At 40.0% G+C, this 552333-nt stretch overlaps 5 protein-coding genes and 2 long non-coding RNA genes across 16 annotated transcripts; 4 read left to right on the top strand and 3 right to left on the bottom strand.

Moving 5' to 3' along the window:
- Nucleotides 1-11325: 11325 nt before the first annotated feature.
- Nucleotides 11326-15874, bottom strand: LOC137481766 (probable G-protein coupled receptor 141). 2 transcript variants are annotated; one of them, XM_068203661.1, is made up of 2 exons: nucleotides 15022-15874; nucleotides 11326-12306 (listed from the first exon to the last, which is right to left on the bottom strand). In XM_068203661.1, exon 2 carries the CDS (start codon nucleotides 12283-12285, stop codon nucleotides 11416-11418), a length of 870 nt encoding a protein of 289 aa, XP_068059762.1. In that variant the 5' UTR covers nucleotides 12286-12306; nucleotides 15022-15874; the 3' UTR covers nucleotides 11326-11415. The 2 variants fall into 2 exon arrangements, with proteins under 2 accessions (XP_068059762.1, XP_068059757.1); XM_068203656.1 differs by lacking the exon at nucleotides 15022-15874 and adding an exon at nucleotides 13649-13842.
- A 10927-nt stretch (nucleotides 15875-26801) lies between these two features.
- Nucleotides 26802-48175, bottom strand: LOC137481771 (probable G-protein coupled receptor 141). Of its 3 annotated transcripts, XM_068203685.1 has the most exons (5): nucleotides 48038-48175; nucleotides 45155-45431; nucleotides 36479-36539; nucleotides 31366-31677; nucleotides 26802-31278 (listed from the first exon to the last, which is right to left on the bottom strand). In XM_068203685.1, the coding sequence occupies exons 4-5, from the start codon at nucleotides 31672-31674 to the stop codon at nucleotides 30730-30732; spliced, it is 858 nt and encodes a 285-aa protein (XP_068059786.1). In that variant the 5' UTR covers nucleotides 31675-31677; nucleotides 36479-36539; nucleotides 45155-45431; nucleotides 48038-48175; the 3' UTR covers nucleotides 26802-30729. The 3 variants fall into 3 exon arrangements, with proteins under 3 accessions (XP_068059786.1, XP_068059768.1, XP_068059776.1); XM_068203667.1 differs by having other exon boundaries at nucleotides 26802-31677; XM_068203675.1 differs by lacking the exon at nucleotides 48038-48175 and adding an exon at nucleotides 46637-47278 and having other exon boundaries at nucleotides 26802-31677.
- A 65392-nt stretch (nucleotides 48176-113567) lies between these two features.
- Nucleotides 113568-115033, top strand: LOC137481889 (uncharacterized). The gene is made up of 3 exons (XR_011003744.1): nucleotides 113568-113717; nucleotides 113786-113892; nucleotides 114348-115033. It is a non-coding gene; the product is annotated as an uncharacterized lncRNA (long non-coding RNA).
- A 14-nt stretch (nucleotides 115034-115047) lies between these two features.
- On the top strand, nucleotides 115048-415731 carry ELMO1 (engulfment and cell motility 1). Of its 6 annotated transcripts, none has more exons than XM_068203774.1 (23): nucleotides 115048-115080; nucleotides 116188-116258; nucleotides 164666-164815; nucleotides 177724-177764; nucleotides 178682-178754; nucleotides 191921-191971; nucleotides 201134-201303; nucleotides 212100-212135; nucleotides 220349-220448; nucleotides 227115-227266; nucleotides 228131-228209; nucleotides 231944-231994; nucleotides 233414-233536; nucleotides 234875-235006; nucleotides 256758-256862; nucleotides 269752-269860; nucleotides 312919-313055; nucleotides 387187-387350; nucleotides 392917-393029; nucleotides 401388-401495; nucleotides 404995-405077; nucleotides 410789-410866; nucleotides 415454-415731. In XM_068203774.1, exons 3-23 carry the CDS (start codon nucleotides 164738-164740, stop codon nucleotides 415652-415654), a joined length of 2184 nt encoding a protein of 727 aa, XP_068059875.1. In that variant the 5' UTR covers nucleotides 115048-115080; nucleotides 116188-116258; nucleotides 164666-164737; the 3' UTR covers nucleotides 415655-415731. The 6 variants fall into 6 exon arrangements, with proteins under 6 accessions (XP_068059875.1, XP_068059894.1, XP_068059882.1 ...); XM_068203781.1 differs by lacking the exon at nucleotides 115048-115080 and adding an exon at nucleotides 116076-116099; XM_068203793.1 differs by lacking the exon at nucleotides 178682-178754.
- On the top strand, nucleotides 272190-286557 carry LOC137481892 (uncharacterized). The gene is made up of 3 exons (XR_011003745.1): nucleotides 272190-273506; nucleotides 283806-283879; nucleotides 285014-286557. It is a non-coding gene; the product is annotated as an uncharacterized lncRNA (long non-coding RNA).
- Nucleotides 415732-437487: 21756 nt separating the features above from the next.
- Nucleotides 437488-510411, top strand: AOAH (acyloxyacyl hydrolase). Its single transcript, XM_068203812.1, has 22 exons — nucleotides 437488-437581; nucleotides 437951-438105; nucleotides 451494-451589; nucleotides 456005-456065; nucleotides 457167-457266; nucleotides 465256-465315; nucleotides 470635-470705; nucleotides 472013-472073; nucleotides 472575-472645; nucleotides 473146-473194; nucleotides 473531-473579; nucleotides 474700-474794; nucleotides 481852-481943; nucleotides 483884-483966; nucleotides 489300-489336; nucleotides 490412-490486; nucleotides 495463-495635; nucleotides 497973-498031; nucleotides 498112-498171; nucleotides 499709-499805; nucleotides 503614-503690; nucleotides 509799-510411. The coding sequence occupies exons 2-22, from the start codon at nucleotides 437952-437954 to the stop codon at nucleotides 509925-509927; spliced, it is 1749 nt and encodes a 582-aa protein (XP_068059913.1). The 5' UTR covers nucleotides 437488-437581; nucleotide 437951; the 3' UTR covers nucleotides 509928-510411.
- A 4246-nt stretch (nucleotides 510412-514657) lies between these two features.
- Nucleotides 514658-536146, bottom strand: ANLN (anillin, actin binding protein). 2 transcript variants are annotated; one of them, XM_068203753.1, is made up of 24 exons: nucleotides 535855-536146; nucleotides 535195-535479; nucleotides 534429-534775; nucleotides 533505-533727; nucleotides 532422-532615; nucleotides 532179-532286; nucleotides 531599-531719; nucleotides 530641-530757; nucleotides 529885-530111; nucleotides 529201-529352; nucleotides 528735-528882; nucleotides 527941-528076; nucleotides 527447-527629; nucleotides 526780-526906; nucleotides 525923-525971; nucleotides 525787-525843; nucleotides 524338-524376; nucleotides 523960-523981; nucleotides 522836-522948; nucleotides 521181-521234; nucleotides 518304-518390; nucleotides 516695-516802; nucleotides 515167-515339; nucleotides 514658-514834 (listed from the first exon to the last, which is right to left on the bottom strand). In XM_068203753.1, the coding sequence occupies exons 1-24, from the start codon at nucleotides 536129-536131 to the stop codon at nucleotides 514711-514713; spliced, it is 3471 nt and encodes a 1156-aa protein (XP_068059854.1). In that variant the 5' UTR covers nucleotides 536132-536146; the 3' UTR covers nucleotides 514658-514710. The 2 variants fall into 2 exon arrangements, with proteins under 2 accessions (XP_068059854.1, XP_068059863.1); XM_068203762.1 differs by lacking the exon at nucleotides 521181-521234.
- Nucleotides 536147-552333: the final 16187 nt, after the last annotated feature.

Genomic DNA, 552333 nt, shown 5'->3' on the forward strand with positions numbered 1-552333 from the left:
GGCCTCTCAGTTTGGTTGTTTAAAGCCAAGAATGGATGAAGATTAGGTGGGGTCCAGAAGTAAAACAGAATAAGGCAAATATCTGGACTCTCTCCGTGGTGGTAATGACAAATTGGTGAGTTCAGAGGTTAAGTTTCCTATTTATGTGAAACACCTAATTTTGAGAGGGCTAGACTGCCTGCTGAAAGTACCCATCCCTTCAAGATAACTGGCTTAAACTACACAGATATCTTTTGGGTGGCCACAGCAGCAGTGGGTGACTTTGTGACGAATGGGAAGTTTAAACAGTGAAAAAACAGGGAGAGATAACACCAACCACAGAGTGATTCATTACAGCTGAACGGAAAAAAGACTTTAAAAAAAATCTCTAATCTTTTTTAAAAACACTCTGTTAAATGTTATGCTCTGGTGATCTTTTCACATTGTGCTTTCTGACCAGTAGATTAGTTGACATAATTGGTTTGCGGTAGCTCCACTGGTATGAGGGATCTTCTCTACTGTGGGTGGGGTTTTTTGTGGTGTCTGTGAGGGGTAATGAAATGTAATCTGCTCAGAGGCCAGCTCCACTCATGGTGAAGAACCTGACAGCCCCTCTTTAAAACCAAAATGTTGGAAGCATAGAAACAATGCAGACAAGTTTGAGAATGTCACTTGGTGGTTAGGCTACATCTGAGGAAGAAACACATTTGAAAGCTTATAAGAGGGTTTCTGAGAAGCTGACAAGTGGGCAGATACAACAGAGCATGGTTGTCTCTTTCCCTTGAAATGGAAGACAATGCTGATGAGCAATCTCACTTGAGTCTTTCATGGCACTAAACCAAAAAAAGAAAAAAAAAGATGCTGCCAGGTACCACAGTTCTGTTAAACAAGCTTAAAAATAATTACGTCAACAAGGGTTCTAATGGTGTCACATTTTGAGTCATCTAACATAAATGATATGGTATCAAACATACAAAGCAGTAGTTGGAAAACATGTCTGAGTGACTTGAGTTAATATTTGCATTGTTTCAAAGTTTGATAGTGTGGTGCTCTCCATGTTGTCATAGCTGTTGCCTATGCACGTACAACATTCTGCATAATAAAACTTGTGTACCACTTAGCATGACAAAGCTGAATACTTTTTTTTCTTTGTGACATTGCTTGAAAAACTACTTGATAAAACAGAAGTCAAGTCAAAAGAAAGGAATAGTTATGTGGGTAGGTTCCCAGTTGCTACACTGCTTGTTACCTTTTTAATTAAAAAACAGGTGTCATTAGGTACTTAAAAAAAAGGCAGCTGCATGATGGACTACAGATTAATCCAGAAATGTTACACACACCCTGTTTGCTGCAGGGCAACAGATATTTCTTCACCTGTGAAATTAATGTGCTGTGGGATCTTGTGCTAGCTTTCATCATCATCAGTGGATCAGACTGTTAGCACCACTTCTGCATTACTTCCAGCAGAGTTTATATAGACAGAAATGAAATGTTTTATAATACATCTGTGAACTTCTAATTTCCATCAATATTACCAAACTGCTCATGTTTTTCTTAGACAAACTGTGAGGACCTCTTGCCTTTTCCAGTCTCAGAGTATCAATATTATAACAAATAGCCTCGAAAATTCTGACATATCTTGTGGTCACCACTGCCTGTTGGTTCAATGCACAGTCACCTGGGTCTGATGCAAATTGTCTCTTGCTTGGCACATGGAGATTATATCAGTCCAAAGCAAGAGGTTCGCCTACAGAATGTGCTTTTGGAGGTGGTTGCTGATTTGGTCTGATGACATAATCTACACTATATTAGGATGTCCAAGAATGCTGCCAGGGATGCAGCAGTGCCATTCATCCTGACCACTGTCACTTCTTTCCCTGTAACAAGAAAATAGTCAACCATCACTGCCACAAGTAGCTCCATAGCTGCAGGCTGCTCCACATGAAAACATGAAGCTAAAGTCAAAGACTGACAGGGCTACTGTGTGAAACTCTGGCATTTCAGTTCCTACCAAGAATTTAATGGTAGATATTTCTCTGTAGCTCTCAGAAAGTTATGAAATAATTTTTTTTTTGGTGATGAAAATTGTGATTTTGTTCTTGCTGGTAAATGTTTCAGTGATATAAGTGCTGTTAATACTTTGTGATATTTAGTCTCTGCTGGCACCAGCACTCTTACCATGCAGACCTGCTGATCACTTCCTTCCTGATGCAAAGGACATGAGGTCCAATACACCCAGCTTGCACCTGTGCTTTAGACATAGTGAAAAACAGTCTTGCAAAATGTCTACCTTCCCTGAACATTCAGTGGGGAGGGGTTGGTGTATTAGCACACCATGGGTAAAACTTCTCCAAACTCAGTACAGGCACCAGGCAAGTAATTTACTGACATCTCCTGCCTTACTTCTTCCCAGATGTATGTATCATTTCTGAGACACACCACCTTCATATGTAGAGAATCTCTGGTGGGTCCTGGCATTTTGATGGACAGGAAGAAGAGGTCTAAACATTAGACAGGAAAAGCTAAGCACATCAGAATAGGGGATGGATCATTCCTTGTCCCTTTTTCCCATTGCTGGAACAGAACAACCATGCAGCTAGAGCTCCTTGGGCTTTGGCTCATACTGAGCTAGCCTGGAGCTGTGCAAGGCAGAGCACTGTGATAGCAGTACTGCACATATCCATACCTAATAGAGTTAGTCTTCCTCAATATCACTTGGAAACAAACTACACTCGTAGTGCTGTTACACAACACGAGAGTTTGGCAAGAGAAGAGGAGGAGTTCTTTACAGCTCTAATGGATGGGGATGAGTGAAACTAATCCAGTAAAGAAGTCTGCACTGTTAATTCCTTTAAGAGTCCTGAAAATTATTTTTATCTGCATTTTCATGGTGCCCATTGGTTTATCTGAGGACATGTAGTAGCATAGCCCCTTTAAGAGCAATACATCAGAGTGTCAGGATGTTCTCATGGAATTGTGGTGTGGCACACTTACACTTCAGTTTGGAGGTTAATGAGTTATTTTCTCTGAAAGCTAATACAGATTTCAGAAGGCATTCCCCAGAGCAGCTAACATGGTGGTTTAATGATTTCCAAACTGGGTGCTTGCATCATTATCAGGTCTATTTGAGATATTTTGCCAGTGCCTCTTCTAAATCTTTGTAGAAAGGGTTTCTTAGGCTCCCACATGGATTAAGAGTATATTTCAACTTCTTGAAGTCTTACCGTATTTTTTTATATGCATTCACATATTTTTCTGACTGGCTAGAATCCGTCTCATTTATCACTCTGAAAATGTGTTTTGTTGGTTCTGCTAGCTGCTTATACACCCATATTCCCACAGCTGGCAGCACCTTGTGAAATGCTCCTACTGCAAGGATATAGCTCACCAAAAAACAAAGGCAGGGGCTTACCCTTAGTAGGAAGGAATGGGGGATATTTTATTCTGGTTTTACAGGAAGAGCCAGTGATCCAAAACTTGCCAGATTGCAGCTGTGCGTAGATTTTATAGGTGGGAAGCCCTGTGGACTCTCTTCTAACTTACAAACTCAGCAAAACAAGCCAAGGTCTAGCTTACCTAGCTATCTGCCAGAAGAGTGTTTCTAAAGTCCAAGGATTGTGGCTTTACAGCCTGATGACTGGCACAACCAGAACCTATTAGATGCTTGAATCAGACCACCTCCTTACTCCTCCCTGGCTCCTCAAGTTGTTCCTGCACCACAATCCACTCGAGGCAGAGGTATCCAGTCACAGGACTGTGCTCCATATCTGGATTACAGTGACACTGCTGGGGTGGAAGTGTCTCCATGCCACCTCAGCTGTAGCCTTATCTGATGGCAACTGCTCAGGGAAACGTCAGCACATGGAGACGGTTCAGCATCTGTTACCTGCCGGCAGAAAACCTGGGATGCTTTGATCAGATCCCTGCTGGCTCATGCAGTGTGGGTGTGCAGGAACAAAGGTGAGCTGACAGCTTTTTCCCAGGAGCAATTTCATGAGGAGCTCACCACTGCAGAAGTAGGTGTAGAGGATGTATTGCTTTCTTATCAGATTATTATTCTGTCTGATCAGACAAGATCTGATTAAAAAGATTTTATTCCATCTGATAATGAGAGGACAGCATTCCTTTTTAATTGAATTCCTTTTCAAGCTCTGTGAGTGCTAGTAGGAGAAAAATTCTAGAAGAAAACTAACGGAATTTATTATCCTTATGCTTAAAAATAGAGATATTCTGATTTCAGAGGTGATTTCAGAGGGCAATTCCACTCCTACAAGGGCAATCCATGGTTCTGGTCTACCAAGACTCTCCTAAAAATGTCTTTAATATGTCCTACACGTTTCATCTTTCAGCCACCTTTATTTATCAGATAGCATTTGTTGGCTATTTTCGGTCCCTTGAATTTTGTTAGCATACTTCAGAGACACATTTTAAGCTGCTTCTTTTCTTTTGTAATCTTTTTATCTATTTCTCTCTTGCTCGGTCTTAAATTCTTCATCATTTTAAATAATAAACAAGTATCTAGTTGTTTATCAGTTACACTATTCCTTCTTTTTCCTTTCTCCCTTGCATTGTTTTATTTTAATGGCCAAACTTTACAATTGAGCCATTTCTCTTTTGTAAAACCTAAGATTTTGTTGGTTTTGTTGTCTCAGTTTTGCAGACCTCTAATAGTTCCTTCCTCTATGTGATTCTAATCTTGCTCTGATGCTTCATATGCAGATACTGCTGTTATTTTTTAAATTATTCTCATATTTATGCAGAGTGTGCTGTCAGAGGAATTCACCATCAAGGCTGTTCAGGTATTTCAACCAAAAGCCTCTGCTTTGGCACAGAGATTGTCTTGTGAGTCAGAGGGCTATGTCCATTCCATGTATACAATATGGATCTTAGAACAAAGCTTTTGAGTTGAGATGGTTGCATCGTAGGAACCTTCTTAAACTGCAGATGACACATCTGTGGGCAGACACCAGGTTTAGTAAAAGTTTTTGTTAACCAAATAAGCTTTAAAGCTGTATAAATCTGAAAAGTGATTGTAATCACACTGTAACTTTGGTTTAAGGCAATGGTTCTCAAACTTTATACTCTCCAGCTTCCTCCTGCCAGAACTTGGCTGGCAACAAATCAAATAAATCAAGCATTAGCGTAATCAGTAACAGACCTGCTCAAGTTAGTCTAGAAACCAGGAAAAATTACACTGAACTTTCTGGTGCTCAGTAAGTTAATTTTCTCACCCACAAACAAAAAAGAGTATTTCACCAAACAGATGAGAAGGAAAGGAAAACAGACAATGAGAAGATAAACAATGTGCCATATGATGCCAAACCACTCATCTTTAAAGGGGGTAAGAACTACTTACAAAGGGCTCTTCGTTCAGGTATTCTGTAGAACCACATGCTAAATTCATATTTTCAGCTGGGAGAGATTTAATTTCCTTCTTAGTAGCTAAGGCAGTGCTGTGTTTTGAATTTGGGATGAAAATAATGTTGATAACACACTGTTTTGGGTGTTGCTGAGTAGTGCTTACCCTTACCCTAAGTCAAGGACTTCTCAGTTTCTCATTCTCTGCCAGGTGCACAAGAAGCTGTGAGGGAGCATGGCCAGGACAGCTGGCCTGAACTGGCCAAAGGGACATGCCACAGCATAGACTGCCATACTCAGTATGTGCATAAACTGGAGAGAGCTGGCTGGGAGCCCTCTGATTGCTGCTGGGGGACAGGCTGGGCACTGATCAGCAGGTGGTGAGCAATTGTGTTGTGCATTACTTGTTTTTCTTGGGTTTTATGTCTCTCTCTCCCTTGGTCTCTCTCTCCTTTTCATCACAATTATAATTTTTATAATCATAATTAGCATTATTAGTAACATTATTATATTTTAATTATTAAACTGTGTTTATCCTAACCCACAAATGTTGCCTTTTTTCTAATTCACCTCCCCATCCCACGGGGAGAGAAGGGGAGAAGGTGGTAAAGCAGCTGTGTGGTACTTGGTTGCCAGCTGGGGCTAAACCACACACACACATGGTAAGTCATTAGATATAATCATTGGTTATAAAGCAAAACGTGGAACATAAGTTGCACAGATATATTTTGTTCATCAGCCTAAAATTTTAAAAGGTTTTAACTAATCCAGCAGTAAGTTCCCCTGATGTTAATCTTCTCAGGGAGTTAGCGGTTAAAATGTCAGGGGAAGAGGGAAATTTGAGATGAAAAAGACTGGCAGTTTTCACGTGCCATTTGTCTGAAAATTTATTTCTCTTTTGAAAGGTTCTATGGGTTAGGGGAAAGAAAAGTGCCTTCTTACAGATAGGAATGTTTTTAGTGTGACTGTAGAGAGTAGCAGTAGAGCTAAAGCAGGGAAGTTCCTGGTGACTTATATTGCACAGCCTCTTTTATAGGACAGGCACCACCAGCCTGTGCCCTGACATTTTGTGCTTTCACAGCAGAGTCAAAGGACAATGAGAGAGACACCAGGAGCAGGAGATGAGTCCATGAGTCATCTTGGTGTTCCTCATTGTGGACAATCCTCTTTCCGAATTTGTTTCTTCATTTGCTCCGTCCAAGATACACAAGCAGTCACCTGCTTAGGTTGAATTTTGGAAAGGGGCTTGGAATGATAATGCAAATGGAAAAATAAAATGTGGAGCTTGTGGAAATTCCCCTTACAGTTTTTTTCCAGTAGGAAGACTTTTCACCTGCTGGTTTCCATATTGCAACATTTCAGAGGGGGTTTCCACAGATAGAGGATATGAAAATGAGAGAGGAAGAATTGCTACAGGAAGCGGATTTATTAAAAAATATGTCTGAAGCATTTTTTATCACATCTTTGAGTAAATTGTTGTGGTGTATAAGATATGTCACTGGGTTTGACACTTCTGCCAAGCACAGTATGAAAATAAGGTAGCATGTATTTTATGCTATTTTTTAATATCATAGAAAGGTTCTACCTTTTCATAGTGGGGTTTTTGGTGGGTATTTTGGTGTTTTTTTTTTTTTTTGTTTTTTGTTTTTTTTTTTTTTTGTTGCTCAATAGATTAATGCAATTTATTTCCTTGGAGTTTTAGAACTTACAAGGTGTTCTATGCAGCAGTATGCAGTGTCTTAGAAAGCACAGATCAGTCTTTCCAAATATTTGTGAGAATTCATGAATGAAAGAATCATTATCCAAGTCAATGTCTTCTAGTCTATCTCCTGCAGCCATCCTTCCTCTGTTACATTCATCATCTCTGTCCTTGCCTGCCAGGACATAAAAGCAGACAGCTGTTGCCAGCACTATTCTTTTGCTAGCACTGAGACATTGAGAACCCCCATCAGAAAGAAAATTACTTCCTCTGGAGCCCAGATTTCCCCTCTTCTGCTGTGTGCAAATCCTCTGGTGTGTTTCTACATGTACCTCCGTGCTCCTGTGTGGTTTTCCATAAATGATTGTATACAAATCCTTGAAGCAGGAGAGCTCCTGCAGGCAGAGATGCCATCTCAGTCCCAAGAGAATCAGAAGCTACAATTCTTTCATCAGATACAAGATCAGCATCCTCTTCCTGAGCAATGGCTCTTGTTCTCTGATTGTCAGTCTAATCAGAAAATCGTTGGCTGATGAACAAGATGTTTCTGTACAATTTCTGTGACCCACTTTGTGTGAAAACACATGGTCTTGACTTATCATGGATTTAGTATGTGGCTCCTTATTGACAGCTGAAAACAGTGTAGTAAAGAAGGCATGAAGAAATTGTAGGGTTTTTTTTATGGTCTTTTGTAGCTTTGATATTTTTAAAGTTATTTTTTCATGATTTCTCTGGGTTTAGTTTTGTCTGGTATTAATTCTTTGTGCAACAATCATTGCAACAAGTGCTGCCCTCCTGTAACTTTTCTGCAATGTTTTCACCCATGTGCTTATGGATAAAGCAATTTTTAATTTCTTTCATAATTTTAAACCACATGTAGTTCTGCTCCGTATGCCAGATAGCTGCTCTGTGGCTCATGGTGGCACTCAAAGCTCAAATTGGAATATATGTGATAAAAGGCAAGGACTGTAGTGTGTTTTTATGTTTAGGGTTGACATAGAAAAAAAAAAAAAGAGACAGATATGACAATATCTATTGGTGTTAAGAGTGTCATTGCTTGAGTGAAGAAGAAGAAAAAAAAGGGAGTGGGAGTGCGCCTTTGTTTCCTCCTAATGCATCTGTTCCTTCTGCTTGTTTGCAGAGAGGGGCATGTCAATCTGACAACGCCATCAATATGACCTTTCTCTGTGAGCAGGCTCAAGGAACAGATGTATCAAAAGGAAGATATTCATTAAAACCAGAGACCTCTCTTGTGTATCACCCTCTGCACTGTTGAGAAGGATATGCTCTAGTTAGGTGGGAACAGGCCACCTGTAGCAGCAGTGTAGCTGTGACAGCAATGAGCACACTCATTTGTGTGGTAAGAACCACCTATAGCTTTCCATCAAACTAACTTAGGAAGTCAGGGATACAAATGGGATTTTGCTTTTGGTCTGCTTGCCTGCTCTGTTTATGCAGAACTTCATGCAGTGAACAACAGTGGAAGATATTCTTAGCAGTTTGATATTTTTTGCTCCAGAATGTCTGAGGATTTTCCCAGTCTTCATTGGATAACACTGAAAATTAATAGGGTGACTAAATGGCTTACAATTTTACATGATCCTTTGATGTGAAAGCAATTATTAATGTCTATAATTATCTCCAGAATTACTTGGGTCCTGCAAACGGCATTCAAATCAGCATTTTTAACTGTCTTCCAAGGGATGTCATTATATAATTCATAGTAAGGAATAGTACCCTACAATCTGAGCTCAATATTATTGTCACTTCAGAATTTATTTCTCAGACTATCCTTCTGAAGAATTATCATTTTTTATTTTAACTCATTTTTAAAGTACATTTAAAGATCTCAGCAGGGGACTGGATATTGAATAGAGTATCCCTCTATCACTTTAATGTGAGTCTTAGATGTAACAACACTGAGATCAATGCTTAATCCATTATCCTCTGAATTAGGAGGACCATAGTGAGATCTACACATCTGCTCTCCCAATCTTTTCTGCCCACAGCCTACCCACTGTGGGGCCGAGTGGGAAAGAGAGAAAGCCTTGGTGCTGTGCAAGTTCACTCCATCCCACCCAGAGCTGGTGCTGGTGCATGCAGCCCCATGGCACCCAGGCAGGGCAAGCAGAGCAGGCCCAGTGCCAGCCAGCAGCCAGTGTCTACCAGACAGCTGTGATGGGCAGCACAGCTTCAGCATCACACCAGGAGGTCAAGTCAATGGGTCAGGGTTATTTCAGCAGGTAAAAAATGTCAGGCTGTACACAGGCAAGGCCATTAAGGCATGATTGATTGAATGGCTGAGGTCATGATGTAATTTTCCTTTTTCTCCCCCATACTTGCACACCATTATGGTGGACAGATAGATCACCAGCAGACTCACAGGCAAGGTCAGATGACTCTGGTCTTTACCAGGCAGGTCACCTTGGAAATGTTGGTCAGTGAGAATAGGCAGCGACATAGGACATTTCTTCAAGGAACACATTTTTTATTTAGCCCCAGGAGTACAGTAAGGGAAAAACAGTGTACTTGTTGCATCACCTGCAACTTTGCCAGTTTTTCTAAAAACTTTGGTAGACCCAACTTTAAAATCTCTCCCTTTATACTTCATCTCTGTGATACTAAACTCTAGCTCTATCTGCTGCCTTTGAAAATCATGGGCTGATCAAACTGTTTTTTGAATAGGAGTGGACATGGTAACTCCAGAGGAAGCCATCAGACCAGGATTTTCAGATTTCAGGACTTGCTGCTGGACTCTGGACACCTTACACTTTTTAAAAGAGGCAGAAAGGAACCTGAAACCATAGGAGTTTTCAACAATTTTTTTCTATGGAAATGTCAAGGCAAAAACGTTTATTCAGGATTGACAGAGTAGGTGTAAGTTTTTTCATTCAAAGAAATGTCATCATGAGGTGTTAGTAGCATTACTTTGTAAGTGTACTTTATTATCCTCCCAAATCAAGCTTTAATCTGTTTGAATCCAGGGATCTACTTTTTTGCTACTTTCTGTAGCAAAGATTGCCAGACTAAAAATGATGGGAACTTACAGGGCTGCGAAGGAAGAAGTGTAGCCTTGTGTGACTTAGGTGTCTGTGGTGTGAAAAATCTGGCTTCAAGCTGCTGGGATGCAGCAAATGACTGTGAGGCCTTCAACAGAGGGGTTAGAGACCTTCTGCACTGAGCAGAGCAGGAAGAATGAATCATTAAAAAGAACTTTTAAATCATGAAGATAAAACAGAGATTTCCAAAACAGATGTGATTCCCACAGAATATAATCTATCTAATGGAGAAAAAGATATACTTCAGAACAAATTTGTATACACATACACAAGCTTTTGCAGAACTGATTAAGCACTGTTCAGTAAGTTTATTCTGGTTCTCTTTTGTTATATGTGTAAATGGAAAAAATATGGCATCTGATAATAAATCAACAGACAACTGAAAGTGTCCAGACATCAAAGGTTTTTGAAGGCTAATAAAGCATTTCCTTGTCCTGGAGAGGGTCTCATCTTTCCCCTCAACTGAATTCCAGATCCAGTTATGGAAGAACAGCAACTTTTTTTGGCTACAGTGGACCTAAGAGATAACAAATCCAGTCCTGATGGGAGAGTGACATAAGGCAGAAGTTTTGAATCCTGTTCTGCTCTCATTCACTCTAAATATATAATCAACATAATTCAGAGCTCCTTGTGGATTTGGAATGACACAGGAAAAGATGAAGTTGTGATAGTGATAAGCTTTCACATAATTTAATTTAATATATACTTTGTATAAATTATACAGAGGGAGGTTGGACCAGATGACCCACTGTGGTCTTTTCCAATCTGACCCATTCTGTGATTCTATGAATACTTCTCATTTGAGTAGAGATTATGTCCTTGCTATCTAAAATCACTGGTACAAATATCCTGAAAAGGAATTTCTTTTTTCCAGCTCTTCCCTTCAGTATCACAGTTGCCAAAAGAAGTTAGACCTTCAGAGAAGAGAACTTACTGGCCACAATGGATTGTGGTTACTGAGACACTTTGAGGAAAAAATTACAGAGGAATGGATACTTGTGCTGTAATTGCTAGAGAAGAACAGCTAAGGAAAATCTTAATGAAGTTTCAGGGCATGACTCTTAGGTCAAGACTAGAGTAAGACTCAAGTGTGCCTGCCTTCTAGGGAGAAGATAAAAAAGAGTAGCTTGTCAAAGAGGAATCTTATTGGCCTGCAAAAGCCAAACAATGCTGGTGACCTATAGAGGCATGCCATAAACTCTTCCTAGTCTTCCATAAACTCTTCCAGTCTTCCTAGCTCAGTAAAATCCCAACACAGTTTTATTTCTCTCAAAAGCCAGTATTGACACACCGCAGCTGGACTTCCTGGTAGCTCACCGTTCAGTGGGCTATTCCTGTTATGAAGCACAACATATCCAGACAGCACATTGTTGCTAAAGCTAAAAAAACCTCATTGTACAGGAGTAGTTTATGGCCTTTATCAAGGTCGTAGTTTTGAATGTAATATACTCTGAATACATGATGAGGCATAAAGCAGACTAAAGTTACCAAGATGAAGAAGAAACTCTTTGCCTGAGCCCTGAATTCCACGTGAGAGTTAATGTCAGGCCAGTATTTCATGGCTACTCTGTAGATCACAGTCAGCTGGATTCCAGTGAGCACAGCACACACTGCCACCAAAATCACAACCAGGCAGTAGTTGGCGATCACCATGTGAACCTCCTTCAGCTCCCTGTGGAACTGGAAGCACTCGGAGGAGCGGTATGTTTTCGAGGTGCCGTAGTAGGAGAGGAGAACAGGCGTGACCACCAGCGCTCCCAGCAGCCAGACAGCCCCCACCCAGGCCGCGGTGTAGCACTTCCGAAACTCCAGGCGGAGGAGGCGGGCTATGATGATGGCCACGTAAAAGGCGAAGGTGGCGTACATGTGCAGGTAGATGATGGCACTCGCCAGCCTGCAGGCGAACCTCCCAAATTTCCACTCCCCCAAAATGTAGTAGCTGAGGCGGAAGGGGATGCTGAGGAGCATGAAGCTGTGCAGCACCAGGAGGCTGATGATTATAATGGTCATCACAGATTGTGATCTCCTTTGAAACAACTGCTGGGACATCATGATGACCCCGAGGGTGCCGCCAGCCAGGTTGATGATGTACAGGACGATCAGAACAGTGTGGAGTTTCTCTGAGGAGTCCAGCACTGTGTCATTGGAGGAATGGTTCTGTTGGGTTATGCAGCTGTTAAGCATCCTCATAAGCTCCTCTTTTGAAGATTACTGAAAAAGAAAAATGGGAGAGAAACATTTCTCTTTGTTATTTTCTTTATTGTTAACTGGAATATCACAGTTTCCTAAAGAGACACTACTGAATTGCAACTGAAATTACGTTATCTCCGTGTAGCTTACAGCCTTATAACTGTTGTGATCCTACATATGACAGCAATAACCCATGCCTCTTGGGGTTAAAGCTACATTTTACATAATTATGAATGAGATTTTGATTAACTAAACTGCATTCTAGGATTTTTTTTTCAATTATTCGCCTCTAGATTCAGACATTTGTGAAAACGAAGACACTGTTTGTTTGTAAATTGTGCAACTTTTATCTGCATTCATATAATAAAGCTTAAATTGGAGGTGGGAAAACACCGAAATATGAAAATGTCGTATCTATCATGTATGGATACTTTGTGATGACAACTGATCCATCTTTTTAGCATCTTGCTGGATGGGTACAAAATACACATAGTTAGCAACGGCTTGTTTCTAGATACATGGAACAAATTGAAAATAACATCTGCAGATGAAAATTCAATTTCTTTTTGCTTCATCTGCAAGTATTTTTTGCTACAGAATTTCACCTGAGTTACTCTACTATGAAAAGTGACGAAAAGGTGAAAATTAATTTAGGAATGATCTTCTGAAAGATATAATTCTTTTGGCACTTGTTGAACATAGCCACATACAGCTGCATTCTTATTTAGACTTAACTCAAAATTCGGACTTGTATACAGATTTCTGTACAAATATACAGGGATAGTTCACGGAGTAGATAGATACTTTGCTAATGAAATTTATCCTTACGTTAGAATTTTGAAAGAATAAAGTAAGAGCTAAAAATTTATCTCTTAAAAGAGCAGCAACTTTTCTGTCTGATTCCTTTGAAGTTTGAAATCAGTAAACTTGTTTTCCTTGGCAATTCTTGATTCTTTGCACTCATCTGTAAAGTGATAGACTGCAACTGCAAAACATTTTTGGAGAAACTTTTTATTTATGAAGCATCAGGAAAAATATCTTTAGAAAACCAAGACTGATATAAACCTTTCTGTTCACCCACTTTTAAAATTCATGACCTTAAAGCGTTTAAATGTTTAAAATTGTTTACCTGCTTAATAATCCCAAGACAAGTACAAGACATTTCCCAGAAACTTTGCTACACCAGAAGTTTTACAAACCAATTAATTTTCCAACATATATTGTTAATTTCAAACTGGCTTTGAAAATATACAAGTCTTAGTTGTTCTGGATGGCATAATTAAAATTTAATGACAGCATTTTCTATTACTTTGAAATAGATTATGTTTTTTCTATTTATAGTAATAAAATATTTGAATTTTACCTTATAATCTCTTCTTTTTGTGACTCCACCCTGAAATGTGTCATTTCATGCAGCTGTAGCATTTGGCATACATAAGCAGAGTGAAAAAGACAGCCTTTGACCTTTTTGACCAAGAAGGACTGAGAGTTTTCTCAGCCCACACACAGGAAGAAACAAGCCTTCCTTTTGCTCCTCTGTGGTAGCAATCTCATATGTGCGACATCTAATGCTTTTTTTCATCATGCAGGGAGAACCACAGAAAAGTTGCTGAGCTGGCAGAGACTATCATTGTGCTGGGACATGTAGAACAGATCAGGTCAGCACTTCCTCTGACCACAATTTGGTTAGTCTTAAAACTCAGGCAGGCAGTGATTCCCTGAGCCATACAACTACCGCAAGATACCGGGTTTTGCTGCTAAACAAGTGAGAAGTGCCACTGATCAAGGAAGGAAATGTGCACCTGAGCAAAGGATTTTTTCCTTATACATCTACTTTCCCCATGAACTTGCTTTATGTTTAATAATTAAGCTAAATATTCCAGAATAACAAAATGTTTACCTGAGTTAACAGGGGATTTCACTCTAATATGCTATTAGACTGTTATTAGAGGTGATTTCTCACAGTTTAAATATTATACATAAAACAAGATGTAGGCATAAATGAAAAGCAACTTAAGAGTTCCTGCTGTTAAAAAAAGACATAGCCAACAGGCCTTGAAAATTATTCCTGAACCAAAGTCATGAATGCAGACCCCTAAACATATCATTGGTACATGTCAGCCCACTAAAAAGAGGAAGACCTTGAGTCACATCTCTTGTAGAGAAATTAAAAAGCGGATTCTTGGCCAAAAAATTAATCAGAAAAATGTTAGTCCTGTTTATTTTTCAACTAAAGTTCTAGACTCATCCCTACTCAAACGTGATAGGCAACACATAAGGTTTTGTGAGCAAACAATAACATACAAACAATATTGCAGCAGGGTTGAACTAGCATTGCTCCTGCCATCAGTCAGCCACCTTCTGCTGTGGATGAGAGGATGGTTCCCTTTGAGAGGCATGTCTCCTACGAAGAACAGAGTTAGGAAGAACAAGATGTGAAAGAGAGCTACCAGAACTAAATAAATACAATACTTCAAAAATTAAAAAGTTGGAAAGAGAAACAGGAAAGTCTGTGAGGGTGAGCAAGGATGCGGAAACAGCAGTCTGTGAGACATTCTCAGGATAAACTCTGAAAGCTTTGAGAGAGCAGTTACGATTTCATTCAGACCAGGATTCAGAGCAGCAGGGATGCCCATTTTGTATGCTACATATATTTGTAGGCTTGGACTAAAAGAAACGTGTGATTGTTCCATTAGAGCACTGATAGAGGGCAGCTACCTGGGTAATGGTACTCACCAGCTGTGGTTCCAGCATCACCTAATCCCACATAAGGATAGGCTGCTGTCTGTAGTTTTGGTGGTTGGATGGCAAAATGATCAGCTGGGTCTGCAGAAATGCACAGGAAGGTAGTGAACAGTCTGAATGTCAGACACTGATGGTTTCCGTGTGTTAGAATGATCATGAAACTACAGCCACAGCCTCTGGGTGAAGCAGGGAAAGTTGCTGCCTTGTCCACAGAGCTTGAAGGAATCCATAAACCTTGAACCACCACATAATAAAATCAGAAGAGACATGAAAAAATTGCATTCCTCAAGTAGCTGTTTTGTGACAGCCAGAACTCCAGACAGAGCCAAATCAGACTCTGAGATCAGGAGCTTGGTGCACTCTGCTTCCTTCTTGAGTCCAGTCTGAGCTCTTTGGATGTAAAGTCAGGCCAAAACCCAGCAAAAATGTTGCACAATATAATTCTCTTGTCACCTTGGGGACAGTGCTGTTAGCTGGCACCAAAACTGCTGAAGGTCAGAAACTGAACTTCTCCACTGATGTTTTCATACCTCTTAGTCTATTTTTCCTTGAAACATTCCTTGAAATTTGTATGTTAATGCTGTTCGGTGTGCTAACCTTGTGTCTTCACGTTCTTCTGTTAAATAAATAAAAAATAATTAAAAAATCAGGCAACTCAGCCCTGTAATCTAGCTTGAGTTTTAGGTTAGCTTGTTATTTGAGCACAAGAGAAAATTTAGTCAGCACATAGCTTGCTTTGACCAGTGGTGAGAATAATGATTGAAAGTGAAATGCATCTATACACAGCAGAGATCCAGGTCAAGACTAGAATTACAAATAGATTTTGAGGAAGGAAGGGACTGGGCATATCTGGTTCAACGCTGGGGTAAACAGAAGACAAAGAAGAAGAGTGGAAGTTTCAGTTACTGAGATGGAAAAATTAAACAGAAGAAGAAGTAGCAGCTGAGAGAAGATAAATGAGGCCTGTTGTGTGTTTGGAGATGGGATGAATCTCTGTGGAAGTGTCACTGCTGCTGCCCATGCATGCGTGTAGCAGACTTCCTCTAAGCAGGGACTAGATCCTCTGTAGAACTCTAACTTCTCCATTTCATGTCTGCATGATGTCCTCTGTTCCCTGCATCAGTCTACAAAAATATTGTATTTTCTGGTTAGTATAATAGCAGCCAAGGCTTCACATTTGGTTTCAAGAGCTGCTTTCTGTCTTTGAACAGCCATAAAACTCTCCTGTCTTTTGTGACTGGATAGATTTTCAGTTTTAGCTACTTCTAAATTAGGGTGATAACTTATGATAATTCAAATGATTTATTAATATTAATCATTTATTGCTAGCTGCTTACAAGAACTGAGCTACACATTGGTCATAAACAATGGTAAAATAGGGAACACCTCTGTGTGTTAAGCTTTAACATACTGCTTTTTCTGGGATTGCAGGTGAAATCACAGTTCTTGGTGTCTCACTCCAAACTTGTCAGACATGAGTCACAGGTACTGGATAGTAAGAAAATCATACTCCATAGTTAAGGAACATACAGGATTATCCCTTTAATTTGCCAATCCCACCCACCCATGCATCATGAATAATTTACTAACGTCAGCTAGTAAATGGTCAACAAGTTTAGCAGAACTTTTCAGATTCTTGGACTACTCCTCTAATTACTTGATTGCAGGTTTACTGAGAGATTTGTCAGGCATTGCCAGGATGGAAGAGGCTGTCTGGCTTCTGTTTATTAGAAATCATAATATATAGTTGCCTTAGTCATATCTATTTAGTATGCCTCAAAAGTAGACATTATGCTTTATATAAATAGAAGTAATATGTGGAGGAATTTGGCAGAGTATATCACCGGCAGGCTATGATTTACTTTTTAAAACAAAGCTGTTATTTATTTGGTTTGGTGCAAAGAGAAGAGTTTTGTTATTATAAGTTCAGGAACTTGTCATTATTCTTCTGTCATGGTACGTGCCAGTTTAGAAATTAAAAGAGTTATTAAATAGTTTTGTCCCACTATTTGGTCAAATTGCCCTCCAACACCTGTAGTGGCAATTAAAGTTGTTGCTTTAGTTTACTCCAGAAAATTGATATTACTGACTATAAAGCCATTTTACTAGGGAACAGCTGCAGAAAACCACAGGTAAGTCAAGTATCTGGCACCAATAGCACAAATTTTTCCTTACCCCAAATGCTTTTCTTTTTGCTTGACCATGCTGCTACTGACTATCCTTTGCAAACTTCCCATTGCTTCAGTCTCACAGCCTTTCTCAGAAGTCTGTATTTCAAGGAATAGCCCCACAAAATGCTGCTGTACCTGGTTTCTCATGTTCTGCCTGATAAATAACACCACAGCCACAGAGTCTGAATTCTTTCCTGATACTTATACACAGATTCAACAAGCCTCCTCTGGAATTAGATCCTGGAAACTAATTTTTGCTCAACACAGAGCTGGGCAAGGCATAATCTTTATAAAACTGAAAAGCAATTAGAAAGGAAGCACATAAGCCAATTAACTCATGCAGTTAATAAGAAGGATGTGAAGATGCTAGAGCAAGTCCAGAGGAGGCCATAAAATGATCAGAGGGATGGAGCACCTCTCCTATGAAAACAGGCTGAGAGAGTTGGGGTTGTTCATCCCAGAGAACAGAATGCTCTGTGGAGACCTTAGAGAACTTTCCAGTATATAAAGGGGACCTACAGGAAAGATGGAAAGAGACTTTTCACAAGGGCATGTAGGGGTAGAATAAGGGTAATGGTAATGGCTTTGAAGTGAAAGAAGAGAGATTTAGATTAGATAGGAGGAAGAAATTGTTTACTGTGAGGGTGGTGAGGCACTGAACAGGTTACACAGAGAAACTGTGGATGCCCCATTCCTGGAGACATTCGAGACTTCGACGGAAGAGCCTTTGAGTAATGTAGTCTAGTGGAAGGTGCTCCTGCTCATGTCAGGGATGCTGGAACTTGGTGATATTTGAGGTCACTTCCACACCAAGGCATTCTATAATTCTATGATCAGGTTTTATGTTTGGGTTGTTTTCACAAATTTGCATTGATCCTAAACTCTCCAAGATCTTAAAACTGTGTTTGTGGCCACATTTCACAAAAATGATCCTTAGTTTTACTGAGGCAAGTTTCCCATTTTTCTGAAAGAAAAAAAAAGTGCTTTTGTTCTGAATAGAGTTGCAGAGAGAGCACTAGAGGACAAGGATGAGGACTCTAAATACTAAAAATGATTGAATTTGTCAGTAAATCAGTTTATAATTTAGATGAGTCTGGTATCTAGAGGCCTGTCATCCCAATTTCATCAAAATACACATCCATAATAGTCAGTTAATCAAAAAGTAAGAAAAAAAAAGGATGTTGAACTGTTGAGGATTTGAAGTATCCAATATCAGCTCCATAGGAATGAAACCTATGAGCAAATCAGAAAAAAAGAATTAGCATTTATTCTTGTGAGTGTTGGGTGGTAGGGAGTGGGCATGAATATCAATAGCGTGAATTCTAAGATACAAAGGAAATTAAATATATTAAATATGAGTAAAAAACAGAACACCTAGAGCACCTCCAAAAAATAGTGATGTGTCATTCTGTTCTCAGGGGTACAAAATGGACTGGTTGTGAAAGGAGAAGGTTTTTTAGTTCCTATCACTAAAAAGAGAACCGAATACAAAAACCATGCTGCAAGCTATCAGACTTTACTGATTTAATTTCCTGTGAGATATCCAAAGATGCCTAAAGAAGCAAAAGTGAGTTTGACATTTGAACATTTTGGCTAGTGGATGCCACCACAGAAGTTTTTCCTTCAAGCCCCTTGAAGAAAAGACAGGGTTTGTCCCACAAACGGAGGAAACTCCAAAGCTGAGGCCAATTGGCACTGGACAGAGCCCTGTATTTACAAAAACTAATACTCTCACCTTCACAGAGCCTTGTCCATAGGATGACTGTCATTTGCAGAAGAAAATGCAGCAGACAAAAAAGCAGGTCTGCAGCACTCAGCAACATAAGTGGCTTAAAGCACTGTGCAGACAGGAATAATCTTAAGGGATTTAAAAAGAGATGCCCACCATATATTTCAAGTGTACTTCCTTCCAATCCCCTTAGGAAAGGTTCTGTTGACTCCTCCAATGACGCCAGTAGCAGTCAGGAATGAACCTCTGTGCTGGCAAGTCCATCATCCATGGTTCCAGCGGAACAATGTAATTTCTGCTGCCTTTTTTGCTAGTTGGGAAATCTCTATGCTTCCATTATGCACACTGTTTACAGGAATGAAATGCAATGAATGCTGTGTGTATGTCTGTATGTCTGTAGCCCATATTCTCACCATGTTGGCAAAGAGAATATGTACAACAAACAAAAATGCTCTCATGATAAATTGATCATGATCCTAAGTGCCATCAAACTGTCTACATAGATCCACTCAATAGCTTTCACTATTTCTTTGTTTCCTCTGTTTAAGGATTTGAGCAATTACTGTAATTGTAAGAACATTTCTACCCCAGAGCATAGATGGGCCATGCAGCTAATTAACATATTTTAACCTAACTCTGTGAAAATGGAATATGTGATAGGTTCCAACTGAACTCTGTATCAGAGTCCTGTTGAACTTATCTTTCCATTATAACAAAAATAGATTGTAGAACAAAATAATAGGATGGAGGGAAATGTTAAAAATGGAGTGATTAACTTAATTGCTTTTTATTCAACCACCAGTAGTTCCTAGAAATGAAGGATGGGAGAAGCCATTTATTTATTTAGTTAGTTATTTAACTCAAGACTGAGAGAGAGAAAAAATTGCCTTAAGTATGATTAATAATGATTTCATCTAAAGTGTAGATGAAAATCAGGGAGGAAGTTTACCTACACATTTCAAACTTCATAGACCTATGTGCTTCAATTGTATATTTTCAATGTACAAAATAGCAGAAATAATTGTATTAGAAATGAGAATCTTTAAACACATTATATTTAGCTATAAACCTAAAGCTTAAATAATTGAAAAATTCAAAATTTGGTTCCTTTATATGAGAAGATGTAAACAGTCAAAAATAAATCCAGGGATTATGTTCTCAGTTCAAAGGAGGACACTGAAAGGGCCAATTAATTTTCTTCTTACTTTTTTTTTTCACTAAGCATGCTTTTAGGCAAGACTGTCAAAACATTGTTAGCCAGCATAAACCAATTGCTACCTATGAGAGGATAAAGATTAATTAATTCAAATGATGTTTTTTAGATCCTCCTGATAGTCCAAATCCTCCTGATTAAAAAATGAATAAATAACAGGCTTTTTGTATTTGAGCCTTAGGAATTTTTTTGCTTTACATGTTCAAATTTAACAATTTGAATAAAAATAAGATTGTATTAAAATCCAATTTTATTTTCAAAACTAAAGCTCTTAAACTACAAGTTTAAGGAATTTTACAGTCATTTAACTCCTTCTTTAAAAATGTATCTTAAATTCTGGCTGGTAGCTAAGCTAATCCCTCACTCATTTCTCCAGAGGGGTGGGGATGAGAACTGGAAGGGCAAAAGAGAGAAGAAAAGTTTTGGGTCAAGATAAAGGCAGTTTAATAAGTGGAGAGGGATAAAGGGAAACATAAATTAAGCAATGCAAAAGCAGTCATCCCTCACCACCAGAAAATGATGCACAATCAGTCTCTGAGCAAAAAGTACTTTGGCAAAACTCCCCCTTCCCAGTTTTACTGCTGAGTGTGTTGTTATGTGGTATGGAAGATTTTTTTAGACAGTTCAGATCAGCTGTCCCAGCTGTGTCCCCTCCCCACCTCCTGCCCATCCTCAGCCCATGGGCAAGAGGAGCAGACTCATAAAAGAGAAAAGGTGTTGGTGCCATGAAAGCCTGGCTCAGCAAGGGCTGCACCGCTGGTGTGTTGTCAACACTGTTTTGCCACTAATCTAAAACACAGCACCATATGGGCAGCTATGGCAAAAAATTGCTCCATCCCAGCCAGAGCCAGTACAGGAAAAGAAAAATACAGTTGTGAAGAAAACGGTTTAAATATTCTGGATATGTAATAAAATACTAATAATTTCAAAATGAAAGCTTTTGTTTGGAAAAATTAAAAAAAGTAAATTGCAAAGCTTGTCTCAAATATGGATTAATCCAGGAAAAAAAATCTTTCTAGGTTAAATCTTCCTCTGAAAGAACCAGTAAGAAGGACAATACTTACTTAATATTTTCCTAAAAGGATCTGTCTCTGGTAGCAAAACTCTCACTTGGTAGAAGAAGACAGGGACAGAGTGGGGTATGTTAAAAAATGTTTGGTCACTGGAAGATGGGGCAAATCAGGTGAGCAAGGGTGTGAGGGTCAAACATGGCACTGAAAGACTTCCAAAGAAGAGCTTCCAGGAGAAACTGGCAGTCAGTTGATAGCAAAGCTCTTCAGTGTTGGATCTGGAAACCTCCAGTGTCCCCACCATGAGCTGTGTAACAGGACAGAGCTTTGTGGATAGCATTGAGTGGGAGGAAGCAGCAACATGCTGGCAGCTGTGGCTGCTGTTCATAGGGACCTCAGCAGGCTGGGGGAATGGTGGTCAGCCTCCCCCTGCTGTAATTCAGTTCATTGTGCCTTGGGGTAACAAGCTGTGTGGTTGCTGGTAAAATATGCTTGTAAAGAAGAGGAAAGATAAGATTAGGGAACCCCATGCATGTTGTTTGTTGGATCACTTTATTCTTTCTTGATAAGGGCTTTGGGTACAGCGAATAAAGTTTGGATTAGGAGCACTGAGGGGAAGCAGAAGGGCAGCAACAGTCTCTTCTCTCCAGTGACCAGCGATAGGGCCCAAGGGAATTGCTTCAAGCTGTCAGAGGAAGTTCAAGCTGGACATTAGGAAAAGGTTCTTCACCCACAGAGTGGTTGAACGCTGGAACAGACTTCCCAGGAAATAGTCATTCCTGAGCTTGCCAGAGTTCAGGAAACATTTGGACAATGCTCTCAGGCACATGGTGTGATCCGTGGGGCTGTCCTGTGCAGGACCAGGAGTTGGACTTTGTACCCTGTGGGTCCTTTCCAGTTCAGGGTGTTCTGTGACTTGTCCTGGAGTTGTGGTAGAGGAGGTTTAAGTTGCATATTAGAAAAGGTCCTTCATCCAGAGAGTGGTAGCTGGGCACCGGAACATGATCCCCAGGAAAGTGCTCTGTCACAGCACCAGCCTGACAGAGTTCAAGGAGCATTTGTACAACACTCTCAGGCACATGGAGTGATTCTTTGGGTGTTCACTGTAGGGAGAGGAGTTGGACTCGATGATCCTTGAGGGTCACTTCCAAGTCAACATATTCTATTGAATCTGGGATTCTGTAGTATTCATAACAATTTGAGAGTGGTGTAGCTGTGAGTCAGGAGGCCCACAGCTCCAACACCAGATAGGGTGTTTGGATCCTCCATCCTTAGATTTTTGAAACACAGCTGGACTCAGTTCTGGGCAGCCTCATCTAACTTTTGAGTGTAGCCATGCTTTGAGCAGAGGGTAGGACTGGGTGATCTTGAGACATCGCTTACTATCCATTTTTGGCTGTGATCTAAACTCATCACAACACTACAGAGGTGAATCTTCCTTCCACACCTTTACTTTTTGTTCACAAGTTTGTGAAGGTTAAAGCTACTAAATTTAGTTACTAAATGTAGTCACTAACTGGCAGCAATTACTAACATGGAACATTTTGTTACACAAATTTAAGTTATCATTTGCTCCTACGCACATCCTGACCTCCAGAACAAGATTTTGTCCTTGCTATTATTGTATCATCTCAGAATTTTTCTGTTCTAGCAAAAATACCCCTTGACATTAAACTACGTGAAACCACCTTGGTCCAACATAATTATTACTTTTGTCATTTTTACTTCACAAGTACTGCAGTGGTTTTACACTCCTACATATTTTTTGTGAAAGATGTTGTTATGGTGATACATTTCACACGCTGTATTTCTTTGTATGGCTCTGCTACCACTCTTTTGTGTCCCCTGTGTACTTAAATATGCTCACGAGTGACCAGTTTGGTTATTTAATCAGGAAACAGCTGAGACCTTTTTGCAGATTCTATTTTGTCACAGCCTGGGTTTTCTTATTTCTCTGTGAATTAACTGCCTTGTCATGTGTTTTATTTGTTCTTCTAATTTTGCAGCTTCCTGTACTTCACATACATTGGGGTGTTAATTTGGTGGTGTTTGCCATCTTTGTTTATTGTCCACATCCCACTGCTGCATTACAAAGCACTCTAACTCTTCAAAAGAAACAGAGAAGGCTCAGCCTTTCAAACTGCTTAGTTGACTGAACATTAACACTGCTCAGTGAAACAGGTATCAGCTCAGATTTACAGTCTCCCCTCAGTGGCAGACAGAATGAGAACCCCACTTTCAAGAGTGGATATTTTTCATTTTGTTATTTGTGACTGAGTTTCCAGGCTGATTATTGCTGAGACATAGTAAAGTACACAAAAGTGTGCAACACCCATTCAGCAGCCCTGAAAGGAGCATATTCTTGAATATCAGAGCAGTGCTACAGTAAATTGCCTCTTTATTTATATAACAGAGCATACAGAGAAGATAACCGCAGAGCTAATGAGACTCTGCATATATATGGGTTACATTAGTAATGAGAAACAGCTCCACTAATTAACTCTGCTCCCTAATGAAATTAAATTCATGCTGTAAAAGACTTTTACAATAAAGTCAATACAAACCCGAAGTATATCAGTTTCTAACTCCTTCATTATGGCAGAGTGACATAAACAATATCATGTTTTTATATTGGCATGGGACAGTAAGCATTGTTGGTAGGCTGAGCTTGTTCCAGTTTCCACAAAAAACCCAATAGCTTCCTTTCCTCATCCTTTCCTTTCCTGCACACATGCAGTCTAGTATATCAGTGAACTATTATTTCTCAGTTTTTAAGTTAATTTTTGAAAAAAACTTCATACATAAGTTTGCCCATGTAAATTCATTAAAAGCAATATAAGCTCAAATTGTAAGCTTGAATTTTCTTCCCAAGTGATGAGCTGAATTCTTAGCAAATTTCACAAAGCATATTCCCACTGACTGGTCTTATGAATTATCATCGGCCTGACAGTTGTTGAGCATCTCCTTACTATGCTGTTTGGATGCTCTGCTAGTTCTTTCCTTCTACAGTATCCTGGTTTTCCCCGCTCAAAGCTGAGCTGAGACCACTAATACTTTAGTTCTTGCATTACCTGAATAACCAGTTATGTTCCATCATGATCCTGCAATATAAAAGTGAGAGGGATGCCAAGAAGCTGTAGAACACCTCAGCTCCTTTTTTTTTGTTGTTGTAAGTAGATGGAAAACACAAAATTTGGTGATGAACTCCTGGTGCATCATTATCCACTTCAAGCTTCCCAGAAACATGGACTGCATGTTGACAGTCAATTTACCCTATGCTAAGTTCTCCTTGTTCAGAACAGACCAGTCAGAAAACCACTCCAAGTAGTGCCTTCTCTTTTCTTGGCACACTACACAGAAGGATTTGAAGTGCTCAACAGCATCTCTGGTGATGTTTGCACACGTAGACAACAAGTGTACTATGGCACAGTTGTGGCCGCCACGGCTGTATGTGCTTTTATGATTATATTGTACATATCCTTCATGCTTACATAAAGAAGACAACTCTTCTGTTTGCCTGCTCTCAATCAACTTCTCAGTGTGTCTACATGGAGAATTTCATACCTGAAATGAGGCACATTATAAGCAGTTTATTAGAAATAATTCTGTGTATGTAAATGGGGAAAGCACTGATACGTACATTTAGACTTAAAAAAAACAGAGTGACTGTGCTCTCCATACTTACTTTCTAAGCAGATAGTATTTGTGGCTCAACTTTGTCTTGGGATTGTCTTCCTTGTCTTTATTCTAGCAATAGTTGCACAATATTCTGTCTTTGGGATTACGTATATGGAGCATTTCTTATTCTTTTTGTACAGTTGTTCTCTAAATTTAAGTTGAAAATCCTGGGGCAACTTCAGGAATGATTACTCAGCAATTAGAGAAAAATCTGATTCAACTCCCTCTATTTATGTACAACTGCTCTTGCACCAATTTCTGACATACATTACAGCCATATTAGAAAACCACACATTTTGCAAAAAGAATAAAATTTTCAATCATTTCTCAGAATGACTTCCATTTATTTTGCAAAATGACAAAAAATAGTAGGCATGCATTATGCAGAATGTCCAACCTCTAGCTTTTTGAACTTGTTGGTTTAAAAGATAACAGAAAGAGCTCTTTTCATTTTATTTCCCAGACTATTTAAAACCCCACAGTATATTACTGAGCACACTATATATTACATTTTCTAAAATAAAGACTGTTCTGAGGACAACTCTGTAAAATGTACAGGGGTTTAAAATTTTTTGTTCCTTGGACTGATATTTGACCTGACCTTACTCTATCAATACCAGAACTGAAATGCTGGAAACCATTAGGTATTTCAGGTGATCAGGATCACCAAGCAAAAGATGTGGTCCAGGGGTGTAATAAAATGACCATTATTTTCTGAAATACCTAAACCTAGTCATATTATGTAGCTGTAACTGTCATTTCATGAAAGAACTGAAAACTGCCAAGCTTTTTTTTTTTTTTTAATGGCCACTTTCACAGATTCATGATATTATATACACGTTGTCTGCTGTTCAGGTTTAAACTTCTGAAGGCCAGTTCACTGTAAAGACAGTTTTATTCTTGCAAGCTGAATTTAACTTATATACTGCTTTTCCCTATGTGAAACTTTGTTTTGTGATGCTACCTCTAGTGTACAGACACATTTCATGTCTTGAGAGGATTCTCCTTCAGCTGCTTATTCTGTAGTAGTGGACAGGGACTGTGGTCTGTCTCCATGTATGTGGAATTTGTGTTTCTCTCCATGCAGCCTCCAGACACATGAGACTCTCCTCTCCAAGGGTATGATTGAAGGTTGTTCATCATGTTTTCCCATTAATGCAGACACAACCTGCCCTTTCTAATTTTCTCTCACATTTTTGTAGTTATTTTATTAGTGAAGTCTCTGTGAGCTCTCGCTCCACTGAGGAAAAGCACTGGGAAGACAAAGTCCTATGTGCAATTCTTACATGCTGTCATTAGAGATTGTGGTGCCACCACTCCATTAGGGTATGCCTCCTCCCTCAACCATGGGCTGGTTATTGTGTTGCTTCATGCTGCAGAACTCTAAAGCAGATCAGGGGCTATGAGCTCTTTTCCATGAGTCCTTCCCTTAGCCCGTGTTCTCTGTCGAGCACAAATCAGGGTCTTGCTTCCTACAGGTTCAGATGAAGCATTTGAGGATGCTATCGAATTTCTCTGCTAATGTCTGTCTTGCCTGTATTGTCAGCATTGGGCATGTGTCCCTTCCTGACTATGACCCTGCTATGGGAGGGGTTGCCACTAGATTTAGTAACTGAGCCCCCAGCTGGTTGTGCATTACCCTTCCCAGCTATGGCACTGGCACCATTTCCATTAGAAAGACCTGAGTCATGTGAGCCTACTTTTCCAAAGTTCAACAAAGGAAAACCACAGTCCTGCACTGGGGGAAAAATAACTCCCTGCACCAGCAGAGGATGGGGGTCAACCTGATGGAAAGCAGCTCTGAAGAAAAGGACCCGGAGGTCCTGCGTGTCCATGAAGCTGCAGTGCCCTTGTTTCCAAGATGGACAGTGGTATCCTGGGATGCATTAGGAAGAGCTTTGCCAGCAGGTCAGGGGAGGTGATCCTGCCCCTCTACTCAGCCCTGGTTAGGCCACAAGGTGGTAGTACAAAGGAGACATGGAGTTCCAGAGCAGGTCCACTGAAGGGCTAGGAAGATGAGCACCTCTACTGTTCTGCTGAAGCCTCTCCCTTATGAGGCCAGGCTGATACAGCTGGGCCTGTTCAGCCTGAGAAGTGATGTCTGAAAGGGGAACTCATCAATGTCTATCAGTATCTGAAGGGAAGGTGCCAACAGGATGCAGCCAGTGGTGCCAAGAACTAGGACACAAGGCAATGGGCAGAAATTGATGCACTGGAAATTCTATCTGAATATGAAGAGGAACTTCTTCACTGTGCTGTGACCATGCCCTGGAACAGATTACCCAGAGAGGTTGTGGAGTCTGCCTTACTTGAGATATCAAGAGCCATCTGGATGCAATTCTGTGTTATGTCCTCTAGGATGACTCTACTTAAGCTGGGAGGTTGGATCAGATGACCCACTGTGGGCCTTTCCTACCTTACCCAGTCTTTGATTTTGTGATTTTGAGCCCCAGCCACATGTGAGTGACACACAATTCCTTGAGGGCACAGCTGGAAGAGCTGATGAGCAAAACCAGCCTGGCACTCCTGAACTGGAGGCATTGCTAGGAAAGAGGGAATTTACTGGTTGAGGGTGAAAGCAGCCAGATGGCATGTCTGCTGCCTCACCAGAGAAAAGAGGACTATATATTACTTATAGTTAGCCTCCGGGGAATGGACACTGTATATTACCTTTATTGGTATTTCTCTATTCAGCAAAAAAAAATGGTTTATTAAGCAGCTGTTCGCAAGTGAGGAAAATTACTTCACTGAGTGTCAGAAGGTTTAGTTTGATTTTCTGAAATTTTTGTCTGGGAGGTCAAGCTGGTGTTTTATTAATGACCCCTTGGCTTTTGAAGTCAGCCCTTATTTCCAATCAAGTCCTAGCCATAGGGTTTACTTACAGGGAAAATGCACGCCAAATTCTATTTCTCTGAAAACAGCAGAAATGAGTGACTTTATGGGTCAGAAATGTCCAATTCTGCAGTTCTGTTGAGGCTTTTGTTCAGAAACTGCTGCCTCTGCTGCCTTCAGGGTTTCTCATGCCCATCGCCCTCTATCCCTGGAGAAAGCATAAAGTGCCTGAAACCCCCAAACCCCTTTCTTGGCCTGCAGCTATGGAGGTACCTTCTTCCCCAACCAGTACTTTTAGTCTAAGTCACCCTGGTTATTAGGAATACATGGAAATGGAAATGTCAGGTGACATAGACTGTGGGAAACTGCCTGGAAAGAAAAGATCAGTATCCTAAGGGGAATTAGACAAATAGGCTTACAGTCTGATAAAAGCCTCAAGTCAGGATTTCTGCAAAATGCAGTCTTTGCTGTATTTGTCCTTGCCTTGACTTGATTTTCCATGATTCCCTGGTGAGCTAGAGAGGGAATTGATGCAGCTGAAAGACATTCAGCAGGCAAATTCCAGCCATATGGAAAGAGCGATGCAGGAGTGGGAGCAAGGAGTGGCTGAGGGCAAGTTTGCTCCCATCAGTGAGAGTGCCACTTTTTAGCATCTTTAAGGATTAAATAAATAACCTGAGATGAAGGCCAGAGACAAAGTCACCTTGCCTTGCTGCCGTGTGGCAGAAGTATGCTGAGAGTTTGCTCTCTTCTCCTCATTCCCAGTCCTGTTCTTCAGATCCTACCCCCTCTATGCCCTTCTGTAATAGTGTGTTTGTGATCATGATTATTTCCTAGTCTAGTACAATCCTCTGTCATCCAGTTAGGGAAAAAAAAAAGGTCACCTTCATGATTGTGGTGCATCTGACCAAGCAGATGAAGGTAATTGGAAATTCCCCTTCTATAGTGGTCAACTCCTGGCACAGTTAAGGGAGTTCATTTTCTCAGGGCAGGGGAAGGCTTTCTCTGCCAGACACTGATGCTCACAAAGCAAGACAAGTGGTAGACATAAAGTTTGCATAGACAGTCCCATAAAAAGCATTACTTGGTGCTGGATAACATCACCAACTTAAATAATGGAATTATTAGACCCCTTAATTTCCTTGTTATCATGCTGAGTTAGTATTAACATCATTAGCAACAAATTTTATTAGGGGGAAAAAGCCACTACTATTTTTTGTGATGCTTTAGTGCAGGCTACTGTGAAAGTTTGCATTTTTACAGGAATTAAATTACTTGTGATTTTAACACATGGATGAGCAAGATTTGTTGGTCTGTATAGTTGATAGGTACTGTTTTTAAAATCATGTTTTATGTTTCATTCCAAATGCAGATATAAAATACTTCTAATTGCTTCTATAATTTACATGCATTTCTGTAGGAGGGACTTTACTTTTTCAGCACATAGTAATTTTGTTTGTTAATAACTTTATTATAGTATAAGTGTTATAATATAATGTTACAAAGCTACACAGTGCCTACAGAATCCATGCAAGGCATTTTCTTTAACCAACCACATTGTTACAGGAGGAAAAAAAAAGTTATGCCAATTTCCATCTTCTCCCACCACACAGAGAATATGATTTGTTTGTGTACCTTTAAAACAAACCTGGATAATAGCAGTTTATTGCTTTCTTAATGACACACAGTTAACTAGTAGTGAGCTACACATCCAAGTTGATTCCCTCCATGTTTTGAAAGTAGTTCCCCAACTACTGTTGAATCTGACTGGTAGCTGTCATCCTTTTTACTGTGATTCTTTGGGCACCAAAGCCTTCTTGGACAGATTTTTCTCAGATACACACACACTGCAAGCTCTCACATTTCTTCCTTTACAGATGTGGTCGAGGCTGTTTGCAAAGGGTGAGCCATGAGAGCTGCCCAACACCTCACTTGTGTTATGAACTTCAATGATTTCCACCATTTGGTGTTGTATAGTATGACTCATACTCTGACCTGAAAATAACTTGTTATGATCAAACATCCTGATAAAGGACCTTGAAGCAAGAAGGAAGACAAGGTAGAAAGACTACAGGAGACATGGGATCCCATAAAGTAACAATCTTGGTGGGACCAAAAGCAATGAACACAGCAATGAGATTGCATAGGTATAACAAGATCAACCAATTGTTATTTTATTGCTGTCTGATGTGCAAGAGATGTTGAAGGTGAAGTAGAAAGGAATGGAAAGATTCACAAGGGTGAAAAGGTGGATTTCAACAGCATCATGAGGAGAGGCTCTCATGGAAATTGATCAGCTGATAACCTCTAATTAGTTAAATGAGTAAATTATTATCCCACTAATTCCAGATGAAAAAATGTGACATTATGCAGATGGCAAGAAAAATAAAGATGTATTAGCCATTGATGTCTTGCATTAGAGGAGTTGAGATTTATATTCTTTTTTAGGGATAGGTATAAAGCAGCTGAGCTATGAAAGCCTCAATGTCTTTCATAGAAATATTTTACCAAATTTTTAATCTTTTTTAGTGGAATTTATTTCTGTCTTCAGACACAGCAACTGGCAATGCCTCACTGAGATATAGTATGCTTTTTAGCTACACTAGATCTATTAGCTTTTTCCATCCCTCCAATCCAAGCAGCAATATTTTCATTCCTTCCATAAGTACAGGGTACAAAATTTATTTATTTATTATTTATTTATTTCCTTATTTGTGTTTCTACATTGCAATTCTCAAGTTCTCCTCCTAGTGCCTTTGACTTCAGAAATTTTGATGTAAAAACAGTAAGACAGAAGAGCCCATGACCTTTCTTCCCTCTTCTCCAGGTCCATCCACAACTCACTGGGTAGCACCATGAGGAAATTGCTGAGGTCACCTTCCTGTTTACTAGCTGAGACCCTGGAGGCAGTTTGTTCTATTACTCCAGGAAGCTGATGTGCAGAGCCCTGTGCGGGCGTGTTGCACCGTTTCCAGAGCACACCCTCAACTTGCTGAGGAGTGAGTTTGCCGTATCTGTCCATCACTGTCCTATCCCAAGTCCTGCACACACTGCAGGAGGCTGATGCTAGCAGCAAGACAACCTTCTGTGGATCATCCACACATTTTGCTTGAAGAAGCGGCTTCCACTCAGCACGAATGACAGCAGGTCCAGACAGCTCAGAGCAGTCAGGCTCAAAAAAACCTCATTGTAGCTTTCTAACTGGTCAAAATCACTCACATACTGTATGTAGTAGGCCCTGAACAGGTGATAGGGAAGGAACCAAATTATGATGATCCAGATGAAAATCAAGTTTTTCACCTGGGCCCAGAATTCTTGGTGTGAACAGAGAGAGGTGGAAAATTTTCTTGCCACTTTTACCAGGATAAAAATCTGCAAGCTCAAGAGGACACAAGAAATGAGGGCAACGGCTACAATTACGGTGTAGTTCAGGGCTTTCACGCTCTCGTGCTGTAGTTCTTTGTGGAACTTGAAGCATGTTGTGTTATTGTATAAGCCTGAGCGTCCATACTCAAAGTAGAAGAGCGGCACCCCAAAGACCATGACAAAGACCCACACAGCAGCGCTTGCCCCAATGGCATGCAGCTTCCTGTAAAACTCCACCTTGTCCCTCCACTGAAAGAAGATGAGCCACCGGATCACCAGCGTGATCACATAAAATATGAAGGTCAGGTACATGTGGATGTGCACCATGGCACTCACCATTTTGCAAAATGGCATATCAAATACCCACTTCTTTTTGACATAATAGTGGAGACGGAAGGGCACTGTGAAGAGGAGGAGGCTGTGCACAACAACCAGGTTAATGATGGCAGTCGTGGTCACAGACAGAGTGTTCATCTTGAGGAGCACAAAGGACATTGTGATGGACCCAATTCCACCTCCAGCAAAGGCAACTGAGTAGACAGTGACCAGAATGGCACTCATGGTGCTGGTGTGAGCGAAGGCAGAAGAGGAGTCACTGCTGTTCCTGGTCCCTTCAGTCATGTTCCCAAAATCTTCCTGGTACATATTCTGGAAATAAAAGAATACAGAAAGACTAAGATAAAGTAGGAATGAGATGGCCTACCTAAAAAGCCAGGAAGACTTCCCATCTGGCTCTTGCTCAAGGAATAATCCTGAAATCTCACAGATGACATCAGTAGCTGTAACCTGTACTTTTATCCAAACATCCTCCAGCCTAGGGGAAAATGGATGAGAAGGTTGGGCAGAGAACTTCTCTAGTCCTTATGACATTTCCAGCCATAGTCCTAAAAACAAGCATGAATCAATAATATATGGGGAGAAACGGTCCTTAGAGAAACTACATCATTGTGGTGATTTTGTGCTGTGTTTTTTTTTTCTCTCCTCTCATCTAAGCATCTTCATGCTTTTACAGTGACGATCAGAGATATTGTATTAATTCTGCTACTCATTCATCCATTTGTTTATTTGCAACACAAATTGGCATTCCCTGGCATCCCCTGGCATTCCCAGGGCCAGATAACAACCATATGTTGTTCTATCTAAGATACAAATTCTGTTTGTTACTGAGAGCTGAGTTTTGAACACATTACAGTCAACTTCTCCATGGACAGTTTCTCTCAGCAAGGGATTAAACACCATGGATACCCAGACTTCATGGAAATCCTGCTTAGATCCTGCCAGGCCAAGAAGCATGGGCAGTACTGTTCTGATTCTCAGGGCCATTTCAAATCTTACATGTAGTAACTGGGTGTTATGAAATGGGCTGCTAGAAAACATTAGGAAAGGACATCCTGGGTGAGTGTAAATCATGCTGTCTGACCCAAGCAGAACCCAGATGCAAGTTAATAGCAAGCTTGAAAAGTACGCTATAAATTTTTAATATATTACAGTTTAAAAGAGAGATTAGAAATAATTCTTATAAATCTAAATGCAACTCCTGTTGGATTTTAAGTACTAGAAGATCATATGGGGGGGAAGAGTTCAGGAAGGGTGTTACCCTGAGGCTTATTTGCATCTGTAAAAATGTGCAGGGGGTCTTCAAATTGCAGTTACAGCAAAGAAGCAGGGAAAACTGAATGGTGTTGGGCTTTGTACTATCACAGTTATACTGCTACTGCTGCTGCCTGAACTGTGATTTAAAACTGACTCTGGTAAGTCAGAGTGAATCCCACAACACAAGAAGGAGTTCTCTCACAAGTTTTTGTGATTTTTTCATTTAATACTCAAATGCTTTTCACTTTAGAAAGTCGTTCTTCAATCTGTTTGTATGATTGATGTTTCAGCTTTATTTTCATTTTTTAGGTAGCATGAACTGCCAAAAGTTGGGAGGTGAAAAAGTTTTTTACCAGTCCACTCATTTTATGGAAAAGAGGAAATGCCTATAACAGTTTTAAAAACTGTTTTTGTTCATAGTGGGGAATGAATATCTATTATGCACCTCAGGTGTTTTGTGTTCTTTCTTAGCAATATTTCTAGGCACTTACCCTCACAGTAATTAAGATCTCTTCAAACATTGAAAAGTTATTCTCTAGCTATCTCAATGCATCTAAGACTCCAGATATCTTATTATAATCAGTATAAATATAAGTGCCATATCTCAAACTGATGTATTGATTGCTGGCATTACTGACCTTTTGTGTTTGAGCTTGCATTTCAGAGTGGACAACTAATTCCGGTACATTAAGAAAATTACAATAGGTTGCAGTGAAGGAGCTTTTTATTAAAGTCACTGAAGATTGGCACACTGCAGCTCTTGCATCAGAAGTGGTGCAAGTTCCTTCCACTTCTGTTCTCATTTCAGAGTCACTTCATCCTCACAACCATGCAAGTCAGAAGGGATTAGCAAGAGCTCTTCATCAGTTTCTCCAAGTTGTTTAAACTTCAGTTTGAAAAGATGTCTCTAAAAAGAGGCATTATCACACTGTTTTGATTTTAAATGCATATTTCAAGTTTAAAACTTTTAAAAGTGTCACAGAGGGAAATGTAGCTTGTTGTGAGCAGACCCAGCAGCAAGGCTGCACTTGGAGAGGAAGAACCTCTTGTTGTCACCCTTCAGAGGCCAGCAATGAAATTTGAACTGAAGGCAGTAAGAACAGATAGTCAGAAGTCAGATAACTGATATTTTACACAGATATTCCAGTGCAGGGGACAGCAAGAGACCTATTTCTGTCTGCAAATAGGCAACTGAATCCATGAAATGCAGGTTTCTGCAGAATTCTGAAGTCTTTGTTAAATCTCTGCATAGTAAGAATCTGCAGGAAATGTAATTTTCATTAATCTTAAAAAAAAAAAAAAAAAGCTACTAGAGCTGTGATAGGAGTTTATCAGCTCCCCAGTAGCACAGCCACCCCACTGAAATATCATTGCGTGATGAATACAGAGTGTAACATAATACAGGGCATGTTTCACAGAGGAAATGTTACTTTCTGGTGAAGTGAGGTTTCCTATCATACTGACATTCATAAAGCTATAACCTACTGACCTGAAATGCAACTTACAAGTCCTTTTGCCAGAGTTTAGCATGAGGCACACGGAAAAAGAATTAATGTGGACCTCACATGACACAGCTGTTCTTGTTTCTGTGCTTTCCCACTCTCTTTAGTAACTGCCAGTTCAGTGATTTTTGCTCAAGTCTTGGAGCCAGGTTTGGTCTTCCTCTGTGTTAAGCCTCTCACGACTTGGCTGAACGTCTGCCGGACATGAGCCTTGAGCCACAAGGCAACAGTGGGCACTTCATTTGGATGCCACAGCAGCTGCTGGTGCCAAGGGCTGGGGGACAATTGCAAAAATAGCTGGTTTAGTCTGACATAGGAGGTAGGTTGCCAACAGGCCAGAGGCTAGTTTCTTTCAGAAATATGATCAGCAAAAAGATTCTTGTGCATTCAAGATTTGTCAGTTGTCAGTGTGGATAATGCCATCACACCCATTTCATGTGACTGTCTGTGCAGCACAGTCTGTGAGATTTCCCTGGACTGCTCTCTTCAGGACAGAAAAAGTCACAGTGCTCAGTCCCTGTCTGTGTTCAAAGCCAGGTTGGATGGGGATTTAAGCAACCTGCTCTAGGGGAACGTGTCCCTTCCCATAGCAGGGTTGTTGGAACTAGATGATCTTGAAGGCCTCTTTCATCCCAAATCATTGTGTGATTTATGAAAACAATTTGATCTCTGTCAAAATTTTCCAGGTAAGAAATATTCATTCCAATCTTCAGGAACTTGTTTCTCTTTTATCTTACTGTTATCTATCTTACTATTTAAAAAAGAAAAAAAAAATAAGAAAGAAAAAAAGATTAACCATACTTCTGGAAAGAATTTGTACAACCTCAGTTTGCAGGCATTTTATGTACTTCTGCCTCTGTCTTCAGATTTAAAAATCTTTTGTCAAATTTTGCCTTCCCCTGTAGATACCGGATATGAGACAGAAGAGGTTTATTCTCCCTTGATCCCAGCCATACCTGTGGCTCCTCAGTGAACTGCCATTACACTTGTACTTGGTTCTTAGATGAACAACTTCACATTTGGCAGGGGTAAAATGCTTATTCTAGCTTGTGTCTGATTTAGCAATCCAGATCAGCCTGTCACTGGCTTGCTCCCTTCATTCCATGCTATTTTCCCAACCAAGTCCATGAGTCACCATTATGTTACATCAACATTATATCAACTTATTAAAAAAAACACTCATTTGTCAGAAATGATGACACTCTTACAATCCCTGTCAAATAGTGAGCTCTACTCTGTATAACAAGTGTTTGCAAAATTTATACCCCCATACACATCTGCTGAGAGACTGGCAGGCTTCACACAGATTTTCATGTGTTCTGACAGTTGGGTTCTGCAGAAGAAGCATTTTCTGTCTGCATGCACCCAACTGAGAAGTTTCATTTGAATTTGGAGGAGAAAAAAGTTCAACTCATATGAAAGATTTCTATTTTTGACAGGCTTAATAAATTGAAAAATGACATTCCTGAACTGAACTAGACTAGGTTGGAGGAAGTGAAAAACACAAATAATTTTCAACAAAAGTCTGTTTAAAATCTGCATGTGTTTCACAGAATCCTCATTTAGTCTCAAAGATGTTTTCTGTTGAGGGCATTTTAATTGCATTTCAATTTGTTTTAATTCCATGCTGTGTTATTGTAACATAGGCTATGCCACTAGAATAATTGCAAAATTTCCTTAATTTCAAAATAACCACACACACCTGAAGTTTGAAGTATAAAAACCTGCTTAATGGAAAGCACTAAAAATAAAATAACATTAAATATCAAGCACATTTTTACATTTAGACATCAACTTTTTTCAAACAACCTTTCATGAGTCCCCTAACTCATTTGGTAGCTCAACAGTTCATGTCTTGTAGGCTGTGTCAACATTATACCAATATTTTATGGTTTAAATTCAGTCCATTGAAGAACAAATGAGATGGAGAAATATGTTAAGTTAGTTCTCTTTTGAGATTGTCACTATTTTTATACAAAAAAATGGAAACCATGAAGTGTTCCTAAAAAAGATTATTTACCTCCTTAGCTGTATCTTAACAGAGAGAACACACCCTTCTTGTCCTTACAGAGACTGGGTGATATCAAACACACACACACAAAAGATGGATGAAAACAAAATGCACTGTCTCCCAGTTTTAGAAGACAGTGTAAAACTGCAGGGTAGCGATATGGAAAAGAATGAAGCAATTCTGTCCCTTACTAGGAAGTTACCAAACACAATGAGAAAACATTTGTGCAGAAAATGGGTTCAAATAAAACAGACCACTGAATGCTTCCCCCTCCTAAACTTGCAAGCATTCATTTTAAAACTTTGCAAACTAAGGTTTTTTTTTTCATTCTATGTATACTTACAGATTAGAGTTTCTTTCCACTCTTCAAGCGTTGTTTACTTGGATCTTCATTCTATGTAAACCTTAAGAACAAAAAGCAAAAGACCTGATACTTTAAAGAGTCATTGCCTTGCTTCCTTCTTTGAGCTTATGACAAAACAATAACCTTGAAGCTGTGCTGTGTGAGGGTAGGGCTGCCCATGGCACACAACCTTGGGAAGATTTTTAGTTGCATCACAGCATCCCTTACCTTGCGGCTACTTCTTAGGCACTAGAGATCTTCAAAGCCTCCCATTTCTGAACAGGGCTTTATGCTACTGCCGAAAATGATAAATTATACACACAGAAGTGAGCCTCACTGTTCATAAAGACACATATTTGGAAGGGCTGTTCCCCAGAGTGAAGGGGATGATTTGAAGGTGTTTTTGGAAAACAGGGCAGGACAAGAGCAAAATATGATCTAGATTGTAACTGACTAAGTGTGGGTTTGGATGTGGTCAGAGACACCTATGTGTAAGGCATGAAACAAAGCTCACTCTACAGCCCAGCACCATTTCTCAGCTCTTTCTGCCTGATTTTAGCTCAGTGTCTGGATCTCAGGACACGGTGCCATCACTCCAGCTGCATAGTGCCAGCAGAGGGAAACTAGGAAATTTGATTTTATTTAAAAAGTGATTAGCCATGCCAGTGTCAAAGGCTCATCATGCAATGATGGTTGCTGTGAGGTGTATGTGTGGTAAAAGATGTCCTACTGCAGGACTGAGTCTCTGTAAGGAGTCTGTGCAAGGTCAATTTCGACCTCCTGCTGGCTTAACACCTTTCTGTCAGAACACATGGTCATATTTGAGTGTAGTAGTTCTGAAAGCAACAGTACAGACATACAACTTTTAAATGTAACCTCACATGTGAATGTTTTAACTGACTGCATCCTGTTGCTTCACATTTGGTTAAAAAATCACAAGGGAAGTCCTGCTCTGCACAACAGACTGGTATGTGATGGAAATTGTCTTTTTGTATTTTGCAATTTTAACAGTGGTTGACAGCTAAAAAACTGTTTCAATTATATTAAAATAAGCTGGTCTCAAAGGTCTGTTGAAAGGCATACAGATAAAAAGCTAAAAACTCCATGGCAAAGGCAGAACTAAAGCTAAGATATCCTTGGATCAAGACTTGTGCCTTCTCAAATTAATAATTTTGTCTTGGCTTCTCCTAGGTCTTGTTTTAGAGTGAATACATCCCAGTGGAAAGAAAGCTAAGGTATCTTTAAAACCTTCAGGTAGCTTCTGTATGTGTTTTTAAATTATACAATATTTTTATACATAAGTTACACATAGTTAAGCATAAGTTAGAACATAAGTAATGTTTTAATGCTGTATATTGATATATATTTTTGATACAATATAATAATTACATAACATACAAGTTATATAATTTTGTTGATAAGTAACAATGTTGTTTCCTCAAGCAGTCAAAACAAAAAAAAGAGATTTTCAGGTTGAATTCTTTCCACATGTTTGTGGTTGGCAAATCTTCAATCCTTTAATCCAGGATTAAACCAAGTAGTGAAATACCAGAATATGATGTGGGACAGACACCCTTATTGCCTTTGCTGGTCTCTAATTTGTAGTAACCATCAAGATCTAGATAAGTATAGAATGGTTAATATACATAATTGCAATTAATTTTCCCAGCTAAATTTATGCAATTTTGCCCAGGATTTACCAACAGCATGTATAATGGATTCCAGACTGGTATGTTTAGATTTTCAGCTGTAATGTACTGAGCTGGTGGCAGAATGTGATTATTTTAGAGCATCGCCAGTTTTGAACACTGATACTAGAAATGCATGTATTTTACAAGTTTTGAGTAATTGCTGGTAGTTTTAGCAATACTCTGAAAATCTAGAAGTGTGATAGTGTGTTTTCATAGTTGTATCATGTGGATTCAACCATCACCTAGTCTGAGTTTGCATTGCAGCAACAGTTTCAAGGGCCAAAGCTGTTTAATAATAGATGAGAGCCCGGGCCAGATTTCAAGGACTGCTTGTCTTGAGACTGATTAGCATCAACATATCTCTACTCTGGATTGTGAAAAGTCCTTGAGGAAAGAGAACCATGCCCTTTATACTCAGGCAGAATACAGGCTGTTAGTGATTTTTCAGCTGTTCCAAACTTAAAGTTGTACACAGAATAACCATAGCAATACAGGTGTTTTGTTTGTCTACATTTATTTTGCCAGGACTCAAGGTTTTTGAGTGCTAATTCAGAAGTGGACTACACAGGGTGGCAGGAGCTATGCAAGCATGGTGGTTGGCTCTTCTAGAAAAATCTTCTCCTTCACTTATTTAAGTTGCAGAAAACAAAAAATAAGATCCACCTGGACACCTTAAATTGACTGTGGGTAACCTGGCTCTTAGTTAGTTGTGGATAAAGCTTGAATGATGGTCCTGACAAGACTGAACTGATGTGGCTTACGCAGAATCAGGGAGGACATAATTCATGATAATTTGTACCCCTTACAGAAAGCCTGCTTTTTGATCTGCTCGGAGACCCTCCTAGTGCCAGCTGTGGGCCTGGGGTGAGTAGGTAAGACTGGCTGATCAGTTATTAAGTTGCAATTGTGATAGGTTGTTTGAAGTTTATTATAAAGTAAAATATCAGTTGCTAATATGAAGAACAGAAAGGTAGTATGTAATTAGAGTGAGTAACTTAAAGCTGTTACCAACAAAATCTTATTTTTGACTCCTATTTCTACTGTGCTTTACTATTTCAAGCACCTGAATAGAAAGATATTAATTACCTACAAAGGGAAAACCATTCAGTATCAGTATCAACCAAAAACATTTTATAGATAATAAGTTTCTTAAAATCTCTCTCTCTGGGTTCTGGATCAGCTGGGTTCTGGATCAGTTGGATCAGTGTGGCTGTCCCCCAGGCAGTGCAAGGTGTCCTGTGAGTGAGAAATACTGCCTATGACACATCTGAAAGAATATTTTAGAAACGTACAGGGAGTAAATGTGACTTGAAATTCCTTGTTTCAAAAACCTTTGCATAGCAGAGCCATAAATTTAAGCTCCTATGAAAAGTGCAAATGCATCTGGTGGCCTCCTCCTAGCTTTTTAACTGATTTAGGGGAAAAATACCTACTTTGCAAGTTATTATACCTGGGCATTATTACTCAAATTTGCTTAAATGTACCTGAGGAAAAATGGCATGGAGAAAATCTGTTTCCCTTTCAGTCTATCTCACTACCTTTTCCTCCTACAGAAATGCCAACATTGTACCATGTTGAAGTATAGCGTATCAATAAAACCTCCTCAAGTTTCTGTTCAGGTCTTACCGGAATCCAGATCTTTCAGAAAAGTACTGAAAACACACCAAGACTTAAATTCACATGAAAATCTGCAGTATTTCTTCTTTGATACTGTGGGAGGGGTCCCAGATCTAGAAACCAACTGTTCTAATACTAATAACACTAGCAATTTGCCCAACTTTTGCCATACCTTTTCTATTGGACTCTACTTTGGCCTCAGTTTTTGTCACCAAGGGCAGGAGGAGGAATCAGAACTGCATACAAAATGTATCTGTTCAGTCTTCAGCCTCAATGGACTTTTTGAGAAGGTCTTCTCAAAAAGAGAAAAACAATGGCACTCTTCTAACAGTCCATCACCAACTTTAATATTACGGTTTTTTTTGGATTTTACTAGTTCATATCTGTTGCAAGCCATTAAGTTTTTCAGGGGATGTGCCTTTAATCAGGAATCCAGCACAGCAATTCACTCATTATGGGAGCTTGTTCTCACCAGGGTGAAAAAAAATGGAAGGAGGAGCTGATTGACAAGGAGATGTATTACTCCTACCATAAAGATGACATTAGACTGCAGAGAAAGAAATCATATATGCAGCACCATGCCAATTCTATAAGCAAATATGCCTCTTCCCTTCATCTTGAAAAGACAGTGCTCATCCTAAAATATTTTTGAACTTAGTACTAACCTCACTAATTGCCTGCTGGGTTAAGCAGCATACTGTTATGAAGAATATATTTTTTAAAAGGATTTCAGCAGAAGTTTAATGCTACTCAGCCTCAAAATGTTTACTGCAACTACTAATACTGTTTTATTCCCAGATCGCTTATTTCATCTGATTTCTGACTGCAGAGGTAATGTGAACTCTATCATCAGGTGCATGAAAAAATAATTTTACCACTTTCATGCTGAATGTACATATAGAGATATTTATGAAACTTAGTATACTAAAATGTGTTGTCTGAAGAACAAACCTCCCTGCATTAGTCGAAGCTCCTACTGCCTAGGAGCCATACAGAAAGCAAAACTTGCTGCCAATACTGATTGATAATGATTTCTTACCTTAGCATAAACACAATTAAATACATTATGTTTCTGTTACAGTTGGGTTAGAGAGCAATTCAGGTTCCTCCTGTCATTTCAGAAAGGAGGAATTTACTGCAAGGGAATTTTTCCATGCTGCATTCTCAAAGTACACTGGTTTGCAAGAGCCTTTCCTTGATCAGCACAGCTACACTCTGCATATTAGAGTGAGGTGCTGTTTGCACACAAGTGCTCTGTTACATCAAATTGTTTGGGCTGAAATGGTTTGGTTCATTTTGCTGTTAAATCTGGGGGTTTCCATTCTGAGTGAATTATAAGCAATGATAACTTTATTATATAAATGATAACTTTAACTGCATTAAAGTAAGCTCTTCAGTGCATATGCCAAAGTCTGAAGACAATTGTGCTGTCAATAAGCTCATTACTGATGCATTTTTTAAAACTTTTGCCTATTTGAAGTTTAGTTGAAATATTTAGGAAGGCAGCTACTCAGCCCAGCCATAGGTGTAGAAACACTTATGGTAAGTGGTGCTGTTTTGGGCTGTGGAAGAACACCAACACCTGCCCTTTGTCCCAAAGTCCTCCTAATATATTTTTTCCCCATTTCATTGACACAGGAGTCCACAGAAAATCTTGGGCCATGCTGCTTGTGGTCTTAATGATGTTTTTCCAGTCCAAATATTCTTATTCAGTTCTGGAGTGCCCTGTGCTGTGGTGTTACACTGGGTCCCTGTACTTGGTTGATCTTTAGACCTCTCTGAAGAAAAACAGATCTGAAAACAATAAGTTATGAAATAGCTTCCCTTTCTGTCTTCCTTCTTTTCATTTTATTCAGGCTATTTAATGTTCTGTTCTTTATCACTGGAAATCATAAGAGCACATTTGACATAAATGACATTATTCACTGTAGCTCTAATGAAGCAGTAGCTGAAGACAGACTGACAGGACATTGCTTTATGATACTATGAGCCCTACATGATAGATGAAAAGGTAAAATAAAACTAGTGCACAAGTAGCCAGTGAAGCATGGTGGAGAGAAGACCCAAATAGCACCAACAAAAGGGGGTACAAAATAAATTGTGTAGGATGTGTACAAACCCTGATTTACTGGGTTTGCATGGCCAGATCTTGGCAGCTGGGGAGGCTGCAGGGTTGACTTGTGTGAGAAGGTGCCAGAAGCTTCCTCTAAGTCTTTCAGAGCCAATGTCAGTCAGCTCCAGGATGGATGTGCCACTGGCCAAGACTGGGCCAGTTGGAAATGAAGATAATGCCTCTATGATAACATGAAGAAGAAGATGAAAATGAAGAAGATGAAGAAGATGAAAAAGAAGAAGAAAAGATGAAGAAGAAGAAAAAGAAGGAGGAGGAGAAGGAGAAGGAGAAGGAGAAGGAGAAGGAGAAGGAGAAGGAGAAGGAGAAGGAGAAGGAGAAGGAGAAGGAGCCAGAAAAGAGTGGTGTGGGAACATGCAAGAAGGGCAGCTCTGCAGACACCAAGGTCAGTGGAGAAGTAGGGGGAGAAGGTGGTCCAGGCACTGGAGCTAAGATTCTTCTGCAGCCCATGGTGAAGTCCATGGTGAAGCATCTGTGCCCCTGCAGCCCATGGAGGATCTCAGGGATGCAGAGATCCACCTGCAGCACATGGAGGAGACCGACACTGGAGCAGTTCAATGCCAAAAAGAGGCTGAGAACCTGAGGGAGGCCTGTGCTGGACCAGGCTCCTGGCAGGGACCTGCAGACCCGTGGAGAGAGGAGCCCACACCAGAGCAGGATTCCTGCTAGGACTTGTGACTACGTGGGGAAGCCACGCTGGAGCAGGCTGTCTGTGAAGGACTGCACCCCAGGGATGAATGACCTATGTTGCAGTAGTTTGTGAAGAACTATTGCCTATGGGATGGATTCACACTGGAGAAATTCACGGAGTACCATCTCCCAGGGGAGAGACCCCACATCAGAGCAGGGAAAGAAACAATGTGTGATGAACTGATCACACCACCATGCCCCATCTCCCCCTGCCACTGGACTGGAGGAGGAAGTAGAGCTGAGAAGGAGGGTGTTTTCAAGGTCTGCTTTTACTTCTCATTATCGTGATGGTTTTGTTAGTAATAAATTCAGTTAATATCCCCAAGTTGAGTCTGTTCTGCTCATGACTACATTGGGTGAGTCATCTCTCCTGGTCCTTATCTCAATCCATGAACCCTTTTTTATATTTTCTCTCCCCTGTTCAGTTGCAGAGGGGAGTGATAGAGAGGCTTTGGTGGGTTCCTGGCACGGTGGGCAACTATGCAGATATGAGCTCTGGCCCCAAAACAAAACAGCCACAGGTGGACAGTGACCTGATCTTTATCTTCTCAACAGGATAGATTAGACTGGACACAGCAACATGCCTCTTCAGCCCCATTGCTTCTGGTTCTCAAGTTAGCACATTAAGCACTAATTCAAGTACATCTTCACAGAAAAGCTTTCCCCAAAATAGCTTTCCTGTTGATATTGGCAATGGTAAGAATTTGGAGAGTTTAAGAAAATAAAGCATGCAGTTAATGTGTTTAATTGTGCAACTGAGATGAAAATGAGAAGCATCAGCTCACTGGTGGCAATTTCCATTGCTGCCTTTTTCTTTCTGCGTCATCAATGGAAGTGATTCAATGATTTCTACAGCCTTCATGGTGAGAGAGCTCACCATTTACTACTAAGTACTTCTATCACAGTAAGTGCAGATAAAGCAATGCCTGTTTTGTATCCACTCCAGATTTTCCTTATGTCTCTTATTTTGGCTAAAACTCTTTTCTCCTTATTTTACCTTAAGAGGAAAGATTTCACTCTGTTCAGTGAGATTACAATAAGTTAATGAATTCTCTATCAAAAGCTATCTCCACTTAACTTTCAGATTTTTTCCCCTATCCATGTTAGTGGGTGTCTGACCTCATTCCATGCCCACACCTAAAATTATCCTCACATGAACCTTATTTCAGCTGTGCAACAGAGATCAATTCTAAGCTAGGAAGAAGTTCATTAAATTGGTGAGAGGTTCTAGCACTATATTATACTTTTTCTGAAGTATTTTTTCCCTGGACTTTTTTTGTTTCAGATTCAGAAGCAGCCTTCACATGTTTTTTTTAGGGGGAAAATGGTAGAATTCATGGAGTCTTTCTGTACAGCATTGCATATAGAAGATATGCATGTTGCCATGTGAGCCTGAGGTATGTGCAATTCAGAACACAATGCCGTGTAGCAATATCTAAGCTAGCTTTAAATAGGTAGTTGGTGATAAATCTGTGTTGGAGTGACACTCCCTCATCAATTTTATACCTGTTTTCCAGGCTTAAATGCTTCAGCACTTCAATTAGCTCCTCCAGAAGCAGTTTTAGTACCTCTGCATGACTTTGCAGAAAGTAACAGGCATATCCCAGTCTGTGTGGATTGCGACTGTTGAATCTTAAAAACATCCAGGCTGGCAGGCACCTTGAGAGATTTTACTGTCAAACCTCCCTTTGAAAGCAGGGCTATAGACTGAGGTATCCAGAGTCCCATCAAACTGAGCTTTGAATATTTTCAGCAGGGGAAATTATGCTACTCTGAATTTTTCAGTGTCTGTCTTGGACAAGGAAGATGGAATCTGGACACCACATCCCAGGTGTGGCCTAACAGGCAGTAAATGGAGCAGAATAATCACATTTTTCACTTGCCAGCTGTAGTCCTTGACCTGCTGGCTGGGCTCTTGCTGCTGCAGCCCATGATGAGGTTTCATTTCACTGCTGAGCTGTGTGAGTGCCTGAGAGCATCAGGGGTGGTGTCTAAAAGTGCCAAAGTGAAGGCAGATCTGGCAACCTTTTATGAGGGTGACTTGAGATGATCAGCACCTGAGCTGATTCTGAAACATTTACTCATAATGAAGAGTATCGGAGCCAATGAGGAACCAGGGTAATCATTATGGAAATTTCCTTCTTACTTTTTGCTCAAAGAATAATTGGCAAAACCAATAACACTTTCTTCTTTTCTTTTAATAAATTTCAGAAAGGATTATGAAAGTGTGGAAGTTATTGTAAAAGGAGACCAGCAGCCCCTTCTGCAATAATATTCCCAAAATACACTTTTAACTACCATTTTACTTCCAGTGATTTCATAAAATATGACATTCACAGCTGCTGCAGTGGACTAAGAACACAAAGTACTTTTAACTTCTCCCCTGTCATGTTTCCCTCCAGCTCTGCTGTAATCTTACCTCCCACCAGGAACCGTTAAGCTCTATCCAGATCTGCAGCCTTCTCATTTGAGTTTAATACTATTTCCCTCCTCCAGGTCTGTCTCCAGTACCTCACTACCTCTGCTGAGGACCTTTGCAGCACTTACCCAGCCACTCTCCAGCAGCATAGCAGGACACTCTCCTCACTCCATGTGACTCCTGGACTTTGCAAAGAAGCGCTGTTGGGGAACTACTACTGCAACCCAGCTCTGTCAGCTTCCTGAAGTGCCACCCAATGCTCATCAACCACAAACAGCTGACAGACAGGATTGGACCAGTTGTTATCATCTTACTCATCAAGTTCATTGATGAAGATATGTTTTGTTCTGTTCAACATATGGTAAAGATTTTCAGTTATTGCAAAATGCATTTTCCTGTAAGTGGCTACATGTGAAAGAAAGAGAACTAATTGTAGTGAAAATGAATATAACACATGTGAGTATGTGTTTGTGGATATATATATATATAGACAAAAATATCTCTCTCCTGTGGTATGAAGGCTACTCAGCCTCTCAACAGGATTTTCTCAGTTGCTCAGATAATACCTCAGAGGAGATCTGACAGCCCTTGAAGGAACTTTCCTCAGGATACAATGATAAAACATCTGTAGTAGCCCTGAAGCTGGGCATCCTGAAAAGCTGAAAATTTTCTGGTACTCCTGAAATGCTTCTATTGCTTTATCAAACAGTAGTCTTCCAGAGAGATGTAAGCATCCACTCTGCATATGCCTTTTGTATACTGCAGTTGTTTTATAATTGAAAAGTACTGACTCAAGCTTTTTATAAACAAAGAGAATGAAGCACATGAAAAGGAGAAGGATGTGGGGTGAATTTGCTATGAGATATCATGATCATATTTATAATACACTGTTGGCTCTGTTCTTAATTGTAGCCATTTCATACATCTGCTGCCAGAAATCTGTCAGAGAGACACAGGTACCTCAAAGCTGCAATTATTCCTTGACCCCATTTAATTTCAAAAAGTCATTCTCTATCAGTGATATAGCAGAATAGCTACAAAACCTGGCCATGCAACAAGTAGCAGGGTAGGACAAACTCATATTTCAAAATCTTGATATTGCATTCCCAGGAGCTCAGTATGAATAATAAAAGTGTTCAGAATAGGGATGTTCTCTTTCTTCCAAATTAAGGGCATATGCTTGGGGATTTTAAATCCAAAAGCTCATTAAATGTTCTGTCCTATCCCCCTGTTAAGATTCCACAAGATAAAAAGCAATAGTTGTAGAAAATATAATACTTTCTCTAACAATTTCTTACTGCTCTTTTCAAGGTTGAATAAAGAAACTGTTTTTCAATAACCAGTTAAGCTTAGAAATACTTTTAGCGATATGTCAATTAAAAATTACGGCAAATTTAATGTTAAAAATATCTAGTAATACCTTTTCTTAAACATAAATTCAGCAATATTTTCCATGACACCCAAATGCAAAAATTAAAAACAGTGTTGAATTTGTCTCATCTGTGTGATATCCTGCTAGTCCTATATTACATGCTATGAAAGACTTCAGACATTTTCTTCAAAGTTACTTAACAAGTCTGCTCCTGAGTCAGAATTAGACTACTTCTCACCTAATGTGTCTCATGCTTTAACCTGTAGGCTATATTTTGCATTTCAATAAGCAGAAGGAAGGTTTTCAGAAAAAAAATCTCACATTGACTTGTGAAACCCAGTAACTCTTGTCTCACGCAAAAAGCAGCTATGGGTTTTTAAGAAGCTGCTCATCCTCAGCAGTTATATGTAGCATTAAATATTCCTGAGAATTTGATTTTTTGAGAAGCAAAGTTTGCACTTTCAATGGGAATGTAGCTTTATCCTTTTTTTTTTTTTTAAGACTGATCTATTTGCATAGTCCTAGGATATAGGATATGGACTTCTGGAGGTCATCTGTGTTAACTAGGGACTCAAAGCAGGGCTGGCTTATGTCAGGTTGCTCAGTGCCTGGACCAGCAGAGTTTGAATAGCTTAAAAAATGGGGGTCACATCATCTGCAGGCTCTAGTCCCCAAGTTTGACTGCTCTCATACTGTAGTTTTTTTTTCCCTAACATCCAACTGGAATGTCCCATGCTGCATCTTATATCCATTGCATCTTGTCCCACATCTAGTCACCTCTAGGAACCATACATGTCCTTATTTTTCTGCTGCCTCTTGTGAAGTACGTGTGGAGAGATAAGATCTGCCTGTGCTTTTCGTGCTTTTGATATTGCAGACCAGGATGTGGTTGGCCTCTACCTCCTTTTTTCTTTTCTTTTTTTTTTTTTTTAATGTCCATTTTTGACACAGACAGAGGGATCCAGCATATGCTCAAAAAATTCACAGGTGACACCAAGTTGAATGGTGTGGATGACACACCTGAAGGATGGGATGCCATCCTGAACTACCTGGACAGGCTGGAGAAGTGGGCCCATGAGAATCTCATGAGGTTTAACAGGACCAAGTACAAAGTGCTACACCTGGGTTGGGGCAACCTTCAATATCAGCACAGGCTGGGGGATGAACTGATAGAGAACAGCCCTGGGGAGAAGGACTTTGGGGTGCTGGTGGATGAGAGGCTGGACATGAGACTGCAGTGTGGGCTTGCAGTCCAGGAAGCCAAACGTGTCCTGGGCTGCATCCAAAGCAGCATGGCCAGCAGGGCAAGGGAAGGGATTCTGTCCCTCTGTCTTTCTCTGCTGAGTCCCCACCTGCAGTGCTGCATCCAGCTCTGGAATCTCCAGCAGAGGAAGGACATGGACCTGTTGGAGTGGTTCCAAAAAGATGTAGCACCTCTCCTATGGGGAAAAGCTGGGAGAATTGGAATTGTTAAGCCTGGAAAATAGTGACCTAATTGCAGACTTTCAGCACCTGAAGGAAGCCTACAAGAAAGATGAGGAGAGACTTTAACAAGAGCAAGTAGTGACAGGAGAAGGGTCAATGACTTTTAATGGAAAGAGGGAAGGTGTAGATTAGATATTAGGAAGAAATTGATTACTGTGAGAGTGGTGAGGCACTGGAACAGGTTTCTCAGGGAAGTTATGAATGTCCCATCCCTGGAAGTGTTTAAGGCCATTTTGGATGGAGCACTGAGTAAATTGGTCTAGTGGAAGATGTCCCTGTCCATGGTAGGGGGGTTGGAACTAGATGATCCTTAAGGCTGGTCTCCAATCCAGGCCATTCTATGATCATCTTTCTGTGATTCTATGGTTCTATGATTCCTGGCTGCCAGATGGGCCCTGGTGAATGTGTAGAGAAGGCTGTTGTCGGGCATGGAACCTCACTGCTAAGTCCACTCTTTGCATCACAAAAGCTGGCAGCCCTGCTGCAGCATCTCCCAAGGCTTCATACCTGTAGGCACAGACATGTCCATACTTCCTCCAAAGTAAAACCTCCTTCAGGTAGGCAGTAAAAGATACAGCAGTTAATTCAACAGCTGTTGCTCATCTGTGTGATTTTGGGAGTAATTTTTTACCATGCCACAGTCACATGCCAATAACTCACACTAGAAACCAGCCTTCAACTGCCTCCTCAATCTTTACAAGAAAAACTGCCTGATTCATACTGTCGCATCCAGAGAAAAGCAGGAGAACTGTAGAAAGTTTCCCACTAACTACAGATCCATGAAGAGAGAAAAAAAGCTTGAGCAAATATGCAACAACTATAACATTTAAGTTTTGTAGCATATCTATTTGGTGTCCAGTTCTTTTATTTTGTGTTCAAATAGAGTCTTACAACACAGCAGGGTAAGGATTAAGGATAAAGTATAGCAATGGAGCAAAATGGGACAGAAAAGGGGTATGGGGTTCGGGTGTGAAGAAAAAGTCATTGTCACCAGAAGAACAGACCTGTAATTCCTGATCTATCAGTCTTTCCTTCTCTTTCTTGCTCCTTCCCAGTCTTATTCTTTCAGATGAGAAACATTTGATTATTTTTCAGCTCAACAGCAGCAACACTTGAAGGGTTAAAAGCATGCGAACATAATAAGGCAGTCTCCTACCTCCTAGTTGGTTGTAGAAACTTTTAATAATCAGAACAACATCAGAGCTTGGAATTTCCCAATTGAATTACCATGGCCTTTCTCTAGCACCCAGAAGCCCCACATTAACAGACCAGACCAGAGGCTCAACCCAATATCTGTTTGACGAGCTATCCCACAGGCTGCAAACTCCTTACCATCTCCTGTAATTAGTCTGTCTCACTGTGAAGAGGAAAGTACAAGCAGCACCAAAGTGCTTGAGCCAGTCAGTCTTCAGCAACACTTGTCTGTGAGGACTATGCCTGCATCTGGTGAAAATGGGAGTTGTAAACATGCATCCATGGTGTTTTGCTGAGAGCAGATCAGAAGATCTGAGAATCTATTTGAGCAAGGATGAGGAGGAGAGTCAATAAGACTTTAAAGGACAGAAACAGCCATGACCCTTTGTGGCTTTTATCAATCCAGGGATGTTTTGTGAATGAGAAATACAGAACAATCTAGACTAAGGAAGGCTGCAAGGAGACAGAAGAGTTGCAGTATCAAGATGTCAACCCAATTTACAAGAGAGATGTCTTCAGTAATTTGTACAAATTTTCTCCTTGTTCATAGACCTTACCAGATATGTTCAGTACAGTCATGCTTGTCTGCATTGTCTTTTTACCATTTTCTTCAAAGTTTCTCCTTCACAATCAAAGTTAAGTGGATTGTGTGCAGATTATTTGAACACTGGAAAGATTATTGAACTTCTACAGAAAACCCAATGAATTGCCTTCTTAGAGGAAAAAAAGGTTATTGATTCCTGTTAGAATAGGGCACAGTTGATTTTACCTGACCTTTACTAGCCAGAGGAGGTATGGATTTGTTTTAAAAATATTTATTGTATCTTCTACAACACAGAAGAGTAACATGCAGTGGTCAAAAGAGCTGCTCAAGCCTTGAGTTATCCACCGAGGCAATGAGTTCTCTGGAGGGTTTATCATAGAAATCATAGAAAGACTTGTGTTGAAAGAGACCTAAAATATCAGGAAGGGACCTTTCCTGTAGCACAGGATGGCACATCTTTTGCTTCAATGTCTGAAGGACAAAATTTGTTTGCTGTGCTGGGAGTGAAATAGAAACCAACCTTTACTTCTGCTATTACTGTAGCCAGGTTTGGGAGCAAGTTTGTCTATGGGCAGAGAGCCAGTTTTGAGAAAACAACAATCTAATTCTGCCATTTGGGTTTTCCAGTGCTCCTAATCAGTGAAACCTGGTCAGTCTTTGGTCAGTGAGAAAAGGGAAGCAGCTTAGGCACAAGAAATGTATATTAGATACTAGAAGCAGTGAAATCACTGAGAGAAAGAGATATATTCTGAAATTTTATAGCATGTCAGCTCCTTTCCTGCAGAAGTGTGTGACTTAATTTTGCAAAGAAAACTGTAAATGTGAGGAACTCCAAAGCTCCAAAGCTTTATCTGTAAGACTTTTATCTGTCTCCTTGCCTGGAACAAGCACAGAAGTCTTGTTCTGCTGGGAGGGTTACCAGTCTTAAGCACTGGAACATGCACCTGGGAACTCATTGACTTGAAAAGATCATCCAAGAAATACATAAAAGTATCCCTCTTTTTTATTCCAGTTCAGATGTTAGCATGTGGTTTTCATGGCTGCCAAATCTAGCCTAAAAAAACCACCAAAACACACACACACAAAAAAGACCAAAGGAAAATCAAGCCTTTCCAACAACATGGAAGAGAAACGGAAGTACTTTAAGCACTGTGTCTACTAAAAACAAAATGCAGGCATCCAGTGTCTGAGCATTGATGGCAGACATACTTTTCTGAGCAGACTTGGACATAGCACAGAATTTTTTTAAAATACCATTGAATAAACAATGACATTGAATTTTGAGAGGTCATGATGGATGCAGAGCAGTGATGAACTCAGATTTGAAGGTTTTTTTACCCATACACAAATGAGAAATCTCCATATAAATGAAATTTAAATGACCATTCAGTTGCACAAATGGGACAGACGTACACCACAGAACAGTTGAAACCCTTTCTTTTTTCAAGTGAGGCCCTCTGCATGTGGTAACCACAAGATTTCACCTTCCTCCAGAGGATGGGAGGGCTGTCCTGTGTGGGATTACAAGTGGCAACTCAGTACTTTCACAGAGTGAAGTATGTGGTCTGTGTAGAGACAGAGTTGTCTCAAAGAAGGAAGACAGCCATAACATGCAAAGGAGCACAAGCAGAAAAAGGAATTAGAAGTAAAGAAGTCAGGAATACGACACCACTGAGACTGTAAAATCAGGCAGACAAATTCAGGGAATGAGGAAATTTGAGCTGTGCAAAGCCAACTCTCTCTTGTCTAGATTTTTCTTATAGCCGTGTTCCTCCATTTGGGAGACAGCATTTCCAATTCTCTAAATGCTGAGAGAATGGACAGAGAGGGGGAGTGTTGGCACTACAGCTGCCAGCAAGCTGTTAGGGTTAGCCATATTTGTCTGGGATGCTCAGCCTGAAGACTCTGCCTCCCTGATTTGCATCAGTCACGCTGTTTTGGTGATTTCTTTAGGAGAGCCAATGAACGGGATGACCAGGCTGATACATCCTATCGAGTCAGCTGAGCACTAAACCTAAACATATTTCACCTGAGCTACAGCTGCCAAAACTGCTCTCCTTGTGGAAGTGCTTGAGGACTGGGGTTCAGCAGGAGAGCCCCATAGCACTGGTGGTGTTTCATGCACTGCTGAGTTGATCACTGCCTGACAGAGCTGGCACTCTAAGGTGGCAGTTTAGACAATGCCTCTACAAGGAAATATCTGTTGCTGTTTTAAATTGAGTCATGCCAATGTCCTCCTAATTACCTAGGCCTCTTGTCTCACCTCCTACACCATTACTGCTTCAGTCACTGTCCCTCTGTACCACCCTGCTTATGGGAAAAAATCTTAAGGCTTCACTTCCACTACCTCTCCAGTTAAAACGTGGCTTCTTCCTGAAAGGTTGGATGCCATTCCCATCTCTAGGGCTTCTTAGAAGTAGATACAAAGCAAAAAGTATTTTATCTTAGGCAGCTATATTTTGTTGTCTCCCTAGTCTTTTACATGCATGTATTCATGTACATACAGAAACACAGCAATATCCTCATTTTGACAGACTTGTTTCATTGTCCATAGCTGAACATCATTGAATACAGGTTTTAGATGTCTGAACTAAAAATAACTGCTCCCTGCTAACATCACACAGCTACACAACACAAACTGAGTGCAAATTGCCATGAGAGCCAGCTCTCTGGTTCCCATTTTGCAGTCACAGCAGTGGACATCAAAAGAAGTCTTCAGTGCACTACACTAGTCCATCCCTAGGAGCTGATGCACAGAGTCAAAATGTCTCTAAAATGCAAACAGGCACCAAAACTAACTCAGAATGAATCTAAAACAGCATCAGTAGCAACAGCAAAATCGTTCTTCCATTTAAAATTAAACTGAGAAATTAATTTGGGGACTGGTGGAAATAACGCCAGCTCCAGCTGGTCAGACATGGATTGCAGCAATAATTTGATCCAGGTTATTGAATGTCATACATTAGCATGTAGCACCGCATCTAACTTTAGCATCTGTAGCTCCTCAGAGACTGTGTCTGAAAAGTGACAGCCTAGCTTGGCTGCTCAAAACAGAACTCAGCAACAGCATGGCAAATGAAGCTGTCATGAGCCAGCAGCTTGCTGCATCAACCACTTCAAACACAGATGGATCACAGGTTTTGCCCATCACACAGGTTTTGTTGAAAAAGTTGAAAGTTTTGACATTGTCTTTGTCTCCTATAGAAGTACATGGTTAATTAATAAATTTTTCTGTTTATTTAGTTTAGGATGTTTCTGTGCTCAATTTAATAGAGTTGTTCAGCATAAGATGTCATCTGCTTGTCAGCAAGAGCTCTGACATGGCCAATTGCATGATCTTGCTTGTAGACTATGCCCATGCAAAAATATATGTGGCTTCACAAGGATGCATCACTTCTAATCACTCTCTTCAGCTTTATGTGCATTATGTTGCAGATATCATCCTGTCTTTCCTGCTGTTCCATGCACAGTTAATCCTTCTGTAACTCAGATTACTTTTTGGTGGACCTACTGTGATGCATACTAGAAATCTGAGGACTTGTGATGTCAAAAAATACTTAGTTTTCAGTTTCCACTGAGACTGTCTCAAGGGAGGAGAAAAATGCCCTCTTTAGTTTTTAATACATAGTCCATTTGCTCATTAAAGCACTTGAATGACTGTCACTGAAGTACTGGCACACTGAATATTCTGCTTGATAAAAGTCAGCAAGGAGTAAGCCAACATTATTTTAAGTCTCTGCTGTGTTACTATTGAATGTTGATAGCTTTTTCAAGGCCCTAGCTGCATGTTTCCCCTTTTGAGTAAAGGAAGTCCACGGTATGTATTTGGTAGCAGGAGCTTGTAATTGACTAGATTAATTATTTGATTGGCATGATATAAGGCCCAATTTTAAAAGCACACAATTAACTTTAAGCACTATTATTCCCATTCAAGCTGGTCATTATTCCTTTGCCTGAGTGCTTTCTTGAACTGGGTCCTGAATATGAAGCAGTCCTGTGTTACAAAATTGATTGCTACAGCTCCAGCAATCTCTGCTCCAGCAGCCTAGCTGCTTTGCTGACAAAACCAAAGAGGGAAAGTATATACACCCTTTGCAACAAGAATCAGTAGTGCCAATGATGGGACAGGAATCTGAGAGAATGCCCCTCAGGAGAAAGAAATTTCAAAGCAAAGCTGGAAAATAACAAGATAAAATCAACAAGTTTTACACCTTGCTGGGGTGCATGGAGGTTCAGGATCTGTGAGGTGCCAAAGGATGAGATCCCTAAGAGCAAAACCCTGCAGGTGAGGCAGTTTGGCTGGGAGCTGTGGTGGGATTGAGGTGGCAGTGTGAGGACCAGCCCTGCCTGCCCTGCTCAACCCACACTGCACACTCATCCTTCTGCCGCCTCCATGGGGGAAATACCCCTCCATCAAGGACACTGGGAATTTAACCTACCTGGAGCTCTGTCATTGCAGGGGTAATGGCAGGGATTTTTCAGTTGGGAGCAAAATTGATTATTCTTGGAGGAATACAGAGGCAAGTAGTGTCTGTTAATTGAGGAACTATTATTTTGCACCACCTCACTGTACCCAAGGGCTTGGGGAGGAGGGTGGATATCACACCCAACATAACTGGAACCATGTTCGGAAAGGAATTAATCATCACTAAGGCTGACTGGCCTCTAGTTCTAGTGGTTACTTTTTACTCCATGTTTTTATTAATGCTTAATTTGCTATGTTTTTTTTTCCTGGTTTGGGTGCAGGCTCCAGCTTTTTGGGAGATGTGTAAATAGAATGGTTGGCAGAATGGTGTGAAAGTGCAGAAAAGGATTCTGGAATTTTTTTGTATGTGTTTCGTTATATTTGTCACTCTCCTTGCTTGCCTCATGGGGTGAATTTTGGTGAAAGGTGGTGTAGGGTACAAGCATGTCTCAAGGTTCTCTGGACCTTCACTTCCTCCCCTCCACAGTGCAAATATTTACTGGGTAGTACAGAAGACAAACTTGTAAAAAATCTAAGGTTGTTTCTCTGCCTGGATGGCCAAATTGGGAAGATTCAAGGTTCATAAAGCAGCTTAAATCAAACAATTTTTAGAGAGGGGAGAAAGTGTGGAATGTCATCCTTCCTATGATTAAATTGCAAGTCTCTAGATTAGCTGGGATTATCCTGCATTTTAGAGGTGCTGTGTGACACCTCCTTTATCTTTGTTCTGATCTTGTTCTCATGTTCAGTAAAAATTTCATTTATATCAGAGGTCTCACACTGCTGGACTGAGGCACTCACATTTCCTCTGCCATCCTGTGTACACCCCCATCTTTTGCCTCTCACCCCGTAACATTTGTTCATTTAGAGCAAGCCAGGGGGATTTTGGTTCTATTCCCAGCTGCGCAGCCCCCAGTCCTGCCCATAGACCCTTACAGGGCTGCAGGCTGCATCCACAGCAGCAGCCATGCAGCTGCAGCACTCAGAAGGGCAGCTGTCCCAAATCTCTCCTGCAGTTTATATCTGTCATCCTTGCTGTGAATGCCAGAGGAAGAGTTCAATCTCTTTGCTGTATAAATAGGGTGGGTGAGCTATTCGTGGGAAATACTTCCAAAAGCTCCTTTCCTTCAGATTGTTTTGTCCTTAAAAGACTGTGCAGAATTTCAGGAAAGCTTTTTGTGCTTGGGATCAAGAGGAAAAAAAATTGTTTCACAGCCTCACACAGTACTTCCTTCTGCTGAACAGGGGCTGAGTGAACTGTTTCAGCCTCCTCCCTTGCAGCATCCCTTGTGGCATGGGATGTAGTCCTGGGCCTGTGGCAACCCCCTAGCCAAAGGCTCAGTGGGGACTGTTCTTTCTGGCAGAGTTCCCTGTATTCTGTATGATGGCCTCAAGCCTACTTATGCCCAAATATCCTGTCAAAAAATGGAAATAGGGATAAATTCAACAGTTACAGTACCAAAATGAAAACTAGACTTACTGTGGCTTAAAAGCAAGAAAAAGAGCCAAGAGGTTTTGTGTTTGCATTTTTCAGTTTTATGGCAGTCAGTGCTATGAAATAAATTGTATTGCTCTATTAGAGCTTGGTATGAGATTGGTTTTGTACCAGCCTGTCTTAACATCTGAAAAAATCTGGTATTACAAATATATGAGACAACCCACTGGGAAGTCTGTCAGACATGAAAAATTTGGGAGAGCAAATTATATAGTCCACCTGAGCATCTCATTCTAGCTCTGCAGGAGGTGGGACATGACATACTGTTTTGTGTGAAACAACAGATTTTTCTGTGCAATTTTTTTTTGTAGGAAGATACTGCTTTCAGATGTGACCTCCTCCACAGAGTGCAGAGACAGATCTCAGCAAGATGGGTTCCAAACTTCTCGATGAAAACAAGCAGACTCTCAGTGAAAACCAACATTTCAAAAGGTGAGTGCAACCTGAGCAAATTCCCTCATTATTCTGTCTTCTAGAACAAGCAGAAAGCAAATAACGCTAAACTGGGAAGATCTGTTGACTCCCTTGAGGGCAGACAGGTCCTGCAGAGAGACCTCAATAAATAAGAGAGATGGGCAATCACCAACCATATGAAGTTTAACAAGGGTGTGTGCTGGATTCTGCACCTGGGATGGGATAACCCTGGTTGTGTGCACAGACTGGGGAATGAGAGGCTGGAAAGCAGTGCCATGGAAAGGGACCTGGGGGTCCTGGTCGATGGCAAGCTGAACATGAGTCAGCAGTGCCCTGGCAGCCAGGAGGGCCAACCTTGTCCTGGGGGGCATTAGGGACAGCATTGCCAGCCAGGCAAGGGAGGGCATTTGTCCTGCTCTGCTCTGCACTGGGGCAGCCTCACCTCAACTGCTGGGGGAGTTTGGGGTGCCACAATATAAAAAATATTAAGCTGTCCAAAGGAGGTCCACAAGGGTGGTGAAGGGTCTGGAGGGGAAACCATATGAGGAGGAGAGGAGAGGAGAGGAGAGGAGAGGAGAGGAGAGGAGAGGAGAGGAGAGGAGAGGAGAGGAGAGGAGAGGAGAGGAGAGGAGAGGAGAGGAGAGGAGAGGAGAGGAGAGGAGAGGAGAGGAGAGGAGAGGAGAGGAGAGGAGAGGAGAGGAGAGGAGAGGAGAGGAGAGGAGAGGAGAGGAGAGGAGAGGAGAGGAGAGGAGAGGAGAGGAGAGGAGAGGAGAGGAGAGGAGAGGAGAGGAGAGGAGAGGAGAGGAGAGGAGAGGAGAGGAGAGGAGAGGAGAGGAGAGGAGAGGAGAGGAGAGGAGAGGAGAGGAGAGGAGTCAAAAATAGGATTAATGTGGTGTTATATTAGAAGGCTTGATTCAGTTATTTTATCATCATCTCATGTAACTATAAAAAGCATGGTGGAGCAGGAATGAAATGCAAAGGGTATGGTGAAATTTGGATTTCTATTTTATTGCTCTTGCTCCTACCTTGCCTGTTTTCATCCAACCAGAACAGTGGCCCAAGCTGTAACCCTTCACCTGGCACTCTAATTCTGTAGTTTTCAGACATCACCTGTCCCCAAAAAGACTGAGATGGGACAGGAAGATGTTGCAGGCTTCACTTCTCCAACGGGCAAGAAAGAATTGGATAGGCAGACGGAGGAGGTAGGATGGAGACTTCTAACGGGTCATTGGCCAAGGACCCCAAACTTGTAATACCTGCAACTGATTCATGGTCAAAATGTGAGCAAGTAATTTATACTGCCTTGGTCTCACTGAAGTTGGCAGAATTTTTCCAGGGGATTTGAAATTCCTTTCACCCTCTGTTTCATGTGCTTTTGGGCAGAGAAGGGGGCAGAGCATGTATACAATCACACATAAACTTATTTACAGACAGCAACATGTCAAAAGAAAACTTGTGAGACCAGGCAATATTCCACTTTAGCTAATTGCAAAAAAAAAAGGAATGTATGTATATTATGGACTTTCCAAAAGCTGTGAATTTCCTGACAATTATTTAAGGACTTACCTTGAGAACAGCCTTCATCTTTCCAGTGTTCTTAAGTGACACCTATTGTTATCTTAATGTTTCAGGCATGTTTTGAAAATCATGTCCTTGATGGGAAGCATAAGTAAAATGGTTGTTCCTGCAAAGACAATTAGAAATTTTTACATTTTTGTGCAAGTTGATTTCATGACTAGACTTCACAAGGGAACTTTCTGTCACTTCTGAACAAAATGCACAGGTCTAAAGAATCAGGAATCCTTGTATAAAGACAATGGAGGGAAAACCCTACTCTTCACTGCATGTGTTTGCTCTTAATAAAGCATATTTAAAAAAAAAAATCATTACATATATTTGATTTCAATTTTTAGATTTCTATATTCCCTGTATACAAATTTCTCAAGCATCAACATGTTCTGTGTTCAGAGGACATAAAAAAATTGCAGGCGAGTGATCAAATTATAACTTATCCTACTAGTAATGATTTGACAAATTCTGTAGCACACACATTTTGCACTTGGTGCCCAGAAATGTCCCGACGCCCCTTTTTCTCAAGGGTTGGTTAACTTGAGCAAGAGCATTTTTCTGGGGAAGAATGTGGGTGGAAGACACTGGCTGGTAATAAAACCAGAACTAACCTGTGGTATGCAGGATCCTCAACCAGGGATAGCATTTAGTACACCAGGTGTTTTACACGCATAGGGAAAAATCCAGTTCCTCCTTTATAAGCTTTTCAGTTTAGACACAAGCACAAGAACACCAGAGACTAGAGTTACTGCTATTGGTAAAAACAAGCAGGAGGATGTTTTTTCTTGTTCAGCTGGCTCTTTCACTGGTTTCTATGTATAACTGCAGTAAGGAATGGGTTGTAGGCTGAGTTCATGAGCACACACAAACATACACACATTTACTCCATCTTCTTTGTAAAACAAACCCAAATAACTGGCATAGGAAGGGCTTGATTTGTTGTTTGGGGTTTTTTTTCAGGGTTTTTTTTGGTAGTTTTCTGAAAGGAATAAAACAAAATAGCATAATTAAAGTTAAGAATAGCTATAATTAGGTATTGAGACATTCAAAACTTACATCGAGGCTTGTGTCTGCTCTCCCATCTCACTAACCCAGTGACTGCCTTGTGTCTTGTTCTGTCCACCCTCACCCACCGCTAACCCATTTTATTCACAGGTGTGTTTGCAGGAGCCATTGAAAATATTGGAAGAAAGGAATGAGAAACTTATAAAGGTATGAAAAAGGTCTTGTGAAAAAAGAAATAGGTATGATATGTGATGAAAGAGTGTGATAGTCAACCATAAAATTATTAAAAATAGATTATAAGTTTGGACTTGCCCTGGAGCAATGATGATCATGTCAGAGCAGCTCTGTGATGTGCAACTCTGTCCAGACAATTGACATCTTGAGAACAGACTTTTGGATGAGTCACAGCAGATTTGAGTTTGTGACTTACTGAATCTTTGGGGATTCTTCTAATGCTGATCAAGGTGGATCCCAAATTATTTGGTCCCAAGGCACGCAGTTATCCACAAAGAGATTGACACAGTTCACCTTTCTTTCACAAATATCATCTGGTAACTGAATAGTTTTCAAACATACATTTTCCTAATCTCCTATTTTGTGGACACAGCCATGACTTCCTGACAAGAGGCTTTCTTCTTGTGTTTTACCATAGGAACAAATACAAGGATGAGGGTAGCTGGCACCTTGGTTTCTCCCTCCAGTGGAAGGTGCCTTGGGTTTCTAAACACATAGCTGGGATTTAAATTAGCCTTCTAGAACAAAAATCTTTCATATTCCTTCAACCATCATAAGATTTGGAAAAAGTGCAGTGCTAAACAAAACAGAGTGTTTTGACATACAAATTCATTTTCCTGCCTCCCCCTTCCCCTTGACTGGCTGATTGTTTCTTTTTGTGCAGTAGGAACAGCTGATCTTTTCCCCAACAAAACAATTAAATACAAGCACTTGTCATAACAAAATCTACAGCAAAGTTTTGAAATGGTGCATACGTCTGTGATTTCAGGCAAAGCTACAGAAAAGCAACACTTTTATATAGGAAAGGCCTCCATAAGCCAAGCCATCTTGATTTATGAGTCAGAAGAGTCATTAGATCACAGAATATTTCAGGTGGGAACAGATTGGGGGTGGGTGGTGTGTTTAGTCTGACCTCCCACACAAGCTCAGAGAATGGCGTTCAAGGCTGCATCCAGCTGGGCTGTAAAAGCTCCAGGGACAGAGCCTTTCCATCTCCCTGGCCACTCTGTGCCCTTACCAGAGTTCACTGACATCCATCAGGTACCATGGGGATTGTGGCATCCACACATCGTCTAAAAAGTGCCCAGGGGAAGAAGAGAGCCCCTTCTCTTGGGCCATGCTTCTGCACACAGGGGTGGGAGGTGCTGCTCTTCTTTGCTGCCAGGGCACCCTGGGGGCTCACACTCAGCTCCTGTCCCACCAACCTCCAGGATTTTCCCACACTCCCCAACTCCTGAGGATGTTTTTCTGCTCAGCGTGTTCTGCATCCCACAAGTTACTGATCCCTGAGCAGTGTTTGTGGTGACAGAAGAGCCAGGAGCTTGGTTGATTTGTGGCATCTTGCCCAAGTCCATGACTGCACAGGCAGTTGTCCCCCCTGCCACCATCTCCTCAGCATTAGCTGGCACAGGCATGGCTAAGCAGGGCTGCAGGTGAGTGTGCAGCACTGCTGATCCCCAGTGAGCTGCTGGTCACACCAGTCTGACACGTAGCACAGGCACTGCAGAGCATTAGTTCCTGCTGATAATGAAAAAATGCCTTCCTAGTGGTCACAAGGAGCTTGCCTCTGTAGAGTCTCTGTGTCTGATAAAAGTTACAGCCACCCTCAAAGCATTTATCTCAGCATGGACATCAGCTTCAGCTTCTGCCTCCTATCCTGCTGCCTATTTTTTTACCAAGCAGATAGGAATTTTATTTTTGCAAGATTTTCTTTCACTGCTGAGACCAATTACAATTTCTGGGGCTAGAAAGACTGTCAAACACACAGTGTGATCACATAATTCTCATTTCTGATAAATATTTGAGGGGTATAAAGTGCTGGTTTGTAGCTTTTTAGTAGTGTCTTTACATTGAAAATGCAGCCAAGAGCATTTTAATATTAAAACTTTTCCCCTAACAAGTTATATTTCTTACTGGTTTTTAGGAAAAAAAACAGAATATTGGAAGGAAGAGAATTAATCCAAAACCAGAAAAAAAATCTTAAAGGTATGACATCTTATTGGATATGACAGTATATGCTCTTTCTTCCTTTAGACTATCACCATTCTAGAATATTTTTTACAAAGGTAACTACAAGAATATCAAATAGAGACTTAATAGAGTCAAGTCTAGCACAGGTTAAGAGTGTGGAGAGTAGGCCGGCCATTAGTCTCCAGGATACCAAAATAATGAAACACTGAAAAGTTTTGGGTTAGAAGCTTTTCAGACCATAGTCTGCAAACCAGCAGGAGTGTTTTTAAAACAACTAACCTTGTATTATTGGTAACATAAGTAATCCAGAAAGTTACTGCAATATAAAACTAATATCAGGAGGGTAGATTCCTGTGGATTTCTATCAGACTCAATTTGCGAGAGCAGGATATAGTATCTGCAAGGGCAGCACTGGTGCTGATCTCATGCTAATAAGCTCTGAGTTGACTTTTATTGCACAGCAGAACGATGGACTAATACAAAGATTGTTTTCTTTTCCTTTGAACTTTTAAGGACATGCAGATAAAAATAAATCACTTGCACAAGCAGCTCAAGCACCCTGAACTAATTGAGTTGTAAGTATTAGCAATGTCCTCTATTCTGTATTCTTGTAGTATCCAGAATGTTTCCACATCTGCCATACGTGAAGCACATGCTATTATTGATGGTTAGTTAATACGGTTTATGCAGCATCAAACATGCACCTCATATTTGAGAAGAATAGCTTCTTTATCCTGTCACATAATCACCCAACCACAGAAAAGTAAATGACATTTAGAATTGGAAAGTTCCATCTCATTTTTCAGCAGATTCAAGGAGTAGCTTATCTTTTACTCAGTAGACCAAAGTTACAGGGCATAGCCCGGATATTAATTTCAATTATCTTTCGTAATAACCTGTAAGAGGTTCATAGCATTACTTTGCAGAGTAAGAAGCAAAAGCAGCAGCCTGAACAGCAGCAGTAAAGCCTACAGCTACATGCTTATTTTCAGATCAAGTGCTCTCTATTCATGGCCAGAGCTCAAGTGACACTTAAACCATGCTCTCCCTTCACCTCACTACTAGACTGTAGTTTCCTTTAAGTAACAAGGTTATGCAGGATTTCTGAATTTCAAAATGCTACATCTAAGTACAGAGCCCAGCACTAGGCTTCTCACTCTGACTCTCCCAATTCCCAATTGCACTGCAATGCAGAAAACCTCCAACTCCACAGAACACAAGGGCTTAAATATTCCTTCTACCAATCACTCCCAAATTAAGCTCCAAGTACAATGTGCCAGCAGGAACTATGAGACGAGTTTAAAAGCTCCTCTTTCAGTTCTCTAAAGTGGTTTTAGATTCAATTTTGTGCTCTGTGTTCTGCAGAGCAGAGCTGTACAATATTATGTATGCACTGCATTAACTATGAGAACAGGGGCTGAATTATAATACAAAGATTAAAACACCAAGCATTTTGAAGTAAATCTACTGCTTGCAATAGTACAGCTGACTCCACACCTGACAGGCACTACAGATCTATTCGAATTACTGTGGTGCTTCCACCATGCAAAGTCATCAGAGAAGACAATACCAGACCTTACCTTGCCACCATGGTAGCATATATGATGGGGGAAACCCAGAAATACCAACTCTTTCCTGCAGTGAAGCAATAGTGTTAGCTCTGTGCTGTTGATATTCTCTTACCACTGTGTGACAACTTCAGGATTGCTTAGTTTTACCTGATATCCAAGACTGGATGAACCCATGAATTCTGTTGTTCCACGCAGTGATTTCTATGAAAGTGGACCAAGTAAAAAGGGTTCCCAAATTAGGTGCTTACAAACACATGAGAAGGTACAATATCCCACCACAGGAAGTTTGAGGCTCTCTCTAGATGGTTGGATAACATGCAGCAGAGGGATGTATAGCATAGCAGCCCTGAAATGATCATGATGGAAATCCTTCTCTTTCTTTCTGCTAACAGAAAAAACTCAAAGGAATTGCAGATTCCAATAGAAGCCTTGGGAGCAGGAAGCAGGTAAAGGGAGGAAAAGATGAAAAAGAATTCACAAGATAAAAGGCATATGCTTTGGTGGAAGAGGGAGTTTGAGCAGCCTGGCAGTAAAAGCTGGCAAGAAACAAAATCCTGATCTTGTTAAGACAGCCAAGTGATAATCAGTGCTTGGTTGCAAAATTCAGTGTGTGCCTCTCCTTGTGCTTGCTGTTGCTCTTGAAGGCTGACTGCATTTTGGGAATCCTTATTTGTTCTCCAGTGCCTAAGGAGCTGCTGGAGACAGATGCTTTTTGAAAGCTGTCCTCAGACACCATGCTTTTGAGGGCCTTGCTCCTGCCCAGTCAAAGCAAAGTCAAGAGAGGTTCAAAATAAAACATAGCAACATGTACTTTTAGAGAGAAGAAACCAAAACATGTTCAGTCTAGTAAGATCAGATTTAAGATTAAGGGAATTGGGAGGGAGGGAGAAATTAAATATTTCTTACAAAGTTCTCAAAGGAACTGCTTGGCTTTGCCATCAATCTAGTCTTTACCTTTTATACTGCTGCAGTGAGATACTTTTTAATGCAGTTGCCTTTGTAATGGGAAGCAGTAAGAAACTCTTCTCCACAACTAAGGCGTTGGTTAGGTTGCAGCTCCTTCTCATGATGTAGTTTTTCATTAACGAGCATTTGCAATGAACCAAGTTAGATGCAATCTCTGTTGGTGTTTTCTTTTTCCAAAGCCAAGAAAGAGAGAAGGTCTACAACTGCCCCAGCTCTCCCACCCAGAAGATAGCTATGGTGAAACTGGCAAAAGAGAACTTCATTGCTCTCCTTAGACCTGCACTTGCAGGGCACACTCCTCCTCTCTTTGTTTCAAGCTGGAAACCTCGTTGTTTCATCAGATTAATTTTTGAGTTTTTCAGCCCCAGTGGCTCCTTGTATCACTCAGGTCCTGTGTCTCAGGGTCTCCACTTCTTGCTCAGTTTTGTTAGTAAACTGTATAAATTATAAATTATTCAATGTCTGTTGTCCTAGAAGTCAGAAAACTAACTTTCAAAATGATTAATGTCTTTTCTTTCCCTCTCTAGACCCAGAAATCTGGCTACCTAAAAAAATTCTGCTTCTCACTTGGGTAGGTAGAATATTCTCTTTGTATGCACACATAGTTACACCTGGAGCACCATGGAGATAAGATCCTTCTGACTAGTGCTGGAACATCAGGGCAGAAACAGTGTAAGAGAAAAAGAGAAATGTGCTGCAAGTGTAGAGTGGTGTGTATGCAATCTTAGTGGATCAGCAGATTGAAGTAATCTGGCTGCAAACTCTGTTCTGGCCTTGGGTACATTTCCTTATGAATCTGCTCACCCATCACCTCTGAGAAAGCAGCAATTATGTGCATGCTGGCAAACGTCTCCTTCTTGCCTCCTCCTGAAGAAGAAAGGGAGGAAGGCTGAAAGTTTAACCTCCTGTTTTGCTCCACCTGCGTGCTCCATTATCAGCCCTTTGTCAAACCACTTTGCTATACTCCCCTCACCAGATGGATTCTAAGGGGTTGCTGGTGGCCTTTCACTTGCCTGGACCAAAGTAATGTGGACTCCCTGAGCCTCAGGGCAAGTGATGGCATTTCTGTATTTCCCTAGTTTTGACTGAAGGTTTGAGGAAAAGAAGATATTTATGAGTTCTTCAGTTAGTCACTTTGTGGTGAGGGAACAGCTGTCTCTGAAGTTATTTATAGATTAGCTGGTGAAGGCTGATGGTGTGAGGGTCACCAGCTGTTGCTCATCTTCTTCATCCCTTTCCACTAGCACTGGCTGGAGTGTCTCCCAACACACTTTGTCCTTTTTACAATAGTTTTGTAGCACCTTTGTAAAAGCAAACCAACCTTCTGTTTCCTTCTATATGGAAGGAAGCTGTAAGATGGATCTTGCAGACAGTTTTCCAGAAAATGCATCAATTGGCTTTTTCTTCCTGAGGAGATAGAAGCATTTTTTCACTGTTGCACAGCAAGCACAATTAGCGAGTGCTTTTGGGTTGTTTGGTTTTTTTTTTTTTTTTTAGTTTGTGAAGCTTCATTTCCATTCGAGCATTTTCACACCAGGAAGATGTTCCTGCCAACATGGAGCATTCACCTGTGGGAATAGTATTCCAAAAGGAGCACATAAAAGCACTGCAGAATTTGTCAGAACAGGACAATGGAGAAGTGGTATGGACCAAGAGCACTGACAGGAGTAACAATGACCTCAGGGAAATTCCTTCCCTTCAGGCTTCAGCTGCCCACCTGTAAAGTGATGATAGTATTCATTTTCTCTGCTCTGTGTCCTTATGTGTTTACACCACAAAACCTTTGGTGGCAAGAACCATTGTTAAGTGCTAAACTCTTGCCAAGGATGGACTCAATATTGTCAGCAAGAGGAAGGAAGGATTCTGCTTTGACCAGGGCAAAACATTACAAGATTATATGCTTTGCTATTTTTTAATATTAATAGAGCTTTTCTACAGTGTCTTTAGTTTTAGGTTTTTGTTTTTGTTTTCAAAAAAACCCCTCTTTCTCTCTTGTTGCAGGAACTCTGTGTTGCTGTTTGTCAGGTACTTACTGTCCTATGCCTGCTTGTACTTAACACTACTCTTGGTTTATAAACACCTACCTGATCCTACTTGGGCATACCAGCTGGACATAGCAGACATTATCTGCCATCAGCCATGGACACACTAAGCCTAGAACATTTTAAAGACTACAGGCTGGATTTCTGTAGCATTGCTGTATTGCTTCTGGGAAGACCAGCATTTTAAAATAAAGCATTCATAAATGCTAAAAGCACATGATAATACCTGTCTTTTCTGTGAGAAATTAATTAGCTCCTTAGAGGAAGGAACTAAAGCCCATGTATCTCAAGCAAGAGTGAGCATGCTCAAGAGCATTTAGTTGTTTGCTGTAAGAGGTGAGTCTGAGATGCAAAATTTGCTTCAACATCCACATTCTGATCTACTCCCCAAATCCCTGAATGTCCTGTCCCCATGACCACAGGCATGAGTGTAGCAAATCTGTAATTAAATCTAAATAGGACCTTCTGTTAATGCAACTGGAAATGACCCCATTATCAGTAGGGCAGTGATAACTGACAGGAGCTGAAACTTTGTTTTAAAAAATGCCTGGTGGCCAACTCAGGCCCAGTCAGTTCTGTGGATCTGGATGTCAGTCAGCCACCTTGCTGCCTAATGACAGGAGTCCTGCAAATGGCCTCTTGTGCACACAGAGCAATACTGTTGCACACCCATAGCAAGCCCCTCATGAAGAATTTGGGGTTTACTGTTTTGATCACATCACAGGGATTACCTGCAGGCTGTGTCAAGCCCAGGTTTACCTTGGAGGAGCCTGTAATGCACAGAGCACTAGTCTGACAGGGTATAGATTTCAGACATCCTGCATAGGCAGAGATCATCAATATGTCTTCTGTACCCTTTACTAAGCAGTCAAGTCTTCCCCACTCACCTCAGCATACAGGAAACCTTGACTGAGCTCTCACTGGCCCCACAGAACAGCTCTTTGTGGATGCCTGAGAAGACTTAAATGCAACCTTCCTTCTGGGCTTCGCTGTCCTGAGAGCCCTCCATGGCCTCATTTTCTACCTTCCAGAAAGGCACTATGCTCCCTCTGTAATGAATAATTTTTGGAAGTAGACTGTCTGTGATCATGATGGAACACATGCTGCCTTACAATGTCACACCCAAGTGTTAAAGGACACCCAGATTCCTTGTCCCAGTTGAAAGTATCTGTGCCCTCATCTCTGAAAGGGAACCAGGATAGTTTCCATACAGAGTCCACATCTACTTCTGAGCTTAAAAAATGTATCTCAGTGCTTCGCCAAGTATAATCTGTTATCTGCATTTCTAAGTCTTGCAAACATCATGTTTTTTCCTGGGTTTTCCAAATTCACTGCCCATTGGCTCTGCCTGGTTTTTGCTGATCATGCAGCAATGAATTAGAGCTGTAAAAAAGCAAAATAACCCAGACAATTGTTCTAACTTCCTTCTAATGTTATCTCCTTCTCTGGATATTTTTGCTCTTTTTCAAAGGCTATGAAGAGCATGAAAACCACTTTCTTATGACACAGTATCTTACAAGGGTGTCTTGTCATATGCCCAATTGCTTTTCATGGTAAAGGAAAGGCTATGCATGAATGCATCACCTGATGGAGAAATGAGCCTAAGCAATCAAAGCTGGGAAAGCAAACCCACATGAAACATCTATGACTGAACAAAAGTGTGCTGAGATCAAAGCACTGTAACAAAATGTCTTGTTTCTATGTAGAAAATGGTGTTTTCAGATTAGAAAATTCACTAAAGCTATGAAGAGGGGTTGATACAGTTGAAGGATGTCCTCCTAATGAGACAGAACATTTGTAGGTATTCATAGAAAAAAGCCTTGGCATATTACAAACGTGTGAAAACCTGAAAAAGTATCATCTAACTGATGTGAGATGTTGCATGGTACAGCTCCAGCTGCTGCCTGCTTTCCTGTATCCAGCTTGGGGCATGCTTCTAACAATGGCACTCCATGTCCAACTCCCCACACTGCTTTTGAGGCTGGGCTCGTGTAGCACAAGGGAAAATTTGGAACTGTGCTCCAAGACGAACAATTCTGCTTATTGCTCTGTCTCCATAAAAAAAAAAAAATCCCAAGCCATCTCCATTATTCCTTGTATTTGCCGTAACACACTTTGTGATCCTTGTGACAGGAGACTTAGCAGAAAAAAGTGTGGTGAGGAGTGATTTTAGTACTGTTGTTCAGGTCTGTGAGTGTAAATTTTTGTGAACATCTTGACCAGAGAGTTTAAAACACAGGATAAAGAAGTGTCCCACTTGATGGTGGTGCAAAAGAAAAAACCCTGATTGGACAGCCCAGTTTACAGCCATGCCTGGTGGAGTGGGTGGGGAGCTGCTGTAGGGAGGACCTATGAGGGTAACAGGAGGTGTTTTGGAGAGACTAGCAACTGTTTGCTGCATTTAGCCAAAGCAATATTCCTGTCTTGTCAGCTGACAGCTCCTCCTCCTTCCCCCTCATTCTAGGCAGAAGGAAGGGCACTTTCAGCCCCCTGGTGATCTGCAAGAGGGAGTCTTGCAGGGAGCTGCAGTGGAAGTGACAGCAAAGGTGCTGCTGGGAGCAGCCTGCAGTCTGTCAAACCCCAACATCCAGCCACGGATGCATTACCAAACACATACTGTGCGACACTTAAAAAGGGAGACAATATCACTGCTTATCTGTTTGCTTCCTTTGCACATCCTAAAGTTTTTGCTTTTTTAGTTGCTACTCAGTTTATATGCCCTAGGCATACTGTGTTCAGTGAAGTTTGATTGTGGAATTGTGATGTCAGATTTGCTACAGATTTCTGTATATGGTTTTTCCCAGTTGGGTTTATCTGACCAGTACCCTCTCCTCTAGTGGGACTGGGTTAAATCATTACGTATGAAAAGGAAGTTAATTAACTTCTATGTCAGCTCTTCACTCCTCTCCCCCATAATTTCAGGAGGAAAAGTGTCCAAGTTTTGATTGTATGCAATAGTTTTCTCATGCAGCTTTTTGTATTTTGAGCTGATGAAAGATGCTGTTTTGGGCATAGTGAGCCACATGTCCTTCCTCATCCTCCACAGAGAAGAGGGAATCCTTAGGACAGGACAGTTGGTCCCTCCATCAGACCCATCAAGTTGGTGGCTTAGAGTGGTCTTGCTGCAGCTAATCCAAATTTTCGTGCATCTGTCTTGATTTACTGGATCTTCTAGGAATGCTTAGTTGACTGCAACATGGAGAGCTGCCATTTTATATATTATCAGTTTAGTGTTGGACGGGATTTTCAGGTGAGCTCCTTCTGATGTAAGCCTGCTCCCATTGGTGTCAGAAGCAGCTTTGTTTCAAGGGCTCTGTGGTATCACCTGTGTGTCCAGCATGCTCTGGGGGTTTGGCATCACTGACGTTTTTATTTCCATTCTAAGGTTTTGTCTCCTCTCCGCTTCTTCCCTGCTTAAGTGGAGAAAAGATGGTTGCTGAAATCTGACCCCATTATCTTGAGGAACTGTGTGGTCATTTTGGTTCTGACTGACTTGACTGAGAAATCCTTCAAAATTTCTGTAGCTGTTTCTCTCTGAACCAATAGAAGTTATTTAAGGAGTGTGGGGGTTTATAACTTTGAAACACAATATTGCTGAATACTCACAGTCTGTCCTGCTAGTGCCTGGAGGAGGTGAAGAGAAGATACAGGTATAATAGGGCACACTGGCGCAGGGTGCATCTGACCATTTACATTCTCTGGGAGACCTTTTCAGAGTCAGTGCAGACTCTGACTCTAAGGCAGCTTGCTGTTGCTCTAGAGGGTTTTAAAATCTTCCAATGCATTGAAATTCATCACTCTAGACAAGTAAACTCGTAGCTCACATGCTTGCATAACCTGTTCCCCAGCACAACACTGCCTCACCAAATAATAGCTTTGATATTCTGCATCCCACAAAGGACTGAGTGATGTGGATGCAAAAAGGTTTAGGTGGATGCACATCTGAAAGCCTGAATAAGTAGTTGCAACAGAAATCTCTTGAAGGTGACTAAATAGTCAAGCTGCATTAGGCTCTGGAAATCCTCTGAGTGGAAAATAAGCGAAGGTGGGGATAGCACTCAGGAGATGTGCCATATATATCTTTGTTCTTTTCTTAATTTTCCCTGGAGGTCTGACTGTGGACACTATTCTTGTACATTCTTCATATTAGACATATTCATCAACCTGGTTCTCACAAAATTAAATACATTTCCCTTTGACCCCAAAATATTCAGGTCTTAGAGAAAAAATCAATAGAAGTGTATGTGTGGGATCGGGGGCAATAGGACAAATCAAGAAAAGTGAAAGCCTAGTACTCAAAACCTAAGTGGTTTGGGTCTGTCTAGGCCCACTGGTCTGAAAGGGAAGAATAGGGTCTGGCTGTGCCTTTATGTAATGAGAACAGTCACAAGGAATGGATCACCAAACAGGAGTGTACAAGCTACCCTCTGGAAGAGAAAATAAATCCTCAGAATCAACAAAGTTCTAGAGCAGGGCCTGCAACCACTGCAATGATGCAGTAGTAGGACACTGTGCCCGACCTTACTGGGAGTGGCTGTTTGTCAGCCCTAGGAGGGTTTTGGGAAGCCCTTTCCTGACCTCTGAGGGTGGCTCACACACTGCCAGGGGTACCTGTGTAAGCAATGGTAGTCTCGCCACAGCTCCCTTTGCTCGATCTTAAGAGCATTAGTGATGGCAGACAAACCAACGTGTCCCTCGGGACAGCAAGTTAGTCAGCAAATGAGCCTGCTGACAGGTCATCTGCTGGTAATGTGGCATTTCCATTTATTACAGTGTGTCTAAGCCCCTGGTTCAGACATTCACATCTGTTCTCTGTAGTGGTACCTGCACACCGTTCCTGGGAGAACGGGCAGCAGTGATTCATCGGGTCTTGTACAGTCTTGTGCTGGTGGGCACACTCAGCTATCCAGAGAGAAGAGGGAGAGGATGGGTCTGAAGAGGAACACGATCGATCGTTTGTCCTTGATCGCAGTGGGTGACAGGTCTAGGCATTTGCAGGAATTATCTGAGTTGCCAGCTAGAGGCTACAAGAGTTAGCGCCAGTGATTTCCATATCAAAGGGCTTTCTGAATAAGTACCAGAACAGACAATTCCCTCTTGAGTGTTTTTTGGTGTTTTTTTTTTTTTTTTTTTTTTTTTTTTCCCCAAAGATCAGAAGGAGTAATAGTTTAATCTTTTAAAAGAAGCCTTGATAAGGCAAAAATCTGGCTCTGGAGTGAGGTTCATAACATATCCATAGATAGACAACCTTAAGCAAGCAAGAAACATGTAGATTCAGAAAAAGAATAAGATTAAATAATTTCTGCCCTTTTAATGGAAAACACTGCCCAATGTCTTCTAAAATATCTTATATACCCAGTGTGGATTAATGTATCGGTTATAAGTCGGAGAACTATACTTTAAAGTCTGAGCCACACCATCTGGTTGTCTCCCTGCTCAGTGCCCTAAGCATATGGCCAGAGAGAGCATATTTCCTCTTCCCTTCTCTCCTGTCTCCTTTTTTATGCTGCTTAGCCTCATTACCTTAGATTTCCTTACACTGAATTTATATGCATAAACCTTTCATTTGCCTTCTCTCTTAATATAGCTGCATGATTCTGAACATCATTTAGGCTGGACTGGCAACTCCACATTTTGCCTTGTCAGAAAAATTATTCACATTAATGAATATTCATTTCCCTAAATCATTATATACAGGGAAGCAAATTGGTCCTAAGGATGTTCTTTGTGTCACATTACTGCCTCTTTCTTGTCACCAAAGACTGTTTTCATGTCAATTCACTCTTCTGTTTTCAAACTCTCAGGTTCAGAGAAATTGTGGTGATAAGGTAAAGCTGTTATCTGCTGATAAAAATGGCTTTGAGTGCTTATGTGCTACAGATTTTTTTAACTAGGTGACTCTTCACTTGAGTGAAACTGCTTGAATAAGACCCTTTTCATGCTAAATAACTTGAAAAGCACTCTGAAGAGCATATTTTTTGCTAAAACTCTATTAGTTGTGTTGGCCTTCAGGTGTGGATCCCTAGTGGGTGTATTCCTCTGTCTTATGTATATAAATTAACTTTAGCAAGAAGAAGATACGGCTTCATCCACCCTTGCCTCTAGGCAGTCTGACTGCAGTGGTGTTTTTCTGTCTGTGGAAAACACCTCAAGCTGCAAAGAAATGAAGGTCCAGCTCCCTGATTTTTGTGATGGTTGTAGTGAAGAAAATATTGCTAGCACTGTGCAGCATGTACTTCTATTGAACTTCTTCTCTGAACTTCTTATATTCTGCAAATACCTCACCAAACATTAATATTTCTGCCTCCCTTGAGCCAATCCATCTAGATTTGTGTCCAAATCTTGAAGCATCACAGCCTCAAGGTATTTTTAGAATGCACGTCTGCTGGGCATTGCTCATGGCTGTTTCCATACACACTGCAGAATTAATGCCCGCAGAGACATATCCGTGCAGGGCTACTACCAAATTATTGTGTTTCTGTAGAAAGCAGTTCATTTGCAAGGAGGCAGCCAGGTCCTACATAACTATCCCTCCAGCAGAAATTGAACATTCTCAGTTCTCTTTCTATATATGACTTTTGAGGGAAACAAAAAGGGCTTTCTTTGTATAGCTCATTATAGCCTTTAGTACCGTGATTTGTCCAAAATCAGGGATAGAATCAAGATCATTGTTTTTGTGTCAAGGAAGTTGCTGTGGTATCTCAGTTTCAGTGCTAACCAATACAGCCCACAAAAATCAACAGTGTAGAGAAAGAGATGTGCCAATGTCCTTAACAGAACTTCTTAATAAAAGGATGTTTAACCTTGATTGATGTATCCAGATGCAGCAAGGTTTCATAAAATAACAAATGCATCAACATATGGTAGGGACTCGATGCTTTCATTTGAGTTCCACTGGCAACGCAATCTGACAGTAGCAATTTGGAAGAGAAATAAACCAGCCCAACTTGGAAAAAACTACAATACAACTACTCAGTAGGAACTCTATGGAGACAGCCTACTACTTTCAGAGATGAGAGCAATTTTGCTGCCTTTCACCAGCAGAGTAGGGAAAGCTGAATGCTACTGGGAAACTATGGACACTAGTACATAATACATGTGGAGTGTTTTGCATACAGTACAGAACAGAATTACTAACATATCAGCCAGGAATATTTTATCTCCCTGGTATGGGAAATGCTGCATTAAATACAACTATTACAATTGATTATTTGAAGGAAAGATGGTGTTTTGGTCTGGGCTTTGGCTTGACAATAAGGGTATGTTGAGAGTTTTTCCTAGCTCTGCCCAGGGCCATGGGGGAAGCATTTAGTATCTGCCAGATTCAGTTTCATATCTGTAAAATTCAGACCCTAATTATTTGTACTGGTCTCTCTTTTGAAGTGGGCAGGATTTTCAAAACCCAATATGCCATGGTCCACAAAAGAATCACTGTGTATTCGAGGAGTGCCCAACATGACTTCACCCCAGCAGAGCGATGTGTGTCTGTAGAGAAGAGAAGAGGAGTGACCTCTATAGGTCACTTCACTCCATCGGCTGCCCAGGGATGGCAAAATGCTTGCTGGAGGCTATCCTCCCTCCCTGAGCATCCCAGTGAGCAAGTGATGTTCCAACAAAAGACCAGAGCCATGAAAAACACAGCAGATGTGAAATGCCTTCACTTCAGTCAATTTTGTAAATTGCTTCTCCTTCAGTGGCCCGGATAAATATCTTTCTTTTTATGTTGAAAAATTATTAACTGTTTTGTGAGTTGCCATGGATGCGGCACTTGGTTTATTGCAGACTGTGCCTCTTACTGTGCTGGACCTCATTCTCAGCGCTCTCCTGGGTTTATAAATATTGGGTAAATTGGCTCACTTTTTCTTGGAAGTCACAGGCAAAATTGCCACTAATTTAAAGGTGTAGGTTCAGGTACATTATATTATGTTACTTTTTTTTATAGCATTGATCACCTCTGTTCTGACAGCCCCCTATTCTGCCTAGCAAGTCAGGCTTCCACTCAGGTGCAAATAAATCTAAAAAAACAATACAAGAAAAAAACAAACCTTTCATTCTATAAGCCAGCACAGGAGGCTGTTTGTCCCTGGGAATGGTTTTGCTTGGGACTCTATGGCGAGTGTTCTCATGAGTACACAAAAAACTGTAGAAACTGTAGAGAAACTGCCTCTGCATTGCAGCAAGGTATTTGAAGAAATCAAAGTGATCTGCATATAGTATGTTGTTTAGCTGCAGTAGTTTTCCAGCCGGCCACAGTGTCAGGGACTAAGTGGATGGTGCTGACAGATAAACATTTGAGAATTGCTTGGACTGACTATAGCTGCAATTACTGTAATGAGATGAAATTTGTCTTTGGCCTTCTCAGAAGTTATTTCCAAGAAAATGGATAGTGACAGGGTCTAAATTTTCAAAGCCAGTTGGCATTGTTGCTAAAAAAGTACTATGGAAATTTCCTTATACTCAGTTGTTTGTTCTTCCTTCGCTCTAAAGCATTATCTTTCTTTTCAGAAGAAGGAATACTGCAGAGGCACAGACGTCAATATAAATAATTTTTTCTCTGCAGTTTAATCTTTAGCATTTCTTCAGTGATTATAAAAAAAAAATCCAAACCCAACAATAAGCAAACAAGATTCTCAACATTTCAGGGCCACTCTTGAATTTGAATTTTCTGACTTCTGATGCAAACTATCAGATTTTAATCTTCCTCTTTATCCACCTGTTTAATTCAAGCCATGCAAGGGCATCTTGGATTGCCATGGAGCAGAGTCTCACCAGACCAGGACCTACACTGCAAGATGCTCTACATTCGTAGAGCCTTGGGCAGTTTTCATGCAGGCTTCCTCCTTTGTATTTTGTAAGGTAGTTTGTGATACTTGCAGTGGTTAAAACTTCCCAATAAATTTCTTTGTTTTCTCAAAATCTTTGAAGATGTCTACAGTTGTTGCTCCCCATCCTGTTTAAGTGACTTGCATGTAAAATGAGATGTCTAAAGCAGAGAATAGGGATAATGTAGTGACTTGTCCAAAGTTGCTTTAGATAGTGTTCTTTTAGTAGCTATCCATTATTATTATTATTATGTTATTCTGTGCTGAAAGCTTTCACTTGTTTTAAACAAAGAGAAGAGAACATGGAATTTCAATTCTTCTCTTTTAGGACTTGTTACATCCCCCTCACTCACCCCAGTGTTGGTAACCCTGATTCAGGACAACATAAGAGAGAATTAGATCCACAGCTACCTTCCCTGGATGGACAAACAACCCAGTTCCTAACTGGGCTGGTCAGAAGGAGAAACTGTTTGGTTTGCCAGGCTGACTAAACTGCTTTCCTTTTCCTCCCTACTTCCTGTACCCATTTTACACCCTCAGCCCAGAGAGTACCTGTGTGTCCCAAGGCTCAGCCCCAGTCTCAGCTGGAACAAAGAAATAACCAGGGATGAGACAAAAGTTGGCTGAGAGGACTTGAGATAAGAATATGTTGTATGCAGGGCCAGCATATGATTCTCAAAGCACCTATAGAGGTCAGGGTATAGGTTTGTCTTTTGTCTGCAGCCACCCAGGTTGTGGCCTTGCTTCATAATACTGCCCTGCTAAAATGGTCGCCGTCCTGATCCTGGGATATTTATGTTTCATCTAAGTGCCAACAAGTACCTATGCCCTGTCCCATCCTATGCCCTGCAGAGTGTCTCAGGTCCAGCAGGATGCCCTTCACACGAGTCAGGACAGGAATACTGGACTCATGGCTTCATGCAATTAGAGACTTAACCCTCCAGATCCCCCTAACTTTTTTTTTCCACCAGACACAATGCCCTTGCACAGGCATGTTTCCAACTGGAAGCCAGTTCACTGGGACAGAGATAAACAGAGAGACTAGTACTCAGGTCTGCTCCTTGCTTCTTGGCCTGCTCAAGCAAAAATAAATCCTCTTGCAAACTGAGAGGTTTTTATCCTGTACTGGCTGAAGTTTTTCAATAGTTTTAGAAAATCAGGGCAGAGGGGAAGCAAATTCTGGAAGAAAATAGCAACAGCACACAAAGGACATTCTCAGCATTAGTAGACTGTTACTGGATGCAAGGTGATTGGAAATAATGTAGGGCAAATGCCACTTGATGAAAAATTGTATGGGTTTGACTTTAAATAAGATTTCATAAATCCTGGCTTTGAGAAGCTAGAGAAGAGTAGAAGAATGAATCATTCCAAGCAATTTCAGAGTAGTTTACATAGTCTGACACTTTATGTCAAGTCACCCAGCTCTCCTATTTTTAGTACAACTAGAGATGGGTCCAAAATGTGAGGATTAGAGGTAATACTTCCCAGCATTTGCAGATCTTTTAACAGAGATTTTTGGCTCAACTGTCAGCAAAGATTTGTAGAGATTGGAAGAAAATTTTTTTCCAGGTTTCAGGTTGTATTGTGTTTCAAAACTTTGGTTCAGGAATGTTTTGGCAAATCAAAACCAGAAGTATTTGAATGGTGAGAACAACAAAGGAAACAAAGGTTTCAACCTGGTCATAGGTTTGCTGTTATTTAGTAAAATGCTTTGTCATGATTGAAGCAAGCATATGAAGTTCAGGGTAAAGAAGCTACCAGCAGTATGGCTATTTTTACTTCATAATTAAGCTATACAACAGCTACAGTTAGTAAGACTGAAGTTTTGGAAGAATGGAAGAATTGCAACAAGTAATATCAGTTTGTTAGACACAATTTGATTTTAGCTCTTTAAGGGTTCAGGTACTCAAAGTCTTATCACTTTTTCTTGCATTTACTTATATTTGGAGGGGGGTTTCAAATATATCAGGCAATATTGATTCTTCCATCAGTAACCAAATATCATGTATAATAACTATGACTGTTATATCTATGAAGGGAAAATATTTTACCTGTAAAATGAGAAATCTGTATGCAAAGACTGATTTTGGGAGAAAAAAGTTTTGCTTCTTTCCCACAGACTGTACATGGGCTTGTTTTTCCATTATTTGTTTGGTGTTTTGTGTTGCTCTGATGGATGATTTTTGACAGCATGAAATAAAGGCTGGTGTTCCCGACGTTAAGGCAATTTGTGTCAGCCAAAGATTCTGCCTAGTGGTGTTTTCTGTTCCACTTGCTGTGCCAAGGTGGCACAGCACAAGCACCATCCCCTGCAAGGTGCTCAACCTTTCAGGCTTTTCCCAAGCACCCATATTTATGTCAGCCATGGAAAGGCAGGCTGTTCTTGCACCCATTGCAGGGAACAGTACAAGCACAGGGCAGCAGCTGCTTCTGCAGTCCATGAGCCCAAATGACTGGCTTTCCTCTCCATGTTACAGTTAGATGACATTAAGGGGCAAGATAATCTTGTGGCATTTCTTGAGAAAACAATAAAAAAGGTGATTGTTTTCTATAAGGCTTTAATTCAAATAATTTTGTAGCAATTTCAAGTAAAACCAATGCTACTCTAATACTGACTTGATTAGATGATTTCACTTCAATGAAACTATAGCCTTACCAAGCACATGTGTCAGAGCTGCTTAGGTTCATGCCCACAAAGTGAAGAAAAAGTTCAAATTAATTGAAGCTAATACATTACAAGTTAAACAAATGCATATGTGAAATAAGAGAGAAAAACAAAAGCTGGGGAACGCTACTTTAAGTTCTAGTTTCTGTTTTTTTCTGGGAGTCACAGGATCTTGTACATTCATATGTCTGAATGAGCAGAGACCTCTTTTCCACCATATTTTGGCTTTGGATGGTTAATACAGGGGAGGGATTATTTTGTTTTGGGAGGAGGAATCTATTTTTTGGCATTCTGTGAGGCACGGGAGATTTTAGCAAGAATTTGCCCATTAAAAACCAATAGACATGAGAACCTTTCTAGCACACAGAGGAAAGGTAGATGAAAGAAACTTTTTCTTCACTCATTATTCATCCATTGTTGGACAGTTGAACAGGCAGTTTCCCATTGAACAGGCAGTACTGGGTTCATACGGAGTGCTGTAAAGTATATTAAAAATAGAATATTTTAAGAATATATATATATATATATATATATATATATATATATATTATTTTCAAAAAATTAACTCCTTCCAGGGCAGTGTTTCAGCAGTACTCTCTAACTCTCAAATGCTTTTTCTGCCAAGCTGCTTTCCATCTGGGTGGCCCCTGGGATTCATGAGGAGAAGGCATAAGTAGAAGGAGCTGCTTCCTTATCTGACACCAAGCACAGGCCCTTTTTTGTAGGCTACAGGCACCAGTAACACCATCATCCACCTCTAGCACCTTCTCACCTCCTCCCTTAACATGCCACACTGTCCAACAGCTTGCTCACCTCAATGTCTCACTTTGATTAGTCCCATTCAAAATTGAATGAGCTGTGCTGAGGATACATTTCCCTGAGGACATCTCCTACAAGACAGCATAGAAAAATTTGTGCTAAAATTGACTCCCTGCTTTTTTACACTGCCCCAAGGCTACCCCAGCAAACTTCTCGCAGAGAAGCAATAGTTAACTTTAGTTTCAGACTGTAAAATTCTCCCCTTTGGTAAGTGACAGCACAGTGCTCATATTCTTACAGATACTTCAGCTGGTAGAGAACACTAGAACCAAAACAATAATTGTGCCTTAGGGATACAAAGGCATCGTGTAGGGCCCAGAGGAGTTTCATGGTCTTTATGAAGTGGTAAATGATGCACATGTGGACAGTGCTGCCTGCTCTGAAGGTCACATCAGTTCCACCTGACACGGAGGACAGAACCTGTTTGCTGAAGCAATTGCAGTTAGCAAGGCAGCTTAAACAATAGGAGACTATATAGTTGGATAATAACAGTTATTACTGTAATTATTACTATTTTTTCTTCAGCTGAGCAATGAGAATTGAACTGATTTCTGTCCTTCAGCATCTACTCTGAGATGTTTGGTACATTTGACAGCAAGAATCTATTCTTTAGCTGTATTTACCAGTCAAAACATATTGAGAATGTCGATATTTAAAACCAATCTAGTAAAACAACAATGATATGTCCAAATCTAAAGTATAAGTATTTTATGGAGTGCTTGCAATCTGACTTTCTGAAACTGAATCTGCTGGCTTGTTTTGCTGCCCCACAATATGACCGTACTGTAAGCATAAGGCTTGACCAATAAAAAGCAGCAGGGTGTATTCTTTGTCACTATATATAGGAAAGCCCATGCACTAGCAATCCTGTGGCTGGGGCTTGGCATGCTGAAATAAGTCAGGATAATACAAGGTTATGGTTCCCTCAGTAACTATATTTCAGTCATGGTACATGTATACAATAAGACATAAAAGTTACCATGGCATACTGTGATACAAAATGTTATGCATGCCCAAGGGCCTTTGAGTTATGATTTTTGCAGGAGTTAATTTGGTGCTGTTAGTGGAGTGATTCTTTTAAAGATGCAGTCAAGGTAAAATTTTACATTTAATTTCCCCACTGCTGTTCTCTTTGGCCTTGTCAGCTGTAAGAAAAAATCAATGGTGCATAAATCTCTGCTCGTGTAACTAGGTAGTAACACCAGAAGATGCACCGTAGGAAGGGCACAGACATGACTGTATCTACTTCAAACTTCTTGAGGCTTGACAATATGCTGTCTTAAGGATTTCTGTTTCCTTTCCAGATGCTTAACCACAACCAGTAGAAAGGAACCAATAGAGACTTATGTCTCAATATAGAGACAAGTTACTTATTCATCAGATCTAATCATGGTCTTTTCTTTTGTTGTTTGACCGTATCACTGGTTCACCTTCAAACAGTTTCCCTCCAGAGCTCTTCACTCTCTAGCTAGATATTTTCCATACGCTAATACAGATATACTTTTCACATACTGTCATTCATGATCTGGCTTAACAAAGTGTTCCCTCTAGGGGTTTCTGTTGGAAAAAAAACCAAAACCCTAACAATAAAGCAAGAGGAAAGTAATATAACAAGCATTATAGTCCTACATTTGGGATGCCACAGACTGGTTTCTCACTAAGTGGCAGGACTCTTATTATTCCCTCCCTCCTTCCCTCTTGACTGTAACTCCAATAGTGAGCAGAATCAGGAAAATCAAGCATTGTTTGTGAGAATGTGTATCAATAGCCTTAGAAGTCTTTCTTAATTTAGCCCTTCTGATTAGTTATTTTATACACGACAGATGTACCCGCAATAGTGACCCAGACATGAGCACATTTCTCAAAAAAGCAAGTTTCATTAGCAGAGACACAACAGATGTGCTGTGAAATTTAGATGTTGAAAAGCAACTGGGATTTGTTGGTAAAGATCGTGTTTCCAAGTGATAGAAGAGGATAGCAAACCTTCTATCTCTACCATACAATCCTTCATCTGTTGCTGACCCTGGCGGCTGGTGTTTTACATATTGCATTTCATGCGCTGAGCCAAACAGCAGTGGGTATGAGTTATTCACAGTACTCCCATGCAGTAGCTGAAACCCAGAGATTTCATCAAACTGAAGATGGAAGCCTGGCTTTTTGTGGACTTCACCTGGGAGAAAATATTGTAGCCTAGTTAAACAGCTGCAGCTATTTTTCCCATGTGATTGTAAAGAAGCATGAGGTTTTGTTTCCAAAAAGGAGCAAGTTCACACAGATCTATTGGGAGCTGCAAGCACTTGATGTCTTTGGAAAGTAGGTCATTACTATGTTTGTGCCTAATTTGAGGCAGACAAATCTCTAGCACTGCCCTGATTGCCACAGAAAATAGTGTGCAGCAGAGAGGTGAGATTTTTGAGAATACAGACTAGGTATTCAGCCTTATTGTGCTTTCCACTGAATACTGATAGAAAGACTTAACTGCCTGACTTTTATTTTTCTGTGGATCTATTTATGTATTCCTCTTACAGAAGTGCCTAAGCATCGCTGCATCCATATTTGAGGGGATAATCTTTACTGTGTTTCTGCTCTGGACACTATCACAGCCACAGAGAAGGAAAACATTTGTTTTTGTAATGAGAATTTTATGACTTCTTTGCTCTCCTCTGTGCCTCTCCTAGCAAATCATACCCTTGTTATATGAGGTGGCAGGCCACAGGTGATGTAGCACTTTCTCCACGGGTTTACCCTCAGCTCTCCTTCTCAGAAGAACCATTCATCTGCAACCACATCCCTCCTATGTCAGCTCTGTCAGCTTCAGGGATTCCTATTACGCAGCAAAATTAAGGCAGCAATTTACATGAAGGACAGAAAGTCCAGAAAGTTCTATCCATGTGGTGGTGCAGCATTTCGGAACCAGAGCCTCCAAGTGAACAGGGGAGAAGGGCAAGGAAGATTGTGAATTTTAGTCATCTGTCCATACCCACCTGTGTGTGAGATGAAGAAATGCACCCTCCTTAACTCCCCTCCTGCAGAATGTCTGCACTGGAGCCAGAGAACAAGGTGGACTTCTGGCAGCTCTGATGGCCTTTCATCCACCCCAGGTCAGCAGAAATTCCTGCAATATGCTGGGTGGGTCATTTCAAACAGCTCCATCCCTTGTTACAGAAGTACATTGAACATATAAAAAAGGCTTTTCTCAAGATAATGGAGGTACTTTCCCTGTCATGGGGGAAGCATGATCACAGTGTGAAGAAGCTGCTTCCCTGCCCACTATGCTCAGTGGAAGCCCAGGTGAGGCATTCAATAGTCGTGGGGTTAAGAGGCTGTGAATTATCTGCATCAAGACAGATGAGCTCTGCAATCCAGCCTAATACCCTCAACAGCAGGTGTGTGAACCCAATCAGAGAGTTTGTGCATCTCATTTGCTCATGAGCAATGATGGAAGAGAGGCTGGGAGGCAGCAGACCAAAGAGTTCACCTTTGCCATCAGTGTCTAAAGCTGCACTGGCTGCTTGTGTTTGCTTTAAGCTCATGTAGCTGCTATACTGACTGGTAGAACTCTGTGTATTTGCACTATTTTGGATTGGGAAATTGTTTAGGAACAAATAAATCCAGTGCCCTGTGGGACTTCATACAGTGGTGTTTTTCCATAGTAAATTATATTTTGCTCAGTGGAATCTAAGCCAAGAAAAAAATGGTTAGCACCAACTTCATTTATCACTGAATATGCCGCCAAAAGCTAAAAGTGGCCAACCAACACAAGTTAAAAAATACTGTAAGATGCAAAATTGCCTATTCATGCAGGTTAGTTGGTGGGAAATGTTCCCTCTGGGTCCCTGGAGACGTGGAAAACTAGTGGCTGAGCATGAGACAGTGCCAAATGAAGGATGGGGACCCACAGGAGAAACCCACAACCTGAGCAAAAAGACAATTGACAGGTAGTTCTCCAAATGTTCTCCAAATGTTCTCTGCTGTGTGACACTTTTCCTACTTGCCTATCCATCCATGTTCCATGTAAAATTTCTATTTTGCCTGCAATTCACCCCTTCAACCCTCAGTGACCAGCCACCAGTGACACTGACCTAAATGGGACAGACAGGTGTATTATAGAAGAAGTTGATTTCAGAGGACCAAAGCAAATATTCATCCTGGAATTCAGAAGCATTTTGGAAAGGTATGTTGAAATGGGACTGGAAACGCTGTGGGTATCTCCATTCAGTAGATGGAAACTTCTCCAGTAGCCTGCAGCAGGCAGAGTGCTGGCAGTCCTGAAGTTAGGTGAAAGACAGTTGTGTGATCTCTGCTTCACAGTGTGGCTGATAGAGCTGTGGGTATAAACCTTCAAGTCAGAGACACGGTTTGTGTCAGCCTTTCAACACATAAGAGTAAAAGAGTTCAAGGACGTAGGAGACAAAATCAGTGAAAATAACATATTATTCAAGAACTCACCGCAACTAGAAGAAAACAGAGAGAGCTGTTTGCTATCATCCCTCATTAAAATGCAAAGCAATGTCTTGGTGCACTCTGTAAACTATTCTGACTATTCATGACTATTTCTTCTTTTCTGCTTGTGATCTTCAAACAGATATAAAGCACAGGTATATCAGCTCCCAGAAGGAATATCATCAATACAAAGATTTTTTTTCTAAGAAACTGCAAAAAATATATCTTCAGCATGTGTTTTTATGTAGTGGAAGTTGGGATGCAAAAAGGTGGGGAATTCAGCTCAAGCACTTATCCTGCCCATTTTGGAGAATACCATGGCTTAAAAATTGCCTGAGCACTCTGCAAAAGAGCCCTAACAAGATTTCACATGATATTTATTCACCAGTAAACACGCAGCAGAAGAGTCTTTAGTGAACTTTCCTGCCGTTTTAATCTTTCCTGAAAAGCTTGTTTTTCTTCACTTAAGAAATATTCCAGCAGAAAATGTTCCTCCAGGTACACTGCTCACTCTTACCACTCTGCCTTACACAAGTCTAACCCGTAGTTTGGAATGGGTGATGTTCACCTCTGCCACTGCAGGTTTAGTACAACACCCCTCCTGATCTGCTTATCTAATGAAGCCCCATGCAGGGGCAAGGGGGTCTTAATTTCCTTTAGTCCCACACCTTTTCTCACCTTCTGCTCTAGGTGCTGCTCTGCTGTGCTTTGATTACCTTACTCATATTTTCCTCCTGGTTTGCAGCAGTTTTAATGACAATGTCCTTTGTAAACTCTGAGAGCCATGGACACTCCCACTGCTCTTAGAAAGACAGCTGAAAGATTGAGCCAGCTTTGGAAAATGTAGTGTCAGCTTCTACTTTCAGCATCAGTGACACCATTTAGGAACAGAGCATGACATGCATCCAACCAAGTGGAAGTGGGATGGAGCAAAAATGAGAAATTAATGTAACACATATGGCTTTATTTTCCCTGTAAATCATGTTCAATTTAGGTCATAATGATTTATTCTAAAAGCACATTTAACTCCAATTTGGTTCTATATAACAGAACAGATGGGGGAAATCCACAAAACTGTGCTTTCCTGCATAAATAAGAATGATTGCATTCATATCCTGACGTTTTTTCCTTTTTCTCCTCTCTGTCCATCCTTGGGTATTTCATTTTATACTCAAAATAAAATAAATCCACAAATAATTTATGGTCTGAATTTATGTGGTGTTATTTGGGAAAGAGGGATGAGTTTTCAAATTAGCAGGTAGTCATTGCAATGCAAGAGCAACATTTCTGCTGTCCCATCATCTTCCTCTTGTCCTGTATCTGTGGACAAATACCATTGTTGGTATAGGGCCTACATTGTTCTGAGTTCTGCTTGCGAAGAACGCACCGATCGGTGGAGACACAGGGATTACGTGTATTCCCACAGCTGTGCTGGCACAAGTGGAGATGCTGGTGCATCAACATGGGAGCTACCAAAACAAGGGCAAACAAGGCTGTATTGTTTCAGTTCTGTTGAGGAAAACAAGAAAGAATGTTTTCTTTTCCAGTTGTGAAGCAGGAGAAAAACAGTATGACCATAGTTTCGTTATAGCCAGCAGGAGAAATCAGCATCTTAAGGAATTTCTAGGAAAAGAAAAATCTCCTCTTGAAAAATTAGGACTCCTCCAAATACTCTAAGGCTTCCTGTTGCTTTTATTCCTGTTTGCCAGGCTTGCTTCCCAGGCCCACAGCCTCCAGCCAAAGCAGGGGCTGCCAGCAATTGCCTTTGCCACACTGGTCAGAGCTGGGGATGAATTGCCAGCCCAGCGCAGGAGCTGCTCTGAGCCAGCAGTCCACTCTGACTCTTTTCAGCAAATAATTTTACAGCCCTGGAAAAGACTCTGGGCTGGCAAATGACATTATTTTTGCCTCATTGCAGTACCCTGCTCCATTCACTTTAGCATAATATGTCCCTTTATGCACTATTTTACCACTCTGTTATCTCAGCTCCTTACAGAAGCATCCTGCCATAACGCTGTCTCCTACCATGTGGGCACTATGACTTGAGAGCACTGTGCATTAGCCTCTGCACTGCTCACCAGGGCTCAGCAGGCCAAAGACCACCATTGCCCAAGGTAGGGACTGTTCATTGCCCTCTGCAAGGGCTTTCCTCCATGTACATTTACACTCCTGCCTAGTAAATATCAGTACTACATTTTTGGTTAAAGCCTTGCACCACCTCTGGTGGTCCCCTCAGATTTTCCTTCCACCCAAGGCAAAATGAAGCCTTGTTCTGAGAGGCTTCAGTTGGACTGGAAATGCTCACAATAGAAATGAGAGAGGGAGGATAGCTGGATTTGGTTCAGCTGGCAGTGCTGTTGTCACCTGTAGGGCTCAGGGAGATGAATTGGAGTTTACCCTTCAGGAGGAGAAATCTGAATCCAAAAGAAGCTTTCTTAATTTGCCTCTCTTCTTTATAGATACCTAAGTTCTTGAGCGCATGGACAATATGATATAGCTGAAAACTGCCTAGCTCAGCAGGGACCCCCCCCTTCTGGAACAACAGAAACCTTCTGGACTAAGAAATCTCCCATATATTTTATACATAACGGGCCCAGTCACACACTTTAAAAATTAAATTCAGATGTCTTTAGACCTATTTGAAAGTCTGTCACTGAGAACAACAGGAACTCAGAGAAGAGGACAATTTATTTCTAAAATAGAGGGTTTACCTTTGCAAATTTCAGAAGGTGTAAAAATTAAACATCTCTCTGACGCTCTCACTCCTGCTCTGGCCATAGATCTAAGACTGTAGGACTGGAACCCCAACTGGTGGCTGTTCATTAGCCATGCTTCCAGAGCTATTCCAGTCCTTATTGTCCTGAAAAATGCATAGATATATCTGGTAACTCTTTCTGAAAGTCCATAAGCAAATTAGAAATCCATAAGTCCCATTTTAGGAGACCAGGAGTTTTTTCCAGAAGTTCGTCTGTTAATCCCAAAGAATCAACATTTCAGAAGTGTAAAGGTGAAAGACAACGTTGGATTTTTTTTTAAACTAGAAAGATTAATGCCTTTGAAACCAATAAAAATTCCACTGGATTTATTGATAGTCTAGCCATGGACCAGAGTTCAGGAGGTGAGAGTTCACTTCTGTACATTAATAGATCACCTGTTATAAGGAGCCTTCTAATTATTCAGAGGCCTTTCTGCATTTTTTACTTTACTTTTACAGACCTGGCCCTGCTGGCTTTTACCTCCATCTGCTTCCTCAGCATGACTTGATCTCAATTTCAATCTACTGCTCTTTGTTATCTCTCTTGCCCTCTTTGTCTTTCCCTTTCACCATTCTTCTCATAATTATCCATTTTCATCTGCTCTCCCCACACTAATTTCCCAAACAGCAGGACCTGACCTGTTCTTGGGCTGCCTCTCTTGCTGCCTGGCCAGCTCAAGGCATGTCTTGCTGCCAGCTTCACAAGGGACCATTTTTTGCAGACAAAAAATGTCACTTTAGTTCATAAGCTGAAGGTTTCAGACAATTGCAGATAAATGTATTCTGGGTACAAACAGGGTTTTAAAAATTATCTGACAGGAAAAAAAAAACATGGTAGGCATTCTAGCTAGTGGCTTTTTTGAGAAAAGCAAAGTTAGATTCTAGCGTGGCAGATTCTGCTATGCACCATGGTGGCACTGACGTCACCAGGACAAGCCACTGAGAAACAGATACCATAGAGAATTTCCTTGTGCCAGAAAACTTCTCACAGATTAGTTTTTTTATACACATAAAAACAAAGTTTTTTTTGTACAGCTGTGCAATGCACATATTTTTCATAAAAGAAAGGTCAGTAAAGTAGAAGTAATAATGAGTTTTTGTTGTTGCTGATTTCCACTAGTGTTTTTCTATTTGGCTTTCTCATCCATAAGATATCTGTTACAAATGTTGGTCTTTCTGGTTCAACTTCCAGCCCTAGCAACTTGTCCCTTTTTCAACATGATGTAGAAGTGGATTGCCCTGGAGCTGCTCACCTTGATCCATGACCAGAGAATATTCTAGGATTCTTCACAAATTAGGGAGCCCTGATGTATTTCTCTACCGGTCCCACTCTGTCTTACACAGGAAATCAGCACCATGGTTTCCTCAAATTCACTCCCGGTTTGAGTAGAAGAAGGGGAAGATGCACAGGAAATACTCAAGGCTAAGACAACAAAACAAATCTGGCTGTAAAAGTCTTATTTTCAAACTATCAGAAACAAAAGACTGGTCACCAAATGCTTTGCCTTGTGTAGCCTGCATGCACTGATGTGCAGCTGTCCTCAGGCTGTGTCTTTGCACGTGTTTATGGCCAGGAACTGCCAGATAAGAATGGCGACTGTGCCCTGATCACATAAACCAAACTAGCTTTGCTATCTCCAGAGTTCCATTTTGATACTGTAACCTGGAAAATTATGTGTCTACTTCCACTCAGTAGCCCGGTGGAGGAGGGAGGACTTTACAACCTTATTCCTGTCAGCTGTGACTGGTAGGAGGTTTATTTCAGAGCTATGTAAGGAATTTTTGAAGGGAACACCATACCTTCCTAAGAGGCTGATACTCAGAACATGTACATCTAAAAGCTAGAAAGGCTGAAGTTCATTACCAGTTAGAAAAGGATTTGGGGTTTGGGAGTTTTTTGGGGGGTTTTAGCTTTTTTTGTTTGCTCTTGGAAAAAGTAATGTGTGCAAAAAAAAAAGGAAAGTACAGAGATTAATTCAGTATTCAAAGTCTTCTATTTGTTAAGGGTTGTTTTTTAATATGGAATTTGAAATATTAAATTCATTTATTAGTGGAAAAACTTAAAAAATAAGTGTATACCTATCAGTCTTGAGTACCAAGGGAATCGTCCTGTGTTTTTCTGTCCCTTGTATATTCCATTTGCCCCATTCATATTTGTTTACAAACTTCCTTAGCCATCAGAAATTAAAATTGTTAGGAATCCAAAACTCTCTTTCCTGTCAAACATCTGCAAAGAGCTGTGTTCATCTTCAAAGCTAAAGCAAACTGTGTTTAATATCTGAATTTGCCTCTGAAGCAGCAGCAAGAGAAACTGACAGTAATAAAACCCTACAGGAAATAAACTCGGAGTAGAGCATATGTGAGCCAGGTCTTGGGTAGATCTATCTTAAAAGCCAGGATAAAAGGCAAAGCCAAGAGGACTTTGCATCAGCAGGTTAAAGCATGGTTGCCAATTGCTTGTTGGAATTAAAGGATCTTAGAGAGCTGCTCTATTCATCCCCCTCACACAGTCACACAGAGACTGCTAGGCTTTAAGTCAGCCAAGGGTCTTATATATCTAGCTATTTTGGTGCATTCTGAAATTGTTTCTATTCTTAATACTCTGTAGTCATTAAATTACAACCAGCTGTGTCCTGTCACTGACTTTTTTTACAAAATGTTTTTAAAATATAGTGCTTGCAGTTCATAGATGTTTGGTTATCTGAGACCTGAATAATAAAACAGCATATAATAGAGGAGAGGGCAACCCATGATCTTGTCCTGCAGTATTTTGCAGTTAATATGAAATGCAGTCAAAATGTAGAAGGGTCTGAATACTGAGGAAAACTGATCATGAAAGAGGTTTAAGGCATAAAGGAAATTAAAGCACAAACTGGCTTTGGTTAAGTGAACAGGAGAGATATTTTGACATGTCATTTAACATTTCCCATATGGCTTCAACTAGAGTTTATTTGAAACCTTTCAAAACTCTTTCCTTGTGTGCAAAAATGACCCCTTACAACAAAGGAGAAATTAAAAAACCACCATAAACCATTTGGCCATTAAAGCCATTTTAATTAAACAATTGAACTGGCCTGTGTGTCTCCCAGGTGGGAAAGTCTGGGATGCTGCTTTTAAACAGCAGCTGCTGGCAGAGGCATTTTTGCTGCAGGGAAGAGGTGAGATTAACCCCCCTGCTCAGACCTATCCCTGGACTTCAGGGGAGCTCACGCACTTCTGACCACATGAATCTGCTTTCTGGTATGTGGTACATGACCACATGAAGATAAAGATTTTTAAAAATAACATCTGGTGCTAAGGCTGTCAAAGTGTTTGTGTACAGAGCTCGGGCTGCTATGCAGGAGCATGATTTTCTAGCAGTCGGGAGCTCTGTGCTTTTTGAAGGTATGGGTCAGAAAGGTAAGGCATGCTCAACAATCAAAACCAAACAGCTGCCTTTGAAAGTCAGGAGCCCAAATATGTGAAGATCCTAAAGTCTGACTGTTTTCTCTCTTCTAGACCAAGTTTCCACCCAAAGTTTGGGCTGCAGAGCAGTGTTATTTGCTGTGTGTCACCATATGGCTCCCTGGACATTGGAAACTGTGGTGGGATCTGTGTACAGCCCAGAAATTGGCTGGCACTTATCAGAAATAAGTAAGAGTAGAAGGGAAAAAAAGTTTAAAAAAGGCAGGGGGCAATAAAATAAAACAAATTTCAAAACACAAGAAATTGGGATGCTTCTGCAAATAAGTAACCAAAGAAAGAATTTCATACAAAGAGATATTTGCAATGAGTAAACAAGTAGGTTGCCCTTTTTCCCAAGTGACGTTCATCTGCCTTGCAGGGGAACCGCAGCCTTAATTAGCCCTTGAAAAGCACCCAGCTTTGCTGAGGAGAGGTGTTCCCAAAGGGCAGGGGAATGTGAAGAGAGGTCTTTTGCTGTAGGCTTGACATGATCCATCAGTGGTGTTCAAGGTTACTGTGGGCTGGCGTTTCAAAGGTCTTTCTTTTCCACTGCTGTGTGCTTGAAGTCAGGGGTTTCTATTCAAGGAACAAAGAGCTAAATCCACCACAGACAAAAACCCAAGGGGAGGGGGAGTGGTTTCTACCACTTTGCAGAGAAAAATGATTTTTTTTTAAGTATAGCATGCAAAAGGAGGGCTCAGAGGACTGCTACTACTTTGCTGTAAATTACTGGTCCTATGTGGCTTTTGACAGACATTAATGTTTGCCTCCATACGTGCATCAGAGACATGCTCATGCTCTTTCACAGTGGTCATTTCTGCAGCACTTTTTGGGATCCAAGTAGATTCGATTGCCCAGCACTGCTGAATAATACCTGGCAGACAATTATTTAGTTTCCTCCTCTTTTTTTTCTTTTTTTTTTTTTTTAATTCTTGAGTTATTCCCTGCAAAAATATATAGCCCACTGAAGAGCAGGGAATGTTCTGAATCCCAATAGGATAGCAAGGTGAACAGATAATTTCTTCTTTTACAAATTGTCTAATTTTTGAGCAACTGTTGCTGATAAGTAGTTCAGCAAATAGACTGAGGCAGTTTGGGTTAGAAAAAAAAGAAAGACAGTGACTAAGATCCCCTGCATTCCTTGTTTTCAGAAGAAAAAAAAAGGAGTATGCCTCTTCAGAAAACAGAAGCTGAGGGAGGAGAAGCAGTGGTTTTGTGGTTTTTTGTTTGGTTTTATTTAAAGATTTTTAAATGTGGATGGGACTGCAGTCAAGGTGATGATAGTTTCTTCAAGGGGCGATATAGCCTGTGTTATAAACACGCACTTAGCAGGAACAAAACAACTGAAAAATCACAAGACTCTCAAACAAGCTGAATTGTAAAGGAAAAAGAAAATACAGGCATGCCGTTCTAACCATGAAGCATCAGTTCACACAGGTTCTATTGAGTGGGTAAAACAGGAGCTATAAAACAACTGTATTGTGTGATAAATCAACTTGGCCATGACTGAGTCCTTTTCAGTGTCAGAGGCTTCCCTAATGCTGATATTCACTGAGTTTTTTCTTTTGTGAGTCATGACTTGGCATGCTTTCTTCCTCACTTCTCCACAGGCGCAGCGGCAGGAGAAGCATGTCCCTGGCTGGCCAAGCTCAGGGTGGGCTCAGTGCCAGCGGCAAGCGTGGCTCCCTGGCCAGGCTGTGGTCAGAGGACCTCTGCCAGAGGGAATTTTATCAGAAGCTGGGGCTCAGTTGCCTGGCCCCAAAGGGCTGATGTCTCTCTCCCTTCTTTGCAGGCTTAGCCCAAGCTCCCTTGCTTAGTGTGGGGTACTGAGACCACTACAGCGGTGTCAGACTGGTTAGAGGGTATCCCTAATGGGATTTCAGTGAGCCTTGCTCTGAATTACTTCATTGGTGGAGCTGCTGCCACTTCCCTTGAAATATTATTAGCCTGTTGCAGGACATCATTCTGAAAAGCATCCTTTCCAACAGAGGTGGAAGTGCTTTCTTCTGCACTAGTACATTCAGAGTTGAGGAGGTTGTGGACTGCTTTTTTTTTTTTATGAATGCATTTCAGGACTTGTTCTCTACATTGTATTGATTCATGTTTGGGTGCTAAAGCATGGGTTTCTGCTTGGGAACAGGGGAATAAGAAAACAAGTGTGTGAAACCCTATCAGCCTCTGAGAACATGTTATTGGCAGTCACCAGGCATAGCATGTCTAGGTTGAGTACTGCCTGTTTAGGTGGGAACAGTGGTTTGGGAATTAGGAGAAGAGAATTTTGGGGGGGTGCAAAACAGGGGAGGTACAGCCCCAGTCTAGTCATTACGTGGATGTCAGGCTGATTTTCTGGCATGAATCCATGACATCTTGACAATGTTCCAGGGTTATGGTACCCTGTGAGGATTAAAGCTTTGCACTTCATGCTTGACTCCTGGTATTCATGCTTTCCTTATCCCTCTTAGCTCAGTAAAGTTGCAGTGGCACGGAGTAATATCTGAAAGAGTAGCAGGAGGCAAGGTGCTAGTGCCAGAGCTTTACCGTCAAGAGTTTTGACATAGAGGGGGTGGCAAGTTACAGTACACCCACCCCCAACTCATATAAGGCTGTTCTTGCTTGAATATAATAATATAACGACTAGTGATGGGCAGAAATACTTAGTATTCCTCCCCCACACCCAGCAATGCCCCACACCCACCAGTGCCCTGAGTCTGCTCCTGGCCTTCCTGATCCCACAGCAGGAGGAGATGGGCTGCAGGGTTTTGGTGGTGGGAGGATGGTGCAGCTGGGAATTTGGTGCACCATGCAGAGCTGTGTAGAACGGAGGAAAGGGGCACAAGATTAGTACCTAAGATACCTTTGCATCACTGGGTGATTTTGTGCTTTGTATTTGGATCCAGCTGACTGAGATTTGCTGACTTTGGGAAAGCTGTGTATATCAGCCATGGCTGCTTCTGTTGATAGCGGTCAACTGTTGGTACTGTCCTTCTGAGCAGCTGGGCTCCTTTAGATCCTGGGGCAGACAACAAGAAGCAGAAGGTACTGAAAGCAAAGATGGGCCTCCACTTGAAGAGTTTTCAGCTGCAATGGCTTTCTTGGGATTTTTAAAAGAATGACACCTAAAGATGAGATTTTATGCAATGTCTAAGTCCATAAGAATAGCATCTAAAGAAGTAAAAATATTTCTTCTGGGGATGCTTCCTATGAATACAGAATAATCAAGTGTTGGAGGCAAGATACAGCCCATGGGTGAATGGGTCTGAGCCCATTCCTGTGTCCCTGCAAGACAGAATTATGTAACTGAGAGCCAGAGGAACCTAAGCAGTGGAGACAGACAGTAAAGGCCTCTGGAATTTATTACTGCTTAGTTTACTTCAAAAAAAATTGCATGTTGCACAAATGCAAATAGGAGGCAGGCAACCCAGCATAAGCTGTGGAAAGAATAGAAAGCAGGAAGGGTATTAAATATGAGATGAGACATTTTGATAATTTATTATTATGGTTTTAGGAGAAATATGCAACATTTATGATGTGATTTTAATTAAAAGTCAGGAGAGAAAAGTAATTCTAAAAATATTGCTCAGAAATTTGTACTAGGAATCACTGAAATTCACCCACAAAAACAGCATGGAGCTGCTAAGGATGTTTGTGTGGGTATTGATAAAATATTTGGAGAGAACAAGCTAACCTGAAAGTGCTGGCCCCCTTCCATTACCTGTGGGTCTGCTGTTGTGTTGTCGGGCCTCACCCCCTGGTTGGGGTGGCCCGGAAAGGTCGAAAAGTCCCTCCTCCAACCGTGTCTCCAAAGAATGACTTAGTAGTCTTCAGTCGTCCGGTCTCAAGGTAGTTTATTGTATGTTATCTAAAAGATTTTCTCCCTGAACTGCTGCAGTCAGTTCAGCAGTCAGGCAAGGGCACACTCCGACACCCAGGGGGCTGGTGCCCTCTTTTATATCATACATTACGTATTAGATGTTTACAGTTTTTCCCCAATGCCCATCACCTATATTGAACAGTGACTTTCTACTCTAAACCAATCTGTGAGTGCCAACATCACCAAGAACATGGAGGTTAGGAAGAAGAAGGAAAAAGGACAGGGCACACCCAAGTCCCTCCATCTTAGAATTTCTGACCCCCATGTACAAAACTCAGACCCCTCTGTACAGGGCATAAAACCCCCCTGTACAGCACTCAAAAACTCTTCCTCTCACTTTGTGACTACTTCTACTATAATATCTTAACTTTTGTGATTTCTTATTCTTCCTGCAAGGTTGCTAAATTTTTCAATGGATCAGGTTCAAAGCCACAGGGGTCTGTGGCTGCATTCCAGGGTCTCAGATGCTTTTGACCTGGGCCCGGAATATCCAAGAGTGTCTAAGGGACATTCTGGGTTCCGACATTACCCTTTGGGATCAGACACTTGGTCACCTGAGGATGATCTCCAGTGCACTGGTTATGTACACCAGGTGAAATGAGATGTGAGATCCACTATGGTGTGGAAAGTGCAGGTCATAACACTGAACACTTGGCAGGATTTGCTCACAGCTGGCCCACATTTCCTGGTGCAGAGAAAGAGCTGAAGCCCCATATCCTCTGCCTGTATCCCAACAACTGAGAACCTAAAATTCCTAAAGAAATTTCTGAGACATCACTTTCTAGCCAGCTTCTTCCTTTGGTGTGCATTGCTCAGCTTACTCCACTGGGTCCTTCATGTCAGGAGCAGTCCAAAGGAGCATTACATCTCCTTTACAGTTCAGGTATTAAGGCTCTAGGTTCCTCAAGGAGAAATGCTGTGTTCTGCTAAGGTCCCACATCCCCCAGCACAGCTTTGATGCACTCACTGAGTCTCTGAAATCTGTCTGTCTCATTATGTGGCGTGGATATCCATCACTAGAGAGTTTTTCAGAGGGTGGAGAAGTAAATGACTTTTCTGATGGTTTCATATGGCCTCTACAGCCTGTGAAAAGCCAGAAACATCTACAGAATAGTGTTTTGCTAGACCTTTCTTTTCAGCCTTCCCATCTGTGGCACCTTTACTGGGCAGAGGATCTGAGCATCTTGGAGAAGAGCCTACTTGATCATTCCTTTGCACGTCCTCCTCATACACTTGGCCAGAAGGACTGCTCACTTTTCTCCAAGGAACACTTCAGGACATCATACAGATTCTATTTGTTTCTCCTCAGGGTATTCTGACCTTTTAAAGAAAAGGAACTCAGAATGCAGCTGGATTGTAGGAATTACTTTGCTTCTCTTCACCACTTCTGTTTGCTAACAATGGGTTGCCTGTTTTTAGATAAACAATAATTTAAAATAATGGTGAACATAGCATGAATGTACAAGTGGCATGCTGTTAACACTGGGACCACAGGCGGGTAGTAGATGAATAGTAGTTAGGGCAACTAACAGCTGAAATGTGATCCTAGACCCAGTCTCCTGCTAACAGGAAAATTATAAGGTCTGTCATGATTCAAAATCAAAAGAGAAGGATTTGTTGTTGTGTTTTAGCCATGAGCAAGGGCAGATATGTCTCATGGCGATTCCAACATGCAGAGTGTTCCTGGAGGAGTATGTTCTGTTCTTCAAGGGCTGTTTTGCTCTGGAGAAGATTACAAGCTCAGCAGAAGGTGGTCTTCTATTGTAAATGCAGGCGAACCTGGTGGGAAGAAATGATGATGTCTGACTCCAGTTCAGAAGGCTGAATGATTTCTTTATTATAACTATACTATAACATATTAATATACTATTTAAAGGAGATACTAAAACTACATACCTACCTTTTCTAACTACCATATCTAACTTACAACTCGTGACCCTCTCACGACAGTCCCAACACAGGTGGATTGGATTGGCCATCAGACTCAACCAATCCTCATGAGAATCCAATCAAGCAATCTCCCCAGGTAAACAATTCTCCAAACACATTCCACATGGAAAAAACAAGGAGCAGAAATAGAAATTGTTTTCTCTTTCTTTCCTCTGTGCTCCTCTATGAAAAATCCTGAGAGAAAGAAGAATGTGCCTGCAGCAGTCTTCTATTCGCTTCCAGTGTTTCATTGAAGAAAATAGTAACTTTTCAGGAGAAGACCAAATCCTACTGATTACTTTCCCCTCACTAAAAAGCCATGATAACTAATGGGTTGTTTTTGGACAGGCTTTGCCAGCTGCGTATGGGTCTTGTTTGAGACCTGGAGTTCCAGTCTCCCTTTCAGCTGCAGTACAATGTCGAGCAAGCAGAGGAGTTCTCTTCAGGGACTGCTGCCTGCCAGGCTGAGCCCATGGGGAGTGAAGGATATCCTTTCAGTCCAGCTTCTGAGGAACACGGTCCAACAGAGCAGCCTGTCTCAACCATTTGTAGTAAGATAAAAACATGGGCTGAGCTCTCCTTTCCTGAGGGCTGTGTGCTCTGTAGGTATCAGTGGGGTGAGTGCTCGTGCCGACAGCCTGCCACTCAAACTGCAAACACGCACTCCAAGGTCACCAAGTCACTTATAGGAAGTGAACCAGAATAAACAGCCTCTTTAACAGGCTTTATTTTCTAGCAGAACACTCCAGCTTTGCTCTCCAAGGGAAGTTGCCTGTGGTGGGTTGCCTGGGGATTTATCTGGCTGTGGTTCAGCTGACTTACACGCTTGGTCTCCTCTCCCACATCTGCTTCCTCTTCCACCTCATGCTTGGCACCCTCTCCTTCTGGCAGGCGAGCACAGGGGTTCTGAGAGAGCCAGTTCCCTTCTCTCTGGGTTCAGGTAAAGACTGTACTGGTCATGTTATCCTAGATTGAATTTTCCCAGCATTTTCCTCCTGGGAAATTAACTTGTTAAGGTTGCTTGCGCTTCCATGAGGTACTGGGAATTCCTTGCCAGGATCATTGTATACAGTACATCCCTGATTTTAACTGGGATTTTTTTCTTTGCAAAAGCTAGGTGTGCTGTAGTCCTGGGCTTTGCAGAAGGGAGTGGGCTGTTACATTTGCCCCTGCCCCATGGGTGACAACACCGTAGTGCTGCTCAGGCCAGCACTGAGAGCACAATGACTGGTCTCGTGCAGGGCCATCTGACAGGAAAGGAAACAGGCCTTTTTCTTACTTCCCACTCACTAAAACAAAGGATTGTTCACAAGGTCTCACGCTTTTCCCCAAACTCTATTTCTCCATGGACAACTGGCACAGTCCAGCATGTACCGATAGCATCAAAGTTTTCCTTGGAAAGCCTCCAAAGGATTGAGCTCAGTGGACCACACAATTATTCATACACTGTTTGGGAATTATCTGCCTGAATCAACTAGACTGTTTTTGTTTTTTTCCGTTCTGTGACATTGACCTCACACTTCTCTCAACTACCAGAAGGCAGTTAACATTTTTCGTCTCTTTAGCAGTCAAATTTTATTTTTTGGGCTTCATCTGTGCATTGAATGGCTGAGACAGTTGATGTTCAGCCTGGAGAAGAGAAGGCTCTGGGGGGAGCTTAGTGCAGCTTTCCAATACATGAATGGGGCTTACAATAGAGCTGGAGAGGGACTTTTTCTAAAGGCATGTATTGAGAGAACAAGGGGGGTGGATGACTTTGAACTGATAGCAGTTTTAGATTGGATATTAGGAAGAAATTCATTATTGTAAGGGTGTTGACACACTGGAACAGATTGCCCAGACAAGTTGTGGTTGACCCATCCCTGACAATGTTCCAGACCAAGCTGAACGAGGCTTTGAGCAACCTGGTCTAATGGAAAAGCCCCTTTCCATGGTGGGGCTGTTGGAAAAAGATGATCTCTGAGGTCCCTTCCAATCCAAACCAGTCTGTGATCCTATGATTACTCAGCATACTTGCACCCACCCACGCACACCACCCCCTGGAATAACACAAGCCCCATTCTCCAAGATTAACTTCATTTATTCTCATTTTTAAAATATACTTAACAGTTAGATGTGCTTGAGCAAGAAGGGAATGTTTAGAGAGGTAAAAGTCCAAGCACTTCTTCAAGACTTGCTGCAGGTCTGATCATCCAAACACAGAAAGATGGGACAGAAATACTTGGTGGTTAAACTCAGTACCTGAAAAATAGACTTTGAGACATCCTTGTTTCAAGTTGCAACAAACCTCTCCATGGATTTTCCTAACCCTGAACTTTACATCCAAGAAGATCTGGGAGAAAAATTCCATGAATGTGGGATGGCTTGCTGGGTAAGCATCTTATTGTGCTTTTCTGCAGAGATTATTATTTGAAACCTCCCTGAAGAAATAATCTTGATGTGGTGGGGCCCATAATGGGGATTTAAACTTTACAGTATCCTATTTTGGAGCATGTTTTTGGCCCTATCCCTAACATATTGGTCTGTTATTTCACCCCATTCTGCATGTAATCCACAGGGCAGCACCAGCTGAAAAACAAGAGGGAATTCTGCTTTTCTGGCTGGACTCAAGCTTCATTGTCCAGTATACTGACAACCTGTACTGTCACATGCTCCTGCTGCAACACAAATGTCTGCATGATTTCTACTGCTGCGTGATTTTATCTTGATGGGTGTGCTATTGGGAGAATGCATTTGTCTTGCAATATCTTTATTTGACACTTTGGATATTTACTTTTGCTGGTAATCACAAGGTCTGAAAAACAGTTTGGATGCCTCATATTTGGCTAAGAGGTTCCAAAACTTCTGACTGGTATCTTTGCTTGCTCACAGTCTGCCCACCAAGTGCTAAGCAGCAGAGGCTGCTGGAGGGGACAGTCAATGGGGACAGTGTAGCACTGTGTAGTCATGCTGGGGCATGCTACTCTGATAGGTATGGAAGGCAGTTCCACAGGGCTTTTCCTTAGGAAACTGCTGAAATACTATTTCTGTACACGGGAAGGGAAAAGAGCCTGGAAATGGTCCTCCTTCCGAAGTTTTGAGATTGATCTTACCAAGCTTCACTCCATCTTGCTTTACACTGCATTAAAAATAACTCCATTTCCATTATATTTAAGACCTCATGACTAAATATGCTAAAACAAGTCTGATTGCAGTTAAAATCACAGCATGAATGACTCAGAAAAGCTGCTTGTTGGGAAAGGGTTACTCTGTTATCAACAACTTGTATAATAAAGATATCTCTTCAAGGAATACCTGTAGCAGAAGGAATCAAAAGCAGCACCTTGTGGGCAATATGTGTCCTTTGGTACTGTCCTGGATTGGAGTTTATGGAAGAACATATTTGCATTCATACAGTCTGAATACATTGCAATTTAAGTGTGCCCTGGGATGTGATTATCATTGTTTGTGTTTCTAAAAGTATTTGTTAGCAAAATGAAGCACGAGTGTAAGACTCGAGCTGTGGGAGCTGCCATGTACTCTCTGCCACTGCCTTATTTTGTGGCCTTGGGCAAGTTCTGTAATTACACTGGGACTTTGTTTCCCAGCCCTGAAACTCGTACAATAAACATCCCCCCACTCACACTAGTTTTCTGTTACACTTAAAGCCAACCACTAACTCTGCCTGTCTCCTTTGTGCCTTCAGCATTAATTTTGGTGAAGTTGTTCATTGTGATAGAGGTTCTTGTGCATAAGGGCAGCAGTGAGGTCTGCAGTGACCTGCCAGCACTTGGAGATGTGTGAGGGAAAGACAGTGTGCCATTGCAAACTACTAATTACATTATTATTAAGTTATTGCTGTTTCCCACTGAAAGGATCAGTATTCAGAGCCTGATGCATTCTCATAAGAAATCAATGGGATACAGCATTTGCATCAGCTCAGTAGATCCTCAGCCAAGACAGTGAATGACTTAAAATGGTATTTATGAAACACAGTTACTCTGATTATACAGGAACATACATGAAGTACAGCTTGAAATTTTTGGAAAATTTATCTTTGTTTTTTAACCTACGGTATTATTTTTCTTAACTTAAGCAATAAAAGCTTATAGCTGTGCTTAAATATTGTGCACTTTACCTCTCTGTGAACTGAGCTGTGTCCACTTTAGGATGCAATGAGCATTTTTCCCAGTTATATTCTCACTCTTACTCTCCTTTCCCTCCTTCCTTTGACTCCTGTGGAAATAAGCTGCTCTAGACAACACCACAGTCTGCACATATTTTTTCATTTCTGTATTAACACGCAAGGATAGATACAGATTACCAGTTTGGTTATTCATCAATGATTATTTCAGTATTGAATAGTCATTACTATTTCAGCTGCCCTGCAAAAGGAACACCAAGTTCTCAAATAAACAGAAGAACTTCTGAATTTCACGGTAGCACTGGCACATGCCACTCCGTATTTCTTGCCTTTTCGACTTCAGTTGATTAATATCCTCTAAGAATGGTCCATACCCCAGCGACTGCCACGGTATGCTGCTGAACTAAGTCAGTAGTGCTCCATGGATGACAAACTCCAGGATTGTAGAAAGTTATTACTAAACTAAGGTGACCAAGAGCTGGATTTTTTGGAGGTACAGGATCAGTAGCAGGCATAATAAAGGAGTTACTTGCTGTGGTAAAGCACTGCTCTTTCCTCCAAAGCATTATGTAGTTTTCCCATTTTCTACTAAAGCATCTGTACTAGAGGGTGCTAAGGGGAAGATGCTGGATAAGGGAGTGGTATCATCTGTTGTAGCATCTCATTTTATGAAATATCCAAAACTGAAAGTATCTCTCTGGTGCTCCAGCTATGCTAAATATTGTAATGTGACCACAAATTGGCAAACAGTACACATTTGGTAAATTAGCACGGCTGGAGGACACTGCACTGATGTGTTGCTGCTTTGCAGTTGATTCTCCCTGGGAAGAAAGTAAACAGAGACAAAATAGACTGCTGTATTACTTTTCATATTCCAAGCAGCTGCATTTTTCCAGGGCTAGAGTTTCTCCGATCCTCATGAGCCATCCTAGAGATCATAACTGGCATAATGTGAAACTTGGATAAGCAGTTGATATAGAAATTTGTAACAGCACTTCTTGAGTTGAGACACAGGCAATTAATCATTGTTTTTTGTGGACTATTAGTGCTTGCATATAAGGGAAACTAAAAACACTGTAGACCAAAAGATATAGATGATCTTTAAGGCAGAACCGTGGATTAGTCTCCCCTAACTTCTCAACTCAATGTGATATGAAACCTGCTATTTCTCCATGCATTTTTGTTTAGAGAAGAGATATCATATTAATCCTTCAGGATCAAATAAGCAATAGAGAATTTCAGACAATTTCCCCAAGACAAACCTGAAAATAGATGTTAGGAAAGTGCATTTCTTTCTGTTCCACTACCTAAGATGATGGATGAGTAATGCCAGTTTGTGTTTTGTTAGTGCATATGTCTTGGTTTCTTCATTTAAAGAAAACAAGACATAAAATTTTAACATAAAACAAGTTAAAAGGGGAAGAATGGAAAAGTAGATAGCCCTCTGGTTTGGTGCCCAAAGCAAACCTCTAACTCATGTTGAGGAAAAACCTCCTGGTCAGCAGCCAGGAACTTATTATTCCAACAGGTTTATTATCATGTTTGTTCTACAGTGAAAGATGCTATGAAAACAGGAGTCGCCCAGGGACATTGTGTTTTGCTGAAACAAAGCAAGAACATTCTCAAGAGAGCTTCTTGTTGAGCAATCCAGCACTTATCCAAGCATTAACAAAGGAAAAAATTCCAGTACTCATAAATTTGTCACAGCTCATATGAAATGTTTAGTGACACCAGACCAAAATCTGCTCCTGTGTGAAGATGAGACACCCAGAAAAATACCCTTCTCTTCCAGTGGAGAAACTCTAGATTTACATGAGAGCAAATCAGCACCAAATTCAGCCTTTTGTGTTCTATCTTGTTCTTGTTTTTAAGGCACAAAAGACAACTACACTAAATTCTGTCTGAACTGCAGCCCCCAAACTGGTCTATTGTAAAAAGGGCTGCTCCACTCTCAGGACATATGATTGGAATTTTGCTAAAAAATTACAAGCAATTTTAAAAAATGCAGACCTCTAAAGTACATTACTGAATTGTTGTTGAGGCTATTAAATTAAAAGGCATTTTCATTAAGATGGAAATCCTGGCCCCGCTGAAGTTCATGACAAGATTTCTACTGGGTTGGTGGGAGCCTGGGTTTCTTCACCCATATTTTAACAATTAACACAGCTCATTCTCCAGGGGTAAGAATGAACCTTCAGGGAAAGATTTTATTTTCCTTAAATTTTGCCTTTCCAAGTGATTCTTGCCCACCTCAGCTAGCAGAAAATCTGAGCATTGATCCCACCTGTAGCTTATGATCTTACCTAAGGAAATAAATGGTAAAAATAACATGGCAGAAATCCCTTCCTAATGCTTAATAAGCATTTTTGATTTCAGAGCCAGCAAAGCCAGTAGTTTTAATTGAATGAGTAATGTTTTTCCACTATTCCTGATCTTCTGTAAATTAATTACTGTTTTCAGCAGCACCCATCTGTGACAAGCATGATTAGGAGACTGAGTCAATTATGAGATCACCCCAAATTGATACCAAATGCAACAGGAGTGAGGGACCAGCTGCCTCAAATGCGAGGTGAAAAGATTTTGAAGCTACTTCATGTCCCCAGGTAAGCAGACACACATCCTGAATCCTTGAATCACATTAGGCCTAACAATTGTTTTTTTGTGATTTGCTTTGTTGAATAAATTAAGCTTGCTTAGGTTCTTTTGTCCCCAGTAACCTTGCTAAAAATATATAGCCACTTCTGGCCTTTATGTCATCTTGTTTTCCGATCCTGATTATTTTTTTTCCCCTGCCTTTTCCAGAACTCTTCTCAAGGGTATTTCATTTAAGGTCTCCTTTCTATCTCACACAAAGAGATGACTAAATGTAATACCTCAAAAGAAACTAGTTCTGAACTGCTCATCACCTAGGGAAACATTCTAAAAGGTTTTTGAGAGCAAACTGTAGAGAGAAATTTGTACTCTGTAGAGTACATATAGCTAGGTGCTGTGAGGATACTGGGTCTGGAAAAACATACTGCTTTCAGAAATTCCAGAAATGAACTGCTGCAAAAAATGTGATGCTTTTGATTACATATTGTATGGTTTAGGTCTAAAGCCTGCTCTGTCATTTCTTTGATGTTGGAGTGCATGAAATAGAAGCCTCTCTGAGTCCCTCAGAGAGAGAAAGGAATGTAGGGATTGAATTGGAACCTTTACAGAAACTACATTAAGCCACATAGACATGAAGTAGGAGTGTAAGTTTTAGTTTTAAGTAAGTAGAAATATATCTTAAGTGCCTTAAGAAACTGTGTTAGCTAGTAAAAAGCCCTAAAGCCTAGTTTAAAGTTCAGTAGTGATATCTTTCACAAAACTAACTTAGCTCCAGACATAATGAAAACATAGCAGAATATTGCTTACATTTCGAGGTAGAACAGATGTAACTCTTTGCGTGAACAGATAGAACTATATGCGTAGATTTTGTTAAAAACTGACACTACTTCCTCACATTAGATTTAAGCTCAGATAGATGTAGGAAGAATTTTTTAGGATCATGTTTTTAGCTGATTGGATGATTTATGAATAAAATCCCCCTGCACTGGGGTGCAAAAAAAAACCTGGCAGTTGCCTCTGCTAGCTGCTGCTGCTTCTGCTCAGAACATTGGGACTCTATGCCTGAAAGCTTTTAGCACGGACTTTAATATTCTGAACTCTTTGCCTTCAAGGCTGATGTATTCATGCAATAAAAACAACTGCTCCTGTCTCTTTGAAGATCCAATACCCATACATAACTTGACACTTTGATCCTTAGAAAAAGACCCCAGACATTGCTCAGTGTCGGTTGGGAATAATGAAGTTTCTCTGACCCTATGGAACTGTACTTGTGTTCTCTTTTTCGTGTGAGTGTGTGTAAGAGAACTATGCTAAACTACAACACTTTGTTTTACTCAGTGCCATGGTTTAGTTGAGGTGTTGGGGCATGGGTTGGACTCGATGATCTTGAAGGTCTCTTCCACCCTAGTGATTCTGTGAATTCTGTCACATCCCACATCAAACAGGTCTGTTTCAAATCCATGATTGCAGCAGGCAGCCAAGGACCAGACCCCCAGCTGGAGAAAACCACTTGGGGCCTCTTGATTTTAATGGGCGGCTGCTGAGCCACGCCACTCCAGCATCCGGCCTCCTCATCTTGGGAGGCAACTAATTACAGCAAATAATTAGTTTTCCTCATCTTCACCAGATCCATTCAATGATCTGTTTTAGTACTCCTTCCACAATAGGTTGTCTGCATCCTCAGAAACTGTTCAGAAGCCCCTTCTTCCTACTGATTCTAACAAGCAGTAGTTATTTTTATTTTCAGGCTTGCCATTTGTCAAAAAAAAAAAAAAAAGGGCAGCTATTTGGCTTATTTGTAAACTCTTCTGAGGGAGTGAAAGTAGATCTTTGAACACCTTCATATTTCACAAAGGGCCTTCAGGGTCCCTCTTTTTATTTATGAAATTCTATGTTGCAATGAGTGGAAAACCTGTAACAACACAAGCTAATAATGGTATATCACAAAAGAACAAATGTCTAGCAAGTGTTTGCTTAGTACATCTCCAGGGGAAAAAAAAAACCCAAAACCCCAATGATTTTCAAGGACAAATGACCACCTTCTCTGTTCCAGACTCTCTGTTAATTACAGCACAGCTGCTCTCATTCTGCAGCAAAAACTGCATCAAACTCTGTGATACAAGCCAAAGTGAACACGTTCTTCCCACCTTTTTTTAGCTGCCTGTATTTTTAGCAGACATTGTTTTGATGTTGTGATTATAGAAAGCAAGAAGAGCCAGAGTAATTTCCTGGAAAAATACTTTTAAAGTGCTTTAGCAACTTGTTTCCAAGCTACAGCTATATAGGCTATATAAACACCTTAAAAAGGGGAAAAAGGACAATTTTGAAGGCACTGAACTGAGGGATGGTCTTTAGAATTGTCTGCTGGTGCTGGGAAGCCTAGACATAGTTTTTTTTTGGTTAAACTTAAAAGACATACTTGGGAGTGAGGGGTTACAATTCTTGTTCTGTTAAGCAAAAGTTTTTCTGGTTTCTCCTGCTCGTGTGTCTAGGACCTTATTCTAAACTGTATGTGGGGTTGATGCCAGTGAGGAGACTGTTTGGGTTTTCTGGAAACAAAATCATAAATTTTTGTTTATTCCCAGCTGAGAATGACAGGGAATGAGGGGATGAATCTGTCTGTGTGTATGACACATACACTCCAGAGTAAGCTGCTCTTCTGTTTTTGTTAGAGCAGCTGATTCCCCCAGATCTGCCATGGGCAAGATGTATAGGTGAGGCAGTGGGAGGAGATGGTACCTGTGCTGCACATCTGTACCCCACTGTCAGGAAGCAATGTTTGCAGTGCTTGATGGTGCAAAATAAAGCCTTCTAAAAGCCATTACCTGTTTGATGTGGGCACTGCAGTCCTGTGAGTACACAGGCTGGCCAGGAGAGCAAATAAGCAATGATCTTTCATAAAGCACCTGGCGCCAGAAAGTGTCCCTGACTGGGGTGATTGGTTTGATCTCCTGTGGAAGAACTGTCCAGAGTGCCAAATAAACAAGCCGCTGCCAGTGGATTCCCATATAAGAAGGAATTTTCTCTGCTATACTCAGATGTCAGCCTGGAGAACTCATCAACACTGAGCACAAGCTCCTACCAATGTGTAGGATGAGCGCAAAGATGCATTTTATCTGCTGTGTAAAAAGGACTCAGATTTTTTGTGTTGTGATGCCCACATCTTGTTTTATTGATGACTGTCAGTGTCAGAATCCGTGAGTCTATGTAGTGGGACAGTGTCAAGTCATGGGAAGGGAGAGCCTGGGAGGAATAAACCAAAGAAATAAAACTGCCTGGCTCTTGTCAAAACAACGCTTTGATGATGAGATGAGTGACAAAAAATGGGAAGGGGGCGACAGAGCTGCTGCCTTTCTGAGATAAAATAAGCCCCCTCACTATATAATTCTAAAACACAAAGTCTTGAACAAATGTGGTTCCCAAGAAAGAGAATAAAATGACCTGATGGCTGCTAAAGCCACAAGATAAATGATTCAAGTGAACATAAAGAACAGCATAGTGAGAGTAACAATATTTAGAGATGTGTGCATGAGGAAAAGGGAAAACTTCTGTGACACAATTAAGAACAATTTTATCAAGACAACAATTTTATCAAGTGGGCCAATCTACTGCACAAGAATGAGGTTCAGCATTTTTGGGGGACTCCCAAAGTGAATTTAATTTCATTGATTAAGAGACTGAAATGTTTCTTTGGAAATTGCTCTTTGCCCTTCACCCACAGCAGAGAAGATATGAAAAGAAAAAAAAAAAAAAAAAAGAGAGAAAAAAAGAGCAGAGAGGTTTTTAAATCATCTTCATGATGAAACAGGTCTTAAAAATGCCAAGAACCAGATACAGGACCAGTAAGAAATAATTAGTGAGCACCAAGTACTGTCCAAAAGACCAACATTAAACAGGCTGACTTCACTCCATTAATCTCTTCCATCTGAGGAGATTTCCAGGGATAAACAACGGAAAATGAGGGAGTGGCATTGAAGTGTGCACTGAAAGACAGTTAAATGTATGAATAGCAGGACACATCAAAGAAGTAGTTATAGAAAACCCCAAGCAACATAGCTGGAGCACTGAGCAAAACATACAAAGAAGACTTTTGGACTAAGTATAAATGAACAAAATCATGTAGTCCATCAACTTGTCTTCTGCTCTTTGATTTCTGTTATACTAAAGGAAATGCAGTTTAGTTACATCCTCTGTAAACTGGCAAGTCTGCATCAAAGATAGCAGATTTTGCTTTAGTATCTCTTTCTAATGAAAAATAAGATGCTGCAATTACTGAAATATTTGACTAATGGTACAGGACGCAACATGAAGTCACAGCTAAGAGTAAGATGTAGATGATTCAACCAGCATCAGGACGAATAGCATATGGACAGAGACCTTATGTGATAGCTTGATTCTGGTTAACATCACAGCAAAGCAAGTTAGTTTTCTTTTGATCAGCAGTATTTTTTCCAAACAAATATTTGCCTGGCTCCTTACTTGGAGAAATAGGGAAGCAGGTAAGTGCAGAGAAAACTCCAGCCACATCAAAATTCTAAGTCCATTTCAGTAGTAGTAATTCTAAGTAGCATTTCAGGCTAAGGCTTGAGCACCCCATGCCTCTAGTGTGACCTGATATTGAAGTGTGCGAACTGCCATCTGAGAAGCTCCTTTTTGAGGGATGGCAGATCCTATATGCTACAGAGGAGGCAGGTTGAACATTAATCAGAAAGAAACATAGAGTTTGGAAAAGAGTCCAGCTTCCTGCTGAAAAAAAGCAGGGAGTTTCCACAGCAGCACGTAGACTTAATGTCTTTCCAGCTAGGTGGCCCAACATTTTAGAGCTGCTGACTTCATGCTTCTTGCAGAAAGCTTCTTATCCTTTTTCTGCTGAACTCTTCTCCAGGCCTATAGGCCCCATTATCCAATGGAAAAGAAATAAAAAAAGGAGTCAAGTTCACACATCAGATCAGCTCCCATCCTCCAAATGCCAGGGAATATGTCTAGCTCAACAATATAGCAATGACTGGAGCTGTTCTCAGAATGGATGTACCTAACATGCATATATATTAAGACAAAAACTGTGGGGAAGAAGGGAAGAAAACCAAACCAAAACCCAAATCAACTCTAGCATTTTCTAGTTAAAAAATCTGCAAGGGGAGAAATTTCACAGGAAACAGCACCACGAAAATATGTTTGTGGAAAATGGTCAGTTCTCTATGAGGCTTTTTTAAAAAAAAATCATAATTTCCATTAGAAGGTTTATGTTACTCTTTATCAATGAGTGTACTGTACTGATATTCGTAGGAGTAATCTGGACTCTACAATTTTGTCCCTTGGAAAGTGCTGTTGTTCTGAGCAGTTCTAGTGGCAGGCTTGATATGGTTAGCAAGGTCAGCCTGCAAAATCCTTCCAGCATTTTTTGTATTCTCTCTCTCTAGATTCTTCCATAAAACACATGCTGTATGTAAGCATGAGACTATGGCTTATCAATTCTGTGCCATTCCTTAGGAGACAATCAGCAAAAGAGACAATCAGCAAAACCTTGTGAGCTGTCTTCTTGCTGTTTTTACACCACAGCAGTTTTTGCAGCAAAGGATTTCAGTGCTGATTTTAGCATAAATCATTAGTCATTATTTCTTTCAGCAAAGACTTTGACAGTTTGCTGTAGTGTAGAGTAGTGGAATATTCCACAGGATGACAAAGCAAACATATGCTCAAGGATCTGTGCAAGATGCTAATTGTAACAGGGCATGAGGACAGGTGTGGGAACACGGTGTAGTACACCACTTTCAGTGACACACAGACCATTCTGTTCTCCAGAGGTCTTGCACTTAATTTATTTTTGGGAAGATATTCTGTAAAACTATCACAGATGGGAAAGAGAAGAGACAAGCAGAATTGGCAGCATTTTATGATATTTTACACTACCGCAAGACAGTTGGGAACTCTGGTTCATAAAGTAAATCAATATTTAAGGTTCTTCTCTCTGAATGCTCACAGCCAGAACAGAGGTTTTGGCCATCCTGTTCCCCCATCTGTACATCAGTTCAAAATGAATCATCTGCACTAGTGGACAGTGAAGAGAGAAAGTGCTTCCACAAAACAGCTTTTATAAAGAAAACCTTTAAAATTAAAGCATAGCCATCTGTCATGGTAAAGCTTAGATACACTTTTCACCTTCAGAGATCTTTACAAGCATTGACTAATTAGTCCTTGGGACCTAAAAGGACACATTTTCCCCCACAATTTAGATTAAGAAGACAGCAGGGGCATCTTGTATCCTGGGGCAGGAATTTAGGCTCCCTGCTAGGTGGGAGAATTGCAAACCTTTTGTAGTAGTCAATGCTTTCTAGCAGGGGGGTGTAAATTTAAGCACTTCTACTGCTACTTAGGCACTTGTGACAAATTAAGGGCTTGATTTTTTTTCCCCCCACAACTGCTGCCAACCAGATGATTCTATTGGCTTATAAATACTAAATGTCCAACTTGAGTAGGAGCTGCAGATGTTCAGTCCTTTTACTGTTAAGCCATTAAGAAGGGTGTAAGTTAGACATTCACAGTAAAGAGTCTGTCAATTTGTTGGCTGAACTAGAAGATACTTCCCATGCTCTGGGTTTTTTGAGTTGATTTGAAAAATATTTTATTTTAAATTAAATTTAAATATATTTATTTTTATAAATATATTTATATAAGTATTTTAAAATTTTATAACTGTGTTGTGGTACCAGAATAACCTTCTGGTACCTTTTTTATTTTATTTTATTTTATTTTATTTTATTTTATTTTATTTTATTTTATTTTATTCTGAAAAAAATATTTAATTTTCTTCATTGTTTTAAAGAATAGGAATTTTAGATAGCTTATGTCTTGAAAGGTCACATGCTTTGCCATGTTTTTTCATTCAGAAGTGTCAGACTAAAAAATTTCTCTTTTTAAAAAATAGTGGTTTAACCCAAAGTATCCATCAAGTTTGATAGGAATACTTGAAGAGTTGTTGACTTAAAACCACACTTCAGCAAATAGATCATTCTTCTGTCTCTGACATCAGGTTTGGAAACTGAACTTGTGACACTCACAAGGTGATGGTAACTCTCCAAATGAAAACCTTGGATTCAAACTCTGCTGGTTCAGGCCAGGGCATTTGAGGGACTGCAGCCTCCAGTCATCTGCTTTGCCCTTTGCCAGAGATTACGAGCTCCACAGCAAAGAAAATTTACCACATAGCTACAGCAGCTCATAAATAATTGTAAATACCTATTTGCAGTTCATCTTTAAATGCCAGGCTGTGGACCAAGGCTGCTGCTTCCTGTCTGTACCAGTCTGACTGACCAAGCCCTACCCGACCCTTGTCCTCCTCTCCACCCTTATCACTGTCATCTGGGAAGGAAACCTGCCCCAAAGCCTTGCCAAAGGATGGCCTTGCTTAGATCAGGTAAAGCAGGCAGGAAAGCAACATGGAAAAATGTTGAGAGGTGCAGGAAAATGTTAAGTAGAAAAGATGTAATGCAGTGACCACAATGCATTAGCAATGAAAAATATATATGAAAGCTCTAACTTCAAGGCCTTGACAATAAAAGTAGACAGTGCTTTGAGCTATTGAATAAAAGGAGGATGGAAATGGGAAAAAACACGGGAGGCATGAAAGATGTAAGTACTTAGGAGAACAATATTAAAACATGGGGGAGTACGACCAGTGAATCACCTTCATCAGTTCATAACAGGACACAGTGTTACCTACAAGACCTTTGCCTGAGCTTTTCAGAGTTCCTCTAAATCAGGATAGTCCAACAATGATGTGAATAGTACATAAGACTCAGAATCTTTCCACTTCTCTGAAGAATTGCATGCACTGAAGTGAGTTGTTTGGAAAATTGCCACCCAGTTTTTGCATATGTTTATTCTGAATGGACATTTGTAGGATACTGTGCTATCTAAGGAATGTATGCTCAAAGGTTAGGATGCTTAAAAAAGTTCTTTTTAACTAGCTCTGAAGCATCATGAATTTTTTTGGCAGGGACAGGCATTTTCAGCCATGAGCATTACACTCCTCAAGAAATATGCAAAATAAAATGTGACAGCAGGGAAAATATTTTACAGGCAAAGTGACTTTCCGTAATAATGGAATAATAAATGCAGAAGGGAGAAAGGCCAAGTGTGAATGCTGAAATGCATTCACAAGTGCATTTGTGCTGCTTCTGCTGCTGATGGAGTGCCACTTGTTAGTGTGGGTTCATTCAGTGAAGCAGTTGGAGTTAATCACCTCATTAGAGAAGTGGGCATCCAGCACACCTTCGAGCAGTGAGTTTGTGCTCTCCAACTATTGCTGCTCTGCTGCCAACAGTTGCTGTTGATCGATTAATAATATGAAGGAATTAGAATGGGTGATAGACAGAACAGTCTTAATTCCAGCAAGAAAGTGAAAAATCAGTCAAAAGGCTTGTGAGTAAGTCCTAGGGAGGGTTTGCTAGTGCAGCCCTATTTGTCATGCTGTGACCTGGGACAAGAGAATCTGAGCTTGATTCGGAATGTTTTGTGCTGTGTCATTGCTGGAGACAGACATTGCACTACTTCTATGATGTTGTCTGTACCTGCTTGTTTTCCCTACGTGTTAAACTCTGTATTTTGGGGAATGGGTGGCATTTATCCTGAGTTTGGGTAGTGCATATCTTTCTTGCTTGTTGATGTCATTTTTGCCTATTGAACACAGCTGCTCCACAGAAAGAATGGAACATTTTATAAGGGCACGTAGTGATAGAACAAAGAGTTTTGGTAGATTTAGATTAGATATTAGGAAGAAATGCTGTCCTGTGAGAGTGGTGAGGTGCTGGAACAGATTTCTAGAGCACCTGTTTATGCCCCATCCCTGGAAGTGTTCAATGCACGTTGGACAGAGCTTTGAGCACTCTGGTCTGGTGGAAGGTGTCCCTGCCCATGGGGCACCCAAGGGCAGATGATCTTTGTGGTCTCCTACAACCTGAACTGTTCTATAAGTTCATGATTCTATGAACTTGTCTTTAATATTATAGATTGGTAGTGGTACATGGCATAGCTTAGTACTCTTCAAACCTCAACTGCACAGACAACACAGCTGCTAAATTGATAAAAATAGGCAACTTTTATCAAATATTAATCTGTAAAGAAGACAAGGTGACTAGAAAATGGGTGAATATTAAAGAAGGTTTTCAGCCTTTTGAAAGACTGAGCAGTCCCTAAGTCTTGGAGCTTTTCTTGTCAAAGTTTTCTATAGGTTTTGTACTGGCCAGTAATGCTATTATCTACAAGGATAGCAGAGGGGTAAAGAAGTAGAAATCTCAATTAAAATGCAGTGTCTTCACAAAGCTAAGTTAGTTAACAATAACTGTGCTGTAGTTGTAACAGGAGACTCCAAATTAAATTGGAGTTTAAATGTATTGGTTATCTACAAACACACAGAGAAAAAAAATCTGTCTTGGAGAACTTAGAGCTTAAACTGACAAAGTTAAAAAATAAACAAATAAGTAAACAAATAAACCCTGAACCACAGAACAAAAGGAAAGAAAAGAAGGAGACAGAGGAGGAAATAAATTCTCAAAACTCATACAGTTCACCCATAATTCTGTGATGGATTAAAGGCTTACACTTGAGTCAAAACCCAGGAGTCCCCATTCCCTGGCTGCCTAGCTCTATCCTTTCCAGATGAGGGAATAAAAGGGAGATTTAAAAATGAGTAGAAAAAATATTAATACTTCAATGCTGTTGAAACACATAGGAAGCTTTATCATAAAGTGTTACAGACATTAGGAAAGTCACTGTGTGATAGAGAAGAAAACATGGCATGCAGCAAACAACTCTGATATGACTTGGAAAGCTGATCAAAATTCCTTCAGTGCCTTCTCCGAGGACTTTTGATAAACAGCTGGTGTTACACAGAGCAAGATGGCAAGCCTTGCCAGCAGCCACACAACCAGCATCTGGCCAGGGCTGGGAGCCTGCCTGATTGCTTTCTTTTGTCAAGGTGCACAGGGTCTGCTCCCTAAGATGACTGATAATCAGCATCCCATTCCCTAGGCCAAGCATTAAGCACTTTTTTTCATCATTTGAGGATGACCAAAAGCTGCTTCTATCTAAAGAGCTATTTCTCCTCATATCTGCGATGGATGAATTAAGCCCTGAGAATGGAGGGTGAAAGCCACACTTACTAGACTATTCCTTCTATTGAGTTTTCTTCTATAAAATTATAAAAATAACATTTAGCTTGCACCAGTGTCACAGTAAAATGTCACAGTAAAATGTCTGTTTTAAGCTTTTCTGGTTAGGACCAACATATGATAACCACTGGGCAGCTCCAATGGTTAATTGTTTCCACTGCAACAGAAGAGAAGCTCCCCTGAAGTACAGAACTTGCTGAACTTCAACATTAAATTGTTTTTTTTTTTTCTTAAACATTTATAGCTCTTTCTAGATTTTTCTTTTTCACATAGAAGCAGACTGTGATGAAATCTCTTCTAGATCTTGTTGCTCATGAACATGAGAGTTAAAAGCAAGTTCTTTTGTATTCTTGCTGTTCAGGTACTACATACTGAACATATTGTCCTACAAAGGGGTTATTCTATGTCTCTTCACCCGAGTATTCGCCTAAGATGATTATGGTATGGAAAGTTTGACAAGTTTGAAGAGCAGGATCCCATCCAAAGCAGGATGGGCAGCAGGGCCAGGGAGGGGATTCTGCCCCGCTGATCTGGTGAGACCCCACCTGGAGAGCTTTCTTCATGTTCACTCTTTAATCTGTTGCAGAATAATTTACCAGAGAGGAAGGTTCATCACAGCATTATCACCACTAGAAGGAATGGCCCAACAAGCAAGGTTTTAATATTTTGTTCCCAGGGCTTAATTAATCCCTCACAGAAATGAACATATGCATAGACAAAATATTCTCATTCAAATACAATACATTGTACAGTTAAAATAAAGGGAAGTTTATCTGTGGATTCTAAAAAGTAAAAATGTAATAATGATTCTTTATCTTGTTTCTATATCAGGGATAGCATTGTGGTATGCTTTAATGGTTATGAGCAAGGCTCTGAAGGTAGTTACTTATACACCATTAAAATACTGGTATTCATAAAGCCTATATGCACACTAAAATCCAACCATCTTTCCTATTGGGCGTAACAAAGCAATTTTGGATAATTTTTGCATCAGGAGAGTTTTGGCCAGAAGTACTGTAACAAAACTTCTTCAAAAATTGTCAGGAACTCTTTTATCTCAGGATCTAAGGTGTTCACTGTCAGAAGTGACTAATGGCTTTGATGATTCCTACAGTTTTGGGGTCAGTCAAGGGGAGATTCCAACAAGCCGAGTTTCTACAGGTGATTAGCACCTACTGGACTATCCTGAAATATCTTTGTTGTCAGCACAGCCATGCAGTGCTGGATTCTTTTATCTATCTATCTATCTATCTATCTATCTATTTACATCTCTTTAAGGTTGTAGCTGAAATAGGCACACAAATGAAAATGTTTCATTCTTGGTGTTTTCTGTTCCTGCACTCCCTCTTCTGGCTTTATAGAATTATCTAGCAAACATCTTATGCCCATGTCTTATGAGCCACTCTGATTTTGGCTGTAAAAGCATCAGCTGTGAAATTAAGGTGCACTTTCGTAGCAGACATCAGAAAAGGGACTATTACTAAATAAATCAGGAAATTACCACAGCACCCAAGTGCTCCTGTACATATCTATCCTGAGTAGAGCTTCCCTGGACTTTTGGAGACCAAAAGTAATCCCAATCTTGGTGCAATAGCTGCCATACTATGGATATTAGGTAGGAATAGGAATAAAGAAAAGGTTTTATTGCAGTGTGCTCCCCAGTTTTCTAGCTTGTTCTCTTGAAATGTGCCGTAGAATTTTGTATTGATTTTTTTTCCCAGAAACTAGTAGAATTTTTTTTTCACAAGTTTTCTTTTAAACTGTGTTACAATAGCACTGGTAAATTACCATTCTCCTGCACTGCTCAAAATCCAACTATTATGGTAATATACAGCTGAAATCAATTTTAATGATTTTTGCTGCTGAGTGTGAGAGAAAATTGAAACACGAAGAATGAAATTTTGCATCTTAAATATTGTTCACTCTTAATATTCTTCCAAACATCTTTTCAAACACCGTATATCTGTATGTTTACCTCCCGTGTGACCATACTGGAAAACAGGTCTGAGCCAATATTGGAAAATGAAATAAACAACACCTTCTTGCACACCTTATGTTATATTTACAATGCCTTTTTCTAAGTTGTAAACACTCTGGTTTCTATGTGAAGCACCAAAATGCATGTAACAAATGCAGGGGAAAAGTCTCAGGACTATGGAAACTGTTCAAATGCAAACTTAATCACCCTTTACTTGCTGTTAATATTATCCCTCTTTCAATAAACCTTTTGCATCTGTGAGAAACTCTTGAGATGGTTTGATAAGTGTTCTCAGTGTATTTAATAAAAAATATATTACATATGGACCTCACATTTTCAGTGTTGGAGTTCTACCTTAATAAAGCAACATGAAAATATTATTAAAAATGTATATTTAACACAGGAACCAGCATAATCATGTCACTATGCAAAGTCCAGCTTCTCCATGAATTTCAGTGCTCAAGGAGGTCCTAAAACTCAATGGCTTTAGAGAAATGTTCCTTTATTAAAGGGAATTGCTGCCATGATGAAGTTTTTAGGATGCAGAATGATGTTTCCTGCCCAGCTCCACCAGTGTGCATTGCTGTCACCTGTGCCACACACCTGCCTGAAAGCTGCCAGAGAAGGGGGGACTGGGCAGGCAGTTTCTATGCGCATGAAAAGGAGCTTCCATGGTTTTGGGGTCTACTCTTAGACCCTGTCACTTAGTGGAATCTCTGCTCTAGTCCTATAAAAACAGTCATCTGTGACTCAGGTGAGTCATGCCATTTATTGCCTCACACTGGCGTATTTACTCAGATCTAACACCAAGTGTTTGCTTAGATCTGTTGTATTGCTGTCATGGTGCATTACAGTCTAAGGAAGGAACAAAGTCTCCTTCCTCTTCTGGAAAGCCCACAGCAATTCTGCTGGGTATAAAATCCTAGTAAGTGGCTGTGGGACTTTCAGAGCAATGAGCCTCTTAAATATCAGCTGATGCATAACAGTGTTATTGTGGTTTGAGGACTTGGGTGTTGCAGAAGAGTGGTTTTATGGGAAATCACTGGGAATTATTACCCTGCATAAAGATCATCTTGTACATAATTATATGCAAGATTAGAATCAGTAATTCTGCAGGTTTTGGTCTTCATGTATGATGGGATAGTTCACAATAAGTAAATTTTGTTACACCACACAATAAAAGTTGCTGTACCACAGCCAGGCTTCGTGGCTAACAGTTCTTATCAAAGTGAAATGTACAACATCACCCTCATTATCTGTTATTAGAAGATATAATTCAATAGTTTGCAGGGTCACATACCCTGTGTAGTTCAGACAGTAACTGTGGGGTAAGACATTAAAGAAAAATAAAACAAAGTATATTGATCACTTTTCTTTCGGGGAGACGGAGAACAAAATCAGAGCTCTGATATTGGACTTTTCCAGCGAGCAAAAGCCACGAGTTAGGCACTCGTCTCTCCCCGGCACTAGCGGGCCGCGGGGATGCTGAAGCGCCAGGGCCTGGGCAGCAGCTGGTACCCAGCGGCGGAGCCGGGCACGCGTGCGGAGCGGGGCTGCGGCCGCCCTCTCCCGGCGGGGCCCCGGCCCGGAGCGGCCCGGCTGGGCTGGGCTCCCCCGGAGGCTCGCTCGCTTCGGGGGCGAACAGACGTGTGCCGCAGCCTGCCCGCTGCAGGGCTGCTCAGCGGCGGCGGCTCCCTGGGAAGAGAAGCGGCATCAAAACACAAATAGCTTATTCCAAAGGCAAGGCGGTTGCCTCAAATCCCTCGTTTAGGAGCTGCAGGAGGAGGGACACCAGCCGCACCCCCGCGCGGGGGAAGCGGAGCGGCAGCGGGCGGAGGCGGGAGCGGGTGTCGACTCCTGCACGCAGGTGCTGCCGATCCGCGGGACCCCTCGGCGGCGGCCGGCCCGGGGCTGCACATCGCGGCCCGGCCAGCAGGAGGAAGGAAGAGGAAGTGAGAGCGGCGGGTGCCTGTGCGAGCCCCGGGATGGGATAGTGCCGGGGGCAGCCCAGCGCACCGCACCGCACCGAGGCGGCGGCACGGAGCGCGGCTCCTGCGGCGGTGGCGGTCGAGCGGCCCCGCTGTGCGGCGGGGCGGGGGACGCTGCCCACGCCGGAGGTAGGAGAGCCTCGGTCCGGCGCGGGGACGCGGCAGCGGCGCTGGCCGGGCGGTGCGGGGGAGTGCGGAGAGGCACGGAGGGCAGCCGGGGAGGAGGAACGGGACGGGTCAGGCGGCTGGCGAGCCCCGCACCTGCCCGGGCCAGCGCTGCAACCGGTCCCCGCGGCGGGAGGTGAGGGGCGGGGGGCGGCCGCCGTCGCTGCGAGAAAGAGGAAGCGCAGCGCTGTGCTTGTCAGTGCGGCGGGGCCTCGGACGGCGGCTGCCGGCGGGGGGGCGGCCCGGCCCGACCCGACCCGCCTCGCCTCGCACAGCGGCTCCTCCCGCCGCCCTGCCCTCTCCGCCGGCCCCTGGCCGCTGCCGCCACAGCCTCCCGGTTCTCCCCGCCACGACTTGGCCGGCGCCTCCGCCTCCTTCTCCGCCACCACCTCCTTCTGCTCCGTCCCCTCCAGAGCCCCCTCCCGTGCCCCGGGCAACCCTGCCCTCCACCGGCCGCTCCTGGTGGCCGGAGGCCGCCGGCGAGGGGAGCGGACGGGAGCCGCGCACCTCCGGGCGCGGAGGGTGAGTGGTGGCGGGGCCTCGCCCGACCCGGCGGGACCGGCGCGTCGCTGCGCGGGGGCGGGTGGCCGAGGGGCGGGGGGCGGCGTGCGGCAGCGGCTGCGGCCGGACCCGCGGGGGTTAATGCGCGGGGTCAGGCCCGGGCGGAGACTGCGGCCGCAGCAAGTGTCCGCACCGCCGCGGGCGCCGCTCGGGAGAAGCCTCAACTTTGAAGCAAGTGCATCCCCGCAGGCAGCCAGCCCCGAGCTCGGCGCTGGTACCCAGCCGCCGCCTCCGAGGGCATGCCTCCCCCTCGACCCGACAGCCGAGAGCTTCTTAGGGGGTGGGAGGGGGTGCGTGTGCTCTTTTTCCTAAGTTTATGCTCACACAAGTGATCAAACCGCTGATGAATTTCAGATGAAATGATTGTTCTGAAATGTGGGTGGTGATTATGCAAAGCCACAGTGTGCAGCCTTGTAAAGCAAGTGGGTACTGGGTCTAAAAAGTTACATTTGTGAAGTTTTTTGGCTCAAAGCCTTTGTAAAGTTTATTTTTAATATCTTTTCCTTGCAGAACTAATACAACTGTTCAGCTCTCCCCTGAGAATGGTGTAAAGTAAATATAGGAGTTCCTGAAAAATAACAGTGAGTACATTTGAAATCAGCAACGTTTTGTTGTTAACTTTATAAGAATATCTCTTAACCTGCCAAGGCTCAAAATGTGTAACAAACACAGGGAGAATGCCAATGATAATAACAGTGCAGGAAATGTACCGTGTGTTAATTGCCTTAGTATAAACATGGTTGTCTATGAGCTGTGTTTCATGATACTGTAGTTATGGTGCAATTTCAGCCAGGGATGTTTTGAAGTGTATTCATTAGCAAATAGGTTTTCTTTTGCTTTTATCCCTCAGCTGCCTGATTGCCCTTTGTCTTCTGGGAAGTGAGGGAAACTGAGTAAGAACTGTGCTGAGTCCTGTATCTGTGACTGGGGATGTTGTTTCCTCCTCTTTCTCCTTGCCTGTTTCTCCTCCTTTCCCTCAAATGCATGCACACATGCATGCCATCTCATCTTCAGTTATATAATCTTGTAGACATTTATGGATCATTCATTGTTCGCATTAGTCCCATTCTTTCCATGTCATTCCTGCTTGATTGAGTGGCTTAGGCAGAATATTACAGAGGAAAGAAAATACAGTGAAATTTACATAAAGTTCTTCCAGTTTAAACTGCAAGTTTGCTTTTGTTGAAGGTTTTCTTTCCCTGATTCCCACTTTTTTTTTTTTTTTTTTTCCCTTTTTCTTTTTTGAGCTGTATAAGTAGGTGGTAGGGATCTAATCTGATGACCCGGTAACTAGATAGGGAGGAGGAACAGCAGCAGTGACAGCTTGCTGGTAAAAGTCCCACTTGTGTACTGTTAGCAAAATATCCATTAACACACATCATAAAGCTGTTAAAAGTACTGCAGCAGCTTTTAAAACTCACTAGTCAGAGAAAAGAAAGATTAGTACCGTTAAAACAGGAACATGATGTGAAATGGGTATTAGTAAAAGATACTGTCAGTGCAGTCTGTGGATCTGAGTGTGTGAATTGACTCGTCTAAAGGCAAACTTGAATCACAATTTATTCATACTGGAAAGGTTGCACAGGGGTAGTTGACTTTCTTTTCTCTCTCTTCGTAATCTCTTTGAAACTCACTGTGTACTACAATACACCTGCCTTCTCTGTAGTTTGCAACTTTGCCTTGAGTATCATTGTCTGATGATTTGTTCTAATGAACAATGGGCTGATGGGTGGGGAGGGGGTAGAGGAAAGAAAACTGGTTTCTATGCTTACAATTTTGATATTTTCCCTTATATTCTCCATATGCCAGAAAAAATTACTAGGTGAAGAGTTCAGAATTTGCTGAGGGGAGAGGAAAAACTCTTACCTGCTTACTTTGTAGCAGTCTTGGTAACCAAAAGTGTCTGCAGTTCTGCAGTTGTTATTATATAACCTGACCATTGGTGCTCTTAAACGCAAGTACTTCTGTATTCCTGCTGTTTGGATGCAACATATTGTGTTGTCCTATAAAGTAATTTTTGAATGCCCTTTAACCCTGGTTCTCATCAAACAAAGCTTATTTTGGTTCGTAAAAGTGTAACTGTTGCTGAAACACTCCTCTGTGCATTGAACTTCCTGACAGCAATGCTGCGAGGTAGCGAATTACAGATCAAGAGTAACGTGGTGCTCCACCCTTCCTTCCGCTCTTTGTTTTTGTCTACCTAGTAGAAGTCTCTTTGATTTTAAGGTTTGGGCTCACAGACATGCGTTCTGACAATGTCCAGCCTACAAAGTGGTGTTGGAATATGATCTCATGTTTTCCATGTTGATACACAGGGAGCAGAGCTCCCATGTTCACATGCAAGACTTGTTGCTTTCTTCTTTTGATACTCTGGATGGCTTCAGTATGTGATGGAGTGAGTGGCTAATGCCTATAGATTTAAGTGTTAGTAGCAAAACGTTTCCCCAGATCTCTTCCAGCGCACTCGCACACTAACATGCAGTGTTCTCCTGTTCCAATAACAAGCTTTTGTTGTTGTTGTTCTTGTTTTGCTTTATGTTGATATATTGCCAGCCACAGTGTTTATAATTCTGTGATTCTCAAATAAGGATTTGCTTGGGACTTAGATGAGGCCATCAAGTACAGTTTTCCTCTTGAGCTGAGATTTTGCTGTCACTTGATAGTCAGTTTCCTTGAAATAAACAATCTCTTTAAAATTTATGAGCTCTCTTTGTCATGCTGTGCTGTGAATGTGCAGAATGTCCTTGTATTAAAAGAACTCTCCACATTTGTAGAAGGTGATGGGATTTTGGGAACCCTGGGAGCTAGAAAACATCAGGTACCCTTGAATCAAGCAAAAGTACTGTTGTCTCTTCTGGTCTATTTTTCTGCACAGTTATACCTGGGTCTAGTAGACTTTCTCCTCTCCTGTGTCTCTGCACTGTCTGGAATGTACAATTTGAGTGAAAATGAGCTTGTAGGATTTTACTTCCCATTCAGTCATCATTCTATTAAAAAGAAGATTTCAAAAAAAGAAAAAGCCATTACAGTTATGTTGTCTTTGTTGTTGTTCAAACACTTGAATCTACAAATGGCTTTGTAACAGCTATCAGACCACTGTTCAGCAAGGTATGTGCTGTGTCTTTAAAAGATTTCTCTGCTTTGAGTGAGGTTTTTTTTTTTAAAGTTTCTTGTATTCGTGGCAAGAGGAATGTGCCAAGTACACGTTGTTAAACTTGTGTCAATTTAGCAGAGCAACTGTTTAAAGGATTTAGAATAATTTTTCTTCTACTCAAGTCAGTCACCTTTTTTTTTTTTTTCTTTTTCTCCTCTCTCTTCAAATATAGCACTGGAAAAGGAAAGAGAAACTAAAAGCAATTGGCAGAAGTCAGAATGTTGGCAAGGATTTGATAGTACTGATCTAAGCGGTGATAATATATATGTGACAAATAAACTTCATGAATATGGTTTTAGAGAGATTAATGGAAGAAGAATCACAAACTTGCAGAGCTGTCTTTTGCTCAGCATTTTTGCATCAAGCTGTTTGCAAGAATTTGGTTCTGTGGTGTGATCTTTCATTATTGCAAATGTGAGACACAAAAGTGACATTGAAGATAATGACATAACCTTCCTGCTAGCTTCCTCTGTTTTCTGATCACTGTTAACATTGAAGAGGAATATTAATGAGAAGTCTATGCTCCAGGGGATAGCTAGCATGCTTCTTCTTCTCTCCATTTCAAATCTGACAGAGGAAAACTTCTGTGTTCTGGAGAGGCACTTGGTGGCTGGTGCCACGTATATGGTGCCCATCAGTAAGTAAGGTACTGATTTCTCAAGCTGCTGGGCAGATGGCTTTGTAAAGCACATGCCTGCACTCAAGAGCAAGGTGAGCAGGGATCCACGTGGTGCTTGTTTGCAAACCCTTGAGAGTGCATTGATTTATTTTTCCTAATGGCAGGTTTCCAGTGTGAGTATTTGATTTGTCTGCAGCAGGTTTGTTGTCAATGGCTGCTAGGAGAGGAAAGTTAGTTGCAAGAAGTTAGGGGACAAGGCATTTTTTTGTTCTGCAATAAACCACACTGCAATGATGAGTTGTAGGTACTGCTGGTAGGGATCCCCTATGGAAAAGTGTTTTAGTTTACGTATAAATTAACTCACTTTGTTTCATTTCTAGGGAGTAGGCTATGGAGTTCTCTAGAAAGCTGAGTATACTAGCTGGAGATGTTATGCAAAAATGATAAAGGACCTGTTCTTACCACCTTTGGGGACATAAGTCTTCTTACTACTGTTTCTGCTGTGTTCCATTTACAGTCAAATAGCACTGCAAAACTCCACAGAAACTAGCACTAGCAGAAGGGAGGGAATGGGAACTACAAGTCAATGCTTAGGGGAAACACTTCCCTTTTCAGATGGAATTAAGTTGACTTAAAATATCTGTGAAACATCATCTTCAGTAAAGAGGCTGGGGATGGGGGGAGGTGTGAGAGGGTGGAAAATAAGAAAACAGATTATTCCCAAATAGTTTATTACAAAACTATATCTGTGTCCTGGCTGTGCGTGTTTTCTCTTTTGCTTCTGCTTTCCTTCTGATTTTTATTTCTATGAGTTAAACTCTACTTGAAACTGCTTCCTCCATGTCTGCCACTTCTACTTTGGTACCTTATTCTTTGGTATTTATCTATCCCAGCTCTCATGATTTCAGGGTCTTTGCCCAGTCCTTAAATTTTTTATCCTAGGAACCCTTAGGTTATTATTCACATAAATAATTCTATTTAAGATTTCCAAGAAAAGCTGTGGCCTGAAGTGTGTATTGTCTCCTATGTTCTTAAAATCTCTAGCTCAAAGGGTTTATTGTACATTCCTACTTTATGACTGGCATGTGAAGTGTTAATCTGTCTCTGAAATACTGTGTCATCAGGGACGTTGTAATTCTTTATCAGCTGCATGGATGTGCCCATAATAACCTGGCTCTTTTTCTTGTTGAGCTTGCTTCAATTGAAAGGGATGATGGGTCACTGCTTCTAGGAGAACTTCAGATTCTGGAGATGTGATGGCATTAAACTCCTATTCTTTAATACAGCAGAGGAAGCTTGCCTGAAGATTATCTAATTTGCCATAGCTTTTTTGGAAATCAGAGAGTGTGCATGAACCTGGACAAAATACTCTGTGTGAACCTTATTTTCCTTAATGAAAATATAGGAAGTTGACAACCCATATCAAATACATCCAACATTTTGAAGTTATACAAGAGGAGGGATATGCAGGGTTTGACAACAGGCTCAAATAATGTTGTCAGCATTTCAACCTACCTCCTTCAGCTGAGATTTTTGTGTGCTGTCTGAGATTAGATGACTGGTGCTATTCAGGGCTGGTTGACTTCTAACTCATTGACAGCCTTATAGTAAAAATGGGAAGAGTCAGGTCTCCTGATGCAGTCTGTTGGAAACTTTCATAAAATTCAGTATGTAGTTGTCCTTTCCTGTGACCATGCACATGCTGTAAGTACTTTGTGCATTTCTTTGCAGACTTGAAACCCATCTGTATTCCTTCTGATGGTGACTTGTTCTTGTATGTAGTAAAAGGAGAAGCATAACTGTTGGGGAAATAGGAGAGCGATTTATATTTTTTAAACATAGTTAAAACAATTTTTCCTATGTTTTGGTGTGATGGAAAGAGTTTAGCAAAACCAATGTTTCAATAAACTCCTACAAAATGTGGTTGCTTTAACACTTTCTTCCATAGATACAGATTTGTTTTAACTAACTATTCATATACTCTCAGTACATGCATGTGTTGTGCTGCTTGAATCTGTAGCTGAACTAAAACTATTGCTTGCCCATTTTTCATTCTCTTCAGCCAACATACATTTATGATATAGTCCAGCAGAAGTTTGAGAGATACGTGGGTTTTGGCAAAGATACCTTATGTGAGCAATTCAGGCTTTCTGTCTGGCTAGACTGGCAATTTGCAGTATTCTTCATTGAATCTTGTTGATGTGAACATAGCAGGGGTTACCCTTTAAATTGCTGCTTCATATTTTAGGACAGGCAGTAATCTACTGAGGTTGGGTGATGAGAAATTTATAACTATTCATATAATAACAATGACCAAACAATACATTTGATTTGCACATTTTTCTCTAATAATGAGAAGAGACAAATGTCTATGACACAGGTTGATATAATACAATTTTATCGTGGTGCCAGTGAATGTACTTGTTACATACCAGTGCAGTCTTTTCCATTGCTTTGCTTTCTGGTACAATTGCCACATTAATTTTCATAGCAGCAGTTGTGGCTTCAGCTGGAAATTGAAACCTAATAAATGTGGGCTCAGCACATGGACTTTTGCACAAGCTTTTTCAGTAGAACTGAGCCAAACCAAGTGAAAAATAAAATTACTAAATGAAAGTTCTTGTCCTTGGATTCTGGAAAAGGTATCTGGTATACCCCTTTGGTCACTAGGCTGTTAAAATGGAGTACTGGTGTTTGTATTTTTTCCCCTTCTCCCAAGTTTTCTTTTTTTTCTCCTCCCTTCAAACACCAGCAGACTCATGTGTTGAAGCTCTACCCCCTGTGTTTGAAGTACATTCCTCCTATCAACCTTTTCACCCTACCTCCCACTGTCCCTCTTCACACATGTGCTGAAATCTTTTCTGCTCATCAAACTCACAAAATTCAGGCCTAGATGTGGGGTCTGATTCTGAGCTTTACTTTATGTAGGTCTAAAATCTCTTCTATAGATATGCATAACTTCTCTTGTTGTGCTTAATCTTCTTTTTCTAAAAAAAAAAAAAAAAAAATGGGGGGCAGAAAATCTGAACAAGTTAGAAGTTCCATTGGACACCAAATGACACATTTAGTGTGTGACTGTAGCTACTCAGGAAAAGGGAGAAAGGGGGAGAAAAAGGAGCCAGTCAACCAAAAAGTCTACAAAACAAAATGAGGTGGTCTTTTTCATTTTGGACCACTTAATACAATTTTAACCGTATTTATGGCAAATAAAGATTTGACAGCTAGTGCAAGTTCCAGAAAATGAGGGAAAATGCATAAAAAAATCATTCAGACTTTGAAAAAAAAATACTGTGTTGTTTGTTTGTTTGTTTCTTTTTTTTCTAGGAGTAGGTCAGTTTATGTGGTCTTTTTTGAAAGGACTGATTTTCATATTTTGCAGCTAAAATTGAAACTTTTGTAAAAGCGCAAATGTGGAAAGACATTTTCAAAGAGGAGAATAATCTCACTGCCCTGTGTTGCTCTGAGCCTTTTCGGTCCTGGCTTTTTTCTCTGACATATTTGGACAAACTGTGGAAACTTGGGCCTCTGTTCTGCCCTCTGTATAAAATGGTGATTTCAGTCTGTATTTCTTGGATTAGCCTTACGATGTAACCATGTACAGCATCTTTCATAAACTTTTTTTAATATCCAATAGTCTGGGCTTTTATTTCTTGACCTGCTAAAAATAGCCCATTTTTTCCTTCAGCTACCTTAGGAATTTAGCTTGTTGGAAGAGTGTCTGGGTGTGTGTTGGGGTAACAAGAGCTGGTCATGTCATGCTGTGTTGGGATGATTTTCTGGAAGGTAGAGGTTGCAAAGACTTCATCCCCTGCAGCTGTAAGTGACTCAGAAGAACCATTATGATAAAGGAGAAATGTCTGCTGAGAGAGAAGGGAAAAAAATAATCTGCATAATTTTAAATCCAAGTTGGAATTCGAGTTCTATTTTGATACAAATGCATAAATAAAATTGTCTTGGGCTGTATACACTGGGATTTTACATTGGTGTCCCTGCTCATAGGCCAGAGGGATCAAAACATCCACAATTCAGCGGTGTGTGGATTGAAATTAAACCAGTAGGTTTTAAGATTTTGTTTATTCTATATGCTCCAAATTGCTTACATTTTGTAAAATTAATTTCACTCTAGAGATGGAGAGGCTTTTAGTTTCAAATTAATTCTGTATAATTAATATATGAAGATTGAAAAAGCTAACTATACTGGCCTATAGGCTACATTTTCTAATTATAGGAATGATGGCATAAAGGAAAAAGCAGTTGGACTTCCCTCCCCTAAATCAGTTCATAGTCCACCAAACTAGACTAGAAAATCAAACTTAAGTCAACCCATAGGTCCTTTGTTTCCAACTAATTGTTCTTGCTGTGTTCATTGGTCTTCATAAGCTTGGCTAAGGGGATAAGCCTTGCTTTCCTGTCTTGAGGCTTTTTTCTCTTGATCTATTGAAATTCAGAGTTGAGGGCCCCCTTTAGAGAATGTCCTGTGGGTAGCTGTCTCCTCTGTAACAAAGCCCCAGCTGTGGATGTGGATTGAACAGAGAGGTAGCCTCTCAGGCTAGCAATTTGGAGTCATTTAGGAGAACCAGTAGTTTTAATTGAATTTGGAAACGGTAAGCCTGAGTCAGCGCAGTTTTCATACTGCTGATGTCTTGCTTTTGAATTCAGACAGTACCTGGGCAGTTCCAATGTTTTCTGCTACAGGTTATCTATGAGATATGTAACTATAGTGGAATGGCATTGTGCAACTATGTAGTTTTAACGTGATGGAAGAGACATTGTAAATCACTGGTTTGATATTGGAAGAGTGTAGTTTTGGTCTTTGCATCAGGTAAAGTCTGGTGCCCTGAATGAGTGCATCCTCAGGAGGGCTGCACACCGGTGTTTCAATGCAAGCAGTGTCCCAACAGGAAAGACAGAGTGGGGAATTCACGTGTGCCACACAGTGCAGATTCTGGTAAGAAGTGCATAACACCAGTTGACAGGGCTCATAAAATTCTACATCTTCTAGCATCTTCATCCCAGTCTGTTTCCAGCAGCCTCCTCTGTGTGAAGATAGACAAGTATTAGTTATGAGTGCATAATTACAGCTGCACACGTAATTAACTGTGTTATCAGTGGTAGCAAAGGGGAAAGAGAGTTGGGGGTTTTCAGTATGGTGGTCCATGTGTGTTGTCATGCATATGCACACTACATGGGACAAGAGACATGACTTAGAGAAGCCTTGGGAGAAAAATACCATTGTATCTTCGTTAAAAATTAATGTGGGTCACAGAACAGTTTGGGTTGAAAAGGACCTTTAAAGATATCTAGTCTGAACTCCAGGACCTATTTTTTTTTTTTTTTTCAAAAGTAGTACCCCTGGAAAAAATAGTTAATCAGTCCAATGCTAGCTTGTGAGAGCTGCAGCAAGATCTCTTAATTTACTGTATTTACCAAAAGGAAAAGGTGACTCTGGTCAGTGTGGTCACTTGATCTTTACTTGTTCTATGGGAGAAGTTACAAGTGGGAGCAAGGCAAGGTTGTGTTCTGTATTGACAAAGATAACCTGAAGTGGTTAGAAAACTTAGAGGTTGTTTTGAGCATCTTCTTAACTTAAAAATACAAGGGTAGGCAGTAGGCCGAATGTAGACACAAAGAGATATATTTACAAAGTATTTTCTGAATAAAAGCTGGGAATTGCCTTCCCTAGGGACAGCATGGACAATATGCGCCAGATTGTAATATGAAGTTCCTCCTGTAATTGCAGTGCTTTGGTGAGATGATTTAGCCAAACAGGGCAGAAAAGATCTGCAATCAATTTTTTTTCAGATACAGGCAGAACTGAACTGTTCTATCTATTGAATTATATAGTGGAATTCCCACCAGACACTGGGAAAAGCTCAGGGCAGCTCCATTTAGGTTTGACTGTTCAGTATTTTTATTGAATAAACCTACATATGAACTGTAGGTAGAAATTCTCCAACTCTTAGTATATGCTAAAGGCAACAAAAAGTGTTTAAAAAGTGTTAAATTCAGTTTGAGAAATCTGCTTTTGTTTTCATTTTTTACTGTGATGGTGGCACAAAGCCTAGTGAAGATAAAGTCAAAGAAAAGGGAATGGTTTAGAAGGCACTTTGTCAAAGGAAATGAACATTGGTGGCTTTAAAATATTACTGGACAACTGGCATGAACTCTTAAAGGGGTGTATATAAATACTCTGGAAATATCTAGATTTCATGAGTGAAGGACCATCTCTCTTTCCTCTCTGAATTAGAGCAGATTGTTGTGTAATAAAGGTTGTCCATAGATAAAAGACCATGAAGTAGCAATATGATTTAATGAAAAATACTAACCCTTGACATTCTCCATAATTTTTTGTTTTGTATTCATACTGGTTTAATGTTGGGATATCTACACTTGAAATTGAAACAAAATTCTGAATGTTTGGGTTTTTATATGTATGTTTGGTTTGGGGGTTGTTTGTTTGTTTTGTTTATTTCAAAAGAAAAACTTAATCTGTAGCTTTTTGCTATATTAATAGAGAAATCTCTGCAGGGGTTATCTTGGTCTTGTACAACTAAAGCTGGTAATAACTTGCCATAATACTTCCACTAAAAATGTTAACCATATAATTCTGAATAGCTGGCATAACTCAGTTTCTCTTGCTAAAATAAAGTAACTCAGTACAGTGGTGCTAAACCTTTAGAGGTTGGCCTTTAGAAGTAGAAGAAAGAGAATTATCTCAGTTACACAGTGCTGTAAGCATCGCTTCTTCAGTTGTGAGCAGTGTGTAACATATTTGTGCAGAGAATTAGTCTGCATAGTCACAGATCAGTGCTTAAAGTCTTGAATGAAAAAAATGAGGTCAAAGAAAGGAAGGCTCCTTCCTTGAGTTGTGTAAGAAATTGATGCAGACTTAAAATATGCAGAGTTACTTTTTCCTTTCTAAGGTCTAAAACTGGTCTTAAGCTACGTCTGGTCCCATTGAGGAACTCAGGAAATCAGTGGAAGCCGAGTGTGATACATGTGATAATTGCAAAGGCTTTTGCTATTTGCAGAACAATCTGGATACCTCAAGGGGAGAAGTTATCTGCTTCATTCCCACTGGCATGCTACTAAAGCAGAGTAAGTATTTAGGAAGAGAAGGAGCTTCTCTCATTTTGTGTTAGTAGAGCAACTTTGTCTGAAGAGCAGCAGTTTCCCTGTTACCCTTGCAGACAAAAAGATTGGGTTGCTGAGACATTGACATAAAATAATGTGTCTTTCCATGGTAGTTATTTTAAAGTATTTCTGACAGAAAATAGTGTCATTCTGCAGTTGTCAATGGCTCGCCTTGCACAATTGTTAGAAGAAGAGCAAGGCTGAATTAGGAAGCAGAAATTTGTAGCATTTGGCATCACCATTTGCTTCTGCAGAAATGGACTACAAATACCAGAATGTTATTACCATCTGTGGGTATATGAATCCCCAGTGCAATGTGTTTTACTTCTATTCTGCAGAGCATTTTACATAGGTAGGAGGAACAGGTATTCATTGCTGGTGAAAAGCATTGTACGCTACCTGCCCCTTTGGAAGGGAAATTTTATGCGTTTAGATTTAAAAGCTGCCAATGCCGGAGGCATATTTTTTTTATTATTATTATTCTTATTTTAAAAACCATGTCTTGGACTTCCTTATCCCAAGAGATTGTTCAGTTTCAGACTCTTTGTTGGAACTGTACTGCCAGGAGCCTTCCTGGCCTCTGGCACTATCAACAGAAAATGCAGCTCTTAAAAGAATGGATTATAGTTTTGGAAGGGCTAGTGGAGGGGGGAGAGGATACCAAGACTGGCAGTGAAAGGCAGAACTTGGCATTGCAAAGAAATGGCAGAAAAAACATTCAGGCTCCTTGAAGCTTTTTGATGATGGTAGAATAAGGTTGAATGAAAGAGGAGAAAAGAGAAATAAAACAAGTGGACGGGGAAAGCATTAGCCTGCTCCAAAGGAGGAGGGAAAGGTATAGTTGAGTTTATTTAGGTCCTGTCTTTTTTGCAAGATAAGCCTGAAAGAAGGAATTTATGATCTCCAATGTTTCAGTTTAGTAATTTAAATCTATGTGATATATAATTTTGGGGTGTTCCCCCACACAAAGTCACATGAGCTTAGTCTGTCAGGCATATGGGAACTAAGGCTGAGTATCTGAGCTGTTGTATCACTTCTAACTGACAGAAGAGTGGAAGAGCAGAGCACAATGGCACATTCATTAGGTAAGTATTCCTCAGTCCTCCACAGCTCTAAGACATGCTCATTTTTATATAATATGGTGCCCAGCTGGATGCAGGATCACTAGGTGGTGGCAGGGCAGGACTGTAACAGGTTTGCAAAGAGCCTTTGCATCCGCTGGGGAGAATGGTGAAACGGAAGTGGCACCTTGGATTGTCCTACAGGTCAGGGGACATACAAACTGGCTGCTGCTTCAGAATGGTCACTGGGCTTTCTCATTCCTTTTCTTTTTACTTCTTCCCTCTCCATCCTTTATGTCTGCTGTTGCAGTGCCTGTTTGAGTCCTTGGCAGACAGCACTACGGCTTGTCTACCATAAGGCTGCAGTGGGAGTAAGGAAGCTCCTGAGCTTTTAAGGCCAATCCTAGATTATTCTGGGTCCTTTAAGGTGGGTGGGTGGGCGTGAAGACAGCAAAGATTCTTATTAAATTACAATTAAATATGAGCTTAACTTTTGCTCCTGTTAATTCAGCACAAACCAAGACAGATATGGGTCATATTCTTTTTTGCAGTACACGTATGGATAACGGTGGAGAAAATAAATGCACAGGTCAGATCAGTGGGGTGGGAAGCACCCATCTTGTGCAGCTGCAGCTATGCTTCTGACCATAGCTACTTTCTGAACAGCTTGGAAAGCCTTCCCATGAAGATTTTTGCTATTTAAACAACAAGAGATTGTAATCTGCCCTCAGGAAGCATTCTTTTAATCAAATATTTGGCTTTTATATCCATACATCCACATGCATGTGTGCAAGCCTGAAGTATAACAGCACAGTGGGGTATATGGTTACTATTTTAGTGGTAGTGAATATTAAGAAATCAGCCACTAAACCAGATGAAAAACTGAGTTCCTGCAAATTTGATTTGAACTATGGTTGGATAAAGGACACAGGCGTATGGCTGTGTTCTTGATCAAAAGAATCTGAAGTCTGCTGGCTTAATGGTTTTCATCTCATTTCACTGGCCTTTGACCCTGAGAATTTTGTATAGCTAATAAATTCAGCCACTAGTGACTTATTCATTATTCATTTCAGAGATTCACTATGCTACAAAAATTGTGATGTCTGTCTTGTAGTGAGGATGAACATTATGCTGGAGCAGTTGAGTGTCTCGGGTGTGTAGTGAAGCACAGAGTCAAAGCCAGGCTCTTCTTTGCTGCTGTAAACACCTCTGGCTTGCTGTTATTGCTTGGATTATACTGTTACTCTCAGAATATGCTGTTTTTTTTTTTTTTTTTTCCTAAGTATCTGTTGGAGGGTCACCTTTTAAGCGTTCAACATCAATTGTAATTAAAGGATCTCCGTGTATTTTCTTAAAAGTTTAAAGGAAATTAAATTAAACAGTCCTCCATGCTGTTCTGACTTCTGCTTTAGGAAAGAATGCCAGATATCAGAGTAATAGGCAACACATTTGAAAATTTCTCTAAATGTTGTTGCAAGGCCAGTAGAAATGTGCAGATCTCCAGAGTGCTAAAAGAAAATAAAGTTGTATTGCTTGCTGTAAAACTACTGGTGAAGGGAGTGGTTACACTAAAGCGAGAGGTGTAAATTTAAACAAAGCTGTTTGCTGCTCCATATAGGTTGATCCATGTAGATATACTTCTTCTGAAATAAGCATCTTTTTAGACAGTCATGGAGAGGAAATGCAGTGAGTTAGTGTGTAGATTAGTTTATTGTGGATAAACTTAAATTCTCTCCTTACACTTATTCCTGAAGAGGACCCACACTGTCTTAAGCATGTAGTGTTTTACTTTAACTACAAATTTTGTCACAGAGGCAGGCAAAATGAGGGGTGAGAAATAAGTGTTTGCAGATTTTACTTGTTGTCCTGCCTCTTTGGAAGTTCTAAATATCAGGAGCATGTGGAGAGTTACTGGCAGGCTTGCAGGTAATGTGGAGCTCCAACAGTGTGGCTGCCAGTGAAGCCAGCACTTACTAATAACTGACTAATTGTTTCTGTCACACCTGCACAAGCCTTTCTATCTCTCTGAAACACATTAGCATTCATGAGAAGTTACTGAACCATGATGAATCACAAACACATTTTAAGTAATTCTTTTGTGATTCTCCTTGGGCCAAGTACATCTTTGCTAAACAAGACCTTGTTTTTCTACCTCATGAAACATTGTATTTCATTTAACTGAAAGTCAGATAAATGAAACCCTCTCTGTGTATTCAGGCTTACCTTTTAATGGGGACTTCATATTCTTGCTTCTGACTTTTTGCCTCTGAGCTTCATTGTGTGATTAGATTAAAAAGCTCTGATCTGTGCAGTTTTTGTTAATGCAGTAATAAGGCTGGGTCGCATAATGTGACACATAAGTTGTGAAGGTTTGGATGCCAGTTCTGCCACCTCCCTGGGTGTTCACCCAGTTAACAGGCAGTTTCCGTAGAGGGCTGTGTCCGTCTCAGTATTGCTCACTGAGTCAGATGATGGTTACTTGAACTGCATGGGAACTCCACAAGCCTTTTCCATATGAGAATGCCTGTGCTATTCCAGGATTTTGCTGTGATCTCACCAGTACATGCCTGCCAAGTGCTTAGTTTGATTTACTGTTCTCATTTTCAATGTAGACTTAGACAGTCATGAAAGGAATGATTAAATCAGAGTGGGAATGACTATGCAAATAACTGATGGAAGTGAATGAGTGAATAGCAACAGCTATAGAGTTCTTTAACTTCAGTTATTTATTTGAAAAGTTATTTAAAGATAAGATTGATCAAAAATGCTGTGTTTTGCTAGGACTGAAAGGAGATCTTGTGCAATTAAATTCAGGTATTAGCTGAAATCACATTAAAAAAAAAGAGTACCTTGGGTATAACTGGTATTTCCAGCAGGCTAAGCCAAAACTTCAGGATGGATTTCTGCTGGCAAGGTGTTGTATTAGGTATGGAGAACAAGCAGATCTGCTGCTTGAAAGAGTTGGGTCATTCCTGCCACCCTCTGAAGTTTTAGTTTGGTATCAAGAAACAGCAACAGATCCTGTTGCTTCTATGTACAGGATCTGTGTCTCTTTTCTCCTTTTCTGCTCTACTTTTAAATTGTCAGCTGGTTCAAACCAAGTCCACAGAGCAATAGAGGTCCTGAAGATGCAAAGTTCAGACAGATTTTTGAAAGCAGATAATTGGGTAGAGCAGAAATTCTAAGGGAAATGTTCTGGGGTGAACCTTATTAAACAGCTGGAAACCTGCACCAGGAATTCAGATGGCTTTGCTTTACCCCTGCTGCTCACATGGAAGCTCTTTGCTCTCTTTGGTTAGACAAATGTATGAGAAAATAATATTTTGCTTTTTTAAAGGAAAAATAAAATGAAAGTCCTGAAAGCAAAAACTTGTACTAAAATTAGGTTGTCATCTCTTAACTTACCTTACTTCTACTCTGAAACTTGCTGAGTGTGACTTTACACAAAGCCTCTGTCAGAAAAGTTGTAGAAACCTCTAGATAAGTAAGATTCAGGCTGCTCTAGCAATTTCATCAAAGTGTTTAAGCAAAAATACTGGCGAGCACTCGTTTTAAACATTAAAAACGTAAAAATTCCAGTGAAGCACTATATTTCAGACACTTTTAGGCAGTCTTATTCTGCTCATGAAAGAGTATTGCTAATGAAGGAGGCCTAACAAAACAAAAAAAAAAAGGGGCTGTACATCCGTATGCAAGAGTGCTGTGCAGATGGTAGACAAATACAGAGGAACAGTTATAAAATCCTGCTGCAATGAAGAGCTCAACTAAAAAGAAATTTTCACTGCCCAGTAAGGATGGATAGCAGATTAATTTTGTGTTTGATAGGCAGTTGTTTGGAGCTTTAAAACATCCTAAAGCACAAATATGTTGGAAGTTTTACTGTAATAGTAATGTCCACAGGTCAGTTTTTGTCTTTTTATAAGCATTTTAAATTCTGCAGGGATGCAGAAGGGAAGAACATGGTGGTTAATGAAAATAGGATGTTAATTGTTTCCAAACACTGGCTTGCTCATGAGGTAGAATTTATCTCCAGTTGGAAGAACCATGTAAATTCAGATTGTTAGGGGCTATCAAGGCACCAGATGAAGTCTTAGAGCTGGTCTGATAGTAGCTTCTGCTATAACTTTCCTTAGGCCTCAGCTGGTGGCTTATCCGTTTTTTGACCTGCAGCTAGCCAAGGGCCTGACCAAGCTGACTTTTCCAGCTGGTGCTGGGAGAAAGAACTTGGGGGTCTTGTTTTTCTTCCTGGCCAATAGTGCCATGGCTGTCTTCGGGTGCCTGTTCACAAATGAAATGAGTAGGTGCTCTAAGTCAGTATCTCTCAATTTTTTTAAACAATTACTTCCCCTCCCCATGTTTAACATAAATTTCCTCTTCATTTTGAGCACAGCATGCTCCCTTGAGTGTATGTGTCTCCCCATTCTAACACTTTAGATTAATTAAGGACATTTTGTGGATGATATTCTTCTACTCTGAGCCCTTGTAGTACCAAGACTCATTGACTGTCATAATGTGCATTCACCAATTGAAATGTGGCTGTCACTCTTGGCTGTGTTTTAGTGCACTCCAATCCCGACTGCTGTTCTTTCTTTTGTCTCTGAGGTTTTGTCTTTTCTGCCCTAAGTGTTTAAATTCTCACATGTCCATCTCATTTACAGATCTTAAAATTAGATTTAATTTCAAAGTCCTTTTTGAGAAGGAATGTGTGGGAATGTGTGTATTAACCATAAAAAATGTCAGTCCTTTGGGAACCACATCATTTTACAGTTTGTATTCCTACCTACTGATATTTTTAACTAGGCCAGGCTTTCCTTTCATTCCTCCCCCCACCTAAGGGAACACTATTTGAGGTGATCTTTCTTCCTTTAGGATTTTGAATCCCAGTTAGAACAGGATTGTTTGTCTTTTACAGACATTAATTCTGGGTTACCATTTCTGTAGCAGTCCTGAATATTATATGCCTCTTCTGGGTTTGTGGGTTAATGTTAATTTAATGCAATTATTTTCAGCTGCTGTCTATTCCCTTTAAATCCTATACTCTGCTGTGCTAAGCTAATGAAACACAGCTATTGTGGTGTACTCTGCTTCTCTGCTTACTAAAGGCTGCTGTAATGTGGAACACACTAACCGAAAGAGATTTTCCTGTCTGCAGCACGTGGAAGTTTGTAAAGGGCTGCAATACTTTTTTGCCCTTCTAAATACATTTTTTTTTGCTCATTCTTTTGCCACTTCTTTATGTTTGGAATCTCCTTATATCTTATGTGCCTTGGTTTTAAGAAAAAATCCCAAAGTCTTAAAGTCAGTTGGTGATGGTATGGAAGGAAGGAGATTAAAAGTAGAGCCTCTGGTCTGCTGGTTCACCTTCCACTCCAGTGCAGATGCATCCTGAGCATCTCTTACATGTTTTAAGAACCATATGCTCAGGATATGGTGGAAGTTATGCTGGTTCTTATACACAGAGCATCTGGAATATGTATTTCAGGATATTTGTTGTGGTCAAGCTCTTGGTAGCTTATCACAACAAGAATCGCTGTGCTTTCAGGGCTGGACTGCTTTCCAGATAAGCTAAAAATGCCCACCTACTTGAAGAGGGTGCAGGATTCAACTTGAAGTCAGCAAGATGACTTCACTGCTGTATCATGTAGGAGGAGAGGATTCACTGCAAGGGAGGCAACATATGTTTAAACTTAAATATCGTATAATTAGCCAAACTGGCAAAGGAAACTGTGAACAACATAAGGAATATGTATTAAGTCCATTTTATGATGTTTAAAGATTTCCCCAGTGTAAGAACCCCCACTACAGTATTAATATTTTAAAAATGTTCTTATCCTACCAGTATATATATTTGACTTTGTCAGCAGTAGTTAAGTCAGCAAGACTTGAAGCTTGGTTTGCTCAGTTTCTTCCCCAGGTGTGTTGATACACCTGTTGTGGTGGGGAATAAGCTCAGTCTGGGAACCCATCCAGGTTAAAAATAAATCTTTTCATTTTATTCAGCTTATTTTTTTTTTTTTGCTTGCTGGAGGCTTGGATCCGTTCCCCATGTCACACCACAAATGCTTTGCCTAATGTGACTGAAGGGCGCTGCTAGAGGGAGGGGATAAAGCAGGAGAGAAGGAGGAAGAAAGGACATGAATGGAAAACTTAGCCCCTGGGAGAAATGCCTCTGTAAATAGACCTATAGGGGAGATTGTAGGCGTCGGTAAAGATGTAGCAAACTTGTGAATGAGAGCAACATGCCACTTTTCCAGCTGTACATATTTTTAAATAATATTAACAGGTTTAACTGTGTGGGTATTCTTCATTATTTAAGTGAAAAGATGATTTTATTCTTGGCATGGCAGATCCTAGTAAAATCAGCAAATCAGCCCTTTTTTTTTTTCCTCCTTAGCTAACATATTATTCGAGCCTATAGGCTGTTTTTCACCAAAATTAACAAGAAGCAGTCACTGCCTTGAAGATTTTGGCCTAATTGCACAATTTGGCCAAGTTCTGTAAGTGGGTCAGAAGCTGAGTCAGTCACAGAGGCTGGTCTCCCATGTCCATTAGATTTCCTATTCCTAGCCCTGTCACACTGCCAATCTCTTGGGCTTTCTGCAGTAATCCTCTTCATCCCCTAGAGCTGGACCTGAAGCCGCTGACACGGGAGGAGAAGGGGGAAGCAACAAGGGTTTTTTTTTATAAACTTTTCTGTGTAGTGTGTGGTGTCTTGACGTTTGCTTGCTCTGGGTGTGACACCCGTTTGTCACTGATGTTTGTTCTGGTTGGTGGTGCCAGCAGCAGCTCCTCGCTTCGAGTGCACGTGCACGAGGTCTCGGGATGAATATTCTTTAGCAGAGCATGATCCGTTACCCACACTGACAGAGAGCACTTCTGCTGCCTGCCTTAAACCCCTTGCTGTACTGGTGTTTGAATCAGGGTAGCTATCAAATCCTTCTGTCCTTAGTGCAAACTGTTCCACAGGAGTGCGTGCTACCGACCTTTTGTACCAGAGCCAGACTTAGGAGGAAGCAGTGGTTTGTACATTCTATAGTAACAGTGTTGCTACCATAACAGAACAGAGTTTTGTGCTTGCTTGCATCTTTATGCGTTTTTTGGGTTTTTTTAATGCAAAAAGAAAAGCCTGAAAACTGAACTTTTCTGAAACTTTCCAAACTCTGTTTTTCATATGGTTTTAGTGGAACGATGTGATACCTCTTTGTGTATGAGGTGTTGTGAGGGGATGGGTTCTATTCAACTTAGCTTCATGCTAGACCTTTATGCTTCATTATAAGAGGGTCTCTTCTGTGCCTAGAAGAGTTTTAAAGCAGCTGTTATGTGCTGAAGAGCTGGAAAAATCTTTGCGAAAGTTTGAGAAGCAATTTTCCTTTGAAGGCTTATGTATAATTAAGAGTTGGACTTAGTGATCCTTGTGGGTCCCTTCCAATTCAGTGTTCTGCGAATCTGTGTAGTGATGGCCTCTTTGGTAGTCATGTACCACCTTATTCTTTGGAGTTGTGACACTGCATATGAATCACACTTTCATATGGGTCTAATTTGTTTATTAACTCCACTCTGCTGTCATCTGTCAGAAAAAGCATATTATTTCTGAGGTTACTCAGAAAGCTGGCACAGTGAAGTGTTTTATGGAAAAACAAACAAACAAAAAAAGCCATCCTGTACAGTTGCCAAGAGTGTATCTGCTGTCCTTTTCACTTGGAGTACCACCAAACTGGAGAAAAACTAGTCTCCTATCAAGAAAAAAAAACAAATAAACAATGTCTTATTCTTTCTTACGTTTTAAAGTAAGATGAGAAAGGGAGAAAGCTGGTATAGGTGGAGGATTTCAGAGTGGGGGAAAAAAGACATTTATTAATAAAACAAAACCCCATTTGTATGAAGTCCATCTGTGGCAGCACTGCTTTTACACTGCCAAAGGAAATCTTGGCTAGTTCTCTCACAAACTTTATAAAGAAATGTGACATGTTGGACCTCTAGTAATGAGTGTACTCCCAAGGCTGAGAGGTTTGCCATAAAAATGATTGATTTTTGTTTTCCTAACTGCATAACTATTTGCATTACACTAAGCAGCTGATACCAAATTTCTTCATCATCAGATGTGTCTCCCGAATAGCCGTGTTGGTTTTTCTAAAAGTTTTGTGAAGCAGGGTTGTTCTGATCTATCATTCTGCCATTACAGCAGCTTCAGCTGTGATTTCTTACAGCAGTTGTCTTAAGTTTATATTTTAAGTATTGAGTTCCTTCAGTTTTTTATCCTCATCATACACTTTTTTCAGACTACTTAAGGCATCTGTCATGCTTCTTGTCACTGTACTAATAGTGATGCCAATCTTGTTGGGTTTTGTTTCATCTGGACTTTGGCTTTTCCTGTGCTACTTCTACTTCTCTGTGCTGCCTTACCTTACCAAATTCTGTTCCACCACACTTGCCTACTTGTCAGCAAATCTGTAGAAAGAACTCTAGCTCAGAGGTGCTGACAGGAAGCAATCAAATCCAAAACACAATCAAAATATTCTTCATTCATCTGCTTCTTGCTGCATCTTGTCTATTCCCTTTTGTCATTTAGATTGTCAGTTTCTTAAAGCAGAAGATATTTTTCTTTGTAATTTGACTAGCACTGAGCACTTTATAGGTACTTAATAAATACCAAACCAAATAATTTATATCCACATAATAGCCTGTTTTTACATAAATCTCATAGACATGTCTTTTATATTTCCTGTCCCTATTTTTTATCCACCTTGCAAAGCAGCAAGGTGGATAAAAAATAGACTGCACAGTTCATTCTAGCACTGGAAAACAATACTCTGAATTAGGTATATTAGAAGTGGATCTTCTTGTCTTTCTATGGGGTTTTTTGGTCACGCTAGTTTTGGGAAGGTTTTTTTGGTTTTGGGTTTTTTTTTTTTGGTGTTTTTTTGTGGTTTTTTTTTTTGTTTTGTTTTTTTACTAATTGCTTATGCCACTGAGGTTCAAGGTATGTTACCATTGCAATGGTGCCTGGATGGCACCTTATATTATGTAGCTCACTATAGCTGGGTCAGGGAGGGTAAACCTTGCCCCTTCATGATAGTTGTTGTTGTGGAACTGATTGATCTCCTTACCCTTATCTTCTATATAGCTCTGTATCTAGGCATTACTAAGCATTTCTGTTGCTTTCTAATTAATTTGCTATTCTGGCTTTGTTTTTGCTTCTGCTGCAGCCTGTGTTCGCAAAAAGACTGTGTGGAGGAACATCAATCCACACTGAACTGGGAATTTACCTGGGCACTAATACTGCACCTAAGCTGTGTGGCATGGTCATCTCGGCTGGCTTGTGGAGGGCTGATCCCATCTGTCCTCCACACAGGAGTTTTCTACTGGTGCAGCCTCTGAAGATGATGGCATTATCTCACAGATTAAAGGTGAAATCACGGTGTGACTTGAGCTTAGAACTATCTTTAGGTGAAGATCCTGCCAAAGGCTTTCAGAGACATCTGTGTCTTGTCAGGCCACCTGTACTAATGGCTATTTCATTCCATGTATACTGTCTGTATTTCCTCACCACATACACCATTTTAACTCTGGAGAAGTCTGTTTCAAATGCCATCTCTTTTGGTCAGGGAGTGAATATTCTCCAAGCTTAATCAAAGAAGTCACATCAGGAAAGAGAGACTAGTTTGCTGTTGCAAAGGCAATGTAATTCTTCGTGTACCTCTTGGTGTGGCACAAATATTTGCAAATACTTTGTATTTTCTGCAGTGAACAGTCCTAGTTGCATCTGCTCCATGTTATACTGTATCCACCCCACAGATAGCTCTGTGAGTTATCCATCTGTGTTTCGCCACAGTTTTAGAAGTTATTCCAGGCATATGATGGAATAAAAGAATCAATTTCTCTGGGTTATCATCTTGCACATATTCAGTTAAGTTGCATATGCTTATCCTTGTTTCATGCCAGATTTTGTTCCCAGGTACATTTAATAGGCACAGGATGAATGCTTTTCATGTCACATTTATATTGCTTGCACGTTTGGCGGGAAGTTGTATCTTTTTGACCTTTCCGACCCAAAGTAATTCTCACAAAAACAACTGAGGTTTGGGATCATGTCTCAGGAGAAGATCTTGAGTTTTGTTTCTTGCTTCAAAAGTTGAGTAATTTTAAATTATCATGGATCAATTTGAAGGCTGATTTTGCTCCTGTATTCTCTTCTTTTTGTATGCTTCTAAAGCTAGTGATTACCAACTAGTTCTTCATTGATTTAGTAGGTAATGCTGTCTAGTGCTGCTGTCTGAGAGAGGTACTGTGAGGACAAATACCCGAAAAGTAGTCAAGCATTTAGTTCTGTAATAATGACCCACATAAGAATTTAGAAGCAAAGACATTATTTGCATGTATGCAGTTAAAATTATTCAGGAATTCTGTCACTTTGCAAACAGTATAGAGTACTCAGTTAATGAAGTTACAGCAAAAAAAAGCAACTATATAGCTACAGAATACTTTACTGGTATTAAGAATAAATTTACAATTTCTAATACATGATTTGACTGAATACCATAAATCTACAATTACACATTTGTGTCTATAGAAATGTGCATACTAATGTTTGGGAAATGTAGTGTGAAATAGCACATAAACAACAAAGCATTGATGAAGTGTTTAGAAAGCCTTTAAGTTAATGAGAGAGACTTATTTAAATTAGATGATGCTTCAGAGGATACTGCTCTCTGTTCTAGATTACAAATACCTGCTATTTAAATATTTTTCTCTGGGGGCTGGTGATTAGGAGTGGGAGGAGATGCATTTCTAGTTTCATCTGTATTCTTGAATTAACTATGAAAAGGGGTGGGTTCTTAATTTAACTAACTTAAGTGAAAATCTTAGTGGAAACATGCTTTATAGTCTTCTTCACAAGCTTCCACAACTTATTAAAATAAGTCTTTTACTTTCATTAGTTGACCATATTGGGAATGTAGGTTTCTCACAGCAGGACCAAGACCTCAAATACCAGCTTGCTGTGCCTTAGATCCTGCCATGTTTAATAGCTGAGCCTTCTTGCCTTCACCTCCACCTTTGGCCACTGGCCCATTTTCCCCCTTGGATAGGGCAAGTTGTCTTGGTGAAGGGTTGTAGATATGACTCTTATATACCATGAGAAAGCTTTGTCCACAGAAGAGTCAGCCCACTTCTTATGCCCTCCAAAAACCTTGTGCAAGTTTGACATCATTGAACCTCAAATTTGCTGAGGGAGGCACATTTTTTTTGTCTGAAGTTAAGAAATCTACATGAAATTAAATTTAATAAGATGTATCATCCCATCTGTATGCAAATATCAGTCTTGACAGTAGTAAATAAAAGATCAGATGTCAATATGAAATCTTTCCTTTGAATTTAAGGGGTAAAACTGAGCAATCTGGTTAAGACTTTGAATCTGTTTTTTGCTACAAGCTCAAAAAAAAAAAAAAATAGATTTCCAGTAGATAGGAAACATTGATATTCTGTTTATCTGAATTCTGTTACTTAAGTGTATGTAAGTGGTGTGTTGGTGTGTTATAAGGGAATTCATAGGTCACCAGCAACTCATCAGTAATCTCAGTCTTTTATGCCAAGTATAAGATAGTTTATCTTCTACAAGAAACCATTTAGCATATACTGATGGCTTGTCTACATAGGAAGAATTAATCCAGACTAAGATATGCTTTGAAAGTGGATTAAATTACATAGTACTCCTATACAAGGACATTAAGCAGAATTTAAGTGGCTTTAGTTTTAATTTCTTTACTTCCTTAGTTAAGTACATTAAATCAAATTAAAGGCATTTAAATTTTACTCAAATGCCTGCTGAAGTTTAATGTAATCTTATTACTCTGCTTTTAGTAATGTTTATCTGTATTTACATTCATTTTTGTCTTGTAAGCAAATAGGAGGAATGTTCAATCAAGCAGAAGTCAATATTAGCCCGCTCAGTGTACTTTCATAGTTTTTATATCTTGTGCACTGACTGGTCAACACTCTGGGGTTGACCAACCCTGTCTCTCCACTTACTGATTCTACCCTTCTTGTAATTCTCACATGTCTCATTTGCAAGTTGTCAGTAATGATTTTTATATCCTCCAAGAGCTCTCCATATGAGAAATGCTGAGCAATAGCTGTGGTGGTATTTGATTAACATCTAGATGAAAATCTGAAGGTTGGCTTTGTTCATTGCTGTAAAGGTGAGGGTTGAGTTTGGGAAAATGAATGATTTACAGGAACTTTACCCATGAGTATAGTTATTTTTTCTGTGAAATTATGTCAGACACAAACAAACTGTCGTTTTAATGTTACATAGAATTCAGGCAATCTACATCTGCTTTTGGTGCACCTGGCTTAGTATCTTTGTGTGAGATAAAATGTTGCTCTGTCTTTAGTAGAGCCTAAGATGAGGGGTATATACACACATTAGTCAACAGATGTTAAATATGGGGTTTTGTATCCTTTACAGAAGTGGAGACAAAACGTGAAAGAAACATTGCTCTGGCTGACCAGTAGTTAACATTGTAGAAGTTGGTTTGCAAAATGGCTGTAGCAGCTTTGGATCTTTTAAAATACAGTGCTATTTTTTTTCCCATTGTTTGAGGCTAGATATAAGTTCAGTGACATGGGGGTACTTGAGAATAGTAAATATTGTTATGCACAAATATGAATGAGTGGCTCGAAATTTTAATGACTAATTTCTCATGTTGGCATTTCAGTATGAGGGCTGTATAATGCTGCTGTCTGAGGAGACAGACAGGGATTGTAAATGTTCCTTCTAAATATGCAGAATGGTGATCTCTGGTATGTGTTTTTCCTGTACGTGGCAGCAGCTAGCAGTGGGCAGTTGTAACATCTGATGATTTAAATTGTCAAATGATGCCTTTACACTCAAATCTATAAGAAACCAACCTTTTCCTCTCCTACCCACAGCCCCATTGAGAAGTGAAATGTACTGAGATGCAAAAAGTATGTCAAATATGCATTTAAATGCCTTGCTTCTCTGACTTTTCATTTGATATGTGCTACATGTGACTTTGAAGCATAATAGCACATTGTCCTAAACTGATGGAGTTAGTCAGTGTTTGATCTCTTCAACTGAACAAATGGATTGTTTTAGTATTTTTTAATGACCTTTTAAACAGGAGAATTGATTTTGTACAATTTTAAAGGGACATAGCTGAGTCTTCCTTTTCTTTAGGGTTTGAGCAAAGTAATCACAGGGACCCACAAGGATCACTGAGTCCAGAAGTTATCAACAGCTCTGGAAATTAAGATCCTTAAAATGCAACACATTCTAGTGATAGAATTGGAGGAGTTGGAACTCTGTTTACCTGCTGATGTTCACAAAACTTCTAGATGGTGCACCTTAAAGGCAGAAGCTTATAGCTTTGCTTATTAAAGTCACATTCCTATGAATATAGCACAGGTGAGTGAGAAGGAAAGAATACAGAAAGCATACTTAGCAAATACTGGTTTGTGCTAATAGCTTTTCTTGTCAACTTCTGGCAACATTTTTGAAGTACCAGGTTTTAAGCTAGGAGGTATCAGCTGTAGGTATAGGTAAATCAAATGATGGCTAGTTTAAATATAAGTAGATCAAACATGCTCTGCACTTAGCCAGCAATTTTGAAATATTGCTAAAATTAGCTCCATATATATTTGCAGCTGATGTGGAGTTTAGCTCTGTTGCATAGGTCTGAAATAAGAATCTTGCCCTAAGATTGTTTTTAAAATTAACCTTGCTTTTGCTTCCTGCTCTCCCACCCATGTTTTTGAAATAATGCTGCATCTTGAGATAACAATTTGGCTATTATCCCTTGCGTATGGTTCCTGGTTCTACAGTTAGGTAAGAGCAAAATGTAAATTCTTTGGTAACTTGGTAGAAGATACTATTTCATCACAATTGCTATTTAATTTTTGCAAAAGAACCTCCCACGCTGAATGTTCTTTTGAGTTATTTGAGGTTGATTTTTCATGAATAAAATTCTTAGTCATCTCCAGAATCTATGCAATATCTTAAAGAAATAAAGATTTTGCACATTTCAGTAGTTCATTGGTCTCCTTCGGCACCTCTCTTGCCTCCTTGCTTTGTATGTAAGAAGCTGCTCTTCTGGCTGTAGCTCTAGCCTAGAAGCTGGGAGTTAAGTGGTGAAATCCTTCCCTCTTGGAAACCAACAGCAAATAAATTTGCATTAATTTTCTGCTTGGTGTGACCTTGGTGTGAAGGTCTTATCAGCAGAATTTATGCAGATAATCTGCACCTTGTTCTGCAGAACAGGAATGTATCATGGGCTGACACATGGCAAAGTTGCATACAAGAAAATGATACGTTTGGCAGTTCATGTTTTCCTCCTCCTGTGAGGCAGAACTCTTGAGGATTTGTGAGATCCTCCAAATTTTGTCAAAATATAGATAGCCTATCAAAACAAGATGCATATTCACAATGGCTGTAGTCTTGCCTTGAACCTACTGCACATCTTACATCAGTTTATATAGTGTATATTCTTGGGTGAGTAATTTTATGGAGGGGAGTAGAGTACTAGAATGCTGTGCAAATTGGCCCTTACTGCAGTGAGTAGAAGCCCATAGATGAATCATAATACCTTTTTGTACCTGGGTAATGATACATATTTGCACATCTAAAAGTATATGCCAATAACACATAAACTGGAATGTTTCAGGACATCCTCGTGAAGGATTTTGGGGTCACTAAACGTTGTAAGTGAAACATATCCTGTGGCTTTATTGCAAATATCCACTCTTGCTGCTATTCTAAAAGCCTGAGCTTATGAATCATAGAATAGTTGGGGTTGTAAAGGACTTTAAAGCCCATCAAGTTCCAATCCCCCTGCCATGGGCAGGTACACCTTACACTAGACCAGGCTGCTAAAGGCACTACCCAAGCTGGCCGTGAACACTGCTAGGGAATAGGGCACCCACAGCATCTCTGGGGCAACTGTTCCAGTGCCTCACCACTCAAAGATATCTTTCCTAATGTCTAACCTGGACCTACTCTCTTTCATTTTAAAGCCATTACTCCTTGTATATTACTCCACAATATACCTTCCCCATCTTTCTTGTTGGCCCCTTCAGGTATTGGAAGGCTGCTCTGAGGTCTTCACAGAGCCTTCTCTTTTCCAGTTGATCAGACCAGACTCTCTGAGCCTGTCATCATAGGAGAGGTGCTTCATCCCTCTGATCATCTTTGTGACCCTCCTCTGGACCTGCTCCCACAGGTCTTAAGGGTCCTGCCCTTTGGGAAAAAAGGGAAATGAAGAAGACTGGGGGAAGTACCAACCAGTAAGTCTCACCTTTGTGCCTGGCAAGACCATGGGGCAGATCCTCCTGGAAACTGTGCTAAGGCACATGGAAAGCAAGGAGCTGATAGATGAGAATATGCATGGCTTCACTAATGGCAGTTTGTGCCTGACAAATTTGGTGACCCTCTACAAAGGGTAGAGGTTTTGGCATTGGCCGAAAATGGAAGAGCAAATGACATCAAATCTATCTGGACTTGTGCAGACATTTGACACTGTCCAGCACGGTATCCTTGTCTCTAACTGCAGAGACATGGAATTGATTGGTGGACCAACTTGTGGATAAAGAATTGTGTGCAAAATCACAGTCAGAGAGCTGTGGTCAACAGCTCCATGTCCAAGTGGAGAGCAGTAATGAGTGGCATTCCTCAGGGGTCTTTAATGGGATCAGCATTGTTGAGCACCTTTGTCAGTGACATGGACCATGAGATTGAGTGTATACAGCAAGTTTGCTGGTGACACCAAGTTATGTAGTGAGGTTGACAGGCTGGATGGAAGGGATGGCATCCAGAAGGATGTGGACAAGTTGAGAGAAAGGTCTGTTGGTCTTGGTCTTGTTAAATCTCCTGTTGTTGGATTTGGCCCATCTATCCAGCCTCTCCAGGTTTCTCTGCAGAGCATTCCTACCTTCCAGCAGATTGACACTCTCCCTGTCCCCATCTTAGTGTCATCTGCAAATTTGCTAATGGTAGACCCTCATCCAGGTCATCAATGATGATATTGAACTGGACTGGGCCCAACATAGATCCCTGGGGGCCACCACTGGTCGCCAACTGGATGCAGCACGATTCACCACCTCTCTGGGCCTGGCCATCCAGACAGTTCTTAATCCAATAAGAGTGTACCTGTCCAAGCCATGGGCTGACAATTTTTCCAGAAGTATTCTGTGGGAGATGGATTGAGTTTCCCCTCCCCCAGCAGCTTTAGTTTAAAGCCCTCCTCACCAGCTTGGCAAGTCTGTCAGGCTAAATGACTGCATTAAAAAAAAATTTGTTTGGGAGGGTAGTAACTCTCATTAGTCTAATTGCTGTAGCTGAAGAAGGTAAACAATTTAAGTTGCAAGAAAGTGTTTTCTGTCATGAAGTGCAAGCAGCAGACTTGAAAGCTAAATTGAAGTTAGAGAAGACATGCTTTGAACTTGCTTAGGTCTGTATCAGTCTGACAGAAAAGCATAGCTGATAGCTGCGGAGTAAAGAGCATGATGGAAAAGTTAAAGAAAGAAGACTTGTGTAAGGGAAGGAGTGAGTCAATAACATATGGTCTGTAAAACATGAAGACATTTTATAATGTGCAATAAAATTATTGTCTCTCAATCTCATCTTTTGTTATGTATTAAAGCTATGATCTAAGACTTGTTTCTGGAAGGCTGGTAGTGGAGTTTTTTGTGAGGGATTTTTTTTGTGCTTGATTTTGTTTCCTATTTTTTAAGTCTCCAATGATAATTTTTTTTCATGTTACCCATGTGAGTTTGCGCTGGTACAACTGTGTGCATTTGGCAATATTCATTTAAAATTGCCATGTAAAACTAATTAATGAAACAGTTCCTATCTTTTTTTAAGCAGCAAGAATTAGTAGTCACCTTAAGACAACAAATACCAGCTGAGAAAAGTAGTTCTTGATTTATATTTAGATATTGGGGTAACAAACTTTAGGGTTAAGTGCATTTAGAATACACCTGTTACAGAAGGTAGCAGTTGATTTGAAACAGGCATTTAGGACAACTTAAAATTATAATTTTGAAGGTTTCTGCAGCTACATTTACTATTTGGTTGAGCCTCAGAAAAACTCAAAAAGGTTCAGCTAATTGGGAGGGCATGCCTTAATGCTTTGCAATGCACCGTGTCTGTTATGTGGGGATGTGTGCCATATTTGGGCTTTTTCCTTTGCACAGCTTGTATTCCAAGGTCACTCTCAAATCATGGAGCTTCTTGAAAGGTATGCCACATGCACAGGATGTTTAATTACTTTATGAAATGCAGTTTTATTTTGTAAGTGGTGTGTTTTTTCTTAGACTCCTGAGTGATTTGCTACTCTTATTGCTAAGGAGAATATTGAAGTGATTTTACCCTATGCTCCAGCAGGGAACATAAGAGAACTAATACGAGCTATACTTGCTTCCAAAAGGGTAGAATAGAACTGTGTAAACTTAGTAAATAAAAGTTCAAATAAAATCACAATGGCTTTAATTTGAATTTTCTTTTTGATTAAAAACTTACTCAAGTCTAAAATCATCTTTACTTTGAAGTGAGGTTTGTGTTTATGATATAAAAAGGAAATGTTATTCCATCTGATGCATGTTATTTTACTGTTCTAGTTTTCTTTGCAAATGAAAGGAAGAAAACCTTTTTTCTTTATATGAAAAGCCAATTACTGTGTTATCCGGAAAGAGCTTTAATGACCCTAGATTACCTAATGATAGTATTATCAAATAAACCCCCATTCACAGATTTATAGGATGATATTTTTTATTCTGAATTGGCTTTGAAACTGTCATTTAATCTCAAATTATTTGTAGTGCAGTAGCTGTTGGGTGGAGATTTGCTTGGATTTTTTGTTTCTTTTGTTTGTTTTTCAGGTCAATATGAAAACATTTCAGCAAGTTTTATTTTTGTATTGATGAGGCACGATTTTTTTTTTTTTTTGACAAGTTCCCTGTAAAAAGTTTAGCTAACATTGTAGTTTAGGTGCTAATGTGAAATTAAAAGTAAACATATGAATAAAAAAAAAATCTGATAAAAGTCCAACTTCTTAAATGCTCAAGTTGCAGGGGTTTTCTTTAAATGATAGAGAGGTTGGGTAGGGCTGGGACTTAATTTGTTTTATTTTCAGATTGTGGTATGTTGCAGTTTTATTTTAATGGCAGAGGCTGGAAGAGGCAAATTAATTGCTGTTGTGGTGTAGAGGCATGTCGAAGTTTGAAGAATTAAGGAGTTTGTGTTATGCTGAATTGGAGTGATGAAGTACAGATAACAGACCACAGCTGTAGCCACAAATTAGCCCTCTCAATTTGATGCTGAAAGTATTGCATTAGAATTGCTTTTCTAGGATTACCATGTGGAAAGTCTGATGAATAAAAGCAGATCTGAAATACGGAAGCTAAGAATCCATGCTGCTTCTGCAAAATGCTTTTTGAGGCTTCATTGCTGTGAAACAAAGGTCATAACTTTACTAAAGCAAGAGCAGTGCTCAGGAGCTTACTGGTCTTCGAGAAGTGCCACTGGTTTTTGAATCTTAGCAGTTGCTTAAAGAACTACAGTTCTCAGTGATTCCTTCATCTTGCAGCCAGCATGGCTGAGGGGAGGATGAGAGCTATTATCTGTCCCATGGTCTCACAGCACCTGTTTTTGCACAGACTCCAGCAGAGTTGGGAGCATGGTGTTTATCTGGAGGTGTTTCTGGAAGTTGCATAAACTTTGATCCAACTGAAGTACTCTGCAGAGGCCTTCCTCTGTAGGAAAGATCTAGCGAGGAGGGAGAGCACCAGCTTATGAGTTCCTGTGGGCACAGGAAACTTCAGCATATAAGTATTGCTCTAGCAGTCTGTGTAGCTACTCTATTGCTGTGGGAATAGCAATGCTCCAAGTATTTCCAGGCACAAGATAGTTGCAATATAGTAAGAGATCAGATCTAACTTACAAGAATAGAATAATACTGGGCAGTGATAGTTTTATTAGCAGGACTGTTTAAAACAACCCCAAATTTACAGGCATGTCCTGTGTTCAGGTTGGCTGTCAGACATGCTCATGATAGGTTCACAGATGGTCCAAGAGCAGGAGCATGAACTGGGGTGGACTGGCCGAAGCCGTCACAGCTGTTTCGTAGTTGTGTGTCCTATAAAATTGTCTGGGGCATTGAATTCTTATAAAACCAAGAGATAGCTCTGGCAGGCGCGATCTGCATACAAACTTTGCTTATCCCACAAAACCAAATCCTGTATAGGGCTGGAACCAAGAAGATGCTGGGTAATAAAAGACTGTGCAAAGTGTCCCTCTCCCCTTCCTCAAATATTCTCATTCAGTGTGTGTAGCTCTATCCTGACCTGCAACATCCTGTTCATTGTTTTTGTGCTAGGAGTTTCCTGAATGGTCCATGGAAAATGTGACACACTTTAAAATTTAGAACAAATATCTTCTGCGATGGGGCACAACCAAAAGGAAAAAAACTCGTTCTGCATTGTGACTTTAATTCAGATTTGCATTCTAGTGAATAACTCTTGTTGGTAAAGTGTCTGGAACATAAGATACTGAGATGTAAAGCCACACAGTTGTTCCTTGGATTTGAGAATTTATTTATGCACAACTTGGAATTGATAAATGTCTGGCTTTTTCAAAGGACTCTTCCTTTTTTCTTGCTGATATTTTAATATTTTTCAAATGCATGTAGCATTTTAGTTGGTTGACAGACCAACTGATGTTTATGTATAGTAGCTGAGGCTATGTTACATTTTATTGTTTGCTTCAGTCTACATTTGTGACTTTCAAACTGGAATTCCCATCAAGTCCTTCAAATCTATAAATCCACATTTTTGCAAAAGGAAGTAAGATAGATGGCAATTCTAACATTTGGTGTATAAGGGTTTTGTGATGGATTGTTTTCTTCTAACTCTTCTGTTCATACTTACTTTCATAATCTTGAAAAGCAGAAACATTAATAAATCAAAGTGGGTTAAAGATCAGACACGTGGTTTTATTTTAATAAGGGATAAAGCTAAAACCTTACTGAGTGGACATTGTTCAGCACTTGTTCTCTGGGGCATATGAATCAGTTCCTTCATTACTGGTCTGGAAGTATTTCCTTTTGTGGTTGCCATGTATTTTGATTAGAAAAACCAATGGCAAGATAATTCTTGGTGCATTCCTTTTGGTGCTTATGTTCATGTGCAAAGTTAATATTTAAAAAAAACAAAAAAAAAAGATAGCCTTTTGTGGCCATGTGAGGTTTCGATTTCACGGAGTGAATTTGCTGGCTTGATTTATATCTGTCAGCAGGAAGGGGATTTTGAAAGAAGGCATAGTGAGCCTGCAAGCTTGAGAAAGAGCTATAATTTGCATGGTTATGTCTTGTGTGTCTGGGACATGCCTTCCCAAAGGCTGCAGGGTGAAGTGTGCTTTGGGGACTATTTGCTCTGTGAGTGTTGAGGAAGACAGCAGGAAATGTGTTTCTTTTTCTCATTGCTGGTTCTTAGTATTTGGGACAGTGTTCCCTGAAGAGGGTAAGGTCAAAGAGAGAATTAAAGAATTTTAGACCTGTCCTCTCATCCCCCTTGCTGCCATACCTACACAACCACTCTCCCTTCAGTGTCTCTTTATCAGTGTTGTTGAAAGAGGCTGCTAAATGAAGAAATCAGCTTTCTTTTTTGAACTTTTAACCTTCACAAAAGCTACCGTAATTGGCTTCTGCAGAGCATAGGTTGTTTTGATCTGACATTCAAAAAAAAATATATAGGAAGAATGAAATATAAACGTGCACTTCTGGATTTCCCAAATTGGCAGTGAAGGTCTTGCTTCCCCGTGTTTTAAAAGCCTGAAAAGTGCAGAGAGATATTGGTGAAGGTTGAAATGTGTCTGTTACATCTCAGTTGGGATGTACTTTGGCTGAGATGAAAGTTCAGCAGTTGGTACAAAATCTCCACCTGGAAAAAAATGGTTGGTGTGTGTGAATGTAATCTCTTTGAGGAGGTGGAAGATGGCTTAAATAGTGGATCATGTGAAGGGAAATAAAACACTGTCAGAAAAGAAAAGGAGAAAAAAAGTCAAAGGTGAGAGAGATGAATTGTACAGCCTAGGCTAAATGTATTATTATGTATTATGCTTAGATTTCTTCTATGAACGAATGTCCTGTTTAAAAATAAATACATAAATATTTCCCCTCTTCATCCTTGTTAAAAAGGACATGGTAGAACTCCTGACAGTCGCTATACTTTCTAAGAGTCGATCATTTGAAAATTTTATGTACTAAAAGCAAGGAAAGCACATTAAAGTCTAATCCATGCTTACTCTAGTGGGTCTTAAAACTGTCATCACTTTAAAGTCATGCAAAAGCAAAAATAGGATCTTAAATACAAATACCTTTTTCTCCAGCGACTTTTAATGCACATATTATAATTGGATAATTATAATATGGTTAATTAAATATTATTATAATATAATATTATAATATTATAATATTATAATATGGATAATTTAAAAAATCTAAAAGCAGATCAAGGTCACATCATGCCTTAGGTAGCATTTAATCTAGAAGTGCTTGAAAACACCTTTTAGGGATATCATTACTATATTTTTAATCTATTTAGAAATGTAATATATTCTTGGAAACTTGAAAATTTAGATGGCCACAGTTTGCCAGCAGAGACCTGTAGCCTTTCCTTCTCACACACAGCCTAATAGCTGTGCTGAATGCATCATTACATATGTTGTGGCAGCTCAAAAGGAAAATGTGCTCAACAAGGCTTTTTACTTCTTAGTTGCTAAAGGAAACTGCCAACCTTTGGCATGGTTCAGTTTCTCCTAACAGAAAGCAGCAATAGATAGTATAGAGGTGACTTGGCTGGTGGCATGCAAAGCTACCTTGCTGCCTTCTTCCTTTTAAGATAGGATTCTTCATTCTTATATAAGGCTGGTTAATGAACGTGGGGAAATAATAACAGATTTAGGAAAGGAACTGTTAAAACTGGCATCTCCTCAATTTACTGGCAATAGTTCAGTTTGATCTTGTTAGAGATGAAAGAGTTCCTGAGAAAATTGGCATCCTTCATAGCTGTGGGATCTTCAAAGCAACAGGTGAGCGTTTTGTGTCTTGTGCCTGTATCTTTTAACATCTACATTTCCACTTCAGCAAGGAAATTATTAAAAGCAAAGACAGGAGAGTAGGGTAGCCAGCAGCCATGCATTAATCCCTTTGTGTAAAACTACAGAGATTATTTGGGTCTAGAAAGAGGTAACTGTGACAGGACAGGGGTCTCTTCCTGTCATGGGTGTGCTGAAGTAAGGCAGTTGCCAGGAATGGCTTAACCAATGAAAGAGATGACAAGATTATTTCTGAGTAGAGAACAGCTTAAACTTTTGGTGCTCTAAGACCAAAGCACACGGTGTTTGGGAAAGTCACTTGTATTAAATGATGAAAGCTTGAGTAAAAGGAAGAATGTGATAAAGAGACAAGCAGTAGTTGTTTGCTTGGCTGTTTCACAGTATTTGCATTTTGATTGTATATGCAGACATTTGTGCATGCCTTGGGGATGCTTAACATAAAGAAAATATTTACAGCTTTATATGTAAAGAAAATGGCAATGAGGCTTCAGACTTGGTCCGTACAGCATGTTCTGTATGCTCTTTCAGTCTTAGCTTAAATGAAAATAATGGTGATACTTTTGTTTTGCCTGGGAAAATAGTTTCCCTTGCTGATTTGGTTTAAAGTATGTAGCCACCTAGAAATATATTTGTCATTTTGTCTTGGTAATGAATCTTTTAATTTGGCAGAGTAAGATAATTGTAGAGTGGAAAATAAATATAGCCAAAAAGGGATTTGGTCCCTTCTGTCCCATTCCAGAGTGCATATCTGGCATCTTTGTGAGAAGCCCTGTCTGATGGATAATTGCTCTGAAATACTCAAAAAGAGCACAGACCATTTCCAGCAGACCCCAAAGCTGCATCTTCACTTCTACATCTGGTTTTAATGGAAGGTGTTGTATTGAGTCTAAGGATGGTAGCAAGAAATAGGTAAGCCAGTCTCTACTTTCAAGGCCTTGAGGACTGGGAAGGGTGAAATACAGGAAGATCTGGTGGAGTAGTCATGTCCAATCACATGAATAAATAAGGCAGCTGACCATTCTGAGTAATCTGTCAGCATGATTTAGATACAATCTTCTGTAGCCTCTAAATGCCTCTCAACTGCTCTGAGGAAATGTGGTGCTCCATTTTATCCTTGACAGTTGGAGGCACAGAGAACCAAAGGGCAAGTACATGGTAAAACACCAAGCCTTTGAAAAAAAGAAAATTAAACACAAGTGTTCTTGCTTCCAAGTTTAGCATCTTTGTCTTTGAAGCAGAACTCACTGTTCATTTAAACAGTGTGATTGCTACATGTGGTAGAGAGTCCTCTTTAATTAGTGCTTTGGGGAACAAACTTGGAAGATACAGGATCTATTTGCAGGTGGGTTTTTAAATTTTGGTTTTTGTGGTCTGTCTCTTATACTAGCTGCTAATGATTACTTTTTCTCAAGGACATCAAGGTCAAATGAGAATCTGGGGCTCTTGTGTCTCAAGAGGTTTGTTTTGAAAATGCTGGAATACATTTTTTCTGACTTGTTTATATGGGAGCATTAGACTTTGTCCTGGACACTGATGCAGCATATTTACCTAAGGACACTTCTGCTTCAGAATTTTCCTCAAGTGCCTTCATTAGAATTACTGTAATCTTTCCAGCCCCCACCCTGAGTCCTAGTCAAAATTGTCAGAACAGTGGGTGAGACCAGCAAGGTAAGAGATGTGGCTGAAAAAAATTGAATTCTTTAACACACTGACAAAAGAGCTTGTGAAGCTGGTGTGGCCTGTAGGAATCTGCTCCAGAGTTTGAAGAATGAAACAGGTGAAAAGGAAACTTCAAAATGATATTTTCCTTTATTCTTTGTGTTAAGAGGTTTTGTATGCCCAGATCAAGAAGAAGCAGTTGGGAGCTGCATATTGTGGAGAACATGTCATTGTGAGCCCTACATGTATCTCCCAGGCAAGATAGAAGGAAGTCAGATCCAGCTCTGACAGAACAGCCAAATCCCTTGTTAGGAGAAGGGGAAAATGGAAGAGATGGGGAGTCCACTTACTTGTTACAGGGCAGGTTGTCTGTCAGCTTTGGAAGTGGGACATCTCTTTCCTGATCACACTCGTTACTCCAGATTAACATCTTCTGATGGGTTCTGTCTGTGATTCTGAGAATGCAGCTCGAGGACTGCATCAATGACATGAAAATGAAGAATTCTTGCAGTAAAGATGTGCACTGTAGCTTTTTGGAAATCTTGTACAACCTGTGAATATTGCTTAATTTTGTGTAAAATTGAGAGCAGGTAAGGCTCTGTGCTTGCCGTTGTTGCCATGCTGCCAAACCTATAAAACTGTGCTTCAGTCTCCACAGCAGAGTAGAAATGCTTGACTGAAGAGCAGAGAGAGGACTACATTCTCTTTTAAAGTGATTGATACCTAAATCACCCTTACTGCTCGAACAGCAGAGATCTAATGATGTTAAATTACTACTGAATTACAGACAAAAGGTGCCATAGAGTTATGTGTTCGCTTTGTTTCTGTGTTGCTGTTTGCACACAAAGGACTTTCCAGCCAGGTGTTAGCCCTCCAGGAAGTTCAGAATGGTCAACTTCAGTTGACAGCTTTATTTGGAAACAGTTCCAACATGTCAAACTGAAGTAGACAGTTACCTGAACTGAAGGATTTGCCACCCCTTACCCCCAAGTGCAATGGAAAAATTTAATTTGGGAGCACTGAAATCTGAAAGCAAGAAGGATAAACAATGGTTTCTCTCACAGGGTACTTGGTGAAGGGGTGTCACTCTGTATTTCTGAAGATACAAACTCTGGCAATCATCAGAGCACTGAAAATGTACTTGGCTTTAATCCAAATACTTTAATCTTTTAATGTCTGTTACAATTATAAAGCAGCTCATTGAATTAATGAGACATACTGTAATGAACTTAGTAATTGCATACTTTTACATCATTCTTCTCTATGGAATTGAATCTCAGCTGTATGCCATGAACTTTGCACAGGTGAAAAAGTTTAAAATTAGCAGGTTATATTCCTGTTTTCTTCTTTAGCCTTACACATTGCTTGTTGTGGTCCTGAGGCTTGGGAGTGCATGGTGAATGCATTCAAGGGGCTAATCTGTCTGAAAATCTGTCTTTGTTTTTGTTTTTTGGGTTACTTTTTAGATACTCCATCTCTCTGAACTGGTATGCTGGACAAGTGCCAGTGCTGGCACTGGGGAGAGGGATGCAAAGCTGTGACACTGGGGAAGCAGACATCAGATCTGCTGTGCAACTGGACTTTGCCATTCAGAGAGCTTTTTGGAGCAGAAAAAATTTATTTTACTAGAGAGCGTAAGGATGGTGGCTCAGGATCATGTATATGTAATACAATATTTTTAACATGAAAGAGTTATGAGGATCCATTTTTTGCTCTACATTATAAGTTAGAGGTACGCATGTTATTATTCAGCAAAAGCATAGTGTCCTTTTGCTGCCAGCGTCTCTCTGTTCTGCAGTTAGCAATTTTAAGTTCTTAGCAGGTAAAATGCTGGGCAATAACTCCTCCATGGAACCAACTTGGTTGGTTCCACGCAGGAGTTATTTGAGGCACTCTTATTTGTTTTTAGGATAATAGAATAATGCATCACGCAGCAAGTGCTGGTTCATTTTGAATGGGTATTTTGATAGAAGTTGATTGAGTTGCAGCATCGTCTGTGACAACTGATGTTCTGGCTCCTGGGAAGAAAACTGCCGCGAGTCGTCTTGCTGAATAATGTGGCTGGCACAGTTCAGTCCTCAGTGCTTGTTGCTTGTGTGGATGCATGTATTGTGGGGAGGTTAAGCACTCAGTCCGTTGATTAGCCAATTTGGAAACAGTGAGTGTTTTTCTCATTCTTGGCATAACTCCGCATGTTCCCAGCAAGGCTGGAGCAGGAGCTTCAACCGGAGTGTGGCAATGGGGAAACACAGCTGTGCTGTCATCAACTTTTAACAGAGTATTAGCTCTAGTCATCTCAAGAGTCTTAGAGAACCTTTGAAATTATAGTTTCTTATGAAATATAAGAGACTTGAGACTTGGAGAAACAGATCATATGTACTACTAAGAAGGCGACTTTCTAATTGATAGTGACTTTTTACCTGAACAATGAAGTGAACTTATTTACTAGACAAGCTGATATTTTTCATGAGTCAAATTCCTTCATTAAAGTGTTCCCACTTTTTTTTCTAATAGTAAGACAATAGATATTAACACCTGTGTATAGCTTCAACTGCAGTGGCTGAAGTGGTGGCTATCCTCTCCCCCTTTGCCCTCCCCTTTTTTTTAATAGCCCAGCATGATACCATAAATTAGATTCAATGGGGGTTTAAGTTCAAGTGTGGGTTGTAATTTCTGAGTGAACTCATTACCTGTCTTGCTGTCCCTGCTAAAAGGGAGAGACAGTAAGCTTTTCAACCATTGTCTGCTGCTTAAACTGCATGACTCCCTAGAGTTTATGACTCAAACCAATAAAGGATGATGTTTGCATCATTCTTTCCTCTTTCCCTGGGCCATGCAGATTTTAATGCTGAACAAAGAGTGCAGTAAAATTATGGGGTGACCACAAATTTTACCCAGTGCTTGAATGTCATGTATTAGTCTGTAATGCAAACACATTTTATGGCAGTTTTCTTGTCAGAAGTAAAGTTCCACCTTGATCTTTAAAATTTTTGTTCGAGTTATGGAAGCCTAGGATATTCTTTGAATGACTGCTCTTGGATGCCAGATGGGAAGAGTTATGGAGATTGTTTTCCTAAGTTGTAACAGGTTCTTTTTGTGTGTTGCAAGAATAATATTTTGGCATAGAAGGCAACCTGCTACAAAAGCCAGTCTTTTTGCTCATGCTGTGCCTGCTTAAGTACAGAAAAGGCACAGTATTAGAACATAGATGGCCAGGCTATGACTTCAAGAGTGCTTAGAGGCAACACATCACTGCACTTAGAGAATCACAGAATGGTTGAGGCTGGAAGGGACTGCTGGAAGTCATCTGGCTAACTGCCCTTCTCAAACAGGGTCATCTACTGCTCACAGTTTTGTGGTAGAGAGATGAGTAAGGGATAGCGTCATGTTAAAATACCTGGATCTCCCATTACTATGTGTCACATTTAATGCAGCTTACCAAGCTTTATGCAGGACAAATCTCCCCTGGAAATGGGCTGGGTGAGCAGTGTTGGCACTGCTAATATCTTGCAGTCAGTTTTTTTCCAAAAGTTTCTTGGAGCCCTCCAAAATACATTCTATGTTCTGGCTGTGTGAACCTGGAGTTTGCCCTGTTCTTGTGTTCTTTGCTATCTTTTCACTTGTATCTTACCTTACAGTGATCTTATGGTTAACCTGACTGTATAATTGAAATGATTGTTCAGGTATGCAAGCTCCTCTTGATCTAGAATTATAAACAACATCCCCAAGGTATGTGTCTGTATTAAAAAGGAGGGTGATATCTCCTTGGGATGCCCCCAGAACATGGATTCCAGGCCTGCAGGTACACCAGCTGAGCAGTACTCAGCAAAGCAGGGTGACACCAGTGTTAAGGATGGGCATATGCACAGTAGTTGTTTTGGGATGTGACTGTGTCTATGTTTGTTCTTTAGTATTTCTGTTTCCAAAGTGAGTTTTGTAATGTCCATTAAAACACTGGCTTAGTCTTGACATTCTATTTAATGCAGAATAGCTCAAGTTATTCAACAAATGTTAGCTGTATCGAGCGCGGGACTCCAGGACGGTTTGGATGGATGAGAGATCTCTGAAGTCAGGTCTTAGAAAATGTGGTTTATTAAAAGGGGGGAAAGGCCCTGCTTGGAGTTGCCAGGCGCAACTTGTGGCAGGCCCAGGGAGAGAGGGAGAAGGAGAGAGAGGGAGCAAGGGTTCCAGGTGAGGATCCAGGGGAAGATCCAAGAGAGCGTCCGGTCCCTCGGGCATACCTTATCAGGGGGCTTCAAGGTGGGCTGGAACAGGACTTGGGCCAATGGGGTCACAGATACCTGATACTTCAGGGGAGGGTCACAGGTGTGGGATGAACCATACATTGGGGAGTGAGACAGAGCATTCCATTTGACCCTTGGACCTATCTGCAGGTAAAGGGCATTGTTTAATCAGAAGGGGGGATTGCTTTCAGCCTGGCTATATTATTGTTTTCTAGTTATTCAGTAGTCAAGGTTTGTTATTTCAAATCTAGTTCTCATCTCAATGTCTGTATTTTCCAAATCTTTTGCCAGGCAATCATATTTATAAGGTTTTCCTATTTCATCTTCCCCAACAGTTAGCTATAGGCAAAGTCTCTAATATTAACTGTACCACGTATTTTTTCCTGAGTGGCCATCACTGTTTTTTTCCATATGCTGGCTAGTTTTGCTGAATGTCCTTCCGAGAGCCAGCACTGGGAATTCCACAAGTGTTAAGGACAAATTATTCTTTGTGACTATAATAAGAGTGAACTGACAGAGAGCTAGGCGCCTGCAGGGTTGGATTCAGAGACTGTATAGTGCTGGGAAGTCAGAAAAACATGGGGCATTTTGACTGTTAGATGTTTTGATGCATGGATTGCAGTATTTCTGCTGCAAGATTACTGACAGGTGGTTTCTTACCTTCTCTTTTTTTTTGTTATCTTTTATGGTATCATAGAAGGTTCAGATTTGGAAGGGACCCACGGGGATCACTGAGTCCAGCTCCTAGACCACACAGGACACCCAAAGAGTCACACCATGTGCCCAAGAGCACTGCTAAATCACTTCTTGAACTCAGACAGAGTTTTGTGCTGTGACCACTTCCCTTGGGAGTGTGCTCCAGTGCCCAACCACCCTCTGGGTGAAAAACCTTTTCCTAATAGCCAATCTAACCCTCCTCATACTCAGCTTTATGCCATTCTCTTGGGTCCTCTCACTGGTCTCCAGAGGGAAGAAATCAGTGCCTGCCCTTCCACTTTCCTTCAAGTGGAAGCTGCTGACTGTAGTGAGGTCTCCTCCAGGCTGAGCAGGCCAAGTGACCTCAGCTGCTCCTCATATAAATTCCCCTCTAGATCCTTCACCTTCTTCACAGCCCTCCTTTGGATGGCTTCTAGTAGCTTTATGATTCCTATATTGTGGCATTCAAAATCGCACATCTCTGAAGAGCAGTGTCAGTGCCTGACAAAAGACTGGTGTCTTCAAAATTTTTGTGCCCTCCCCAGACTCGCAAGAAGTATCCACCCCTTTCTTTAGCTGTTTTTCTCACTTATGATAAGCTTTATGCTTATGCACTGTGGAATATCAATATTACTCTTTTCTGTGGGATTTTTCTATGCAGAATGATTACATTAGAAAATAATGCTGTTTGTTTCAACCTTCAACGTCCTGTCTGTGCCATCAGTTAACTTGGTTGTTTCCTTTAACATTCACACATCTCTGTTGCCCTCTCTTCCTCCATTTGACTGCTAACTTCCTAGCAGTTCCATTCATTCCTCTGGACATATAATAAACATTGTTAGGGTAACAAATTATCTTTGTTTTTTTTTATACTGCTGCTTCATCTTCCTTCCAGCAGAAAGTTTAGGGTTTTCCCCAACTTTGAGCTTATCTTCTTGTATCTGTTATCTCCTTTGGGATATAGCCAGTCATCCTTTTTTTTGATTCAGCTTCTGCTGTATTATCATCTTGACTTAAGGTGCTCTTTTTTGTGTCCTTTCTAGCCCCCTGATTTATCCAAATGCCAGGAAAGTATGAGGTACCATAGCCAGGTCATGCTAGTAGTTGAAAAGAGGACTGTAATATTTTCTTATTTTTTACCCTTGTGTTTTATTCAATATTCACGGCAATTTTGATGAACTTTCTCTGTTTCTTTTCAGCTTGTTTTCAACCAGCCTGTAATAAAGTTATTCAGATCTCAGTTTCATGGGACTCCTTTGGAATGTGCTTAGTTTAAACATTAAAAAGCACCACCCCTTTACCTGCTCCCCTTCCCCCAAACAAAGAAAAAGACCCAATTGCCTCCATCCTTTCAAGCTGCAATGTTTTGCATTGCTTTATTTTCTTGTTTCCCAGTGTCAATGCCCTTTTTCCTTTCTTCTGCCCTCCAAATTTCTTATGCTAAGAACCTTGATTTTTAACTTACGACTCTTTAAGAACAGTAGGACCACTGGCTGAAATTGAGGTTTTACATTTTCCCCATTACTTCCTTCCTCCTCACAGGTTATTTATGTAGGACTACCCTGAGAGGTAGGAAAAGAAAACTATATTTAACTGGATTTTAAGGGATATTTTTTGCTACTTGTTTCAGTTTAGAAATACCTGGAGTCAAGCCAAATGACACAAACAACTGCAAATGAAGTGGGCAAGCCCCAACAAACTGTGAGAAGTTTAAGTAGATTAAGTTATAGTTTGTATTCAGAGTAGCATTTTGTTTTGTTTCTGTACTAGATACCTGCCATGGTCTTTAAATTTTGTATGTTAAGCAGGTACTCAGCATGGTTGAAAAATCATGCTTTTTTTTTTGTGAAGCCTTAGATCTTTGACTGCTGGATTGCTATTGGTGTAGGGGTTGTGGTGGTGCATTTTGGTTTCATCTAAGTTTTTAATAAAATTTTTTAAATTAGTATTTTTATTTATTTATTTATTTATTGGAATTGTCTTTTGAGTGCTTGACTTTGATACTTTCCTGGTCTCTAGTTTAAAGAGCTCAGATATTAACGTCTTTAGTGAACAAACATCTTTATCTGACTGTTATATGTGAGTTAATGAAATTGGCACAAAATTTTAAATAGAAACTTGAGTAATCAAAATGAAGTTTTTCGTCCTCTTATGCATTAGACATGTAACTAGGAGTTCCTTAGTAAAAGGAGCATGATCTTCCAAGAAGTGGGGGAGTTAATGTTTAAGAAGTACCTAAATTTTTCTGATATGCTTCAATATGTGCTTTAAAAGTAAGACCAGTCAGCCTTCTTGCTTATATTCTGAGTATATCCAGTCTATTTTGTTTTCTTCCACCTTTTCTTTTGAAGCACTCTTAAAAGCCTTTTTTACTCTCTAGTTTTGAAGAGTGCTTTATTTGAAACTGGTCTGGCTTGTCAAACATAGTGAAACCTCAACCATATAAAATGCTTCCCAGGAAGAGGAACAAGATGACTGTGGATAGAGAAAATACTTGAATGAAATTGTGAAGAAAGGTTATGGGTAAGCTGGGAATGAGATAGATGACAATCACACAAATAGTAATTGTCTTTCCTGGACAGCTTTACTGGCGGCAAAAACTGTCCTGTTCTGTACATTTGACGCCCATAATCTTAAAATCTTCTCAAATTCTAGGTTTCCACATATTTTGGGGAGGAAGGGTAGTGCATTTAAACCTGAAGGGTCCAAAGCTCATTTTGACATAATATTAAGTATTTCGCTCCTGGTCTAATGATGCTTTATGAATCAACAGACTTAGGGTTCAGCATCAAATAAATGTTCCTCTTTGGAAGCTGATGGACTGCTCTGAGCCATGGAAGTCAGTTGAGGGGGATCAGGTGTTCCTGCAGTGTTGGTGGCTGCTGCAGAGGGGGAGAACCCCCACCCAGGTTGCCTGCTTTTTGAGACCGCTGCTCTTTTATCATCCCTTACTGGAGTACAGCTCATAGCTTCTGTACAGCTTTATCTTCCATTTGTGTCAAAACATCCGCTGATTTTATTGACATGGGTCTGCTGGGCCTTTGACTCCTGTCGGGTTCGGGGTGAATAGCATTGAGTGTCTAAGAAGGAAAAAGGCACCATGAAAGCCTTATGTGCACAAAGTGTACATCCAGCCCCCCGGCTTCTCTGCCCTGTTTTCATTTGTTGTAGAGATGGTAGAGCATGTTTACAGCTCCTTAGACTCAGCTGTTCAGTCATGCAGTTTAACTCCAAAAATAACTCTCTTGGGGGATATTAATCCAGCGTTGGATTATCTTTCTAAAATTGTTAATCAGACTTGGTCCCCGAGGGACCTCCCAGCTGAACTTGCTACTTAGTTTCTGTTTGCTGGGGCGGCAGGAGCAAAGCGGAGGAAGCTGATGAGGTTTGACAAGAAGTGGTTCCTTACATAAGGTGCCAAACAGAAGGAGCTGTGCCTCTCCTCCTGCTGTGGGCCCGGCCAGGGCTCAGCTCCCTGCCAGCACCTGCCACATCCTGCTTGGCCTTGCTGCCCTCACTGCCCTGCTTTCCCATCACCTTCAAGAAATGCCATGCAAAAACCTGCCTGTGTCAGGGAGTGGCAGGATCTGTGCCAGCTCCGGGAGCTGTATGTGCTGCCTTTTGTCCAGGCAGGAGAAACACATGCTTTGTTGTATTAAATTCTCAAGTGCACGTGGCATTCCTTCAGTCACTTTCTTATCGTTAATTTTCTTACTTGAGCTGCTCGTGAAATGACCTGGCCTGCTCTTTGAATATTGCCTCTCTTCTGTAAAAGAAGAAATAAGCTGTTCTAGGCTGCTGTTTACATTTGTGAGTAGAGCTGCAAGTCATATAGCTCCTATTAGCCTTGCATTTTTCCGTCTGTAGAGTAAGAACAGAATTTATTTCTTGAGAGATGTGCTCTGATAACTTTAAGTTATTTAAAGTACTTTGAGGTCTTTGTATGGAAAGTGCCAATGAAATTGAAAAACAGATTTGATAAAAAAGAGTTCCACAGGGAACTAATTTCATACACAAATAAAATCCTGTTTTCCACATGCATAGGTAGAAGCGGAAAATTCAGTATATTTTACTGACATTTGTGCTGAATGCATCCTTCAGAGCCAGGTAGGTAAATCGAGAGCTTGTATATCTGTGCTGATGCATTTTTACATTAAATTTAACATACTTTGATTTCCAACTTGGATGTTTATTACTCTGACTTAGTAAACCACAGGAAATCCTTCATAGTATGGTTGAAATGCATAAATGTAACTGCATGTGGTAATAGCAATAAATTGCAAAATTGACACTTTAGTGGGATAATGGGATAGTTCTGCAAAATCATGTTAACGGAAGAAAGTATGTTCAAGTGGTAGACATGCTTTGGTTGTGGTTTTCCCCCCCTCAAATTATAAAATAGTGTGCTGTTGAGCAGGTAAGTTGCTTAAACATTCTCCAGGTTACATCTCCTTGCATACATTAGGGAAAACAATGGGAATTTGCCTTCCTTTTCCTCTGACCCCCTCCTTCCCTTCATACACCCATGCCTGCACATGCGTCCTGCTTGCCTTCAGTTTCTGCCTTGAAAATAAAGGTTGTAAAAAATGAGTTGGAAAGTTACTCTTACATGTCAGTGCTTCTCAGATCCCGCTGGGAGAGAAAAAGGAATTGTACTTGAGAAAACTCCATAACTAGATCCTTCAGTGGCATCCCTATCCTTTTCACTCTTTGACTGCTGCTGGCATAACAAAAAACAGCTGAAAACAGTTCTAGTTCTTCATGCACATAATGAAAATTGCTTACTAAATTAGAACCATTTCAAACCAGGATTTGTGCCTTCCTTCCTTATTTTACTGGGCAGTGTCTAACACACTGTACCATGGGAATAAATAATAGGTAATTTTGAACTGTCAGCACTGTAGGTTGTAGAATTTTCTTTATAGTCCTGCTTTTGGGATGACAACTGAACATCAATTTTGGCCTTAAAAAAAAAACAAAACAAAAAGAAAGAATATTTGTTTCTGACATTGCCATGTAGGTAGAATGAAATGAAATGATCTTTTGTATGTTGCACTGGATTCATAATAATATAAATTAGGAAAGAAGTCAACACATTTGACTAGGATGGCCAGGGAGAAACAGAAACCAAGTGATGATTTTATATGCTTTTCAGCATTCAGACCACATTGTTATCTTTGAGTTGGTCTTCTGGTGGGAGAAATGGGACTACATCCATTTGTATTAGTTAAAGATCTGTCATTTTGCTTTGTGTTTTATGACTGTATAAGCATACGTATAGTAATAATTATAATTATGTAGGAGATCTGTGCTAACCTACATTAAAACTAGCCACAATGAAATTGTCTGCTGAATGCTGTGGCAGACTTCTCTTGCACCTTGCTTTGGAATGTAAGTGCTTATTTTCCATAGCTGAATTTGATTAACTTAACATCAGCTTTCCTTGACTCTTCTTTCTTAAACCTTTCTTCCTGTGTGAGTCAAGATAGCCCACAACTTGCTACAGCAAATGGGGGTTAATGCCCTCATATGCATGGGAAAATGAAAGTTTTCTGCAAATTTATTGCTGTGTAATGTTGTTTTACTTTTGTACTTAGAGCCAGTGGTCATGAATCAGTGTTTTTTCTCCAGCATTTATTGTGAACTTTGGAGGGAAGGTATTGGGCCACAAGATACTTTTCAGTCAAAAGAAACTGTGTTTGCCCATGCAATAGATATTTTTTCTAGGTCTACCTTCTATCTCTTTAGACATGTGGTCTACAGATGATTTTTTTCTTTAAAAGTGTAGGGGAAGCACAATGGGGGAGAATAAAACTCTTGAAAATAAAGGCTTACTCAGCTGAAGCTATCCTCAGTCAAGTTTGTCTGGCAGGAGCTGCTGCTGCTGCTGCTCTTTTTGTGTTGTGGCCAGCAAACTCAGGCTCTGGCTGAGGCTTCCAGCATCCCTCCTGCCAGGGATGGGGTGCCAAGCCAGGGAATGCAGGGAGTAGCCTGTCGGTCAGGCATTGGGTGAGTCAGCTTAATACCAAAACACTGTCAGGCTGAGAGTACCAAGGACTGCACTGCTGAGGAGGTGGGAAACACCATCACTGTGAGTGTGGGAGCAGAAGGTGCCATGGTCTCAGTTTCAATTGACTGTCGAGGTGGATTAACAGCTCATTGCTGCCAAGAGACCTCGCTTCTCCTCCCTCTCCCCTGTTGTATCACCTCTGAGTAGCTATTTGAATCAAACATGGTAAAAAGCAGATGACCAAAAATACTTTTTTGGGTTTTTGGGGGTTTTTTGGTCTGGTCGATTGAGCCAATGCACTGCACAGCAAGGGGACCACTGGTTGGAGATGCAAATGGTGGGTGTTCGATATTTTGGGAAGAAATTGTGGGAACTTTGCATCTGCTAAGGCTCTACAGGGTAGAAGACAGCCAAAAGTAAATGTCTGATTTTCTCAATGAGCAGCAAGCCAGCTGCATGCTTTAATTGTGTTTATTCCCTGTTCCTGTAACATCTACCAAATGCAGACAATATCACAGTGTTTCTTAATCACATTGTTTAGTCTTTCAAGGCACTTCCTGCAATCCAGTCTTATTTATAGACTGTCCATTGTCTCATTTACTGCCTTGCGCTTTGCTTTGTGGTGATGTGCGATCCTGTCGACGTCAGACCTGCCATTGTTGGAAATAAATTGCTGGAGTGTTAAAGTTCATAAATTGCTTTTATATTATGTGTTGAGAGCCTTATGTAGAATGTAGCAGGGCTTACAGAGTCAGAGAACTGAGCCTTTTCAGAGCAGACACAAGAAAGAAGGAAAGCGGAGACATCCACAAGGCCGGATGAGCTCCCACTTATAAAAGTAGTCTGAGACAAAGGTACAACGTTTCCATTAAAGGGATGATTTCACAATTTTGTTCAGACTGATCTGAGCTTCAGCTTTTGCTGCAGTTGAAGAAAGGTCATTAGACCAGGTTAGTTGAAGCAGCAACTGAAGGTGATCAAAGCCTTTTTTAACCTGTACCTGTTTGTGTCTTTGGATGTCTGGTATACTCAGCCAGCTCCTCTCTTGCCTTGTCTCTTTGAAAGGATGTATGTGCAAACATGTCTCCATGCTTTCACCACTTCCTTCTGTTTTTCTGTAAGAAGAAGTGGGACTGCACCGCTGGGGATTTCTACAGCTTCTCTTGTTTTGTGGTATGTGATGGCGCTTTGCTGGGTCTCAGCAGAGCATGCAGGAAACACCATGGTTGTTGTGGAGGGCTTGGCAAAGCCAGCAGGAACCTTCCCATCTTCAGAAGGGTGCATGGACTGCTGTGTCTGAGCACTGCAGAGCTTTGCTACTAGAGAGGGTGTCCTGCCATCACCGAGCTGACAAAGGGATGCAGAAGCTTTGTTTGCAAGCCCAGAGAGGCACTACACACTCTTGATAAACATTTGTTTTTGTTGTTGTTGGAAGGTTATGAAGTTTGATGAGTCAGAAGAGACAAAACTTAAATTCTGCAAAACCTGAGGATTTAGTTCTTCCCCTTTCCTCTTTCCCTGAAATTCACAGCTCGCACTATTTGACATGAGATTCTGTTGATATTCATAATCTTGCAGAATAATGACATGTTATGTAGCTGATTATGTCACCGTGAATGTATACTACATCCTTGTGTATTCACGTGTCTGAGATGTACCATAAAGAAGTATTTATTTGTGGGTATCTCTGGATCAGTGAGGTGAGGATGTGTGTGTGCGTGTGTGTATGTATATGTGGAAACTGCTGTGTGTTCTGCCTTCTTCCTGACATACTGGTTGCTATAGTGCAGTGATCTATTTGTGAACACCCAGAAGATCATTGCTATAGTTAAAAGAAACCGTGTTTCCTGGCCATAACTTCCTGGGCAATCTCTTCTCCTGAAGTGCCAGCATTAACCGAATTGGTCACGTTCCCTGGGACTCCAGGAGTGACACTGTAACAGGAGCTTTCTCTAGTTTGTCGCTTTTTCCCCACCAGCATATTTAATAATATTTAAAAATAGTTTTTCTATTTAAATCTAATGCATGCCTATTATTCACCGTACATTTCAGTGCTTCAGCCATCTTTCTAACAGGCTGTCGAGCTGTGCAGCGTGTCATGGTGTTGTGTCCTGTGCTTGCTCCTGTAATATGTGCCATTCTCCTGCTCCTGCACATAAATACACACATACATTTTCATCCACCTGCCTAGCCAGGGGAAATGTAGGAGACTGAAGCGGCAGTGCTGGAGTTCTGCCTGAACTGCTGTAATGTTCTTCTTTCTTTTTTTTTTTCTCTCCCTGCAGGTGTGAATGAGAGAGGCTCTCTGCAGTGTTTAGTGTCCAGTTGTACTGGCTCCGAAGAACAGCAGCGTCGCAATGCCCCCTCCTGCTGATATAGTGAAGGTGGCGATTGAATGGCCAGGTGCCTTCCCCAAGTTAATGGAAATAGATCAAGTAAGTGGCTGTGTACCTGTGCTCAGTTGGCCCTGTTCATGAATAAGTTCTTTGAATGTTTTCCTCTGCATTTATATTTACTTCAATGCATGTGCATTTTTCTGTGAATGTATGTGGGGTAGAAGGTGTTTTTTATAAGGGGTGTAACCCTCTTCCTCTCTTACTGCTTAAGGTTTTTGATGTGTTTAGCTGGTTTCTTCATTTGCTTTTTCTTTCTGAACAGCTGCTTGAATAAGGCATTTACTGCTTGTGTGACCCACTTAATACTTTTGTGCCTTAGTTTCTTGAGCTGTTAAATTGTGGTAGTGTTTTACTTCTGGGTGGAAAGTCTTCAAATTTCTTGTCAGTGCTTTGCATTTGGAGTAGAATCATACTGAATGGCTGCAGCAAGTGCAGATTTTGGAACTTAATTAGTAGTGCACTGTGAGCAGGAGGATCTTTGTTGTTCTGTTCAGGAATCTCAGGGCTTGTTCTGTTTATCTGGTTAGTTCTAAAGCAATGGTCCCGTGGACGGATTGGAGGCAGTGTATAGAAATTAACAAATTCAAAATTATGAATCTTTTTAGGGAATTGTGGTAGGGGGAAACAAACAAAACAAGTTATACAAGGGCAGTGTTTTATATTCTGGACTTCTCTGAGATTGTTTTTGTCACTCATGTATTAATATTAAAAGCAATCTCTTTAATATTTAACAGCTTACGCTTAACATTTTGAAATCCTGCAGCATGTTACCTGGTTAGAATTATTATTATTTCTGTAAATACTATTCAGAGTGAAGAAAAGCATTTTATAATGTGCTTTAGACCCTGGTGTGTCTGGGGACTCAGTACATTAGAAAGGTCTATTGGAGAGGAGAGCATTTGAATTCACACTGAAAATGTATTACTGAAATGGGTTAGTAATTTCTTCATGCAGTGCAATGAGTTTCACTTGTAGTTAACCCTTTTGTGGCACATGGCTGGGAAATTCCCATGTGAAATTTGAAGAAACATGGTACTAGAGGGTGGCTGGAATCACAGCAGTATGATTTTTAAACATTCTGAAAGCCCCCTTAGAGGAAAAGGGAGTTCCCCAGTGAAACCAAACTTTGTAGGTTGATTTTTTTGACCTGCCACACTTTTCTGTTTTCATTTGCTGAAATTTTTCAGTAAGCATAGAAATCTTTTGCCTTCTGGAGTGGAGAATGTTTTACTTTTTTCGTCTTATATAACAAATGGTAGACACTGCACACTGTGTTCAGGGAAAGATGCATGTTAGTCATGATGATCCAAGTGCAGTGGGGACAAAACTGAAAAAATATTATGAAGTCTCCTTTCAAACAGCAGCAAAATAATATGAAAATTATTTGGTTTTATTTACAAAAAGCTTAAAGTAAGTCTCCAAAAACCCTCATACCTTATCTGTAATATTAGCTTACTTTCCTAGTACCTTCTTTTTAATTTTATAATGTAAGATTTGAAGGAGACAAGAAAGATCAGTGCTGAATTATACTGGGTAAAACTCTTCAAACACAGCCTGCCAAGTTATCTGCAACCTTCCTCAGGTCACTTTATGGGTAGGAGGAGGAAGGAGAGGAAAAGTAAGGCCAAAATGGAGAAGACTGTAACAGCAGCCTGCTCCCGATGCACAGAGAAATGGAAATGAGGGAATGAAGTTTGAGAGTCTCATCCCTCCTGTTTCTGACATGGAAAGATGGGAAAGAAACATCCCTTCCTTCTACCCATGCACACAAACACACGTATTTACCTTTCTCGAGGTTGGAAGCAATGTGGGAATGAACCTTGAAAATATATAGGGTGATACATACTTCGGAGCACACAGCTCTGCCTTTGATTCACTTAGTGCTAACTTTTCCTCAATCTGTTTCCTTTAAAGCAGCTATTCAGTAGAAGAGCTGTAGTGGAGGAGATGATTCATCCCTCAGATGGCTAGCTGTCGGAGATGATAAAGGGGAGGAAGACAGAAAAGAGAAACGACTTACCCACTGACCAGACATTGCAGCCAGTGCCTGTGTCCCAGGTGGGACCTGCTCATTCAGTCACCATTTGACATATATTCAGAAAATCCTAAAAACTTTCCCGTACTGGTTTCTTCTCTCTCTTTCTTACCATCAAGAAAAACAGCATTTAAATGAACAGCACTATAATATTACTTTAAAAAAACCTACAAAACCCCATCACTGTAGCATGACACAAGTGTTTTATCTTTCAGGATACTGAGGCTGTTCCAAAAACTGAAGTACAAATACTGTATAAGAAATCAAAGGAAAATCTGGGAGGTTTTTTAAGGGTACTTATTGCATATACTTGGAAGTACTTATTTACATTCAGTTGCACAATATCCTAATTTACTTGCTGCATGTATGCATGTTTTGCTTAGCAATGGAGAGAGAAAAATATTCTCAAAGTGAAGAAATGTCACTGTGAAACCAGAACCATTGATGGTGGTGTACTGGCACGTGTTGGCCTTAAAAGAGCTCCTGAGTATTTTTCCCACCAAATGTTATTAAACTTTACACTCCCCTGCATGACTTCTGACAACTTGGACTTCAGGAGGCACAGAGCCTTTTCAAGTTGAGGCTTCCCACTTCATTTCTATAGGTTTATTAACCTGGGTTCACCAATGGTGATTTTAAATTTAATCATGGAAAATTAGTATCACTCAGTTAGAGAGATTCTCTGCCAGAAAAATTAATATATAATTAAATGCCTTTTGGAATTAGCCTCTGTGCCTGCTTCCAGTGAATGTAAAGAAAATTTTCAGTAGTACACTGGCATGTACTATTTGCTGTCAGGGTTTCACAAGTGCTTTTTTCTTGGAAGTTGCTTTAAACGGGGAGGAAAAACCTGTCTCTTATTTACTACCCTCTCACTCTTACCAGGTGGGAACTAATTAAGTAGCAGTAGACCTCGCAGGTGGCTGATGCCTGTATGGATTAGAACTGATTTTAAATCATGTTCTACTTGGGAGATGAACTTGATTGAATTCAGTTACTCTCTTCCAGAATACATGGAGCTTATTTGGGTTTCCCCCCCAATACCACAATTTTTCTCAAATATCAAATAGAAATATAGCATCCAGATTCTTCCCTCCTCCATAAATCTGTACAAGCAATATAAAAACTCTGCCCAAAATTAATTTTTAATATGAAGAGTTGATTGTGGCTTCAGAACTGTGTATAACATTGATCTTTCATGCTTTAGTCTTTCTGTCATGTAAGGGGAGGAATGGAAATGAGTTGGTGTCTGAATTTGCATTGGGATCTTTTTGTGGGCTTTTTAGCAATGCAGTCTGGGGAAGAAATGAATGGTAGATGCTGACTGTCTGTTATCTTTTTCTTCACTCTTCTGGCTGATTATTCTAGAAGATGTTAATAATAGGACTGCACAGGGTCTGTATAGGTGAACCAGGATGCTGTCTAGTCTATCCTGTCTTCTCTTTGATTGACCCAGAAATAGCTATTTCATAAGAGGGTGTTATTTCTTGTGTTCAGTGAAAGCCTGCATGCTTCAATGTGTGCCCATTATGTATAATTCTTAGCTGTTGGGGTTTTTTTACAGCACAAATTATTTTAGGTAAGCCAATGCTCATTTTAGGTTACCTGGATACTTTGTGGATTTGCAGTTACACTGTTCCTGCTGCAGGAGAAGCAGCTTCCATGAGAGGCACAAGATGGATATTTGGAGACAACATCTATTTTGGCTTAGCCCATTCAAATCCACTCGTGTGTCTTAACACAAGTTGTACTAAAACCAGATTTCGCTAAGCTTGGGGATGAACTTCCTCAGCCTTGGAGGTAAACAAGGCTTTCCTATAGAAAGGAACACTTTATAATTAAAATTGGCCATACAGTCTCTTCCTCCAGGTTTGCTTTTACCTATGAGATCATTAAACATGGATTAAATGAACAGATGTGAATCTTTACATTAGCAAAAAGAAATGGGTGGGGGAGGGAGGAGGAGAGCTGTGTTTTCTTTTCAAAGCACAAATCTCATATGGTGAGCAAAATTTACAGGAGCATTTTCATATGACAATTTCATGTTAATAGAAATGCAGCCATGGACTGCTCTACATTTATGTTCTCTCTAAAGTTTAGATTTACTCAGCAAGTTTATCTTTTAAGAGTCTCTTTCAAGTTGTCTCTTCTCATCTGCCAGTGTCATTTTAATTGTGGTTGTTTTTTTTTTTTGTCTTCTTCATAGAAGTCATTGTACTTCACTGCATATTAAAAGGTCACCAGTAAGGTTTTCTTTTTTTTAAAAGGAGCTTTCAAACCTAAATCTGGTTTCAGACCTAAATATGGACCCTTGGGGATTGTTAATTGATTCAGTGCAGTGTTTCTTAAACTGTGGGGAAAAATGAAGTTCAAAAGGGATTGTGAAATGCTTAATTAGAGAAAAGAAAGTTGCACATCACTTCTGCCATGTGTGTAGACTAAGAATAGATACAGTTTCTGCAAGTACTGTCAGTAGTAATAGCAGTATACCGAGACAATCCTGGCATCACGAATCTAAATGTATGCAATATTAGTGAGCACCAGCATTGTTCAAGCAGTGATCAAGAAAGGATTATTGATGTCTCACTCTCTCACCATACTGTGAAGTGTCACTCTCTGTGCTTCATTCTGGCTCCAGACTCTGACTTGAGGCATTTAATTCTCAAGGGAAGGAAGGAAGAGAGAGGCTCTTGCCTCCTTCCCACAAACCTGCAAATTTATATGAACTCTTACCCAGAAAGTGTAGTGGTACTGCAGTAGCTGGAGCTAGTGAAGATTTTTGGTATGAATATTGCTAAGATTTTCAATGTTATTGCACATCCTGAGTTTATAGTAAAGGGAAATGTCAGTGCCTTTAACAGCTGACAAGATAGCAATTTCGTGAAGATAGAGGACTATGAAGCAGCTCATGGGGAGAGGGAAAAAAAAAAAACCAAAAGAACCCCCACTGACTTATAAAAACGTTCCCTGCCTGGATTTGCAGCAGGAAAGGAGCAGCAGCTCCTGTCTGTCAGATGGGAGAAGGAGCCAGCGCTCGGGGCTGACCACTGCAGCTGCATCTCACCCATTCTGAAGGAAGATGTCAGTTGCTGCTGATGGAACACTTGCCCAAAGATGGATGAACCAAAAGGTTTTCAAAAATAATTGAAAAACACTTTGCTGTCTTAAGCCAATTTGTTAAAGGTAGGCATTGCTTAAAATCAATGTTTAGGTGCCAAACAGATGCTTTGGAGTTTTATTGCTCCTTGTTGTACCTGTCATATTTCAGCTTCACAAAATTGAATATGAAGCTGTTAGTAAAGCAGGTGCTGACTGGCATATAAACATTGTGAAAATACTATTAATAGAGCTGGTAAAGAAATCTTATCTGTTATTTTTATGTGATTTTTTTTTCCATTTCCTTTGTTGGACTAATGAAAGGTCTCAATTTTTTACTTTTATTTATTTTGTAAAAGCTGTTCAGCAGCAAGAATAACCCTGGAAACAATAATACAAATTTTTTAGTGCACTAGATATAATTCAATGCACTGACACACTTGTATACATAGACAATGCTTCGTTAACATAATGAACCAATTGTTAAATGCAATGGAGTTTGAAAAATATGGTTCCTTTTCTTACAGAACTGTGGCAATAAAGTAGTCATCATTAGAGCCTCAGTTCTTTGATGTGGTGGCAGCCAGCCAGCAGGGATAAAACAGGCAATGTTATTGTCACATGTTACATTTTATTAGTTTGGCTTGTCCAAAGCCACATTCCCACTGGTTGGCCGAATTCTTTCAAAGCTGCAAACTTATGTCATGTGGTGTGTGTGGCTGGGACCTCATCACTGAAAAATAGATAAAAACTCTGTCTTACTGCTTCTGTTTAATACAGAGGCATCAGCAAGACCTAGTAGATGGAAGAGGTAATAGCTGTGCAGAAGGTTTAGACATTGTAAAAGAAAGGGAGGGGGAGAATAAATAGAAATGTTTTGTGAATTTCAGTCTAATGGATGCTATTTATGCTTTCTACTTGCTGCTATCTTCTAGGTTAAGAACCATAAGTTCAATGCAGTAGACAGGGTTCTGTTTGTTGATTGGCTGGTTGTTTTTTTTGTTAAATAGAAGTGCAAGTAGAGCCAGGATGCACTTGAGGTCTACAGAACTAATACCCTAGTGTTCCTGATCTCCAGCATAAAGGATGTTCTGAAAATAATATTTTAAGAAAAAGATAAAGCACTTTTTTTTTTTTTTAATTTTCTTCTTGATTTTTGTGGGTTTGTGGGGTTTTTTATTTGGTGGGTTTGGTTTGACTTTTTTCATGTCTGATTTTACTAGCTCCAGAATTCTTGCCAGAACCTCCCTGTTGGAGTCTGAATTTTGCTGCCTGCAGCTGATGGCATTTTCAAGATGAAGGCTAAACATGACTTTAAGGTTGTTGCATCCATAAAATTTTTTAACTATCAGCAGGAGTCCCATCTCTTAAGTTAATTCTACTCTTATTAAAGGGAAATGTGTAATGATGAGATTTCTGCAGTTACGGACTGGTGAATTAATTCACATTCTGTCCAGATGGAGTATCCAGGCACACTTTATGACTCAATTATATTCTAGTTATAGACATATAGATTGCAATGCAAAAGAGAGTACTACCAAAAATCCCACAATATAATTTTTTTTTGCTTTCATGGAGAAACTTCTGCCCTTATAGGCCAGAAATGTGTCAGTCTTGAGCTGAGTGTTTGGGGTTTCTTCACTCAATCTTCAAAGGCATGCTCTCTAATAGGTTGTGTGAAAAGCCACATCTTAAAGCCTTGCTTTGTATTTAAAAGTGTATTTTGGCTGTATTTTAAATATATGTGGCAAGAATGCTGCATGCAAACACAGTGAAATCCACAACTATGGGTTCCTAGGTGTTTTTTATCTTTTCTGTACTCGATTGGGAGATTTTAGTGTTCCGACTTACACTTGAGAAAACAGGGAGTGTTGTGGCTTGTTAGGACACTAGATATGAAGTAAGAAGTATCTGCAAAATTCTGCTTATGATTTTCTTTTTTGATTGAAGTTTTTTGTCAACAACATTATATTTTGCCGCTTCCTTGACCTACAGTCACTGTAACAGCCTAAACATGTGATCTGTGGGTCAATGGTTAGATTAGGTGAAATGCAGACTTAGGAGTGAGGATCTCTTTGGGGGTGGGAAGTGAGTAACTGAGGAAGCTGCAGCTGAGAGTGAAGAAGGAGAGGACACGAACACCTGGGTTTCCCTAAGTCTTGTGCACTCTGTGGAACTCCTAGTGCTAAATTTATACCAAGGTGTTGCCACTGACATGTTAAAACTAACCACCTTAAGAGCTGTGAACTGAGCTGATAAAAGCTCTCTCCCATCAGCAGCAGCTGCACTTGTTGAGGGTTTTCCCTGGTGGCTCTGAGGTGCGAATGTTTCCAGCCCTGGGCTGTGTTGCTGCGCCGGCACAACTGTGTGGTGTTGGCCTGGCCTTGGCTGGGTTTTAGGGTCTCTTTTACTGTAGCACTGTGGAGTCCCTGTTCTTCAGGCATTCATTCTCTGGGGTGCTCCCCTTGGTTAGAGAAATCGTCCCTTTCATCTTTTACAGATGCCTGATAATAAGTTAACAAGTCTGGTCTCACCAGTATTCCATTGTAGTCAATGGTGTTGATTCCAAGAGTGGTTCAGAGCAGTTTGAGAAGGCTGAAGTCCAAAGCACTCCAGCATCTTCCCCTTTCAAAAGACCTTGTCTCTTACACCACAGGAAACCAGTGTTGAATTGGTGAGTCATGGATCCAGGAGTCCTTGAATCTGGTGTTTGCCACAGTCCACTGTGGACCCTGGTGCATGACAGTAAAAGATAAAGCCTCTACTGATTGTGAAGAGAGGTGTTTTTCTGTTTTTTAATAGCCATAAAAACTACTTTAGCACTGAAAGATTTATTAGTGTCATGATAGCATTAATTATAAAACAGAATGTTGTATTTACTGACTAGAAGTTTGTTTTTGACAGATGCACAGGTCAGACACTGAATTTTTTTCCTTAATGCTGTTTTGCACTAACAGATGTGCTGCATCTGCTATTTCTTCTGTGATAGGCTTAAAGACAGCCAAGTAACAAGGTTTTCTTGTTACTTCTGCAGTTAAAAGGTGTCAAACAGGGACAGAAATGTCCCAATCATTGTTCCAAAAAACCCCAACAAGAAGAACCTAACAAATCAACCTAAGCAAAGACAAAAAGTAATGAATCTCTGTCAGTCATGTGGAAAGGAAAGATATTCAGACTTGGCCTGAAAGAAACCTGTCAACAATTTCCTGGTATTGCACAAGGTATATCAGAACTGCACATGTAACACAGGTTTCCACCTGGATTTAGGCTTCTGTCCTCTTTACAGTTCACACACACACACACACACTTGCTGTTTGATTTGGAAGTGCTTTAAACCCAAATTGGAGTACTAATGGTGGTTTGAACAGGACCTAGAGCTTGGTCAGCATTGATATACTGGACATTCTCTGCTTGCTTTTGCTCATCCCATGATTTCTCTGGAACAAAACAGTGGTCTGGACTAGACCAACTTACAGTCTTGCATGCCTGTGCTTAGTTCTTCCTGGTGACTGGTTCCCTGTGAGTTCTCCATAGGGGTAGGCATGAAAGGATGAAACTGGTGCGGAAATTGGAGTGGGAAATCTCAGTCTGTGGTCTGCAAGTTACTTTGGAAGTACTACCAAGTACTGCACAAGTAGCAAGGGCAAGTTCTCAAGACTGAGTTTGGGATCTGTGTGCATCCCAGCACACAAAACCTGGAGACATGGCTGAGATACATGCAGGCGAGCTCAGAATTGGTGACCTGCGTGGTGGATATCATTAGGGCCATGAATCTTCGACATGTGTGCTAACCAGTCAGTGCAGACAGAGCTTTACCAGGTGTGTAAATTCACCTTGACTGTAGTGCTGCCTGTGCTCTGTGTCATTGTCAGGATTCTCCCCTTGTGTGCAGATCAGTAAGTCATGAGGCCATAATGTCCTGGTATCACTTAACTTCAGTTGTCAATTTAATACCTACCCTAGGAAAATACTTTTTTTTAACCAATGTGTTCAGTGCAGATACTGTGATAAGTTAGCTGAAGGTGTTATCTCCTGTAGGGAGCACAAAGTTTACTTTGATCTCTGTTATTTTGTACATTAAAGCAACAGCCTGATCTTCTTAGGGCTTTAAATGAGCATCTCAGCATGTGTAAAAGCTCACTTCATTTTTACAAGTCTAGGAGGAGACATAGAGAAAAAAAAAGCACTAGCACAAAATACTAATTTCTATGAAGGAAAAACTTCAAAAGATTTTTGGACTGATTGTAAGAAATTCTTTGAAGTACATTGACTAATAAGGTAAATTTGACTTTTTGGAACTGTAAATGCAGCAAAGGTAAGTAAATTTCCATAAATGGAATTTTAGTAAGATTAAGGCAACAAAAACTTCAAATCTATGCTCTTTGACATTTGGCAGATATTTAAAGCCACGGACAAAAAAAAAGAGACTTTGAATGGCCTGCCAAGTAGAACTACTCTGCAGAGAATGGAAATAGACTTTTATCTCATTTTCCATGGTTAAAAAAAATGAAAAAAATATAATAGCTCGCTTTTCTTTGTTTTCTAGTAATGCTGTGGCCCTATACATGCCGTAGACAGTCATGTCCTGACACTGGTACCCAAACATATTTTCATGTCTCGCAGACTGCAGCAGGATTCTGGGGGTGGCTGTAAGCCAGCTGGGAAGTGCAGCAGGAACTGGGCACTCACCCACCTACCTGTCACTCCCAGAGCAAGGAAGGGTTCTGCTGGCAAGGGGGCCTGGCTGTGCAGGCAGGGTGGCAGGGCTGCTGCTGCTGCTGCCAGCTCTGTGTGCTGCCTGCCAGAGTGTCCCTGCAGCAGCCTCCTGCCAACCAGCCTCCACCCGGGAGAGTGCACAGAGGGAGTCATGGCAGCCCTCGCCTGCTTGCAGGGACACCCCTCTTGTGAACAACGAGATGGTGGCAATTTCTCTCCCAGCTAGGGAAGGGAAAAGAATTTTTTCTGGAGACTTACACGTAGCAGGAGAGCAGCCCAAGGGATTATTAGGAGCAGCAGCATATTAGTATTGCTAGTACTTATTAATATTGCTGTGGTGGTATTTGTTTTACATTTATCAATTAGTAAAGTGTTATCAAATTGCTAATTGCAAACTCTGTCCCAGAAGAGTTCCACTTTTTTTTTCATCTTGTTGCCTTTTTCATCACGAGTTGTGATTATTCACATCAGTGCTGTAGCAGTAGTGCTGCAGGAGGACCAAGCTCTGTACCATGAGAGGCTGGCTGTATAAATAATTTTTATTATTGAGGATCCATTTGCTTTTTCTTTTAGCTGTACTTTACAGGTTATACTTGATTTGTTGCAGGGTTTGTTTTGTCCAAGCTTTTAGTTTCAGATTTTGTCATATAATAATGCAAAGATGGTGTAGAATAGGTAAAGGGGGTAGGAGGTAGGTGAATGGGATTGACAAAGGACATAAAAGTTAATGGTGTAGAGAACTTAGAAGTACCAAAATAATGATTTGAAAAGTAATTTAATCCAGCCTTCAGAGTTATTACTAGTTTATTATTGTATTATTCACATATTATTGCTAGTTTAGGTTGTTAAATTGTTTTTTTGTCATAGTTTCTAATGGGAAACTATAGCTCCTATGGGAAGTAATGGGAAGAAAAAGCAGTTACTCTTTTTGTCCTCCATTATATTGAATCTGCTAGCTGGTTTCTGTTTACTTTGTAAAAGGAATTAATAAACCTGATGACATTTTGTCAAAATATGGAAATATTTTGACAGGACCTACAGTAGCATCCCAATGGGTGAAGGGGATGCAGCATGCAGAGCTGTGCACTCTGCTTGGCAGTACTGTGCCTACAGGCTGGCATATATATGCTGAAAGGCAAACTGAAGTTATCCAGCTCCAGACAAAGTTGTGCTCCTCCTTCTGTCCCTCCACAAAAAATGTGGTTTTTTGGTGTTTTTTTGTTTGTTTGTTTTTGGTTTTTTGGTTTTTTTTTTTTTTGGTGTGGTTGTTGTTGTTTCTTAAAAGGTAGAGGAAAGAAAGCAGTTGGATGCCAGGATTGCTGTTACAGGATTGCAGAAGCTGAAAAAACCCTCAGAGAGGAGGACAGCAGGTCAAAGTAGTTGTACGTAAGTGGCATAGTTCCATGGACTGAGGAATTGATCAGTCCAAAAAACTGGGAGAAAAACCCACTTTTTCTATCTGACGTGATCTGCCTGTTCTGCTTCACAGTCTGGCTGCAGCTGTGCAAAAAACTGAGCCAGTGCAACAGAGACATTGCTGTGGAGAAGGAACCTGTTCCTGCTGCAAAATGGAGCAGTTTTTCTCTTCTGCCTTTTCTCCCATGTGCTGGTGTTTGCTACTCATTTAGGTACATAGCCAGGCAGATGAGGAAATCGGTCCTGGGGAAAACTATTTCCCCCCTTGCCCCCCTTCTCCAGCTTCTAGTTTGATTAACTTCCCTGGTGTGGATCATCTTGGGTGGTCATGTGAAAACAGAAATGGCAGTGAAAGAAGGAAGGAAACCAAGGACTGAGACAGTATGGTAAGCAGGAACAGAATCCTTTCAGCAGGTGCTTTCATTTCTGTCTGATTAAAATGGTCTTGTGTTATGTTTCTGCCTGTTTATTAACTAGCTTAGTTGACTGGACTGTTGAAATAATAAATCTTTCTCTGATCCTAACCTGGCCAAGAAGTCCTGTCTCTGGCTTTCTGTCCATGCAGTGGTGAATCACAGAAAACAAATTCAAGGGAAATTTTTTTTCCTTCACATATCCTGCCCTGACACTGAGTTAATTTTTTCACTAATCATTTTCTGTTAAAGGTAAAAAGCTTATTTTGACAATAGCATTGAATTAGAGTGGGTGGGTTTATGGTGAGATTTCTGTATTTGTTTGTTTTGGTTCTTTTTTAGTAATTCAGTGAACTGTCATTAGTGGAAGTAACTAGAGAGGGGGATCCTATGATGTTTTAGGTGATTTGGGAAGTTTTTGTGAAGCAATAGATATATGTGACATTGTGTGGCCACCCAGTAATGGGGGAAAAAAGCTCAGTAGTCACTCAGCTGGTGAAATTTGGCATGTTTCTTTCTGCCGTGCAATTTTACCTATGGTTTGGGACATAAAAGGGCATTTGCTCTTAGCCAGAAGTCTTCTAAAAACACTTGTGTGTGCACCCTGTGTTTATAACAGTGTTCAAACCATTGCAACATCAACAGGCTAGACTGTTTTCTTCTTTTCTATTTTGGGACCCAAAGCAGGAGAGTTGTTTTGAGTCAGTCCAAATGCTCCTGTGCTCACAGATGTAGAGAAAAAAGCAGAACTGAGACATCTGGGATTCTAACACCTTCCAGGTGGTGTTTTATCAGAGGGGAACCTGCATGTGTGCACTTAAGAGAGAGGATTACTGTCATCATATGACCATCTCTGAAAGGAACAAAAGAAGGTTTAAAATTTTTGAATGTCTTCTGGTTTCAGATGTCATTCCTGGAAAATGCTCATGTTGATATCTAAATCTTCTGTTTCTGTTGGGTAATGAGATATAGTGTACACAAAAGACACTTCTGATTTCTCAGTTGAAAAACTGAGTTTGTTATATAGGCTAAGGATGTCAAAAATAATGGATAATGTCATAATGCATATGTCTAGAATTGCTATCTTTTTACCTTTATGAGACCAAAACAGCAGAAAATTTTGGGATCCATTCACACTTGACATTAAATAAATAATGAAATGCTATAGTTTTGTTCTTTGCATTTACTGGCTTTAGAATCATATTCTTAGAACTCCAGAGTTATTCTAATTTGGTGATTTTGCTTTTTCTTTTTTTTTTTTCATTTACCAGAAAAAGCCACTGTCCTCGATAATAAAAGAAGTCTGTGATGGGTAAGTTCTGCTATATAGTACATACTAGATACAATGCTTTTTGAAGTATTAAACCACCTAGGAGATAATTTTTTCCAAAGAAAATCTAGATATCCTGTATGACTAGTCATTAGCTTCTTAAATCTTTTTGTGCTAGCTTCAGATTTTGAATTTGCAGTGCATTTTGGATCAATTGCTTGCAAGATGAGTCCCCTAACAAAGCAGCTCCATCATGTGGGTGACTCTCATTTTGACTGCTTCCTTCCTTTCTGCACAGAGATGCATTTTACTGACTCACTTTGGCTTGTGAGTGCTGTTCATGGGTTAAGGGACTAAAGCACTGCCTCTGCATCTGAATTTTGAGCACTGAGTCCAGTGGGTGCTGTAAGCTGGTCCAGTGGATGTGACTGTTAATATGAAACTGAAATGTTAACTGCAAATTCTGTATTATAGAGTAATGATTGGCTAAGACAAATACCTAGATTTGAGTTTAATGGATTAATTTAAAAAGCTGTTCTAAGCAAGTGCTACCATGCAGGAGAAACCAGCTATATCCATCAAATTGCTGCTGAGCTAAAAAGGTTATATTTTATGCCTAATGAAATATATGAACTTAATACTATATTCATTGTATATTGTATAAGCTAGCATAAATTTCCAGTACTGTACATTTTTTGGGTCAATTTTAGTGACTTAGTGATCTTCCTTACTGCAAAAAATGTTTGCTAGGATATATTTGTATTGAAGTTTTCCCTTTGTAAGCATGCTTTTAACTTAAACTTTAGAACTCATCATTGAAAGCTGTAGAAAACTATGAGAAGTATGAGAAATACATGGGAATGACAGATGCTTGTTTGGTCATACTAAAATTATGTAAAGGGTACTTCTTGAATTATTAAGATTTCATTTTGTGATTAATTTATTTTCATATTTCTAAGGTGGTCTCTTGCAAATCATGACCAATTTGCACTGCAGCATGCTGATAGTTCTAATTTCTACATCACCGAGAAGGTGGGTAAATTGTTCAATACAATTCTTGCATAGCCAATAAAAAATATTTGCCACAATCACTTATTTTAAATTAAAATATATGAAAATATACTTTCCACAATGCCACTGAGAGGGTAGGTACTGGGAGACATGATTTAATGACTTTTTAACTGATTTCTTCTGTTAAGAAGAGCAAATAAAAGTCCAAATGTGCAACATTTTTCATGTCAGTTGAGTTTGAGACTTGAGCACTGAGCCCTTCTTCAACTTTGGTACTCTTGTGTGTTTAGTATTCTGCTAACAAGTGGTGTACAGGAAACCGAAATATTTAAAACATGAAGGGCTCTTTGAAGTGTGAGGAGACCTACAGTGCATGTCAGTTTCCTTTTTGGCTGAGCAGGTAGAAATAAGTTTCAGTGACTGGGTAATACTGGCTACTCGCTCCTGCCTGCTGTCTTGTCCTTACCCAGTTCTGTAAGTTCTGTTGGCTTACTTCTTTTGTCCCCATGTAGCATGGCAATAAGTGATTCATCAAGTGATGCAATGATTTCAACACAGAGTAATAAAAAGTCTATAGCTGTAATAAAAATGGAATGTCTAGTATAAATATATGGGACATGCTCATGTGAACAGCACCAAATAGAACATTCATTCCTAGCATTACTGGTAAAATTGCTGAAATTACAAAAAAAAAAAAAAAAAAAAAGATTATTTGGAAGAGTGCACCTGTAGTACTGCCTGCAGAGGTACAATTTCTAAGCAATGGCACAAGGACACTGTTTAAAACCTACTGAAGTCCACATGCAAATTCCCTAATCTTGGTGAATTCTGAGCTAAAAAGACCTGAGCTTAACTGCATAGATATAGATGCCTCTTGCCCACCTTGTTAACAATTTAGTTTGGCTTGCTCTTAAGTGGAGGCATGTTTTGGTTCTGGTTTGCGTTTTACAGTTCTTTAGGGTTTGCTAATACGACAGACATGAACTAAGTTTTCTCTTGCTGTAATTCATACCCACACCCAAGAAATAAAGGAAATTTAGGCACAGTTAAGCATTTGGGAAGACTAAATTTAACAAGACAGCAAGAGCAGTTGCTCATAAGATAGTGCTGGTTTTGTTTTGGCTATTTTTTTCCTGTTTTATTTTATTTTTGTTTGTTCATTTTGCTTGTTTTTTTAACAGACCAGTTTCAGTTTTTCATTTAACTGCTTGCTACCCTGGACAACCTTCTCAATATGTCCCTTTCTTTTGGATCTTCCACTTTTTTTGCTTGTGTGTTGTTTAGGTTTTTTTTTTTTTCTCCTTTCTTTTCAAGTTTCAATTGACAGACACTTCAAAGGCCACTGCAAGGAAACCTGTTGAAGTAATTACTGACTTCTGTGTTTTGCCTCCACCAAATTAAATAGTGAGATTGTTCTGCTAATTGCCCTCAATGGTGACACAATGTTTACCAATAAAGCAGACACAATTGAATTTGCCTGTTGGCATTTTCACTCTGTGCAGTGAGTATTTCCAAGAAATGGGGATTGAGTGAATACTTCAGCTTTTTCAAAGTCTTTGTCCTTATGCAATTGGAGGGATATTTCAGGCTTTATCTCCACCTTTGGTGGGTAGGATTCTGCAGCTTTGGAGAAAAATTTTCTGTTCCACATAAAAGAGAGCCTGATGGGTTTTGGCTGCCTTTAACTTGCAATAAGGATGGAAAATTATGGTCTTCTAGGACATTTTGGATTGTACTGCAGAGAGGACTTTGAGTTTGTTTATTCTCTACTGGAAATATGCAGAGTGTCTGACTCTGAGTCACATAAATAAGGGAGAAGAGCTCTAAATGCCACTAGAATTACTCAGATGTCTGTGACTTTCATTAGATATTGTTCACTGTTTATAGCTGGTTGCTGGATAGTGGCTGTGAAGAGAGGCTTATATAGTCCATCACCCCTTCCACATGCTTTCCCTCATTTGTGTTCAGTAAGATATTGTTGCGGTCTGAATTAAAACGTGAAAATCACCAGGCATGAGGAAAAACACATGCACTTCAAGGAAGCTGCACCACTTAATTGTTAAAATCCACATTGCTTTAGTCTGACTTTTACTAATGGACATGAGCAGAGCTTTTTTTGTGACAGTGACAGCTGCTCATAGGAAATATTTTTCACAGCTCTTAAAGGTGAATTGTATGTCTGTATGTATGCAGATAACATTATCTATACATTATCTATAGGTCATGTTTCTGCAGAAACTGCCTTCCAGGTAGAGATGCCTCTTTAAAATACCACCGTGATTAAAGTTACCAGGAAGAAAAGCAATTAGTGAATTCTTTTATACAGTAGCAAGAAGCTTTGAAGTGAAAATGTCCCAAATGTTACATGGCTTACAACTGTAGTTCTGTTTTTGGCGGCAAACAGCCCATCTGTATTTTGGCTGTCATATACAGAACTCTTTATCTTTTGTAGCTGGACCTATATCTCCCAATTATATCATGCATAAATAAAAACAACACCCAAGCAGTTCTGTCTCCTAATTTATTTATGTTTTGGCTGTATTATTTGGAAAAATGCCTCTACAGATATAGCAATAACTCCTTCAGGCAGTGTAAGTGAGGTATTTTAACAAATTTTGACTCAGCCAGGGTTCCTGCTGGAGATAGGGTTTATCACAGCAGATCCAGTTTTGGCTGCTGCTTCTGGGGTCATGGTATGGCTATATCTGTGCCCCTGAAACAGCAGTGAAAATTATTAATTATGTCTTTTAGCCTTTTTTTCCTAAAAATGAAGGAAATGAGAGGGTATGTAGACAAGAGAACCAAGCACTCATAGTGCCTGAGCTAAAATCTGTCTGATGTTGTAATCTCAAAGTGTTTGATTTTTAATTAATTTTTAATGTTAATAGTTGTGTGTGGTTTTTTTTAAAGGCTTTGCTTATTATGAAGGAGCATTTCTCTGGTAGGTCAAATGTCTAAAAGCCTGACTTCTGAGCCGGGACCTTATCATGCTAGATGCTACAAGATAAGAATAAACAAGTCACCTTCGCTTTTGTCTATCCAGGCTGTACCTGAATTAGATGCTTGTGTACATCAGGTGCAATGACTCAGGAGCACTATAGCCTGGGGGAGCTCAGGTTTAGAAAAGAAAATTCTATATGAAGAGTAGAAAATGGCTGTTTAATTTTATGTGCTATGTGTGTTCCCTGGCTGAAAACCGCAGCTCAGACAATTGTTAGTTGTGCTCCTCTGCTGGCAGTAGGAGCAGTGCAGGGACAGACATTTGAGTGGCTGATGCTGCACCTTGATGGGTATGGCTGGTCCCTCGTTGCTGCTCACCCTTGGCCTTACAGACCGTGGCCAGCTCTAGATCCATTTGTAGATCCTGTGTTTGCCTGGGGAAGGATGGTGTTCAAGATGGTTTCACTGCTGGAGGCAGACTGTGGTCACTCTTAACCTTCCACCTGAGCAAATCTCAGAAATGAAGGGTTGGCTGCTGGTGCTGAGGGATTTGTAAGCCAGCACTGAGCATGCAGATCTGACAATGGTGATATTCTTTTGCTATCTTTTAAATACAAGGATGTTTCATTCATCTGTTTATTGAATGCAACCCATTTTTATTGTCACAATTTTGTTGTTCCTTTTTTCATCTGATGCATCAGAAGACTTCCCATGAGTTTTTTTTTCCCTTCTTTCCTATCTCCTACATTTCCCTTTCATTCTTATTGCTTGAAGTGGAAGGGAGCAGACATTGAGTTTATTCCATTAGTTTTGGGAGACTTCTAATTCTATTTTGCAAGAAGAGCTGCCCCACCTTCCTTTTGTTGTAATTATTCAGCTCTGTGCTGTGTTTGAAGATGGGACATCTTTCTAACCCCCATCTTCCAGTGCTGGGAACCTGAGTGAAGTCCCTGGTGTTTGTTCTTTTTCAAAGGTGATTTTGCTCGTGACCTATTTTCTGCTGAACACAACCTGTAATTGTATATTCATGTGAAATTCCTCCATGCCTTTATAGGCTCCCTGCGTGGGAGTGTATGCAAATAACAGGACAAGAAATGAGCCATTTGTACAGTTGGGGATTTTTGAGTTTTTATGTTTTTCATATTCGTCTGTTTTCACTGATTAATTGAATTTCAGTGAATTGTAAGAAAACATTCTTAATAATGAAGGTTTATGATTCACTGAAGGACCTGGTGCTTTTTAAGCAGCTGAGAATGAAAAGTAGCATGAAGAGTGAGAACTGGAGAAGTGTATTAAGAGAGCTGTTTCATTTTCCATTTTGTATCACTCTTGATAATACTTTTATTAATAGTGCTACATAAATGGTAGACTGTAAATTTCACCTGGATCAAGCCATGCCTGGCTTTCTCTTTTCTCTGCCACTTATAAGACGTGGTATTTTCCACAAATTTACAAATTTCTGTTTCGGGGCATTTGCACAGCCCTGCAGAAATTGCCTAAAGTAAGGGCAACATATGGCATCTGAGTGTCCGTGCTCCTGCCTGCTTGATGGATGCTGGTAACACTGCCCTGTAGACTCCAGTAAAATCTTAGAGGAAACTAGTATATTTTTCAAGTGAACAGAAGTAAAACTTCAGTACACATATACTAAATCACTTTCAGTCCTCCTTCATTCAGGCTGATTTCAAGAACAGTGGTAATGGTTATCCTTCTTTTAGTTCTCTTAGGACTCTTTTTGTAGAACTTTTGGTCTATACTAAATTTTCTAAAGAAAACAGTTATGTCCTGTCCACCTGTTATACTTTTTGGCCCCAGCACAAACGGCTTAATTCTTTTGCTTGCTTCCTATTAAAATATTTTTTATTACAGTCTTCTGTTTAGTTCCTTAGTTCCATATCAAGGCTGATGAGATGGATCAAGTGGGGTGTTTTTAAAAAAAAATCTGTATAGATATTTTCCTGAATTAAGTTTTTAATTTTGCCTCACAATTAATCACTAGAGAGGAAAGGCTCTGAAAATGTTCAGCTTTCGGTTAGAGCAATTGAAGATGGGTACAGCATACCAGGGGCACAGTATGACTGTTTGGGTTCAGCTGATGGCAAACAGTTCTGTGTAAGAGTTGGCTAAAAGAAAAATACTCTTTATTTCATCTTTATACTTAAAGAAGAACCTATTTGGATGGGTAGTTTACCAAAATGTAGTGAACAGACTGAAAGAGGATGGTTCTGATTTCTTCTCCCCTTCCCCAGAAGATCCTGCCACTTAATTTTTTTTTTTTTTTTTTTTTTTTGACAATTTTTGAAGGTGGCGCCAAGGAGGGGATCATTTTGTGCTGTTTTAATTCATTAAATTTGCTTAGTAAAAAGGCTGCTTGATCTGGTGCTGGGATGAAGCAGGACTCTTGAATCATGTCCAGGAATAGCCTGTAGACAACAAAGAAGTAAAGGAAAGGTAGGAAGAAGAATGGAACTTTGCTTTTTTTAACAGCTGTGAGCTGTCTCTCAGTTGTTTCTGGAACTGGCTTAAACTGGCGTGGAACAAATTTTTGTCAAGCTCCAACTGTAGTCAAAAATGGAAAAGGGATGTTTTACCTGCAGTCCTTCTGTGAGTGAGAGGAAGGGCACAGGAAGGGTGTGGGAGTGGGGTGTACGTCCTAGAGAAGCACAAACACCTGCAGGCTTTCCCTTAAACAAGTCTCGGTGTTGTGATTCCAAATGTGGTGCTTGAAAAATGAGCTTGCCAACTTTTCCTGCTTATACCATACTGCATATTCCTGTCTTCTACTGTGCACACCAGGCAAACCCCAAAACGATAAAATTTTCATCTGGTTTAGTTCCCTTGTTGACTGATACAGCTGTCTATGCCACATATAACAGTAGTAGGGATGAGCAAGATGTTGAAAAGTAAGACTCTATGCTAGCAAACTGGGCAACTGTGCTTTGATTTGACAAAAGTGAGCCACACTGTGAGCCACAGTCTGGGCTTCAGTATTCAGCTATTCTCTGAGCATCTGCTTAAGGAGCCACTGCTGCTATGCTGACCCTCAGTGGTGCTATGCCTGTGCTGAAGAGCTGACTTCAATTTGATAATCCTTAGGTGGGTTTCATGGGTTTTTGTTCTGGGTTTTTTTGTATCCATACCAGCCCTGTTCTGATTTCTCCACATCATCTTACTAATAATAGCATGAGCATAGCTTGGTCAGTCATTTCCTGATGTTTATTTTTCAGGGTGCAGCTCTTCTGTTGGAACTTATCAGAGGACGATAGGGCTGCTTGTCATGGGCCCACCCCTTCCCTGTTGCTGGTACAACTGTGCTGTGTGTCTGTGTGGTTGCTTGAATTGGGGAACTGATCCAGGTTAAAAATAACTTGTGTGTAACTTCTTTCAATGTGTCAGAAGGATGTCTGCCCGAAGTGTAATACCACTGCTGCTCTGCAGAACAAGTGGTGACTAGTAATGATGTCCTTGTAGATCACTCCACTTGCAGATGGGTAAATCATGCAAAGTTTGGTCTTTTTCTTAGGATGTGGTTAAAGTGGCAGTCAAGTTGGTATTTCTGTGGCTTGCTGTAGAAATAGGTAGTTGAGCATTCTTTTTCTACTCTGCTTCTTCTTTCTCTTTGCTTCACTAATATCCTAGTGCCTGCTGCTGGATGTTGAGTTTGTTCAAGTCACGGACCTGACAAAAGAAAACTCTGGACTCTGGAATATTTTTTATTTTCCTCCTTTTTGTGAATGAAGGGGAGAAGAAGTGTTAATTTTTTAAGGTCAGGTGGCTGACTGTGCTGCTGTGTGGTGGTAGATCCGATGTAAGGGAAGTGTTGGGGCCCATGCACTGGAGGGATTTGTGCAGAATTGTGCCTCTTGTAGGTTGTTAGAATTGCACTAGCTAATGTACAGCCTGAAACTGCACCACTTGGTCTAACTTGGTTTATTTACCAGCTTCTATGATCCTTGAATAGAGACAGATAAACAGCATGCAGAAAACATCCTCTTTTTGGAAACTTCAGGCAAACTACTTATTTTTTTAAGGAAAATGTTATAATCAAATTATAACATGAAAAACCAGAAGACATTGTCCCTTCTTTTCAATAACTTCCCAGAAAAGAAATTTTATCACTAGATTAATTGCATCAGTATTTCTTCTAGACAGTACAGTTCTGTCATGCCAAGTAGTACAATGTTGGTAATTACCTGTATTACTTAGCTTACATTTTATTAAATATTTTGGTGACTAAAAATAAACTTAAGAAATTCCCTACCAAGTCAGCCAAATGAAATCCCATCTCATAGTCTGTCTCCAGATCTAACAGTAGCAAATGAGGTACAGGGTAGTGATCTGATGGTGACTTTCAGTCTCTTTATGCATCCTCAGTATTCACATTTGTTGTACTACAGGCATTGGAGGCTACACCTACACTTAGTCCTGCATAAAGGCGATGCCACTTTTTCATCTCTTCTTGAACCAGCTGGTATAGCCTGCTTCCATAACCTCTGACAGCAAGCTTGAAGAGTTTACTGCCCTCTGAATGAAGAGGTCTATCTGCTTTAAACTGACTTCCTACCGATTACATCAAGTGTCCCTAAGTTCTCATACTGCAGGGTTTCATAAAAACAGTTCTGCATTCTGGTTCTCCACTACATTTTTTCCTGTGTCCTTTGTCCCTCCAAACTGAGGAGACCCCGCTTTTTGAGGCAACTGCTGAAGCCCATTGGACACTTGTCTTTCTCTGCATTTTCTCAGAAACTACTGTGCCCTTCCTAAGATGTGAAGAACAAAACTGCACTCAGTGCCCTGTATGTGGGTACATGGAGTGCCTGTGTTGTGGCAAAGTGACGCCCTCTGTCTTGTTCGTGGTGCCACCTCTGATGACACCCAGTGTTTACTGGATCCTGTAGCATGCTGAATCTGTGCTTTAAGGGAGATCTGCTGGCAAGAACTTTGCTTCTCTTTCCTGAGCTGTTAACTTAGTAACGAACTCTATAACTCTAATATTCTGTGTCATTTTGTCCTCATTTACAATTTGCACAAACTCATCCTTGTGGAAACGTAATGGAGTCATAAAGTGTATTTCACAGCTCTAATTTTCTGTTGTAATGTCCATTTGGAGGAAAGTGCAACAAAATAACAACAATATGGAAGTAGGGATGATTCTATTACTAAAGGTAATAAACACAAGTAGAATTTTAGATTTTTTGGCTGGTATTGTCTAGGGAGGTTAGAGAAGTCCAAAGAAAGCTGTTTGGTCAAGGTTAAAGAACAGGCTAAGTGAGCCATAACCATGGGAACCAATGCTTCTAAGTCTTCCTCAAATATGTTAAGAAAACATTCCATTCCAACCAGTTAGAGTTGAATTGTGAGGCATTTTGCTGGTATAACAGGTCATTAAAATGAAAAGACAAATGTGCAGCAAAATAACCTATTTTACCCGATAAACTTTCCAGTGTCACTGCAGCAAAGCTCTGAGTAAACTTTTTTAAGTTTACTTAAAAAAAAAAATTTAAAAAAAGTGAGTATCACTTTTTTGATAGGATTTTTTTTTAAAGTGAATTTGCTTACCTTCATCCCTCTGCATGGTTTGGTGGACTCTGCTAATGCTTGAGGCCTGATTTCTAGATGCAAGTCTCCTGCATGTGTTTTGGGCTAAGTAGTGGCACAGAAAAGCAGAGCTTTGAGAATCTGCAGAGTCTGCTGGCAGATAGTCACAGAAACATAGGATTGTTTAGTTTGGAAAAACCTTCTAAGATAATCAAGTCCAACCATTAACGCAGCACTGCCAAGTCTACCACTAATCTGTGTCCCCAAGTGCCACATCTTTTAAATGCTTCCAGGGACAGTGACTCAACCATTTCCCTGGGCAGCCTGTTCCAGTGCTTGGCAACCCTTTCTGTGAAGATTTTTTTTCCTGCTACTAAATCTAAAAAAACCCTGGTGCAACCTAAGGCCATTTCCTCTTATCCTATTGATTGTTCCTTAAAGGAGACTGACCTCCACTTTGCTGAGTTCTGGGGACCACCACTGGTGATAAGCTGCTAGATATAACCAGCTGGATGTAATTCCACTCGTCACCACCCTTTGGGATTGGCAATCAAGCTAGATTTTTCCCAGCAATGCACCTGTCCAAGCCATGAGCAGCCAATTTCTCCAGGAGAATGCTGTGGGAGACAGTGTCAAAGGCCTTACTAAAGCCCAGGTGAACAACATCCACAGCCTTTCCCTCATCCACTGAGCAGGTCACTTTTGCATAGGAGACCTGGTTGGTCAAGCAGGACTTGCCTTTCATAAACCTCTTCTGGCTGGGCCTGATCATCTGGTTGTCCTGTATGTGCCTCATGATGTCACTCAAGGTGATCTGTTCTGTGACTTTCCCTCGCACTGAGCTCAGAATGACAGGCCTGCAGCTCTCCAGATTAAATTCTAGTTGAGCTTTGGCCCTTCTCATTTTCTCCCTGCATGACCTCACAGCACCCCAGTACCCCTCCTGAGTGTGCTGCCCCTTCTCCTAAAGCTTGTAATTGTTCTCTTTGGCCTTAGTTCCAGCCAAAGGTTTGTGCTCATCCAGGCTGGTGTTTCCCACTGCTTGTCTTGCATTGGCCTGCTTCTGTGCTTTTAAGATTTCCTTCGTGCAGGATGTCCAGTCTTCCTCGACTCCTTGGATCCTCAGGATTGCCTCCCAATGGGTTATGGATTCTGTCAACCAGGCTCCTAAACAGGCACAAATCTCCCCTCCAGAATTCCAGGATAGCAGTTCTGCTGAACCCCCTCCTTACTTCTCTGAGAATGGAAAACTCTCCGACATACAGGGCTACCCTACTGCCTCTCCTTCCTTGCTTCTCTTGCCTTCTGAAGCACTTATGGTCATTTAGGTTCACATTGCTCCAGCTGGTGAAATTAGAAGGCAGAGGATCCTAAAATCTGAATGCAAGATGAACTTTCCAGGTGTCCCCTACTTCCTGCTGTGTTATGTTCTTTGTATGTCTTCATGAAAGTATTTAGTCCGATTGAAATCTCATCTTGGAAATACTACCTACCCCATTAGAAAAAAGTCATCTTGTGATATATTATATCTTGCTAGATAAAATATTGAAGGGGGGGTTTATTTGTCTTTGATATAACTGCTGTCTTTGTCCTGGATAACATTTGTAACATATCTATTTTCCTGTTACAGAGTTTTTAGGGACATTTTGTATAGTATTATTTCACTAGTTCTTTCATTGCTCAGGATTAAGATTTTCTAATACAGATCAACACCATGAAAAATATCTCTCACGTACACTTGAGAAACAGGTCAGGAATATCTTGGAAAAGGGGTTTTTATGGTTTTGCCCCGATCTCCTCTTTTTTTTTTTTTTTTTTTTTTTTTTTTTTTTTTTTTTAATTTGTCTACCATAGGTGGGGGTGAGTTCTGTCCTGAATAGCAGTGATGCCTTGTGATGCCTTTACGTATGACTGCCAAAGCTCAGCTGCTGTAATGATGTTCTGTTATCTTGGAAAAGAAATCCACAGGATGCTATCCTTAATACTAAGAGGATTAACTGTGTGTAAATGTTGCAATTAAAATTAACTGGCATGATGACTACTGCATCATGCAGTTAATGTAGGAAAGCCTCTTGGCTTAATTGTACTCTTACACGCTGTTTCCTGGTATGTGATTAAGCCAATATTTAGAATGGATAAACAAAATTATATTTTTTTAATGGGGTAACTGCTAACCTTTTCCAAATTTTGGCTAGCTTGCTCTGCTAGAGACTTCATGCTTTGAATACTTTCAGAGACAAGGCATGGGCAGTTTTCCTTAAGCCTTTTTCTAAACAAGGAGTTGAAGATGAGCTCTCTCTCTGTTGTGATACCATGATTGAATTTACAGTATAGGGCAGATGTACACACCTTGCGCTGAGCCAGACATGATGAGAGGTCCATTGGCTTGTGTGTTGTGGGCTCTGACAACCATTACACCTTTGAGTCTGAAAGCTTTGGTGTTTTAGATTCATCTTCATGATTAAACAGAAAGACTCCAAAGAAAATATCCAGTGATGCTTTTAATTACTCTTTGTTTCCTTTGTGTTTCCTCTGTTCCTCCTCTTGTCTCTGGAGATCATCATGACAGAATCTGCAGAATCTGCTGGCAGATAGTCACAGAAACATAGATTATGTGCTGTGCCCAGTACGTCTTGTTTGCAGTGGACTAAGAGTGTTTGCAGAGATGCTTATTGTGGCCCAGATGAAGTGACTTAACTTGTCACAAATAACCCAAAAACTCATTTGTACATCTGATTTGATAGTTCATGATAATTGCAGCAGGAAACATGAGAAACTAAGCCTAAATTTTTGCTGCCTAAAAAAATAATCCTCTCTGTGTGCTCTTATTTATGTTTAAGAGCAGTCTACTTCTAAGCTCCAGTGGTTTTGTAAATATGTCAGTGAACTTTAACTTCTGAATGTGATTAGTACAGTTCAAGTTGTTTAAATCTTGTTGACTTCCTGGTTTTCATATTGTTGCATGCTGGAATTTGCTGCCTTCCAAGTAAAACTGATGGAACCTTGTGTATGTGTACATGCAAAAGCTCTGGCCTAATGCAGCTGAAGTCCAGTAGCTTAGTCTAAGTTGCTGATGGAGGTAGATATAACCTATGCCAATTGTCTGTCCGAAAGTAATTACTTTTATTCAGCTTCACAAATCCAGGAGGTGGCAACAGTTTTAGCAACCACAACTGTTGGTGAAGTGAGTTTGTTTCAGCACTGATTGAGATTAAACCACATAAATGCACTATGGCCACTTCACACAGATTCCTTAGACATGATGAAATGTGTCTGGGTCTGTTGCTGTTCCACTACAAGTGGCGAAAATCTGGCTCTTTGTTAGTGCTGTGGGAAGTCACCCAGTATTTAGCTGCTCACCCTTCTTTGCCCCTCTTTTGAGTGTAGCCTGGCTGGCCTCCCTGGGGCTGTTCTGGCAGGAGGAGACTGCTGAGGGCTGAGAAGAGTTGCTGCATATGTAGGCAAAGACGCTGCAAGAAAACTTCTCTCTTATAGCCCCTGTGTTGTCTGGCACTTCATTTATTTCAGTTAGAGTGAAAAAGTCTTTGTGGGTGGAGAGTGATCTTTGAGGTAGCTAGAACCAATCCCACAGATGACTTGGATACCAAGAATGAGACAACATACTGGAGTTTTATTTTGGGACTACTTGACCTGGTTTCAGGCAAGATTTATCTGGTTTTTAGCATTTTGGATTTGAGATGTATCAGAATGGGAACAAGAAAGATGAAATAAATTTGGGAAAAACTGCCAGAGGAGAAATACACCTTCATATTTTTTCTTGGCTAAACACCAGTCTGCAGAAAGCCTGCAACATGGTCTTCAGTACAAAATTAGCTCTTCTCTCTCAAACTGTTAGGGATTCCTCCAATTCCTCTGGCAGATTAGGGTGTCAGTTCATGAACAAGCTACTGAACCATGACTGGCATTGTGACTGTGCATTGTGCTGCACACAGTCACTGCCTGTCAGCATGTACACTGCTGTAGGTACTTTATTCTCCTACCCTGTAGTGGATAGGAGGTAGTTGTTGAAAGAGGGGAAGCTTTGCACATGGGCTTTGACCGCAAGGTTGTAAGGATGCTGTAAGTGCACACCACAGCTTATGCCATGGCTGTGTGAGCCTAACCAAAAGAAAATGTTAAATGCCCTCTCTTTCTGACAGTTGGGCAAGGAGAAGGACTTATGGCATGTTTGAACTTTACACTATCAGTGATGCTTTTTTCACTTTGAGGGAGAATGCAAAGTCGTGGTGGCAGAGCTCAGTGGTAGGTTCCAGTGGTTTAAGTCAGCATGTTCTTGTTATAGAAAATAAAGAGCCAGTGGGATGAATTCTAAATCCTGCAGATGCTTAATGACAGGTTTCAGCAAACTTACAAACTCCTCAAGTATGTACAATACCACAGCCAGACACCATGGACAGCATATTTCAAAAAAATATTTAGAAGTTGCCAGTGGAAGCTAAATTTTGAAAAACATGAAGTCATTCTTGAAAGAGTTCAGGTTGGTTAAGTGTCATGTGAATTCAACCTATTTGTTGAAGCTAATGCCTCAGTGAGGAAAATAGATGCTAGCTTACATGTGAAAGGGGGAAGCTTTTGCATGCAGACAGAGGAAAGCACTGTTGCAGGTTTAGCATGACATTCTGCTCAATGCATGTTTCATCTTTTTATGAGTGAGTCTTAAGTAAAGCCTGTGGTTTTTTCTCTTTCAGAATCGTAATGAAATAAAAAATGGAGCCATCCTTCGATTAACAACATCTCCAGTGAGTCGGAGTTCTTTTCTTCCTTCAAAGTGAAAATTCAATTAGTAAATCATTGTGAACTAATGTGTGTACTTTTAAGCTTTATCCACAATGTATCACACAATCCTTCAGGAGCAAAGGTTATGAGTTATGGAGGCAGGAGTAATAACTCTGAGTGACATTTGGTGATACTCTTGGCAGAATTGGGTGGGTTTTTGTGTCTCACTTCCACTGGGAACAGTTTTCACATACAAGATATCCCTGCTTCCCTGCTGACATTGCAGCCTCCCTCAAGTTGCTCTTTTTCTGCCTCAGTACTCAAAACCAGGAAGCCAGGAGGAAGGTCAGGGATTTGAACCATGGAGAGCTCTGCTGGGTGGCTCAGGTCAGAGCTTTGCTGATCTCTGGTTTTGTGTTGAGCGAATACCAAATGTAATGTTGAGATTTTACTGGGGTTTCTTTGTGGTTGACTTTTTTTCCCCTACACCATCTCTTTGCCAGCTTCTAAAAAGCACGGCAGAGTTGCTGCTTGCCCTGTAATGGCTTGTTTTCCTGCTGACTTGAGCAGTGCTGCTGCCACATGCTAAAAGCCACTATTAGTCCTGGAAGATGTATGTCTAAGGCAGCAGCAATCCAATTTCCTTGCTGACAAATGTAGTTAGTGTACCATTAAAATGGTTTACCTCTTCATGATAGTGTTCTAGCCTCTGCAGATTTGAAGCATTCTTATGCCCAAGCTCTGCCACCCAGGAGCTTCTCAACAGAAAGCACTTCTCAGCAGCCAGCTGGGCAAAGACAAGAGGTTTCCATTAGCCTTCATCATATTTTTCAGTGGTCATTATATTCAAAGCTTTATAGACATAAAAAAATAAATAAACAGCAGTTTAAGACCATAGCTCTGTCAGGTTCTTTTGATTCCAGAGTCTCTTGGCATATATCACCAAAACAGCCTTGTGATTGGGTAAACCACTTCTGGTAGAATAAACCCCATTTGATGGAAATTCTTCAGAAACAGACAGCCCCAGCACCAGCTCCTTCTAACCTTTGGGACTTCTTAATAACAAATATCCACTCCAGTACTGTCCAGACTTCGAATCTCTTGAAACCAAGACAGAATCTGTGGTTCATCAAGAACCAATGTAGTCCAAATGCAGTGCGTCAAGTTTTGGTGTAACCACAAAATGGAATAACTGCATAAGATAATTCATGGAGTTCTCCCATCTCAAAATTAACAACCAGTTGGACCATGAAACCTCACTGAAGAGTGGCTGTGCTGTGACTGATCTGTGGAGATGGCTGGCTGGCTTTATGATCACTTGTGCAATTGGAAATGGGACCTACAAACACAAAAGACAAATCTTGGATGTACAACACTTTCTGCTACTACCAGTGGTCAGGAAGGTGGGGCTTTGCACAGGACTATCGTCTGCTTGTTCTGTTTCTTTGGGAATTTGCCTTGGGGTCAGTTAATCAAGTCAGGAGTCCTTAGGATATTGCCTGTTACCTAACAAATTATGGACTGCTCTGGCACGGGCCTGCAGTTATGAGTGACTTAGCCATCCTGTTTTAAGTTAGAAGGCTGGCCTACTCTCTATTCTCCAGTAGTGATATTTATGTATGAGCCAGTGCTTATTTTCTTACTTCCTGATGTTTTAAAATTTTACATTAACTTTTCCCAGAATCAGAGAGGTATCTTGGAAGGAGGAATGGATTAATTTTTGTCAGATAGCAAATATTTCTTTAAATAGGTAAAAATTGAAGTGCTACATGTCGTCACTCTACAATAGTCTCTTGCTTTGTAAGGTACTGTCAAAGTGGTCATCATGGCAGTACCTAAAATAGATGGCCTCCAAGCTGTGGTTCTTAAACTGGTGATCCACACAATGGTTGTCATTTACCCTGAAAAACTATCAGGCAATCTGTTTCCATATTTCCTCTGAAATTCTGTATGACAGCAAGAGTAGTTGGAAGAGATAATGTGAAGAACAGGCTGCATGATACACTCCTACAAAATGAGAAAGATGCTTTCCTAGCTGTTAGTGCTGGATGAGAAATGTTTTTGTCATCATATGAAAACATAAAGATTCTGAATTCCCCCTACCCCCTCTGTTTTTTCTATCCTACACAGGATACAGCTGAAAATATCTTTCCTCTTCCCCCCACAAAAACCAAAATCATACTCAAAAAAAAAAAAGGCTTTATGAAAAAGTAGATGATTTAGGAAAGGAGAGAAAAATTGAGAGAAATGAAGAGGAGCCACATATGGATTATGCAGTTTCTCGGATGTGTCCCTGTAGTTTCAGAGAGGCCTGAGCTTTTTGCCTGTCATGGGGAAAAAAAATTGTCCTGAACTTTACAAGCCTTTTGAGGAAATCGTTTTCCTTGAAGAGTTGAGAGGAGTTGTGTTGACCAGTTCTGAAGGTTGCATGAGCTTAAAATGCTTTTCTAGTCCTTAATTTTTATGCAGCTTATAACCGTGACAGCCAGTAGTCTGGCTGTACCCTTTAGGGTTGCATGGCCCAAGTCACAGAAAATTGGGTGAGAAGGATGAGATGCAATCTTTTTGAGTTTTGTTGTCATTAGCCTCAAATTATTTATTGCTCATGTACCCAGAGTAGGTACTACTAAAGATTTTAAAGAGAGAGGAAAGAAAGTTAGTTTTATCTAGAAATACTAAACCAGCATTTTTGGGCTGACTTTTTTGAAATGAGGATTTGAAATCTAACTCCATTAATATAAATGTTATATACTTTCTGTTTTTTAATCTTGAATGTAGATTATTTTGTGTGCCTATACAGGGACCTTTATCTGAAAACCATTGTTAATATTTCAGGGGTAGAACTGCAGTTATGGTGTGCTGCTAAATCCATTATAAATGCTTGCCTTGAGAGATTTACAATATGCCTATTTTAAATTTCTTTGAGTTAAAAGTTTGCAAGCGCCAGTCGTTAGGCCTGGTGGGAATTTGAGCTGCTTCTTTGTTTCCATAGGTCTGTTTGCTAAGTTTGTGAGATTCTCTGAAAGAATGTTTTTTTTTTTCCTAAACAATGCTATTTTTTTCCTCCGTAAACTGCTCACCACACAGACACTCTGTTTCCTAGGTAACTTGAGTGCAGATTGAATTTCTCCCGTATTATCTTTGTTCCTATATCATCTTTCTTATTTATTTTAACCTCTCCAATCATCTTTCTTGCCAATTCTTTGGGCTATTGTGTGTTTTTGCAGTTTTCTGTGACCTGTTTTCCCCCTTTGTCCATTTGCATTTCTGAAGGGATGCATGAAAAAGTTTTTAATGCAACATTTCTTTGTATTTGAACATATGTGACAATTGAAATGCTGTAGTGCTACTGTCTCTTTTGTGATAACCATATTCCAGTGCATGGTGGGTAGGTGTGTAAATGAGCTGTAATTGCTCTTGAGTGTGAGGCTGATCCGAAAGGACTTTCATGTCCTGCAATGCAGCAAAGTCCAACCTTTTATTGTGTGAAACTGCAGGATTCCTTCAGGCAGATCCCGCAAATCCTTTTTCAAATGACTAATCATTTTAAAAAGATGTTAAAATATTGGGAAAAATAAACTGAAGGAACTAGTGTAGTTTATTTAATTTAATGGTTTTCAAACAGAACTAATTACTTGAGCACTTACTGTTTATTAAAAGCAGTTTCTTTGGCACTTAGAAAAAATGCCTTGCTTATGAGGTATTTGCCTTAAAACCTGGGTAAAGGGTGTTTTTCTGATGTGGTATTTGTGGGGCCTGATAATTTGCTTTTGTTGGTGGTTTTTTTTGTTTGGTTTTTTTTTTGGTTTTTTTTTTTTTGATCCCAAAGTCATAGATCAGTTGAATTCTCAAACCTGTCACTCATTTGTAAGCAGATGAATTTGCATATGTACAATGAGCAATCATGTAAATAAAGGTCTTCAATGATAGTCATCGTAGTATTTTCTCTGAGTGCTTCTACAGATATGAGGAACATGTTCTTAATATGTGATCTAAATGGGCTAGGAAGTATAAAGAGTTTTTTTAATCTATTTCTGCTTATACATCTGAATCCTCTAAGTAAAATTTTGAGGATTGAGTTTAGAATTTTTGATCTACAATTGCTTGAACATGTATTTGATGTTCTGTAAGTGCATAACTTTTTGCAGTTCTAGCCTGTAATTGTGATTATGTTTATCATGTAATGGTAAATTAGTTGCTAAATAAACCTTATACCAGAAGCACTGACCATGGGGGTCAATTAGCCACCTTTATATTTTTCTGCTCATAGTAGATTTGAGAAGTGGAGTTGGGGTTTGTCTATTCATAGAGAAAGGTTTAATCTGATGTTTTCAGGTTTCAAAAGGTACATTTTGAATAGTAAGTGGAAGATATTGTTTCAAATGCAGATAGAAGAAAAAATGCTTATAAAGCATTGAGAAGTGGCTAGTGTTTATATATGCCTTATTTTGAGGCATATTTATGTAATACATTTGGCTATCTGTCTGTAATGCTTTTGTCATTGGTTTAGTGCAAGACTCCAGAGATAACTATTTCCCTGTTTCTGCCTCCTTAATTGCCTGTAATGATTCCACAGGACCTCTCTGTGTATCACATCTGTACAGGGCTTTAAATACACAAACTGTGCTACAGAGTTCATGCAAAAAATGTTAACCATTAATACATGTATTGATTAAAATAGATTCTCATTGCTTACCTGGCATCACATGCTAGTCAGCCTTGGTGGGTGTGCTGAATGTGTATGTGTAAAACGATGGTTATGTAATGTGTCCATACCTCCATTGCTCTCTGACATATATGCAGTTGTAGGTGAAATGGCAATAACAATCCAGGAAAAGGCCTGCTTAAAGCCACCATGCTGTTTCAACACTGAATGATTTAAATTAAATTACAGAAATGCATGTGTTTGCTAAGGACAAAGCTGTATTTGGTAGTTACTGATCGTCTCTGTGCTCTTTTTCTAGCAACCTATTGACTATTGTGACTAAATCTACAGGGTAGATCACAATACTCTTATTTTATTTGCTTTTTGTAAAGGATAAAGAAGACAACTGATTACATAATGGAAAATCAGCAATTTAAATTAATGGTCCAACTTTCTTCCATGGTACATTCATGTTTGATAGTGGTTGCATTTGGATCTGTGTCCTCCCTCTTGTCCTTACTTGCTCTATTTTGTGTTCTGTACAGAAGCCCTGTGTATGTCTGGTTAATAAATTGCTTTCAAAGTTTTTGCACAAAGTATTCAGTGGCAAAGAAATGATAGTTTGATGAGTAGAATCCCTTGTTAGGATGATCTTTGGATTCTTAAACTCCAAATGGCTATTTGTTTCTCTAAGAAAGTCACATCGTGGATTTAGGTCATTAGTTTTCTCTTTAAGCTGACAATCTCATCAAGCTGCTCCTTTTAAGCACTGCTACTCCCTAAGGGCAACCTTTCTGGATGTCCTTGGAACAAGTCATTTAAGACTAGACATGTGGCTTATGCCACTTGACAGCCTTTTGAAATGCTGGGACTTGAACAGCACATGTTTTACAAGCTCCCATCTTCCTTCCTTCCTTCCTTTCTAAAGAGGAGAGCAGTTAGTTCTGCCTTTCATTTCCTTGAGCAGCCATATTTCCGTTAATTCCCTCTAATGATTCTCAGTTGTGAAAGTTTATATATTTACATTTACTCCTACCTGAATGATATTTCAGTTAGAATGCAGACATGGCAGCCAGCTCTGCTATTGCTTTAATGAGCTGTGCTTTCTGTCCATCCACTGATGGCTTGCAAATCATTAAAATAGCTCCCTGGTAAGCACTTGGAGCATATTTCATCTGGGTTTCATTTTTTAATGCAGTCATAAATGAGCTAGCTGTATATTGCATAAGCATGTATGAGTGCTATGGCAACAAGAATTAGAAGGCTTGTGAGAACTGCATGGTGTTAACCAAGGCAATATTTTCATGCGTCAGGCATTTGGGATGACAACAGACAATATGACTTTTGTCCATGTTGCCTGTGAGACGTGTGCCAGCACTCTTGCTGAGACAAATATATGTTTACCCCCTTAATCAAGATTTCCTCTACCATTTGTCTGTTCTTTTCTCCTCTGAGAGTAGAAGGAGCAAGATTTATTGGATGTAGCATCTTGCAAAACTTTTTTAATGTAAGAAAACTGCAACTGTGTGTAAACTTTGCTGATGGAACAATGGCATAGTCAGATAAAGCCTAGATGTTAGTAAGCACTTATGTGCTTAAAACATGCCTGAACCACTTTTATAGTGTGGATTTTTGTGCTCTGTAGAGGGTTCCAAGCTGTCTCTGATCTAAGACAATATTTTGGTTTTAGTTTGGTGAATTTCAAAGCTCTCACTCTGCAGAGGAAAGCAGATTAACGTATCTCAGTTGATAGGTTGGTCCTGCCCATGCTGGTGGTGTGCAGTGTAGGTGAGCTGCTAATGTACATCCTTGCCCTGGTGTTCTCAGGTTTGGTGAGAGGGAGTTCTTTCCATGCTTGGTGTGGATACATGTGTAAAGCAAGTCTGACTGGATGACAGCAGCAGTTCACCAGCCCCAGGTGTTTCTGCTGGGGGCAGGACAGGACTCTCTCCTTAAGAGGAAGGGTGAACCTGACCATAAATAATCTGTTGTCAATACGTATGAAGACAAAGCGTTGTTTACACAGCACAGTGTGTTGTGGAGGGGTTTGGAGGAGGATGTTCTCCTTGCTTTGCTCACATGTTTTTCTTGCTTGCTATTATGATACACAGGCAATTACAATCTCCATCTGTTTGGCCACAGCTCTGCTGCCCAAGGTTTGCCCACTCAGACTTATTGGTAGAGCAGCTCAGGAGAGCTGCTCGGTCACTATAAACCAGTTGTTTTGTTCACCATTCCTATTTGTTCCATTTTCACTGAATCCAGGATCTTTTAGAGGACTGGGTTCCCATGGAGAACCAGAAGAACTTCCAGTTCAGTAGAACTTCCTTTAGTGGGCAGATAGTGGGAGTGGTAACTTTCAAGAGCTATGGCAGGTTGGAGAAAGCCGTGTGCACAGATTTAATAGGTTTAAGGTTAAATCTGAGCAATCATTTCCAAAGTTTGGGGAATGCAGCTGCCATGGCAGTATTGAAGTTTTTTCAGAGTGTTTCTTTCCTGAGGTGGGCAGGAATTTAGACATTGCATATATTCAGTGAAACAGTACTGTTTTGAGGATATTTTGCATCTCTGAGTCTTCCTGGGTTGCTATAGTGGGGAGTTTAGCATTAGGAATGGCTCCCTGAAGGGCATACTTTGATAAGGTAGGAGTTGGCTTTTGAACTTCTGGTTCAGGTAAAAATAGAGGTGTATTTTTGTAGCTGATTATAGAAGAGTACTTTAGTAAAGCTTTTTTCACCCCCTCTGATGAAAGCGCTGGGGGAAGTATGCGGTAGTTATCCTGGAAGTTGAAAGTAAGTGGTATCTACTTTTACTTCTTCTGTGGGTTTCAGCAAATGTGATTTACCTTATCACCTGCTTAAGCTTGAAAGAATAGTCTTTTAGTTTCCATTTGGACAGCCATTGCCATTACAGAGAGACTGTAAAAACGATTGTTACCCCATTACAACTCAAATCCATTGACAGAGTAGGTAACCTTCAGTGGCAGAAAGATCTTTTGGATGACAGGATTCTGCCTTTTTATAGGTAATGGAACTGCAATGACTGCATTACCCTACACTTAAAGCATAAAAAAAGCTCAGGACTAAAAAGAATCCATTTCTTTTCAATACTATGTTAACCACAGCCGCACTAACTAGAAGACATTTCTCCCACATACCTGCTCCTTACTGCATTTGTTCTGATCACATGCTGACTGGAGACTATGCATTTACCACCACCATTGTAAAAACAAGAAGTAACCAATCTTGCTGATATTGGAGGTGATTGGGACATTTAATTTATTAATATTTTTGAAACAATCAAAGTTAAGTAGCTAGGCAGTTGTATCTGTAACAACACTATGCTGGTTATTTTTCTGGGCTCCTTGTTTAAATGTTCACTTGCACTAAAAATGACTGCTTTCTCAGTATCTTTATCTTCAGAGATGACCATCTCTGTGAAGAGTACATTCATTACTTGAACAGAAAAGGAATTGTCTGTCAGCAGAGCCCTTTCTTCACTATTTCTTCTCCAGCTGAGAAAGAATAAATATCATCTCAGAGAAAATAACTCTCAACAGAATTTATGTTTAATTTGTTTCCCTAATGACACATAGCCTCTCATTCACCTTTCCTTGGGTGCAGGTAAGAAATGAGTCCTAGGAAACAGAATTTTGCAAATCTCTCTATATGTAGGGAGGAGGATTATTTTTCTAAGAAAAGTATGACCTAGCTAGCTATTAACTAAAGCTTTTGGGTATTCTGTTCAGGTAAGTAAAAGCATCAAATTGAAAATGTGAGAGGTATTTTAAAGTATTTGTGCGGCTAAATAGAGAGGAAATTTAATATGCATTATTTAAGTATTTCTTTAGCTTTTTATCATCAGTGTCCATTTTGAATTTCACTAACTCATCCTCTATTTGAAACACTAATGGCTGGAATACCCTAACACGAGGATATTGAACATGCAAAGAGATGTATGACAGATAATATCATAGTGTTATGTGGGAAGTAATTATTCTGCACTCCTTATTAAGAGGGTATGTAAGTGTTTGAACTGACTGTGAACAAAAGAAGAGGGGGAGGAAGGAGCAGAAGGTCTGAAGTTGGTCTCCCTTGATGTAACATGGTTAGGACAGTATGTGGTCTTTGCTGCTAAAGGTGATGAGAAGTGTGTAACCTGAGTAAGCATTGACAGGAAAAAAAGTGCCACTATTATTTTACTGAGATTGTCTGATGGAGTTTGTTTTATTTTCATTTCTTCTTTATTGATGTGACACATAAGTTCTTCAAGCCAAAGGCTGCATCTATCCGTTGCTCAGCTAATGATTCTGCAAGAGTCCAAATAATTATACGTAATAATGGAGTAATATAGGAGTAATATACTTTTACAAAAGTAATTTGTATTTGAGTTACTTAATATTTTCTGAGCACAGAAGTTAAATATCATTAATATTAAACATGGCCATTGTTCTTGCTGACACTGACATTTTACTCATGATTTTCATTGTAACGAAAGCTGTTTTATTGCTTTTGTTTTGTGTGTTTTGTTTCTCTCATAGACTCAAAATGCACAGCAACTCCATGAGAGGATCCAGTCTTCTAGTATGGATGCAAAGTTAGAAGCACTGAAAGACTTAGCCAACTACTCACGAGATGTTACATTTGCCCAAGAATTTATAAACCTGGATGGCATTTCCCTCCTAACGCAAATGGTTGAAAGTGGCACAGAGTGAGTATTCTGCTTAAACTCTGGCATTCCTTCCATGTGGGGTGATTTCATGCTCTCTTTCTGAGTTGAGAAATTAAATAGCTCAAGAGGTCTAGACTTCTAGGATAGTATATTAATTATCAATGAGATGCTGTTTTTTTTTTTAATTTCCCCTAACAACAGGCTGGGTCGGACTGGGGATGAGCAAAGTAGGAAGTCACAAGTATCACCTATGCCATAAAGTTTGGGGAGACTGGGGTCCTGGTTTCTTCTCTATTCAATAAGCCATTGAAAGTATATTTAAAGGCTGCTATTTAAGTGATATCACTTATAAACTGTGTTTTAAATTTCATGTTACTGAGAACATGTGTGGTAAAACCCAAATGTAAAAAAATTCTTTATTTCCATTTTTTTATTGTTTTGATTTTGAATGGTATTTTTCTAATACCAGTCAGGTTTTTTGACATAAAAATGAAAGCTGACCTCTAAAAACACACTCATTCTTTACCAGAATGCCTTATCAAATTTCATCATTGATGAAATTCAGGGCCAAAGTCCTGAGTAAGTGTCCATTGGCTAAATGTGGAGTGTGCAGCAGAAAAGTATCAACTGGATTGTTGCACTATTAAATGATGCTCTAACAGTAGGCATTTGATTTTGAGTAAGAGGTTTGCCCTCAGTGTCAAGCTCTACTACACGGGAAGAAGTCCACAATACTCACACCATTTCCTGAGAGAAAGAAAACTGAAATCAGTTCAAATCCCCTCACAAATGTGCTCATGTTCCCTTGGCTTCAAGGAGGTAAATAGTATTAGGAAGTAAAGCAAAAGTAATAAGTAGTCTTTGAAGTGGAACACAGCTGGTCTCTGAGGCTCTTGTACAAGATATACTGTGTATTTTCCACAGAAAAATTAACTACTTTACAGAATCCAGTAGTCCATAGATTGGGCAGTGTAAAAACAATTGTGTGGTTAATGGCTTATGGAACTCTGAATACTTATTTTCTAACTACAGCTATATACTAGATTTCTAAAAGTTCGTGGTTTAATCTTCAGCATTTTGGGGTTATAGTCTTTATTTTTTGCAGTGATGTGATCTGTGGCACACATCGCATGTTGTGCCACTTTAAAAATAAATGCTTCTACTTACCAAATTTTTCAACTTGTCTTTTATTCATGTGGTATTTGTTGTTTATGGACGAACTTATGTTTAAAAGGAAAAACAAGTTTAAGTTGATATAAACATATGCATGCAATTGCTGTACTAATGAAAGGTATTCTAAATGGACAGGCTCACATATGCCTGTGAAGATCAGAACACAGGAAAATTAACAGTTACCTTGGTTGGTGACTGTTGGTCAAAATTAACCACCTTGTGGTTTATTTTGTTGTGACATTATTAATGTTTAATGGTTTAACTTATTCCACTGCAGAAAGTATTGAAATGAAGGCATTTCATTTTCAGTTGAAACAGACAGGGAACATTCACATTTTTTATAATCTTTTCTTTTAGCTGCACTAAGACTAAAGCAAGTGTCCTCCTCACCCTTCAGATGTATTTGTACTGCTGTTTTGTAGCTGTGGGATGACCCAAACTGGTCTAGATTAAAAATAACTATTTGGGAGGGAAACTACTGAAGGCAACACTGCTGTTGAAAGAACTGCAAATTATACCCTGTAATAAGTCCTGACTGAAGGTATAAGTTTTCAAACCACACAGCAGGCTTGTAAACTGGACATATGAGCAGAGTTTACTGCCTTTTTCTTTTTTATTATTTTATTTTATTCTTGTAAGTGTCTGCATTTTGAGGGATTTAATTTTTTTTTCTTTTTAGCTGATGTAATGTGTCATCAAACATGCATTGATCGATCTACCTGTCTAATGTATTTATCAGTATTTCTGTCTGTGGGGAGAAATACTCTTGAGTTTGGGCATTGAACAAAGACTCAGACTGTAAGAGTTTCCAGCAGCTTCACGTGTTGATGAGCTCTTAGTACTCACTGCAGTCTTTCATTTTCAGCAGCCTAGACATTCTGCAGCTCCAGAGGGTGTGAGCAAGTCAGGTTTTTCCAAGTCTGATTTTGCAAAGGGAGTTGTAAAGCAGGAACATCTGTGCTATGCTGTACATTCCCTTCTGCTTTTATACTGTGCATCACTGGCTGATGAGTGCATATTTAATAGAACTTGGGATTTGATGAAAGGAGCAAACGTACAGAGGCACAGCAGCCTAAGCCTGCCATGGTGCTTCTGCTTTCCTTTCTCATCTCACTTCAAGGTGCTGAATATGCTCCCTCACATCAGGGTCTGTCACTCGCTACTGTGTCAGCACACTAAGCAAACAGACGAACTACTTCCTCAAAAGAAAGGAAAGAATTTTTTTTTTTTCATTCAGTGCACTAAACTGTCAAAGAAAGGCAGCTGGAATCAGTCAGTTGTCCTCTTATAATCTGTTATTGGTTTTTCTTGGACTCTCTGCACTACTGGTAATAAGAAGCCCCACACAAGATGCTCACTGAACAGATAAATCAAATTGAAGGCCTCCTTGCCATTGCTCCCAACCTGGGCTCAGCACCCTCAGCAATGTGGCTTTGTGGGCTGTGAGGTTGACAAGGTCACCAAAATGCTTCAGAGCATAAAGCTTTTCTCTGTTTCCATAGGTGAGCCCACACTGCTCTCTCAATGTCCATAGATGACTCTACACAAACAATTACACTAGCATTATAAAGGGCAGGGGACAGGTATTAGAAGAGGAATGAGGAGCCAGAAATTTTGGAGTGGGGCAGAAACTTCTTTCATGTTTTAGAAGACAACATATTTTATAAAGATGCATTTAAGTTATATCTTCACTATCTTAGCCACCTTGGTGCCACTCCTGTAGAGCCAGCCTTGTTTGAATGGGGCTATGAGTCACCCCTACAGCTGAGACAAACCTATTGTCTTGGTGCTGCTGAGAGCAGCTCCCTGCCTTCTCCTATTTCTTGTGTTAACCCCTGTTCTTCAGCCCAGTCCTGCTTTTTTTTTTCCAGGAGCTGGTTCCAGGAGTTGGTTCCAGTGTCTGTGTGCTTCACAAAGCCAATCCAGACTGTTAACTTTTTGCAAAGTACATAATTCTGTTAGAAAACTAACTCTCTAAAATTAGGTTTCTGTTCATGACTTGAAGAAGCAAGAGAGGAGCTGGTCATGAGTGGATGCAGAAAAGGCCCTTTTTGTGGCAATAGACCCTAGGTGCGTCACTGTGATACAACATGAGAGCAGATGTGCTGTGAAATAGTGTGAGGGTGGTGGCTGTCTCTGCTCTTGTATTGCACCCTGGGGACTGGCACTGAGACTCTGGGAGAGCGGGAATGGGACGTACCCTGTGGGGTGGCTGCTGGTGCTCTGTAGGGATCCCCTCTGTGTGCTGTGCCAGCTGCCCGTGGGTTGATGCAGCTGGGAACAGCCCTACATCTGTAAGGCCAGGCTGAGTGGCGCCTCTGTTCACGGTGTGCTGCAGCTGTGCTAGAAATTGATGAATTTTGTTAATTCAAGCTTTATTTTCTATTTTCCCTGAGGGACCAGGCAGTGCTCATTAGAAGTGCCATCGTGCTCAGTGCAAAGTTGCTCTGAGGTTTTCTTTGCACATGAATTTCATGTTAGAGGCAGCTCTTAAGTTATAATTTGAGTGTGTAATTAAGTTTTACTGGGTAGTCTCTGGAAAACAAGACTCCATCTTTTTATATAACTTTCACTGAGGAAGAATGTTTTATTTATAGTTGGCTTTGTTTATTGTGCTACTTAGTCATTATTTCGGTGAAGCTGATGGCTATTAAAGTACAGTGACCAGAGTAAGAGAATGTAAATCCCTGGATTTCTAGTTGCTTCTCTTTCATTTCACAGGTGATGAAAAGTGGTAGCATAAAAAGTTGACAAGAAATAACAGTGTTTCCTAGTTAGTTTTCCATATGTTATATTCCTGAATATTGAAGAAAATTAGAATGTTAGAGAATAGAGAACTGTGGGCATGGTGCATGCAAACACAAAGCTGTAGGGTTTGGTAGGGTGCATGGGCCCTAGTGAAGCTAAGAGTGCATCTTGTCAATATGAATATCTTTATATCAGCAGAGATGCAACATCTCAGAAACTGTCCACATGTATCTTGATCTTGTTGATTGAGATGGCTTATCTTGTTTTTCCTTCAGGCACATTCTTACTTCCACAGCATGACTACGAGTCTTATTAACTGAAAAAGGAAAAAAAAAGATAGTTTTATGTTTGTTTTTATGGTTTGGGTGACCTATAAATTATAGAAAAGACTGCAAGACAAGGCATGATGAACAAGAAAATGCTGATTCCAATCTATAATTATCCATGATGTCCAATAATTTCTCAGACTGTGCATTTATATCACCAAAGAGTGGGGTGGATGTGTGCAGGCAGCTATTTTTCTTTTCTGAGACTTCAGAAAGTGATTTCCACAGCACTCCTAATGCTAAACTTTTTGTTCAGAAGCCAGTCCATGCCTAGTTAAGAGAAGCTGACTGTGCAGTCCATCTGCTTAGGTGTACAGACTGTCTAAAGGGGAAGTGTAAGGGTGTGCTGCTTCCACTCCCCCTCAGAATGCAATGCCCTAAAACGGGGCAAAAATGAGCAATGCAGCTGAGTCCTAGGTGTCCTAATGACTGATAAAAAATATTTCCAGGAATCAAGGTGGAAGAAGGAGTCATGTCTTCTTGCTGCCTCAACTGTGATAACATAGTTCTCTCATTCAGAGCTGTATTCCATAGTCGAGCCTAGAACTTGTGTTTCAGAAAATCATGTCTGCACAGATAATCTTTCTGATGTAGCAGAAGACTGTTAAAGTTGTAGGACTTTTTACTTGATGTATCAGAATAGTTGTGTGACTGGAGCAGACTCAGCCTTCCTTAGAAGGAAAAAAATCCTCATAATGCCTTATAAAGCAAGAAAAGGAAAATGTTAATTCACATGCTCTAAATACTGAAAGACCAAAGAGTTTATAAAAGGAATCTATATTTATTTTTGTTATTACTAGTAATAATAATAAGGGTGGTCTCATGGGAGGGAAAGGAGGAAGGCTTATGCAGAATTTTCAGCATTTTTTAAATTGGCATTGTCCTGATCTCTATGACTTGCCATTTGGCTGAAATAACAGACAGTTGCTGCCAAAAAAAAAAAAAAAAAAAAAAAAGGAGACACTATGCTAAGCCTAACTGTCTTGACAGTAACCAGAACAGAATTGTTTATGCTGCTGTTGAGAAGATTGTTCTTCAGACATCTGCTTCATCGATGAGGCTGTGCTGAGCAGCTTTATTGTCATACTGCCATGGCACAGGAACATGCTAGTAGATGCTGCTAAGACAGGGTAGCAGATAGCCTGGTTAGCAGATAGTTTTAATTATAAGGGAGTTGTAATTGCCTAATATACAGATTGGAGAAAAAACCACCTTGTTTTTAATTTTAGTCATTAAATTTTGCCATCTTCCTATTGGAAATAATAAATGCAGCTAGATCAAGTTCATGTGAGCTTCTAAATAAATGTGTATTTGTATGGGTTTTGTGTCTTGACTAAGAGGAGCCTTCTATTGAGCACATGCAGTTCCAGAGTTGGCTGCTGTACAGATGGAAGTCTCTGAGAGATCAATTGTGCATGCTTTAAGGACAAATTGGATTGTTCAGTGAAATTTTAGCTCTTGGCTTGTCTTACAGAGATAATACTGTATACCAGCCCAGTGGAAAACTGAAGACAGATTGGTTTGGAGTTATTCCGACTTTAGCACGCTTTTTGGGACAGTTGCTCAAATACCTGCTGGTGATTTTTTCCATCCCAGTCTAATGAGTATTTCAGCAGTGCTGTCAAAATGTTTAAGCTGCCCTTGCTCACAGTAACTTGTTCCTGTCCTGCTTCATCTGGAGAGTTATACCAGTACTGTTTCTACCAAGCTGGACTGGGAAATTGGTATAGGTTATGAAAAGTGACAGTAGAGGCTACTTTTAATACAATATTCCTTAACCCAGTTTAGTTCCCTGACTGAGTTCACAGCATTGCCCCAGAAAACAGTTGTGAAAGCCCAACTCACTAGATAAATGGAAAATGAATTTTCAGAAGATAGGAACAATACTAAGCTTGTAGATTTTTGCCACTATATAAAGTAGTCCTTTTCCACCCTTCCTGGTTACTGGCTGTGTAGTACCTGCCCCCTCTCTTGTTCATCTCCAATGCTTATTTGACTCTTCAGTGATGCAATTCAATTTTCTAAACTGTCAGAAACTCAGCCAATGAAGGGAGAAAATTAATTTGTATTTTTGACAGCACAGGGTTTCAAACAGGCTCAGGTATTCCTGTGAAGCTTCACCTGGAAGCATAGATTACTTAATCTGACATTGCTGCCAAAATCAATTCTTGTCCAACAGGGGTTTTATGTAATCTTAATTTCTTAGTGCTTCTGTAATGTCGGGAGAGGGTGACTATTGTCTGTGAGGCAGAAATCCAAAAGAGTGCATAAAAATCAGGTAATCCTACTATACCACTGTGGAGATTGTAATGGCAGGAGAATGAGAAAGGGCTGCAGTTCCATCTTTCAGTGCAGTTTCCATAAAGAAAGAAGGAGGAGTAGGATTTTTTTCTGGAGTGGCTTTTTTTGTTGGTTTACTTTTCTCCTGCTTGTTCTATTTTGGGTTTGTTTCCCCATCAGTCTTCAGGCTTGGATTACACCCTCCCTCTCAGCACACACAAGTACAATTTTTCTTACATCTTTTACATATGCAAAGCACACACTGTGGGCTTTAGATAAAATCACAGAATCGTCTCACTTGGAAGGCACCCAGAAGGATCATCGAGTCCAACTCTTGAGTGAATGGCCCCTACAGGGATTGAACCACAGCCCAACTCTTGAGTGAATGGCCCCTACAGGGATTGAACCACAGCCTCTGTGTTATTAACATCGTGCTTTAACCAACTGAGCCAATCTCAAGGTCATCTGAAGGTGGAACTGTCAAAGATCACGTTTTGGAGGGAAGACAGGGAGAGTTGCTGGTCCCTCCATCCTAAATGCTATTTCTCCAGGCTTTTTTTTTTTTTTTTTTTTTTACTTTGCTGTGTTTGGGAATATTAGCATTTAAATGACCTCTTTAAAATGGTGATATCAACACCCTGTTGACAGGAAGAGGGATGGGGAGAGGAGACACTTTTACTGGGTCTTGTTTGGCAACCACTTTTGTAAAATGTTATAAAAAGAGTAACTCCAGCAGTGGATTTATATTTCCAAATATTCTCCAGAGTATGAAGGTGGGCAAAATGAATTTCTAATTTTTTGTTAACTCCAGACAAAACTGTAGTATTTGAAAAAACCAACAAAAATAAGGGGAAGAGCTTAAAATCTCCACTTCTGCAACTTTCCAGGATTAATAGTAATAGTAATTTTGTGGCTTATTCCAAGTCAAAGTGTTTCCCAGATTTCATATGCTTCCGATAGCCACACCTGTTACAAACAGAAGCCAGAAATTTGTACTCTTGAATTTTTCTTATCATGTTCCTAAGCACTGCCTGCTATCTAGAATGTGTGTTATCCTTGTGTTTGCCTGAAAAGCAATAGCCAAATGGTGCTTTAATGTGGTTGGCAGGTCATTCATCCATCATCCCATCAGTGTTTCTGTAGAGGAGGAGGTTTTTGTGAACATCTTCCACCTTTGGTAACAGCGGCCCTGTCTGGGGTCATACTGCATGAAAAGCTTTTATCCTCAGTGGTTCTCTTACACAATTCTGCTCATGTTCAAACAGTGCAGGCTCAGAAACAATTGTTGTGCTGAAGTGGTGTGGCTGCTTTAGGTCTTGGTATCATTAGCTACAGTGGCTCCACATTTGCTCCCCATAATGGGATGTTTTAGGTTTTTTCCCCAGTTCAGACAAGCCCTTCCTGTGCACTGTGTGTTACTCCAGCTGGGGTTTAGATTTGGGGTATCTTTAGTCTTTGTACGGCAGTTTTGGCACATGAACAGATAGGAGTTGATCTAGTCAGGTCCCTGCTAATCTGGTCTCTGTTGGAAGCTGCTCAAGGTGTAACCTGCAGTATTTGAGCAAGTAGTAAGTCTGTGTGCTTGAGAAAGTCTGAAGAGAACTCACTGCTGCTCCTTGGGATTCATTTGGAAGTGTATCACAATGTGCCCTTGAGGCCAGACAGGAAACATATTATGGTAGAAAAATGTCTAACCTGGTAACTTGTCATTCATGTTATTTTGCATTAGATTGGCATCCATTTTGAGATTCCTGCCTGTGTAAAAATCGCTGGTTTTGTCTTTCACCACTATAGAATCTCAGCCTTTCACAATTGCTATTTAATTTGCCCTTATAACATTTGCTTTTTGGCCATGGTTTTGTTCCCATCTATGCAAGTGCAATTGAGGGATGCTTTCTTTAGGGAAAAAAAAAAGAAAAAAAGATAAATATCAGTATTGAGCTAATTACAGTGTCCAGATCAATAAGGCTTTCAGCATTTTTGACCCTACCTTGGTAACTCACCAAGAAGGGCTCTACAGAGCTGTTTGGTTGCTACCACAGAGTCAGCCCTCTGGAGAAAAAAAGTTATGTATATATAGAAGGAGGAAAGCTGATAGAGGTGGCAGACTGTACTTAATTTCTTTCCAGGCTGGCTTGCTGGAAGAATCAGCTTGGTTCCTCCTTGGTGACTTTTGCATGGTCTGTGGGTAAATATGAGAGGAACTCCTACTCATACCAGTTCCTTCTCTATTATGTTTTGGTTTGATGATAGATGAAATTAGCATGTGTTGCTTTAGAGAACAGCCTTCATCCACATCTTCAGTAGTAAAAGTCAATCTATAATCATGTGTTGCTGCAACATTTGATGTCCTAGATTGATTGCTGCTCTAGTCACACCAAAGCAAGAAAAATCAGTGGAAATTGTTTGATTTAATACAATGTCTATCTTTCCTCTGAAGTCAAAATTTTGTCTTTGTATTGCTTCACCAGAAATGTCTTATATAATTCAATTATTTCTGCACATTATTCTAAATTTACATTTTCTTTTACTTTGCACACTTTTTGACCTCAGGTTAACTGGTTGTTGATTAACTCATGCTGGATAAGAGCTCTGTAAATGCTAAGAGAGTTACTGTCTAAATGCTTTGTTTTAGAACTCAGATGTTTGTTCTGTAATCCCTGTCTCAGTCATGGTGAAAATGTTCTGATTAGAGCCTGTTGTGAGAAATCTCTGGCAAAACAGAATCTGTCCTTTGAAGTGCTACCAGTTTGCAAACACCACACTTGTTTCTCTACCAGAAAAACACAGTGCTAATTTCAAGTTTGTTTGCTGCTTAGCCAAAGTCAGCACCTGGAAGAAAGCAGCTATTTTAAAAACTGGCCTGGGAGGAGTGCTATGAAGATTGTCTGACATGCTGCAGAAAGTTGCAAGGAGCCATGCACTTTTGGGAGATGACAAAACCCATTTGTTGTGGCAATTGGTCTTGGTGGTTTAGCAGAATCTGCCACAGCATGGAAGCACTTAGTTTGCAGAAGCACAGGAGTGGCATTCTGCTGAAGATTGGATCTCCTACTATGGAAACTGTTTTGAATTTTACTGCTCATAAAAGCATGTTGAGGGGATTTTCCCCTGCTTGTTAAGGCTGTCTGATCATCAGGATGTTTTTTGTTTGCTCATTATTACTGGCTGCACAGATAGATGTTGTAGCATAAAAGAACCAAGGGCATGAAATCCAAGGAGAAAATCTTGTAACTTCTCTGATTTGAGTTAGGCTGTAGCCCAGTCTGTGTTTAGTTACATGGTAAACTGTGCCAGCACCATCTTTAGGCATGAGTATTACAGCTCACAGCTGGCAGAGAAGGACTTCAAACCACTGTTCCCGTGATGTTCTCTGTGTTTTCTCCACTGACGTTCACACAAGCCAGCCCAAAAGCTGCCCTCTTTGAGACTGGTTCCTCTTGAAAAGGTGGGAGGATTTACTGCTTTACCAAAAGGGAAAAAAGCCCCAAAACTGTAGCTGCCTTCTGGGAGAGAATTAGAGAATTGAATCAGTGATTGGAGAGCTTGTAGTCCTAGAGCTCTTCTGAGCTGAATGACACTGCTGTGCAGCTTGCTGTGAGGGAAAGTGCAAAGGGGAAGACCTGGGGAGAAGGTGCAGAAAGGAAAGAGGGACGTCTTTTTTGTCCTTTTTACACTTGTCTGCCCTGTATGGAACTGCAGTCAAGCCTCTGAAATAAAACTATGAAATAGGTTTAGGAAGCACAAGAAATGGTTAAGTAAGAGATGGATTTTTTTCTATTATTTCTTTCTAGCTCTGTTATTTTTTATATGTTTAAGTGGTGTTTTAAAAAGAGGCTATCTATCTTTGGTGCCATTTACCATCCTAGCTACACAACTTTCAACAATGTTGATGACTCTGACACCAGTTTTAGTGGTGGAGACTGCAAGTAAATAAAAGAGTTCTCCAGGCAATGGGTTACATGTCATTGAAAGAGGACAGAACATTCTTAATGTGTAAACCTTTATTGTTTTGTATCAAAGGCTTTTTACACAAATGTTTTACTAAATTAGAATGTCTAGATATGTTTTTTTCCTAACAGAAGTTAACACAAGTGTTGTTCTGAACAAATATTTCAAATTGATTTGGAGTGTCCATTACCAGTTACTGAACTGTTTCTCTTCACAGCAAATTGTTAGCAATTTACTGCCTCTTATTGTATGCATGTCTGTGAATTTTATGGCTCAAGTACGGGGGGGTTGTATGCAGTAAATAGAGTACAGATGTTTTAAAGTGTTTTTCCTCACCTGCAAGTTTTAATTTTGCAGACGATATCAGAAATTGCAGAAGATAATGAAGCCCTGGTAAGAACTTGATTAGATCATCACCTTGCATACTACCTCTTCTTTTGCATGACTGAGTTCAGGCCCTTGCGCTAATCTTTATATGTAAATACAACTGTGCATATGCATCAGCAAGCCTTCAATCTTCTCTATTTTCTGCTCTTTGATGCCTGTTAAAATTTTCTGATTAAGCCTTTTTTTGCTTTGTCTATGGAATGAGTGCTTCGTTTCTGTCACTTCAGCAGGGACTTTTACTATTTCTGAAGTAAAGCTTTTGTTTTCTTTTCCAATTTCAGCAAAAAAATAATTTCTCCACCTTTCCCAATTTCTCTCTTGAATTTCATTGGCTTATGTGGTTGATAGTTGGCAATTTTAATGGTCTGTGTTAGTGAGGTGAAAAGTAAGGTCATTGCCCCAGTTTTAATTCCTATTATTTGCTGGTCCCAGCTAATCTAGTTGTTGCAGATAGCTGCATAAAGGAAAACTGTAAAATAGTAAATGGCCTCATATCAGAATTTCCCTGCCTATTTCCCCAATGACTTTGAACAGAATACTTCTGTTTGCTCAGAGTTAAGCACAGGCATTGTTTGATAAATTTGGATCCCAATAGATGTTCTAATATCTTGATTGGCTTGCAAATTTGACATGTCAAGTATAGCTAACACCCAAGGAAGCAAAATAATAATCAATTTAGTGTATGTCTGTAATTCTGGGAGCTTTATGTGATTTATCATGCAAGAAATGCAGATTCCCCATCCAAACCTGTGCTAAATCATACTTTCACAAATCTGCTGTAAACCAAGCTCCAAAACATTTATTTTTAAATTGTTGCCTAATAAATAAATTATACAGTAAGAATAAATTTGGCAGGAAATTGAAATCCTTCTGCTAAGTTCACTTTCTTAACCTAATACAAAGTAAATTGTTTCATAATAGAAAAGTTTAGATTATGAGGAAAATTGTTAAAATGCCATGAAGCTTATGGAATTCTTGGCAGCATCCACTTGGCAGCATGACCTGAAGGGTCTGCTGCCATTCAGCAAGACTGTGAAAGGCTGGACAATTGGGTAGAGAGAAATCTAAAGAGGTTCAAATAAATGAAGTATATGGTCCTGGACCTGGGGAGGAATACCCCAAGCACCAGTACATGTTGGGGACTGACCAAGTAGAGAGAAACTCTGGAGAGAAGGATCTGGGAGTCCTGGAGGATGACAACTTGACCATGAGCTGGCAGTGCCCTTGGGGCCAGGAGGGCCAATGATATCCTGAGAAGACTGAGGCCAGCAGGTCAAGGGAGGTGATCCTCCATCTCTACTGTGCTCTAGTGAAGCCGCGCCTGCAGTGCTGTGTCCAGTTCTGACCCCTCAGTACCCGAAAGGCATGGAGTTCCTGGGACAGGTCCACTGGAAGGCCATGAAGATAATTAGGGGTCTAGAGCATCTCAAGAGGAGAGGCTGCAGGAGCTGAGCCTGTTTAGTGTGGAGAAGACTGAGAGAGGATCTCATTCATGCAGATAAATATCTCAAAGGCAGGTGCCAAGAGGATGATGCCAGACTCGTTCCCATGGTTCCCAGCAACAGGGCAAGAAGCAGTGGCTGTGAGCTAAAACACAAGAAATTTCACCTCAACATGAGGAAGAACTTTTTTACATTGAGGGAAGCAGAGTACTGGATCAGGCTACCCAGGGAGTTCATGGAGTCTCCCTCTCTGGAGACATTCCAACCCCACCTGCATGTGTTCCTGAGTAACCTGCTCCAGGTGACCCTGCCTTGGCAGGTTGGACCAGATGATCTTCAGAAATCCCTTCCAACCCTAAAAATTCTGTGATTCTATGATCACCCCTGGTGAGACAAAGTATCTCCTGTCCTTTTAGACAGCATTTCCTCACTGCTGTGAAAATAGTTCTTTGTGGAAGAATAGTTAGTCTTTCAGCACCTCTCTGTTTCCAAATTCTATTACACAGTAGGCTTCTATGGATTAAGTTTGTCCTCAGGACAGTACTGAAATACTGTTGCTTTGCCACCCTGGTTTTCGGACCTGATCTGACTGATGACCTGAATTTTTTTTTTTTTTACACAGTTTAGCTTTGTTGATTCATGAGAACAAGGTTTTTACCCACTTGATTCTTATTAAGATACTTATTAAGAGGATCCTTATTGGTCAATGTAGATGTATCACATCAGTAAATACAGTAGTAAAGAACATGTCTGTGACTAAAGTTTATTCTAGCTTTGGAAGTTAAATCCTGCCAGTAGAAACTTCAGTTTACATGGAGATACTCAGATATTAATATTTCCTCAAGATCAATATTTTACTACTCAGCAGTAGTACGTGAGATAATACAATAAAGTATCAAAAATTATTGAATTTGGGACTTGTTCTGAAAAAGATACCAGAGCCATTGTTGAGGATGTGAAACCAATAGTTCTGGAAGCTGGTTTGCTCATATGTTTTGAAAGCAAAGTGTTTACACTAGTGTTCTATGAGTGTAGTTATCCAATATCTATTGACTATTTTCCCTCATGTATTAGTGGGAAAAGATCCAGTGAAATGAGAACAATAAAATACCCCACAGAGATTGATATCATGAACTAAACTATAGCACTTCTCAGCATCCACTTCCTGTCTTCTTGACTAAAGATACTTAAAGGAACCAAATGCTAATTTAAAAAAAACAAAAAACAAGTTACTTCAGATGTACAGGATGACATCATAAATTTTTAAAGATCCCATGAAACAGCTCTATTAATTGACTTCTGCATTGGAGTGCTAAATTGTAGTCAAACCAAACTGATTGGAGAGTGGTGTTTTTCCAGTATAGTGATGCTTGGGCTTTTAGAAAAAGTAGTCCATTTGAGGAAATTGCCATGAAATGAACAAAACCAGGAATTTAAAAAATGGGGAATAAGAAAAAAAAGGTAATTATAATCACATCTTCAGTGTGTAATAGTTCCTCGGGGCTAGTTTCCTGTGCTTAATGTACCTTTAAGTGGATTTAGTCATACTGCATAGTAAGAGTATCTACACTTGGATTTATTCAAGAATATTTACAGTTATGTTTAAAATTCACACCTTGTTTTTCTTCAGTAAAAATTAATTTTCAAATTTTAATAGTGAAACCCTGATACTATGGTTACAAAGCTCTTTCTTGTTCTTGGAATGCAAGGAATTTGAAATCCCTTGCATTCCAAGAACAAGGGTTCTATGGGTTTAATTCCCATTAAAAGGCTGACCCCTTTTAATGATGCAGTGAAACTGCACCACAAAGAAATATTTCAGTAGTGCTTAGCCAGCACAATGAAAAAGAAAAAAATCTGTGTAGATTGCTGTGTAGCAGTTAAGTGCATTTTCTGTAATCATCTAGAAAAATAGGGGCAGCTACTACACAGATTGTTCCATCATTTTCATCTGTACTAAGTACCAAGTAGGTGTGATTTGCTCCTGCTTTGATTTGACAGTGGCTTAGTTTTACCCTTGGAAAGGTTGCTTGAAGAAACAGGGCAGTGTAGAAGCAGTGAAGAGGAGCCATAGCAATATAAAGTTCACACTGTGCTGGCAAAGCATCCTGCTACATCATCAGTCTTCATTTTAGATTTAGATTCTGGCCCCCATGGCTTTTCCAGAGCTCTTGTCTTGTGATGATTAGATATATTCTGTTCCCCTGTTTAAATTTATTCATGGCCATTTATCCTTGACAGCTCCAATTTAAAAAACTGTTCTTACTCTTTGATGTTGACCTCAGTGATGTCAGGCCTTTCAGCTGCCCAGTATTAGGCTGTGAGCCCAGATAAGGGACTTAGTTAACCACTCCTGCATGTAGTAGTAGCCTGCTACTCTCCTGTTACCTCCTGCCCAATTAAATTGTTTCTTTGCTGCTTTCCCTTGCAAAATTAGAGCTCAGCTTGGGTTCTATTTCGCCCATGAAAGTAGTTTGTGTAAAGGTGCACATTCTTTGGCTTCTAGTCCCAGTGGGCTGGTGGCTGTACACTGGTTGCAAGACAAGCAACAATTAATTTCCAGATTCCACTACACAAAGGTATTTTTCATGTAAAATATGAGACACTCCATCTAGCTTGGTAAAAGCTTGTATTCCTTTGTTTGTTACCTGATGACAGTTGAGCCTGACTAATTATCTTGATTTACATAATCATTTGGGCAGGCAAGTATTTTTTCTCTCATAACAGTGATAAAATGTTCATTTTGTTATGTGTTTGAAACATGGATTGAGATTTTTTTAAATTTCTTTTTTAAAAACATCTAGGGGATTTGGGTTCTAAACTGTCATTAATTTGTTTTGAAAGGTAATCCAAGTTGCTCTAGGCATCTTTCAAAACAAGCACACAGGATAAAAAGATGGTTTAGCCTGTAGAAATGATACTAGGAAGGAATGTGAGAGACGGGTGTGGTAATCAGGGTCACAGGCACATTCCTATCATTTTTATTTTCAGGAAAGAAAAACTAGTATCAAAATGTGTGGAATGGTTTGGGTTTGGTTTTTTTCCTTCACAGTTTCCTAAGGTAAGAATACAGAGAATTCTTAGGAATTTAAATTAACATGTTTGACCTGGTATTTCTCTAAAGCCTAGAGATGTAGAAAGCGGCTGTTGCCTTAATCTTCAGGCAGGTTTGTTGAGGACCCACAGGCTGTATTAGAGCATGGCCATTCACTGGAATGGTCATGCTGGGACAGCTGATGGCATTGCAAACCTCAGCTTTCTGCTGCCTAACAGGCTTTTGCCAGGACCTGCTGTGGGAGAGGAGATGCTTCATGTCCAGCTCTCACAATGGGGGTTAGAAGAGGAGTGTTAGCAAAGAATAGTGAAATTTCATCAGTTGTCCCAATGTAAGGCATCCAAGAGCCAGAGCCAGAGCAGCATTCAGGAGAGCTTGTAGAAGTAGCTTGCCTGAGAGCAAAAGTTATTAAGATGTCAATGTTAATGAGATATGAAATTGCAATTACACAGTGCATCTTTCTGATCATTTTTCCCCTCTTGCTGCATTAAAAAGTACCTTCATTAGGAATTATCCTCAATCTTTTAAGTAATTTAGCCAGAGCAGCAAGAGTTTGATAGTTACAGAACTGTTGTGCCTTGTGCTATGGATTATTCTAAAAAGATTTTATGGAGAAAAAGGCCCCATTATTTTTTGGACTTCTTGTATGATCAAAACCCTTACAGAGGCCTTGATTTGAACAGCTCCTACCATTTTTTAAGAGATTGCTAATTTTATAAACCAGCTTTGATGACTTTGAAATTTCTAGCCTCTGTCTGCCACTCTTAATAGTGAGTGTGTCTGTGTGTGTGTGTTTTGAAACGAATTACTTAAAAGTCTATTTCTAGCTATCCGCTTGTGTTTAAGCACTTAACAATGAATCAACACCCTTCCCCTCCCCCATGCAGATGCTTTAATCCTTATCTTGCCCTAGTTACCCTGCAGATTGCTTTCATCTTTAGCTGTGCTACTCCTAATGCTTATCCCTTAAGTCTGGTTTTTGACTTTTGCAATGGCACTTGGTGTTTACATGCGTGGGCAGGTGCATGTGTATAGGCATATATTTTAGAAGCACATAGTGTGTATGCGTAGTGCTGATAGAGCTGAAGTATTTCTTGCTGCTTGATTAGTTCCAGTGCTGCACTTCTTCAGTTATTAATTATTTGAAGCAGAGACGCTGGAGTGACATCTGATGAGATGTCTGAACATTTTAAGTTGAAAAGTGCTTTCACCTTCTGGATCCCAAATGGTTTTACCACTGTCAGATCTACTAAAACTGGGTTTATACATTCAAACCAGAATTGTCAGCCCCATTAGCCCAGTTTGTTCCCCAGAGCTGTGGAGGAGTATGGATTAATCAGTATTAATCTGGTAGGATTGATCAATAGTTTTGATGAGAAGACTTAATGAGACTGGTGAATCCAGGTTAGTTTGATCCCCTTACATTCCAGCCACTGCTGTTCTGAAGATGAATATCCATGCACAAGTTTAATGCAGTTTAAGTAAGCCTTCTAAACCTTACCTTTTGTTGATGGGGATTAGTTTTCATGTACAATTTGTTTATTGAAGAGCATTCATATACTAAATACAGGTTAACTGACTAAATTTTAAAACAATAAATGAGAAAATTTATCTCTGCCACATTATGTGCTTAGTCTAATGGTGGGAGAGATTTTTATCTACTTTTCAACCTATATGGCCTACCTTTTAAATTAAAAAAATTGAAATTTATTTCATTTAATTAATAATAATATTATTAATATTCCTTTTATTTGTAGAAGTATTCTGTCATGAAGATGCATTAGGATTTGGTGCAAGCTTTTAGAAGAAAGCCTTTCCTAGGGTTGCTGTTTTATTTGTGGGTTCATAAATAACTATATTATACAAAATGAATTAATTGGGGAATGTGACGGGACCAGAGCTGATTAAATTTCCTTCAGAGTCTTATTATCACCTTAGTATGAAATTCTTGGTTATTTGGGATGCTAATGATGACATTTTAAATCTAATGTAGTTCTTAAATTATTTGCTATATTAAACAAAGCCAAACAAACAAACCAATTACAACAAGACAAAAAAAGGCAAAAGAGCATCCTCTGCCCCCCAAAAACAACCCAGAACTTCTAGACTGTTTCTCTGCTGAAGAAAGTATTCCCTGTGAAATTACAGTGGATTTTTAGAGACGTTATTTTTCTTGTTTGCTCTTTGGTGTAGGTTTTTCATTTTGTCATAATTAATCAGAGCTACTGTGCATACCTGTATTTACTGAAGGGAAAGGTGTTTTGGTGTTTTTTGGGTTTTACTCACAAGATGTCAGGAATGGCAAGGGTATTTTTGGTGTAGGGAATCTCGGGAGTTCTGGCAAACTGTCCTTTCTTAAATGAAGCAGCCATTAAAGGCTGCATCTTGCCATTAGATATCCCTAAATGGCAGATTAAACCAAATCCAGCTAGTGTTGCTGCATTGAAGCTGGTTTGTCTGCCTTATTCCTCTGTACTGCTGTAAATGTCTTCCATTGACTGGATGTTCACTTTTTTTTTTTGTGTTGGGTTCATGCAGGACAGTAGGATAAACCACAAATCAGGGAACACCAATTAATTAAATTGATTAACTATGGCTGTATTATTGGACTCATGTTTTTAACATCCTAGGTTTTGCAGTTCCAATCTGACAGAGGATTTTTTTTTATTCTATCTTTTTATTAGGTGTAAGCTGCTGTATTAAAATTACTGGGACTATTCATGCTGTTTGATTGTATAATTTTGCTTTTTAATGGCTTATTGGCAGAGTACCTTTCAGGCAGTTTGACATGCTCTGAAAGGTAATACCTTTTCAGGATCTCTATACTGCTGTTTGTACTGAGTAGTTGCTTCATGGAAGGGTTTCACTGAAATCCTTGTGGCTGATGATTGTTTGATGCCCTGACTATGTATAGAAATTAAGCTAATCTTTAAAAGTTGTGCTTTAACATGAAGAATTCCTGTGCATCTAGTCATATTATCCCTGATGAGTTTAAACTCGTTTTGAATTTACTTGAGTTCATACAAAGATGTGTTGAATTTCAAATTTGCAGGTGTAAAATGCAGGGTAGTGGCCTGCAAAACCTAAATAATTTGAACTGCGCGCTTTGCAATTTGGTTGTTCATAGATAAAGTAAAAGAGATTCATCTCCTGGTTTAAAGAAAGAAATCAAGGCATTAACTGTTAGAAAGGTGCTGCTCAAGATATATAGTCTCTTCTGAAGCATTTTAAAAACATATTTATTTCATTATAAGAGAAGGAATAAACAGTGCTCTAACTTCCAACCAATTTGCTTGATGCAGAGGTACCAAAACATGACACCTGTACACCTCTTCAATTAGGAGACACCTCTTCAATTAGGAGCATTTCATAAATGCTAAGGAAAAAGTTCACTTCTTTCCTCTGTTAGATCTAAATCTCTAAATTTATGAGAGAAGTTTAATGTGGACTGATTTTTTTTTCTTTTTTGAGCATTGCATGCAGTGTTCTCCTGGGGATTACTTCTCTTACAACTGCTTTCCTCCAGTAGACTATCCTTGTTATCCATGCTAAATTGTTTTGGAGACTACCTATAGCACAGCCTTTTTTGCTCTTCTGCTGCCTCTTAGTCCATAATTGGCTTCATTTTCCTGCCTTTCTGAAAGCTTCCTGCTGCTTTATTCCCTCGGTCGTTGCCCTGCTGCATTACTGGTAAATGTTGTCATGACTCCTGTCTCTTGCAGCTTTGGAGATATGTTGTCCTTTACACTGACTGCATTTGTTGAGCTGATGGATCATGGGATTGTATCGTGGGATACATTCTCTGTGGCATTCATTAAAAAGGTAAATTTGTAACCAATGCTATCTGTTCTATACCAGTTTAAGTATTTGAGGTGAGTTGTGATTTGGGTTTGTTTCTTTTTTTGCCTTCTTTGATTTTTCCCCAGGTACATTATTTAGTACATTACTGCTCAAAAAAGGTACATGAAAATGTGATTAAAGTGCTGTCTCAAACTATAAATATTTGTACTGCAGGATCTGGTTCAACTTCTGTGGAAATTAGTTGGAGTGAATTGGGATCAACACTGTATTAGGCTTGTTACATGAGAAATTGCTCATTCAATTACATTGTGACCTCCCTGTGCAGATAAAATACAGTTAAAGCAAAAAATTAGTATTTTAATGTAATGTAAACTAAAATGAGTAATGCCATGTTTCTAGGAAAAAAAAACCAGCACTGAAATGTTTCCTCTGGGGTATTGGAATAAGAGAAATTAGTTCGTTTACAGTTTGAAATGAGGATGATATCTGAGTTAATCAAACTGAACTTTGCCCCTCTGAATCTTGCAGTTGAGGTATGTGGTTTTGAAACAGATCTGTTCACAATTTGCAACATATCCTTCTTTACTTACATGTCAGAGATGCACAAAAGCAGCAGAAACATGGTAGTACTCTTTAGGTACAGAGATCTACAAGACTTCAGAAAAAAATTTTGTTACTGATTCAACATTTTTCATTTACTGGAGAAGAAAACCCCCAAAACCACATAATTCTTCTTTACAAAGAATGTTCAAACCTGATTGAATGTATCATAATTTAAAGTATATTTGTACAGGTTCAAAATATATCAGTTACTTCAGTCAAATAATATCAGAAGCAGTAGCTAAATGACTATAATCTGTGGCAGAGAAACCTTCATTTTAGCAGAGTGTCAGAGCAAGGACTTCAAATTTCATTAGACAATTGCTACCATCAATGTAAAGCAGAAATTTACTTTTGTTGCCAAAAGTGAACGAAGGATCAACTCTGAAAAAAAGCATTAGATACTTTAGATACTAAACCTCAATTTTGGTCATAATAGTAATTAAAAAAATAGTGTAGCTGATTTCAGTTTTGGTCTGCTTTTTAATTTTTTTTTCCAATCTCACAGTCCAGGTAGGTTGTGATGACAATTGTTGTTACCTTTTCATGGCAAAGGAAATTCTACAACTGATTTCAACTGACTGCCGGAGACACAAAGTCCAGAATGCCTTAGTTTCTAGGGGAACCTACTGTGGAGCATGTGAAGAAACTTGCTAAAGTTAGTTTAGAGCATTTACTTTGTTATTGGCTCAAAACAAATGTCTTTTTCCAACTTTTGTCCTGTGAATTTTATTGTAACAATAGAAGAAATTGTTGTGGTCCCCTTGTTAACGGCTCATCTTTTCTGTCAGGCCCTTCTATAGGTTTCCCTGGATAATGACCCAATTTAAAAAAAAAAAAAAAAAAAAAAAAAAAAAAAACGAACCAAAACCAAACAACCAAAAGACACAAACAAAAGCATTTTCACAAAGTACCTATATAAACCAAAACTGGCAGGTAAAACTGGAAGTGAAATTGTTGAGCAAGAAAGGGACCAAGGAGAATGATAGGAGAGAGCAGTGGGTCTAATGCTGGCCAAATGCCAGTGCACCTACTAGAATTATTTACTCATTTTCTTCTGTGTGATAAGAATTAGGAGGAGAGCAAAGCAGGATCAAAACTTTAAAGAGTATAAAGAAAACTTTATTAACATTACTAAAAGAGAGAATAATATGAATCAGAATAAAACCTTCAGAATATTTCTCCCCTCACACCCTCTATTCTTTCCCACTGACAACGTAAAGAGACAAAATCTGGCACTTTCAGTCAGTTTACCCCCTCTAGAATAGTCTTTCTTCAGTTCTCTTAGGGAGGGGAGTCTCTCTTGCTATGCTATGGAGACTTCTCCACAAGAAACAGTTCTCTTGTGGCTTCAATGTCACAGCGAATCAGCCACCCGGGAAAGGGAAATCTGTTCACAGTGTGAAAGTCCCTCCCATGCTTTGCAGCTTTCCCACAGCTGCTTTCATGGGCCATGTCAACTTATGGGGTCCTATTTTAAGGATGAACTGTTCTAGCATGAAAGCGAAAGTTCTCTTCATCCATCTCTGGGAACAGAGGTTTTCTTCTTCTCTTCCTGGGGCAAGGTCTCTCATTTCTCTCTGTTCAAACTTCTCATTAGATCACAGAGAGTTAGAAGAGAAACAGAGGACAGAGAATGACAGAGGTTGGGGAAAGAGGCTTAGGAGTGTTCTGACCTGCATGTGTTTGGAAGCCAGAAAGGCAGAGCCCTCAGTGGTGCAGTGTGGGCATGGGACAAACCTAGCAGAGCACCTTTGGACCATGTGTCATCTCTGTGGCAGCAATCTACAACATCATCCTCACTTGCTTCTCTGATGTTGGCTTTTGACAGGCAATTTGAGGTCCTTGATGGGCCTGCTCAAGTGACTGACAGGATGGATAAGGGAGCTGATAAGTTTCTGCTGAGGGGAATCTTGCAATCAAGTGCTTCTGCCTTTTGAAGCTGTCTTTCATGTTTAATGAAAGCTAACTTGAATGGGGCTGAATTAGTCCGATTTTTTTCTGAAGTTGTTTTTTAACTTAAAAATGTAGAAGTTGAAGGAGACCTCAAGGGGAGCCCCTGACTCCTTTTAATGAATAAGTTCTTGGTGTTGGATGCAGGTGCTCTCTTATCCTTTGTGTACCAAAAGACTGCTATTCCAAATGCAGGAAGTGAGATCGATGCTTTCGAGGAGAACTTTGTCCATTATTTTAAAGGAAAAATAGCATAATTGGAAAAACTTCCTAATGATATGCAAAGTTCTCTCAAGACCTTTTTCTTGCTTATGATGATATATAGTTCATTTCCAGATTTCATAGTTTCCTAAAGGATTTGGATTCCAAGTTCTTAGAAAAAGTCACGATGATTGGTTATCAAAATTGTCCTGGTCTGGCCAGGACAGAGTTAATTTTTGCAGTATAAAGGAGTGGGCACAGCTAGGGCTCAGAGGTTGTTCTATACCACCTCACATCATTTTCTGGGGACAAGGTAAGGGGTTCCTTCTGAGTGGGGGTAACATGGCAGTGGTTCAGATATTCCTGGTTTCCACGTTTTAAGCAATTGTGTGTGAATCGTTCGTCTCTCTCGTGCCCTCTGTTATTGATAGCATTGCTATTACTGTTCTTTTTCTTGCTTCATTGCTGTTTCCAGTAAATTGCTCTTATCTCAACCCATGATGTTTACCTTTAGTGCCTCCAATTCTCCTCAGGCCTGCCACAGGAAGTACAGGGGAGTGAGCAAATGGCGCATTGTTTGGGGTGTTCAGTGGGAGCACTAAACTGGGAAATACCATTCCTAAACCATGAAAAAAATGCACTACACAAATTTAGTACTTCCATCTTTAGTTCCTACAAGAGGATTAAGAAAGTTTGTAGTATTGTTTGAGATATTTTTACAAAATCTTTAAAAATTACTTACAAAATTGCTGTTTCATAAGTGTATGATGCAGAGCCTTAATGTTGATAAATTGTTTACTCTACCTTCTAAAATATATTGTGCAGAAAACAGGGTGGCAGCCAGAGAAGTATTTTCTGTGTGCTACAATTGTCAGTTGTTTTTCTGTAGTCAAGTGCAGCTCTAGTTCCTTACTTTAAAATTATATGCACCCTTTAAAATTTTACTATGCATTAAATTTTAACAGAGACCACAACTTGGACAGATTTTTCTGTACATTTCTGACAACAGGATACTGCAGGCAAATAACTAATGAACGTGCATAATGAAAATCAGATCTGTTTCTTTCACTGTTTTTTCCCTTTGTGGTTTTTTTTCTGGTGCAGCTTTTAAATGGTAATAATAATAAATAGTAATAGTATATAACAACTTTTTGTTTAAATTTTGAATTCTCTCTTGTGCCTTAAGTGATGCTGAACCAGGAGGAGAACTCAGATGATGTAGTTTAGTTTGCTATAGTTTTTTCATCTACTCTCAATTTACATATTTATCTCCTATTTCAAAAGATCATGAATATGTAAATTTGTGGTCTGATTCCTAATTTCCCTTGAAATTGATAGGAAGTTAAGCACCCAGACTCTTCTTTTGTATGTCCCAAGAGGACTATGCAGATTTTAAGGTTACAGGTATTTTACTGAAGAAATAATTTTATTCTTAATGAGAAACACCCATGTGACAGGTTTTCACGTGGAAGTGCAAAGTGATCAAGTTCCTTCTTTCTGGAAAAGATGTAGTATTTTGCTGAGCTTGCACTATTTAATCATCAGAAATTTTGATAAATGAATGCAGGATTATTTTAAAAAGCCCTCTCTGTGTATGGTGCTTAATAAACAGAAAACAGCAAATAAAACAAACTTGTCTCCTCTAAAGAAGGACCTCTTTTTTCCCCACCAGAACTTCAGGTGTGGGAATAGAAATTTTTTTTTTTAACGCAGTTTCATTCTCCCTGGAACTTGCATGACTTATTTTTCAAGGTAGACAAGCCTATTATTTCTGGACAGACTCCAAGCTTCAGCAAGGTGGTTATGAATACACACAGCTTGACATGCAAGTTACCCAGCATGTGTTTTGCATCTATGTTCAGTGTGATATGTCTTTTTAAACACACAAGACAGCTTTATACCTTGTGTTTGTGTTTATGATTAAAAGATATTATGGTCCAACGTCAGGAGAATAAATGAGGCTGAGGCAGCCTTTCCTAGATGGAGGTTCCAGTTGTCTATAGTGCTACATTTCTGCAGGTTCCTGATATGAAAATATTATATTGCAGTGAAGCATTAGCTGCCACCTGAAGGAGCTGCTGCACCAAGAATAATTCATAAATGTCAGGGCTCCTAAAGAGGTGACAGAAATCTGGCAATTTGGGACACAGTCTGGACACATGTTTTTCCTGCTGCACAAGCAATCCATGGATGCCTGAAAACTGAGGCATCCAGGGGGCACTTGGTTTAATATGTGAGCAGTGCAGAGTTGCTGTGTGCATACACTGCCCCTGTCGTGGGCCCTGTGGAGATCTGGCAGCTCTGGCTGCAGTGCATCAAAACACATCTGGATTACCATTAACAGAGGTGGTGTAGCACAGTGCTTCTGACATGCAGATTGTTGCTCTAAAAAGCACGTTGTGCTTTGTATACTATTGTAAAAATTATTTGGCTCAGGACTTGCTGGGAGACGATACTGAGAGTCCAAAACAGAAAAAGGCTAATTGAGTTGGCTCTCTCCTCCTGTTTTCTATGTATTCATGGCTTGGTTAGTTACAGAAAGTAAAGTAAATGTATATTCTCTGAATTTAATTTTGTTTGGTGTAGGATGTTCCTGCTGTGGTAATGCAAACCAAGTAGCACAGCAAACAGCAAAAAGAAAAGTGCTGTAATAGATTAGAAAAAGAAAAATCTGTCCCCCTTTCTTTCTTGTCTCCAGCCAAAGTTGGGTGTTTTGCTCCTTCAGTACTATTTATGATGTCACAAGTACAAAACAATGCTGTTGTCCATGTGTCAACATATTTAATGTGACTTTTACAGGCAGCTGGACAGCTTTTTCAAGCATAGGACTGGCCTTTCTTCCTCCTAAAGGGAAACAATTCTTAGGTCTCAGCAAGCATCCAGCACTGGAAACAGTAGTTATGACTACAGCAGTGGCTTGTAGCAAGAATACTGAAGAGATGTGTGAAATTTTCTGGAAGGAACATATCAGACTAGAGACAGGGCCACTGTAGTCTGTTACTTGGCTGTAGAGAGCACGTAACTGTGATCACACTACATTTCTGTCTGTGCTTTCTTGGTGCCTTTCATTTTGTCTGTGCTGGTGTTGGTGTATTTGAAGAAAACCCCTGCAGTTCTCGCTCTCTGCATCAGCAGAAGGCAGGTTTCTTCCTGGGGAGCTGGGTACATGGGCTGGGCAGCATGCTGGAGAGCACATGTTGCCACATCTTACTGCACAGCTGTGTTGACTCTGCAGATGAGCGTGCAGCTTGTCATTGCCACACTGCAAAATAGCAGAGGTCAAACTTGGTTTTAATTAATGTGACATTTGCTTGTGGCAGCTTGCAGTAAAAGGGAAGGTTATTAACAAAAAGCTCAACTTTAGACAGAGTTATGGAACCAGTTGTCCTGATCATCAACAGAGTTTTAATTGGTAACTTGGAAAGAGCTTTCAGCATTATTGGCAACAGCAAGCAGAAGAAAAAGGCATGTTTTTCTAGACTGTATTTTGCCAGAAAGCTAGATTATAAGTTTCTCTTTTGAAACATTTCCCTTAAGCCTAGATATTTTTAGCTGGTACCAGTTTTTTCTGGAGAAAATGAGAACTAGTTTCCTTGTTTTTTCCAATGTTTTCTACACAAAAATTAGAATTGTTTAATTTTTTAATGCTAATCTATCATGTTTATAATGTAATGATGAAACATACATTTCAGTCATGTGAATATTGACTATAACCTTTGGTGACTTGAGCCAGCTGTAGAACCTGTGCCACTGTGTTCTTTGATGGTATATACTGTGCCTGGTTGATCTTTTTCAGGTATTCACTTATAACTGGAATGTGGACAAGATGACCTTTTATCCTAATGCCTTTCTGAATCACACTGACAGTTTTCTTTCTTACCTTTCCCTGTTTTCATGACAAGATGCAAATTCTCTGAACGATTGTATTTGTAGATAGCAAGCTATGTGAACAAATTTGCCTCGGACATCTCTATCTTGCAACGGTCGCTGGCAATCCTGGAATCGATGGTGCTCAATAGCCATGACCTGTACCAGAAGGTAGCACAGGAGATTACAATTGGGCAGCTAATCCCACATCTGCAGGGGTGAGTGTCTTTGACTACTGCTTGATATGGTGCATATTTTTTCCCCCGAAAATTTGGAGAAAAAACACTAGCATAAAGACCAGAAACCTCCTTTATGATTCCTGCCTCCACTATAAGTGACTGCATAACAGGTAACAATCTTTCTGGAGTTGCCTGGTCATTAGGTTTTAGGGTTTTTTTAAATTTTGTTTTGTTTGTTTTTCTGTAAGCTACCTATGTAGTTAGAAGTGGGGAATGAAAAGAAAAGCACCCTGTGGTAATGAAATGCTTAATTAGCATACAGATGGGGTTGTTTTGCTTGCCAGACTCTGGGAAGTGTGGAAGACAAAAGTTGCTCAACTTTTGCTGAATGTATATTTGAAAAGGGAAGGGCTTTTTCTTAAATAGCAATGTGAAGTACTTAAATGGATGGAAGCTGACTCTTGTAGCATAGAGTAATGTACTGTGCATAGTTATGCTTGTCTCCCTCCTGGGACATTTTCAATGCACCTGAAAACTTTAATACCAGCAGGTTCATTTCCAGAAGCCTTTAGGGAAGATTCCTCTTCCTATCTCCAGCTGTTGTGCACCTGACGGAAACCGGTTATCAAACTCTCGCTATGATCAGTGGAGGGTCAATGGCAGTTCAAGGAGTAGTTCATTCCACCTTTTTTGAATTCTGAGTCTCCCTTCAGGACATCATCTCTCTCTCAATAATGAAGAAAGCCTGGTCACGACCAACCTTGGTTACTTAATGTACATGGTTAACATGAAGCTCAAACAGGTCCTTCACTTCTACCTGGAGAAATTCAGCTGGAAGATCAGTTTCTACAGCTCATGTGCATTTGTGTTCTTCTCTCACGTTTACAACATTGTTCCAAACAGGACAGACCAAGAAATCCAGACGTACACCATTGCGGTGATAAATGCACTTTTCCTTAAAGCACCAGATGACAAGAGGCAGGTATGTTGAGGGGGCTTGTATACCTGTGCATCTGTGGGAGAAAAAGTGTTTCATATTCATACCTGCAGTTGTCCCATCACACTCTTCCTGCAGTTAATTCAAAATGAAACTAGTTCTGTTTTTTCATGCTGGGATATAATTCATTTTAATGGAACTACCTCCATCTTGCACCAGTATTAGGAGGGACTAAGCATTCTTCCATGCTTTTGTAGTTCCCTGTGACCTCATATGAACCATATTGACTGTGGCTGACTGTAGTATTTATTGTACTGAACTCTTTGCCAGCACAGCTTGTAAACTCAGGCTATTTTTTGGTACCATGTTTTTCCCCCAGATTTTTTATTAAAAAGTTTGTTTCTTTTGAAAACAAAAATATCTTGCTGTGTAAGCATTTCATGACTTTTACAGTGTGCTATTTTTGTGCCAGATATCAGGAAATATTTCAAGATTGCTACTTGATGTTAAGTGGGCATGGAATGTGAAGTGTTATGAAATAGTGAAGTTTTATCCATGTTAATGAAGTTACTAGCCTGTGTCAAAACAGATTTAGGCATTTATTTATTTAACATTTCTGTCACCAGGAACAGTGATGATAATTCTTGTAGTGACATACTGTTACTGTCCAGAACAAGTTCACTGAGATTTGCTGATCAGTTCTGACAAGGACTTTCCTTAGATTTATTTACATTTTTAAATGCTGGTGACTGTTTAAACTAACATCAAAGCCCTAATGAGGGTTTTCCAGGGGAGTTTGGTTGGTATTGGGTTTTGTTTCTTGTTCTTAAAAATATTTTTAACATTGGAAACAGGGAAAAGTGTAACCATGGTTTAATTAGGAAAAAAAAGGCTCTTCTACCCCTCACCCTCTCTTTTTTCCTTCTTCCTCCAATACAGTCTTCTATAACTAAGACAAGAAGGCATATAATAACCAAAAATTAGATTAAAATATTTTATTTCAATTTTGGCATAAATTTGTAATAGATTCTTGTAAGAAACCCAAATATTTTGGGTTTTGCATTTGTGAATAGTTGCCGCTGTGTTTCTGTGCAAAGTATGCCTTGTCATATTTGAAGTGGTGGAACAGTGTCACATGTAGATAAGACTTTAGTATTAATCAGTGGGCTTGTGTTCTTGAATGACAGACAGTAACACAGTGTATTGCCAGCAAGCAAAACTGTATCTTGCCAACAGTGTAACCACCTAGTGAGGCTGGCAGTGAGCCAGACAGACTTCACCTGTAGTACCTGGTGCTGCGACACAAAACTGTTAGTCACTGAGTTTAGATCATCAGGAGATAATGATCTGCTTTGGCTTTGACGGGTAATAGCTCTGACACTTGCAGAAATTTTTCCTCAGCCTTTAGTAACCCAGAACATGCAATCAGAATGTGTTAGGTTTCTCTTTATGTCTGTCTTGTGGTTAATTAGTAAACTATACAATAGAGAAGGTAGGTGTCCATTGCCTTCCAAATAGCATTAACAGATGGCACTTACTGAACTCTGTCTTTCTAAGACAATGAACTGAGGTGATCTAGTCTCATGCAATTATCTGGTGATGGGCACTCAAAAGTTAATGTTCAGCACTCACCTCTTAATATGGTTAGAAATGAGAAGCTGCACCAAAACTCATATGACTCTGGGAACTTTGGCACTCTCTCTGCTGCCGACTTACAGGCATGATGTGGACGGCTGCTCTGTAATTAAGGAAGGGATTTAAATTGGCACTGCTGTCTGAATTCTTTCCCCTCACTTTTTTTTTTCTGTCTCTCTATTTCTGTAATGCAAAACCCAAGAAGTCCAAGATTTTTCTTTTTAATGAGGACTCCCTGGTTGCTTTGCTTGCTCTGCTTCTTCTGCCCCTGTCAAGGACCAAATCATCTAGAGAAACCTAGGTTATTAATAAAAAAAAATAAAAAAAAAAAATAAAAAAGTCTATTGGGAAAGAGCTGCGAGTTTGAGCATTGAAATGATACTGTGAATGTTTGAAACACTTCTTTCTCATTTGTCTGCATTTTTTGCAGAGATGTTGCTATGGGAAATGAGATGGCAAATTTTCTCAGAAAATTCTTGTTCTCATCTGCTAGGACAGTACTTATATTAGAAGAGGCAGCTTATTAGCTGCTAATATAGCCTTTTTGGAGACAAAGTTAATTTTGATGCAATAATTGGTTTTTTGAATGCTTGTTGCTTAAATCAATTTTAGTCCAGTGACAAAAAACCCAGTATCTCGATAACAGCTTTTTAAATGATGGCTATAAGAAAGAAGTAACAATTTGATAATCTTCTAAAATGTAATTAGAAGAGTTTCCTTTTTATCATTTTCTTTGCATTGAATGCAGAAATGCCATCTTATATTCTGTACCTGCTAATCTTTTGGCAGTGGATACATAGTTTGACAAAAATCCAGTCAGTGTGTTCCAAGCAACATTGAAGTATATCATGTGCCTGGCACTCCCCCTAGAGCTGAGTTGCACATTTTTGGAAGAGATGAAACCATCTATATCATGCATTCCTTTGCTGTTATGTGCAATTAAAAACTGCACAACCAGAAAAGGCTTAAAACCTGAAGCTGAGTTTCTTGTCTTTGGTCCCTTGTTCCTTTTTTTATCACTGCCATGTTCTGTTGCAGCACCCTTTACCTGGTACAAAGAAAGGAGTTCAATACCTCTGATGCCTCCCATCTCACAATTTTCGAGAATAAATATACAAAGAATTATTTTCGTTTTCTGAGCAAGTTCTCACCAATCACTTGGTTTATTTACACTGTTTCTGCAGATGTTTTTTAGTCATCCATCCTTTGTATGTTTAATGTTATAGTTTCAGTTTTTCTGTCTTCTACGGGATATTTTATATATAAAAGTTACTAGTATTTATTCTACATTAGTCTTCAGCTCTCACAAAGTTCAGCAGGAATGCACTGCATGTGCAAGCATATCTCTCATACACACAGACACATACAGATATTTCTATACCTATGGAAAAGCTCATGGAACATAAAAATAGGGCATGCTCTTGTAGGTATGGTTAAGATTAGACTCTTATGCTTGGTAAGTGTAAAATATTCCCTCCTATGCACCGTAGGACAGTTTGCAGCATGGACAGTTGGGATAAGCTGCTTAAGCATTAAAGGAAAAGCATATTTGCTTTGATAGTGATTTCAGACAAGTCTAGAAAGACAAGTTAATTTAAAACAAAAGACCAATGGCAACATTGCTACTAAAATACAAGGGAGAATTATCATTTGTTATAATGAAACAGTATTGAATTGTAGACTGATTTATTGAATGGAAGTTAGAGCACTTGATTTTCAAACAGCTGAAATATAAAGTAAATAAGCATTTTATTTGACATCTTGTTTTAAAGTCCTGGCTGGCTTCCAGTCCATGCTTCTTTCTGTATTGCTTATGGGGGAAGGTTGTGCTTAAATAAGTGTGTAAATACTCTCTTGAACCCACAGAGGTCTCTTTGAAGTCTTTCACCATGGGTTATGGATCACTGAAGCCCTCAGCTTGTGATATACTATCTTGGTCTCTCTTACGGTATTCTGACTTTGTGATCCCCCAAATAATGCATACAGTCATAATGCTGATATGCTGCTTCCTTGCATCCTTGCATTTATAAGTAACAGTGCAGAAATGTAAGACCTTTTAAGCCAGTGTGTTTTTCTAGCTATGACATTAAAATACCTGCTTCTGGCTATTTTTAAAATTTTTCTTTTTTTTTTTACTAAATCAGGAAATGGCAAACATTTTGGCACAAAAGCAGCTTCGTTCCATCATCTTAACTGTAAGTATATGGTTGTCAAAGTTACTCTTGATTAGGAGAGAGAAAAGGTGACTCCATTTTTGGTTTTTATAGGTCTTATCTTAATATATTTTAATTGCCTCTGTATTTTGATATGTTTTGAAGCCTTGTAATTTAGAATATAAGTTTTGAATGGTAGTTGAATGGGTTCAAAACTGTTTTTTGGAAAGGTTATTTTCCAAGTCAGAAATTGTCGTTTCTTCATGAAAACACAGGATTAAACACCCCTGTGTTTTTTGGTTCTTTTGATTATTCTGTCTTGATTGACACAATTCATCATGATTTGCACACAAGAAGAATGTGCGCATCAACCTAATGAAATAGTTAATTAATATAATATTGAAGACCTGTATCTGCTATCACAGAAAATCAGGGATTTTGCCTTTGATGTTTGATTAGATTACTTCTTCAATGGAATGAGGGAAAATCTTTCTCCCTAGTGAGTGTAAAACAAACCAAACAACAAACAACCCCTCACACTTTCTCATTTGCCATCAGAATTTCACTGATGCATATAAAACCCCCAGATTTTATTTCAGAAGGCATGTTTTTACACTGGGTGAGTTCTAAAGAAGTTTGGAACAATCATAAGGATAATATTCTTAGGTGTTTATTTATTTTCATAAAATGCTCCAGTGCCTTTTGGCAGACAGATTCTTTTATTCTCTGGAATTGTACAACATTTGTTGACTTATCCAGCTCCCTCTTGATGACTCTTTCCTTATGTCCTTTGCTGTGTTTAGAGGCCTGGGTCTGTTTCTATAAAAAACTACTTGGTGTTTTTTGGCACACTGGGGATTTTTTAAATTGTCCATCAGTTTTGTGTTTGCTTTCTGAATAGGATAATTCTGCACATATAGGGCATCATATACTAGTGTATTTCTAAGCAGTATTCCTCATACAGATTGGAGTTGTCTAGTAGAGGCAGGATTGTGTTGTGATTCTGACTCTCTGTTGAGCCCTGCTATTCTATTCTGTGTATTCTCTGGCTGTGTTTCTGCTCAGACAGCTACTCTCTTAAATATTTTTTTAATAGAATCTCTTAGAAAAAAAAATACAGAGTTCTAAAGCTCTTGGGAGGAATTATTTCTTCTTTGAAGTGACTTCTCAGCACTGTTTTTTGTAATGCTACTTTTCAGTATATGCACAGACCCTATGTAGTGTAAAGTCCTGTCTCCTTAAGTTATTTAAACAGTGGTGCTAGTCCTGGTTTGATTTTCAGGGGTGGGGATGGGTTTGTGTTTGAGGTACTTTTGGCTGTTTGGGTTTGTTTTTTTTTTTCATTTCTGAAGTTAGCAGCAAACACTACTGCATAGCAAGCACATACATAGGAATGAAAACACCTGACTGCATGCACTGCAATTTTCTGATTCACCAAAGTCTGTCTCTTTGTCTTTGCAGCATGTTATCAGGGCACAGAGGGCCATCAATAATGAAATGGCACACCAGCTATATGTTCTGCAAGTACTTACCTTTAATCTTCTGGAAGACAGAATGATGACAAAAATGGATCCACAAGATCAAGTAAGCATCTGGCATGATCTGGTCTTAGCAGGAAGACAACAACTCCTCATTGATGTACCTACAGCTCTTCATGGAGGAAAAAAACCACTTGCTAGCAACATTTACCTAAGTCATTAATTTTCTTTGTCTGTGAAGTTAGGTTATGTTTTTTCGGTTCTAAGAAGAAGCACAGGCTATTTCATTCCTTAGGAAAAAGTATAACAAAATGGCCAGGCAATTCTCCTTAGCATGTAGTTCCATGAACTGAATTTTCTGTCTTCCTAACCAGAAACTCTGAGCAGCTGTCCAGCATTTGTTTCCTTTGTGCCCCTGTCAGAAGCACTAGAGATGTATGGTCCTTCCTAGAAGTACTTCTGTAGAGCTAAATTAAATGTTTGCATTAAAACTATCTGGCACGCTAGAGTTGACATTAAATTGTGTAACAATAAACCCTGGTTTTGTTACTGGGAACCTATAAAATACTTCATTTTTTTATTGCTCACTGTGTGCAGACATTGACTTTGATATTGTTCATTGTGCAAAAAGTGACACTCCCCTAAGATATTCAAGAGATTTAAATATAGGGTTGATGAGTCATAGGGATAATATGTTTTGTTTCTTTAATTTTTTGTGGCTTTCATTTAGGCCCTGTACAAGGTGGAACCTGGTTTTAAGCTGAAGTTATCTTAAGACTTGCTAATAATTTGGAGAAGAGAAGGTGGGAGAGTGAGATAGTTGTAAACATAAGTAACATCATGCTGTAGGATTTTATGCTTCCTAAGTTTGAGATGGAAGAGTTTGACTCTTGGGAATGTACATGCAGTCATTTAGTGCATATCTCCATAGAAAGTGACTAGCACAGTGTTGTTAATATTGCTGGTAGTGTGGTTATCACTGTCTTGAGACATTTCCAGCTGCAGTAATTCCTCTCTTGCCTATTTCTGCAGTAGCAAAAATAGATAGTTACCAAAATGAATGCAAAGTGCCAAGTCATTTTGTGTTCATCCAGCAAGGTGCTTAAGTACCAGCTTAATCATCAGCTTAATTTGAAATGTGTGTGATCTCTTGGCTTCTGTGGTTAAAATTGTGTAGTCAGAGGCCTTGCTAACATAGGTCCTGCTTCTGGAAGTCAACACTTAAGTACCCACATGTGAATCTCATAAATGTGAGGACTTTTGAAAGTGGGAACCATGAGGTCATTCTTGCTGACTGTCTCTAAGTATAAAGTAGGGAATTTAGACAAAAAAACTTTGGGCAGTGGGCAGGAATACTGTGTTTTGAAACACTTTTTGTGGTAGTGTTTAATTAAGTGAGAGATCAGTTATTTTAACCATTTTTTTTAACCTTGTTTTAACATAGGCTCAGCGGGATATTATATTTGAACTCAGAAGAATTGCATTTGATGCTGAATCTGAACCTAACAACAGCAGTGGCAGTATGGAGAAACGGAAATCTATGTACACTCGAGACTATAAAAAACTTGGATTTATTGTGAGTATTTTTGTGTGATAGTCCACTGAAAGTGAGTGCATGCATCCATTATAGTACATCTTTTCGTTAGTCTCTTCTCTTACTTGGTCTTCTGTGTATTTCCTAAAAGGGAATAACTTTCCTGCCCTTCCCCAGAAACCCTACTAACTCCAAGTGGCAGCTTTAGCAGAAGCCAGGGTGCTGGAATGGAGGCTATAAATTCTTTACATGGGATAGGCAAGGAAGTAGAGGTAGTGGTGTAGCCCTGTATGTTAGGTAGTGTTTTGACTGCCCTGAGCTTGGTAATGGTGACAATAGGATTGGGTATTTATGGGTAAGGACCAGGAAGAAGGTCAGTGAGGTAGATTTCATGGTGGGAGTCTGTTATAGGCCACCCAACCAGGATAAAGAAGCAGGCAAAATATTCCACGAGCATCTAGGAGAAGTCTTAAGATCTCTAACCCTTGTTCTCACAGGGTACTTTGACCTTACCAGCTGTCAGCTGGAAATATGACACAGCAGAGAGGAAACATTCTAGGAGATACTTGGAGTGTGTGGAGGATAATTGAGGCCATATGTATGAGGTTAAGTAAGGCAAAGTGCTGGGTCCTTGCAATGATCCATACCTGGGGAAGTGTATCTGGAAAGCTGCTCAGAGGGAAAGATCCTGGGGTTGTTGGTCAACAGCTAGCTGAACATGAGCCAGCAGTGCCCAGATGGCCAAGAAGGCCAACGGCATCCTGACCTGTATCAGCAGTAGTGTGGCCAGCAGGACCAGGGCAGTGATTGTGCCCCTGTACTCAACATTGGTGAGGCCACACCTCGAGTACTGTTCTCAGTAAGAAAGATATACTGAGGTGCTGGAATTTGTCCAGAGAAGGGTAACAAAACAGGTGAAGGGTCTGGAGCACAACGCTGATGAGGAGCAGCTGAGGTAGCTGGGGGTGTTTAGCCTGGAGAAAAGCAGGCTCAAGGAAGACCTCATTGCTCCCTACAACTCCATGGAAGGAGTGCAGTAGCCTTGTGGGGGCCAGTCTCTTCTCCCAAGCAACAAGTTACAGGACAAGATAGTTTTAGATTGGATATTCCATAAAATTTCTTAATGGAAAGAATTGTCAAGCATTGGAGCAGGCTGCCCAAGGAAGTGGTTGAGTCATGGACCCTGGAGGAGTTTAAATGATGTGTGGATGTGGCTCTTAGGGACATAGATTAGTGGTGATCATAGCACAGATGGAATCAATTATCTCAGAGGTCTTTTCCAACCAAAACAATTCCATGATTCTAGCTGGTAGAAATAACTACCTGAAGTTTAAGCATGTAGTTTTTCATGACATGCCACCATTAGAATCTAACTTTTAATGATCTCTTGGATGAACAGGCATTGTCTAATGGATCTGTGACAGCCCTGTAAAGTCCCTGTAGTTTGTTAGCAATAATATGGACTTACGAACACAATAAATCTGAGGTATGACTCTATGGACTCCCTTACAAGACCTTGTGTTTTGTTTGCCTAAAGTCCTTCAATCTGTGAGTAGGGGATGAACAATCTCTTCTACCCTGACTTAATCAGATTAATTGGAGTTCTGGGCTTGCCTAAAACCCTGCTGGGGAGCAGAGCACGATCTGGCTTCATATCTCCTGTGATTAATTACTGTCCTGTTGGCCTAGCAGATATACACTGAATATTGTACAGTAGCCACAGTTACAGACAGAGAGGTTTTCAGCACTCTTGGTGCAAACTAGAGCTTGCTGTGCAGTTTGAGTGCTCTGCCCAGCTCTGTGGCACAGGGCTCAATTCTCCCAAAACCACAAAGGAACTGAGTAGAGCTTTTCTGTGTTCTGCTAGCTGTTTTCATTACTGATGAATGAGGAAAAAATTACCACTGGATCAGTGCTGTTGTATCTGTAAGGAGCAATCAAGTAAATAGTTCCTCAAGGGAGGAACTTGGCATTTTGAGGTTGCAAGCATGATAGCAAAACTAGTGCTTTGAAGGAGCCTTTGAAGCTCAGTGTGAGGTTTTTTTGTTTTGTTTTGTTTGGTTGGTTTTTTTTTGGGTTTTTTTTTTTTTTTGTTGACTCATCCCTCAGCTTCATTACTCCCATTTAAGCTGTTCATTGGGAAGCCTACTGAAAACACTCTGGCAGTTGTCAAGGGTAACTGCAGCACTGTTTACAGTTTGATTTTGATAGCCTTTCAAAAGGGGATTGGGAGCAAAGTTTAGGAGGGAATGGGAACTGGGATTAAAGCTATGAAGAGAATGTAGGGAAGCATAGTGGGAGATAAGAAGCAATATATGAAAGTAAACTGTGAAAGAAGCATCATAGCAAGAGCCCTAATGGGAGACAGGCTATTCTATTAGCAGTATGATGAGGCAAAGTACAAATAATAAAAATGTCAGCAGTGAATTGTGAGGAGAGTTATTCTACTCTTGTACAGAAGTTTTACTCTGAGCTCAGAGTCCAGGTGACACTGCAGGTACAACTCTTTTTAACAGCTGAAGAGAAGTATTACCTTCCCCACAGGGCTGGGAAAGGGAGCAGGACCTCTTGTGAAACCTGGCTGCTCATCTCCAGCCTCATACATGGGCAGTGTTCTGACTTCCAGCTGCCTTCATCCCACTGGCTTCTTTTCAACAAAATGTCTTCAGTGCTTTCATCAGCTGAAGGTAGAGGGTTACATTAGCAAACTGATCATGATCAGTGTGAGGTTTGTCTCCTGTCTGCTTCAGCTGTGTGGCACAAGAACCTGCCAAACAAGAGTCTGACTTGGAATGCTGTCATCATTCCACTGATGCTGATGGTCGGGAAGCCAATTCCTTGAGCTGATTAAATATTCATTTCAAGGGAGAGAGTAAAGCCATGTCTGGCTATTAAGTTGTTCCTGGACTGCTTGTCCTCATTTTGTATGGGAAATGAAAGAATTCTATTTATTTTCCTCAGCCACATCAAAAAGCCTTGTGCCACTACAAATGTAATGTCAAAAAGAGACAAAGTCCAGACGTGGTTTCAGAAGCTTATAATGTAATTTGTAAAACTGCATAGTTAGAATCCTACATTCAGCTAAAGCAACCACAGGAACTCACCAGATGGTTGTGATGACCAAGTAAAGAGATTTTCAGCCGAGGTAGTTGTGAGATTTATTAAAATCCTGATGAATGCAACAAAAATGATGACCCAATTAGGAGATCTGGATACACTCCACCCTATTGAATTATTTATTATTTTCTGAGTCAATTGCAAATTAAATAGCCTGAATACTCCCTCTTGTATTTGCGTAAGCTTAATTCCTATAATTGAGGTGGAAAATAATTACAAAAAAACTCATAATCCTGTATATTTCCATCATAATTCTTTAAATGGCACTACCATCATTGAGATGTTGTAATGAATGTGTTTATAGGCAGCTCTGAACAAATGATAAGAAACTTAACATATTGGAAAAAGCAACTCCAATAATCGCATTCTAGAATGGTTTTTCTCAAGTTTTAAGTGTGTAGAGCTTCTGAGGATTTTTGTTTGCTTTGTTTTGATTTTATTAAATTAAATATAAATGGTTTGTAAAAATGCAAAAAGCCAACATGGGAAGTGAGTGATTTCATAATTTTGCTGTGCTATATTGGAATTTGCTAGTGTAGCAAAATAAAATGTAGATTAATGAAGGAGATATGAAATAAGTAAGGAACTGTCTGATAAAAGGTGACAATTTAAAGGGGAATTGAGAATGGTGGGATGTTCTCTAAAAGGCAGCCATGGGCTTGACTTTCAGGATATTGGTGGTGGCATAAGAAAGTTAACATGTGCTGAAGAAATCTTCTGATGAAATTAATATGGGAAGCAGTGATGGAAGAATCACCATGTCATTTGTCGCACTACGACACGAAATAACTCACGTATTTACTCAAGATGCAAAAGAAGGAAAAGAGGAAGTTTTATTTCTGACCTCGCAATATATAGAATGCTAAAAGTGACAGTGGATTGGAGGGTGAAATTGCCACCTCTCCAACCACACTGGTCAAACCAACAGCCTATTAATTCTCTCCTCCCACAAAGAAGAATGTAAAACAATCATTATTTACATGACAGTGCCTGAGAACTCCAGTAGAAATATGTAAACATCAGAAGGCATAGGAAATTTTTAAAAGAACTTTAAAACTTTTAAAAGAACAGGGCGACAGTAATTCACAAATTAAATGACCTTTTGGATTACACAAACAGAAATAATGTCATTTTATGCAGTCATACAAAGAGCAATGTGTTCATTTAGGACCCCTGGCAAGAATTTAATCTTCATTTAATATTTTGTCTGTGAGAAAAGATAAGAGAGATTATGTGAGGTAGCCACTAAAAAAGTTGAATGTTAAGCTAGGATTTATCTGGAAAGATATTTTCAGAACATATGTACTGTTGAGGCCATTTTTTGCATTTCTTAAACATCATATAGAACACTATATTATTTCAGGAAACTCTGCAGTGGCTTGTGGACTGACTGAATGCAGAGGGTGAGGCTCCTGCAGTGATGAGGGAGATGTCTTACAAGAGTTGACTTAAAAAGATTGCCTTTTTAGCCAAATGTGGAAATCTCAAGTGTGTGTGCCAATGCTAGGAGGGAGGAGGCCATGTGTAAGGTAAAAGGCAGTGGTGGCATTTCATTTATAGGAGAGATTTTTAATTGGAATGATGGGGAAAAAATTTGACACAACTTTAAAGATGGACGTCAATTCGTTATGGAAATAATGAATATATTTCATTATTATTATGATGTGACATTTTATATATTTCACAATGGTGGGTCCAGGAAACGAAGCATGTGAGGACTGTTTGAAAGAAAAAAAACCACCAACAATCAAGGTTGCTTAGAGCAGTCTGAAGTAAGACATGAATAATTAGATGGATGGCCACATAGTTGATTTGTTAGACATTGCAAAAATTTTCTAACATGAGGAGAAGCAGCACCAACACAGATAATTTGGAGGATTTGTCCAAAAAGTTTTAGAAAGAAGCTTCAGAAACAGTTGAGAGCTAGCTAAAGCATGCCGTAGGCAAAATATAGACCTAAGGAACTTCTGAGATTTCTTTCAGACTTGTATTTTTTTCTCTTCTGCGTGTCCCAGCTGAGTGGCTACTTTGTTTTATCTCAAGTTACTTATCCTTAATCTACTTTATCTTAAGTCTTTTATCTTTAACTTTTTCAAAAATCCCTTGTTGTACAGCACAGTATCCAAGTAGCACTTTGAAGATAAGAACTAAGTGTTTTCTCAGAGGTTCTTCAGTGGAACTTCTCATTGTCTCTTAGAATAGCTCATTAGCTGACACAGTAACCTCCTTGACATCCTGATATATTCCCCAGATGGAGCCCCTTGACTCTGCTGAAAGAAGGTTATCAGGAAAATAATTTGCAATAATGTAATTAATACCTTGTGATCATTACCTGCAAGAGGGACAAACTCAAATGACTCCAGCCTTTAATGCTGACCTCTTCAACCTATCTAGTAGAACTCTGGTGTGTGTAATTTCCTTGTGGTCACTTGGGAGCTTCTTTTTCCCCTCTTTCATTTTCATGGCATTCTCTGTGTCCCACCTCTGCCCCAGGATTTGGGAGTGAAGGATTAAGTTTAACCTTTGGGAAAACATGGGGGAAAGGTGTTGTTTTAGTGTTTGTTTTCACTTTTCAAATCTGTTTTAATTGGCAGTGAATTGAATTGACTTTACAGAAGTCTGTTTTGCCCATGATGGAACAGTCTCCCTGTCCTTATCTTGGCCAGTGAGCTTTTCCATCCTTTTCCCATCCTTGCTCTGTTGAAGAGGGGAGTAGGCAAGCAGTTGGTGGGTGCATGGCTGCTGGCCAAGGCTGACACACCACACCTCCTTTCTGTATTTTGCTAACTCTGTCTCTAGGCTGTTTCTGGGTTTATTCACTGAGCTTTGATAGTTTGGAGGCTCCCTGTGCTGTGCTATCATGCTTTACTTTCCAACTTCTTAGGTTCTCTGGCCTTTCTCTCTCAATTCTTTCCCTGGTCTTTGGTTTTGAGTTCCCACTCCTCTTGGGCTCTGTTCCATTTTCATATCCATCTGGATCTATCTCCTTCCAGCATGTATGATCACTCATCATTCATTCATTCATTCATTCTACCTGAATTTCCTTTTTTACATCCTCACTCCCTCCTCGTAAGGTGGTTCTCCTCTGGATTTTCCCTAGTGTCCCTCTCTCCACCTCTTCCTCTAACCCTGTTTGTTCCTCCATCAGTATGAAGCCTGCTCAGTCATTTCCTACTTTTGCACTGAAAGTTGTCAGGACTTTCTAAAGACAGACACAAATTGTATTTCTCCTGTATTTTATTTTCAGAAATGAATGGACTAGGTGTAGGCACATGGACCAAATATTAAACTTTGTCTCAGTATGAAAATTTCACTTGCCTAATAAATGCTGTCCAAGATATTAAAAACTGAGAACAGCATCTAGAAATAGGAAGTGTTGGGCATTATGATAATAGTCAGCACAATGAGCCCCACCTCTTAACTGATCTATAGGCAAAACACTTTTTTTTTTTTTTTGCCATAAGGTGTGGGGTTCTGACTTGAATAGTTCAACTACAGTTTGATTCTTTTTTTTCTAAAGATAGGCTGCTATCTTTTGCTTGTTATTCTAGGCTGTGAAATAGTTGCAATCTAGTTTTGAACAATTTAACTTCAACTGATGATAAATTGCAGTCTGCTATTCATGATAAATTATTTGACTGAAGATTTGAGTCACAGGTTTACTGGTGATGATCTGTGCATATTCAAAAAAAGTTCAGATTTGCAGTGACAGAAAGTGAGTAGATAGTGATAGAGAGTGAGTAAGAATTAGGTTGTTGTGTGATGATCATCCACCCTTTATTATTGACTGACAAAAAGTAAAGAGTCAAAGTGAAGTCATGCAGTGAAATGGCAGTGCACAATTCTAGGGAATTTGCATGATGTGGATGAGCGGTAGTCAATTAAACAGTAGATTGAGTTGGGCTCTAAAAAGTTAACACAGGGCAACACTGGGATGGAGTTGTGATGCCAAACCCTGCAGGAGTATGAATAGTCCTTAAATTCTATAGAGTTACTAATGTCAGCTGGATCTCTGATGCCCCCTTATTCCAGCTGGGCATCTGGCTTAATGGTACCAGTTTGCCTGGCTAGGGAGGAAAAACTTTCCTAGGAGAGTGGGTGAGAGGGAGATGGACAGAAGCAAACACCATGGGATGCATTTACTTAGCTATTCTTGTTGAAGACCTGAGGATGGTCATCTTTTTTCTTCCTAAAAAAAGGAAGGCCTTAATATTTGAAGTCTTACAATGTTATGAGTTGTAGGACTGTGAAAGCCCTGAACAGGAAGCTGAAATTTTGTGATTTGAGACTGAAATCTGGGACTGGTCTCAAATGCTGAAAAACTCATCACAAAGATTGTGAGCTGTCGTCTGCAGGTGTTTAGTACTCATCTCCCTGTTATTTCCTTTGGTAGATGATATTCTGCAGTGATCGTAGGTTTTTATCATTTTGGAAAGCTTTTCAAATATAATAAAAGCAATTAATCCTTACATTTAGATTTTCCTGTTTGCTTTGGCAGTGGCACAGGAACATTTTTAGAACAGTGCTGCATATGTGCCAAACTAGATCTGATCCTTTTAAAATTTAGACCTGATCCTTTTTAAATTTTAGATTGATAAGATTTAATCACTGGCTTAACAGTAGAACAGCACAGATGACAGATTGTCTGTACTACTGAAAGCTATTAGTAGTTTTCCATCCTCCTCCACTCTTTCTGCTCCTACAACCCTCTCTTTATCTATCTACTATTTCAAAACTTGTGAAATCACTTGTTGCTGTGGAAAAAACCCAACTCTGAAAAGATTTTGTTTTGCTGAACTACTCATATATGCAGTGCCAGACCTTCAGGTCAGTTGCCATATTTCTTTATGTAAATATGGCTCCTTCTAAAGTAAAACCCTTTGTCATTTAGTAGTGGCAGCTAATAATTAAGCACCTTTCAGCACAGTACAATCCATGTCTTACAGCACTCTGCCAGAAAGGAGATTCTTCTCCTCTCCTTTCATTGTAATACATAGTTTTCATAAGATTTGAGTATCCTTTTTATTTAGCAGAGTTAAATTTACAAATGCTATGTCCAGGTAAAAAAACTAAAACAAACAAACAAAAAAACCCAACAACAACAACAAAAAAACCCACCATGTTCTGCCCTTTGCCACTGAAATACCCCTAATGTTGGACCAGTAGTGTAAGTCAGGACCGTGCATAGGATTTCTCCTCTCGTTTTTACCTTTACAACCACCAGAGGTTGCTCTTCTCTGCTGTTTGCAAGCTTCATACTCCTGTCATTTCATTTTGAAGCTAAAGTTTTTTGGTGGCTATCTTATAAATAAGCCATCACTGATTTATTCTTCCAGGTAAGTTTTGGAAGATGAAGACTAATCATACGTATTTATTTCTTGATGTTAAGAAAGAGTGTAGTTGTAATAGTGATGTCACTGTCAGTATTTGATAATCTTTTAAGTAAAGAGACAGAGTTGGAGTTTCATATGACTGTATTTACATTCATAAACACTTATTTGGAAGTGTTTGAGACAAATCACATCTTGAGGGTGAGTTCTGTCATTTCTATTTTCACAGAGTAATATTTACCTATGTAATCCTCTTGCTGTGTACGGGAGTATCACAAGAACAAGATATAATCACTGGGAATAATGGTCCAGGACCTCAAGTTATATTGACCTTAAAGCAGTGAAAACATCTAAGCTGATGTGAATGTTTGAAATGCTTGTGAATTTTATTAATATTGTGTGCACTGTCTGGCTTTCTGCCCTAGCACTACTGCACTTCTTCTAAGCTTTTTCACTCACAAATTCCTGACTTTGACACTCACCTCTCACTATTCTCTGTATCCTTCTACTTACCCTCTCTTTCCACTCCACTCCTGGTTTGCTTTTTATCTCTAAGCCTGGAAGGTGGGGCCAGGGAATGCTCAGGAGAGGCAACATTTTCAGAAAAAGTGTATTCCAAAGAGATTTGTTAAATTCAGTTAATCCTAAGCATTTATAATGCAACCAAATGCAGCCCATGTTCAAAAGGAATTTCAAGAGCAAGTCTTAGAAGTTTTCCTTGCATAGAATGAGTGGGCTTGGATTTTGACAAACAATTATTTAAAAATTGATTTAGTTGGAGCAATGCAGTGCTTAATAAAACATTCCTAAAAATGGTCAAATAATTGCTAAAACTTGCTAAGGCTTTTGCCCAGAAAGAAAATGCTAGGTATTCTGTTCTAACACTTAAAATAATGGTAAAGTATCAGACATTAAATTTTAAAAATGGAACGTGACAGACAAGTTGAACTACAGGTGGCACAGATGTTTAGATATTTTTCTCAAGTTTCCCTTTGCTTTTGACATCTTGCTTTCCTAATGTTTCTGTGAACATTGCTGCTTGATAGATCTCAGGCAGAGCAACCACAAGAAGGATGCTGAAGGCTACGTGAGAAAGGTGAACAGAATACATGAAGTACAAGGAAAGAAAAAAAGAATGGAAGAGTAAAGATATACAAATGAACTGATGATGATACTAAAGATGTAACTAATGATTTTATTAATCTATACTGGCATTTGGAGGAGCTGCAATCTGCAAGCCAGTTGTTAATTCTACAGTTAATTTTTCTGATTCTATATGGAGAATTCAGTCTAAAAATGGACTTCTTTTAATTTATTTCCTAAAAATAAATTTAAAAAGAAAACCAAAACCAAACCCACAAAGGCTCCGTTTCACTTGTTGGAGTCTTCACTTTGCTTGTTGAAAAATAAAGGAATATTTTAATTTATTAGATGAATCTTTTAGATTGTTTTACAATATGGAGCACAATGTGGAAATCCCACAGAATGTTTTCTAACAGAGTGCTTACAGGATTGTTTTTCTTTATAATTCACCTACAGATATAAATACTTGATTTCCCCGCTGTATATGGCTTGATATTATTTGTAGTACATCAGAATCTCATTTTAAAAGAAAGCTGGTAACTGAAATGTGATATTTGGCAGCAGAGGGCACCAGTATCACACCAGATGTCAGTTGCTCACCAAAGTTTTTCAACACCTCGTTTTCATGGACGCATTCCTTTCAGCCCTAGAAATAGTAGAAATAACTGTTCTGGCTGTAAATTCCCTTTTCTCAGTTGAATGCCAGCAGATATTTGATGTTTAGGCTAAATGATACTTCTGTGGGTTACTTAATTTGGCTTGCATATTATGGTTTGGTATACAGTGCACTGTAAATATTTTCCCTTCTGGCACTTACTGGTGAGATATTTTATCCTCCCAAAATAACAGTTGGTTCCTGTGTTCTGAGTGTTTTTCAGCCTTGTGTAGGTTCTGTGGCAGGGACGCTTTCTTACAGTCTAGGACTTGTAGTTTTGGTTGTTTTTACCTGCCAGGAGTTTCTACAAATCTGTAAAATACAGGATTTTGTAAATGTAGTTATAGATCTAATCAGAAAAACTTATATTTTATGCTTACTCAGATTACGCTCTGCGAATGTGAGCATTAGCAGCAAATCTCTTTTCAAACCTGAGAGGCAGAAATCCAGAAATCACTCAAGTTTACTCTCATGCTTGGTGCTGTTAGGAACTCATTGGTGTGTGACCTATTGTGATCTTTCCCATAAGCAGACTTTCATAGTTCTAAGCTACTGTTTGCCATAAACAAAGCATTCCATGGTTCCATGCCATGGCATGTGTTTGTTGGTAGGTTGTGGAAATGCAGTGCTGTGCTGAAAAGAGGAATCCTGTGGGTAGAATGGAGCACTCCCCGCTGAGGTTTGCAACTTGGCAAAGTTTGTGCTGGAACTGCACTCTTCACATGGACACTTGGATGTGCTGAGATGTTCAAGTCAGTGTGTGGTGGTGGGAGACATCTCCTCTGGTATAACTTGGAGCAGGGTAGGCCCCAGTGTTAGTGTTTGAGACACAAATCTCTTGGTTGAGCCCCTGGACTGCTCTGAGCAGTGCAAGGATGTTTGGGCAGATGCCAGGCTGCCACAAGCAGGGGAGCAGCTTGGTTGGCCTGTGTGAGTGAGGGTGCAACCCCACCAAGAGAGGGGTGATCTCCTCTGGCCACAGGGGCAGATGCTGTTGGGGGACATCACATCTTCCCAGCCAAGTGTGATTGCAGTGTGTAATAAATAGCAAGAATGACAAAAAATTAGATGGGTGGTGAAAACTCAGAATTATCTGTAAATCCCAAAGATAGTGCAATTTTTCTTCATTATCAGACTGCTGTCTGTGGATCCTGGGTGCTACCAGAAGAATGCAAGAGAATTACTGCTGTTTGGAGGCACGAGGTTTTAAATGGCTTGGAGAAAACTTGAGGAACTTTTTTCTTATTAAGGAAAATGGGTTATGTTGTAACCAGGAAAGGCAGACCTGATGACATCTGTGCAGTAGAGAATTACTAATTTTGTATAAACTTGATGCTGTTTGTCTGAGCTGATATGCACAGGATGAGGTCCCTGGGTCAGATGCATCTTCATAGTGACCAATAAGAGACCACAAAATCCATATGTTACAGCTGCTGTTGTTGTTTACCATGCAGCTGCATGTGATTTCCCAGGACTATTTGTCCAGAGCTATGGGCATCTAGCAACTTGAACATTGGTAAAATTAATAAACCAGCCTTTTACCATATGCAGCTGAATTCCTTTTAGTCGTAGTCCTTCCAGAGGAGAACAGACTTATAAGAAAGGAAAAAAAATCTTGAAGGGCCAGTGAGCTTCTTTGACCTTTCAGTATCACTTCAACAATGAAGTTAAAACGAACCAGAATGAAATATCTGTGACTGTGTGTCTGTGTGGCTCTGTATAGCATCATTCCTTTTGTGTTTTGATTTTTAAATTCTTTATATCATAGTTTTGTGCTTATTATAAGTATTAGTTAAAGGAATTATCCTTTAAATCAGTTTCTTAATGAAGATAGTTGTTTCGAGAAGGGGGAATAAAAATCTGGTATTTTAGTTTTTATACTTTTTTCAGTATTTTCAATTGTGAGCTTGTAAAATAAAAATATTAAACTCTTTGTGATTTGAAAAAGCATGCTTCTCTTGAAGAAAATCTACTAACAAATGTAAATGTGCTGATTTAAAGTTAGTCACAATGGAGTACTGCATTTGTTTTGTTTTTTTTTTTTTTTTTTTTCTTTTATATATATACCATTTATGGTTTCACTGAATAGTTTTCTTTGCCATGTGCATCTCAGTTGTGAACTCGTGGGGGCAGGCAAGCTCCATGGATTTGAATGTAGTTGGGCTAAATAGTTTGTTTTCAAGTTTATTTCATAACAGAAAAAATATTTTCTGATTCCTTCACTGAGAGGTGGATGGATCTTGGATGTCTTTCTCTGGATATTATGTACCACACATCTCAGAATTTGCACACACGAAAAAAAAAGAGACATACCCCCACAAAACTGGTCAGACATAATGACATCTCAGTTCTTTTGTTGTGTGGGCTTCATCTGTTTCACAAGACTTGGCTTGGATAGATGATTCTAGACAAACCCTTGCCCGATATTAAATTATTATAGTTTTGTGAAACCGTGTAAATTCAATTTAATGTTAATTACAGCAAATATTTCATTTAGGTTTATGAAAATTTTCAGTGTATGCATGCTTGCAAACAGGTATGTGAGTTACTTACATGTGCATATTGCTTTCTTCCTCCTCATCTCATCCCTCATGGGGTTTCTTTGCATGTTGTAATATTTAAAGGATGGTAAATAGTATAGCACACAAAATATTTAGATTTTCTTCAGTTACAAAGAGTTACAAACATTCTTTTTGAATATAAGGTTTCATTAACTGAGGCCTGATAATAAATTCAAAGACAAGGGGAGAAAGGCACCTTATTTTTAAATAACCAATTTATTTCCCCAAATTAAAAACACCTTGATATCTGAATTCTGAATATTTTGGTAGTTAAATGTAGTCCACTTGTTACACAACCCCCACATAAAATCATAGAATAGTAGAGATAGGTCTCCTTTTAAAAATTCCTTATATTAAAAAAAAAAAAATTCTCCTTACGTTTTGGTGCAGCTTCATCCTCTTCATGACATTTGTCTGGAGGAGACTGAAGGCAAAGCACGACAGTACCCACACATGCAACACATACCAGCATTTTCTAGAGCCCAACTCCAGTCAGAAGATCTTCACATTCCTGGAGAGGGAGGCAAAGAAAAATGGAAGTCAAGGGAACTGCAATTCTCTTGAGAATGGATACAGTGGTTTTTTTTAATCTTTGTGGTTTGTTTTGGGGATTTTTTTATTGTATTTTATTATTACCTTGCTATTGAGGACAGATGAGGGTATCCTACAGGATGGGCACAGGTTATTGTTGACTTAAGGCAGAATATGGACTAAAAATTTTTAGGAGGGATTGGTCCTGTATTCCAAACTTGTCCCTGACATCTTCAGAGCTTGGCTGTTTGTACTCTAGCAGGGGAAAGATTTGACTGTAGAGCTGGTAATTTTGTACTTGAGAATGTCCATCCAAAGGTAGCTAATCACATTTGTTGACATCTCCTTTGATGTAGATTAGTTTTCATCTCATCCTCTGGGATTATTAGAAGCTTGACCTGGTCACAGGTAATAAAAGAAATGTCAGTGGGTGAACCACAGAGCTCCTAAATGGTAGCTAGCTTTTTCACCCAGTCCTGCCAGTCCATATGCCTGGCTGCAAATGCCATTCCAGTTCTGTTTTCCTGAGCTCTGGGACAGAATTTTCCATTTTAAATTTGGACAGCTTTTGTATCTGGCTGTCAGGCAGCCAGTAGAATTCACATGGATGATTCATTTTGAACTGGGGTTTTCTCAGACATAGGGCTGACTTCTCTCCACTGTATTTGAACTAAACACAGCCTGGGCCTTTCCTTTTGCACGTGACAGAGGTTTTAGCCAGCTTGCTTGAAAAGGAAAATCACAAAACCTTTCTACAAAAATATCTAAAGGGAGAGCAGGCTCTATCCCAGCTTACCTCGTGATGCTTGGCATTGAGTTTAGGTTCCTTTCCAAGCTCACTGTTCTCAAAGCAGCATGGATTGTAAAGATGCGGGCATGTTCCCAGCCACTGCTGTCATTGGTAGTCATGAAATTGCAAGAGAACTATAATTCACTGCTCAAATGGAGTGTCGTTGTTCTTGTTCTGTGTTTGTGCCTACCGTAGTACACAAGCATCATATCCTTCACTGGAGATGATAGTTGCTGCAGCAGGAAGGTTCCCATTCAGAATTTCACTCTTCAGTGATCTCATAGGAGAGAGCCCACTGCAGCAATAAAGTGGCTGCTTCACGTGTGGCCTCCCTGTAGCTGCACATCCTCAGGAAATAATCATCCTCTAATGATTATTTTTATTTGACTGACTTTTATTTTACTTTATTGCTTATAATTTTAGTAATTTTTCTTTAAGAGGGAATATAAATGAAAGTTGTTTTAATTAATGCACCTTAAATTTCAGAAGCAATTGGTATGTCAAAAAGTTTAGATAAAACTGCCTGGAGTGTAACTAAAACAATCAAATATAGGCTCTTGTAGTAGTCTAAGGCTTAGAAAAATCCAATTCAAGCAGCCCAATATTTGGCACAATTTGTTTTTGAATTTTTCATTTTTACTTAATAAAAAGGTACAGAGAGTTTTCTTTTTTCCTTATTGATAGGGAATGTAAATCATTTGTTTGGAGCTTATGCTAAAATATATATGTACACTCATTAACTATTTTGTATCTTTTCTTTAAGTTTTGTAGAAAAGGTCTGTTGAAGAGCTCTGAATTTCTCCTGAGTTATGGAGCCATTATGCTTTAATAATGAGTGGAAGTCACAATCTACCTTACCAAACAGGCATTAAACTTTCCTAAACTCAAAAAAAGCTTTTCATGACAAAATTTGACTTAGGAACACTAAGTCTAACTAATTTACACATTTGGTAGGAATCACAGAGATAAAATTCCTGAGGTAGATTTTGAGTCTTGTGGGTGTGACTTCTGTCTAGTCGCAAACATTTAATCTGTGTTTATTTGCAGTATTCAAGTGTAGATGGATTAATTTCTTTGGCTTGCTGTTCCTGCTAGCACTGTTCACACTGTTTTCTCACATAACTGTCTTCTTGCTAGCTTGATATTTCTCCTGCTGGGCAGGATGAGAATTCATGCCTTAGTTTCTATCTGTATAGAGAGGGCAAACTGCTTTAATGACATTGGTAAAATTAAAGCAGTCATCTCCCAACACATTCCAAAGTCATAAAAAAGCCTGTATTTATAACAATAGTTCTTTTGAGGTTGGGGGTACTAAGTGCCAGTTCTTCCCAGTATACTTCGTGAGTGTTGCAGTTCAAACAATATAAAAGTGGCTTGCTGGCCAGGACTTGGGTAATATATTCCACTGTGATTTTGTAAGAGCTGGAGCTTTCTGAAAAGCTGTAGCTCTTGGTTGTTCTCCAGCAGCCCTGGCTGGAGGGACACCTGCTTCACACTCTTGCAGCCGAGCCTCTAGAAAATCTCATGGGAAGGGTCCCTAATTCCTTGCAGTGAAAGCCATCTGGATTAGCTCACGTCTCATCCGGCAGCCGATCTAAAGTGGACTGACTTTGCCCTAAAAGTTGGAGTAGACAGGAAATCTGGAAAGGTCAGGCTGATCTGGTATGACCTGTAAATAAACTAGTATGGCTTTTAGTTTTTTGACACATTCCTAACTATATCTGCAACTGGATGTTTGACTGCTTATTCTATTTTTCTGTAAGCTCAGTGGATATGGTGAGATATCTGAAAGTAATTTTCCATGCTGAAAAAAATTAATTGAAATGACCACATCCCATTGATTCATTCTATATATTCCTGAAAGAGTATGTGACGTGTTACTGCTTGATAACTACATTTGCCCAGTAAACATTACTTCAGTAGTAAGAAGTCAATAATATGTGAAGTGCTAAACATGCATCTAACTTTAAAATCTGCTCTTATTAACTGAAATAAAACCTGAAATGTGGCTCACATTTTTCATGCATTGGAGAAGATGTGATCATTTGAGTTACAACAGTCATTTTGGATTCTTCTACGCTTTCAAATTATTGACAGCCTGTAGGGCTTAAGATTTTGGAATCCAAAGCATTAGCTCCATGTAATATAGGCACATGTAAAATACAAAGAATTATGCAAGAGTTTTTTGTCTTGCTTTATAATGTGTAATTTATTCATAACTGCAAATATGTAGTGGTTTTGACATGCCTGTTATGGTCTATTTAGTGATTTTTAGGTGATTTAATTGCACCTCCTTAACATTCAGATTTTTACAATTTTTACCACTATAGCATCTTTACACAACCGGGACAGATTTCTGGTGGTGACTTACATGGAACTCTATTGTTCTTTACATTAGATTACATAGTAGCTCAATGAATTAAGGATATACAGTAGTCAAATTATTGCTTTTTTTATCTTTTGTAGGGCAAATGATGAGCAGATTGTACAGAAATTAAAATTTCTTTGCTATTGAGAAGGTTGGGTTTATATTGGTGAGGTTAAACTTGATCCAGCAAGTCTGTTGCTTAACATGCCTAACAGACTTAATATGCTTAACATGTTGCCTAAATAGGAATGTGTTTCTTTTTTGGAAGATAACATTTGTGGTCTCCTAATATGTATCCCAAAGCTATCCCAACAATAACAAAAAAAAAAAAAAAAAAAAAAAAAAAAAAAAAAAAAAAAAAAAAAAAACCCTCAACATTTTTACCTGCTAGTAGAAATGGACAAATATTTGCCAAAACACAAAGCTAAAAAGACCTAAAAATTAGTTCAAGAAAAAACCACCATCATTATATGCAGACATAATTTGTAAATCTTCATGAAAATTATATCCAGTACAAATATACTGGAGTTCTTTATATCTGGTGGAATAGTGGGGATGTGATTTAAATGACTTGCACTGAAAATATCTTAAATTATTTTCTTCATATTCTTTCAAATATATAGCAGTTACTGAGCTTTGGATACTTCTCATTTGCATTAGTCTGTGGGGTTTTTTGTTTGTAGGTTTGGTTTTTTTAAATTCAGGAATCCTCCAGATACATTTTCATTCTAGCACTGAGTTCTGTTGTAAATTTAAAAAATAGGCTTTGGAAGAAAAAAAAACAACAAACCACATTTGCATATTTAAATAGTTATCAAGAGAAAAACAAATCTGCTAGTTCTTGCTTTCATTGATTACATAGAGGCTGAAAATTCCCAAGTCACTGTTATATCTCATTAAGTGTGATGGTGGAAGTGGTGTGCAACATCATCATCTCTTTGAATACAGTGCTGCTAAATAAAAAGACAAAAATATTTCCTCATTAAGAATTTTAGCTGACTACCTCTTCACAAATGTTGGTTTAATGTAGTATTTTCCCTTATTTTTAATTTTTGTGTAAATGAACAGATGGGAATATTTTGCATGTAAAACTTCAGGTTTATTTAGGGAAGGGGTAAATGGTGAGTCTTTGAGCTTGTTGATACTTTTAGCATAAATTTGTCAATTCATAATTCACATTAAATCTCACTTAAAAAGTTCCCACTCTTCTTGTCTTCTTGTCACTTGACTTCTTGTCCTGAGTTCTGAGGAACAAACTTCCACGTATTTATTACTATGATTTCCCAATTTGATCTGGGGAAGGTTTTGCAGAGGTGCTGTAGAACCTGGTAGGTAATTGCTTTCCTTCCCAGCCCGGAGAACAGTGGTTTAGATTTAAAAGGATAAAGAAAATGAGCAAGCGAGTAATTGAAGATGGGAGAAAGAAATTACTCTCCCTGGTGTTACCTTGCTAGACAGATTGTTCTTTATTCTGTAAAAAAATCATAAAATATGACCAGTTTTGGGAGGGTTGTTAGAAAGACATCATTAAAATTGGATTCTTGTGACATTTGGAAGTTGTTCTATCATCAGTTCTTTTACAGTCCTGGCTCTTCCCTGGAAACTTCTGATGTGTTTTTGTCATGCTACTTACAGAAGTGAGGCATGCAGAATAGGGATTTACCTGATCTGCTTTGGGATTGGGAAAACAACTAATACTGGGTCTAACACCTGCTCCATACTGCTTTCAGGACAGACTATCATGGTTTGACGACTGATTTAAATGGCTGCTGCACGCACTATCGGTACAAAATCTGTGATAAGTTGTCAGTACCTGTCAAGACAGAAATAAATTTGTATGTTAATGACCTAGAAAAGCAGGGAAATAAATAGTTCCTGTGCTTCAGCATGTTCATGTGGAAGGGACTGTTGTTGGGAATAATATAAGGAATAAGTGGTCCTTATGCCATTAGCAGTTACAGACAGTACACCCTTGCTGTGAATAGGCACCTCGGTGTGAGGACACGTACCTACCACTGAAATCTATACATCCCTCAGAGATTGCTGCAGAAGCCAGGAGTAAGACAGTGAAGCCATTCAGGATACAGAAGAAATCTTTACACAGCTGGAACTGTATTAGAATGCTAGATTGTCTGAATGTAATTACTGCACTGGGATTTAGCCAGAATAGCTGTCATATTGTGAAACATGCCACATGATATTTTTTTTTTTTAATGACATAAGCAGATGTGATTTTGAGTTTTCATCTTACCAAAACCAATGAACTTTTGTTTCCACAGTATCCTATTGAGTTGGCTAGCAAATTCTTGAATGTTCTGGTATGCTAACATGTATGGCATAAGAGCACAAGCTGTTAAATACCTCATAGATGCTGAAGCTGAAAAATGCAAAGATATTACGCAGCATAGTGGAAAAAAATCAAAAATTATCTGAAAAATTTGAGGTAACAAATCTTTTTAATTTGTAGTTCTTACTTTTTACTTTTCATAAAGCAAAAAATACCATAGATTTTGTACTAAATAGATGCAATAAATACGCCTGAAGCACTGCATTCCATATATTTAATAAATTATATTTTAGGTGGGGTGTTTGCCTACTTCTGAATTATTCACTACAGCATTGTAGACAATGTAGCTTTGTATCTCATTTCTAAACCCACTCTCAATAACTTAATATTTCAACCACAAATATTCATCATGTTAAGAAAATGATGATTTTAGGGGGAGGGAGAAAGAAGGAAGGGAACAAAGTGTCTGACATTCCTTTTGAATTTGAAGTAGAATTGAAGGTAATGTATTGTCTCACACACGCCAGAACTGTCTTGTGGATCCTCAGCTATTATCTGCTTCTGTATTTCTAGTTATTTAAATCAACAGAGCTGAAGATCAAGCCCTAGTTATACTGGGATGCCATGTGACAGAAACTTTTGAAAAACAGAAACAAAGTGAAAATAGCTGGGTTTATAGGCTTGACTTGGAGACAAAGTAAAAGTGGTGAAGAGATGTTTTTTCTGATTGAACATACAACTAGTAGTGATGGTAAGAGACGAAACGAGTCATCCTTACTAAATGTCGTGAGATTCCTCATGTCCTTGTTGGTTTTTGTTGATTTAGAATGGCATGAAAAAAAAAACTATTCAAGCAACAGTAGGTCAGGCTTTTTATTTGTGTTCTGCATTTATTTTACAATTGTAAATGCCAGTGAAATAAGTTATAGTATTTTAATAGCTGGAGAAATGTAGCTGGGTCTTGAAACTCTCTGTGCTTCTCAGGTATTTATCCAAGTGTACCCTACCTGTGCTGTAGTATGGGAGCACATTCAGGAGTGCACATTCAGGCCTGTGCTGTAGCTCTACTTCCATAAATTTTTGTAAAACTGGTGCTGTAGGGTTCCCTGCTGACCGGTGCTTCTTGTGGTTCCCAGTAAATTTCCCAAGGAAATAGACCTCATGGACCTCATGACACCGTGAAGTATAAAGTGCTGTTCCTCAGGACTTGTACTTTATGGCCAAAATGGAGATAGTTTCAAATGCAGAGAAGAATCTGTAAGAAATTCATGCTGGTTTGGGGGGGCATTTGTGTGTCTGTGCGACTCAGCCTCTCTTAAAATGCCCTTTTTGAAATGTTTGAAAATATAAGAAGGGAAATTTTCTCCTCCCAGAAGCTGAAGTCTGTAGGGCTTGTGATGTTTGTGAAGCAGTTTTGTACTGATTTTAAATGTTCTGACTGATAAATGCATCAATGTGGAAGATGAAAGGTTGAGTTGGGGAAATAGCAATGAAAGGTGATTATCTGTCATTCAGATCAGCTGATGAAAGTGAAAAAAAGTTTAAAGGAGAGTTTTTGAAACTTATAACTCAGTAAGACATTGTTTTCCCTTCCTAAACTACAACTACCCTTCTTAAATACTTATTACATTGATATTTCTATATAAAATCTAGGGCTCCAGGCATCCTCTTGATTCCCTAATTAGCCTGTGATTGTTTGGTTGTACACCAGTAGCCCTAATCTGGAAATGTACAACCAGCAGGTTCTGCATGCCATCCTCAGAATAATGTATTTGTCTACTTTTGAAGTTGCAGTAGGCATCTTAATGTATAAATTTTGCTTTCTTCTATTTTTAATATTTTATGGGACTGTGAATTATTGACTGGCTAAAACCAACGTTCGATACATCTGAAGCTAAAATGGGCAAAAAGTAGAATCACTCACTTCTACCACCTTATGGCCTGACAGACTCAACAGAAGGAAAAGTAGTAAAACCCATGCTTTTATCAGTGAAGAGGATGGATCAGACCCTGAGCACACTGCAGAAGCAGAGTAATGGAAGAAACCTGTTCTGAGCTTTGCCAGTTTTCTGGTAGTAAATGCACTTTTAAAGTCTTTGTCAGCTGGGTCTTGCAGAATAGAAATGCCATTGCAAAGGAGCTAGGGATATCTTTCTGTGTCAGAATGATGAGTAGAGAAGAAGACATTGCAAAGGTGATACTGATAAAAATAGCTTAGCAGAAGAGAGGCATTTTTTAAAGGAGAGATATTCTTGGGACTTCTGAGCAGCTTCTTTAGTGTAGGCAGGCAAATTTTCATGTCTAAACCATGAACTACATGAAGCTTATTCAAATGTACATTTTATTCCATCCAATCAAAAAATCAGCTGAGTTAGTAAATATTTTGGGCACCTGTAGTTTTTCATGTAGTGTGTGAAACTGAACATTTGCAATATGTATGTTCATGTGGAAGCTAATGAGTTCTAGTTATATATGGTATGTTTATTCATTAATTCCATAGATGAAATTAATAGGTTCAGAAAGTAACAAAAAATGTACCTGAATTCCACAAGACGAATCTGTTTATTTTCATATAAAATTTTATCTGAGTCCCTTTGTGTTCAGGAGTCCACAAGATCCAATAGACTTAATACAGCTATTTAGTCTGGTAGGGTTTTTTTTCTCTTTTTTGTGGTTTATTTGAAATAGTTCCATAACAGTTGTATAAATAGGTGGTTTGGTGTCTGTTGGCTAAGTTATATGTATTTTCATGTACTTTTAGTCTGTAGTACCACCAAGGAGTCTATCTCCATGAACGACATGGGTGTCTGTGCTTCTAAAGCGTTCAGCCTTTGGGAAACTCCATTCCACAGCTGCAGAAGTGAATTACTGACATGCCAACCTCATAATGGCTGCATTTGGTTGTAGAGTTTTTTGAGGCAATTTCCTTATTAAGAGTTTTCTGCTCAGCAAAAAGACCTCTGTTGCTGAAAATTTTTTGACACACCACACTAACACAATGCTTACCAACACTGGGGAGCTGATAGCTTTTGTAAAGGTGCTCATTAAGTGATCTTGCTCTTTTTTTGCAGAATCATGTAAACCCAGCAATGGATTTCACACAGACCCCTCCTGGAATGCTGGCCCTTGACAATATGCTGTACTTTGCTAAACATCACCAGGATGCTTATATTCGGGTAAGGCTTCCTCTTGTCATGGAGATCTTTGCAGTTACCTGTTCACACTAATTATGTCCTGTTTGCAGTCGACTTTGGAAGGGAGGTTCAAAATCCTGATATCATTAACAACAAACTCTAGGAAGACAAACCACATAACATTAAAACATGATGTAAGTCTGTAAAAGCTCTGGGAGAAAGCTGTACAGGTGTCTTTTCTGTCATTGCTGAGTCAAATATTCTAGATATTATTTTTTGCAAGTACTCCTTTTTGCTTAGGCCTGCAAAGAGAAGAGAAATGAGCCTGTGCTTTTGTCAGATACATAATGGATGACCATAAACTCAGAAAGGAGTAATTATGCAGAAATCTCTGACCTGCTCCAAGTCTACCAAAAACTGACAGTATTTTTTTGTGGAAAGAAGGATTTGAAGATCAAGTGCTTTGAGAGGTGACTGAGTTGGCAGAGTACTGAGAGTTAAGATGATTCCACTAAAACTACTGCTGTAGGAGAGGTCATGCTGGGAGTAAAATATGTACAAAGCATTATGATTTACTTGTATAACCCATTCCTGCCCCCTGCCCATTCCACTTCCTACATTATTTCAAGGTTATTTCAAAGGTAGTTAGAGGAGGTTATATGTTACATCCCTACAAGAAGAGGCATACAGCTGAATTAATACCTGCCTCTAAAGAGAATAACTTTTCCTGAACTTTATTCAAATCAAGTGCTTGCCAAGCATAAACCAAGCAAGCACAGATAGGAAGGGAGGATAGTCATGAAAGTCAGTGTCTGGAATTCATAGGGGTGGTTTAATTCCCCAAGAAAATTGCTCATGCAAACCTGCATTAAAGAAGTTGTGTATAGCAAGAAAACAGTATACACACCAATCATTTCCACTAAAAGTCAAGAGTGAACTTTTAATTTACATTATCATCTGTTTTCTATTTGAAATAAATTGGTGTCAAAGCTCTAATAGGTTTGCAAAAGGGCCTGCTGATATGTATGAACATAATACCAAATGATGAGATTGTAAGATTTGCTCTTTAAATGGATCTTTCTCCTCTGTCTGAATCTAGCAATAACTCTTTAAAAAGACACTGTAGTAGTATGCAATACAATAGTATTTATCAATCCCTATAAATTTCTGAAATCAAGGACTATCTCAGGTAATGAACAAAGAGCATGTTTTCTGGAGAAACTATGCTGAATAATGTTTTTGTTTATAAAAAGAGAATTGCTTACTGTTTCTCATTAGAATTTGGTAAGATCTGGACTGTGCTACTTCATACTTATCAAAATTCTGTTTAGAGAATTAGAGGTAGCCAGTGCTTTCAAATGGGTCATACATGTTTTAAAGAAGTCTGAAACGTCTGAAAGAGGACAAAAATTCTGTTGAAAGAGAGCTTTCATTGGCATCTCTCAAGTTTTTCTTATTTTTTCATGTTCATGTTGCAAATACTGTCTTAAAAAATTGGATTCAGTGAAGCATGTAATTAGCCACTTTTTGGAAAGGATTTTGCTGCCGGCTCAGCCCTGTTTCTATAATGCAGTATTTTTGCTGCTGCATTACTGAGAATTTTTGTTGTTTTGAGCTGCCTGTTTTTATTTCTGCATGGTTCCTGTTAGGAGAGTGCCTGACTGCCTCATGTATTTCCCTCCTGAGAAAGAGTACACATCCGATAGAAATGCCTTGCAGAGGCACTCTCAGATTCAATTGCTTGCCTAAAGCTGCTTTGGGGACTGTAAATGTGCTTTGGGAGTATGTTAATCTATCCACCACTCTGAGGAGTTCTACTTAGTGTTTATACAGCATTGCTGGCGCAGTAGGAACATCTCTGAGATGATGGTGGTGTTCAACTCCTACAGCGTTGATAATCTTTGGTTGCAAAATGCACCTACTTTCTCTCTCTTCATCTCCTTGACTTGCTAGCTGGAGTACAGTAGTTTCCTGTGGGCCCTGACATGCCTATTCCTTTTTCAAGTTCCTTATTTCACATCTAACATTACCTTTTCTTCATGGCCTTCAGCTCCCAAACCTCCCACAATGCCAATTTGCTCTACTTGTACAGCCAGTTGACCTTGCTTATTTTTCAGATGTATTTGTACTCCTGTACCCTAATAAAATTCCTCCCGTGGTCAAGCTAAAGTTTCCACAACAAATTGTTAGCTATACAGTCAGCTATACACTTATGTCCTGAAAAACTTGTTTGACAGGAGCTCTTCTCTTTTCATTGCTGATACTAGGAAATAGTTTCTTTCCTAGGAGGAGAGATTATTTTCAACTTGTCTCTTTGCAATGCAATTGATTCCTGTGCCATGGGTTAATTCCTAAGCTCCAGATACTCTCTGCTATGCAGTAATTAGAAATTGAGGCTGAAAATCAGAGCTGGCTTGAAACAAACTGGGAATATCTGAAGTTTTCCCTGTTAGAATGTGATGTATTAAGCAGAGACACTATCAGGAAGTCATAATGGTTTCAGTGGGTGTATTGGCAGTGCTGCATTTTAATGGGCAGCACAATTCCCTGCAGTCTGACCTGTGACTCTTAGGATGCCCCCGCTCCATGACCCTTAGTTCTTGTATTAATGAAAATAGTGGATAAGGAGAAGTTAGAAGAGAATGCAGTCAATAAGTAATCTCTTCCCTTTTCAATCCTTGTTCTGCTTCTCAGAAGAGATTCTGCTTAGTAGTAATTTGCATAATAAATAGATTAGTTAGGTAGGAAGGCTGTCTGAAACGGAGGTGCCCTCTTGGGGGCTGGAAGTGGGGCTTCAAAGACCAGTAGAAAACTAATGTACTTGTAGCACACTAAAGTAGGAAGAGTAAATACAATTGCAATTTGTTAAAGAACATGGGTGTGAAGGCACTGAAGCAGATGGGTAACTCTGCGTCTTGAAAGTAAAAGGCATTTCAGGGTGAAAATATGGGTGTCACATGGTGAAGGAGGAAACTAAAATAACCACACTTTCCCCCCTGTTTTGTTCTTTTTTAACTACTTCTGTACAATCCACTTCTTCACTCACCTTTTCCCCGTTGTATACTTTTTCCTGAAATTGCAGTAATATGTTTTCTTTATTTGCTGTCTTCTTTCAGATAAATACAGTGTTTATACAAACTTTGAGTTAGCAGATTTTGAACCTCAGGGTTTCGTTTGCTGTACAAGAGTACTGGAGCCCCCAGTAAAAAGGCTGTTTAGTGAATGGGAAAAAAAACCAAACATGTTCTCTTTCACTGCGTGGTGTTGTTAGCTATCATTTGGTTTTTTTAAAAAGTGTCCTATTGAATTAGTTTCCTGTTGAGTTATCTTTTCTTTCTCTTTAGTTAATTGTCTGGTGCTATCAGTGACTGATATACGCTGGGGTTTTTTCATGTTGCACTTAAATAATCAATCACTATAGAGGCTTGGCTTTTAGAAGGTGATGACATAGTATATGGAATACATTGACGGAAGTAATGTTGAATTTCTGCAAGAAATTTTTAAATTTTCTACAGGAAATAATTGGCAGCTTCCCAAGCTCCATAATTATAGGACAGCTAGAGTGTATAATTAAATTTAACAGAGAAGAAAATGATTGGAATAAAGCTTTGTGACAGATAATTTTTTTGTTCTTTTGTAGCACAAAAGTCATGTGTTCCCCCACTTTGAATTATTCCTTTCCAAAACTACTTCAGCTTCACATTCTACTAATTTTAAAAATAAAATTATAAGTTACCATTGAAGACAGACTTTATTCAGTACAGACATCTTGAAATTTTTCTTACCAGTAACATGTAGCAATGTGCCTTTTTATTTTAATTGTAAAGAGAGTCTGTAGAAAAACCTTTCTCATTCTATTGAATTTGGTTTTGGTGACTGACAAATTGGTGACTTGTCTATATTTTTCTTCTGTGTTTCTGACCAGCTATTTTCTAGCAGGACTCACTGCTGCTTTGGGGTCAACTTCTGCCTTGAGAAAACACATACTGTGTCTCGTCATTTTGTTCAAGCACAAGGGATTGGTGCTTCAGGCAGAAAATGCAAATAAAATTAGCAGCTTTGGGTCTGAACATTGGCTGGTCACCTATTTTGGGTTCTGTCCAGGTGGCTGCCTAAGTTTACCTCTAGTTCTTTGCTCTTTATTAGATTAGTAGGCTCTTCATCAGTAGGAAAAATATTGTTAAACTCTACCCTGAAATTCAAGTCTCATCTGTAGAAGAGAAAGTTTATCCCCTTTCCTACTGATTTTATCATTTTTGTTCAAATATTTGTTTGATGTTGGATGTAAGATTTCCTATGTAAAAGATTATCTCTGGGGTGGGGAGGCAGTGTTGAAATCCATGCTGAAAATTGGAGCCATTTTATAATAGATCCAATGCTTCTAAATTTTTGTGAGTGATGTGTAAGATACTTAGTGGTATGCTCTTAGATTTTCTGTTATTGCATATAAAACCAGTTTACATGTGGACTTTAGTTGCACCAAGGATTACTTTGATTACCTGAAAATTAGAAGCTAACTTGGTTTATGGTTAGTACTAGAAATTCCCTCTTCCCCTGAATTTGCTGAGCTGGTAATTTGGTTATTCATACAGTTATAATGCAGGGACACTTCTTCCCCAGCAGCTACATTTGGGGAGGCTGAGAAGGGAGCTCTTTTGCATTTGAAGCTTTCAGAAATCAGAGAGGAGGAGCAGGTGCTGTTTGCAAGTGCCAGTGATGCAGGCAGGAAGATTGCTGGCATCCTGCATAGACCTTTCAGAACTTAAATGGGTTGAGTCACAGTCAGACTGTCTGCCATATACTTTCTAACCCATGCAGTTGTTGTATAGGAGGCTGCCTACACATCCTTCCGTCAATTCACAAAGTCTCCTCGTGCCTACTCACTCTCTCCTGATCAGATATGAGGAGTCCAACATATAATTTCAGCATTTTTCTGAAATAAAATTGAGCTTGATTTCTGCCATGCCTTCCTCCCCTCCCAGAAATGGTAGGAAAAGAGATGTAACTAATTTTTTTCTGTAGAAGGTAGAGAGAAAAGTGAAGTTTTTTTCCATGAGTCTTCCTGGTGAGTCTCGTGAATGAATGCAAAGAGACTTAATTGCCTAAGCAAGGTTCCCAGATTATTCATGTGTTCTTGTCTTCTCTCTGCCAAGCTTTCCATTCCACTCACATATTTAAGCGTCTTTCTGCCTGTGTTTTGTTTCTTCCCAAATATCACACAATATTTCTCCTTTATATGACAGCCCTGAGGGCCTCCATCACTGAGGGGGATTGAGATGGGTCCCTCTCCAGTTAAAGATGCAAAATCCTGGACTGACTGCTGCATAAACACAAAATTAGCACTGAGGAAGGGAATCGTAAGGGAGTCATGGCACTCTCCGCACAGCCCTGTGTGGAACGTGCAGTGGGATACATATGGCATCTTACAGTCCAGTGTGAGTTTAGATCACTTTCCACCATTCATAGCACCCCTAAACTTTCCCAGGTTTATGGCAGCTGTTGTCTAAATGATGTCTTGATCCAAAGGGCCTGGAAATTGTTGCAAGCCTAGCAACTGTCCTCAAAAGGTTTTGAATCACACCAAGGTTGCAGCAGTAGCATACAAAGATTGGGCTAGTTTTTGTGGAGCCACAGTCCCTCCACCTGCAAAGCTGAGATGCATATGCATGAGGAGAGAAAACTAACTCTTGGTTGTCACAGGTTTTCCCATTTACCCTGTGTCCAGAGCATTTGTGATGTGACTCTGGCTGCCAGGGCCATTGATGTGCTATAAAGGTTGATGTTTTTCTCCTATAGCCATATCACAATAACATTAGGGCACCCATAGGCCTGTTTTACATTATAAAAGAAAAAAAAAATCAAAAACTTGCTATATTCTGCATATACTGTGCAGAATACTTTCACCTCTGCCACTGGTGAGCCAGGAGAGAACTTCAGGAAAAGCATTGCCTTCTTACATTTGTGAGGGGCACAGAGGGAGAGGAATACCTGACTGGTAGTTTCCAAACTGGACCAGTTCATTGCCCTCTCACGTACCTGTGACTTACAAAGTGAAGAGCAAATTCTGGTGCTGCTTCTGAAGATGACAGGGCAATGGAGCCTTCTTGTCTTGGCCTTACCACCAGGCTTTATGATTATTTGGTTGGTTCTTCATAGAGAGACGAAGGTTTTTCTACAAAGAAAGGAGGAAGATACAAGACAAACCACTGCATATTTATCTTTAGATGGAAAATAAAATTGCAGTCATGCTTCATGCTAAGGTGTTTGTGTGAGAATGAAAATTTATTGCTAGGTGAGCACCTGTAGAACTATGCATATTTAGCTTGAGATAGTTTGGCACTACATTTGTTTGAAAAGTATAACTTCATCATAGTTTTGAAGGAAAAACCCAACTTTTGGAACTGTTAAACCATCTCATATCAGTGGCTCCTTTCTTATTTTTCAGTATCTGTAGAAGGTCTCAACTTTTCTTCCAGATCTTTGTTTAAATTGCAATTCTAGTGTCTTCCAGGGGCAGACAGAAATAACTGTTGCTTTATTTTAGCTTTGCCATGAGAAATTTCTATAATGACTCAGGAATGTCAAGGAAGAGTGAGATAAGGGAGAGAGAAAGCATTGGGAATTAAAAATACAGCGTCAGAGGGGACAGTGCAGAGTGAAGAATGTTGGAAGAAGGCTGATGCTGAAATAAATGACAAGCTACCTTAGGAAGAAAGCAAAGTTGGTGATGAGGATGAATGGGAACTGAGTCTGTCTTCAGTAGTCTATTACCCTTCTCAGTAAGCATATCTTAAAGATTTGCTTCTTAGACTTACCTAAAGCACCTAAATGAAGAGGGAATGGTGAAGCCTACCATATGTGATAAGGAGGCTTAAAGGAGGAAAAAAAAAAAACAGTGTCAAGAAAAGGAAGAGAATCCCTGCAATTTCCGGATATTTAAATGCTGTTTAACCTTTCATTTTGGGTCTAAGGAGGTTTTTATGATCTCTACTAACTAGCTCTCTGAACCTCTTGATATTAACCTGCAGCAGACTGCTAAAAAGCTTGTTCTCTATTAAGACAGGATCATTTTACAAAATTGGTCTGTAGAAATGCTCCTTTTTAATAGTGCAGCAGCATACGTTGAATTGCCTGCTCTGGGACATATTAGAAGTATTAATGCAGCTACAGTGGATCTTGCCTTTCTTTCTGTTCTGTAATTATTTCCTAATCACAGTGAATCTCTATTTCATTGCCAAGCTTTGATTTTGGCTCGGGAATCTGAGAATCACATCTGCAGTTGCCATGGGCAATATGCTTTGAGACAATTTCATCTTTAATGTGAAGGATTAAGGGACTGGCTAAGTCGATATTTCTTCCCTGTGAAGGAGAAATGTTTCTGTCTGGTGGTTTCAGTCTCCTGGATTTTGATGAGGAAGCTTTTGAAGATACCTGTCTTCCAAATTTTGCCTTTTGTCAGTCATTAACTCTTAGATACAGGTATAAGCTTCACTACTGAAGCTGATGCAGATTTAAAACCCATGGCAGTCAAGTGTGGAAAATCCTTCACTTAGTCCATTGCCTTCTGAGGGTCTATTCTGGGCTCCTGAGGTAGTGACAGACTCAATGAATAATTCAATGGAAAATCATAAAGGCACACTGCCATAAATCTAGAAAATCTTTTTGATTTTGAGGTTGGTGTCTTGTAAGAAGTTTTTTTGGTACTGGGCAATTTGCATTATTTCTCTGTGATCTTGGCATGATACTTAAATTTATTTTATTTTAAATTAAAAAATAACTTTTAATGTTTTATTTACTAATTTTGCATATTTACATTTTATATATTTATTTTCTTTATTATAAATTTGGGGTTTTTTTAATTAGATTTAAAAACAAATTTTTATTTTATGGCCAGGCCATTGGTAGGTATCTTGTTAAACCTCAGTTTTCCTCATCCCATCCATCCAGTCTGTCAAGATCCTTCTTCTTACCCTCCAGTAGATCAGCACTGCCATACACCTTGGCATCATCTGTGAACTGACTGAAGGGGCACTCAGCCCCCTCATCCAAATCATTGGCAGAGATGTTAAACAGGACTAGGCTCAATAATGATCCCTGGGGTACACCACTTGTGACTGGACACCAGCTGGATTTAGTTCCATAGATAGATGGACATATACAGTAGATAATTTAAAATATAATAACTGTACAGAACTGTATTCTACTACAGATAGTGTCAAATTCTCATGCCTTAACAGGCTACAGACTTGCATCTGTAGAACTGTTGAAAAAATGGATAACACTGATTTCCTAAAAAATTCACCTCTTTACATTTTTAAAAAATATTATAAAACCTCTTCCTTTCTCGTCTCTTCTAGTCAATTAATCTCATTAATTTCCTTCTGATTCTATGCTTCTCTCACTCACTTTATCTTTTTTTCCTTCCATTTCCTGAACTGCTATTGTTTTGTTCTTGTTTATTTTTACAAAGAACATCACTAAGGCTTTTCCTGTCTGCCCTCTCTTGGTAGTTTTTTGTTTTTCTATTGAGATTTTTGTCTGGACATTTTTGCTTTTCCCTAAAGAAAAAATATACATTGTTGTTGAATACTACACATTATGGTGGATTTTTTTTCTGCCTCATGTTAATGGGCAGTATTGATCAAAGACACAGGAGGAAGAGAAGAGGATCTGCAGAATTTAATACTCCTGTATTGTGAGCTCATTTTGCTTTTTAACTGTGTAACCCCTAGTGGATTATAAGCTACATTTCTATGTTTGACCTACCCAATTCTGTAACGTCACAAGGACTGAAGACAGGAAAAACTAGCAGAAATAGTAGTATCAGAATAAAGGGCAGCCAAGTAAACCAGTGTCAAGATAGTACTGAAGTGGGATATAAGCCAGCAGTGTGCCCATGTGGCCAAAAAGGCCAATAAAATCCTGGCTTGGATCAGCGATACCGTGGCCAGGACAGTGGTTGTCCCCCTGCACTCAGCACTGGTGAGGCCACACCTTGAATCCTGTGTTCAGTTTGGAGCCTTTCACTTCAAGAAGCTGTGGGTTTGTCGAGAGAAGGGCAACGGAGTCAGGGAAGGGTCTGGAGCACAGGTTCTATGAGGAGCAGCTCAGGCATCTGGGGGTGTTTAACCTGGAGTAAAGGAGGTTCAGGGTGACCTTATCACTCTCTGTAACTCCCTGAAGGGAGGTTGTAGCAAGGTAGGAGTTGTTCTCTCCCAAGGTAGAAACAACTGGACAAGAGGAAATGGCCTCAAGTTGTGCTAGGGAAGGTTTATGTTAGATACTAGAAAAAATTTCTTCATGGGAAAGGTTGTCAATGACTGGAACAGCCTTCTCTGGGCAGTGGGGAGTGGTTGAGTCACCATCCCTGGTGGTATTTAAAGGACATGTAGGTGTAGGCACTTGGAGACATGGCTTAGTTAGTGGTGGACTAAGCAGTGTTGGGTAAATGGTTGGACTGGATGATCTCAAATATCTTTTCCAACCTAAATGATTCTGCAATTCTGTGGTGCCAGGAATTCTACTGCAATGTCCACGGTCTCTGCTTTTGAGTATTTGTTTTCCCCAAGAAAAATTTAACCACTGTAGCTGCTGGTTGTGAGTGTCTGGTGGATCTGCAAGTCACTGTGGATTTTTGATGGGGAGGAGGAGGAAGATAACAGGGTGGAGCACTGAGTGAGCATTAATGATAGACCTCTCTTTAAAGGAAGGTTGTGTGGGCTTGCAATTTCCTCACTACTTTCCTTCCAGTGGTAAAATAACTGTTGTGATAAAAACGTGACTCAAGCCAGGAGTAGGCTCTATAGATAGATAAAAATATTTTCTGTCTTGGGCAGTGTGTTATATTTCTTTCCCTGGTATTGTTTTCACCAGTTTATGAAGTGAATGTGTCCATTCCCTGCTTATTTCTCTTCTGTAACCAGAGTGATAAAGGAAGTAACGTTAAAACCATGCCCTTATCAGCTCTATTTATAGCATTTTACTTTGGAACAGGATATGAGTCGTGAAGTCGTGAAAAGAGTATTACAAATATAATAATGAATGTTGTAAATCTGTTGCCAAGACTAGGAATTATTTCTCTTTGGATATTTATAAGAACCTATTTTTTTCTTTCCCTTTTTACTGTTGCTGTTTCTTGCAGAAAATCCGTATCTGTCAAATTTGCCTACAGATATTTAGATGCAGTAAAGGGCAGTCCATCTTACTTTCTTCATGAAATGTGACATGGCAGCACTGCTTTATTTTGTACAGCAAATGCTAAAAAAACTGGTGCTTGTACAGAGTGTGTCTGAGGATCATTTTAAGACTGCTTTACATATTGATTACTCAAATTGCCATTTAATTTGCTGTATAGCAATACACAGTGCCTTAACTATTTCTCCAGCATTCTTATTGATTGCTGTAATTCTGTCTTACATTATGTGCATATATGGTGTCACCATTAAATATTTATGTGCTCATGAAATGTTAATATGTCGGGTTAATGTGAGACTCAACAAAGTGCATTTGCCAAAAGCGAGCAGAAATACATCCCCATGCTTCCCTCTCCCTCCCCCTTGCCCTTTCAATTTGCCTCTCCATTGATTTTATTACCAGTGTTTCTCTGCTGTATCTAAATCTGTGTCGAAGCAACCCCCTGCTCCAGTATGCAGATTTTATGTTTTATTATGTGAGAGATAAAATAGGGTAATAAAAAGAACGAGAGAAGTGATCTTAGGGAGGTATTGAGATACACAGCTTTCCATTGTGCTGGTGCTACTCTATCATTGCTTCTGCTTTTGAGTGTAAAACTGTAGCACTATCCTCCATGAGAGAGAATGAAGCAACATGACTCATCCAGAATATAAAGTCATATTCACATGTTTCTTGAACGGCGGCTGCAGCAACGTAAAACAAAAATAGCAGGGGTGTTTCTCTGATTTACTGTTACCCAGAGACAACATGGAGTAATTACATGCCATTTAAACCAAAACTTCTAAAAGGAAAAGTCCTCTTGGCAGACTCTGGTACATGACACAGTACTATTGGAAAAGGCCAGTAAAATTTTGTGGTGATAAAGTATATATCATATCCCTAATGACTTTCTAAGCTTCTGTGGGAAGTGTAAGCAATCAAAGGAAACAGCAGCACTGAAAAACAAAACCAAGAGATCACTCTTTCTTGTAACACAGAGAGCATCCATCCTTTTACATCCCTGGGTGATGGGTTGGGAGCAGCTAGAGGCTGCCCTTTGTGTACTGTAGGACTAAAATAGATGCTTTTTTAAGAGACTTTGGCATGCTGTGTGAAGCACATAATTTTCCTACTTGCTTTAGGGTTTTCTCTCTTTTTCCACGTGTAACTGCTTCACAGGAAAGAAGGTCTAGAAGCAGGTCTCCTTCTAGATCTAAACAGTGAAAACCAAGATCTGGGGAGTGAGGGAAAGTTTTTAATGGCATCCAGCATTGAACTGCTCCTCCCCTCCACCTTTCCTCCTGGTTTTGGGTGAAATTCCAGCCTTGAAGCCCTTTGCAAAGTTTTCTTTGCTTGTAAAAAATAGAAAGATTTAAAACAAACAAGTAAAAACACAAAACACGAACAAGTCCGCAAACAACAAAAAAAGCCATGATGAAGATGGGAGCTAACAATACAAGAGTAATGCAAAGCAGAGAGCAATGTCTAAAGACCTGCCTGTGAGAAAAATTTAGAGATCCTGTGGGATTCTCTGCTGCTTGGCAAAATATCTTACCTTTGAAATTAATTTTCTTCTTCTGCCCCTCATCTCTAGGCTATGCAGCAGCTGTTTAGGATGAGGATTTTCTTTTTATAAAGTGGCAAAATTTGTTCTGCAAAAACAATTCTTACTTCAAATTTGTTTTGACAATTTCATTTTTTTTTTCCAGACCCTATTTTACTCTTTTTTCAGGCTCACTGCTTCAGTGAAATCTATAGTACTTTTATAAATTTTCATTTTTTATTTAGTTGTAGTGCCAAGGAAAACTTTATCTCCACTGTATCAGATATGGCAGAACTTAATGGGTATTAAAATGTGGAAGGAGTTATTTTCTCCCATTTATTTTACAGTGTCACTCAATAGAGAATGCAAAGGCTCTCCTTCAGTCATTTTTGCAGCATTCATGGGCTTTATACAAGAGTGATAATTCCCTGAAATGTTTTGCACATAGACAAAAATTCTTTTCATAATAGAGAGAATGCAGACATTTTCTTCCTTTGTGTGCTGTTTGATTCTGTCACTTGAGCCTACTTTGAAGACTGAATCCAATGATGAAAATTCTGTCCCATTTTGACTTTATAGATCCTTCTAGGTGTGTTCATGCCTATCAATAATTTATCTAACTTCCTTTAATCAGCACATTTAAAATGAAACTATTTCTTTTTCTTTGTCTTCTACTTCAGTTTCTTCAAGTCAGGGTGGTGCAGAAAAGCAACGTTGCATAGCAATGGCAAAACTTCCCAGTTGATCATGGAGCAGCACTGTTTATATGTTGCTTACTGCCTCAGACATAGAATCAGAGAATGGTTTGGAAGGGTCCTCAGAAATCATCTAGTTCCAACCTCAGGGCAGGGAAATCTTCCACTTTACCAGGTTACACAAAGCCCCATCCAGCCTGGCCTTGAACACTTCTAGGGATGGGGCATCCACAGTTTTTCTAAGAAACATGTTCCAGTGCCTCACCACCCTCACAGTAAAGAATTTCTTCCTAATATCTCATCTAAACCTATTCTCTTTCAACTTGAAGCCATGACATAAATGGCATAGGTAATTTAGCTGGAGAGAAGAGTAAGGTTTATGAAAATAAATTTTCCTGAATTCCCCATACAATTTCCTAGGCTAAGTCTGGTATGTCTTGTAAATGTTGGATGTGGAGAACAGTGTCGCAACTCATGGGTTCTTCAAACTGATTGTTTTCCATTTTGATTCCACCTTCAGATTGTCCTGGAGAACAGCAGTCGAGAAGACAAGCATGAGTGCCCATTTGGTCGAAGCAGCATCGAGCTGACAAAGATGCTATGTGAAATTCTGAAAGTAGGAGAGCTACGTAAGTTAATCTGTTTGATCTCTACAAACTGTGGAGTGAGTTGAGTGATACCTGAGTTTTTTCAATGCAAGAATTTTCTTCCAAGGAACATTTCTTCATATAGTTACACATAGAACAGTGGCACTTGGAATGACTATGTCTGTTTTCTCTCTTCTTACTAGTTCATGGCATCACAGGGATGAGGGTGGAATAGGGGAAATGGGGATCTATTCTTTGGCTCTCCTCTATAAGAAGCAGGACAGTTGCATAATTTCTAGAGGAAATTCAGTTCATTTCCCATCAGGTGATCTGGTGGAGGAGACTTTGTAGTTGTTACATTCCATGACCTTGTCCATAGGTTGGTTTTATATAGGTATCATGGTCATTCTTTGTGGGATTGCTAATCTAAACTGATACATCCCATTTGCTCTTAGACATCTGAAGCTCTATCTAAATATCAGATTATAGACATATAATTTACTCTGAATGTGTGATATGAAATACTGTATTTTAATACAGAGTAAACAAGCTGTCTTTGACTTCAATTACAGTCCCTTGACAAATTGTTAGATACTATCAAACATGTCTGTCTCTTCATTAGCCTGGAGTGTTGGTGTTTATCAAAATGTATAAATTTTAGTTACCCATCAATAATATTTTGGATCCAGCTGCAGTCTGTTTTGGCAAGCTCTACCAACAAGTTTAATTTTCTCCTTGCAGAAGCAGGGGGCACAACTGAGATGCTTTGCTTCCCTCAGAGACATCTTCCTTTTGAATTTTTTTCCCTACTAGAGATCTTTTTCTTTTATATTTACACCCAAGCCCATGAAATGTAATGAGGGAAGAGCAATGTAAAAGGCAGAAAGAGAGCCCATAGGTATCATTGTTCCTACTTTCCCTGCAACAGGCATCAAAAGCTGTTTTAAAAGTATGATTTTGCTGTTGATACACTTGAAGCTTTTAAATGTAATGTCTTGAGATAATTTATTGACCAAGAAAAAAAAACCTGCCTCAGACATTGTCTCTGTGCAATGGGCCAGGATAAAACCTGTGCATTTCTTGCAGCTTCCAGATTGATATTTGTGTTTGACAGACCTGGACAAATGAGACAATATTGGCTTTTGAATACCAACCTAAGTAAACCAGATATATTAAGGACCACATTCACTATGTCTGCAAATAAAGAGTTTAGCAACTATTTTAGATGTTTAGCAGTGATAGTGTGTTGTAAAAGGTTCAGACTGTAGCAGACACGACTCTTTAAAATAACCTTACTGCTGCAGTTGAGGTGTCTAATGCCAAATCACGCATGACAGATCTGTCTGATTTTTTCTGCTGGTAAATGTAGGAGGGACATATGATCTCAATAAAGCTGTAAGCCTACTTGAAATAAGTGCTAAAGATCAACTTTATTTTTACAAATGCACAGAGGAATATCTAAAATCAAAAGAACAGTTTTGTACATGGTGTTTTAATGCATGACCTATCACTCTGGGGGATTGCACTGGAATTTGTCGCTAAAAAAGATGATTGATCTTGAGGTTAGACAAGTGTCTCAGATTTCCTCCTTGCAGTGTGATAATTCATTTGATAAATAAACTGTTTTTTTGCCACAGACAGGTTTGTCATCTGTATATGCAAGGAGCTGTATGTTGATGGTTTGCTATGTATGGTACTGTTTGTCCTGATTGCTTCTAACTTCTGCAGATAGATCCTTTCATGTTTTAATTTTTTCCTTATATATATATATATATTTTTAAGTGGCGACTGTGAATAAAATAAGAGGATTTGGGGTAGAAGCTCAATTACCATATGTAAAAAATACTTAAATTTTAAGTTTTAAAAACAAAACGAATTGTCATATTGTAAAATCTGGTTTATGTTTTGTTTATGGGTTGGTTGTTTGGTTTTTGTTTTGTAGGGGGTTGTTTGTGGGTTTTGGGTTTTTTTAATTTTTTTTTTTTTTTTGTTAGAGTAATTCTGTGGTTTGGAAGTGTGAGGTTAGAAAGAAAACTGAAAAGTTTCTTGAGGATAGCTCTGGCTAAGGGATGTTACCTGCTAATGTTCTGAAGCCACTTGTTTTGGTGTTGCTGAGGCTGCAAGTATCTGGCATGCTTGGTGTGCTGATGTGCAGCAGGCTCATGTTGTGGTCATTTATAGGTGTGGGATGATGTAAATGTGATGGTGCTAAGGAGAAGTGTACTGGTGCTTCTGTTGATAGAAACCAGATGTAACATGACTGACTTCTGTAAAGTCATGCTGATCTACACCCACAGAACATCTGTCTCTGGATGCAGTAATAGGTCTGTGTTGTGGCCTTATATTCACAAAGGACAGAGCTAAGGTTACTTCTAACTCATCTTGACAATTCACCTGTTCACCAGTGTGCTTCTTTAATGGTTTTGTTTATGTGGAACTCTAACTGTCATTTGAAAAGGCTGTAATAAAATACATCTTTAAAATAATGTGCAGAAAATAGATTTCCTGAAAATGACTGTCATGGATGCACATCTAAATGACCTGTGATCAGAAGTATACTTTGATAAGAAATGCAAGCTAGAACTGACAGCTCAGGAGAATGTACATTAAGATTTATGCTTCACTTGAGATTAAATACTGGATTGCTGAATAGGATTGGACATCTAAAAAACCAGTAGTTATAGTTCAGGGCAAAGATGTCCCCATTAGTTTATATGCAGTAGGTTTCAAAATATGTATTTAAGGTGGCCCATGTTTCTCCAGATACTCAAAACTCACCATTATTGCATTGCAACGGAGAATTTTTTTTCCTAACAGTTTCTGAATTGTATAATTTAAAAGCCACAATAAATGACCTTTTGCTCATGAAATATTCAGCAGTAGAAACTTTATTTTAAAGTGCAGAGTAGATAAAAGCTGCTAGATTGTCCATTATTTATGAAGAGCACTTTAATGCTGATTATATTCCCCTTGCTCCACCATATTAAATACCTTTGGGCAACAAGAAGACATTTTGCTATTTCTTTTTGGTCCTCTCAAGCACACATTCATCCCAGAAAGGACTCACAAGACAGTGTTAAAAGCATGCAATTCTACTTTTGTATATCCACAAATCCAGGTTCTGGACTTCTTAATTCTTTGACTTTTATTCCAAAATGTCCATGACTCAAAAATTCATCTTTTTCAGCGAAGTATTTAAGTGTATGTTTAGATCCTGTGTAAATAGAGAAAGCTCAAGTGCAAGCTGTGAGTTGAGCATATGGTAACTGCTTTACAGAGGTGGACTTGCAGAGTAGAGGAGGTAAAACTTAAGAGGAAGGTTGGTGTAGTGTTTTGGTAACATGGAAGCTAGAATACAACATATAAGCCTCTTCACTAAAACTTCTGATTCAGGAAGGAGAGGGATATTTAACCATAAATCTTTTAATCTTGCAAAGGACAGAATGTCTTCAATGAGTACTTGCCCAGGCACTCATCTTAGCAAACACGCTAGTAATTCTGATTTCTGCAGTGATACCTTTGTATATCTTGTTGAAGAAGAGGATTTTCTTTTTGTCCTCTGTGTCTTGGAGATGATATCAGACAAGAATGCTGTGACCCAGTGGTCAATCTTCCTCTTCCTGTACAGTTAGGTACTTAGACACTCCTTATTCCTAGTACACTGACAGGTTTACAAAAAGGAGAAAAGGTGAGCCATTCATAGTTCCTCCTAAGTAGCTATGAAAGCTGAGATAACCTCCACCTTCCCTCTTATTCAAGTTTTAGTACATGTCATATATGCTCAGAGGAGAAGGAATACCCACAATCAGACTGCCAGTTTTGCTGGGAGAGAGTAACATTGCAGATAAATGTAAAAATTAAAAATGAGATCTAGAAAACCTTTGACCTTCCAGAACTGGAGTTAGTACATTTAATGGGAGGAGTTCATTAAACCTAGTATTTGTCATGAGTGAGAAGCTCACCATTTTGCATAAGTAACCCCAATGCTCTCTGATCTGAGCCTACAGTGTCCAGCTCTCTACGCCGCTGCTCAGCAGGTGACACTGTTTCTACCCTCAACATCCCTTGAAACTCTCATTCCTGGTGGGAAATGGTAGTGGACTATGTTACCTGATTTACGCAGAACTAGTAAAACTTCTTGGACTAGTTGCCTTCTTTCCATACAGGTTCAAATGAAATTGTTTAGCACTGAAGCAGGTGAAGAGGCTTGCACCTGGCAGAGAAATGATAAATTAATACTGTGTACACTGAGGAAAGACAGTGCTACCAACAGAGCAGTAGTTTAAAGATGTTCATAACATTATGATGTTTATTAACATATATCATCATAACATTATGATGCTTATATATGTCCATTATTACTGCATGCCTGAAGTTCTTCTGTAGTTAAGGCATGTCAAATTTCATGTATTTTTCAGTACATTTCTGAGGAGAACACAACTGTTCAACTGCCAATGTTCCTATTTGATTGTTTTGATGGAGGGTGTTTTTTGGGGCTTTTGCAAAAATCTGCACTCAAGTTTTAGGACAGACCACAGGGGTATATGCCACTTGTCAGATATATATGTATGGAGTGTCCTAAATCTTCTATCAGATAAATAGATTCACTAGGGCTTTTGGTTTTGAGATTTGTTGCTTTTCTGGCATGGGGAATTTAATTATCATGAGATTTCTTAGAGTGAAATTAATTTACAGGATATTTTTTTCTCAAAAATGAAGATCTAAATGCAATTGTATTTTCATGCACTTGATGCAGTTTGCATGTTTTTGCTATAGATTTCTTGCTGCAGTTATTACCCAGGTTCCAGAATCGAAATGTTCTAGAAATTCTTACATTGGTGTCCCTTTCTCAGCTAGAATGCACTGAGCATTAGAAGGTATACAGTGATATTCATGGTTGTGCCCACTGAGATGAAGGTAATTAAATCTCATGCTTTGAGGAATAAGCTGATTGCTGCAAGGGTCAGGAAGCACTTTTTCTCTTTGCACAATTTTTCCTTTGCCTTGCACAATCCATAGTGTGCAGTGTAGTTTGTTTCTATTGGCTTTTCCCTGGAAGCACATTGGTCACTTCAGGATCAACATTCCAGACCTGAGGGCTCATGTGGTTTGATTTTCCTTTTGCTACAGCAAATGCAATATTTTTATGACTGAATGTCATATTTGAAATTATTTTCCCCTTGCTTGAAAGCTAATTACCTTTTTATGCTCCTCTTCCATCTCCTTAAGTTTAAATAGAATAAAGCCCTAGAAATAGCAAATAAAAGAAGAGATTTTCATTTACTGGCATTGTTCTGGCATTTCTTCTTGTAATTTCATTTTCTGGAGAGCGAAGAATTTTATGAGTCAAGAAATGTTTGTTAGGAAGTTGAAAAACTTTTCTGGTCAAAGAGTTATTTAGTGAAAGAAAGGTAGCAATTTTCTCTTTCATCATGAGCTTTCATTATGAATATGATAAAAGAATTAAAAAGATATTCTAACCTCCTTTGTTGTAGCTTTTTACTGCATTTGTTCTTACCTATCCACCTTTTTGTCATCTTGCCCAAACCATCACCACAACAGATAACTCCTTTTCACAACAAAAATTAAGCAGATTGTGACTGAAGGCTAGAAGATAAGCAATATTGGAAAACTGGTTTGTAGCAGGGTAGGGGGAATATTTCCTTTGACAGTGTTGCTTGAAATTAGCCATTCCTGACTTTAAGGATATTAAATATGCTTGTCTTTATTAATGCAAAACTAATGACTTGCTGAGTAGTCTAAACTGTACTTTTCTTTTGTAAGAAAGCAGAATCTTATTTGACTGAACAGTCCTCTCTGTTTGCTAGCACAATCCTACAGGAGAGACAAAATGAAGCTTCATTTTTCTAGGGAGATAATAATTTCTATGCAATTACCCTCTTCTTACTCTAAAAAGACTCTGTCTCTTCATGGTTATAGCAAAGTGTGAAGTCTCTACAAAATTTCTTCTGTAATATGTGAGAATATGAGCAACGGAGCTGCAGATACTTTCTAAGCAAGATGTTTGACTTTTACCAGAGACAGATTTAGGAATGTTATTTTTTATGCCTGGTACTGATGGCTTCAAAACTGGTACAGTGTTGCCTGCTGGGTCAGTTAGCTGGAAATGCTGGTCTGCCCAATCTCCTCTAGTGTTTTTACCTACTACTGTCTGCCCTTTGTCTGGTCTTTGATTTCTTTGGAGCAGGGATCATAACTTGTTTTGTAGGTGTGAAGTGCTTAATCTTATTGAGGTTTTGGTGCATGGTTCTTTAGATTCTTTTAAATTGCATTTACTCAGTTTTAAATATTATTAATAATACTAAAGAGCATTGTGCAGGGACAGCAACTCAAAAAATATTTAGGGGCAAGAAAGAGATGCGGGTGTGGGGATTTTTTTTTTTTTTTAAGAAACTGATTAATGTATACAAAAGACAGCAAAGGTAGTTTGATTAAGACTGAAGAACTCCTTTGGCTGGTATTGAAATAGGTAGCAGGAAGATCTTTCAAGATCTGAACTTTCAAGAGGACTTTCAAGATCTGAAAGTTAAAAACTAATAAATTCAAACTGGGAGTAAAGTGTAGGCATTAGCTGTAAGGGTGCTGAACTAGGGAACTAGTGGAACAGAAAGCAGAAGAATGATGAGAGGAGAAAAAAGAAGTCACAGTGTTGATTTCCTGCAGTTACTGAAAGTTGTAGCTTGGGCAAATCTGCTACCATGATAGAATAACAGCTGTAATTTGTTTTAATGTGATTACTGGAACTCAATTCTAGGATTTCTTAAATTTTTAAAATAGGCTATAGTGCATAATGTAGCAACTTAAAAGTCTGGGCAGATGTGACAATAAAAAAGAAATATTAAAATAATTTGGATTATTGCCATAGGAATAAGTTTCCATAGGTTAAAATATTTTTATTTATTTCCATAGGAAAAAAAAAAATTAAAAAATCTCCAAAATATCTCCCATTTCAAAAACTGTGCATCTCTTCTGGGCCTGTAAAGCTTTGTTAACTGTTTGTTTGGCACTTCTTGTTTTCCCAAGAACATAAAAATACAGCAAATTTCTTTCTTGCAATGCCAAACCTTGGAACAGGCTGTTCAGGAAGTAGTTGAGTCACCATTTCTGGAGGTATTTAAAAGATGGGTAGATGTGGCACTTTGGGACATGGTTTAATTATGGACTTAGCAGTGTTAGATTTACAGCTGGACTTGATTACCTGAGAGATGTTTCTGGCCTTAATGATTCTGTGATTCTAATCGTGCCTTGAAGAAGGAAACAGTAGACAAAACCTTCTAATAAAATTCAGGAGTTTAAAGTTCACTTGAAATGCAGACGAAAAGAGCTTCAGAGAGCTGAGATGTTTGCTGCTTTTCTGGAGCAATTTCTGTACACTTTAAGGCAACTCATTGTTCACAGACATTTCAGTTCTGAGCAGACTGAAGTCAAGAGAAAAATAATCTTTGAATCAATTTTTTACCTCCTAATTTCTTTTTATGGTAATATTTTGTAAATATAGATTTACTAAAATAGCCATAATCTCTTGTATTTTGTAGTGAACTATGCTTCAAATCTAAAGTTAGCCCTTAAGGTTTCACAGCACTGCTGTGCATCAGACTGGAAATTTTGCAGCTGCTCCTTTTTGAAGAGTAAAGTTGCTTAATGAATTGTACACAGAATTGAGCAATATATAAAAGTCCATTTTTTTAATTAAATGGCAAGTTTTAGTGTATATTAATGTTGTTTTGTGTATTCCAGACATGTTTTTATTGGCAAAGGTAAAGGGTTTTCAGGCTGAAAGATAAGACATGTTGCAAGTGAAGAGGTGCACCTGTTCCAAAGAAAGGTGGAATGATTTTGGGAGTTGATTAGCAGGATCTCTGATGAAATGAGCATTAACTACTGTCACCCTGATTTTTTTAAGATTTTCTAAAGCCTTCTGAGTTTACATTCTTGTAGCAAACTTTCTCACACACTTTCTGTAAACAACTTATTGTTTTTACATTCCTTCTTAGAGGTGGAGAAATTTGATAGACTAGTAGTTTGTCCAGTGTCATTGGAGAGGTGGCACTTTCACCCTCCAATCCACTGTCACCTTTGGAAAACTATAAATGCTAGAGTCAGAAAATAAACTTCCGTTTTTTACCTTTACAATAGCAGCGGCACGCATCATGTTTTCTTGTGTCCTATAGTAACAAACTACGGATTCTTTTGGTTCCCAAGACAAGGCTGGACTTGCAAAGGCCAGTAAATGTGTAGCATTCTAGAAAATGCACAAGGCCTTGCAAAGAATACTCCCTTCACTGAGCAGCTGAATATCCTTTAACAATCCTTTACTGGATTGGCTTTGAGGTAGTCAATGTACCATTGATTGTCTCTGGTTATCCCTGCACATGAAGCTTCATGGATGCACGCAAGGCACTGGAGGCACTTCTAGGTTGCTGTTGACTGTATAGTCAGGTGCGCAGTCAGAAAGCTTTGCTCTCTTAGGCTTTTAAACTTTGTTTATTCTAAGAAAAATAGATACCTTTTTAAACTCTGAATCTGCAAGGGGAGCTTCAGAGCTCTGCAAGTATTTCAAATTCAGATTGCCAGGCATCTGAGAGAGAAGCCTTGACAGGATGCCCTGGTGCAGTACTCACCAGGGGTAAGGCAGGCACTGAATACAGCTAAGACACATCTGTCTGAAGCTTTGCTTTGATAAACACATGCTGCTTCTGGAGCCACATGTTGTTTACTGTAAACACACTGCTAATGTTTATTTAGGCTGACACAAAAACCTTGGTTCTGTTGCTTTTGTGGACCAAACAGGTAAATGCAAGTGTTCTCAGGGGAAAAAAACAACTAACCAAAGATTAAACCAGAGACTAGTTAAGTTTTGTCATATAACTGCGCTTATGTTTTGACACCACACAATACTGTGGAATGCTACTTTAAACTTATTGATCATATACCCACTTGAAACTGGTAGTAGAATTGTTTTCATGGAAAGGTTATACTTAGCCATCAATCATTCCTAGTATCTTAGAAAAGGGCACGTGATTGGTTTTTTCTTGCAAGAGTGTTTTCTCAGAGGTGATCAAAACAATAAAAGCGAAATAATTAGAGCCTGAGGTCTTAATATATTTTCTGTAAATTATTTACCATACACTATAAATATTTAATTCTGTCAAACTGCCCTTAATGTATTTTGTTGTAAACCTCTTACAGTCAAACTCTTCTTTGCAAGTAAAAATAACAGTAATAGTGAGTAACCTGAATGACTAGAGCTATGCTGTGAAGGTGACACAGATTTTTAACATTGGGTTACTGATGTTATGTATGTGTTGAAAAGCCATCTGTCACCTTCATTTCTGTTGAAATGCTTCCTAAGAAAAGCTTAAGAAAATTAGCTTCTTGCAATTAAACTTCATTTGCCCTTTTTGAAGAAGCATAGATTGCCTGGAACTGGGGCAGGAGAAAGCTACAGACCCTCAGGCCTCTCACAGGCCTTAGAGATGTTCACATTCAGCAACAGCTTTAAATAGTGCTGGCTAAGTCAAATTGAAACAGGAGTCTGTGGGGTTGTATTTTGTTCTGTTCCAAGAGGCAGGATTTAAAAATCCACTCTTGAGACTGCCCTTTCAGCTCTATTTTGTTACTCCACAAGTTCTATTCCGTATTCCTTGATTGGCAGCAACTTCGTATAAATGTTTAAATGTCATGAATGAATTCTCATGGCATTTTTCTTCATATGTGGGAAGGAATTGAATTTCTTGTTTCATAACATTTCTGGTCTCTTTGTGCTGAAGTTATGTCATGGCTATCTTTTGTAAAATGAAAAATAGCTTCTATGTAATTTTTAAATAAAAAGCTTCAATACCTGAAAGAAATGGAGAGGAAAGAGTGCTTTTGATTTTGGGAGAGGAATTCCACATAGCCCAAAAAACTGGCTTATGGCATTATAACAACTGTAATTGTGATGTAGTGTCGTGGAGTGGAGACAGGAGGTGAAGCCATGACCTGCTGAAAACTTTGCATGAGAGTCACATCATTCCCGTAGGGCACTGTAAATGTAAGTGATGGCACCACTGGCATATTTTCAGCTAATGTAACTGCACTTTCTATTTTGTTATTTCCTGAGAGTTTGAAAAACAATGGCCCTAGTTCTTCTCAAGGCCCTACAGATCCTCTCACATTTCCTTTCCTTAGCATGTCAGGAGGTCCATATAGGCTCTCAGGACACCTCTCTGAAACAGCAGTCTCCTGTAATTCCAGCAGTTTTTGGACAACTTGGAGCTGCATTCTTTGTACACATTAGTTGTATGCCTATGTGTGCTGCTAAGTCATTAAAGGACTATAATTACATGCTTACTCCAGGATCTCATTGCAGTGTGTATTTCCTTAATAGGGAGACACGAATGCAAGCACCCATGCAGATGCTTGGTCTTTGTCTTTGAAGCCAGGTTGTCATACTAATCTAGGCTCCTGTGATTTTGTATTTCCTCTGTTGGGGATATTGTACCAAAGTTGAGCTCTCTTTGAAGAATTATTAGGTAGTAAATGCTTTCTGACAGAAGAGTTGTTAGCTGCCACTGAACGCCTTTTAATGTACTATGTATGTCCTGGTGGCACAAAGTGCTGAGACTCTCTTCTGGATCTTTCCAAGTATTTTATAAAGGAAAAAACTGTGGCTCCAGTTAGATATATCCATTTTTTCCCTTATGCTTTATTTGTTACTGAAGTCTGTACACACAATTTATTCTTTCTCTTGCAGTTACAAATGCTGAGCATTAACAGACCTAAGGCCTCCAGCACTTCTAGGTTCCCACTCTTCAGGACTAAGCACTCTGCTTATTTTTCCTGACCATTTGTGTTTTATATGTGCACAGCTTGCTAATAATTCCCCAAACTGGCTGGTGGCTCTATTTTCTCTCCTAATTACCACTACAGAGCATCAGTTTAATTATTCTATCAAGCCTTTAAGAAAGGACTTAAAACATCCATCAGCTCTATCCAGATTTGTTGTCTCTTCACATCAAAGACCCACTTCCTGACAGACACTTAAAAAACCATAGCATAATGATGTTAGCTACAGGCATGTATGAAGTGACTGATAAGGAGCTAAGGAAAAGTGTTGGACTCTTTGTTCATCTGAAGTCGGTTATCGAGACACAGAAAATCATTGCTTATTTGTGTACATGTGAGTGGGAAAGAGGTTGCTGGTGTAACACTGCCTCTCATGCTTTTTGCAATAAATTTTCTTCTGGTGGATACTGAGTCCTGTTTGATTGTGCTTTGACTGGGTGTGCTTCATTTTTATGTTTGTAGCTTTTTAGCACAAATATTTGCTTAGCAAAAATCTGAGAGAAGATCTCTGATAGTTAATTCCTTGGGCCTTTCCAAGCTCTGAATGACAATTAAGCACCAAACTTACCAAAACAGAAAGCACAGCAAATTGCTTTATAACCACAAATTTCACTTGTTTTCATCTTGTTATTGATAATATATTTTGTCCTTCATGCTTTTTGGTCTCCATAGTTTTTCGGTATCTGGCACAGAATACAATATGTTCATCCCAATCAGTAACAGGACATTTTTTAGCTGTACAAAATGGAACACTATAGAATTCAGCATAATTTAGTCACAGAGTGCAGCAGAGCTTGTAGAACTGTAATTCTCATTTTCCGGGTAGGCTGCGCAGTATCTCAGTGAATAGATCAGTTCTTAATCATTTTTAGAGCGCTAGAAAGCCTTACCTGAGAGATTAAAGAAACTTCAGGAGTTATATCTAATCAGGAAAAGTTACCTTAAGTCTTAAATAGGCAAAAAACTGACTGAGCCATAACACAGGACTGTCATTGTTAGTTTTGTTTAAGGTAGATGCTGTTATCAAAACAAACTGAACCATTTTTTCAGAGGAAAAAGTCATCAGAGCCAGTGCCAATAAAACAATAAAAAGAGATTATGAGGAAGTGAATGGTTTTCCACAGAAAACAGTTTTGAGTATGTCTGTCTAGGTCCCATATTTATTAGCTAATCAGGATGCAATTACTTTTAAATTAGGCTTTGATTTTTATGCTTTGCAATACAAAAATAAGATTTTTAACATGTAAAAAAAATTATTCAACTCACAAACAAGAAATGTCTCCTGTTGGATTCTTAAGAAATCTTTGGTGGGACCTAATTGGTAAAAATAGAAAATGTCCAATCTCTTTCCCATTTTTTTTTAAACCTTGAGATTTCAAGATTTTAAACATTGAGATTTTAAGCATTGAGATTTCAGAGGTAACAGTTTTGCAGGTATCAAAGACACTGTGTGGAGCCACGGTGCAAGATGACCATTGCCATGAAAAATAGTGAATCGTCTATTATAAAAAGTTTTCAGACTGTAAGGACAGTGCAGCCCCCTCTTTTTTACTTTTATTGCCAAATTTTCTTATATCACTTTTTTCCAGGTATGTTATATGAGGGGCTTGTGGTAAGACTAGAGCAATTCCTACCATGACCAGCTGGAAGGTGCTGTTAGAACTCCTGGCCCTGATAGCAGCTAAGGGCTTAGATGTTGGTAGTCTTTGCCTAAATTAATGTCCCAGAGTCCAGTCTATTTCCAGTTCAGAAAGTTCACTGCATTTTCATACAGTAATTAATTTTCAGGGTTGTTATAAGGATGTCATCCGGAAAGTCCAGAGGGCCATTGATCTACAAGAGTATTTTGATCATGTGCTATATTTAAAGGCATTAAAAGTCTTGAGGATTATTTGTGAAGTATTCTTGAGCTTTAGAGGAAGGTGCTTGGAAACCTGTCCCGGAATTCTTCACTTCCTTAACCTTCCAATGGTGGAGCCATCATCTATCCTTTTCTTTTCCTGCCTCTTCTAAATAGTGACATGCAACTGTAATATTTTCTAATAATTTTTTCCTTGTGTTTCAAAATTATACATACTTGGTTTCATTAATGCCTCGGACAGCTACACGATTTTCAGTGCAGGTGGTCTAGACCTCAGTCTCTTGTATTCTCTGGTTGTGCTTTGTTTGTGCAATGGTGAGGTTCCATTTGATTCACCCCACCCCCACTGTTAAATACCATATCTTCCTGTTTTAGGAACATATGGGTTTTCAGTCTTTTTTTTTCCCCCTAATATTTGCATATTAATAAGTAATTGGAAAACATTATGTAAATTTGATATAATGATGAATTTATTATCAAATGAAATGGCCTTTAAGGGTAACTGTAGAAAGGGAGATGAAATTTGCTGATAGTTAAATTTTCTATTTTTCATATAGGAATTTCAGAAATGCCGCTAAAATGCTGGAGAGGAGGTATACCTTCTTGGGCTTCTGGAGGAGTTGCTTTGGTTTGGTTGTTTGTTTTGTTTGGTGGTTTGTTTGGTTAGTTTTCTTGTTTTGGGATTTCTTTGTTTGGTGTCATCTGGTGTTTTTGGTTTTTGGTGGGAGGGATTTTTGTTGGTTTGGTATTTCTGCTAGATTAGCTCTCTGGTTTGGAATTGTGGGGTTAGAAATAAAACTAAAAAATTCCCTGAGGATAGCTCTGGCTAAGGAATGTTACCTGTTAATGTTCTGAAGCCACTTCCTTTGGTGTTATTGAAGCTGCAAGTCACTGGCATGCCAGGTATGCTGGTTTGCAGCAGGCTCCTGTGGTGGTCATTCATAGATAGGCACGTGGAGTAGCACAGAGAATAACTGACACCTTAATGGTCTGTTTGGTTTGCTCAAGTGAGGACATAAAGCTGTTCCTATCTCTGCATCCACAAAAATTTTGTGGTATGTAGAAAGCGTTCTCTTTACCAGGCAATTGAGAGCAAGGAGAAGAGGTGGTATATTTCCATTTTTAAATTAGGAATGAACATCCCAAGACTGATTTAAAAATCTTAAGATCTCTCTTATTTGACCCTTCTTGAGGGTCAAAATCTGAGATTGTTTTCTTGGCATTTATCAAAGTGAGCTGAGGAAAAAAGCTATAGACATGCAATTTTTCTGATTGCAGTACCTGGAGTTTCAAGATGACACTAAATATGGTGCAACATTAGAAAAACTCCATTGTTGCAACTTCTGCATTATGTAGGTGGAGCCGTAGGTAATTACGGATGTGTTAGGATGGAATTTTCAGGGATTTTCATGACTGTTAAAATTTAAAATTTTGCAGATTTTATATCCTTTAAAACTTCCCAGTTAGCTGTGTTAGCAGCAGCATCTTGCACTGCTTAGCTTTGAAAAAGATGAGTTGACCCTCGGACAGAAAAATTTCCACTGGAAGAGCTATTTCTGTCCCTGCTCACTGACAATGAACAAATAACAGAGCATTTCCATCATCAACAATTCCTTTCCTTCTCTTTTCCACACTCAGATTCCAGGGGTGGGTGGTGACAGCTTGAAGTGATTAGATATATTTTCAGATACCTATTCATTTAGAATTTAAAAAAAAATGTTTTTCCCTGCCACTACTAAATTATGAATTTTAAAGTGTTTCTGTAGATGCTTTGGTAAAGCTGCCACAGTTATTTACTTATATTAATCACTCCAGTTTAAAACTTCTACTGCAGTGTGTGTGTTCCTTTTGTTTTCTCAGTAAATGAACTTCTGCAAGGTCCAGATTACTATACAAGTATTATTGGAAAACAAATCTTCCCATGCATGGACAGCCACACCACAAGTGGTGGGTTTTATTGGAGATTGGATTTCACTTAGTACAGCAGGGGACAATATTCACAAAGAGCCTTGCCAGAGCATTGGCAGGGAGGCAGCTGTAGAGGCTGGAGAAAGGATCAGATGTCACCCCTCGTAGCGCACACACACATACACCTAACAACCAATTTACTGGGATACTAATTCTCACTTCCCTATAAAATTCAAAGTTACAGGATCTTTCCCCAGAATTTTTTCCTAATTTATTGAGCTCATGTTTATCCATTCACAAAGGAGATGTAGTGCTGTATGAGTTGCACAGGGAATTGAACTGCAGCATGAATTTATGGAAGAATTTCTGAAGCTAAAATGATAAAGCAAAACCTATGTATTATTTTTGAAGAATAAGAAAATCTAAGCAAAAATTAAGGGCATCTTGTCCCCATGAGAAGGCAGGGGGGAAAAATTAGCATTCTGGCTTTTTACAGGCATGGCTATAATAATGTCAGCTTTTGTAGTTAAGTGAAAAGTTCTTACCTTAATTCTATCAATTTTCATAATTTTCTGTAGATAGTAATCAACTGTGAAGATTTGCTGTCCTGAATGCCTTTCCAGTATCCACAGGAAAGACGATGGGTCAGCAAACAGAGTATAAGTGAGGTGATGAAACTGCTTTTCTTCCAGCTGAACTAAAGATTAAGCTTTAGTCTTTAATCTTTAGTCTTTAATCTTTGCTTAAAGATTAAGCAAAGGCAACACAGGCAGGGAGGTTTAAAACACAGATGCTACCTGAGAAGAGGTATGTTCCCAATAGATTTTTGAGGATTTGTCTTTGTACTTTGTACATGCTGAGACATGCTCTGAGGCCTTTTCCAAGCTTTCAGTATGAGTCTGTGTTCCCTATATCACTCTCTAAGTCTGATTCACAGAATACTGTGAGCATTATATGCCTTTCAAGAGCCCCAGAATGCCTCAGAAGGCAGAAGAGGAGGCCAAAACTGCATCCCACTGACAGTTTCAGGGAACTCTATGATTTATCATGTCTAAGACAGCTAGTCTTTTTTAAAAAATGTAAAAATAAAAAATCGTCCTGGTATAGTTGTACTGGGGGAAAAAATAGTGTGTAGAGCAAGCTTGGTTTATTTCCTTTTTATCAAGCCTTCATTTTGAAGGGTAAGTCATCTCATTAGTGGGAGCCCATCTGCTCCGATTTCTTGCAAGGTAGTCTGATTTGTGTGTGTTGTGTGTACGCACAAAGGATTTCAGCTTTAGTCTAGTGTTAATTCCCATTAGACTTAGGCAGGAGAAAAAAAGTAATGCTTCAGGAAGAGAAAAGTAAGTTACATGCACTCAAAAACTTGTCTGGAATGGTCTAACTTCTTCCCCACACATAACAGCCATCAATGAATAATGAGAAATTTGTTCATTTTAGTTACAGTAATGATGGTTAGTATTGATTGCACCTAAGCCCTGATGTGAAGCAAAGCAATATTTGTTTGTCACGTGCTTATATATCACAGTTTTTCATCCTATTTTCAAGTTGTGCCCTGCTTAGTATGGAGTGACATCCTCCATACAGTGTTTGAGAGACCTGTTTGTTCTGTTGTCTTGAGTCTTGCAGTATTTCCATCCAGAAAAGTCTTATTGCAGGACCTGTTGCAGCAGTGGAAAGATCCTTATGAGAACTGTTGGAGAACGTGTTCATTTCTCATTCTTCCCACTTCTTTCTGAGAAACAGAAAGAATGAGACAGCAATAGGACTTCTGTTTTCTGACTTCTGTTTTATTACTTAGACATTTCAGAGTTGATGTGAGCTATGATTTGAGAATTCCCAGGAGCAGGACTGCAGCTTTTTCCCTTTTACCACCTGCATTTCTCAAAGTGCCACAGACTTTTATTACAGCCCTATTGGAAATCTCAGGAGTGCCATTCACTCAGAACAGATTGATGGTGTTTTCAATCTTGTGGTCTTAAGAAAATATAACCGGTCTCATTTTGGTGCACATTACAAAAAGCTGAACATGTTATTAAAATGCAAATGAATCTATTTAATGACAAACCTTTAATAATGATAAACAGCCTACTCCCATTTCTCACAGATGTGTTATCTTTTTTATTAAAACCCCTTTGCTCTCTCATACATTAAACTTTGAATTTCTAAGGTCAGATCAAGGATGTTCATTGATATTACTATGCTTGGAAGAGAAAGAAAAAAGTATGAGATACATGGGACCTATTTCTATAAAAAATGAAGATCTCTTCTTTGTCTCCGTTGTGTTTGAAATGAAAATGATGGCTGTCAGTTGTGTTCTACCTGGTACACGTTCTTATTGTGTAATCCTGTTTCCAGCAGCTCTGCAGTGCGTTACAGTCAACTTTCTTGAGAAGATTTTATCTGCAGTCGCATGTGCTGGAAGCTATAATTATTTTTTTTTTAAATAGAAGCTGTAAAAATTATGTTTAGGGGTTCTCTTTTAAGTACAGTAGACATGGATACATCACAGCAAAAATAGCTAGGAATTAGGCAGTGGCTGAAGCTTTGTCCAGCAATGACTAGTAGCTTTGAATGCTTCAGTCCTGGAGCACTTTGGGCCCTAAGTCCAGGGGCTCAATTTTCAGAGTATTGAATCACCTTGTCAGAAAACAGGGCCTTTGCTGCTATTTACCACCAAGGCAGAGCACCAGAAATTAACTTTTAAAAAACAACATTAATGCACTCAGTAGAAATTTGGTAGAGATTTTTCTGCTCTGGAAAGATTGGCAGTCTCTTTGAAACACATTAGATTTGAGTGCAATTTTTTTCCTCTAGGAAAAATGTAACAGTGGCAATATTACATATGATGAAGTCATTACTTATGGAGATGAAATATCACTATTGTACCAAATTTAAATATTTGTGCTGAGAGATCCCCTTCAAGGAAAACATACAAGCCTATCAGTATCTTGTTTCACCTTGACTAGAGGGAAGTACAACCTCCACAGATAGAAGAGATGGGAAAATCCCAAGGAACTGTAGGAGCACAGTGTTATAAGGAAGAAGGATTTCAAGGAGAGGAGAAACAGAAGGGGTTGTTAAGCGCATAATGCAAATGGATGCTGACTGCACATAACAATAAAAGAAGTTAGTTTTCCATTAAATTTTAAGTCTTTTTTGGTCTTTCCTTCCTGCCTCCTACTTTTAAAGTCATTCTGTTTCATGCTATATATTGATCATTTGGCTTTGGGATAACTGATTTCTGGCAAAGCAGTTTAACTTTTGGGTTGAATGAAAATAAATTTCAATAGATAGATGTATATGTCTAGAAAAGGAAAGAAATGATGGATTTTGTGATGGTAGGAGCAGAAATCAAATTGATCTGTGCCTCTCAGAAGAACAGACAGGAGCAGGTGTGACAGTGGCACATCTGGATCAGTAACTAATGCAAATGTGGCTAAGATGGCAAAGGGGAAGAGCTATTTTGTGTAAAAATGTGTTGAGTCTTCCTAATGTTGAATGCTTGTAGGCTCATGCTGATTTATTAAATGATGTAGATTTGCCAGCTTGAGCTCACAACTTCAATTCCACTAATGAAATTTAATTTTTCAGTGTATGACTTCCAATTGGCAGGTTTATAGCCTGCGTGGTATTGGCACTCAGGGCAGGAGCCAGATGTTGCTGAGGCAGGTGTCACAAAAGATTCTCTAAATCAAGTCCTGGTAGTTAGGGACCTGTTTCTAGTCCAGCTTTCACTGAATTGAGGCACATTTATGTGAGGTGCATTGAAGGTTATGGTTGCCTAAATATTCTTGTAATGACTCCTAACATTTCTGCCTTCTTGGAAACCTTAAATATTTGTTATGAAACATTTCAGGTAATTTCAGTGGAGGTTTAGTCTTTTTTTCTTAGGGCTTTTAGTAAGATGTACCTTAATACCATAATCCAGCTACTCCAGAGTAACTCAGGGCCAGGGCAGTAATTCTCCCAGTATATTGTGAATTATTGGTGCCAAGGGAGATGAGGCCAGGTATGGGTACAAAGCTGACCATAATCACTTAAACAAAGCTTAGCAGTCCCTGGAGTGGGGTGCTAAGTGGGGTGTCTGTGGAAGTGCCTAGACTGTTCCAGGCAACTTTTGTCAGGCTCTGCCACAATTGGATCAGGGCTTAAAGGCACGACTGGACTGGGGAAGTAGAAGAACACTTGTGTAAAGAGTAGAGGTGGTGTCAAGCTGGGGAAATTTCTCTTTGGTGGCTAGAGTTAGAACTAGATCTCAGTGCATGGAGCTGCCTGGGGAGCCAAGGGCCTCTGGGAATGGAGGCTCTGTGCAAAAGATTACAGAGATCTCTTGGAGATCTTGTGTTGGATTTTTGCCTTGATTTACATGTGGCTTTTTTACCTTCCCTCCTTCTTCCTTCAATAACAAAAGACAAAAATGAAAAAAAAACTTGCAAGTAAACAATTTGGGGGAAACACTAAGCAAAAAACTACAAGATGGAGTCTAATAAGTAATTCTTTTAAGATAGGGTCATTTAGTGAGACTAAACAATTGTGTGAATAAGCTGTGGCACAAGTTATTGAAAGATCACAAGAATCTCAAGCTGGATTTAGAAGTTTGGTTTATTTTAGGGCCCAGCACAATTCACAGCTGTGAGAAAGGACTGGTGAAGCATAAAGGGGAATATTCTGCTTATGGTTGTTTTCTTTTTCCTTTCCCTTGGGCTAATCAAGTTTAGAGGTAAAATAAAAGGATTTGGAAATAAACCCATGAATTGTTATGGAAATTATTTGTTTGGCTGCACTCTGCAATTATGTTTGAAATACTTTTTTTTTTTTTTTTTTTGAGACATCTTGCAAGGAAAAGGTCTGAGTACTGACTTACACTTTCTGTCTGGTGATACTACCCTGAATATTCACTTGAGTCTTAAGCTAAAATGAGATTAAACAACTGCAAATGCGCTGCATTTTTAAATCTTATATATTTACAAAAATCAGCTGGTTCATGCTTAATTTCATCCTTTTTTTATAAAGGTTTTTTTTGTGATCCAACAACTATCCTAACTAGATAGAGAATGAAAATTTCCTGAAGCTGCTCTGTTTGCTTCCCAGTATGAATGTGAAAACCATCTCTTTTAATTTGCCATGCCAAGAAAAAGTTGAGAGTACTTATTCAGCAAAGGCAGTTTACCTCATTGTCTTAATTGTATCTTAAGCAAAAGCAGGATTGGAGTCCATTTTACCTGACTCAAAGCTACCTGACAAGTTTGAATGTAATGCTAACTTACATTATGAAAGCTGTAGGGGTTGCAACACAGGTACCTGCAGCATGCCAAAGTTAGGTACTTGCTTGACACCTAAACCTAATACACCTTCCAATTGCTTCATTAATCTGAATGAAGCATTTATTACCTAAATAGTTCACACAAGTTCTTAGAGTCTTTGAAAGGCCTCCTGGGAGAACTTTTACCTCAGGCTCTTAGCTGAGCACACACATATGCCCCTTCAGGAAACAAAAACATTAGTTCCCTTTATTTTAAACATAGCAGAAACATACACAATTATTTTAGGAGAATATGAATCTGATTAACTGTTGTGATGTTGAGCAATGCTGACAGTTGGGCATGGCAAAATTGTCCATGACTTCATAATCAGGGGGAAAATGGTTACAAATCTAGTGGTTTTCCAGATGATTTATAAAATATAGACGAATCTAACTCTCAGTTCCAATGAAATCGCAGTCCACTTGAGATTGCTCTCGCATCTTCTTATTAGAAGTACTTTTAAGAGGGAGCATTATATCAGTGATAATTGCTTGTCATTGTTCAGAAAATACTAAGCTACAACCACAGACCATGAACGCGTGAGTATTCTGTGCTCAGAACACTTGTAAGATAGTCCCATGGGCCTCATTTTTAAATTTGACTTCAGTTATTATTTAACTTCATCTTACGTTTTGTAGGAGAGCTTGACAAAGCATAATAACAACAACAGTAATTTATTATTTTTAGTCTTGTGTCTGCCTATTACTCTTCAGTGTATTTTGTATCAGGTTCATATATTACACATAGCATTTAATCACCTGTTTTGCTAATATTTATTAAGTACAAGCATCAAGATAACTCAAGTGAAACTGGCTGTTTTACTTTGATCTTTAGAGCTCACTCTTGGAAACAATAAATGCCCTTCTATTGTATTATGTTAAATCTTGTATTTCAAGGGAACAAAAGGGAATGAACAAAAAAAAAAAAAAAAAAAAACAAAAAAACAAACCATGTCTTAAACCAAAAGCCAGCATAAATCAATAAAAGCCAGGTTCTTTCACTTGTTACCTGACAACTGGTGCACAGCAGACCCAATGGGTGCTATCTTCATCATGGCCTACATTTCGTAGTGACATGGACAGAAAAGGATGCTCATGATTACACTTAATGGAAAAAGGAATCAATGCAGCATGCACATTGCAGGAAGGGTGATACAGAGCTTAAGGCTGTCCTGTACAGCCTCTTCCCAAATGCAGTCAGGAGCACTGCTCCCTGGCCATCGTGGGGAAACACATGTTGGGCCTGCAATACTTCTCTGTAGAGCAGCAGCAGATCAGCTCTGGGAGTCAGTGCTTCTCCAGCAGTCAGAATGGCACTGGGGTGCTCCAAAGGCAGACTTAGAAGAAAACTGGTGGAGTTCAAAGGAACATCCTTTTTTTTTACACATATGGATGTTTGAATATAAGCCTTTGTTACTCCCCCATATACCTTGGAGTTATCGAAATTCTGCATCTTCCCCACAGAATGAGTATGTTCTCTCTATAAAATGCATAATGTCCTGTGTCAGAGACTATCATCATTTGCACACAAACTGAAGTGAAGGGAGAGGTGTGTGAATGTAGACACAGTGTAGAATGTGAAGGCACAGCCTGTGTTTCCTACAATTGCTGAGGGATTTGCAGTGGGTGAGTAATGCAGAAACCTGGATGCCAGGCTCTGACTTCTGTATGTAGGGAAGGTTTGAAATAGCAACAGACATTAACATAATCACTGTACTAGACAGGCATATTAGTTCACTGAACTTCTATCTTCATTACATTTGTATTTCATTACTTACACTTCTGACAGGGAAGTGTGGATGTATGCAGCCTACTTTTGCTAAGTGTTTTAGTGTATTAATTTTTGCCAAATAACTACTACTATTTTAAAATATTTATCTAAAAGTACTTCTTGTCTTTTTCAGGCTTGTTCAAATGAGTCAGCTCAGACATTTTAGATCTGCTCCCAAGTAATTTCAGTTGTCCACTTATGAGTAATTAAAAGTAAGCCAGGAATCAAATTGCTTAAATTTTTAAGGAGTACAAATACGGGAGGCCTGAGCAGGGTGTTAGTAATTTATTTTGATTTCTGTCCAGCTTCTGTGTGTTTTAATGATTTTAACCTTTTGATATGAGGGTCTGAGAAAATCAAAGACCAAATGTGTGAGTAATGATTTTACAGCACATAGCAATAAAATGAGATTCAAGCTACATCCCAAGATTTTGGAAAAAATGAATACTTTAAAAGCAACTTGGCTGAACATTATAACATATGAGCTGTCTTTTAAAACAATTGTATATGAAATGTGCCTTGGGGTATGTTTTGTGTTGTTCCTTATATTGCAGGAGGAAAAAAAATGTTGTAGAAACCGCTGGACTTTTGCAAAATGCTCCTGTATTTTTCAGGATTGGGACAAGAGGTACCATACTGAATTTCAGCTGTTGCAGACCTGGAAAACTCAAGGACTCTCTTTATCCTTTAGGGTTTGATTTAGTGTTTGTCTCTGAGATGTCTAGGATAGAGTATGTGAATTATGCAGAATACAGTCCCATTTAATACTATAAAATGCAATTTCCCCATTTAAAATTGCACATTAAGTTCATCTCCATTGTCTCAATGGAGACCCCAATTTGCTTGTGCTTATGTTTCAGAATGTGTCTGATGTCAGGAGAAACAAGAAACACTCTTCTTTCCTGTTTATCTAAACTATGCCCTGCTGATAAAAAATCAGGGAAGAGCCTGCAATATATTGTATTGCTTTCTTCCACTAGTCTCTTAAGGATCTTACTTGCAAACCAATATAAGGTCTAAAACAGTTTTTTTATCTCATGTTATAATACCTTGGGTTTACTATGTTTTCAACAACTTGTGAAACTTAAAAATAATTTGTAATAACTGGGCATCCCTAATATTCAGGATGTATTTTAATAGCTCATTGATGATATCTATCAAATCACCTCTGGTTTTACCTGTCAGACTGGTAGCTTTCTCTGCCATCTCCAAATTAAAAAAAAAACACAAACAACCTTTTCAGAAGAAAGAGACACAGCTTTACCAAAGGTATAGGATGGGAGGTGGCAAGAACTGTGGGAGTATCAGCATGCAGAAGAGTAGGTTTCTTGTAGATAAAAAAAGCAACCACCATATGGGTCAGTTGTTTTCTTCAGTGAAAATACGCTTCTACTGTTTTTCATTGTGAGAATTCGCTGGTGTTGTTGCATTTACCAGCTTCTTTTTGACAACCCATAGAAACAGCTCCATGATTGATGATTTTCATCATCTGAGTCTGCTTCATTGGCATATCATAATGAACGTCACTCCATGTGGTGGTGCTGCTTTAGATATTCAACACAGCACAAACTCAAGTCACATGCTATTTGTTGTGTTTGCTTTAAGATGTGAGGTTGTTTTAACACCATGACTCTTGCATATAATTCTTTATCTTGTCATTATGGCTTGTTTTTTCTTTAGATGTTTTGCCTTTGTGTATTTCAGCTTTTTGTGTTCATATTTTTAAGTTTTATTCCACACTTTAAAAAGCAAAGATTTTTTTATCCTGTTTTATTAAGAAAATGAGCCAGATGTTACCTATTGTCTATCTATGCCTGTCCTTCCTAATAATTTGTGTACATTAGTCAATTTCAACCCAAAATAACAAAGAGAAGTGTGAAGTTATACAAATATTGAGGAAATAGCTTTCTGAAAACAGTAGATTTTTTCCTTCAGTGTGAGGAATATCTTTGAAGTGATCTGACTCTTAGACACCAACAGATTCTTGTGGGATCTTGGGGATTTAAATGGAGGCCTAAATCCACAAGAAGACAACTCTGAAAACCAAAATAAAATCTTCCATAATATTTATTTCCCTTATATTATTGATTTTTTTTTTTTTGGGGGGGGGGGGGTGGGGGCTTCAGGTGAAAGCTTAATGTGGCTGCCATCACAGACCAAAAATCACTGCTGACATTTATAATGTAAATATTGATAGTAGATGACACAAATGACTCCACAGTAGATAGAAAGTGCACATGAAGGCTAGAAATTCCATTGATGTCCCAGTGGAATTCCTGGCATTTACCATGCACCCTGTCTATGAAGTAAATTTCATGAACCTCCAGGTCTGATGGGTGTAAGTTTTCAACAGAAGAGAAGATGAATAGGAAATTGCATGAGACACAAACGCGATTACAAATCCTTTGTGTGGGAAGTGAAGGAGTTGAGAGATATCCTGAAGTGGGGGCTGTCGAGAGAGGTAAGGTCAGCACAGTGAGGATTAAAGGGGAATGCCAAAGTTATTAAATGCTGACATAGGATAACGGTCTCCCACTGGCATATCAATGTGGAGATATTTGTGGGTAATTAATGTCAAAGCCAGGCAGAGATGGTTGTGTTTGAAGGAGATATTGATCCCCTGGCACAGTACCAGCATATAATGACTCTATTTCCCTTACACCAATTGATTGGGGCACTATCAATTATTTTATCAGATGGATGTTGGTGCAGTAGAATGACAGTTGGTTGCTATAACATTATTGAATTGCTTGATACAACATTGATCACTTCAGTTGGTTTATACTTCTTCTAGATCATAGCCAACCATGGAGTGCCAAATACAAAATATGCAATTTTTAATTATGAAGATTAAACTAATAATTATAGTGAAAAAGAACACTTGATAACAGGAAACACTTGTGCCTCTAGAGCTTCCTCATATTTGCTTCTGTTTCTATGCAGAGGGACATAAAAGATGAAATTTTACCCTTGCATTTGGTGCAATGCAGAGGAAGGTGTGGATTCCCTTACGAAAAGCAGAGTCCAACCTATGTTGAATCCATAGAAAATTTTCGACATAGGGTCATAGGAGTCCAACAGCATTGAAAATCCAAACTGCCAAAATGATTGATGAGAACTTTTGCAAATACAACAGTAAGCCTGAGCAACATTGGATGAAGTAAAGACTGGAAAACTGACCTGTCACCCACTCTCTTTGGAAGGTGAGGTACAAGTTGAACACTATTTAGATTTCGAAGACATGTCCTCCTGAGTTCGTCAGGAGATGGATGGGTTTTCTAGGACATGTCAAGTGCCTCAGTCCTCTTTCTATGAGAAGAATATCTTCTGGAAATGAGATCCAGAAAGCAGGTCTCCCACTTAGATATTTATGACAGATCCTGAATATACAGAGATTTGGTATGTGTCGGGGGGGGGGGGGGGGGGGGGGTGTTGTGGGGTTTCTTTTGTTTGTTTGCTTAGTATGTGTGGGGTTGTTTGTTTGTTTATTATATGGTAGAGATACTTTTGGAAGGCTTCTACGCCAAGTCAACCTGTAATAAAAAAGATCTTCACACAACTCAATCTTATGGCTCCATATTGGCAGATTACCTTCATTAGCTTTCATATTGTTACCTTTTTCTCAGACACAGGCTAGTTCAGTCACTCACAGTGGTCAGAGACTCCCATCCTTTCTTCCATCACTGAGCCTCTTGGGCTGTTTCTAATGCTCCTCCCTCCTGTGTTGTTAAAAAAACCCAACACCACCAAAAAGAAAAACCTGAAGAAAAACAGCCAACAAGCAAAAACCCCAGTTTAGCGACACTGGCAAGAGTAGTCTAAAGGAGATCATATCTATGTTACGTGGATCAATAAAAGTGTGGTTTATGCTCAGGGCAATCAGCTTTGCTTTCCCCCACCCCCAAAATGATTCAAAAAGTTGTGAGAAGGTTTGAGAATCTGTTGTCTGTGCAAGAGTGTTTCATTTTCTTTAGACTTTATAACAGACTTAATCAAAGCTGAATATGCAGAGGGGAAAAAAGCCCATAAAGCAATGTATTTATGCTGTTCTTCAAACATTGTTCCCAAAGACTTCCTGACACTTGTCTGTTTCAATACATGTACAATAACAAAGTTTTTATGTGGATAGTCTCTTTGACTTTAGATGCTTGCTCTTCAAATTAATTAGAAAACATTCCTATGGAAATGTTTGCAAGATATACTCTGTCTTGAGACAGACTAATGCTAGTAGAACAGGAGAAGTATTTCTCACATTCTCTTTTCCTTCTTCTATCATTAAAATGGTTTGTTTTGATATTTCAGGTCCCTGATCACAAGTACCATGTGTTTCTCCTTTTTAACTGTGTCAAGCAATGCTCTGCCTTTTTCTGTGAATAATTCTGTTGTTCCTGCTAGTAGAGCAGTATAAATTTTTTTAAATTATTTTTCAATCTCTTAGGCAGGAGCATTTGAGTCATAAGAATGGCTTGTATCCAGCAAATATACAAATAATTATTTTCCAAAGTGGAGGAAGAAAGTTTAAAAAGCAATCAAACATGCACACACACACACACATACCACTTCCCTCTAACTGCTTCCTTTATCCACCCCCATTGAATTCCCACTGCAAAATCTGTGCTCAAGACTCTCTTCTGGGATTTGTTTGTTTTTTTGTGGTTTTTTTTTTTTTGTTTGTTTGGGTTTTTTTGTTTGTTTGGGGTTTTTTGTTCCTGTTTAGTCTTGTGTTTATTAGTAGTGGGCTAAGCCCAAGTACTCTTTCATGTGACTTAGACAGTACTTGGGCTATTTTATTAAAAAACCACCCTGCCTATGTGCCACTGCTGCCGCACTTCTGAACCAGACCAACCAGCTACCTCCTTTGTGTATGTAGGATCTCATGGAGTTTGACCTGCACAAAACTGAGACTTTCTGGTTTGGGTGTGATAGCAGCTGACTGTCACAAACGTTACCTGTTCCCCATTGCTGCCTTCAGGGAACTAGCAAAATTGCTGCTACCAGTCCTCATGTGATTCAGGAGCTTGTGGGTTCTTCTGCACTTGGCTTTAGATGATACTCATACTAAAATATAATTGTTTTTATCTCTTGGGAGAGGAAGAGGTTCCATCCCAAGCACTGAGGCTTGGGATCAGTGTCAGGAGCTCTGTCAGCAGGTTCCTCCTGTGGAAATAGGCGCAGTGCAGTGGAGATCCAGTGTCTCAAGGTACTGATGCTGAGGCCTGATTTGTTGTGAAAATAAGTCACTGCAAATTTTCATGGTTTTACCTATGTCTTTGGTATTGTGAATAGATAATACTGCTGCTCTAGAGGAGTAGAGATTATCATTACATTTTGCATTCCCTCTTCAATTTCATTAAATCTCATTGAAAGGAATCTGTCATCTGGCAGGAAGTTTGTGTTCTGTGGAGTCTTTGCAGTTTGTTTTAAGTTGTGTGACCTGCATATCTTTTTTGGGAGATTTCTTTCCACCTGTGAACTTTGTAAGTCCTTTGAGAGCTTAGTGTCCATTTCTAGACATCCTGATAGGATTACTAAAGTAAATATTTATCTTTTGAGCAATATTTGGTCACATGCTTTTATTTGCAAACAGGAAAAAATGGAAGAAAGATCATGCACAGCTATGTCTTCATCTCTCTCTGAAGGAATTCTACCTCTTCCCAGTCAAATTCAGGAAAAGCTCCAAGATAGTGCCAGCCACTTGCTTTTATAGTATTATGCACAGGAAAAATGCTATTTTTTGTGTTATTCTGAATCAGGCAAAGTTTGTTAAGAGAAGTAATTTTTTTAGGCTAATGGATACAATGGGGAAAAAAGTTTTTACAAAATAATATGACAAACTTTTAGCAAAAAGCTTGCTGCATTTCTCTGATTGTATCAGAAACAAAGGAGATGCTCCCAAGTGTGCAAGCTCTTCCTTAAACCTGGAAGTTGGTTGCTTATCTTTGACAAACACTGGTTGGTCTAGTACAATTATCCCTCTGCTCTTCCTCTGTCTGCATGTCAGACATCTGACAGCTCTGTTACTGCAGGTTGGAAGATACCACTTGGAGAGAACAATAATGAGAAAGAAAGGCACACACACACACACCCCCACCTGCAGTGCTGCATCCAGCTCTGGGGTCCCAGCACAGGAAGGACATGGACCTGTTGGAGTGTGTCCCGAGGAGGCCACCAAGACAGTTAGAGGGATGGAGCTCCTCTTCTCTGTGGAAAGGCTTGGAGAATTGGGATTTTTCAGCCTGGAAAAGAGAAGGCTTCCAGCATCTGAAGGGAACCTCTAAGAAAGATGGAGAAAAACTATTCACAAGGGGGAATGGATTCAAACTGAAAGAGAGTAGGTTTAGATTAGGTATTAGGAAGAAATTATTTACTGTGAAGGTGATGAGGCACTGGCACAGGCTGCCCAGAGAAGCTGTGGATGCCTCATCCCTGAAAGTGTTCAAGGCCAGGTTTGATGGGGCTCAAAGCAGCCTGATATAGTGAAAAATATCCCTGCCCACGTCAGGGGGTTGGAACTAGATGACCTTTAAGGTCCCTTCAAAACCAAACCATTATATGCTAGGATTATTTTGATGAAGCTTGAATCTTTAATGTCCAACTCATTATTATCAGCAAAGTTTACCAAATTGCAGGCAACTTCTCTGCCATGAGTCATGTAAAAAGAGAATCAAAACCATTCATAATGAAAAAAACGGCTTAAAAGATGCTTAAAACATAAACTTCTTTTCTGATATAAATAGTCCTTTTTTTTCACTGATATACCTATCACGGCTAAAATACTTCCCATGGAGATGTTGATGTATAATAAAATAAGGAGATTTATGACATAAGAATGCATGGACTACTCTGCTTAGTTCTGTCAGAGTTAGTTTGCTTACCTCATGGCTCTTCTGGGACATGTTCATATTAAGCAGGTTTTCTTTTACACGCTGTTAAAAAGCAGTTTTCCTATTTCTGGCTCTTTTTTTCCAAACATGAAATTTGGAGTAACTCCTAGCTTAGTTTGGCAAGAGTTTTAGGGCAGCTGGAGACCTGTAGTGACCCTCAGTAGCAATGTTTTTCAGCATGGGAAAGTGACAGTTTGTAGGCAGTGAACAATATATTCAAAGCACAATTAAAGAATCTTTTTTTGTGTCAGATTCAGTACTAGATGTGGCAGCACCATCATTGTGGGCTGGGGTTAACATTTCCATGCATTTATGTAATTTAGAGATTTTCTAAAAAATAATGCACCAGCTTTCAAATAAAGATGTTTAAATGAGAGGTGACTATTAAGACTCTCTGATGATTTACCAGAGAGATAATCTCTTTAATAGAAAAATATCAGTAAACTATTCAGTAAATAATTTACTTTATATGTAGAACTATGTGCCTCATTTCTGTTCTTTTTTCTGTCAGTGGGAGTCTAGGTTGAACTTGACTTTTACACCATCTTTCTGGAGCGTTGGAGAGCTGATTTGTTAGAATAGCTGAGTGTTCTGCCTCCCATCAAGCCAAGACTGAATTGAATGATTAGTGCCTAGGACAAATTTTTTTTTTTCTGGTAGATACTGGTAGAGATACCATGACAGTGATATGTATTAGACCATCTGAACAACCACTCTCAGAGGAATAAAGGAAAGATTAACCCTATTCTATACTCAAATAAATGGAGCTGTGGTGCTTGATTCTTATCTTAGAGAGAAAAAGTCAAATCATTTCAGTCCCAGTTGATATATTCTGGTCCACAGCTGATAAGCGAAACCTACTGTAGACGATGCTGGTTTTGGTTCACTTCTACACTGCAGAGGAGGTGTGAGCTTTGTTACCAAAGGATAAGAGGGTATTGTAGTGTTTGCCTGAAATTCCAGCCACTTCAACTGAAAGCACAAAGTTAGAAAATCTTAACATACTGACACTTTCAAAGGTGGTCACGTGAGAAAAGTAGTTGAAACTGGGAAAGGAGAAAAAGTAACAGTGCAATATTTGTAGTAGTTCTAAAACTGTCAGAAACAGTGTGTGAGTGCAGGGCAGAGTCCTTAGTTTACTTTCCATTTTTGTACATTTAATACTGCACACAATTACTGTTTGTTAAGATGGCAATGTCATAATGATTGTTTAAATGTTCTGAGTTGTCCCTGAGTTCCCTAATGCTTGCTGTGACTGACGATGTAACACCCTCACTAGTGCAGTTTAGTTTCCAGTAAGTAATACAAAGGTTTAAATAAAAAGGATTTCTGGCAGTACTGCCCTTAGTTTGATACTCTTTCCTTTTTGTCATTTCCATACGTGGTCTGCACCTCACCCACCACCAGGATTTGAGATTCTTGTCTCAAATCCTGTTTTGTCCAGATGAATAACTGATTTTCTGCCTGGCACAGAATTATATCAAAATATTTTTTTTAGTCAGATGCAGGAGAACTAAATCATCTGCTGTGCTGATAAAGCCCACCACATTTCACCCATGAGAAACAAGAGTTATTTTGTTAAAGATTACATGAATCTGACTTGATCCCTTCTTGGTAAGCCTGTGCAATACTTATTCCAATCTCTATTCACCTCAATATGTTCTTACTTACTTTCAAAATTTGTTCTGAAGCTGTGCCTGCTATTGAGATCAGCCATGACAATAACTAATTTCACCTTTCCCTCCTCTCTTTGTTAAGTATAAGCCTTGTGTTTGCTTTTGTATTCCTCTTGCATGACAAAGTTATTAAAAATCTGCCTTGCTTGCAAGGCCTCCTGTAGGTCAAAGAGAATGGACTTCATGAGAGAAATGGTGTTTTATGGTGAAGGAAGTGGCATGATTGTAAGAAAGAGGATGTTTGATATAAATCAGAATCTCCTGCAAATTATATAGCAGTAAGTTTGGCACATAATTGGGGTACCTTCATGCTGGTATCTGTGAAAACTGAAGTTTCTGTGAGACCTGAAGCTTTCATGAGGGCATCAAGGAGCTGTGGCTATTTACAATTGTGACCACCAAAGTGGGGGACTGAAGTCTCAGTGTGACAGGAGCAAGGTCCTCTGTTGCCCATTCTCTGGGCCCAGGGGAGACCAAGCCAGGCACCACATCAGGGCTACGGCACAGAAATGTGGGACCTCGAGTGGCTTTATGTCCCTGTCTGTGTCTCCTTTTGGGAGATGGCAGAAATCCCTCCTCTGCTGGTGTGGGTGTCCACTGGAGCACAGCTTCAGCTGGAATGACACTTGTGCTGTCAAAACCCACCGTTAGCTTGGACTCACATCTTAAAAACCCTAACTGTGCTGGTTTTACTTTCAAAGAAATTTCCCTCATGTCATTCAGGAATGAGAAGAAAAAGAAGAAGAAGGCTGTAAGATTTAGCTTCCTGTTAAATCTGCTAGGGAAAAGTGGAACTCCTTGCATTTCATTGTTTGAGGAGGTGTTGACCTCTGAAATATAAATGGGTAAAACAAGAAGGAATCAGTTGAGTCTATTTTGTAATGGTTCCAGTTTAAGCTGGAACTCCTCTGCTGTACTGTGGGAGTGGGATTGATGCTAATGCTATGTTTGGGAAACAAGAGACAGGAGAGGGAAGGGAAGGGAAGGGAAGGGAAGGGAAGGGAAGGGAAGGGAAGGGAAGGGAAGGGAAGGGAAGGGAAGGGAAGGGAAGGGAAGGGAAGGGAAGGGAAGGGAAGGGAAGGGAAGGGAAGGGAAGGGAAGGGAACGTCTCTGACCTTGTGATAGCGAGATACACAGAGATACATGGAGCAGTTTGACTGCAAGTTTTCTCCAGCAGGAGCAGAAATATTTGCAGTGACCAGCTTATAGTTCTCCAGGCTCAACAACCTGCAACTGGGGATAGAGTGTTTCCACTTTCAATTGAATCATTCTGCTGAGCTGCCAAGAGCAATGAACTTCCTAAGTTTGTGCCAGTTCATGCTCAGGAGATATTTCCAGATATTTAACCAGGTTGGGTTCCAGTTTAAAAATAATCCAAATACAATCCCTAAACCAAAACCACAGAGGTTTAGAATTCTATTCAATTCATACTCTCTGTAATTCCTTGCTGGGAAAAACTCCTGGCTGCTGAATTTTAATCTAACATAGGAAAAGTTTCTACTACTTTTTAAAAATTTAAATAGGAAGGAGTTGACACTTATTTTTCTAAAAGCATCAGTCTGGTGCTTCTTTTGCCTTAGTAGTTTTGAAACTAGCATATCCAACCTGTCCTATTGATGATGGAGAAATTTAGCTATTTCTTAAAAAAAAACATTTGAAATCTCAATTATTTCTTGATGGTTGGTTTGGAAATGTTATTTCTCTAACTTGTCACAGTAGATTGGGAAACACTTTTCTTTCCCAAATGTATTCCTTCACAGTTTTTGAATTGATGCTAATAACCTGTATATGATGTCACAGATGGTCAGATTCAGTCAAGAAAATTTGGAAAATGCTTTCTTAGGGCATGATGGTATTTTTTCCAGATGAATATATATTGTTTAGCTTGTGTTATGAATGAGTTTATTTTAATAAAAGTGAGGATAGTTCACTTGCCTCATGTGCTATATCTCTTGAGACATGAGTGGGATAATGCTTTGTAAAAAACAGCCAAACAGTAATCCTAAATTTTGAGAACTAATTTTAATTTGAAATGCAGAAACAAAGTGTGGTCTTATATATACAAGATGACTTTCATTTTCCTGTCTGAAATTAAGTGTGTGCAATGGGAGTAATAGGAGAGAATTTCTAAAAAGGTTAACTTAGATTCTTTTTCAAGTACAACCACAGTCCAACAGAGAAATTACAGCTGAAGGGTTTTGCTTGCTTCTTTTTTATTTGTTTGTTTGTTCTGAGAAATAATTATTTTAATCTTTCTGTGTCTCTATTCTGTGATCCTCAAGCATACAAACATATTTCTGGAGTGAGTGATAGTACACTTTACCAAAAAAGATACTCAAGGGAATATTAGGCAATTACTCATGGTCAGGTGGAACAAGTGATTGAAAAGATGTAAATGTATTCAGGACCCTCAAGGCATGATGTAAAAATTATTTTATTCAATTCTTGCAGTCAACAAGGACAAAACAAATAATGGATTTACAATACAAAAGAGAAAATAAAGCTCAAATAACAATGACAACAGTAAAACTAGAAACTACACAAGTAATGGAACAAGCTCCTCGGGAATACTGACCTGAGACATTATACCATAGATTAAATTTCGTCCTTGTTGTCCTGATTCTGATATTTTACAAAAATGTGACCTCAGCAATGTGTTGTCTGGGCCTCTTTCCTCTCCAGTCTCCCATGTATTCACTTGGTTTATACTCAAGGGCTTTTTATCTCCCAGCACCCTGCAGTCTTTTTATCTCCCAGCATCATGAGGAGACAACCTGCACTACTTCACTTAACCTGAACTAGGTGATTCTCTAAGCTTCTTTAGAAATGATAAGGTTTGGAGTTATAATGAATTATACCTGTCAGTATACAATGCAAATGCCATAGGATATAGGGCAGGAATTAATTTTAAAATGTTTGGACTCTTTAGAATACCTTTAAGCAAAAGATCTGTTTTTCCAGAATGCAATGTTTTAACATACTATTTTTGTTATAGTGATATAACTGAAATGCTGGTTTAATGTTTCAGCCTATAAAGAAGAGCAATAACATAAAATAGGGCAATATTACAGCCTAATTAAACATTTCTAAAATATAACTTTCGATGACAGTAATTCTACCTATCCAGAACGATGCTCTGTCAGCTGTAGGAGCATACAGCTTGGTTCATATTGGTCTATGAAGCTAAAAACTCCAGTGGAGTAAGTTATGAGTTGAATGTGCCACTTGGAAATGTATTATTTAAATAGCCTCTCTTGTTAAGACTGTAGCCTAATTAACTTCATTTTCCCTTTGCCTTTGAAGAGGTCAAGCTTGGCATTTGAAAAGTGAGTGTTAACTACTGTCCTTCTAGAGTCTGATTAGCGTTCACAAAGCCATTTGAAGATGCTTGGCTCTTAGTGTGTTTTGGTGATGATCTTGGATAAAAACACTAACAAGCACTGAGGTTCAATGTTTCCTGAGTACCCTGTCACATCACTGTTTTCCCAATTTGTGAGTAGCAATTACTCAGTTTGTCTGTGTTAAAAGAGTATGCTTCAGCAGTTTTATTTTTGTTCTATCAGTCTGACTTTGGGACTCTAGCCCAGAGAGTTAAAAACATAATTTACAGATTAAGACTATTTGTAGGGGAAGAAAATAATGTAGGTGGTTGCAGTTAGATAAGTAAGGTGCAGCTTTCACAGTGAGTTTATGACCTTTGCCTCAACAAGTCCATCTGGGTTCCAGGAAGGATTGGGAGTGGGAAGGTTTGCCCACAGATTTCCCCACAGATCACCATGTTGTTGCTGCCAAGCTTAGAGCTGCTGATTGCCCATGGCAGACCAAGAATGGAATAGAGAGTGGGCTGCAGACATGCTAAGGAGTGTTCGCAGCCTGGGGCTTATTGCACAGGATTTTGCCTGTGCAGAATTGTATCCAGTGGCCAGTTTCTTCTTCCCCACATTTTATTTTCACAAAGAGGTGGGGGCGAAAGAAGTTACATGGCAGTTTAGTGCAAGCATGTATAAATATGCATATTTTAAAGGAAGTACAGTTTGTGGAGATGCAGAAGGGGAGGGAAGAGCAGTGTTACTGCTAAGGTGGGTTGTCCTTTGTGGGGCTGTAGTAGTGGTGGCACCACACATATTTTCAAAGAAGTCAAGGGCAGATACTGGGTGTGTATCTCCTGATTCTTGAGCAAGCAATGTAGTTTCAGCATAGTTCAGAACAGATCTGGCATGAAAGATGAAGTGCCATTGCCCTAGGATGTGTGATAGATGGGATAGATAGGATGTCTGTTACCTTGTTTGATATTTTGGGTGTATCCGGGATTGATTCAAAGCAAGTGGTTGAACTAAGAGTGCTTTTGTTCTGTTCCATTTTCTGTGATGGCAGAGGAGCTGGGTGAGTTTAGTTCACTTTCTAGGTAACTGGACCTTTGTCCTCACAGCTTTTACATTTTGGAAACTGGCCTGACTGACTAGGCAGCGGTGTCAGGCAGCCAGCTGTCTCATACCCCACCATGGGGGTACTCAAAGCAGCCTAACAGCCTGTCATAAAAATGCAACAGAGCAGGCATCTCATATACAGACACCTCTGATGGTGAGTACAACTGGTTTGTGCCAGGTCTGCCTGAGTAATTCAGTTGTAACGGTTTTTTTTTTCCTAATGGAGGAATGCCTTGGTTCCAGGGAAAATATTATTTTCCTTCCTGACTTGACTGTTGGTTTGTCACTTCTCCATTTTTTCATTTGATTTTTCTCCTTGTGGTTGTCCTGCTTTTGCTCACTTGGAAGACCAAATACCCCCCCAGAAATATGTTCTTTACTCTAGTTGTCTTACACAAGGACTACATGGTTTCTTTGCAGTATAGTTTTAAAGATGCGATTTTAATGAGAAGGCCCATGTCCGGGAACAGGGAATTGGAGCTGTTTAGGTAGTAGGGATAATCTAAAAATATCCATAGACTTCCCAGGTTATGGTTTGTGGTGTTTTTCATGTCTGTTTTCATAGGCTCCTTTAAGTTTTGCTTACAGATGGAGCCTTAGCCAGCCTACTTAAAGCAGAATTAATTTTCACTGACAGTTCCTCCTCTCTTGTGAATCAAAACAGCATGGTCTGTATTTCACATGGTAACCAGAGTATATTCTGGATGAAGTATCTCACAGAAAGTCATTGAAGAGGCATGAATTATAACCTGTAATACAGTCTGTGTAACTTCCTAATAAAGACAATGAGTAATCAGAGGTAAGTGTTTGCTTTTTAGCAAGAATCCCTTCAGGAGGAGAAGCAATAAGCTGTGGCTCTCTAAACCAGTCAGAGTAAGACCTGAAAAGTCAGCAGTTCTGCCATGAAAGGCAGTTTCTCATTGCAATGCTTGTGGGACGTGACATCAAGGAGATGCGCAGGCATGGCCAGAGCAAATGTCTGCTTCTTCTGCATCCAGGAGCTTCTGATTCCAGCCCTCAGAGTTCTGTGTCTGAGGTGCTACAACAGTTATTAGAAAATGTGCCAAAATGTAGCATTTAGCAAGAAACCTTGCCAATGGATACTTTATGGCTAAAAAATGGTGGTTGCACAGAGTGATTGCTTTTACACTGTTCTTTATAAATGCTGCATATCTACCTCCCCCATTGCCACTGGCATTCTTCCTGATTTGTCTGGAGATGAGATTAAGTCTGGTTTCTTTGAGGGCTTAAGAGCAAACTGGTGTAACAGGTAAAAGAACAGGGTATCAGTTTGGAACAGATGTAAGAAGGTGCTCGCCTTCATAGATCTGGCCTTCTGTGAGTGCCACTACCTGTGTCTGCTGGACTTCAAGTAAAAACTGTGAGAAATGCTTTTTTATATGGTGGTTTGATTGGTATTTTTTAAGCTTTCATGTGGGCATCATTATTCTCTGTGCTTTGCAAGATGTCAGGAACCTGACAGAGAAGCATTAAGAAAGTTTTGTATAATATGTTTATTTGGTAACCAACCTTCTGCAGATCTTTCTTCATACGTCTACTTACCTCTTTTTCTATATGTTTGCTAGAAGTGACCATAAAGACTTCATAGGCCCCAAGCAAATTTCTCGCGTTAATCAATTAAAATTCTGATATTCTTGAAGGTCTTTTCCAATGTAGATAATTCTATGATTCTATATGTTGTTCAGGGATACTATAAAAATGCCAGAGCATAATTAGAGATATGTGTTTGCGGACCTATGTCCTTTTCTTCCCAAAAGAAAACAATTTTTTTTGTATGAAGAATTTAAGCCCTTGTTTTTTTCATACAATTTTCATTCTCAAGGAGTTTTCTCCTAGAAGTTCATGACTAATTCATATGAAGTGCTCCCTCACTTCTGAAAATGACATTCCAATTTATCCATCTACATTTTCCTATTGTTATTGATTACTGCTTTTTTTTTTAGTACTGGAAGAAATGGAGAAATCAAGAGGGAAGCAGAGAACTTTCCTGTTGCCCAGCAGTGTGCTCTGACAGATTGCAGAGGCAGTTCAGATTTATTCATAATTGGCACCTGTTTTGTCACAAACAAAAATAGATTGCTCTTGAACAAGATGGGGAACTCTTATCTGCATGACAATCTTTGTAATCTTTCTCATTTCCTAGTTGCATATTAGAACCATTTTTTTAAATTCTCTTTGTACTTTGTCTTTCTGTTTGCATTTCCAAACTACAGTGTTCAGCCTTCAGGTCTGGTCTAAGCAGGAGAGGTGCAGTGAAATCTCTATATTTACTGAGAGCTGCAAAGGGAGTTATCTTTACAAAGTCAGCCTGCCTGTGTGGACACCACTGTCTCCACTGGTTTCTTTCAGTTCGCCATCACCTCTGGATGTGGCAGAGTGAGTCTGATGCCTACTTATTGCCACCTCTGGACTGCTGGATCTGTTGGTAGTGATGAGTGCAGGGCTTTATTGAGTTGTGCTGCAGTAGTCAGCGTTCTTCTTTCACCACTTTTATTTGGGACAGTGAGAGAAGTGGATTTTTAGAGTGGCTCTTTTTATTTAATGATATACTGGGGAGAGGATATGCTTTTTTGACAAAGCTGGAGTCACCTTTAAAGCAAATCTGGGGAAGTTACTGAAGAGCTTTCAGAGTTTCATGGAATCCTTGTTTTTCATTGCATATTAAAATTTATTCTCAGCCCTGAGAAACTTGCAGACCGTAGGATGCCTTTTGTATGTGCTTTTATTTCCAGTTTCCCTCCATAGTGCCATTATGGATCTCACAGGTTCAGAGACATGGTATTGCCTTATGTTCTCAGGAATTTGAGTTGATGGGTTCTGCTGCATGCTTAGCAATTTCTTATAGTTTCTATTCCGACTAAATATGTGATCAGGTAAGGTAAAATGCTGAAGCTCTCTTGTTGCTAGGCAATTTTGGTGGCTTTTGTTCTAATACCAGTTGAGTCTTCTAAAAAGAACTGTTCCCTAGGAAGGAAAATTACACGACTGGCAGCAATATTACTACTTCATTACCGCACTGCCACTACCAGTGACCTTCCTTGCTTTAAATTACACTGTTTCCTTATCATGTGCCAGAAAGGTAGCCAAAGGTTCAAATTATTGCTGGCAGACCACAGGGATCAGCAGTATAGAAAACCTGGCAATCACTGTATTTCTGCAGTATTAGGTGCTCTTCTTCTCATATGTTCTTGTATTACTGAGAGAATTTTTGATTGTGTATATAAAAATGGTCATGGCAGTAGTTATTTTTGTTGTACTGCATCTTCAGGGAGAAGCAAAAATTCTCCTCCTGAGAGCTAGTGAGAATTACTTGCTCTTTGGTCCTTCTCTTATTGGCAAATAATAATCCCAGAGGAGGCCATGCCAAGTGGAGATGATATTTCCAAGGTCCGTATGGCTCCCTTCATTTGTGGATCTTGCTGCACTTCTGAAAGTGCAATGGTTCTTTCCACCCGCCTCCTCTCTGATGAAATATTATCATCTCCATTCTGTGAAATTCGGGAAAACAACTGAAGGGATAAATGACTCACACTGAATTAAGCAGCAGCTCAGGAAGAGAAGGCACAGCTCTCTTTGAAAATGGGATCACATGACTTCCAGGTACCTTTAAGACAGGGAGATGTGTTTGAACCCCTCTCTCCCTGGGACTTTGCAAACCTGCCTCCCAGGATTCTGCATCACTGCTTCCCTCACCTCAAAATTGTTCTGATGCAACTTCAGGATGCTTTTCTTGATGAGTTTCAGGGTGCACAGGATCTGTTAGTACCACCCCTGGCACAGAGGCTGACTCCTCAACACAGGTGCCTGCATGCCTCTCTGCGTGACAGCATTTTTGCCAGGTGACTGTGTTTAGATGGCTGACTGAATAATATGATTGATTTAAGCTGACTCCCTGCTTTTGAGATATTTGAGAATACACAGCAACATTATCACTTTTATTTATTATCTACTTAATCAGGTCTATTGAAGTTCTGTTTTGTAGAGCGATTGTACATAGCTGACATCTTTGAATGAAGTGTCTCATTTGTGATTGTCTTTCATATGCATTCCCAATTTCATGGGTCCAAGCCTTATATTTACAGAAAAATTGCTGTTTAACTCACCTCATCTTGATCCCCCATAGCATCATGAATGGATTTTGTAAATAATAGATTGGGTGGTTCCTAATTTCAAACATTCCCTTCATGTTGGATATGGCTTTCATACCAGTACAATCTTTTTAATCTCTTGAATTCAAGAACTTCACAAGGGAGGTCAGAACGACCACATGCCATTTTAAAGTCATGGTGGGGGATGAGTAGTATCAACACAGCGGTTTAGCATAGTCAGAAGGAAAGCAGAGTTTTCTTAAGCTCAAGGGCAGTACCTTGCCTACAAAGGTGTATCACTGTATCTCTGCCTGCTGTTCTAGCTTTGGGGGCACGATGATCTTATCTCTGTATTACTCACTAGCATTCCACAAAAAAAATCTAAGATAAGAAATTGTATTAATCTTTTCCTTCCCTTCCAAGTGGAAACCACGTGTAGAAGATATCTACGTGTAGTCTACTTTTTAATGCAGGGGGAAAATATAATGAGCCTTACAGCAATCAGCCAGTTTCTGTTGAGTTAGTGGCCTCTTGTTCATACTGTTTTGGACAGTGAGGTGACACAGCAACCTGCTGTCTGGTCTGCTGCACTGGTCCTTTCCTGGAGTCTGCATGGAGAAATCCCTGTTGCCCATATTCAGTTCCCCACAGCAACTTTGAATTTCTGCTGTACTTCAAACAAAACACTTACTGAAACATCATCACATACTCTGTGCCCTTTCAAGACAGGCTTATGCAAATATGCAAATACATGTCTGTTCTTGATACAGCTAAAAACCTAACAATATTTTGTCTCCTGGGAAAAGGTGTTTAGAGATGGAGTACAAAATGAAGGTACCTTCATTCATAAAGGTACTTTTTTCTTCTTTCTCACATTTTTTTTTCCTCTGTTGCTTTCCGCAGAGGAACAACGTAACATGTCAAATCTGTTTACTCCTCAAACAGTCTGGGATGCTTGCATGTCTTTATTGTAATTTAGGAAGCAACTGACAGACAAAATTGTGTTTGGTAGACACTAAAAATACACACTGTAGGAACCACATAAACTCCCAGGTACAAATTAGCTCTTTTTTTTTTTTTTTTTTTTGCCAGTGCAATTTATAATGAGAAATGAACTAAGCTTCTTTCTCAAAGTTCCAGCTATGGATCAGCTAGAAACTTTAGAAACTTTAGGGACTACTTGTATTCTGAGAGGTGGCATATTGATCTACAGCTCCAAGAATTGTGCCAAGAATGGAAAATCAACAAGATCTTCACCTGATTTATGTAGGCTAGACATCTGTGGCATCGCTTTCGAAGGTGACCTCTCAGAGGTGTAATTAAAACTTGATGTTGAATAATCATGATGATTTGTGTCCCCACATTTTAGCCATGTGGCTGTTTTTATGTGGTTGTAAATGTGGTTGGTCCCTGCTTGTGAAAAGGATGGTTAGAAAGTACTGGGCTTAAGGGCTAGAATTTTGCACGCAGCTCTTATGCAGAAGGTCTCCAAATTTTTCCAAGACTAGACCTCTGTTTCAGTTTAGAACTAGTCAAATTGCAAGTTGGTGAAAAAATAAATTCAAGTTTTTAATTAGTAAAACTGAGCAGCCTCTAAATTTGCTCGCTCTGCAGAGAGAGGCAGTGCTCTGATATTGGAAATGCAGACTTGAGGCTGGAGAGAGTGGGCAAAGATAGCAGTTTGAAAATTAGTCTTACTTTGGTCTCTACACATTATCAACAACAGCATCACCTTTTCCTTCATCCTCAACTCACCTGTCAAAAGGAGAAGGAAAGTATTGGGGCAAGGGTTATCCTTCATTAGATATTTAAACACTCTGAGCAGGACACAGATTTAACAAGAGATGCAGCCTGAAGATTTTTCCACTGAATTCTGTGGTTTTGTATTAGTGTGGATGGAATTTTCAAGGCATACAAAAGGCTACCGCTGAAGCAGACTGGATTTCTTTTTTTTCTCTGCTATCTGGATGATGGTTGGACTTTTGAAGAAGGTGTTTATCATTTGGTTTTGAATTTTTCCTAGGATTTGTTTGTGCTTTAAGATAATCATCCTGCCTTCTAAAAGGCCCAGCTTTCTCAGTTTATATCAGTAACAGTAATTTTTACTCTTTCATTTTGAAACTGAAAGGCATAAAACATCATCCATTGCCTACTTATAAAATAAGGTGGGGAGAGGTGGCATCTCTAATTCTGCATGCAGAACAGCATACTAGATACAGTTAGAGGCTGATTATCATAAGAAGCATGAGTTAGAACCGATGATCAATTTTCTGAGAATCTCTAGCCTTTCCATTAATTTTGATTTATTGATTTTTATGAGCAGGAGCAGTGAGAAGCTCAGGCTTTGAGGAGGATCAGAGAGGCCAGTGCGTGTCGAGGGTTATTGCCTTGTTTCGTGCTGTGATTTATACAGTGAAGGTACTGGCTGAACTCTTCTGCTTGGTGTTATTTTATTTCTACTCATCATTATAGTATTTCATGACTTAAAGACAAGTGCCCTCTGTGAATCTGTTCTGTTGTGTCTCTGACATTATTACAGGCTGAAGGTCTGATTATTGGAAGTGCTGAGCCCTTGCAGCTCCAGTGGAATGAATGGAGGCTGAAGGTGCTCTGAAAAGCATGCCTGAGGCATTTTGTTCTTCTGAAGGGATTGAGTTGTTCCTCATAAATATAGGTCTCTGCTTTGACTTAATTCCCCCTTGGCTGCAAATCCTTTGAAGTAAATGGAGTTTACTTGATTAGAATTAAACGTGTGCTCCAAATTTAACTCCCATCTTTGCCATGTAGCTGAAGAATTGATTAGATCTTAGTAAATCTGATGTTAAAATTAAGCTTCAAATTTACAAATAAGCTTCAGTTTTGCTGTCTAATTGGAATACTGCATGCTGGCAAAGATCAGAAACTTTTTTTTTTTAAGGTTCAGGTGATTCTGAACACAATTCGTGTTCCTACAGCAGAGGTAACCGAACACACTGAAAGGGGAGTTTTGTGGCTAGAAGAGGTACCAAGACCAAGTGTCTCCAGCTGGTGCAGAGAGTCAGCCTGCCTCATTCACATCCTCCTGGACAGGGTCTTAATTCTAATTTGTCCAGTTCCAGTGAGAGAAAGCAGATGTCAGACAGTGATTCAGCCCCGGGAAAATGTCATTTATCCCAGTGCTTGATAATTTAGCTGTTCTTGCACAGGAGGAAGTTTGCCTAAGTAGTGGCTGTTTGATCCTGAAGTAAGGAAAGATGATGCTGTTTAAGCATATGAGTGACTGCCAGAAAAGTTCAAAGGAGCACTCCTGAGGGGGTGAAAGGTGAAGCTGAGAGATTTGGGGACTAGGTATATAGAGAAAGCTTATTCAGCTTGACTTTTTTCTTTGCCTTTTTAAGAACATAGATACGCAACCTACTGAAGTGGCCCTGCAAGTCATGGCAGAGTTTGAAGATTCTATTCAGTCCTTGGCTAAAGGAAGGCCCTTCTCTACTCAGGTTGCTCAGAGGTGCCCAGACGTCAGCACTGCTTCAGTCCTTAGGTTTTGAAATTTCTTTTTTTGCTCAAGGAGAATCACAGCACACTCCTGTTTTTCCATTTTGGGATCATCACTACAGTGTTCCTTGATTTCTTTTACTTCCTTAAAGCCAGTATTTGATCAAAAATAAGGATTTTTGGGGATTTTTTTTGTTTTGTTTGTTTGGTTTTTATTATGTTTGTCTCAGATAAGGGATAGATTATAGAAGATCCATTGCTTTTGATTATGGTTATTTTCAAAGAACAAATTTAATCAGTTATATTCTTGATATCTGTCAACATTTTTCTTGTTACCTCTGTGCAATATGGTAGATCATCTGCTGTGTCAGCAGAGCTTCACATTTCAGTGTCTACACTGATCTAATCCTGTTTTGTGAGTGATGGGCCCTGGTGTTTGGTTCTCAGCAGGCAAGACGGACCATGCTGTTATAGCAAGGGGGAAGGCTCTTCTTTTGATGAGCTTCTTCCCTTTGTCTCTCTGTCCCAGACTGAGCTACAAAACTTGGCACAAACAACAAACATTGAAAGCATATTCAGGCAAACAGGTAGTTGCTTTCTCTTCTTGCTATCAGTCCCCTAAAGACAAGGGTCTATACTGTGTTTTGTTGTCTTTAAGACTGTAGACCAAGGCTGGCTTTTCAGACTAGTGTTTTGACACCCTTTGCTCCAAGAACTGGGATTTCACTCAAATACACTACTTTCTAAATTTCATGGCTGATTGTATTTTACGTTTATTTTTCGAAGCTCCTGCCTGTACATGTTTTATTCCACCCCCCCTTGTTTTTCTGTTTTTAGCCAGTGAGACCTGCAACGATTTCCATCCCATGTTCTTCACCCATGACAGATCGTTTGAGGAGTTCTTCTGTATCTGCATTCAGCTTTTGAACAAGACATGGAAGGAAATGAGGGCAACTTCAGAGGACTTTAACAAGGCAAGAAAAAGGGCGGGGTGGGAATAACTGGGCAGAATGGTGAAACAATGCCATATATTCTTCTCTAGAGGCACAGTGATATGCGAATTCCCATTCTGCTGAAAGCCTAGAGATTTATCTCTTTAGATGCTTTGCACACTGGAATGCCAGCATTTAGAAAGTTATGGATAGAGGATGGGAGATGTAAGGAGGTTCATGGACCTTTTTCAGTCATGTTGCACTGCAGACTATGAGACTAAAATCCTGGCTTGAGGGGAAATTCTGCCTTTTTATGTTAGCAATATTATGCTGAAGTGCTGTAGCCTCCTAGGTTATAAATAATGCAGAGAGAGTACTGCAGTGATAATTCTGTGCATCCCTTTCATTTCATGTGAGCAGTAAAGTGATAAAATATTCAAGAGTGGACACAATCATGACAGAGTGCTGTGCAGTTTAGTTTGCTGAAACAAAAACAAACAAACCAAAAAACCCAACTAAACAACAACAACAAAAAAAAATCCCACCCAAAAAAACTACGAACAAACAAACAAACAAAAAACCCCCTGAAAACCAGTGAAATAAAAATTCAACCAAAAAGGTCCTCAATAAGAATTCTGGAAGCTTCAGCCAATCTTCTGATCCTCAGAAAAGCAATAAAGAACAGTCTTAGTGGTCCCTAGGCATCCAATCTTTACCCAATTTACCATGAGGCTGAACAGTATCTCTGATCTCTGGCATTTTCTAAGAATGGCGAACTCATGCTTTTATAGCCAGCTGTCATCCTTATCTTCTTTGGGATTCTCAGTCTGGATCTTGAGCCTCTCCCTGGGAGATGTTGGTTTTAGAACTGCTGGTTGGGAATGAAAAGTGAGACTGCTGCTCTGTCAGCACGTGCCTTACAAGTGTTCTGAAGTCACCAGACTCAAATGTTATGTTAGAGCCATTAGGAGTGATCATGCCTGACTTCTAATTGGATCTGTCTATTAATGAAGTGGTCCCAATTTCCATTTTCTACTTCAGAGTGAAGGTGAATTTTCAGGTCACAGTGAGGAGTAACCTTTGTTGAGTTTCAGGCAAGTTAGTTGGCAGCAGTTCCAGAGCCCTGGATAAAGAGATAAAGGAAGTCCAATATGTACACTTTCGTAACCAGATGACCTAAAGCCTTGTTCTCACATGGAAATTCTGACATGCTTCTCCTACCTCACGATCCAGGAACACAGAAGAAGCAATAGCAAGATAATTCACTGAACCATACAGAGTTGCTAAAATCAAGAGCTTATAAAGCAGCTTTACAAAGACTAATTCATAATATGTGGTTGTTTTAAATAAATGTATTAACAGCTGCTATTACTTACAAGCTTTCTATCTCAGTAGAAGAAAGATTTGTCTACATAATTTCCCACAACTTGAGTTGAAAAATTATTAGCAATCCTAGGGAATTCAGATAAAGAATGGCTTCATTTCTGGCATCAGCCCGGGTTACCCTAAAAGGAAATAAAATAAATTTACTTTGCAGTGTTAGGCATTGTTGTGGTGCTTCATAAGAGATCAAGGAGTTTTTTTCTCTGATACTATTAGTTTGCTACTTGTGTTTTCTGTTGCTGATAGTCCTGCAACTACCTGTCAGTTCTGCCAGGTTCATAACACTGGCACTGTGTCTTCCTGCATGTGTCATTGAAGGCATTGGCAATTCTTAACTCCGTGGGGCAAACCTGAAACATTTGCCATTGGGCTACCAGGATTTGTGTCTGGTGGTGGCACTGTGCTGCATGACCTTGAACCCAGGATCTCTGCCTGCAGAAATCACTCTTGATTTTGTAAGTGTTTCTGTAAAGGGGAGGGAATTCTAAGCTCTTGTGTCTCTCATTTCTAACACTTCTCTAACTGTGTCTTGCTTATCTAAATCCTTTCTTACAGTCATAAGGAAATTTTTGTGCTCTTATCCATTTCAAATGACATGTGGTGGTAATGTGAATTACTCAGCTGATAAACATCTGAAGGGATCTGTGAGTGAAGCAAACTGGGTTGTTGTGTGGGCTTGTGAAGTGCTTGAGGGTTTGTGGGGGCTTATACATTATATGGTGGTACCCAAGGTTTACCCATCTGCCTGGTGGGTGACAGCAGCCAATGCAGCCCATGGCTTTTCCAAACTAAACACCACCATTTTTCATCCTTACCTGGCAACAGGCTTTGGTGATCACAGCATGTTAGTGCTCTGTCTGCATCTTCCCTGCGTGCTAAGGGTACTCATTTCTGGGCAGTCATTTTTGAAAACTTGGCAGGCAAGGGCCATGTGGGCCTGGGGAGCATTCAGCCCGTCCTTTCAGAAGTGAACGGGAAGAGAGCAGACCTCACAAGATGCAATAAATTACTTGTGTGAAAACAAAATAAAATCTTCCATCTTCTCTTTGTGTTACTAATTTTCAGTTTCAATAACTTGATTGTCATGGTAGCGTATGAAACACCACTTTGTTACGGTTTACTGTCTCCCTGCCTGATGGGATCGTTTGTTTTATTCCTTTTTCCATCTCTTCCTTCCTTAAAACCTCCAAAACAAAATTAGACACTCTCAGTATATTGATGGGTAACTCTTGAGACCGGGACATTCTGCTAAAAAATCTAGACTGCTTGCTTTGATGTTTAATCATAATTGAAGAAAAGGAGCTTTTTAGTTTAATTTCAAACTTTTGATTAATCACAGTAACTTGTACATTGAGAGTCTGTAGGAGGTATGTGTGCACATACAGAGAATTATTTCCTCCTTTTTGAATTGGGAAATGACAGGCACTAAAAGAGGCAAGGTGATTTAATTTCCCCTCAGGTTTTATTGCCTGCTCTCAAGGGTTCTTTAAGCCACATATTAAAACTTTCTTTTGATGACAAAATGGCATACTGTGCCATCATGGTTCTTCAATTTATGTTGTGGAGATTCCACATAGATTTGTTCATTTTTAAAGTTTCAAAAATAATTAAACCAGCACTTTGCTCATGGTTGGAAGAATTTTATGGTATTTTAGTGAGACATTTATGATCTCATGCTTTACCCAATTCTTATTCATTAAAAGACACAAGTTTTGTCAATTTTTGCATGAGAAAAAGTTCTTTGATGTCTGTGGTGATACCATGACACTGTCAGACCTAAAACCTTTTTTTCAGTCTCTCTATATACTAGTAGACGTCTGAAGAGAATAATTCAGACAGGCAGCTAAGCTTATATTATGCCTTTGTAACATTTTAAGACATGCATAATTCATGTTTTGTGAGTTTCCTAGAGAAATTAAGATGCTGTTGTATAGACAGACATGCAAGTGGCAACAATTCCATTTGAAACCTTTTTGTTTTTATTTGAGCCTACAGATGATCAAAGGACACTTTACAAGTTTCTCCAAAGTCATTTGTGAGCAGACAGTGTGGTTTATGGCTTTGAAAATATAATCTAGTCTCCAAGCTTTACATACTTTTACATGTTTTATTAAAGCAGAAGAAAGCATTGTGTATTGATTTTTGGAATCAGTGCAAACTGTAAGAAAGCTGGCCTGAGTTATCTCACATCCAGCATCTAGAAACCTTCATCAGCAGCCTGCCCATTTAAATAGGTGCCCATCAGCTAGATTTCCATCATGTAGGGGCCACCCTACACTCTGCTCAGGGTAATCAGGCTGCTGCCACACAGACTGAGATGTACTTAAATTGGTTTGGGGTTTATTGTTTCTTTTTAGCACAGTGGTAGGTGGAATTCAAAGTACCCACCCAACAGTAAAATTCTTCCCATGGGGCCAAATGAAAGCATACTCCCAAATTTTTGTGGATCCCCAGTAGACGTGCTTTAGTAAATGCACCTGGATTGCCCTAATATGGATCTACATTGTGACTGCTATCTCTTTAGCGGTCTTCTTGTAAAGTATACATATTGTTTCTTGGGATACAAGGAGACGGCAAGTAGAACATTGTGTAGGGGACAAGATTATCCTCTTAACTATGGTTTTCAGAGATTTCAGTCAGCAGCTTTTCGTAGGTTTGAAGTTCACATGCTAATAGGAGGAAGGGTGAGCAAATGGATTATTTTAATTGCAGCCATAACTTGTCTTATTAAACCTGCAGAACAGAATGAGCAATTTGCTAATTCTGTACCTAGTGTTGTACCATCTTAAAAAAAGCAGATTAAGAGTAAAAATAACTACTTCCAGTCCCAGTGTGGAAGGAAAAAGACTTTTTTTTTTTTTTTACTTGACTAGCAGGGTGTTGAAGCTGCATTATAGAGAATGGGCACAGTGTAGCTGCTTTTATTAGTAATAGCGTAGTTGTTGGGTTTTAGATGACCAAAAATGACTACTCATAACAAGATGTAGATTATCATTCCAACATGGCTAAAGTTAAATTGGAGGAACCAAAACTGAAAAAAATGTAAGTACTGTGATATAAGGTGCTTGAAAACAAAATCCACTGCATTCACTAAAATTACTGGTTTGAGGAATAGGAAAGTGGGACAAGGTTGGCTAATGATGCTGCCAATGAATTTTTCTTGTTACTTACAGATTTAGTTAATTTGCCTTCTGGACATGTGTTTGAGATCATCACAGTATAAAACATGAGCTTTTAAATGTTTTGTGAAAACATATTTTGTAATAAGAATATGTATTAATATTATATATTATAGAAGAAGAAGAAAATATTTTATAATAAGAAAAATATTATCAGAAACCTCAAAAAACTGGTTTCAGCATTCAGCTAGTATCCATTTCACAGTGGCAACCTGCTGAGGAACTGCCCTTGTGGTACCTGGCTATTTCAGGGACACACGAAGCTGCAGCACTGGATCCCCCTGCAGCAGGGGGGTCTGCTCAGCAAGACGATAAAATATGTCACTGACAGGCATACACATAACAAAGTGCCTTTGTGGTGATCAGAAGAGTAGACACTGTTCACAGCGGCAACAGATGCAAACAATAAATGCCCTACGTGAGTCCAGTAATTAAATAGCAAAGCAAACACAGAGGCATTTGATAACCACAAAAGATGTTTATGGCTCATGTTCAGGCTCTGCGAACGTTTTTCCTTGCTCACTGACAAGATAACAGAAAAGGTAACCAAGTGTAACATAAAAATGAAAAATACATTTTCCTTCCTCGGTGGAGGTTTGGAAATGCCATGCCACAGGTTTCTCAGCTTCTCTGGTGTTGTCGTGTCTTTGACAGCTGTAGGGATGAATAATTGGGAAAGGCTGGGTTCAAAATATGACTAAGTGTTCAAGGACAGGCTCTTAAGAAGCAAACTTGTGTGAGCGGTGATTTGTGTGAAAATGTGGTGGGCCAAACCCAAACCCACTATCAGGAAATGTGAATTACCCATGAGGAAGCAAAGGCCAAGGGGTCATTTTGAAAGGGTCAGGGCAACAGTGTGGCAGAGGAGCTATCACCAGCTTTGCTGGGTCCACTGCAAACTGGGGAGACTCGAGGACCAGACTCTGCACAACTCCTGTCCAAAATGCCCCCCTGGCTGCAACCTTGTCCTAATGCTAGTCCTTGCCTTGGCAGCTCTGTGCCTGACCTGGAAGTGACAGGGCTTTGCCTGACTCTTGTGGGAGCAGTAGGTCCCCAGCATGCTCAAGTGATCCCCTCTAGTGGCACTAACAACATTCTGCACTTTTCTGCTCCTTGCAGGCTTGGCCGAGTCTTGATAAACCACACTTTACAGGAAGGAGGCAAAGGCACCCAGAGCTGAAGTGCCTTGGCAGTGAAGCAGATGCAGGGTCAAAATCAGAACCAGGATGTCTGGCCACTTGCTCCAGCCTCCTCCATCACCCTGCCACAGATGCAGTAGCAGCTCCAGCCCCAAAGGGGTGCTTTCCTCTCTCTCTGTCTCTCTTTCTCCCCACTCAGCTGCACAGGGAGGCTTGGAGAAGGTTTGCAAATGGTAGCTTCAGAAAATGAAAGAAGCATTACCTCAAACAAGAGAAAAAGTAATTCAGACAAACTTGAAAGTAAAATCCTTTGGTCAGTCTTTAAACCTGTTTGTCACCTCCTTTTCAGTGCAATGAAAGGAGAAAGGAAAGGGATGGTAAACAGCTCTTCCCAGATGCCCTCCAAAGCATTATTATTTTCTTATGGGTCTGAAGCAGATGAATTTAGCTTCTTTTGGGAGAAACTTTGGAAGGCTGTTCTGTTTGTATTCTACTGTTGGGAAATACCAGGCTAGTGGAATGATTGCACCTCTCTGTTAGCTTTATTGCACCTTCCCTTGAGAATGCTTTGTTTATATCACACAGGGATATTGCAAATAAATTATTCTCACATAGAATGAATTCAGTATTCCCCAGGCTGGGGCAGATTAGCACAAATTAAATCCCACATTTTCACACCTGAGGCCAATAGCACTTTATTAACTTTTATTGGAAACAGATAATTGCTATAAATATATAGTATCATTAATTGTGTAATGCACGAATTTATAAAAAATTTGTGGCAATTAACATTTTGCAAGTCTGCTGCATAGATTACAAATAAAATGAGACTTTTTAATTGAAGAAATTACTCCCTTCAAATATAATAAGAGTCTTTTAGAAAGCATAATTTGGGTGCAGAAAAATTGTCAGGTTGATTCCATCAATAACCTCTTCCTTCAGAATGGTCTTTTTTAAACAGTGCAATTGAACTGATGCAGAGAGAGCCTGTTTAAGACCCTTCCCTAGCATTTGGTCAGTGTTCCCTCTATGCTTTTTGTGGCCTAGATATTCCAAATGTATGCCTTCATCAGCTGCTCACTTAGGAATGGCTCTGTTTAGTCTTCTCTATCTCTGCATTTATGTCCTGTCAGATCTGTCCCATAGCACTCATCTGCTGCTCCTGGCTGCAGGAACCTGAGAAGGGTTGTTTAAGATGCTGAACAGGCATCTTTCCATTTACTGAGGCACCAGTCTGTAAAAAACAGATTTAAGTATTCATACCCCAAAAAATCAGGGCTGTCAAGCTCAAAAGAACTGAACACCAGCAACGCATTTTTAAATCTAGATGGTTGTTTCCTTTTGAAAAAAATTCGGGCTTAAGTAGCATTGTCAAGAATGCAAATACATTTAAAAAACTAATTTGTGAAAATTAAGTACTTAGACTGCATAATGATGCAGTCTAACTTACCCTTTTTCTGCACTTTGTAGCTTATGAACTGTTTTTCTAGTTCAAAGACACTTTTCATTTAAAACAGTGTCTTTACTATTTTTTGTCTTTGCCACAAGGCTTTGGAACTCTTTAGTAGTAGAGTCATATCTAGTTACAGATGAACAGTACTTCTCCAGTGATCACATATGCAATGACTTCATGGAGGGCAGAGCCTTAGAAGGAAAATAATTTTCAATCTTGCTTTCTGTCCATTTATATGCCCGGATGGGTGCACCAACAAAGAGATTGATTCTTCAAGCCAAAAATTAAGGAAAGGGAAGGATGTCTCAACAAAACATCTGCTATTTAAAACAAGAAAAGAGTATTTTAGTGTAATCTGTTCCTTGGCCAGCAGTCTTGTCCTTTCCCCAGTGATGAAAGACTATGTTGGTTTCAGCAGTGGAATCTCTTATTTGTGGAAAACCTAGCCATTGCTGTCAGAGGGGATTTTATCCCCCAGATTTCTAGTGAAGTCTCTGTGTTATTGTAGAATACATACAGGTCTGTGTAACACCCTGGAGATAATAATTTTTAAAGCTGCTGATACTTCATACTTTCAAAGTACTCTTCATTTTCATCTCAGTGGGTGCTGATCAAACCAATAAACTTTCTCAGCCTTCAAAAAGATGACTGAGTGGAAAGCCTGATAACCAGAGGAGAAGCACTGAGTGTAGGTTATCTGTGCTAACCACTCTTTTTCTACTCCACAGAAACCTTTTGCACTGGAAAAAAAATGCCTCACTTGCATGTAGAGTGTGTTAGTCGTGAAGGGAAATGATATAACCTACTGCAACTGTCACCAAAACAGCATATTTTGTGGTATTGCTCCTGTCATTCCTGTCTAAAAGTGTGGATAATAATCAGATCCCAGGAACCACTCTTGTCTCTATATTTTTATTTATTCTTTCTAGGATATATCTTTGTAGTACAGTTAAATCAGAGGTTCATGGCATATGGCTTTTTGCTGCATGAATTGCTGCTGATGTGAATGTCAGTGGGCATATAATACCAGATTTTCATTTTGTGAATCACAATGCATGGAATTCAGCCTGAGAGCTCCCCAGACTATAGACCTTATTATAGGCAAATAAAAAAGGGAAGGAAGGGGGGAGAGGTGATAACTCGGATATTTTGTTTCAGTTGAAATGAGGTTATCGTGATGAATGATGCAGCTGACAATGAGATTTTTATAGCCTCTCCTGGAGTAGTGGAAGAGCTTGTATTATTGTTGGTTTGCTTTAAGTAATTGTAATCTAAATAGCACTGTGGTTGAAAAGAGCAGGAGAAATCTTTCATATGTGTCTCATAAGCAAAGCCAGGGTGCTTATTTGTTTTTGTCTCGTCTGTCCTTATACAAATGTCCTTCATTGTTTGCATCTTATATCTCGAGTATTGTCTTGATTGAATATGTCAGTCACCATTAAAGAGGCGTTTGCCAGTCAGTGCTGCTGCTGCCTGTCTCTATTTTTAGCACATGAGGTAACTGGCCAGCAGCTGACAAGCTGATCCTGCTACCCAATGCACCAGTGTAAATTAAGGTTGGCTGTGATAGAGGCAGATGGGAGGAGGGCTGCTGGAAGGCAGCATGAGAGGGAAGGAGAGGATGGTGTGTGGGTGCAGATGGCCGCTCCTCTCCTCTCCTCTCCTCTCCTCTCCTCTCCTCTCCTCTCCTCTCCTCTCCTCTCCTCTCCTCTCCTCTCCTCTCCTCTCCTCTCCTCTCCTCTCCTCTCCTCTCCTCTCCTCTCCTCTCCTCTCCTCTCCTCTCCTCTCCTCTCCTCTCCTCTCCTCTCCTCTCCTCTCCTCTCCACATCCACATCCACATCCACATCCACATCCACATCCACATCCACATCCACATCCACATCCACATCCACACCATGTACACTGGGCCAACACAGGCACCTGTGCTGGCTCTCTGTAGGTTACCTTTATTAGGTGGTCACAGGTTAAACTGGGCCTTGGTGTGCTAGTGTGAGCTGTCCTCAAGTTCCCAGATACTGCATGAGAGGGAAAATGGAGGAGGTGAGAGGTTTAGCATGTACTTTCTGAAGGCAGTGTTGTGTTAGGGTTTGCCCCACAGAGTATTTGGCCTTGAGACTACAGCAGAGGCTGTGAAGGTTGTTATTTGGGATGGTAGTGAAGCTTAGACACATGAACTTGGGTTCTGCCACTTTTCCACTGAGAGCAAAATAGCTTACTGGGGGATGGAAGGTGTTGTGTGTGCCCCTGAAAGTGGTAAGGCTCTTTTTCTTTGCCCTTTCCCCTCTTCACTGTGGATTTGAATAGTATGCAAAAAATCTTGTGGATTTATTGATGACTAAAATGTAATTTATTGGGAGGTTCCATCCCAGTTCCTCAAGTTGCCTTTATATGTTGGTCATGGTAAGCAGAGAAGCAAGGCCCCCAGTAATATATATGAAAGCTGAGGAATATCACTTTAAAAGCTGAGCACAGGAATGGAGACAGATTTGATACCGTGAAAGTACGTCAACCCAAACAATGGGGAGAGGTGAAGGAGCAAATATCAGAATCCTTGAAAAAGACACTTGTGTAGATGATTTTAGAACTTGCCATGTCAGCTGAAGATATTTGTGCCGTGGCCATGAAAATGAAATGCTCAAGAACCAATCCTTGTATCAAGAATGTCAAGTCTGCTTCTAAAAGACTTCTGAAAGTATCTGGAGAAACAGCTTTCATGCATGCTTTGAATTTTATGGCATTTTTTTTTCTCTGAAGACTTGTCTTCAGATTTCAAGCATCAGTTTTCTGTCTCAGGGAAACTGACTGATCAGAACCGCAGCAGCAAGAGCTTAAAAATTGCAGTTCTATCCATTTTGCTTGACTAGTACATGCTGCCTAGAACTTTTTGTTGTACTTAACCAAGAGCCCAAAGGAAACCACAGATGTCATCATATCATTGTTACATTTTCAGCCTCTTCAGAAGCAATTGACCAGCCCTTCATAGTGAAAATAACATCTTTAAAGTCACCAAGTGGAAAAATGAAATATCTTTTTTTTTTTTTTTTAATCAGATGTATGAGATAAAGAGTGTAATCTCATACCTGTCAAGATTTTGAGATTCCTTCCAAAAACTCATTTTTATGTAAGCTAGGGTTCTGGAAATTGTTAAAGGACTGTTTCCTTCCCTGGGGATCTGGAAGTTGTTAAAGGACTGTTTTCTTCCCAGTGATTTTCTTTTTTTTGAACTGATTGTCATATAACTGATACTTCTTCATTTTAAGGCCTACATGTGATTTTTTTTTTAAAGCTAGTGACTGGATGTAGCAATCTTACTGAATTTCTCTCTCTATTTTAAGTGAAGTTTCCTTTAGCTTCTCTCTATGTTCAGTACTCCAATCTCCAACAGGATTTATTCCCCCAGACTTTCTGCCTATCCTCTTTCCGTGGAACAATGGCATACCTCATAGTACTTCCACCTGCCTTAAGGAGGGTGTTAATGGCTTTTCTCACTTTCTAGCTGGGGACACTCACTGACTACTTTGGTCAACCACATCTGTCAAGACCTCAGAAAAGACCCTTTCAGGTCATAGAATATTGGAAGCCAGTTTTTGGAGCCAGGATGGGTGTTACTGGCAGCTATGTATTTTCAGCAGTGGTAGAAATCTGAAGGCTGCTGTTAAAATTGTAAAGTCAGAATTACACATGCACATGCATTTCTTCTTCCTAAAAATTGATCCAACATTGACAAAAAAAGTCTTACCTCAGAAGTAGTGCTATAAATACAACATTTTAATAATGATGGCAGAGAACAAGATATTCTTTTATCTAGCCTAATTCTGCACACAGTGGACTTCAAAGTTTAATTTACTTAGAGAAAAGAACTGTCTCCACCAGTCTGGGAGATGAACTTCAGGTAAAAGATATTTTATGTGTGCAGCCTGAAAATGGATTCAGTTATATACATGGCCTAAATGGCCCTTTGCTATGTAAAATCTTTAAAGTACCAGGCAAAATCTTTAAGTTGATGGTTCTATTTCAGGAGAAAAGAAAGAAAATATCTCCGTAAAACTTATTTACCTTTGCATGGGTTAAGGGTGTTTTATTGCCTTGATGCTTTTAAGCTCCAGAGAACAGGATGTTTCATAGCTGCTCAATTTGCTTTAGTTATTACAATTTGAAAGAGTTTGATGATTCTAATTTCCTTCTCTACGCTTCTTGATTTTAGTACTAGAGTAACACTTCAGCATCTTGTATTGATTTTTATGATGGCCAGGGTTTTGATATTAATTTCTGCTGATATTTTCTTTGATTCTAAAATTTGAGGATGGGTGACTGGCAAAGCAAATTGAGGACTCAGAAAGGCTAATTTCATGTTTTACAAATATCATTGTAGGTGCTTGCTTGTAGGACGGTCTCCTACAAGAGAGAGTACCATGAATCACCAGTGCACCCTTGTGTGGTGTGGACTAACTGCACGCTGGGTTGCATCAGCTAGAGCACAGTTAGCATGGCAGGGGAAGGGATTATTTCCCCCACTTTGGCCTTTATGAGGCAGCAGCTGGAAGATTGTGTCTGGTTTTGTGCCCTAGAAATGGAGAGAAACTGATGAAATTAAGCTAGTCCAGCAAAAGGCTACCAAGATGGTTAAGGAGGATGGAGCATGTGGTGTTCAAAGGGAATGTGAAGGAACCAGGTTTGTTCATCCTGGAAAAGGCTGAATCCAGGGTGGATCCAGTTGTACCTGCTGCCATTGTTAGAATAAGAAGGATGAGGAAAAGATGCACACCCTTCTCAGGAGTACACAGAGAAAGAACAGAAGTTGCAATGAAGGAAACTCTTAGGATGTAAGGATAAAATACTCCAAACACTGATACTGCTGCAGTTCTTGAACCACTTGCATAGAGACATTATAAAATCTTTATCCCTGGAGAAAAACAAAACTTGCCCATAATTGCCCTGAAGAACCTGACTTAAGTATGAAATTAGCTTTGCTGTGTCTGCAGAACTTGATGCCTAAAACTGTCTAGGAACCTGAATTATTTTTTAGTTTTATGGGTAAAAGCTACTTTTTAATGCAGTAGGCTATCTTATCCAAATAGGAAGAAATGGTAATTCATATCATTCGTCATTATTGAAACAAAGTCAGATGGAGCATCAGCCAAGCTCATAAATTTTCCTAATGTTAAATAAAGCATAAAAGATCATTGTGATGGATTCCGTGTCCCCTTTAAGAAGTCAGGCTTTCCCCATTAATTGTGGTGATCCCTTTAAAGCAGTTTTAACTTGTCTTAGCTCTGCTCCTACTCAGGGGCATTCAAACCCCTTCAGAAATGTGATGTTGAAAGCATTTTTTCAAAATTTTCTTGCCAGCATTTACAAAAGTATGCTTTACTAAATGTTTACCACTGGCTATATGAGAGCATAGCTGACATGGTAACTTCTCTAACCACAGTAACTCCTTAGCTCATTTGAACCCTAAAACGTAAAGCCGGCAATGTGTGTAGAAGTTGCAGAGCCATGTTTGGCTACTAGTGGATTGGTTTTTGTGATGCTTGCTGTTTGTACTGGCTGTTGGGGTTTGGGGTTTTTTTATAAGTGCCTATCTTGTACCAAAACCTTGCTTTTGCTAAAGCTCCATTGCTTACAGGTTCTAGCTTCAGGTGCAAGCTGTCATTTCACCATCCCAGGCACTTTCAGGTATTTCTTTAAGCATGGGTTTATGACCAAAGGAGAACACCATTTAAATTGACAGAATATACAACTGGTAAAAAAGGAGAGCAGAAAGGTGATGTTAAGTGATTTTTAGTAGGATAACAAGAATGCATAAACAATGTTTTCCTGCATGTTACCTGAAAAGTTAATGGTAGAGATGGGAACTTAGTCCATACCTCACTTGTCAGTGCTTTGATGACAGGACAACTATATCTTGATTTCTTTTCTCATATCCTGATACACAATTCTGTTAGCAAAGAGAGGTTTTTTGGTTTTTTGTTGTGGGTTTTTTTTTTTCCTCTGTGGTGGAAGCATCTTCCACATTAAAGCAGAATATTTACCCTTTGTTTACATCTTTTAAAGGTTAAAGTAATTAAGTGGTTAGATGCAGTGTTTGAGTGTTTGCTGCACCTTTGGTGTAAATGGCTGAAATGAAAATGTTTGGCAATTTGAGACAGTAGCAAGAAGGATGAGGATAAACTGAAGAGATGGCATTAACACTGTCTTTTTGTGCACAATCTCTCATGCACAGTTAGAAGCAGTAAAAATTTGAGAGCAATTATGAGAGAACCAAAGCTGCCAGAAATATTTTTTTTTCCTCTCTCTTGAAATGACCAGAAAGAATGCAGTCATAAATGACAAATTAAATAATCCACCAGCATTTACCAGTACGTGCATATGTGAGCACAGAGTTGACAATACTCGCCAAGGCAAACCAGAGCACACTGCGCCCACAGTTAGCCCAGCACTGCAGCTGGATTTGTGGGGGTGGGCTTCTGTGGCTGCCACAGGTGTTAGAGATGCTCTGTATTGGGCAAAAAGTAAGACAGGACCTTGAATATAGAAGCTTGTATGTTCGTGGTGCCTGGCTCCAGCACAAAGCAAGGGTGCTCTTATTGCCAAGGAGAGACTATGCCTTGGCCTTTCTGGAAAAAAGTTCCCCACTGTCCAGATGAGAAAATTAGTTTCTGGCTAACACAGAAATGTTGAGCACCACTGAAAGGACAACAGCTTAGGTGTGGAAGGAAGCCAGACCTCACTGCGGGCTGTGGCTCGGGTAGAAAGGTTGTCCACAGTGACAGTATTAAAAAAAGAGTTATAAAAAAGCTTCCAAAAGCTTTGCATCCTACAAAGCTAAGCTATTCTGATTAAACCGATAATTTTAAAATAAAACGACTGCAGAGAAACCAAGAAAACCAGCAAATCCCTTCTCTCTGTTTTTCCAGATAGTACAAAGTGTTATTTAAAAAAAAAAAAAAAAGAAAAAGGATGTTAAAAATCTATTTATAAATCAAAAGAAGAAAAGCAGGCAAAAAATTGTACAAGCAACATTAAGCTGCAAAAATTTTCCTTGGACACATTGCAGTACCTTTTCAAAGCAGCATATGGGGTTTATTCTGGTGACTCTAATTTTAACATGAATGGGAGTCACGTGGAATACTCCTGGCATACGGCTTTGAAAATATATCCCTGCATGATTAAGGAAGACTGAAATATTTTTAAACATCTATTTTTATTTTTTTTAAAACCAATTCTGAAATGTTTTTAAAGGAAAGCATTAATGGAATGAAAACGGTCCAACCCTGAACAAAGCAGTAATGTAACAGGTAGAAATACTACTGGCTTAGCACTGTAGATATGTTTGTGTTTCAGAGGCTGGGTAATGAAGAGTGAGGAAAACTTGGAGTTTGTACCCACTGTTGTAACTGCCCCTGCATTGCCTGACCTTTATAAATTTGTCTCTTCACTTGGAAGATGAAGTAATCATTCCACCTACCACGTGCAAAGAGCAGAGGGTTCAGCAAAGACAGTACAAGGCGGTACTTGTCTCTGCGATGGCAATTGCATCTTTAGCTCGTGGATGATCGAGTCTGAAGAAATATGTACTCTGAAGATCGATTAGAGAGAGGCTCATTAGCGGGAAGGAAGTTCTGAGCAGATGCAACAGCCCTGACAAAGTGAGCCAGAACGCTGATAGAGCTGGGCCTGGTGTGTGGGCTGAATGTGAAGCAGGGTTGCTGCAGGGAGGTTCAGAGAGTCCTTTCTGACAGCCGGTCCTTCCCACCCATCTTCAGAGAAAGCAGTCTTAACAGCTTCTTGAAATGTTTTGAAAAGAATAAGACAGAAAATGTCCATAAAACTGTATTGATGAATACAGACATAAGCATAGTGAGGAGTATTGACAGTCATCTGGTGTCCTTCTAAAGATGCCAGGAAGGAGGGAAAAGTTACTTTTCCTTTTCTAATACTTTTTTCCTTTTTTTCCCCTCACTTTTTTTTTAAACAGAGAATGCAAAGTTTATTTTTATAACATTAGTTTTGCGTGGGCTGCTTCTTCAGTGCTTTGAGGATCTCCTCTGATTGTTTGCAATACCGTATTGCCTGTGTTACTAATATTTATCTATCTTGACATCAGAGATATATGAAAAAGAAAATTGCCTGCCTTTTATTTTTTTCACTAAATCTTCACCAGAGATATCACGATGCTGAGCTCACCTGTTCTTTTTTTCTATTGACTTTGAGTGGAGTTTCTCCAGTCATTCCTACAGAGTTGCCACTTTCCAGACTTAAACATGAGATGAAACAGGCAGCATAAAGAAAAAGTATTTATGCCAGCTTTATTTAAGCAAGAGACTTCATTTAAGCAAGCCTATTTATATAGTGAGGTTATTTATACTACATTTGTCTGTGAATGGGCGTGTGTGGGCACGCTTCTGTTGTGCATGCGACACGTGTTTGGGGAATGTATATTTGGCTGCACATTTCCATGTACAGGAATTGAAAAAGTGGCTGTTAGTATCTCTGAGAGGGGGATGTTTGCAAAGCCCAACTCAGGGAGACATTGAAATCCTCAGGAACAGATGCCTGCTGCCAGAGGCTGGAACAGAATAGAAGCATCATTTTGTGTGCTCCGAATTACCTTATGAGGGTGTGGATGGAGGATATTGCCCTTTCTAGCTGAAGCTAAGTGCAATAGCTCCATGGTAAACAGCCCTAACTGTTCATTCAGCTTATGTGAGCATTCATTTGACTTTCATTCCTGCATGAGGTGGAAGCAGACAGAACATGTTCTTCTCAGGAAAATTTGTTATGTGCTTGCTGGACCTGGAAACTGGACTCGTGTTTTCTGTTCTTCTCATTAGCTGTAGTCTTGGCAATCCCTTTCTACACCACCAGAGCCTTCTGACACTTACCCTTCCATGGAAGCCTGGAATGCAAAAGCAGTGCTAAGGGGATGTGAAAAACATGGATTGGCTCTCATCAACAGCTATTAAAATAATAGTCTGAAGGTCCTTCAGCAGCAGCTGGGAAGGTGAACCAAGGCAAAGATAACTCTGTACTTGAGTTGTTTTCAGTATACTCTTTCTAAACATCATCAACTAGCATTGTCAGTCTGGCCTTAAAGGTGCACAGTCAAAGCAATACAGTTCCCTGTTAAAGCTGCTGGGTGTCTGATTGTTACTCTTAAATAACATACAGCAGATGCTTTTAAAATCAAAACATGCACATAGAAAACTCTTTTCAATAAAAATCCCATTTCTTTATCCAGAATGCCTAGACAAGTAAATACCGGGTTTTTAGAAATCCAGAGATGTTTGCTAGCATCATCCATTGTGACAGTCTTAAGGATCTGCTGGATAAAACCCAAAGCCCCTGCTTCAGGTCTCACACTACTAATCTCTTCTCCATTAGCAAGGGAGAGCATGAGTTTTGTGTGAACAGATTTAATCTTCCTGTGCAGCAGATGTGCTGACACATGGGTTTCTTTAGTCAATGGGGTAAATAATCTTCTGTTTAAGTAGTTCCTAAGTACTTATTGATGTAATTAACATATTAAAAAAATCATGCATCATTATTTAAACAGTGAGCCATGACAGCATCAGACTGAATTCAGATAACTGAGACAGATTACTTTTTCCTTTATTTTGTCCATCCTATTGCACTTCGGTTTTGTTAAAATCAGAAAAGCTAAAGAAATCATTCTGTCTTCATTTCATATGATCGAGTAGAGATTTAACTACCATCTTCCAGAAGAAGAAAACCACTGTGCACTAACAATTAAGATGGAGGGGGAACATGCATGCCTATAAGAGAGGCAAGACCGAGGACCGTCAGGCCATAATTAGTTTCAACAGTGTTAGTATGATGTGCATTCCACGGTGCCCATCCTATGGAAAACGAAGCATTAAATGGAAGTCTTAGACTGTTTGGATAGAAGATAAACCTGGCTGCTGTTGCTTGTTTGGCAGCCTGTGCTAAACACGAGCTGGAGAAGTAGCTAAAGATGGAAGGAAAATGCTGCAGCGATGTGAAATTGTTCTGTCCTCGCCATGCGTACTCGAGACAGAGTGATTGAATGAGAGAACTGAGATTACAATGACATGACTGAAAATGCTCTCAGTATGTTCCAAAGGGTTTTGATACAGAATTTTGATATGCATTTGAACAATGTGGGCAAAGGAGGGAGCAGGGAAAATCCTAACCCCAACAGTGGATGAAGAATATATGATAGATTTGGCAGATAGTGCTTACATGGTCTGAATGTACTGAAAATTTTAAAACTCACAAGGTGATTTCTGAGCCTCTTGCAGTTTTGTATTTAAGAGTGCTATGTGAGGAATCCTGAAGCCGATGATGTGTACTGTGAAACCTTCTGCTGTCTACTGTCTGGATTTATTATAATTGATTTTAAATTCTTCAGTGCCCTCTCATGCTATATGACTGCAATGTGTGTTTGAAATGGCAAGACTTAAAGGTTGCAGACAGCTGCAGGGACTTGTGTATTTTAAGGGCTTTTTTAATATGATAGCAATCCAAAGACAAACTATGATTGTATATGATGCTGCCTAAACATCACTTGAGGTTGTTTGTCTGCTGTACCCACTGTCAAGGTTACAAATAATTTTCTTTTTTTTTCTTTGTGTATGTATCAAAAACTCTGCACCTCCAAATTTGTTTACTGTGACAGAATGGTCTTTCTCTGAGCAACCCAGTTTCTCTTTCTTCCTTTTTCAGACCAGGTTTCTTATATGCAGTTGTGGTGTCTTTCTTCTTTTTGTTTAGTTGGTTTTTGTTTTTCTAAGATGTGGATTTTTTGGTTCTGTATCAAAGACAAGGCATTTTAGATCTTATTGGAGTTAACACTGGAGGTGCAAATGGAGCCTACAGTCATGTTGTCTAGACTAGGAAGTCTCCTTTCACTACTCAGACTACATGTAATCATTTAGCAATAGGAAAACTGAGAAATATTCATGTCAGTTCCTGTAGCCAATTTCAGGATTGTTTGTAGGCTGTCTTTTGCTTAGCTGAAGAGCTTCAGTTGTCAGGGAAGATGAAGAAGAATTGCAAATTCAACACCTCTAGACAGTCATCACCCAGACTTCTCTTGTGTATGTCCAGGACTGTTGCATGAAATTCTATAAAGCTCTGATTTTATTTGTATAAGACAAGTGGAGATTTTCCTTAATGCACATCTTTGTATCTTGAAGTCTTTTAACACATGTATGCATCCTCAGAATGTGGGAAACCTACCTGGTGGTGCAGGAAGAGACTTGGGTGCTCCCTGTGGTCAAAGGACAGGGAAAGGTAGTGAACACTGAACGCACTCATTGGTGCTTGGATGGTGGAAATACTTTGAAGAATGAAAAGTTCTGTGGTTCTGTAATTCATAGAGACCTTCTGGGTGCTGTGGTGGCAGATCACCTCTGAAGGTCACCTCTAATCTGATTTGCCAAACTGTGTTACTGACTGTTTTCAGCAGCTTATATATCACTTGTGTGTTCCCAGTCAGATAAGCTTTCTGGTTTGTAGTCAAACTGTCTTAAATGGCAGACAAGATAGATGTCTCTTTATGCTCTGGCCCAGCATTTTCATTTTAATTTGTGTTTATATGTTACTATGCAAAAACTTCTTTCTGATGCAGTAGTAGTGGGAAAAAAGCCCAAGCCAAACCCTCAAAGCTGTTAATTTGAAATAAAGTGTAGGGCCTCCTGATAAAAGAGTTATGCAGTTTTCTGATACTAAGATTTGGGAAAAACCAAACTAAATGGGAAATATGGCCTTGGAAGTCTCTGAAATACTTGTTTGTATTACCTATAGATAGGTCCTAATTGACGCTTCAAGAATACAGATGTGAAAGGGAAATGTGTAGGTCTTCCTGGAATAAATGAATAAAACTGGCTGTTCCTGGTACAAATCAGCTGCTTCTATGAATGGACTTTTAAAAGGGCTTGACAGTTTACTCAGAATTAACAGGCAATTTATGTCACTGGAAGAGGAGTCACTGGATACCAACCATCAAGTCTAAGACTGGGGAAATCTTAGCAGGTTAACCATCTTCCCCTTTAGGTATCTAGGCTAAAAAAAGAAAAACCCACGATCTAGAAGGATGAGTAAGCATTATATCATCACTGATTGTTCCTCAGCTCCCACACACAAACAGGTCTTAGCCCATGACAAAATACTGACAGAAGCTGCTGTCAGATTGACAAGTAGCTGCTTTGGTGTGAAGCCTTCCTGGATATCTTTTATCCTTTTGGTTGAACAGCATAATTTTATTCTGCTATTTTAGAAGATTTTTTCACAAATCTTATTTATTATGCTGCTTTGAAATGCCTGGATTTTGCTAGCCTTGAATTTTTGATCTCCCTTAAAAGCTTTCTTACATATCTGTGTCCTGTCCTGCTTTAGATTGCAATGAAATTCTTAGTGTGTTTATTCTCAAAACACAACCTTGTGAGGAAAAGAAAGGAAATTTGCAGGGGAGATTGCTAATAAATAAAGAGACAAAGGTGAGATTTCATAACCTTAAATCTAGTGGCTTGCTGTCATCAGAAGTAGAGATCTCTGTCACTTCTGCTCCTCTCCTATGAAAGAAAAGACCTTAAAAATGGGCCTTCTGAGTTCTTGACTGGTTGCCCTAATCTGGGACACAATCTTCTCCCTGTCAAACAAGATGGGAGTTTTGGAAACTGGGCCAAGGGAAAATTTCTCTAGATACAACAAAGTTGCACTGCTAATCATTATTTTTGATTGCAGTGGGGCTTTGTTTAACAAAGCACAGCCTATTGAAGAGTTTTGAACTCTGTGTATCACATAACAGAAAGGAACAATTTATTTCATTAGGAGCCTCTTCAATTTAATATTGGCTTAAAAAAATATTAATTGTACAGACCTCCTAGGAATGTGCCATTTGGTTTTTGTTGTCCAGTAGAATTTAAACTTGCTGATTTGCATGACTATTTTAAGCTCTACATATTGACAATATTTCGAGTCCATGACATGACAATAACAGCTATCAAAAATAACCTTGGAACTGCTGAAGTGTTTAACCATTCACAGACAAATGACAGAGCATGCTCCTCACTCCCAGACCACCCTCTCTCCTGTGTGATTTAGGTGGAAGGAGGGGTGGGAGAAGGATGGAACAGATCAGACTTTTTTTTTCCACAGCAAGATCTGTCAGCAAATCTAGGCTTTTTAATTAGCCCTCATTCCCTTAAAATGCACACTGAATATCTTTCCACAGTTTAATATTTCAGAAATGGAAGAATGACCACAAAAGCTGGCAAGCTCAGGGTAATCCTTATGGTGATGGTGCTGCTCCAAAGGCAAATGAAAAGCCGGAAGTACAGCATTGCCAGAAGTGAACCCTTATGGCATCCTCAGCCATTACAAATAAAGTTCTCTCAGAAGCTCATTTCTATGTCAAGAATTGTAATCGAGTCACAGATGCCCTGAAAAGCCAAATCTCTGGAGAAGCTTTCTCTTATGGCCTTGCTCTTGAGGCTTGGAAGACCTTCCTGAATTCTGGATTAGACTCAGGTAGAAGACATTTAACAGGGAGTGGCATTCATTGTAAAAGCAGATTAATCTACCTCTATTTACCATGGCAAATTAAGTGGAATGCTGTTATTAGTGTAATATAGAAATACTGAGTTTTTTTTAAGAAGGGCTTTCATTTTTTTAATCTTCTTTTGGTAAAATAAATGCAGGTAAGTGTTCCCAGAAAAGGAATGTATCCTCATTTTTTTCCATCTGCAATTCTTTCTTAACACCACAATAATAGTATGCCAGTGTCTCGTGGTTTGTCTGAAGTTATCTTTTTAATATAAATGCATGAACTTGATTTTTCTCTGCATTTTGTAATTTCAGTAACAGAAACACAGAAAGTATGAAATATTTTTTTTCAGTTGTCCCAGAGAAAGTCTGAGGAACAGCCAGAAAATTCCTCTAACTGCCAAACTGTTCCTTTGCTTACTGCATTGGTGGATTAGGAATCTTTTCTTTCTCTCCAGTGTTGCTTCCTTTCTTCTAATGATCTCTCCTTCCTTATATTGTCAGAGGTCAGGACAGGGTTTTTGCTAGTCAATGACTAGCAACCCTTTGGGCATAAAGATTTCTTAGTAGTGTGTTTCATGAGGCCCTGAACAGGACAGAAAATACCCAGTGTAGAGTCAGTTGTGTGAAGATTCAGGTCACTGTGTGTGGGTGCCAGATGCATTTTTGGAGGTTTCCTAAAAGCTCTTTCAGATTTTCACCTTGTTTTGGAGAGATACAATATATGGAACTGGAAAGCAAAATACAGCATTTTTTGCAGTAGTCTTGTCTTCTACTGGTCAGTTACTTAAATTTGAAATGTGACTAAGGTGTACTATTTGCTGGAGCAAGTCCAAAAGAGGGAAGATTATCGGGAGGCTGGAGCACCTCCCCTGTCAAAACAGGCTTGAGAAAGTTGTGGTTGTTCAGCCAGGAGAACAACCAGGGAGACCTTAGAGCACTTTCCTTAGCTGGAGAGGGACATTTTACAAGGGCATGGGGTGACAGGACAAGGCATAATATTCTTAAAGTGAAAGGGGATTCGTTTAGATTAGGTATTTGGTAGAAATTCTTTACTGTGAGGGTAATGAGGCACTGGGACAGAGGGGCAGATGGATGCCCCATCACTGGCAGTGTTCAAGGCCAGGTTGGATGGAACTTCAAGCAACCAGCACTCATAAAAGCTATCCCTGCCCATGGCAGGGAGGTTGGAACGAGGTGATAGATCTTTAGCTAATCTATGATTGTGTGATTTGGGAACACAGAGAGTGCATCTCCTTAGCATATGCATGCATGCATACAAGTGAATACTCCTGGGGTGTGTGCACACACATACGTGTGTCGTGGCGTTTGCACAGGGAGAAAGCCAACGTGTACACAGCTCTGTCTGCGTCTACTTTCCCAGCATGTATGAAAAGAGAGAGCAAACTCACAATCAAATAAGCAGGGAGAGCAGAGGGAAAAAAGATGCGATTGCAGTTGATTATGAGCCTGGCAGCAGATGTGCTACACAAATCCAGCCCGCTGCATCCAGGCTGTTTCCATGGCGATGGAGCGAGTAATTGTGGAGCTCCGGCGCGCTCCTCCGCGGCCCCCGCCAAGGTGGACGCGGGTGCCGGGGTCCCCATCAGCGCTTCTTCTGGGTGAGCGCCGAGCTCTGGGACAAAACGAGCGGGCGGCGAGGGGGGAGCCCCAGAGACGGGGATCTCTGCTCTACTCATCCCCGCCGTGCGATGGCAGGATGCGAGGGAAGCGGCGCTCTTCCTCGGAAATACGGTCTCCCGAGATGCTAAATAAGCGGGCAGGAGTTTCCCTGCCGCGGGAGTGGGCTGCCATTGGCTGCCGCCGCCCGCCCGTGCCAATGGGAGCCCGCCGGGCGCCCGGCACATAAGCGGAGCTACGCGCTCAGCGCGGGGCGCGGGCAGCGCGGCGAGCAAAGGTGCGCGGCCGCGGGGCAGCGCCTCTCCCATGGCCGCGCCGGGAGCGGGTCCCCGCCGAGAGCCTCGCCACGGAGCATCCGCCGCTGCCCGGGAGCACGGTGCCGCCCGCAAAAGGCAGCATTAAGTCATTCGCTCACTGCCGTGTGGGAGGTGAATTTGTCATCGGGAACGATGGAGCTACGAGATCTCTGTAAGTAAAGCCGTGTACTTTATCCTGCTATTTCAGCCTGGGCACGAAGCGATTGATGGTGTCGAGGAATGGCAAAAGCAAATTAGTAGCAGCTGTAAAGAGCCCGAAGGATTCCTTGGTTTTGTTTTGCGTGTAGCGAGATGTGTTCTTCCAAATGGTCTCAGGCATCGGACAAACTAGTTAGCTGTTTGCATTGCCTTGGGTGATTTTTTAGCCTAATTAAGGTTAGTCTGTGGAAGGATGCTGTGTTCTTCGAGGTATTTCAGATCACCCCTGTGTTTGAAAAGAAAAGCAAACCACATGGAGCAGAATATTGCAGGCACAAAAGTCTGAGGTGTCCGCATGAAGTCACCAGTATTTCTGGTGCCAGTATAATAATAACAGGTATGTTATTACAGTGTTTTGTTGAACGTCACTTCAGACCCTGAGCCAAGAAAACACGAGTTGCTCATCGTTCAGCATAAAAAAGTCATTGCTTTTCCTACCCCTCCTGTACCTTTTCTATTTTTTCCAATTGGTTTCTTCTTCTTCGAAGGCTTTTTAAACTATGTTTAATTTAAAAGCTTTCCTCTTTGTTTATGAAACCAGTGAGTACATGAAAAGTGTGAAGAGTTTCCTTTTTCACCATTGTGGGGCATGTGTTAGAAGTTGATTTCTTTGCCTGTTGGGACTCTGCTTTTGATTCTTTAAAGCAGAAACAGTATATTTAGAAAGGGGAGGGAAGTGTGTGTGCAAATCTGTCCCTCTGCAACCCTCTGGGGTTGCTTCAGTTACACCAGCCATGAATTCAGCTCAGCATTGTTCATGTTTTATCATGACAGGGAGCTTTGCTGCATGGAGCTCATGGTTGTCTCTACTTAACCCTCTCAGAGACTGTAGTCATCTTATATGGTTTGTGAAAATCCATAGGAGAAATGGCAGACATTGGAAAAAAAGGATTTAGAAAAAACAACTTTTTGTTTTTTCACCCTGTGCCTGAGCTTGTCAAGTGTATCAGGTATTTTATAGTAACCAAACTAGGTGCAAACATCGTATAAAGCTGGCTGCATTTTAGGGATCCATTTTTGGTGTCTTGTGTTCGTTTTAGAACTTAACAAATAGCTTCATTTCCCAGCATTAGGAACTGCTGAGAAGTCACATTGCTGCCTGGAAATCTCAGACTGAGGGTGTAAATTTCTTTGGATTTGGTTTAACTGGTCAGCTTTGCTTTTGTCTTGCAAGTTGTGGCAGGAAGGTGTGCACATGGAGCTTATCCCTCCAGTTAAAGGAATCAGCATTGCCTCAGAGTTGATGCCAAAAAAAAAAATTGTCACTGTTTTGAAGAACTGCTGGATCAATATAATTTTTTTTAAAATACAGAACATAGAATTCAGTGCATGAATACAGGGAGAGTGTCTATTGGTGTGTGTAATCCTACTCCTATGTGTGGTTTTGAGTGTTTAACCCGATGTAGAACAAATGTGGTAGGGCCCCTTATTAAGCTTCACTTATTGCTTTTTCTGAAGACACAGATATAAGTCACTCTTCCCTGTGTTTCTCAGAGGTGTTTGGGTCACCTTTTATTGAAATGATGGCCCCAGGCATCCTGTGGCACTGGGCTTAGAAAAAAAAAATGCATTTTTCTAAGGCAGCTAAAAAAAAAAACAAAACTGTTAGGTCTTATTGCAATATTTATTTTTGTTCAGCAGTGATGAAAGTGCCAAGAATGAATATTTTTTTTTTTCAATGAGGAAGGTATTTTGCTGCTATATCACCTTCTCCAGGGTCTTGTATCATTCATTTGTATTTACTTAGCACTGGTGTAGCTGAAAATCCCATTGCGTATGGCAGTCTAGGCAAAGAGATGTGCCCACTCCCCATCTTAAAGGTGGATGCTTTGATGTAGGCTAAGATATTCCATAAAAATCTGTGAGAAAGCTTGGACCCTTGCACACCTGGGCACAGGTTGTTCCTGGCTCCAGGCTGGTCATTTTGAACACCTTTGGGTTGCATCAAAATGAAGTTTAATTGCACCTTTGAGTGTTTTTAATTCCATACCTACTGCCTTCCGCTTTATTTTATGATTGCCGATGTGAAAGCATAGGAGAACATTGTCTTTTCAGGTGACTGCAACTCTTAAGATGATATTTTAATTCTTGTTAGCACTCTAGGGATATAGTTCAAACAACATAAACCTCAAAAGTTTGATCACCAGTGCTAGGCAAACACTGTATGTCATGGAGTTCCTCTCTCTCCCATAGCCTTGTTTGAAGGGATTTTTTGCTTGTCTATCCCTGTGCATTAGCAGATAAAAGGAGGGGCCTGGGGAGGGAGGGAGGGAGAGAGACAGCCTATAACTGCTAAGCACTGGATCAGTCTGTCTGAGGGCTTCAAACCCCACTGGTGCCTGAGGTGGAAAAACTCGTGTTGCAGTCAAAGCCATGCTTGTGTTAGATTTTTGACCTGGTGGTGCAGAGAACTGTTGCTCGTCGTTAGTGCTTGGGGATGATCTATGTGGGAGAGGCATTTCAGATTCCCAGGCTATAAGAGTTCTAGCAACAGAGGAGTGAGTAGGCTTCAGTGAGATCTGTGGCATGCTGGCAGCAGTTGGGAGGATGCAGAAGCTGAAAAAAATGCTATCTTGGGGTAGCTTTAATTGGTTGCATTGGAAAACACTTGGTTTGATGGGCTCATATGTCTTCTAAAATGCTTGGTGCCAGACCAAATTGGCATAGCTCCATTGACTTACACGAGATGCCACCAGGCATTGATCTGATCTTCAGTCTTATGCTTATATTTTTCTTGGAAGAGTGAGATTTTCACAATAACAGCAGGTTATTTTTTTTCTTTCTATTTGCCTCAATGATGGTAAATTGAAAACTGAAATGGAATAGGCATTCCAGAGGTTTTGTTTTGTTTCTATGGGCTTTAACCTTAATGGATTATCTTTTATCTGCTTGTAGAGCCTCATACCCATATGCCAGTCTATATTGGAAGCATAGAGCAGAAATTCTGAACTGAGCTTTATATGTGTCAAGAGATATTAAATTTGAATATTTCATTATTTCCCTGGATTTTAACCCTCCTTCAGTTACAAAAACCCTGGTATTCATTCATGTTCTAGGTAAACAGATGCTAGAGCCCCCAGTCTTCAGTTTTGCCTCTGTTGTATATGGTTTTCACCCCATTATTCAAACGAGTTGGCACAAATTTTTACACACATGTGTAAAAAAGGTGGTTCGATATGTTCACCTCCAAATGAGTTGAAGACAGTTGTAACTCCAAGTAAGACTAACCACACAAATATAAACAGTTCCTTATTTTTATGTCTAAAAAAAAATAAAACCACTTTTTTAGGAAAAGTTTCTCCATGCTACGCCTTGGTTTACGTGGATCATGCCACGGAAAACTCTCGCTCCCTGTTCAGTGCATGCACACTCACATCTCCAATGGTACATGCACCCAACAAAGCAACACCAAGCACAGAATAAAAATGGAACAGCAGTAAAACATAGACATGTGAATTGTGAAAAGCCCATTGATTTGCTTGACACCCATTTTGTTCAACATTGTGCAGTGCTAATCTGAAAATTCCTGTGTGTCACGAAAACTTTTCAGAACAATAAGAACTGCCATTTCCAGCAGATTTTACAGACCTGTCATTATCCTTGTCTTGAAGCACTAAGTGGCATATAGAGGGATTTTTGGCAGGAGTTCAGGACTACTCTTGTAAAGAGGAATCGTGTGCCACTACCTCATGGATACTATCATTTGAAGCTAGAGTTCAGGCCAGCACAGGCTCCTGGAAGCACGCCTTTCCCCCTCCAAGTGTGCTGCTCTTATGGATCTCACTTATTTTATCTCTTCAAAACCTTCAACTACAAACCACTGCTTTTTACTGTTCTTCAATGCAAAAATGTAAAAGGAAAAAAACTGTATATTCTCTCTACGTTTTGACTTGATATCTTCCAGAAAACTTTAATGAAATCATACCCTCCCTCCACCTGCTGCTTCTTCAAAAAAGAAAAGTGGGGATAGCAGCACTGATGGCCACAAGCAGAAGTTTTTATTAATTCCCTTTTTCTTGAGATTGTATTGTTGGTACTACCTTCTCTTGGAGCATCTGTTAAGAAAATGCTCACACACCCCACATTCCCCATCATTAGGAACTACAGCCCCCCCCTTAGACACATGCCTCTGTGAGGAGAAGCGTTATGAAGGGAAGAAACATTGACTTTGTGTCAGAGAGATTAAATTTTAAGTTCTTTATCAGAGGCCATGTAACTTGAAAGTGTTTTGTCTTCCATACTTACACTTCCCAGTGCAGCATCATCTGCATACATACCTCAACCAATTTAAATAAAGTTTCAGTACAGTAAGGGTCATGACATTCACTCTGAATATTAAAATAGTCATTCATTTATGCATCCTTGGTTTTGGTAACTTGCAGACTCCATGCATGTTGCAATAAACTGCCAGCATTTTCAAAAGTCTGCAGAGCACAGATCCGTTTTTTGTGGACTTCACAAAATTCTAGCAGGTTTTGCTACCTAGGAATTAAGTGTGTGAAAATCAGACCTCAGAGGAGATGCATGGCTTTCCTTTAAACTAGAACTTTGATTAGCTCTATCTTGGGTGTTTAAATTCCTCTGTAATGCACAAAAGCAATCTTGTAATGGGGTGAAAAATGAGATCTTACTAATGCTAGCCCACTGTCAAATTAATACATCAAATAATATGCTCTTATCCTCAATCACTGGACTGCTTTTATCAGAGTTTTTGATGTGGCAAAGAAAGTGCTTGTTCCATAGCTACAAACCCAACTCTCTTAGTCTTCCCTTCTCTTTGAACTTCAGTTTTCTTGAGACTTGGAACATCATGATACAGAGAGCAGCATTCAAAGCTAGGTATTTCAAGACTCACATCCAGAGGCATATTAGAAGCCACACAAAGGGATTTTCTGTAAGTGTGGTTTTCAAATATAGGTAACCTTCTGGCTTGACCTCTGGATCCACTCCCAGTCTGTATTTCAAGAAAAAGAATCCATAGTTATCTCCAGTAAGATCAAAGCTGTTATTGTACTCTGACACCTGTGAGAAAGAATTGGATATATTAAAAGAAAGTGGGGGAAATTGCAAAAAGTTTTGAATGAGTTCACATTTTTGAAAGATGTGAACCCATGGATCTTGGAAGCAAAGGGAAGACTTTCAGGATAGCTGCAGAATGTTTCTTTATTTGTTAGCTTCACCAAGTTAATTAAACAGATTTGAAAACATAAACAAAAATAGATTTTCTAGATCCCTACAAATATAGCTCTGCAAGTGCTTTGCCATGAAAGTTATTAAGGTTCTGACTTTAGACTGGGGTTTCTGTCTGGTGCCTAACAGAAGCCTCTGCAAAGGATGGTGTTATTTCATTCTGCCTTTGCGGCTCCTCATCCAGGTGTGGTGTCTTTCCCAGTTTCCACCCTTTTTCTGGCAAAGTTGTAAGTTGTCATAGATTTATACCAGCTCCAGTAGACACTTCCTGAAAGACTGGTGAGAAGGTATCTGCAGATTGAGAAATGTAGCTCTGTTTGTATTTCCTGCTGTTCTGCGTGAAAGCACCAGAAAGTCTTTGCAGAGCTTGTCCTTCCTCAGTGTGGATGGATCATCAGCAAACGGCACAGCAGAGTCAAGGTGTGTCTTTTGCTGTGTTGCTCCCTTGCCTCAGTACAACCAGCCTTAGCAGAGCCCTTGGTTTTCAGCCAGCTGGGATGTACCAGAATGTGCTGGAGCTAAAGCTTTGAATGTCCTACAAGGGAAGCGTGTCCCAGTTTTTGGCAGCACCACAAGGTTATCACCTCCACATCTGATAATTCAGCATGGTGCTGAGGAGTGTTGTGTATGGAAAGTCCTTGTCCTGCAAGGAAACTACCTCACAGTTACTGTGTTCTACACAAGGGGTGAGAATGTATCTGTGGCCCTAGCCACAGGGAAAGGAGGGACAGTGGATCAACCAGCCTTCTCTCCTGATCCCCGCAGTGACCTCACAAGGGACTGTCTGCTCTCTCCCTCCCCAAACTCACCTTTGGAGGCTGGAATTAAGCTACTTGGCCAAAAGAAGCTCCTCTCAGCTTTCAGAAAGGAGAGCATTCCTGATGTGAGACTTGTTTGTTCAAGCTCTCAGGGTCATGCTTAGGAATAGCTACAGCTGCAAAGAGATACAGAATGTCTGTGAAACTGCTCAGTTTTACAGGACCAGTTGCTTTGGTGCATGGAGTAGTAAATAAGCAAAGGCTTGAGTTAGGAGCACCTCTGATGTTCTGTAACTGTACTGAGGGGCTGGGTTATATTTATATGTTAATAGTTGGTCTTGAATTTTTCTGCCTTTAAATGCTACTATAACCCAGTTAAATATTTAATAGAAGAGTGGAAAGTCTATTCACAGCAGTTTCAAAAGTAAATTCCTTTGTTCTCACTTTCCAACTTAGCTTTTAAAATGCCCTGTTCAAATTACCACCCTATCTCAAACAGCAACACAGTGTTTTGCCATTATGCTTAGAATGTCATAAGTTCCATTTTCAATGGCAAGTGAAATTATGCTCATTTTCATTGTACTGAAAAGGTACAAGTGAGTCTTCAAATAAGTTCTGGTTTTTCATGCATGAAATTATGTATCAATTCACCTCTGCATGCAGGATTTCCATCATTCTACAGTCATGAGCATCTACTCCAGAATTAAATTCGCACCAATCCCAAAAAAAGTTTTTGTTGCTAAAGGTTCTAGCCCAGTGAATTTCAAGGCTTTGAATTTGTAATACACAAATTTAAGGTGTAAGCAAGAAACTTTGACTAAGAATGTCTCTGGTGGAGTTAATATCAAGTGTTTTAGGCATACAGTTCTGACCATTAAGGTTTATCATTGACCTGGTAAGATAAACAATTGCTGGATTGTGTCCCCTTTTTTTTTGGTTTTTAAAGGATTTTCTGTCAGGTTTCAACAAAGGATAAAAGAGACACCTTTCTAATTTAGTTAACTGTTACTGGGTACTAGTAATTGAATGAAATTTGACATTTTTTCAGTCGGAGAGATGAATGACAGATTCATGATGTGAAAAGTATAGGAAAGTCCCCCAGCTAATTCTGTGACTTTCAACTTAAACACCAGAGCTCACTTGCTGATTGTTCTAGAAGTTTGCCTGAACTATGATTTAAACGTTTTATTGCACCAAAATCCCAGAGGTTATTGCAGTTTGCAGCAGATAATCACAGTGTGGTACTTGTGATTGTGAAGAAATGTGCACATTTCATCATGATCTCCTGCACAGGCAGACACCTGGGCCTGAATTCAGATCTATTCAGATCATGCCCTCAATCTGTTGTTCTCATCACTGCCTCTGCATCATTGCTGCTGGCAAAACATTTAACGTAGCAAGGGTATTGTGCATCCCTGATGCCACAGCCCATTTGGAGCATCTACGTGTCACCAGCGCCACAGAGCACCTATAAAAAGTGAACACGGCAGGTTGTGGGTCACTTTTGGGGCAGAGCACAGTGGTCCTGCTTCACAATTCCCATCACCTCAGCATTATTCATCACTTACATGATGATGGTCAGGGTGCAGACTCCAGGAGCTGCTTAAAAAGACCACCAGTCCAGAAAGCAAAACCTTGGCAGTGTTGAAACGAGGGCTAGAACTCGCATCATTTTTAGGCTGGTGCGCAGAATTAAGGGGTTGAATTCCTCCTGGGCTGAAGTGGTCAAATTGCACCATGAAGTCAGTCAAAAGGTATCTCCTCCTAAAGAAAATGAAAGATGTCTGAGAGCTCTGTGTGAGTCAGTCGCAAAACAAGTAACAATTTTGATTGCTGATATACAAAAAAGAGTGTTCCACTGGCTTGTTACTTGCTTTACTCTTGGAATGCAAGAGAGAAAGGAAGAGAAAGTGCATACTTGTAGCCAACTTGGCTGCTACAGTCCAGCAGCACAGTCAATCAAATTGTTTCGTCCTTCCAAGTCATTCTGTAATGTCACTGATTTATCTTGCTGCCGTGCAATTGTCCCCTGTTGATAATTCCAGTTTTGTCAAGAGATGACAGAGATTTTGCAGAAAACCTGCAAGCTACTCTTACCAAACAGTAGGCAAACATTAGGAGAGCAAAGTAAGATTGAGCAAAGAAAAGATCCTGCTTTTCCTTGATGCATATAAATAGTCCATGCTAACCTTAACAGCCCTGCAGATGTAGGGAACCTTTTTTTAGAAAAAGAATCCATTATTTTAAAAACTACATTGACTCAGCAGAAGTAGACGTGTGTGTTTTAGATCATGATAGGTTGACAATCAAGCCCTGCTGTGAATGTGTAGCTCTTCAGTTCTGGCTGCAATGTTTTACATTTATTTTAACTCTGCAGTGTATTGGCACAAGTCTTGATATTATGGCCAGAAAGGATACCGCTTAGTTACTCTATATATTTAAAAAGAAAGGTTTTATTTGCAGTTTTTACAATTCAGTTCTCTGTTTTTTGATTTTTTCGCTGTGTACATGAGAAAGAGAGGACATAATTAACCAAAGCACAGTTAATTTATGTCTAAGAATGGGTTGCTTAATAACAAATTTTTGAGCTCTCTGTTGTGCTGAGCAGAATTAGTCACAGGAGCCATTATATGGACTTCAGTGATATTACTCCAATATGCAAGTGCTTTCCAAGCATGATTTGAGCTACTTTGAAAAGTGTAAGAGGTTTCTTAGGAAAGATGAGTCCCTTAGCCCTGCAGACAGGAGGGTTTTTTCCAATATGCTATTCATGCAACCAATTAGAAATTAATGGGAAATCCAGATTTATGTAGTAGGAAGAGATAACTAGGATGCTTACCATTACTGACGCAAAAAGAAAAATAGTTGTCTCTGTGTATATAGAAGTTATAAATAGTCTGGGAATGCATCACCTTTTAGTTTGCTCTGTAGTCCTACAAGACTTTTTACTAATACAACTCATAGGATCTTCACTGGAAATGTAAATTTCTGCAGGAGATTAAGATCTCTGTATTTCCAGGTTAATTTTAATTTTTCATATGATTCTATGCAGATTTAAAAGGCAAAAAAGAGTAGTTTAATACATACGCCATACTGACAAATGTTTAAGTGAAACAAGGCTGTAAAACAACATAAAGATATTACCTACTAATAAGTTACTTTCCTGCTATTTTCAGTCTTGACGAATTCTGAAAATACCAAAGAGAAGTATGAGTTTGAAAAGAAAGAAAAGGAACAGATTTCCATTATTTTATGCATATTTTTCGGTTTGGTAGAAAGGAATATTAAGCTATGTGTGTTTGACAGCAGCATTTTGATCACCTGAGATTCTGTCTGCTCTACTCTTAATCCTGTGGTATTTCAGGATCTTTAACCACCAATTTCTAAAGATGATAAGCCAGCCCCCTGCAGTCAGTTGTGTTCCTCTCATCAAGAGCCATGCTGGAGTTACTGGTCTTTCAATAGAAACTGGCTTAACCTAGCAGGTGGTTAGATTTTGTTGAATTTTCTTTTAAAAGAGTTAGGCTGGTCTACTGGTTTCAGTATAATGCTCAGATGTCATTCTTTTATTTGGGTTTTTTGAGGGTGGCCTTACTTCTGTGATGATGAAAATCATTCCTGCTTAGAAACCTCACCTCTGCAAAGCTTCAGTTAGCATCATGAAAAAGAGCTTTCCTGTACAGGCTGTTCACTTTCTGATCTGGCAGTCCACTGTCTCCCCAAGGGCTTTGCTTTAATATAGCTTGTCTTGCCACAGGGTAAATAGGAGAGGACATCTCATGGTAACCACCAAAATTTCATGCAACTATCAGCATGATCTGGCTACAACACCTCCAGTGTAGATATCCTACTGTAAATGTTCTTGGTTGCTATTAGGAGAACAAGAAGGGGAGCCAATTCTGAGACATGTTTCTCTGCAGCCTCTTCATCCAGAAGCTGCTAATGAGCTTTCAGAATTAGATAGCTCTATTTTAAAATACTAAATCATAACACCTTACATTCCTTTCTAGTTTATTTTAGAAAATCAGTCCTAAGATAAAGGACTTTAGAAGCAAAAGTAACAGGATGATACTATAAAGGCTGTGGTCCTGTTTTCAGTAGCACAAGTATCGGAGTCAGGCTGAAGATGTTTATAGAAGCCATCTAGTAGCTTTCCATTGACATCAGGAGTCAGTCAGTTTTGCTTCAACTTGCAGCTGGAGAGGCATAATAAATTCTCTGTTGGCCAAATTGATCACTTAGTAGCTACACTCCAAGCAGGAGCAAGCTGCAGACATACCTGACACTAGCGGGCAAGTTTCCTATTCCATACAAGCTAATTTGATACATCTCTTCTGGAAATCTTTAGTATACATACTTAAAACTAGGAAAGTTAGTAAAAGGATTTGTCTCTAAAACTCTGGAAAAGTGAAGTAAAGTTGCTCTGAGTTTTACCAGAGCAGAATAACAGCCAGAAAGTACTCAGCAAAATCCAAAGGAGGAAAGCAGGATGCAGAGCCTTGCAGCCTTTGAGGGTGAAGGGTGAACACTGGGGAAAGGCAGAACAGTAAGCCAAGATTTGTTCAAGCTGGCAGCGTGTGTTGTGAAGGTAGGAGAGAACATTCATGCCATATCTAGAGTGGAAATACTAAGACCAAACTTGAGCAAGAAAATATTATTTGTATTTGGCAGGCATCCTATCTCTGAGAAGTAGGAAAGGAGAAAGCCCTGGCGTGGTTGATGGCTACATCAAACTGACACAATCTGCTTCAGTCCTTCTATCCACCACAGATTTGGTGTACCTCTTTGAACCAAGCAAGGGAACTTGCCTCTTGGTCCTTGGCTTTCTGCTTCTGCCACCCTTGAGCAGTAGCACTGTCCTTACTTAATGGGATATTGCAGGTGTAAAGGGTACTGAAGATTCAATGCTGTGGTTCAGAGCAGGCAAAAACAGCCTTGAGCCCTTAGGCTTAAGATTTCCCTACAAATGAGCTGCAATAAAGTTTATAGATATAAACCCATTTTATTAGCCAAGGATGCTTTTGTAGTTAAAATACTGTGATTGTAGTTTCTTACAGGAGATATGAAATTTCCTTTAACACAAGTGGTTTTGTAGAGAAGCAGGAGTAGCCAACACTATGTGCTAACCCTGAAACACTATGTGATAACCCTGAAATTGTTTCTTGTGTTCTGTCAACTTATTTCTGGCTCACTGCATTCAAATGAGGGCCGTCTTTCTTCAGAACTCAATTTTACTACTGTTAGAGCCAAATTTGTGTCTGAAAGAGCTAAAATTTGGGTAAGCATACTATATAACGTGTGAAAATAAATGATAGGCCATAGCTGGGCGTTGTCAAGGTTTAAACTAGACCAGTGATGCCAGTTGTTTGTTGAGATGTGCTGGATCAAATAAAAGTTCCGGGTCATTGGCTGCTTGGCTGTTACATGGTTGGAGTGTCCCCAGTGTCTCCTGCTGCTGTGCACATCTCCTTTCTTGGAGCAAGATGCAGCCTGTTCTGTGATGGGAAGAAGTGCAAGTTGGCTTATTGGTGAGGAAGGAATGAGGGAACCCTCAACGAAAGGAGAGAGAGGGAAGAAGAGAGAACAGGCCATATTGTTTTGGACACCTTCAATTAGGTATCTGTTAAAGAGGTATTTTCCACCTTGTTTCTACAAGTGCTGGGATTGGGAAAAGTATTTGAGTAACTTCTGCATCATTTACATTTTCCAGTGCTTACATTTACATTGGGATGCTTTAGTTCATCAAAAAGGATAAAAGACAATGTGGCGTCTTCACCATGCTGACCAAAACCCAATCATCTTAAAGGAAGGAAAGATCGGAAATATAAATAGCTACCAAAAATATGTCCTTGATCTTAAAAAATGCTGAGTCCCAGGATGTTTCTGCTATTAATGCTTTGTCTTTCCACCCTTTTTTTCTAGCTTTGTAGTGGCAGCCCATACAATTATGAGCTACTGCACAATTTTACACCTAAGGTACACAGTCACATTTAGAATCTGACAGTGTTCTCCTTCTGGAATAGGAACACTGCTTGCAGCCCACAGCTGAAACAATTACCTTCATTTAAAAAAAAAATGTTCTCTGGCTTACAGATACATTTTTAGAATTAGTTAAAATGAAGCAAAAGAAACAAATTCAAGTAGACAGGTGAACAAGCCTCAGTTCTTCAGGCTTCTCTTAGGGTTTTCAGAATCTTAGGGTTTTGAGAATATAAATTATTTAAATTAAAATCTATTGAGAATATATAATAGAAGAAAGGGCTCTGACAACAGCAGATGGAGCAGAATAGAAATTGTGATGTTACAATATGTACCTGCTTACACTAAAAACAGCAGCTGTAAGGAGGAATTTGAACTAAATTCTATGGACATGTATTCTTATAGCTCTTATTAATGGATTGTTCTGTTTCTCTCCCAGTTTCTCTTGACCCTTTTCTGAGGGTTAAATTAATCCCTTGTGCAGCTCAGCTGAGGATAATGAAGTTGTCCCAGGGTACAAATGTAGCCTTTGGGTTTGACCTACAGAAGGCTGAGCCTCTATTCCTCACTGTGTTTTCAGGCAGTTTTATTTATGTTGGATTAATTAAAAACACCCTCTCCATTCTCCAGGCTTATGTGCTCTCCTGTGCAGAATAAAGGAGGTTCCAGTGTCTGGCCTCTCTCAGCCCATCCATGCCGATGCAGAGACAGTAGAAAACTCTGCTAATGAGGGGATCTTAATGACCCCGATCAAGTTTGTGAGCACAAAGATTCATGTTCTGATAGAACTGGCATGGGCATGGTTTATGATGTGAGGAACATTTTGAATTCCTTTTTGGAGTCACAGGCATGGCTCACATTTGGCCAGTAAGGCAGAGCCTTTTTTGCAGTAGGTGAATGTAGACATTAAACCATATGGTCATCTAGAATTTGATACAGGGCAGGCAGATTGAAATAAATGCCTGTTCTAATTCCTATGTATTATATTTTTAAAAGGTCTCAAAACAGGTTATTTAATATTTTAAATACATCAGTGTCCCCCAATAATACCAGTTTGGTGTCCAAAACCTGGCTTTTTAATCCAGTGTGAGACAGACTGAGATCTGGTCCAAAGTCACCCCATTATTCTGAGAATTTTGACTGTAGTAAATTTCCTCTCTCGTCCTCTCTCTCTCTCTCTCTTTCTCTCTCTCTTCTCATATCCTTCTTTCTAACATGTCAGTGTGCAGATAACACATAGCGGCCAAGCGGAGGTTGGTACTTTGCTCTGAGGCATCAAAATAGACTTGAGGGAGAAAAAGAAGTTGCCATCATGATATCACAGCAAGAAAATATCTGGTTTCTATGCCACAGTGCCCCAAAAGCTAAGTAGAGCCAGCAAAATCCACTTCTCCCATATTTTTTTATTTCTTTAGCACTCTAAATTGTCTGTAAATTGCTGTTTAAGCTTGATTTAAAATAGCTCATGTTGATACCTTCACAAATCAGGAGACTTGCACATCTGTCTTAGCATAAGCATTTCATTTCAGTGTTCAGTAGAGCAGAGACAGAAAGGGGGTTTTTTGTCACGGGTAACAGTGGATGGCTTCTGACAAGTTGGAAATCTCTATAGGTGTAGGGAGCACCACTGCACTGAAATTTGAGAAATGTTAAGTTTTCCTTATGGACAAAACCAACCTGTGACCACCAAAAGGGAATTTACAGACGGTGTTTAACCAATGCCACTGATGTTTCTGATGGCCAGGATGTGTTGTGTGCTACATGTAAATGTTTGATTACTTGGCTAAGATCTGTCAAGATGGTATTTTCAGACAAAAGAATGAGTGGTGGGCTAAGACTTCTTTCAAGGTCTGTAGTTGTGTTGGATTTGTTTTGCACTGATTCTAGAGAATGCTGATAGTATAAATCATCTTGCATTGCAACACTTGACCAAGGCCTGTAATCATGTCACTACTTCATCTGTGCCTGATTGAGAAGTCCCCAGATTAAGCAGGCTACTTAGGGTGAGAAGTCCCCTCTTTGCCAGCTGGAAGTTTGAAACAGCTGCATTCTGAAATCTGAAAGAGAGAAAGAATACATGAACTGCTTTGTAAAATGGTCTCTTCCTCATTACCCTAATCACACAAGTATGCTGAGGGCTGAAATCAGATCTTTTCCTTTTTTTTCTTGCAAATTGAACTCATGAGGGAAAGACTAATGAACACTGAACTGAAAAGGATCACTTGGGTCATCCTGGTCCCATTCCTGGAAATCAGTAATAGACACTGGAGCAGAGGACACAATTAAACTCCTATTCCATCTGTCTTGCTGCATGCTTCAGGACACAACATTTCCCAATGCCCTCTAAGCCATGTGGATCCTCTTGGAGAACTAATATATTATGTGCCATAGTATAAATCAAAGCGATTGCTTATCTCAGGATTTCACTTCTTAAATGAAATAGTATCTGAAAATTACATTTCTTAGATTAAGTTCTTAGGTAATTCAGGGGAAAGCAAAAGTACCCAACATTTTCAGTTGTCCTCCTGGATCTTGTAGCCCAAAGTGGCAGTGGTTTAAACCCTGAGTGGCAGCAAGATGTGCACGAGAGATACTAATACTACCTGTAGCATTAGTTTTATTCTCTTAGATGTGGTAGTTGCCAGTCTTCAGTGCTGGGGAGTATGAACAAAAGGATAATGAACACACGGAAGGATTAAATTATGTGTCCAAGGTCATACAAAGGCACCTGAAGTAGTCAGCAATTAGATATACACAACCTAAATGTTAATACCGTGCATAAATTAAAGGGATGACTTTCTTTCTTTCTTTCTTTTTTTTTTTTTTTTTTTGTATTTAAAGTGAGAAATGAAGCTTCAGACTGTGGTGCTTGTCAAGGTTTTAACTAACATTTAGTCAAGTAGTGCAAATTGCTAATATTGTGCTATCTGTAGTTAATGAGAATTTCTGGGTATTCATGGACATTGTGAGCTCCAGTCTAGTTCTTGGATTCAGCCACTGTTTTCCCATTACCTTTTCTTTGGGACTGCTCTTCTTTTGATGGAGTGTTCTTATTGCTGTGCGACCTGTCAAAGCTTAACAAAGAAGCATGGCTTCACCAGCAAAGACTTGGGATAGGGGCACTGTTTGTTTTCTGGCAGGATAGAACAAACATTTATCTAATCAACATGGAGCACTAGCACAGTGGTCACTAGACTACATCTGGCAAAGCATAATAGAAGCATTGATATTACAAACATAAAACTTGGATAATAATGAAGTGCAATGAAAAGTACCATGTTCTGGCTATGGATAAATCTGAGTGCAGGAGAACTCTGAGCCCTGGAGGTTCCATACTATGCTTCAGATGCTTATGTTAAGGAAAAGAATTATGCAGTGGTGGATATAGTGGACATATGACAAGAGCATTTGTCACCAGTAGATTGAATTTGTGAGGTCCTGAGCATTTTCAGCTCTCAAAAATTTTAATGCCAATTACTAGTGCAGGAGAACAGGCTAAAAAAATTCTCACCCCCTTACCAAAAAAAAAAAAATCTGGGAGACTTCTGTTTTGGATAAAAGTCTGTTTTAAAAATAGTACTTTTCGTAATTGTGTATCTGTACCTTGTATGTAACATCCTTGCTTTGTACATCAGATAAAAGTAACATCTGTGGCTCCATTTGTCTAACAAGCAGTTTTCCTGCAGGCTCTCTAATACTTGCCCTGGGGGGAGTTCGTGGACCTTATGTGATAGGAAGAATTACTTTGTTGTGGCTTTGACATGCTCTTTAAATAATATTCAAAAACCATCTGAAACCATATTATATAAAAGAGGAACATTTTTGTGAGTCTCAGTGGAGAAAACAAGAATGAGAAATTTCCCTGTTCCATTTTCTGTCTCTGCACTGTTTCTTAGCCAAAGGCTAGGAAGCTGTTTGTCATAGGGCTCAGTAATTAATATTACAACAAGCAGAAGCAAATCAAAAAGATTTTCTGCTTCTCTTTAGTGTCCTTATTCACCTGTTCACCATATCTTTCAGATGGCTTCCAGCCTGGCATGTATTTAAACACTGTCCTATTTCCACTGCTATTTGCTGTACAGATCTCAGAATCCATTCTTCATCTGACAGAATAACTTAATCCTTAATTCTCTAAACCATTTATTGAAGAATGCCTCTTCTGGTCCTACTTTAAGCCCTGCTCTACTTTAAGTCCTGCCCTGTTTTCTCCAGCCCTGCAAGGATGCACAGATTGCTGGCCAGTGATGTGACTGGGTGCTGGCCCATTGGGTGATGGTATCTCACTTAGAGTTAAACTCCAGGTGCTCTCAAGAGCTGACTTTGCACCCTGAGCCTCTCAATGATTTACAGCAGCAGATACACTCTTTAAATGAAATGGAAAAAGATACAGATTTATGATGCTGGGTTTGACTGCCATTTTCAATAGGTCTTTGATTACGAAGAACCCTTTATTTTCAGAAAACTGACAACTGAAATCTCTGTGAGGACAGTCCTAGTTAGTGACAGCCTTTAAACAGCCACCCTAAGGTACTGGCAGAAGCCATCCCCAGTACTTCACTCTGCCCTGGCACTGCAGTCCAGTCTCTGACCTGAAGAAACTGGTACAGAAACCAGAATTCTATTCCTTCTTCTCGTCTCTTTTGGACATGCCTGTAGGTTGGTGATGTAAACGTCAGTCTGTAAGGAATCAGGATTGAGATCACCCATACCTTTCATTCTTGCCTTAGAATCTGAGTTCACTTTTAAAGGCAAATACACTAAAATTTCACATTAAAACTTCTTGTCTGCTTGAAAATAATGGTTATGGTTACAACAGTAACAGCAGCAGCAACCAAACATTCCAAAAGAAAACCTTTTCAGTTTGCAGAGTGGGAGTGATTGTTTTTTTTTTGTAACATTAAATCTCAGCTAGGCCTTGGCAGGGAAATGCCATGCTGCTGCTGCTGGAACAAGACAGAAAAATGGGCTCTTTAGGTTTGACATCCCTATAGTTTTCCTGAGTTCTGGAGGATCCCCAAGGCACTAGGGAAACCAGATGCATTCCTGCTGCAACAATTAACGTAACCAACCCTTGCAGGAATGGAACGTTTATGAGGGGGGAAATATTACAGTATTTTCTTTTGGAAAATTCCGCTATTGACGTGAAAAACAGCAGGGTAACAGCAAAGATGGATTGCAAATTTTGACAGCCCCGACAGGTAAATATTGGCTTTGTGCAAACAAGTTTCTATAAATAACCAGTCTGCTCCAGAAACTCCACAGATGGCAGCAGGGCTGCCGGGGTATTGATTTACCCACTGTGCTCAGTGCAGAAAAGCACAGCTGTCAGTTTTGCTGTTCTTCTGGTTCTGAGTGTTGCTGCTGCTCCTGCTGAGAGCTGCGTGCCTTGTTCACCATTTTTCTTTGGCAATTGGAGATGAAGATTAAGAGCCCAAAAGATATTATTTGACAGAAAAACCTGCCAAAACACCAAAAAATAAACAAACAAGAGCAAAGAGCAACAATAAAGAATGCTGTGTATATGCATTTGAAACACCAGCAAGAACCTATCTTAGTCTGTATCAGGTAATTTAAGAGAGCTCACAGGAGTGGTTTATAGAGAGTGGTCCCAGAAACCATCATGGGAGCTTGAAGGGCAGGAAAAGCTTATGAGGAGACAATTTAGATTTTGTACATGATGAGTAGTAACAGGCTGAGGTTAGAATTGAGGTGTAGAACTGGTGCTAGGAGTAGAAATGGCTTTACGTGCAAATGGTGGCTCTGCCAAAAATCTCCAGCAGCTGGAAGTAACTTATAAATAAATACCAGCCAAACAGGCAAACACTTAAAATTATCGTGATTAGGTTTTGGGTTTGTATGACCCATTTGAGTGCAGTCTAAATCTCAGGATTATGATTTTCAGACAGTAGAGTCAGCTAGTGCAACCACTGTCTCATTAACAAAAATGTTGATTTACAGGCATAATATCTAGAATTGCTTTTTAAAGGAACAGCTTAGAAAGACTTCATAACCTCAGTTCCATAAAAATGCTTGCCTGTGGTGCAGGTTTTCTCCAAGGGCTCATCTGTAACAGAACTGTGCATCTCCTGGGGCAGATACAGCATACACTATTTGAGGGCATTTTTCTGCCGCTTTTCTGTGTAATTTCTGTGTAGTTACACAATCAACACAGACAATGAAAGTGCCTCTGTGCTACATCAGCATCAGGGATTTGACACAGAATTACTGGGTGTAGCTTTTGGTGGTTATTTCATCCCATTTGGTAGCTTTGTAGTTTTTTGTTTGATAAGTTTGATTTTGCAGTTGTTCAGGTTTGGGGCTTTTTTGGTTTTGATTTTTTTTTACATTTGCACAGAAGCACAGAATAGTTTTAGGAAGGGACCTTAAAGAGCATCTAATTACAACTACATACCTAAAATTGCAAAAAAATTAATAAGTAGGTATCCAGACCAGTTGAAATAGATGGCTAATCTTGGGATTTTTTAAATCTTTTTGTTCATTTTGAGGACTTTGAGTGGTGCAGGCTGTGTTTCAGTTCCCATGGACTGGCTATGAAGTCCAGAGCAAGAGAGCTGGCCCACGAATTTCAGCAGAGTTCCTTCTTTCAGGGCTTTTGAGTGCTTACCTGGATTGAGGCCTAGGTCTGTTCATTAGTCCTGCTTCTGCCTGAGTTTTAAATTATAGGAGAAGAAAGTTCGGTCAACAAAAATTATAAATCAAGAATTATGTGCTTACATAAATTTCAGTCTTGACATGATTCTGTCTTGATTTTGGAAAAAAAAAATGAGAGTTGCCAAATGAGAAGGGATTTTTCCCAAAATAGACCAAGAATCTTTTATAGGAGAATGTGAAAAAAACAGGGCTGTGCAACAGACCTAGAATTTTTTAGACAATTGACATTACTTTAACTATTATACAAAGTATAAACATACAAAGTATACGTAGATTGGGTTGTTTATAAGTAGTAGGGCATAAGAAATTGTCAAGAAGATACTTCTGTCAGAGTTACAGTGTTACTGGGCTGAAGGAGCTAGATGCCAGCCTTTCTAAATAGTCTGCATATCTATTGCCTTTTGTAAAGCTTATTTAAGTATTTAGTAAGGTATCTCACGTGTATCTTGTAGAAGAACTAACATTGTTCCATCCAAAGCTGTTCTTTCCCCATACTAAAATTCTGCCTTGATATGCTGAAATAACAGACAGAAGGAATCTTGCTTTCTGACTTGTAAGTCAATTAATTGACAATTCCAAGTACAGATCAAGAAGTGTTTGGACAATGTTCTCAGGCACATGATGTGACCTTTGGGCCTGTCCTGTGCAAGGCCAGGAGCTGGACTCAGTGACCTTTGGGGGTCCTTTTCAGGAGATTCTATGATTCCAGGTCAACAAGCTTGCTTTGTGCCTCTGTGTGTGTGTGTGGCTGTCGCCCATTGAGGTTGCAGCTGAGCCCCACACAACTCACACTGACACTGAGGTACCCATATCCTACCCCCATTCCTGCCAGCTTCTCCAGAGCTTTGTGAGTTTAGATGCTGAATTCTTTATCTTTGGCAGCTCAATGCATGTGATGAGGTATGCAAACTACCAACAGAGCTGAATATGATGTGCTAAAGGTTCCAGTGCTAAATACATTTCAAGCTTTTTGTTAGATTTTTCTCTCTCCTTATATAAATATGTTGTTTTACTAAAAATACCTAATTCCAATCTGTCTCTGAAAACAGAGTCCATTCTCTGTTTTGAAATACCATTTCTCATGTCAGAGATTTGACAGAGGAATAAAATATCTATTTGTGTCTGCTTAGAGAAGGGGAGGGAGGGGAGGAAGGGCATCCTGTAAGAGCATAATGCAAAGTGATGCCAGTTGTCACTGCCTTACACTCATGACCTTGTACATTGGTGACCTGTGAGCTACCATTTCCTTGCTCTCTCTTTTGAAATACAGTTTGTGGCATTTCCACTGTGCTGTTACTGCTGTCTTTTTTCTTAAACCTCACCTGGGGGAAGAGAGGGAAGAGTTATGTGTTCAAAGAAAGCAACATCAAAGTATTCCCAGCAGCCAGTCAAAGCTTAATTTGGTACTAATTCTAATAACTCTGTGGCTGGTGATGTGGACTGTTTACATGCAGCTTTCTCTGAGGTGTTTTTTAGGTTTTTTGTTTGTTTTTTTGTTTGTTTGTTTTTAGTAGATGAATTTGTATTTTCTAATAGATCTTAGTTGACAATACAGAGCCAGCAGTATTGGAAGCAATGTTATTGTAATAGCTGTAACAGATATTGTTCAGAATTACAACACTGAGGTTGATAGGAGCCCCCAAAACGTTGGATAAAAACACTGAATAAAATTAAAAGGTAGAAATGAACCTCTATGCTCAATGTAGTTACCTAAAGAATTTTAAAAGCCTCTCCACAATATATCTGCATATGCTAGTGCAGAAAAGTTATTAGATTTTAAGTTAATTTCATTTTTATTCAGGATTATGTTCCATTTTCAAGTCACGAAAGTTGCTCCTAGCTTATGACTGTGAGACCGGAATAACTAAGAGAGAAAAAGAAGGGAAAATATTCATTGTGTATGATTTCCACTCAAACTCTTAATGCCAATTGAAAAATATGCAAATATCATCCATTGCTAATTGAAGCAAACATATTGCATGAATTAATGTTTTAATTGCAGTGTGTATTGAGTCTACATGTATGTACAATATTGTATAGTAATATACATTAACAATGTACATTGTTACATCCTCCTGTAGTATTTTCTTGGGCCGATGAGTTTTCATCTCTCTGTCAAAACATGTCATGCATTCCAGTAAGCTAATGTTTTCCTAGGTTAATCGCTAATCTGCCCATGTATTGGTAAATGTTGCCATGGGCACAGCAACAGCAGAGCAGAGAGATGAGCTTTCGCCTGGTTGGAGATGAAAAATGGCTATTTTTACTTTTTATACCCATTTGCTCAATCATAAATGAGAATAAGAGAATAAAGAAGCATGTTTCACTGCCTTCTTAAAATTTAATTGCAGAATCATTTTTCATATGTACTTTGTAATATGCAGGTAGTATTTACTGTATGTTGATTACTTCAACAAAGCTCTTTTTTTGTTGGGCTTCATATTCACCAGATTGTTTTACAGAGTGCAGTATCTTACATAGCATCACCAAGGAGAAATCTTACCCCTTTTTCATGCCAACATAAAAACCACACATTTTGGATATTGCTGAGTCCCATTATTTAAATTCCTTCCCTAAAGTAGTGCTGCCACAATGCTGCATAATAAGTTACTTAATTGTGCAGATTAAAATCCCAGACTGACTCTTGTCCTCTATTTGGGGCATTTTTTTCTGAAAGAAAGAAGATTAAACTATGTAAATGGAACATGATTATGGTTTATTTTGTTAGCATGTGCAGTGATGAGCCTTTGACCTACATTTCTTGTGTGTAGTGTGCTCTTGCCCTAAATCTGTATAATGAATGACAGAAACATTGATATGGGTTGACCTCTTTTTCACATAGTTTTTGGTCTTTTTTTATATACATAAGGAAAACACTGAGATACAAATCTTCAACTGAATCCCAGCAAAATCCCAAAGAAAAACACTTCTTTCAACAGAAAAAAAAATATTTAGACACGATGTCTGATACATCAAATTATTTGGAAAGTACACAAAGGGCAAATATGGTGTCTGCTGTTAAGTCTTCTGAGTATTTGATATAGATGCTCATGGACAAGATTATGCAACTAGAAGTGGCACCCAACAGTCTCTTTCTGTTTCAAAAGGGTTTTTTTTTCCTATCAATTTTGGGCAGTTAACAAATCATGCTCAGAAGCTGGCTTTCTCTGGATGCTCCAGAAAATCAAGCAGTGTTTATCAGACTCTTAGTGTTCTTCTGAAAATTCCGACCTGCAAGAAATGCCTGCAAAAAAAGGATTCCTTCATGATGGCCTTTCTTTCTCTGCCTGATAGCAGTGCTATTTTGATATGTTGAGGGAAATGTACATATGTGGCCTCTATTAATACTAACGCTCTTTGCAGTTCAATGGGTGAATATAAGCCTGTAGGACTCAGTGTGATAGTTTGTCTCACTGAAAATTACTGCCAAGGTAAACAGGTTTTTGAGAAAGCTTATCTAAAATAAGACAAATGTCTTCTGCTTGTTTCAAAGTAGTTTCTTACACAGTTTGTTAGGCACTTGTACTGGAAACATGACATGAAAGAAAGGAATTATTTAAGATATTTAATATTGAAACCAATGTGATAGTTTAATGTCATTTCTTAGAAAGTCTGATGTTGATAGTGATATATAATTAGGAAAAAAGTTAGAGTGCCTTTCTAGGGGAGAAATTAGCAATGTCTCCTTTTCCTTCACCAGTCTGTTTTCAAATGGCTGTCCAAGCAAGCTCTGAGATTTTAATATGTCTAGAAACACCTACTGTGTATAAGTTACTTTAAATTGGCACATATATCAACAGCACGAAAAAAATGTTCACAGCTCTGGGAAACTGAGCTAAAAGGTCACTTTTTCAACAAATTCATCAGCTGGGAAAAACAAACCTAGTATTCCTTTGAATTTTTAATAGCCTTCCTTTTTCTGCCTGAAGTCTGGGAGGCAATATTCTGTAGTGTAAAGGCACCATCTGAACAATCCAGTGAGTGTTTCATACAGATTGGCATGCATTTGTTTGTCTGCTTAAGTTTAGGTTTGTTTAAATTTGCATCTCATGGATTTGATAGGTATGTTCAGCTGCTCTACTTATTTTTATCCTGGGTGCAGCATTTGAAGGCTTGCAGGGAGGCATTTTTTTTCTACAAGAAGACAGTGACTTGAAAGCATTCAATTAAAGACTGAAAACATTAGGAAAGGCAGTGGGAAAAATGTTTTTGGACAGCAATATGGGGCCTCAGGAAATGTTATTTTAAAAAAAATTCAGGTGAGACGCATCTAATAGGAATTTTAGCATGGCTGGTAACCAATGTAAGTTATCACCAAGGTGCAGAAAACTTTTGTCCCTTTGTTCACAGGAAAATGTGCGACTCAGGTTTTTCTCTTTTCATTCTAAGTATAGTGATTGCAGAACTCCTCAAACAGTAAATTATATATAAGTCACAAAGGCTTTCTTCTGTGCTGCTGCATGGAAAGGTCAGCAGGTGACCAGGCATTTATTTCAGCTTTTCTTTTCCTCTTTGTTTAGAGTGCAGTTTTTCTGGTTTTTTTTCAAAGCATTGAGGTGCTAGTACATTAATTTTTAGGACATCCTGAAAAACCTGCTGTTTTCAATAACCTCTCCAGTTGGGTGACTGCAATCAGTGTCCTCTGGCCTCACTTCATCTCTTGATGGTATTCTTTCTGAGGCATGGGAGGTCTTTTAGATTTGTCTATTGTCAGAAGCTGGGTCCTAACTTCTAGAGGGCTTTAACTACTAGGACCAGGATTTCAGATAGGTGAAGCTTTATTTAAATCATGAGCTGAGACAATTCAGCTGATTATTGTGTTCTGGCTTCTATGAGAATCCAAATGAATGGAGCTCAGCTTTAGCATTCAGTTCTTCCTGCTGCAGTCAGCAGACCTTACATCTCTGAAAGCAGAGATCATCCCCCTTCCCCTTTATTTTTCACACTACTTCTTTTTGAAGAACTAATTGGAAATGGAAAAATCATTCTCTTAATTTTCATAGTGGAACTCGGCATGCTTGAAATTTCAAGGCCAAGGGGTGTGGAATTTTCACATGGGCATAACTTATTTTTGTGTTCCCTGTAATCAGTTGAAGCCTGAGAGAAACCTAGGTGAAGGTAACTCTTCATAACACTTTTGAGAGAAAAAATACATATTTTTGGCTTTACTCAAAGTTCAAGTAGCAGTCATGAATAAAGCCAGCAGGCAGGTTAAATTAATGTATTTCAAATAATAATTCTAAGTCCTGTTTCCAGTTCTGCTTCACGCAGTTAAATTACTTTTACCAAAGGTACTGATAGGACGATAATGGAAAGAGGTTCATAATAGAAACAGTTGAAAATATTTTATTTTAAATACAGCTCACAGTATGGTATCTCATGTTCTTCTCCAGATTGTCTAACTTCCTATTTACCAGGATATGTGATTTTTTTTTGAGGGATGAGTAAATAATCTGATCAGAATTCTCTTGGTAGGGGGCTTAAATATTCTCTCATTTCACAAAAATATGACCACACATACAGATGTGCACATGCACATTTTGTTATCTCCCTCCCTACCAAGTAATTGTGAGAGTATTTCAGTATTACAATTTTAAAAGCAGCTGCTTTCAGGGTATTTCTAATCACATATGGCTGAAACCCTTATTTTTCAGACATAACCTTTAATTAAAATTTAATTAGATTTTAGAGATTTTAAAGAATTAAATCCCTACCATATATTATGTCCTAAACTTTATAATCCAAGTATCATGAGCTGATTAAATTTTTATTCAAATATATTATTAAAGATTGATCACCTTACTTTGGAAAATAATTATGAAAAACCAAATGCTGAAGTGATGATAGAAACTCAGCAGAAGGAAATCCATCAGAATTTTAGTGGTAAAAATGTAGACTTGATGAGTAGTTTATATATCCCTGTATATTCCTGACTGGGGAACAGGGTCTTTGGCATTTGACATCTGTTGCCTCTGACCTATTCCTGTGTGCTTTGAGTTATAATTTTCATTCATGAAAAGAAACAGGTGAATACAGAGTACAGTACTTTACAAAAAACTTGTTACAACCAGGGGAAACTGGTTGGGATGGAGCCTGTACACCCTTTTGAACAACTGATAGTTGTTCAAATATAATTGCTGTGATTTTTCTAGTGATTCCATTAAATGGTTCCAGTTACTACTCTGAACTTTTAAATGTTATGCACTGATGCTGCAATTTCTTGTTCCACGTGGGAAGGTATTAAACTGCTGCTACAGATCCCTTTTATAACTGCATACCTTCCCCCTCACTCATTTAACCTACTTATTATACCTCCTCTTCTTCAGGAATATGGCAGCCAACCATCCAGTCTATGGGTAACCAGGGTAGATGATGAAATGTCTTTTCGATCACCTCAGAGCAAGGAGGTGCTTCAAATATTATTCTGTCTGGTGGATATCAGGTATTTATCTGGTGGACAGACAGGTTCATTCAATAGTAGACCCAAGAGATAATAGATTGTTGTCTCTTGTAGGTATTCATAGAGTAACCTCATGGCTGTCATATTCTTGAGGAAGAGGAACAAAAATTAAACTAACTGACAATCTGACAACTGAAAGTTAACTGTAGGGAATTTGCCACTGGCAGGCTGTCCATGCTAACATTAGAAGAAAAATTTCTTATAATTACCTAGAGTGTGAGGAGCTTTTCCATCAAGAATTGGCATGGGAGACAGGTAACAGACTAAACAAACTCCCTGGTAACATGGCTTGCTCTGTACCGTGACTTTATGAGATGAAAATTCATTTTGAATTAGTACTTTTGTCTGCTATTTATAAGTTTGTTGTGATGATTACTGCCTGAGTCATTCTTGCAGTGATGTACTTCTATGGGTTCTAGATCATCTATTCTTAACAGATTGCTCATACCCTTTAACAAAGCCTGGACCTCTTCTTTCACCTACAAAAACCAATAGCATTTGTCTGGATCTCCAGGCTGGCAGATTAATTTTTGTTTGACTCTTTCATCTTGCTGAGGAGGAGGAAAATCTGGAATATGTGAAAAGGTCATTTTCTGCAATATAGTGAGGAATACTAGAAGCAGAATCTAAATGCTTTTGGGAGATTTGCTGAAGTGCAGCAACCATCCACCGCCTCTTTTCCAGTGCAGGAGGATAGCAAGGCATGGGTTTCCGTATTATAGTAGAACAGTATGTACAAGTATTTGGAGAGTTGTTCATTCTGATAAGTGCCCATACCAACTAAGTGAAGAGGCCATTAAAAAAAAAAGATTAAAAACACCTCAAACAGCAACAGAATGTGACAGCAATGAAAAAGTGCACCACTGCACTTAAAACCACCCATTCTGTTAGTCAAGTATTTAATATATGTGCTTTTCCTATAGTGTCATGTAGTGGTTATAAAACTTCAGGGTTGTAGAATTTTGCTGTGATGTAGCACAATTGGTCTTAGCTGAATGTGTCCCTATTAAGTTGAATTTATGCTAATTCTGTCCCATTTAAACTGCAGACACTGTTATTGGCTGCACTATTAAATTGCTTTCCTAGGAGACATTCCATTAGATAAGTGATGCACCCAAAGTAGAATATAACAAATTACATTTTTACTTAATCTGAATATGTTTTACATCTGTAATCGGGATAGAATTATGTCCACTGTGGATAACAAAAGACTTTTTGGGTTCTCAGTGAGCATGGAACTTATTAGCAAGTGATTTGTCCAGCTAACTTTTAAATAGCCTAGGTTATTTCTTCTATTTATATTGCAAGGTAATTCCGCAGCCTGACACTATTTTTCTAATATTTAGCTGAAATGTTACTTGGTCCTGTGTTCATTTATATCTTCCCAATTATTCTTCTCACAGGCTGTTTATGTGCCAAAAGCATTTAGGCACCAATCCACTCCAATAAATGCATTTAATTTTCTGGATAGTCTTACTCTTTTCTTGGTCGTCTTAAGAACAAGAATGACTGGGTGAATTAGATTGCAAAATTTGCCCTTTTCCTTATTACAGACTACAGTTGCTCATTCCAGGTCATATGCTCCCTCTGTTCTGTGTTTTATGCTAGCTCTTTATACTGGTTGCATACAGGAGGAGCATAGTCCCCTACTCTCATTTCAGGTATGAGAGCACTCTCTGGGACAAGAAGAAGAAAGCAGAAGGTGTTTTACCAAGGGGAAGGCTGCCCTTCAGCAGGATGTTCTTAGTGGTCTGTGACATTTAAAATAGATCAGCATCTCAACTAACCTGGATATGAAAAACACTCAATTTCCCAGCAGGCCAATCTTGGTTATAATTCCTGTACTAACAGGGTGAATTGTAATGATGATTCATTTAGGGGCAGAGGTTTTGTTTCCCCAAAGTTCTGTTGATGTGGTTTTGTTAGCTAATAGCTTCGAAATGTGCTCCCATGTTTAAGTTCAGGCTAAGCAGCCGTGGGAAGCTACACAAAGTCAGTACATGGGGCTTAGGGACCAGAGAGCTGCAAGGCAGAACTCCTGAAAATGGCAAATAAGGTGTGTTTGCTAATCTGCTTCATATGCCAGACGGAGCAGTGTGGAGCACTACAGTGGGTATCAGGCTATGTGAAAGACTCTCAATAAAAGATTCTCTCAATAAAAGATTCTCTCTCTGTGAGAAAAGGTAAAAGTTTTCAAGCCACTTGTACTCTAATCACTAAGAAAAAAACAGCTATCAGCTACAGACACAGCACGTGCTTTCCATTCATGCTGTCTGGAGTCAAACAATTATTCCCAGGGATCTTAGAACACAATAGAAAACCACTGTATGCAATCCATGTCAATTGTAAACTCAATCCACAAAATCTTTCCAAGAGTAGTGAGAACCATAGTGATGTTTAGTTAACTTCTGGAATGTGTCAGTAGGTATCTTCCCTAGGGAAACTGAATATAGTACAAGTTTAGTAAGCAAGAATTCTTAAACATAAAGAAATAAGAAAGATTTATTTGCATTTCATCTTCTGCCTATACTGAATTTTAATGCTTCATTGCCATTTGGGAAGTTGACCATTTGAAAAGCTAATTGTTGGGTTTGAGAGGTGTTTCAGTGGAGGCAAAGCTGTACTCTGGTGACTGGTGGGTGATAGTCTGTGCTACACTAAATGTGAGCAAGAGCAGCGGTTCAAGGGTTCTCCTCATCTGTTTTCCTAAATGCACGCTTTTTAATAGCTGGTATTCTGTAGTTTCCATATTTTCATAAACGGAGACATATTCTGTTTAATATTTGTAATGAGTTTATGGTCAGAACAAGCATAATTCCATGCAGTTCAGCCTTCTGAGAGGTTCAACATGTGCTGGGCTCCACTTTCTCTACAAAAACCCAGCAGCTTCTAGAATACCCCATACATAGAGGGAGATTCATATGAATTAATATGTGAGGACCATGAACACTGTCTTAGGGGCAAAGAGAGCTGCTGCACAGCCTTGTGATTTCTCTTTCCTCAAGAGTGTGTTGCATTGTATTATTTGACTGATCTAAACTACAGGTTCCTGCAGTGTGGAAGTATCTTGCCTGCTTACAAGGTGATCAGCACATGCATAAAGAAACAAGATGATGCCTTGGAGAGTTCTCTCTCGTGCGTTCTGTGTGGTTGGCAGAAACAGAACTGTGGGACGATGGGGTAGGAAGAGAGGTTATACACTCATTTTCCTGGAAAACTGATGGAATAGACTTTTGAGGTATTAGATACCTGGGTGAAAATTTCAGGGAGTCAGTTACTTGACAGTGTAGTACAGCACTTTTTTGGATTCTATCAGCTGCAGAAATGGTCTTGAAAAGCTCAGCTGAGAGGGAAGGGGTAAGGTTATAGACAGTAGGTTTGATATCTGAAGAGTGAAACTCACATTGCAAAACTAGTATTAGAAGAAAAGACAAAAAAGAAGCAGCTAGAGTATGTATAACAAGGGTAGATGCAGAGATAGCCTATTTTAATGTGGTAGATTGGACATCGTACCTCCATCAGGAAATATGTATGCACTTTTCTTGTTTCTGGTCATTCTAAGCATTTGACAAGTCATGGCTGGGAATTTGCCAGAGTATTTGCTGTTTTGTTATCTTGTTCTTGTCAGAGCATCACAATTGAAGCACATCATTATGCTGTCAAGCTCAGGACCTAAATTCTTCCATGTGCAATTTCAAAGGTGCCCTGCCATTCATGTTAATATTCTCTGTCTTGGCTTACACCACCACTTAATGCATTTGCAGATGGGTAGAGAAAAATTGCAGCTAGCTCAGTTTTGGATTTTGAACTTCATTTTACAATCCTTCAAAACCCCAGTTACTAGCCAACCTGAGAAAACATACCTTCCCACTTTGGTGGCAAAAACCAGGGAGAAGAGTGTTGCAGGGCAGGCTTGAAGCACACATAAGAGGCATGTGTGAGCCTGCATTACTGTATCTCAGCACCTTACATCCACGCAGACTGATCCAAGTGTTGGCAAAGGAGGATTTGCGTGGGAAGAAGGGCTGCCTAAGGCAGCATCTGCATCTTCAATATGTTCCCACAGTAATACCACGCTTTCAGCATGAATGCACTCCCACCTATGGCTAAGACTTAAAAGCATCTAAATTGGGCCCTGTATATTATATGTGCATTTGTTTAGGTATGCATTACTTCCTTTCTGATTATCATTTCTATAATTTATAATATAGGTAAATATCTGGACATACTTTCTGCATTTACAATAAAAATTAATGACCTTCAGTAACCAACAATACAACCTGTCATTTAATTGCCTTAAAAAAAATGTCAGCACAATGATCACTTCTAAGTTGATTTCAGGTTAATTATTCTATTGTACATGGGAAAATCATATTATAAATAAGGTCTATTGCAAAAACATAACCACAAAATGATGCTCTTTTTCTCATAGAAGGTGAACTCTGTTCTTGCAGGAAGTTATAACCAGGAAGTTATAACCAGAGAGTTATAACCAGGAAGTGCATCATGTACAACTTAGGACATGGAGCCAGCTCTAAGCTACAATAGCTGTTGTCTTGACCTTTTCCAGTGGAAGATGTATGTGTTCATTTGTAGATACATATGGATGAGAGATGGATCTTAAACAGAGAAAGAGGGAAATTTTAAGAGTATTAGATGCCTTCCCCAGTCTGTTAGCAAGAATGTGAAGTTTGTTTTATTCTGTTGTAATTCCCCCAATTTTTGTGCATTTTTGCCATTTTTGTGTCTGTTGAATACAGCTGCTGAAGGCCCATTATAGGTTGTTAAGTGTTATTTCTAAAACCAAATTGATGGAGATATAAACACTGATGAAATAGTCTCCCTGACACCTCTCAGTGTCTTCCTATCTAAGCCAGATGGCAGTCTGAGGGGGTTCAGACTAGATCGTCTGAAGGTTCTCTCTGAACAGAAAGGCTCTGAACCTTGCATATCAGATTACCACGATTGAAGAAAAGTGAAATGAGGTCATTGCAGCTGCCACAATATAGTAAAATAAGTAAAAAGTTTTATTCTGTTTGCATTCTGTTTTTTCTCAAGCTAGAGAGCAAAATTTGGACAGTGTCCTATAACAGAGATGGCCATTTGGCCGCAGCAGTCTGCAATATTTGCCATAGCTGGACAGTAATAGTAGCTTCAAAAGGAGATGTGTACCTCATTCATCTGTCAGGAACAACCTCAGCTGAGACAAGGACGGGGAAAAAAGAATTCTTATGACAAGCTATATATGATGCAGCATTCCTGTTAAAAGCGTAGAGATAAAACATCATTTTGAGGCCTATTCCCTAGAGTTATCCTTCAGCGTGGTTGCTCATAAGGTAACAAAACCTCTACAAAGTGGATCACATTTAACTTCTAGTTCATCCTAATATAAGCAGGACAAAACTTTGTTGGAATAAATTAATGCTATTGTTTGTACTCAATGGAGCTAAGGTTATTTACCCCAAAAAGGAGTTTTGCCAGATGTATTATAGCAGTTGCAGCAGAAAACATGAGCAAATACGGCAGTCCTGCTCTAAAATTTCCATTAAGATTGTATTATATTACCCAGTGAATATCTGTCTGTGCTGTTTGTAATTCTTACTAATATGATTTTCCTTTACTCTTTACTCCTGCTTCTGTGCTTATTGCTGGGAATACTGCACAATTCTGGTTCACTTATAAAATGTATAATTGGTAGTGAGCATCAGGTTTTGGAACTTCTGGAGATTCCAGAACATTGAAAGCAAGGGAACCAACCAGAATTAAGTGCCCCTAACAGTGCCCACTGATATGTTTGTTAATATGACTTTTACAACTGCAGATATACAGACTTCTGTGCTCTCTGTCATATTTTAAAAGTCACATTCACAAGTTCCACATTGGGCCATCTTTAAATGGAAGCATTTTGCTACTGCAGGTATTTCTGGTGACCACAATACAATCAGCATGGCTACCAAACACCTGAGATGTTAAATACTGTCATCACTGGGCAAAAATCCATATGTGCTACTGGTTGAAGAAAGTGTAATAGAACCTTTCACGGTGGTTGTTTGCATTTCCCATTTTACCAAACTGCTGGGAACTACCAAAAATAACACAACATGTTATGCCTGAAATAGCATCATTTATTTCACTGCTCTGACACATTTGAGGTTGCACAGAAAGAACAGATCCATGTGTTCCTTTCCTTTCTGAGGAACTCTTAACAGCTTTCTCACAGTAAAAATGCCTGTAAAATCCTTTTCGAATTAGAGTCCTCTGGACATATCTGAAAACTACCTCATTTTCATTTAAATTATAGTTATGTGGAAGATAATAGCAATTTAAGCATGCCCTTTTTAAAAAAAAAAACAAAGACAGAGGCACAGCAAAACAGCAGATGAATATTGTAAAACCCCACAGGATGGGTTCTGTATTGACAGAAAAAAGCACCTCTATTCCCATTAGCAGCTGTGAGCAGCTCTGTATCAAGTTGTGAATCCTGATCAGTCTCATCTTCCTCATTTCAAAGAGCAAAAAAGCAGCAAAAACCTTTCCTTTCTGATCTGTGTGTATACTGTGAACCACTCTGGCCAGAGGCGGGTTCTTTCTGGTAGGATTTAAAGGAATACTTCTTTTTGCTAATACTTTCTTAACACCCAAGGAAGATCAAAAGAGTATTTAACGGCAAGTAACTGCTTAGTCTTCAGCTAGAAGTCAAGCACAATTCGTAACCAGTCTCACTGTGATAATTTTGTGTACCAGCACCATGCAGGGAGTATCCTGCAACCAAATTAGCCAGTTGTCACTCCCCAGGTCTCTTGCCAAAGAGTGTGGGGAAAAACCTTTTAATTAGCTCTTCCCTGAGTAGGTCTTCCTTGATTAATCTTATCTGAACATCATGTTTTAGAAAGAACAAGCTGTTTAAAAAGGGGCAAGAGTATGCTTTAGGATTCATAACTGTCCATTGCATCCTTTGCAGTGGGAGTTCAGTTCACAAGAGGCCAGTATGAACCCAAATGATCTAGCAGCAGCCAGAGTGCAGTAGGCATGGTGGGAGTCTTGATATTGATGAGGTTGATTTGTTATGTGCTGTGGGACAAAAGGAGGAAAAAAAATCATGCTGACCTAGCTAAGACAGTACTTATATGTATGTGTATTTGTGTGGCAAGGGACAGCAGTGGGAGGAAAGCTGAGGAGGAAGCAAGAATAAGTAAAACAAGATGGATTTATCGGCTCTGAATTGTTCATCTGTATTCCGTTCTTCACTGTGCTGCAGAGGAGGAGAGCATTTCTAGCACCGTGGTTGGGGAACAGAGCAAGAGAGGGGGAGGAAGGTGATACCTATCACAGACATCAAAAGTGTTTAATTTTCCAGAGGCTCTGATTAAACAAATGTTTCTGCTTCCTGGCAGCCCTTGCAGACATTTGTTGGGACAGAATAAATCAGGAGGCAATTTGTCTGCTGTGATGATCAGAGCTGGCTTGGTGGCACTGTCTTGATGGAGATTTTTTTCTGAGTTTCCTGAGAGCAGCCATATTTGCCAAGCACCCAAAGTAATGCCACCAGCTTTCCTAAGGATGGCAATTTAGTATTGATGGACCTGGGTGGGTGAAACAGCGCTCACAAATAATGATGTATGACCACAGTTAAGTTTATTATGGAGCCCTGGTAATTACAAGGGAGAAGGTCAAAAGGAGTGAATGACCCTTGGGACGGCTTTCCTGCAGAACTAAATGGTGCTGAAAGAGGTTAGGCTGGGGAATGAATGGGGAAATTATTTCATTGCTGGTGCTGCCATGCATAAACGGGAGCAGAAGGCACCAAGAGTCAAAGAAGAATTGATTTGAGAATAGTGCACGGTGTGTGGGCATGAGCAAGGTGGGAACTGGCTTACAGACATACCACTACTTTATGTAGGTAAGGAAGTCTCTGTTTCACATGTTTGCCATCAGCACCGAAGTTAGCTGAACTCACTTCGCCCTTGTCCTTTCATCTCTTCTTCTCTCACATATTCGTTGTAAATCTACCTCCTACTCTTTGTGTGTTGTGGGTATAAAAGTGGCTGTGCAGCAAATAAGTGGTCTGTATGAGCTTGCAATGGCCCCACTGTCCAGGAGAGATGAAGGCATAGTTTAATTATGCAGGCCACTCATGGGAGTGATTATAAAATCTTAATACCACTCTGTGAAGGTCAGCAGTATTATAAAAATCTTATTTCTGCAGTGAATTAGGAAGTATAAAAATACATTCCTGCAACTAAAAGGCAGTCTGCCTGATTAACCTTTAGTCAAAAAAATCCAGGGCTCATAGGGAAAGAAAGATTAATTCTAACTGATGTAAAACAGCTACAAGAATGATTTAACATTCCCATTGGTGAAAATGCTGTCATTTTAACACCTTTTTACTCTGCATGACTTGAGGTAAGCACTGTCAGCCCTTAAAGGTAGGAATCTCACTCTTGCAGTGTCCTTGACCTCCTTGTTTCTAGGCCTGTGAAGCTATGAGATAAAAGGGGACCTTAAAGCTCTCATCTTCTGTTTTCTGGGAAACCTGTTACAAGCCTGAGACTGAGACTTTGCCTCTCTTGAGATAGCTTGATGTCCAGTTTTGTCTGTTTGTGGGATTCACTCCTGTGTAGTGGAAATGAAATAAAATGCTATTGTTTATTGTTTCAGTAAAGAGACTGGGAATATTGCTTAATCAGTTGTCCTTGTAGGATAAAACAGGAGTTGCTTGCTGCAGTGCCTGTGGAATTGCAATGGATGCATAAAGTCACAGAGATCATTGAGTAGGGACAAGTGATACCATCAAAGCTGGTTCTTCTTGTGCCTCTCACATAGGTGCCATCTTGGCTTCTGTGTGGCACAGCTGCAAATACAGAGAGAAATGTACTTCCTCAGAATAGATTTCCCTCTCAACTGTACTCAGATACATTTGCATTGTACTCTAAAGTTTAAAGAAGTTGTCTCAGCTGGCCAAATTTTTTAGCATCTCAGGCATGGAAAAGCTTTCTCGTTTTCTCACTTTTGATTAGATGGAAACTGGAAAGTTAACATCTGCTCCTTTCAATGAGTCAATTTAGTAAGTCTGAAGGAGATGCCTTGCGATATGCAGGTTTATCAACTCTTTGAAATAGAGAGCTGTCCTGTCTAGCATACTATTTTCTGTCCAGTGGAGCCTAAGACTTTACTCCACGTAGAAAATGTAAAATTAAGAGGAAAATTCTGCAGCACACTCTGCTGAGTTCATTTGGTAAGATAAGACATTGGACAGTTCTTGGGAATTAAATTTTTGCTGTATACCAAGGAAAACCTCCTTTTCAGACAGGGCTTTCCCCAGCAGGGGAGCATGTGCATCAGAGGTCTTAGTGCTGAAGCCATATTTGCTCTGTGTAACTGATGTCAGCACAAAACACTGGGGTTTGCATTCGAAAATGGGATTCCTGGTGGTTTAGAAGGAAAAAAAATGCACACCTTTCTCACACCAATTTGTGCTACAGTCATTCAGAAACACAGCTAGCCTCTTCTGATATTAAAGGAGAAAAGAACACCAGGAAAGAGAATTACAGGAGGGCCATTATGTATGTGTGGCATGTTCCAGGTGTGACTCATGCTCAAAGATAAGCAAACTATCTCTGGAAAGCATAGTGCTAGAAGTGGACAAGGTAAGTAAAAGGGCTCAACAAACACACCTAGCTTTAGATAACAACTCCTGTTAGTTTGGCCTTAGTAAGAGAGAGCTGCTTGTGGGAGCTCATAATTAAAAGGCTCTGCCTTGTCCCAGAAGCAGAGGTTGACTCTCTGTGCCCCAAAAATCTGCTGCTCTGCAAGAAGCACTTGTTGTCTGTGAGTGCATGGGTGCTTTTCTATTCCTTTGAGGCAGAGCCTCCATGGCAATGGGGAACATGCATGGTCTTTTTGCTCCAGCTGACATCCATCCCTTCCAACCCGCAAGTCTTCAGCATCCTTATGAACAGTGGGGAATCCTTCTCCCTCTTTTCCCAGGTAGGAGAATGTGTTGGGGGAATTTATTAGGCAGTTGCAGTAACAACAGCAGTCTGGGAAGAGGGGGGTTGTCAGAGGTGCTGGAGGTGTTCACTGTAATACCTCAAATTCTTGGAGTGGGAGGAGGAATTGGGACTGCAAGAGAAGCAGTGAGTAGTGGCAGTTTGACTGGTCAGGCTGAAAGTTGAGGCAAGAGGGGTCGATCCTGAGTTTTATCTCTAAGGGGAAGTGCTTGTCAGGTGCCCCCTTAGGTATGCCGACAGTCACAGTGCTGGGAAGAAATGTAGGGAGGGCTCCTGGGGGCTCTGCTGCTACCTGCTCTGTTTGGATGCAAAAGATACAGGGGCTGGCAAGGCATGGTTGGGGATGCTACAGCTGGGACAACCCAACCCTTGCAGATTGCCTTCCTGACCTGAAGAGACACCATGTCCTTATATTACTGTTCCTCAGCAACATGTCCTCAGAGCCTGAGAGCGGCCTGCTCCAGTAATGCTTACTACCCATTGTCAGGCTTCTTAAATCAGTCATGAAGGATGCAGAGGGAAAAGTATGTTAATTTACATCCTCTATGTTCCCCAGCATAGGCACATCACAATAGGGCTCCTGTTCCTTCTCGTTGCCTTCCTTTCCCCGAGCAAAGCGAGGTTCCTCCCACCTGCCCACAGCCCTTCAGCGAGCGCGAGCACAACTCCCACATGAGTCTCCTTGCCAGAGTTTCAGCTGCCGGTGCTACTTCCATGTGCAGCCTGTTCTGGTTGCTGGGCTTGGGGAGTTGGTTTTTAAGCTGTCTGTTGAGATAGGATTTTTTTCTTCCTTTTGCTTAGTTGTATTTGGCTGTGATTTGTGTTGCCTGCTCAACACCCAAGTCCCAGTTTGGGGCAGCAAATGATACCCAAACACAGAGTGAAGCTGAAGGCAGGAGCTTCTTAATGGGGTGAGAAGTTTGCACATTTGGTGATCTCTGACCCCTGTCCCAGGACTCGCATCCATTTTTCTGATAGATTGTCCTTGGGTGGTCATCCCATACCCATCTAGCCTGAGCAGACACCTGAATGCTTCCTGTTCCCTAAAATCTTTTGGGAGCTGAAGGCATGTTAACTTCACAGGTTTGTATATTGTGGATATGTTTGGTTGGTGTCACCCACCACTCTGGAGACATGTCTTACCATAGGAAGTCTCTTACCCACACACAGACTTTTGTGCTCAGTTTCACCTCTTTAAACTACTTGCTGTAGCTAATAGCAAATTTGGTATGCATGGAAGTGTTATCACTGGCAGCTCACTCCTGAATGGCATATAAAAACCCATTAGAAGCTGATTATTTGAATTAATAATTTTTTCTGGGCCATCCTATATCTGATGTTCTTTTGCTGATTTGTTACTGATTCTCTAAGTAGCTCTAGTCTTAAAATGAGGAAATATTCCTGATGCCTTCTTTTACTGATGATTCGTGGTTTGTGGCTTCCCTTATTTTAAGAAGTCATTCTGGGGGCACAAGCAGGAAAATAAAAAATATTTAAATTATCAAATCGGCCAAAGAGATTAAATAATATGTAGGCTGCAGTCTTCCAAAAATCCAAGAATAAATAAGGTTTCTATTAAAGTGTTTTGAGGAGGAGGTTGATTATACTTTTATATCTGTATTTTTTCAGTGAAGTATCCAACTTCTTTAGGCTAAGTGCCCTAAAAACTAACTAATTATGATAACAAAAGCTTTTCAAAATAGATTTACTGGACTGTTTTTGTGGACAAGAATTTGAGATAATGAAAAAACCCATCCAAATTAACTGAAATATTGCAATGGCCATCTAGATTGAAGCCTGTTGTATGCTACAGCTATACATACACTTAGAAAGGGTTGTATACAACAGACTGCTGATTGATGGGTTTTCGGCCAATGCCTGCTGTCTCTTCAAATGTGTTGACTTTTGAACAGAGCAGTCACCAGGTTCTTAAATCAAGTGTTAGTGGGACTTTCCAGATGTTTCTGTCAGATATCAATATTTCTTTTCTGTCTTTTGGTTTGTTTCTCTCCCCTCAAATTTTATATTATTTTGTGGAGGAAGCACAAAAAACATAAATCTAAAGGAACCTGAATGGTTTCCCAGTCATTATGTTGATAAAAGTAACTTCAAAGGTGAGTCTGGCCTGCTGATTTCTCTTCTTGTTATCTCATTTTGATAGGCAACCCATGGCAGTGGAAAACACTGGAAATCAATGTAAACCAGGGACTTTTTTGTTGTGAACTTGTGCCCCGGTGAAAACTCTCCTCGGCCACAGGGAACTGCACTTCTCTCTCTTGGCGAAGTTAGGCTTGCATTGCTGTCTGAGCAAAATCTGTTAGAGCAACAACACTTCCCTGGTCTCCAGTCAAGCCCTCTTAAATCTTTCTTCTTTGCAGCTATTGGAGCCAATCGTGCATGCTTAAAAAGGCTGCACTGATTTGAGCAAGCTGTTTTGTGTACTGCCTTGGCCTCCCATGGCCACCAACTCTCCTTCAGGTGCAGGGTACCCAGGACCAGGATCTCTCCAACATCCAAGTGCCCAGGAGCTCTGGGGGCAGTGTGCTATCAGGGAATTTGCTGGCTTGTTTTTCCCTCAGTACCTTCCTGAACAGAAAGCACTGTATCTTGGTTAATAGAGGTTGTAGCTCCACTGCATTGGTTGCATTTTTAACATTTTTGACTATTAGGAAGTGCTTGCATCCAAATGTGCTGTGTTATCACTGTCAGTAATGCCAGCAGATAGTTGGGAGAGACATTCAGTTGCCACTTGTGTTCTTTACAGGGGTATCAGTGACTGAGAATTGGTGAATTTTATGAGCAATGTTCTGCAGATGCATGAAGAGCATGGCTTCAGGGAGGGCAGGAGGCTGTAACTGCAATGGGAAGGATTTGTCATTGTACTCAGCAGCTCAAGGATCCCCCACCAATCATCCTTGTTGCCTGAACTTATATCAAGAGCAGTATTTGCTGGGAACACTCTATAAGAAAACTAGAATTTTGTTTTCCTTAGGAAATATTTACCTATCTTGGATCCTGCCCTTCTGGTTGCGGAGGTAGCAGCGTCATGTAGCAATTTTGAGGAGTCGGGTTTATGTATGTGGCAACAAGACATTTGCTGTTCTTAAAACTTTTGTGCTTTCACATCAGAGCTCTTTTGTCTTAAAGAAGATGCTACTTAGCTGAGATGTCTACTAGAATAGTTTACTGCCTTTCCAAGAAGCTCTAAGAGGAAGCATTTTCCCCCCTATTTCCTTCTGACAAAAATGGGAACAAACCTGTCATTGGGCTTTGCACATACACAAGTTCTTCTATCTAATGAACTCAGATGTGTGTTATAGATGTTGGAAGGATCTTGTGGTCTTACCGTGAACTAAATGCAATAAATACTTTTCTACCCATTCTACAGCAGAGAAAACCTGACATGAGGCAGATGCATGCTGCTTTCACAAGAACAAACGGTTTATATGGTGCAAGAGAACATTATGGGGAGTCAGATTTACTATCACTTTAATTCAGTAATATTCCAATATGTAGAAAACACATGCCCCAGCTAAATGTTGATTCAGGGCTTGACTACAGTGATGGTGATCAGTACTGGATCAGCATTGAAGAGTCTTATTTTTATCTCTATGAAAAATAGTGGTAATTGGCAGAATCCTGCTGTGAATAGGCTGTCTCTCCAGTAGCCATCACTTTTGTAGCTTGATATGTAATGGCCTGTGTGTTGCAGCACTAGCTCTGCTAATATGGCGTTTAGTTTGGCAGAGAATTATGATGTGCAAAAGACATTTGCAGGGCCTTCATACAGAACAGAGGGTGCCAAAAGCCACCAGTCAGCTTTGGATTGTGTTGCCTCGCTAGATTATTTATTTATTAGTTTGTTTGTTTATTTATTTATTTAAAGCTCAGGCCTAGCAGTTTATGTTCCTTTAAATCACTGCAACCCACCAAACCAGGCACAGCACGATGTATTCTGAGTCATGGTCCTCCCCCAGAGGAGACAAGACCGAGGAAGCAGAAGCTGTAAGTAGATCTGAATTGAGCCCCCTGAAGCCGTGGGCGTTGATGGTAGGTGAAATAACAGCAGGTATTGCTCCTGCTCGTGCCAGTGGCCAGCAGCAGTGCCTCCCGCCAGCCGCCTCTCCTGCCTCCCTGGCTCACTCCTCCATGGAAACCAGCCATCCTGCACTCACTGCCCCTTGCCACGGGGCCCCTGGGCACTCCGCCCGCTTCACAGCTGCCATGGGGAGCTGCTATTTTCCTCTCTCCCGCTATAATAGCATCCTTATGAGGCTTTCCCCAGCCCGTCTCTCTAATAGAAGGTTGCATGTTTCTGCGTGTGGCTGGTGCAGTGGTATTTGGGCTCATTTAGTATGCTCCTGGGAGTGCCTCTGAATTCAAAAAAAAAAAAAAAAAAAAAAAAAAAAAAGAAAAGGAAGGAAAAAAAGCCAGGAAGGTCAGGGAAATCCTAGCCTGTAGCAGGCAGTTGGAGAAGATAAAAACACAAAGTGGTTTTGTATAGGAATATTGCTCTTGCTGAACTGGCTGAATTGCCGTGTGGGGCAATGACACTGCAGTCATTTGCCTTCTGCTGGGCAGACTAATCCAAATTTTTCAGTGGAAAGCCAGTGATAAGAGTAGTCTGTTTAGAGAAAATGCCAGAGACGGCTGACTGTTCTCAACAGCCTTTGGACTTGATGCGTTTTTGATGTGACAGAGGGGTGGGAGTCTCCAAAAGTATCAGGTGTTTAAATATTGGGTGTATCTTGTTTTACAGAAAACACTCACTTTGTGTTGATGCCAGCTTCATCCATGCTTGCATCCTTTATCCTAAAAATCAGGCAGAATTTTATTCCAGATATGTTTGTTTCATGCAGTTATTTCCAAGTTAGGCTGTCATCACCTTTTCCTCCCTGAATATTTCCTTCCTCTGACTTTACAGCCCCGATAATACCAGCCTCCTCCCACCTTGTGTGCCTTGCCTCTACACAGGGGTTTCCTCTTGCCTCTACCATATTGTCTCTGTGAACCATTCACACACAGAAACTCAAGTTCCATCATTCCCACCAGTCGTTCCCTTAAAGGAGTTTCCTCCCCATTCCTGCCTGACTTCTACTAGGATAAAATAGTAGCAAAGTTTTACAAAAACTTTTGTTGTCATTGTCTCACATGCCATTCTACACTCTTAATGGCTCCATAGAGCCAAAGAATCAGTAAGGGGATTAACCTCCTTATATCTGTAACCTCAGTTCTAGTCTCCTTGTCACCAACACGTGAAACAAATGTCTGGACACACCATGTCTGTGCCCCTGGACCACGTTCACTCTAGCATGACATCTCCAATTTGTCTCCTTTCTGGACCTGAGCAAACTTACCAAAGCAAATCCTTTGTGCAGTCACATATGAGGCAGTAGGGTTGCAGGATGAATGTGATGTCTTCTTTTTTTTTTTTGGTGACTGCTACAGTCTGGAGTGCACAGAATCTGAATCTAACCTTTCAAGGGAAAACAAATATCTTGCATTTAATTCTAAATTTATCTCTCACCTAAAAACATAAAGTAAATAATTATAGAGTTGTAGGAAAGAAGGAGTCTGCTGGCTGATTAGAAATATGGATTAATGACAATATGGAAAGAAGTGCAGTGATTTGCGGCAGTGTGCAAAAAAGTGCAGTGATAGCATTTAAGTTATCAGAGAAAGGATCTTTCATTACTGGAAGATTGTAAACCTTTATCCACCCATAACTCACTAGTTGGTTACTAGAAATAGCACTATTATAAGACATTATTTAGCCTCCTAGGCAGGATCGATGTGTTCCTGTGTATGTCATTGGTAGTTTCAAATCAATAGTGGGAAGTAAACTTGAAGCCAATCTTGTTTTAATCCTTTTGTGAGAAAAAAGTCCTTTGGCTCTCATTTACTATGAGTGAAAGGGAGGGAGGGAAAATATAAACTGAGAATGTGGTATTGACACAGTATTCACTGGAAGAGAAGAATGTGTGATTTTTTTTCAGATGCTTCCTATGCATGCAGTGAAGGGGATGGAGCAATGGGACCAGTCCTGATGGCTACTGATACATGTCTTTAGTTAAGATTTCAGATAACTGTGGATGCCTTTCCCTGTGCTTGTGAAAGTCTATCATATTCCCAAAGCATTGGGTAACCTAAGTAGTTTGTTCCATTCCCACCTTCCCTGGCTAGCAGATCGGTTTTGTAATCACAGTGAGGTGACTGAATGCTTTTGAATTGTTGGTGTTACTATTAGGTGTCGTATAAATCACTGCTCTCTGTCTTGGGGAGTAATTTATTTTCCAGTACTGCATGTAGATCCCAAAAAAGCTTCCCTTTGATCTGTGGGGAGAAAAGATTGTTCCTTTGCAGCAATGAAAAATACAGGTTTCTGAAGCCATAAACCATTCCACTGCAGTTCTTAAAATGAGATATGGCAAAACAAGTCATCTGTGCATTTTCTTCTTCTAAGAATAGTCTGGTTGAATTCCTTATATTCTGGGTTACCTGCCACAGCTCAGGAGGAAATATGTGTTGTTCTTATTTATATGACTAGCACAGTAATGATATAACTACCTGAGGCAGAAATCTCATTGGACTGACTGCAAAAATTCAGAATTTAATGAAAGTATTATTCAGTTATTTCAGAACATTTTAAAATGGCAATGAAAAGACTTTTTTTCCCTTTCTCTTGGACATACACATTTTGTGTATGTTTGGCAGTTCCAAGTAGATCTTGGTTTGTAATAGTCCTGACAGCACTTATTATGATCTGTCAAGTCAGTAATTTGTGAGCAGGAGATTTACAGAATAGTGTCTGTAACTAGCATCTCACAAGTTGCAATGGGTTTAACCTCTTCATTGCTTTGTGTATTCCTGTGAATCATGCAGCTATTTCATGTAGCTATTTTTGTTATTGTGGCACACACTGGAATCTCTGAAAACAATGCAATTAAATGCAATTATCACTTGAAAGAGTTATTAATATGAGATGTGCTAAAAAATTGGCGTTCTGTAGGCATGTTGGTCAGCTCACTTTTCTTCAGGGGCATGAATATGAATACAAGGCTTTACCTAAAAATGATTACAGCTTACTTTTGTTGTAAATTATGATGTAAAATAGCATGTAGGTTCATTCAGAGGCATGGCACATCTGAACAACTGACTTTTGCATAATTCCTAGACGCACAGCCTGATCATTTACCTTAACTGTAAGGGAATGCAAAGAATGGGACTGAATGAAATAGTCTAACATGAACACATCAAATACTGGGTCTATGCATTCATCAGAAAAGCCTAAACATGTAATTTAGCTTTCTAATTCAAAGAACTGAACCCAAAACCACATTTTCAGTCTTTTATGGTTTTGTTAGGTAGAAATTTTGGAAGTTTCACTTTTCTAATAAAATGCAATGCCCAAAACAAACAAACAAACAATAAAGAAAATAAAAAGGTGGAAATGAAATGGTGAAAGTCATTTACATTGGTACACAAAGGAAGATGAAAGTGAGCTGGTTGGAAGGGTGTTATAAATATGGGAAAGTGAGGTCCAGAAAACCTCACTTTTTTTATATGTCAGGTCCAGAAAACAAAAGCTGACACTTTCAGCTTCTATTTATATTTTATTTTCCTTTGTTCATGTAAGTAACAGAATAAGTGTGAGGGGATACTTTTAATAAATAAGAAATTTTGCTGTTTGAGTGGTGAGCCAACTTTTGGACTTGCTGAAGGAACAGCAAGTATTACATAAGTACTACATAAGTATTAGCAAAGCTTGGCAAAATTGCAGAGCTTTTGCATATAGAGTGTTTAATTGTTGAACATTTTTCACAGGCAAATCTCCTTCTCTGTGGAAAATGTTCATGGAGAAATTTGGCTGAATTTGCTACTGCAAACAAATGGAATTCATGGGCACACTGGATGGATTTTCCAGGTCTATCAGGTTTGGGAGAAGCTTAGCAAGGAGGAGAGGTCTGCAGTTGAAAGGAAGAGAGGCTGTACTCATATTGCCTGGTGCTTTGTGCTAGCTGATGTATTTGTTGATCACTTAGATGACTAAGGAACTCCATTTATCTTGGTATTAAAAAGACATGAACCTGGCACACTGGCTCCCCTTCCATTTAGAAATTAGACTGGAGAGTCCCTGGAGTTGACTGGAGACAAGAAGAGTTACAACACAAGCAGGGACAGTGGCAGGCTTGCACCGCCTGCAATCCCATGTGGTCATTCATACCTCGGACAGGAGGGACCTCAACACAGTGGCTTCAGCTGGTGAAAGAGCCTGGAGATCATCCCAGCAATGCAGCTGGCCACACCTCTATTTGGTTTTGTCTCAGCTAAAGAAGATAGAAAGATAGGAAGCTATAATGTTGTTTTTGCAGTTTTATCCATTTATCAGATGTACTGAGCAATGATTCCAGACCCTTCTGTTTGACTTTTTAAAAAATTTTGCTCTGCCACTTTTCCTGGTTTTCTACTCATTTAAAGAGTTTTTTATTCATCATAATTTTATTCATTTTTTATTCATCATTAATATGTAGGACTTGAGTTCTTTGATTTTTATGTTTTCCTAGGGGAAAGAAGCTGTCTGATAGAATCCTGTCCTTGTTTTCCTCCTGTAGAACCATCAGTTTGCCAATATATTAAGTTAATTTTCATTTAGTATATGCCATTTAATGTAATTAGGGAAGCAGCACCCAAATGTATGTTCCTAATCATGGGTAACTCTCATATTGTTTTTCATTAGAATTTGCAAGCATATTATTTGACATGTTAATTATTACGTTAGTATATGACTAAAGATACAAATATCTCCTCGTTTCCCCCCTCCCTTCACTTAACATTTTATTGGAGAAGATCAGTACATTTTGTCTGTGCAAAGCCCTGGATTAAATGCCACCCACAAATGATTTTGTGCATGTTTTATTTTGCCAAAGGAGGTTGCCAGACATTGGGGGGAATAATGTAATATTGTCTGACCTAAGACTTCAATTAACTAACAAGAAAGTTTACAAAAACTGTCATATTAACTTTGCACATCATTTTACTAGGGTAGAAACATTGTCACACAGCACTTATTTCCTGCTGTGTCTACCTCAAGGCACAAAGCACAAACAGGAAAATAATTTTAATCCTTATTTCTGATGCAAATAGTTTTCTGCAAATATTTAATGCGAGAAAGAGGTTTCTTGTCTATCAGTCATTCCTGTTTCAGCCCAGTATTACCCAAGCAAATGGTATTTGACCTCTGTGTTTAGATTTGCATTGTTTTGAATGGAACCCTTGCATTTGTGTGTGGCCTCTGATTTTAGTCCTGAAAGAAGACAGTGAACTTCTTCCACTTTGTCTCTTATCAAAATGAAGAAATTATGGAGAGTGTTTGCATGTATTTTGATTATTCTAATCCTGCTTGCATTTCAAGTTTGTAGGGGACTGCTGTCCACTTCCCTTTCTGTTGCTATTAATTTTATCCTCAACTTCCTCAGGCCAGTCCTTAAGGAAGATTTCCTTTCAGTCAGCTGCTTCCTGAGCCATAATTTTAGAAAAATATAATTTCCTCCATATTTTATCCTCTGTTTTCCTTTTTCCATTTAACTGAATTTATAATAAAATCTCATTTCTTCTTTTCCTTTAGCCTTCATTTTCTGTTGAAATACAATATCTATCATTGCCTCTTTTTTTCTTCTTCAGACTTGTCCCTATTTTTATTTATTTTATTGCAAGCCATCTTCCAGATGCCTTCTTCCTCATGCTGATACTTCCCACTGGAACCTTTGTTTCTCCTCTTGTTACTTTTTCATATTTATAACACCCTTCCTACTAGCTTGCTTTCATTTTCCTTTGTCTACTCCAGTCTGTTCCCATTTCTTGTAAAAATAATCTTCTTGCCCATTCCTTTAGCCATATTATCCTTCAGTGGAATTCTGTGACAGCTCTTTGTCTTTCTCTCAGTTAAGGTCAAGATGGTTCTTCCTCCCAGCCAAATCTTCTGCCACTGTTACTGGGTGTAATTGAGAAAATAAATAGTAATGTTAGAAGAAAACTAGAAGCCTCCAGTGGTTCTCCATCAGGATCTGTGTATCCAAGGGAAAAATAATCAGTGCAGCTAACAGAACTCTGGGAGCTTTTGGAAAGTGCCAAGTCAAGCTGTGGCCACAAACCCTTCCTGTAGAGGTGGAGTAGCCCAGGGATGTAATATGATGGAGTTCAGCAATAAGTGGTCCATTTCCTCTGAACATGATTTACAAGGTGTGCACATGCAATAGCACAGTAAGCTGGGAATCTCTTGCAGGGAACTGAACTTTTTTACATCAGCTTCTCCAGATGGAGGCACTCCTCAGACCCTTTACAAAGAAAGGAAAGGCTTTTTTCTCAGCCTCCCTTTCACACTTTGTTTCACGGTGCTCATTAGTCTCGTGCTTAAGACCCTGATGCTCTTATTCCATCTTTCTCACAAGAATGCGAAGAATCCTCTATCTCCTCTTCCATAGTCTTGAACTAAGAGTAGTCTCAGCCCATCAGTTCCCAGGAACAGTGTGGTTTCAGTCTGTTTTCCCACACCTGGGATTCATTAGTCAAGGGAAAATAAAAATCAGAAAAATCAAATTCTCTGAAATATAAAACAGTGGTGACCCCTCAATCTTCAGCCTTTTCTTTCTTTACTACTTGACCTTCTGTATCTTGGAATCCAATGCAAGGTTAGGCTCAAGTTCTCTTACCTCTTTTCCTCGCCAGAGGGCAGGCAATTATTTGGGTCCTGAGGCTCTGAACAAGATTTCATTTTGATGTATTGCTACAGGATCAGGTTTTCTGACTCCTGCTACAGACCTGTTAAACACCTTGTGTGGAACTGCTGTCATATCTCCTATCTCTCAGCACCATCGTCACATCTGCTAGGTGTGCTCATTTGTTCTGCAAAATGATAGTCACTGCTGAACTGGATACTGATACTGATACTGATCCTGCATGGAGAGAGACTGTTCAGCTTGATCAAAACCATTTCATTGTTACAAGTCTATTTCTGCAGACTGAAAAATATCTTGGTTCATATTGGAAATTGCAATCACAAGCAAAAAGGAAAGAAGGAAGGAAAGAAAGAAAGAAAAGCAGCAACACAAACTTTTTTGCAATGGGTTTTAAATTCTGCAGAAAAATGAAGAGATAAAATATATCAGAGCTTATATGTGCTAAATCCTCTGACAGCTGCTTTCTCATCCTGCTTCCTGAAAATGAATCAACTTAATTATTCCTGTGACTACGTACATCCAGACGGCTTAGAGTTGCCCCTTTATCGCTGGCTACAGTAACTGTCCTTGTGTTCTGGAATAGCTAAGAAGATTGAAAACTGGGAGGTTTTTGTAATTCCAGAGTACACAGACTGTAATAGAAGTAATGGTCTGGAATTTTGGAGTCTCTTGTCAATGGTTAGATTGTGCCAGCACTGAGTTTAAATTTGCTTGTGTAGGAGGGCATGTTTAGATTAATATTCTAAAGTAATGTGGAGTGAATGTTTGGTACAGACTGTGACTGAGAGACTGGTGTAGGGAATTCAGAGACCACTATATGTGGAGATTGGGTCAGGGGGTGGGGGGGAATCACCATTAAATTATCTTACAAGGACCTTGAAGCCTCTCAGGATGACTCTTCTGAGTAATCTGAAAACATAACCATTGATCTAGTTGTAACAATTTATCCTTTGGAACAGTCTAAAAAATGTCTCAAATAACCTGGTGCACACATTAAACATGTAAAGTTTTCATTAAAGGAGTTGACAGGCGGATGGTAAACTGAAGTCGTCTCCTTTCCCTTCAGAATTAGATTTTCCTTACAGCCTGCTTTGTCAGTAAGCACTGTTCATTAAGAGTGATTTGGCTATTTCATTCTACAACCTTGTTTTTGCTTGCCTTGTGGATTTAACTGATGGAAATCTCTTTGTGACACTGAAATGATCAAGCTGGATCTCAATCACTAAATTATGTTTCTACCTGCATTCTTTACTTGTATTAACCAAGCTACTTTTTTCAGGAACATTTAGATAGGAAGGAAGATAAGTATGAAATTTTTACAACCAATTAGCAAAGAGATGTCTTTCCTCCAGTTCCCTGTTTGTTGGCTGGATGATTTTTAAATGGTCACATGAAAAAGCTAGTGAATGAGGGCCTAAAACTTCTCACATCTCAGGTTCTTCAAGTCTGATTGTAGAGAGGAGTCTCCAGATGAAGGACAGTTCAGTGGCTGCTCTTTTATCCTGTGCTGCAGTGAGGTGGGGGAATCACACCTTGCAGAACATGATAATGTTGAGCCAAATCAGGAAAGCACTGAACGAAGCACATCATTGTAATGTGGGTTATTTATATCTAAGTCTTGTCTGTGCAGAAGGAAGGTGAACTGTCGAGATTAATAGCAGTCGGTCAGCATTTCGTGCTGATACACCCAAGCCCCTGAGTCACCCATCCAAGAAATCAGTGTAACAACTCCCCCAAAATACAAGAGGTACAACTTAGAGGCTTCTCTGATGGCATCCAGACACGTTCTTGCTGCTGTCATTGCACATCAAAGGTTGTGCTTATCCAAGTGAAACATTGATATTGTAGGGAAAGTATGAGAAGGGCTCATCTCCTGTCTGGTGCTCCACAGATCAGAGAATCGTGGCATGATCTGGGTCCTTAAAGATCATCTAGTTCAAGCCCTACCACCATGGACAGGGACACTTTCCACTTAACCTGGTTATACAAAGCCCCGCCCAGCCTGGCCTTGAATACTTCCAGGGGTGAGGCATCCACAACTTCTCAGGGCAATCTGTTACTGTCACAGTAAGAATTTCTTTCTCATACCTAATCTAAACCTACCCTTTTTCAGTGCAAAGCCACTACTACTTGGGTAACACCCCAGATGGGTTGTTGTGAACATCTGGGCATTCAGGCTGTTCTGGGGGAGGTTTCTGAAAAGATTGATGCTGTGAGTTTGTAGAAGGAATGTATCTGGTGAGAGGAAGGCTCAGACTTAAATTTCCAGAATCCTGCAGGCTAATAGTAGGTGTCTGAGAGGGCTGCCTGGCTTCTCTAGTCAGTACCAAGAGCAAACTTTGCATCAGTATGGGATGAGTAGAGTAGAGAGGTTTGTGCTTTCTGTAGCTGCAAGCAAGCTGCTGAAAAAAGCTCAGTGAGAAGCTTGCTGTAGAGTTTGGTCCTTTTGGTATTAACAATTTCTCACTCTTTTTATTTTGACGCCTTGTTGTAGAGCCCATGTTCAGACCTCTGCTCCGTCCAGAAAGAATAGATTTTATTTGCACAGGCAAAAGTTGTCAAGGCAAGAAACAGAGAGGAGAGGGGGTAAATGTTGGAAAGCCAAAGTAGTCAGAATATGATAGGACAAAGATGAGGTCAAATAAGCAAAACACATAACAAACTAGACTAAAACAGCTTAATGAAAAACATGTCATGACAGGATACCAACTGCTGAAATACGTTAAATGGATTCAAATTCTGGGGAATAAGGTACTATGTGTTTAATTGAAAAAAAAATATTGTTGTTTTCTTCCTACTGTCTTTCTCTTCATGTCTTCAGTGAATTTACCTGTCTTAGTTGCAACACAAAATTTGGATTCTCTTACCCATGCAAGAGGTCATCAGATAAAAAGCACATGTTTTAAATCAAATGCATCCTCTGAAACACTCTCTTCTCAGTAAGAGTAGCAAAGTATAATGTAATTAAAACAACTGTCTACAGTGTCTACATGCAATCACATTGAGTGGAGAATACATTTAATTTCATTGTAAGGTCAGATACATGAGGAGGAAAGGTTGATGCTGTCTCTCAGAGAGCAGTAATCAAAGGCTGGCAACTGAGCACTGGAAATTGAACAGATTAGAAGTCCTTGGCAGTGATTCCCTAATTCTCAGGAGACTCACTAGAAGCAGCAGCTTTGACACTTTGGCCAGTTAGTTAAATAGTGTTGGCTATAAACATTAAGCAAGAGATCGTTCCCTTAAGTGCCGGCCCTGGGGCATACGCTTCCTGCCTTCTCTCTCGGGAGCAAGGGCAGCCTCCAGACCAAGGGGCTCTTTCATGATACCCAATGAATGACCTTCCACACAACAGCAGAGAAGAGGAATTTTCATTGTTTGCATGTTAACTCTAAAAATGAATTGCAGAGAAGGGTGTTGCAAATAAGCCAAATCTACCGAATTTGAACCTCCTTTTCAGAGTTTAGCCAAGAATGAGCACTGCTTCATGTGGATGGTTTAGAGACCAGAGAAAGATCCTCATGCATGCAAATCCCTAAAATACAATGTTTATTAATTTGCTTGTCCATTTGTTTTATGAGAAAAAGTGCTCGTAAGAAACAGCTTCCCTATAGTGAGTCCCTGAATTTAGGAAACTAAATCTATATATAAGCAACAAAAATCAGATCTCTATAGAAATTTGAACAAACTCATGAAACTGAAATTACATGCATGCATAAGTGATTGCAGCATTGTATTTATATCTAAAAATAATTAGCAGTGATAGGTAGTAATTGTCAAGAAGGCAGAAAGAGGGAGACAGAACATATTTTTAAACATCCAACTTGGCACTAGAATTACCTGTTTGACTCTTTCCTGCTGTTCTTTTGAGGATGTTCCCTTTGTGCACATGTTGCTCTTTACATAAGCCATTTTAGCTGTTAAACGAAGACCCAGTGAAATCAGTAGAATTATGCCACTCACTTTGCTGGGCATTATCCATCAACATTCAGGTTGTTTGGGTTTTGCAGTGGTTTGTCATTTCTGATGTGTGACAGCACCTTTCTTACTTGGACTGGTGTGGACTAGTGAGTGCACTGCGAATGCAGGCGAGGAGGTGTTAATTCCTCTGAGCAGTCAGGTGCCAGTCAGGAGTTCATCTTTCAATAGGGAAGTAGCTAATTCTCACTGGTAGACCAGCTAAGTAATTCTTCAGTTCTTTAATTGCTTAGTTTCACCAGCTGGACACAGCTAAAATGGGTGCTTAGATAGCATCTGAGAGAGAAGGAAGCAAAAATAGAATATAGTGCAGGCAATGAGTTAGAAGATTGAGGCAACACATGTGAAACAATTAAATATTTATATGAAAATAGAAGGTTTTGGAACTATTAGGGAACCTCTAAGGGGCTGAGTTTCTGTTTTAAGATACATGGTGAAGATGAAAGAATAGAGGAAAATTAACAGCACGGTAAAAACTTTGGCTTCTGTTTGTGTAACTGTTGATTTCTGTCATTACCATTTTGATACATGGGGCCATTAACCATTTCCTACTGGTTTTTAGCTTTGGCATTTGGGTGAGATGGACTTTTCTGAGTATGACAAATTGTTCTTTCCGCTAATTTAAGCACATCATCAGAGAAATATTTCGAAGTGTGTGATTTGCACCATCACGAAGGAAATGAGTCTAGGATTATGGAGAGAGAGAGAGAGTAATCTCTCATATGTATTTATCTGAACTAGATCCAAGCAATTCTCCTTAGTTAACTGTGTCTCAGCAGTTTTGTCCTGAAAAAAATAATTATTATGCAGAATAGATGGCTGTTGCCTAGCCATCCTTCATTCTCATTTTTTGGTTTGCATTGTTTATGACATTTATTGAAAAGCAATCCTGTAATATCCTTGGCAAAGTTATCTCTCTCTTTCCCTAATGGTCTCTTTTAGTGAGTTCTTTTTCCTTCACTGTGTATGCCCACAATGTGCCTGCAGTGTAAGGCTCTCACGGGATCTCAGAGGGGTTGAGGTTGGAAGCTACCTCTGTAAATCATCTGGTCAGCCTTCCCTCAAGCAGGGCCATGCAGAGACAGTTGCCTAGGACTATGTCCAGACATTTTTTTAGTGTCTCCAAGGATGGAGAATCCATCACCTCCCTGGGCAACCTGTGCAAGTGCTTGGTCACCCTCACAGTGAAAAAGTGTTTGCTGATGCTCAAAGGGGTTTAAGGGGTATTTAAAGTGTTTCCCGTGTTCCAGTGTGTGCCCATTGCCTCTGTGTAAGGGATAAAAGGAAGCAATGGGCCAGTTAGCAGCTCTCCACCACCCTCAAAAAAAACCCCAGTTTTGCCAAAGAGCAGATGAGCTTTTGATCTAGGTTGTGATGCCCTGTCAAAAGTTGGCTTATTTTCTGGTTATGTTGCTGAAAAGTTGTCTAAGAGACCACATAGGCTAATCATGTTTTGTACCTAGAAACCTTAGTGTGACTCAGAATAAGATTTGAAACAAAAACACAGAAAGTGTTAACACAGCTTCTTTTTCTTACCTTGTTAACTGCAGGTAATGCAGGTAGTGAAAGAACAGATAATGAGAGCACTCACTACCAAGCCTAGCTCTCTGGATCAATTCAAGAGCAAACTTCAGAATCTCAGCTACACAGAAATACTGAAAATACGCCAGTCTGAAAGAATGAACCAGGAAGATTTCCAGTCTCGTCCAATTCTGTAAGTATTGTCTTCTCTCCCTGCTTGTTTTTTTTCATGGAAGGATTAACAAGGGAGAATAACATTTGTGAGCTCTTCTGGGGAATCCCAGGGAGAAAAGCTGTCCAGGGATCTGTGCTCAAAAGCAGTAGTGAGGCATCTGCTTAAAGTACATTATGTTTTCTTCTGCCGGGAATCATAACTTTTTCCTTGAGTTCAGTGAAACCAAATTTGGCAAATCCCAGCAGGATTTCACATGGCTTATTTATATGAAACAGTGCTTTGACATTTCCTAGCTCTGCAGGAATATGAGCCTGATTTTGGTGCTAGTAGTGTCTTTCAAAAAAAAATCCAAACTAATCAAACACCACAACTTTGTCTTCTGTTCTGTTGATTCCAAAAGAGTTGTCCTTGTATATAACATTATAAATTGGTGTTAATGACAAGCATTCATTTACTTATTTGTAAATAGCAACATTCTGGCAGCTAGCCAGTCCTTTGCTTGTTGTTTACTGCAAAGCATGGAAGGCTCATATTGCCTCCATAGCTCCTTCTCATTTCTCAGATTACTCTTTGTTCTCTTATATGAGGAATGGAGGCCGCACTTGGCTCTGGACCAAGTCTGGGCTTGTGGCTGAACTGATGGCACAGGACAGATGCAGACTCTATGCTGTGCAAATGTTTTACTGAGAATAGCAGGAACCTTTTGAGATAACTGAGAAATGGTGAGGACTCCAGAAGCATCAGCTGAAATGTCATGAAATCCTGACTGTTGCAAGTGGAATGGTTCATGATACTCTAAATCTCCTTTTCCTGGGCAAAAGTATAGAAATGGATTTGGACCAGAGCATTCCAGAATTCAGAAGCAGGATATTAATTTGGATTTGTTTCTAAAGGATACAGATATCTAAGTACAAGCTCTGGGGACACATTCCTCCAGGGGCAGCAGGGCAACAGTGGAAGTGTAAGCAAAATAGAATTATAAACTAAATTTTAACCATTTGAGCATGGATCAAAGGGGGACTGATTCTTTTATGTTTCCAGTGTGTTAGAAAATCCAACCTAATGCCCATTTAGAACTGATGTCACTCGTAGTAATGCATCAATTAAAAATCTACAAATGGTTCCAGTTAGTTTTGTATTGTTACTCTGCTCAGAAAGCCCCTGCAAATCCCCTGCAACATTTAGCAGTTCCAAGCTGCTCAGAACTGTGAAGATTGTCACCAAAGCTTCTCATCTTCCCTGCTTTCCCTATGACTCAACAGTTTGATACAGATCAATTATTTATATTCTCTTGCATCATCACCTAGCATTGAAAGACTCACCAATGCCCTGTGCAAGCTCTTCATTTCCAGTGTCACTCTGGCTAGTTGCTGCCACAGTGCAGTCTCCTTCTCCATCATGGAGCAAGTGAAATAGCCAACAGAAATAGTTAAAAGCAACTGAAGTGTTACCAGAGAATCATTTCAAATTCAGGATAAAGGCTAAGCCTAAAGGGTATAAAGGCTAAGTAAATCAATAAGGTGTTTAAGCAATCACAACTGCATTTGCAGAGATTTAACTCCATGCATTTGCATTTTGATTACATCCATGATCACTTGTTCTTGACTGTGAAAAGAAAAAGTCCTTTCATTTTGTGCTTTGATTTGATTCCCTGTACTGAACTCTGTCAAATTGCATAGATGGAACAGCTGATAGAAGTACAGAATCATGGCCCAATTGTAGGGAAAGAGACTGTGAGTGAAAAGAGCAATCGTGGCAATGCTGTATATTTTAAAGCCCTGCAGATATGCTAAAAGAGATTGTGTACAATGATGCCTGTAACATCAGCAGACCTTGTTTAATTCTGCTTGAAAATATGGCAATCAGGGAATGGCTTTTCCTGCCTTGAACATGATAGAAGTCTTTATTTTTCTGTTCATTGTATGAAGCACTGTACTTTTAAGTATTCAAGCTGCTGGATAAGAGAAGCTTCGGTGAAGTTATGTTTGAATGTAAACTGGAAACTGTTGCCTTAGTTCCTCATAACTACAACAACCTTGTTTTGCAAGGATTAGCTGTTTTCTTTTATATGAGCATTGTTGTATCATGTGAAATAAAGCTTTATCAATACCTACTTTTGATTACAAAAAATAATAAGTCCTTCAGAATAGATTCAGGGATTTGGGATCATTATTGATCATCCAAACTGCCATTCCATAATGAAATGTTAAAGTATCCCAATTTCATTATGAATGGCTGTAGAAGAAGTGGTCTAGGAATCCTGTGGGCCTAGAGAGGACCAGAGATCTCCTTGACAATTTAAATGGCAACAGAGATGGGTTAATGCTAGATAAAAATTTGGCATCCAGTTGGGGACTTGCTGGTTAAAGGAGAGTTAATGGCAACTAGGGAGCCATTACTAAGTAACATCTGTGTGAAAATCAGCAACACACTGGGAAAGAGAGGAAGGTGTCTGGATGCTTTTCTGCTTTTTATCTTACATATTTCTCTGCAGTTTTAGAAAGAGACACTACTGCCTGCTCTGAATGCATTATCAGGAGAGGGAGCATAGCTAGATGCCAGAAAGATAAAAAGGCAAAACACATGAAACCTGTTCTGGGATTACTCTCTCATTCTATTGTAATAATTTAAATGTCTGTAATATGCCCCATCCTGGAAAGAAAACCACTATTGAGTGAGTCTTAACTATAAGCTGGAAAGGTAAAAGCTGGAAAAAGTTTTAACTGGTGCTGAAGAAGAATTTGTATAATGTGAAAAACTTAAAAATAAATTCTAATGATTTTCAGATCTTTTAAAAACAAGTAACTGCTTTTAGAATTGTCTAGAGTGTGACGACCAGTGAAATCACAAAATTAGCAATCATATATATTAATGTGTGTTTCCCTCAAAGCCCTCTGTCTCACCAGTACACGAACTTTTTACATTCTTATGGGCCAGAAACAGTACGAAACTAATGGCAGTTTTTAAAGTCACTGTCTTCTTAGACTTAAGTCTGTTCTCTCTCTTCACAAAGCACAAACTGTTAAGCAAATGTCATCAGAGGGACAATAAATAAATAAATATTCACAAAATGTATTTGCATTTATGATCTTCTTTTAGCTGATTGTTCCTGATGGATTTTAAAATTAGGCAGAAGGAAGTATTTCTTGCGCAAAGATTTTTTTCCTGGCCCTCCTGTCTTTAGATCATGAGGGACAGAACTCTGTTGCCTTCAGATAGCTTTCAGAAGGAAATACAGAGTTGGTTTGATTGTTCTGATCCATTTCTGTCACCTCAAAATGGTGCAACAGACACCTTGACAGTGAGGAGCACTGAGTAGCAGGATCACCTTGCAAAAGTACATCTGGAGTCATGATGTCAGAAAACGGCTGAAAACCATACAAGTCAGAGTAAACATGTGTTGGCATGAGCTGCTGAGGACAGTAAGTGCAGTTAGTGACTATGGAAAGGGCTTGGTGGTCTTACAGGCTTTCACATAGTCGAGAGTTACCAGAGACTGTTTCTGCATGGAAAAATGAGTTTTCTTCACAACCTCTGTGTGATCAAGTTCAAGGACCATCAAACAGAAGAGAGTAGAACACTGAGCTTCACAACTGTGAGAGCAAAAATGTATGTGTGCATGGGGCCTCCTGAACATAACCAAAGGTCCCTTCTTTCTTACTGCCCCTTTTCTCGTGCAAAGTATGCCTTAGGCGCTGAAGTATTTTAGTGAAGATTACCTGTTTCTTTTTGGATTGGTTAAAAAGTCCTTCTCTTCCTCTGGTTTGTAAAGGGCAGGTGGGGCATTAGAGGCCAGAAGACACAATGTTAGGAGCAAACATTCAGATGTTAATGTGCTGGGTGGCCCATTCATTTTTAGTTCTTTTGGTAGTGTCTTACAAATACAATGTTATGATATCTGTAACACCTACTTAATGATAACCATCCAGTTTCTGAGTTAAACTACCTAGATATCAAACTGATATTTACACCACTCTTGAATGTTTGAAATTAGTCCAGCTGGAGATTTAGTCAGCAGCCTGGACTGCTGAGTAATCTGCACTTATGTTTTAACACTGTTATCTTCAGCCCCTGCTCTCAGGTTTTACCTGAGGAATAGGGAAGCTCACAAGCTCGGTAAAGGCAAGACATTTATTCAAGCGCAAAATTATTTAAATCATAGTATTTAACCACTCAACATATTTATATCTTAGATCCCAATAGAAAACAACAGTGCTTGAAAATTCAAGTCCTAAAGGGCTAATAACACATTTCCAAAAGATGGCCTGTTTCTATAGTTACAATGCTTCCTTGGGTTTTTGACCAGCTAGATTTTCACAGCTTGTAAATATGCAGTGGGTTATGCATCCAATTATTTTGTTGACACCTAGGGGAAAGAGGGCATTTTGTTTTAAAGGCCTAATCTTAGTAGCAGAGGAATTGCGGTGATTTCAGTGGGGGTCTGGCAGATCAAAGGCATAGGATCCAAATGAGCGTGGAAATCAGCAGAGAATGGGCTTCCTAAGTTTTTGAGAAGAGAAATTTTTTTGTTTTCTCTATGGGATACGACAGCTTAGCTTCCTTTTAATGATGATTGCTGGAACATACTGCCAGACAGAATGATTTCTGGTATTACCCAATTTGCACAGCAGTGCAAAATTGTGGTTCTGACAAACTTCATATTTTGTAAATCCTCTTCACATTCAGTTTTTTCTTTTTAATCTTACTAGGCTTGCTGTCGAGTTGATGTTTAAACCTGTCTTTTATGTATTCTTAATGAATCTAAGTGAGGATATAACTGATGAATTCAGACATCTGTGAATCCATGTGATGATGTATGAAATTAAATTTTAAATATTATGTGCATATGTTTTCTGCCTAGTTTTTGACATGTTGAACTCATATCAAAATAATATGGAGAAAATGGGTTTTCTAAAGGATATGTGAGATTATTTCTAGATGTATTGTAGGTCTCTGCACTCCTGGGCAAAGGTGAAGTTGGATCTTTGGGTGTTCCCTAGTCATGAGTTATTCTTCCACAAATTCTGATAATAAATAAGTAATTAAATTATATGAAATTAAGAACTAGAATATAGCATTGATCAATATTAGTTTCACTCATTGACATTGCTCCCTGCTTTTTATTGTTTTTCAAAATCTTCTAGCCTTCTTGTGTTGCCCTAAACAATAATGCTAGAGAAGTATACTGGCATAGGATCTTGAAACAAAAAGTGACAGACCCTAAAATAAGCTTCACAGGGCTCCTATGATGAAAGAGCATTATTTGCTGTGGAAAAATCTTGTTGATGCATTATAGCTAGTGTTATTTTTAGAATGAATAAAGTAATATAAAAACAAGTAACTTGCCTGAGTCATACACTGATGTTGTAGCAGGGAGATGTCTACAACAAAGATATCCTAACTCCCATTCTTTGTTAAAAGAAAAAGGGTTTTCTTTTCTGGGGCAGACTAGATTCTGACCTGGGTTTGTCTGTGACTGATGTCCTCTTCAAACGCCTTACAGAAACATCTTGTGAGACTCTGTTTCAGAGGAAGGAGGATGGTCTTTGATTGAATTTTACAAGTGCCTACTTTCTCTCCCAAGGGAACTAAAGGAGAAGATTCAGCCAGAGATCTTAGAACTGATCAAACAGCAACGTCTCAATCGACTTGTAGAGGGCACCTGCTTTAGGAAACTCAACAGTCGACGTCGGCAAGGTACAGCTCAGACTCCCTAGTCTGGCTTTATATCGTCACTTTGGTCTGTAAGTTCAGCTGAGGAATACTGTTTTCATTGGCAGGATCCTTGGTTGTTGTGCTGTCTTGACTGCTTTTACCAGGAGGCATCTGAACGCATCTCCAAGTTACAAATTTTCAGGGTTTCCTGTTTCCCTGAAACTGGTTGCAGCCTTATCACACAGATGATCCGGAGCAAGTACAGCCTTTGCCAAAATCTCAAGCAGCAGTCTCACATTCTGAAATTAGTATTTTCATTTCTGCCTGAATGTCCAGACCTCTTGTTCATCTCAAAACAATGTCTTTGCAGGAATAGCACATGAAACTTGAATTTTAATCTCCCGGTCTTTGATCACCTTTATGTGTGCAACAAATTCATTCTGCACCCCTCCCTCTAATACCGCCCATCCTTTGGTTTAGTCTTACATTGCCATATAATTTTATTATGGTATTTAAACATGCTTTTTGAAAGCATTTATTTCAGTAATTCGTGTAACTTCATATGAATACTTGTTTGATATTGGAAGATTATTTTCCCAATTCTATGAGTCATTCCTCATTCTATACAGTAAAACTCCCTATGGGTCTTTTCCCTCAGAGTTTCTTTCTCCAGATAATGTAATGGGGACATAGAGTAAATTCAGCAGATTAATTAGAAGTCATATCCAAAATTTCCCTTTAAACCCCTCATTTTGTGAGGATTCTAATTTGAAAGTTACAAAAGCTAAGAGTAAGAACTGACAAAGATCAATATTTGAGACCTTCAGATTTATTGGGGAAAAGTGCATTCTTCACAGAGAGAAGTATCCCTGGAATGCCTCCTTCCTTAGAAACAAGGAGGCAATTTTCCTTAATGGGGGGAGGTTATTTGTAACCTCTCTGTCATGCATAGAAACACCTATGAAGCTCACTGCACAGAAAGATGGTCAATATTCCACTCTGAATTTCTGAACAGACTGGATAGAGAGGCATGATACATGTTTCTCCTTCATCAATGTACTCATGAAGTAAAAGTAAGTAAAGTAATATGCAGTTTGTCTGGCTACCAGTAGTGAGAGTTGTTTATTTTATTCCTCTCACAGCCTAATCCAAACGACTCAAATTCAAGGGACGGAGCAGGATTTGTAGCAAATATTCTTCTTTTGGCTGATCTCCAAGAGGAAGATAGGTTGTTTATTTTATTTAAATTGTTGTTAGTTTATGATTTATAGGATCAAAAGCCTTAGGGAGTATAAATTCATTCAACTTTGAACAGTAGAGTTGAAGCTAAAAAATAATTATTTTTTTAAAAAATCAATGTAATCTTCTCGTCCTCAGTTGAGAGGGTTTCTTCCTATCATGCGTTGGAGTGAATTCTATAGGCCACGAGATTAATTGCTTTGATGTCATATTTATACAGGACCAGAAATAATTCATGATTCTTTGGAAAGAAATAAAACACACAACCATGCCTCAAAGAACATTATCTTCACTGAAATAGATTGTTTTTCTCAGATGGAAGCCCATTTAGGAGGTCATGTTTCCACATGCCCTTGGAGAGTTGTGTATGCTTTATGATAGACTTCTGTATTCCCTGAAGCAGAAGGGTAAAATACCATTTGTGAGGGAGGTAGTAGACACAAAACCATTTAGAGGATGATGATGCATGAGGCCACTAGGACTAAATTCAGTACAGCCGACCCTGTCCTGGGGTGCATGAGGCACAGCATTGGCAGCCGGGCAAGGGAGGGGATTGTCCCACTCTGCTCTAAGCTGGGACAGCCTCACCTTGAGTCCTGTGTTTAGTTTGGGGCACCACAATATAAAAAAAAGTTATTAAGCTGTTAGAAAGCATCCAAAGGAAGGCAACAAAGATAGCGAAGGGCCTTGAGGTGAAGCCATATGGGGAGTGGCTGAGGTCACTTGTTCTGTTCAGCCTGGAGGAGACTGAGGGGAGACCTCATTGCAGTCTGCAACTTCCTCAAGAGGATAAGAGATGGGGCAGACACTGATCTCTTCTCTGTGGTGCCCAGTGACAGGACCTGAGGGAACGGCCTGAAGCTGAGTTCAGAGGAGGTTTACATTGGATATTAGAAAAAGGTTTTTCACGTGGAGTGTGATCAGGAACTGACTGGAACAGGCTCTCCAGGGAAGCGGTCACAGCTTCAAGAAGCATTTGGACAGTGCTCTCAGGCACATGGTTGTGACATTTGGAGATGGTCCTGTGCAGGGTCAGGAGATGGACTCAATGATCCTTATGGATCTCTTCCAATAACTCATCATACTCTGTGGTTCTGTGACCTAACACAGTGCGATTTAATGAAGCATGCTTGGCTTGTAAGCCATTCAACTGGGATCCTTTTTTAGGTATGTACAGTGCCTGGCACAGTCCAAATAACAAATACTGGCAGATCACAGGGAGTAGAAGAAGCTCTCTTGCAATAAGCATTTATCCTTCAGGGTCTCCTGTTTCCCAAAGCAGCACAAACAGTAAAACCAGGGCCGTTGTGATGTCAAGAATTAGTAGATGAAGTAAAATGAATGAAGGATCCAAGGTTTAGCTAATGATACTAAACGTTATGACAGTCAGTCTTTCAGATAATTCCTCTGAATGTCCTGATAAAAACAGTAGAGGTCCCAGATTCTGAGTGTGTCTTCTGTTAGCTTTGTCTCACATCCCCATCTCCTCTCTTGCAACCCACCTCCCTGTACAAGTGCCCAATGCAACCTCAGGGGGTTCAGGAGTCCTTGTCACCTGCCTGGTGCTCCAACTGAATCCACTTGTTATGGAGCATTACCAAGGCTCTAAAAGGGCCATGGTCCATCCAGGTTGACATGGAGCTGAAAGAGAAATCAGTACTGCTCTGAGGCATCACAATTTGCCTGTTATGTGGCAATCTACTTGTAAGAGTAGCATGACCAGGTAGGAGTTATACTAAAGTATGTATATGCTTTTTTTGCCTTTCCTATGATTCTTTTCTTCCCTTAACACAATCCTGGAACAAATGTCACGAATCTGCAGATTGTACAAGAAGAACCTGAACGTGCCCTACACAGAAGCTCAAAACATTAAATTGCCCATTTAAAGATAATTAACAGGCCTTAGCCCATTATAAAGACTCCAGAGCAAACTTCTATTAAGATTGTTGTTTTAACATGTGGTAGGACACACATGGTTAGTCACAGTAAGTTGAAAAAATTGACTTACAAAAAAATGAGAAGGGAGTTTACAGCCTCTTATGACCTTTTGAAAAGAGATTAAACACTTTCATACATACTTATCATTGGAAAGCCTCCAATCCAACAGGTGATTCACTGGGGGGATGCTGAAGATTAAGCCATGAGGTATCTATATTCAGATCTGAGCTTTTTGTGTTTCAGCACAGGATTATCATAGCAGGATCTCTCTGTAGCTGAAATTCAGAAATATCATTGTTGTCCCAGTAGGAACGTTAGCACTTCCAAAAAATACATGGTCTTTCCCTTGCAAGGTTTTCATAGGAGAACTGCAGCAGTAACTCCTGGGTTTTTGTGAAGTATTTTAATCATTTGGAAATGAAACAGCAAAATCTAACCTATCCTTCTGATCACTGTTCAACAGCAGATCACCATGCTTGGCAAATCCCCACTTTATTTCTGGGCAACGAACATCTGCTGAAAGATAGATCTCTTCAGCTTTCTCCTTCCTTAGATAATTCCTAAAAGAAAAGGGAGAAGAGTAAAGCAAAAACCTGCCAAGCACTCTACACTCCCAGTAGTTATTATTTCCAGTAGAGCTAAGTAGCAGATAAAGGCATTTTATTGAGGATAATAGATACTTCTAATGGTGTCATCCAGTACATTTGTAGTATATGGTGCTGGGTGCACTCCTGAAAATAAATTCCCTTTTTACCTTTATAAAGATTGTAGAGAAATTGTATGTTATTGAAGTGGTTTTGCAGTCAACATGAGGTTTCTCAAACAGTAATTTTTGGAAGCAAGGGAAACCCTGGTGATACACACCATTAAATTAAAAACACAAGGCGCCATGAAAGTAACCTGGAAACAGAAACCTTAACTAGAAACAAAAAATCAAGAGAAGACAGGTTTTCCATCTCTTGCTAGGATAAGCAACTCACAGTTCTGAGCCACACACACTTTGACTTTTTTCTGCCAAGCTCTTTTCTACTGTTACTTCATCCTAGTCTCCATAGTCCCACAAAAAACCTAATATTCTGTGAGCACGAGATTCACGGATACAAGCCAGTTAACCAAATATGTCTCCAATAATGCCAGGGGTAAGTTATTTGCCAGTTATTGGGAGAGCTTCCTGGCTTGACCTAGGCAGTTGAGTTGGAGTGAAAATGTCAATGCAATTTTAATAGAGAGAGAAAAAAGTAAAAGAAAAAAAATGCATACCTAGTTGCACATATAGATACAAAATCTACAAAAATACATGTTTTTACACATATATTTAAAAGCAGGTTCCTCTTGCTAAATCTGTGAAGATGTTTTTCTTTGAACAAAAAACTAGTAACCTTGAACGTATTTTGGAAAAAAACCATATTCTCAGACTTCTGTTCATGCATATCTGAGCTATTTTCTCCCCAGATTCTAACAATAGAGCACTTCTGTACTAACCACAGCAGTCCTTTACCTGGAATAGTATTGTTAGAGGCATATGAGTCATTGGCCATTAATGCACTTGGAAACACACTGTGTGAATGGTCAGGCACTCTGTAGCCCATCAGCAAAATGTTCTGTGCTCTGCTATTTGTTCACAATTTTGAATATTACTTTTGTAGCCAAATTGTAGGTGATTTTGTTATTTGGGGTTTTTTTTAACCTCATCTATAATCTTCAACAATATGCTGTGATATAGCTGGCTGCTTTAGCAAATATCTGAAAAATCAGAACAATATCCTTGAAAACTTTTCAGATTAAAAGCCAGAATGAATAATTCTGTTTCTCAAAACAGAATTTCTAGCACCCTAATGTGATTGCATCAGTGGTCAGTGAGCTGAAAGACATAAGGAGTTGCTGGGAAGTGTAAATAATGTAGTGTCTGAAAATTGTGATGAAATATCAAGTCCACATCATCTCTAAAGACTGTGGTTAGTGACTCTCCTCCCTACAGCTTCTTGTTCTGAGCAGGAGGTAGGTGTAGTAACACTGGATACAAAACAGGCCACAGAAGGGACCTAGTCTTTGGGGAAAATTCTTATGCCTGGGCCTAAAACCAAAAGAAACCCCATTCCTTCCTGAACACACAGTTGCCCTGTTCCAGCTGGGCACATGCATATGGATCTGCCAGATGTGGAGTGCTAATAGGGGACTAATAGGGAAGGTCTGTCTGAACTTTAAAGCCTTTCGTAACACTTCAGCTCTGCAGGCTTTGGTTTGAGAGTTTTGGAGGGTTTGGATAGTAGTTTTTCTTTGTTTTATAAACACCACCTTTGAGTCATAGTAGAAAAGAGCTTTTTCTTCTGCTTTTTTTTTATCAATTTAGAGCTCAAAGTAAATGCTGGCTACTTCCCATGTGCTGTTCTACAATTCAGACTTCTTCACTCTTTTTCTCAGTGGAAGCAATTTAATATCATTTTTGTTTTGGCTGCAGGATCATTCTATACATTACTTTTCCAATATAGTTGTGTTCAGCACTTGCACTACAGTAAAATAGTTGCATCCAGTTTCAAACTGTTCCCCTCCAAGGTACTGAAATCTCATGTGAGTGGGATATTTTCTGATACAATGTTTGTAGCATCATGTACAGCTGAAGCGAAAACTGGGATGGGTAAGGCTGAGGTGGCTGTAGAAACAAGGGTCCCTTCTCCTAGCAACATGCTGTCACCCTCCTCAGCCTGGCTGGTGCAGTCATTTAGTGGCTGTGGTTGAGGAAACCTTGTTAGTTCCATTTGTAGCTTTCATTTAAGGGCTTTCCCCTTGACAGTAAGGCTGTGGCACAGCAGAGTTATTAGTGAGCCCACAGGAGCATTGTGCTGGACATGCTTCAAGCTACAGTCTGTGGCCATTAGTTTTTCATTAACCTTGGGTTATGGGGAATTGCTGAAAAGGCTCCTCAAATATTCAGAGCTTGGGTTTCTTCCCCTTAAGCCACCCCTTCCCAAAACAAAATATTTTCATGGAGGGGTGTTCCCCTCTTTTATTATTGAAGCATGGCATTGAAAGAGCCAAGGTTACCAAAATACTAGCCCCTAGGAGATAGAAGAACGAAACCCTTGCTAACACCAGCCCCATGTGTGATAAATTGAAGGGAATTCATGGTAATTTTTTTTTTTTCAGTTAGAACATCTTTTTGCCCAGGTCACTGAGAAGGTAATGAAACCATGTCCATTTCTACTATGAAAAAAATTACTGGTTTAATTTTAGAGTTGGAAAGTTGTATTACTTTGTACAGCCCAATAAACAACGAGGTTGCATTTAAAGCTAGCTGTGAAAGCCTCCTGCTGCAGTTACTGGAGGCCTTTCTTCAGGCATAGTGGTCAACCATCAGATTCAATGGTGTATATTCTTTAAACATCAGGCTTTGCTAAGGTTCTGGTAGAGTTCCCTGTAAAAGGTATGAATCTAGAAAATTTTCACATACATCCTTCTGAGATACACAAACTGCCTAATAAGTTGTTTGTTTATGTGCTCTTCAGATGACAGTCTATTGAATGAGGGCTCCTACTTGCTCTAGTTTCAATTCCCTGCAAAAGTTTTGCAGGTGGGGTCTTTTCAATCTAATACTGTGCCATATTGTATGTTCTGCTGCTTATAGTCCAGGGATGCTTATATTTCAGCCGCTCTTCTTGTATGCATCACAGGAGCATAATCTCAGGCTCTCTACCATCAATCTTTCAGTGTTGTGCATGCCTGTGAAGTTGATAGCCAGAATCTCTCCCATGGCCATTTTGAGCCTTTGCCAGAGGTTTGTAAGGTTTTTTGAAACCTTTCTGTAGAAGGGGCTGTACACTCAGAAAGTAGTTAGAAGGGTGTAGGGTTTTTCCACCAAACCTTTTTATCCACTGGGACAATATATTTAAAAGGGCATGTGAAAGTCCATTTTTATCATTTCGTTGCCTGTGTTTTACTGCATTGTATTTTAAATGACTTGCCAGGGGCCTGGAGTGTCCTTCAGGACACAGCTGGCTCCATGAGGCCAGTGCTTTACTCAGAGAGCCAAGAAGCCTTTCCTCTGCTAACACCCCAAATGAGCTCACATAAGCTGGTTCTACTGCTCCTCCAATGTTTTATCCAAAAGGAGGCTCCCAGCGACTGCAACACCGCAGGGCTGTGTCAGTGCTAACATTTCCTCTAAATTGTTCCTCAGGCTGCTGCTTGGCACAGCAGCGCTGCCAGTACGAGAGAAGCACAGAGCCACAGAAGCCCTCTGCCCCCCTCCACTGGCATTTTAACATCCAGCCTTGCTCTGAGCTTTTGGAGATTTAGTTTGGATGTAACAAGATTGTATTTTTGACAGCTTAACATTATGTGATCTATTTATTAGATGGAACATGCTCTGACAAGGAAGGATAACCTCTTTCTTGCCACTTCAGAAAGGGAATTGGCAAGCACCATGCTTGCACGCTAGGCAGTGTGGTGGACTGGCTCTGCAAAGGTGATGTTCTTCACAGGAGCAGATTTTAACAAATGTTGTTAGGGGGAATTATGTCCTGCAAAGCACAAGTTGTCAGGAGATGTAAATGTACGTCTCTTAGGAAAGACTAAAATGCAAACTGGGGTGTGAACTGCATGGTCACACATACATTTGTGACCATGCAAAGCACTGAGTTATCTGCACGACAAGAGACTTAATGTCTGCTTTTTAAGTCCTTGCATGTTTATTAGGTCCAGTGTCTCCATAAATATGGGGGTGTTCTCCCATGTCTATAAAAAAAGACATGAGTCATATTTTTCATAAAGTATGGGATATTTCAAATTTATCAGTTTTTGGGTGTCCCACACAAGACAGCTGGTAGGGCTTGATTTTCACAAAGTGGGTGCTAAAAATGAATCTTTTATGGGTAAATTAGAGTTATCCACACAAAGTAGTTACATTGCCAGTCTTCTGGCCATGAGGGTATATAATATCTGGTAAAATTAAGTAAATTCTTTCTCGGTAGTATTTTTTTTTTTTTTTGAGCCAGTGACTATGTCAATAACAAAACCCCTGTAGATTAATGCCAGCTTCATTTAATCAAGTAAAATTACTAAGCAAAGTCCCTACCCTTCTTATATATATACCCCACACATTTCTTCTTCTGAAAGAAAAGACAGCCTTTCCCTGTAGCACCTTGTTTGAGTAAGCTTTCTCCTCTGCTGTTGGTAAGGCTGATGAATACATGTCAGTGACCTTGCTTAATGTGTTTATTTCAACAGACAAATTTTGGTATTGTCGACTTTCACCTAATCACAAGGTCTTGCACTACGGAGACTTGGAAGAAAGTCCACAGGGAGAAGTCCCTCATGATTCCTTGCAAGATAAGTGTAAGTCATGCACAAATTTTGTGACTTCTGCTTCTTTTATGCTAGTTCTTCTTTATAACCTATAGCAGGTTTCTCTTAACATGGGACATTATGCACAGCTCTCTTTATGAAGATAAAGAGCAGGGTACATTTCCTCCTGCATTCAAACACCACTCTCCTGGGTTTGGCAAGTATGTGTGGGGACTGCATTAAACTTTTCAATGAGTTTATAATTTCATTCAGCTTGGAAACATCATGTATTTCCTAGGGAGGAACACAGTTTATTTTCATTGCTCATCTAACTGCGGATGTCAAATAAAAATACTTGGGCATATTCAGAAGCACTGCCTGTCCATGGAAATAGGCAGTCTCGTGACTGGAGGAGGATAAGTGCAGAGGTCTTATTAGTTATTGTGAGGAGTGGACTTAAAGGTGACAGGTCACTGTGAAGAGCATTGAGAGGACCTCACTCTTTCTGTGTAGCCAAATGGGAGAGGACACGTCTCTGTGGCAGCTCCTATCAGGGGATTTATTGGGATTTTTCCTATGGTTAAATGTAATTTTGGAGCTCTTCAGAACCATCACACTCTAATGATTTCTCCTTTGTTCTTCAACACAAGTTGTAGGGGTTTAACCTGCAATCCAGGGAAGATTTTTTATGATAGTGGAAATAATGACTATAGTTCTGTCACTGGGAGGTGACTTCAAGAAATCCATCATTGAATAAGGAATAATTTATTTTTGTTCTTTTCTGAAAATCCTTGGCATTATCAAATTAGACATGCTTATACAGGTATTTCAGCTCGTAGTTCCACTTCTTTAATGGAATGGCAGAAAGATTAATTTTTCAGAAGTTTGAAATTTTTCCAGCCTGAAAATTGGGGAATGATGTGAAATTTCCTCCCCTAACCTGTCTCCAGGCAGTGCCTTTTAAAATGTCCAAGTGCTCCCAGATGCAGTCTGAGAGGGAAAGAAGAAAAGCCTGTGTGATGCTGGAACCCTGACAGTTTGCAGTCACATTTTCTTGTTTTCCTTGCCTTACAGATTGCCTCAAGGATGTTCCACAGTCTTACTGCAGTCTTGGCAGAATGTAGGACAGGGCTTCACATTGCTTTTTTGTGGACAAGGCTTAGAGAAATAGCCATAGAATATTATAGTGTCAGAGTGACAGAAGAATGAAAGTCACACTTGATCTGCAGGCACAGTTACAAGAGCAGCAGTTCCCAGATTTGTTTGCTTGGAGCACGCTTCCATGCACAAACCCCTGACCCTGACTGTGAGCGTCATCTGGCACTTGCATTTTCTGTGCCCTCTTGAACCTACTCAGGAATGTCAGGATCCCATGGTGGCATGGATCCCATGAAGGCTCCTGCTTTAGAAACCATTGGGCCAGACCCACACGGTTGTCTCAGCATGGCTGCTAGCATAGCAGATACCAATGCAGTTCCAGAAAGAGGTGGTTATTTCATCAATATTTCAGGTTTTCAGGTTATGAAAGAGACAAGATTTACCCATGTTAGATGGACTTTCATTAAACAAAGTTGAGAATATTGCAAGTCACAAGATTATAAAGTGGCACTATTGTTTGAAACATATCAGATCAAACTGGCTTGGGCATTTTACAGAATACTTTTCATAAATATTCTGGTTTTCTCTGGACAGATTATTGATTTTTGAATTCTTGAAGTTTGAATATGATGATAACTTCTCAGCATTTGGAGCCAGATCCATAGATAAAGAGAATAGGTGGGTAAGAAAACAGAATCAAGAGAAGCAGCATCAAGCATTTTGTGTACTCCTTGCCAAGTCTGAATAATTAGTCTCATTCCCAAAAAAAAACCATGTGTGGGTTTTTAACCTTTTCACTTCTATGAGTGTCACCCCTCTCTTCAGGCTGGCAGAGTTAACAAGCCATGCAGACTCCAGCTGGGACAGAAAACAGCTGCCCTCCTTCTCAAGGCTTTATCCATTGTGAGCACATCACATCTGTGCTTACGCCCTCCAGCAACTTGTAGTCAACTTCTGTTACCTCCTGAAGTCTTTGATTCTATTTTTCTAAAGCAAGGTATAAGCCAAATTCCAGATAAATAAAGAATAGGATGTCACATCAGTCTGTGATCTTCCATAGTAACTGTATTCCAGATCACACAGATCAAGTGTATGAAACCTGGAGAAAAGCCTTCTTGGTTGAGAGCTCTGACCTCAGAAAACCTTAACTTATGCAAACAGAGAAATTGTTTTCCTGGGCTTTTTTCTAAAAATCGCAGGAACTCTTTTCTTAAGAAGACCTTTCTACCATAGTTGCAGTCAAATAGCTCCTTAATTTCCCAGTTTATTCTAGCTCACTCTCACCTCTCAAAAACAGTGTCTCTTCTTCAAAGAGGGACTGTCAGAGACATAAAAAGTCAGCAGACCCACAGCATAAAAATTCTGAGACCAAAGGCAGAAATTGAGTAGTGAGGAGTCAAATTATTTCTTTCATTCCAGTTTTCCATGCAAAGCAAGTACTTTAAGAATGTGTTTTACATCCTATGCCATCCATTTGGTGTAGGGCTGAGGTAATCTGTCATAAAATATATGGTGCTGTTGGGCCCAGTAGAAGAGTAAATGCATTTCTTCTCTTCACTATTTCCATTAGAGTTTCTAAAGAACTGGGCAGTTACAGGTTTTCATATTACTATCCTGTTCTATATATAAGATACTTTTCTGCAGCCACAAGGATAATGGATTATTTATAGATCGTAAAAATTGTCACTCAGGGACCATATTGTATTGTAGAGCATATAGATTCTTCATAATGTAATTACCTTTGGAAAATTGACTTCCGCTTGAAACTCAGAGAAATTTAGCTTTACACTTTAGTGACCTCACTCTGTGACTCTGAGTGGCATCAGATTCCAATATTTTTTTCTTACCTTTCTTTACCTCCAGTCATTTCTGATCACTTCACATTTTGAAGCAATTGGAATGGCTTGTTATAAGCCTTAGTATGCCTTGTTCCTGCTAGTACCAGAAAGCAACTAAACTGCTGATGGGACTGAAATAGAAAACTATTTTTAAAAAAATTCCTACAGGCTTTTAAAAGAAGGAAAACAGCACTGAGTGAAGGGTCCAACTTGCCCATCATCCTCTCTCCAGCAGAGACTTTACCTGGATGCCAGGAAAGAGCAACAACAGAGCAGGCACATTACACTAACAAGGAAGAAAACTATATGGTTTTGAGATCCATGAGTACACGCACTGTCCAGGCACAGGTACGCGTTTATATGAAACACTCTTACCCAAGGTAGTCTAAACAGGCAAGAAAAAGCATTTTCAGACTTTTATCTGGATGCCTGAAATTTTGTCAAGATTCACTGGTTCCTGTGTTAGTTATTTTCTTCCAGTTTTCTTTCTTACAAAAGGCTGGAAATGGCAAAGGACATGGCAATTTTAACACATGCTTCTTTTTAGACTCTGTAGCTTTTACATACCTTGCTTCTAGCTAATTTTCTGGGGTTTGATTTTCTTTTTAATGCAGTGCCAGTGGCAGATATAAAAGCTGTTGTGACTGGGAAAGACTGCCCACATATGAAGGAGAAAGGAGCTCTTAAACAAAACAAGGTATGGTTCTCAAATTGTTATGAATACATACTGTGCAGAATACAAAGCTTGTCAAATTGACCTTCCCTGAAATAATACAGGTATTTTTCTTTCCAGCCTGCAATATTTCCATGTATGTATACCCTTTGTTTTGACCTCAGACCATTTGAGTTAAGTTATTGGGACAGCTTAGCCTTCTTTACTCATATTTTATGGCAGCTGTGCATTGAGATACACCCAGGGCACAACTGGAATTGTCTTTAGTAGTGATGTTTTCTATCTCTAAAGCAAAGCAGCAATGGCTGTTGGTGCCTACTCCTATATTGTGTCTGATAAATAACTATTTTGTTCCAGCTGTGTTTTCTGATGAACCCACATTCAGTGAAAACATGCCAAAATTGCAATTAATGTCCAGCCGATGATACCTGCTGGTCCAGTCAGGTAGAAAAACCACTGCCAACAAAAGGCTGTAAGTTAAATCCTGGTCAATTAAGGAGGCGTATAAGGACGTGCTTAGCACTTCATTTGGGAAAAATGTGTAGGAGACAATATTCAGCTTAAATTAGATTTATACTACCTTTCAGAGTTTCAGAGCAAGAACTGTAAGCTGACAGTAGTACTAAAATTGTGCAGTGCCAGAATCTTGCAGAGTTTCTGTTAGTAAGAATTGTCACCACATCAAGAAGAAATAGTTACTAGCAATATCTGGCATTGTTAGGGGTGAATACCATATTCTATGAGGTATGTTAATAAATTTTCTATCGGGTTGTCTCTCTTACCTTACAAGAAGCAATGAGACTCTAATGGTGTTCAGTCTGACCTAGAAGAGCACTCTGAGAGGTCTGGGAGCCAGATCACAGCTTTCGAATCAGAATTTCTAATTACCTGAAACTGAGAAAATTTTGGATCAGACCAGGAGATTTTGATGGCCAAAATAGTGAAGTTAAGAGTTCCTGCTTCAACACTTTAGATAAAATTGAAAAAGCCATTCTGAAGGGAGCCATAAAAATTGAGAAGGTCCTGTCAAAGCTACATCACACGACTAGCTGAACCTTCACAGCTTCAACTTCTCTTTCCTTAACTGTGCACAGATGGGCAAAGCATCCTGAGTATTTTTTGCATTTGTTTTCTTATAGAGAAGTTGCCCTCCTTTCAACATAGGCTTTACATGATAGGAAAGGAAAAAGTCAAGTGAGGAAAAAAAAAATCCTAGGAGTATTTTTCCTTGTTGATTTTCTGAATCAGGACACAAACACACACACATGAGTACAATAGATTACGTATAACTCCTACCTCATGTTACAGCTGAACCATCAACACATTTGGCTGGGACATTTATATGATGCATATAAAATATTTTTAGTTCTTCCTTGCCTTAGCACTCATATGTCCACACAAAAGGGAAAGATGGAAAGCAGTGGGTGGCAGTGATGGAAATGTGTCATCATTATGGCGCAGTAATGTCTAGATAGTATTTAATGCTAAATAGAATTGCTGCAGATCAGTTTGTCCTCAGCTCTCAGCATTGCCCCATTTCCGTAGGTAAAATTGCTTTGGACTGGTATAAAATTTCTGGCTGAGAATGTGAAGATCTGGAATTCATAGGTAGCATGGCTGCATCCCTGGCTGGAGGCATTCTATTTGTGACCCAGACAATGGCAATTTTGATGGTTTTATTGTTTCTGATGTGGTGCAGGGGTTTTGGTTTGGTGGGTTTGGGTTATTTTTTTATTTCCTCATTTCCTTATTTCTTCCCCTGAGAAGCACGTCAGAATTTTTGAATTAATCTGTCACCCCAATCAAACTGTCTGGCACAATATTGCAACTATTTAACTGACATAGGAATAACATGTTGTTTGCAGCATATCAAGTTATATATGGGTTAGGCAATTAAAATTTATAAAAAGGCAGACACAGAATGCAATTCAGCTGAGTTTGGTGTATAAAACCTTTCACTTTCTGAAATTTCACAATCAGTAATATATTTTTAAGAGGTCTTTTCATTCTGAGCTTTCTTTGTACATATATAACGTCCACCTCAATTTTATTAATTGGCAGAAAAGAAAATTGAATGGCAGAATGCCATGCTATGAACATAGCTGGAATTGGCAAAATGTCCATAACAAATGCTTCAGCATCTCTTCATTTGCCAGCAAATGGCTATTGTTCTTTCAGCAGGACAATTTAGAAAGAAATAAGGGTTAAACTGAATTGGAATTTATATGCATATGAAGCTGGAAAGATGTGACAGGACCAGATCTGAATCCATTGTTGTTTGTCTTGCTTGTGTTTTTAAATTAGGTTTAATTTTTAAATCCTTATTTCTGTCTCCCAAGTAGTACCAATGATTTTCAAGGAAATGAAATACATCAGATTTTGCAGCCTTCAAAATAAAGCATGACAGAAGAATTAGGAAAAAAAACATAGCCAGATATTTTGAAGTGTTTGCCTGTCACCCTTTATCTGCTGATGTGGCAGGTTTCAGGCTTTGTGCCTTTTTAGTCAGCTAAAATGGTTCATCCCTGATGAATGAAGCTCCTCTTCTCCTCTCTTCTCCTCTCTTCTCCTCTCTTCTCCTCTCTTCTCCTCTCTTCTCCTCTCTTCTCCTCTCTTCTCCTCTCTTCTCCTCTCTTCTCCTCTCTTCTCCTCTCCTCTCCTCTCCTCTCCTCTCCTCTCCTCTCCTCTCCTCTCCTCTCCTCTCCTCTCCTCTCCTCTCCTCTCCTCTCCTCTCCTCTCCTCTCCTCTCCTCTCCTCTCCTCTCCTCTCCTCTCCTCTCCTCTCCTCTCCTCTCCTCTCCTCTCCTCTCCTCTCCTCTCCTCTCCTCTCCTCTCCTCTCCTCTCCTCTCCTCTCCTCTCCTCTCCTCTCCTCTCCTCTCCTCCGTTTCCCACTGCTGCCTGTCTAAAGAGTTCTTTGGGACAGATCTTCTGACTGGCAAGCAAGCTCAACATGGCCAGACCTCAGCCTTCAGTAAAGACATGGGTGGTTTGAGGGTGTTTAAGACAGAGAAAGCAAAAAGTAGCATGGGATCACTTCCCCATAGGCACCCAAAATGCCTGTTCATGAAAAATAGCTTGCTTCTGGCCTGTGTTGGGGACCAGTGGAGACTGGGGGAGAGAGAACCTCTGGGCATGGGAGAGCAACCTTCCCTTCATACCACCTAAGACAGCTTCCCCACAGAGGTGAATCCAAGGAGTGGGAAGTATTGGCCTGCCGTTGTCATTTCTTGTTCTCTGTTTTCAGCACAGCTCGGAAGAGAGGCACACTGTGGGTCCCAGTGCTGTTACCTTTGAGAAGCATTTGGGGAAGGGCAGAGGTCTAACACGTGGAAGGAGCTAGGAGTACCAAGGTAGTGAGTTCAGCAGCTTGAGGTGCAGAAGAAGGAAAGCAAAACAAAGAAGGAAGGAACAGGTTGGAGGGAATGTGAAATAAAAAACACCAGAGGGATAGAGAAACAAGTGGAAACAGCTTGAGTGAAAAATTACTGTGAGAAAGGTTAAGAAGTAGAACAGAAAAAAGAAGAGAAAACTACAGATGGCTGATAAAGACTGACCAGTTCTCATTTAAGAATTGCCAGCTCCTCCTTGTCAGTGATGGGACTGTAACAAAACCAGGTGGGGGTCCATGACAAATCAGCCAGCTCAACCACTGAGACCACTGTCAATGTGGAGGGCCAGTTGGCAACTCCAGCTCCTTTGGCTTCCATTTTCCTTGACAGTTTGCTGTGCAAACTGAGATGTTGGCACCTGGAAGTCATCATTCCCAAGCCTTTAGAGTCCAGGACAGCCAGCAAAGAAGCTGAGCTGTAGCCAGGGCTGCCAAAATAATGCTTTTCCCCAGAAAGAGAAGCGAGGTGCCCTTAATGTAGTCCTTTCTCATTCTCTGCCTGACTGGAAATTACTAAACCCTTGACATCCTGACACATGCCTCTTCCAAGCAGAGATTTTTTTCCTCCTTTTTTCTCTCTTTGAGGTGAAGAAGAAGGCATATTCATTGAAGTTTCCCAAAGGAAAAATTACAGGGTTCAGGCCTGTGGGATTGTTGACCTTCATTAAATTCAGAAACATCACAGTATAGCAGCACAAGCCCTTTTTTCAGAGCTACAACCTCAGTGGCATTACTTGGCGTATTCTGTCAGTAATTTATAACACTGTGGGAGGAGATAATGCCAGGTTCATGTGGGCAGAGGTAGATTTGTTTCTGTAATGAGGGACATCACTCTTAATAAGGTGTGGCTGAGAGACATTCCTACAACACAAAAGGGCCATGTGAGCCTGAACCATTGGTTTGCTGAGTGCACCAGCACTGTTTGCACTTGCAGCCTCCTTGGAGATTTAACACAATGACGACTTAACATAGCTTTGTCTCCTGTAGCCTTGGCAATTCATCAAGTCAAACCTAGTAACTAAACTCAAGGAAAACAAGAACATTCCCATGAGAAGCCTGATCTCTTATTATCCAAGATTATCCATAAGGATTGCAAGTTTTATGGTTCAGACTCTGCTCTTAATCATACAACGTCAAAACCAAAAAAGCCCTTACAGAAATCCAAATATCTATGTCTGTCTCAGACCAGGAGCTCAGGGGTAGCAATCTAGAACAATGTTTATGCTGCAGTCCCCACAGTCAATTCTTCCATTTTAAAACTTAATGTTGCAAATTTAGGAAGCTGTTCTGCTTTCACCGCTGGCAGTACAGGGACTGTTGTCAGCTGAGAGTCAGCAAAAGGCATCAGTGTGACAGGGCTGAGGAAGCCAAGAGGCAAAAGGAACAGGACATGTGATACAGATCATAGTTACAAGTCAGCACTCTGCTATGTAGCTGGGTCTCTTTTCCACAGTTACTATATCCATACCACCGAGATTGTGGTACAAATTGTGAGATCCTTGTAATGGCACTTGTAGTGATGCAGGGAGAAACCATAATATGGCAGCAGATAAGACAACATCTTTGCATGCTCACTGCTGGCCACTGAAAGATCATTGTTTATTCAGATTGCCTGGGTTTCCTCAGGGGAATGCAAGTCCAGGTGACTTTTAGAGAAGGTCAGCACTTTATGAATTCTCCTTGGTACCTTTTACAATTCCAGCTTCAGTGCTTAGGGGACAAAAAGATGATTGCTCTTTCCTTTCCTGAAATTCCTTTGGGTCTTCAGGTAACCAGCATAGTTTGGCTTGACTGAGGCTGGCAACTCTGGTTCAGATGGAAACAAAATTACAGAAATCTTCTGTGAGTGAATAATTTAATATATTTCCAGCAGTGAATAAAACATAAGTATATACCAGGATATTCATTGTCTTGACAAGATTTTTAACACAAGGAGTCAAAAGTTCTTGCAGAACTTTGTGAGTTTAATCTATACATAGTGAAAAAAACTGTGAGTCTTCATGAAGAGTTTCTTGCAAGTGTACTATTATTCATTATATAGATTTTAATCCTCACCATTGACTAGCTCAAATTTAAACTCAAATGGTAAAGTAATTCATGACCCAATGGGCCACAGTAAGCACTGAGGTGAGTGAGTTTTTTAGACTGAAGCAGCCATGGTGGTATTCTTGCTGTGCCTCTCTCTTGCAATGGTCTGGTGTTGCTGCAGCTTTGGCCAGACAGGAGACTACCATAAACTATTTTTCAACTTGTTTTGGGGAATAATGGATAGGAGAGAAAGACAGACCTTAATGTACGGATGCCTCTCTCATGCAGCATTAATATGTGTTTCTTTGTATCGTTCCAGGAGGTGCTAGAGCTTGCTTTCTCTATATTGTATGACTCAAGTGGCCAGTTGAATTTCATTGCTCCAGACAAGCATGAGGTAAGTCATGTTCAGAGTACAGAAATTTATTTGCAGTTATCTTAGTTGCCTTAAGGGACCAGATGGCTTTGTAAGAACATAAGAATAGGCATCTTGGCCCAGGGTATAGGTCCATCTAAATCAGTGTCATGTCTCAAAACAAATTGACAAATTCAAGGGATTAGTACAGGAACAAGACCTTCTGCAATTTTCTTGCATATCTGAGCCACAGAAGAAACATGCTTTTTATTCCTACATCACAGAGTACATGAAGCTCCAAATTACAGACCAGTGTTTTTAAGTCCTCCCGAAATATGAGCCATAAGAAAGAGAAATAAGAGAGCTTGGGCAGACCTCGAAGCTCTACAGACCTCGCTCACCATTTCCTGATTTCTTGTGGTCTGCTGTACTTCAGACACTAGAGAATTTTGCTGTGTGAACTTTCAACACTGAGAATTTGTACAACCAAGCTTTCAAAGAATCACTGCCAGCCTCAGTTCATTTTGACAATGTTAGGTTTTTTGGTTTTGTTTTTTTTTTGGTGAGTTTTTCTGGTTGTTTGTTTGTTTTGTTTGTTTGGGTGTTTTTTTGGTTTTTTTTTTGTTTACATAGTCAGTGGTGGTTATACCATAACTGGGTCTCAATTTCAGCCAAAGACTTGTGCTCTCCAGAATGGCATATCCCCTTTTTATTATTTTCACACTGCTTAAGACCATTCATGATAGGTGATTGTAGAAGGCCCCCTGTATTCATTCTATCGCCACATGAGAGCATTTTGCAGCAGCTTTCACTTGTATAATGACAATGTAAATACCAATAGCAAGGATGACTGATAGCCCTTTCCCTGCTCCCTTTTCTTTGTAAAAGCCACAAGGAAATAGAAGACATCATCGCCTTCTGGAATGTGATGGGATTAATTTACCTTAATTGTGTTGAATCATTGGATGTGTTTCTCTCAAAGAAATGTCAAGTAAAGGCTTAGCAGAATGCACTACATTAAAAAAATCTTTCTTGTTTCTAAAGCAAAAGAGTTGTGTTCCATTTGCACACTTATTTTTAGATATTACATTTTGTCTCAGTTCAGGACCCTGTGCTAAGATGATGAAGAAGATTGCTTTAAATTGAACTATACTGTAGTGTTAAAAAAGTGTGTGAAATTGCTGTACAAGTGAAGTGTATTAGCTATGCCACTTCAAAATTTGTTGCTCTGGACTAAAACCTTCAACTAAATGTTAATTTTAGGAGAGGAGATACAGTTATGCCCATTTGGATCTTTCTGTGGATTAATATTTGAGTGTCATTTTCACGAATGTTCATTCCAGAGAAGTATTTGCTGGTCAGTTTTCATGTAAGAGAAAAGACCGTAGTATCCCAGGCAAAATGTGCCATTAGAACTGTAGCTCTAAGCAACACATGGTTGTCATCATCCTCTGAACTGAACACAGGTTTGAGGATTTATGATATAAGTTCTCCAGAAACTGAATTCTAGACTGTTTCAGCTCAGAAGCACAAATGGTCATGAAAACCAACAATTTTTTCAGCCACTGTATCTCAAATATAGCCTATAGCTACGGGTGGATTTTAATGGTTCAAATGTTGAAAAGCTGCTGTTGCATCCCACTGACAGGCAGTAGCAGTGAGATGCACTAACCCAATTGCTCAAGATTGCGTTAACACACCTTTTATCTTCATGTCTCTTTTTGGCATTGTGCAGCTTCTTTGAAACAAAACTAATATGTTCCAAAAAAATGGCCAGAGGCAACAGTCTCTGCTGCCACTTGACAGCTCTCAAATGAAAGTTTTTAAAAGGACATCTCACATTCTCTGTATTTTTCCATGGCCTGCAGAAGAGTGAGTTATGATTAAAGTGGAAAGTACAAGTATTCAGAGGAAGCACCCACAAGGAAAGGGAAGTAGTATGTTGTGAAGCCTGTGACTCTTCATCAAAGTAGTTGGGATGCTTGTTAATAGAAGTGATAGTTTAGCAGCATTGTCAGTTTGGGAGATCTGGTGGTGACATCTCAAGATTCTGAAAGCTTTGTGTGAAGCACCAGGAATGATGTTGGTACATGACAATTTCAGGTCAGACTTGCAGGGCTTTTTTTAAGTACTTGCGCAGCCCTCGTGATTGTAGAGTGAGGCTGAAATGTGGGAGTTGAGTGTGTCCTAAAAAGAAAAATTTAACAGGGATCTTAGGATAATTCTGGCTGCAAGGAATCCTGAAGGTGTTTCAAGTCCAACCTCCTGCTCAAAACAGGTCAGCAATGAGCTCAGACCAGGTTGCTCAGGGATGCATCCAGATGGATGAAACCTGTGCAAGCTTTCTAGTTCTTGTCTCCCAAAGTAATTGTTTGATAAAATTTCATTTCTGAACCAGTATCATTGAGATTTGGACCTCATTCTAGCACACTTAAGTTTGTGAATTCCCTTAGCCATCTGTTGGAGCTTACTGCTAGCCAGAGGATTCAGTACTATGAGATCACTCCATTGTATTTGTTTTTCATTTAAATACTAATAACTGGTTTCAACTACACAGCAAAAAAGGTGGATTAATCTTATCCATGATTTTTGACAGAGAAACTGATGAGGGAGGCCATAATTAGGTTTCATTGGAGTTTTATGAAAATGAATCTCATAAATTAATTTTTCAGTGGCTCTTAGTCTCTTTTGCATATTAAAAAGAAAAAAGCTTCTGAATGAATGCCTCTGTTTTTCCACCATCTCATTAGGATGTCTCTCTGCTCAACATGTGCAGGAGTTTAATTAGGTGCATTTGCCAATATGGAGATTAGAGAGGAAGCCCCTTTTCCAGGCCATTGCACTCATCGGAATTGTGGCCAGAATTACTGTGGGCCCTGAATGAGTTATATCTGAAGAGGAGAGAACTGCAGTTCTGCTTTCTGGCTCTCTGGGATTCCTCCCCAGAGGAAGAGCTGGCCACACTCACTGTGCAGGTGATGGACGATTTCCATCCAGGGCTGCATCTGTTGAGAAGTTTCTCTGCTCTTCTGTAACCTGAGCAGAGCCTTTTGCTTTTCTGTTCCTTTCTTCATAATGAATTCAGGGAAAACTTTCCCAGAGAAAGATTTCAAGTAAATCAAAAGATTATAATCTGTTCAAATGTAATTATTTTTCGAGAATAACTTCTTTCTTTTCCTGATACTCTGCATTCACTCCAAAAAAACTGCATGCTTTAAAAGTCTTCAGTGGCACACTTTGACAGCCTAGAATAGGCAGGCTAAGTTGTTTATTTAGTACTTGTCAGCAGGACAACCTGAGCTCTAAAGTCTCTTCTATATAGCTGATCTCATATTAAAGCTGTGGCTTGGCTTGCCCACACCCTAGGTGAAAAAGCTCCCTCTTCTTCTGTTTTGTTACTGACTTAAGTGGGTTGGATTTCACTTCGGATGCTGAAGTGTGCTAACCCATCCTATTTTTGAAACATGCCCTTTTTCTGCATGAAGAGGGGGGCTTCTCTCTCTTCTTTAAAAATAATCCTCATTTCTGCTGTGGGATGAAGTCAACCATGGCTATCTTTAAATTCAGCGGCATCATGTAGCAAATGGTCAGCTAAATTTAAAACCCATTTTTTTGGCATGAAATCCAGCAGAAGTATTTGTAAGATAAAAATGCAGTTATGGTTAATTTAATTTTTCTCCTGCAAACTAGGACACAAGTTCATGATTGAAATCTTTATTTTTAGATGACAGCATTTGAGTACTTCTGTTCATAGTTGAATAAATGGCTGGTAGTAATAAATGAAAGTGACTTATTCAATAGAAGTTGACTCTAGATAACCAATCTCCCATGAATTTGTTGCTGATTTTAAATGGTTATTCAGCCCACATTTATCACAAGCTGTCAGCTGTTGGAAAAGATGGCATCTCCTGTAAGGAAAAAGCTAAGAGTAAGGAAAAGGTTTTAGAGGCCAGTTCAGCATTTGCAGCATTTAGTATTATACCCCAGCAGCTTGGTATTTAATTTTCATGAAGGACATAGCATAAACTGACTGTAGTTTTCACAATATGTTATTTTGTGTAAAACAGTGGTAAAGTAGGCATAATTATGTGAGACTATCAATTGCAACAGCTACATGTCTAGAAAAGCAAACAATTATAAAAGCAGATAGTACAGGATTTTTACACTAAGAGTCAAGAAGGATTTGGGGGTGGGATTTAGTTCACCTAACTTAACTGTCTTGGAATTAAAAGTTTAGTTAGAGTAAGATAATCTTTAGTCATTTTTAATAGGTACTGGGGGAGTAGAATGAGAGGAGTGAAGGAGATTTCTCCAGAGGTTCATTGTCCTAAGTTATTGTTTCCTTCTCCAATAATTGCAGAAGAACATTCACCAAGAAGTTTGGAGGAGATGCCAAATTGTCAAACAACTAAACACTGTCATTTTGTCCCATTTTATGGAATGTTTTTCCGTTTTCTGAGCAGCTCAGTGAAAGCCTTCTTCAAGATCGGAGCTGATAAAATGCATCAACCTAATTTTAGGTCTCTTTGTAAGTCCTCATGGGAGCAGTAACTGTAGAGGACCAGACCAGACAAGGAGTTTGTTTATGAAAAGTCTATTAATGAGAGTTTTTATCCTTTTTCTGTGCAGTATTGTGTATGGACCGATGGTTTGAACGCCCTCCTTGGAAAGGATATGTTGAGTGACCTAACACGGAACGACCTAGACACGCTGCTCAGCATGGAGATAAAGCTACGCCTCCTTGACTTGGAAAATATACAAATCCCAGATGCTCCCCCACCTATCCCAAAGGAGCCCAGCAACTATGACTTTGTTTATGACTGTAACTGAGGCAGTCACTGAAACTTGCTCTGAAACTGGAAATACATTATAGCTGAAGAGATATTAAAAAAAAAAAAAAAAAAGAAGAGTGTGAGGAAAAAAAGAAACCCACTTTTGCACCTTGTATTTTGGCTTTAGAGAGGGATGTAGAAACACTTGCATTCCTCCCTGTTCCCTGCATCCCTTCCTTCCCCATTCCCATATTCCCCATTGCTCATCCAAATCCACATTGCTTTAATTAACTTGTAATTGCAGGCCATTGGCCTTGCTTAAGGCAAAGACTGCCACTAAGAAGCACCCTCCTGAGGACTTTTTTTACATTTTTAATACTGGAATAGACATTCTTAACTAAAGGACGTTGTTATCAAACTGCATGCCTGTGAAACCCACTTGGCAGGGCAGAGGCTTTAACTGGAAGGAGGAGGGAGGTAGGGAGCAAAAGCAGCTACTGTAAGCAGAAGATTTCCCCAGACACTGACAAGAGTCTGCTCACCACTGAATCCAATGTGATGATGAAATTCATTAACTGCTTCCCAGTGCTTGCACCATCCGTCACTGTCATTATTCTCTCCACCGTCATCTCAACTCTTGCCTCCAGCCTTCACCCAACGATCGGCTCCCAGAATGGAAAGTCTGCAGGTTTTTGCTGTACCATACGCTGCAATGCTGCAACAGCTTTTAACTTCTTTTCCTCCCAGCTCTTACAATAGCCCCACACTAGCAGATCACTCGCACAAACTGTGTATGAAGCCACTAGTGTGTCCCATTCCTGTAGCGTTCCCTAAGCCTTAGTTGCCTCTGAAATTGGCTTGTTGCTATTTGAAGTGATTTTTATTTCCTTGGTCCAAAGTTCAACAGTAATTTTCAAAAATTAATTACAACTGCCAAACATCAGGTTTACATCGTTGTCATTGCTACAGTGTTAGAAATCTGCAAGGGATTTTTTTTGTACGGGTTCTAATTTTTTTATTTTATTTTGCCAAACAAATATATTTAATGAAAACTAATTTCATTGTGAGTACTTTTGGGGAACAATATTTTTACTTAATTTTAATTTGGAACATTTGCCCTGAAGGGAAAAAAACACCATTCCCTTCAACTTCACTGTTGAATAAAAATCTGAGTTGTGATGATTCTTGGGACTTTGTTTTTCTTCTGAAGTTGACTTTTATTCCTTATGATTCCTAGAAATTCTGAACTGTTTAGCAAAAAGAGGAGTGGGAAGAGTTTTCTTATCTGCATCTGATTTAACTTACTTGTTTGTTAGTGGTGACAAGGATGAAATGCATCCAGAGATCTCCATTGCCATGGTTACATGAGCCTTCCTGTGAGAAGGGCCCTTGTGAAATCCAAAATCCAAGCATACTGATGTGCTCACGGTCAGTTCAAGGCTGCTGCCTTTCCTGTGTTTTGCTGGGGCAGCTGTTTCCCTGTATTTCCATTTTCTCCATAGAGAGTGTTTATGGCTGCAGCAAATTGGTATTAGGAAGGTTTGAGCTTTGCAGGATGGATTCCCTCTATCCTCATTTTTTTTCTAGGTACTTCACTAAGTTCAATTGCAAAAGTCTGAGTCTAGAGGAACCTGCCAGCTCTTTCCCTCCCACTGCACATGCTGAAGACAGATGTTTATCTGTAAGTTTCTTTCCTGGTCAGACCCAGCTGAAAAAGATGGTTAAGGGGTTTTATCAGAACCTGTGCTAGTGAGAAACCCAGAAGGTGGTTCCAGTTCTGACAATCATAGAAGTTCTCAACTGAGGTGACCTTTGCTCCATCCAGATGGCTCTGGGGAAAACATCTTGACTGGCCTCACACCAGTAGAGGAGAGAAATTATGTCCTGCAGGTGCAACAAAAAGGAAGATGATGAGAACATTGCATGAATGCAAGCATCAAAGTCTCAAGGAAGGTGCCTTCCTGAAGCTGTGCAGTATTTTATGAATGCCATAATGTAACAGAAGATAAAAGTTAGTTTTGGTGGTAATGGATGATAAAGTAAGTTAATAAGAGAGACTGTGTTAAACTCTGGAGGGAGAAGTTATGGTGTAGTGTGAACTGAGAAGAGGTTCGGTCTTAATGAGAAGAGAGATGTACAACATGAGTTGTGTGAGTTTGAGATGGTTTATTCTCCAAATCTTTGTCAGACTATAGCAAAGGTAGTCATGGTCAGGAAATAGTAGAAGCAAAGGCACTGCCTGCACAGGGGATTTTTAAGGGGTCCCAAGGGCGAGGGATGGAGGTAGGAACATGTTTCTTTACAAGATGCTGATGCTGCCTCTTAACTTCATGCAGATAAAACCTGGAGCAGAATGGAGAGCCTGAGTTGTTTTAATTTCCCTGACCCAGCTGGATTTGCTTTTTACTTACAGATTTCATATGTGGTGCTTCAGATGGGTATTGCTCTGCTGGCAACAGAAACACCTTTCACTCCCAAGCTGTAAGAGCCAAACATACTGCCAGCTCAGTGGCACTCCAATGCTGTGGTCTCAGCAGGCAGGCATCTGCGTGACAATCAGAGAGGAGCAAACAAAACCCCTCCTCCAGGGGACATCTTGAGCAGGAGATAAAGGTTAAACTTGCCTCCTCCACTAAGGTGAGTGCCCCTAATTCCACCCCAAGAGCCCAGGGGACTGGTGGGAGGAGAGCTGGCAACCCAGCCCTCTGTTTTTACCAACAGCTTGTGCCCATTCACATGACACTGAGGCACATAAACACCACTCAGGCAGCGTGGGGTTCTTGAGCATGAACAGCTGGGAGCCCTCTCCTTTCACAGCAGGTGACATAGACCCTCTGTCCTGCCCTGGGACAGGGTAGGTGCAGCCTGACCAGGGGGATCCAGGTCCAGATGGATACCACAGCACTGCTGCATGGCTCTGCCTCACTGCTTCCTGAAGCCCTACTTTGCAGGATCCCCAGCTCCCCACATGACCTGGCTCTTTGTAGGGGTTATGCACAGTGTGGGATGGTCACATGAGCAGGAACGCTTAATTTGTATGCGCCACCCTGCCATAGGAAAGAAGAGGCTCAAGAGATGCGTTGGTGTAATAGCCCTTCCAGCTATTTTAGCAGCACTCCCACAAGCAACCTGAAAGGCTGTGGTGCAAGAGAAGAATCCTGCCTTTGGTTTCTAGAGCTGTCATACAGGCTCACTTTGTCATTATGAAATATAAAACAAAAAAAAAGTTAAATGATGAAGAAATATCCCGCTGCTTCCCATTCTTTAAAAAAAAAGAAATTGAGGATGAAAATGGCAAATTAATTTGCTCATGCTGTTGTGTTCCGGAAAAGCTTTTAAATCTTCACATTCAAGGAGATGCAGCAGGAAAAAGAACTGCTATTGAAGTTTCTTGTATAATTTCAAAACATTAAGTGGGTAATTGCTTGTAAAAGCCATAAAAGAGAGAACAAAAAAAAAAAAATCAGTCTAATTTTAGCTCCTGTTTTGGAAGTGACTTTGCTTTTGAAAGTTAATATATTCTTTTACCAGAAAACTTGAATCAAGAAAAATACATATCTTCTTAAGTCAACTGCTTGCTCTACTTGTAAGGACAAGGAGAAGAGCAGCAATTCTAAGTAATCCTGTACAAAGCAAGCTATGTGTCAGAGAAACAGGGCTTTTATTACCATTTTTCAGAAGCTGTTCTTTTTTCAGTGTGGAGAACTATTTCATTAAACCTTACATGAAGAAATAACATCCTTGCGCCAAGAGGCAGGTAGGTGCTGACTCACTCTTCAGTTGCAAAATGACAGTGCAAGATCCTAAATACTTCATTTGTGAAATCCTCTTGTGTCTTCATGCCCAACCCAGAACTGCATTTTTCTTGCCTAGGGTTCTTGTCATCAATGTCACATCAATGAGAATATGAAGGCTTGCGTGGAAGCCTGGTGAGATCCACTGCCCAGAACAAATCTCTGTCTTCTCTGGCAGACAGCTGAAATACAAGGAAGCCCTGCATCCCCTCAGGTTGGGGATGTAGGCTACCGGCTGCAATCCCTCAGCCTCTGGCCAGCTCTCAAAAGAGAGAGGGATGAAAGAAGAAAAGAAACAGGCTCCTTTCAGGAGAAGATGGAGAGAAGAGCATGGGCATGAAATGGCCCTGAATGCATCTGCTTTGGAGTTGTTTGTCATTACATTGGGCCCAGTGATGAGGTGCTTCTGATGCATCCAGCTCTATAGTGATTCAAGCTGCTAATCCTGAGCAATAACCAGCAAGGAAGATGCTGGGAGCAGGAGGACACTCTTGTACTGCCATATCCCCCCCTGCTCTCTGTTTTGTTGCTGCTTCACTGACAAGTAAATGGAATTAGCTTCACTGTCATGTGAAAGTCGTTCATTTAAGGAGTACAATAAGATTAGTGTGAGATTTTATTCCCTTCTTGCTCCATTCTTCTTCAGAGTTAAAGAAAATAATAAATCCAGCCCTTATTGACCTGGGGATGTCTTAGCTGTCTGGAATACTAAGTGTATGACAGCCCTTCCCCTTAGAGCATCTTCAAGGAAGTAAAGGTAAAATCCCTGCAAACTCTGGAAGACATAGGACAGAGTTTTTGTCACACTGCTGGCTGAGCTGTCATTGCTTTCCCCGCAGCTGGATAAATCAGGATGAGATTTGCTCAGTGCTCCCTCCCTCCCTAGATGATAATTATATTTGAATATTAAACAGCCACATGGCTTAAGCAAATTCCCTGATTAACAAAGCACTTACCTATGCAGCAGAAGACACTTGATTTCAGTTTGATAAACGGGCACCTAAATTTAGGTGAGTGCTCATGGACCAAGCTAGATCAGGGCCTGTGTATGCAGGAAGGCAATTTTACCTGTTACTGACATTTTGCTACATGCTCAGAGGCTATGCAGATAATGACTTTTCTGTCTGACGTGTAATTGGAATGTGTACCTCTGGTCACTGCAAGAGACTAAGCAGGATGCTATCTGATTATTCCACATCACTCCAGCTGCTTCATACAACTTTGGGACTTAAAACAGCAGTTAAAGAATTGAAACAGGAGCCCTTTCTGGATGAAATCAGGCTGAAACTTAAAAGGAGAGTGGCATTAAAAGCACAAGTTTTTTTAGGGCAAGATTAGGCATAAGATGGATATTGGGAGAGCCATGAATTTTGATAATAAGGTGATTTCAAAGTGCTGAGTCAGGGAGTGCTATCCTGCAACAGCCTCCTGAGGCCAAGGTTAAAAAGTACAGGAGACCATTTCATACTCATTTAGTGACATATATTTGCTCTTTATTTTCATTTCTTGCTGGGAGACCTTAAACATCACTGAAGAGCAGAGCTGGTGATGCTTAGCTTGCAGGGACACATGTAGGGCAAAGGAAACATCTCAAAAGCCATCCCTCTCCAAGTAGAGAAGTTGCTGTTGGAAGTAGAAGACTTTTCTGAACTGATGTGTTTTTTCAACAGAGAATTTCTCAGTTTTACTGTAGGCACCTCAGTGGAGGTGCTATGTGGAGAACAGCAGCTGTTGTGGTTTTATACTCTCTTGGAAGAGCAAAACAAGCCTCTTCTTGTAGGGAGGCTCTTGCAAACCCTCTCTCATCCCATTTGCCTCTTGTTTATAGGTGTTTCCTATAAGATATGACCTATGGGACAGCCACAAAGCTGGAGAACCCAGTGCTGTGTGCACCAAGCAGGATGCTGGCCTGTAGTTTCATCCCAGGGAGGGTATGGCCATAAGACAGCAGTGCATGTAGAGGAGGGAAGGGAAAAGAGATGCTTAATAAAATTTTGCCAAGGGATAAAGCTAAGGGCAGGCTTTCTTTCTTGTGACATTTAAGTATCTGTCTTGAATGACTTTATTTCAGTTGTCATTAGAGGATTCTGCAGCCTGATTGAGTGCTACAGTTAAATTTTCCCTTGATGAAACCTCATGAGTCTAATTTTAATCTTGTCAGCAACATAGTGTTCAGCCTAAACTGATTATGTTTAGGGATTCCTCTTGGTTATCATGAGGGAGAGGGAGGCTGACTGTCTTTTGTTTAATAAGAGACAGTATTTTTTTATGAGGTATGTCTGTATCTTCTTGGTTTCTCTTCAAATGCCTCCGGTTTAATATCCCCTTCCCACCCACCTTCCCTGAGGGAGAAATGCACCCTGGAGATCTTTGCTGTCCCACCAGCAGTCCGTGCACATGCGGAAGGCTGAGCCTGTGGGACTTCATTCCCTGCCAATTAACAAGGGAGTTTGTATTGTCAGGGAAGTTTTGGAAGAAGTCGAGAGCAGCCATGTAGGAATCTGCCAGGCTTCAAAACAAGTTTTCTAAATATCACCTTAAAATGAGGACAGTGGGGATACGGGTGCAGTACATTGTGCAAAGCTGCTGACTGCTTGCATCTTTCCCAGAGGAAAATGGCTCATCCACAGGGTTTTCCCAGGGCATAGCTTCCCTCTTCCCCCCCATCAAGCAACAGAAGCCTGGTGCATTTGAAAAGGCTTGGCGATGCGAGCAGAGAAACATGTGAAAGGTTTCTTTGCCAGGAGTATGACATTTAAAGAGCACCAGTAGAATTATTTTGGGTGTTTTTCACCCTCACAGGTCCCCCTGCATATGTTCCTTCTCTCACGATACCCTCTGTCAATCTCTGACATTTCTCAAAGCCCTGAGTTCCCCCTTTCTGTCTCCAGTCCAGGGGGCGTGCAGTGATACCTTACACGTGTCCACCCTTTTGTTTATCCCAAAGAGACAAAGTGCAATCCAGCCAGGTTGGTTTTTACATAAACCTTCATCTCACACTCTTGGTTCTCTTCATTCCAGCATGATCTGAGGTCCACTGAAAACTGAGGTGTTAAAATGGGCTGGTGTGCAGGTGGCTTCTCCAGCTTCTCATAAGGTTGTTTTCAGCCAGAGTTTTTCCTTCAATGAGGAATTTTACCAAGTCCTCAACAGAACTCTTCATAAAACCACTTCTGAGCCTCCAGCTTCTCATCAAATCTGGCAGCTCACAGGTGGATGCACGCACACAAACGTGAACATGCACACAAAGGAGGCAAGTGCCTCAGTTCCCTTTCCCCAGGAAACAAGCCTGAAATAAGCTCATTTACAGCTTGGCAGTGTTGGATGTTCTAGGAGGCAGCATCCAGGTGAGAGGTGATGGAGAATATCAGAGCTGATAGCAGCTGGCATGTTTGTGGGGCGGGATGGGATGGGATGGGATGGGATGTGAGGAGGGAAGGTTGGAGCAATATGCATAAGCAGCCAGCTCCCCACCAAAAATATTGTATACCTGCATCCATGCTCAGGCAAAAGATGATGGGAGGACAGCAACCTTATTTTAGATTGTTAATGTTATTATTATTTTGAACCATGGCTATTATGCCTTGTGGAAATGCCCTGTTTAGATAGATGAGCTGCATCACTGTGTTTTCATCACCTTGAGTCCACTGGAAGAAGTAGCACAGTGCCAGTGTGGGTGCTCCACCCAGCAGAAGGGCAAGGGGAGCACTGGGGTAATGCTGAGTTGGCCAGGAACGTGGCAGTGGTTCTGTTGGAAAATGCCACTGAAGGAAGGTTTAACACACACAAAAACTGTGTGAATTTAGCTGAATCACTGATTCAGTAAGGAAAACTGAGAAGCTCAAGCTCAAGTGACTGAAATTTCCTTATCAGCTGACTTTTGGATTGTCCCAACTGGGTCATGGTTCTTCTGAAAAGAATTAGTGTTTCAGACCCCTTTTTTATTTCTAAGATTTAAAGTGCTGTAAAAAGTTGGAATAAAAACAAAATATCAATTTTTATATTTTCACTTTTTATTAGCAAGTTGTTTTTTTTTTCCCCAAAGAAGAAGTCAAACTGCAGCATTCTTGATACCCTCCTTTGATCAGAAATTCTGGCCTTCATGCAGCTCCAGAACCTCCATCATGAAACTTGCATGGCCTGAGGAAAAACATCCTACCTGGCCTTGTAAATGATTCATGGCAGAAAGGGACACATAACAGCTCCATCAATTCATACAGAATGAATGTCAGTACTTTCACGTAAATACATTTCTAATATGAAAACAGCAGTCCAACCCCCTGACTATTGTGGCATACACAGGACTAGCTGCAGCTATGAATCAAAGCTGTCTTTGTGTGAGGAAAAAAAAAACAGGAAAGCAAGTAGCAATTGCCTTCATTGGTTTGGTTCAATTTTAATCAAACCCAAGTCACTTTTAAATTTCCAGAATTGAGGAGACTATACTCAGCAATGAGCTTCTGAAGACATGTTCTTGAATTAAGCTAATTAGTCAAGTGACTAGCACGTATTCCTTCAAATCACCCTGTCTGGAAGAAAAAAAAAAAAAGAAAATGTTGTGGATTTAATAAATTTGTTCATGGAGAACAAAGAAATTAAACACAGCCTGCAGCAGCGCTATGGTCAGCCTGGGCACAAATACCCTGCAGGCAGTCCTGTCTACCCCAGGATGGGCATCAATAGCCTGAACAGCAAGGCGAGCCCTTGGCAGCAGGGAATTGTCACCTGCAGTTTTCTAGTACTTCCCACTGTGTAGCTTCCTAGAGGTTTACACAATGACAGGCAAGCCTGTCAAGCAGGCAGGAGGTGTAGCAGGAGCACTGCTTTCTTCTCACGATTTGATGAGTCTAGGCATCTTGATGAGCCTTGATGCCAAGTTTTGCAGGGACTGAGCAGGGTGCTCCTACAGCACCTCTGCAGGGCCTTTCAAAACTGATCCCCCCAATCAGAGGCACTGGCAGGTATTTTGGCATGATGCCTTGCTGTTGGAGTGTTCCAGAGGAGGCAGTCTCCATGGCTTTGCACCCTCTGCCCAGCACGCAAATTGCTCCTTGAGGGCTGAAAAAAGTGGCCTTGCCTTTTGGGAGCCATCTCCAGGCACTTGATGGCTCCCCAGTGGTGCTGCTGAGTGGGGCAACTGTCTAGGAAAGTCATCTTGGAGGAGCAAGCAGTTCCTGATGTTGCCAGCATCCCTGTGGTGGGTGAGCTCTTCACAGCCCATGACAGGTCCAGGAGATTAAAGGTGGCTCCTTCACACCCCATCATTGATAGATGGGGCTGAAGCTGTGCTTTCCACACTGTGAAGAGAAGGAAGGCATGTCTGTAATTGCTTGGTTGGCCAAGTTCCTGATGGCAATTAGTACCTTAGTACTACTGACACCACCTTGTCTTACTAGCAGCAAATCAGGGCACCCAAAATGCTGTAGGAGCACAATTTTATGCTATGTATTGAAAAAGAAAAATATTATAGTATGGTGAGAAGAGAACTTTTAGATGTTCCCCATTTATTAATGGATTCATAATTCTCTTGCTGGCAGATTAGTACATTAAAAAGGCATTTTGCAGCATCTTGAACATGCTAATGAAAGGCCATTTCCATTGGCCCCCTTTATAGTTTTCCAGGTTCTGAAGCCTACCACAGACTCCTGTGGGCAGCCATCTCTGTCTCCCAGGGTAGTTTGGTAATGCTCTGTGTCTTTTTCCAGGACACACTATCTCTTTTTGGGAGACAGGTATGCTTATCTTCAAGAAAGGAACTGCATTAGCAAGGTAAGAGAGGATTGGATTCTACCGTTGGAATGAAGATAATTAATATTCATCGCTGAAAGACAGAGGTGGATGTGAGGATGATAAAACTGATGTGCAAGACTGGAGCAACTGGTGCTGAATAACTCATGAAGAGGATCGTGGGATTTAGTAATGACATTGGGAAATGTAATTTCTTGCATGAACCGTTCCCTGCAAACAGAGAATAAGGTCCCATCAATTCCCCTTGGTATGAGCACAAAGAATAGCTCCCAGCAGTCTGTCACACTTGGGACAAATGCAGGATTAATATTTGTGGTTTGTGTTGGCCTGTGCCATGCCTTCCTCATTGTCCCCTGAACCTCCAGGGGATGGGAATGTCTTATTAATTAATTCTCTTAATTCAAGGACCTGTGACTGATTTATACTCAGTCTAGGGTCTGATCCTTCAGGGCAAGAGCTGACTTTGGTGAGGTGCACCACTTTCCAAATCCCCAGCAGAGGAAAATTACTGGATTTTATGCTGAAACTTAAGCAGCGAGAGTATTTGGAAAACCTCTGCCGGCTTTTCCCCAGTGTAGCTAAGACATGGCATTTGTTACTCATTGGTGCTACAGGCTCAAAACTCAGCCAAAATTTACCTTTTAGGGATGTATGTATGCTTGGTTTCATCCATGGGTGACAGCATGATCTGGAAGAAGAGGGGAGAAAATGATGTCAGGAGGAGCAGGGGATGAATCATCCTTCTCACTGAGACGTGGTCTTTTGCCAAAGGTTTCAGCTGGTCCCCACCAGCTCTTTCAGTTTGGTGTGCTCTGTCCTCAGCTCCACTGCAGTGGCCAGCCTGCTTCTAACACAGGAAACATTTTGTCCCGGGAACAGTCCTAGCAAGTGCATGCTCGCCCACTTCAAGGGTAGGCTGACATTGTGGTCTCATGCCTCTCTTTCAGGCAGTACTACAGCATGAGGTTATACCTGGGAAGCTGAGGGGCCAAGCAGTGGACACACAAATGGAGCCAACAGCCAGGGTTTGATGGTCCCTGGACAGAGAGGTCAGTAGATGTGATGGATAGGCCATTCAATGGGTCACAACACCTTTCCCACTCGCAGCTGAATCACCAAAGAAATAAATGTACTCAAACAATCGGGCCATATTTTAAAATGAACATTTACAATAAGCCCTTGTCCTGCTGAGATATTTTTCTTTAGTCAAAGGGAAAAAGAATGTGCTTCCTTTTTTTTTAACTTTCCCCTTAAATGTGATAGAAGAAATGTCTTTCCAGGTAGGAGTCTTTTCTGCCAGGATGTATCTGGTATGCGTGCATGCATGCGTACATGTGGAATTTTCCTTTGGGAAAAAAATCAGACAGTAATTCTGCCTGTCTCACTGCCCATCTCTAAAAATGCTGAAATCAAATATTTATGTTACGGCAGGATTGCTCAGTGGTGTGTTCCAAGCAGAAGCGAGCAGCTTTAAGGAATGGTGAAAGTCTTAGCTACCTGGGAAAATTAAGCATTCGGGTAAATATAGTATATGGCTTCTGTTGGAGGTTATTCTCTCTCAGAAATGCCTTATGCAAGGGGAAGCTCTAAACAGTGTGCTCCCAGATGGCTGGAGTGGAAAGGCAGAAAGCACCACTGAAAAGGCTGAAGACCCACCACTCATGCCCTGAAGGCTAAAATTGCCATCTGAGTGACCACACTATGCCAAGAAGAGCAAAGTACAGAGTTAAGGTGAGAATGGAAAGATTATGTGACATGCTGATTTTATAAGCAGTGTCAATTAGCAGGTCAAATTTTAATAAAGTCTTGGATCATGGTATCACAGCTATTCACTATTTTAAAATTTGCCAGATCTTTTTGGGGGTATACAGCTGTAAATCATGCTGGCTTGTTCCTCCTGTAAGCAAATCCAAAACAGCACCTCAGACAGCCCATATTCACCTGTGTCCTTCTTTATCTTGTGAGAGGAAGGGACTGATTCATTCTTACCTGCATAATGTAATCTCACATCAGATAAGCTTTTCTCACACCATCAGCCTGCTTTCCTATGGCCTGTTTGCTCATCCTCTGCTCTGGGGGGGTGAAAACCACCTTGAGACAGCCTGAATGACAGCTCAACAGCAGTGTGCAGGAGACACCCACACAGCCCACATCTCTAGGGCAAAGCAATGCTCTGACTTTGTCTCCTGATGTTGTCCTGAGAGCTACAGCTAAGCATGGAGGAGCTGTAGTGGTACAAAGCATCCCCCCTCTTGCATTCTTGGTAGAATTGTTTGGCATCCTCTGAGGAAAACAGACCCACAGTGCTAGGGGAGCCCTTTAGTGAGGTGGATCCTCCTCAGGGATACTAGAGAATGCCAAGGATACCATCCCAGGTGTTGTGTACTGGCAAAGTTGGCATTTGGGAGCCCATGGACCAATTGGCACTCTTGGTGGGAGCAGGTTCAAGTCCCTTTTCTGAAAACACAAGCAGACGCCTGATAAATATGGGCAGAGAATTTTAGTTAAAAGTTACAGCTTACCTTCATCTGCAGTGACTGTAGTTATTTTTGCTAATCATCAAAAGAAACTGGATGTTGGATTAAAGCAAAGGAATGATCTACACACATGAATTATTAATTATGAATTTTGCATCATGAATTATTGCCTAAAATAGTGTGATGCACTAAATACATCTAGGGCAAGTGTTCTTTAGATTTGAAAGACTGGAAAGGACACCAACTTCAGTGAAAAGAAATAGTTTCTTTCTTTATCCTGAAAAAAAATTGGGCAACTTTCCTTTATCTATTTGGCATCTAATAGTTTCTAAACTCTTTATACAAATTTTGCCACAGTGATGTTTTGGGTCTTGGCTGCTCATCTTGAAAGGCTTCCCTGGGATTTGATTTTCAGAAGGTTGGTGGTAAGCATTTGCCAAAACTCATCTGTCATCTGGGAAATTGAGAACTAAAAACTAAGACAACAAAACCCAGATGGTTACTTTTGGGCAGAAGCATGACTCTCTGTATCTTTTCTACCTCTTCTTACTTCCTCATTGCTAAATGCCAGAAACTTGCAATGTGGCATAATCAAAATTTCTTAACCAACTTTCATGGTTTTCACATCAGAGCTTTGGGGAATTTTCTGGAGGACATTCAAGGAGTTTGGCTACAGAGGGTGAAAAGGGGAAAGGGTTGAGTAGAAGAAAAACACTGGTGAGAGCTAGATAGCCCGATCACTGGATAGCTGCATAAATAACTTTATTAGCCTGGCTTGAGGTCTGAGACTTAATGCACTTGGTGTTAACGCAGACTCACTGAAGGACATCTACTTATGCACTGTGACTCACTTCTGTCCCAGCCCAAAAGAAACTTTGGTCTACTACCATTCCAGCTCCTAATACAAAATGGAATTCCCTATCTTGCACATTATCTTTTATTTGGACATTTCCCAACACCACTATTACTGTATCACTCGGATGCAAGATTATTCAGGCTTCCTGCTGGGGATCTGCAGCATCTCTGTTGCACAGTGAAGCACACACACAGACTGCAAAAAGAGCTGATTCCAATATGCATGGACTAGATTTGGGCATACTCAGATATACAATTATTATCATTTCTACTTCCTGAAAATAATTTCTTGGCATCTGATCATTGCTGAAAGTGACTGTGAAGGTGACATGTGTTGCTTGTGTTAAATTCAGAGCTCGGAGATCTCCAGAACATATCTGCTCTCTGCTGTATGTGATGGGGATCTAGTGAAGAATGAGAGACTTGCTGCTGGGGTGCCTGTCTGCCACCTTTTTGTGAGACTGAGAGAGCTGCCTTTGGTGTTTGGTCCCCAAAATGCTTTTCCACTTACTCATTCTTCCAGAAGTGATGAAGAGGTGCCCTTTTCCTTCAGGAGATGTAGTTTGGGGGGTGAAAGTCACTTGGTCCCCACTTTGTTATCTTCCATGCATAGTGTTAGAACAAGATGTTTACTCATATATTTTCATTTTGACAAAATACTCCAGTGAGAGGAAAGAGTTTTATTGGAGGTTATTTAACACCCTCAAGCTTTGTTGCTAATTTATGTTGGTAGCTTTAAATACACCCAAACACTAAAGCTAAATGATGAATGGTGGCAAAAATGTTACACGAAGAAAAATTACACAAATACTCCAGTGTTAATTTGTTCTCCAAGCCAGGAAGATGGGGGAGATACTACTTCTGTGTCACGCTCCAGTAAAACCCTGGGTAACATTCCTGAGTCCTCTTCTTTCTTTTTATCATTTGGTTGTACAGCATTCACTCTACATTATTTAGGCAAAGAAAAGAGAATTCCTGGTGTGGTGTCCAGCAGCTTAATTTAAATACAATTAAAAAAAAAAAAACTAAAAGGAAAAGGGACAGGAAAGCCTGAACCATACTTTTTCATGGCTGTGGGCATTCCGGTGCAGAAAAAGGAGATTGGTCCATCATCAGCAGGCTTGGAGTCCTTCATAGTGGAAAACACATAGATTTGCAAGGCAGAATCTTGCCTGATCATTTTTTCTGAACAATTTAGCTGGGTAGATTTTGCTAAAGCCTATGCCTATATCCCTCATATTTAGATAACCTTGTACTGAGCATATATCAGGGTTCAAAAAGGATTCAGTAACTCATTGAAATATATTACAGCTCTTTTTTATGCATCCAGAGCAAGAGCAGAAAGACGTCAGAAAGGTATTATAAGAGACTGAACATTTCTCTGAAATGCTATTTATATTTCATTGAATTGGCTGAAAAGGACTGTGGAAGGCCAATAATGAGTGAGGGAGGCAGGCAGCCGTCCCACTATGCATGAAGGATGGTGTCTTGATGGATGATTTAATGACTCCATCGTGTGTGGAGGGGCCAGAGACCAGGCAGCTGACCAGGCAGAAATATTCTGTGTTTAAGGCACAGCTTGAGTGGAGGAAGAAGAGTGATGCAGTGCCTGCTTTCCCCCTCACTAACAGTGTGATGGTCCTTGTGCTGCTGGTTTTGATTCTCATGGGGGCATTCCTCATTGTGAAGGCAGGAGTCATTCCCGCCTTCTCCAGGTTCAAGTCTCTTCTGGGATGAATTAATGCATCAGATTTGCATTAAGCCCCAGCTGCTCACCTTTCTACAACCCTCAAGAAGGGGCCTGAACAAATGCTGCTGTGTTTAACAGAGTATTTTCTCTAATCATCTAATTTCTGGAATGGGACAGAAAAGAAATGAAAATACAGCTCTGAGTCTGAAGCTAGAGAAAAAGGGAAAGGTAGAGGGAAGGGGTAAATCTGTGGGATGCCCAGACAGGGTAAGGAAGCAGAAAGGATGAAAGGTGTTCTGAATAGAGAGCCATTTTGGAGAGGCATGTGTCTGCTTTATGGTGTGGTGGCTACGAACAGTGTTAGATAAAAACAGCTGCCCTTGTCATCTTCTTGTATATATGCAAGTCTAAACCATCAGTGTCAGATATCAGCATAAAATCTGACGCAAGTGAAAAGACAGACAAGTGCAAACAAACCCTCCATGAATTTTCAGTGATAGAGCTAGGCAAATTGTGATAGAAGAAGTTTAAACTGAGTATTAAGAAAATTTTCTTCATGGAAAAGGTTGTCAAGCATTGGAACAGGCTGCCCAGGGAAGCAGCTGAGTCACCATCCTTCAAGGTGTTTAAAGGTTGTGTAGATGTGGTGCTTGGGGACACGGTTTAGTGGTGGATTTGGCAACACTGGGGTAACAGTTGGACTTCATTATCTTAAAGGTCTTTTCCGATCTAAATGATTCTATGATTCTATGATCCAAAAGGTGAAATGTTAAGGGATGACCTCATGTCTGACTTTGGCTTGTCTGTATAAGACTAGATTATCAGTGCAACCTTTACTGCTACATCACCTTCATTTTCTTGAATTAGAGGATGTATATTCCTCCAAATGCTTTGAGTTCTTTTGTACAGCCTGATTTCTCTAAAGAGCATGAAGACTCTGTACGCAGCTGGCTGGCCAGTGACTTGCCTAATCAATATTTGAAAAATCAGCCTGCACTGCCTTTTCATATACACCTGTGTATGATGGATACTATTCCTGAAGGGCTATTTTGTAGGGAAGTTGTCCAGCACAGCTGTAGGTCATTTATTATCAAAGCAAATCAGTTAAACATCTATTTTAAAAGACAAAAAACCACAACATCTCCCACCCTGTTATTGAATGGCTAAGTGCCACCACAGTACATATGTTGTAGAGATCCCATTTCTGAGCACAGAAGTCCCAGTGCAAGCCTCAATCAATATGTTTAAATAATCTTGTGAACTTTCATATGTGCTAAAAATGCCTCCAGTGACATTCAGCACTGTTTCCTAGCCCAAACACTGGGAATAATTCTCTTTTATTGGCACCTATTCTGTGTTGAGATTAAGAGGCTGTTGAGCTGCAATTCTTTTATTTGCATTACTGGAGGAAAGATCAAATGGAACTAATATAATCAAACATTTATTTTTCGTCTTCTTTGATGCTGTGATGTTCCCCTTTTAAGTGCTTACAACCTGACAGCACCTGAGGCACCTTTTTCCCCGCCACCCTCCACCAAAGCTTCATCAGCACTAAACTGGGAGCCTGATAGGGGGTTGCATTTCTGACAAAACCCAAAGCAATAGCAATAGCGCTGCAGGGATCAATGCAGTAGACAGGATTTTGGCTTGCCCAGCGGGTTACTAGCTATTTATGGCAAGGCAATAAACACTGAGTTGGTAATGCTTGGATCTCACTTCTCCAGGATTTAAATGAGTACCCAAACTGCAGGGCAGCAGAAAGTCTGTCCCAGGCTTCCTGACTTGTATTTACAGCTGGCTCTGAGTGCCTCTCTTATCTAAGGCCTCTAACAAGTCTTTCAGTAATATTGCCACACTCTCTTGCTCCTTAATTACCAGAGTTGAGGGTTTTGGGTATTTTTGTCTAGATAATAGCAAGAAATAGGTCTTCTTTAGATTTGAAAAGGCCCACAGCTGTGCCCACCGAACTTGAACTGCAAAATCTCTGTTAGTAAGATTACTTCTGGATTTTAAGGTCATCTGCACACAATAAGAACACCACAGCCAGGTTTGTTTTTCTGCGCCAGTATCAAACAACTAAGGAAAAGTACTGCATCACCCATAATCACAGAGTCATAGAATCATTTAGGTTGGAAAAAGACTTTAAGATCATCAAGTTTAACTGTTAACCCAGCACTGTCACTTCCACCACTAAACCATGTAAATCACTATAGGGCTCCTTACAGACAGTAGTGAGAAATATACTTTGAAGATGCAGTTCATCTGATCTCTACTTTGCAAAAATCCATCTTTTGTAGAAAATCCAAAATCACCCCATTTTGTCAACCCTAACAGCCAGACCTTTCCAGAAGTGCACAACCTGCTGTGAATAAGCGTGCAAGGTGATGTAGCTGTATTTTTCATGGGTTCCCTGTTTGAAAGCCTTAAGAGGTTTGTTCTTATATTTTGTTGTATCCAAACTGAAGTTATGTCAGTGATTTACATTTCTAAGAGCCCAGATATCAACACCCTTGCAAGCTGGGACGGTTGATTTCATTAAAGGTGGAAGAATAAAGGATAAACATCTCAGCTACAGCATGGCAACAACTTGGAAAAAAATTTTGGAGATGAGTGTAAGAAAATACTGGTTTAAATGCTTTCCCTGCAGCTTTGAATGACAATGAGATGGAGAGACTCTGAAATAGATGTATAACTTGAACTGCAAGCAGCAACTGATAAGGAAACTGGGGCAGAGGGAATGACTCAGTTGGCTGTGGTGCAGCCGCAAATCCACATGGGGCTCTGGAAATGTTCATCTGTGCCAGTGATAATGCACCAACCGCAGAGATGCTTATGACAGTCAGAGAAATTTGGAGAGCAATAATGAAAAATAACCAACGCAAGAAACCACTGGGAACTTCAGAGTCAAAGGGCACAAAGGACAACGTTTTGAAAATAAAAGGAAGAAAAGGGACTGAGAGGATCTTTGATCTAAAGGCTTCTTCTTGCAGGTTTTATCTCTCCAGACATAAAAATACAAGGCTTATATATATTCCCTTAAGAATTGAACAGCACGTCAAAGAGGAAAGAAAGAGAGAGAAAACCTTCCAAGATAACATTTAATCATCATAAAAATGCATGCATGAATGTGACAAAGAGAAAAAAAAATACATATATCTTAAAAATCAATATGCAAAAAATCTAACCAAACAGGAAAAAAAATGCAGTAATGTGTGCAGTGACTTGGACAAAATAGGATAGATAAATATACACTGCCAGCTGATCTCCTTTTGTAAGATAACTACTTCATATTTCTTTTTTCTACTAAGTGGCCTCTAATCCTGACAGATGACAAATCAGTTCTTACTTGTCCTGTTTTGGGCTTCATTGAAGTATTTTCCATTCTCTTTTCTTTTCGATGGCTTTTTCCAATTTATTTGCTGTATACATAAACAGATCTTTAGGGACCCATTATAGAAAGCAGCATTGAAACTAACTTCATCCTCACATCTCATTTCACAGTTCTAGTGGCAATCACGTATTGCTCCCTAAAGGGAAGGGGTGACTCTTAAATTGTGTTTAAGACCTTACTCAGAAAATCAGAAACCCTAACTCAGTTCCATTGCATCTCTATCAGGGCAGCAAAGATGGAGGCTGAAACCGTACCTGTTCCTTAGCTGATTTGGCTCTACCACCCAAACCAAAGTACGTTAGGTGTCAGGAGCTCATATGGAAACACGAGAAATGGAGAAGTGTTATGGGTCCTTCAAACTCCAGAAACCACACTCCTGCTCTTGGGATCAGCCTAGAGGATTGTATATCTTCACCCACTATGAATGTACCCTAACACTGCTCTGCCATCATGCAAATTCAGGCTTATCTTTGCGTGTTTTGCCTGAGGTTTTTGGCAGCCATCACGTGCACAAGTTTCTTTCTGCTCTGCTTAAACTGAGAGAGACTTGAGGGTATGCCTGGAGCACTTGGGTTGGGAGTTACCGAGTGGGGCACTCCATGGGCCATTAGCCCCTGTAGCCTCTCTGGTGACCCCCAATTAAAGCCCTCCCCTACTTGCTGTGTCACATCACACTTGCTACTGGCCTGTACATGGGGATATGGTAACTGAGATTTAGCTCTGGGGACCCCCACATGTGCTAAAACTCCCAAAAAAACATAGACTGGATCAAGCTGGGTGAGCTGAGCAAGCTTTTCTGTGTGTTCTGGCATCCTGATAGCAAATACAGAGAGCTGCAGGACCTTCCTTCCGAGCAGAATTTAACCAAAACCCTGCAGAGTAATGTACATCCCTCCTGATCTGCGTGCTGAATGGAGGGAGCTGTGGGCCCTCCCATTTCCTTAGCAGGAAGCAGCAGCGGGTAGGCCAGCATATATCATGGATATACATGTGTATTCATTTATGCATATATTATCACTAGTCCAAATTCAACCTTGAAAAAATTCAGCTGACTCTGTGTCTTCTGCCTAATAGCAAGTGAATGACTGTGGAGCTGGGTTATTTCAGGGCACTGAGGGTTTCCCATCTGCAAGAGATGGTGAACTCACAGCACCTCTGGCTCTGCGCTGTCCTTGCCTCCTCTTCAAAAGCTACACGTGGAGATTCAGAGAGACAAAATGTTGACTGCGTTCTCAGCGCTATTTAGGTGGGTAATGCTGAAGGCAGGTGCCTAGTGGGGTGTCCAGTAGCATTTCTGCAGTGTTCATTCCTCCACCCACTTGGCTCTCATGGTCACCAAAGGCAAGTGTCAGGGCTCTGAGGTACTCATAGGCTATAACAACCCTGAACAGCCCCACCAGCCCTAAGAACCCACCTGAACTACACTCCTCTGCCACTTGGCCGGATCTGCTGCAAGCCTAGATTGCAAACACACTGAAAAAACAATAGAGTTGAGGAGACAAAGATGGTCAAAAGCTGTAGGGTGACCCTGCCAGACCCTTTTTGTCAGGGGACACTCCAGACATCGCCTCTCTGCACCTGGTGCTTTGCAGAGGGCAGAGCTCCCTTTGCTCCAGTTCTCATATTTTTTATTTCTAGGCAGGCAGCATCTCCTTGGTCGCCCTTGACCTAGGTCTGCTTCTTTGACTTGGGTGTTGTGCACAACCTAATGGAAGCATTTATGATCAAATCCCTTCCTCTGGGACAGGTCTAATTTTTTTTTACCTCTTATTAACATCATTTATGCACTTACTAAGATTAAAAGGCAACATCAAGTGCTTCTCCGCTCCTGTACCAAGACAGCTTTAGGTCTTAATGTGTCAGGGACTTGGAAGTAATATAAAACCTACTTGGCAAAAGGCAGGATTTGCTATCTGATTTGAGTGGGAAGAAGAAAGATTTCACACCAGTCTGGGGAGGGGCCAGTGGGAGGGGGGTTCACCTTCCCAGCTGGCCTCCAAATCTAAGTATGCAAATCCCTTATTTCTCTGACTAGACTGTATATTTTAAAAGCATTGGGAGCTTTTTTCTTCAATTGGTTTAAGAGCTTGACTAACGTGTAAGGTACAGTGCAAAGCAGCTCTGTGTTACACACAGAGTTATCTCACCGCTTGTTCTACAGGCTAAAATGAAACAAAATAACACAGCTGATTACAGGTTTTAGCTACATGCTTTGCAGGTTTACATGCCTGGGAGCAGCTTGGGATCTATCTCTGTACTTTATAAGTGCCATTGTTTTGGTTTGTGTTTTGCAATAGATATAAAGCAGAAGCCATTCCGGAGACCTCTCTGCTAGGAAGGTTTTTCTTGCCTATTATTAGCACTCTGCTTTTGCAGCAAGCGCTCATGAGCCAATATGCAGAGTTTTAAAGGACTTCAAAGTGTCATAGGGAACCAAGTGATATGTGTGTTAAAAAGGGTTTAATGGAGCTGCAATTGCTGTAGCAGTGTCTTTTTATAGCAAGTTTTTACAGCATTAAGAAAAACATCCTGCAGATTTCAGTAGGATTGGCATATGGATAAGGTACTTTGCACTATGATTTTTGTTTATCTGCTCTTAAAAAAAAATAAAGAAAACCAGCATTGCTAGCTATATGGAGAATGATAAGCAGAAACAGTTCTGTAAAAGTCAGGCAACAGCTATTACCTTCATTTTGGGTTTAATTATTTTTTATATTTTTCAAAGGAAAGCATACATTTGAAAGCAAAAGGCTTGGCTTAAAGAATGGAAATGCAGAGTGATTTGTATTCATGTTGAAGATCTTATAGTCTTACTTTTTTTCCCCAGAGCCACTGGATTATGTCATCATTAGCACAAGTCAAATTCTCCTTATCAAAGTTGAGGCAAATTTTCTGGGACCATCTTTAAAAAGTCATAGGAGAGACTCCCAAGGAAGGAAGTGGTTTGTAAAAAACTCATTAAATACTGAAGCGAATCTGATCCAAGTGTGATCATGCTGGTCTGTAGGAACTGGCTGGAAATTGCTGGTTTTAATACCTTCTCTGGTTTTTCTCTTTACAACACTATTTATAAGTCTCTTTTAATTATTCCTGGGAAGCATGTAGGGATACTTTACGAGACAGGCTCCTCATTGTCCTTTAGCAACCCATGTCACTGGCCTGCCTACTTTTGAAAGAGACAGACAAGAAACTGAAAGGAAAGACAAGTACCCATTGCCCACTGTGAGGGGAAGAGAGGTTTATACAAAAAGGCAGAGGCAGAGCAAGGACACAGCATTGTCCTTCCAGTGCTTCAGTCCTAAACTGCCTCCTTAAAGCCATCCTTGCATCCACAGAGTCTAGAATGTAGCTGTCTGGACTTGTTCCACCTCTGAATTCACATAATTTAAGCATGTTTTACTCTGCTTTTGCTTCAGGCTGGGGAATGACTGGTTTATGCCTTGTCTGAGGGATTAAGAAAAATAGAGCCAGGGAAACCTTTAGTTGTTGTGACTGACAAAGCAGGAACAGCACAGGATTTCTCAAGGCTCTCAGGCAGCTGGGGGCTGCAAGCAAATGTGCTCAAAGCTGATGGGAGCAGGGGTTCAGCTCCCATAGCTACCCTCACTCTGGCAGCTGTCTCCCATCCCTATCCCCCAGTCCCAGCAGGACTAAAGCCCTGGCAAAACCCCAGCACGGCAGCCCCGACCCTCCCAGCCCTGTGGCTCAGTCTTGAGCAGCTTCTTTCATTTTTCACACTCAGTCCTCCGGAACGGAAACCCTGGTCAGAAATTTTACAGAGGCAGCCAGAGAGATATTTTCTTTCTTTTCTGTGGAGGAGGGCAGAGCAGTGACGGCACAAGGGGAAGGGTTTGTAGAGTTGTTTTTTTTTTCTTTTTTCCTTTTTGCAACACTAGTTGTTCAGGGGAGTGTCTTGTGTTATTAATGCTGAGTGGTTCAAGGTCGTTAGTCATCCGCTGCTGCTGCAGGAGACACACAGCGCTGAGCCAGAGCTGTTCGTCCAACCCTCTTGGTCCTCCCAGGCCAGCAGGTTGGGAATAGCTGCACATGGGGCAGCGGGGTCGTGTGGGGGTGAGGAAAGCAGCCTGGGGCCAGGGCCACAGGGGCATCCTTACAGCGTGCCCAGGCCTGTGGGACCTGCTGGGTTTGATGGGTGGCAGGGCCTGAGAGGGGCTGAGGGGTCGAGAGAGCACCTGCAATGTGCGAGTGTGGGATCCTTCATGCACCCCATGAGAGGACGGATGTCTTTGTCCTCACCTGTCCCTGTGTTACTTACAGCTGCACAGGCACACCAGTCTCCTTCTCCTCAAGCTGCACCAATGCAGGATACTCCCTGAGAGTTAAGGGAACACAGGTTCACTTGCACCCTTCCCGCCTGATTTCTTCCTTTTTTACTTAGGATGAAGGAGTCCAGGCAAACATTCCTTAATTTATTCTGCATCCTCTGTCTCTTGCTGCTGCTGAAGACTGCCTCTTCCTCCCCTCTACCCCGTGGAAAAGACCCACGAGCCCCTTCGCTCCCCTTTGGGCTGTACCAAGGACACACCTGTGTTGGTATGTATCCAGGTTTTGTTTGCCTGCTGGACTAGTTCATTCCTTACTTCACTGGTGAGCTGAGAGCTGCTATTCACATCATAAATCACTCCTTTATCTATTTCAACAGCTGTACCGCAAAATACTTGTAGTCTTTGCTGAATCAGTCACTGAAGATTTTGCAAGGCCATCATGGGATCTGGAATTATTTTATGATTTTGTTTTTGACTGGCTGCTTCCCAAAGTTCATGTTTTTGCTCTGCGGGAAATGGCATCTGAAAAGTTGGCTTTAATGTCTGCAGGTCTGGGAGCTGGAAATAGGATGTTATAAGGTCCTAGTGTTTCTTAGGGTTCACAATGCATTTTTCTTAACTGACAAGAAGGCACAGTTCCCTTCAGACTTGTCCAGGGTCTCCTTATTGATTTCAGTTCCTGGAAAACTATTTTTAAGAGTGGTTGGTCCATACTTGGGCCAGAGATCTTTGTGGTCTGAATAGTCATCTCTGGATAGCTGGATTGCAAAGTCTGCTTCCTCACATTTCCTTTCCTTTTGGTGTGCACACATGTCTGCATGACCCATACTGAACTGGCAATCCCCTTTTCACATGACTTCAGTGACTGTGTGGTGATCCTCACAGTACTGATATCTGGGAGTAGGTATTCTACAGTCTCAGGTGGCTAAGCAATTCCCAGAGCAAGACTGGTAACACTGGAATCAATGTAAACTGTGGATATCTCTGCACCAGAAATGCCCTTGTCATGGCACTCCATATACCTAGGGAGATGTGGTAGTTTATATTTTTTATGTGTGCAAATGGATATGTCTTATGCATTACAATCAAATGCTTTACTTTGTCATCAGCAGGACTTGTTGATCTCACAGGCTTTTTTCAGCCTAAAAATTTCTATGATTCTTTTAGCTTCCCAAGGCACCTTTGTGCTGGAAACATAAACCCTGTCACCACTCTTCGTCCTTCAGAAGGAAATAATTCTTTCCACTGTGGCTTGGGGAATACAGTTAGAAATAATAATCCCAAACTTGATAAAAGCGGGTTTTTGCTTCACTTCTGAGCCACCCACAGTACCCCTGACAGTTTTGGTGGGGCAGGGTGAATCAAAAGGAGAATAGAGTCAGGGTGGTGATGGGGTTCAACCACCAGCCAGTACCTGAGAAAAAGAGGTGAAAAGCAGAAATGGCTGTGAGGGGCTGTCCTTGTTTGGGCTGGGAGCCATGCAAGTGGTGATGGAGCAGCTGCCAGAGCTGGGGGGAAATGGTGTTGTTTAGAGGTGAGATCTTAAGGCAGCTACAGTTTTGATGGCACAGGAAAGGCAGTGACCACACTCATCTGTGGGATTTTTATACTGGTGTTTTTTTCGATGTCAGATTGTGAGTATTGTCTTGCCATCCTGTTGACTCAGAAAAGTTCTAAATTCCACATGTTGCATTGAAGTTGCCTTGTGCAAGATAACTTGTCCTCTTTTTCCCTCCTAAAGGGAGGAGAGCAGTGCTAGCCCCATTGCTGTGACTACTCAGCATGCTCTTTGTTTTGCCTCCCACACTAGTTTATCTTTCTGAAGTGTCCCTTCAGCTAAAAATATCCTTGTGAGCTCGAGTCAGGACCCAAACAGACTGTTCCCACCTCTGTAAACCACAACATAAAAATGAAGTGTGGCTAGTGCTAAAAGGGCATGAGCCAGCCTGGCAGGGAGGGCTGGTGGCTGCTAGCCCAAATGGCTGCCTCTGGGCTTTCACTGATTAGCTGCTCATATAACTAGCTCTTGAAAATATTGTGTCCCTTCCTTTCCTCAAGCAGAAAGGGAAAGCATAGAGGAATTGATTGTGGCACTTGCCATGACTTGGAGCAGGGGTAACTCTTGCATCTGGTTCAGTGACCAGCTCTCTTAGGAGCAGATAGTAAGGCAAGGTCAGCTTGTGATTTCCTTCCAACAACTCGATCCCAGATATTTAGTTGGCTTCATTTGCCATCTGGGAAGATAATGACAAAGAGACATGAGTACTTCTTCTGTGTCTTCTTGGCTGTATAGATCAAGGCCAGGATGATTTCATAGAATCAGAGAAATGATAGAATAGTTTGGGTTGGAGGGCACCTTAAAAATGCTGTAGTTCCACCCCCCTGACATGGGCAGGGAAGCTTCCACTTGATCACCTTGCTCAGAGTCCCATCCAACCTGGCCTTGAATAGTGTCAGGGATGGGGCATCCACAGCTTTTTTCAGCAACCTGTTCCAGTGCCTTCTCACTGTCACCATGAAAAATTTCTTCCTTAAATCTTATCTAATTTTTAATGGGAGAGATTCCTATTGCTAAATGCATAGAAGATTTCCTTGAAGAATTTTTTTTTTTTTTCATGCAAGTTTGAATGTGTGGTCAGGTGTCTCATTTTTCAAAGTTATCTGCTTCACTTTTCTGAGGGAAATGAGGTGGCTGCACATTGAATTTCTGATCACTCCTGTGTACCACCTGCTTGATTGAGATTGCTATGTTAGTAGCCAAAGCCAGTCAGAAAGTGAATGCTCTTTCAGTAACAAAACCAAGAAAATATTTCCCATTAAGCCTTTCCACTGAGATTATCACACTTCTTAAAGAAGTATGTGGAAATAATATGACAGGAGAGCAAAGTGCAGCTCTGTTACCTCTGTTAAATGTGACACAACTTGGTTGCTTCCTCCTTCTGTTCCCCTTGCTTGCAGCACTCCCTGGGTAGGCACCACCATCTGCCCCAGTATATTCCAGTCGTATTGGCAAAGCATTTGGGTAATTCAAGGGGCTTCCCTGCCCTTAGCAGATCCTGGGAAATGTATTTTGGGTAGGCACCTATGTGCCAATATAGAACAGGGCTGGAGGAGAGGAGGGTGTGTCTCCAGTGAGGTTTAGATAGCGATTTTAATCACCTTTGCTAACTGTAGAAAGAGTCACGTCACTTTTTCTGCATTTTCCTGGAAAATGTAGCTGCTTCATTTAGAGAAAGGCTTTTCATAATTGCCTTGACATACAAACAAAACAACTGGAGGGTTCCCACCTGAAAAGGGGTTTAATACTGCTGCATTTTAGAGTTGCAGCAAAGAGGGGAAAAGCACCCATTAATAACCCTCCCAACCACAGGATCAGATGTAGTACACCTGAGCAATTCCTAACCATCTAAGATAACTGGGCTGAAGCAGTACCTAACCACAGCCAGATAAATGGCCTTTCTTTGGCCTTGTCATGAGAAAAAATTGCCCAGCATCTGACAGTCTTTTTTCTCCATCAGTATTTCCTGTCTCCACAGGCTGCTAAAATGCCATCATTTTTGCATTGTGTGAAATCAGCTCAGGCCCTTCCTTTGGGCCTTCTGCTCACTTTGCATGTGATCTGTATTTTCTGGTTTTTCCTTATGAGAGGTAAAAGGGCTTTTGTAAGCTTTCCTACATGCAAAAGCCTATGAAGCTGTTTTCCTCCTGCAAAGGCAGTGAGGTTCTGTTCTGTGCATGGGTTTGGGAGCTGCATGCTGAGTCTGGCTTTTCTTTCTGGGTTTGTTACTGATGGGCAGCATGGCTTAAGGGATTTACTTGGGATGAGAACTAAAAATCCTTTTGCTGAGTGCAGCCTGACTGTTTCAGTGTGGCACCCTGAGAAAGAGATGCTGTGTACTTTTCTCTCAAAAATTAGGCATGAATGAACCTGTCATATACTCAGGTCTTTACTTTCTCATCTTCCAAATGAGGAAAGTGCTGCCCATTTCAAAAGGCAAGCGAAGTTTTACTTAAGTTAATGTTAAGATACCCAAAGACAGTACAGTAACACTGGTAAACTGTTGACACTGGTGTTAAAGTTTCATCATTTTTCTACTGATTTTTAAAGCTTTTATTCAATTCCACCCTTACTTACCACAGAGCCCTTAAAGGTTTGTTGCAAATTGCTCTGCTCTCTAGCAAAGGTAACTTCATCCAGAGGTACCTGAAGCAACCTCAGGAAAGGCAGAAGCTGCTCTGGAGTATGCAGAAAGTGGGGGAGACACTGAAAGACAGATGGGAACTTCTGTATTCATCTCCCTTCAACACAGTAAGAAAAGGAATTTCGGGAATGGTAGATTAGTCACTTAAATATCAAATCCTAGAAAAATCCTTCAATAACTAATAAAACTTTTTAAAAACACCTTTCAAAATAGTGTAAGATCAATCTAATTTTCTTTGCCAATGGGATAATGCCGTGTAGACACGGAATAAAAAGCAGATGTTATAGCTGGGCTTTAGTAAGGCTTTTGGCACTACCTCAGTGCTAATCTTATACTTGAGAGATGTGTGACAGTGATTAAGCTCCTACAGGGCAGAACAAAACTGATGCATAGTCTTCTTCAGAGAGTGATTACAAGTAGCTCACTCCCAAAGCAAAAGGATGTACAAAATCAGGTCTTTCTTGGACTTCTCTTTTGAACATACTATCATTCCATATTTTCACTCGCCAGGATAATGAAATTTGTACTAATAAATTAAATCAATTCATGTAAAGCTGAAATTGTTTGCAAGTAAAATGGAGGGCAGAATTAAATTCAAAACAAGCTTGACAACTTGGAGTACTTGCGTCTGAAAAGGTAATTTCAATATGGGAATGTTGAAGGTGCTCACTTCAGCAGAAATAGTCAATGACACACACAGCAGATGAGGAACAACCAGCTGGGTAGCATCCCTAGGGAAGATCATCTGGGCTTGTAGTGGCACAATGATGGCATGCACATGTGGCACACACCGAGACATGCAAACAGAAGTCAGTTTGCAAGACATGTGAAGTAGCCTGTTACCTTTCTCAGCATTGACAAAGCCTCAGAGGAATTTCTGCCTTCCCTTTTGGGGCTGTGCATCAAGAATGATGCAGAGTGACAGGAGGTTTCAAAGAAAAACAAGCGTAAGCTATAAAAGAAGAGTGAATAAATTAGAGTTAATTAGTCTAGAGAAGAAAAATTTGAGAAAACATATATCTGTCCATGGACACTGTCCATGTCCATATGTCCATGCATCTGTCCATGCATTAAAGGCATGATCCGTTCTCCAAGAAGTAACAGAAATGGGTACTAGTGGGGACATTCAGGTTAGAAAGAGGATTTTCCTGTGACAGTGATAAGCAAGCAGAGTAAGAAGTTCCTGAGAAATATGTGGAAGACCTCATTACAAGACCCTTTACAAACTGTGTCTGCCCTGTTCCTTCAGAATGGCCTAGATGGTTTAGATCATCTGTTAGGGCAGAGGTTTTGTAAGTGGACTTACTCCAGGTCAGCATTTCTGGAGTTCTGTGCTGTGACTGCAAGAAGCATTTGCAAAAGCAGCATTTGTTTTCCCCCCCACAGCAGACTGCCCTGCTCTATTGGCGATTAACTTTGGTTGCTCTTTTCAGAATGAGGCATTTAGTCAGGGAGCCCTCAATAAGGCCAGACAGCAGTGTTCTCCATTTTCTCTGCTAGCAAGCAGAGATCCTGTGGGTCAGCAGCCAGAAAAGCAAATTTCCCCATCTTTGTGCTCGATATAATGCCATTCTCAGCAACCCAGCAACCTTTGTGGGTCACCACCTCCATTCAGCCAGGAGTACACAGTTACTAGCGTATGAAGAAGCATATTTTCGAAACGTATTTTCAGCTCTGATTGCATTAAAGAACGGGTGTTTCTGAGCTACCAGCAGAGTAAAATGCTAACCTTTACCTCTGTTGATTTGTGTGGTAGTCATTGTCCTCAACAATTTGCCTCTGTCTAGCTGTGCATGAGTGCAGGAGTGAAATATGCCCCTTGGAGTGGCAGTAGGACCAGTGGCGTTCGGAGTTCCCAATAACTTCACACAATGGAACATGCCAAATGGAGTTGGAGGCTTTTAACAACTGTGCTCAGGCAGAGTGGCTGTGCACATATTGTCTGGGGGGACACTATGACAGAATGTATAATTTACAGCTCAGTGAGTTCTGTAAAAAAGCCTAGCTCAATATCAGTGTAGCACCGCAATGTATTTTACTCTAAAAGGCTGGGAATCTACTTTGATTACAGCTAAGTCAGTTCCAAGCCATTGCAGTTCTGCCCACTTCACCAGCATTGCTCCGTTTAATCAGCAACAAAGTTTGACCTGATAACCAGCAATAAATATTAAATTTGACCCTAACATTTTCCCCTATGATTATACTTTAGCTAGCACAAACACAGGTATGAGAATAGTACAGTAGAGATACTAAAGCAGCTACTCAGCAATTTTTCAGTAACTGATGGTAAAAATTTCTTTTCCAAAATCATCCTCTTACTTATGCTTATGACCATAAAATGTAAATACAGCTATTGATCACAATGAAAAGATGTGCTCAGCATGCCAACACATCCTTATCTGTGTGTGTATAAATACACAATCACATCTATGTGCATTTGTACACATGGGTAGTCTTGTACATTCTACATTACTGATGCTTGCCTTGAGTATAATAATCATTTTATTGATTGTCTATTTGGATGCTGATTCCCACATGTGTGCCTCACACTCTTGTTCATGTGTTAACCCTACAGAGAACTACTGCTGGTGTTTAAGGCAATCATTTTTACTGCTTTTAGGAACTGTATATCTGAAAAAAAATTTCTTGCATTCAGAATCCTGAAATGGGGAAGCCTTTGCAACAAGGATAAAGTTATCAACTTACATTAACACCCCCTGCCAGCATTCTGGTTTCAGTAAATTTTCAATACCTTTTCCTGATTTGGAAAAGAAAAATATGTTAGTGTCACGCATACATACACAGGGGCTTTTTTCATATTAATTAATACAGAAAACATATCTATTGGAAATACCTGGGGTTATAGATTTTGCTAAATAGGGCTCTTTGAAGTGTAATGTAGGAAACACTAGGGATACATTTGGCTGCCAGGTATGGATACCAGAGTCTCCCACTAGATGGAAACTGAATTTTCTGTCATAGCTGTATCACAGTCCTTGTTGTATATCTAAATGAAACAAAAATTAATGACTGGAGCTCTGAAGTTAGGTGCCTGAGGTGGCCCACTGCTTTTGCATGAGCAACAGCAATAATAGTATAGCACAGTATTCCAGGTTTTTCTGGAATTTGTTACAAATGCACTCAAAATGCTGCTATTTTGATATTTATATTTTAAAAATCTCTTTAGCCACTACACTATGTGTAATTTAATGCCCAGTGACAGGTTTGTTAATAGTGTACAATTTTATATTTCCAAGATATTTCATAAGACTTAGCAAATTAAAAGTGAAAGAGTCTTGTATATGCCAACATATTTGAATATGGATACCTATAATTATGTTCCATCACCTCAGTATCTCTGTAAAATACATTAATTCTGTAAATGGGATAGGAAGCAAAGTCTGAGTTAAAAGACTGTCACTCAGATCCATTTCCAAATTACCTTTCAAAGCAACAAATCCTCTGGCTGTATATGGGAAGATAACTGTCCTTATTTTGCATATACACTTATGTCATTTGAGCTGAATATTTCACTGAGCTGGAATGAAATCTTGAGGTTATAAAGGGCTGTTCTTTGAAAGTATCAACTCAGTAATGAGAAGCAGTGCAGAAAGGCAATATGGATATTGGGCCCTGTTAGGAAAGGAATCTATAGTACGTGAGATGCTGGCACAGGTGTCCCAGAGAAGTTGTGGAAGCTGTGTTCAAGGCCAAGTTGGATGGGGCTTTGAGCAACCTGGTACAGTGGAAGTTGTCCCTGCCCATGGCCAGGGGGTTCAAGCTAGATGATCTTCAAGGTCCCTTTCAACCCAAACCATTCTATGATTATATGAAAAAGAAAACATTCCTGTATTGTAAGTTTGCATAACTATGGTCTGCCTGCACCTAGAATACTCATGTGGATGACCCCATCCCAGAGGAGAAAACCCTATTTCTTATTATCTCCCCACATGAATTTCAAAGAGAAATGTCTTGTTCCAGGTTGAACAGGAACTGGATTAGACTAATTTGGAAAGAGGTATTTTTATGCCAGATCAACAGTGTCAGCACAAGGACTAGCAATATCCTCTTTTGTAGGCAGGTTCTTGGTCTCCCCACCTGTAGGCTTTAAGAGATGCCTTGGAGCTTAGGATCATCTATAAATGGAAGAAGCTAAGACTTTAGGGAAGTCTTTTGGGAAAGTGTTTTGAAGTGTTTTGGGAAACCCTTCATTGTCTGTATCAAGCCAGCAATGTGATAAATGGCTTTATGTGTGTGGAGCCTTGCTGCAGCAGACAGATTTTTGAGGCAGGGGTTTGCCACGTCACCAAGCAAGGCTCCAGTTCCTGCTCCACTAGGAGAAAGCAGAATGGCCACAGGGTAGCCACAGCCTGGTCAGCAGGGTTTGCAGAGAGATATTTGTGTCCAAGGCCATTTTTTGGACTTAATGTCTTCCTTGTATTCTGGGGGTACATTTAATTTATGGCTGTAGAGATGAGAAAGAAATCCAGCATCCAGAAACACGAGCAAAGGATGGCAAAGGAAGATGTGCCAGGTGCCAGAAAACCCACTGAACAGAGTTTCACTCAGACAAATATACCTACATATCTGAAACTTAGAGAGGCAGCTTTCACTGTCCAGATACTTTTTGACATCCCTAGGTATAATTCTAATTATAGAGCCTTTCAAACTTGTGCAGCAGAAGTGGATTGAATTAAATAGTCTGCTCAAACTGCCAGGGGCTTCACAGCTAAACAATGAATTCCTCTAGTTCTGATTTTATTATTGGGATATGTTTTTTTTTTTTTTCCTGAGCTTATTGGAAATGGCATTTTTTTATTACACACTACCTTCAAATATATGGAAAGAAGTACTTCCTGATGTGTGAGTTTTCACCTTACTCTACTGAGCCAAATGGTTATGGTCTTGTCTTATCTCTTCAGAAATTAATAGCAGATGGGACAAGCTACTGCTAAAAGCGACAGGCATTTATTAATACCAGAGTCTAGTTTCTAATGCCTGGTAGGTATTATAATGCCAATGAATTTCATTCAGAGAAAAACATCCTTCAGCCTGTCAAGGTATTGAAACCTATTATTGAAGTGAGACAGCAGAATCAACTTACTGAAAGTTGTTTCTAAGGAAAATCATGTGCAACAGTTAAAAAATAAAAATTGAGCTTTATTTAAAGATGAAGCCTATTTACGTTGCCTTATATGTGTCCAGCTCATGATGAGAAATAAATCATATCTAAATATCTAGTGAATTAAAAGGAAGCAATAGCTGTTAATGTCTGTCCAGATCTGGATGTGCTTTTCCACTGATGCCAGAGTACTTTAGAGTTTATATTCTTGCACATGTGATAAGTAATTAAAGCAATGAGATTTTTACAGTCAAAGATGTCTGATTTCCCCCTGCCCTTTTTAGCTATATAATTATTTTCCATTTTTAGTCAGTGGAATTGAGACCCATTAAATGCTAGGATAATTGTTCAGCATTTCTGTTCCTGCCACTCAATGCAGAGGAAGATGATAAAAAGAGAGCAGGTTTGTAGTAAAAGCAAGGATAGTCTGAATTAGCTTTCATTTATAGACACTAACCTTTTGAAGTTTACCGATAGCCCAACACCAGAGATAAGTTCTCCTAAAGGATAAATCTGAATTACTGGGGAGGCATGTTTCCATTAAAAAAACAGGTAGAGCCTAGGTGGATTAAGCTCCCTCTGCTGCAGTGAGTCCCCTTAGAACATTCCTCCTCCCTTCTCACAGGGTTCAACCTTTTTCCTGAGTATTTTAGAATCTCCAGCCCAAAAACTGCTCCTGATATCATCAGCCTAAATGAAAGGCTTTGAGATCAGCAGAACCAATACATCAGCAAGCGTACCCCAGGGCACAGCTCACAAGGAGAGATCAGCCGAGGGCAACTGATAAAAGCCCAGGTAGATTGGGAGGACAGAGACCAGATCAGCCAATGGCATGTGTTGGTGGAATGTGTTCCCTGGGAGCACCTTTCTACCAGAGGGCTGGGAGACTCTTGAAATTCACTTCCAGAGACTCCAGCTGCAGTGCCTAAGGAACGGCAGATCCTTTTGAAAATCAGCCAAGACTTTCTCTATCAGCTTGTCCCATGGTGTGTGGCATTTCATGTAGAATAACTGCACTTGAGGAGGCAACATCTGGATAACCAAGGTGTGGTCTGCAGGTGCCCAAAGTGGGGAGGGTGTAATAGCACGAGCAGAAACATCCTCTCTGAATAGTGAAGATGAGTTTATGAAGCAAACATTCTGAAGTTCAGCTCTGTGGGTTTTTCCCAAGCAGTCAGGCTGTTATTATTGTTATTTATATTCATATAGCATCTAGTAGCCTGAGGTACTGCGTTAAGTACTGCTCAGGCTCAGTGTTGGCTCCGTTAATCCTCATGTGAAGCAGATTTGCCTTTGGGCCTGGTTCAATAGACACAAAGGTGTCTATCTGACTTAATCAACATGAAAAATTTTCTTTTAATTGCTGTGAGACTGCTCCTTGAGTGGGGCTACCTGCATGATTGTGTTTGTGATTATGAATTCTGTTTATTTTGCAGAGCTGAACCAAAAATAGCTTTTTTTTTTTTCTCACTCCCTCTGTGGTACTTTGACAAACACGAGAGTAACTTACATCTTCAGTGGAAACTGTCTTGTTGTATAACAGAAAATGAAAATATCAATGGTATTTTTATCCTCAGCCCAACTTCTTGGATTTTGAGCAGTTTGTCCATAATCCCTTTTTTCTGCAGCTCCTGGCTGCAGGTGCAGATGCAGGAGCACTGGGTTACACAGCACAGGCAGAAAGAGCAACACTTCTCTCTGCTGCAGTAGGTGACACTCTCAACTGCAACCTAAAAAATTCTATGATTTTGTAGAATCCTCAAGCTCATGAGGCAAAAGAATGAGAGGTAAAACAAAAAAAGCTGTGCATCTTGGAAAATATGAAAGGACTAGCTTCTCCCTTCCTCTCTGCTTGGACTCCTTTTTGTCTTTCTGACTTCTAGACAGCATGATTGATAGATGAACATCTGACCTTGGTAAGAGTAGAAAGGAAAGCACAGAAAGATTGCGCTGTTTCGTGGTTAAGTTATCATTCAGGTAATTTAATTTTTCTGAGCCTCCATCCTCATGAATAAATAGACATAGAGGTCAGGGCAAGGGTAGTCCCTGTTGTCTGCCGGTTGTTCATGTGTGTTAATAATGTAGCCTTTATGTAATGACTTTTGGATGTGCTATGGTGTGTTTTCAGGATGTGCAGTGCCATCTCAGAGCTAAAGGCTGGAGTCAGTCCAGCGAGGCTATTACCACCCTACCCTGGCAAAGGAGCCAGGGTCTGTTTTCTGTTCCTGAGGCCAGTGCAGGGCATGATTTGCACTAAAACAGCTGAAAAGTGCTCTTGCACTCTTTAACGTCCACCCCCACAAATGTAGGAGTGCTGGATGTCCTATCCCTGGAAACATTTGACATCAGGTTGAACGGGGCTCTGAGCAATCTCATCTAGGTGAAGATGGCCCTGCTCACTGCAGGGGACTCAGACTAGAAAAGGCTCTTCTAACCCAAACTATTTATGATAAGGCTGTAGTAAGGTTAAACCTGGACCAGAGGACCCTGGCCTGTTCTTTGAGACCAAGACCTGAATATGCTATACACTTCATCTTGGGCCTTCCCTTTGCTTTTAGTTTGGGTCTTTATTATTCAACTTTTTTTCTTTTTTTCCCCAGCTGTTGTGTTTTTAATTAGCTGTTAATTCCTGGGACTAGTTAGCCTCTGGCTACCTGGGGAGTTGGGGAAGGGGGCAGGAAAGAAGGAATATCTTGCTTCAGGGTTTTCCTTGGTTGTATCTGTCTCCATTTATTCTTCAATTCTTTTAGGCTGACTGGAGGTAATGGTTCTTAGCATGCTTTATAAATCATTCTGCAGAGGATCTTGAATGAGCCTTTTAATTAATAAGTATGGAGAAGTGGGCTTTTCTCCCTGCAAAAGCAGTGACAAATTCACTGTAATTTCTTCTGGATTACTGTATTTGGGATAGAAGAAGTAATAGAAGAGTCAGAAGTATTGGTCTTACAGCGAGTTCCAATTGCCCTACCTTCTCTTTTACTTGCCATAGAAGCATCAGAATTATCTACGTTAAAAAACAGCATTTTGATTTAATAGCATGTAGGTAGGGGTGCCTGGAAGGAATTTAGAAGCTCACTTTGAAGAGTTGTGCCAGTCTGAAAACCTGAACATTAATGTTCTTGAGCTTTGGAGAAAGGTGAGTCTGCAGCCACATCAGATTGCTGCAGCTCACCTCCATTTCTAGACCCTGCTAGAGCAAGTCTCAGAGATGAGATTGCTTGCACGGGAGAGGAAACAGAATTCTGTTACAGGGATATCAAACAGAAATCTTTATTCAGGCTGCTGGAAACTGACACTGGCTCCTTGTCTTCTGTCTGCCTGGGATACCTGCCTCTCTTGCACAGGCTCTGACTCTAGGCAGGGCCATCACTCTGGCTGCCAGGTCTGACTACAGTGGGCAGATTTGGCATCGCCAAAGCTGTATTTCTTATAAAATGGTGAAGCCACTGCAGAGAAAGCACAATGCTGACCTACAGCAATTTAAAATTGACTTGAAATGAATGCTCATCAATTGGATTTTGAATGACTGTTCTGTGGGGATCACATTGAATCTACTTAATCCCCAAAACAGCAGAAGGAAAAGTGCTGCACATCTCAAGAAACACTTTGCTAGCCCTGTTCACACCCACTAAGTGATGAGAAAGAACCACATTCATAGGTCATAGGAAGTGGTTTCTTTCCAACCACAGAGGCAGAGCAGAATGAACTGTGAAGACATTTTGGTTTTAACAAATGTGTAGCTGGGCTCAGCAGCCTTGTGTGTGCTGAGCATCACTGGGCTTTGCAGGAAAGTCTGTGAAAATGTGATGCCACGGATGCTCTGTCATGGTCAGCACATATGTCTGTGGTGTGACTTCTCTTCTGTAGGCAGTCATAAACATTTGGTTTCCGATTTTTGTACCTCTCTGTGCTGCTTGTGTGGAGAGGTATAAAAGTCCCGTTAAGTACAGACCTGTGCCTTTTTTCTTGTGAGATAAAATGAGAGAGCAGATGATCAAGCAGGCGGTTGTAACAATGGTTATCCCTTTGACTCCTCAATTTTCAACCTTGGAAGAATGGAGTTATTTTTCCAGGAGCACCATACAGTGCTGTAAAAGCCAGGCTGTTCTTTGTGCTCCTCTGGAATCAGCATCCTCTCTCTAATAACTTGCAGGGTTTAAATGAAGACAGGAGTTCACTGATGTTTTTTCCCCTTGAACACCTATCTGCCATGGAGCATCTCAAGAAATGAAATGCCCAAAGATGCCAGAAATACTTCTGTGGTGCAGGGCACTTCATAACATTTCACCAATAATGGTATTCCCTCTTTTTTTTGATTTTGTTTTCTTGAAGGATGTGTGCTTGTGGTGTCTGTCATTGAACAGCTTGCACAGTGGCACAACAGTACGGTAAAGGCAGCTGTGGAGAGACTGTGTGACTACATACCTGGTAAGTACCAAATAATGTGCCATATGCCACGTTGGTGCTGATGTATTTCCCTGTTAATTAAACACTCGCATGGGAAGTCTGAAAAAACTTTATCCACCTCTTGTGCAGTACCTCAAATTTGTGTAGCTGAGACATAGCAAGTTGCTATTTACAGGGAAGTCAGTGACATGGCTTCACTTAGATTCAGAGCTGGGATTTTGTCCCAAAAGTTAGAGTGAACGGGGCTATATTAAGCCCCACACACATGTGAGCACCAACACATGCAGACCAGTTCTATTCCTTTTTCTCCCCTTAGTCCCTTTGTTAGCAGCTTAAGAATAGAATCACTGTATGCCCCACCACTCCTTCTGCTTGTTGATATGGGTCTTTATAGCAACGGTGAAGATGAAAATGTTTTCAGCGGGTATGGGAACTGCTATTGTAACATTTTAAATATGAGATGAGGCTGACAGGTGCAAGATGTGAGCATTTGATGTGCACAGAAAAGCTACTGAAAAGTAATTGGTGATAAAAATTTCAAAAGCAATATCTATTGCATGTGAATATATGTAAGACTCCCCTTTTTCTGCCCCTTATTTTATCTACCCAAAGGAGGCTGGAGCTCCACAGGCACACCCCTAAATAGAGAACAGTTTCAATGCCAGAATAGCTTTGTGCCTCACACACCAATCCTATAACTATTTAAGTAGCTAGATCACACATTCATGATATCTTATTAATGTTATTAATGTAAAAAGATGGCTTAGGATTCTTCATTAAAATGTCATTTTTATATGATTTCATGAATTGTGTCTCTGAGAAACCATCTTGCTCTGCAGACCCCAGTTTCACAGAGGATATGTGTAGAATATTAATTCCCTCCTTTCCAAGGAAGGATTTCCCTAGGCAGAATGGGGCAGGGAGCTAATTGCTAGGATTCATTCATCGATAGAATGACGCTTATATGATTTCTATTCCATAAGTCATATCCTCAGTGTTGTAAATTACAGGCACATAACCATGAAGTTGCAATTAGAAGCACTGATCCTGCTATTAAAACACAATTTTCTTCTTTAAATTATGACATGCTAGCTCTGTGTTCATGATTCACTCAGTGGACCTTGTTCTTCTGACATGTCAAGATATTTCTTTTCAGCTGCCATTCTTTACACATATAAAATCCTATTATCCCTTTAGTTTAATCTGTATAATCCAGTTACCTTGTGGAGATGCATGGATATATTCAGCAGAAAAAAACCTGACCCTGAACTTGAAAGGAGTGAAAAATCCTATGGATTGTGTGGGAGCTAGAGTGTAACCTGATTTATCCTCTCCTGGGAGGTGAACACTGCAGCCCAGCAGGAATCAACAGTTTCCTCTTGCTGCTTGAAACGGTGGAAAAGCTTTGGATGCTCGTAAGGAGCAAACCTACCAAAGCAGGTCATGCATTTCAGACAGAAAAACAATTTCATTATTATGCACATGCCTACAATCCATAGAAAGAATAACAGCAGCAAATTAATGGCAGCGAGGCTTTTCCTAAGGCATAAAAAGGAGTAGGGCTCTGAAAACCTTAGAAAGTGGCATTTTTGAGGGCCTCCTATAATTCTGATTACAATCAAGTCAGGTTTGGATCAAGCCTTCTGTATAGTTATGGGATGTTCAAGAACAAAAAATGCTTAGAGAAAAAGAGAAAATTTCAGCACCTGTCAGTTCCACTCAATCTCACAGGCTGTGTCGAAAACAGAACCACAGCCTCATTTGTATGGAAATACTTGCAATGTGTGTGATTCAAGCGACATGGCAAATAGACCCATGAAAATAAGAATAGCATGTCATGAGTGAAGAAGGCTCTTGAGCAGATAGAAAGGCCAGGTCTGGGGGAAGGGGCAGTATTTACAGCATAAGTGGTGTTCTTAGCAAAAATGTGTTTACCTGGATACTGACTGTCTGCTTGATGGCACAGAGGTGTCTGATACCCAAAATGTGCTTTGAGACCCTCTGCCTCCGGCTTTGCCTCTGAGTCATGCTCTGCTTCTGTGTTGACCACTGCTGTGTAAACACCTTAGAGCTCAAGTGCAAATGGCAATGTGATAATCTCATCTTTTTTGCAAATATTTGTCCGCTGGGACTCAGCCAGGGTTTGTGTTTCCAGGACTATGAAGCTACATATGAAAACCTTCTAGACAGTTCCTAGGGGATCTAAGGGATTTTAGGGGATCTCTTTTAACTGAAGCAAGTATACTCTATATTTTCTCTGAATTTTCCAGCATTAGTTTTGTTTAAGCTCTTTTCTTGCCCCTGAACACCCACAATTATTCATCATTTTTCTCTTTCTCTCCCCCTCTTTTCTGACCTACACTGCTTCTTCCTAACAGAGATTTCTCTTTGCAATATCCTCTCCTTGTGTGTGTTAGCTCCAGAGCTGGAGATTTGTGAACACATAGATGCAGCCTGCCTCCAATGACAAGTCCTGTAAACACTGTCTGTGGCTTTGGTCTTGGTGTTTTGTTGAAAGCCAAAGCCAGAATGGCATCTGAATCTTCCAAAAGGACTTTACATGCTCATTGATAATTTAACATTATTACTATGAGAAAATCAGTGTGAACAGCAAAACACCTTTATCAGCTCCCCAGAGCTGATAGGCAGCCAAACTCTGCTCTCAGACACCAGGAGAGGTTACAGCAGCCAGCTGGCTCCTCCAGAGCCAAAAATGTTGTGGAAACCAGCTGGTTTGGGAAACTCATAAGGAGACCATCGCCTGTGATGCTCTGGGGAGGTGCTGGAGAAACCAGCCCCATTTGCCTGCAGGCAACCTTAGGGAGCCAGGTACCCCACTGGCAAGCCTCATCAGAGGGTATTCTAATCAGCAGGGAAGCCAAACACAGGTTATTGATGTCTGCGACATCTTTCATTTTAGGTGAACAAGAATAAAATCTAATTCTAATCAGGAGACCAATTTTTACTTGCAGATTGCTTCTAAAGAGCCAATAGCGAGGAGTTATGTGGCAAAGGAGGCAAAGAAATGAAGTTAATAACTTGATTGAAATAAAACACCTGTCATGAGATAAGAAAAATCAGCTACTGTAGTTACAGAAGCTGGCTGCAACACCATGAGTAGGAGGGTGTTGGGAAAATTATCTCTTCATTCCCTGATATGCCTTCCTGGTGCCAGTCTTCCTTTCTCAGGTGCAGGTTGCCAGCCAGTGTACCTGCAGTCCTGGCAGGAGAGCAGCTGTGGCTCACCCATGGCCAGCAGTGGAGTCCCTGCCACAAGGATTCGTACCCTCCACACAGCAGAACAACCCACCCTGTATGCAGCAGCCCCCCGGCCCTGGGCGTGTCCAGCCTGGCACTGGCTAAAATGGAATATTCAGCTCAAAGCTGGGGGGAAGTGACTGCTCTGGGTGTTTCTATGGCTTTTCTCTGGGAAAGATGAGAATACTCTGCACTTTCTTCCCCAGGCACAGATAGTTATCTGTCTGGGTAATTGAGGTGCAAGAGAAAACGAAAACTCTAAGGAGTTTGAGGAGCTGCAAGTTTGTTGTCACGGCACTTGTGTGAACCTGTCTCTTATGACATTTCACAGCACCACCCCAGCTGGAGCAAGGCCTGGCACCTCCTTTGCAGGATATGTGCATGGTTAACCAGCTCTAGTCTGTTCAGGCCAAGAAACAGGCAGTTTTCCTTCATGGGACTGTCAGATCAGTGGCCTGCTTGTATTCAAGCCCTCACTCTCCCTCAGTGTCTTTGCTCATGTGCATGGATCCCCTGCTATTTTACAGCAGTACCATAAAGAAATCTCTGATGAACTGTCTTATCAATGACATGCTTCACCCATATTGAGGAAACCCACCTGAGCCAGCATCCCAAAAAGGCACACGGCTGTAGACTGTGAAAGGAGGCCAAATGAAAAGTGTCAGGTATTTCTTTGAATGCAATAACTCCTGCACAACTCCCGCTCTACACAAAACATATTCTCTTAACTCCACAAGCCCCCAGAAGCTCCGAGGCAGTTCTAGGAGTAGCATCAAGCCCAATATCACTTTCTGCGCTTTGATCTATGTGTTTGTTTTCTTTCTCCTTTCAAACCTACTGAGATGTTTGTTTAAACTGCTTCGAAGATTCTGTGACATGCACAATTTCTTTTGACTTTTCCATTATGCAATACTCAGAAAAATTAACAAAAGCTAGTTATCCTTTTTAGTCTTCATCATGTGACTTACCTAAAGCCAGAAGGGTTTTGGGCAAGATTAGAAATTCAGATTTTCCCATTCTCTGGTGCTACACTGAGGTCAGAGAGTCACATGCCTTCCCCTAAGGAAAATCAGCATTCACCTTAGTGAACCAACTGCTTCTGTATTTTGACTACTATAAAACCAGTTTCACCATGTTCAATTACTTAAAAAAAAAAAATTAAAAATTATGTTTTCTAGAAAAACTGCAAGGTTTCTGTTATGTGCTTGCTGAACTTTACGGACCACACATAGCTGAACTGTAAGTATTGCTGTGTCCTCTCAGATTTTTGCTTAGTTTTTCTTTTCATGTACAGATGTGCTGTCAGGTTGAAGTGGAGGGATTTCAGTCCTAAAATCACATTATTTTTAAAGCAGAGGTGCTTCACAGTGATTCTGGTTTGGCATTTGGCACAGCTATTCCTGAGTGAATAAACACAGGGTGCCACTGGTAACCATTTTGATATTCCATTTAAATCTCAGATCAGGCCCACCTGATATAATTATCTTTTGAAATTCAGCTCATTTGGCTGAGGGAGGAATTTGAATAACCTGTGTGTGTGAGACGGGTTCTATAAAATCACACAGTTGTTGCTTGGCTCTTGCTTTCCATTCTACTTCTAATCAGGCTTTCTGATTGTCAGCCCCTACATGCTCTCAGACCTGACTTTGATATGCACTCTTGGGGAAGCCTACTATTTAATCTAAGTGATTAAAAAAATAAAATGTAGGTCATTTTATTCCTCTTTGAAAGTTCTTAGTTTAATTAACAGAGCTTTTACTAGACCTTCTTCTTCCCTAGGGCTTTTATTTTTGTTTTTAAAACTAGCCAAGGGACTGCAAAGTGCTTACAGGACTAAGAAATGCTGTAATCAAACATTTTAATTTAATTCCTAATTAGCCCAGAGGTGTGTCCCAAAAATGAAGAAACAATCCTAGCACTCATGCTTGGTGATTAAAGGTTAAGGATCTTTGAAGGATTTCTGGTTATGTTGTTGAGTTAATGATTGAACATTCATATGTGCCAAATTGCATATGCATTAACTTTAATCTTTAAATCTTTGTCAGGCTTATGATTGATTAAAAAACTAGAATAGTTATAGTGCATTTGATTCTGGTGCTGCATATAGAGCACAGTCCTTTTTCATCATCCTGGGTTCCAATTTTAAATGCTGAGTAGGATGTCGTGGCAGAAAATCGTTAGAACCCAACACTGTACTGAGCAGCGGTTATGGGCCATGGTGAAGTTAGCTGAGACTATTGTGTGGTGTGTTTGGAAGATTTAGCTTCCCATGGAAATAGCTTCTACTTTCAAGAGCCCAGAAAAACATAATAGTCTTTGTTTATGCACCATTTCATTCAGCATAGACAGGGAAATGAATGCCGATGTGGTTTGCCATTCCTTGAGGCTGTGTAAACAGGATCCAGGACAACCACTTTGTCATCTCTACTCTCCTCCAAAGGTGAGTTGGTTTCCCACTTTTCTTAAAACTACTGATTGTGGAATGTCTTTTAAGCTGGAATTAAACAGTTTGAAGACTTCCACTGCACATGCATTTTCTAGGAAATAAAGATTTAGAGCATGGACATTCCTAAAAAATATCTGTTTGAACAAAAGGTGCATAACACACATTAGCTGTGTGGACCCTCATCCAGTGGGTTGAGGGTGCATGGGAGTCACAGGGTCAAATTCTCTTGTACCAGTCTGGATCAGAGAGGAAGAGAGGGACTTTATTGTTAAGTAGTGCAATAACCCAAAGCAGATACTCAGCTGAAGTTCATCTGTGCCACCATGTTACCACGGCACAACGAGTGATCCCCACATTGCTTGATCTGCCGTGACGGCCTGCATGGGCACAAGTTACCTGCTGCAAATGCAGGGCTATTTGACTTGGATTAGTCTTCAGTGCAAGAGGTTTAAGCTAATGTGCGTTATCTTTTGCCACAGGCTGAATTCATATTTAATTACCACCACTTCTGTGATGTACAGTTACTTGCTACAACATTTGCAGGTCCTTGATTGCATGTCCTAGACCTTTGCTATACTTGCACATGTGCATATCTTCATAGGTGTCTGAGCATTACTCTTTGTTTTGGGATTCATTTGGTTGTGAGTAATTTTTTCTTTCCCAGCCATCATGCACCTCCAGTCACACTAAAACCTGTGAGTGATGGGGGCTGTTTGGTGGTGCTGAAAAGCAAGCCATTCGTTTCAGCACCTATTTTTGGAAATCTTTTTCCCTGCATCTGGATGGAGAAAGGCATGTTTGGTCTGCATGAGATGTTTCACACAGTCTAGTCCAGCAGTCATTGAAATCAGGCAATCTTTTTATGGGCTTTAATGATCTGCAGTTCATCTCCAAGATAGATTTAGTTCTGCCAATATTAAGGTCTGGGAAAACACTTGCCTTCCAAGAACGACAGTAACATTTGTTTTATCTTAGGTGTGAGCCTGTGCTCCACGATACGTCAACATAGAGATCTATGGGTGTGCAATCACACAGGGGTGAAAGAAGATGAGTGCAAGCAGCAGAGAGGGCCCACACTAACTCAACTCAACCAAAATATTGCCCAAACTTCATCAAATAGGTGCCATCAGAAATCTCCCATCCTGAACTGAGTGTCAGAAGTGCAAGGTGCCTCTTGAAGTGAAAGAGGATGCAGGAAATGAACTGCACTGAAAGAGAGGGATGGGCTCACCATGGCTGCACAGTGAGCTAGGCTAAGGAGCGTGGAGAGAGGGGCTGTTTAAATCAAGGTGGCTCCTGTGAAGAAATTAGAACACCTGTGTTGAAATCCTAGGCTGATCAGACAGAGGGGAAAGGATGCCACTCGTGGGGTTGCTGTCACATCTTTGTGAGCTCTTACCCATCTCCCAGAGCAGGTGTATGACCAAGGTGTTGTCTCCTTCCACCTCCAGCAACCACTTCAGTGAGTGCACTGTCCATGAGGAAACGAGCTGAATGTGGTGGGGTTTTGGTTTTTGTGGGTTTGTTGTTGTTGTTGTTTTGGGGTTTTGTTTGTTTGTTTGTTTTTAAACAAAATTTGGACTCTTTTTTGCATGGCCTGGGGACTATCCCTCTGAGTAAGCAGCTCAAGCAAACCTTCTTCCCTTCCAAGTGGTAGTTAAACCCCTTTCTGTCAAGGCATTTGTTTCGCAACAGGAATAAGGGAACTCTACCAACAAAACAATTTTTTTACACTGACTGTGCCCTCCTTTTTGTCTCTCCTTGTGCCCCAAGAGAGCATGAGGAGATGGGAGGAGAAAAACATTGCTTGGAATTCATGCTCAAGTGGTTGATAAATTGCCCACAGTAACTCTGTGACTAGTCAGACTGAGTAAAGATGAATTATGGGTGAAAAAATATTAATATACAATCAGAGACACAGGTGCATAAAATGCAGTTTACCTCACATTTGCTTCTTTAGTTTGTAATTTGATTGATCACTTCAGTTTCATGAGTCTGCAAATGTTGGCACAGTCCCCTGCCGAGTGTTTGAACACAATTTTAATACTAATGGCTGTTCTTTTCAACTCTATTGATTTTCAGGTACTTCATTTAGACTTTTGGATGCCCATTTTCCCAGAATTAGTATCATATTTGTGCTGGCAAAGGGAATGAAAGAAATAGTGTTACCTGTCCTTGGATGGCAGCACAATGCTCAGATTTTAATTACCTCTAGATAAAAAATTGGAAAGGGAAAGTGAAAAATATCAACATGCTTTTTCCATCATTAGTTTATTTTCTTCTGTTTGTGCACTGTTGCTTTAGTGAGGTTTTGTGTTTTGCGGAAGGAAGAGTCCCTGCTTCAGAGGCCTTTCAAACTGTCTACTTAATGGATGGCTGCAATCCATGTAAATTATATGTGCATCATTTTACATACTTCCCTGGTCTCTGACAAATTAGCCAATTTTTTTTTTTTTTTTTTTTTTTTTTTTTTTTTTTTTTTTTTTTTTTTTTTGCCAAGCTGCCTGGAGCTATTAGCACTCTGTGATAATTCTGGAAGACTTTGCTCTAATTATGAATAAAAAATATTACTCCGTTCACATGGAGCTCAGTGTTCTCAGCATGGAACTGGAAGAGAAGGGCATCCAGCCTGGGCAAGGGCAGCCCTCTGTTGCTGGGGCTTGGGCATGGTGGCTGCTCTGCTGGGAATCAGTTTCAGGGGCAGACCTCTGATGCTGGTAGGGAAGATTGGAAGGGGCCCTTGCAGTTCCTGGATCACCAGCATGACCATGTAACCAGATGTCCCTTGTAATGGATCCCGTGAGCCCCTTCTTGCCACCAGTGGCTTGTAGAGCAGAGCAAAGGTTCCCCTCTGACCTTTAGTATGAGAATGGCAACACTGGGGTCTCCTTCGGGTAAAGAGACAAACTAATAGGGCATATCAGAAGTGAAGGGTTACTAAAGGTGGCTGAAAAGTGGACAGTATCTGAAGATGCTGTAAAATGCTTTGTGGTTCAAGGTACATCTGTAATGCACGTTGTAGTTTAAGCTACATCAGCAAGAGCTATTCTAACATGGGCTGCAGCATCACTCCAAAAGATTGACAGTAGTACAGGCATCCAAGATACCTGGTTTAGGATGACTGGATAATGTTTTAGCCAAAAAAGTTTATCAGCTCATATGCTGGAGGACTTTCTGCACTAGGTTGTATAATACAGGGATGTTCCTCCAGTGAGTGAAAAGGACTGAAATAGGGTGAAGAGTTTTACACAGTGCCTACCAAGATTCCTTTCTGACCCTGGGAACAAACAGGTTTACAGGAGATTATTCTCAACTTGTCTCTAAATTGTTTTAAGCCAGCTGGCCTGTTTGGTTAAATGGCAATACTTTAATTGATTTGTTGTGGCCAGAGTAATGGCTCGACTTCAGCACTGTGGTAGTGCTCTAGCAATAAGTAAAACAGTCTGTGTTGGAAGTTTGTACTCCATCTTTCTGCCTTTCAGGGTGCCTCTTCTGCTTCCCATCACTTTTATGCTCCACATTATCAGAGACCTTTCGGACGCATATTTTGTCTTAAACTCCATCAATAGGATTTGGTTGGAAGTCATTTTTCATCAGCAAAAATATACTATTTTTCTTCTTATAATTTTCTCTTGCCAGAATAAGCATCACTGCCACAAGCACTCATGCTGGTTTGTGTACCCTCCATCAGGTCTTTCACTGACTTTCTACAAAGCCACATCCCTCGTGGGTATTACTGTGGTTAGCATGCTGTTTGACAAAGTAGGAGCCAACCAATTCTGGGTGGAAAAAAAGAAACTCTTTGGCATTTAGTAAAATGAAAAGACTTCTGCTTTTATCTCTCATTCATCTTTCTCAGTAAAAATGTGAGCTTCTTCCTTAGAGGTGAGACAGAACCAAACTCCGTGCTGGGAGTGCTTCTGCATTCCTGATTAAGAGCAGGCTGCCAGCCCAAAGTAGACCTCGTGACTGGGACCTGTTTCCTTCTTTTGAGACCACAAGCAGTAAAGCAAGCACGTAGGAGGTAGGCGAGGTCCTGTGGAGCAAGATACCTTCCTTTTAGCCTTTGTTTTTGGAAACAGGTAAAATCTGCTGAAATGTGAGTTTCTGCTGCAGCCAGAACTGAACCCTGAAGAAACTACCTATACACAGGTAATAGTTTGAGTGCTAGTTCATCCTCTTTTACTTGTTTCTCTGCATTTCCTCTGCTCCTCTTCACTGGCAGAAAATAAAATAAAATAAAATAAACCCTACCCCCACTGGAAAACCAAACAACCACAAAAAGCCAAATCATACAATCCCAACATTCCACCAAATAAATCCAAAGGAAATAGGGTGGCATGGTGTATGCAGCTGTGCCATGCCAATGTGGAAGCTGTCTCAGGTTGGACCCTAAAAAAACAAGCCTTGGACAATCCACAGGCACAGAGATAGTTGGGGTGGAAAAGTGGCAGACAAAAGTGTGAGGACAAGGAAGCGTTGCTCGTGAACAAATCCCGCTTTTAGCTGTGCTATTTGACAAGCTTTGCAGAATTTTGCTATCTTGCTACTCTTGGTGAAAGGATTATGAAAATTATTTAGAAGGAAAACTTGAAATGTTTTGTAAATATCTGGTCTCCTGGGAAAAAGCTGGCTAACAAGGATGATAAATGAGAGAGAATTAGAGTTGGTTCATGCATTTGTTTGCTATGAGAAATACATCTGTTTGCCAAAAAACAAATCATTACTGGGAACGTGTGGTCTTCGTGGAGAACACTGAAAGAAGGCAGTGAATGAAATCCCAGTGACACCCCACCCTCAGCCCCATTCAGGCTGGATATCTTGTGCACACAGGGTGGCAGGGCTGCTCCAGCTGGGGTGAATGGTGCTGGATGCTCCCCAGGACTCATCCATCAGCTGCTGAAGCCTAGGGAACCCCCTCCTTGGTGGTGTTCTCATGCCATGGGAAAGGGAGGAGGCTCCTTGCAAGCCAAGGTGCAGTAGGGGAGGTTGTATGGGTGGTATGGCCTTCAGTGGCAGGCTTGATATGCTGATGTGAGCCAGGGATTACAGGTGACCCATGAAACCAGGAGTGTTTTCTTCCTGGTGGGTATTTCAGCTGCCAGTCTTCCACAGTCCAACCTGGAGTCTTGGCTGAAGGAACTTATGAAGTGAGAGAAAGTGTCAACTTTAGTGCTTCAGAGAGAGCATTTTCTACATGCAAGGTAATTCCAGCCTTTTCCTCCCTTGTTTTCTGCTTTCTGAGTGCAATACTCCTGTAGCTTTCTGAAGCATGCATTTCTCATGTGCTGCTGCTGTGAGCAAGAAAGGGCTCTCCCACCCTGCCAAGCAGAAAAGGATTGCTAAATCCTACCTCTCTGGGAATTTTCCTTCTATTTTACTCAATTTCAAGCCATTTTTCACATCTGCCTCTCAAGTAATTTTATTGCAGAAATGACAGCAGCTGGTATTGTACAACATAACTATGGCAAACATAAGATGCATGATTGATTTTGGGGACAGCAGTTGTCCAGGGGGAAGAAACTAGAAAACAATGTCTTGGCTCTCATCTGTGACATACCCTGATTTTTAGAAGACTATACACACCATAAATTAAACATATATTAACTACATATATTAATGTGACACATATATTAAAACCCAGCAGCTTAGAAGTCTGTGTTCCTTGCTGCTTATGCTTATCCGTCCGTATCCCTTTGTGTTGTTCACCATAAATTTTTGACCCTTGAATATCATGGTTAATTAATTTGCTTTGATCACTGCCTAAATCAATTATAATGACATGCTAAATTTTATCCCCAGCACAAAAATGCTGGCAATGATTACTTTAAATACAAATTAAGTCTGCTTTAATATTCTAATCTGGCATGCTGCTGTTCCATAAGGTGCCATCACATGAGGGACATTTTCTTTTTTTCCAAATGCTGTAATAATAGCATTTGCTGAAGCATCCCTATTTTCCCCCTTGCTGAGTTCCTGTAGCTCTGTCCAGATAAATATAAACTTGTGCTGACTTTACCTCAGAGCCCTCAGACCCAGTTGATGTTAGGCTGGCACTAATGTCCTTGGGCTGGGCTGTAGGAGGGACTGATAGCAGGTCACTTTCAGACAGAACAGTTTGTCCCCAGTAATAGTTTTGAGCAGAAACCAGGTGCTAACGTGTTTGTGATATTCTGGATTTTTTTTCCATTTGAAACATTTTAAAAAATAATTGATTTTTAGCTCCTTTTTTATTTTAAGGTGGGGGGGGTTGCCAATTCTCAAATCCTACAGAACATAAGTAGTTATTCCTACTGAAAGAGCAGACAGGCAGTGTTTTCAGCCTTCATCATGCTGAATGCTGAGGAGGACGACAGAGGCCATCTCTTAGTTATGTCACATATCATATCTCACAGATATGGCTGTTTTCAAAGGTGGCCTAATAAATTCAGCACAACATATGGGAATTGTCATCACTGAGATACATTAATATTGTCCTGAATTGAAAATGGAGCAGCAGGGGAGAGCACACTGGTGTTACCTCAATCCTCCCAAACTCCTCTGACTGTCTCTTCTCTCTTTTTTTTTTTTTTTTTTTTTTTCCTTTTTTCCTAAACTGGAGTTGTGAGAACTCCTTTCTTATGGAAAGATATGGCTGAATTTAGAAAGTGCTGTTCATCGGAGTTGTTAAACAGTTGTTAAATATTTTGGATGGCATTAGCATATCTGAGGTATCCCCTCACCTCCATCACTGGGAAGATTCCTTGTGGCAGGAGAAGCAGTGTGATCTTTCTGTGCTGTGATACAAATTTCTTAAGGCCAGGTCAACTGGCCTTAAGAAACATGGCAGGGTGCAGAAACAGCAGCTACTTATTGCCCATGTCTCAACACTTAGGGTGCAAAGATGGATTTGTTGAGGTTTTTGCAATGGCAGAGCTTTGAGGAAAGCTTGGAGAGCAGGACTGTGGCAGTGTTTGGCAGTTCCTGGCCATGGCAAGCAGCTGTCAGGGTGCAATTTGACCTTGCTGCACCACACATGGCACATCTGTCCTCCTGCTGCCAGCAGAGCTGGTCCTTGGCTGTCACTCACACTCATGGATGGTGCCCCTTGCACAAAATTTCCTCTGCTCCTTCAAAGAGCTTGTGTGCAAAGGGATTTCAGGATTTATTTGTCTCTCACTAGCAGTTGACTTTTGTCACAACTATCACTAGTAGTTTGACTATTTGTAACCCATGGCCTTATGATGGCCAATCTGATGCCTCTCAATGATGTTTTCTTGGAATGATCCTCCTACTTTTTCTTTCTATGTAGATATAAGTATCCACACTGTGAAGGTATCCCAAAATGCCTCTTCAGCACAAGTTGGCATGGACCCAACAGAAAAACTATCTTGCTGCTGTCAGCAAGAACTTGCTCTCCAGGGCAGGTATTTACAGAATAAAAAGCTAACCTTCCTGGATCCTAAGCAGGGGATTTTCCTTCCAAACTCTGCTCCCTGCTCTGTACCTTTCTGCATGCCATGCTCCCCTGCCAGGAAGAACCTCAGCTGAGTATAAACCTTATCCATGCAAGAGCAAATGCTTCCTCTGTACCCTCCCACAACAAGTCAGACTGATGTTACATGAGTAACGCACTTTTAGCCTTTTAATGGATGAGTTTTCCTTCATGAGGAGTTGCTAGAGAAGTATGTCTTCTGCAGCTCATGCAGTTCAGTCAGGATATGAATTTCAGCTCTTCAGCTGATCTGGACTTTTCCTTGGGAAATAAATGATGCCCTGGAGCAAAATAAATGAACTCTTGCTACTGGAGTTTCATAGAAGGTGACTGGATAATTGATTGTTAGTCCAATAAAAAGTAACTGATGAGGAGTTTGTGGACTCATACATCATTTCTGTGCTGTGACTGATATTAAAATAGAAAAAATGGTAGGAAATGGGGAGAAAAGTTGGTAGGATACTGTGAGGCTGATCTGGTGGTTTTTCATTTCTTTCTTGCTCTCCTAGGTGGGACTGAATGTTGCAATAAGAAAAGCAAAAAGAATTATGAAGACTTCCAAGGACCTGGTAAGAAATCGATGGCATTAGGGTGTTTTACTGGCATTTTATCAGGAGTAAGTCCTTGTTTGTTTTGTCTGACTGTGAATCCTCCTGATTAGCATTGAATTGGATGCTGACTCACTCCTACTTGATACAGGATCTGCTCTATCAGGTGACACTGGAAGAAAGAGAGGGAGAAATAAAGAAAAAAATATGAAAGTATGGGGGGAGCATAAAAAATAACAAAAAATGCAGCTACCTTGTAGCTGTATGTAAGCGGGTGCCTCATGAACTGACCCATTGCCTCAGAGCAGAGCAACTGTGCTTTGGGACTTTCTGAAACTCAAGCAATGGCCTGAATACAAATTCTGTGTATTTTTCCTGTGTTTATGAGATAGAGGAGGCCTTTGCCTCTAAAATTTGAAAAATGGGGTTTGAAATCTTTCTGCCTCCAACCATTCACAGATTTGTAGAGGATCTCTAAAGGGTGGCAGAGAAGGGTAGCAGCTCTTAATCTGCTAGGTTCACTTAGGTGAGTCAGTTCAGACCTAGAGTTTGCTTCCAGTTAAGTCACTTAATGCAGAGGAAATGCTTTAACTGTTTGTGAAGAAATTATTTATATTGCTTATTCCTGAATACTTACTGTGATGTTAGTCACAAAAGTGAAAATTGAGGTGCCTAATTAGCCTTTGGGCAACTGCCAAATTACCAAGCCTGGGAAATAAACAAAGCGCTGGAGGGACGCTTGTCTGAGAGGGCCTCAGCTCCCACAGAACAGCAACCAGCAGGATCTCTTACTCATTTCCCTTCCTATTCAGTGCTGTGCTACTGATGGCCTGAAAATTCTGCTCAAATTACATGAAATTTTTATTCTTCTTTCCCTGGAGCAAGTCCCCATGTTAACACCTGTAATGAGATGCTGTGAGTCAAGCAGGTCCTCTCTGTGGGCTGGAGTTCGGGCGCAGGCACAGGGCTGGAGAGGGACCGGCATGGAGGTGCTGCCCTGTGGGATAAAATTCCTTTGCTTCCTTGCATGTGCTATACCCTTGGCATATTGGGCTGAGTCCCTCACATGGGCAGCCACATCCCACTTTCTTGGGATGGGCATGTCACATCCTTTCAGGCTGTCCTGGGTAGGGTGGCATGGTTGGCATCAATCTTTGGGTGCAATAGGCTCTCCTATTTTGCCTTTACTCTCACATATCCTCAAAACTCCATTGGCCCTCGGCCCCTTCCTGCTCCTAGCTGCCTATTTGCCAGCAGGAAGGACAAACAGACTGGAAGCAGAAAGGTCACACTTGAGTTTCAATGTATTTCCAAACCTCCTGCACAATGCAAGGTCAATTCAAATTGAAACACTTATCATATGCTTCCTCAGGCCTCTCCTGCAGTTATTCCTAGAGTGTTTCCTGTAATGACCCTGGCTGAAACTTATTTTCAACCTGAAAAATAGAAAATAACATTTCTAGAGCTATTACTTCAGCTTGCAATTTCCCATTCACCTAGACTGAAGTTATTTTCAGATCCAGAAAAACAATGCAGTAAGAAACACAAAAGAGAATCTCTAGGAGGGAGGATCACAGTGTGAATCATGCTTGCATAAGCCATGTATCCCAGAGCAGCAGCGTGTGATGAAAGAGTAAGGAAATCATCTGCACAGTCTCAAAGCGCCCAAATCATGATCCTACCTGCACAGGCAAATACACCTTAGTGAGAGCTGAAGTGCTCTGACTGCCTGGGGAGAAGATTACCTGCCTGAGTGTGTGGGTGAGGAACCAGAAACACCCCAGCTGTGGTAGGACATCCCTGCATAAACAACAGTGAGGAAAGAAAAACATTCATCTGGACTCTTTCATTCTCTGGCTCAGGCTAAGACAAAAAAGTCAAATTAGATATGTTAATTCTTCCCATATCTGCTCTTTTGGTTGCTTTTGCTGTATTGTATGTTTGGGAAAAGCCTTCTGAAGAAGTTCTTGGAAATTAACTGTCCCCATCTTGGCATGGCAGTCGTGTGTGACTGTGCATTAAAAAGAGATGTGATGATGGCTGTTGTAATGAGAATGGGAGCTCCATCTGGATCCCAGGATTTCACATTTACTTGGAATTTCTTAGGATCTTTATGAGTTAGGGGAAAAGAAAAGGTATTCAGCAGATGTAGAGATGCAGTGAAAGCAGCTAGAACTCCAAAAAATTCTAATAAATGTCTCTGTTCATTAAAAGGAGTGAGCCATCTGTAAGGCACTGGCTTAAACCAAACACCAACAAGCATTAGGGGCCCATTGTTATTCTTTTTAGTAAAACCAATTAAAATAATTACAGAAATGTCATTAGGGAATGTTAACAGGCAATGAATAGGATATTAGTGTTATCAATCACTGTGAGCACCTCTAGCATTAACTTTTCTTGTGGGTGGATAAGATATTTAGGGGCATCTTTGAGCAATAGCAATGAAAGAACGGTGGTTAGAGTTCTGTCATTTAATGAGAGCAGACACCATTTGTTCAATCCTGTCATGACTACAAGGTCCCTGCAAGTCACAGCCTAGCAGTGGGACAAGTGGGAAGCCATGGAGGGAGCCTAAAGTGAGCTGACAGGCAGAGAAGGACATAAGCTGACCTCCTGCCTGCTCACTCATGTTACACAGGAGCAAGTAGCCCATCTTCTGTCAACAATTCATTGTAGCCTTTCTCTGCTGGGAAGGACCCAATAGTGCCTGTTCACACAAAGATTCCCTCCTTTTTTATACCTGTATTCCTTGCCTTTTGAGAGTAGCCCAAGACAGCCTTAAAGATCAGATGAGCCACTCTCTTGCACAATGCCAAGCAGAGCTACAGCATTACCTCCAGATCTCACTGTCCCACCTGGTGTGGGAATACAAAGGCTGTGGAGCCAGAGGCTGCTAGGCTTCAGAATGCTGCTGCAGCTGGTCCTCAGCATCAGCATTGCCAGGTCATCATCATGCATCCACTCCCAACAAAGATGGGCAGTCTTTGGGACTGCAGAATAACCTTCCTTTGAAATCAGTGGAGAGCCAGTCAGCAAGAATTTTCAAAATATTAGCTGAGAAAAAAGGAAAGATTTTATTCTGTTTACAGCAAAGGGTAAACTTTTAGCACAGCCTGTGAGCAGAATAAAAGGAGGTTTTACTTATGTACTTATTTTTTGCAAGCCCTGTAGTTTGTCTTTCTAGTCCGGTTTTGGCTCCAGGTGCCTTAATTTCAAAAGCTTTGCATCCTGTGACTTAGGCTGAAGTGAAAAGCTGACAGCTCAGATGAAGACCCTGCAAATCTTAGCCTGATGGAAGGCTTAAAGAATCTCTGGTTCTTCTGTTGGCAGGATTAGTCCTACATGAAGAGGGGGAGGAAGTAATTCCTTTCCTCTTTCCAGGAACCATTCGTTGGTTTGTAAATCTCTTTGAAAAAAGCTGGCATCCTGTCTGTGCATCTCTCATGCTCTCTGCCCACCTGACCATACACACAGAGCAAAAAAGGAGGTCTGTGTCCCAGCCATGCTGCAGGACACAGCCCTAAGGCAGCCAATAGCTTGAATACAGAGGTGTAAAGGGATGGGGAAGTGCAGAGGGCAACTGGATGGGCAGACGTGGAACCAGGTTGGCCTTTCAGCCTAAGGAAAGGCCCCACTTCTTGGCTGCTTTTGGCTTTTTCTCCCCACTTCTTTTGTGGTTGTGTTCTGGTTTCTCCTTTCACTCCCCCAGTACCTCCTCCCCCTCCAAGCTAGTGTGACTAAACTTTGTCATTTGAGTGTGTTGGACAGAGCTGAAGAAAGTTAATGGGTGGCTTTTTTCAGGTTTCTTGTCTCCTTGGCCTTTCTTTCTTTTTTCTCCTTGATTTAACTTTGCCTTCTTCAGAAAGTGCACTGTTACAGCTCCTACTCCACTGCAGATCTCTCCTCCTCCTTTTCAGTGGTACCTGAGAAAGGTACCACTCTTCTTCATCTTCATCTTGCTGCATGGTCACTGCAGCCACCAGCACAAATGTTTGTACTGCAATCTTTGTACTACAGGCTCTGTCCCCTCTCCACTAGCCCAGTTCTCCTCCCCACCCTGAGATCCTGGCTTTGGCATATTTCTGTGCTTGACCTCATTCTCTGGGCAGTATGAGACCCTTATTTCCATTGCCCTTTGTTATCTGTCCAAGCAAACAGCTTCCCTGGAGCTGCAAGGCAATGTCCTACGCTCCTTGGCCTCACTGCCTTGATGTGCTGTCTCAAAGTTCTCCTTTGTCACTCAGATCTGTATACACGGGGGTTATAGACCCACATGGTGTGTAATAACCTTCCACTGGCCTCTACTGAGCTGTATCCAAGCTCTACCTTCTGTTTCACGATGGGCATGGGTTGTAGTATCATTAGGTTGAGGACTACCTTACTTTTTCTTTTCGGTGTATATAAAGTATGTAACACATGGCAGTTGGTCCAAGGACAGAGCTTTCAAGTACTATGTCTGCATAAACAATTACCCTTCTTTGCATAAAGTTATGAGTATGGCCATCTGCTCCATATTTACATGGTAAATGTAGCCTCAGTGAATACTGAGAACTGGGCTGTGCACCAATTAGCCCTCTGCATTTAGAGACCACTTGAGCACCCTCAGTGTTTCAAGATAAACTAAATTTAGAGTGAAGCCACATGAGCAGTGTGTTTGTGGGATTAATTGCCCATGCAACTAATTCATTAGGAAGGTCTCTTTCAGCTTCTGAAGCTTCCTGGCTACCTGGAGCATCGACTGGATTGGCCCAAGGCTATGGGCTACTAATGTTGAAGTTTTTCTAGCAGCAGCTGTCTTTTGCATCTTACAGGTTTGGCCAAGATAAAATCTAGATTTCCAGGTAAAAATCTCATTTTAAAAAAATCAAGAGTATTCTATGCACAATCTGAATCCTCTTCTAAGAGTTGTCCCTGGCCTTTGGCATGTAGAAACCAGACTCATGGCTCCAAATGTGTGGCTTTCACTAGTTTTGCACTGTGTCAGGTGCCACCATGTTTACCAAACATGAGAACGGTAATTTTTACAAAGAATGGAAAAAAAAAATTACATGAGAGAAGACAGAGAGAAGACTGGAACTTTTTATTTCCTTTTTGAGTTTTACAAGTTTTTGAAAGCAAGAATAGTTGTTTTGTAAAATGCTCAGCCTTAATCCTTGACTGCTGTGTCAGATCTAAATGCTCTGGCATGTAACATCCTTATTGGCATCATTGGAGTTTTTGGATATTTCTAGGCAGAAAATGCATGGTTTAGCTCTGTAACTTACTAACACTGAATATCCCAAGCTACACCACCTCTGTGAACTAATGCATCCATCTACTTTTATTTTTCTTCCTCTCCAGAAAAGCTTCATGGGGTTCTCAAGTGTATGCGCATTTCCTCTTCTGGCTAACCTGTGTGAGAAGATTAAATAGTATGTATACATTTTCAGTCCTTAACCAGAAGCAGAACATGGTAAATTTGCTTCTCTCAAAAGTCATCATTAGCTAACAGAGCTTCCCATATTTACCTATGTTGGCTTCCTTTATAAAACCACTGTCTAGGTAGTACAGAAGGAGCCTGCACACAGTTCAGGTCAGTAATATTCTTCACAGGGATCCTTGTGGTTGTTTTAGTGCTAAAACCATTTGCTCAATTTTAGCACATCCCAGAGCTCAAATAAGTGACACTCTCATAGATAAGGCATCTCCAAGAGGAAGCCACTTTTCTCCTGAGATTTTCTGAGCCCAAGAAACTTCTTCATTTGTTCACCCAGTTGTGGTGCCCATGTCTCAGTGCAGGAAGGCCACCAGCACCTACATAACTCTGTGAGGAACCCAAATTTAATGTCAGTTGTGAAGCACAGAACAATCCCAAGGTGTTTAAGATCACATCCAGGAAAAACAACTTATGACAGTGCTGACTTTGAGTCAGTTTCTAAGAAAGGCCAAGGACATGAGCTGGGTGATTACTCGTAAAGCATATTTGTCAATGTACTCCAATGATTTGGAGGAATACTGAAGCAGGTCTAAGAATAAATCAGGATTATCAGCTGTATATTTGACTGATTCAACTGCCAAGACTAACTTGCTTACCTATTTCTGCTCATTTAATTGAAACTGCAAATATCGGGAGTTTATTTGGAATTGGTTGATTGACATGAAAAATCTTGCAAGTGTCTTTTGAAATGTTGGTCAGAATACATAAACTGAGTTTGAGCCCTGTGAGTTGAGACAGTGGAAGGGAATGAAATTGTATATCATATGTTGGATTGCATATGTTCAACTCAGATTTTCTTATCTCTCCCTCATGCACTCTCTCTCTCTCTCTCACCATTTTTGGTTTTTTAGTTTCCTCTTTCTGTAGCTAAAAAAAAAAAAAAAGGAAAAGGAAAAAATAACAAACTAAATCCAACCAACAAAAAAAAAAAAAAAACTTTTACCACAGATTTGTGATTTGTTGTCCTAGTTTGTTTTAGAGACTGCAGGTTCAACATTGAAGCCATATAGGAGTCCATCAGCCTCACCTCCAGAGCTCAGTCAGTGGATATTGAAATACAGAATTTGCTCTTTTGGGCAGGATCACTTTGCTGAAGTACAAGCACAGAGGCACAACTGAATATAGAGCAGCGAATATCATGCCAGCTATTATCTGTTCTGTACGCTTCACTGTGTTTTTTACTTTCTTAATAGAGTCCCTTCCATATGTTAACACTATGGGTTTTGTTTTTGTTTTTTACAGTGTTCTAAGAAATAAACTGCCTTTTGAAGATTTTGATGGAGATAAATTTAGTACCTTCCCAGTAAGCAAAGCCTTTCCTTTTGTACAGTAATCCCTTGATAATGAGGATGTCTCTGGGATTCCTCCTACTTTCTGCAAAGCCTTATCCATTCATGTGAAAATAGGAATAGGAATAAAATGAATGGAAGGTTTTTTTGTCATAAAATGTTGGGTTTTTTCCTGGATGAAAAAGCAATCACTCATGTGTGCCACCTGGGGAAATGAACACATAAATCTGTGCTCCCTGCAGAAGCAAATTGCTCTACTGCTGAGTGGTTGTTTACTGGATTAATAAGAGGTGAAGTCATATTAAACAAAAAAATAAATTGCCAACTTGTCTTATTTCTGCACCAAAGCATGCTAGGTGTCACTTATTAAAGCTTAGCAAAGGAACTTTAGAATTCAACCTGTTTACTGGGTTTTATTCCTACACCTTGAGTTAGATTCTCATTTTAGATATTTTAAATTAAAAGTGTAAAAGTAATAATGGCTGTCCTATCTGCGTATTTCTCCTGGCCTTTAGACATTGAGGGGCTATCACTGGCGAGGCAGAGACTGCAACGACAAAAACACAACTGTGTACCCTGGCAGGCGGTAAAGATTTTAATTATTTTAAAGGCTTCTTATTAACTGTTTGTTTGAGAAGAATGAGCTCCAGATTTTGTTTTGACCATACTCTTAGACAGCACATCACTACCTGTTGCTTGACTTTGCTCTGAGGGACACAAGAGGGGATGATCAAGACCAGGATGGGACTTACAGGGGTGGTGCACACATTTCTTTCCTTTCTCTAAAGCATCTGCAGCTAAAATTGGTCAGACAGACCAGAGGTGGGGAGGGAAACCATGCCACTGACTAAAAGGATAAGTTTCATTCAGCAACTTCCAGTATTAACTTTAAATTAATGTTGCGTTTTGTGCTTGCATTTTGCTAGGAAAAATTGCCTCTTCTAGATCCAAAAGGGGGAAAGCCCCACCCTTCCATGCAGAAAGGAAATTCTAATTCCTTTTTAATCTTGGCGAAAAATGGCACTGGGGATCTGATCTCCCAAATTTTTTGGTGATATTTCTTATCCTTTTGTGTCTCCATTTTAGTCCTGATAATTGGGATGCAAAAGGTGACTCTAACTGCAATGGCATATGGGTAAGTAAATGAAGTTGCATCTTCCAGATTGCTGCTTCTCTTTTGTCCTCTTTAGTCTTTGATTTAGTTTACAAATGTTTGCTTTTTATTTATTCTGGTTTTATTAGCTGATATTTTGTTTATTGATGCTTATGATTGTTTAAATTATACCTTATATGATTAATTAAAATGCACATATACTTATTAAAATAATGTAATTAAATACATCATTATTATGATGCAGTGCCTCCTGCAGGCAAACATTCAAGAATAACTAAATTATCAGCCTCTGTTTTGCACTGCCATTCTTCAGGTGCTAGATAGGTACTGTTATCCACCCTTTCTCTTCTTCAACAGGGTGTGGATCCAAAAGATGGAATTCCCTATGAAGAGAAGTTCTGCAAAGGTAAATCATTAGAGTCAATACAATAAACCATGTATCTTATGTATTAATTTTATAAATATTTCAATATTTGCACATTCACAAGGCAAGGGAAAGACAACAGGCTTTTTAACATCATGAGAAAAGCAAAACTATTGAGTTTTTTTAATCTTGAGGATGGGTAAAGATGAAACTTGAAAAACATAAGCTGCTGGTAATTTCCTGGTAAAAGTCAGCTCAGTAATGAAGTTGAATACATAGATCGAGGACAGCAGCAAACTGAGATGTCAGCTCTGTATCTTCTCTGGTGCCTGGAGACTAACCCAGAGTAATGGCTTTGAGATTTAGGGAAGCGGCTTAACATTTGCATTTGTCCAGTTTTACCTCTTGCCATAAATACATGCATTTTTTTCCAGATAAGGCCTTAAAGGGGTGAAGTGATGGCATCAGCTGATCTCCCTGTCCATGGTGTGGGTGGGTGCCTGTGTGTCCACACTGCACAAATAAAACCCTCATAAACCAGCAGTGACTGTGGTTGCCACTCACCTCACCTCACATTGAAATCAGTATCCTGGGGATGAACCATTGCCTGGCAAGACTCCTCAACATTTTTAGATGAAAGGCTAATCTACAAATGTTAAGTGACATTAATTATAAACCAGACAGATTGTTCTAGCAGAAATACTCATATGAGTAGCACATCTACCACCCAGTTCTGTTATAAGGAGCTTTGAGCAATTTTCTGAGTAATCCGATTTCCCTAAATGTTTAAGTACTTTTTAATGCATATTCTATGGATAGTAAAAATAAACACTGTCTGCACAGCAGAACCTCTGCTGAAATAACACACAATTTGAATACAACCAGGATTCTTTTCCGATTAGCAAGACCTCCCCCTGTTTTTCATGCCCGGTCCCCAGTTGTTTCTCTAGGGTTTTTGGCAAATGCCTTTTAGACAGTTTCTGCTGCAGATGGAGTGAAAATCCTATTGCAGTGTCTGAACATTTAAGCCACGTGAAGGGTGGTGTAGTCAGTCACCCTTGTGACTCCATCAGCTGCTACTGCTGTTCCTCTTTAAGCACTCTCCAAGCTGGGTTTCAGTTTGCTCTTTCTGCCCATGTGACTAACAAAATGCATCCATTAGGTGCAGACTCCAGAGGGGTCGTGCTCCTGGGAGACTCGGCCGGCGCTCACTTCCACATCCCTCCCGAGTGGATGACCGTCACACAGATGTCAACGGTGAGGAATCACGTTCAGCTTGCCAAAACCACTGATTGCCATTTGCTTTCTCTACTGTGCTGCAGGTTGCCAAGGGGAAACAAGTGCAAAATGCTTCACTGCATTGGAATTTGTAGTTATGGTCTCACGTGTATCAGTCCCCTCCCGCATCTGCTCCTATGAAGATAAAAAAGCACAGCCCTGTTCTACTGCCGCTCCTCCGGCATCTGTGCAATTGGGTCAGGGAAGAGTTTGGCTGCAGTGTCCCGGTGCTGTGCCAGAGACACAAACCAGGACATCTGGCTTTCCACGCACGTGCCTGCAGCTCAAGGAGACCCGTGCTGTCTGTGGGATCAGCCCTGCCATTAGCAGCCTGGTTGGGATGGCTCCTTGCTGTGAGAGTGTTTGCAGAAGTGACTCTGCTGACAGTTGGGGAATTTCTGCTTTAGGAGTCTGGCTTTGAAATTACGTGCCCTGGATTGTTTTTCCTCATCCTGTGGCATATGTGAAATAGGTCTCATAACTCCAGTGTTCTGTTTTTGAGGATTGTTGAACAAATGCATTTGCAGGTGTTTGAGGGTCATCCAAGTCTTTATAATAGATTTGTCCTTAAGGCAAGAGATCCTGTCACCATAAAATATCACTGCCACACTGATGTCTATCCTTGGGTGGTATCCCAGCATTTCCTATTTTCAAAAACCAACAAAATGCCCCTGACTGTAAACTATACTGAGCTTGTTGCAACTCACTGGCATGTAATGAAATAATTGAGAGGAAAAGATCATTCCAGCAAACTGCAATTATGGGGTGGAGATAAATGTGCAGGTATGTTCCCGACCTTCACTGCCGTTTCCTATACTGAAGTGCTGTCAGTCCCTAGCCAGGGAGGACTGTACCTTGTCCTTCTCTGCACAAGGGTCTGTTGCACAGGGGTGAGCAGACAGATCATCACTGCCCACCCTTCCTGATGAAAACCTTCAACACATCCACTGATGTCTGTAGAATGAGGTAGCAGACATTTTCTGGAGAACAATTATTTTTCCAGACTGTTAGTAGTTGCAGTGCTATGGGAGGTCTGAGAGTTTAATGGGTTTTTTTTCCACTTTTGCTCCCAGAGCTGACTTAAATGTTGCAGATTAGCCATTGTTTTTCTTTGTTAAATGCTTATGAGCAACAATTAGACAAATGACACTGATGACAGAGCTGATGAGGAACATAATAAATTAGCACTAATGATAATTGAGATTATCTCATCTAATAAAGATGATCATAATACTGATGGCAAGGATGATTCTGACAGTAAGGCTGGTAGTAAAGCCATGTAGGCAAGACCAGTTTTAGACTATGTCAGCATTTTATTATCATTGTAATGGAGATTTAGAAATAATTTCTCTTGCTTGAATCTTGCTGATCCTCCAGCTGGATGGGTCAAGGTCTGCTAATAGCATGCCAAGGCACAAGCTTCAAGGTTGGGAGCTGGAGTGCAGACTACAAAAGTGAGTTTTGGAGGCTCTTTTTTATTGTCTGATGAGTGCAGAGCAGCTTGCATGGGGAGGGAATTGGTGCACTCTGTGTAAGGCCCAAAAAATATATGTGAGGTTTGGGATGGGAAACAACATGTTTTTTTCTAGGACTATTTCCAAGCTTTCCTACCAACCTGGCAAAAATACATCAATTAAATATTAATGCAGACATACAGAGATCTCAGTTGTATAAAAACTATTATTTGTGATTAAACTCTAGCAAGAGTAAAAGGTTTTTTAATTTGGAGCTCACCATGAATGCGAAAGCTGTCGCCTGAGCACAAAAAGCACTAGCAATACCATTTCTGAAATAATTCAGACTTTATCACTGCCTCTTCCTCTTCCTTGTCCTTTGTGTCTTGCTTTCTCTGTGGAGGATGTCAACAGCAGCAATTTAACTGCCTTGGAGTTGTGAAGGTGCAAGACTGCTGTCTCTTGTGTTGTATTAAAAGCCACTGGCAAATATCCTTCATCTCTAGGCTTAGTTAACAAATTAACTGGCATCAATAATTCTTTAGTGCAAGGCTTCCCTCAAGGAGAATTTTGAAGCACATCCAGAGATGGTTTTGTGACCAGAGAAAGTGCAGAGAGTCTATGTCCTAATCTTACAGGAAATGTCTTTAATCTGGGACCACAGCAAGAATTTGAAGTTAGGCCTTGGAGAAGAGAGGAAAAGGCATCACCTTTGTGTACCTGCTGTTCCCTTGGCTTTGATTCTGCCAAAATTTCTTTGCTAAGACACATAAAAATTACTTTATTCACAGTCAATACTAGAGTAAGTTCAAAGCTTTAATTTTCATTTCAATAGAACCTCAAACCTCTACATGGAATTTCAAATACCACTTCCTTGCCTGTTAATTTAGATTTATTCTGTGTATTATTTTATTACTTTAATATTTTTCTATATTTTTACATATTCATTTTATATGCTTTCTATATTTCACATATTTCTTATTTATCCTTTTATGTGTTTACATATACAACTGATTACATATACAGGTGTAAAGTAAAATTTACACTTGGTAACAATGCTGTGAGCCCATCTGCTAATCAGCACCACATCAGTAGCAGGTGTTAATTCCAGTTTTAAAGTTAATTAGGTGAGGAAATAAATTTTTAGGAGAGATACTGAGTATTTCATTAAGTAGCTCTGCAGAATGGTGGTTTTCCCTGATTTTGCTGCACGTAGTCCACCTTGCAAAGGAGAGAGTATGATGAGTAAGGAAAGAAAAGAGAGTGTGAATGAGAAACTCACTCAGGATGTTGTCTGGGTAGCTGGATATTCAGCACAGGGGTGACAAGATGGGTATTTAGGCTGAACAGCTTTGGAATTCATATGTCCATGCCATCGACTTGAAGAGCATTGTTGGGAAGATGCTATACACTGGATTTTGGTTTTCCTGGTTTAATTAGGAACTTACTGCCCTCTTAGCTCTGCCCTGTAAGGGTCATAACCCCCAGTGTAATCTGGTGCAGGGGGACTGCTTCGGTTATATGTCTCATGTTGTATGGGATGCATCAAGTTGCATTATTCACTTTTCCCATATCAAGTCCTCTGGCATGCTAGATATCAGAGGGGGCACTCTTGTTTTCCAGTGCTATTTCCAAAGCCTTTACCTAGGAGCCAGTCACATATACAGTTAGCATCCCTCTCAGAGTATGTTCTTCCCAGAAAGAGCACACAGGGACATTACTCGGTGTGGGGAACAGCCATTATGAGGTAGAAACATCTTTGAAAACTGCAGCTCAGGCATGCTATTTCTCAGTTGAAACAAACAATCATACAAACAAAATAACTAAAAACCCACCACTCTTTCCTATATAGGGGAAGTCATGGGTACCTTACACAAAGAGAATGATACACCTCTAAGAAGGGGTCGAATCAACTTTATTTTGGCTTTCTGGTTATCAACAGCTCTTGGGTTTGCCATACTTTTGAGAGTTTCAGCAAGAATTGAGCTGAATGTTCATCCCTTTAACCTGAAAATATGGACACTAAAAATGAAGTGTAATGCACTAGAAATGCACTTTATAAGGTTTAGCAAAGCAGAAGAAGTACTGGGTGTTTTTTTTTGAGGTAGATGTTTTTTGCAGAAAACTAATGTTGAAAACACTAGTATGTCTAGTGATGGATATTGTGCTCCTGCTGCTCTGTCCATCTGCTTACTATTGACTTCCAAATCGCTACTAATTACAGCATTTTTCTGTTGTATGTCTGGAATAGAAGCAACTTTCACATCTCATTTTAGAGACATTTTTATTTTGAGGTAAAAGCACTATATTTATAAATGTGATGGAAATAATACCCTTTCTGGAAAGATGCAATTTAAAACTGTTGTATCTCTATTTTTTTTTTTTTTTTGCTGAATAAAGAGAAGAATAAATCCTACATTTATCCATAGTCCAGTAGATACCTAGTTGCCCACAAACTCAGGGAGTTCTCAGATATCATCAAAGTAACTGTTTCATATTATTTATTTCCTATTAGCAGAATTCATCATTTCTTTAAATGTGGATTCAAGCTGTCCCAAACACTTATCCCACTGACTTCTGTTTTTTCACACCACTAGAAAAAAAACAGGAGTTTGATGTGTGCAATTCTTTTTAAAAGCATTATCTAGCATTCCTCTAGATCCAGTGAAATGTAGGCAGATTTCTCCAAGCTAGTATTGTCATGACTAAGACATTGCATTTTGTGGGAAATAAGGTAATAGTTTTGCTAATTTCAAACCTCTATCCCTTAGACCTTTACAGAGCAGAAATGCAGTTTGTGCTTTTTAAAGAGATAGGCTGTGCTTTTCTTGAGAGTTTAAGGTTTGCTTATTTGTACACTTAGAATAATAAAGTTGTCTGTGGTACTTAGTACTCTCACCAGGATTTGAACAGCATTAAAATCATTATAAAAAGAAACACACAATTTTAATTCAAATTAAGGTATAACTCAATGATTTCAGGATTTCCAGGATGGAAAGACTTATATGAGTGTTAGTTTTCCCTAGTGCCCTTTTGTATTCTGATTTTGAAAATCTCTTGCCACAGCAGCCCTGAACCTTCTTCCATTTAAGCACAGCTTGGCATTTGTGCATTTAGCATCAGCCACGGCTTTGGCTGCCCCATGCTTCAAGGTAGGGCACATCTAGGAGAGGAGGATATTCACTGGAATGAGACCTATCTAAAGCATTTGATGCTAAAATATGGCATTTGAAGCTAGGCTGGAATAATTTTCTACTGATTCTCTGCTAAAATCTGGCACGTGGGCTGAAGTAGGTTTCTCAGCCAGAATAGTCTAGAGAATGGTATTTAAACAAGGCTGTGCTCAAGAGAGTTTTATGCTAAAAGTCAACACAGTTGCACCTCTAGAGTGGGACACATTTGCATCTGAGACTAAGCAACACAGTCTGTTAGGCTGTACTTTCCAAACTACATCAATGCAGAGTTTAAGGTTCAGCATTCTTCTGAATTTTCCATTAACTACTCATCTTCATCCTTTGGATCTGAAATATCTTCAAAAGTCTGGTCCTTAAGTGCTTTGTTGGAACAGTGTCAATGCTAAATGAATATCCAGTTTTCAAATGCAACTATAATTTTGGGCTCAACTGGTCCTCTTCAAATCAATTTGCAACTCAATTAGGTTCTGGCAAATTCATATTTAAGCTAAGTTTGCAGGGGAAAAGAAACCAAACAGTTAAAAATTACTGGGACTTGTCCAATGAAGATATTGTTTTGGAGTGCCAATGGTATAGAATGAGAGAATTGTTCATAAAATGATTTGTTTAAAAAGTACTAAATAATTCTTATCTCTTTTATACTCTAATATATGTGTCACTTATAAGAGATCATATCTGCAGGGTTTTTTTCTGTCCCAGGTGACTGTTTCTCTCACCTCTAATGCAAACCTGTGAGGAGGAAAATATTGCAAGAGGCCAAGCTATGCTGTATCCCTCCACTTCTGCTCATAGCTGTGCCCTTGGATTACATGCTTGTTTGCACACAAATCTAACAGATTTGAAGAAGGCAAATTTGAAGCTCCCCTGCAGCCCTAAAAAAATGAATGTTTTTTATTTTTATATGTATGTACACATACACACAAGGACACATATATGTATGTGAGAGAGAGAAAGAGAGAACAAACTGAAAGATAATTAAGACAGGCCCCTTTTCACCTTGGTAACTAATGCAGAGGTACTGTAAGTGGGTCAAATGCGCTGTTACATGCTTAAACTGGCATCTGCTGTGCATTAGACTGCTCAGAGCATGGCTTCAGGATTTTCTGTCCCTCACAACCCCACCTTTACTTGCTTTTCCTTCCTTTTCCTTGCAGCTCCCTCCATCATCTTACAGTCAAAACCCTTAGACATATACTCAACCCATATCCTCAAGTATAGCTCCCATGCACCTAAACAATAATTTTCTTGGAATTAGAACTTGGTGGGCAGCACAAGGTTTAGCTGTACTCTAGCTCCTCAGTTACTCTGAGCCTCCTGGATAAAGAATTACCCACCTGCTTGTTGTTTATAGCAGTGAGGTCTGAAGGAAACCCCACAATTGCTTGAAGATAAAATGAAGCTAATAAATTATATGGATTAAACCAGCCTGTAGGTTCTCTGATTTTATGTTTTGACCTTCTTTTGGTTATTACCTTTTTCATCAGCAGTTTTCCTCTTTATGAGCACACTGGATTTATACATTTGTCTTTGCAAGCATACCCCAGACTAGGAGAAGCTGGAAATTTACTCCATGTTCTGTCCTTCTGAGGTGGCATAATTTATCAAGGCTGTTTTTCTAACCTTTCATGATTTTTGGGACATTGAAAACAAAGTGGGCAAGAACAGGGCAGTGTTTTGAATGTGCAACATGGCTTGCATCTGTAGAGAGACTTTCACAGGGTGTCAGTTGCTGTAAAAAAGCATTAGGGACCAATATCAGCAAAACAGAGAAGGGTATAGCATGCATGTATTTGCACAGGTAGGTTATATCAGATTATGTGTCTTTCTCCCTTGTCCCTGCCATGCTCAGAGGCCCTTCTGACCCTGTTGCTCTAGTGCCATCCCCAAAATTTAGTGAGGACTAAGCAGAGGTTTTCAGGGGATTGGATGTCCTCAGCTGATCCTGCTGTAGAGGGCAGGGGAGCTTTGAGCGAATTTGACATTATGCCTTTGCCATATTCTCTGGGGACATCACGCTGTCATCTCTTCCTGTGCCCAAGGCTGACACGCCTTTGGGCAGGACGGATGCTGGAGCAATCAGCTGCTGCCTTGGGGTCTGCACCTGCAAGCCCTGCTCACATAAAGAGGAGTTTTGGACTCTTTCAGGAAAAAAGGGCACCAAGAGCAGCAATTCAGATATGTCCTCTGCTTGTACTTCCTCCACCCCCTCATATACCTGTCCTACAAAATCCAACTTTTTAAGCATATGCATACATAATTACCACTACTAGTGGTAGTTGCGATTGCTGCTGTCTAGCTAATACTCTGGCTAGGAAGCGTTCAAATTTTCTAAGAGGATTTTATGTCTGTGAGGGTGAAACTGGATTGATTTTAAAATTTCTCTTTCAGAAATCATTTGCCAATCTCCCCATGGCTTTCAGTGATGAGTTTGACTGGCCCCAGTTCTCAGAGATCACTGGATTTCTCAATTCCACCATCGGGTAAGCCAACAGACAGGATGGCCAAGTTATAGCAAGTCTCTAGGTCTCTCAGAGCACTGCAAGGAAAAAAAACCAAAACAGTGCTTGAAAGGAAAGAGAAAAATACTGTTCTAAAACCAAGATCAACCCTGGATGCAGAATTTTAAAAGATATTTAAAATATATAAGCAAGTCTTCCTGAAATTCAGGGTAGGTTTTAGAACCAGTCAAACTGTAATTTAGAAGGAGAAAAACCCCAAAGAAATAAAAGATAAACTAGTTCTTTTACAAAATTCAGGGGAAGGAGAGCATTGCTGAAAGTAACAAAAATCAGCCTTTCTCTTTTCTTATTTTTTTTTAAATCCTCCTATCTTCCTCATGTTTCCTTTTTGCTGATGAAACAGTGAAATAAAGGGTATCCCCATGGTTATTTCATAGTGTTCCCTACTGGGGGGAAATCTTTCTTCTCCCCCTCCTATGTTTGGGGTTTTTTTAAAACACATTTAGAGGGAAATAGCAAAAGGAGAATTTGAAAGAGTCTGTGACCTAATTTACTGTGTTAGTTTGGCTCATGTGGATGGGGAAGGTTGCAGGGATAAATGGAAAAAATAAACTCCCTGCCAGAAGGGAAGGAAAAGAAAGTCCAAAACACAAAACACCTTGAAATGCCTGCAGTTGTTACTGTGAAATTAAAAAAAAAAAGAAAGAAAGAAAAAAAAAAAAAAACCCACCTTTTTATTAAATATCTCTCTGTCCAGCTTTAAAAGGCCTTTGAATCCTGCAAGAGCTGTAGGATACAATCATCAACCAGTGCCTGTCTGACCTAAGTTTCAAATAATTTTTATTTTTTATGTCTAGGATAAGTCAGGAATACTGCTGAATGCTAAACCAAGCATGGGTCAAGCCTGAAGAGGCTTTCTACCAGCAGAATTTAAAAGTTGGCAGAATAACATTTTTTTTCCAGGAAAAATATCTGTTGCACCATATACTTGGACTTTTTGTTTCCTTTTTGCTCCCTGTGCAAAATCCAGGCTCTCAGCCTCAGCTACATTCACACAGTATCTGCTTTAAGACAGTTTAGTTCTTGACAAGCCAACAGGAAAGATCTGTGCAGCCTTCTCTATCAGAGCCATAGCAAAACTGACATTTAAAAATCTGTTACAATGCCCAGTTTCTCAGTACACACTACTTGTCTGGGCTCCAAAGAATCTGAAGTTCACAAGTGATCAGAGCTAAGAACTGCCCCTGGAGTTGTCAGTGATAAGCCTTGGTCCAGTGTTCACTTTTTAATCTCTTCCACTCCTGAAATTAAAAAAAAAAAAAAAAAAAAAAAACACCATACAAACAGCTGCAGCCCAGGTAGAAATAACCATGTACTCATGGCTGGGAGCTTGGTCTTTTCATCACCCTCTGGGCTGCTATCCTTTTCTTTTTTTTTTTTTTTTCCATTTTTCTCAACAGTGCAAAATAAAGGAGAGAACTTATAACAGTCAAGCATAACCTGTTTTCAGATTAATCTGTCGAAGATTTATGATGTTGGGAAATGATTGCCCTGCCAATATTTCTTCTCTTTTACTTACTGCTCCATAACAACCAATTGAAAAGTCAATTTGTGAACAACCAACAGAATTGTTTTGATAAATGATGTATAACACAAAGGTTTTTAAATGCCTTATCTGAAAGACCAAGATAAAAGCATTGTTTCTGGATGGAACAATGTCAGAGAAACTCTTCATCAATTTATAGTTTCTGAGCAGGTATCTTTGCTTTATTTTTGGCCACCCTGTTCAAGATTAAGAAGCTTTATGGCTGCAAAAAGAAAGAGATGGTGAAATAGAAGCATATATATAACTGGGGTATTGAGTTTTTCAGAGAAAAGAACGTACTTAATTTTTAATATCAGCTGTGTTTTTGTCATTATCATATCACTTTAGCAGCTTGCATTTTCTCAATTTATTTCAGAGGGTGGACAGACTCTCTGTATCTACGTTTACGGAAGAGAAATCGCTGTAATCACAGAGACTTGCAGAACATTTCCCAAAATGGTGTGTTAACTTCTTTAAACTTCTTTTATTATTATTATTATTATTTTTGACATTACTAGTGCTGATAATTGATGCTGCATTAATGAACATCTGTCAGAAACAAAGAGAAGCCCCTTCTTAGTCGTATGTATTTTTTATGGAAAAGTAAAGAACAGCACCTATTTAACTCAGCACTTACTTAACCCAGTGGTGCTGGCATCTTAATGTGCTCTCAGAACAGATTTTTAGTAAGTAATCAAAGACATAAACAAAAATTAACCCTGTTGGGTTCTGATTAATTTATTTTGTGGGGCTGGCAGACATCATCTTTCTATTTAAAAACATATATATATATATATATATATATATATATAGATATATTATATGAGTATAAATATGCAGCAGACCTGATCTACCTAGAATTAAGGAAAGTGTCTTGCATGGTATCCTAGTGTGAAGAAGAGGAAGATTAATACAAGAAATAAGAAGTGGGTAGAGAAGCAGCTAAGCAGGGAAGAGCAGTGGGTTTGAGAGCAAAACCATGTGCCTCCTGTATCTCTCCTGAGGCTAATGCTGCTTAACACTTGGAGTGGTGACCTTAGAGCAAAGACTAAGTTACATGCTTGATGGCTTCTGTGAATGATTTGCTAAATTGCAAAGTATTAACCATCCTGGAGGGGAGCACATCATTACACAGGAATAATTTAGATGAGCTTGGTAATAGCAGTGCCAGGAGTTGCAGCAAATACATGCTGCAAAATTGTACAAAACATGCATGACAGAAGTAATGATGAGACCTCTGTAAACTAGTGGCCCATCAGCCAAAGGTGGTGGAGGGGAAGGGCCATTTGGGTGCAAAGAGAAATGCCAAGATACCGTCAAGAGTGCAGGGTAGAAGAGGAAAGAGAGTAAGAAGGTTGCAAGATGCATCATGCATGGCATTTTGTCTAGAGACAGGGAGACAGTCCTTCCCATACAAGTCCTGATAAGACCTCAGAGTTTGGTCCTATTTATCTTACGAGGACTGAACTTGATGGAGATACAGAGAAACGTTTCGGGGAGGATTAGGGCAATGGAGACTTCTGAAGGGATGACTGACATTTGAGCAAAGCATTAATTAAAAGATTTTGAATTCCTTTAAGGCATAAACACCAAAGAGGGGGAAGAATTATTTAAACTGAAGGATAGCTCTGGTACAAGAACATGGGTTTTCACTAATCTTACCTCTGTTTGGAGGGAAAATTAAAAAAAAAAAAAAAAACACAAAAAACTTCCTATCAAGGAGTGAAAACCTTAAACCAAAGGAATGAAGGCAAACAAGAAATCCTGAGTTGTCAGAGGCATTGTATGAAGGGGTGACAGTAGTCTTCCATATAAATTGAGGTTTATGATGTTAGCTTTTGTGTCTTGGATTAGCTGATGTCCCTAACAGCAGGCTTGAAAGACACTTGATTATGCTGTGATTATGCCTTTTTGTTTCTATTGTATTTAATTAATTTTCATGCTTCAGAAAACTGGCTGCAGAAGCTTGGGAAAATTTATTTTCCTTGGGTATATAATTTGGCTATATGGGATGTTCTTTCTTTCCAGCAGATGATTCATGCTGGCTACATATGAGGAGCCCTGCTGTCTCTAGAACTACTTAGAAACTTATTAAATGGTTGGAATTTCCTGAAAAAAAAAAAAAAAAAGGGATCAGAAAGGATCTGCCCCAGCCCTCCACCTCCAACAAACAGATACATATAAATATCTCTAGGTCAGGTACCAAGAGGACACTGCTGGAGTTTTTTTGGTGGTGCTCAGCAACAGGATGAGGAGCAATGGCCATAAGATAAAATCCAAGAAGTTTCATCTCAACACTAGGAGGAATTTCTTTACACTGAGGGTGGCAGAGTACTGAACAGCTGCCCAGGGAGGGGGTGGAGTCTCCCTCTCTGGCAACATTCCAACCCCACCTGGATTTGTTCCTGTGCCACCTGCTCGAGGTGACCCTGCCTTGTCAGGGGAGCTGGACCAGATGATCTCCAGAAGTTGCTTTCAAGCCTAAAAATTATCTGATTCTGTGAGTCTCTGATCTTACCAGGCAGAAGAGGTTGCACAGACAGGTATCATGATGCAGGGATCACTTCCATGCTCAGGTGGGCATTTTCATCTTAATTCTGGTGCCAGCACCAATGACACTGGCAATGCCTCTCATATGCCTTACTCCTCCCTGTGGTACTCATGGTGTTCCTGAGGCTTTGAGTCTTCTGTGAAAGTGTTTTACAATGTCTTTGGTGTCATCAAGTCAGGTGCTTCTGACTTTCTTGCCTGTAAGTTGCAGGTCTCTAGAGCTGGTGGCTCCCATCATTGCAGTCTCCCAGGTGGCCATTCTCTTTCCCCCAGGTGGGTGAAAGAGAATTTAAAAAAGGGCCAAACTAGATGGTCAAGGATGACTAGTCCAATGGTTCTTCTCATTTATATCCAGGTACCTGATACCCTAATTATCTTGTTCTACTCTTTTTACATTAATGGGAGTGGTATTTCATGTGCTCCCTTTCCCAATTCCCTTGTAGATTTTTTTATAATCTCTCACTGTGTTCATAATTCATTTTTCTCTCCACATATCCCCTTTCCACTTACACTACAGATACCTGCAGGATATAAATAGAGGTGAGCTTGTGTCAAGGCAAAAGACTGCAGAAAATTAAGAAGTGAATTTAAAAAGGCAAAAATTACTAGTAAGAGAAGAATATCAGGATATCTTCTCTGAATCATCACACTGACACTACATTGTAAAGGTTCACTTTTATTGCCTCATTTGATGTAATAGTTTCCCAGAATGGGAGGATTTAAAAAGCTACCCTCAGGGTCAATAAAGCAAACAGCTGAACAGCCTGACCTAAACCCACCCAGGACAACTAAACCTTCCTCTGAAAATGATGCTTCACAGCCCCACATGTGTGCAAGGAGAGGATGCTGATCTGCTGGAGGAGATATGCAGCCAAAAGCTAGAGCCCAGACATGGCAAGCCAAGCCAGGCACCAAGGACAATGTTCCTGTCCAGCTCCCCTACAAAAGCACCAGCACTGTGTCAGACTCAGCACAAAAGGGCATTCCCCCACTGCTCTTCTCAGGACATGCATTTTCAATGTGGAGAAAGGCTTCCCCAGCCTTCTCCAGGTAGGATTTCTGCCTTCTCTTTCTTAAAAACTCCCATTATCCTCTGGAGGGGGTGGACCCTTCCCTCACAACTGGAAGCAAACCCAACCTTGATTTCTCCACCAAAACTATAAAAAAAACCTCACCGGTCTGAGAATATTTGGAAAGAAACAAAGAGAGAGAGGCAGGAAAAATCCAAGAGTAGATTCCAGGACATTGAACAGTGTGAGGGTAACTGCTCTGTTTCATCTCCTTTTCTCTCTCAAATATTTTCATCACAGATTGCATCCTGTATATCACAAAAGCTTCCTTGAAGACTCAATTTACCCATAAAAACTCTTTTCTAAGATACCCATTCATTTTCTTGATGTTTTGATTTGTAACTGTGCTAATGCTTTCCACAGAGCTGCTTATAACTACCCATGCTTGTGGAGGTAATACATAACCAAGAACAGCTTATTGCTTTTTGTGAATACATTTTAATTTGTAGATGTCCCACTAGTTTATTTATGCTGAAACCACAGCTGCAGTCCAGGGAGCCTTGTGACAGAATGGCTTAAGAAGAGGGTGTTCAGCTCTAGCTGAAAAAAGGGCAATTAAACAGAAAAAACCCCAACTTTTGGTAGTTATGTTCCAAGCCATAGTTTCTGAGGTTTTTGTGGGGCTCTTACCCTGTTGAAAAGAGCTTTTCAATAGAAGGACTGGATTTTTGAATGGATCAGCAACCCCCAGGAGAGAAGCAGCAGATTGATACATTCATTTTCATCTCGGAAGAACTGGATTATTCAAAATATAAAGGATTCCTTGATATATGCAGTTGGCATCACTGTGAGTGATAACAACAAAGGCATCACTATTAAAATGCAAAGTGTATTATTGCTACCTTAGGGGTTTATATCTTAGATCTCTTCCCCCATACCAATCCAGCAGGGATTTAATGATGTTCTGTCCACAAGTTTCCCCTCAAGAGCTGCAGGGAGGGCAGGATTTACTCCTCAAAGCAAGCTTCAGAAGCACAATGCAGAAAAGAGAAGAGAGAGACCAGGGAAGCATTCAGCTGAGAAAAGGAGGAGGATAATAAAAGAGGAGAAAGGATGAAAAAAGAGGAGAAAGTGAAAATACTGAAAAATAAGAGCAAGTACTACCTGTAGGATCTGCTTCTCTAAAGTTTATATTTCTGTACCTTGCTATGAGGTGAGCTTCTTGCAATCATAGACCTAGTCTCATCTTGACCAAAGCATAAAGTCTTTTGGCTCCTTGTTTGTTATCCCTCTTGTACTGCAGGTGATGGAGTTTGATTTGTGTGCTGGAGATGGTTGGGATGAATATTCATAGCCTTTAAAGACCTGCTAATAAGTTTAATGTACAAAAGCTTTACTAAATGGGAATGTTTTTCAAAAGGTAAATGCAGATGCTCACAGATGTTTAGGTGTAGCCAGCTCCTTTCCTCAAGGAGGAAAGATTTTCATCCAACACTTTGGGTGAATTGCTATTGAAATGCAGAGCCTCTTGGGGGGAGTGCAGCTGGCCTAATACTACTTTTTCTAAGTCTGACACTCATGGAGAGAGCCGTGCAGGAACCCAAACACTGGTGTCTACAGCTATTTAAGGTGTTTTATGGTATCTTTCCCACCTCCAGCTGTCTCTCCAGAAGTGCACAATCTCTCATGCATCTTATGGTGTATCTGCCAGCCCTGCTGCAGGTGTCTTGGATACTCTGGGATGTCAAAAATGGCACTTGGTGCCTATGTTTAGGACCTGAATCAGTCCCAATGTGGTATAGCTGTGAGACATTTACTCTCTCAGAAGAGTGAGAACAGTTCCCTTTGCAATTTATAGGGAAAGTTAAAATAGATCAACTGTTGACAAGTCAGGTTGGCTGGTTTACAGGAGACTACTGTGTTCAACAGATGGGAAGAAGCTGCCAGATCTGGATTAAAAGCCAGATCCAAATAACCCTGCACTTGAAAGTATTTGATTTTCTACAGGCTGAAGTGTGCGACTCAGATAAGAAAGCAGCAGGTCCCTGGATATAGCTTTACTTCTTGGTGCCAACACCTAAAAAGGTTACAGAGATGAATTGTTGCTCCATTTTTACTTTTAGTGCTTCTATATTCTTGGAAACATGCGATGTAGTTTGGTTTTGCATTCAGGGGGTTTTTGTCTCTATAACAATGTTGTACTATTTCTCTTGTTCCCCTATGTGTGATCAGGTGGTTCTTCAGGAAACCTCCTCTCTTTAATAAAAAGGTGAGTGCTTAATGGGGCTCAAGAGCTAATTCGAGGTACAGGAGCACTGATGAAGTTCAACCTCTTTGAGAGAAACAAGCAAAGCACTGTGAGGATTATAATATCCATGAATGTTCTAAAAAGCACCGCTTCCCTTCACCAGTGTGCTCTAAAGTGCTGGTTCTTTCTTTTCTAGTATAAACATTAATAAACAGAAGAAAATTGGGTTTAAGTGTGGATATCATCATTTCCAGGGCTTGAACTTGGCTCTGTTAAGCCAATGGAGCCTTTCCAGTGATTTCAGGGGAGAGACTAAGCCTTTCCATAAATCTGTGTGTTGGGTCCCCTTTACTGCATGTAGCAATGTAGATAGACATGGGCAGCCCCACTGTTATTTCCATATGGATATAACTGAGTGGCTACTGAGTAGTGAGAGGCTGCAACTCTCCTTTTCAGATGAATTTGGGTGGGTTGTGGATCAGCTGGGTTTGATTTAGTTTGCTTGACACTGTTACAGTTTGTGTTCTAAAGGATTTATTTTTCTCTCCTCCAGAAAAAGAAATAATGAATTCTTGCCCTCTAGCACTGAGATTCAAACCACATCCTGATTTGATCTTGAGTTCAATTCTACACATAGATTTAGTTGTCAGCCAAACCTAGTCTTCCTCTCCCATCTCTGATTAAAAAATTCCCATCTTGATTCATGTCTTTGCCCCAAAGTAAAACGATTTGATTTGGCTTCTGAGTAACACAAAGAAAATGGAAAGCCAGCAGGAAAAACAGTGAAAAAGACAAATCCATGAGCAGCAAAAGGAAGAAGTGAAAATTATTTCATTTAAGTCACTTTACTAAAATATAAAACTAGAGTGAAAAAAAATAACCACCCAAAAAAAACCCCAAAAAAACAAAAAAAAACCCCAAAAAAACCCCAAAAAAATCCCCCCAAAAAACCAACCCTCACAACAGGAGCACAGTCATTTGGGTATTGGCCATATCCAACCAGGATACTTCCAAATGTGATCTCACAAAAACATGGTGTGTGATTCAGACATGAGAGTGTATTTCTCTGTTAATGTCCTCCATATTTATCTTTTAGTTTGGCCAGAAACCAGCTGTTGGACAATCCAGCCATAGTTATCTATGCTACAATTGGGAATGATGTCTGCAATGGGTAAGGTCTAAACTAAATGAGCATTTATAGTAGCATAAATTTGAATTCTTTACAGTACTTCTTACTGCCTGGACATTTGTGTCTCACTGCTTTGTGCTTCTCCATGATGGCATTTTTCTTTGCTATTGGTCCTTCTTTGTTAATTTTCTGCTGAAAATACTTGTTGTTTCCTTACCTGTATTTGTCATAGGCACCTACCAGTCCTCATTTGCAGCTTGCATTTCTTTCTTTCTTTTATAAGCCAGTCATAAAATGACTAATGATACGTCTGAAGTAATTATTTCTAACTTAGCAGAGGAAATGAATAATAACAACGGGGGGTGGGGGGGAGGAAGTGTTTAAAAGCATGTATATCCATCTTACCCATTGTGTCACCTCCTCTCAGGAGGGAAAGCATGACTGGTTCATCATTTCTGAGGAATGACAACATAATCCCCTATCAAGGTCCATTTTCACCCTGCCTCTGCTGCTTGTACTCTTTGCTGTGTTCTCCTGATGAGGTGTTTTGTCTTTCTGGCTTTATTCACACCATAAGCTCTGCAGGAGAATGAACTGAAGCTTTCAAAACTAACAGTTCTGGTACTACCCATTAGCAATGCTCACAGGGACACCAAGAGGTCACTAGCTGGATACTTCCCTTCCTCCTGGTAGTGGGAAGGCGGAAAACACCTTGCAACCAGGCCAGTGCACAGCACATCCATACTGCAGTTTTGGTTTTGCAGGAGGTCTGAGTGCTGTTGCTAGTGCAACATTATTTTCACCATGGTCAATCTTCAGCTATGCATGTATGTGGAAGAAATCAATCTTACTTACACAGAGACTTTCAAAACATTCACTTCAATAAATGCTGCACACTCAGTGAAGTTTCCTGCCAAAGGTTTTGAAAATTCTCACCTGCAGATTGTATAATGAAGTGAGAGCTATATGCAGGCTGTTAGATGTAGCCATGAAAATGGCAGAGGTTTGGTGTCCTAAAACTGCTTAACAGGCAGTTCAAGGGTTGAAACTTTGTTTGCCAGGTGTTGTGCTCCAGATGAGGATGTCCAAAGCCAGGCATGGCTTTCCTCGGCACTGCAGAAACTGGGAGCCCTCAGCTGTGGCAGAAATGGGGCCACAGGGTCACCTTTTAGGTCCTTTCCTGGCATGACCCTCACCCTAGCCACATGCAGGTAGCACGCAGAAATCACTTTCCAGACACCTTCACCCTCTGGTGCTCATGATCTCTCTGAGCCCCTGCCCAGGACTGCCAAATTTGCCCTCAGCACCCTGCTCCTGTTAGAGGAAAGATGCATAAACCCTCAAAAGCAATGCTACCATGTTCTGACTGAGAGGGAAAAGCAGTCACAGGTTTCCTGGTACTTGCTGACAAGACTGTCCTGGGGATTTGTTTCCTGGGAAGACTATGGAGGTATCATTGCATCCATTGCCAGGATGATAAAGGCCCTACATCCCGCTCCACAAAAAATAAAAATTCCAGCTTTGCTGAAATCCATGGCTCCTGCCATGGAGACTTTCAAGGTATCTTCTCACAGGCTTGGCCCAAGCTATGTTGTGCACATATTTCAATTCTGCTGTGTCACTGCCTTTGCTAAAAGCACCTCTTTTTCCTTTTTTTTAATTCATCATTCTGCAGGCTATTCCTTTTGCTTACCCAGTCTCTAACACTGCTTTCTACTCATCTGAAGTAAAAAGAAATTTTCCAGAAATTTAAACTGTTTTGACCTTACCTCACCCATTTGTATATTCCAAAACCTTCCAGAGCAGTATTTAATGCTTGCTTGAAACTCTGATGTCTTTTTATCCCAGCATTCACTATCTGGCAGACACACTTTTGTCTGCTCAAATTCTCACTGCTGTTTTCTGTCTGTTTTCTTCCAAAACATTCACAGCATCAAAAGAAGTATCAGGCTGTAGTGATCCCTGTGACTCCTGCAAGGAAAGATGCCACAGCTTCTGTAGCATCATGCTGTTTCCATTGAGGGGGATGGACAGCAGAGAGAGATTTTTTTCAGTGTCCAGTTACTGTGTAGTTGCCCTGGCTCTGATGTACCTACAGAGGTTACAGAGGATGCAGAGCATCCGATGGGCTTGACTTCACACCTGGGGCTTGGCAAAAATAAACCTCTTCAAGGACAGCTCTAAACTGCAGTAATACAGCCTTCCTGGCCTTATCCTGTATTTTGGCTTCAAAAGAGAGCGGTGTGCTGAGCACACTGGAGACACAAGAGCGGTGTGCTGAGCACACTGGAGACACATCTCTTCCCAAAGCACTGTTAAAATGCAGGTATTTCATCCCATGCAAAGAGCAGGGCAATGAGTAATGTGGATGTTTGTAGAGGGAAAGGATAATGAAATTGGCAGCCTGTATTACACATTCCCCATAGTCTCCACACTGTGGTGTCCAAACGGGGGGGTTAGAAAAATAAAGACAGATGGCAATGATATCTCTCAGCCCACTGAGGTGTAAATATGAGATACAGAGACCTAGAATTAAAAAAAAAAAAAATCAGACAAGAAAATAATGAGCACCAGAAGTCTCCAATGCTGTACAGTTAATGCAAATATTAGTTGCATTGCGGGTATGGCACCATTCCTCCAGCCTCTCCTTCACACATCTGCACATATGGTATCTGCAACAAACAGCAAGGTGGCAGCAGCAAAGCAGTGAGAGGACCGTGTACAAAGTGACACCAGTGCCAGCAAGAGCATAGTGCCCCTTTATTGTACAGCTATCAGCACCAAAGAGCTGCTGCACCCCTTCTGCGCTAAAAATAGAGTGAGCAGGCAGCACCTATAGCCCTCATCCCGTGGGCATACCAGCCCTGTGCAGTAAGCCCAAGGGAATGAGGTGAGGATATCACAACAGGTCCTGGTGCTCACCCAGGCACCTTGGAGTCCTTATGGCAGAGTCAAAATTGAACATGCCCACAAGGTTGCTTTCTTCTCATTCGGATTTAATTTCATAGCCTGGCACAGAAAAGAAATGTGAAGACATATTTGCATGATTTCAACACTGTACAACAAGAGAAAGTGGAATTATGAATGTCATATTAATTTTGGCTTGTGCTGACATGTTTACTGCTGGTAGAGGCCTTACATCAGACCAGTATTTTGAAATCAAGTGCTGCAACACCTGTAGGCGAAATGAAGTAATTTCAGAGCAAATCCACAGTCTTATCTCAAAAGTAGCTTGATTTGGTGGCTGTCACAAGGATAAACCTGAATCCTAATGCTGTTTTTCAGTTCTCCCTGCTAGAAAGTCTCAAACACTTCAGCAGCACATACTACATGCATTAAGATAAATTTCTGGGCCCCGGAAATTCACACAATTATTATTTTGCTGCAAAAAAAACAGCTCACTGAAGAATCCCAAATCCTTCTAAGGGAACTTGGTTCTCCCACACAGGATTCAGCATCCACTCCCCTCCTCTGAATCTAAATATTTTGAGTGCCTCAAGACAAAACAACAGTGCTTTGGAAAGCTCCTGCTTCTATGGTGTTCACTGACAAGGAATCTGACCCTATTCACCAGCAGCTTGCTCAGCACTGCAAGCATCTAGTTTGCTGTTCTCTTACCCCTGGGAAGCCAAGAAAGCGATGAAAGGACTATCCTAAGGAGAGGACCTGGATGAAGCCTTCTGGCCACTAAGGTGATTGCTTTTCTACAAGCAAAGAGCGCAAGTAAGAGGACGAAATGTGGCAACCACTAAAACAATGAGGGTGGTCATTAGTACAACCTTCTTGCTTGGAAGGACATCCCCTGTCTTTCTTCTTGACCTTTCTTTCTGAACACCTTGTTCAGCTGAGCCACACCACCAAGATGGAATGAAAACTGTCACAAGACCCTGCTTCCCAAGGTGGATGGATCCTTTCTTGATGGAATGGGACAACCTTCTCAAGGCTGTGTTCTCCCTTGCTGTCAGCCCCTGTTACGGAGACGTGAACCATGAGAGCACAGCAGTAGCTCTCGGGTGGGAGAGTGTGTGAATGCTTTTTCTGTAATAAAGTGGTTGCTATAATAACATAACTAGAGCAGTGTTCTCCAGGCAGCCTGGGGTGGTTTTGCTTGTTTGTTTTTCTTATATAAATTGAAATGTATTTCAACTTTAGGACTTAATTTCCCCTCACACTCCTGCAGCATTTACAGCTAAATACAAGAGGGGAAGGATAAGCCTGAGCTGGGGAATCTGGATTGAAGAGGTTCACACCTGACAATGAGTCACAAAATGTGGGCATTCAGTCCAAGTGGAACACAAACACAGCTCCTGTACCCCAATGGACTATTTTAATCTTAGGTATCACCTCTCTTCAGGCTCACATATTTGTCCAGAGCCCTCTCCTGCCCTCCTGGCGAGCTGTAGTAAGGGGTGTAAGACGTGTGAGAGAAAAAGCTACCTTAGATATTCCTACCTTGCATAATCAGAGAGCATGTTGAAGGTAAGGTATGCACAGGAGCCTATGGGGAAAGAAGTCCTACTTTCACCCAGCTGTGATGAGGGATTGGTTTTGCATTACTTCTTTGCTTGCTTTCTCTCTTCTTCTACATCTTCCTCACTTATTGAACAATAATTGCTTTGGTTTGTTTTTTTTATCTTGACCCCCAGGTTTTCTTGCTTTTACTCTCTCTTCTTCCCCTGTCTCACTAGGGAGGAAGTGGAGGAAGGAAAGCAGGTGAGCAGCTGTGTGACAGCTTAGCTGTCCACTGGGGTTAACCCACAACAGGAGTCCACTCTATAAAAAAGGGATTCATTTGTCTGTTTTTAGCAGGGAGATGGGGTACGCTGAGAGAGGGAGGTTTTTATATCACGTCTGATTTTGGCAATGACAAGTGAGAGACATCACAGCGTTTTCCTAATGTTTTATTCAGCTGACTTAATGTGGAAGAGCAGCAAACAGAGAAAATGACACTGTTTCAGGTGCTCTTTTGGGGACACAGTATTCCTGACACAATGTCCTATTGGCATCTTCTTCTTTAGGGAACGTGACACACTGGCCCACATGACCACACCCAAAGAAATGCTCTCCAATGTGGTGCAAGCTCTGCGATACCTGGACTCCCGTCTTCCAAATGGCAGCCATGTGATTTTAACAGGCTTGGTAGATGGCCGCTTCCTCTGGGATAACCTGCATGACAGATTCCATCCTCTAGGTAAATTTGAGGTGTTGTGGGGTTCCTCCTGGTTATCTGCCTGTTCATGTTGGCTTCTCTCCCTAAAAAATCTATGAATCCATTGATGACTTCAAGCAAACCTGACTGAGTGGAGGAGATCTGAGAAATATGAGGCAGATATTGGCTGTACTGCAGAAGTAAGAATAACAGCTCTTACCATTCCTAGTGCAGGACAGGTTAGACCCTTATTCTGCCTGGTTCCCTCACAAACCATACTCACCCAGCTCCAAGCCAGACTCAACACATGTTGTGGTGGTATAAACAAGCTGTTCTACCTGAGTCTTGGCCCAAAATTGTGGCCAGACTGCCTGCACTTCATCCTGATTTTTGTTACAGGTGGAGATGGGCATTTGGTTTACACTCACTGACTGGTGGATGTTGTGGACCAAGGCAGAAGATTAAGTCAGAGGGTTGCAAAAGACTTTTTTTTATATTAGAAAAATTAATTTTCTGCCAGTGCTGGGTGCCTGGCACCTCCTACACTAGCTATATGTGATGATTGAAACCTCATACTATGTGCAGGCATGTTTTGGGACATTCCCTCAGAGTGTAAAGTGCTTTGGGGCATTTTTTTTCAGAGATGTGGAAGCTGCCTTTGGGATCCTGACATCTCAGGGTGTGAATGGCACAGTACCTCTGACCATTAACAGACCACTCATTCCTTGGCTTTCTAGACCAAAAGCATGTACTTACTTGTATTGGAGTAAAAGAATCTTTTTTCATCTGACAAGCGGGAAGTTGTTGTCATAATAGTTCTCACCAGCAAAGAGAGAGAGAAGCTAAATCACATAATTAAAATGGTAGATTACAACTTCAGATGATTTTGGCAACCACTGGGTAACACAGCTTGCAGCTGTGTTGTGGTTTCCCCAAGATCCCCTAGTAATTACCAATGGGCTCACATCTTTCCCATTTCTATTCCTATATTTTTCTCTCATAACCACTATACTAGTACTAATAAAAAAAAAATTAAGAAAAAAAAAAAAGAGAAAAATCTTACTCCTTTCAAGGCAGGGGAAACCTGTCATAATTAATTTTTAGTCACATAAACACACTTCTTCCCATGAGTGCATGTTTATCACAGCAACAATTCCTCTGACTAGGTATCTAATTATCACAGACAACACATAGCCAAATCAGGAGTGATTAACTATAGGATCAGTTGGAAAATTTTCAGAGGGGCTGATTTGCCTTGGAGGGACCCAATTAATCCTAAGCAACATGTTTTGCAGCAAGGGATCCCTTCTGCCACATCCTTCAACAGACTGTGAGCAGTTTTCCCCATTTGGCTGCCAGTCAGCCATGACCAGACATCAGTCTGTCTTTCTGCCAAATCCCTGGTCCCCACAACAGCCCATCCCAAGGCCTGATGCTTCAAGCTACAGGAATCTGGAACATCCAAATAGCCAGAAGTGTTCCTAGATCTTTGAACTCCCCACCTTTTGCTTCCTGGGCAGCTGTGTGAAAGGCAGGAAACACATCTGTATCAGGGAGACACTGCAAGGCAACCTGAGAAGCCCATTTCACTTGGGAGAGATTATACTTTGCAGTTCCTAAAACCAACAATAAGAAATTCCTATTTCAGTACTGCAAAAGTATCAAAGCCTGATGGGATGATCAGTGTACTACAAACAATAAAACAACTAATACAAAAAAATGCGGCCATTTAATTCCCATCTTAGTTGTAGTTACCAAAGAAGCAAAAAGATTGAGAAAATGATCATTTTCTTAGCAAGCCAGGGTATTGCACAGCACAGTGAATTTTACAGAATGTTAGCTGGGTGTTTGACTTGGTGCTCGAATTTCCTCACCCACACAAGCATATCCAGTTCCCTCTATGACAGCAAAATTGTTTCTCCCTTTTAAGGCCAACCTCTGTGAAGTAAATGCGGAACTCAGGGTGTATACAGGCACCCTTCAGCTTTGCAAACCCTGCATTTCTTTGGCGGGTGAGAGACAGGTTAATGGGAAAATATCAGTCATGCGTTTTGGAGGTTGGCATAGGCTGTGATGACTAACTCCACACGTGAGACAAATCACCTATGAAAGGCAGGAGAGGGATGTGGGAAAAGCAGGTGTGGGGCGCTGCACACTGTGAGGACATGGGCACCTTAGCAGGAAGGATGCCTTGATGCTGCCACTTCTGTTGCACCCCAGCTCTGGTGGTGGGAGGGCACCCTGGGGTTGGGAGTGTGATGAGGCTCTTGGGGTGCCTCTTCCCACCCAGGGGTGTAAGGCACGGGAATGCACAGACGTGCAGAATGAATTCACATTTGGCCATCGGGCACAAAATATTTCGCTCTCTGTGCTTTGCAGGACAACTGAACAAGGATGTCACGTACAGTCAACTCTACTCTTTCCTCGACTGCCTCCAGGTAAGGTCTGCTGATGTGCCTTAGGAGCCCCCCTTTCATCTTGGTCTGCTGCTAAAGCCCCTCTCCTCACGCCTGCCCAGGTGAGCCCCTGCAGCGGCTGGCTGACCCCCAATGAGACCCTCAGGAATCTGACCTCAGAGGTAAGTCTCAATGGGGCTGCAATGGGATCACCCCAGTGCTCAGACACTGCCCTGTGTCCGTGGAGAGAAGCCAAATACCCTCAGAGTCAAGATGTCAGAACATTTTTTTTCTTCCAAAGGCAAGGAGAAGTTGTGGAAACATCCACACTTATTCTTTCAAATGCCTCTCAGGCTCTGGGAGGCAGCATGCTCAAGTTAAGGGATTTGTAAAGGTATTGCTGTTACAACCTCTCAGCTACCCAAATTTATGCTCAAGGGATGTGATCTCCCTGAGACAGAACTGTTCAGGTTCATGTTCTTTAAGAAGAAAATGTGCCTGATAAGAAAGGAAAGGCTTTTGAATCAAGTGAGCTGTTGGTATGACAAGCCAGCTGCATAGATTTTTCTGGCGGTGGGATCAGTTCCTGAGAGCAAGAGCCTTACCCTGTTTTCATTTGGGATTTGTGCTAATCATCCTCAGACACATTTCTTAATCACCAGATGGTGTGACCAGGGAGCATCCAGGCTCAGTGCAGGAATGGGAATGGACAGAACAGAGATGTCTTAAAACTCACCCTAAATATCTGGCTGCAGAAGTGAATGACACATAAAAACAGACATTTATTTTCTTATGGTACAAGCTGATTTTTAATCCCAGCAGTCCCCTGCAGCCATGTAAAGGGATTCAGTAACCACATATTATCAAAGGTGTCATCTCTATGTATGGTTGTATTAATGTTTGCATTCACTAAACAATGAAATATGACCTAAATTTCACCAAAGCTTAGATATGTATTTCATTTTATGCCCTGTCCCTCTTGACTTTGGAAGAGGCTATTAAGCACATTCCTAAACCTTTGCAGGATTGCAGCTTATATATTCATACCAACAATACAGAACATAGAGTACATGTAACTTCTGTCCATGAACAATGCACATGTCTGCAGGGTATGAATTAATCATTCTGAGCCCCTGTCTGAAACTAATTGTCTATGTTATTATCCAAACTGCACAATTTAAATATTTAGGAGATCCTGATCTCTGTTATGGCTGCAGAAATTACGCTGGATGTATAAGGCAGACGCTCAATGGTGGTAATTTACTCTTCTGAAAGTAAGGGTGGAATTTGGTCTATGTAGATAAGCATTATCACCCCCAACTTAGTAGTGGCAAGGATAATAGGAAAAGAGGACATTTCTCTTGTAGAAAATTTTGCATTTCTTTAAGAAACAGTTCCAAAAGCAAGAAACAGAATATTTATATAAGTGTAGGGGCACTACCTAAAGAGGTCTCCAGTGGAATAATCATATGCTGTAATAAACTCACGAAACCAGCTGAGGCCTCAGTGCAGTCTGTGAGGATGAATTGGGTAGGCCAAAGGCTGGTGGTGCTCATGGAAGTCCATGTTCTGATGAAGAGCCTCATTTCACCTCCGGTCCCCCAGAAGAAAGGGCAATATTAGCTTTTGAATTCCTGCCTGCACATCAGTGACAAAAGCTGAATCCATGCAAAGCAACATGAATAGTAATGAAGTCATTAAATCATTTGATTTTTGCAGAGAGCATTACAACTTTCCAATGTCCTGAAAGAAATAGCAAGATCTGAGAAATTTGCCAACTTTGATATTTTCTACATGGATTTCCCACTGAGACAAAGTAAGTTGTTTTTTACCCTGTCTTTCTCACAAAGCATTTACTTAACTTCTGGCCTGCTGATATGCTCTTCATATTTTGGCTCTGTACCAGGAGAAGGGCAGTACAGTCAGTCAGCCTAGGTGACCCTGCTGTCAGGGCTGTGGCCAAGGAAGTATCCTTAATGCCAGCTTCTCCTGGCTTCCATGGCTGGGGTAACCAGGCACCTTTCCTGCGACAAGATCCCACCACTGCCTTGGCAATCACAGCGTCCCTGATGGTCCCAGCTGCTGGCACCCACCACCCAGGGATGCACAGCACACTGGCCACTTTCTCTTGGGTAGCAAAGTGACAAGGACAAGAGATGTGCCTCTGCTAAGAAGGCCTCCTGCTTTTCCACTGCAGCTTCTCAGGCTGATGAAGAAAAAAAAAAAAAAAGAAATCTCAAACCATATTTGTCCATAAGGTTTGGTTTTATTTTTGAACATTGCTTTTATAGCGGGTTATGTTGGTTGAAGATGCATACCTGTAGTGGTCAAAGTGGTCTTCTTGAGGTGTAGTTTACTTCATCACTGCCTGGGCTTCATGCTGCATCCTCTGGGCTGAGCAGTGCCTTGGGAAGGAGATCTTTCATCAGCCATTCTCCTGCCTCAATAACACAGCCACCCTCTCACTGTTCCCAAAAGTAGAAGCACTTCTCCCAGGAATAACTGGCATATTTCCTATGTTTCTTTAAACACCTGCATACTACTGTAACTTTTGACTTGAAGAGCTTACAAAACTTGTCCTTCTGTGATCTTTAGTGACATTAGGTAAACACATTACATAAATCACTTTCTTCTGAAACTGACACTTAAAAATAAATTAAAACACCCAGGAAACTTTTGTCATTACATATGAGCGTGAGTAGACAGCGTCCCTGTGGGACTGGGGACCAACATCTGTCCCTGAATTCCTCTCAGCTCTGCTTGCCTTGCAAGATGCACAGGGATCCAGCTTGAGGCAACACCTAGCATCAGCTCAGGTTTGTCACAAGGAGAAACACACTCCTTTTTAAAAATAAGGATCAGCATGAGATGAGGGCTTGAGTTGGGCAACATATTACAAGTAGTTAGACAGTGAAGGGAAAGAGGGAAAACAGCTTTTTATTTCTATATCCAGCCTGAATCTCCCATGTTACAACTTGTCTCTCCCTCTCTCAGGGTGCACTGCTGTAAAGAGGCTGGCCCCATCCTCATTATCTTCCCACAGGCTCTTCCCTGGAATGGACCATCCCTGTTTCTCAGCCTCTGTTCACCAGACAGGAGCTCCAGCCCTTGCCACCTTGGGGCCTCTCTCAGATAGCCTGAATGTTTACATTCAAAAAGTAGTATATAATAATTAGGAAAAAAGCTTGATCTTCATTTCCTTGTTTTTATATTCACATAGAGAGGTAGTTCCATGTAGTCCTTATTGAAAAATTTTGTCTGGGGACCATATTTTACATCCCAGCATGCAAACATCTAAATCCAAAGCCACAAAGGGACAGAAGTACCCTGTCAATATTTTAAAGTGTACTTCTCTAATGCTTCTCCCCATCAGTGCTTGGCAGTCCTTGAAAGCATGAAGCAGCCACAGCACCTAAGATTATTTTAAAAAAAAATCTCCTTTTGCAGCCAAATCCTATCAAAATTCACAAACTTACTTTATCCTACATGACCCAGTTCAGGAAGCTGGTTCTGGGCCTCAGGAAGACCATATGGAGGACAAGGAGGTAAAAAAGTGAGGATGGGGGAGGCAGTCTTTCGGTCCAAAAGTTTCTGTCAGAGAAGTAGGCTCCACTGTCAAGTTCATTCTCTTAGCACAGAGTCTCAAGGGTGTCCAAGTCTCCTGGTGGCTTTTGCCTCAGCTACTTAATATTTAACAAGTCATTAGGATTTGGAATGAACTACCTGCTGGGTAGGCAAATTACTTTAATAAGTTAAATTACTAACTTTAGTTAATTTATTTGCTTTCACAAAAGGAAACATCTTAATATAATTTGCTGTTCTTGATTACATCGTGTTCAATAAATGAAGTAAACAAAATCACACATGCATATACAAACATCAGCTTTGAAAGACACTTTGTAAAATTTCCTGCAGCCCTAGAGCCAAGGATTTGAGCTTGCCATCAGGAAAGCTGTCAGATCGCGAGTGTGCTCAAAAGCCAGCTAAGACTGCTGACCTACTTTTCTGGTCTCTTTCTGAAGGAAGCAGCAAATCCTCCCCTAAACTCTCCAGATATCAAATATTTAGCAGTGATTACACACTGAGTACATAGATTTTAGGCTGGCCTGGGCATATATATGTACAAAGCAGCTCCCAGTTTTCTCCGAGTAAAATTTGAGTGTATTAGCATTATTCTAGATTTAGGTGGACACTCAAGCTCACATGTTGACCTTGACTGAAGAAACTAGTGGTTCCTTTATGAAGCAGTGCAATAAAGAGGGGGATAGGGGTTGCTTGTTATGCCTTTTCCTTGGTGTGGATGGAAGCCACACCTAGTCTAGTCCAGCCAAGGCAACAGGCATTTCTAAGACAGGCTCTGGACATACTCAGCTGGTGGGTATTTGCTTGACTGCTCTAGGATTTTTGGAGGTCAGGTATAATAGCATAAATTGACCTATCTTTATACATATCTTACTTCCTCCTCTGCTGCTTCTGGCACTGGAACAGTAGTCTCTCTACAAATGAACTACAAATGTACTAAACCACAGCACACAGCCTTGTACTCCAGGTACAATATCATATATAGGGGGTTAGGTAAATTTACTGTGAATCTGTATGTGCACTGCATAGTGGAATCTAAGATAAATATGTGTTATGCCCAACATACTGCAAATTTGAAACAAACCTACAAGCCCCATGTCTTGAAACAGCTTACATTGGGCACTGCCTCAAGCATCAAGTCGGTTTCTACAGTCAAAGCAGGAATGTCACCTTTCTGTGAATTAGAGTTAGCATGGGGACCCAGAAATCACTTTTTGACACAATAGCCAGGGTCCAAAAATCAGCAGTGAGCCCAGATCAAACTGTGGCACTTGAATGGAGAACATTTTCCTCCTGACAGGATACTTGCATAATGCTATTAAGAATTCTTAATCTGTCATTATGAAAGGAATTATTGAATTTACAGTCTGTTAATGCCATATCCACTAGTCCCATGTTTGATCACTCCACAGCCCTTTTGAAGAGAGAAAGCTTTTTACTTCTCTAATGGCTCCAGGGCTAACAGCACAGCATCATTTGCATTGAATGTCACGCTTATGTAATTCAAAAGGTTATTTTGTTGGAGTTGAAAAAGACTACTTGGAAGATAAGTAACCAAAAATGACAGTCTGTTCATACAGACTTCAGCCCATGTGAATATTCTCTTACCATCTCTTTCTCTAAAAAGTGCTGTTTTCTTTATCTCTGTTTTTTCTTTTGCACTGCTGAAGATGAAACTAACATAGGAAATGCAAAAGTATTAAATCAGTATTAAATAATTTACAGCTTTCCTTGCTACAGCATCCATCTTAGTTGGGAGGGAAAGTGAATTGTTTTACGATCATTTATGTTCAAAGCACTTCCTTGCATAAATATCGCAGAGGAAAAAAAATAACAATAAAGGCTTAAATACTGCCCCAAGGAGAGGGGATTGTACACACTATGGGCTCTGACAACTCTATATGAATTATCATAATCTTCACACAGAGCTGTCGTGTGCCTAAAAATACCAGCGATGCTTTGAGGAGGAGAGGGTTCCTCTCTGGGCGGGTGTCTCCGTGCTCACTGGTGATAAACCCCCTCTCTGCTTGTGCTCTTTGCAGCGGCCGAGGAGTGGCGCAAGATGGGAGGTGAGCCCTGGCAGCTGATCGAACCAGTCGATGGCTTCCACCCCAGCCAGGTAAAAACCCGGCCCCAGGAGATGGTGGGATATGGGATTCCAGTGCCTATTGCTGCCCCAGGCATCCAGCTGGCATGTCACAGGGATGCACATTTGGGGAATCTGTCTATTTTAAAGGAGAGAAAGTCACAGAATCATTTAGGTTGGAAAGACCTCTAAGACCATGGAGGCCAACCATTAACCTAACACTAGCAGGTCCACCAGTAAACCCTGTCCCAAAGCAGCACATGTTAAATACCTCCAGGGACAGTAGTGCACCCACTTCCTTTGGCAGCCCTTTCCCTGAAATAATTTTTCCTAATATCCAATCTAATCCCTCTCCCATGCAGTTTGAGGCCATTTCCTTATGTCCTGTTAATTGTTTCATGTGAGAAGAAACCAACACCTCATCACATCTCTTTAGGATGTAGTGAGCACTAAGATCTCCCCTCAGCCTCCTTTTCTCCAGGCTAAAAAACTTCTGTTCCCTTACTGAGCTGCTCCTGAATAAGTTTTGTACTCCAAACCCTTCTCCAGCTCTGTTGCTCTTCTCTGGACAAGCTCCAGCACTTCAACCCTCCCCTTTCTTGTTGAGAGGGGCCCAAAACTGGCCACTGGATTTGAGGTGGAGCCTCACAAGTGTTGAGTACAGGAGGACAATCACTGCCCTGGTCCTGCTGGCCACACAACTGCTGATACAAGCCAGGGTGCCTTCTTTGGCCAATCTAAATGACGGCTGCAGCCCCAGAGCTGATATCTCCGCTATTTCTGATGGCTGCACTCTGCTCTGACTCCTGCTAGGTCTTCTGCCTCTTTCCCTCACTAATCAGTATCGTGGTCAAACAGGTCTTAATGCACAAAAACTGATCCTTGCCACTTAAGTTGGCCAGCTGCCTGCCCAAACACCCATGGGAGTTTTGCAGGATCAGGACAGTAAGGCAGCACTGCAGAAACCAGACAGGCCCCTTCCAGCCCTGTTGCTGCCCTGCAGCCTCTGAGACTGAGGGTTTGCCTGTCACAGTCTGGAACAAAGATTCTTTTTGAAGTTATAAATTTAAATTGCTTCTGCTCAGCAGCTACATCTTATTACTTTTTCACTTGCTTGCTTGGCCTCCTAGGATAGGTGGAGGGAGAAGGTTTACAGTCTGTTTATTACAGAAATAAGCAAAAGGGAAGGAGAAGCAGCTGCTCCACTGTAAGTCCTTGCTTGGGTTTGATGATCTAGCGTGAGGTTGCCTGGTTCCCACCATGCTCACTTCAAACTTGTTTTTTTCTGACAAAAACACATGGAGAGACCATGTTCTACAGTCAGCTGCAAACAAAGCCAGTTGGTTTTCTATACGCTATCTGAAGGTCTCAAACACAGGTGCAGAGCAAAGCAGTAGGCTCCTTTGCAAGCAAGCCCCACCACTTGCTAGCTCCCCCTGCTCAGAATCACTGGGGAATTTTATGGGCCAGTTTTATGTTGTGGAATAATGCCCTGCACATGATGACTCCAACAACCCCATCTCCATATGACCCAACGTGATGCTGGGAAAGAGCAGTCCATGAAGAAGCACTTCCACAGAAGTGAGTTGCAAGCACTGATGGATTCCAGCATTTCAGCAGCTTCTCCATTGACTGTTCTGTCAATTAAGCTAGGGGAGACCTGCAGGGGGAAGCACAAAGGCAAAATAGATGCTTTAGGTACTATCTTTTACACCCATGTCAATCACTCAGGGCCATACAGTGCCTTGCTTAGCATTGCCAAATTACAAGATCCTCCTGTTCGAAGAGGGACATTCCTGCCTATCCACCTTACAAGTACCAGGAGACAGCTGCATGAAAATATGAACTCACAGCCTGGGGATGTGGAAAGTGTGCCTTGATTTTTTGCTGCAGGCCTTTTGCAAGGAAGCAATTAGAGAAAACCTGGCAAATGAAATGAGAGTGAAAACAGTGATGAAACAAACCCCATTCCCAACCCTGCCATCTGGGGAAACTGCAATATGAAGTCTGGAGACTTCAGCAATGGAAACTTTTGCATTATTTTCTTGTCTTTCCCTGGCCTAAGGCTGGCCTGAGGTTTCTTATGACCCCCAGCACCAGGCCACAGTTGCAGCCAGGCTTGTCATATCACAGCTTTTCATCCAGCCTCCTGCCCACATCCTGTATCCGACCAGCAGCTGCAAGGTAGCACAGAGTTGAAGTAAAAAACTATTTAACAGGATCCTTCCTATGCCACAAGAAAATTACAAAAGGACATTGAAGGGCAGCTGCAAACGTGCTTGCAGCCCCCAGAGTGCTAAGCTACAGGATGCAGTCAAGCACTGCCATATTTCACTCCCTCTGGACCCGGCTCCTGCAGTGGTTATGATCTCTCCCTCCTGCTGTTAGGATGACGTTAATGCTTTTATGGGTACATTTTCCCTTACAGTCAAGGTGCCAGCTGTAGATATGCCTTGCTTAAAGTGAGTTATTTTCCTCCTAGGTTTTATTAATTAGCCTTATCCAAACATCCACCATTGTAAATCCATTTTTCTTTTCCTGTTAGAGAAGTCTGTTATCAACATACCACTATTTGGACTGAGACGTAGCACTCTGCCCCACAAGAGTAACTCTCTTCATAAATAGAAGGGGAAGTTTGAGCAGCGATTGCTATTTTACAGTGTTCTCAAGGAACAAGATAAACAATTCACTCACTCATCATACAAGTTTTATTTATAGTTTTACTTTCTCCTGACACGACTGCCTCTGGCGAGGTATGGTTTTTGTAGCGTACAGGGGTGCCTAGCGGGAGAGGATTGATTCCATGCAGCTTGTCAAGTGAACAGAGGCTCTTGCTTCCATCCCTGCAGCTATTCCCCACACCTCACAGGCAGCTTGATAAATACAACAGATAAGATACCTAGCCAGCACATTTCTGCTGAATTTTGCCTCTGTAGATATCGAAGCACCTGACAAATATTTCCTAATTTTTGGATTGAGAAGCACTCCAAAGAAAGCATAAACACCTTAGCTCATGCTTTCAATGCAAAGAAATTTTGAAGTTTGTGATGAAGGAACCAATCTCTGAGCCCCTTTCAACACAAGGTTGAGCTGGCAAAGCGTGATCATTAGGTGATCCCTAATCACTGTGCTACAGCAATGGGCAGAATGTGGTAGCATGGCAGAAGCAGGTATCAGCACATATATCCAGGAGTCCAGAGGTCCTCCAAGCATTCTGGAGGGATATGGGAGGGAATTGAACCTTTCTAACTAAAGCTTGCATACCTTGCAAGGAGAAGGAAAAGCAAATAAGAAAAGGCCACACTTGCCCTGTCCCATCAAAGTTAGTGCAGTTTTTCATGCATTGGAGAAGGGATGAGTTAGGCACTCTGGCAGGAAAAACTAGCCCCCATGGTCCCCACTCCAGGCAATATTTTATGTGAAAAAATCATGAAAGATGGGATAAACACCAAGTACTGATTTGTTGAGCTGGGCCCAGAACCACATTCTCTTCCTGTAAATTTCTTGTGGTTAAAGGGTTTTTCCTGCATGTTTTTTTAAGTTGCAAAATGGGAAGGAGCAAACAAAACACTCATAATTGGCATAACTGCATTACATTAACGTTTCAAAGCTAAAATTTACCTCCATAAAGTTTTTTTCAAAAACACACAGCTCAGCATGGAGGTGGAGGAAATTCACACTATTTACTTTTACCCTAAAAGCCAAGTGATTCACTCAGTCCTCTCAAGTTCCCTCTAGAACTGTTTTTTGAGACACCATTCCCCAAAGTCTAGCTTGGTTGTCCTTGGAAAAAATCTGACTTTCTCTTTCCAGTGACTATAGAGGGAGCCCAGGGATTTTCTTCAGCATCTCCTCCTTACTACAAAATTTCACTGCAAATCCTTGTAAATGCCAGATGGCTTCAAGGACACCACTTCCCTCTAGAACAGTCGATTGCTTTGTTTGGATGACAGGGCCATGCATTCCAATAGGATCCTGGATAAACAGCTTCATTTCTTGCTTTTATGATGTTTCCAGGGAGAATGCAAAAACCCTGAGCATCACAAACTTGAACCAGAGATGCTTGGAAGATTCCTAGCATTTATGTACAGGCAGGAAAGCACAGCTTGAGTGTGATTAGTTTCTCCCTTTTTCTTCCTTAAGTCATAGCAAAGCATGTTCCAGCCAGAAACAAAGAAGAAAAGCTGAAGTGATGCATAGCAGATGAGTTGGGTATTTACACTTGGCTGAGAATCATGCCTATCACCTGTTTGATGCAGAAGGGGAAAACAGTTAGCCAGAAGCTGCTGAAAAACCACAGCTGCCTCCCAGTTGCAGCCACCCAGGGCTCTGTGAGGAATGGGTAATACTTCCTTTTAAAAACTTGTTTAGGGGTTGTCATCTTCACAACAACAAAAAAAATGCAAAGCTTATAAAAATTATACCACATCTCAAAGTACAACAACTCTGGAATTTAAAAAATACCTGCAAGAAAACAATTTCCAGAGTCACAAACCCTTCTCTGTGCTAAACTACTCACCCAGAATTAATTATTGAAATCATTGGAACATCAAGAAATTATGTGTGTGCAGAACCTAATCCAATTTAGGGCAGTCTAAGCACACATACCTTAAATTAGAGCCAGCATTAGTCTGAACAATGTAGAGCATACCTTCAGTGATACCTTTGCAAAGGGTGTACCATGCAAAGACAGTAGGGTTTTCTAAACTACCCATCCACCCAACCAATTAACCAACCCCACCTTTCCCACAAAAAAAAAAAAAAAAAAAAAAAAAAAAAAAAAAAAAAACCAAAAAAAACCCAAACAAACAAAAAAAACCACCCACATGGAAGGCTTAGGCCACTCTGACAGGGACTGGTCTCAGCCCCCTGGCTGCCATAGGGTGTCCTAGAATAACATTTGGTCACAATAGAAACTGCAACCAGGAGAAAACCCTCTAATGAACAAATCTCCACTATCCCTCTTCCCTGCCCCAATTCCTTCATTAGCTTAACAAGACTTTGAGTGACCAGAGTCTAAGAGCCTCCACCCCACAAATGTTATTCTTTGTACATGAGCCCTTAAATAAAAGAAAGATTTTTGGCTTCCAACCCATCATTAGTGCTTCTTTTAAAGCACAGGATTTAAAAAGTAGCATATAAAAATTCCCCACAGGCTCCAGTATCTTCCCAAACTCCAAAACAACAGTACTCAAATAGTTTGATTTCATAAACCCACCTTGGCCCTTAAAAAAAAGGCTTTGTTAGCATCATTTAAACCTCATAATTGCAATCAATATCAGTGTGTTGAAAAGTTTGGGTTGAAAATAAAGTTCCCATATAGGCCAAATATTACTGCAGGTCAGGAATATAACAAAAATGCCTTAGAAGGGTATAAAAACTTGGACAAGCAAGACTCAGGCTTTTCTCTCTGCCCCTTTCTGCAACCACTGATGTTTTTCACCCTGGAAATACAGCAGATAACATTTCTCTTTGGTACATAACTTCTAGGGGAAAAACCTCTGTGAAAGCTGGAGGGAAACTGATATTGAGGAGAAAAGCTATTCTATCATTTCTGCAGGTCTCATGGGGAAAAAACTCTAAAGACAACGCAGTAGCAGGTGCAAACTTAGAGCATCAGACACAGTTAGTTATGAAACTAGAAATAATTGGGCCTCTTTTTCCTCAACACCTGTGGTTTCCTCCCAGGAGAGCACAGAGAACATTTATTAGAAGTACCAAAGGCATTTGGGAGCATGAATTCCTTTGGACTCACAAGAGTTTTATGCATTATACCCAGGCGGTGCTTTTGACATACTTTCAAAATGTTTCACTGGAGAAAAAAAAAAAAACCCATCAGACTTCAGGGCCTTTAAATAGCAGTTTATGTACTAGACACCATAGGCATCTTGAAAAGGCTGGAGACAAACTATCATTATTAGACAAATGACAGGTCAGGGAGTTGCAGATATATGGCCCTCACCCTCTTTTTACTGTTCAGAAGGATTTAGCCCTGCTCAAGCAGCTGGAATGGCTTATTTCCTTTGGTTAGAGGTTACAGTCCATCACATGATTATACTGGGCAGTCTGCCTTATGGTGGGGGTCTTCTAAACTCTGGCACTATAGAGGCACAAGAAATTGATAGCATTTGTGGTTTGCAGATTGCTGCAGCCCTTGGAACAGGCATTACCTGGCAGAAGGCACTACACGAGTGGCCTCAAGTGCTTGGCAAGGAGAATCCATTCAACGATCAGATTGAGGCCATATTCAAAGATCAAGGTGGATACTGACTTCCCAACTGCTGGAACCCTCACGTGATTTATGGTGGCGCTTCCACGAGTCAAGATGATTAAAGACACACACAAAAAAGGGGGGAGAGGAAGTTATCAGAGCCAGTAGCAGTGGACATATACTACAAGAGCATTCTTTTCAGTTTGTATCTCACCTGCACAAGTAGGCTATGCTTTTTCTGTGGAGCTACAAAAATAAAAATCAAAGGATAGCTGCCAGCTAGACCATTTATTGTACCAGTTTGAAAATCTGTATTTTTTTTTTCCATATACAGCAAACTCCTACCCCTACTTAATTTCTTTTCCTTCTACAGAACACTTCTAAGTTTTCTATTTGTAGTGTCAACAGTTAATATGATCCCAAATGGAGACGGGGAGACCCCAAACTCATTATGTTGCTATAAATTGTATGTATGTAATTGCCTTGACTGTCAATACATTATTTAGCTGCTATTTGCTTATTAAAGTGTGCCAGGAATAACAAGGCACAATGCAAGGCACAATTTTGATGTGCCTGGCAGCATCAGCACAGACTGACTGAGCACAGGTTCTCTTCCTCCATTAATAAGATATTAAGTTGACAACTTTTCATGTATTTAAAAAACAGGTTCGTTTTTCAACCTGTAATATATCTATGCTTTTTTTGCTTCCTAAGAAAAATAAATGCCCAGTCTTGTGTCTTTTACAGGCATGGCCAAGGTAATCACTGAAAATATTGGGCAGCCCTTACTTAAAAGGCGCACTTGAAGTTGGAGAATTACTGTGTTTTTTCACCAGCTTATCCAATGCTCATAGCAAAATAAAGAAATTTAAAAATGAGAGACAGGTCTACCCTACTTGCAACCTTACTGAGGATGGAGGGATCAGAGAGCATAAAACAGCATTAACTACAGGTGGAAAAGATCCAGTAAATAGCAAGCATTAACATGACATGACTAAAGCCCACCCCAACAGCCCAAAGCTCAGGTAGAGTTGCTCTGCTCCATGTTCTGAGCACAGCCCTTACACAAGGCTGTCACATGTGAGGCAGCTCTTGGGCTGTGGTCCAAACCCAAAACCTGGCCGTAGGACATGCACCCACTCAGCATTTTGAACAGGCAGGGGATGACTTGGCTAATACTATTTTGACTGAAGCATGTATTATTGCTTTCCTAAATCCTGATCCTTTTTATAGGGTACAGTCAATGCTGGGTCTTTTATTAAGGAATTAAGATAGAAATTAAGATACAAATTCCTTTGGGATGACTGCTAACCCTTAAATAAATATTCAAGTCACCTACTTTAGGAAACCAGAAGGGAATACATTCCTTAATTGAATGATACTTGTTAATAAGGCCCCGATTCATTAAAGGCATTTAGATGTTACCAAAATATCCAGTCTCCCAAGGAATAGTTTCAACTCCAGAGAGGCACACCTGGGGAAGGTTGTTTAGCATTAGAAGGAAATGCCCTTGCTTCCTGTAGAAATTCTCTTCAAACAACATAACATTTCATGTACCCTGGCCAGGTAAAGCACCTCCTATTTTTGTATTACTTATTCAGGACTCTTATCTTTCATTAAATACAACACAAGGACAGAAACAAGCGCATCCACACATTTTTACTACAGCCCAAGTACAGCACAGGCAATAATTACAGAATATCAGATTATTTTCTCTACATCAACACACAGAAGTGTAGCAATTAAAAGGGGGAAGGGAGTCATGTTTGGAAGCCTAATTTTCAAGGCAATTTCTTTGCAAATTATTGTATTTCATTTGAGGTTGGGATTTAATAACACCAATTAGGAGTTTTACTAAGTAGTAAAACTGAAATTTCCTCAACTAAAATAAGCTACATTTCCCAGAGGAAAGCATTTTTCTCTTACAGGCTTTCTTACTTGTGAACTTACTGAATTTCTGAACAATGGGGAAAAAAAGATTTCTTATAAAATTAGAACATCTTTTCAAAGACAACCTGAAACCTCCACAGCCAAATCCCAAAGCAAAGCCCTCTCAAAGGTTTGCCCAGTACAACTGCTCCATGCTGGATACCGGGTCTCTGAGGGACCCCAAGGAAGAGGCTTGGCCCTAGCTGAAGGCACACTACCCAAAGCACATGCCCTTGTGCCTCAAGGTGAGCTCTGCACCTCCACACCGGGCTGCATGCAGAAACCTGATACGTAACTAATCATTATCTATCTTTATCAAAGAACGATGAATTTGGGACTATTAAGCCATCAGCTTTTACAACCACTATGTCTCAATTATTTCAAATGCAAAAAACAGCTGAAGAGCTGCACCCCCAAACATCAATCACTTACCCATACCACTCTAAAAATACATGTCCTATATTTAAAAAACACTGCTGAAAAAGCTTACTTATGCTAAAGCAGTGACAAACTATGAATTCTAGTCTATCCCATTAGGTTAACTGTCTCCTGGTGCTTAGATTGGTTGAAGGTGAAAAATGCATGGGGAAAAGAGAAATGGGAAAACAGTTTCTCTTGGAAAGTTTATTATAATTCCAATTCAAAGTTTATTAGCAGTATGTAGTTCTAGAAAAAAATGGTCTGTCAAGGTCTTTTTCGGGGAGAGTCAGAGCATGTGAATGAATACAGGAGGGATTATGTCACTGGCTGGGTCCAACAGACTGTACATGGGAAGGTTCTCTTGATTGAAATCAGACAGTAGGAATTCATTTTGAGGTATAGAACATCTAAACCTACCTGAAGCTATTTGAATTCACAGTCTGGCCTCTTCACAAAGAATCTGCTCCAAACATAGAAAAAACTACGTAACCATTGTTGCAAACTTTCACCTCAAAGCCTTAAAAGAGCAGAGGAACATGGGAGGGGAAGAGACAGCACCCAGCAGTGCCAGCCAGGAAGGCCATAAGCGCAGGCTTCCTGCTAAGCTTGCGTCCCATGTTTCTGCTGGCTGCAGGAGCCCATGTGCTCACCACTCATGTGCCCAGAAGTCACTACACAGGTCAGCTTTTCTAATTTAACACCACCTGTTGCACTTACACCTTTTCCTTTATGAGGAGACCTATTTTTTTGGACAATGAACAAACACAGATCAGTTTCTACAAGGGATAAAAGTACAGTTAGCCTAAAAAATGTTCCCTTAAATGTCATCCAGTTCTGTTCTAACACCTTTCTGTGGACTTATTTCATAGTTCAAAAATTAATGGTTTTTAACACTCACTTGGGAGTTTAAGAAGACAGCCTACCACACATCCACTGCTGCAATTTGCTCTTGCACTGTCCATGCTGTGTTATTCTGTTGCCATGTCTTTGTCACAAAAAAACCACCCGTCTCTCCTCTTCATATTTGATGAGCTGCTGCACACAGACAATCTGGCCTCCCACTACAAAATTCAGTTAGCTATGTCCAAGGCTTCACATTATCAAGTGGAATTCTGGGATACATGTACAGAATAGAATCCTTCCTTAAACACTGTGTGGAGTCCAGCTTTTCTTCAGCCTACAAATGGGTACCTCAAATTCCAGAGATGACATTATGAAAAAAGCAGGAAGGGTTTTACTTTTTATTTTAAAGGAATAAAATAAATCTCAATACACAGTTTGGAAATATTTAAAGACATCAGAAGAGAAAATGAGATTAAAAAACAAGTACAAAAGGGGCAGGATGAAAACAGTATAAGGTAACAGAATTTAGTGTTTCAAGTGTGAATATATAACTGCAATAGCAATCTTAAGTTTTCTGCTACTGGATTCCTAGTGAAGTAATGAGCCAGTATTTCAATAAGCTCAGTGAAAAGCTGTGAAAACTGCAAGTTTTAACTGAGAAATGTTGCCATTTTCATGATGGGTCTGAAGTACTGCTTTTATATGCATTTGTGGACATGTCTATCAAGGGGCGGAAGACCCATTCTTTAAGCCAGAGGAGTATTATTTGGTACACAGCAGCTTTGTAAAGTCTTATTATTAAACAAAAGAAAAAAAAGGGCACTTTTACTACCTATTAAGCTATTCCTGGTTCTCAAATGGAGAATTCTAGCTTGTGTAAAAACCACAAGTCCCAGGAAACACTGACGTATACAACCATAAACCTAAGATTTTCTGTCTGATTATTTTTTATATAGCAGTCCTAACAAAAATATTCGAGACCTTCCATTTCTATCAAAGTGCAATGTACTGCATACTTAATTCCCCACCTGCAAAATCACATAGTGTACATGCCATGCACTTATCCACACTAGTATGTATAAGAAATTGCAAAAGTAGTATGAATATGTTGTGCATGTCTTGTTCTGACCACAAGGATACTGGACAAGCAGAATTATCTATACTGCATGTTGTAGAATAAAATTGACTAGTTACTTTTATGCCTGATTATTACAAAAGAACCCCAACAAATGCTATGGCATTAAATCTTGTGCTTCAGCAGCATTCTTGTTAAGAGTATTTTGAACTATTGTTTCTTTCAGGGAGCTGAGCTAACTAGAAAGGTTGTCTTTCCCTAGCTAGTGCCCCCCCCTTCCTGCCCTGAAGTGTGATTTCCTGCAATAATTTAGTTGTTTAAAAGAGAATGCACCTAGCTAGAAGACTTCCAAAAAAGGAGTTATATAAATATTTAGCACATTTAGAAACAGCTAATTGCTTCCTACCGTACTCCAAACTAGGAAGTAAGAAGGTTTTAAAATTTTTAAAGTCAAATAAAAATACTGCATAACATAGTCCTGTATAATGTTAAATACTCTCTCAAAGCATAAGTGACTCAGAGGACTTCCCACATTTTCATTTAAATTCTTTTCTTGTGTAGTTCCCTTCCTGGGTTTAAAGCTTTCCAGTCGGTTTGTAGCAGGCATCAGGCTGCCACATGCGAAGGTCAATGAGGACTTGGTTGAGCTTTTGCATCCAAAGGTTACGCTCTTCTTTAGTATCAGCAGACAGCCAGTTCCTAGAAGGCAAGGAACCCTATGGATTATTCTCCACCTCCAATTATTTATTGTGACAAATGTCAAGCTGATCAACCACAGAAGCCCAGAAGAAATAGTAGGGTTAAAAATTAAGTCAAACATTCCACATTCCTGCTACCAAGCCACCTAGCGTTTCCACTTTTAGAAAGCAGATAGGACTAAAAGTGAACAAAACAGTTCAAGTGCCACCCAAAACCTCAACATTTAAATGACCTTTGCATCATTATGACAAAGCTGTAAAGCTCCTTCATTACTACAACTATCACATGAGGTAAAATACCCTCCCACAACCTCCATGATTTTATGCACTCACTTTGTAACACAGAGTGTGTCTCTGCATTGGCTGACAAGGGTCTCTCGGTCATCTTCTCTCTGAGGTCGGACAGTTATTAGTTCAAAAGTGTTGGGACGAGCACAGAACTCCCTGTTGGCAGGTTCAATCTGATGATTAGTGCAGTTAGCCAAGTTTATCCGGCCCAAAGGATGCTGAAAGTGAAATCAGTTCATCAGTCAAGAACACCGCAATCAAGAGTAATTCTGAACAAGATAGGCTTTGACAACTTTGATGATATTAAGTGAACACACCTTCCCTCAGTGAGTTACTCCATACAAAAAGTGATATATGTGCAGCTGTAAGAAATTTATTTAAAAAAACATCCCATGATTTAAAGTAATCATGGACTAATACTGATATTTCTGGATGACATCTATCTCTGCACATTGGAACAGATATAGTAGGGGTGAGGGGATGCATTTAGTAAGTTTAGTATTTTTGTAGATCACCAAAATACAGCCGACTCTAGTGAAACAAGACTAGAAGATTTTCCAGAACAGAACCTGCAAAACAAATCAAAGCTTCTTGCTTGCAGACAAAAGCAAAATAGGAATTTTCTTCTTGCTTAACTTGTTTTTTTTTTTTTTTTTTTTTACTATCTTGTCTTAGAGATTTTTCCCTCTCTCCTGGCAAGGAAAGAAAGTACATTGATGTATTTTGGCAATGTCAACTATCAGCATATGGTGTTCCTCTATTAGCAGGGAAAAAACTAAACTCGGGCATCTGGATTGGCATTGAAGTCCCAAAAGGACCAGAGTTTGCCACAGAGTTTGGGAAAGAAAATGTTCTGCCACTAAACAAGAAAGTGTTTAATGGTAAATAACTTCAGTGAATCAGAAAAACCCTCTTGAAAGCAGTCTTTAAAAGAACCTGGAAACATTTTAGTACACTGCAGGAACACACTAAGGAGACAAGAAGGTTCGCCTCAGTGACAGGAGAACCTCTGATTTGTCTCGTTAGCCAAACAAGAACTTAGTTTTCTGTGAGAACCATTTAAGAAGCACCAGTTCCAGCTACAATGTGGAGCTGCAAGAAGACAAGGACTTCAAATAAGATAGTCCACAATTACAGCTATGCTTTTGCAATATATAAGGATTACCCACTCTAATTTTTTACCGTATTAAGTGTTAGTCATCATTTTGTCTAAAACTTAAGGCAACTAGATACAGTCTGCTTATTCAGCTGTACAAGTCCCATCAATTTCCTTTAAATAATTAATGATTTGATGAGCACAATGGAAGGCCTCAAGACTAAAGGAGAAATTAAATATGGATCTTCCATCACTTTTCCCCCTTTCCTACTAGACAGGGAAGTCAGTTTCTAAGTTTGCCGTGATTTAGGTCAGCTTTATGAAGACAAATCCCCTCCATTTCCCAAGGAAGCTTTAGGAACTTGAATCCCATGCTTTACCAGTCTAAAGCCTAAACATTACTGTCCTTAAAAATGAAGAACTATTTGTGTAGGGTACTACAGAACTTCAGACTTAAGCTTTACAAAACAGCATTACCTTTCGTTTCTCATCATCTGGGTATGTCCAATAGGAGATACAATTTCCAGACAGCACACACCAGCGCCTATGCCACGCTCCAAATCCACTGACATCTTCAAACATAGTCTTAAAAACAAAAACTTAAATGGGGTAACTTTGTACCATGAGCTTGGTCTGTATTTGACTATTTTTCTACCAGAATGGTTCTGTAACTGCAACCCCTCATAGGACTAAATGAAAGAGAAGGAAGATAATTATACTGAGAGAGGCTTCTACTCAGACAGTGTATTTATTTTCCAGATGGCACAGAAAATTAGCTCACACTATCATTCTCAGGTTTGCAGCTTTTTACTAAAAGGCACCTATCATTGCTGTTTAAAATTATGAGATTTTCATGTTGATGGTGACAAGCATTCCCATTATTTTAAAGGTAAAGAACAGTTATTTATAGTATATACAGTATGAATGGTTCACAAAACATGTTCAAAAACCAATTTTTTATTAGATATTTAAGTAATTTTTGACTTACAAATCAGGATTAAAAAAACATGCAGCTATTCAAAAGGCCAGACTCAAGAGTTTAGTCAGTTCAAAGGAAATTAGAAATTGATTTTTAAATGTTTGTGTTGGCAGTTCTTTTATTGGATGCTGGATTTCATCTATTTCAAGCCCCATTTCCTTAGAACTGGAATGGAGAGTTTAGTATCTGACTTCTATTCCTGATACCTCTTGAACTTATACAGAACTTTTTTCCCAATTAAGGTGTGTATTGTGATTCTCACTCTTCACAATTCAGATTACAATTTTCAATGGTGCAGGGAGTTTCCAAACCCTTACTCTGATCAAATCCAGTATGCATGTACATCATTCTTCAGGTTTTACATATTGTATAGTAGAAGCAAATATGGACTTTCTCAAATTAACACATAGAAACATGGGACAGCAAATACCATAAGCATGCGAAATGTTTGCATCTAATGAAATCTGTTCGACTTCAGTTAAGTAAAGGGAAAGGAGACAGAAAGCAGTGTTTGAAAAGAGTCTAAAGAAATCGTGATTTCTGGAAACACCAAAATAACAGCAAATGTTAATGTTTCATTTTCATAGCACATTTACTGCCATCTTGTGGACATTTCAACAGTTCCAGCTCCTAGGCCTAAGTATCAGCTGCATTTTCTAGGTCCAATTTTAGAGAGAATTGCACAAGCTTTTTCTCAAAAACAAAAAAAATACTGTTGTTTCTTTGTCATTTAGAAAAGCTGTGAACACGGTGGAAAAAGACCCAATATTTTGTTTTTATTAGACACACACAAAGAGTCCTGTAAAATTTTCTGCCATTGAAATTAAAATCTCATCTAACATGACAGATTTTAGCAAGAGAAGGTTAACTGAAGTTCAAAAAAACAAATAATCAGGTGTTTAGAAGAGAGATACACAAACTCTTGATGTGGACATGTTTAGAAGGGAAACTAAAAACCATTTGTGGTCTGGTTCAGAGATTAAAAAAAAAAAAAATCAGGCCAGTTTTAAGCTTCAAACACAGGTGTGACATTAAAAAAATACTATATTTAATAGGACCCGTAATTTCCAAGGCAGGAGTTTGAAGTGAATACAGTAAATACCTTACCAAGAACCCTTTCTCCTCCACCAAAGAGTCCACTTGGCATCTCAACTTCAGATATATATGACCTTCCAAAGGAGACAAAAAGGGAACCTGCAAAATGTAAAACAATCATTTAATTTTGACACCTCTCAACTAAGTCTTACCAGTTCAAGCAAGCCACCTGCACCAAGATGTTAGCACTGTCTTGTTCATAGGACCTTCAGCCGGAAAGAAGCAGTCAGTCAGACTCAAGCAAGACAGTAATAATCACTTTTGATTTCAAGTTCATTTAGAAGCTTTCCAAGAATTATTTATTAGTTTGCTTATCAGGATATATATATAAACATGCACTCTAGCTATGAAAACAGGTTCTTCAAGCATGGTTAGAAACAACAGAAGGCACCAGTCCACACCTTTCAAGCTTCTGCCTCAGTTTGACACCAAATTGTTTGGAAAATACCAAAGTGAGCTTAAACAGGAATGGTACTTGGATACCATAAGCATTTTTGGCAGATACTGATATACTAGTGCCTACTCATAAATCTTTGTATAAAAGAAAACCTAGAAAGGGGAAAAGTAATGACAACAGTTCTCAACTGGCACTCCAGGTGTTAAAGACACATGTTAAGTAATTTCTAACAGAAAAGGTTCCCAGTCCTATTTTTGCCACTGGAAAAATAATAGTAGCTTCATTACTGTACCAGAGGCCAGTTAAACAGTCATTTGATAGTCAAGAGTTTTGAGGAAGAGCATGCAACAAAGGTCTGCCTTTGAGCTTTCCCCAATCCCTCAACACATAACATCTCATTACCATGACTATGCCCATGAAATCATATCTCTTCTTTTTTTTCCCCCTCATGAGGAAACTGAGGCAAACTGCTAATTCAACAAGCAAATGATGACCTGCACAGCATTCTACACACCATATTTTATTGCTAATCTGAAGAAGTAACACTGCTAAGAGCCTTGAAAAGAAATTGACAAAAAAAATCAGAAACACTCATCTTTTGTATCACTAGAAAACCAGGAAGGTTGATGCTGCCACTCAAATACAAATAAAGAACTGTTTGCCAGAGAATAGGCACAGGCATGTGTACACAGTAACAAAAAGCTTTCAGAACTATGGCATCAACACCATTCAAATGGAACTAAATTTTGGTAGTAGTTGAGATGAACAGGAGTAACCCTCAGTAGTTAAAAGTGCTCACCTGTGGGCCTCAGTGAGTGGTACAGAACACCAAAATAGGTGTTGTGGTTAGAAATTGATCACCTTTGAATTGTAGACATCCTGCAGCTTCCTCCCACATATAAGACACACATGCACAAGCAGGTGATCCAATAATTTTCATATGTCAGATCTACTTGACTAACACAGCGTGCATGGCTTGCTCCCGTACTCAGCAGGAACAGTATAGCACAGAAAAATTCTAAGCATTAGGTAGGAGTCTCCATGACCACTTGAGAAGAAAAAAATAGTGAAACACTTCCACGTAACAAAAATAAAAAATCCAGGACTGATGCAACTTATCCGCAAAGACAACTATAACCCTACGTGCTACACCAAGGAATAATGGCACACAACTCTAATAATGCACAGTAAAACCCATTTCTGAATGAGGGCTTCAAGAATATTTGGCCATTCCCCACTTCAAGTTTATGGGTTTTGCATCTCCTTTAAGATTTATGTTGGAAAAGAAAAATTCAGCTTATGAAGTTTACCAGTGAGGAACTGTGTGACAGACAAAGAAGATTGTATAACAAACACAACACAGTTTTGCAGAGCCTACAACACCATTACTAATCACTAAAGCAGGTCTCACAACACCCTCTTGTACATATAATGAGAAAATATTGAGTTCTAGTTAACAATATATCTCTTTCAAAGGGTTAAAGGATATGGAAGGAAAGCAGTTTGACAAATACCCCAGCTAGATGGAAAGAAAACTAAAGCCCATGACTAGGCTATCTTGCATTCTGGTGTGGTCACTCGCCTATTTGCCATAGGAACACAGCTTACTGTCATAGAAGATTATCTGTAACAGGTCTCAAGAACTCCAGCATTTGAAAAACTGGTTTCTTAGGAGACTTTTGATTAAAAATAGGTGATGATAGGTACTAAAATTATCACTTGCTTAATTTTGAGAGAAAACATGAAAATTCATCTAAAGCACTTTCTTCTGCAGGACTCAAGTAAACTAGTAACTAGATAAAACTACTTTCATCGGTTAAAGACAAATTGTTTCTGATAAGGATATCATTGCACATAATTTCTAAAGCCAAAGACATATACACCAAGTAAAATATTCTAAGTGCACATTTGTGTACAAATAAGGACCTCATTCATTTGACTTTATTTTCAAATCTTTTTGCTTAAAAAAACAAATGTCTTATCAGAACAAGGTTAGAATAAGCAGCAAGATTATTTAGGTCCTGAGCTATTTTAATTTTCTTCAGCAGCAACAAGTTGAGTTAAACCAACATTTAGGCTGCCAGACATTTTTCTCTGGTTCTCTTATCAGCACAGCAGCTGATTCTATGTAGTTCATCACGAAGACGGCTCAAATTTCCTGACTAAAACTCTTTAAGAAGCACATGGTTTTGCTCTGAAGCAAGAAACACCCTCCTCTAATGATCTAGGAAGAAAAACATACTAGTTAAGGAAAAACCCTAGGCAACCTAAAAAACCGAGTTCTAGCAGCATGCTTATTATTGTGAAAGACAAGGGGTAGAATTCTGCAAGTCTTAAAGGCTTCTAACATCTTGTGTTTAGTTAGTAAATCTTTGTAAGCATTTTCTTAGAAGAATTTAAAAAAAGCTGCAAAAAAGGCCAGACAGAAATAAGCAACATGCACTAGAAAGCATTTTCCTATTTTAAGTTAGAAACTAAAGGATCATAGCAACCTTGTCCTGGAACATATAGCCCAACAGTTCTTTTTCCTCCCCTTCAAAATTTATCTAGGGAAAAAAGAAACATGCTCAATGCAATTAGTGTAAAGTTATGGTCTAGAAGAAAAAAGGACACAGTTATACATGAGTATATTTTGGTCCTTTATATCCTGCATTCTAACAGTACATAGGTAAAAGAGAGGAATGACACTCAAAAAAGCCACTGTGGCATCAGTTTGTTCCATATTAAAAACACATGTAGCAAGCAACTATTTGGTACAGCCGTAGTCAAGTCAAAACTGAAATTTTACTGAGGTAGTAATTTAACAAAAAAACTGAAACAAATCATGAATAAGAATTCCCCTTTTTGCCAGTAACTATAAGACTGTGTCTGCAAAAAATTAACCAAGTGATAGTTTCCCCAGAATTCTCTTTGAACATTGTGCTTTTGTTATATTTCACTAGGCCAGTCCAGTGTCCTGTCAATACAATGCAAACCAATGAAGTCCACACCTAAACTGCTGAATATAATGCAAAAGCTGATTCCATTAACTCCGAAAACAAGAGTTTTCCAGAAAGGACGCTACACACAAAGATTTCTACATATAGTTCTGGTTAAAAGGAACATTTATGCTGAAGAACCAAAGTTGCTACTTCTGAAATTCACATCGTCAGTAAAAACAGTGCAATTTAACCATTGTTCTGCCAGCTGTTTCAGTAAAGGAATCTGCTTCTAGCTACAAAAAGTAAAACTTCTAAAATACAAGTCGGGATTATTGAGATATTTTCTTTTAAGGCTTATACACAAACACAACTAGCTCTTGTTTTCTCATCCCTCATCAGAAGCTGTAATTTTAATAACACTATCATCACCATAAGACTTGATAAGCCAAAAAAAAAAAAAAAAAAAAAGAAAATTATTCTTATGCTGCTGTTTGGGTAGCTAAAGCTGTGATTTAGTAATACCATAAACTGTAGTTTATGGTATTACTAAATAGTTTTTTGGTATTAGATATTACAAGGTTAGAGATTACAATGAATGTAAGAATGTATTTTTTAAACTTCTCCTAGCAAAAGCCAATAAATATTCTGTTTAGACAAGGAACTAATGGATAAAACTCAATAAGAGCTCTCCAAAAAAACTTAAGATAATTTGCTTCTACAAATTGAGATAGAAAAATTGGGATATGAAAGGAAAAGCTCATGCTCCTAAATATATTCAAATGGCATTTTTTAGGTCAATCAAGTGCAGAAAAATTCAAATACTTCATTATCATTAATAAACACTTAATGCCTTCTTTAGTGATAACTGCAAGACTAGGAGCAACAATTTGAAGACCATGTACAGAAATGTCAACAGTATACATCAATTTTTTGCCAGCAAAAGCAAATCAGTAATCAAATTCCTTCATTATCTTTGCACAGCCATATCTTATACTGAGCTACACAAATGAAAGAGCACCTAGCATAGTAATGAAAGTCTCCCTGTTTATCTCAAAACTACATTTAATTAATATGAAATTATATATAAGTAAAAATTACACAAAAAATTTTAATGTCTATCTGTTTCATTTCTAGGATGGTACTTCCACCTGAAAAGTAAACCCAGACTCTTATTTTTCTAGTAGCATACAATTACCCTTGGATTAGCAACCAATAATTTCCATTACCTTGTCCAGTGCAAATTTAGTATTTCCCACAGAAGCCAGTGATAACTTGTGGGAGCCAACAAGGATGAAATTCGTACTGCGTATGGCATTTGGACCACCTGGACTGGCCATGGCTGTGGAGAAAAGTTAAAGTGAAGTTGTAGCAAAACACACAATCAGGATGCTGCAGGACTTAAAAAAAGTACTTTATCTGCACTACTGTATGCATGCCCTGCTCAGTACTCCAGGAGAAGCACTCTTTGTGGTGCAGCCCAGCCCAGCAGTACATTCAGAGAGAATCTTGATACACACCATTCCTCCTCAGCAGATCTTTTCTTTCAGAAACAAGGTTTGAAAACATCCACAGAGGAGAAAACAAAGCATTTTAAGTCTCAGGGGGATGGAGTCCATGCTTGGGCACACTACAAAGCACACACACCCTGCAGTAGGAACGTAACTTTTCTCTCTTAACCTCTCCTCAAGTGACACACTGCAATCTTCCAGAACTTGTATGCCTTTCTTTTGCACTTATGAGAAACACACACTGTAGCTCAGGAATCTTACTAGTTGCAGCAGCATGATACACATTCCAGATTTAGTTCATGAGCACCTTATTGTTGCAATTTCAGCCAAAGCTAGCTCAAGTATCTCATACTTTAGTCAGATAAGTGTATAATGCTTTTAGATACTTAGAAAAACATTAAGAGGTGCTGTTTTTCCCTGTCAAGAGTCAGAAATATATAAACAAGTTTATACATATTTTTAATATATAAATATATATAAAAAACACTACACACAAAACAGTATTTCAGTATCTGTTCATATTTTCAAATTATGCTGTATTACTTTGTTGACAGCAGACTCTAGTTCTCTACTTTTAAAATTATTCAATTGATTTGAATTAATACTTTCGGGAAAAAAATGTAAACCATGGGTATCTGATACCAGATTTTAGTTCTGATTTTGTAAAGATATCTTCTGTTGAACGTAATGGTAACATAATAAGCACAGGGCCAGTTTCTGGGCTGGAAAATTTAGTGTTTATTACTCACAAATTGTCATCTGTTACAAGTATTATTTATTGATATAGTAGTTTAGAGAGCAAGTGTAGATTATTCATCCTGGCATAAGATGTTTAGACTTACCTGGAGTAAGAAGGTTGCTTTTCTAGAAAGAGAGAGAAATAAAAGCTTAGTGAAAAAGTACTTCTGACAGTTTCTACTGAAGACAAAGCCAAGGTAAAAAGAAATTAGATTTGAAGTACTTTTAAAAACCCAATCAAACAGGAAAAAAAAAAAAATCGAAAAGAACGTCCAAGTAAATGCGTATTTCCAGCATTACATACGTAACAGAGCTGTTTCTTGAGCTGATGACTTAAAAATTTGGCAGAAAACTGGACAATTTATAGAGCCTTATGTAAGGAACAGCAAGAACCTGTTATGGGCACAGTCTTCATCTGTGAGAACAAGCCCTTTGGAAGGGGTCATAGTCAGATCTTGTTACAATATTACATTCATACTTACCGAGGTAATAGATGTTAATAATCTCTTTGGAGTAATAACCTACAAAAGACAACAAGAAGATAGATGCATTTGCTACTGAATTTGTCCAGCACATTTCCATGAAAACCAGACAGTGAAACTACTGAAGTGAACTACTTATCTCAAATTTTGAATGGGTACTCATTACTATGAGTAAATTTTGGATTTTGACTGGACATAATATATCTCAGTGGAAGAAATGCTACATAGCAAAGAAATAATTGCTGCAGGAAAGTTAAAGCAGAAAACCAGTCTTAGTAGGCCTTTTTACCTATGTATTGGAATTTCAAAATTACATTTGCTTAACTAAAGGTAAGAGTTGACAATAAATGTAAGGATATGTTCAATATACTGTTGTTATACATAATTACTTTCAAATTAAAATCTCAACGTTTAAGTGAGAAACATATTGTGTATATTAAACACAAACTGGAGTTACGTACTCTTATTGTGGTTGAAAGACAAGTCTAAGCAGCTTGTTAAAAAGCAGACAGAGGATTCCCTTGGCAAACCTATAACCTCATATTAGCAACTTACCTACAGTAGCATGAAATCATTCAGTTTTAAGTAAAAATTCCTTTAAAGTACAGCACAGGAGAAAAGTAAACACTGGGACTTGAAACTTTTATTATAGAATAGGTGGAAGCTTTCACTGTGCCAAATCAAAGAATAAAGAAATTTCCTATTTCTGCTTGCAGACACAGGACTTAAGTACTCCTTCCAACTGTTCTGAAAGACATTCAAGTTTCTTGTTTTTGCCAAGTGACAGATATCGCATCAAGGAGGAAATCAGTCCTGATGCCATTAATTCACTGTGTGCACTATTAGAACAAAAAGAAAAATATACACACACACACATCCCCAAAAGGAACCCTAAATAAACAAACCACAAAAAAAAAAAAAAAAAAAAACAAACAACTACCTCCAGAAAGCTGGTTTAGGGTTACATACCTTTACATATCCTTAAAAAAGCACAAACACTTGATATGTGCACCCTTATTAAAACAATGTTTGCTTTAAAAAGTAAGCATCTAGTGCTTAAACTTCATATTGGGGAGAAAGAGTTTTTAGTTGATCAATAAAACCTTTAAGACAAATCCAACTCCAGGGTAGAGCATATTGACTGGTATAGTTAAACTAAAGTGGAGAAAAAGGGCAATAAATCACTATTTGAAAACCTCACACCTAATAAATAAAGGTCTGCAAAGCATAGCATTTTGCAGAACTAGTAAGAATTCTTCCCCAGCAATATATTTCAGACTCAACCAAGTGCTGCAGGTCCAATGTACTAATTGCTGTAGGTCTCCATAATCCATCTGTCATGGCAGATGTTCCAAGAAGGGAGTAAAAGCAAGCAACAGATTGTCTAAGACTATCAGTTTTCCTAGTGCACCTTCTGTTGAAACATAGTGATTTTCGGGTTTCATTTACCTTAGATTTATTTGTCTTTTTCCTTTTATCAGTGCCTGTAGCTTCTTTTCTCTGCACCTGTAAGGCAAGAAGGTATTGAGAAAGTACAGCACATCATTCTCCCTTACACCTCCTCTTCACAGGAACTGATACATACCCAACTGTAAACTTCTATATTTATTTCAAAGTCATTTGACACATCGTGCCTAAAAGGGAAAAAGAAAAAACAAGTTCAATAAAGTGCAGCAAAAAGGCTTTTGTTTTGGTTTATGGCAGGGTTTTGGGTTTTTTGTTTGTTTTGGTTGGTTTTGTTGGGTTTTAAGCTACTCTTTACTTCTTCCCTCCTTTTGCTCCTTATAACTGTCCAAGGAGCAAGAAGATTTTAGTGTATTACTATTTAAAAATACTTTCTGGAACTCAGAAAAGAAAAGGGGAGGGGAGGACAAGGGGCAGATAACGTGCATCTACCATTTCTCAGACTGCACCCTCCCCTGTCACAGATTGGGTTTTTTGAGTAAAAAATTTTAAGTGAAAATTCCAGTACAACTGAACTTCAAAAACAAAGTTTGTTTATTTATTTTGAAGACTTAGTAGCAAACAGCCATTTGAACTCACAATGCCTTTTTAGCTGACATGTGAGAGCTGAAGTTATAGTTGTAATAGCACTATTTTCCCAGATACCAAATCAAATAGCTATATAAAATGTTAGTTGCTGCAGAAGAGAAAAGCACATCTCAGGCACAGCAATCCATCTGTCATTGCAGGTGTTCCAGGAAGGAACAAAAGGCAGAAAATGCAAGAGATAAAATAGCTGATGGATGGTTGAATAAGTCTAGGTTGCTCTTTTGAGAGAAGTGCCTTCCAGCTATTTTTTGAAGAAAGAAATAGCTATACCACAAAATCTCTCCATACTTTGTTGCAGAATATGACATTCTTATAACTAAGGCTTTAAATGTTTTTATGCATGCTCCACCATAAGAGTTAAAACTGGTTCAAGAGTTTCTTTAGACTTACATAGTAAATGTCGTAGTAAAAGTAAGAGCATCTCCATTCAGGGAACTGGCAGTACTTGCTAATGGAGTTGCAACCATGTTTTCTGCTCCAGATCTCAATATTATTACATAGTAGTAATTTCCTGCTTCTGCAAGTACACATCAGATGGTTTGGTTAGCCAGAGGACTCCAAGTATCTAAAAAACTCCCCAAGTACTGCATTGCTATTAACCACATCTCTGTTTCACCCTACTTAAAACATTTAGTTACATTTGAGACTTGCTTATAAACTTGAAACAATTTTATTTTCTTTATGCTCTATCTACTAATAAAATAGTCTCCACAGGATTCACAGCAACTGCTTTATTGCCTGGGGCATCTCAGGCCAGAACTACACTAACCAGTGTGTGAAAGGGGACAGGAACTTTCAGTCAAATCAGCAGATAATCTTGGTTCTTTATATTCCTTAGGTCTGCCAGCTTAACCACATAGCAGCTTTCACTGAAACATTGAAAAATTTGTCAGAAGCAGATGAACTGAATGCAATAGCTAAATTTTCATTACCCCTAGATTTCTGAGAACATCAAAGCAGAAGACAAAGAAAAAAAAAACCAAAACTCAAGGAGAATGAACCAGGTTGGGAAAATGAGGAAGGAGGAGAAAAGAAATAAAGATTTTGCTAGTTTTACCTGGCTTTTGAGCTGTACCACATACAAATTCTGCTTTTAGAGGTAGACGCATTTCTGAAATGGAAACAGATCCCCTGGAGGGAGCAAATTCAGAGGATGTAGACGCGGCTTTATTTCTTTTATTATGTGGTCCCTCACTCTTCAGTTTATTTAATTCTTCCAATAAAGCAGTTCTCTTCTCAGCTGCACAAAGAAATTAATTACAGTTCTACAGAAGAAAAAGTACTGAACAATTCTTTTTTTGCCATAAGTATGTAAAATGCAACTTAAATATTACTCATTTTACAGTGTAATAGAAATATAAGGGTCAAGAAAGATACTAAAAATGTCATCTTGCCTCTAAAATGAGCTGAGACAGATACTATCCTGCTCTTTTTTCCAGGTGAAGAACTATTAATAAATGGCCACAATGTAACACAAATGTGTGGGGAAGAAATTATAAACCTTGTTGAAATGTTCATTACAAAGAATTGAACTTGAGTATAAAAACCTACTTGCAAAGAGAAGAAGTCTCTCTGCTTCTGCTTCTTCTTGTGACCCTTTTCCATGCTCCTCGTCAAAACAGCAGTTCAGAGCTTGACTGGCTTGATAAATCACTGTCTGTTGCATGTTGATCTCATTGTTCAGTTCCTAGAGTAAATCAATAGTAAAAATAATTACCAAGAAGAGAGATCTAGTGTTGCATTCAAACAAGGAAATGTGTCTAGATGAGTATTTTTGGGGGGCAAGGCTACAAAAGAAAATCACATCCTTTAGACAGCAAACTACAAAAGTTTTGCAGTTTATTGTTACTTTGGCAAAAGAACATTGCAACACATCCTTTTTTTGATCTCAGAGGTATGGTGGGGAGTGAAAGACTCCAATATTTTATGTTCCAGATTCCGTCTAGTCTTCTCTCTACCAGGGGAAGCAGCACTAACCAGAAATTCAGCAATATAGATGAACAAAGCACTAGTAAAGATCAGATTATTACCTACTGAAAGTAGGTAGTTACAAATTCTCTCTAATTCAAAGGCAGTGCTAAGACACAGATTTTCTGTCTCCTTCTTTAAAAAATGGCTTGTTCTCTCCAAACTTAATCTATAACATGATCCTTTTAAGAGAAGCATTAGCTGTTCAAATTATGCAGCATCATTCCCTACCATTAGCTATTTATGCATTATATAAATAACCTAGCCACCTAATTTTACAGTTCTAGGCAGTATGTTAATGTCCTGGACATTCATAGGGGCAATTAAATTTGGAAACAGTAGATTCGGAAAAGAATTTTAAGAAGCATATTAGGTACCTGCATTTTCTTTTTGATGTTAACTTGATCAGATGGGCCATTTCTTCTCATTTCTAGTCTGGAAGCCACATCTTCTTTGCGAACAATTATTTGCTTTATTGAAGGACGATCAGTTTCCTTAAATCTTTGGGATCTGTATGCATCGACACTTGTAAAAAAGGAAACCCCACAAAATGTTTCACAGGCATGCCAAGCTCTTTTTAATACATACATAGGCATGTATCATACATTGAAGCCTTCCAACTTGCCTAAATGGCTTTAAAGAAAGCATTCTATCATCTGATTTTAAGTTTAAGCAACATAAAAGACTACACAATCTTTGATAAAGGCAGAGATCTTGCAAAAAAAGTTTAATTTGTAGTTGGAGTAGTATGAAGAATCCTTAGAAGATTTAAAAAAAACAATGTTTTAACTTGAACACTTACAGAATCAGGTGGGGGGGGTGGGGGGGGGTTGTGTTTATTACCTGTAAGGAAGATTGCGATCTTCTGACGTAGAGCCAATACTGTCTCCAGATTCTGCCCTGGGAACTCTGGTCCTTTGGAACTTCTCAGACTTCAGACTGACATCACTGATACTGCTACCTTCCCCAGTTGACTTAGAAGGAGAACCAAAGGCCTGAGGAAAAGAAAATATTATATTACAGCTATCTGTTAACATAATAATAATAATAATAATAGGTTTTCCCCTTTACTTGTTTTAATATAAACAGTAAATTTGCTTAATACTATTTAACAGATGATATTTTACAAATATGGACATAGAGCAAGTTTATTTATTTAAGGACACTAACAGATTATTGCACTCAATGAGATGCCACCTTTAGCTTCCAAATCAGTACAGTTACCTAATCTCTTCTCTTCAGATTTTTTCATCAGAAGTCACTCCACTGAATGCCTGTATACCACTTCAAGACCAGTACTAGTAACAGGTTTGATTTCACAGACCACTTGTTTAGCAGAGCATCCAATATGCTACACTATTTTCAGAGAAAAATAACTTGGCCCCATTAAGCTTCCATTAGCAAAATACACATTTGTAACTTCTTTATTTGCCCAGATATCCTAATACTACAAAACATCACAGCTCCCAAGCCAATTGGACATCTCTGTGTAATAAAAAAGCCCTTCCCCACTCTCTGAATTCTCACCTCTGAACCAACAGATTCCACTAGAGGGGTTAACAGAGACATTGATGAAATGTTCAGTGACTCTTCCTGCTCATCCTCATCACTTTCACCTTCCAGGCTCATGCTCATTTCTTTCTTCAGCTTTTCTATGTCTGGACCATCCTCTTGAAGAATTTCAAAAATCTCATTTATCACTTTTGAGCTATTCATCTCATCATCCACATGCATTTTGCCTTCATATACTTCATCTGAAGGGTGACATTTTAAAATATATTAGTACCATCAAGGCTCTCGTTAAACAAACAGAAGCAAACTTGTTTTCCTTTTCAAGCAAGCTTGGTTAAAAAGCACTTCTTGCATATAAAACCTAAAAGTACACTTCCATGGCTATTTTAATATACTGTTTTCACATATACTGCATAGTCAAAGCAGAAAGGAAATGAAAAATGCACATTTTAGACAAATTTCAACCTTTAATTCAAATACATCTGAAACTTAACTGCAAGTCAAAAAGTAGGGCAGTCATTTCTGCCCTTTTCCAAAGCGCTTTTAATATCAGCTTTTTAATATTCCTTTAAGACTTGAATGTCAAGAGAGAAGGGTTATATATGATAATAGAAGCTTCCTAATTTGTTTTATATAAATCTCAATACAAAACACATGGAGTTCAGCAAATGGATGGTGAATTCATTGTTCAGACTTGAAGGCTATTAACACTGTCCGAGACAAGAGGCCATAGAGAGCTGAGTCATTAATGTAAGTCTACTCAATACAAACCTTTTGGTTTCTCATCAAGTTGTTCAAGTTTTGAGACAGACATTGCTTTTACAGGGCTCTTTGACTCTGCAGTCTTCAGAGGACTGGGTTTATCAGTCTCTTCACATTTAGAAGCATCTAAGGGGTTTATAAAGAAAAGTAGTATTATGTCTAGCCTTTATTTTAGTTACTGAATTTTAGAAGTCTTACTAACAAAAAGACCACTAGATTAATATTCCGGTTAGCCACATGTCAAAAAAAATCCCTTAGAGTACCCTCTACAGTCTGTACATCTAGACTTCTATCTTATCAGAAAACTGGCACCACAAGAAACAATGTTGAAACCATAGCAGAGTGCAGACACTCACGAGCAAAAAGGGAAAATTTTAAAGAGACAAAAAAAAAATCCACTACACAAACCACTGCATGCAAACCCAATTTTTCTAGGACATTTGACTTTCAAGTGAACAGTCTACCAAGAGCGTTAACTAAGTTCACACTTTTTTCACAGAGAGCTGAAGATTCTTCCACTCAGTAAGCGCCAGAAAGGATGCCAGGAGCGCCTCACAAATCTTTTCAGGTGTCCTACCATAAGAATTAATATCACAAAGGGATACTGACAAGGGAAGAGTTCCCTCCCATTAGCTTCTTGTGGAAATCTGGTTACTCAGGTACAGGATAGACTAAATATGAAACTGACTATTCTCATTCACTTCCCTGCACTTCACCTCCATTAAAGTATGAAACATAGGTACACCCATTGAAAAACAAAAAGACAGTCTTGCCTTGCCATCCTTCCAAGTGGTATAGGAGTGCAGAGTACTACTAACATACAAGAAGATTTAGATAAGATAACCACTAACCAAAGGAGAGGTCCAGTTCCACACATCAGTGTTACTGGCCTCATTCTCTGCTCACGAATATCAAGTGCAGTGCTCCTGTCCAGCACTAGTCACATGCAAACTGTGACAGTTCTCACCCGAAGACTCTATGCTAGGAGACTTTGCTGGCCTGTCACCTCTTGATGTGTCTTCTGATGATCCAAGAGCAGAGGCATCTGAAGTAGGAGGATGTTTTGGACTGGCCTGAGATTGGCTTTCCTGGCAAGAATAAAACCAGAATGCATTCAGGAGGTAATGTTAAAAGCAACTAAAAAACTACCAGAAAAAAATAAATTTTAACATCTGCTAGGAAAAAGAGGTTGCCTATCCAGTACCCTATTTATTTACCCAAGATATTTAAGTGAAGTAGTAAATATTAATTGTTTGCATGAGAAGCTCTTTCGCTTTTGTAGTTATAGAACATAAAACCCCCCACACTTATCAAAAAGTAAATACATCAGTTGGCTCAAAGCAGTATCACTTGTCTTAGTTGATTCTACAAGAGGTAAATATAATTTGTTAATAATCATACAAATCACTAGACAAGTGGTCTTGCACAGCCCAGGCACTCCCAAAGCATAGGTTTTTATCCCTTATATACATTTCCACATCTAACTCTGTATTCAGAATATAAAGCAGTTCAAAGTATCATATTTTGATTGAGAGGTAACACATTACCATTTTAGCTTCTGGAAACTTCCTCTTTGAACTGTCACTTTTCTCTGCACTCCACAGATTGCCCCTATCAAATCGGCCACGAAGGCATGCAAGTTCTCGTTCACGTTCCTAAACAAATGAATGGAAATGGGAGAAAAGCTGACAGCCTTAAGATGTCACAACACTTCATATTCCTCAGGAAAGGGCAAACAGTAATAACCTTCCCCAAGCTTATAAGCTAGCTATGAATTTAACAAGTCATACCTGTTTAAGCTGAAGTGCTAAACTGGCAGTAGAGGAATTTTCATTTTGTTTGAGAAGCCTCTCCTGGATTGTCCTTGTATTTGGGGTAATAATGGGTGTTCTGCACCCTGGAGTATTCGTAGCAGGGCTGCGTGCACTACGCTCTTGACAGCGCTCCCCAAAACGTTCCAGGAAGGGCTTAATTCCAGATCCCCCTACAAGAACAATTGTTTTGCCTTGAAAGAAACTCTCAAAATTAAAGAAATCACAGCATTTTTGTGTCCTGATGAAGGTTCCCTGTGAAGCAATTAAGCTGTCTCCTTTACAGCAGCCCTTACTCCATTATACTTTGTACAAAGTGAACCTGAAACGTAAATCATAACAGTGATGTTAATAGAAGAGTAAATCAAAGCAAGTAGATGTCTCTCTCTTACTACAGTCTTTATGTAATACACCAGTTGTTTAAACTGGTTTGCCTTTTCCAAATTTCCTCTACAACCAGTCCCACTTAGATCTTTCATAGAAATAAGTATTCTAGTACGTGAGGAGGATATGTTGTTTGGCACCCACCCTACTTGAGCTTATCTTTTCTGTCAGCATATCTAAAGTTTGCTTTTCTGGCCATCATTTTTAAGAGTTCAAGCTGTTAGTCCAGGTTTCTAACACAACAAGCAGTTGAATGTAAAACTGAGGATGTTCGCTTGTTTTGACATTAATGCTATCACTGAACATAAAGACACTGCAAAGTTAGAGCACCTATGTGGCAACAAGCTTTGATTTCTTCTAAATATGCAGGCTCTTAACATTATATCAAATGGATACATATAGTACCAAACAATCTGAAATAAATTTTGAATAATCTCAACTGCTTTTGCTCTTAAGAATTACTAAAACCATGTCCAAGGAAACATCCCCTGCAAAATACAGAAGCTGCATAACTAAAAATAATGATCACAGAACTCAACAGCATTTTAGTCAAGTTATAGGTGGAAATAGATATTATCTGGTACAGTACCTTAAATTCTTAACTAGTATGTTGTTTTCAACACAGCACACATAGGCCTAATTTGAATGAATATTTACTGAAGCTAAAAAACAGCCTACCTGGTGTTGTGGGTTTACCCTTAGGTTCAAGTTGCACATGTGTTCCTTTGACTGGCTCTGCTTTGGACTGAACTGGTTGAGGCAAAGCTGACTTCGCTGTTTGTGTACGCTCTTCAATTTTCCGAGGACTGCAGGGATTCTCTGTTGGCTGTTGTTGTACTTCAGATTCTTTAGAATGGGGAGCAGTGACTCTTGAAGATTGCGTTAAAAAATTATTTGCATCCTTAACAAGGGAAAAAGAAAAAATAAAATATGAGACTTATGTTCTTATTCTCTCAAGAGGAAAAAGAATGAAAGCACTCTGCATAGCATACTATCACCTAATACACCTGTTCCTTCAACAAAAGAAAAAGCCAAGAACAAGTGTTAAGCTTTTAGTACTTTTTCTTTTTATCCAGTATTTCAAATTGTTTCATCATTCCAGATGCTCTTGCCAGCTATTTCAAATATCATCCCACATTTCCCTAAACAAGAATGAACATGGCAGATATTGTCATTGCAGAAATTGCATAATTTGATCAATAAGTGTCTGGTACTACTTATTTCATCATTCTGATTGAGTCTTCGTACAGCAATAACATTCACAATTTCAGTCAATCAACTACACGAAGTTACAGAGTGAAACCCAGTATCTCTGTAACAAGCCCCCATTCTGATGGTCAAGAGCAGCAATCAATACATTGACATCAACAAAACACATAAGTACTCTCATCTTTAAGTCGCAGTAAAAGGAATTCTAAGCTGTTTCAGATCTGCTATTAAAAATAGGGCATGTGGGATTGCAATAAAGCAAAAGCTGTAAATACACTAAGACTGCTCGCACCAAATCTTTAAACTCAGATTAAACAGTTATGTGCTAACATTTGTCTGCCCCAAAACAATACTCAAATCAATTTTTAATCAGCAACTATATCAGACACTCACCGCTCTCTTTGAGTTTGCTGGTTTATTAATAGAAGCCTCAACAAGCCTTTGAGAACAGGATGCAGCTTCCTGCTTTACACTGCTACTATTGATTCTAGCAGATGCTCCACTTGTAGTGGACAATTTGGATAAACAAGTAGTGCCAGGCTGTTCTTGTGCATTGTTTTGCTTTGCAGATGGATGACTTAGGTCATCTTCCCAGGAACCAATTGTAGCAGCAAGGTTAGCTAAACGGCCTCTTCTCCCAATAGGGGTTTCGCTTGCCAGGGCATTGGATGTCTGCTTAGGTGGAGAAACAGACAGATCTTTTGACTGGAGAGGAGACAGAGGAACACATTCAGAGGGATCTGGAAAATAAAGCAAACACATTTATTTTGCTAATAAATTATATTGAGATACAGTTGTATCTTTCACATTATACTATATATTGAGTTTCTCAACAATTAGATGTTCCTGCCATCAACAGAATCAAACTACTAGCCCTGGAGGCTTTGACACTAAGAAAATTAAACATTTTTAATCAAGGAGTTTACTAATTTTTAGTCAGTGTTGTGAAGAGCAAGGCATGAGAGTAGTAGAGAAAAAGAAGTTTAAAATTAAGCTGTAGATAACAGCTTCAATATTTTAGGCCTGCCCTAGTATTGTCTTAGAATTCTTTAACAAAACATTTTAATCTTCCCACACACAACATTATCTTCTTCTAGCCAACATAATCATCAATGCAAACACTGAGAGACATCAATGATGCTTAGTAAGTGAAACATACCCTCACTATCCCAGCAGCGCCGCTGTTCTGCCAACTTCTGCATTCGTGTTTTGACTGAAAGGGCTGCAGGAGTTTCGGACTTGGTGTTTGGTTTTACTTTCTCAAGAGGCTGAACCAACAAAGCTCTGTTAGAAGCATATTCGTGTGATTCTGAAGTCATCTGAGGAGAATCATGGCTTGTGGAACTTGAAGGAACTGGCTGTACATTCTCTGAACTAGAAGCTGGAGTCTCTATATCATTAGGGCAGAGTCTTTTTGATGGTGATGGCTTTGTATCTGGTTTTACTGGATAGGTCAGAGTATTCAAACAAATTAGTATTCAAACAATCTAAAATATTTTCCAACAACATAAAATTGTAGTACAAATAAAGCTATGAATTATGAATACCCTGATATGCTTCCCAAAAACATGCCCTTCCCAAATATACAAAGCACAAGGCACTCTTTAAAATTACGTAATTATTTCTAAATAGCTTACTAATGACTTGGCACGTCTGCTCTCAGGTCTAGCTAAACATGAGCTAGTCCTAGTAGCCAAGTAACTGCATCCATCACTGTTTAGTTTAAGAAAAATGCTCAGTGTTTTCACTTTCCCTTTGGAAAAAAAAAAAAAAAAGGACTGGTAGCAAAACAATCTTTATTAAACATGCCACTAAATACCTTCATCACTGGGAAGAGGTGCCTGGTTACCAGTTTCTGCCAAAGGCTCTCTGGCCCTCTTGGTCTGCATTGTGGGTCTCACCCCCATCTTCGGCCGCTCTGCCATTTTCCTCTGCAGGTTCTCTCGCCTGGCACGGGTTCTTTCAAGGAGTTTCTGAGTGGTCAATAAGTCATGTGTTACCAGACATTGCAGTGTATTAACCGGTAACAGCTCAGAATAAAAGATGATGGAATTCTGTTTAGCATAGATAGCCAGTAGGTTCCAAATTTCAGTCATTAAATCAACTATTGTCTCCAACTAGCTTGGCACAGAAAGAAAATCAGGCTAAAGACATGAGCAATGGCAAAATTAAAGAAGAGGGGCTCCTATAGACCCCAAAGTCATCAGAAATGTTTGAAAGTAATTTTTTTTTAATCCCGAATCATCACGTGACAGTCTTGATCTGTCAAGTCTTGATAGCAGGGTTTTCTGACACATTGCTAAAGCATCTGGTCAAGTCACCTGACTGGCACTAGCCCTCTAACAAAATAAACAACATTGAGGTGATTGTCAAGAGGTCATAAAAAAGTTCAACAAATAAAAGCGTGGCTATCAATATTTAAAAATATATTCCTATCACACCTTCTAACTCAAAAGGTGAATTCCTGCCTCAAGCTTAAATTTTAAGAATAGACTGATATTATACCTAGCTATATTATTGTAAATAGCTTGTTTATTAACATATCTCCATAGAGAAAAACATACAAAGAGATATCAATTAAGCTGTATAACATTCTTTTTCATTTCCTTCCCATTGGAAATTTGAGTACCCCGATTACATTCCATATAAAATAGCTGTTTTAGTAAATGTTCCACACTAGTACAAAGTGATTCCTTACAGTACTCAGGTTTAAAATAGGTTGTGGTTTGTTGGTTTTAAATACAGCATTCCTAAGTCGTTATCACCCAGTTTAATCACATCTCAAGGATACTTAATGACTCTGTTGATATAGGCTTTAAGGTCGAGACAAGAAATTGCGCAATTGAACTAATAGCCTTTAAAGGGAAGCATATAAACTGCACTTGTTTGGTGGTACATAAATTATTCTGAGAACTGTGCCAGCCATTATCTGTCCTGTTGCACAGCAATTAAATACACATTTCACATTTTTAACTGTCTAAGGCTGAAGTCTTAAACAATGTTCTATTGTAGGGCAACACAGGACAAATAGAATGTCAATCTCAACAGTTTTTTTGTGAAAACAAATCTCAGCTTTGCTAACTTTCACAGAAGAGGAGGAATTTGGAAAAAAAAAAACCCAAAACCAAAATGCATGAAATACCATGAATGCCTTCAATGCAGGTTCCATGCTAGTTGCGTCCACAAGTCAACTTTCCTTATTTCCAAAATGCAAAGAGAGACATACAAAGCGCATGTAGCACCCACATTAAAAAAATCCTAAAGGCAATTTAAATTAACAGCTTCTTGAAAAAAGTTGAATATGTCTTACAACAGTATTCCTACAGTTCTATTCAAATAGAGGCACATTCCTTTCTGTTTTATTAGTTGAGCAAAATAGAGTTTCAGTTGTTAGATATGAGCTGTCACTTCCCAAGAATGCACGCCTCTGTTGTTCAGCTCCAGTTCCTATTGGCTTCTTGCATCTCAAATTTTCCATTCAACTGCCATAATTCCAACTGCCATAATTACACACGATGAGTAAGCCACACTCCACAACCTGAGGCGTACTTTCCAAGTTCATCAACAGGGTATTTGCTACAAGTACATTCTACAACTGTTCTGATGACAAAGTTTCAGAGTATCATAGAAGTTTAAAATCCTACAGTATATTGAGTTGGAAGGGACACACTAGAAGTCCAGCTCCTGACCCTGCACAGAACAGCCCCAAGAATCATACAACATGTGTGAGACCATCACCTGTTTTAGTACATCAAGGAATCTGAGAACTACAAAGTCAAAGTGGATTATTTTGTTACAAAAACACTTTCTAAAAATCAGAAAAAAACCTTCCCGCCTCAAATGTTAATGGACAGTTTTTCAAAAGTATGTTTTAAAGTACACATTAGAGAAGATACTTAGGCCCATATATAATCATATATGATTATGCTCTTAAACAAGAATTTGTTCTAACTGCTACTTTACTAGCAGAATAGACCAAAAGGAGCAATCGAAGGAACAGTTAACTTCAGACGTCATATTTGTAAATCTTCCCCAAACAACTGCATCACTTATTTCTCTTTGCTCATCCTCCATGCTAGGAAACCATCCTTGCCTCTATGAATGGTAGAAACTACTTCAGAGTACAAAATAACCTAGACTATTTATAACATCCCATAGTAACAAATATAAACCCTTTTGTGCAAGAAAGTTGAGTTATAAAATCAGCTATGAATGCAGAGTCATAAAGAGTATGTTTGTTGTGATCCTGAGAAAGTACCCACTGTACCATCTCCTCAGTGCAATCTGTATTAATAATTTGTTTGCGATTCAGAAGGTTATCACCTTTTTTTTGCAATATTAACCAAAAGAAACATTATTTCAGAACTGCTTTGAAAGCATTTCACTGAATCTTACATCAAAATTTATTTGAGCTTAAATTCATTGAGACACAGACAAAATTTGCCACTGCAAAGTGATCAGAAGACACTGAATTAACAGTAAGCTTTGTCCAGTTAAGGCTCAAATTATTACATTTTACATAATCAACACTTGCAGTGCCTCACCAGGTCCCTGCAAGTAACAGAGTATGGTAATGTGTAGACAAAGATTATTCGAAAGCAGTTAACCTAAAGGAAGGTTATATTAAAAGGGAAAAAATAGCAACACAAACCACAGAACATAAATATTTAAAAATAAGTGGTAAAATTTCTTTTCACAGAAATTTGGGAAAAGTTACTAAACTTCAATACTAGGACACTAATATCAGTCAGAACGTTACACAACAGTGGAATGTCCTCCACAGCAGAAATATTCTTGATAAGGTGACTTTTTATGCACTCTGCAATACTGGCTAACACTTGAATGAAGTTTACTCTGGGGAGTGGCCTCACAATTGGTCATTTTCAAAGCATTTCAAAGTCAGCTATGTACAAGAAGGGTGTGTACAGGTTGGAATATCTCCCAGCATGCAAAACCGTTTTAAATTTGATTCAGTAGTCTGTACTTGAAGTTTATTTAAGACGAGCTGGATCATGTCACTCACTACCAATTAAGGAAGGACGTTTTAGATGTTTACACTTAGCAAAGCTTTACATGGGGATAGGGTAGGACAGCCTTGGCATAACACATTTAGTAAATCTGTTCAGATCAACACCTTATGCTCATTTTTTAAAAATCAGATCTGTGCAGTCACCTATTCTGAGCACTCAAATTATCTAAAGGATGTCAGTTTGATAAACAGACTGTTCACGAGGGGAGGAGAGAGTATTTAATCAGTGTATCTGATTTGAATTTTTTTTTTTTCAATTAGTTCAGGTTTTATTTACACAGGCTGTGGATTGAAGGCCCTTTTTACTATGACATTTCTCAAAGCAGCCAAAAGACAGCTTTAAAACTACACCCTAACATGAAATCAGAGTACAGCATAGCATCTTTAAGAAACTTTCAACCTTCATACAGATTCAAGGTGGTCAATTCTTCATTTTATCAGTTTTGTTTCTGCAAAACTTAAGCACACAGCTAATTCACTCTAGCAACTAACAGCTTTTTTTTTTTTTTTTTTTGAAAAAATAAAAAAAAAGGAACGGGGCCTGCCAAAGAAAGTGACCAATCGCAGGTGGCAATCGTGCCAAATAGGATGCATTTTTTATCAGATGGTCTCCTCTTTGGACAGACTTATGATTCGACCTTTAGGTACGGCAGGCAGAGAGAGAGAGAGAGTGTCAGCAGCGCTCCCGTCTGCTGCCGGGGTCCCTTCCGTCCCCGCTGGAAATCTTATCTGCCAGACGCGCGTAAAGGCAAACTCCCGGCTTGGGAAAGGGCCTCTCCTCCGCAAACCCCTGCGCCAATCACCCGTGCTCTGTCCTCTCCCGGCAGGATCTGACAGAGCCCGGGCGGCTCCAGCAGCGGAGGCACCCGCAGGAGCAAGGATCCAGGGGCGGGGCAGCGAGGGTCACCCCGCTGCAGAGCTTTTAAAGAGGGTCGCTGCAAGGCCGCAAATCCCCCGGCGAGCGGGGACGAGGGTGGCTCACAGGGCTCAGCCAAGAGCAACTAACCCGTCCCAAGAGCGCGGCGCAAGGAGCAGCTCCTTCCCTTCAGACCCCAACCGGCACCTTCCCTGCCCTGGGTCCCCGACACTGACAACTCGCCGCCTCCCCGGCTGCGCCCCGTCCCCAGCTGACGAGCCGGGGCGTGCTGGGCCAGGCCGAGCCCTCACCTCGGTGAACGGGTCCATCGCTGTGCCGGTGCCGGTGCCGGTGCCGGTGCCCGCGCAGGGTCCGCTCGCCAAGGCCGCCCGCAAGCGGCCGAACCTCCGCCCCAACCGCTGCCGGGATTTGAATTTCAGCGCCCGCCGCGCGCAGGCACCACGGGAAGAGGGGGCGGCGCCCGCACGCGGGCGCTGATTGACAGGAGCGCCGCCCAATCCGGCAGCAGCGCGCCCGCCCGCCCGCCCAGGGAACTGAGGGGCCCGGCGGCGGCCCGGGAGCGCGAGCCCGCGTTGCCGGCCTTGGGATCACGGCTGGCTTCGTGGGCGGCACCGCGGGTTCTGCGCCTGACCCGGCCGCCCAGGGCTTCCTTGTGTTGTGTGCCCGGAGACCACCCCGCCATGGCTGCCCTGTCACAGAATTTGTTCGGAAAAGACCTCTGAGATGAGGGAGTCCCAACCCGTGGGGGAACAACACTGCCAGCCAGGCCATGGCACTGAGTGCCACGTCCAGTCTTTAACACCTCCAGCGATGGTGACTCTGCCACCTCCCCGGCACATTCCAATGGCTAATCACTGCTTCTGTGAAGAAATTCATCCTAATATCCAGCCTTAATCTCCCCTGGCACAGTTTAAAGGTTTTGTCCTCTTGTCCTTACCTTCCCGCTCATCCTCACTGACAGCCCCTCTGCGAATTAAGATGCTTTTACCTCCTTTACAGGCAGGTAGCGCAGTAGTGCCTGGTTGGTCACACATCTTGCTGCAGCTTCTCAGTAGGAATGTGCCCTGACCCTTTTTCACTGGAAAATTAATTCTTCACCTGGCATTGACATAACAGCAGAAAACATTATTTTGGTGACACAGTAAATGCAGAGGATACTTACCCCAATGCAGCTGTGAAACTTGTGGATCCTTGTCATGATTCTTGAGTATCTCCTCATGCTACAGCCTAGCATGAAGTGGGTCTCATGAAACCTCATCCACCACTTCCTACAGCTGTCCCCTGCACCATTTCACTTGTCTCAGTGAATGTGGAATTAGCAGAGACCCACTGGTTGCTGAGGTTCACTCCTTGCTATCCATGCACCACCACAAACACCCTTCACATACATGTTTTCAGTATAATCACAAATATAGCTTGTCCTTTTCATATCTGCCATTCCCACTGGGAGGCTGCTATAGGCTTGCCTGCCCAAATGAATAAGTCTTGTCAAATTTCCTGTCTGTCCAAACATACTGGCACCCCTTTAGACCTTTCTGCTCTCATGCAAATAGTGTTCATTACCTTGCATGAATGCCCTTCTTCACTAGTGCTGTGCTTCTTGCCTCTTAGATTATTTATAGGCAGCAGTCTTTTCTTCTTTCAGCCTTTATCTTGCCTTGCTAAACAAACCAACACTCTTCTAATTGTCCCTCATTAAAAAAAATCTTCCAGTGTCTTATTTGCAAACACTATGGCATCAGTGTGCAGCAGAATCTAAAAATACAATATCAAATAATATTTTTCTGAAGAAATGGTCAAGATTGGACACTCTGCCAAACAAACATTATCTGTTCTCAGATAAACATGGGTTGGAGAAGTCTGAGGTCCAGCATCAGAACTTGCCCACACACCAGGCAGAAAATTAGGACTTATCAGATGGGACTTGTCACTCATTCATAATCTATGAACCAGCCTGTTCAGTGGTAAAAAAGAACAGGCTGTATTTCCTCAGGAGAAACTAGGTTTAGCTATCACTGGTAAACAACAGAAAAATTCCTTTAATGGAGCAGTAGAGAATGCAGGGAAACCCCAGAAGACAAAATAGCCAATATGGAGCTCAAAGTCATTGGCAGAAAATAGAGAGAATTACCATTAAGTCCTTTCTTTCTCCTGCCATCCCAAAGGAAGAAAAGTCATGTACAATTTGAACCCTTTAAATAATACAGAATTACTGCAATCTAAACATGCTTTCTGCTTTACTTGTGGGTCTCTGAGATTTATACGGTTCAGCTCCATTTGTCCTTGGTGCATTTCCAAATGTGGCTCCATCCATTGCTGATGTCTTTCAAATGACACAGCATAGCACATGATGCTCAGCCTGGGGGCCAACAGAACGGGGGTGGCTGCACTGTTAGTGTATGTAAGGATGTGTAAATAATACTGACATATGCTAATTACTATTATTAAAAAGAGGAAAATCGTGATTCTTAATCTGTGCAATAAATTTTGTGTAAAATGTGTACTCTGAAAAACGAAATGGAGATTCCTAGGAGTGTATAAATGCTTAAATCAATGCAGTATATATGTGACAAATGTCCTTCCCTTTTGCTCTCCACAGAGCCAATAATTTCTTCATAATTTCGATCCAGACTCATCAAGATCCTGCTAGAAATAAATAGAATACTTAGTTTCTCATCTTGTCAAGGAATTATGTCTGTCTTCCAGGAACGAGTAAATATATCTTATCCTTTTACCACTCTAAGGAGCCAAATAAAGTAAATCCTTTTCAGGAAATGTGATATAAAAATGAGGCCTGTTGTCTGCATAGTGGTGGGGGTACAGCTCTTAGCAATGGAATTTTCAGTTGGAGTTATATTTTTCTTAATAAATAAGGAAAACTATTTCTACAGCAGCTTATGGGAAGAAAAATCAACTGATCTTTCACAGCGTGAAGGCACAAAGAAAAAGAGAGGGAAAAAAAGGAATGCCATGTGAAACCAGCAGAACAATGAGCCAGCTCTGCCTGTTTAACAGCTTTATATTTTATGCCAGACTTTTGCATTCAAAAATTATTAATCACAACCTTCACTGTCTCCTCCCCTCACATGATGTGGTTTAAGATGTCTTCTTGCCAGGCATAAGCTAACGAAAAGAAATTCTTTCTGTAACAATAAACAACACAATACAAAGCACTGGGGGAACAGTTTTTGCTGGCTTGCAGTTTTCATCACATTGAGAACTTAGGCACTGGAGCTAGTCATTTTTCTTCTAACATGGCAAGAAGAACATTTTTACTTTCCCAGGTATTCTTTCAAAAAGTTTTAAAGCATAATGACTGTTTTCAGGGGTGTATTTTCAGAAGGTTATAAATGCACTGGCACTTTAATAAGAATGGAGCACTTTTTAATAAGGAGAACACTTGCCAAAGTGTTTTATATCTCTGGCTTCCTTACAATATCAATACAATCAGAAATGTAAAATATTGACATTGAAAATGCTAATCCCACTGTAGTCCACTGTGTAGCTCCATTATGTAATTGTCAGAGAATATTTCCTAAAACTTTCTTTCTGCTGAGAAACTGAGTTCATAATTCTGATTCCAAAGGAAAGATGAGCAAAGTGCTTCCTTGATGCACAGAAAAATCCTGTCAATTAGAGTAAAATCACTACTTTCCATCTTGTAATTTCTTTTTATTCATTGTTTAATAACTCAAAAGTCGATGCTCACCCATCTAGCACTTGCAAGCAGATTCAATTTGTAGCATGGTAATTAGAATACAGTAGTGTAGTATTCCTTGTAGTGTAGATTTCAAAAGGTGTTTTTTACCAGAAAAAAATCCACTCTTCTACTATTCAGCTGGAGAGCTGTCATGATTCTGAAAGCCATTTCCCACCTAGAAGTAGGATTTCATGGGAATCCACAGAGAAGAGAAGCAAATGTATGGCCTAGCACATGATGGTATGCATCATAATTTCTGGGCTATAGTTCCAATTGGAATTAATTCTTCCCCATGACTTCAGACAAAGAGGGAAGAAGAACCTTGGGGAAGAGACAAGGTGACAGCCCTTGCAGAGCTTCTTGAGGTTATCTCCTTCCCCTAGCCCACCTTCTTTTTTGCCTCTCTTAGATCCTGGAGGATGCATGGCACAGGTCTGACTCTCAGTGTTTTGGTTATGTCTAAGTTGAAGTCATGCCATAGGAAATTCCCCTCTTCCCAGGCCCCCCAGCAAGGCCCCTATAATAAGGGAATCCTGCACTACACAAGAGCAACAAGAATATCATATCCATCCTTTCAGTGATTCTGAAATGAAGAACAAATTGTGCCCTCAGATCCTCTTGAATATCCTAGTATGCCAGAGAGCTGGCCTGGAAAAAGGTAATTTCACCTCCAAACAGTGAATAGAAGGGCAGATCTGTAGTCTGGCAAAACGTTGCAGTTTGGATTAATCTGTATTTTCTATTACAAATGTTACATAATCAAAAACATTTTGATGGGCAGCATTTAGGATATGTTCTCTAAGCCAAGCCAAAGGTGATTATACTGCTTTTGTCAGCTCCTATGATAATCACAGAGGCAATTTAGACTGACATTATCCAGTAAGGGAATATATTTATGTTAGGAACAAGACAGGTTTCTTGAGTGAGTAACCCAGTGTGTGACATGGATTTAAATTAGCAATGCACAGAGCACAGGTCTCTCTCCTAGTAGTCCGAATAGGAAACTAATAACCAGCTCACCCAGACTAAAACAATGAGAGACCCCATAGCCATTACAGTGTAACTTTTACCTGGGACTTTGTTTTCTGTTACCAAAAGGATTCATTCATTACTCTGCCTTGACAAGTGTAGCTGGGGGGAAAATCCTTAAAGTGGATGCTTGCTGGGGGAAAATATTACCGAAGCTCTCTTATGAGAAGCACCTGAAGGAAAAAATCTCACAGAAATCAAAGCTGGAGGGAAAAACAAAAACATTATAGGTTAATGGTTGGACTCCATGATCTTAGAGGTCTTTTTTCAACCTTAATGATTCTATGATTATGGGGATAAAGAACTAAAACAAGATGAGTGAAAAATGACAGACAGCAAGGGAGGATAACAAAGAAACAGGGGAAAAGAAAGAAGATATATTAAAATGGAGAAATAGTGAAACAAGGAATGAGATAAAAATCATATTTCATTAACATCAAAAGACAGTTGTCAAGTGCACTCAGTTTCAGAAAAAGATTTCTGGGTGGTTGAACTCTACTTTTTTACAAGGCTGTGGGAGTTAAGAAATATTTACATTTCATGCATTCTCAGAAGATTTATTGTCTTCAGTCAGTATAATATTGCATTTGTATCACTAAATCACAGAAAGTTTCTCAGGGCTGTTCATTTATGTCTCCTAACTGATTTACACAGGAGAAGGAGAATTATAATTCTTTCTTTTGTGTCTCAAGGTAAAATACCCCCTTTTCTTTCTTTATCTATATGGTACAGATGTACCATTTGCTGACATAAAAATTCTGAAATTAAGCAAAGGGCATGAGAGTACTTAAGTGCTACTATGTTAATTTAGACCAGGATATCACTCTCAGTACCTGAGACTTGCTTGCAACTACAACATAGTGCAAATGGAGTAATCACATAATCACATCAGCAATTTCATCAGCCAAATTTTATTGCATTTTATGTTTTTGAAATATTTTCTGAACAATGGAAAAATTAGGACATCTTTGTTAAGAAACCATTTTTCACTAACAAAAAAAAGTTTTCTATCAGCTCTAGCTTTTTTTTTAAACACTCAGGAGGCTTTAAGCTTTACAGGTGATAATTTTCTGACCTCTTGCCATCATATTATAAATAAGTAAATGAAACTACAGGACACACATAAAATAAATTATTTATAAGGAAGGCCAAGAATGTTACCTATAAAATCACCTGAAAGTTTTTAAAACCAGAATAGGTGCTTCAAATTAAATGTAGTCTACATGCTTTGCTAAATAGGGAAAGGATATGATAAGGATACAAAATGGGTTTTACATGAGTCCACGGTAGTTTTTTTCACTTTCTTTGTCAGTTCTTTAGAAAAAAACCAACCATACCGTGTAATGAAATCCTTTCTGCAAAAGTAGCATATTTACACTAGAGGGTGCTACTTGGACAGGATTTTAAATTGCTCACCGTCTTGCTTTGGAAATCCCTTTTTCAACATTTGGGGAAAATGCACATCTGAATTAAGGAACAGATGTTTCTTATGGGACAAATTCTACTGAAATATAAATAAACATAACTGAAATTTTATTTTACACACACATACCGAAAAGGGACACATACCGAAAAGGGACACTGGTCCCTTATGTCATCTCAGCTTCAGTACAAACTACATATATAATTACACTGAGGATGTGTTAGAGATGAGTAAATATCCTTAATATTTCAATCTGCTTCTGCTTAACAAACTGCTATGAACCAGAAAAGAAACTACCAAAAGGAATATATAAATAAGACCATGGATTTTTGTAAATGAGAAAGACAGAAGCATCTGATGGAGTAAAACCTAAATTAGCAGTGTTACTGAATGCTACTGAATGCCTGGGTGTGATATGACAAAGGCAAATGGAATGGAAATGGCCAAGAGGTTATTTTAAACAATTCTTCTTTAATTCTTCCCATAGTGATGAGAACTGTGAGAACTCTGAATGTGTCTCTCTACATCTCCAGGGCCTTTGGCTGCCTCAAGTCAGAGCCCACATGGAGATGGTGCAGATCTTGGGCCATGAAGAAAGCTGCTGCTCCCTAACAGCTGTTTGCAAGCAGGTTGGTATGGTCAGCTTATCTTCTTATATGTCTAATCCAAAAATCTCTTTTGAACTTGGCAGGTCTGTAACAAGGTAAGACAGTGTTTGCCCTGCTCTGTCCCCATCTCAGAGATGCTACAGCTCCAACTCTAGGACTCTACTAACACCATGATGAAGAGGTAGCTAGGGAATTTCCAAAACCAGCCAGGAGGTGGAGGCGAATAAAGTCTGAAAATACCTCTGGTTTGGTTTACTCTTTTCCCCAACACTACTGAACACTTTCCATTGGCTGAATTTGTCACTGATACCACTTGGAAGGTGTTATTCCTCACAGAGTAAATAAAAGAGCCTCAGCTGTTTTATAGCCCCATTTAACCTCACAAATTATGTGGGAATCTGCAAAGTAAAGCTCAGTAGCAGTGCCAGGCATGCACTTGGAAACTGGAAAAAGAGAGTGAGTTTATACTTTGGGTTCTGCCCCTCACTGAGTCAGTGTTTCTCTTTGAAAACAGGTTTTACCAGAAGACCACCTTCTCCAGGCCAGGAAAAGTCCCTTCTGCTCTACAGATCCTGTCCTAACTGTGTGATTTTGGATGTCCCATGAAATGAAATGTTTTGATGAAGAAGTACATCATCACTCTTTCCACAGCTATTCCATCACTGTCCCCTAATGTTAGCTGTGATGGGTCTCCTGCTCCCAGCACTGGAGCTCCTGCTGCAGGAGGGTGCTGGACCCAGCATATAAGTGAGAGATACCTCCAAAACTCTATGTACTCACACTTACTACTGCACAAGTAGTAAGTTTGTTTCTTGTAAAAATCTGCTAAGGAGATGTTTTGTGTTTTTTTGATATCCCCTTTCTCATTTTATAAGTCTGTTGTATAGCTTGGACTAGCAAAAAAATAGGGGATCAAATAAGCAAAGTGGAAGAGAAAAAGATAAGGAAACAAATGGCAATAGACAGAGGAACATTGGGCTTTTTTCAGGTTGGTTAAGAAATAAGTGAACTACTCACCCGAGAAGCCAAAAAGATGATACACTACTAGGAAAACTTTGGTTTTCAACTGAAATTATCCCAGCACCACAAAAGAGTTGACCAACTTCAAAAGGCACAAAGTACAATGTATAACAGATTGTCATTTTCTGTGGCCTCTGGTTTAACCCCAGCCAGCAGCCAAGACCCATGCAGCTGGTCACTCACTTCCCCAACAACGGGATCAGGGAGAGAATGGGAAATACAAAAGCTAGAAAAACTTGTGGATTGAGATAAAGGCAGCTTGATAGAAAATCCAAAAGCTGCACGCACAAGCAAAGCAAAACAAGGGATTAATTCAGTGCTTCTCATGGGCCCGCAAGTGTTCAACCATCTCCAGCAGAGCAGGGCCCCATCACACACAGAAGTGACTTGGGGAGACAAACACCATCACTCCACACATCTCCCTCTTTGTCCTTCTTCCCCCCATTTTATATACTGAGCATGATGTCAGATAGTCTGGAATGTCCCTTTGGTCAGTGTGAGTCACCTGTCCTGGTTGTGTCTCCTTCCAATCTCCCATGCACTTCCTGGCCAGCGTGGCAGTAGGAAAAGCAGAAAAGGTCTTGGCTCTGTGTGAGCCCAGCTCAGCAATAAGAAAACCACTCTATATTATCAACCACGTGTTCACCACAAATCCAAAACACAGCCCCACACCAGCCACCGTGAAGAAAATTAACTCTACCCCAGCCAGAACCTGCACAGGGCAGATTCTCTTGTGCTGCCTGACCTGGTATTTGTGTTGCCACAGCAAGGCACCAGTGATTCATCTGCTGGTGTTTGCAGTTCAGCAGGCAGCTTGTGCTTGGCTGCTTGCCAGTTCTGCCTGCCAGTCCTGCCTGCCACTGCCAAAGGCAACACCCTGCCTTTCTGAGAAGGACCCCTGTAGTGACAAGGCATTGCTGCACAAGTGGACAGATGGTTAAAGGAGGAAAGGTCAAGAGGGGTGAGTTGGTCCATCAGTCCACACTGAAGGAGGTGACTGCTTTACCGTGACTATTATATTTTTACAACCCACTTCTCTGCCATAGGAAAGCAGCTTCTTTTTCATTAGTAGGTATAAGTGCATTTGTGAGTGTACAATAGATGTCCTGGATTTCTTTCCTCATATAATGTCAGACAACAGTCATGCACTCATAGGTTCACATCACAAGGATCTTACATTGCTTTCACTTCTCTGTACTTTACTGCAAGGTTTGCCTATGTTTTGTTTGCCCTTGTTGCATTGAGTGTATGGTTTTGAGCTTCCTTAGCATAAAGTGTGTACAAATTCAGTGGATAAATCAATCTGAATACTGGAGCTGGATCAAGTTGTACATCCTAAAATAGCAGTGCCATTGAATAAGTCTATGAGTAAGCAGCTCCCATAAGCATGTGCTGCATTTGCTGGGTACTAGGAGTGTAGGACCCAGATGGAATCAGAAGGCAATGCCAGACATTTCTAAAGGAGCTTCTAGAAAGAATATGTCTGAAAGGATGGTCAGTTGGAGTCACTTGGTCAGTGAAATTGTTTGGTCAGGAGATACTCAGCCAGCTGAGAGTCATTAAGCAGGGAGAGAAGGCTGACCTTCCAAATCTGAAGGGCCTGAAGCTGTGCCAAATTATGCAGAGTTAGTTAAGGACTCTTGTTCTCAGCTTTCATAGTTCATCAGTGATTCTTTGTTGTCATAGAGAAGTGGTGGAAAGATGGTGTGAATATGAGAGAGGAACCAAATAAAACCGATGTTAAAACAAGTGTGTGTAAATATATATATACACACATATTTAAAATCCAAATGCAGATATACGCATATATATTTATATATGCATTTATATCTATGTGCATTTATATATGTGTGTATGTGTTGGAATGTGTGTAGATATATATTTATATCTACTTATATATGCATCTATATGTATGTGCATTTATATATGTGTGTATGTATTGGAATTTTGCAGTGTTAGCTTCTGACAGAGATCAATAAAATGTGTCACTGCTCTTCCAGACTGTACACATTGCAGAGCTTGTTGATGCTAATATTTTTATAAAGATACTCCTCTGTGTGCAAGACATTGCAGCATTTTTGGCCAAGTGACTATGACATTACCTCTGAAGACATGACCAGGTAAATCTGAAAGTATCTGTGAAAATAATGTTACGTTAAAGTTGAAATACAAGATGCATGTCGCCTTTAATTCTCCTAACAATGAGTATAGATCCATTTGACTGTGGAACTGTGTCATTTAAGCTGTATTCCAGAGTGTGGTTCATCTAAACATCACAATTTGTCCCTATGTTCCCTCATCTTGCTACAATGTGATCAGTGCCAGCTGCACTGATAGCCTCCAGAAATTTTTTCATGACAGAGTAGCTTGTCTTTTTCCCTGCTGTCTTTCCAGACAGACTTGCAAGCTAAGATGTCTTTAAGGTCAGAATTGCTAGAGGTACACTGTATATATATATGTTAAAATAATTATAAAATTATATATGTGTGTGTGTGTAGCATTTTGGAATGAGATATTCAGTAATGTTTTTCTCAACTGACTTTTCCATGTTATGCTTTTAATCAACAAATGTGACAAAGCTTGCTTGGTGATGAAGCAGACAGCTGGGACAGGTGGCCTTTTAGCATCCCTCCTCTGTGCCTTCTGCTGCTATTGCTTTTGGCATCCTCTTGCAACAGACAGGAGCTAGTATGACCTAAAAAAACCTTCACACCATCCTGCAAAGGAAAAGGCTAGCGGGGAAACAGAGAAAAACAAAGTGGAGGCAGCAGATTCAGGGGTGACTGACTACTGCAACACTCAGGGAAAAAGGACTCGTGGACACCAGGGAGAAGCAGGCAGGAGATGAGAGAGATGGAGAGAAGGCATCTACTGGATGGAGCAAGGAGAGGAGGTAGATGTGTAAAATACACAAAAATAACTGGATAGTTATTGATTTCATTGCTATGGCATCCAAGTATATATAAAATAGCATCTCTAGAAGGAGAATTAGGGTCTATGCAGCTAAACCCCTGGGAAGTTTCATTAAAATGGTACATTGACTTTATATTTTAGCAGTTGTCTATCATTTCTTCATCAGCTGTGCTAATTATTAGTAGTGCTTGAACAGATTCACTGGTTTTTGGGTTTTTTTCCTGTAATTGCCATGTATCAGAAGCAAACTCTAACCCATTAGGGATAGCTTTGTCTCTCTAAATTTAAAAATGTTTACTCAGTTCCTGCAATTTGAGATTTGGAGACAAGCCTGCAAGTTCCAGATGCTACATTGTTAGCAAAATAGTTTAGAGGGTATTTTAGGTTAAACTTGGACATGTTGACAAAGAATCTGTCTTTTCAGATCTTCAAAGAATTCAAGTTAAAAGGGGCATCAAATTTGTCAGCTAGGTAGAAGTGTGTTTCAGCACTGGCTTCTCATTAGCCAGCTGAGAAAAATGACACCTCAGTCTTTTCATAGCTGGTCTTAAGAGTACCTGGGTTTGACTGTGTGTGAGGCATTAGAAAAGAAAATTAAAATATTTGCTTTAAACTCTTATTTTTGTTTTTTTGGTTTTTTGGTTTTTTTTTAATATTTGCCTGTGAAGACTGCATGAAAGCAGACAGATCTCTCTGAGCAGTATATACTCAGTCTCGTGATTGCATACTTTCAAGTATGCATTCTGTCTAAGAAGGATTTGTGAAACTCAGTAAAACTTTTCCAGGTAGGAGGCAGAAAGGGATTCTCTGAAGTATCAATAAGCTGTGTTCTGTAGAATTTCCTCCACTGCTACCTGATGATACAGCCAGGTCTTATTGGACAGTACTATGGAGGGAATCTCTATGTAGAGCACATTGCAGACATGGATTTATTGATGAGATGGAACGTGGCAGATATTTAAGATACTCAACTAAAGCACCACACAACTTCCCAGCTCTCCTCTCCCTGGGAGAACATTACACTGCCATAATCTATGTTAAGCACTATTGTGCTGGTAAGTCACTTTCAATTAAATTGCTCTCTCCAATAAATGTAGACCATTTAAGAAAAGTAAACGCATTTTTAACACAGTAAAATGTATTGAGGTGTAACCTGACTTCAGCAGTCCCCTTAAGTCTGCATGAAAAGTATAAAACCTTCCTACACCATGCCTACATTAATGCGTTACACAACCGTGATTGCTAAGATAAAATAACTTGTTCCTATTTGATGTTCAATTTTAAAACGCGCAGATTGTATTTCAAGGAGTGAACGGTTTCACAAGCAAAGCAACAGATTGCACAACAAGTAAGGCGAGAGGAGGGTGTAATATAAAGTCTGTCTTCTACTTTAAATTCTATTTACTACTTATCGGTGTATGATAACCATCAGTTACGGCCCTAAACCGTTGACCTGATGCAATTCCTCCATTCTCTTTACATGGGACATTCCCAAGCACGAGACCCGTCTCTCAGGGTGGCACATATCCTGCTAAGCACCCTTGTCCCATGCAGTCCTTCCTCTGCCTGCCACAGATCCAGTAGGAAATTACCAACCCCACCAATTATTACCAATTGCAGCGATGATGGTAGCTGATGATTATCAGAGGACTGCAGCACTGGTCTCTGCGTGAGCTATGCTCGCTAGATTCCTGCAAAG

This window comes from Anomalospiza imberbis, chromosome 1 (assembly GCF_031753505.1).
Source record: "Anomalospiza imberbis isolate Cuckoo-Finch-1a 21T00152 chromosome 1, ASM3175350v1, whole genome shotgun sequence".
NCBI classification, from domain to species: Eukaryota; Metazoa; Chordata; class Aves; order Passeriformes; family Viduidae; genus Anomalospiza; species Anomalospiza imberbis.

What these genes read in the sequence shown, in the direction of transcription:
- LOC137481766 (XM_068203661.1), bottom strand. Translation starts at nt 12,285, where the DNA reads ATGAGGATGCTTAACAGCTGCATAACCCAACAGAACCATTCCTCCAAT.
- LOC137481771 (XM_068203667.1), bottom strand. Translation starts at nt 31,674, where the DNA reads ATGTACCAGGAAGATTTTGGGAACATGACTGAAGGGACCAGGAACAGC.
- ELMO1 (XM_068203774.1), top strand. Translation starts at nt 164,738, where the DNA reads ATGCCCCCTCCTGCTGATATAGTGAAGGTGGCGATTGAATGGCCAGGT. An exon ending in ATAAAAGAAGTCTGTGATGG is followed by an intron (nt 177,765 to 178,681) that starts GTAAGTTCTGCT and finishes CATATTTCTAAG; the next exon opens with GTGGTCTCTTGCAAATCATG. An exon ending in CACCAGATGACAAGAGGCAG is followed by an intron (nt 228,210 to 231,943) that starts GTATGTTGAGGG and finishes TTACTAAATCAG; the next exon opens with GAAATGGCAAACATTTTGGC.
- AOAH (XM_068203812.1), top strand. Translation starts at nt 437,952, where the DNA reads ATGAAGGAGTCCAGGCAAACATTCCTTAATTTATTCTGCATCCTCTGT. An exon ending in TTTCTCAATTCCACCATCGG is followed by an intron (nt 481,944 to 483,883) that starts GTAAGCCAACAG and finishes AATTTATTTCAG; the next exon opens with AGGGTGGACAGACTCTCTGT. An exon ending in GGATTTCCCACTGAGACAAA is followed by an intron (nt 499,806 to 503,613) that starts GTAAGTTGTTTT and finishes TGCTCTTTGCAG; the next exon opens with CGGCCGAGGAGTGGCGCAAG.
- ANLN (XM_068203753.1), bottom strand. Translation starts at nt 536,131, where the DNA reads ATGACTGAAATTTGGAACCTACTGGCTATCTATGCTAAACAGAATTCC. An exon ending in TTTACTACGACATTTACTAT is followed by an intron (nt 525,972 to 526,779) that starts GTAAGTCTAAAG and finishes TTTCCCTTTTAG; the next exon opens with GCACGATGTGTCAAATGACT. An exon ending in GACACACTCTGTGTTACAAA is followed by an intron (nt 514,835 to 515,166) that starts GTGAGTGCATAA and finishes CTTGCCTTCTAG; the next exon opens with GAACTGGCTGTCTGCTGATA.